Here is a 576,716-nt window from a genome sequence, read left to right on the forward strand (position 1 = left end):
TTATTACACCAACAATACATACACAGCGAGAATTGTTGGGATGTAATAAAGTGAGTGGGAAGGATAAGGATAGAATAAAAGGGAGAAAAAGAAGTTCAAAATACTGAAGATGATATGGGACAGTACAGATAATAAATTGTCGTAAAAGTAACTGTGGCTTATTCTGACAATTCTGTAATTTATAATTAATTTGTAGACAGTGTTAATGATAAAACGTAAAAAGATAAGAGAAAGTGATGAGAGAAAGGTGATATGAAAGGTCCGTCGTTCGATTCTTTGACAGGATGATGGCAAGTCTCCTTGAGATTGATTTCTAGATGTGTGTATGTGTGTGTCCGGCGGCGAGGCGAGTCACGTGACTGGCGCTTTAAGACGCCGCCCGCGAGGCGCTCTCCATACGTCGCCCGCCGTCCGGTGTCCATGGGCTGCGGCGTCCTGCCACAGCGCCTCGCCACAATTCTAACCGTCGGTCATTTCCGCCATCATTCGGCACTATTCGCCCCCATATCTCCATCCCATTCCCACGTTAACTATGTGTATGTCTTTCTCTATCGCACATACTGCTTGTGTTGTAGATGTGTGTGTCCACGTTAGTTTGGAGCCTGCGTCGTTCCCCCTCCCACTCCCTTCCTCTCCCCCTACCCGTGGAAAAGCCCGCCCCCGCCTGAAGGGGTAAGCGCGAGAGGGGAAAGGGGGTGTGCTACACAACCATCACCCCGCTCTATCTCTCTCTCCGTATTACTCTACAGTTAACGCACGCCCATGCATGCGATTGTGCGTGCTTGCTTTTGCGTGAGCCGAGCCGGCAGGGGGAGGGAGTTTGTTTTCTGTTTTGTTGTTTGTTAGTACGGACCAGCTATTCGCCTGGACACACACCGAACAGTACTGTCGTGGTATATATATCTCTCTCTCTTTTTCCCCCTCCCATAAACTGTCTCTCTCTATCTCTGTCTTGCTCCCTCTAGAACACACTCACACATACACACTCACGCTCTGTCCTGTACATGTGTGTTGTAATATGTGCATGTGTTGGTGTATGTGTGTGTGCTTAAGGCCGACCTCAAACTTCATTGAGTGACCGTAGTGGCTGGAGCGGGTAGCGTGCGACGCTCAACAGTATCCTACCTACCGGGTCGGCCTGCTTCTCGACTGCCAGTGAAAACAATCAACAAACAAACAAAGAAAAAAAGAAAAAAGTGAGAGTCACTAACCGGAGAAATTTTTTCTCTCAACCATTCATAGCCACAATAGATTTTCATTCATAAGAAACGTGAGCATAATGTTTCTTATTTATCGACATCACCAAATTTACCACTAAGAAAGTTCTTCACCCTTTCTTCCTTCAGACAGCTGTTGCTGACGGAACTCAGTACACGTGTTACACAGTGTTTCGTGTTTGTTAGTGTCACCGACATGCGGCTGTGGATTGTTGCGATTGTTAATTTTGTGTTGTCGCTATGAGGATGTTTTTCATGTTGTGTCTGCCAGTCCCTTTGTGGTGAACCCGTGTGTGTTCGGAGGAGGGGTCATTCCCTCCTCCTCAATTCCCGCGATAGCTTCGGACGTGTCGATCTGGGCCTCCAAGGCCGCTGATTGCAAGGGGGCCCTTGAGGTGAACTCTTGTAGTGCGTACCGACGTGCTTCCTCGGACCCCATGCACCTAACGGCCAACACGACGCCCAGTTCGACGACTGGCGCCGCTTCGGCGTCTCCGGATGGAACCGGAAATGTCCTCAATGACACTTACACCAAGATGACCTCGGATATCCTTGCAGAGAGGACACTGGGAGACTTCTTATCCGAGCATCCAGGGGAACTTGTAAGAACGGGTAGTCCACATTTCGTATGCACTGTTTTACCACCTCATTGGAGGTCCAATAAAACTCTTCCTGTAGCTTTTAAAGTGGTGGCACTTGGAGACGTCCTCGACGGGACATTGGTGACTGTAAGGGCGGGAAATGACGAGAACTATTGTGCAGAACTACGTAACAGTACGGCTGTCATGAAGAACCAAGTTGCCAAGTTCAACGACCTGAGGTTCGTCGGCAGGAGTGGCCGAGGTGAGTTTTCTAATACCCATGGATTAAACAGTAACATATTGGAAAGAAATTATAAACACAGAAAACTTCCTAGAGTGAATATTTAATGTTTGGAGAAATTGAGAATATTTCAATAATTAAAACAAAGTTTGATCAGTTACACAATAAAATTAAATTATCGCACGAGTCTAACCTTGTTCAGAGATTTTCTCACAGTAATTTCTATGTTTTAAATTAAGATACCGTAATATTCTACAGGAAAAAAATCCTGAAGAGGCAACTGATCTTATGCCAGCGAATATAGTTTAGTTGGCGTTTTTATTTGTAGAGTTAATACAATTTTGAGGTCTCTTTCTCTAAATCTGAAACGAAAACCGAATTAAGTAACATATTTTTAACACATATCGGTTCTGTCATCATTCAAGTTCCTTAAATTCTAGGCTAGTTTTACTCTAAAATTGATACAAACAACAACGTTTGGATTCCAGTCAGTAACATTTTCTATAAGCTGTCATTGTAAGCCGTTGTAACCTAAACTTCAAACGAGCACATGCCCGATATGTAATTGAAAATTATTGTTACATTTATAGGAATTTATTTTAGGAGAACAAGTAGTTTCACAGTCCATAATCCGACAGTTATTTATGTGTGTTATAAATATCAATAGATGTCCGTTATCTTCCCTCTAATTGAAATTACTCAAAAGAAAGTGCAAAAACTTCGCTTACTATAAACAAGGAATTCGCAATTAAAATGTTAGTGAGGGGGAAATAAATCCTATAATATAGTTTAAGGTAATTTAGATTTCTTAATGTTCGCCATGTCTCATGCCGCAGTAAAGTATCGTTAATCTACAAAGAGCTGTTTCTTGTCTACTCGTTGGCGTTCCACATGAATGCTCCTGCCGCATATCGCGGTAATTGGCGGGCCCAAGCGTCACGACAGTCCCCGAACCCAAAAGACGCGCTACTGACGTCGCCAAGACGCTTTTACAAAGTTTACTCTACTTTCTTAAGAGAGTCGCGTGCGCGCCTCAAAATATCTTCTCTCTTTTCCCTCCCAAGTTTGGAAGAAACTTTTTGCGCATGGCAGAAAAATAAACTCCCTCCTCCCCCGCTTCTCGTCGGCTGGCGTGCGACACCAGTGGGACACCGCACAAGCCGCTATTAATTCAATTATCATGTGCTTCACGGCGTCTTAAGAAAGAAGCCAACATAAGGGGCTAAGTAAGCAAACCTCCGGGCACACAGTAAATATCACTTCCCCTTCAAGATCTTCTCTTAAATGGTAAAGAATAGGTGTAAAATTTTAAAAGCGCACGCGGTTAAGTGCGTCGTAGAAACTGTCCTTGTGGCTTTGTTTCTGTTACGCATATTCGTGCAAGTATTTATTTATTTATTTATTTATTTATTTAATACAGTCAACAACAGAGAAATGCTCCAATTAGACTAGACTAATTGAAGAAACACACTGAGTGAAAATTACAAAGTGACAAAATAAGAACGTAAAAAATAAGGAAAAATAAAAGTAAAAATTAATTGTAGATTCTGTTATATACAGCAAATATATAATGCAGTCATATATAATGTTACAGTAACATAAACAATCATTTATAGAATATTACTAAATTAATATTCAGTAGCTACATATATTATCTTTACAGCAATGGCCATATTGGTAACAAAGAACAAAAAATAGAGACTCTTCCCTTAGGCACAGTTATATAAATGAAATTAAATAAATCTACAAATTGTGACATACGGATTTTGTACTCTGAAAAGTTCTTTAATCAAAACAAGACATTTTCAAAATGTAAAATCAAAGTCAATGTTTATGCCCTTTAATAACCAATTTTTAAACGCTCCCGCACATTCTGTGCAGTGGGGAATTTTTATGTAGAGAGTTTTGCTTCGATTACAATAGAAAATTGACTCAGACGTAAGCTAGATGTTTTCACATTAAAATTAAACTATTCAAGAAACAAGCTATTGTCCACACATTTGTACACTTGACATATCTAAGTGCTCAGAGTAGGCTACCAAACCTAAAATCTGACAAACAATTGCTTCCGTAAAAGAGAGAGGATTTTTTATAATAATTGATAATGTTATTTGCTTTACGTCCCACTAACTACTTTTACGGTCTTCGGAGACGCCAAGGTGCCGGAATTTAGTCCCGCAGGAGTTCTTTTACGTACCAGTAAGTCTACCGACACGAGGCTGTCGTATTTGAGCACCTTCAAATACCACCGGACTGAGCTAGGATCGAACCTGCCAAGTTGGGGTTAGAAGGCCAGCGCCTTAACCGTCTGAGCCACTCAGCCCGGCTAGGATTTTTGATGAATTGCAATAACCTTGGAAGAATTAAATCATAGCCTACAGCGTAAAAATAAATGCGAAACAGCGTGCTAACAATTTTTTAGCATTGTTACCAAAGGCCTTATGAGCCTATAAATCTGTAATTTAGAATCATTGCTGTAGTCATTGGAGCGATGTACATTCAATATTTATTCAAAATTATCGTTGAGTCAAATAATCAAGAGAAGATCGCGAAGTTATTTAAACATTTCTCGGTTTACCCAACAAAATATTACTACGACAAACGTTTCAACATGCTCCATTGTATCTAATGATTTACCATTCGAGTATTCAATACCGGACAATATCATTGTTGCTTAGATTTATTTATTGATAGCAGAATACTAGTATACAATCATCAATGGGAATGGACTACGTGGTTGATCAAATAAATTTACCATCAAATATTGAACAACTGTCCACAAATAGATATATACAAAATTCTGAACGCTGAGTTAAGACTCACGAATAACACTTCATAATTTGTGAAATTCAATATGTCAAGTATGCATTAAAAACATACCTATCACTTGTAGAGATATAATGTCAATTTAAAACGAAGTAGTAGAAAGTACAAATAATTTATATAGTGATAGCTGCAGCTATTGACAGGTATTCATTATAGGTGAAGAAACAATACCTCGTATGTCGCAATGGTCTTCCCACCCATTATATCCCTTAAGATTGGTGACGCCTACAAGCCACATATGGATTTGAAGTCCATCAGAATAATGTTCGTTGTGTTAATTTTACTATGTGACAGTGTAAAGCAAAATCACCCTTTCAAATTGTAAACTGTGGGAGTGCGTAAATACGGCATGCAAACATACAGTCCTACGGTACGATAAGGTCCATTTCCCTTTACACTTACGCATAGGTAAATGGACACAATGAAAATAGTTCTGATGGACTGCATATCCATATGTGGCTGGGAGGCGTGGCCGGTCTTAAGGAAAATGATGGATAGGAGGAATATTGTGACATAGGAGTTTTTGTTTCTTCAACGACGTTATATACGTTTGTATTCACTCCGATCTTTTCGGAATCAAATGTCTGGGATTAAGTTAGCTAAGGTATAACAAAACTTTCTTATGTCCACTAGCAATTAATATTAATGCTGATATTTTAATAAATTTAGATTGCTATACATGTCGCAACTCAAAATTTACCTGACATTGAAACAGATATGCTGTATTTGTAATCAGCTTACAACACGTAATAGTAACACAGAGACAATCTGAACATAATTGAAGTAAATTTAATTCTGAATAAGAAAGAATATCTCTTGAGTATTTTCAGAACGAAATGAAAAATCATGTTCTATTTTCTTTTAAATTCCACGTAACAGAGTAGTTCATGCAGCATGTTACTTCGGACTAATATTCCTATATTTTATATATCCTATCTGACCGAAAGTATATTTACTGAAGCGACGGTTTCTAACTATTCTACTAATAAAAATGTTAAAGTTATCATGCTGTACAAAAAATTACGAAGTATTTCAAAGAATGGCTACAATGTGTTATAATTTTGGTCATAAGAATATCATGAACACATTTTTCTAATTCCCAATATTGGATTTTCTCCAGTTAATGAAAAAGTCCTAATTTTCTATTTATGGTCAGCAATTCATTCATTTCTTAGGGAGTTACAATATTGGACTTACGCAATCTTAACTAGGCCTATACTAGTCGGTTACCTAATGTTGTCATTTATTCTTGAATTTTATGGGGATTACAGTAAAGAATCTAGTGAGTTCATCCGCCTGAAAACCGGTGCGGGTTTGAAATTCTTACAGCAGTATTACTAGTAATCTGGACCAAAATCGGGAAACGATCGGCTGTACCTTATATGATACCTATGAACCATCCCTACAAATATTTGGAGTTGACGAGAAGAATGCGGAAATCTTTATCTAGGACGTCCGAAGATAGTGATCGAACCCATATCTCTACCATGTTCATCTTAAGAGACCGAAAATCCCATTTCAAGGTTTTTAATATTTTGATACAGAAAAAATTAAATTTCATTCCATCAGGTGTGAAGCTAAAATGTTAACGTCCAGACAAGGATGGTAACACATCCCGAAGAGCAGATTAATGGTCTGTTTGATTTCATGTGGCAATTTCTAGCTTGGTGCATCCCGTGTAAGGCAGACCCGCCGACGAGGGTGGTAACATCTGCCGTGTACAGGAATCTGCGTGTCATTCCGGACAAGTTTAGTGACGTGCGTGAGGTATGAGTTGCAGGGATGTTGACGACAACACAAACAAGAAGACCCTGAGCCAAGGGAGTTAATCATTTAAGACTAAAATCACTGACCCGACCAGGAATTGAACCCGGAGCCCTCTTAACCGAAGGCCTCTATTCACCCAAGGATACTGACAGATAAATGGGATATTATGGGAAATCACAGGTCCATCAACAGTTCGTGAAATTGATGTTTTGCAAGGTCTACTAAATTTTGAAATTTAGTAAACTTTTTATTTATTTATTTATTTATTTATTTATTTATTTATTTATTTATTTATTGTGCCTTTGTATGTGGCGAAGTTAGGGTTCACAGCCCTCTTTTACACTCTACCACAACATACTGTAAATGGTCACATAATTTGAAAGTTCTATACTGTGCCCTTTTCAAGCCGTATGGATGTAATATAGTATCTAGAAATTACTTAAATTAATGGAATAAAGTGATATGGAATTATTGTTAATGATGAATATTCTCCATCTATATTACCTAACAAAAGCTCTAAATAATACTTGCTCTCATTCACTCTAACATTCATACAAAATTTGTTCACGTATTTAAGAGAAAATATCGACAAGGCCGTTTAAATGAGGCTATTGAAGTGCTATTACATATACTAACAGGGAGAGAATTCCATAGCCTCGCCCCAGACACCTGGAAAGATCGGCTGTATACTAATGAGTGATTAAAGCGTATCATAAGACTAGAAATCGATCTGGTGTTATTTCCATGGATAGAGGAGATGAAGTTAAAATTTGGAGATAGGTATTGAAGTGTGGATTCGTTCAGAAGTCGATATATTAGTGTCGCAGTGTGTAAAAGTAGCGATGATTATCCAACAAATTCTACAGCAGATTTCTGAATGTATATCAACCAGTATGCTTATGATATGTGCTAACCTCTCCAGTAACAGAGAGAACAATAACGACTCTGTGTTCTTCACACAGAACTACTCATTGAATACATGCTTCAGTCTTGTTCACGATCCATTAGCGAGCTATCAGTGAGCTGTAGCTTATGCTAAACTTAAGGGAGAAAAACCAATGCGGGCTTCCCCCACGTGGCAATTGGGAAGTAGTTCCCACGCGATTCTGTCAGGTGTGGTCCAGTTCGCCGCATTGCGACCAGATACTCCACGCTCAATTACCTTTCAACTCAACTACTAATTCTAATGAAAGCAGTGTAAAATGCGCTACAAAGAACTTCACAAAATAATTCTTTATTTACCTGTTATAATAATAATAATAATAATAATAATAATAATAATAATAATAATAATAATAATAATAATAATAATAATAATAATAATAATAATAATAATAATAATAATAAGGGTCCCGGCCGGGCAGGAAATTTTAATTATGTATCGTTAATTCGTACGGTTCGGGGACTGGATGTTTCTGTTTGACCCACAGTATTCTTCTTCACGTTCACCAACCCACCGCACAAACACGTAACAATGAATACATCTCTCCTGATAGCTTTCGAGTCAGGAAGGGCGTCTGTCTGTTAAACGTCGGCAGATCCATATGTGTGGAACAGCTCGCAGCCGCGAACTCACCATTGCAGAAAAAGTGGAAGAAGTAGATTATTATTATTATTATTATTATTATTAATATTAATATTATTATTACTATTACTATTATTATTATTATTATTATTATTATTATTATTATTATTATTATTATTATTATTATTATTATTAAGTTCCGGGAAGCTGTGGGCCCTGTCATTTAAACTGGCTCCTTCCTTTGGCTTAAACGTACACAGTTCTCTCGCATTCGTATCTCTGTGTTCATCCTTTCTCTCCTCAGCCTACAACTTTCCTATATTTAGTGAGTCAAGCTCCTCGATGTCTTTATATATAATCTCTATTGCTTTCAGATTCCTTCCCTTTCGTTGAACTAAGCCCTCTTGGTTTTGTTGCCCTGAAAATGAGGTAAAATTCGGGTTCGTCACTCTTATTCGGATCATTCAGGTCACGTGTCCATAAGAAGCAAATGATATCTCTATTTCACGTGTGTCAGTAGTTCGTGGTTGTGCTCTCTTCTGAATTCACCGTTGTCTTCTACGAGGCCCAAGATTTTACTCAAAATCCTTCTTTTTGGGGCCTTTACTATTATTTATTAGTATTCTTTTTTAACATGAAGCCTGCTAGGCTAGGGGCTTTACGTCGCACCGACACAGATAGGTCTTATGACGACGATGGGATAGGAAAGGCCTAGGAGTTGGAAGGAAAGCCTGCTAGGGACCTCATGTCAATATCAATTCATCCTTCCTTGTTGTTTCCTCGTCCGTTCTTTCCAGTACTTATTCATCATTGCACTATACTTTATTGTTCTCTCACCGGGCGACTTGGCCGTGCGTGTAGAGGCGCGCGGATGTGAGCCTGCATCCGGGAGATAGTAGGTTCGAATCCCACTATCGGCAGCCCTGAAAATGGTTTTCCGTGGTTTCCCATTTTCACACCAGGCAAATGCTGGGGCTGTACCTTAATTAAGGCCACGGCCGCTTCCTTCCCACTCCTAGCCCTTCCCTGTCCCATCGTCGCCATAAGACCTATCTGTGTCGGTGCGACGTAAAGTCCCTAGCAAAAAAAAAAAAAATATTGTTCTCTCCTCAGACCACTTCGGACCGGGTCCCCTTCACATTCTTCCTTGTAATCCTACCATTCTGACAACCTTATTTTTTAAATGTCTCTTTCTATAGTTTCCTCTTATTTTATCTATATATTAAAAGAGTTTACTAAAACCAGCTTTGGCAAATCCGTTCGTCCGTTCTCCTGGAACAATGTGCTTCATTTTTTAATTCTCTCCGGAATTACCTGCCGAAGAATTATAAGATATTTATACGTCTCTAAGTTAAGCCAACTTTGAGTAATCATTAAATTATCACTCCAATAATTGCAGGCGAAGGCTTACACTAACCTGCAGTACATTCTGTACTTAGCAGGTTGCTAAGTGACTAACACTTTTATTAATATTCTGATAATAACCCTATGTGACTTCCATCCTTAGTAAAGGCATTGCATGCAGCCATGTTTGATTACTACCTGCCAAGCCAGAGATTATACACGTCCTCTGATTACTCTTTTGATTCTCTTTGATTCTCTAATCTTTCACAGCTTCCAGACATATTTAAGAGATGGCAGAGCGTTCCTAAGAACTTACATGCGGCTAAGAGAAAAACGTCTACGTACAAACAGACCCCATGAAGACATACGCCTTAGACATTATCTGGGAACACCTATCGAAGGATAACCTAGCTACACTAGAAAGAGCGGAGGCCAGGGATCTTAAAAGAAGTTCTCTGCCTGTCAAAGACCGCTGCTTTCAGACTAACCTATGAACTCACAAAACTACCGTTCTATATAGAAGAACTGCGATTTAAAATACCATTGCCTTCTACGACAGAATACCAAGCTTTACATTGAGAAATAAAGTATAAAAAAGTGAATACAGTATATAGATAGATTTTGACCAATCAGATGGCATGATTACGTCAGAATGGATGAAATCTGACTGCGAACTGCAGTATACCATAACGGGCTTCCCATTAAAGGTTTTTAAATGCTAGGCAAAGCAATGTGACTACGACAGGCATATCAGGACGAGTTATCTGACCTACTTATCAAATGCTGCGGGGCAGCACGGGTCCACTAGTTTCTTTTTAAATCTTTTTTGACCTCTTGTATCCAGCTTGTTGACTTTTTCTTCCAAAAGTACTTGAATTTCTGTGTTGTCAATCTGTTATTACCCATTCTATAGATATGTCAAAAAATAGCAATCTCTTTTCCGCTCAATATTTCTATGTTCTGGTATACATGCTGATTATTATTATTATTATTATTATTATTATTATTATTATTATTATTATTATTATTATTATTATTATTATTATTAAATGTATTCATTTAGCGTGTGGAGTAGCCGGGCGTGTTAACGCGCTACGGCTATGGAGCCAAGCTGTGAACTCGGGAGACGTGCAGCTTCGAACCTCCACTCGGCTGTGCTGAGAATGGTTTTCACTTCCGGGACATTACTGAGAAAATTAATATTAATAGTTCACATCCGATTCCTTCCACCTCCTTACATAAATTCATTCACCATTATTCATTTTATCTTCATTAGCTCCTCAGCTGAGGTTCGCGACAGGAAAGGCATGCCATATAATGTAATCTCACTTTATCCCCAACCTCGTATCAGAAAATGGGACTAAGGCATCGACATAAACGAACATATATTATTAAATTTGTTCATTCATTAATGGCGAATAAGTCCATTTAGGATTACACAAACTACTTAGTGGTATTAGTGTGCGTTCCTTTCTAACCATTTTAAATCTTTTAAAAAAATAATTAATTTCCTCTAGGTCGAACTGCCTTCAGTGTATTTTGGGTATGGAGAGTCCACACATGTGCTGCTATGTATTTCCTGCCAATTAAACATCATTTTTGGTTTCCAAAATCCATTTCATAGAGTCTCTTTTGGCTTCTATTCTCACACTGGTCAACAATGTTTTCTTTTTAATCTGTTAGGGTTCATAACATTTCATAAAACTTCAACTTGCGTTTGCTCGTATAACTCTGAATGGATGCATATCATCTGATTTCCTAAATATATTCTAAATTAATAACAGTATCGTAATATCTTAGGTTTGGGGGTCAGGAAATGTATTTCTTTTTGTAGAGACCTTGGGTAAGTCGATATGTTGTCTCCATCTTTTGTCATATTATTTCGTTCGCTTATGATTTTATTCCTTTTTCCTTAATTATTAAACCTTATTTAAATATTAATTGTACTTAAATTATTGCTTTAGTTTAGGGATGCGGAATGGTGAAAGTACATTATTATTATTTATTCTGCAAGGAAGGTAGCCCTATTTTAGCTAAAAGTATTTTAGGGCTATAGTTTATAAGAATACAGTATTAAATATTATTATTGCTTTACCTAGTAGAACAAAATATTACACAGAATATTATAGTGAGTTTGAAACATTATATAGAAAACAGATCAAAGCTGAAGTGCAACACGTTTTCACAAATATTTATCATGAACTGGCATGGAAAGGTTTACATTGCAGTAACTCAGGTGTCCTAACAGATTGTTCCTTTTGATAGCGTGTAGTGGGCAATGGAAAATTAAATGAGCTACATTTTTTCTGATTGCCACTACAAATGTATTCCTCTGGTGATTGTATTTTAAACCATTTAAAAAACTTCTAAATGTTGTCATGTCCAGTAACAAACAAACTGTTTAAGTACAAAAAAGGATTCTAAGAATTTTGAAGTTAAACGTTGATGAATGGTAGGAAAGAACAACTCCAGCGTGACATGTCCCTTCATGCTATTTGTCCATATAGAGCTGAAAATCTTGCTAAAATGTCCGCCCTCTTATTTTAAATAGTTCCAGCATGACCATATACCCAACCAAAACAGATATGCAAGTTACTGGATAAGATTAAATTCCCAATGCTTGAGACCAATGGGTGTAGATTATATTTGTATTTTATGGCGGTGAAAGAGCATTGTTATTACCATAATTTCAAAATTATCAATAATCAGGGCTTGAGTTTTGTCACCATAGCAATAATAGGCAAAATTATTATTATAAAGGCTTGCACTTTTGAATTTATTTTCACGGCTTGGAGGATTCGTTAAAATACGAAATGAATAGTGATATGTAATATGGACGAATTTTTAATAACTAAACCTTATGTATATCATGGATACTTTTGTTTGTGCACCCTTGGAATATCATGTAGAATTCGCCCAAACAACTCTGCAATGTACGCTCTCTGGGGTCCCATAGATATTTTGGATTTTTAAAGATAGCATTTTCAGTAAATACGATTTGATATTGTAAGTCATAAGAGGAAACGAATAACAGAGTCAAATATTCAGGTATGTCAAATGATTTCCTCCAACAGTGCCACAAATTCATGAATCATGGTTAAAATCAATTTTGTTTATATTTTCGTTTTAAAATTAAGTTATGCTTTAGCCTGTATCATTTTAAACTAGTTGTAAAATGTTATTATATTGATGAATTTTTATTTCACTGTTAGCTGTGTGAAAATACGATTACAATTTCAAACGATTTTACGTGTTCTTCAGAATTAATTAAAATTACATGTGTTTCTTCAAAACCCTCCAAAACACTAAATTATAAATGTATGAATGCTAAAAAATGCCTAATTTACAAATAATCAAACTGTCATATTTCTGATTTCAAAATTCTAAAAACCACCTCCGCTATCAATAATGATACCAGTGGCCACTATAAATTTGCTAGCGTTCTTTTAGACATAGCAGAATAGTTAAGTAGGTGACTGTGATCAAAGCCTTCTGCATTTAGGCGTAATTAGGAAGATCGATTTGTTATAGCCAAAAGTTCTAAGATGTTGTTTACTTACAACAATCGCTACAAAAACGACGTGAAAAAAGAAGTTACACATACATGATGTCGTCGCAGCGCCTACGGAAACCGCTCTGTAATAATAGTTTTTGAGAAATACTGACTTGCAGCACACATATTATGAACGATAATTCCTTGACAATATTCGCACAATATTGAACCTTAGAAGGCAGAACCTTACCGACCAAAGTTCTGAGTTAAAATATTACACATGGCGATTTTTTTACAGACGCAACGACGATATGTATTTTTTTACGAATTTCCTGTGTTTAGAAGTTTTACATTTCTACAAACAATCCTTTCTATATGATGTCAGTGAAAAATCACTTTTTATGTACGAAGTAATTAGAAATTTTCAATGTTCGTATGAACTATTTATGAGATAACATTTATCCGAAGGATGGGTGCATAATTGCTGTGATAGTAATGGATATATTTAATACCATTAATCTAATTTTCACGTGGCCTCGAAATCGTGGGAAGGTTCCCAGGCTCTTCAGAAACTATTCTAGTAAACTTAAACTTTTCACTCTCAAGTTATTTTCAGCCTTGCGCATGTCTCATACCAGATTTTACTTGATGTTTCGACATTGGTTGAAATAGGCTAAGATATATTTTCACAGCTATTGAACAGACATGGAATGACAACATTAGCATCCGTTTCCTCTTGGATCCTTTACCAGAACTTCACAATGGCGTGATGAATTTCTAAAACTTGTTTCACTGCAACTAATCTGAAAAGTCAGGCTGATCATCATTCCCAAAAATTTCTAACATATAATCTTCCTTCATGCTCTCTTCACAATTCTTTCCATCCACCTGAGAAGTCAAGTGTGAAAAAGAACACAAGGTACGTAATTATCATCAAAATACGACAAGGCTATTTACGAATCGTCCGCCGTCTGTACAGAGGATGTGATGAACAACAGCATCATATTGAACTCGGAAGGTGGAGAAGAGCGCATTGCTTGAAATACGAGTTAACTAGTGTTTGGGATAGCGAGATACATGTGTTAACTCGGACATGGTATCTAAAGGTTTAAGAACAGTTTATGCAAACCTAAAAACAGAAATCATGCTGTCATCAAAATTTAACTTTGGATTTCCTTCAGAACTCCAGGAAATGGTTCCTCAAAGCCTACATCCTCAGTACGTCAAAAATATGGTCAGTTAGGGAAATCGACGTTATGATAAGTTTTGACTTTGATATATATATAGTTCAAAAACTTTTCCTGAGCGTGAATTTGTAAATTTTGGAAACGAACGCACACTTTTACTTAGTGAATACAGCAATTTTCCAATCTTATTGGTAGAAGGCACATTAAGTGATAGGAAGAATATCGTCGCTGCCGGGACAAAACCTCCTATGTGAAATATTTTAGCTTACAACTTTGCCCGGTAAGATTCTGTCGTCTAAGGTGCAATATTGTGTGAATATTGTCAAGCCATTCTCGCTCTTCATAATGTATGTGCTGCGGGGCAGTATATCTCCAAAAATATTATCACATGGGTGGTTTTGTCCCGCCAACGACGATATTTTGCCAACCGTCATTCCCGATCTGCTGAATCTGTAGCAGAAATTTCTTTCAGACAATTCAGCAACGAAGAATAAAAATTGTGATTCTAACTGTAATAATAATAAGTCATCCCCCTTCAGATCACAAGGGCCCTTGGAAGAGTAGAAGGTATTCGTAGCCTCGGCATTGAGTGAGATACAGCGGTTAGCTGTACGCCTGACCAACTTTTCCCCAAGGAATATAACCCGGTACTCACCTTCGGTGCAGGGAGAGTGTACAGATGTAGGAATCCTTTCTCCACATTCATCGACTTCCTAGTGAGGATCGAAGCCACGTCCTATTGAATGAACGAATGTTTTTATCTCCTCGACGAGGCCGTCCTCGAAAATAATAATAATAATAATAATAATAATAATAATAATAATAATAATAATAATAATAATAATAATAATAATAATAATACTGCTATGTTTGTTTTACGTCACACCAACATAGATAGGTCTTATGGCGACGATGGGACAGGAAAGGCCTGGGGTTCGAAAGGAAGCGGCCGTGGCCTTACTTAAGGTACATCCCCAAAATTTGCCTGGTGTGAAAATGGGAAACCACTGAAAACCATTTTCAGGGCTGCCGACACTGGGGTTCGAACCCACTATCTCCCGGATGCGAGCTCACAGTAGCGCGCTCCTAACCGTATGGCCAACTCTCCCGGTATAATAATAATAATAATAATAATAATAATAATAATAATAATAATAATAATAATAATAATAATAATAATAATAATAATAATATGTTTTAACGGACGTTCAATTTCGAATGTCCTCATGTGTGCCCTTAAGTAGTAATTAATTGGAACGGGTCTGAAAAAATTCGATACAGTACAACTCATACAACCATTTCCCTTCATATTTGATCAGTAAGATATACATAGATCGAGAGTTTATTACCATTGAAACGTTTTAATGTTATTGCAATTTTCCACGTGCTATTTTATAATATAATACAATATAATATAATATAATATAATATAATATAATATAATATAATATAATAATGCGAATAAGCCCATTACGACTACGCAAAGTACTCAGAGGCGTGCATTTGCCTTCCTTTGTGCCCATATTTGTTTCATTCCTTTGCTGTGAGCTTCCGTTCTGTCTTCAGACCGGGTTGTTCCGGTCTTCTTCTTTGGTGTTTCCACATGTTCAATTTGACATTTGTGAATTTTGAATCTGAAGATTACCTTGTTTCGGAGATCTGCTGGTGTAATTCCTACCAGTTTCAAATAGGTTTTGATTTCGCCAATCCATTTCATTGTATTTTGTTTGGCTTTCCTCCTGTTTTCGTATAATTTGACTATTTGTTTTATAAGTATGTCTGGATGCATTCTTTTAATTATGTCTATAGCATCTTAACCTCGGTGTTATAATTTTGCTGTGAATATTGTGTATTGTTTGATTTCCTGCCTGCTTCTAAGTTGACATTGTCCTCGGCGAGTTTTGGGCCTAGAATTTTTCTTACGATTTTGCGTTCCTTACTTTCAATGTTCTCAATGCGTCTGCTTTCCTGTTCAAAATTAGTGTTTATGACCCATAATGACATTATGGTTTAATGACTATTGTAATGTCTTAGTTTTGTTTGCTTGGAGATACATATTTTGTTGGAGTTCTTTTGGATTAATCAGTATGCAGTTTCCATATTTTAGCATCTAATTTCATTGGCTTTTGTTTCGAGTCCATTTTTCTGAATAGTTTCACCAGTATATTATTATTATTATTATTATTATTATTATTATTATTATTATTATTATTATTATTATTATTATTATTATTATTATTATTATTTCCGAATTAAGTTACCTATGGACTGCATAGAACTTTAGGAATTTTTTAAAATTTTCTCTTCTCTTCTCTTCTCTTCTCTTCTCTTCTCTTCTCTTCTCTTCTCTTCTCTTCTCTTCTCTTCTCTTCTCTTCCCAGATCCTCTTTATTCTTTCTCTTTTCAATTTTTTATTTCTTCGGAAATGATCCGTTTGGGCCTCATTTTCATTGGTTTCTCTTCAAATGCTTTTAAACTGTCGATCCGTCTTCTGAACACTCTTGTATTATGGATCATCTCTAGTGTAAATCCAACTTCTTAGACATCCCTCTAGACCTCTTTTACCCACCTGGAAGTGGCCTTTAATCCCACGATGTATCTGAATACCCTTCTGGTCAGTAGTTTGTCATCTATTCTTACCAGATGTCCTTACAATTCAGCCTTCATTTCCGCATTGTTGCCCGTGATATTCTCAGTGTACTTGTAGAGTTCCTCATTTCTCCTTTTCTTCCACGTTCAATTAGTAGTCCTCTGCGGTCCCAGAATTTTCCGCAGAATCTTCCTTTGCTTATTATCGAGTTCTTTCAGCTTACCTTCTTTTAATTTAACATAAGACAATCTGAAGCGTACAATTCTTCCGGTTTTATTACTGAGTTATAACGTTGCCCGCTTGTAATACCTGTTAGAGGCCAGATAAAATTTTATGGCCCTTGTTTTGTTTGCCTTTTTATATAGTATATATGTATAGTATATAGTATCTCAAAGGTATTTGATATTTTAATCTTCTAATTTATTATTAGTATACGCCTATTTACTATTATTTATTTATTTATTTATTTATTTATTTATTTATTTATTTATTTATTTATTTATTTATTTATTTATTTGTTTGTTTGTTTGTTTGTTTGTTTGTTTATTTGTTTGCGAGTCTGGTTGTCTACCCTTTAGTCCCGTTGCTTTACGTGGTTGGGAATGATTCGAGATGAATTTATCTGGTATATTTTTACGGCCGATTGCCCTTCGTGACGTCAACCTCAGTTGAGGGATTAATGAAGATGAAATGAATGATGGTGAATGAAATTCGGTAAGGAAGTAGAATAAATTTCTGTGGCGTATGAAATGGAACTGTGCAGGCATTTTCCTTCAAGTGGAAATAGGAAACCACAGAAAAACATTCGCAGAACAGCCGACGGTGGGGTGCGAACACACGCGTCTTCCGAATGCAGAGCTTAGTTACATAGTCGTAGCGCATTAACACTTGCGCCAATCCGCCCGGTCATTATTATTATTTCGAATAGAACGACCTAGGAGTACGCTTGTTCATCATCTTTGCCATTAATTTTCGCATTTCCTCCATCTGTAACTCATTTTCTTCCTCCGATCAGGGAGTTCATTTTTCTCAGTGAGTTTTCCAGGAAATCACTGACCTTCTTCTGCATCTCCCTCACAGACTGTTTGCCCTGTAAGTCTGTCAGACCAATTCCTTTTGTCCTAATTGTTTTATTATTATTATTATTATTATTATTATTATTATTATTATTATTATTATTATTATTATTATTATTATTATATTTTTTTACGTCGCACCGACACAGATATGTCTTATGGCAACGAAATTATTATTATTATTATTATTATTATTATTATTATTATTATTATTATTATTATTATTATTATTGGCTCCGTGGCTCAGGCGGCAGCGCGCCGGTCTCTCATCGCTGGGTTCCGTGGTTCAAATCACGGTCAATCCATGTGAGATTTGTGCTGGACAAAGCGGAGGCGGGATAGGTTTTTCTCCGGGTACTACGCTTTTCCCTGTCATATTTCATTCCAGCAACACTCTCCAATATCATTTCATTTCATCTGTCAGCCATTAATCATTGCGCCAGAGGAGTGCGCCAGGCTTCGGCAGCCGGTACAATTTCTATCCTCACCGCTAGATGGTGGCTTCATTCATTCAATTCCTGACCCAGTCGAATGACTGGAAACAGGCTGTGGATTTCCTATTTCATAAATAATACAGAGCCTATAATGCGAAGTAAGATATTTTTATCTTACAAGGCATTATTAAAGTATCTACATTATTACCACCTATATTAGTATATTAGGTTGAAGTTGAAAGATGACAGTTGACTTGAAATTGTCGAAATTGATGCGTATGCTATAACTTAAATGTATGCCTAATTACCCCTTCACTGAATTTTTATTCAGCCTGTCAAAATGTAATATACAATTTAAAATCCTTTGGATTTACACTTAACACAACACAAACCCTCCACTTCTAGATGTCAAAATATATAACTTTGTATGCCCAGTGCAAAAACTGGTTCAGAGTAAATGTAACTTAAGCTTTTCAGTCTTTAGGGCACAGAAATTCAGTATAAATATTACACTATCAAATTCCTGGAAAATAGTGCACTGTTAAACAAGGAATACGAATGCTTTCTATTAAACAAAGAATGACACGTTTCGTTCTTAAAATAACATCCTCAGGTTTCATCTACTCGTACTCAATATGTGGAACTTATCTGAATGCAGTCCTGCCTTGTCTCCACTCCACGATACAATTTTCAGATTTCAAATTCCTAAGTGTTTGGGCAGAAATAATCATAAATATCTCAAAATGCTGAGTGTGACTTGATACATTGTAATGATGTTCTTCAAACAACTAAACATCGATGGCCTAGATTGAATACCTCGTATCTCAAAAAGTTCTTCCTATCCAATATTTCCCTTAAGTATGGTCACGCCTCCCAGCCACATTTGGATATGCAGTCTATCAGAACAATGTTCGTTGGATTTATCTTCCTATGCAGCTCAGTAAAGGAAAATGAACCTTATAAAAATTATACTCTAGGAATTAGTAAATACGTCATGCAGACATACTTTCCTATAGTATGGTACGGCAAGGTTCATTTTCCTTCACACGTCGGCATAGGAATAAAGAATACAACGAACATTGTTCTGATGGACTGCATATTCATGTGTGGCTGGGAGGCGTGGCCAGTCTTAAGGGAAATAATGGATAGGAAGAACTTTGTGAGATACGACGTTTTCATTCTAGGCCATCGACATGTCATTCTTTGTTTAACAGTGTTATTCCAGTTATTCCGTGCTTGTTGACAAGTATATTAGAGTGTAATATTTATATTAAACTTCTGTGTTCGACGGACTGTATAGCTTTTAAGTTACATTTAACGGAGTCAACACTGGAAAGCATGGCCTCCTTCTTAATTAAAATAAAAAATAAAAATAAAGAATGGTTCAGTATAATAATCCAATTTTGAAAAAGTGATTTTAATTGTTGGGTGTCAGTTTTACATCGACATTTCGTTGTTGTGTCTGTAAAATTCGCTTTGTGGATTTTAATTTAGAATTTTGGCTGGTAATGTTCTGCCATCTAAGGTTCAATATTGTGAGAAAAATTTCAAGGAATTCTCGCTTTCCATAATATATGTGCTGCGGGTCAGTATACCTCCCATCAACATTGTTCCATTGTTATTTCCGCTATGTCATAATATTTTAGAACGAAAATTCGTTGATATAGTTCATATTTCATCGTAGAACATTGATCGGTAAAGGCCGGGTTTCCATACGGTAACAGGTTAGATTGCAAACTAATTTGGTTAGTAGGAAGTGTCGGCCACCCGCTCATCCATAATGTACAAATAGCAACATAATTCATAGGGGATTCTGAGGGGCCGTACCCTTAATATTTATGCAAACCCCGTGGCATAATCGTTGTGGACGTAGACTATACTTCTACTCCCTTTGGTAAGTTTGCATTCTAACCCATTAATGCATAAAAATGCGGGCTCTACTGATCAGAATGCTTCTGTCTTCTAAGGTTCAGTACGGCATGGAGTATATCAATGAAATTTCGTACCAAGTGATACATGTGCTCCGGGTTAGTATTTATCCCCTCAACAAACAGGTACTTGGAGGTGCAATGACGATATTCTGTTTTACAAAGGAATTTATTATCAGTGTGAGGATCCAACCAGTGCGGTATCATTCTATTCAGTATAAATGTCACTCTCTTTGGGAGATCAATGCGTGTGCAGTTAAAAGTTTGTGGTTCTCGCAAAATGCGGTTTAAAATTGCGTTAGCAACGCGTGACTTCACCTTTGTTTGACATTTAGACCGTCAGGAATTTCATGCAAATCATTGAAAAATGTTAACAATTAGCTATTTGGAAATATGGTATTACGAGTAATGACAATAGTAAAATTCCATAAAATTTGCTAAGAAATTATCGTTGTGTGTTATTTAAATCCTCAATTTGATAGTCCGAATTAGAGCTCATTAACGTAAATTCAATTACGAATGACTTATTATTATTATTATTATTATTATTATTATTATTATTATTATTATTATTGATGTTGTTGTTGTTGTTGTTTACTGAACTAATCTGTTCTTCTGAGAATTTAGTAAAGTCAAAAAAGAATTTAAAAAATGTCGAATGTATATAATCTGGCAGAGAAACAAATATAACGTAAAGGATTTGTTGTAGAATAAAATGTGTGTTTGGGACAAATAAAACTGCCCTTTACATATTAATAATTTAATTTACTGGATATTAAATGGACGTCACAACTTTTAGCAATAAAACTCTCCATATTCTTAAATGTAGAAAAGAATATTGCGTTAAAACTATTCAGAAATATTATATTATTCAAAAACCGGAATTGTTTTCAAAATTTTAAATATTATCAAATTTCGAATTATATGCTTCCATAATTCCAGAACAAACATCTACAAGATACTACTTTGTTAATCAAAACTATAAAGATATGTATACGTTTAGGGAAGACACTAATTATGAATGATTTTGGAAATTTGTTTAGCAACACAGTAATTTTCTTTGGTGCATTATTAACACTTAGAGGTTCTCTATTTACATTGGAATTCTCATTGTTTAGAATTAGTTATTTAAATGTGTAGAAATTTACATTTATTGCTATTTATTTTGTTGAATTGGACATTGTGTGATTTTTGGTGTCTTCTCATGAAAGTGTTTCAATAAAACTGGGTGGCTTAATGTGTTTTGTATGTCAATATTCTGTACGCACTTTCCTTGCCTCATCTACACTAAATAACACTCATCATCATCATATTGTATAACTCTTTCCTTATCACAGCAATAAAAATATCTGTCTTCAACTAGAAATAGGAATAGCAATGGGAACTCAAACTGTGTGTAGAACTCGCAGTTCATCTTCAGGTTCTTGAAGTAAAACACCCTAGGTTGTCCTTTTCTTCTCTTGCCAACGATTCACTTTTCAGTGATTTTTTTTTTAAAGTTGATGCTACAATGAGTATCTGAATAGATTTTTATATTGCCAGTTTCAGTAATTTGACTCCTTTCTTCTGTTGCTTCTGCGAGGACTTCAGTATAACTCTTCATGTCGGTCCAACGTTTACGATCCACTGTCCTATCAGGGAGTTAATTATTAGAAACCGAGATTACAGACAAATTGACAAAACACAATATTTCGAAAATTCGATAACATAAAAATTTCAGTTTGTCTGATCGTTGTATAACTCAAATACGAGTAATCCGATGTTATGAGTAAGGAAGGAAAATGTGGACAAATGCCAAAACAGAAGACAAGTTATTTCTCTTTCTTCCTTGAATCTAACAATTTTCACACTACATTACGTTGCTTTTAAAAAAAGAGGTTGTAATTTCTCGACGTTAATGTGATATTATAGAAGAAGTATCCGCCGTCACTTTAGTTTTCATCCTATCAAAACTGTTCAACAATGTGCCCTATCAATAGGAATCCTATTCATTTGTTCGCTACCGACAATTCGCTCGCCATATTGTATGTTTAATCCAGATCATTGACGAAAATTAAATTTAACAGTTAATCACACCTCTCTATCACCATTGGCACAAACAATGCGTCCCTAACATATTCACAAACAAGACAAGGGCAAAGGAGAAACCTGGAAGTCCTGACCATAGTTAACGTAACAGCTTAGTCTTTCATGGCCGATGGCACAATACAAGTGCTGAACTACTGTAAGCCATAGTCCGGAACTCGCCTCTGGAGAGACAAGACCCTTGAAAATACCCGGTGTAATATCCGGTGAAATGTCGGAAGCACAAACCCGATTAGTCCACGGATTACAAGCCTGGGGCTAATGAACCAGAGTTCCTCGTAGTCTACCTCCAGAAGAATCCTTATTCAACGAAATAAGTCAATGAAACTAAATTCTTCACTTTCTCACTTGGCCTCTCTGTCATGAATAAGGTTAACTATATTCTTTATATCATATTCAAGGCTAATTAAGAAAATGCAGGGCAGTGATTTTAGAGGAACTCTGTGAGTAATCCGAGGGACCTGAACTGTATTGTGATGTGTATGGTTGCGTGTCATACAAACCTTATAGATTGATTATAACACGACTTGAAAATCATCGCAAACATTTACAACATTAAGGACGTATTCTGTCACATGTCACACTAAATGGTTACCAGATTATTTATTTATTAAATACCTGTCATTAACAAATAAAAGTATTTCTCATCATATTCTATCGTAGGTTAACGCTACATCCAAAAACATTTAATACAAATAAACATATTTGCTAAAAGTATTTAAACTGATTGCTAAAGTTGTGTTATCTTTACCTACGCATCCATGAAGTAATGTTTTCCTTTATCATGTACTCCTTGTCATAGGCCGTATAATCTATGGGAGACAATACTTAGTTGTTAAATAGGCCTTACGATGTTCTGCGCGTTCAAGTGTAAGGAATGATTTTCGGAAGATATTTCAACGACCTACCTTACTTAATTCGTAATATCATTTCAATTGCAGAATTATTTTTGTATCACAAACAGAAAAGTGCAAGAGTGGTCAGTGTGGGAAGGGCCAGGTATAAAGAAATTTACGTCTATATATGTAACCTGTCGTAGCAGTGAATTTATTGTTTTAATCCCTTGTCTTCTGATGTAATTATTAACTGATGAACTTGGTGTACGTATATTAGTACTTAATTTCATTATATTTAGGAAAGGGTTTTAACTAAGAAGTGTACACGTGGTATTTGAGTTGTGAACCACCTGAAAGTATTGATCTACCTTCCTTCAAAATCATTCTGGAAGATAAGCTGATACTTTTTGGGATGGAAAATACATGTAATACAGTTTATTAAAAACACAGCTCCCCAAATTCACGTTTAAAATGATGCGTGATTTTCTACCAAGAAAAATTGGTTTTCTAGTTCAATACTTTAATCATTGGCAGTTATATTGAAAAAAATATTTTTTCAGATTGTCTCGATAAAATTTAAATTTCCAAATCAATTACTGTTTGGTGCCACAAACCACTCCTTAAGATTTGTTAAGTTAGATGATGATATAATGATAACAAAGATAATGTGATTTTTTATTGATCAGAACTTTTTACAATTTGTTTTACGCCGCACCGACACAGTTAGGTATTACAGCAACGAAGGGATAGGAAAGAGCTAGATGTGGGAAGGAATCGGCCGTGGCCCTAATTAAGGTACAGCCCCAGCATTTGCCTGGTTCAGAAACTGGAAACCACGGAAAACCATCTTCAGGGCTGCTGACAGTGGGGGTCTAACTCGCTGTATCCCGAATGCAAGCTCACAGCTGCGTGGCCCTAACTGCATGGCCAACTCACTCAGTGATCAGATTTTCATTTCTTTTCTAATTTCAAGGCACTATACGATATAAATAATTATTTAGAGATCAAGAAACTTTGGTAAATCTTGTAGACGTAAGCTTCAACTTAAGATTAAAACTACTGTACTTCGTTGGGGTCTTTTAGAGAGTTTTCAGCAATTTTTTTATTTGTACAGCAAGAAGTTTTCAGGAATGTGCCTTCATTAAGACCACCTTCGTTACCTTCGCAATCACAGCTAATCACTGTTCTGTCGTTAAAGACCTATCCGTGTTAGTGTCTCATTAATCTGTCTGTATCAAGATATGATTATTTTGAACGAATTCATGGATATAGATATAGGAGTGAGAGAATAAATCCCCGGTTAGGCAATATTAAACAAATAATACTGTTATTTTCATAGTACCCTGGGGACATCTAAATCGTCAGGTCCTCATCTTGCGAAAACGTCTGGAAAAAAAATGGAAACATACGGAGAATATTTCCTAAATTAATAACATTAATAATAATCTCTTCAATTTCTACAGATTTACAACTGAGAGTCACTGATGTGTAAGAATTCTTCTCTGCAAGGTCTCTTAAAAACATGATGGTAAATATACCGAAGTAGGTCACTCACATTTAAGCACCCTTAATTTTCAAACGATGTGCTGCCTTGATCTACGCTATGAAGCCAGTCACACCGAGTTCTGGCGGCAATCTGATAATCAACGTGCTCATTCTAATGTGTCTGATGAAGCTGATCCTTATCAAAAATTCGCAGTTTACTGACAGATCATGTCTTCATCGGTATGAACTAGTGACGGACAGGAAGAAGTCTGCCAGAAATTTACCTCTACGAATGATATTTGCCGGAAATGATTACGATGATAATTGTTGTCTTTAGAGGCGTAAGATCGAGAAATTTAACACATTTTCAGGGTCTTTCCACCTTATGCTGAGAATGTGACTTTATATACTACTCGACACATGTCACGGAACAATCAATCAACATCGTATCTTATTACCGTCTTAGCTCTCCCAAAAAAATCATGAAATACTCTGAAAATTCTTGGGGAGAACTGGAGCAGATATTCAAGAGATGTATACTTTGAATAAGCATGCAACCTTCTAAACACATTCAGGATTTTAGAATTAATTTGAAATGATTGTTTTATTCTTAAGATAGAAATAATGAAACTCAATATTTCGTAAAATAGTTATCTGTCTAAATAAGATAGGAATTATCGCCTACCCATGCTCTCAAGTCGAGAGCACTTGCGGCATAATTTTGAGGCAAAACTGGAAGTAGACCGATAAAATTATCATCATACTTGTGCAACTTAGATATTATTTTCAAAATAAGTGAAAATGAATGTTTTTGCTACTTCGAAATATTTTCCATTTTGATGTGTTATTTTCTCTCAATTTACCGTTATTTTTCATTGTATCCTGTGTCTTCTTACTTTCCAACTTGTTTTCAATATATGCACAGCCACTGATAGCAATTAATCACTAATTAATTACTATTGAAAAAGCAATTCACTGTAATTATCAAATTACTGCTGATGCACTAGACGTACGGCGCAGGCCTAATTTCTTCACGTGCGGCCCGCACATTTCCCGGGAATAAAATGTGAGCTTCTCAGTTAGCTTCACTCTACTTAGTAAAACGAACAATAGTCAGCCTGGATTTTAATTCACTGTTGAAACTCATCAGAGTGGTAACTATCTGAATATTGCAGTACGAATTATTTGAATAATAATTAACCTCAAGACTCGTCAAGTGTTCTTTATTATTGCCTGAATATGTTACAGTGTGGACATTTAAGAACATATAAAAAATAATCGTTGAATAACTGTAAATGTGCAAAGGATGATAACTACACTTCTTATCACAGTACTAGGTATTAGAGATCATAGCATTCATCGGTGTTCAAGAAGTATTTAATACCATGGCATCAGTGGAGACAATGTGATTCAATGTGATTCCGTTAATATTAGTTGTGACAGAAAAAATCATTTAATAAATATTTGTGATAAAAATGAGAAAAAATTCAATTGCCAATATTTCAAAGTTTCTATCCAAAGGATGTGTCGAAACTTAAGCAAAATTTCAGGAATGATACAGAAGAAGAAAAGACAGGTGTACGACACCGTGGGTTCGCAAACGAATAATAACAGAGATATCCGAGCGTGTGTACGCCTACACGTTTTGGTTCTTAGAATAACATGTAAGACACCGGTCACAGTTGTACACGATCAAATTCTTGTCAAATGTACACGACTTCACAAGAATTTTGAATACTTCACAAGTGTACTTCTCAAATCGCTTGCAATACCTGAGAAGTCTCCAAGAGTCTTGAAAGTGAAGTAGAAAATGTTCTAATCGATGAAACAATTGTCAGGTTTTTGACAGAATTGATCATTGTAATTCGAGAATTAACGATGCACGCTAAGGTGCTAGGCGTACTGAGATTACCGGGAATCAAAACAACAAAAATGGCTTCGTATTCGTGACCAAGCTATGCTGTGTGTGTACAGTATTAATTGCTAAGTATGAGGTACATCCTTGCGTAAATTCATTGACCTCCGTAGAGTACCACAATGAAATGAAATTCCTAATACGTTTTCATGTCATAAAATTCGCATTTCGGTTGCATTGCTTTTATTTTTATTCAGTTAATATGAATAAATGCAATATAACATAACCTCTGCAAATGATTTTGTGGTAGTATTATTCTTGAGTGCTGTATAATTAGAAGTGTACCAATTGCTTGGCCGCCATGTTCACTAGACATGAATCCTGCGGGATTTTACAATTATGTTGAAGATTAATACATTAATATTCTTCCCCATATGAATTTATGGTTTATTGCGCATTTCGTATTTTTTAAAGTATATACCTTATTTCTAGTCTAAGAACCACAACTGCTCTTTGCCTTTCCTCCATGTTAAAACAAAATGCTATCATATCTTCTCAAACTTTCAGCAATGTTGTATAATCTTTGACAATATTTGATCATTTTTTTCCTGTGAAATATTGAAATGAAAGAAAAATGATGGCGTACATCAGGCATTACACAAGTAAACACGTTGCGAACAAATCTGCTATAGGTCAGACCTACTGTATTTCCAGGAGCCGCAAATTGTAATCTGTACTCCCCAGTTCTTTGTGATTACTTGTTGGGACCCTGCGTTCTTCTGGAGAGAACTGCACAGTTTTATTGCGTAAGTTGCCTGATTACTTGGAAGACTTACCACTAGCATACCGTCGACGGCTCGATTTCATGCAGGATGGTGCTCCCAACATTTCAGGCTTTTTGCTCACATGCACCTTAATGCGCATTATTCTTGAGTGCTGTATAATTGTGGGTGTACCAATTGCTTGTCCGACACGCTTCCCAGGCATGAATCCTCCGGAATTTTGCCTTTGTAGACACTTCAGTAGTGTACTTGACTGCTGTTGATTATGCACCAAATAAAAGGACGGATAATTCTGGAATAATGCATTTCTGAAACAACGTTTCCTTACACTCATTTTCTTGTCTTAATACGACAAGTTCATTCCTGAAATACTGCCACTCAGTTTCGAAACACCCCATATAAAAACGGAGATATTCATGAATTTATATTTTTCTTACTAAGTCTACCCATCGCTGACATAGAAATATTTTTCTAGCTATGGTGGAGGTTGATGTCGAGATTGTGTTTATGGGCTGTAAAAACGGTTGGTTATATAGTAGAACGCGCAGCAGAAATAGATTAGGATGCAAACTAATTTTTCAGATAGGAAGTGTCGTCTAGCTTGATCTTCCGTAATGTAGAGAGATTAACCTAACTTTGAGGGGTTTTAAGGGCATTATTGGGCCAAGAGTCTAATACTTATGTAAATCTCATAGCAGAAGTGTTGTCCGGGCTAGAATAAATACACCTTGGCTCTTGAATCAGCCCTATTCATCGTTAATGACCATTGCCATTGGTCACTGGAAGAATGACGTAAAGAGGAATCTTCAAAGGAGGAGCCGTAAGAAACTAAATGCGATTCCGGCAATTACACAATCCACTAAAATATATAAACAGAACCATTAAACTGTCTGACTATTCTTGTCATTTAAGGAGCACTCTGCTTCTTCTGCTGCAACTCATCTCCGTTAGATGGCATTACTGCAGCAAAAACAAAACCTGACCGTTAAAGACTGATTCTCACAGCTAGTCTATAATACATTTTGCAGGCTTTACTTACATTTAAAACATTGAAAACGGTGCCTTATTTACTGACATATACGTTTTACTTAACTAATAAATCAGCATGCTTGGAAGCATCTCCGTATCTCATCTGGTAAACGTAAATGACAGTTTTACAGTTCCTGTTGGATCGGTCCACTGATTCTTGCCGGATAGAATATGAAGATTTGTTTTTAAGGAGTAGCAAGCATGTAGCCCTTGCGATTTGTTTTCCTGCTCGTTCTTACAATGGCGTCTTGATTCCCTGAGCGATAGCAGGATATAAATTCTGATAAATACAATAAAAGGCAAGACCTGTAAGTGTGTGCAAAGCCTCCTCAGAAAAGTCTTTAAAGGGAAATGAAAAACGAAGGAGGAAAGAGACGCGATGGTATTGAGAAAAATGCCGCTCTTGGTTCACCCAAAGACTTCGAACTCTATCACTCGAAGAAAATTTTCATATGGGAATTCTATTGAAAAGGATTACCTTTACCAATCACATTGAAAAAATAATTAGATAACATATTAGTCCGAATGTAACAATGTTCGAACTGAATATGAAAAATGAAACAATTACGTATGTTAGAGGACTTAAAATAAAAGATCAAGAATGTAATAAATATATTCCTCCCTCCCTTCATATTTCAATGTCGAATATAAAAGAAATAAATGGGTTCAGTCCTGAGAAATAATTATAGTTTCGTATTCAAACACAATAATTTATTTATCTCAAAACGTGTCGAAGATACAAGGATTCAAAACATGGCTAAAATGCTCTGTATACAGCAGTTAACATCTTACAGACATGCCAGAGTTTAATATGTTAAGAAATCAATAGACAATGAAATCTTGAAACAAATCCTTTATAGTGCCACATGTTCTGCGAGAGCCCTATGCGGCAGAAGTGATCAGGATTGTCTATTCACATGCTAGACTTACAATTTGAAGGAGCAAGCGACATATCTCTCACTTTTATTAAAATTTAGAGATCCGAGATTCACTTAACAAGTGTGCGATGACATTACTGTCGAACATTATACACAGGATGGGAATTTAAACTAACCAGATATTGGTGAAATATCTTCATGTTTTATGGTATTCTGTTGTGAAAACCCTGCCCAAACTATTACGGATGCGTCAAAATCAAATATGTAGCAACTGTAGCTCGTAATGAAATCCTCATTTAGAAAGTATCTTTTACACTGCGCTTATAATGCTGTAAATCGTCTGTTGAAGCGGTTTTTGTGAGATTCTGTACAGCTGAACAAACGCGTGCAGCTTTAGAGCGAAATGCAAAGCGTTTCCGTTTCAAGGAGTGTAGTGTAGAACTGTTGAAATACTCCCTGATCAGGCCTATATTGCATTACCTATGTTATATTGGTCTATCGCAAATACGTTTTCTGTATCAATCCCCACAGTGAGCAATCGTGATGCCACCAATAAAGATATTGGCACATGTAGTTAGTATTCGCGGCGTATTCAATCTTCATTAATTTCACACACAATTACTCGTAAATTAGATTCCAAAAGAAGAACCTATATGATACAATATCGATAGCCTAGTTCTAATACCACGCATCTGACAATGCTGTTCCTATCCATTATTTTCCTTTAGATTGGTCATGCCTCTCAGCCACATTTGGATAAGCAGTCCATCAGAACAAACTTCGTTGTGCTCATTATTCTATGCTACAGTGTAAAGGAAAGTAAACCTTATCGTACTACACGTTTACATGACGTATTTACGCACTCATCAAGTATAATGCATTTAAGATACATTTTCCGCCCCACACAAGCATAGGAAAATGAACACAACGAAAACTGTTCTGATGAACTGTATATCCACATATGGCTAAGAGGCGTCACTAGTCTTAAGGAAAATAACGGATAGGAAAAGCATTGTCGGATACGTCGTATTAGGACTAGGCCATCAATATTCTGTTATTTAAGGAAAGAAATGTAAAATTAATATTAATAATTAGCAGTAAGTACAGAGAAATGGAGCCCATCACAGCTACCATACGGAAGAAGAGAATATCTTTTTTAGGGAGGGGGTCACATTATGAGGACACCAGAAACCATACTGAAAATCCACAGCCTGTTTCTAGTCATTTGACCGGGTCAGGAATGAAATGAATCAAGTCCCGTTCTAACGGCGACGATGGGAATTGTGCCGGCGGCCGAGACCTGTCGCACTCCTCTGGGGCAATGATTAATGAATTATTATTGAAATGAATTTGGAGAGTTTTTCTGGAATGAAATATGACAGGGAAAAACGGAGTATCTGGAGGCAAACCTGTCCCGCCTCCGCTTTGTCCAGCACATATCTCACATGGAGTGACCAGGATTTGAACCATGGAACCCAGCGGTGAGAGGTCAGTACACTGCCGTCTGAGCCACGTAGGCTTCATAGAAACCAGATTGCCAAGAATAATTATAGAGAAACTCTGGGATCTGAAGTAACAAGTAAGGTGGATTAAGGAAATTAGAGAGGATATGGAAAAACTACAAATACATCTCGACGATGTGCAATACGAAGCAGGAAATTTAAAGAAACTGAAAACATATAAATAAGATTTAAACCAAAAATAGACAAACGACACACAATGAAAGGGGTATTTACAGAAGAGCAACGACAGAAAAGATCTGAACGAATGAAAAGCTATTCGGAAATAAAAACCTATCAAGGAAGACGACCAGAAAATGATTGACTGAAGTGGCCCAACGAGGCCGTTGAAGCAGGATTTTGTAATTAGCAGTAAGTTACCTTTCATTTGTAACACTCATTTTGTGTGAGGCTGAACAGTGTACTATGCAACGAAATCATCCAGTAACTACAGCTACTTCCCACTGTCAATAACGTGCATTTATTTGTACATAATGATGCAATTAATATTTATTTAAATACAAACAAATAAAGGATTGGAACATTATAATATATTGAGAGGAATACAGCCTCATTGCTCACTGGCGGAATTCAAACTGGTGATTGTTCTTATTTCAGCTCCTACTTTCTACACTTACGGCAATTAAATTTTCTATTTTTTTCTCGTAAAACGATTTTCGAGAAGGATGCCGAATATCTCATAGACTGAGAGTATAAATGGACATTTTGGAGAACTCCCATCGAATTAAGAGAGTGAATCATTGAATATCTGTAATGGATGTTGTCTATTGATTGTGAGTTTTATAAAAGGAAAAACTGTAAGGAAAGAATCCTACCGAGCGCCAGGTATTCGTACACAGAGTAGATAATTCAGTATGAATATTTCATTCAAAGTTTAAAATGTGTTGATTGTAAAATTATACCCTATTTTAAATGTTATTGTTAAATTTAAGTATAATAGGAATAAGCATGGAAACATTTTGTTTTATAGAGTTTTCTTTGCCGTTCGCTGTGTTTGTCTCTTGTCTCAAAATGTCCTCACAAAGAGCATGTGGAGAAAACTGGACGAGGTTCATCCCGTGAATGAAAAGCTTATTGCTTCACTGTGGAACATTTCATTGCCATAAAGAATATAATTTTTCACATGATGCGACGCCATATGATAAGATAGAAAGGCTGTGATGTGATGTGATGTAATGTGATGTGATGTGATGTGATGTGATGTGATGTGATGTGATGTGATGTGATGTGATGTGATGTGATGTGATGTGATGTGATGTGATGTGATGTGATGTGATGTGATGTGATGTGATGGGTGTTTGCTGTAATGATATATTACAGTAAGAGATAATACGTGACGAGAGGAGGTGGGGTGTGGCGTAATAAAACACGAAGGGATGAGACTTAATATTGTAAGGTGTTATTGAAAGTGGTGAGATTTAATGTGAAGGGATAAGTTGTTACGTGACGTGCTGTCATATTTTAAGTTCTATGAAACTTATCACATTTTTGGCCCATAATATTCCATTTTCACATCAAATATTAAAACAACATAAATCTTTATATTTCGTGGCTGCGCGAGCATTACCTTGTGTCCCACAATGATCTTCCTACCCATTACCCTCCGTAAGACTACTGTAGTCACGCCTCCCAGACACACATGGAAATGCAGTCCATCAGAACAACATTCGATGTGCTAAAGTGTAAAGGAAAATGAACCTGAAGTGCATTATACTGTAGGAGCTCGTAAATACTTTATCAAAATACACATTCCTGCAGTACGGTACAATAAAGTTCATTTTTCGTTACAAATCGGCGCTGTAAAATGAACACATCAGTTGGTACCTAGCACACCTACAAAGACGCAAGGCTAGTGCATACCTAGCACATGGGGGCGAAACGCTGGCAAACAGGAATGAGTTAGCTGGAAAATGTGTTATGTCCAATAACGGATCATTTATATTGGTACTATAAATTTACTCATTCGGGACAAATATTTCACATTCCCTATGGGAATCAACATCTATATCATTAACTTAATAAGTTGATATTTTCGATAGGTTCGTATACCAATTCGTTCGTCATATGGGGAAGCTAATTCCTTGACCAGACACCTTGGAGATAGAAGTAGGATATAGTCTGACAGCGGATTTCACCCTCTCCCTACCTGTCCATCATCATCACACTCAGGTGCGAAGGAAATCCGTGGGCGTCACTAGAAAGACCTGTATAAGGCCTCTTCGAAGGCAACATGATATTAATCAATCAATCAATCAATCAATCAATCAATCAATCAATCAATCAATCAATCAAGCAAGCAAGCAAGCAAGCAAGCAAGCAATCAATCAATCAATCAATCAATCGAGTAATCTAACGACGGTAATGATTGATTTACGTTGACCATAACCTGGACATCACTGAGCCAATTAATCAGGAAGATACTGAAGGTAACTGTTGAAAGAGAACTTGAAGGAACGATCGTTCGAAGAATCAGAATAAAAGGAATCATAAATGAGGTGGAAATGAAAGATATCCTATCGCTCGGATGCCCTAATATTGCCTTGTCTGAGGAAATTAAAATGTGAGGACCAAATATTCTAAGTACCTGAAACGGGTGAGAAATAAGACTACACTGACTGCTATTGGTTGAGACTCTGGGCACTTATCTCTGCTAGACTGCATTACTGCTATAGCCGAACAAGCATTACCGTCAATACTTCCAGTATCATATTTTAATAGTACGTTTTAACATCATGACATGCACTTGCGGATCTCCTTCTTTAAACAATAAATGTGGACAACTCTGTAGGAAGGAACTGCGGGAATTTAGGTTCATATCAAAGGAAAGAGTACAGAAAATGGGATTTAGAAACGTCCGCTCTAAATCTATGAGGTAATCTGCAACACAGAGTGGATTCCATGCGACTGATTATTCTCGAACTGCATTATATAACACTGTGTACCGACAACACTATTTAACTGCGACCACCTGAAAAACATTTTAGCAAGTATTATATAATTAACCAATAAGATATTTAAGAGAGCAAAAAGCTCTGTCTTGTCGAAGTTGAAACTGAAAAATATATGAACCCCTATCACTGAAACATTAGTAAAATGAGTTTCTCTCATCCGTCGACCGGCAGGCGTGCCCAACTTACCTGTCTCCTGTTGACTCATCGCTATATAGCAACGAGGACAGCACATCGCTCACCTTATCCGTGGATGACGTGAGATAACAATTGAAATCAAGAAAATAAGAATTAAGAAAATTAGTAATTAAGAATTGGGAAAATAAACTCGCACCTAATGACAGGAGATGCTGGAAATGTTCTTCTCCTGCATCCACACATATCTGGCATCGTCTTAGGGAACTCCGAATCATGCTCATAAGTTCATGTTCCATAATTGGGGCTATTTCTCTTCGGATATGTTCTTTCAGTTCGTCCAACGTGTGTGGGTTTCTTGCATGCACTTTATTTGAATGGTTTCAATTTTGACATTTTCGTAGTCCGCCATGCTGAACTCTTCGAAACTCCGTCTACTTGCCCAAGTCGTCTTAGGGAATTTGTAAGCATATCTTATAATCTTTCTGCGATTTCATTTACTTTCTTCTCGTTAAGTACACGTTTTTAAAACTTCGTTTCCTATCGAGTAAAGAACGAGTTCCACTCAATTTGTTTACGAGTTTCGGCACTGTCTCTCTATATGGAGGATACACCTGGAAATTGTGTTACAAATCGCCTAACGACTTCCCTGCAAGACTCTGTTTTCACATAATACCCTTTCCTCTACCGTGTACACATGTGGAAGCATTATGATAATTACACTTCACAACTCGAGAACAGTTGGGGGGACAGATCAACACTTATTACACGTTCTAAGCACGGACCTGAACTGTGAAGTGCGGGCATTCCCATGCTGTCACTGCGCTGTGTAACGAGAAGTGATGAGTCAACGATAGGCAGATAAGCTGGGAGCGCCTGCCGGCCAACCAGTGAGAGAAACTCATTGTAGCTAGAACCGTAACATTTTCACAACCCAGCTGAAAGTAGAGTGACAGATGGTTTGAATCAGTTTCATAGTTTTTATTTCTCATTTATGGGTGAACAATTTCTTTACTTCCATGTATCCTTTTATTCCTTTTGAATATGTCTGGATATTTTAATTTGATCACTTTAGGGGATTATGAGATATAGATACTCAATTACTTTTAAATAATTTCAAATGCTTTTTTACTGTAAATTGTGAGCAAAGAAATCCAATTCAAAATCTTACCCAAGCAAATAGAGGACTGCTAATCAAACGCTACATGCACTAGGTAGTCATGTCTAACGTTAAGTATAAATACCCAGTAAAGAATCTCTTCCCCATAAGCCACAGATTTTTCCGTAAGGCGTTCTCCAAAGTGTCCATTTATACTGCGCATTTCAGATTCTCTCGGTCTATGAGATGTTCGGCATCCTTCTCGAGAATCATTTTACTAGAAAAAAATAGAAAATCTGTCTATATGTCATTGCCGTAAGTGTAGAAAGTAGGAGCTGAAATCATAAGAACACACACCAGTTTGAATTCCGCCAATGAGCAATGAGGCTGTATTCCTCTCAATATATTATAATGTTGCAATCCTTTATTTGTTTGTATTTAAATAAATATTAATTGCATCATTATGTACAAATAAATGCACGTTATTGACAGCGGGAAGTAGCTGTAGTTACTGGATGATTTCGTTGCATAGTACACTGTTCAGCCTCACACAACATGAGTGTTACAAATGAAAGGTAACTTACTGCTAATTACAAAATCCTGCTTCAACGGTAATTTTTGAACGTAAAATTTTATATAGAGAGTGGTCGGGAACAACGTGAACCGGGTATACGATCGTTAGAGTGTTGGTCATATTGATAGGTATTTTGAAAAAAAAAATACGTCGACATCTCGCTCCATTGTAATTTTATCAGCTGCTCAAGTTAGCCAATCAGATCGCTTCGCGCGCGTCTTCATATAGGCTTTGCGAGGCGGTGTTGCCAAATCTGCACGCGGCTTTTTTACTGTCTTGAGAGCGCCAAAAGAAGAAATGAACTTCTCCAGGCGATGGACTGGAACAAGGACCTCCCTGCTGATAGGCTCGGCCTATAGCAATCACGCTATGGTGGCACTGGCTGAAACTCACGGTGTATTAGAGTTTGATGATCATTTCTCGGTTTGGCTGTCAAGCCCGACCAAGCCAGGTGCAGATTTAGCAACACTACCTCATAAAGCCCATTTGAAGTCGCCCCCGAAGGGATCTGATTGGCTAAATTTATCAGCTGATAAAATGGCAACGACGTGAAATTTCGACGTAATTTTTCAAATAACCCACCAGTATGACCAACACTCTAACACCCATATACTCGGCTCCCGTTGTTTCCGACCATCCAGTATATATTAAGCAGTAAAAATGAAGTAAACGTCATAGAGGCATACGTAATATTTCTAAAGGTATTTCAAAATAAATTATACTGAATGTTTATGATGGAAAACTCCGCCTTTATCAGCTGATTTGTTTGTTGTTGGAAATGATGACGTTTAATACTCTCAAGTTCTTTTCCGCCTTCTGCATGTCCAGATTCTTCTGGATGCTTCCACCATGGTCGATATAGGCTAAAAATGACATTGTATTTTCGAAGAAACTGAATAGTTATTGAACGACAAAATTAGCAAGAGTTTTCTCTCGGTTCTTTTAACAGAACTTGCCAATGGTGTGATAAATCTCAACAGCTTGTTTCACTGCAACGTATCTTCTCAACACTCATAAAAGTCGGACTCAACATCATTCCGTCTCTGTTACAGCAAAACCTCGTTCCTCTCAATGCACTTCCTATACATTATTATCCTTAAGACTGGTCACGCTTCCCAGCCACTTGCAGATTTGCAGTCCATAAAAACAATGTTCGTTGTGTTCATTTTTCTGTGTAAAAATGTAAAGGAAAATTAACCTTAAATGCAGTATACTGGAGGATTGAGTAAATTCGTCGCGCGAACATACATTCCTACAGGACGGCAAGGTTCATTTTCCTTTACACATATGCATAGGAAAATTAACACAACAAACATTGTTCTGATGGGCTGCATATCTACATGTGGCTGGGAGGCGTGACCAGTCTTAAGGGAATTAAAATGGATTGGAAGAGCATTGAGAGATACGAGGTTTTGCTGTAAGAGTGACGATTCCCTAAAATTTATAAAATATAATCTCCCTTCATGCTTTCTTTACACTTCTGCGCACCCATCCCAGAAGACGGATCTGAAAGAAAAACACAACGCACACAATTGTGGTCAAAATACCGTAAGGTGATTTATAAATCTTCCGTCTGTGAACAGAGCACGTGATGAACAACAAACCTACAGTATCAGATTGAACTCCAAAGTTGAGAAGAGTGCATTGCTTGAAATCCGAGTTAACTCAGACATGGGGTGGAGAAGGTTTAATATACCGGAACTTTATTAAACAATTATATAATTTTTAATGTAGGCCTATTCACTTAACAAAAGTATAATACAGTTTCTAGAAAATATTTCGAATTCAATGAGGCAGTAATAGCCAAAAGCAGAATATTCAATATCAGTTGATTATTAGGAAAATACCGTAACTCTACCAAAACTGAAGACAAAATAAGTGGGCGTGAATGAAATGTACAAGGAAGCATGAGGAATTATGTAGCCGGGCTAACTAGCTCAGCTGGTAGAGCACAGAACTTCTGGACTCAAGTTGATGGGTTCGATCTTGACTTAGTCCGGTGGTATTTGAAGATGCTCAAATACGTCAAGCTTGATTTGGTAGATTTACTGGCACGTTGAAGAAGGGCTCCTTCCGGACAAAATTCTGCCACCTCGATGCCTCCGAACACAGTAAACATAGTTATTGGAACGTAAAACCAATAAAATTCTTACAAAGAATGATGTAGTTCGCCATTGTTCTCACATTGGACCAGAAATTGCTGTTACAGTACAGTTGGCACTAACAGTAGTACTTTAATAACATTCAGAGGCACTAGATCTCTGAATGTCTTTACTCAGCATTACCCATAGCCCAGCAGCTTCCATAATGTCATAGTTGTTAACTAGACTGAGACTTAAGTGGAAGCTATATTTTGTTCTGTTCTGACCCAAGAGACTGATGAAAAAATCCTGAATATATCACGAAATAATCAGAGGCTTATTAAATGTGTAATCAGGAGTGGTGAATTTCGCAATGCTTATGAAGGACTTTACTTTTGTTTTTTCATCCATCATGACCTGTAAGTACTTCACAATGTGCTTTTAAAATGCTGAGAAATGCGAAATTTACTCAAACTGCAAACTTCGTTATAAACCAAACATTGTTTTGTTAAATTAAAATAATACATATCTTCCTTATACCTGTACTGGAAATTTACGCCCAGGAGTTTGTGTACCCTAATACTGGCTACAAACACTGTTAACTGAAAATCTCAGTTACCCAGACTTTACGCAAGCACCTCCGTGATCCATTTTTGAGGACCTACCAAGACTGTAGAGGCTCAAATACATTTCAGTAAATACAAATTAATTCGAAGTGATAGGAGAACACGAATGACGGAACAAAATGAAGTATGTTCGATGATATCCTTCACCAGTGTCACTAATACGTGAACATGACTTAAGTAAATTCATGGCGTATATTCTTTTCGACATAAAAATATATTATGGCTGGGCGTCATCTGAAAATTTACGTCACGAATTTAGTGACACAAAATTTGAAATGTGTAACGTGATGTCACCTAGCAACCGTGCAATCTGTTATGGGAAGCATTAATGGATGGCCATGACTGAGAGACATATAAAGGCTCTTTTATCATAGAAGCCTCATCTCGTCATACTCTAGAAAATTGATTATTTCATTCGTAGCAGTTTCATATGTCCTGAGTCAGTTTCCACCTTTCAATACACTGGAGCCTACATTTGTTCACTCCAAATTCCATACAGATGTCTCTCAAAAACGATTCGTTACATGCAAATAAATTAATCGTTTACAGTTTGAGAATCATTTATTGATTTTCTCAAAGAGAATTTTGAAACTATTTTATTTCTTATTTCCACGTATACTCTATTTTTCTATTTCTTATAAGTTGTCACATAAATAGTTTCATAACGAAATGATCTGTGCTCCAAAACATGAATAATACTGTCTTCAAAACATACTTTCTTTTAATGATAAAAATAGATACATGTTTCTATATTAAACGATTAAGGTTTTGAGTTCTATTTGACCACGTTTAATATCTTAAGAACTAAGTACATTACAATATTGTTCATAATTTCGTACTTTTATAGAGATATGTTCGGACTAAAAGTTAAATATTATTGCAGTAAAAATAGTTTGTGGTTTTGATAGATTAATGATGCAGTGTTCTGTCCTAAGGCGGTGTTACATATCGTTCCTCAACCTTGTACTTGGATTTAACTCACTGAAGCTCAGTGTCCATTATACTGTACATCACTTCATGTGTTGCTATCTAACGTTTCGCTGAGTTCGCAACATTGGAAATGTACGCTTCGTGTTCATGGACCTCTTTGACTACTCTTTTGGTAACCGAATGCCATCTATCAGGGCCTACTGGAATTAGAAGATTAAAAGAACAGCAGCAATCAAAAATGGATGAACATGTACCATATAATTTTGTATTTGGTTGTATTTTTTCTTCAATGATTTACAAGTTCATAAGTGTTGTTTAATATTACAGAACAGTATCCACCTTTTCTCACACCATATGGTCATATATGGTAAGCTAATACGTAGCCAACAACATCTTTCAGAACAACTTATAGAAATGTGAATAAAACATTACTTAAATATTTAAGTTGTACTTCTCATTTTCTGTCGATTCAAGAGGCCATGTTTAATAAGATTACATTTTTCTTAACTAAGAATAATGTTCAATTTTCGTTGCCTTGCACACAATTCAGGTTTGGAGTTTCTAAAGATACTTCATGACGCAGCAGTTCGGGAAACCGGCTAACGACTCAGTCTGGACATATAAATAGTGACCATGTTATATAAACATATTCTCTTTCGGAAGCTTGACATCAAATATGCTGTTTATTATAATAATTCCTCCACTTTATCGTTGATAATCAAAATGAAATAATCGTAACTTTTGTATGAGAACAGGCTTAAATTTCCGTGGTGAACTTTGGAGTGTATCATATACTATCGGAAGTATCTTATATTAAACGTCACTTTGTAAAGAGATTAAAAATACGTGATTATGTTATTACTAGCTGAACCGACAGACGTCGTTATGTCAAAAATAAATGACAATGGAACGGACTCCAACTCAGTCCGTACTGCACACAAAAAACAGTATAATGCAAATCACTACATCATCAACATCAAATGAGTTTTCTACTGCTACCAAACGTTAGTAACAAAGAACTGAATGAAAAATATGTTTTCAGTACATGCACTATTAATATCTTCATAGTGACTAAGGAAATTCTGGAAAAGGTCCTGGCATAATACTACCCAGAAATAACCCCGATTGACTGTTGCATAGATGGGAACTGTTTAGCAGGTCTTCAAATCCCTCACTAGCCATAATATTATCCCCCGATGCAAATCAAATAATTTGAAAAGTTAATGCCGTAAAGGTAATGTGGCCAAACGTAATATTCGTTGCAAATAATTATCCTAGGAAACACTGATTCCAGTCAACACTATGAAGATATAATTCCATAAAAATATAGGTCTACTGTTGTTTTCACTGGCGTAAGAGTGTTCCTCAAATGATCAGAATCTGGCGCGTGGCTATTAATTTACTGACACATAATGAAGTATTTCTTGCAAATGTAATAATACTGACCAGTTCTAAAGAAAATACTTCTGTTAAATTATATTTTCATTGTAATGCTTTATGGTACACGATATTCCTTGTTTGATTAACTGGCGCGAAAACAAACACAGTTGATGGTTTACCAACACGGGAATAAGGAACATACAATTGATCACGCGAGAAACATGGGTTTTCAAGATCAATGCCGCAAACACTTAATGACTGTCCCTGGGATTTATTTCTGGTCATATCGAATCCAAACCGTACTGGAAACTGCAGTCGTTCAAATTCAAAGGTATGCCAGTTGGTATCAGAGGGATGCGTGGTATCAAAACGTCTAGCTGTGTGCCGTTACAAAGACGTGGTTGGTTGATATTTCGCAACATTATTACCATCTATCCGACCTTTAAGTGAAGATTGTGAGGCGGCAATCCTGGTAAGTCCAGTGAGTTCAAAAATTCGGGTAGACATCATCTTGGTTAGTAGCGGAATCAACTGATTCTTATGTCTTCAGTTCAACGTCAATTTCATGTTGAATTTTGACATTTGATTCATTTACGTCCATGTTTTCGGTAACCAATATAGCTCGTTCGCTCAACCAAATATGGTCCCTACAATTTTGAGCAACGTTTGGGAACACCTCTTGAATGCTTTCTGTTTCGGAATTAGTAAACTGACAGGAAGTGTCAGAAAGGGTAATGCAGCCAGTCAGAAGTTCTAAAGGGAATTTACCATTACCAACGGCAATGAGTTGTTTTGAAAATATTTCCCCAAATCGATCATTTTGCAACTCGACACTAATATTCTTGTTTACAATTAGTATCGTGACGTGTTTCCACAAAACGGATGACTTTAAACATGCACTTAGTTCATCAGCTGGCGTTGACCGTGGAATCACTGGCAATGTTTGACGAAAATCTCCTGCTAAGAAAATCATCACTCATCAGTGGTAGAGTGTCGGCCCCTGGATCCCAAGATAGTGGCTACAAACCCGGCAGAGGTAGTCACATTTTTGAAGGGCGTAAAAAAGTCCATTCGACACTCCATGTCGTACGATGTCGGCATGTAAAAGATCTCTGGTGACACTTTTGGTGTTTAGCCGACAAAATTAATTAAATCTCAGCCACAGACGCCCAAGAAAGTTTCGGTTTACTCGGTCTGCCATCTAGTAGGCCTAGAGTAAAACGGAACGTCGAAATTGACGAGCAGACAGCTAGATGACGTCAAATTGAAATGTCTGCACACAGTAGCTGAGGCCATACGATTATTATTATTATTATTATTATTATTATTATTATTATTATTATTATTATTATTATTATTATCACCAATTCGGTTTTTATTCTTCCACAGACCTTGCACGATCCGTTATAATGCCTCCGAAGACTTTTTATGTGCCATCGTGTATTCATCCCACATTATCAATTTTTATTGCTGCAAAACCATTTCCATCGCAGAGTTCTTCGATATATTGCAAGTCGGAGTTTCGTTGCTTTGCATATTCAACGGCAATTTTAGCGCTGAATTGCCTATTCTTCCGCCTTCCAACAATGTATCTGCCATGCCTGATGAACCAAGTATGACTGCAGTTTCATTGCGTGAGCGAATTGTTGCTAAAATCAATGAAATGAAACATGTTTTTCTTTACCCCCGGGAACTTCCAAGAAGTAAATCCCTACAGTTACATCATTTATAACTTTCATAAGAGTATCAAGTACGCATTTTTGTTGTTGGTTCAACAGCGGAAGATTTATTCGGACTGATTCTCTTAAAGCATCGAATTCGTACAGTTTTTCGCGTTGCAACTCCTGAATGAAAGCGTTGTGGATTAGGCGGTTGGGTGCGGCCATGCTTAATTGATATAATACTTTATTCGACATCATCAAGCACATGTTATCAGTTGATATCAACGCCTCTTAGTACATTTCTACACTGATTTGTAAATGTGGATTTCCTGTTGTAATGCGCATTTGATGAAAGATATCGTCACACATATCATCTTTGCATTTCATCCGTAAATCAATTGGTTTTGATGGGCAGCATGTTGATATAATTATAGAAAACAATGTTCGTATTTGATAAGCTTGTGAAGAAATTACAGCATCATTGAGAGTTTGATCCCAATGAACGTCATTTTCTAACAGTTGCAAACCTAGACAGGCATCTCTGTAAGAGCCACACAATTCACCATTAACCGTTCGTAAATGTTGGAATGATGTTGATCTTCGAACATTCATTAATAGTAATCTAAATAAATCATCGTTGCTTGGATGGACTGAATAAATTCGACCTGTTGCATCGGTGGAATGTACATTTGGATAACCTGGAACTAGTTTTCCTACTCTCCATCCTTGAAATTTCTTTGAGGATTGATACCAAGTAAAATATTTTGGCATTTTGGAGTATAGCAGTGTTCTGGAAAAAACTGGTCAAGATTGAATATGGTTGTTCAACAGCTCGTTGTAATGCGGTCTGAGCCGTGAAATATACTGTTCGACCATTTTCTATGTGTGTGGCTAAGTGAACAACAGTGGAGTGTCTTTCATGGATGGGAAAAGAAAAAAATTACTCCAAATTTCGTCATTACTGCTAACATAGCTACTCATCTGCTATTGGGTAACTACAATATTTGAATTTTCTGCACTAACTCCAATCACTTCCTTTGGTTACATATTTACAAATGTATTTGATAGATATAACGGAATGGCAAAATTCAACATTGATGAGCGCCAACGGTTATCAAATTCAATGTCCTGTTGATTTACTTTGGCAATTGTTGATATTCCGTTGTCTGCAGTCGATCGGCGACGATACAGTGGATAACAATCATTTCTGGTAAATGTTTCTGGTACTAATGCGCGTGGATAACGCTTCGAACATTTACCATCCAGCATACACGATGAATTTTTATTAAGTGTTCCACAGAAACCATGAATCACGTTTTTAATAACTACCTCATGCAAGCCTGTATCTACTTGTACATCAAGGATTTCAGCTGATATCACTTCATCAAGTTCATTTGGTCTTATCTTCTCAACCAAACAAGTCAGAATATGTGCATGAGGCAACCACGTTTCTGCCACTCCACAGAATACATCCAGCAGCGCGTCTCGCCAAACAATCTATGTTTCGCAATAAAATCCTTTATAAATTTCAACTTTTGTTTGAAGACTCTTGCCGTAATGTCATGGTGATCAATGGTTGATTGGCCAGGCAATAACTCTTGTATGATTTCTAACCAGTGCGGACTGCATGTGAATGTGATAAATAAATCTGCTGTGCCATAATGACATCTTGAGCATATGCATGCATATGTCAAGGACTTGTGTTCCTCGAAGAATTGTCATTTGGACGACATTCTCTACATTCCGCATCTCGACGGCGAATATACTCTTCAGAATGGAGTTTGCTCTGGTTTAACCTGATGAATGTGAATCGCTCTGTTTCAGTTTTGACATAATTATCAACAGCATATTGGTGAAATAACCGCTGACATTTCAAGATGTGATTGTTGTCATTTTCACGAACCGTAAGGCGGTATGAATAATACTTGAACTGACTTTTTTCTTTATTTCGGCACCTGTAAATAAATTATTGCTTTAGTGACTTGCATGTGATATATATAGCAGCTGATACAAAATGTCCATTACTAAAGCAAATTTTTAATTACGTGCATGGGAATTTATCATGTTGATCAAGAAGTGATAAACATGTTCACCTTGCAAAATATGGTGGGGTATTTTAGCGTATAATATGAGCGGTGTATTTCATACACACCTTGTAACTGATCATTCCGGCGATGTAAAACAATATCAACGGTTTCCAAATTTTCTCCAACTATAACAATGACAACAACAATTATTGGCGCATTTAAAAGTCTCGCATGTTGGCCGAAAGGGGTGTTATCAGCTCTGATTACAAATGTGTGATTATCACATGGCCTGAGTTCCAGTGCAGATTTGAGCAATGTAATCAACTGATTGTGTTGATGAAAGACAGTTTGTAATTGTTCTACAATAGACCTCTTCACTGAACTGTTATGTGCACGACGCAGACAACTTTCTTGTGTTGAATTGCCCATGAAATAAATTCGCAGGAATTTGTAGTGAACAGTGAACCTGCTTGGTGATATATTTGATCTTGTATCTGTAAATTAAAAAAGGCACGTTTATTAGTTTTTTTTACAAAAAAAAAATAACAATGTGGGGAAAAGTCTATTTGTTATATGTTACCTTGAAATTTGGTATGACATAATCCGGGATTATATTTGTTGCCCCAAATGAAGTACTTTAGAAGCAGTTGTTATATTTTTGGGTATTTGTAAGGAAATGTATGGAATTCGTTCGTGTTCCTGAAACTAATTAGTACAATTGAGCTGGTGGCGGAACCAATGGCACGAAATTCACTTTGCCATTTGGGCAACACAATCCATCGGCTAAACTTTTGTATTTTAGTGCCTTACAATGTGGGAAAACTGAGTTCATAGATCAAATATCAACGCATTGATAGGTACTGTAGTCAATTGAAACATCGTAACTGAAAGCAGCTCGATTCGCACTTGCAAGATTATTAGCTCAAAGACGCGCTGCATGGGTTTGTGATATCCGAATCCTTTCAGTTTCATTTCGCTCTTGACGTTGTTGTGCTGTCCGATTAGACTGAAAATTACTTTGGTTTGTAGCATTTCGAGTTCTTCGACAAAAATGATTCCGTCCGCGTCGTATAAGCGGCATGAGTCTTGAAATGAGTAGGCCTATATATGGAAACACACACAAAATAAACCAATCAACCAAAGATAAATCAATGAATTAGTTTGACGGTTGAGAAGCGAGTATTTAAAAATAATCAGGATAAGCAAAGGTCTCCAACTAAAACAATGTCAACTTCATCAATTGTTGGTGCTTTGAAATGTCTTGCACGTTGGTCCATCAAAATACATTAGATCCTCGAACACTTAATTTGTTTTGAACCTGCTCGGTCATATATTTCGCCTTGTATATGTAAATGAAAAAGCCAGATTTTAAAAATTAGGGTAGGCAAAGGTCTCCAACTATAACAATTTCCTGTCAATTAAATGTTTGAATTAGCAGCTAGGAACATTTTGAATGGCAAAAGAAAATATGGGTTTTTTTACCTTTTTGCCGGCACGTTTTCCAATTTTTCTCTTCATAAGAACCTTACTCGGACTTCGACGAATAGTTGAAAAAAGTTTAGCCGAATTGGTAAAAAAATTATCGAATTGGTCCAGCCGTTCTCGAGTTTTGCGCTTAGCAACACATTTAGCGATTATGGGGTTTTTACCTTTTTACGTTTTTCCAATGTTTCACTTAATAAGAACCTTCCTCGGACTTCAACAAATATTTGAAAAACTATTCGAATTGGTCCAGCCGTTCTCGCTAATTGAAAAGTTTAAATTGGCAGCTAGGAGCAGTTGAATGGGGAAAATGTTTTTGTTTACATTTACCGGGCTTTTGTTTTTCAATTTTTCTATTCATAAGAACCTTACTCGGACTTCAATGAATATTTAAAAATATAGCCGAATTGGTCTAGCCATTCTCGAGTTTTGCGCGTAGAAACACATTTAGCGATTCATTTCTATTTATATAGATTAAGAATATTGATAATATATTTTGGATTAACTTGGAGATTTAACACTGGAAATGAAACATGTGGAATATAGTGCCCTAGAAAAATTTATTTTTGTTATAATTTTATGCTGATATACGCCATATGACATGACATTTCTTCAGAGGGAGTTAGCATTCGAATATAACAATTTGTTGGTGTGCAGAGCTGTGCTTCCGCACTCTGTGCTAGCTTCGGGGCATTTAAGGATAGTTTGCTGTTCTTCCAATATTTTATTGTTTGCAGAACTATCAATATCTCTCCGGCAAGGAACCTAACGAATTTGTGTTCTATGACTCCTTCAATACTTATAGGTTTATAGTATGACTGAAAAGTAAGTTGATTGTTGGGAAAGATGACTGAATTCTAGACTAACTAATGAAGTCAGAACAAGGCAATCTCTATAGATATAAGAGGCTAAATTCGACTGGCTCTAATCAACGGCCAGCCAAAACTACGCAACGTAATGAAATGAAATTTTGGGGATACATTTATGTTACAGTGTAGGTGCTCACTAAGGGAGGATATTGGGATATTCCATCGCTGAGGGGGTGAAAAGGGGGGTGAACTGTTTAAATGAGTACATCTACATCTCAAAAACTTAAAAGTTTACAGACGTAAATTTGGCATTTGGTATCTAATTTATAAATAAATTTTCTTGCTTTCGGAAAATTCCTTCAAGGGGGTAAAAATGAAGTGCCGGGAGTGTCCGAGGACAAGTTCGGCTCGCCAGATGCAGGTCTTTTGATTTGATTCTCGTAGGCGACCTGCGCGTCGTAATGAGGATGAAATGATGATGAAGACGACACGAACACCGAGCCCCCGTGCCAGCGAAATTAACCATTTCAGGTTAAAATTCCCGACCCTGCCTGGAATCAAACGCGGGACCCCTGTGACCAAAGGCCAGCACGCTAACCACTTAGCCATGGATCCGGACCCTTAAGGGGTGAAAAATGGTGATAATTGGTTGAATACCTTTTATGAGGATACTTATATCTAAGAAATCTGAAGACGTTACAGACGCGGTAAATGGTATTTGGGATCTCTTTTAAAAAAATAAAGAAACATGTACTTTATTGTTTTCGGAAAATTCACTTAACCGGGGGGAAAGGGTGAACAGGAGTGAAAAGGGTGAATTTTTAAAATGAGTATATCAAGAGTGTATCTAAAAAATGTAACATTCTACAGAAGTGAAAATTGGTATTTGGAATCTCCTGTAAATCTAAGGAAACACGCATTATCTGTTTTAGGAAAATACATTTAAGAGGAAGTTAAAGGGAGTGAATTTTTAAAATGAGCATATCTACAGTATTATCATAAAATCTTAACATATTACAGACGTGATAATTGGTATTTGGAATCTTCATTAAAAATAAAGAAACTCGTATATTTGGTTTTCGGAAAATTCACTTAAGGCGGGCTTGTAAGATATCAAATAGGGGTTGAAGTATTTTTATAATGATACTTATCTATATAAATAAAATCGTAACGACCGTGTGTCTGTACATTGACTATTTTGGAGAAATGTTCGTACAGTTATCCATTTCAAGTGTAATAATGACCATTTGCATCTATTTTTACTTTCGTTTCCTGAAAGTCCTCATTTTTACCCCTATCCCCAAAATCAAGATGGCGGTACAATCTGCCAGACGAGCTACAGAACTGAAATTTGGAAAAAATATACGTTTTAGTCTGTAACCGACGCAAAAATTCCAAGATGTTTAAATTTTTCACCTTTAACCCCCGGAAAATATCGAAATATGGAGGCAGTTTTAATAACGGAGCAGACTTTCGTTTCTATGTATTTTGCGGCTAAACGGTAAGTCGTATCACAAAACGGATGGCACAACATCAGCTAAATTTGGCGTGATCGAAACTTTTATCCTATGACATTTTGTCCTATCTCTATCCCGTATCGTTATATTTGGCTTTGTTTATCGATTGTACGTAAATTTGGCAGTTTTACACGTATAACTCATCGTTTGACTCACTTATACGAAATATAGAATCATCAAATTTGGCACAAACATTGGCCCTCCCAATATCCATAGGTGAGCCAAATTCTATGTTTCTAGCTGTCACGTAAGTATCCGAAAAGTAACGCAGTGCAGGAAATCCTTACCAGTTTTCCTCCCCGTTCAAATTTTTAACTCAATCTGACCCAAAGTAGAGGAGGTGTCACAGGATCCACCATTAAGACGGCTAAAAGAGGCGTCTTATGGCGCAATCCCTTTGTCTGTACAACGTACCGTTTAGCAGCATTTATCTGTAAATGATGGTCTGCAATGTTGTAAACATGCATATACTTTCGTACGTCGATCTATGTATATTCATTGAAGTCGATTTGTAGCTATCTGCATTATAATTAGTACTTTCCAAATCGATAGTGACTGTCAGCAGAAGAACGTCTGCTATTGTAATCAATACTCCCCACATCGGCTTTGACTGGCAGTATGAATGTGATCCTTCTCCAGCTCCTGTGTAATCGACATTAACAAGGAGGGCCTACCATTATAATGAATAATACCCTTCTCGGTTTGACTGGCAGAAGGCAAGAGAGCATGCGATTTTCTTCAAACCTCCCCTACCTGATTGTATCTGGAAGTATGAAAGGGGGCCTTCCATTGTAACGAACACTTCCCAAATTGATTGTGAATGAATGTAGGCAAGTGATCCTGCCGTTATCATCACAACTCCGCAACTGGGCCGATGACCTCGATGTTGAGACCCTTTAAACAACAAGCATCATCATCATCATCACTCCGCAACTCGCACTTTACATCAAAAACAACATACGGGGACTTCCCCACGCTGTTCCTTGGATAACACTAAGTGGCATGCAATTAAAAAAACCTCAATCACTGTGTGTACAGTAGTTTACTTCGATACCCTATTCAGTGTAGCATACCGAAGCGAAGCAGGGTACATTTGCTAGTAGTGTATGTGGAACATCACTCACTTCAGATGACGAAGAGGAGGACACTGTGATTGATAACTACGAGGAACAGGACTGCATATAAGTTACAGGGGCATGCTAAATGAAAGCAAACAACGGTCATCGATGGTCAAAAAAACCTCATATGAAAGTTGAAAGAACACCGAGGGGTGTCATTGTGTTCATTATGGTCATAAAGCCCATTCTGAGCTCGTGAAAGCAACATCCGATATTTTTGAATTGTCTCTCAAGGCAGGTATTTTGGACAATATTGTTTATTTCACTAAAAACGAAAATCATCGCACAGCGGGTTAAACATGGAGCTGGCCAACGATATAATGGAGATACCTAAGCATATTTTGTTTTATTGTTGTTGAAATTATGGTTTTTGAAACTATTATTTCTTGTATGTTCGTTAACACTTTCCGGGTCATATCTTTTCTTCTCTATATTTTTGAGCAAAGATTGAGAAGCTTGCGCTATCTGCCATCAGGCTACATTACTGAAGCTTGCGTTCGTTCATATCCTCACGGGAAGTTTTGTATGTGAATGTCTACGGCTTTTGAGAATCAATTGTTTTTGATGAATATGGCTTTGTTGAAGTACTGTAGTATTTGACAGCGAGAAATTGTTCAAAATTTGACGAATGATGTAAGTGTGGATTCTGATTTTTCTTATACGGATGAAGAACTTTACGACGTCTTCTCTACTGAAAATATAATACAACCGAGGATAAAGGAATAAGCGATAGCGACTAAGACGAAATACAGTCACCATCTTCAGAGAATCGCAAAGCTCTTATCCTGCACACTTCGTGGAGAATAATTACAAAAACGGACTGATTTATTTGTGAAAGAACTGCGCATATTTTTAGGAATTATGCTGGGGTTCATGTACAAAAACATACCATAGAAGTCTAAGAATACCGGTCTACTGATCCATTCATGCATACTCCTGAATTTTCTTGGCTCATGTCCTGTAATCATTATAAATCAATTGTACAGTTCTTTCATTTCAATGATAATAGTTCCTCACCTCAAAATGACAAAATAAGCCTAAAAGAACAAAACGACCATATATTAGTGCAAAGACTGTAGCAACATCTTCGTCCACCCTCACATTTATCTGAAATACCACGCAAAAGAACATTATTAATCATAAAGATTCTGCGATTTTTCTGATTTTTCACAATTTTTCAACTATTATTTAGCCATTTTTAAAAATCTATATAAATAAAGTTGTAGTGGATTTTAGGTCAACTCAAGACCATATCAGTGGTTTATAGCTTTCGTGTCTGCTTTATGTATCCGATTGTTCCACCATCACAGCGAAACGGCTGGGTAGATCGCGACCAAAATTCATATTTAGAGTATACTCATCCAGGAACAGGTTTAGACACGCATATAATTTAAAAATTCACTGAACAGACTTGGAGTTTATATGAAAACCAGAACATACATTTTTTCAATTTTCTCTTAGACTATTGATTTTCTGTAAAGCCCGAAGTCCGTATGTGAAACTTCTCTTCATTTCAGATAACTTTTATTACGTACATAATTTAGCAACGTCTCTGACTGTTTGCCAGCAGGGAAGTAATGTAATGCCATTTTCGTCATTTTTCCTGTAAATTCGTGGTTGTTCGTTGGCTAGAAAGCGAGATATACGTCATGCTGCCATTCTGTGGAATATCTTCAGAGTACCGTTGGAGGTTACAATCGTATTCGAACAGCTGTAAGGGTGGTTGTTGATATTTCAACAGTACGTGGAGTGTAGCCCATTACTTCACTTCGTAATGTGTTTTCTGGGATTGGATATAACTTATACTGTATTTCTCTTCTACTTCCGTGTTCTACTTTAATTTCTTGACTCTGCCTTGCCCCTTTAGGTTTAAGTAATAACACCGTAAGTCATCTTCTTATCTAAGGATCCCTGCGCCTAAATTCCTCCTCTCTACAGCTTAAATCCTTAACTCATATCATCACAATTTCATTTCATTTTTCCGATACATCCACTTCGTTTTAGCTTTATATAGAGCTGCATTTCTCGATTATAACCAAAAAACCCAACTCGGTTCTGACTGGCATTAGAAAAAGGGCCCTGCCTTTTATAATGAAATGTCCACATCTCCACTGTGAATGGCAGTAGGCAAGAGAGCCTCTCTCAAATTCGATTGTGAATTGCGGTAGGAAACTTTGTTTTCCATTTTTATCAGAACTTCCGAATGCGCACCTTACATCGAAAACAACAGATGGGATCCTCGCATTGGAGTTCTTCGGATAACGCTAAGAGACAAGCAATTTTTATAAACTTACTGCGTGAACAGCAATTTACGTAGAAATACACAAGGTGGAATAACGTGGCGAAACACAGGTAAATTTGTTAGTATAATATATTATGTGCCCCTACATTAATATATATTGAGGATTATTATAAGCGTGCAAAAACCTAAATTCTTGGGTATGTAAGTGCTTCAATGTGTTAAGTAGTACTTCCATGTGTGCTGTAGTGTGTTTCAGTTGTAATACAGCAGCATGCTTTACTCAAATTGTCATTTAAAATATGGAGTACTTAGTGTCCCATGTTTCAGTAATAATAAACCTACGTTTCCAGTCCAGGTTTAATTTACTTCCTATGTCACGCTAAGGCAAGATATTTCCCTGATGAAGGAACAAAAATCGACGGAGAAAAGGTCGTAAGTTATGTAAAACATACTGAGAGATTAGACCTGAATACAACAACACAGAGTTACTTATTGAAGGAAGAAAATCTTCCTCGTTCATGAACCGACTTTGATTCCGAACAACTAATAAATAATTCTTCTTTAGCGAGAGCAAAGGCTACCACATATCTTGCAAGCGCTAACCGCGATACAGCTAAGCGTGCCCTAGGTCCAGAGAGAATGTAATCAAGATCCACCCTTTCCTCGTAGCGAATGTCACGAAATGTCGTCTTTAATGTCACGCTGGCACGCAGAAGGCGTGTTTGTCCATCGTGTCTCGGACACTCAGATCCTGTAGAGTATAAGGCTTCTGGAGTTAGAGAGTAGTCGAGATTCATAACACAGCATTTTGAAAATTTAAATACAAAGCTTACTTTCAACACTCGATTAAGTACTTAAAATCGTAATTAATTATAATAAAAAATTTCATCAATAAAGACATCTCCCTAGAAATGAACAGCTGTACAGTATTTAACAAAAGTTTAAGATTACCAGCGAAAGTCAGTTAATGAACTCCTGATTCTACATTTATGTACGATTTAGTCTGAAAAATAATTTGTGGCTTATTTGTCTTAATATATATATTATGAAAAACAGCCCTTCAAATTTAGATGTTAAAAAAGTTTACAAAAAAACAGCTTTGGCAAATCCGTCCGTCCGTTTTACTAGGCCTATCTGCTTCATTTTTGTTTTATTCTCTCCGAAATTTACTGCCGGGGAATCTTAAGACAATTATAGGTCTCTACGTTCAGCAAACTTTGAGTTATCATAAAATAACATCATTAAATGATCACTCCAATAATTGCAGGCGAAGACTTACCCTAACCCGCAATACATTCTGAACTTAACAGGGAAAGTGAATCTATAATAGATACGATGAGAAAAAGAAGAATTGCCTTTTTCTGTCTTCCTAGATTAAATGGTAATAGGATAATAAAACAAATATTTAATTACTTTTGGAAAAGTAAAACAAAAAGTAATTGGTTTAAAGAAGTTCAGAATGATTTAGAAGAGCTGAATATTACAACGAAGCAAATTGAAAATAGAGAAGAAAAAAGGATTCTCAAGAACAAATAAATAAGATTGTCATTAAAAACTGTACAACACAAACCATCTGATGAAGAAAGGGCAGCCAGGTCAGCCGGAATGAAGAGGTTTTGGGAAAGGAAGAAGATGATGCAAGCTAAATCTTTAGTTAATTCTTTGTTAACATAAATGTATTTGCGTTTGATTAAAGTGCTCCAATGTGGGCGTAAACTATGTAAATAAATAAATAATAAATAATAACAGGTTTCTAATCGACTAACACTTTCATTAATATTCTGATATATGTCATTTTCATCCTTAGTAATATCATTGCATGTTGCCATGTTTGATTACTACCTGCTAAGCCAGAGAGTATACACTTCCTCTGATCATGGAAAAATACTATTCGCCTCTAGATACTCTTTGAAAATTCAATAGTCATAGACCCCAACAGGTCCGACTCGTTGGCTGAATGGTCAGCGCACTGACCTTCGGTTCAGAGGGTCCCGAGTTTGATTACCGCCCGGGTCGGGCACTTTAATCGCTTCCGATTAATTCTTCTGGCTCGGTGACTGGGTGTTTGGGTCCGTCCCAACACTCTCCTCTCCATATTCAGACAACGCACCACACTACCAATCACCACAGAAACACGCAATAGTGATTACATCCCTCCATATAGCGTAGACGTCAGGAAGGACATCCGGCTGTAAAACAGAGCCGAATCCACATGTGCGATGCAGTTAGCACCCACCACCCCACAGGTGTGGGAAAAGCGGTAGGAAAAGAAGAAGAAGAAAAGCAGACCCCAACATGACAAACGCCTTAGACATTATACGGGAACACCTATCGAAGGATACACTAGTGAGCGCCTTGCAAAAATCGCCCCTTCGGGACTAATCTATGAGCTCACAAGACAACCGTTCTGGGCGATTAAAAATGTCATTGCCTTCTACGACACAATACCAAACTTTACACCAAGAACTGCAGGATAAGGAATCGAATATCGTCCCTTAAGAATTAATACCGCGTATCTGACAATGAATGCTCTTCTTATCCATTATGTTTCTTAGGAATGGTCACGCCTCCCAGTCACATACGAACATGCAGTCCGTACCGTATGTTTGCATGAAGTATATGCGCACTCGTACAGTATAATGTATTCAAGGCTCAGTTACTTTTATACTACAATATAGGAAAATGTACACAACGTAAATTGCTCTGATGGTCTGCATATCCACAAGTGGCTGGGAGGCGGGACCAGTCCTAATGAACATAATGGATAGGAAGAGCATTGTCAGATACGCTGTAATAGTTCTTAAGGGACGATATATGGACAGATTTTTACCAAACTGACGGCATGATAAGGTTAGAATGGATTAATTCTGACTACGAACTGCGGAATACCACAACGCACCTCTTATTAAATGTTCATAAAACCATTGAAAGGACAGTCAAAACAGTGTGACTATGACAGGCATAGCAACACGAGTTATCTGACCTGTTTATAACGAATGCTGCAAGTCCTCTAGTATCAGATGAAGTTTAAGAGCTATAATTTTTCAAACATTTTAAGAAACCCACATTTGGGTGTAACGACCATCCTTTTCACTAAACTACATAAGGTATATGGCTACTTCACTTTTTCTAAATTGACTCGGACACACGTTTTTTCCTCAGATTTACTCACGACATTCCCACATCTAAAAAAGAAACCATCTTGGTAGCAATACTTACAAGACAAATGCTACCTGGCAAACCTAAATGACCTATCACAATAAATGAACTTCATCACAGTTCTATATTGACTTACAAAGTCTTGGTTTCAATTCTTAAGAATGTTAATTTTTTGGTCTAACTTTCAGCACTTGATAGAATAACACTCACAATTTAAAAGAAATATTTAGTCCTGTTTCCTTTGGTACATGTTTCGACTTATTGTGGAGATCATCAGTCATCATCAAATGATATCATGAGTGAGTGAAACTATTATTTAGAAAGCACTCAATAAGGTGTCTGTCATAACAACTTGCTTCTACGCATGTTCAAATTCACAAAATACTTTTTAAAATTATTCTTGTTGATTTTAAAAATTAGACGTGTTTTCTTTGGAAATAATTTTCATATTCCTTAAAATGGATCTTGTATAGTGAGCTTCTGACTAATGAACGTCTATGCTGAAATGCTGGTGTGTTGATAAAAAATGATGTTTACAAATTCATTCCGTGTTGAATGTATAAGTCTAGAAAAAAAAAGATAACATGAACAGCCATACTAATAGAAAAGAAAACGATAGACAAATGAAAGACGAAAGAAAAACATATTCGATGAATGACCTACACATAAAGAAGATCAAAACCACAGGCATGGTTTTCAGAAACGGAGGGAAGCTACAGGCACAACCATTCTGTAAGTACCTAGGTATAACACTGCAACCACTTGGATAAACATTTACGACCCATCTGAAAGAAGAGACCACCTGTGCATTATAGGACATGAATGACATAAAAACCTCCCACGTTTATCCCTGGAGACCGCTACGCCACTGCTCCGATTAAGGATCATCCCTTTCATCACCTACGGCGTAACACTGATATGGGGACACCTGGCAGAACACAACATGGTAGATACGGAAAATTAAAAAGCTATTTTCCGAAAAGAAAAGTATTATGCATATCGAAGATAATCTTATCCAGACTTGTAAATTTAATGGCTAAAGAAACCTTTTTCCTGGAAAGCCTAAGGAATCACCTCCAGCTACCAGTAACAGCAGCGTGGGATCGAAGGTTTTTTTTTGCTATTTGTTTTACATCGCACCGACACAGATAGGTCTTATGGCGACGATGTGATAGGAAAGGTATAGGAGTTGGAAGGACGCGGCCGTGGCCTTAATTAAGGTACAGTCCCAGCATTTGTCTGGTGTGAAAATGGGAAACCATAGAAATCCATCTTCAGGGCTGCCGACAGTGGGATTCGAACCCACTATCTCCGGGACGCAAGCTCATAGCCGCGCGCCCCTAACCGCACAGCCAACTCGACCGAATTTTATGCCTTGTTGTAAATAGACTAAAGTAGAGATAACTAAGAACTAAGATATGTAGTAACCATGTTAAGTTCCCGTGGTTTTCACCATAAATTATGTACACTTAAGCTATGCCATGAACCCAACAGCGAGTGTATATCGTTGCCGCTGTTACAGCAAAACCTCGTATCTGCCAATGAGCCTTAAATGCAGTATACTGTAGGAGTGCGTAAATACGTCATGCAAACATACATTCCTACAGTACGACACGGAAAGGTTAATTTTTTCTGTACACGCTGGCATAGGAAAATGAACACAACGAAAATTCTTCTGATGGGCTACATATCCATATGTGGCTGGCAGGAGTGAGCAATTGTAAGTATACCGGTAATAATGGATAGGAATAGCATTGTGAAATACAAGATTTTTTCTTAAGCGACAGTATCTGTCTCTGAGTTTCCTTGTTTCTTTATGGTTTTTCAGTAGGTATGTCACCTCAGAAAAAGGATTCATAGGGGCATACTTCTAGGCTGCCAGAAATAAATAAGTCAGAAAATGATTTGAATTGTTCTCCTCTATACAGGATGGTTGGAAACAACATGAACCTGATATACGAACGATAGAGGTTTGGTCGCACAGACAATTAATTTAAAAAAAGAAACCACTTTGATATCTCGCACAGTGGTCATTTTATCCGGTGCTGAAGTTAGCCAATCAGATCGCTTAGCGGGCGATTTCAAATAGGCTTTGCTAAGCGGTGTTGCTAAATCTGCGCGTGATTTGAAAAATGAGCATCAAACACAAACACACCGTGGGTTTCACCCGGTGCTTGTTACGGCACGATCCTGTCAGCTCGGAAGTCCGTGGTTAAACACATCCCATAGCAAATATTTTGTTTCTTCGACTGGTGCTCTGAAGCCGTTCTTAAGTCACGTGCAGGTTTAGCAACACCGCCTCCCAGATTCCATTTGAATTCGCCCGCGAAGCGATCTGATTGGCTAACTTTAGCAGCTGATAAAATTACAAGGGCTCAACATATTACTTTTTTTTCAAACTATGTATGAGTATTTCCTACCCTCTAACGGTCGTATATCCATTTCACTTTTTTTCCGAGCATCCTGTATATATATGAACAGGTTTACTTGTACTGTTAGATCCGAATAAAATACTGTAAGTAAAGTTTAGTTCTGATTTTTACTGCTTAGTCCAAAAGTCGAAATTCCTTCCAGGAATAAAATCGTGATCTTATAATACTTTGAACATTTTCTCGCTTATATTCGTTTTCCCTGGCAGCCTATCTTTAAATTAGGGTAGCTAAGGACTTTAAATATATTCGAATCCTTCCGGTCGCGATGGATGAAATGTAGTCTACCACAGAGAACCAAAGTGTAGTTAACATTCTCGACCTGAACAATCAAAGTACTGTTTCGTCATTGTAGAACCAAATAAAACTCTGTTATGATTCCACTGTGTTATGCACGATGCACCTGAGTGCGACTATACCGTCACACCAAATAATTTAGCTTTATGAGCTCAATTCTGTGATTTGACGCATACGTTTGACATCTTTAAATGTTGGATTTCCCAGTGACAGACAGAAATGCAACCCCACACTAATGGGGAGCCATAAAACGCGCCACACTCCACTGACGGGAGAGGGTGAAGGGGGAATCGTGTTACAAGCCGCACTCCAAAATATTTGCGCAATTTGTAAATTATTTTACACTCCAATGTTTATTATATAATCATTCTGTTTGGTAAAATTAAACCCTGGTATATTTCACTCTCGCCCCGCAAGTATTTTAAATATATTCCAACAGCCCTTCGAGTTGCTAGTGTAACAAACGTGTTTAGAAGGTGAAGCGGCTGGATTATATAGAACTGGCAATCCACTATGGCTTCACATGTGAGCGATTATGAATTTATGGTGATTTCCCTTATAATATTTTTATAAGACATTAGTTATTTTCTTCATGATGTACGTGGGCAGCTCAATGCGACGTCTTTCTGTTGTAGTTTGCAGTGTTATGTGTTGTATGTAAATCATCATCATCATCATCATCATCATCATCATCATCACTACCATCATCTGTAGTTTTTCCAGCTTTTGGCCAGGTTATATTAAGATTCCTCTGTGGTAGTTTGCAGTGTGATGTTTTGTATGTACATCATCATCATCATCATCATCATCATCCTCATACGCTGTTTCCAGCTTTTGACCAAGTTAACTAAAGTTCTTCTGTAGTGGTTTTCAGTGTGATGTTTTGTATTAAAATCATCATCATCATCACATTATCATCACCATCATCATCATACGCAGTTTATGCTTTTGGCCGGGTTAACTAAGGTTCTTTTGTGGTAGTTTTCAGCGTGATGATTGTATGTAACTCATCATCATCACATTATCATCATCATCATCGTAATCATCATCATCAATATCATCAACAACAACATCATACGCATTTTCCAGCTTTTGGCCAGGTTTGTTCTCATCTCTCCATCTCCTCTTACCTTCCCATCACTTCTCCCTCTTCATTCTTGTCCAGTCCTCTCCTCTTCTCTGCACACACTCTTCCACTCTTCCACTCCTTTTATCCACCTCCCTCTTGGTTTTCCTCTTAGTCGTTTTCCGTTTATCACCATTTTGTGTATCCTCCTGGGTATCCTTTCCTCTGTCATTCATATTGTCTATATCATCTAAGTCTAAATGACTCTATCCCGTTATGCAGTGGCTCTTCATTTACAGTATTTCTAACCTTCTTATTTCTCATCTTATGCAGCCGTGTCACTCCTATCCTGCTTCTCAGAATTTTCATTTCACTTGCTTTTATTCTAGTCACGGCTCTCTGTCTCATCACCCAAGTTTCTGCTGCATACATCAGAATAGGTACATAGTACGTCCTGTATGCAAATGAACATGTTTATTAAGACGAGCAAAAACCCAGAGCTAGCAGAATTAACCAGAAGCTGCTAAAATCCTCGCACCGGTTGGGAATCGAATTTGAGGCACCCTAAACCATTCAGCCAGGGAGTCGGACATATGGTTTTCGAGATAACCACCCCTCCACCAAAGACAGCCATAAACCTTCCGGAGGCATATAGATGTTGCTGCCAAAACGTAAAATTCGTAGAAACCCGAACTTACTAAGAAATTCTAGCTCTGACAAAGTTCTCATAGAAAGTCTATTAAAATTTCTTTATATGATGCATATTCTTGTCATCAGATAATAATGACTCATTGTATTACATTTATATTATATTTTTAAAAAGTTGCATTGTGCTCCGGATCCTTGCGGTCACCCGCAATTGCGGACGGATGCCTCTTTTTTGTTGAGAATAAATAACTCACTACTAATAAGAATTTAGGAAATTTTGGTATTGGCTAATAATATATCTTTAATTTATTCTCTAATCCTTACTTTCACATTACTAGCATTATTAGTAATAGTAATATTGATGTTTGCCCCAGGGGAGTGCGACAGGCTTTGGCAGCCGGCACAGTTCCTGTCTTCACCACTAGACGAGGGCTTCATTCATTCCACTTCTGACCAGGTCGAATATCTGGAAACAGGCTGTGGAATTTCGGTAGTATTCATGTACAAATTAGTGTTAATGAAGAGATAATTATGTTGTAAAACTTAATAATGATTTTCTTATAATTTACTTATCGTAATAAGGTATGTTATTGTGACATTTAGAGCTACTTTACGGTTCCATTCTTCACGCACAAACACAACTCTAAAACAGTTATTTTCCGCAGTGACAATGAACGAACCCTTGCTCCTACTAATGTCTGCAACGATCACCCATCAGCACTGAATTCGTCTAAACCGTCACAACGGGAATTTTCTGGCAACAATAAGTTAATCGTAGATATATATTAATCAAAACTAGAAACCGTATCAGACAAATAGCCACCCCTCTTATGGAATAAAACTGATTTGTCTCCTTACCAGTTCACAATAATATGGCAATTTTAATTATCATAATTTTTGTGTTTGATAGCTATTTTTAGCAAACAGGTTCATGAAATCTGGCATTAGGAATGTGGGTTATCAGTTGGATACCCTTTCCTCTTTATTAAGAGTATAGATGATATCTGACAATTGCAAACGAGTGTTTTAACACCGTCGCAATTAGAATTTTCTACAGAGGTTTGATATAAATTATTTTTAGATGTAACTGACTTACGTTAAAGTTTATAATTTTCATGTTCCGTATTGATGACAATATAATTATAGTAGATAAGTGAGGTAATCCACTTAATCAAAACAATATGAAATTAGCAAAAATATCTAATTTAATGTCTATGTATTCTATCTTAATTTTTCACCAATTGCTTTTAATTTCATGCAAGTATTCAACAAATTATTTATGGACCATCAAGACAGAGATTTATATTTATTGAAGTATATCAACAGATCATAATAATTTTCAAATGCTGTATTTTATCCTCTAGACACTGACTTATTTCAGTGGATACTAAATATTACATCAGAACTATTTTCAAGAATTATGTTATCCATTTTTGTTATATGTAAGGTCAATTAGTTTTTAAATATTTTAAGACATTATTTATTTATTTATTTATTTATTTATTTATTTATTTATTGCGCACTACAGAATATCTAATCCCAATGACAGTGGCAAATGTTTACATGTGGTTTTTGCTTCGACTTAGTTAATTAACCTAATATCTGAACTATTCTAATATTATATTTACGTCGAGAAAGAAATATTACATACCTAATCCTTACAAGAAACAAGTAGATAAAACACATACTTTCGTATCTAAACTAGTCTAATAATTTTATATCTGTACTATATTATTTGTATTTCACATCTAATTTAATCTTTAAAAGAAAGAGTAAAGTAAAAAATTAATAAAATTAAAATCGAAATTTCATATCTAAACTATTATTTTCTTCTAGTTCTAACACTTATAATTACATTTATGATAGGGCTTAATGATGAATGTTTATAATACATTTTGTGGTTCAAATCGGCCTAATGTCAATAGGCCGAAGCTAGCACCATGATTAAGATTGAAGTACTAATTTTATATTGTAATGATTAGGTGGATTACTTAATTTATTCACAATAATTGAATTACGTTAGTCAAAAGGAGACTTTGCGAGGGAACCTCATCAGAGCCAGACGGGTTATTGAACAAACTGCAATTGTAGGCTTAGTAGGAGAAGCTAGTTAAATATCACTTCCGTTGACATGAAACTATTTCTATGTAAATCAGTGGTATATTTACAGTATCTTGCAGGTCAATAGGGGTCATGACCAACTGGTTGAGGTCCTCACTTATAACCCTGAGCTGGAACCCTTACCAGATGCTACACACCGGGTCAGTATGCTCTGGGACTCGTATGGGCACGGTCGCCACTCCGGAGCAAAGCTGTCTCTGTTACCCATGTTACCATGAAGACTTAAGGATTCCCATGTTGGCATTGCTCTCCATTCATGGACGCGGATGACTAACGCGTAGTTATGACCCTTAAGACAACAGTTACCACCAACACTTGATGGAGTCACAAATAAAAATCTCGTACTGTAAAGATGCATGAGGCGTAAGACATAGTAAATTACATTTTCAGGAATATTTCTTAGGTTGAATTTATTTTTCGTATGAATTTTGAGTCATACAGGAGGCTAGTTGAGTCTCCAACAGCTCAGCTGTCACAGACAGCATAGTCATAATTGAAGAGGAGTACTTGTTGGCAAATGGGGAGTGAAATAGTTTTCCGTTGCACTCCTTCCTGAATTACAATGCATCCATTACATATCAGTCTACGAATCCCACTCAAATGTCTATACCAATCGATCCTACCATATACACTTCCACACCACTCATCTCAGGAACTGTCTGCAAAAGAAAGGTATTACTAGCATCGCTCATATCTCAGTCACTTTCATCTTGTCATAGTTTAGGATCGGACTGAGACAGTTCAAGGCAAATAACAAAGTTGCTCTTATCACACCAGAAAACATCACTCGAACACCTGGTTTCGCCAGAAAAGAAATTGGGAGCCAAAGTTTTACACAGATCTAATGTTTCTTGAGATGTTGCCATTGATGCTTTCACTGCCCATACTTATACACGTGATATAGGCTTTTGGGCCTATGCCATGTCGGGAAAATCAGGTGAAATTCTTTACGTTTCACAGAGAACTTTGCTCAGCGTCATCACAAGATATTTAAGATATCAGAAGATATTTAGGAGTATGTGGAGAATATCATCATTAGGCAGTAATGGGTTAGAATTAAAATTATTTTTTCTGGGCAGAGTGGCTCAGACGGTTGAGACACTGGCCTTCTGACCCCAACTTGGCAGGTTCGATCCTGGCTCAGTCCGGTAGTATTTGAAGGTGCTCAAATACGTCAGCCTCGTGTCTGTAGATTTATTGGTACGTAAATGAACTCCTGTAGGACTAAATTCCGGCACATCGGCGTCCCCGAAAACCTTAAAAGTAATTTGTGGGACGTAAAAGCAAGTAGCATTATTATTAAAACTAATTTGGCTAGTAGGAAGTGTGGCCTAGTTCTCTTTTCCAATATGCAATAACTTCTAGGGCTCTTAACAGGCCGGTCCACTAATGTTTATGCAAATCTCAAAGCAGAACTCTTAAACGGGCTAGAGTATACTTGTTATTCGCTTCATTAGGTTTACATTCTAAGGTATGAAAGCCTAAACATCATGTCTCTAGACATCATCGCCAATATCTTCGTTTTTATTAGCCGTACGGTAAAAGCGCATGTAACATAAAAGACCAGAAATTATATTTTGCACGACTTCACTCATGTGCAGTGTTACGATTCAAGTAATTTTAACGGAGAAATATGACATGTCCTTATTTGGCCCCTTGATGTTGCTACGCATAATCGACCATCCGGTAACTTAAATATCGGATTTTGACAAATTCTGTCAAAGTAAGAAACCAACAATCAAACAAACAGACAGACTGGCAAGTATTGAACTGAACATTCTTTCGACTTGTGTAATCCGATTCCGATATAAAAGTGAAGATTGGGGAAAAGTTTGAAGTGCATAAACAAAATTATAATTGTATTTATATAGACGTGTTGGAGTGTATCGTAGAAGAACGTAAACTAGTTACTCGAGTCTTGGTAAATAGCAAAATAATTTAATCCAGTTACATCTGTATTGGAGAATGTCGACAGAACAGGAGGGATCGGTGGTGAAGCTGTGGTCTCGTTGTTGGCCCCAGTTCAAACCCTGTTGACCGGAGATGGGTCAGGAGTATTATTCGGTCATACACTGTCATCCATATTCATACACGAAGGAATGTTATACTTCCCCTAAGGCTTCCACTTGATAGATAATGGACAGAGATTTCTATTATTAACTATTAGCTTTAGACTGAACATAACCGACTTTAAATAGAAAGTAGAGTATACTACCCACTACGATTGAAATCCAGAAATTAAAAAAAATTAAACATGCTTAGTTTCGTCTTCGGCTTTGAAAATATGAAAATGACTGGGGTATGAGTGATGCTAGTGTAATGACATTCCTTATGCAACCAGTCCCTGTTATGAATAGCGTGAAAATATCGTTCAAATGGTCATGCATTTCAGTGAGCTTGACAGACTGATGTACTGTACCATAATAGCAAATTCTGGCTCCATGATGAAAGCAACGGGGATCCTTCTATTTTCATCATTTCCCTAGTACGTATCTTCAGTGAGGCTTAATCCATCTGTGACACCTACTGGCAGAGCTGTTGAGTATCCAACCATCATTCAGGCGGAGTGTCTACAACTTTTTATAATTCTAAAGAATAAATATCACTATTTTTACAACCGCGCTTCCCTTAATAGACGTCACAAATCTGTCAGAGCCATGATAGCAAAACAGTCTTAGATCCAACAAACTTGAGATCTACGAGGAAGTGCATTGAGTAGCAGATGGTGATATCATTTCTCGAATAGACATAATCGTCATTCAAACATTAGGCTGAAATAATAGATCCCGCAACCTGAGAAGATGAAAGAGAAATATACGCCAGTAATTATCTTCTTTCAAACATCATATAAAAGAAAACCTCCAGGCTGTCTCCAGTCAACTGACCGGGTCAGGAATGGAATGGATGAAGCCCCCATCTAACGGCGAGGGTATGATTTTTGCCGGCTGCCGAAGCCTATCGCACTCCTCTGGGGCAATGATTAATGACTTACAGATGAAATGATATTGGAGAATGCTTTTGGACGAAATACGATAGGTAAAACCGGAGTACCCGAAGAAAAACCTGTCTCGCCTGCGCTTTGCTCAGCACAAACTCACATGAACTGACCGAGATTGAACCACGGAACCCAGCGATAAGAGGCCGGCACGCTGCCACCTGAGCCACGGAGGCTCATCTTTCAAAGATCATATAACATCGACAGATCGCCACAAACTTCGGGGCCAGAGGTGCGATTCCCAAAGGATTTGCAAAGTGGGAGAAACGCATAAATTCGAAAAACAACTCCAAGATCGGATTACGACAACCATTATACAGTTTTCAGTAGCAAGCGCCAGATACCATCTGTACGGATAACACTGCAAAATGAAATTTCGCTAAGAAGCTATGGCACGAAATTTATTATCAGTGCATATAAATCAGTTGTGTATTATTATGCGTCATGGCAAGCATATTTTAGTGCCAGATGAAAGGAAGTAAAAAATGGCGTATGGATTTTAGTGCCGGGATGTGTTCGAGGACTTCGGCTCGCCAGGTGCAAGTCTTTTGATTTGACTCCCGTAGGCGACCTGGGCGTCGTGATGAGGATGAAATGATGATGAACACGACCAATTATGGTTTAAATTCCCAACCCTGCCGGGAATCGAACCCGAGACCCCTGTGACCAAAGGCCAGCACGCTAACCATTTAGCCATGGAGCCGGACCCAGATGAAATTATCACCATTATTATTATTATTATTATTATTATTATTATTATTATTATTATTATTATTATTATTATTATTATTATTATTATTATTATTATTATTATAGAAACTGGCCAGATAATTAGTGCAAACAGGTCTGTTCCACGAGATCGAAACAACTTCATCACTATTCACACACAAAAAGAAATACGTCCTCTTTTTTCCCGACAGATATCATTAAATTTCATTCTAAATCACCACTGAGACATTTTTTTTCTAAATCTTCTTGGACTTCTCTCTTTCAGGTTTGTATGCTGCTGGTGTGAGGAGGAGCGTTTCACTTAATCTCAGACAAGAACAAAAAAAAAGGTGGAAAATCTGATTTAATAAGTTCGAAAAAGTTTTACACACTAAATTTGCGTCCGGATTTCAAAGATTATCAGATGCTTTATAAAGTCTGACTCTTCAATTCCAGTCTGAACGGGGAATTAACGGTTCAAATGCAGAAGAGAACTCAAATTGTAACAATGAGGGGTGAATGGAATGAACACCCTAAACTATGATCTGACTGAAAAGAGGATTTTCAATTTCTTAATTTTAGTGAATACCCATCAAATACCCACCAAGGGTCGTTATACGCGGTAATCGTTAAACCGATCATTTTTAATGTGATATCTTTAAGTTTTGCATGGTTAGTTAACAAAACTTCAAAAAATATAAGTGAAATAATTACTGTATTTCCAATACACTATCTGTGGCGTGGGACTGAGAGGAATTTACTTCTAGTGTTTGCTCAGTACGGGTAGCAATAATATGTCACAAAGATATAAAATAATAAGTGGCGAAAGAAGTAGCAACAACGTAAATTGATCAATAATGTCGCACACGTCCGCCTCTGTGGTGTAGTGGTTAGCGTGATTAGCTGCCACCCCCGGAGGCCCGGGTTCGATTCCCGGCTCTGCCACGAAATTTGAAAAGTGGTACGAGGGCTGGAACGGGGTCCACTCAGCCTCGGGAGGTCAACTGAGTAGAGGTGGGTTCGATTCCCACCTCAGCCATCCTCGAAGTGGTTTTCCGTGGTTTCCCACTTCTCCTCCAGGCGAATGCCGGGATGGTACCTAACTTAAGGCCACGGCCGCTTCCTTCCCTCTTCCTTGCCTATCCCTTCCAATCTTCCCATCCCTCCACAAGGCCCCTGTTCAGCACAGCAGGTGAGGCCGCCTGGGCGACGTACTGATCATACTCCCCAGTTGTATCCCCCCGACCAAGAGTCTGAAGCTCCAGGACACTGCCCTTGAGGCGGTAGAGATGGGATCCCTCGCTGAGTCCGAGGGAAAAACCGAACCTGGAGGGTAAACAGATGATGATGATGTCGCACACGGTCTTGGCTAACAAATAAGATGTTCTCTCTGTCCTTCCAAATTTTAAAAATCGTTGAGTGTATTAAACCCAATTCCTTCGTGATGGTGATGTTTGTTTCTCCATTTTCTAATCGCCATATTACGTGTGACTTTTCTTCAATACTAAACATTTTCCCTTTAATTTACGACATCTTCACAACGATGCTTGCCTTTAACGGGCAGATTGATTTGAAATCTACAATCTACAGAAAACAAGAGTTTGAAAATAAGCTTTACATTGTTGTCAGCAATTCCCAAACGTGTAACAAACAAAAATCAACATTGGACGTTATAGTCGATGCATTTCTCCAAATATGTGATAAAAATACTTTGTTTAATACGATATGTCGTAATAAGCGTTGTCGTACTAAGCGACTTTTTGTACAATGTGTAGGATTTTTACAGGACCGATAGGTTTCGCCGTTATACAAACCAAGAGGTCGTTAAAAGCGATGTCACGGTAAACGGTTTCGACTGTATTGTCTTTACTAAACAAGCAAATGTTTCAAAATGCTCTGTACTAGATACACTTCTAAAATCTTTAATTAAACATAGAGTATAGTTAAATTTAAAGGCATTAATTTGTTATCACTGCCTTGGTGGTTATTAAAGCACGAGACAGATACTGCAGTAATGGCATTGTCTGTGCCTCCCTTAGTGTTTATTCACTTTGGTGAAACCGCCCCGTTAATATCTTCAACAATCCAGAAGATATTTGATTTGAAAAACATAGCTGGGCCACCCAATATCCACACATTTTTTTATTTTTTTTCTTCTAGTGTTTACTCAGTACGTGTAGCAATTATATGTCAGCAAGATATTATAAAATAATACGTGACGAAAGAAATAGCAGCAATGTAAATCAGTGGCAAACAATGTAAATTGATCAGTAATATGGCTAATAAATGAGATGTTCCCTCTGTCCTTGCAAATTTTATAAATCGCTGAGTGTTATAAACCTAATTCCTTCGTGATATTCCTTCATGTTCCATGCCCTGAATAGCCATTTGCTTCAATCAGATCTATGATATCGTATGCTTGATTCTAGACAATCCAAGACTGAGTGTCCACCAATAAAAGAGTTCCTTGGAACGGATGGAGAAATGATGTAATTGTGGTTAGAGAGAGAAGGGTGAGGGGTAATATGTATGTGGAACGAGCATAACCCCCTTCCCCATTCCTCTCTCTGCTGTCCCGTGTGTGAATGTTCCATGTTGAACAAGCACATGTGTACTATTGGTACTGCCCGCGGCTGTTTCGTCCATTAATAGCAAAATACCTTATTTGCTTTTGGCATCTTTGTCAACAAATTACCCGCCGTTATTGCCTGTTCCGAACACGGTGGCTTTTATTTGGGTTCACTGAGGGTTGATCTCTCCCCTGTGGCGGCAATTGCGAGTGCTCGGGCACTTCACCAGCAACTCATGAAGGCCCACAGCTCAGCATGTTTTAACACGCCCCAATTTAGTTATAAACTGTTCATGTCCTTCTCCGGCAAAGGGATTTTATTTAATACTTGCTGAAATACTGTAACTGTTAATTATTCTGTTCAGTCGTTAAATCTGTATTACAGATTAAGATGAAAATTTTCATGTTGTTTCAGCATCATGATCTTGCTGTTAGAGTTTGGTTCTAGTGAGTGTCCAAGCTATTTTTTTTTCGGCCTAACTTCATGGGGCCGTCATCACTGAACGATATTTTACACAAAGGCTTTTTAATTTTTTATTTATTTTTTCATTTTAACTAAAATGTATCTCCTTAGTACGTATCTCCTTAGTACCTGAAACATCGCTTTGTGAGGTTTTTCAATTTTACTGTACGATTCCTACTCTCCGTTTTCATTAATATACGATTTTGTAATGCCTTGTAAGTGATCAATTGTTCCAGAAACCATATGGGGAATATATCACTATTTAAATTCTTACCGAGCGAATTGGCCGTGGGGTTACGGACGCGCAGCTGTGACCTTATATTGGGGGTATAATGGGTTCTAACTCTACTGTCGACAGCCCTCAGGATAGTTCATAGAATTCCACTATTTGTTTTGTAAGTTTTTCTGTAAGTTTAATGTGACCATAGAATATTAACCTGCGTTTTCTAATGGAACTGTGAATAATTGTGTATTGTTTGATTTTCTGTCTGCCTCTGAGTTGGTATTGTCCGTCGGCGAGTTTTGGGCCTAGAATTTTTCTTATTTTTTTGCGATCGTTTTTATTATGATGTTTTATTATTATTCTTAATCGTGTTGGGTAAGCATCAAATGCGCCACGGGAGATCTTTTACATGCAGATGTTGAACGATGTGAAGTGTCGGATGACACCGCCTTTGAAAAAACAGACTATATCTCCGGATACGAACCAGTTGTCTTGGGATTCTGATGCCAATACTCTACTACTGCTTGACGGAAGGAGTTCAAATTTTTAATAAATAATGACGAAGGATATCCAAAAACAAACACAATAGGTGACGACCTATTTTGGAGTTGCCGGGGTGATGAGAGAAAAGTAATTTTATTTCAGGACGAGGAATCCTAAAGGATTTGAAGTGTTATAGATGAAGAGTTATTTCCGAGGTATCGGCCCAGTAACAGAGGGGATAAGCTATTATTGATTTCATTTGGAGATAAAGGCCACACTGAGGCCGCCTGGGAGAAGGTAGCCTGGTTTGGTCCCGGCAAGTTTCCATAAAAATGACTCTCTGTTATTATTACACATGTGGGTCGCAGCCGCATGTTCCACTTAGCGAGGTCATCCTGTGGCCTGTCCGCGGTCCACTCACTCTCTCCAGACACACGAGGGAAGGAAGGCGTCGTCTATTATTACTATTAGTCTGTGTTGAATATGTCACATCCAGATCTCTCTAACTTAAGCTTACAAAGAAAACTAGTGACCTGTCGCAGCAATAGCCGCGAATAAAGACTAAAAATGAAACTGATGATAAAGGATGAGTGAGGAAAGTAACGGAAAATACATTGAACTCCGGAAGATCATTTACTGCATTTGCCTCTAAATTTACCCTTCCGTTGAGACTATACATATGGAAGTTTTGAACTTTGGGAATTTACAGATTTTACACAATGAGACAAGAAACCTTTTCTTGACACTTTACTATCACTTATGTCCTACTAACGTTGTTGTCGTTTAAGAAAAGGCTAGGAAAACAACAGCTAGGTAATCTGCCACCTGGGCGACTGCCATAAATGAAGATCAGATCAGATTGATTGATTGATTGATTGATTGATTGATTGATTGATTGATTGATTGATTGATTGATTGATTGATTGATTGATTGATTGATTGGTTATGAGATTTTAATATGGTAGTCACAACAGATGGCAGTGAAATCGCTCTTGCGATGTCCCTCGTCTCTATTAGAATATCTTCGATCTCCTGCGGGAATGAGCTATTCTGTGAATTTCGCTAACCTGATTTTTGTCTTTTACTATCCCGATTGGGAGATTGTGCTCCTTATACTAAACGTTACGATATACAGTATAATCTGACTAGGATGGATGCTCTAATGACCTCCGTATTTGCATGGTATGTAGCCTAACGCATAGTTCCAGATGGAAGGCTCAGGTAGCGTCACCATAGTACCAACGCAGCATACAAGTAGACGCACAGTTAATCCCAATCTGTTAAGAGATAGCACTCAAGACCTCATTCCGGTTGAAGGGCTAAAATCCTCAATCGGAACCGGTCATTCGGAAATCCGCTTGAGACTGAGGCATGGCTCATAATTTATATTTAGTAATATCTTAATCTCATGCAAAGTTAATGTTTTTCTTAACGTCTGTGCCGGGGTATTGGAGGACACGATAACTTGAATTATTGTTTCCTCTTTGCATTCCTTTATGTGAGGTGGTTTATTCATTCCTTCATTATTCAGCCAGCCCATTCCGAGTGGCGGTGTCCTTGTTTTCGTTTATTTTTCTTTTGTGTTCCTTGTATCTTGATTCTAAACAACGCGAGATATTTTGATGACAGTTGTTTTTGTTCCTGTTTCTTTTATTTGCCTTGGCTACTGGAGACCAATTTTTTGGGTACGCATTCTCAGTTCAATCGCGCGTGCTTCCGCTGCATATCCGTCCACACGTTCTGCCGAGGTGAGGTATTATGAACCCAAAACTGAGTTCATTTACCTGTCGCAGAAATATGTGTATTTCTACGGAAGTTAAGTGATGGGATTCTACCGTCATATGAGATGATATGAGAAGCTACTTAATATTGTTTCTCTAGTTACATGTGATAAGACTGCGTACCAAATGCGATATTTTCCGGTCTCCTTGCTTATCTCCCTACTTGTGTGACTGCGTTTTGAATGGCTGTGTTAAAGTCTCGCCTTGTTTCTAATTTTAATTCTTTGATTTTGTATGCCGATACATAACCAACCAACCTTCCCAATTCTACTGTGGGAGGAATTTTGTTATCGTAACGTCAAGCGTCCCAGGTAGACGTACACCCTTTATCTTTTCTTTGTTCATTGACCCTTGTTTTACTCCTTGTGGCGCTATGTCTACCCAGCTCCAAAATAGGCTTTACACCAGGAACGTTGCCTTGGAAACTGATAATAATAATAATTTTTGGTGAACAACAAAGAAAGTAAGACAAGCAGAAGGAGCTTAAATGAGATTAATAATGTTCAACGACGTCAATCACAAGTGTGATTTCCAGAAGAAGAATTCCAGGTAATAAACATTCCCTCTTATCTTAAGACTCCAATAAATAAAGGAATCAAAGTCCGTAAGTTCTAGCCAACCACCAATCTTGTATCCTTTATCCTGCGTATGCACATGTTATTAATGAGTGTTCACGGGCCTTGCACCGCAATCTTTTAATTATGTATTTTCATATATTAGTAATAGAATTACTGAGATTCTTTCATCAGTTTCCTTAAATGGTGACTTAATAAATACGTGTGACTTCATCTTATCGTTTTTATCAAGTAGACTGGTTTATTGATGTTTAGCGTAGGTCCTAGCCTGGATCCGGACGATTTTTGGTCTTTTCTGAACCACGATCACGGCCGATTTATCTAACGCTTTAGGTAGCTGGGTAAAACAACGAATTCTGTTCGCAAGACTTGAATCTATCACATACAGCTAGCCGTATAATGCTCGACATTTTTCAGAAGACAAAAGTCTAAAATGTTCCTATGAATCACCCCTGAATCTTAAAACAGTTAGGATCTAATCCTAGAATGTGGTTATGGTTAGCAGAGAAGGATGAAAAGGAGTTTTATTATATTGCCTGTTATGGTTCATGGGATCATTATCATATAGCATCAAAGCTTTGAGTAGGCCTACGACGTTTACTTGAGGCTGTGGAAAATAAACCAAACCAATGTGGCAACACGAATTAAAACGTCCATTTACCATTTCCGCAGCGAAATGTCGTGCTTGACAGCGCGTTCAGATTTCATTCAATACACTGAATAATTCAATGAAAGTTTCATAATAAAGGGTTCTCGAAGGATGGATTTCTTTCTGTTTCTTGCTTATTGGAACCAACCTGGTGCAATAAATAACATTCTGGCTATAACTTGATTTCACAGAGCCATCTATTAGACCAACATAGAAATGTCTGAATGGACAACTTCCATAGACATCTACCGGCGAATACAGTTAACTGCAACGATCTATGCATTCTATTAGTTCAATAAATGCCTGTTTTACGCAAATGAATGACTTAATGAAATAAATAATATGTATGTAGGAATCCTGAGATGGAGTCCTTTATTTTAGTGTATAACACATAGGCGTTACTATTGTGATTTTCTCACAATATTGTGTTACACGTTCTAATTATATTTATTGAAGATGGCGATGATGGTGAACACACACATAGTAATGGAGGTTGAAAATTGCGGGGAAACGAACTGTACTTCACTACAGGGTTTGATGCCAGTATTACACTTCTCAGATATGCTCTAGAACCAAGTCTTATACTACATGAAGGCTACGCGAAGACAGAACACAGAAGACCCTCTCATATCAGACTGACCACCTGCGATGCTCCAACAGCTTGACAATGATCAAATTATCACTGCTGTTCTCCTGGCTGATGTTGCTGAAGACGATGAAGATAAAGAAGGAAACGAAAATGTAAGCCAAAGAAGCGTCCAAGATCACGCCGAAATACAACGAACAGCATTCAGCAGCAACACTTACGGACGTGTAGTGAGGTAAAGGAATGGGAATGGACGGATGCATTCGCAAGTTTTTTTAAAATCTTAATTTGACTCGAGGAACATCACATATCTTTCCAAGTGAATTCATGTCCGTAAAGTAATTGTTATGCAATACGTTTTAATATTTTATCATAGTATAATGACCAATAGACTTACAAAATTGTACTTCATCTTTCTTGTCATTTCATTAAACACACGAGAGAGCATTTTTAAGTATCTGTACTGTATATAGAGTAGAGACTTCTATATGCCTTCTATATGTCTCTCAGTCATGGCCATCCATTAATACTTCACATCACAGCCTGCACGGTTGCCAGGTGATATTGCGTCACACACTTTGTACCTATCGCTAATTTAATGACGCAAATTATGACCCCCAGCCATAAGACATATTTATGCTTTCGATCCCTCGAAGAATGAGATATCAACAGACAGGAACGAAAGGGCCTCGAAGGACGTGAAAATTAAAGACTCCCTAGGACCCTTAACACAATACCGCCACTTTGGAAGAAAACAAAAGTTGACCAAGGAAAGTCGAACAGGAAAATGCAGAGCTTAGTACAAGCAAGTGCGATCAATCCCTGACTCAGCAAAAAGTCCTATGGTCGCCAATCCATGGTCCTAAATGGAGAGCCCTGGGATCAGGAAACAGTGTCAAGATATAATCCTGTAGGAGCAAATAACAGTTAATAACGAGCTATTTGAGTGTGGTATTTCAGAACTCGTACCTGCTGCAAGGAACTGAGTGGTTGCTTCATGCTCGTGACACAGGTTAATGGAACGTAGTCGCCGCATGCAATCTGATGCAGACATGTGCTGTGCCTCTCCTCATCATGTTGGGAGATCCCATTCATCATGTGCCGTCTATTAGCTCTTAACATAATCAATAATTAGCAGGACATTATCAATCAAGCCTGTTGGGAAAGGGGAGTTACAAGACGCAGGGCCCCACCGGAATTAAATATATCACTCTGGAGACCGCGACGCGGTATCAATTTCCTCAATGTGATAACAATATTATATTGAAATATTATCACAAACTCATCCGCTCCTAGTTGTTGTACTCTATGGTACAACAGAAGACTAAATATTCACTGTTCCTTCTGAAGACCTGACAATGATGAGGTGATGCGTGGTCAGCGGAACGAATCCTTTCGACTGTTTGTTTTGTTCTCTTCGACAGGGACCACTATCTCAATGCGTGTAAAAATATTCAATAATAATAATAATAATAATAATAATAATAATAATAATAATAATAATAATAATAATAATAATAATAATAATAATAATAATAATAATAAAGACCGAGTTAACTGTGCGCAACTGTGAGCTTGAATCCAGGAGATAGTGGGTTCGAACCCCACTGTCGGTAGCCCTGAAGATGGTTTTCCTTGGTTTCCCATTTTAATACCAGGTTGTACCTTAATTAAGGGTGCTTCCTCCCCATTCCTAGCCTTTTCCTATCCTGTCGCCATAAGACCTATCTGTGTCGGTGCGATGTAAAGCAAATTGTAAAAAAAAAGTTACCAAGATGTTATTGAAGTATAATATATTAACACTTCACCCTCGTTTCAAGTCAGCACAATGGTTTCTAAAAATTTGAAACTAGTATGGTTGTTAATTCAGGCTTAAAAAATTAGAAAAAGAAAAGATACAAAAAATCACCACGTATCTCCAACAATCATCCTCAAACTTTTGGTCCGATAACCATTCCTTTAGAAAACTCTGTCGTTACCTCGGTTTTGGCATCTCCTCAGAACGGTACCGACGCTATGTAATATTGTACTTACAATGCAACTGTTATAGAATTTGGATAGTTTGTCAGCTCTCACGGAGCCTGAATTGTTACTGGTGTGCGATGTATTGTCGTGTCTCGTGGATAGCGCCACCAAGCGGGAAGAACATGCAAAATCGGCAATCAGTCCAGACTTCCGGACGCTTTGACGTTCTAGACAGCGCTGCCTGGAGAGTTAGGTCCGGCCGGCGGCATACTGTATGACGAGATTGTACCTCTCATTCATGGCTAAAATTTCAATGTTCTCCCATGGAAAAATCCCTAAATGATAGGTTTTAAAATATAAGTACCTGCCTAATTATTGGGGCATTTTTAAGTGTTATGAAGCATTCTTTTAAATACATATCGTAAATAAGAGGAGGTTATGAAATGAAATACATCACAAGCAATTTAAGAGTTGAAGAGTTTGTATCTTTATGAAGTATAATACAATGATGATAAAGTAACACATGATACCCCGTGTGTTTGAAAGTTTCACAAAACACTAGATTTAGCTTCAATACCAAATTAAAAAATAAGGAGGAAAAATTTCGATCTTAATTCTGGGATTTAGACATTGCGAACCATCAAAATTTCAGAGGGATGCGTGTGCCTATATATCCTGACACAGTTTGCTGATGTGTCGTAGTTCAAGTGAAATTTTCATGCAAAGCGAGGCTCCGTATATACGTACGTACATAATTAACTTTCTTCTTCTTATTTATAACTCTATTTCAATGTTTCTTCAGTTGTTTTCCCTGAAGGCTGCTCGCGTACCCCACGATAAGTCTCAGGCGTAGGCTACTTTTAGTAGTAAGCGTACGACAGTTTGAGAACTACTGCCCTACAGTAGGCTACTGACCGAGCTCGATAGCTGCAGTCGCTTAAGTGCGGCCAGTATCCAGTATTCGGGAGATAGTATGCTCGAACCCCACTGTCGGCAGCCCTGAAGATGGTTTTCCGTGGTTTCCCATTTTCACACCAGGCAAATGCTGGGGCTGTACCTTAATTAAGGCCACGGCCGCTTCCTTCCTACTCCTAGCCCGTTCCTATCCCATCGTCGCCATAAGACCTATCTGTGTCGGTGCGACGTAAAGCAAGTTGCAAAAAGTAGTCTACTGTATCATGACAAAAGTAAGTGCTATCCTCACCTGTCGACAGGTCATTGAGACACAGCAGCTCCTCTTTCATCTGAAGTACAGCGGCAAGGAGCCAGGCAGCTGATTATACCGGAAAGACTCCAATTACTTATTTTCAGCAAAATAAGAAATAAAGCCATGATGCATCATTAATCAAAGTCTCGCCTACTAAAATATATTTAAGGTTACCAGTACTACGATAAATAAAATCGTACTTAATAGCCATGGTATTCCCTGCTAGATTCCAAGCTATTCAGAAGTTAGAATCCGCTGTCGTTGACTTTCACACGCTACCTCAACATTATAAACCTCCATATCTGGCGGAAAAACCGCTGAACTGGCAACACTGTAACCAGGCAAGACGTCTTCTAGATCTTCTTCCTCACGTTATTACCATCTACCAGTGCCTTCCATATACAGTAGTTACAAATAGCGATGTGTTTTAAACGACTTTGCACTGTCTTAGACTGGCGTTTCGTCCAAGTCACAGCAAAGACCCTTACACACGGTAACTGCTGTATACAAAGAAGCAGAAGCTTCTTTTTACTCTGTGCAAATTAAGAGTTTCTCTAACTTGCTACTTTCACTGAATGTACATCAAATCCGTAATCTGAATAAGCTTGAGGAAGTTTTGGTAAAAATGATACATATCTAATCTGATATGCACAATAAGTTTCTCGTTGCCAGAACACAATGCAAATCAATATCCCTATAATTGATCATGAGAAGAGTTTAAAACCTTAATATGACTGATGTTAGTAATAAAAATGCATCAAGTGGGAGAGACATGCAAAAAAGATAGGATGAGGCTAGAAAGCTTATCCTGAGGTGAAACCTCCCGCCTAGCGTTAGTCCACCAGTTCGGTGCACATTTTCAAGAGCCGTGACCTCCGTGCCAGACTTAACGGTGTAGGCTTAGTCGTTGGACAGCTGCTAAAAGCCTGCCTGTCTCTTCCGCCTGACTATATATATAAAATAATAAAATAACAGTTCTGTCTGTACATTGCTCAGGATTAAAAAAAATAGTATTTCTGTATCGGTCCTTCGACAGTCACAAGGATATGCTCTTTTTAAGAAGGGTCATTTGTTTCTTAATTTCCGTAAGTTCTGTCTGTCTGGCTGCTGTCTGTCTGTATGTATGTAGGTACGTACGTATGTATGTATGTATGTATGTATGTATGTATGTATATTATACGCGCATCACGAGAAAACGGCTGAAGATAATTTAGTGAAAAATTGTATTAAAGTCTAGGAAAAAGTCGCTACAATCTAGGCTACAAATAATTTTATTACCAGGCGGGTTGGTCGTTCGGTCAAGGGCACGCAGCTGTGAACTTGCATCCGGGAGATAGTCGGTTCGAATCCCACTGTCGTCAGCCCTGAAGATGGTTTTCCGTGGTTTTTCATACTAGGCAAATGCTGGGGCCGTACCTTAATTAAGTCCACCGCCGCTTCCTTCCAACTCCTAGGCCTTTCCTGTCCCATCGTCGCCGTAAGACCCCTCTGTGTCGGTGCGACGTAAAGCCACTAGCAAAAAAAACTATTCACGATAAGTGCAATGGTAGTTTAGGCGAAGGCCTAAAATTTAATTCTCAAATATTTATGTCATTAGTGGTCCTATCGATACATACTGCATAACTAAAGTTATACAGTATTACATTTCCGATCATTTATTTCTTACGAGGTATACATTTTTACCGTACCGGCTATGATAACAGAGATATTCATAAATCGGATTTTTGTTGCCAAGTCCATATCAGCGCCGAGTCACGAGAAAATGGGTAAAGAGAATTGAATGAAAACCGGTATGTAAAGTAAGGGAATAAGGAGCTACATTCTACGCTATAATTTTTGAGACGTTCTAATATCACAGAGTTGAAACAAAATTAAATGTGAAGGCTTATAATATCGAAAGCTTATAAAAACGATCAAAAATGACATTATATTAACCATTGTTTGTTGTCATGTGCATTGTGTCCTCTGTTGCCACGCATCTCCGATAGATGGGATTACCGCTGAGTACCGAGTATAACAGCCTGCCTGAATATTAGCGGGAAATAGATGGGGAGTTAGATCGCTCTCTTCTTTAACACGCTATTCGTCTGATTCATAAATTTTCTGATACTACTGGTACGTAACACACTGGATCATCATAACATTCCAGCTATTCAATCCCTACTCTGAGGCGCTGATTGGAATGAGCAAGTTGCACATTTAACCCTTTGGCGTTCTCCATTTAAAGGCGTATGCCCAGCCGTAATTACCGTGTTTTCTGACAGAATCCTCTTAATCCCAATAGGCACAGCAACAAAATACCACCCTTTAAAAGAAAATAACTAGAAGTCGTACGAATGAAGATATAAATGTACAATTTCGTTCCTAAATGATTAGGGCATATAAATGTGTAAAAACCCCATGGCACTACAGCCCTTGAAGGGCCTTGGCCTACCAAGCCACCGCTGCTCAGCCCGAAGGGCTGCAGATTGCGAGGTGTCGTGTGGTCAACACTACAAATCCTCTCGACCGTTATTCTTGGCTTTCTAGACCGAGGCCGCTATCTCACTGTCAGACAGCTTCTCAATTCTAATCACGTAGGCTGAGTGGACCTCGAACCAGCCCTCAGGTCCAGGTAAAAATCCCTGACCTGGCCGTGAATCGAACCCGGGGCCTCCGGGTAAGAGACAGGTACGCTACCCCTACGCCAGGGGGCCGGCATATAAATGTGTACTCACCCTAATTTTGAATATCCACATATCGCTCGTGATGGTATTCCAAATAGCACCGCGTCCTGCACAGTGGTAGATCGCAATGCTTATATTTGAATTTGTTTTTCTCTTCCAGATGCTACCCTATTTTTAATTTGTAAACACAAAGCACACCCATAACATATCCTCCTTTCGCCCTCTATCGGATCTAACTGCTCGTAGAGATGCCGCACTTTCTCTTTCAAAAGCCACTCCTGTTTTGCTCATGTTGACCATAACGATTCTGTGCAATAGTATTATACATTCATTATGTCGTCAAGTACCTAGCCAAAATGGATATCCTATAAAAAAGATTGCAGAATAGAACTAAGAAATCACAGGATAAATGATAACTGCAAGAAGGAACATTATTAGTTTTAATGTGTCAACATTTAGTCAAAATCATTGTTTTAGGATTGGCCTCTTTGGGCATTAAATGATCCATAATCGGCAACTTTGATGCTCTTGTGTGATGCCATTGTACTTTACAAGCATGGGCTCGGGGATGTATACTCCACTATGTGCAAGGAGAGAGAGTTGTAACCAACAAATATATAGAGATTTATTCTTTAATACTTATTCTTGTACGTTGCTCTTGAAGCTTACAAAGAAGACATAGCATTGTCTAGCTATCCCCTGCCCATTCAATAATATTTCAAACAAAATAACTTACAACTGGTGTAGATAAAAATTCTCCAGTGTTTCATAGTAAAAGTAATGTGGGCTATCAGGAAACTACTAAGCCCCCAAATATTTTAGGTCATTGTATCGAAAAGAAGTCTTCCCCTGAGTGAAAAAATTCCTACGTCGACGTAATTATGCCGGTTTGCTTTTGTGCCTGAATTTCAAACCTCTCTCATCTCTGCTCCCTTGTGGAGTTTGGAGAATTTTAGCTTTTCGTAGCGATTCAGTGTGTTTCTCTGGTACCAAATTTTGGTGTTGTTGGAAGTGTCTTACTAATTCATGCCAATATTCATGTTGTTGATTGGGTCATCTGTCCATACGGTGATTTGATACAGCTCGCGTGCAATCCTTTCATGTATACGTTAATACTACATTCTGTATCCACTTCAATCATGTCCCCCTGTGGGTGGGGGCGGTAGGATAATATCGTAAGAGGCGACTCTGGGCCTCAGGCCTCAGGCGCTCTTAAACTTGGTAACGTAGGTTGGCGACCACGAGAGCCTTATCTGAGTCCTGGCATTGTCTCTACCTACTTGTGTCAGGCTCTTCACTTTCCTCTGTCCTATCCAATATCCCTTGGTCAACACCTGTTAATTTCCAACCCCGGGAGCCATTCATTTTCATGCTTCCGTAGCCCTCGTCTTTCTTTGGTCGACACAATTTTACGAAATGTTGGACGACATCAATTTTTTTCTGTCTGATTATTGTTATTAAAGGATGGTTGCCTAGCTGTACTTCCTTTTAAACAATAAACACCACCACCACCATCCTAATCATGCCGTAATCTACCCCTCGACGTCCTAGTTCTAATACCACGTATTCCACAATTCTCTTCCTATCCATTATTTTCCTTAAGACTAGTCACGCCTCCCAGCCACATACGGATATGTAGTACATCAGAACAATTTTCGGTGTGCTCATTTTCCTATGAACCTTATCGTACCGTAATGTACTGTTGTCTGTATCACGTATTTACGCATCCTACTGAATAATGTATTGACCCCATGTCCATCCAAGTTTCTAAGCTGAAGGCTAAACACAATTAAGTTACATCGGTTGATGACCAAAGTTTCCACTTTAATAACCCCGGCATATTTACTGCTCAATCAATTAAAGGCAAATAATGCAACAACAACAACGCTCACAGTACTTTGTGGCTGTAAAATCCATTACCTTCGGATATGTCCCCTTAATAGTTACGTTAACATTTAAAAATTCCCAGAAAAATAAACTAAGATTTCCAGAATGAATCTTCAAGTTATTTGCTTGCTTTAAAGTTATTTCACAAACATGGTTCCACTGAATTTAATAATTAAATAAATTAAAAATGATTTAATGAAATCTTAATGAACAACAAATTCTATTTCCACGGACGAATGGTTTCTTTCACAAGTCCCTACTCAAATCCTGACGCAGTTATATTCAGTTCATGTTTAATGTTTATCATCTATTGTTATTGTGCAGCTGGAAAAAATTTACATCATTTATTTCCAGTATTGTCTCTTGTTTCATGACATCACCCTTTAATCTAATCTAATCCTAACCATTATTAATATTTCGATAACCCTAATAATCAAGTACAAACCAAAAGTAACTCGCCGTATAATCTAAGCCGATTACGATGTCATATCTTGTCATAACATTTCATAAAGTTTTTGTCCATCCCTCACAAACAAACAATCATCACTACCAACACTCTATATTTTGGACAACCCTGAAATTGGCTAACCTCGCTCATTATACTCTAACTTTATGGTTTCAGATATACATTACGATCTCATTTAAACAAATTCACAGTCTCTAATAACCTACACGTTATTTCCGGATGATATTTTCAACTAGTTCCCGCAGTTAATGATCTCTGTTGCCAAGAATTCAGTCTCGTTTCAATACGTAACACTCTACACAACTTCCGTTATACTAAACTGTCCCCTATCGATAAGCTGGCGGGATTGAGACACACACGACCCTCGCTCTGTCTGACAGTTTCGACATGAAACACATGTATATCGTCATAAATGACTGCCTCTAAGAATGAAACCCTTTGACATTGCAAAATAGAACAAAATACGATATTCTGACCAAACAAATATGCACATAGATTTACTTTTAAATGTCCTAAAACAATTGTACACGTCGCAAATTAACACCGGCGTGGATTTTCGCACTCTACTTTCCATCCCAAACATATAAAATCTTCCTCGGGCTCACACCAAAGTCCCGGGTTCACAACAGGCTTCCAATCACCTGATTCGCAAATCCTATCTCAACTCATACGAAAAATCTAACCTCTGGTATCAAACTCGACGACACTCACTGGAATAGAACTGGAATAGAAATCATACTAGAATCCACGACGCCTAATAACGCACAATACTTTACTAATGAACAATTCCGCATAAAATGATTTCGTATTTTTAAACTGGATTTACACAAAAAATGACTGAGAAATTTTACTGTTATTATTGTCACTCAGACACGGTTTAAACGGACATAGAATACATTACACTTCGTGACAAAATTCACCGATCTGCATTACTTAACACTACATACAGCGCTTCCATCCGATTGAAAATGGGTAACCACGGATCTCTTTTGCACCAATTTCAACAAAATTCCAACTGAAAATTTTACGTCGAATAAACATCTTAATTTGACATCACAAAATATAGGCAATAAATTCACGGAAATGACGATCTACTTTGGACGTGATATCACTTCGAAACCCTCATTAATAATTTTTTACAACATTACACGGCGTTCGCAATACTTAAAAAAAATATCCAAGCAGAAAATAAACAAATGACCTTTCGTCATATTTCTGACATTCGCCAAATTATATGGGTGACCAACTGCGTCATAAATACCCATTTCAAATACATATAAGTTTGACATCATAAAACAATACATAGTAGACAGTAAGATAACATGTCACCTACCTTATTTTACGTAGAGCGTTCATCTTTGGACTCACCTGCGACCCCTGTCATTTATTTAGCCATTTTTACATTTCTGCATGTACATAACATTTTTCCTCCTGTTACCTGGAAATAAAGCATTAAAATGCCTTTCACTTGTCGTTTTTGTTGATCGCACTCGACTGATTGTATTTATTACTCGCACACGAATTACTTTATTTACCACACAAAAATTTATAAATACTTCTTCGGTATCTTAACCATCCTGTTTATACAATTACTTCTCCACATGGAGTCAAGACCCCAGCCACATCGGCTAAAATCTGTTGGTTGGACTTAGTCTACTTCTTGTCGATCGATTTACAGAACAGTTCAACCCTCTGTCTTCCGCCTCAAAGATCCAAATGCAGGGGTTTCAACATGGCGTCCCTTCTTATTTATAGACAGTACCCCCTCTCTCCAAGCATTTTCCCTTTGCCGCCAAGAAAATTTGAGTAACTTTTTCGACTTCAATGAACTGTATTTAAAAGAGTTTTTAATGTAACCACATACTTGCTACGTTGCTAGCGGTATTGTTCCTGAACTTTTAAAACTTATTAAATTAACTGGTTAAATGACCTCATTTGATAGGCACTATTTTTGACCAAGTGTCTTATAGATAAATATAGGACCCTCATTACACTGCGTTCACCACTAATTCTTTCATTTAATTACATTTATTCAATCTAAACTTTCTTATGTATTCTTCCACCGTCCACACGTACGGATGACGTCACGTATCATAGCCTGGAAAGGATGGTAGGGACCTCCTTGCCACGTGTCACTTCCGTGATATCAAGTAATGTTCAAGCTCCTCATCACAATTGACATGGGGCCTCATTTCATACTTAAAATTCTTAGGGCACAAAGGTCATGGGTGCAGTATTTAAGGTGCATTTTCCTTTACATGTTTTCACTCCCGTATCCGAAGTACGGCGGACTAGCAGAAGTACCCGTTCTTCGTACGGGTTATCAGAAACTGGCTTTAGTTACTAATACTATCGGTGTACTGACTTCATTAGATATATCACTGGTGTATTTACTTCAGTACGCATAAATTATTAGTCATGTTTGAAATTATAATGTACAGTAAGTATACTGCAGCTAGATAGTACCACAAATATAAATATTACTTAATGTATTTGCTTGATCCGACATTTCGTAACTGCTAGAAATGATCAAGGAAATACGCGATGCATAAAAGAAACTACTATAATTATCGAGAATTCTCAGGGTTTGTCACTCATGTCGAAATCATATAATGAATATGAGTGTTGTTGTTTCAGTCATCAGTCCATAGACTGGTTTGGTGCAGCACTCCATGCCACCCTATCCTCTGATAACGTTTTCATTTCTTCGTAACCATTGCATCCTACCTCAGCACTAATCTGCTTGTTATATTCGTACCTTGGTCTACCCCTACCGTTCTTACCGCCTACACTTCCTTCAAATACCAACTGATTGTCCTGGGTGTCTTAAGATGTGTCCTATCATTCTATCTCTTCTTCTCGTCAAATTTAATTAAATCGATCTCCACTCACCAATTCGATTCAGTATCTCTTTATTCGTGATTCGATCTATCCATCTCACCTCCAGCATTCCACTGTAACACCACATTTCAAAAGCTTTTATTCCCTTCCTTTCTGTGCTAGTTGTCGTCCATGTTTCACTTCCATACAATGCCACGCTCCATGTCTTCGGAAACATCTTTTTAATTCTTATATCAATGTTTGAAGTGAGCAAATGTATTTACTTAAGAAAGCTCTTCCTTGCTTGTGCTAGTCTGCATTTTATGTCCTTCTTATTTCTGCCATCGTTAGTTATTTTACTACCCAAGTAACAATATTATAAATGTTGAAATATTTTGTCAAGTCATTGGCGCGCCATCTTGACAATTGTGTATATAGGTTGTTTTCATAGTTACAATGATCGTAAGAGTCGACCAAAATATCGACACTAATAACATCAGTGATCCTACTACTCCATGATTTGATAGCAAATAGTTCAAACTATAGGTAACAGACTCCGCAAAATGCTGAAACCTAAGCCAGTACATAAATCCGTTAAATGAGAAAAATAACAATGTCCAGCCTGTGCCAATATTCACTCTTTCGAACTCCACATACTGTACAGAAAAGGGAAAGAAAAATAATAATAATACAACCGGGCGAGTTGGCCGTGCGCGTAGAGGCGTGCGGCTGTGAGCTTGCATCCGGGAGATAGTAGGTTCGAATCCCACTATCGGCAGCCCTGAAGATGGTTTTCCGTGGTTTCCCATTTTCACACCAGGCAAATGCTGGGGCTGTACCTTAATTAAGGCCACGGCCGATTCCTTCCAACTCCTAGGCCTTTCCTATCCCATCGTCGCCATAAGACCTATCTGTGTCGGTGCGACGTAAAGCCCCTAGCAAAAAAAAATAAAATAAATAATAATACTAAAAATAATAAGGAGAATAATCAAATGTACCCCTTGGACATGCTATGAAACTCCTCGGATACTCCGGAAACGCAACCCCCAAAGTGAGGGTTACCACGGCTGTCATCCTCGGCCCATTCGTGCCACGTCCAGCGTCTCCCCTGAATATTTCTATTGTCTTTCCAAAATGTGCAGTTTAAATAAAATCTAATTAAAGACAAATAAAGTTGAAATAAAATAGCAAGCCGATACATAAAAATGGAGCCCGTTGACAACAGCTGGTCGCAGTACTACGGAGATCTTCGGGGCTATTATTTTTATACTTCACTCCCTTTCCATCCCCGCCCAAAGGAGTGCTATGAGCGTCTTATACACCAGTTTATTTTTTCCAGATAGTAAATCATGTGTGTATCAGTTTTGGTTGGCAGCTATGCCCAAACGTACATGCATAATCTCGCTACTGTAGAATCCTGGAGCTGACGTTGGCATGCTTTCGGCCGTTCGTTTCTTTATCCTATTCGTAGAGCAGGGGTAGTGTGGTTCCAATATTTCCATAACGGTTGGTCTTAGGGCCTTAAAACACGGTTTAAGGGGCCGGTAGGGCTTACCGATTTTTGGTCTTTGCGTCAAGGGGCTTAAAATGAGCTTTGTCTCGTCCTTGTACAACAGATTTCGCCTATATTGGCCTATTTTTATATTTTAAATTCCCCCCCCCCCACGTCGCCCCCCGTCGAATTGTTTTCAAAATAAAATACAGCGCATGTTACTCACTGGCAATGTAGCTTTCTATAGGTGAAGTAATAATTTTTAAAATCGGTTCAGTATTTTTTGAGCCTATCCGTTACAAACAAATATGCAAATTGTTCCTCTTTACGATATTAGTATAGATAACAATTCGTCTATGCCTTAAGGCATTTGGTGAGAAAAATATGCGTTTATTATCTTAAGGTTACCAATAATTCCTTTTTGAATCTAATACCTTAACAATCGTAAATATTATAATAATTTCCTGGAGCTATTTCTAGCCGAGTGCAGCCCTTGTAAGGTAGACCGTCCGCGGAGGGTGGGCGGCATCTGCCATGTGTAGGTAACTGCTTGTTATTGTGGTGGAGGATAGTGTTATGTGTGGTGTGTGAATTGCAAGAATGTTGGAGACAGCACAAACACCCAGCCCTCCGAGCCATTGGAAATAACGAATGAACGTTAAAATCACCAACCCGGCCGAGATTCGAACCCGGGACCCTCTGAAGCGAAGGTCAGTACGCTGACAACTCGGCCAACGAGTCGGACAACACTCGTATATGATGTATCTTATAAAGAAAGTTGTTCGTGTCTGTTTGTCTGTTTGTTTGCTCCACCATCACGTCGAAACGGCTGGATAGATCTCAATCAAACTTCATATTTAGAGTATACTCATCCCAGGGAAGGTTTCGATATGCATATCATTTTAAAATCTTTGAAAAGACGGGGGTTTTATAGGAAAACCGTTTTCTCTTATACTATTATAGGCAAAATATCGAATTTGTCGTATAAGGACGAGACAAAGCTCAATTTAATCCTCTTGACGCAAATAACAAAACTCGGTAAGCCATACGGGCCCGAAAACCATGTTTTAAGGCCCTAAAACCAACCGTTACGGAGATATTGGCACCACACTACCCCTGCTCTAGGAATCGGATAAAGAAATGAACTGTCGTAACCATGGCAACGTCAGCTCCAGGATTCTAGAGCAGTGTGATTATGTATGTACGTTTGGGCATAGCTGCCAACCAAAACTGGTACAAATAAGACTTAATATCTGGAAGAAATATACTGTTGTGTAAGGCACTCATAGGACTTCTTTGGGCGGGGATGGAAAGGGGGTGAAGTACGAGTATAAAAATCTTACTATATATAGAAATGGAAGTGTGTGCGTAAATGACACATCTCCTCCTAAACCACTGGAGCAATTTCAACCAAACTTGGTACACGTATTACTTACTATCGGGCGACGATCACTGTGGGGGGTAAGCCATCCCTAGCGCCCTTAAGGGAGAGGGTCAGGGGGGAGGGTAGTTACAATAATAATCGAGAATAGTGTCGAATTCATAGTTTTCGGGGTCGTTGAGTTGAAAAGTAATACTCTAGAATTTTTAAAGTCCAGCCCCCTTTTAGGTGGGGAGCAAGGGGGGGGGGTGAGATATAGAAATAATTAAAAACAGTTTCGAATCCATAGATTTCAGGGTCTCTGAGATGAATAGTATTACTCCGGATTTTTTGCAAGTCCAAGTGGGGAGCGAAGGTGAGATATAAAATTAATCGAAAAACTACATATAAAAATGTTATCTTCATCTTCTTACTATATATAAAATTGATGTATGTGTGTGCGTGGGTGTGTGGGTGTGTATATGACACATCTCCTCCTAAACCACTGGAGCAATTTCACCAAACGTGGTACACTTATCAATTAGTATCAGGAGACAAACCGCATGAAGGTAAGACACCCCTAGCACCCTTATAGGCAGGGAGCGAGGGGGGTGGTATAAAAATAATCTTATAAATAAAGTTGTTCGTTTCTGTTTGTTTGTTTGTTTGTTTGTTTGTTTGTTTGTTTGTTTGTTTGTTTGTTTGTTTGGCTTAAGTGCGGCCAGTATCCAGTATTCGGGAGATAGTAGGTTCGAACCCCACTGTCGGCAGCCCTGAAAATGGTTTTCCGTGGTTTCCCATTTTCACACCAGGCAAATGCTGGGGCTGTACCTTAATTAAGGCCACGGCCAATTCCTTCCAACTCCTATCCCTTCCCTGTCCCATCGTCGCCATAAGACCTATCTGTGTCGGTGCGACGTAACGCAACTAGCAAACTAAAAAAATTTAAAATGTTTGTTCCACCATCACGTCGAAAGGGCTGGATAGATCTCAACCAAACTTCATATTTAGAGTATACTCACCCCGGGGAAGGTTTCGATATGCATATCATTTTAAAATCTTTGAAAAGACGGGGGTTTTACAGGAAAACCACAACGGTTTTCCTCCATTTTCTCTTATACTATTGATTTTCTGCAAACTCTGTGGACCGTATGTGAAAGGTATCTTCATCATAAACAACTTTCGTTATGTTCATAATTTACCTTACTCTTCAAATGACGGAGAAATTTACTATTTTCTGCCGATACCATGCTCGGCATTGAGTGACCGACAGAGCGATAACGAATATATGGGTTACCATGGCAACGTCTCTGACTGCTTGCCAGCAGGGAAGTAACGTATTGCCATTTTCCTCATCATTCCTTTAAATTCGTGGTTGTTCCTTGGGTAGAAAGCAAGAGAGTCGGCAATCGGCCATTCTGCGGGATATTGGCGGAATATCATTGGAGGTTATAACCGTCCTCGAATAGCTTAAGTAATAACACAAATATTCATCTTCGTATCTGATTACCTAAGAATCCCTGCGCCTAAATTTCTCTCCGATTACCGCTTTCTTATATTCATAACTCACACCGGCATAATTTATTGAGGAGCATTTGATTTTCCAATACATTCACTTGGTATTTATATATTTGTCGCCATCCGGATGTCCTCAGTTATAATCCATTTTCTATTAATTTCAAATTACTAAACTGTATTATTTTCTTCCTTAATTAACACGTATGTATGCGAGTGCTAATCCCGAATGCTGTTAACTCTTTCCTTTGAGGAAATATTCTAAGCTATGCAAATGTATAACTTTTGGCCCAGGAAAATTCCGAAATATGGATGCAATTTTAACGACGGTGCAGACCTTCGTTTCGGGGTAATTGGTGGCTAATCAGTAAGTCGTATCACAAGTCACAAAGCAAATGGCGTTTCATTTTGCAGAGATCTACAACTTTTGTCCTATGACTTTTCGTCGTATTTCTATCCCTAATACATTAAATACAAGTTGATTTTGTACTTTTACACGTATATGTTATCATTTGGCACACTTACAGGAAAGGTAGAATCATGACATTCGGCACGCACATTGACATGACCATTGGCAATGTTATAGCCATTTTTATGATTCTAGCTGTCACATGAGAATCAAAAATATAAAGTAGCATCCAAAAACTGTACAAGATTTCATCCCATTCAATGACTCTAACTCAATCTAACCCATGAATATAGGAGATACGAGAAGATGACATAGGACCAACCACGTAGAGCACTGAAAGGGGCGTCTGATGGTGAAGTCCGTTTGTAGATACGTCGTACAGTTACAAAGCAGTAACTATCGAAATAAAGGTCTGCACTTCTAGAGTGTGTCTGTACTTTTTACACTTCTCACCGAAAACCCAGATTGCGGCATAATCTGCCAGTCGAGAAAGAAAACCGAAATTTGGCAAAATTTTACGTTTTAGCCTGTAATGGGCGGAAAACTTCCAAGAGCTTTAAATTTTCCCCTTTCTATCCCGAAGAATATCCAAATATGGAGGCAATTTTAATGATGGTGCAGACCTTCGGGAAGTATTATCACATAACGGATGGCACAATCCCCGTTCAATTTGGAGTGATCTACAACCTTGGTCTTACGACTTTTTGTCGTATTTATTTCCATTTTACGTTTGATTTTTCTCTATTTCTCGATGTTAAGTAAAGTTGTACTTTTCACATACATAATTCATACCTTCCATCACTTAGAGGAAAAAGAGAATCATCATACTCTACACGAAAATTGGTCCACCCATTAGCCATATGTGAGCCAAATGCTATGTATGTAGCTGTCACTTAATTATCCGAAAAGCAATGCAATGTGAGATAATCTTACACAAATTTTACCCTATTCCAAGTTTCTAACTCAATCTGACCCATGAATAGATGAGATATCATAAGACCAGCAATTAAGGCCGCTAAATCCGGCGTCTTATGGTACAATCCTTTCTCGATATGATGTACCGTTTAGAAGCAGTTAATCTGTAAATGAAGGTCTGCAATATTGTAAACAAGCACATACTTTCGTATGTCGAACTATATATATTCACTGATGTCGATTTTGTAGCGATCGAGAAAGGGTGTGTCTGCTATTGTAATCAGTACTCCGCACACCGACTATGACTGACAGTAGGAATGGAGTCCTTCTCCAATTCCTGTGTAACTGGCATTAATGAGGCAGGCCTACCATTGTAATGAATAATTCACTACTCGATTTGACTTTCAGAAGGCAAGGGAGCATGCAGCATACAGTCTTTGGCTGTAGGCAAGCGTTCCCGCAGTTATAAACAGATGTACCCATCTAAAATGTGACTGGCATTAGGCATACTGGCCTGCTATTTTGATGGGAACTCATCAACTTGGTGTGACTGGCAGGAAGCTGGCTGGCAGTTGGAAAAGGGGCCTATCATTATAATGATAACTGCACAACTCAACGTTGACTGGTTGTAGGGTAGTTTCCTGCCATTATAATAAAAAATTCCTCAATTTGTAATATGTCTGGAAGTAGGAAAGGGGGCTGCCATTGTAACGGAAACTCCCCAAATCGATTCTGACCGCGCAGTAGGCAATGGGGCCTGCAATTATAATGTAAACTTCCCAACTCGATTGTGAATGGCAGTAGGCAAGTGAGCCTGTTGTTATCATCACAAATCCGTAACAAGCACTTTACACTGGAAACAACGTATGGGGACCTCTCCATATTGTTTCTCGGATAACGCTAAGAGACATGCTATTTTAAAACAATCTTATTTACTGCATGTACAGTATTTATTTCAATATTCGTATACAATGCAGAATACCGTAGCGAAGCACGGGTACATTTGCTAGTATGATATATATGAATTTTTGCGATTACTGCGCTAAGCTTTTAACATTCAAAGACCGATCATTACTGCCAACTGGCCATGGGTATGTAATGCAAGGCGCAAGTATACTTGCATGACCGTAGGTCGGTAATATCTTTGAGGTTGAATCAGAATTACTCCTAAAATCTGTGGTAATGTGATAGCGAGGGGGCACGAAAAAAAAAAAACGGTGGTTGGTACGCGTGTATGTTGACGGGGTGGCGGGAGTACCTTTGGTTGTAGGGCTCCTTTTACGTGTTATGTGTAAAAAAAGAAAAAGTCATCACTGGTGTATGTTTCTGATTGATTATGTGCAGAATATTCACAGAAAACATTACGCATTGAAGTTGCTTCGAAACGGCCGAGAGTGAACGTGGTAAGACTGGTCACGTCTCCCAAACTCATATGGATATGCAGTCCATCAGAGCAGTTTTCGTTGCGCTCATTTTCCTACGAACCTTATCCTACCTTACTGTACTGTTGTCTGTATTATTTACGCACTCCTACAGAATAATGTATTTTTTCTCCTAATGAGACCGCATTGATGGGTTGGATTTGCCACTCAAGTGGGTTTCTGCATGTGAATATGCTTTCGCATTTCATCTGTAAGGTTGTCCGACTCGTTGGCTGAACGGTCAGCGTACTGGCCTTCGGTTCAGAGGGTCCCGGGTTCGATTCCCGGCCGGTACGGGGATTTTGACCTTACAGTAATTGGTTAATTCTATTGGCACGGGGGCTGGGTGTATGTGTTGTCTTCATCATCATTTCATCCTCATCACGACGCGCAGGTCGCCTACGGGAGTCAATTAGAAAGACCTGCACCTGGCGAGCCCAACCCGTCCTGGGATATCCCGGCACTAAAAGCCATACGATATTTCATATTTCATTTCATCTGTAAGGTTGATGTCGCCAGAGCGACAGTTGTTTGTGAGAACAAGTCTCACGTAGACTCCAAGGCACCGGACTCCCCAGAATAATGTATTTAAGGTGCATTTTAATTTTCACGTAAGCATAGGAAAATGAACACAACGAAAACTTTCCTTTACACGTAAACATAGGAAAACGAATACAATGCATATCAATATCTGGCTGGGAGTTAACAACAATCCGATAATCCTGTGTTCTTAGTTAAAGTGTACATTCCCATTACTAAGTGTGTGTTTAATTTTCTCGGTTCCATGACTGTGTTTCCAAATGAGCAGGTCTGTTCAAAAGGAACTATTTCCAATTCAAAATAAAAATTAGTATTGCGTCCATATCCATTATATGTATGTTCAGTCCTCAGCCCGCAGGCTTGTTGGATCCTCAACAGCTTCACCATCAGCTGTCATAGATGGTCTAGGCATCACTGAAGAGACTTACTGGGGAAATGAACAGTGAGGTAGTTTCCCGTTGCTTTCCTCGCTGAGCTAGAAGTTGCTATTACATATCAGTCTGCCAAGCCCACAGAAATGCACGCAAGAACCGACCCTATGAGCAACATTTTTACACCATTCATAGCAGGGACTGACTGCGTAAGGGATTACATTACTAGCATCGCTCATACCTCAGTCACTTTCATATTGTCAAAGCCAAGTATAAGACAGAGACAGGTCAATGAAAGTAACAATATTGCTCTAGCCTATACCAGAAGACATAGTGCACTGTAAACACTAGGTCCTGCCAACAAAGGCAGCCATATCCACAGCAGTAGTTGAATTATATCGAATGTCATCAGCAATCCAGGCCATAAAGACGTAATTCCATAAAATTTACATCATACTGAATTGTCGGTGCATTCCGTGTGCCTTTTATTATTCGTTTTTTGCGTTTTTCCGACAACTTTATGATGAAAATAGCGCTGTTTGAACAGACAATCCACAAATATGCTGTACCTCTAGCGGGCTATAGCCTCGCATGTACAGACTGGGTAGTTTGTATATCATTCCTACATAATCTGCTTTGAAAGTTGTTTCCTTAAAATTCTGATCTTATGTAAGCGCTTCTTCACAGGTACATATCCTCTCAGGAGTGCTACTAGGAATTTTAAGTTAATTATACTCCACTTAAGTAGCGTTTCGGTTCTTTCGTACATTGTTCTTTGATAAATATTTTCCCATGCTTATGGCCAAGTGCACCAAACTTGTTTACGATTCGGCTAAGCAGTGTGTACGTAAACATGATTTAAATTTAAGGCCTGGTTAGAAGGAAGCATGGAGCACCATTCTTTATCAGTGTTTAGTTAAGCAGCTTTAGCTGACAGCAGAATTAAACACTAGCGTAATGTTTAACTTGCTAGCGAAGAACAGTGAACGCGCTTCGATGATTTCGTGTTTCTTTTGTTACAAGGAGGCATATTAATTTATTCAATGCTGACAGTTCTCGGTAGAGTACAGTAGAAACATGGAAGAACAAAAAAGAAAAAGGTCGTCCAATTTGGCTTTTCAGGCGTTTGCTCTATTAACCAGCGTTTCGTCTTAGGTCAGATGTAAGGCTTTTCAGGCGTTTGCTCTATTAACCTTCGTTTCGTCTTAGGTCTGGTTAATAGAGCAAACGCCTGAAAAGCCTTACATCTGATCTGTTTTTTGACATCCTCTATTGGTGGAAAAATATCTAATTCCTTCCTTGGGAACTTAGAATTTCCATTCGGAATTGCTAGGTGGGCAATAATTCCATTGTAGAGATTTATCTCCCGTATGCAGTTATCAGACTGTGCCTCTTATATAGGGCTTCTGATAAGTTCACCTACATACACCCCAGTGTCAGTGGGTAGGGTCTGACATATCCCACTCTGATGAGTGTAGTGTCAGACCTAAGACGAAACGCTGGTTAATAGAGCAAACGCCTGAAAAGCCTTACATCTGATCTGTTTTTTATAATCGTAGAAGTTATAATATTACTTACGTCGTGTATAATCCGAGCTCCTGTGCATATTAGTAGTATTATGTGAAAGGACCCAGTGGCGTAATGCCTCAATACAGTGAACAGTCAGTTGATAATAGAAACAGATGATTTCTCTGCACTGGATATTGTAGGTTATTTTGAATTTTTTTTCCACTTGAAATTAAACGGTTTGTTTAGATAAGCCAAACTTCCCACAAATTTGTTATCACTAAGATCTTCAAAAGGATCACCTTTCTATACCTCGGCGCTCATTTCCATTCTGTACCAGATATTCTAGACATAACAGTTCATCTTCAAAATCATTTCCAAATCTAGCAGCAATTTTACTTTCACTGATAATCACTGTTTATGGTAACCGCTCGAACTTGACTGCTTAACATTAACCGACAATAATCAGGAATGATGTTCTGCAGTTTCATTTAAACAAGGTTTTGGACGAATCTTAAATGCTGATCACGGTAGACAAGGTTCGTACTCTTGGCCATTAATGTCTGTTGCTTTTTGTAACATTTTGTGTGTTCTTCGCTGGACCAGCTCTTGATAACTTCTCTTATGGAAGACTGAGGTATTCCAAGAGCTCGTTCTGGTCCCGTTATGCCTGATGCTGATACATGGCCAGAAATTTCGTCGCCCTTCGACATAAATATGTCGTATGGCTGGGGTTCATCTGAAAATTTGCGTCATGAAAATAGGGATGCAACTTATGTGACGCGATGTTACCTAGCAACTCTGCAGGCTGTGATGTGAAGTATTGATGGATGGCCAGGACTAATAGACATATTATACAAGGGAGGCGACAGAGTACAGTTGAGTTGACACAGGTATGTTATTTATTTATAGTATGGATTTTAATGCCGTAAGTGTCCGAGGACATGTTCGGCTAGCCTGGTGCAGCCCTTGTTAGGCAGATCCTCCAACGAGGGTGGGTGGGTTTCAGTCGTGCATGGAAACTGCATTTTTTGCAGTGGAGGATTGTGTTGTATGTGGTGCATGAGTTGCAGGAATGTTAAGGACAGTACAAGCACCCAGTCCCCGAGCCAGGGGAAATCACCATTTGAGGTTAAAATCTCTGATCCGGCCTGGAATCGAACCCAGGGGTTTCTGAAATGGAGGCGACTACGCTTACCATTCATCCAGCGAGTCGATGCACTGACTGAGATGCATACAGAAGGCATTTTTTTCAAAGAGGCCTCTTCTCATTACACTCTCATAGGCTGAGTCGGTTTCCCACTATCGGCAGGCCTGAAGATTTTTCCGTGTTTTCCCATTTTCACACCAGAAAATGCTGGGACTGTATCTTGATTTAGGCCACGGACTCTTCCTTCCCACTCCTATCCCTTTCCTGTCCCATCGTCGCCATAAAACCTATCTGTGTCGATACGACGTAAGGCCAATTGTAAACGAAAAAAAGGCCAGTTTCCCCTTTCGATGCACTGAATCCTACACGTATCAACTCCAAATTCCATGCAGATGTCAGGCTCCATGGCTAAATGGTTAGCGTGCTGGCCTTTGGTCACAGGAGTCCCGGGTTCGACTCCCGGCGGGGTCGGGAATTTTAACCATAATAGGTTAATTTCGCTGACACGGGGGCTGAGTGTATGTGTCGTCCTCATCATAATTTCATCCTCATCACGAAGAGCAGGTCGCTTACGGGAGTCGAATCAAAAGACCTGCATCTGGCGAGCCGAACTTGTCCTCGGACACTCCCGGCACTAAAAGCCATATGCCATTTCATTTCATTTCCATGCAGAAGTCTCTCGAATGCGATTCGGTACGTTTAGATGCAAATAAATTAATCCTAAACAAGTTGAGTTTTGATTTTTTGAAACATATTATTGATTTGAATTATCCAGAGAATAATTTGACGACATTTTTACACCCACCTTCAAATATCGCTACACTTCACATTCGATAGTCTAATACTGTTACGCATTCAGTAATACGTGCATTCCACTTTGCCTGTCTACATTAACAAGAAATTACTTTCCAAAGAGATTTATTTCCAGACACCAACAGGTGTAACTCTGCGTGTTTTGAGAGTAGACAGCTGGCGTGACGCGATGTTCATTTGTTTTACGTACAAAGAACTAGAGGTGAGTTAACGCGCGAGAAAATAAATCCGGGCACCAATGTACAGTAATACAGATGTTGGATGTGGAAAACATTAAAATGAATGAACCCATGATCTTCATTGGGGTTGTCATATCAACGAGGTAGCTACGAAAGGTTACAGATCTCTTCACATAGGTATGAGAGTATTTAGGGGATGTAATAATTATGTAAAGGAGAGGGAGTTGTTTTTATTTGTCCTAAAATTGTTGTCATGACCCTTCTTTCTATTATTATTATTATTATTATTATTATTATTATTATTATTATTATTATTATTATTATTATTATTATTATTATTATTATTATTATTATTATTATTAAAATATTCTGGCACATTGCCGGTAGAGGTTAGCTGAATGTATCTTTATAACCACATAGCAACCCTCAAGCTAATCTCAAGTTTCTGGCAGTACCGTGAATCGAACCCACGCCTCCGAGCACGACACCTAATAATGCTCACCGTTACGCTACGGAAGCGGAAGTAAATATGAGAAATAATTGATTTTGCATCATTTGTTCGTAAATATGGGACAGCAAATTGAAATGTTCTGCAGTTCACATTTGCCAGCCTCGTGGTGTGCGGGTGCTACGTCTGTCTCTCAACCGGAGGCTCCACATTCGATTGCCGGATCGTCTAGGGATTTAATTAGTTTCGTGAGACCATCTGAGGAGCTGTCTGATATTAGAGACAGCGAAGCAGCTCAAGAGCCAGCCGTGGGATGTAGGGGTGGTGTGCCTACCTCTTACCCCGAATTCAATTCTTGGCTAGGTCAGGGACTTTTACATTGATCTGAGGGCTGGTTCGAGGTCCACTCAGCCTACGTGATTACAATTAAGGGTCTATCTGACAGCCAGATGGTGGCCGCGGTTTAGGGGCTTCGTCGTGTCAACCACACACCTCATAATCTGCAGTTCTTCGGGTTGAGCAGCGGTCGCTAGATAGGCCATGGCCCTGAAATTCGTTGCACCGTGGGGTTTGGTTTGGAACCCGCTCAAGAACAACAAGCAATGCGATCAAGGTTGGCACACTGCCCAAAGTGGTCTTAGCAGCCCAACGCTCGACCAAGTAGCTGCGCGGTTTGGGTCGTATGGCTCTCAGCTTTCATTCGGAAGATAGTGGGTTCGAACTCCACTGTCGGCAGCACTGAAGATAGTTTTCCGTGCTTTCCCATTTGCACACCAGACGATGCTGGAGCTGTACCTTAATTAAGGCCACGGTCGCTTCCTTCCAAATCCTTTCCTACCCCATCATCGCCATTAGACGTGTATGTGTCTGTGCAACGTAAAGCAGGTTGTTAAAAACATGGTTTTCTGTCGTTTCCTATTTTCACACCAGGCTGTATTAAGCCCACTGTCACGTCCTTCTCACTCCTAGCCCTTTTCTATCCTATCGTTGCCATAAGATCTATCTGTGTCGGTGAGATGTAAAGCAAATAATAATAATAATAATAATAATAATAATAATAATAATAATAATAATAATAATAATAATAATAATAATAATAATTGTATCACACCGTGTTCTTTCACAAGAGTTGTCATCAGCAATACGAAATATTTATAACTATCCTGCAAAAACAGAATATCTTGTGCACAAAATTAGGATGTGCTTCCACTTACTTGTGCTAGCTTGTCTTTGCTCTTTTTTCTCTTGGCCAATTCTTGCTATCATCCGAGCCTTACAGCTTTACGTTTGAAATAAATAGTGGATATTCCATTCTCAGGCCACTCGTGGTGAGTCACTCTGTTGGATAAACTGAGAGTTTCGAAGTCATATCCATTGCCATCAAACATCCCGAGGGCAGGCTGAGATGGTGAGGTATGTCATGAGGAGACCAAATAGAATTAGAAGTGGAAATAACACTCACCCTAGAGGGCAAGGGAAGTCTCATCAAACTTGGATGTCCATTATAAGTAAAATCTCCAGGAAACCCATCTAAACCCAACGGTAATCGGGGACCCTCCTCTGCGAACCATGTGACCTTGCCGCGGTGGGGAGGCTTGCGTGTCTCAATGATGCAGATAGCCGAGCCGCAGGTGCAACCATATCGGATGGGTATCTGTTGAGAGACCAGAGTAACGAATGGTTAATCGAAAGGGGGGTAGCAGCCTTTCGGTAGTTGCAAGGGCGGCAGTCTAGATGATTGACTGATACGGCCTTGTAATAATACTCAACATGGCTTAGCTGTGTTGATACTGCTACACGGCTGAAAGCAACGGGAAACTACAGCCGTAACTAACTCCCGAGGACATGCAGCTCTCTCCGTATGAATGATGCACTGATGATGGCTTCCTCCCGGGTAAAATATTCCGGAGGTAAACTAGTCCCACATTCGGATCTCCGGGTGGGGACTACACGAGAGGGGGCGATCATCAGGAAGATGGATACTGACATTATGCGACTCGGAGCGTGGAATGTTAGAAGCTTGAATCGTTGTGGTAGGTTAGAGAATCTGAAAAGGGAGATGGATAGGCTAAAGTTAGATGTAGTTGGTATAAGTGAAGTACGTTGGCAGGAAGAACAGGATTTTTGGTCAGGCGACTACTGAATTATCAACACAAAATCAAACAGGGGAAATGCAGGAGTTGGTTTAATAATGAATAAGAAAATAGGGCAGCGGGTAAGCTACTACGACCAGCATAGTGAAAGAATTATTGTCGTCAAGACAGACACCAAACCAATGCCCACCACAATAGTGCAGGTCTATATGCCTACTAGTTCAGCAGATGATGAAGAAATCGAAAGAATATACGAGGAGATAGAAGATTTAATACAATATGTCAAAGGTGACGAGAATCTAATTGTGATGGGAGACTGGAATGCAGTGGTAGGCCAAGGAAGAGAAGGTAGTACAGTAGGAGAATTTGGATTGGGACAAAGGAACGAAAGAGGAAGTCGCCTGGTTGAATTCTGCACTGATCATAATTTAGTCCTTGCCAATACTTGGTTCAAACACCACAAACGACGGCTGTATACGTGGACGAGACCTGGAGACACTGGAAGGTATCAAATAGACTTCATCATGATGAGGCAGAGATTCAGAAACCAGGTGTTGGATTGCAAAACTTTCCCAGGAGCAGACGTGGACTCTGACCACAACTTGTTGGTCATGAAATGCCATCTGAAGTTGAAGAAATTGAAGAAAGGAAAGAATGAAAACAGATGGGATCTAGACAAGTTGAAAGAAAAGAGTGTGAGGGATTGTTTCAAGGAACATGTTACACAAGGACTAAATAAAAAGGCTGAAGGAAACACTATGGAGGAAGAGTGGATAGTCATGAAAAATGAAGTCAGTAGGGCTGCTGAAGAAATGTTAGGAAGGAAGAAAGAATCAACTAAGAATCAGTGGATAACTCAGGAGATACTAGACCTGATTGATGAACGACGAAAATACAAGAATGCTAGAAATGAAGAGGGCAGAAAAGAATACAGGCGATTAAAGAATCAAGTGGATAGAAAGTGCAAAGTAGCTAAGGAAGAATGGCTGAAGGAGAAGTGCAAGGATGTGGAAGGCTGTATGGTCCTGGGAAAGGTAGATGCTGCATAGAGGAAAATCAAGGAAACCTTTGGAGAAAGGAAATCTAGGTGTATGAATATTAAGAGCTCAGATAGAAAGCCTCTTCTAGGGAAAGAAGACAAAGCAGAAAGATGGCAGGAGCATATCCAACAGTTGTATCACGGTAAAGATGTAGATAATTTGGTTCTGGAACAAGAAGAGGCTGTTGATGCTGATGACATGGGAGACCCAATTTTGAGGTCAGAGTTTAACAGAGCTGTGAGTGACCTCAATAGGAACAAGGCACCTGGAATTGATGATATTCCCTCTGAATTACTGACTGCCTTAGGAGAAACCGGCATGGCAAGGTTATTTCATTTAGTGTGCAAGATGTCTGAGACAGGAGAAGTCCCATCCGATTTTCGGAAGAATGTCGTTATACCTATTCCCAAGAAAGCCGGTGCTGACAGGTGTGAAAACTACCGCACCATTAGTTTAGTATCTCATGCCTGCTCAATTTTAACACGTATTATTTACAGAATAATGGAAAAACAAGTTGAGGCTGAGTTGGGAGAAGATCAATTTGGCTTCAGAAGAAATGTAGGAACACGTGAAGCAATCCTGACTTTACGTCTGATCTTAGAGGATCGAATCAAGAAGAATAAGCCCACGTACATGGCATTCGTAGATCTAGAAAAGGCATTCGATAATGTTGATTGGACCAAGCTATTTATGATTCTGAAGATGATAGGGATCAGATACCGAGAACGAAGAATTATCTACAATCTGTATAAAAATCAGTCTGCAGTGATAAGAATCGAGGGCTTTGAAAAAGAAGCAGCAATCCAGAAAGGAGTGAGGCAAGGCTGCAGTTTGTCCCCTCTCCTTTTTAATGTTTACATAGAACAGGCATTAAAGGAAATCAAAGAGAAATTTGGAAAGGGAATCACAGTCCAAGGAGAGGAAATCAAAACCTTGAGATTTGCCGATGATATTGTTATTTTATCTGAGACTGCAGAAGATCTCGAGAAGTTGCTGAATGGTACGGATGAAGTCTTGGGTAAGGAGTACAAGATGAAAATAAATAAGTCCAAAACAAAAGTAATGGAGTGCAGTCGAACGAAGGCAGGTGATGTAGGAAATATTAGATTAGGAAATGAAGTCTTAAAGGAAGTAGATGAATATTGTTACTTGGGTAGTAAAATAACTAACGATGGCAGAAGTAAGGAGGACATAAAATGCAGACTAGCACAAGCAAAGAAGAGCTTTCTTAAGAAAAGAAATTTGCTCACTTCAAACATTGATATCGGAATTAGAAATATGTTTTCGAAGACTTTCGTGTGGAGCGTGGCATTCTATGGAAGTGAAACATGGACGATAACTAGCTCAGAAAGAAAGAGAATAGAAGCTTTTGAAATGTGGTGTTACAGAAGAATGCTGAAGGTGAGATGGATAGATCGAATCACGAATGAAGAGATACTGAATCTAATTGGTGAGAGGAGATCGATTTGGCTAAATTTGACGAGAAGACGAGATAGAATGATAGGACACATCTTAAGACACCCCGGACTTGTTCAGTTGGTTTTTGAAGGAAGTGTAGGTGGTAGGAACGGTAGGGGTAGACCAAGGTATGAATATGACAAGCAGATTAGAGCAGATGTAGGATGCAATAGTTACGTAGAAATTAATAGGTTAGCACAGGATAGGGTGGCATGGACAGCTGCATCAAACCAGTCTATGGACTGATGACTCAAACAACAACAACAACAATCGGGGACAGCAAGAATTGGCGAATTTAAAATAGGAAAGCTTGACAGTCAATGAAACGAATAAGCATATAAAAAGGAAAAATCGAAACGAATATACGAGGTGTGATCAAAAAGTCTCCGTTTGAGGGCGTTGCTGCACCGGGCGTGCAACGTTACGCGACTCCAATGCGCGTATATAAGCAAGGACATGTAGGCAAAGGGATTGGTGTAACAGTCGTGTCGTGCCGAGGTGCGTGCTTTAAATGAGGGCACGTGAACTTTGGCGACGTTATTAGTAAATGCGTCGAAACAGGACCAACATGCTGTTGTTCTGTCCTTGGCTACCGAAGGGCAAACACCGCTGGACATCCATCGGAGAATGAAGAATGTGTGTGGGGCAGCATGTCTCTGTCGAAAACCACCGTTGTGGAGTGGTGCTCCAAGTTCCGTGCGAGTAGCGTTTCGACGCAAGCCTCATCCAATACGGACACCAACAAGCGGGCGGTGGAGACCCTCGACCACCCGCCCTTTTAGTCCAGATCTCTCCCTCCAAAAGGCCTTGAAGGGTCGAAGCTTCCTGTCAGACGAGGACGTGCAGTAGGTGGTTACGGACTTCTACACGCACAGGACACGTTGTTTTACCACATGGGGATATTCAACCTGGTGCGTCGGTGGGATGAGTGCCACAGTGCTCACGGCGATTTTGCCTCATTAGCATCCCGATTCAGGACTGTACGGCCGTGGAACGGAAACTTTTTGATCACACCTTACAGCATATGTCACTCAGTACGTGACACTTCTTCTTCTTCTTCTTCTTCCTCTTCTTCTTCTTCTTCTTCTTCTTCTCATTCTTCTTCTTCTCCTTCTACCGATTTTCCTCGCATTCCGATGGTGTCAAAGGTGTGAATCATGTTGCATGTATATTGTTTTACGACCAAATGGCCTTCCTAAGACTAACCTTATGTGATGGGATATATTCACTGCTGCATGATTTCGTAGGCTATTAGCTTGTTGTATTTTCTGTTGTCTATATGCGAATATATACATTAAGACGACCACAGACACCGAGCAAGTAAAATTAACGAAACGCGGGAAAAATCCTCAGTCCAGCCCAGAATTGAACCCGGGATCTTTCTCCAAAACGAAGGCCACTACACAGTCTTTTCAGCCAAAAAGCCAGTCCTAAAACTTGTGGTGATGACTGGCGAGTATTGCTTTAAGGGAAAACAGTTATTGAGAATAGACGTAAACGTAAGACCAGTAGTGATTCTAGACTGGGTGAAAAGTAGCCAGATAAAGTGAAAATTAGTACTGAAACTCGTAAAAAACACTAAACATATTTTCCACAAGCCTTCACCCTATAAGTGCATCTGTCCCTACCCAACGGCGCTGAAACCTCCCACTATGGACTCAGGACTTTTCAAAATAACTCTCTTTCAGCCAATATTGTTTGGGTTATTAGTCCATAGACTGGTTTGATGGATGCAGCCCTCCATATCACACCATACTGTGCTAACCATTTCATTTATACGTACCAACCACCTCCTACATCTGCTCTAATTTATTTTCCATATTCATGCCTTGGTTTACCCCTAACATTCTCATTACCTACGCCGCTCTTGAAAACTAAAAGAAAAGTGCTGGGTGTCGTTTGTGTCCTACAACTCTATCTCATTCTGCTCAAATTTCACCTAAACATTCTCTTCTCACCAATTGAATTCAGTATCTCTTAAACCGTGATTCTATCTACCCATCTCACCTTCAGTATTCAACAGTAACACCACATTTCAAAAGCTTCTTTCTTTCTTTCTTTCTTTCTTTCTTTCTTTCTTTCTTTCTTTCTTTCTTTCATGATCTAGTTATTGTCCATGTTTCACTTCAATACAATGCGCGATCCAGAAGAAATATTTTCTCATTTCTAGATCAGTGTTCGAAGAGTACAAATTCCTTTCCTTAGGAAAGGTCTGTCCTGCTGCCCCAGTCTGCCTTTTATGTGCTCCTTAGTTCTGCCACTATTCATTATTTTGCTACCCAAGTGATAATAATCATCTACTTCCTTTGAGATTTTATTTACTAATCTAGTATTTCCTGCATCATCTGACTTCGTTCGACCTAACCCCATTTCATTCGTTTCAAATTTATTTTTTCATCTACGGATTTAAGAACGAAATTGGTAGTCTTGGAGTGTTCGCGTTGTCCTTCGTTCCACGGTAGTCCTAGTAACAGCCAGTGTTAACAGAAAGTACAAACATTTATTCACTTTAGGATATACCACATGGTCGTCTATAATAAGAAGCAATACCTCGTATCTCATTTTGCCATGCCTATTTAAAATGAAAAATGAACCTTAGGAAAATTGACACAACGAAAATTGTTCTGATGGACTGCATATCCACAAGTGGCTTGGGAGGCGTGACCTGTCTTAAGAACATAATGGACAGGAAGAGCGATGTGAGATACTATGTATAGTCCACGAAACTTTTAGTGATACTACTATTTACGAGGGTGAGGAGTAAGGAGGGAGCAACCCCGGTTCCCGCAATACTGCCAACTGATTGGTAATGAAACCTGAATTGAATCGATAGTATGATCGATCGATATGAATTTTTCTAAACCGTCGTTTCCGTGTAGGAGTTCTAGGTTGACACTGTGATGTACCTTCATTTTCCTCACTCATGTTCAAGCTTAACCTATATTTTGACTTTGATGTGTAAATGACAACAATATTTAAAGTGTTGCAATTATAAAACCAGATGTCTCACGGCAATGCATAATGGTTTCATATTTTTTGTGTCAGAGATTGCCAATACGAATCTCGAAGATAACCGAAGTCTACCGATTCAGCATTAGAGAGCCGAAGTATCACTAAAAGTTTCGAGTACTATACTGATTCTTAGGCGACGATGTATTAATTTATTTTCCTAAAGAAATAAAATGTTGTTCCACGAAGACCAGAAGATAAGTATATCACATTTATGTCTCATAACCATATTGTGGTTATTATTGCAGAAGAAAGTATGTATGTGAATATCTCCGTTACACTGATTTGTATAGAATCATGGATATATTTTTGGTCTTAGAAGTCGAGAGAGCAAACTGTGATTATTGATTGTTCCCCTCTTAGTAGCCTCTTACGACATTCAGGGGGTACAGATAAAAATTCCCGATAAATCGAAAGAAATATGTAGCCTCATGATCCAGCACACAACATCCCGTGCTATATCACAGGATAGAAACTACCTACGGAGATCTACGATCAACAAAGTGGTCGCTGAATTAGTATGCAATTCTATGCCCGTAAATATTCGCAAGATACGTATTATGAGAACAATATTCTGCTGCCTTGGGTGACGTTAACATATGTAAGAGCCTTTGCTGTGAACTAAACGAAACGCCAGTCAACGACAGTGGAAACCCGTTCAAAACAGGGCGCTATTTGTATCTGCTATATATAGAAGGCAGAATTCTGACACACGGTGAGGAAGAATATGACGAAGACTTAGTATAGATATATGACGAACAATGGTTGCCTGGGTACAACGGTGTCGATTTTCGGTTTACTAAAAATTGTCTACGCTAAATGATGACGTAATTCCACCAGCCTAAAAACATATTCATGTTAAATTGGCTACTTCAAATTCTTGGCTAGCAATTGCCACCCCATCTTGTGGCTTGAATCGTCACTGGTCTACTGCTCACGTCTCATCCCGATGATTGTTTCCCCTCAAAGCAATAATCACCAGTCATCATCACCAGTATTAGAATCTAGGTCAGGTATTAGAGCGCTGGTCTTCTGAGATCAAGTTGGCAGGTTCGATCGTTGCTCCGTCCGGTGATATTTGAAGATGCTCAATTAGGTCAGCTTCGTGAGGATAGATTTACTGCAACGTAAAAGAACTTTTACGGGACAAGCTTCCGGCATCTCGACATCCCCGAAAACCGTAAAGCTAGTTAGTGGGACGTAAAACGAATAAAATTATTATTATAATCCATACACTTAGGTTGTTTTCAGACGTACAATGAACGCAGAAAATATTGTTGGTAACTAAACCTTCCATGCAATTTAGCCTCTATGATTTTCACCTGTGTTGCTGAGATGGTGAGACTGGCATAGGCTATTTATTCGTGCTTACCTGAAGTTTTGCAGTATTTAGTTTTATGTCTTTGTAGACATGTCTAACGACAACTCATCATATTTGTTTGTAATAAATGTTTCAATGTAAACAGTGTTAAGACGAGAGTTACCGGAGTAGCGCACCCTACAGTCTGTAATTCATCTCATCATATCCCTGTTTGTCGGCATGTTGCTAGTGGGGGAGGCACACACGATTACATCTCCCCGTCCTCCTCCCCCATGATTGGTTCATTATTGGGGTAGCCTCCCTGCACTGTATATTAGCATGTATCCACAGTCATCTCAGAAGCAGCGGACGTAACAGCTTTATTCATTTTTGCACATGTTCCTTTCTGTTAAAATGAATCCTACCTTGCAACAATGTTGGAAATGTTCCCAAGTGAACAATGATGGTCTTATTTTATTCATTCACTGATGTGTGAAATGTGCTGGAAATTTTACCTACATTGAAATTAATTACCCTAGGAAGCACCCTCAAATTCTAGATTTTTTTTTTGTTAGTTGTTTTACGTCGCACTGACACAGATTGGTTTTATGGCGACGATGGGGCAGGAAATGGCTAGGAGTGGGAAGGAAGCGGCCGTGGCCTTAATTAAGGTACATCCCCAGCATTTGCCTGGTGTGAAAATGGGAAACCACGGAAAACAATTTTCAGGGCTGCCGACAGTGGGGTTCGAACCTACTATCTCCCGAATACTGAATACTCGCCGCACTTAAGCGACTGCAGCTATCGAGCTCGGTAATTCTAGATTATTAAATAAATAAAAAATGTAAATGTAAGGTTAGTAATTTTATAGTTAAAAATTTTCGAGATTTAGTTTTAATAATAGTAAATACTGTACATACACTTTAAAAAATTTAAATGTCCGGCTCCACGGCTCAATGGTTAGCGTGCGGGACTTTGGTCCAGAGGGTCCCGGGTTCAATTCACTCCCCGGTCGGAGATTTTAACCTTAAATGGTTCATTCCTTTGGCTCGAGGACTGAGTGTTTATGCTGTCCCCAACTTCCCTGCATTTCACACACCACACATAACGCTAACCTCCAACACATTTGATTAATTCCCCAGACTGTGGGAGATTGTTACTATTATTCTCCCTATACACATATTCATTAACACAATAATAATGTTATTTGATACGACATTATCATTTTTCCTCCAGTAACGAACACGAAAAGGTTTTATTTTGATGAAAAGGAACACGCAGAACTGTCCATGAGGAAAACATTCATCATAAATCATGAGTCACCAATGTTCTGCATTTAAGGTGGTCACCGAGGTGGTAGATTCCCCATCAGTTGTTTACCTCACATCTACATTTATTGTAATGTTTACCTAGCTTTCGCTTAAAAATTTCCAACGAACTTGGAAATTTATCGAATATTTCCCTATATAATTTATTCCAGTCCCTTACTCCTTATCCTATAAGTTAAATTTTTGCCCCAATCTCTCCTCTTGAATTCCAACTGCATCTTCATACTAGTTAATGTACCCGTGCTTCACTATGGAATTGCTCCATGGCTAAATGGTTAGCGTGCTGGCCTTTGGTCACAGGAGCCCCGGGAATTTTAAATAATTAGTTAATTTCGCTGCTACGGGGGCTGGGTGTATGTGTCGTCTTCATTATAATTTCATTCTCATCACGAAGCGAAGGTCGCCTACGGGCGTCAAATCAAAAGACCTACATCTGGCGAGCCGAACTTGTCCTCGGACATTCCCGGCACTAAAAGCCATACGCCATTTCATTTACTACGGAATTCTCAGAAGGACTGTCTTTGTGGTTTCCCCAACTGAAGTCAACATAGATACAATGACGTCAGTAGGAATGTAGTGATTAAAAGCAATGCTATCATATAAAATACTCCATGAAATGAAAAACCGAACATTTACTGACTTTTGACAAACAGTACCACGCTGCCGATATAACAGTCTAAAGTTCCAGTGCTGGAATGACCTGGCCGCAGACAGCCGCGAACACTCCTCTGCCATTATCCTGTTAATTGTGCAGACTGCTCTTTCCAATCAGTGCCTCAGAGTAACGAGTGAATAGCTGGAATGCTAGGATGAACCAGTGTTTTACGTACCAGTAGTATCAGAAAATGTATAAACCAGAGGAATGGCATGCTAAAGAAGAATGATCTAACTCTCCAGCTACTTACCAATATTCAGGCAAGCCGTTATACTCGGTACGCAACGGTAATCCCAAATATCGGAGATGAGTGGCAGCAGAAGACACAAAGCACATCACAACAATGGTCAATGTACTGTTATTGTTCATCAATTGCATGAGCTTTCTATATTTTAGGCCTTCACATTTAGCTTTGTTTCGAGTCCACGATATTAGGGAATCTAGTAAAAGTATTTATAGCGTAGACTGTAGTTCCTTATTCCCCGACTTTACATACCGATTTCCATTAAAATCTGTTTACCCATTTTCTTGGGACTCGGAGCTGATATGAACTTAGCAACAAAAATCCAAATTCATGAATATCTGTTATCATAGCCGGTATAGTAAAAACGTATAAGACATAAACGATCGGAAATGTAATACTATATAACTTTAGTTATGTAGTATTTATCTACAGGACCACTAATAACACAAACATTTGAGAATTACATTTTAGTTCTTCCCCTAAACTTATAAAATTATTTTTGGCCTAGAATGTAGCGACTTATTTTCCCGAATTTACGTACAGATTTTCATTAAATTCTCTTCATACGTTTTCTCGTGATGCGCGTACAGACAGACAGACAGACAGACAGACAGACAGACAGACAGACAGACAGACAGACAGACAGACAGACAGACAGACAGACAGACAGACAGACAGACAGACAGACAGACAGACAGACAGACAGACAGACAGACAGACAGACAGACAGACAGACAGACATTACCGAAAATTAAAAAGTGCGTTTCCTTGTTATTGTGGACACGACCGATACAGAAATACAGTTCGTTTTAAATTCTGAACAATGTACAGACAAAAGTCTTATTATATATATATATATATATATATATATATATAGAGAGAGAGAGAGAGAGAGAGAGAGAGAGAGAGAGAGAGAGAGAGAGAGAGAGAGGGGGAGAGAGAGAGAGAGATAGATAGATATAGATTATGATCATTCCTACTTTTAAAAGCTTCACTCGAGCTTATACTTCTACTTGTGTCACTCCACACCAATTCACCACTAACAGCTCGAAACATACCATACATTCGAGCATCTCGTGCCCTTGCTCTCAAGTCTTCCCAGCCCAAAGTTTGCGACATTTTAGTAACACTACTCCTTTGTTGGAAACCATCGAGATGAACTCCAGCCATGCTGTGTCTGACCCTGTGCTTTGTTTATTGTCATGCCAAAGCAGACTCTTACCGGGAATTGGACTCCTTTGAAATCAAAAGGCAAATTTGAAGGAAACATAGTAAGGACCGTCCGTATTAAGACAGGTTCTTCTGTGTCACAGCCAATAAGTTAGTAGCTTCAATGAAACAGATTTTGCAATCTTTTCACTACCAATCGCATACCATTGCATAACTTTGGCGAGTGTAGATTAAGTAACAATGTAATAGGCACCCACACTTTCAAAACCAGTTTGTGTGGCGCAAGCCGGTGGGATGTAAAGAATTTAGAAATGCTCTAGGGTAATGAAGAGCTTCTTCACTATTGACTGCTGTGTATACTTGAACCTGGGCTGTGAAGTTGGACAAAGATGATTCCCTTTGTCTTCAAGAAGTAATTCCTTCCCTGTCCTATGGCATTCTAGAATCCCTTTGTTGGTCAGTTGCATTGTTACGTACAAACTCACTTGTTTAAATTCAGTGTCCTACGACCTATTTTCGCTTTTCCTTCCCGGCATGATGCGTTCTCATGGATATATATATGAAAACCCACATCCTGTTTCCAGTCATTCGACCGGGTCAGGAATGGAATGAAGTCCCCATCTAGCGGCGAGGATAGGAATTGTGAAGGGTGCCGAAGCCTGTCGCACTCCTCTAGGGCAATCATTAATGAATGACAGATGAAATGAAATGATATTAGAGGATGTTGCTGGAATGAAAGATATCAGGGAAAACCGGAGTACCCGGAGAATAACCAGTCCCGACCCCGCTTTGTCCAGCACATATCTCACATGGAGTGACCGGGATTTGAACCATGGAACCCAGCGGTGAGAGGTCGGCGCGCTGCCGCCTGAGCGACGGAGGCTGTATATATAACAAAAATCACTGTAAAACTATTAATTCTACTAGTACATAAGCCTCTCTTCGACACTCAAAATTACTATCTATAAAGTAATTGAAAATTCTAAGCGAATTATTAATATAAAATGTTTAATGAGGGCAATGTTGTAACGGTGATCTTAGGTAGAATTACTATTTAGGTTGCAGTACTAATTCCACAGATGCGTGTGTTTTTCTACGTTTGTCATTAAAATGCTGCAGTCGTTTCAAGATTGCCACATTATTTGTTACGCTAATAATAACAGATTTTGATCAGTTAAAATTCAGTTTGCAATAGATGCAGCTGTAAGAAAAAAATGTAGATTGAATATTGCCATATATTATGCCCTTGCAAATGCATTTACAATATTATTAATAGTAAAAATGTTTAAGTAAGAATTATATTCCATTGCATGTGAATATGTGTTAGGCCCTATATTCGATGCTCTCACATGAATTATACCCGTAGCTCATTTAAGTTATTACTGAAGAGAAGGAACTGATTGGAATTTTTATATGCTGTACCGAGCTGAGTAGATCAGACGGTAGAGCGCTGGCCTTCCGAGCTCCAGTTTGCGGTTTCAATTCCGACTTTGAACGGTGGTACCTGAAGGTACTCAAATACGACAGCCTCATATCGGTAGGTGTCCGGCACATTAAATAACTCCTGTGGGACAAAATGCCGGCACCTCGACGTCGCATGAAACCACAGAAGTGGTTTATGGGAGGTAAAATATTATTATTATTATTATTATTATTATTATTATTATTATTATTATTATTATTATTATTAATAGTAATAATAATTCTTCTTTCTGTTTACCCTCCAGGGTTGGTTTACCCTCGGACTCAGCGAGGGATCCTACCTACGTCTACCGCCTCAAGGGCAGTGTCCCGGAGTGCGAGACTTTGGGTCGGGGAAACTTGTATTGTTTCCTTTATTTTTCTTTACAGTTTGTTTTACGTCACACAGACACAGATAGGTTTTATGGCGACGATGGGATAGGAACGGCCTGGGAGTGGGAAGGAAGCGGCCGTGGCCTTAATTAAGTTACAACCCCAGCATTTACCTGGTGTGAAAACGGGAAAAACAACTTCAAGGCTGCTAATAGTGAGGCTGGAACCCACTATATCCCGGATGTACGCTCACAGCTGTGCGCCACTAACCACACGGCCAACTCGTCCGTTGGTCGGGGATACAGCTGAAGAGGAGGACCAGTACCTCACCCAGGCGACCTCACTTGCTATGCTGAACAGGGGCCTTGTGGACGGATGGGACGATGAGAAGGGATAGACAAGGAATAGGGAAGGAAGCGGCCGTGGATTTAGCTACGTTAGGTACCACCCCGGCATTTGCCTGGAGGAGAAGTGGGAAACCACGGAAAACCACTTCGAGGATGGATGAGGAGGGAATCGGAACCCCCCCTCCCTTTTACTCATTTGATCTCCCGAGGCTGAGTGCACCCCGTTCCAGCCCTCATACCACTTTTCAAATTTCGTGGCAGAGCCGTAAATCAAACCCTGGCCTCCTGGGGGGGGGGGCGGGCAGCTAATCACACTAACCACTACATCTTGGAGGTGGGCAATAAAAAATAATAACAATAATATAATATAATATAATATAATATAATATAATATAATATAATATAATATAATATAATATAATATAATATAATATAATATAATATAATATAATATAATATAATATAATATAATATAATATAATATAATATAATATAATTATTAAACACTAACGATAATAGAAAATGTATATATTTCATATATTCGCCTTCTTCATACTTATAAAGAAGTATTTACTACGTCGCTACTACATCCGTTGCACTCCACTACGGGAAATGCAAAGCAGTACACATTCAGATGCAGTTCTTCACTCGCCCACCGAAAACACTGATTGGTTTCTAAGCAACAGTTTACTACCGGAGAATACCGGATGGAGCGCTGCAGTGGCACTACCGACTGCGATCACAGGAGCAACTGCTCCGTTCCCGGTTCTAGTATAGAGCATGGGGAAGGTTCTGGAGACATCCGAAAATATTCGAGAAAGTCCGCAGAAAATGGCGTAATTGTGACGTGACGATGACGTGGTGAGAGAAGAGACAGAGGCATGCGGCGTGTAGTAATATGACAGGCAGCGGTGCGAGGTGTTGGTATACCGCTTTCCACGAGAGTTTAATCCTGATATAAACACATAGTCGGAGCACCTTGCCTATGCACGTGGACATAGACGTAGTTGATTGAAGAAGCAACCGTCGCACTCACTCGACTGTATGCGAGCTCAAAGAAAAGTAATACGTCGCATCAATTTTATTTTAGTTTAGTTTAGTACATTTAGAGAGTTTGGAAGAGTAGGAAATCAAATTAAAATATGGTTGTCATATATACCGGTATATATATGGTTTTGTTTTAATAAAATAGTGATTAAATAACGAGAAATGAAGGCACAAGGCGCGGTGTAATACAGGAAGACTACTCGTAGTGAGGGAAAGTCCCAAGCTATACAGCTTTGAGACAAGGTGCTGCATCTTGCAGCAGCAGTCAGTGTCAGTATTCATGGTGAGAGAACTGGAGCAAGAGGTAGGACCATCGCGTGTAGTGAAGCACAAAAGAGGAAAACCGCTCAGGAGTGACCATAGGCAGTACATTGTAAATGTGTTCAATCAACTAAGTGAACAGAATCCAGGTTTGGTAGCTTATTTTGAAGTTCAGATCTTCGCACTGTTGTTGTATGTGATCAGCAGCCCTATACGTCCGAACAAGAGACGTTGACGGGGTGGAGATCGGTACTACACGCTCAGCGAATCACAACTCTTTCTTTGGCAGAGGCGTGGGCATACCATGTTTACATGAGGATTAAACTCTCGTGAAAAGACATATAGTGTGGCGGCGTTGCAGAAGTCGACGACAAAGGAAAATGAAGTAGCATATAGACTTTTGAGGGAATATTAGAGATTTAACGGTTTAGCCAGCTTAAGCTAAAGGGCGCACCAAAGGCCGATGTTTCTTCGACTTGCTTCACTGAAATCGTTATTGCTTGGCTTCCTTTGATCAATGTTTCTACACATAAACCTCACTCGAGAAATGCTCCTTAGGATGGTGAAAACCACATCAAAATCTATCAGTGGTTCTTGAGATTGGCCATCACAGACCGACAGGTAAACAGGATCGAGGAATTTGCCTTTGGGAAATTCAAATTGTCATAAACTAGTAGACCCGTGCTGCTCCACAGCGTTCGTTATAAATAGGTCAGATAACTCGTCTTGATACGCCTGTTTGGTTTGCCTGCCGTTTTCAATAGTTTTATGAACATTTAACGCCGGTACATAATAACTGAGTCATTCTTAATTTAGTTTATAACACTTCTTTTTATACAATATTCACTGTGCTTCGACTATTTATTTGTATCTGGATCTTAACATTTTCAAACGATCCTTCCCGGGATAGTGCAACAAATAATTGGCCATGACTGAATACGGTTCGGGTAGGTAGACACCCCACTTTTTCAAGAGTTTGTCCCTGCGCTTTGTTAATGGTAATACAGAAGGCTAGACTTGTTAACTTTCCAATGTGGGTACTTCAACTGCTCTCTCTTAGCAACATGTAAGTTATTAAGAACGTTCTGCCATCTGTTGAATATATTTAGAAGCTGGGGAAGGTCAGAGAATCAAAGAGTATCTAGCAGAGAATAGTACTCTTCCATGATCAGAGGAAGTGTATATTCTATGGCTGCGTGCGATCACATTATTAGGGATGAAACTTACATACGGTATATCAGAATATTAATGAAAGTGTTAGTCGCTTAGTAACCTCCTAAGTACAGAGTGTATCGCGGGAAAGGGCAAGCCTTCGCCTGCAATTATTAGAGTGGCCATTTAGAGATTTGATTTTAGGATTACTCGAAGTTGACCGAACGTATAGACCCGTCAATGTCCCATAATTCACCAGCAGGTAATTCTGGAGAGAATGAAAAACGAATGAAGAAAATAGGTCCAGTAGAACGGCCTGATGGACCGGGAAAAGCTGTTTTAGTAAACAATCTTAGGAGTAAATTTTTCAGTAAAATACATGACGAGATGTTACCTAACAACCGTGCAGGCTGTGATCTGAATTATCGATGGACGGCCATGACATACAGATACATGGCCAGTGCAGTTCTCGAAGTACTGTTGCTAGTTGGCATCGCATCACATTTCTATACTAATATTATAAAGAGGAAAAATGTGTATATTATTTTGTTTGTAGCGGATAGACTCAAAAACTACTGAACAGATTTTAAAAATTACTTCACCTATAGAAATCTACACTGCCAGTGAGTAATATTGGCTGTATTTTATTCTCAAAACAATTCCAAGGGGGAGGGGGGTGGATAAAAATATAAAAATAATAGGCTCATATAACCGAAATCAAATTTGTCGTACAAGGATGAGACGAAGCTCATTTTAATCCGCTTGACGCAAAGAAACAAAACTCGGTACGCCCTACGGGCTCTAAAACCAACCGTTATGGAGATATTGGCCCCAAACTACCTCTGCTCTAGGAATCAGATAAAGAAATTAACTGCCGTAACCATGGCAACGTCAGCTGCAGTATTCTTACACCAGCGAGATTATCTACAATATATCACAAAAACCTAACATGTTACAGACATGAACATTGTTACTTGGAATCTCCTTTAAAAGTAAAAGAACACAAATTTTTGTTTTCAGAAAATCCACTTAAGGGTGATGGTGGGGGCGAGGTGAAAAGAAGTGAGGAAGGATTTTAATTATTTATACGAGGTTACATAGGCCTATATATCAGAAGCTGAAGATGTTACAGACGTTAAAATTATACTTGGAATCTCCTTTAAAAATAAATGAACAAACGTTTTTGGAAAATCCACTTAAGGGGGTGTAATAATAAAGAAAACAGGTGAATTTTAAAAATGAGTATCTTATTCTTCTACCGCGTTTCCCACACCTGTGAGGTCACGGGTGCGAACTGTGTTGCAAATGTGGATTTGACCCTGTCTTATGGCTCGATGCCATTCCTGACGCCAAGCCTATGTGTAGGGATGTAATTATTATTGTGTTCTCCTGTTGTGGTTGGTAGTGGTGTGTTGAGTGAATATTAAGAGGAGAGTGTTGGGACAAACACAAATAACCTGTCCCAGAGCCAGAGGAATTAATCACAACCGATTTAATTCCCCGACTCAGCCCGGAATTGAACCCGGAACCCTGTGAACAGAAGGCCTCAACGCTGACCATTCAGCCAAGGAGTGGAGCAATTATTAAAATGAGTATATCTACAGTATATCTCATAAACTTACCATGTTACGGACGTGAAAAATGATATTTGTAATCTCCTTTAAAAATAAAGAAACACGTACATTTTGTTTTTGGAAAATCAACTTAAGCTGGAGATCGAAAATAAGTGAAGAAGGGGTTGAATTCTCTTTATGAGGATACTTATATCTCAAAATCTAAGATGTTACAGACGTGAAAATTGGTATTTGTAATCTCCTTTAGAAATAAAGAAACCCTTTCTTTTTTTTTTTTTTTGACTTAAAAGAGGACTGTTTCTCACATGTAGAGGTCCATGTCGCATGTTCCAGATTTAGCTCTGCCAGTAGCCTGGTTGTCTTTGCCCCAAAAGGCAATGCCACAAACGAATGGATGAAAACCATAACGGTGAGTTAAGTGCGGGATGTAACTCCGGCAGGATGTATCCTTTCACCAGCAAAGAGACAAGTGACAGCGGTAATATTTTTCGCTCTAGTGATGGGTAGTATCACTACAAATAGCATGCTTTATATGAGTGTTAAGATGTTTAAATGCCTTTTTCTTTGAATGACCCAAATGCTACTTATACCGTTATGGTTTTCATCCATTCAAACGTGGTTTACAAAGTGGTCCTGGGATATATGAAATGCTATTTTTCGGCGAGTTTTTATACTTTAGGGATTTTCAGATAATGTCTTAGTGCAGTATCGAGGAACAATTACTTTTATCAACTTACGAAATCCTCGCGAACGAAAGCCGTGGGTAACAGCTAGTTTTTTATAATTGTCTTTGCGTCGCACCGACACGGATAGGTCTTATGGTGACGACGGAATAGGAAAGGAAGCGGCCGTGGTGTGCCTGGTGTGCACATGGGAAACTACGGTAAACCGTGTTCAGGGCTACCGACACATTTTGTTACAGGATTTCGTTACTCAAATTTTCGGACGAAGCCCAGCTATAAGACATGTTCATGTCAAAAGTACGTTAATAGTTAACTTTTTTTTTCTAGTTGCTTTACGTCTCACCGACACAGATAGGTCTTATGGCGACGATCGGATAGGAAAGGCTTAGGAGTGGGAAGGAAGCGGCCGTGGCCTTAATTAAGGTACAGCCCCAGCATTTGCCTGGTGTGAAAATGGGAAACCACGGAAAACCATTTTCAGGGCTGCCGACAGTGGGGTTCGAACCCACTGTCTCCCGAATACTGGATACTGGCCGCACTTAAGCAACTGCAGCTATCGAGCTCGGTGTTAGTAGTTAAGGGTTAAATAGTCAGTGTCCTTGTTGATTGTTTTAAATATTGCGTTCTGTTGAGGTTTGCCTTCTGATAACCTCTACATCCAGCAGATAGGAGCAGCAAGTGGAGGTTTAAAAATTAGAGTGCGTGTCCCCCTTCCTTCGCCGCCCTATTATTGTTGGTAGGTCATTCATTGATGCTTTGGTGAGGCGAGCAGAATTTAGAAATCCATTACTAGCACACACACACACACACTCACGCAACTGGCGCAATGGCTGCAGCAGCTTCATCCGTGCGTGCGAGAGACTACCCCCTCCTACCTTCCCACTTCTCCCACCACCACTCCACTCTCGGCAGCTCGGATTAATCTGCACTGTATCATTGTGTTTGTGGAACCGCATCACACATACACACGAGTAGGAGAGTGGAGGGGGTTAAAAAATAAAACAGAAGAAAATCAAAAATCCGCAAAACCAACCCCAAAAGTAGGAGTTAGTGTGAACCCATGTAGTACTATTTGCATGTGTGTCTGTCTGATGATAATGTTGCCGAGCTCACCAGCTTCGAATCCCGGCTGATGCATAAAGCTGTTTCCATTAATCACCTGGTTGCGGTAACAGAAACCCAGCTTAAAATGTTTGGACTTCGGCTGTGGCCGCCAGCTGTCATATCATTTATTCCTTAAGGGAATAATTACAGATATATACAGTCTGCTTTACCTCCAGATAGCTCTTTAGAAAGTACCTGCAAGCTTCTTGGAAAAGGGCCAAAGACCTAGATGTTATGCCCCTTTAAACAACAAGCATCATCATCAGCATTATCTTCAATATCTTGGAAACGCTTGCCTGTCCAAATAATGAGCAAAAAACGGCGGAACTCTGTAATTACATTCATATTGTCTAACAACTCAAAAGTTGGTTTCATTCGGCGGCCGCGAAAGCCTTAATTGGCAATGTTAGCATTCTCTCTTTAGTCTTCATCCCGTAAGCTGGTTGAAATGAAATGAAATGGCGTATGGCTTGTAGTGTCGGGAGTGTCCGAGGAAAAGTTTGGCTCGCCAGATGCAGGTCTTTTCATTTGTCTCCCGAAGGCGACCTGCGCGTCGTGATGAGGATGAAATGATGATGAAGACGACACATACACCCAGCCCCCGTGTCAGCGAAATTAACCAATTATGGTTAAAATTCCCGATCCTGCCGGAAATCGAACCCGGGACCCCTGTGACCAAAGACCAGCACGCTAACCATTTAGCCATGGAGCCGGACGTAGTCTGGTTGTATCCTCATAAATAATCATTTATTTTTAAACAAACTAGCAGTTGTGCCCCTTCTTTGCACGGAAATTTGCAATTGATTACATGTTACCTTCAGGAATTTATGCAAAGTAACACCGCTCTATTCACACGTTTAATGCGACGTGTTAAAGTGATATTTTCCTACGAAAGCGTGTGGTGGTAACGTGAAATATGATGAAGCTGAACAAAGTCGAGAGAAAATGATGGCGATTTCGAAATTTATTGCACGGTCAAGTTCCTGGTACGAAGTTGTGCGAAATTGTCCATGGCACTCAGGTTGCATATTATATCTCTGACCACTGGCGTGGCGCTCTGACATTCAAGATCCCTCCCTTAATATCTGCCCTATATAAAAGAGTAAAATGGCTCTTTAGTTCTTCCCGTTGTCCAACTTGAAGGGACATGCACGACATGTCTCACGGGACTTGGACTTAAAATCCAAATTTTCGTAATCATCTGCGTTATTATTCGCCGCGCGATAAATACGTACATCGTATGAAGGAACGGAAATGGCATATTCTTAAACTTTTGTTGTATACAGTCTTTTGATAGACCTAATGTTAACGAAAATATTTCAGAATAATCTCCCTATGAATACCAACTCCATATGGTTACCATGCCGTCATATGCATCTGATAACACAATCCTGAGTGAGCAGAATCCAAATACGTAACTTGGTTGAAATAAGTCTAGCAGTTTTCCACTTTTAGGTATACACATACAGATAGATAACTAGACAGATATACACCAAAGGGAAAAGTTCTATCTCATGTTACCTCGATGTTCAGAAACATTAGGTGGGAATTAATTTTAAAGCCTAGAAAAATACGATGCAGCCTCTGTTTTTCTCCTGTTAAGGATCCCTCAAATAATTGTGCGTCTGCGAGGGTCTCCATAACTGGCTGCAGAACATGAAGCCCGTAGAACATAGTAATTATCTCCGTCATTGAAGAGAAAGCAAAATTATGTACATAAAAATGGTCTTCCTATTAACTCCCAGTCTATACTGTAATTTTCAAATGATATGCAAATCGAAACCTGGTCCTAGATCAGTAGACTACAGATGTGAAGTTTAGCAGAGATATAACGAATAGTGCATGAGAAAATTGAAAAATATTTCCGGCCTTCCTATGGTGATGTTTAAATGATATACATATTAAAACCTGCTCCTGGATGAGTAGACCCTAAATATGAAGTTTAGTGGAGATATAATCAATAGTGTAAGATATTCTCCCTTCGGAAGTCAAGTGTGCTTTAGATAGTATGAAAAAGGGAACTGCGCCGGGTGATGATGAGCTTTGTGTGGACATCCTGAAACTCACAGGGGAGGAGACAATAAATCACTTGGCAAAAATATTCACTTCCTGTGTGCACTCGGCTTCAATTCCAACATCATGGAACAAAGCAAAGATCATACTGATACATAAGAAAGGAAATATTCACAGTATCAAAAATTATCGTCCTATCAGCTTGCTCTCTATTTTGTATAAACTTTTTACAAAGATCTTGTTAAATCGAATCAGTTTCATCCTTGACTCAGCCCAACCTATTGAACAAGCAGGTTTCCGTAGTAATTTTAGCACAATAGACCACATACTGACTGTAAGAGAAGTGATAAGCAGAGCAAATGAATATCATTTGCCTCTCTGCATTGCCTTTGTTGATTTTGAAAAGGCATTTGACTCTGTCAGCCATACAGCTGTCATGCAAGCTTTACATGAGCAAGGAGTGGAAGCAGCTTACATCCAAGTGCTCAACAATATCTATGAGACTTCTTCAGCTTTCGTTAATATCGGTAAATCAACCCCAGAATTCCCCATCAACAGAGGTGTCAAACAAGGTGATCCCATCTCCCCGAAACTATTCTCAGCGGTCCTAGAGATGGCTATGTCTAAGCTGAGCTGGGAAGAAAAGGGAATTAGAATTAATGGGAAAAGGCTAAATAACTTGAGATTTGCAGATGATATTGCTTTACTGGCAAACGACTTCGAAGAGCTCCAGACCTTAATTACAGATCTTGCATTAGAATGTCAGTTGATTGGCCTAAGCATAAACCTTTCCAAAACAAAAGTTATGTCCAACGAATGGGTTCAAGCTGGAAATGTGAATATTAAGAACATGCCATTAGAAGAGGTCAGTGATTACATCTACCTTGGCCAGATTATAAATATGACAGGTGATATAAGACCAGAAATCTATAGGCGCATCAAGCTCGGATGGCAAGCATTTGGAAGGAATTCTTCAGTATTAAGATCAAAAATGCCAGCAAATCTGAAGAAAACAGTATTTGACCAATGCATCCTTCCTGTGCTGACTTATGGCTGTGAGACTTGGACTCTGAACGAATTCACAAAAGGGAAACTTCGGACCGCGCAGAGAGCCATGGAAAGGTCAATGCTAGGCTATACAAAGAAAGATAGGAAAAGAGCTGATGACATCCGGTCTGTTACAAAGGTTAAAGACATCTTAGAGAGAGTACGCTCCTTAAAATGGCAGTGGGCTGGTCATGTTGCACGAAGAAATGATGATAGATGGACAAAACTAGTGCTGGAGTGGAGTCCGAGAGAACATCGAAGGCCTAGAGGAAGACCACCGGACAGATGGGACAAAGATATCAAGAAGATCGCTGGTACCACTTGGATGAGATCTGCCCAAGACCGTTCTACTTGGAGAAGACTGTTGAAGGCCTACCTATACCCACGACTTAAAGAGGCCACATCATTTTAATGATTGAAATGGCTGATTGTATTGTATTGTATATTGTAAGAAACTGCAAAAAACAAACAACAAAAAAACCAATCTCTTCTGGTTTTCGTATAAATCCCCAATATATTGAGTGATTTTTAAATGATATGCATATCGAACCTGAACTTGGTTGAGTAGACTCTAAATATTAAGTCTTGTTGAGGTATAATCAACAGTGTAAAAGAAAGCTGAGAAAACTCTTTTGGTCTCCCTATAAATCCCAAGGATATTAAGTGATTTTAATTGATATGCATATCTCAACTCGCACGTGGATAAGTAGACTCTAAATATGAAGTTTGATCGAGATATAAACTATAGTGTAAACGAAAATAGAAAAAAACCTTTCCGGTCTTCCTATAAACCCCCAGTCTATTCAGTAATTTTGAAATGTTATGCATATTAAAACCTGCTCTTAGATGGGTATACTCTAAATATGAAGCTTGGTCGAGATCTATTCAAGCGTTTACCCATGATAGGGGAACAAACAAACAGACACGAAAGCTATAAACTACTGATACGATCTTAAATTGACCTAAAATGTATGAATATATCAAAATTTCGCGAAATTAATGACATTACATACAATGGACCCCCTATAATTTTATTTATAAGATTAGCATCTATTTTCTGGAATTCTGTGTTTATTGAAAAAGTCAAAATAAGCACTTGTAGCATTTTTCCTTTATTCTAAATCATCTAAGAACGTGGAAATATACTTTTTAAATCTATAAAAAAATTAACTGTTCAAATGCAAGTGCTGCAGCAAGTTTTGCTCTCCAATTCTTTGATTCTACGCAACTTTACATTTAAAAAAATTGCAAAACAATGCCAATGAATCTGTGGAATGTACAGTAAGCCTTCAAGTGAATATTGCCTAGTCCTCTGATGGTCACTTATAGCCGTGCGCCCCATAACCTAAAACACTGAAGCAAATTTACGTTTACGCTTTTTTCCCTTACAATTTCCTTTATGTCGCACCGACACAGATAGGTCTTATGGAGACGATGGGATAAGGAAGGGCTAGGAGCAGGAACGAAGCGACGGTGACATTAATTATGGCACAACCCCAGCATTTGCCTGGTGTGGAAATGAGAAATGTGACCCAAACCACACAGCCACTCGATGGGTAGATTTATTCTGTTCAATTTGCGCTCAGTGAAGTTCAAACAGGAATGGAGGGAAAATGAAACACCCATCTCGTTACTTGTCCCATGCCGATATCGTTTTTCACAAATAGCCCCTAATCGATAAAAAGGTCGTATGAAAACAGAGATAAAGGATTTAAAAAAACTTACAACTCGCATCGTGAAGATATCGTTTATCGGTAATAACCGATACAACGGAGTGTTATGACCGTTGTATAAGTCGATTATTAGTCGATGAATGCAATAAATACCAATCTATAGGGCCTACTAATGGTCGAGAATAGATTTTTCGGCATTTTTCTGTCTAGAAACATGGTTTCAGCAAGCAAAATAGCTAATTTAAATGATGTAGCTACAAAATCGCATGCATTTGCTAAATTCGCATTTTGTCGCATTTTAAATTTTGATCACACAGCGTTTCACCACACCTTACAGTTATAAAAACTGATTTTCAACTTGTAAGCCAAAAATTCACGGTTATTGTTAGTCTTTACTTATAGGTTAATTCTTCTAATTCGGGGGCTGGTTGTTTGTGTTCGTCTTAGAACGCATATTAATTTACGTACAACACGTAACACCACAAACCACCACAGAAATACGTAATAATGAATACAACCCTCCATATAGCGTTGGCATCAGGAAGGGATTCCGATGATAAAACTGTGCTAAATCCACATAATCATGTAATTGGGAAAAGGCCGGGAAATAGGAGAAAAAGCAATTCAATTACATTCCATTTATATAGTTACTTGCACGTTATTAAATTTGGATTTTATTAGTCAGTAAAGGCAACCTGCTGGAATTCAGTCTACTCCGAACAGTTTTGCTGGTTACTGGAACATCGCACATATCTGCAAATGAGAGGTGACGATCACTGGAACACATTTCTTAGTATTCGGTCCTATTTAGGAGTACAGGCACTTTTTCCACCTCTTCCTTTAGCTCGAGCAACATTTCCTTCTATTTGTAATTATTCAATAACATCGAATGTCCTTGCTGGCGAGATGTAGTGTTTAAAGTGCACTGTGTCTTCTGGTATGGGCTAGAATAAATTTGTTACTTTCATTGACCTGTCTCAGTCTCATCCTTGGCTTTGACAATATGAAAGTGACTGAGGTATGTGTGATGCTAGTAATACCATTCCTTATGCAGCCAGTCCCTTGTTATGAATGGTATGAAAATATCACTCATAGGGTCAGTGGGTGGGTGCATCTCAGTGGGCTTGGCAGACTGATATGCGAGCAACTTCTGGCTCGGTGAAGAAAGCAACGGGAACCTACCTCCCTCCTCATTTCCCTAGTACGCCTCTTCAGTGACGCCTAGGCCATCTATAACAGCTGTTGGCATAGCTGTGGAGGATCAAACCAGCCTTCGGGCTGAATACCCAACACATACAATAACATCGAATTGATAGAGTGATTAAGACCAGTCTTGAAAACTATCTCTCTAGTAGTGCGACCAAGAGAAGGATAAGCAAATATAGCAGCTGTCTTCCCAGCCATTAATTCCACTCCTCTGCCCATCTTGGACACACATTCTGTTACCAGAAACAAACCAATTAGTACTGCTCTATCGTAAAGTGAATATTTGGAAAAAAGGAATATATCATAGAAAAATAAATGCCCGAAAGTCAAACAATAGAACCAAAGAAAGATCAACAAAAAAGTATAAACGCTGCATAGTTTGAACTTTAATTGTTGTCAAAGACAGAAGTATGCAACTGTAACAAATCCTTTTACAACTGTACTGTGCACAGTAACTGTGAGAGCAAGATTAGTTAGATAAGAAATGAGAAATGTTCAAAAGTCTTAATAATAATAATAATAATAATAATAATAATAATAATAATAATAATAATAATAATAATAGTAATAATCAAACTGAAAATCCTCAGCCAGTTTCCAGTCATTCGACCGAGTCAGGAATGGAATGAATGAAGCCCCCATCTAGCGGCGAGAATAGGAATTGTGCCGGCTGCCGAAGCCTGTCGCACTCCTCTGGGGCAATGATTAATGGATGACAGATGAAATGAAATGATGGTGGAGAGTGTTGCTGGAATGAAATTTGACAGGGAAAACCGGAGTACCCGGAGAGAATCCAGTCCCGCCTCCGCTTTGTCCAGCACAAGTCCCACATGGAGTGACCAGGATTCGAACTACGAAACCTAGTGGTGAGAGGCCGGCGTGCTGCCGCCTGAGACTCACAATAATCATACTACTACTACTACTACTAATAATAATAATAATAATAATAATAATCATAAGTGGCATTTGTTCATTTAACCACATTTACACAATCTCAGGCATTATATTAAAATTGTATTCTCTATAATTTACATCTACTAAGCGCCCATGTGTTTGTCAGCGGATGATAATTATATCATATTTTATCACAAATATCAGATGTTGACTTCCGTGTAAACATAGATACAATCCTACAAGCTATACATAATATTTCACAGTTTAATTATTAATTTCAACGTGTTTGGTATTTAAATACTTCAAATGAAGTCGCTAAATATGCAATAAACGGTTTGAGCATTTTTTTCCAGTCTTGATTTTGATTTTGGATTTCTGAAATTATTTGCCATGTTCATTCAGAAACTTTGGGATTTATTTATTTATTTATTTATTTATTTATTTATTTATTTATTTATTTATTTGCTAGTTGTTTGACGTCGCACCGACACAGATAGGTCTTATGGCGACAATGGGACAGGGAAGTGCTAGAAGTGGGAAGGAAGCGGCCGTGGCCTTAATTAAGGTACAGCCCCAGCATTTGCCTGGTGCGAAAATGGGAAACCACGGAAAACCATTTTCAGGGCTGCCGACAGTGGGGTTCGAACCTACTATCTCCCGAATACTGGACACTGGCCGCACTTAAGCGACTGTAACTATCGAGCTCGGTGAAAACTTTGGGATTAATACTTCAAACGTTCTCTCTTCGAATTATAATATCCGGGAAATTAATTTTGTTTCCGCATATTTACTTATTTATATACCTTATGTTGAGTCTCAATACCGAAGTCCAGTTAGGTCCCGGATAGTACAGCCATCAGGTGTCACTGAAGGGTACTACTAGGAAAATTATGAGGAAGTTAGTTTTCTGAGAAGACTTTATTGCATATCAACTATGTGTCCACGGTAATGTACAATCGTACGTCCCTACAACACATTCTTTTCACAGCTTATCTCAGTGACTGCTGGCATATGGAATGGTGTTACTATAATCGTTCATTCCTCAGTCACCAAGCTCGATAGCTGCAGTCGCTTAAGTACGGCCAGTATCCAGCATTGGGGAGATAGTGGGTTTGAACCTCATTGTCGGCAGTATTGAAGGTGGTTTTCCGTGGTTTCCCAATTTCACGCCAGGCAAATGCTGGGGACGTACCTTAATTAAGGCCATGAACACTTCCTCCCCTTTCCTGTCTCATCTTCGTCATAAGACCTATCTGTGTCGGCGTGATGTAAAACAACTTGTAAAAAACCCTCAGTCACTTTTCATAATTTGAAAATTAAAGATAAGATTGTGATAGATCAATGGCTGCAACAAGTGTTTAATAGCCCATACCAGATAATGTGGTGCTCCACAAACATTACATGTCACCAGCTTTGAATCAATATCCATCTCTAGTAAAGAAATATGAAATTCCTTTCCAAGGAAATAAATGTATTCCAACATTAAGTGATGTTCGTTCGTAATCTGTTTACCCTCCAGGGTTGGCTTTTCCCTCGGACTCAGCGAGGGATCCCACCTCTACCGCCTCAAGGACAATGTCATGGAGCTTCAGACTCTGGGTCGGAGAAACAACTGGGGAGGATGACCAGTACCTCGCCCAGGTGGCCTCACCTGCTATACTGAACAGGGGCCTTGTGGGGGATGGGAAGTTTGGAAGCGGCCGTGGCCTTAAGTTAGGTACCATCCCGGCATTTGCCTGGAGGAGAAGTGGGAAACCACGGAAAACCACTTTCAGGATGGCTGAGGGGGGAATCGAACCCCCCTCTACTGAGTTGACCTCTCGAGGCTCAGTGGACCCCGTTCCAGTCCTCGTACCACTTTTCAAATTTCTTGGCAGAGCCGGGAATCGAACCCCGGCCTCTGGGGGTGGCAGCTAATTACACTAACCACTACACCACAGAGGCGGGCTAAGTGATGTTGATTAAAGAAAAATACAATGAGATATCCGTTCCATTTCAACAATGATCAGAGGAGGAACTCCATACTTTTGAAGAATGAAGATATCTGAAAGAAAGGAAAGGATCACGAGGTACTACCATGGCCTTGCAATCTAAACACTGTCGAAGTCGAATAAGAACTGGAGATTGCCAAAAGAGCTGGGATAATGAAAATGAAAGTGAGGAATCTGGAAACAGAAAGTGGAAGCAAGCTAGACACAGTTGAGAGTACCCGGCATTTATTGTAATGTTGTTAAATGGTGTATAGGTTAACTGGTATGTCAATTAATTATTGTATCACCGGGCGAGTTGGCCGTGCGCGAAGAGGCGCGCGGCTGTGAGCTTGCATCCGGGAGATAGTAGGTTCGAATCCCACTATCGGCAGCCCTGAAGATGGTTTTCCGTGGTTTCCCATTTTCACACCAGGCAAATGCTGGGGCTGTACCTTAATTAAGGCCACGGCCGCTTCCTTCCAACTCCTAGGCCTTTCCTATCCCATCGTCGCCATAAAACCTATCTGTGTCGGTGCGACGTAAAGCCCCTAGCAAAAAAAAAATATTATTGTATTCGATTGTTTTGACGGTTGACGTTCACACGACCTTCACCTAGATTTAGAATGAGTTTAGTTTCATTTCTTCAATAAGGTAGTGTCATCTTATATATAGAAATTAACTTATCATTTAATTCAACTTTGAAACTCAAAAAGTTTTCGACAATCTGCTGTAATCGTTTATTGGCATAGACGTTCATTGTCATCATAGTACCAAATTGTATTCTATGACTCAGGTTTTTATAATCCTCATTATTACTTATAACGGACTGGAGGTGCTTCAGAATGTTTGTGTGTTAAATTATGCGAGGGGACAAGCTATCACTGGGAGACCAAGTTCATGCTGATCGTATTGTTTCCATCTACTTGCGGTAAGGCAAGCTGTAGACCAGCCACTGCATGACCATGTGGCTTGATGGTCCACCAGATGATCGCCACTTTGTTGCTAGTATTGATTGCAACGACACGTCTGGTACACAAACGCGGTTCGCTCTATACTGCACTGGGACTATCCTGCCGACCAATTGCTCTGCATTTAACTGTCACAAATTTATAACACACTGTTTATTTTAAAAGTGGCACAAAATGACCAAGCATTTTTCTTATTTAGGAATTAAAATTTGTCGCCGATTAGAATTCTTCTTAAACAATATACAAGATACAACGATAAATGTTTCATTATAATTATCAGGTTAACTTTCAATCTCTTCATATTTATCTCTATTATAAACCACTAGGAGCCTCCGTGGCCCAGACGGCAGCGCGTCGGCCTCTCACCGCTGGGTGCCGTAGTTCAAATCCCGGTCACTCCATGTGAGATTTGTGCTGCACAAAGCGGATGCGGGACAGTTTTTTCTCCGGGTACTCCGGTTTCCCTGTCATCTTTCATTCCAGCAACACTCTCCATTATCATTTCATTTCATCTATCAGACATTAATCATTGCCCCAGACGAGTGCGACAGGCTTCGGCAGCCGGCACAATTCCTATCCTCGCCGCAAGGTGGGGGCTTCATTCATTCCATTCCTGATCCTGTTAATGACTGGAAAACAGGTTGTAGATTTTCATAAACCACCACGAGGCACATCTGGGCTCGATATATCCACAAATCGTAACGATTTTTAAGAAAATTGAAGGATATGTACTATATCGAATCGTGTTACAGGTGAACCAGATTGAAAGTCCAAAGTACGAAGGGTCAATACAAAAAAAAAATCCTCAGCACATCATTTCAATGTACCCTACGTAATGCAAAACGAGATTTCCAATGGGTGACAAAAGTACTTGCGATTGCGTACCTATGCTAATTTGTTACTGGACTGCAATTTCGAATGTCCTAGTTCCTATTCCCCGGGAATGTTCGATTTTTCAATGGATCTTTGAGATAATTTCTCTGGTACATATTTTCAAGTTTCAAGGGTGTTTAGAAGTGTCTCATTAAAGCATGCCTATTTTCATTTTTATATTTACATTTATATATCACTACAATCAGATTTCTATTTTATTAGCATGGATTAGTTCCTTATTATATCGAATATTTCCCTCAATACTTTCCAGGGATTTAATAATCAACGTAATTCAGAATTTCAGAGAACTCTGAAACCAATGAAAATTATAGGCTTTACTCTGGAAAAATATCCAGATGCGCAGTTATGAGCATTGGTTTTGAGCATTTCTACTGAAGTTTACGGAATTTTCTGTTTTCCTAGATTCCCACACCGAGTTGTAAGAAGTACCTCACTAACATATAGTCCGAAAGTGAACATTAAATGCATTATACTGTAGGGGTGCCTAAATATGTCATGGAAACATACGCTTCTACACTTCTTCAAGTTAAAGTGTTTTGCGGATCGCACTGTTCGAAAAAAATGTATAATTTGTTTCATTGTCCTTTACACATACACACAAGCATAGGAAAATGAATACAACGAAAATTGTTCTGATGGTATGCATGTCAATATGTGGCTTGGAGGCGTGACAACTTTCAAGGAAAATAATGGATAGGAAGAGCATTTTTCCATGCGATATTTCGCTTCTTCTACGACCGTATGTATTTACTTTTCTTATTCTACTACCTAAATCATTCGTAAGCTTCCACTTCCGTTTAATGATGTAGGTCAGCATTTGTCAAATTTCTTTCAAGTGGGGACCACTTTTCACAAGCTAAAGTATTTTGCGGATCGCACTCTTTGAAATTAGTTTTATCATTTCTTTCATGCTTTGAGTTACCTTAATCATTTAACTGAGTCTCTGTAGCTGAAGCGCCAGCCGACGGTCTCTCGCCCCTGGATTCCGTGGTTCAAATTCCGGTCACTCCATGTGAGATTTGTGCTGGAAAAAGCGGGGGCGGGACAGGTTTTCCTCCGCGTACTCCGGTTTTCGCTGTCATCTTTCATTCCAGCAAAACTCTCTAATATCATTTCATTTCATCTGCCAGTCATCAATAATATTCCTATAGGATTGAAACAGATTTCGGCAGCCGGCACAATTCCTATCCTTACCACTAGATGAGGGCTTCATTCATTCCATTCCTGACCCGGTCGAATAAGTGAAAACAGGTTGCAGATTTTCATTTTCGTTAATCATTTAACACATCAGAGTTGTAAAAACTGAATTACAATTCTATTCATTTTATTTTAAGATTAATATGAGGATTTTTATAATTAAAGGCTATCAGTTTATTTGTTTGGATACAAAATGCATCATCTCTACATTAATTAAAAACATTGATATCAACGTAGTTGGTACTTGCAATAATGAGACTGATCAACCTGCCGAACCTTGCACAGTTGTTCAATATTTGGACGTATTCTGGTGTGCTTAAACCTGCAATCAGTGTCTATATCAAGTCTATTTATATATCTCTTCTTTATTTCAGTAAGTGATAAAAACCCTTTCTCACACAAATACGTAGAAGAAAACTGGACTATAATTTTAAATCACCTTTAGATAGAGCATTTTATTCTCTTTTCACTGGGGTGATGCTCAAAAATTAATCCATTTTAAGTCTAGTGTCATTCGAGAGTTAAATTAACTGTTCTCTTTCATTCAACGAAAATCTATTATTTTCTATAACACAGTGAAAATAATCGTGACTACATGAAAACTCATCACATATCTCCTTGCGCCTGAAATATCCGCTATGTGATAATATTTCACCTTAGAACTCTGACACAAACGTCCTGACATTATTATGGTTTAGTATTGCACGAACTAAATCCACGAATGTTCGTTTTAACTGATACACGTGCTGCGGATCAGCATTACTCCCCTCACCATTGTCACATAACGGTATTTCCAGGCGCAACGATGATATACTAGTTGTTGGAAAATAAAGTTCAAATTGTGGCTTGAGAGTTTCGAGGTGCGACCTTACTTGATCACATAATTACCTTTTAACGCATTTTGCATTCATAAAATATTCTAGTTTAAAGTGCTCAAATTTTCTCTTTTATACATCTGGCGTACAAAGTATTGTTTTTCTTTTCTTCATCTGCTGACCCTCCAGGGTTGGCTTTTCCCTCGGACTCTGCGAGGGATCCCACCTCTACCGCCTCAAGGGCGTCCTGCAGCTTCAGGCTCTGGGTCGGGGGATACAACCGGCGAGGATGACCAGTACCTCACCCAGGCGGCCTCACCTGCTATGCTGAACAGGAGCCTTGGTGGGGGATGGGAGGATTGGAAGGGATAGACAAAGAAGGGGGAAGGAAGCGGCCGTGGCCTTAAGTTAGGTACCATCCCGGCATAGGAGAAGTGGGAATCCACTTCCAGGATGGCTGAGGTGGGAATCGAATCTACCTCTACTCAGTTGACCTCCCGAGGCTGAGTGGACTCCGTTCCAGCCCTCGTACCACTTTTCAAATTTCGTGGCAGAGCCGGGAATCGAACCCGGGCCTCTGGGAGTGGCAGCTAATCACACTAACCACTACACCACAGAGGCGGACAAAGTAATTACCATTTAAAATTCCTGTTTGTTTGTTTTTTAACGAGTATCCAGGATAGTTAGAAAGATTATCCTAAAAACAAATATATAATTCATTTTAATTTTGAGATTTCTGAAGGATATGTCAATGTACATAGTCACAACTCATCAGCAAGGAATGAAACATAATCTTCATTCATTTTGTTTACAAATAATAGGTTTCCCGTCTTAATTCAAAGAGTCTTGTGAGCCAACAAACTTCAGAATGTAATAGAAGCTGTTTGTGCTCGCTACCTACATCATCTCAAATTATTGAAAACTGGCTGCTATTCAGAGGCCTTGCCTTAATAAAAGTTTATTATATAAACGGTGGGTTCTAACATAGCCTTCAATTTAGTTGACATGCCTTCGGCCCTGTGAATGAAATAGTGAGTCTAAGTAACTTCAAGAGCAACGTCGTTGAAAAAACAAATCCTCGTATCTGACAATGCTCTTCCTATCCATTATTTTCCTTTAAGACTGGTCACGTCTCCCAGTCACATGCGGATATGCAGCTCATCACAAGAATTTTCGTTGTGTTCATTTTCCTATGTGCGTGTCTAAAGGGAAGTTATACTTACCGTACCGTACTGTAGTAATGTGACATACTTATGCACTTCTACAAAATACTATATTCCTTGTTCTTCTTCTTATTATTATGTTTACCCTTCAGGGTTGGTTTTTCCTCCGACTCAGCAAGGAATCCAACTTCTACCGCTTCAAAGACAGTGTCCTGGAGCATGAGACATTGGGTCGGGGGATACAACTGGGGAGAATCACCAGTACCTCGCCCAGGCGACCTCATCTGCTATGCTGAACAGGGACCTTGTGGGGGGATGGGAAGATTGGAAGGGATAAACAAGGAAGAGGGAAGGAAGCGGCCGTGGCCTTAAGTTAGGTACCATCCCGGCATTTGCCTGGAGGAGAAGTGGGAAACCACGGAAAACCACTTCCAGGACGGCTGAGATGGGAATCGAACCCACCTCTACTCATTTGACCTCCCGAGGCTGAGCGAACCCCGTTCCAGCCCTCGTACCACTTTTTGAATTTCGTGGCAGAGCCGGAAATTGAAGCCGGGCCTCCTGTAGACTGAAATCATCTAAAACATGTGGAACAAGACTTTGTGAAGCTGCCAACTTGCTCACTGAGCTGCGTATTCGTTCTCGAAATGTGTAAAGAACTGCTGATCTTGTGAAATTTTCTCAAAATACAGTATTCAAATTCATTTCTCATGATGATGATGCTTGTTGTTTAAAGGGGCCTAACATCCAGGTCATTGGCAGCTTTTTTTTCTTGAAACTAAGTGAGAGCTGCGCCTTCGAATTTGAATCAGTGAAAGTTCTCGCCGTAGGTTGCACGTGTACTGAAAATTTGTCAGATCGGTAGGGAAACGTTGCCTTGTTAGATACAGCCTTTAAAGAAAGATCGTACGCTACCTGTTTGTATTTTAAAATGCATACTTTCATGAAGTACCGATGAATAAACAAGCAAGCAAGCTTGTAGTATCATACGACTGTTGATACTGTAATCATAGTAACTAGACTTCCAGATTTACGTAGAATCCGATCCACAGGGATGGGATCTACCATTTGAAATATTCCCCTACATGCATTGATCGAGATCCATTTAAACCACGGCCGCATTGCTGTGAAGCCATTCACCATATCGTAGCTGTTTACAGCAAACACCTCTTATCTCTTAATGCTCTTCCTGTTCATTAATTTCCTTAGGACCGATCACACCTCCCAGCCACATATGAATATGTAGTCCATCATAACAACATTCGTTGCATTCATTTTTCTATGCAGAGGTGTAAAGGAAAATTAACCATAAATACATGATATTGTAGGAGTGCGTAAATACGTCGAACTAACCGTCGTTGCCGGGACAAAACCTCCTATGTGAAATATTTTAGCTTAGTACTTCGGCCGGTAAGGTTCACTCATCTAAGGTGCAATATTGTGTGAATGTTGTCAAGGCATTCTTGCTCTTCATAATGTATGTGCTGCGGGTCAGTATATCTCCAAAAATATTATCACATAGGAGGTTTTGTCCCGGCAACGACGATACATTTCTTCAGTACGACACGGTAAGGTTCATTTTCCTTACACATTAGCATAAAGAGAGAGATTTATTAAATAAATCGTCCGCCCTCCAGTGATAGTGACCATTCAGATCCGGAATACAGTCAGATTACAATTTCAATAGAGTTTGAAAACATCTATCTTACTGTTTCCAGGAGGAGTGGGGGAGGAATGTTAATCACGTTCTCATTTATAGATGGAAATTAATGATTTGTAGAGAATCTCTCAGGGTATGTATTACTATTTTTTTCTATTTCGCAGAATGGAACTTTCAAATTTTGTAATAACTCGATGTCAGGCTAGAGAGGGTACCTCTTGCTACGAATAGCAGGCCTCAGAAAATCAACCGATCGACAGGTATTTTATACTTTGCTGACAGGTAAGGCAAGCTTGCCTGTTTTTGTAGGTCCACACCCCGAGCCTGATTTGAGTATCTTTCAAAGCGAATGGTGGGATCTAAGATCATTTCATTACTGTCCTGTCTGTTGATGGGTATGATGTCAGCTCTCCAATTAGAGTTATCGATAGAGATGTATTGAACCTTCTCGAGCACCTCCCATCCACGCTGTCGCTGACGCATGGATTAAACAATCGACTTTCTCACACGGTGGTGGCGATGTTTGCGTATTACCTCAGTGCTCCGGCAGAAACCCAGCACAGTCCAAGGGTTTCTGTCTCGTTACAGCCATTTTTTGCTGAATGAACACAACGATGGACTGCATATCAATATGTGGCTGGGGGGTGTGAGCAGTCTGAAGGAAAACAACGGATAGGAAGAGAACTGTGACAAACGAGGTTTTGTTTCTTCCCAACTCTAACGTTTCTTGAAAAAATTCAGCTTTCTTTTCTGCCTGCAGTTGCCTTCGTCTTCATTTGTCACCATTCGAGATCATTCGCAATCATTCATGCATATTCGTTGATCATTTGTTAACAGGCCAGCTGAAAAAGGAGCGCGCCAGTCTGCTGAAAGCGTTTGGAGGCTACAGTTGTATTGTTGAGAGTGATAAGCGTGCTTATCCATGTTTCAAACTGCTGTGAGATGTAGTTTATTTATTCAGCAATTTATATTATGATCATCATCGTATTATACTTATAATCCGTTTTTCTACCTTTAGGATTCATATTCAGTGAACAATTCACATCTCATTTTCCATCATTAACTATTCAATCCTTGCTCATATATCCGTATGAAGAACAGGTACTTCAGCTAGTCTTGAATACAATTTTCAGAACATTCGTCTCAAACGTCTAATGAAACCGAGCAATTTCTGGAAAAAAATCGAGTTTTCTGTGACTTTTCTCGTTTCACCCATCTTAAACATTAAACACTATCCAGTCTATACCATAATACGAAGATAAATTTGGAATTCAAGAGGAGAAAATTGGGGCTAATATTCGTTTATAGGTAGGGAAGTTAGGGATTGGAATATAATTTACCAAGGGAGATGTTCAATAAATTTCGAAATTATTTGCTATCATTGAAGAAAAGGCTAGGAAAACAACAGATAGGAAATCTGTCAGCTGGGTGACAGCCCTAAATGTAGATCAATGTTGATTGATTGATTGATTGATTGATTGATTGATTGATTGATTGATTGATTGATTGATTGATTGATTGATTGATTGATTGATTGATTGATTGATTGATTGATTGATTGATTGATAATTTAGTTTACTCTGAAGCTGGCTGTGACGTTTAACTCAATGATCTAAGCCTACGAACTATTGAAATGTATCATCTAATGTGAATGCCTAGTACTGTTTGTGTTGATAAGTGGTTAGTGTGCGATATTATACCATAGAATTCATGAATCTTTGAAAAGTTTTTTTAAAAGAGCCCGAAAGTATAAGAATAATCCGATAACTGAAGTAAAGGCATCAATATAGGGTCTGAGGATAAGCCGAAACGTCGGTCTTTGCTGAGCTGAGCTAGTGAGCAGACGTGTGTGGTAACGATCCGGAAGTGCAGGGAAAACAGTATGGGTGTAACAGTGTAAAAGTGCAATAGGGTGATGGCACAACCGGGTCAAGTTGATCAAGACGGAGTGCAAAATAGGAGATAATAAAAGTATAGGACTGGCAGAAATGTTGATGGCGTCAGCTATAGTGGCTACTCTATTAGTCATCGGAGGCATCGAGATGAGCCCAGGTCCATTGTCAGGGGAGAACATGGAGAAAATCCAGGAAGTTGTGCGCTGCGCGATGCTTCTAAGGCTGACCAGAGCAAAGACATGTTCGAGGTGCAGTATCAACTAACTAACGATGTGAAGGACAGCTTAACCAAGGAACTAACAGAAATAAAGGATAAGAGAAGACAAGGAAGAAAGAGCTATACTAAATCAGGGGATAAGCCGAACCCATCTCCCTACACACCATGAAGGCCTTTGGTGAACTGAAACGTGTGGGCTTTCACTATCTGTACAGGTCCATATGCATCTTCGGCATGGAGATCCCGTTTCTAAATTTTCCGACTTTCTGACGTGGAATCGAACCCATGTCCTTTCGGGTGATCCAAGCACGCCTTCAGCATCTTAGATTGTCCAAATTAAAGTACAAAAATTTTATATTCATTATTATCTCGTTATACTGTCTAATTGTTACAGCTAAAGTACGTTGAATAATGTTCCATGGTTCGGGAATACATACTGTTGTGTAATTTAAATTCCGCTATTTCATCGAACATACTCCCAAGTACGACAAAGACTCTTAAGATATTAGATTCTTTTAGGAATATCAAGCAAAGATTCCTCCATTCAATGACCAATCCTCCTATGAAGAGAATTAAAGGAACACGCTTGGAACGTCTTCCTGAACACTACAATCAGCTGCATCTTAATATAACAAAACCACTTAGGACAGTTTCTTAAACCAAACATGAAAACAAAAATATCCTCCTTAAGGATCCGTAAAAATAAGATGAGGGACATACACATGGAAAATGATATGAAATTCAATTAAATATTCAGAAGTTGTAGGACTTCACACTCAGGAGAATTCAAGTATATAATTCTCATCACCTTGATGTTTATATTGCTAGATCCAACGCCTGTACTTGGCAATCATGTGAGGGATCGGTATATTTTTCATGTATAGCCTCCGTGGCTCAGGCGGCAGTGCGTCGGTCTCTCAGCGCTGGGTTCCGTGGTTCAAATTCCGGTCATTCCGTAGGAAATTTGTGCTAGACAAAGTGGAGGGGGGGGGCAGATTTTTCACCGGATACTTCGGTTTTCCCTGTCATCTTTTCGTCCAGCAACACTGTTCATTATCATTTCATCTGTCAGTCATTAATCATTGCCCCGGGGAAGTGGGACAGGCTTCGGCAGCCGGCACAATTCCTATCCTAGATGGGGGCTTCATTAATTCAATTCCTGACCTGGTTGAATGACTGGGAACAGGCTGTGGATTTACATTTACTTTAGTATGCATTTTAAATTTTAAAATTAAATATGGCCGTGCATCCAATAGTGCTACCTCGTACATCAATAGGCATTGTCATTTAAAAGATAATATAGAAGAATTACGTAATTTATGTTGAATGCTGCAGTAATTTTAGCTGTGTTAATATGGTATATATGTCACTGCAGCACATAGCTGACCAATCAAATAAATAACGCACACACATAACATATATTATAATTCTAAATGTGCGTCATTAGTAAAGGCGAATAAAAATAGGCATCATATTTAACTATACAATGCATATATATTCGGTCATTTTTAACCACACAACCGACTGGAATGATTTAATTTTAATGTTTTTCAGATTACATCAAATTCATTTAGCATGGCTTTGTTTTCACATCTTGTATTATTAATGGGATTTAAAAGCATAACCCGTTAATAGAATAGCCAGCTAGGTTACTGGATGGTCGCGACTGAAATACATTTACATTATGCAATATTTTGTGGGCGGGGATTGACACGGCCTGAGGGAAAAGAATTTACTGCAAAGCATAACACAGCGTCATGTTGTTATTTTTGTTGTTGTTGTTTATGATGATGATGATAATAATAATAAAACGAAATGAAAGAGAAGCTAACGACAGTAGGCGAGGTAGGATGGCCGCAGCATTCCGCAGAACACACGCCTGTACAAGAAAAAGGCAGTTTCAATGCAAGCTAAACTCAGACATTACAATAAGATGATTAATGTCTCTATGGAATTGAATGCCTCGGAGTTACTGGAAAGGCTGGTCTGAGAGAAGCTGAGTAGTTTGAGAGGAAGATACTTTCAAAGATACCGGGTGAGTTGGCCGTGCGGTTAGGGGCGCGCAGCTGTGAGCTCGCATTCGGGAGATAGTGGGTTCGAATTCCACTGTCGGCAGCCTTGAAGATGGTTTTCCGTCGTTTACCATTTTCACACACAGAAGGCTGTGCCTCAATTAAGGCCACGGCCGCTTCCTTCCCATTCCTAGGCCTTTCCTGTCTCATCGTCGCCATAAGACATATCTGTGTCGGTGCGACGTAAAGCAAATAGCAAAAACAAAACTTTGAAGAATAATGGGTCCAAAGATCGTGGCTGGACAATTCGATTTGCGAGGACAAGAGGAACTATATCAGAAAACCGAGCGACTGATGGAATCCATCAAGAAGCGACGACTCAAGTTCTATGGCGACCTAATTAGAATGGATGACAAGCGGTTGACGAAGAAAAATGTTATCATACTTGATAGTAGACATAACACATGTGATAAATGGGTCAGGCAGGACAGTAAGGGTCTGAAACAAATTGGACTGAATGGGTGAAGACATTATTAACAGAACCAAGTACCGACAGCAGATCAATAACTTCAAGGGCTTCCATGAAGAAGAATGGCAGAACAGTATTTCAGAATACATGGATCCTGAACGTGAAATTCGTTGTTGATATAAAACAGCCAGGGCAGCGTTCAACAAGATGAGATCAATGTCCTTTAATATTGACCTCAGACTAAACATACAAAGTATGATTAGGAGCTATTGCTGGCGAGTACTGTTAGCCTCAGTCGAGTATGCAGTTACGCCCTGTGTCGTATCTGGGCAAGTGGATGATGTAAGAGCCGCCTGACCTATAAGCTCGTCCAGCAATGTCATATGCAATAACCTTCCGTACAGCGTTAATTGTGATTGCTTCTTATACAGCAGTAATTGTTTGGTTTAGTGCGTTCCATGGCTTCTGAATTAAATGTTGAACAGTGTATTTTCACGTTCTGTAGACTTTTAAACGCAGTTCGCACCAAAATTTTGAAGATTCATGAAACTGAATTAAATGCAGAAAATGAATAAGAAATTGTCGACAGGCTGAAGGAGGTTTTCAACATTCACAGTAATGGGGTATCTTTTATTGTTTTTGTATCTGTTTCTCAATGTGACTATCCATTCGTCGATGTTCATAGATTATCTGCAGGCGTACTGGACGTATGTGACGGTAACATAATATTGTCGTCGTTGCGCCTGGAAATACCGCTATGTGACAATGTTAAAGGAAGAAATACCGACCCACAGCACATGCTTCACTTAGAACGAAAATTCTTTGAAATAGTTCATGCATTACTGAACCTTACATGAAAGAATCTTTCTGGTTAGAGTTCTAAGTTGAAATAAAAACACATAGTGGTTGTTTTCCAGGCACAAAAACCGATATATACGATTTTTTAATCAAAGAGACCTAATCTCATCGCACTCTAGAGCAGGGGCTCTCAGAGTGCATTCACTGGTGCATTGCGCGACGCAAGGTGCAAAATACGATTTCACATGGCTGACCAGAGTGCAAACATCCACTTCTCGATTTTGAGCACTAGCGCTTTCTATCTCCTTCACTATGCCTGTCCCGCTCGCTCCGCCTGTCTCCCCCTTCCTCATTTCCTCTGCAGCGCTTCACTATCCGCGCAAAGTTGAGTCGAGGTTAGCCGAGTCGCCCCGAGACAAAACGCTTGTCTGAACCAAGCCTAGTCAGACCGATGCACAGTGCACAGAACCTCTGCGCCTCGGTTTGCACGCGCGAGATACTGGCCGTTTGAAAGGCCCCACTCTAGAGAGACAATGATTTCATTCGTGGTAATTTCATAGGCCCTGAGTCTGTTTCCAATGAACTGAATCCTACACTTGTCGACCCCATATTCCACACAGATGTTTTTCAAAAACGATTTGTTAGATTAAAATAAATTAATCAATCTGATTCTCATTTATTGAAATATATATTTATGATCATTTGATTTTCCTGGAGGAAATTTGACACCATTTTTCTACATTCTATTTATTTCGGCTTCTTGGGCCGTTTCTAAATGAAGTGAAAAGCATATTCTTCAGTGCACGTGGGTTATTTTACTATCATTCTTTACGTAACATCGGCATTCTGTTTTGTACAGTTATTGAAAATAACCAAACGCATTACTAGAACGAGGTTAAGGACATCGTGAGAGTAAACACTGCGGAATAATAAGTTGGGACAAGTTTTTAGTTTAAGGAAATAGGCCTCATGATGAAGTTACCGTGACCATCCGAGCCAAATTGGCGCACCAAAGGCAGTAGAGAGCTATGAAGTGCTAAAATTCGTCGTAGCATGCTCATTTATAGATGATCATTCAAGCTGTATCTGCTCGGTGGCAAATGGAACCACGACTGTGATTTGCATTTACAGTGAGGTGTAGTAAATGAGCTCATACGATCGGATGATGTCCTTTATCATTGCTCTACTGTTTCAAATCCATGTCGGGGCATTTGAAGTACGAAACGGCGCACGTTGTTATTATAATAATCTCACTGAGATGAAAATATTAAGTTGATGCCACCCATTCTGTGAAGGCAATATTGTTCTGTATATTGAGCAGTAGAAAAGTGCAGTGATTCACGTGAAATTAGATTAAAGAAAGTAGGTGAATATTGTTATTTGAGCAGAAGTGAGGAAGGAATTAAATGTAGACTAGCACAAGAGAGAAAGGCCTTTACTAAAAATCAAATGCATGTTTTAATGAGGAGGTGCAATCCATGTATCCTGTAGCATACTATCTGAATAAAATAACCTGAAGAATCCAGAAATTCTAAGAATTACGGTCTTATCCAGAACATGATTACGTCTTTCTTTGTCTACTTATGCAATAGTCTCTGGATTAACTAACATGCCCTCTGTGCGTTGCTCTCACAGTGCTTACATGACTGAATTTTTCAACTTCTACAGTTTTAATTGTATTATAACCGAATTTTAACAGTATATAAAGAGGGGTGTTGTCGTACATGGCACCAATTTTCAACTCAGTACCTCTATTAGTTTTGGAATTATTGCAAATATTTATACTTACAAACGTGGTGTGTTAAAAATGTACCTACCGAGTGAGTGGCTACCCGGTTGGGGTTACGTAGTTGTCAGCTTGCATTTGGGAGATAATGGATTCGAACCGCACTGTCGGCAACCATGAAGATAGTATTTCCGTGGTTTACCATTTTCACACCACCCAAATGCTGCGTCTATACCTTAATGAAGGCCATCGTTGCTTATTTCCCACTCCTAGCTCAATCATATCCCATCGTCGCGTAATACCTATCTGTGTCAGTGGGACGTAAAAAAAAAAAAAAGAAAAAATAGAATGTACCTTGCTTTAAAGTTTGTGTTTAACCAAGCTAAGCCAAGAATAACGGCCGAGAGGATTCGTCGTGCTGACCACACGACACCTCGTAATCTGCAGGCCTTCGGGCTGAGCAGCGGTCGCTTGGTAGGCCAAGGCCCTTCAAGGGCTTTAGTGCCATGGGGTTTGGTTTGGTTTGGTTTGGTTTAACCAAGCTGAAACACTATTTAAATATATCTCATAGGTACAGAAACACAAATTGCTCATGGTACTGTTTGAGTATTACATGTGTATTGTCCATATATAACGCTAACGTGTATGTTTTACAAAACTCAAACACTTATAACAGAGGGAGTTAAAAGGTGCGGTTTGTACCAAAGTATTTCAAATCGTCTCAATAGTTCAGAAAAAATCTTGCATTTCTTGGAAAGTGAACGGAAATATATTATTATTAATAATAATAATAATAATAATAATAATAATAATAATAATAATAATAATAATAATAATAATCCATCGTGAAGTCACCAGGTTTAAATGCATAGATTCATCGTCACTAACCAACGCACTTACCGAGCTCGATAGCTGCAGTCGCTTAAGTGCGGTCAGTATCCAGTATTCGGGAGATAGTAGTTTCGAACCCCACTGTCGGCAGCCCCAAAATGGCTTTCCGTGGTTTTCCATTTTCATACCAGGCAAATGCTGGGGCTGTACCTTAATTAAGGCCACGGCCGCTTCCTTCCCACTCCTAACCCTTCCCTGTCCCATCGTCGCCATAAGACCTATCTGTGTCGGTGCGACGTAAAGCAACTAGCAATAATAATAATAATAATAATAATAATAATAATAATAATAATAATAATAATAATAATAACCAACGTACTTAATATAGGTAATACAAGTCAAGGAGCCATTTTAAGTCCATGGCGTAGGAAGTCAGTTTCGGTCCCCGACACGAGCAGCCATAATCAGTAGGTAATATCCAGAACTGTTTCTCGGTGTGTACCTGTGCGGTGCCCAGCGAAATCTGTGGCAAGCAGATATGTGAAAATGTTAATAGGGGTGCATTCTTAGATGAATCTTTTACAAGTCAAGACATGCCTTCATTAATTATTTTATTACATTTTATCGTTTCAATTATTTATTTTATGGTTAAAGCTCAATATTTACCCTATATTCATTTCATTCACTTAAAATCTTCATGCATGTCTCTGTCAAAGAGAAATTCTTGCTCCGAGAAATGAAGCTGTGGACGTCATCAACGAGCAAATTTTACAAGAATTACTCGGTGTTCTGCAAATGCACAAGTCTATCCGCACGGCAAGTGGCTGTTAACTAGAACACAGAGCTTTTGAATAACTTGGAATCACGTGGAGTACCCTTGAACATCTTGGAGCTGAAGATTGTGGCACACATTATACTTCTCAGGAATGTGAATCCTCCTTCCCTTAGCAACGGAATACGACTTTCAATCAAGAAACTAATGCCGAATACCACTGAAGACACCATCATGACTGGACATGCCACGGACGAAGTAGTATCCATTCCTGAGATTCATACCATCACTTCGGATATACCGTTTCAGTTTAGACGTCTGCAGTTCCTCGTTTCTTTGAGTTTCGCTATATGCATCAACAAGGCACAAGGACAATCACTTAAAGTTGTAGGACTCAATCTTTGGAAACAGTGTATCTCCCATGGTTAACTGTACGTGCATTATTCAAGAGTTGGAAAGGCAAACACACTGTATATCTCAGCTCCAAACGGACAGTTAACAGTTTACTCTGAAGCTCTATAAGAAAAAAAATTAGTTTGTTTTATACACAATATGGTATTTTAGATTGTTTTAATATTATTTGTAGGCCTATCATCCACCAACCCGGCATCTTACGCATTGAAAGTAACAATATAATTAAAAACAATGCAATTAAAGCAATGTATGTAAAAACGATGTTCATTAACACACTGGTGGAAAAAATATACAAACAACATGAAATAAGGAATGTAGAATTCGTAAATTTTTGCAATATATTTATCTCGTTAACATACTTAATTGATTAAAGGTACAAGACTACAGTTTAATACCCGCGTGAGAAAAGCCATCGCAAATATGCCATGTTGGTCCATTAATAACCGGTGTATCGCCTGACTGTTGAATGAAGGCATGCAAACGTGCATGCATTGTGTCGTACAGGTGCTGGATATCAGTGTATAGGATGGACGTCCAAGCCTGTTGCACTTGGTCAATACAGGAACAGTCAATGCCGGTTGTGGATGACGCTGGAGTTGTCGTCCAATGATGTCCCATACGTACTCAATTGGGGGCAGATATGAGAACCGCGCAGGCCAAGGCAACATATCGACTCTCTGTAGGGCACGTTAAGTTACAAAAGCGGCATGGGGGCGTGCATTAACTTACTGGAAAACACCTCCAGGAATGCTGTTCATGAACGGCCGCACGATAGGTCGAATCACCAGATGGACTTACACACGTGCAGTCAGAGTGAGTGGGATAACCACGAGAGTGCTGCTGCTGTCATAGGAAATTGCTCCCCAGGCCAGAACTCCCGGTGTAGGTCCCGTGTGTCGACGCCGCAGACAGGTGGAATGCAGACGCTCCCCTGCCCTATTTCTAACCAACACACGGCCATCACTGGCACCAAGGCATAACCGGCTTTGATCGGAAAACACAACGGACCTCCACTCCAACCTCCAATGAGCTCCCGCTTGACACCACTGAAGTCGCAGACGGCGGTGGTTTGGGGTAAGTGGAATGCACGCCGCAGGGCGTCTGGCTCGGAGCTATCCTTCAACTAACCGATTTCGAACAGTTCGTTGCGTCACTGTGGTGCCAACTGCCGCTAGAATTGCTGTTGCAGACGGAGTCCGCTGCCTCACAGCCATACCCCGTATACGGCGGTCCTCCCTCTCGGTAGTGCCACGGGGACGTCCGGAACCCGATTTTCTTGCGAGCATACCTTCTCGTGATCACTGATGCCAGCACGCATGCACAGTGGAGACATCTGCCAATTCGTTCTGCAGTAGCTCGGAAGGAAAATCCAGCTTGACGTAGTCCTATTATACAGCCTCATTCAACCTCAGTGAGCTGTTGATACTGGCCTCTTCGCCGTCGTAAAGGCATTCCTGAACTTCTCACAGTCACTCCCTCCAATCTCACAGGTAAGTAACGCTTTCGCACAGTACAGCCCATATTTAAAGCAAGCCTGACGTGCAACGTCATGGGATGGCTACTAGTGCCACGCAAATGCGATTTGCGGGGAAATTTGCTTCATCTTTCAGGTGTATAAACACGCCTACCAACGTTCGTTAATCTAGCACAACCCCTTCTTGGTGTTTGGATATTTTCTCCTGCCAGTGTATATCTTCGCTGCCGGGACAAAACCTCCCATGTAAAATATTTTAGCTTACTACTTTGGCCGGTAAGGTTCTGTCATCTAAGGGGTAATATTGTGTGAATATTGTCAAGGTATGCTCGCTCTTCATGTTGAATGTGCTGCGGGTCAGTATATCTCCAAAAATATTAGCACATAGGAGGGTTTGTCCCGGCAACGACGATATATAGGTCTAATGCTCTTTTTCTTTTGAATAAATAGTTTAAAAGCATCTAGCGCTTGAATTAATAAACGCGTCCGAAGCGGCGGGTAAATGCTAGTTCTAAACAGAAATGTTTAAATTTCAGTTTTTAATTTTTTTGATATTCTGTATTTATGATTCTTCCCATAAAACTTCATATCAAAATTCAAAACTTTGTATATCAAAATGATTAACAAATGCAAATTAATCTGATTTTAGCAACAATATTACCAAGTTACAACAATTTCTGATAAGAAATGCATCGAAGGAAAATTTTATGCACAGCAAAATATTGAATATCGGAAAAGCAAGTAAATAGCTGCAGAACTGCCCTGTTCTATACGTTTCCCATTAAGACCTCCGCAATATTTCCTCCTTGGATATCTTACATGCCTTCCGGTAATTTTCTCATGATCGCGCCTCCCTTTTGTCCCTGAGCAACACATCGAGTATCTTTTATTTTTTAAAAAGAAACAGTCGTGTGGTGTGATTTTGAATACCGTGGGCTCTGATATTAAATGGGTGCTAAGGGCGTTGAACATGCCGGAATAACTACAGTAACATCATTTTATGATAGAGGAAGGATTGGGATAATTTTTATTTTAATGAGTAGAAAAGACGAGTTGTTGGCTCAAAATCAGGAAATTTTAGTAATGTCTCCCCTTAAGGCAGGTAGGCAGCCGTCATAACAGAGAACCATGCCGCCTGATATTCTGAAGTGGGCACTGAACTGACGATAACGTTAACAGGGCCAGTCCCTTTCATCTGTGATCATCGTTGTTCATTTTTCGATAGTCACCAAAATTTCAGGCACATTTCTTAAAGCTTGATTTTGAAGATTTTTGTGTGAGGTGTGGTATTTTCTAGGAATGAATCGTGGACAATAACTGTGGCAAAAACGAGGAAAATATAAGCTTTAAAAATATGGCGTTACCGAACAATGTTAAAGGTGAGATGGGTAGGCCATATCGATGGCCTAGATTGAATACCTCGTATCTCACAAAGTTCTTCCTATCCATTATTTCCCTTAAGACTGGTCACGCCTCTCAGCCACATTTGGATTCGCAGCCCATCAGAACAATGTTCGTTGGGTTTATTTTCCTATGCGAGTACCTAAAGTAAAATGAACCTTATAAAAATTATACTCTAGGATTTAGTAAATACGTCACGCAGGCATACTTTCCTATAGTATGGTACGGTAAGGTTCATTTCCCTTCACACGTCGGCATAGGAATAAGGAACACAACGCACATTGTTTTGATGGACTGCAAACTCAAATGTGGCTGGGAGGCGTAACCAGTCTTGAGGGAAATAATGGATAGGAAGAACTTTGTGAGATACTAGGTTTTCATTCTAGGCCATCGATATAACAAATGTAGGGTTATTAAATTCAGTCGATGAGAAAAATACTTGTAAGGATCTAACCAGGAGAAGACAGAAACTCAGATCTTGCTTAGTTGGTTTTAATGATACGTGTAGGGAGTAGGGATGATAGAGCTAAGGAAAAAAAATGAATAGAGCAAACACAGTAGACCAGTAAGTTAGGATCATAGCATTTTGTACAGTAGTTAAACTTAGTTCAGTGTGAAAGAGGGCTTTATAGCTTTAACCACGCCAAGTAAAAGATGACATTATAAATAAATAAAAACCACGGTGGCATGGAGAGTTCGATCGATTATTATTATTATTATTATTATTATTATTATTATTATTATTATTATTATTATTATTATTATTATTATTATTATCCATAATTTAATAGTTTTCGATTTTTTCGTCAAATTTGTTTCTAAGGAATGTTTTCTATGGTGAATTTCACCTGCTGTAATGCTTCCTTCTTGTAGATCGTCGTGCATCCTTCTCAGCCAGCAAGGACGGGATTTTCCCATTTCTCCTGAAGCGCAAGTATCTTATATGCCAAACTTAGCGGGTTACTTCTTTTAAATGCCCTGATAAGGTCAACCTCCTCTTTTTCACTGGGTAGATATATTTTCTATATTTGCATACAACTCCTCGATGAACCTTATATGGAATGTAAACACTTCTGACAGTTTCTTGGGCTTTAATGTTGTCCTAAAGAACTTTCTTTCTCATTCAGAGAATCTATTTTGAACGGCGCGCGGCAGTGTATAGGTGTTCTAGTCAGACTTCTCTGGAGTGATTTTTGAATTTATTATTATTATTATTATTATTATTATTATTATTATTATTATTATTATTATTATTATTATTATTATTATTATTATATCCGGCTCCATGGCTAAATTGCTAGCGTGCTGGCTTTTGGTCCAGGGGTTCTCGGATTCGATTCCTGGCCGGGTCGGGGATTTTAACCTGCAATGGTTAATTCCAATGGCTCGGAGGCTGGGTGCGTGGGCACTGCCTTCATCAGTAGAATCCATCACAGGTAGGGCCCCATCCTCATAGACGCGCAGGTCACCTATACGGCGTCAACTCGAAAGACCTGCAGCAGACCTCTTCGGAGACCACACGCCTTTAATTAAGATGATTATTATTATTATTATTATTATTATTATTATTATTATTATTATTATTATTATTATTATTATTATTAGTGGATGCAGAGTTTCGGTCCAGTCTGTTTAAGGCCGTAAGGCCACGTTCTGATAACACTGAACGGTTTGATATAATCTCTGACTAAACCTCAGTGTTTAAATGGGAATGCATACTGGTGATACGTTTGATGTTTTGTTTGGAAAAAATAAATTAATTTTATTTATTGAACTAGGTTGTTAGTGAGCCTTTTGAGCATATGTGAAGAGGGAGTTGATATTTTAATTGAGTTTCTCTCTGTGTATATCCTGATACCAGAGTTTTATTCAGTGATATTCTTTCTGTGTCGCGGCAGATTTTTTTTTTTCAAAATGGATAATATATCTCATTAAAAGCATCCAAGAAATTTTTACATTACTGACAATGGTGGTTCAGCGGTATAGGTTGTTAAGCAGTCAGCTTGCATTCCAGAGGTACTGGGTTAAAACCCTGAAGATAACTTTTCCTTGGAGCAGTGACCTAGATGTTTGGCCATACAAAACTAATTTTCATCATCAACATAGGTTTCCATGGCTTTCTATTTTCCCACCGGGAAAATCCCAAGCAGTAACATCATATTTTTAAACCCGTACAACAGCCAAGTAAGGCAAGGTGATTGCTGTCCAGTCAGATTGTCTATAGATACTGCAGTACCATGTCAATGCGATGACATCCTCAGCATTACTGTTAGGCTGTCTTGCCCGGATCCGGTATCTCCCGAATCAGACAGATAGTTAAGTGTATCATGTGAATGAGACAACCCTGTTTTATCCCTGATTTGGCCGGGATTCTGACCGGGGTCCTCTACACTAGAGCCAGGTACGCTATCCCTACACCACGGGCTGTAAGTACTTTAGTCAAGCTCGCTAATTCCCTACCTCCGTCATCGAAAAATCAATCTATGGAACTAGTCGGCTTCAGCGTTACTGTTTATTAGTCGTCGTTCAATCCTGTCTGACATTGGTAGCTTAATGCTATAATTTCGCACAGTTCGCGTCCAACACGTTAAAGAACATCTGTGGAACAAAATTACGACACCTTGTAATCTCTTAAAATATATACCAGTTAAAAGTAGGCCTACATTAAACCAATAATATATTTGTATTTTTGCATGGGTATGTTTTTGGGCTTTTAGACCGTGTCAGAACTGAGAGCATCAGTTTGGGTTTGTAGATCAACATGCAAAACAGTAAAATTATGGTAGTTGATAGGCCTGGTAAGCTAAACGTACTCAGTACCTTCAGCGAAATGGAAATGGTTTTTGGAAATGTTGTACCTGGGTGCCATTACAACTAGCAACAACAGCTGTGAAATAGAGATCAAAAAAAGGCTTGCCATGGCCAAGAAAGTCATGTCTCAGTTATCTCATATTTGGAAGGATCGTTCCATTTCTGTAAAGCTAAAGATGAGACTAGTACAGACACTTGTATTCTCCATCCTCCTCTATGATGCTGAAACATGGACTTTACGAGCTTCAGATTTAAATAAGATCAACTCATTTGAGATGTGGTGCTGGAGAAGAATGCTTCGCATCTTTTCACTGTGCGCGTTCTTCCTGTAACTAAGAGCTTGAGGAAATCTGGTATCAAGTGAACCTCGTTCTAGTCCTCAGTGCAGAGTTAAAATCCTTGAACCGATCGGAGAACGAGTCTGTTCTAACAGAGATGTCCTTGTAGATTGGTTGGAAGAAGCTGGACAAATCTAGAAATGGAAGCCAGTATATCGGAGGGATGCCTTAACTGGCAGGACCTAGTGTTTATGGTGCACTGTGCCTTCTGGTATAGGCTAGAGCAATTTTGTTACTTTCATTAATCTGAACTCAGTCTTATCCCTGGCTTTAACAATATGAAAGTGATTGAGGTATGAGCGATGCTAGTAAAGCCATTCCTTCTGCAGCCTGTCCCTGCTATGAATGGTGTAAAAATGTTGCTCATAGGTTCGGTTGGTGCATATGTAATCGCAACTCCTGGCTCGGTGAGGAAAGCAATGGGAAATTACCTCACTCCTCCTATTCCTAGTACGTCTCTTCAGTGATGCCTAGGCCATCTATGACGGCTGATGGCGGAGCTGTTGAGGATACAACCAGCCTTCCTGCTGAGGATTAAATGTACACATACACACGTCGGTGGGGACTAGACTCATTTCTGAATTTCTTTAATCGTGAGGGGGAATCGAACATGCGGTCTTTCAGATTTTTTTTTTTGCAAGTGGTTTAACATCGTACTAACAGGCTTTTGGTGCCGGAGGGATGGGAAAGGGATCGGATTGGGAAGGTATCGGACGCAGATAAACCTAATGCTACTTCCCACCCTGTAAGTCACGGATGTCAAAGCTTGCACATCGTAAGCACAGTGCCCGTGCTAGACATACCTGTGCACGAGGACGCAAGTCGCTTCAGCTCAGTCGGCTTGTACTTCCCCATGTTGCTGACTCAGGGCTGTGCACGCTACCGATGACCTGTTTTGGTTTTCAAGTTATAATCGAAACATTCAGCTGTATAGGCTGTGGCGTGAGGAATGACATAATAATGTGTTGGTTTGTGTTTGTGTACTTCGGTATCATCAGCGTTGCTTGAAACATGCTATTTTAATCATAGCCTACGTATTTGCTTTTCTTTAAGTTTATGAAACTATGCCGTTCTGCTACATAAGTTATATAGTAGCGGGATAGTCTTCAGCATTATTCTGCATCATAAATGTTCATAGGAGAGCTGAGGATGTTAAGGACCTAAAATGAAATGCCTTTTATTTTGTATTTCATTGCTTATGAAAACCTTCAAATTAATTATTTATTTTCCTAGTACATTGTAATTACAAAGCACGGTAATTCCCTCATTTCATACAAACGCCGCGTTTGTATGCCAGTAAATGAAAAAATATTCTTACTTTCTTAATCGGTTTACCCTCCAGGGTTGGTTTTTCCCTCGAACTCAGCGAGGGATCCCACCTCTACCGCGTCAAGGACAGTGTCCTGGAGCGTTGGACATTGGGTCGGGCGATAACACTGGGGAGGAGGACCGGTACCTCGCTCAGGCGGCCTCACCTGCTATGCTGAACAGGGGCCTTGTGGGGGATGGGAAGAGTGGAAGGGATCAACAAGGAAGAGGGTAGGAAGCGGCCGTGGCCTTAACTTAGGTACCATCCCAGCATAACCTGGAGAAGAAGTGGGGAACAACGGAAAACCACTTCGACGATGGCTGAGGTGGGAATTGAACCTACCTCTACTGAGTTGACCTCCCGAAGCTGAGTGAACCCCGTTACAGCACTCATACTACTTTTCAAATTTTGTGGCAGAGCCGGGAATCGAACCCAGGCCTCCGAGGTTGGCAGATAATCACGCTAACCACTACACCACAGAGGCGGATATGAAATAATATATGCATGTATCTTACGGAGTACCATAGTAATGAACGTGCGCTAGCTGATTACGTCACCGAGCTCGATAGCTGCAGTCGTTTAAGTGTGGCCAGTATCCAGTGTTCGGGAGAGAGTGGGTTCGAACCCCACTTTCGGCAGCTCTGAAAATGGTTTTCCGTGGTTTACTATTTTCACACCCAGCAAATGCTGGGGCTGTACCTTAATTAAGGCCACGGCCGCTTCCTTCCCAGTCCTAGCCCTTTCCTGTCCCATCGTCGTAATAAGACCTATCTGTGTCGTTAAGACGTAAAGCCAATAGTAAAAGAAAAAATCTGACAACGTCCTGGACTAGCGCTCGTTACAGCTGTTTCTCATGCACGAAGAGCTGTCAGTCACCTCGTGGCCTTGGCGTGCGTGCAGTAGACCATCAGGACACGTATGCTGGAGCAAATGTGAGGTTGAAGAAATTGAAGCCAGTATACGAGAAGGGACCAGTCTCAATTCTGAATTTATTTACTTCGTGACGAGGAATCGAATACACGTTCTATCGGATAAACTTTTCCTTTCGGTAGTAATTTAATGTCGCACGGAAAGTTTGTTGACGGAAGGATGGGAAAGTGATAGGATCGGGAAGGTATCGGTCACAGATAAGCCTAATGCAACTTCCCACCCTGTAAGTTGTTCAACATTATACCCATAAAATCAGCTTTCTTTGACGTACGGTAATCCACTGGAAGTACAGTGTGAAAATATTTTAATTTTAAGCATCTAGGCTGCCTGTTCATCAATTTCGGCATTCCGTTTTAGGCTATTAGATGGGAGAGAAAACAAGATTTCCATTGGATAAGCTATGGCTGAGTTTTAGACAGTTTTATCGGGTAAGCACTAAATATCGTCCCCTCCTCCTGCCCCTCATCATTCCCCGTATGTCACAATGCATTGTGTTCCTTAAGACAGGTCACGCCTCCCAGCAGCAAAGTGTGAACATGAAGTCCATTAGAACAATTTTCGTTGTGTTCAGGAAAATGAACCTTACCACACAGTACTGCAGAGATGTATGTTTGCATGACGTATTTACACACATTCACAGTATACTATATATAAGGTTCATTTTCCTTTATACATGGGAATTCTAAAATGAACACGATGGACGTTGTTCTGATGGACTTGATATTCATATCGCACCTTGGGAAGAAGGGAGCCACAAATGCAAAAATTATACCTCTGAGATAATCGCAATAAATAGGGTAGGGGGCCAATAACCGGACAGCTCCTATTTCCGGACACTCATAGTCTATGTACATTACATTTGAAATAAGCGCCAGGTGTGTTTTCGAAAACGTTAACTAGATGAGAGCACCCTCTTGCTGTAGAATGAAACAGTAGGCTAGTGAATGGTAGGACTCGCGCGGGTCTTGTTCCAGACAGTATCAAAAGAAACACGGTGAGACGCGCCTCCTTTATTTTTTCTTTACTGTATATTTATTCTGATCTAACGTTTCACTTAAATTGATCAAATGTTCAACCTGAGAGTAAGAGAATCTGTAGTATTGAAGATGAAAGGTTTAACTAGGCGATGTGTGGGTGGTAAAATGTAGGTCACAGCACGTGTGATCATGGCGCGATATTTGAATTAATTTTTAAAATATTGTTTTTATATAAGTATGTAATATTATCTAAATGTTATTACCCGCACTAGTATCATTAAAGCTTATGACATGAAACCGTATATATTTCTGAATCGTCGGGATATAGCGCCCCCTATCCTACGTAAGATTTTAAAAAGTGCGATAAATTCACTTTTTAATATATGTTATAACTATATATTTTAATATATATAAAATATTTATGATATTATTATACTATTTACTATTAAATATATATTTGATATGTGTTTAATATATCTTCCCACGGTGCGGTATGTTGGCGTAACCAGTCTTAAGGAAGATAATAGAGAGAGCACTGGGAGATACGATGTATTGCTTCTTGGGCGACGATATATCACCAAACGATGTTAAATTGGTTGGCGCGGAGGGAGGAGGATCATCATTTTAAGGTCTGCCAAAAAGGTGATTGCTACGAGCAAAATAGTGAAGAATTTTGAAAGTAGAACGAACGACTGTTCATTTTCGGAGGAATATACAATAACAGAAAGGCATGGAAGTTGAAGTTCATTACTATCAGTGCCCACTGGCGGTGGCAAACATGACTGCAGATCACTAGCATTGTGCTGGCAGCGGACACTGAAACTGGATTCCGGGCTGCATCATTGTCCCCTCCTCCTGCCCCTCATCACTCCCCGCCCTGCGATCCCGAGTGCTCTCTTTTTAAACAGGCATTCATTTCCCAGCCTCGGTTTTGTCGCTCTGATCCGCGAGAGCATCCATCTGTATAACTGCGGCATTGGGGTGTGGGGACTCGGTACAGGCTACGTCAGAACAGGTACACCCAGCTCTTGTAACTGTTACTGCTTAACATAATCGTTGTTAGAACACCGAACTTTTGAGGTGTGATATGAGTAAAGAATTGGAATCACAGATTTGTTGATGATATTATACTGTATAGAGCAGTAAATGAGTTGCAGGGTTGTGAGCGACTGCAGAGGAACTTAAACAATGTTGTGAGATGGACAGCAGGCAAGGGTATGAATATAATGGAATGAAAAGTCAAGGTGTAAGTTTCACCCAGAGAAAAAGTCCTCCCACTTTTAATTATTGTGTTGATATGGTGATAGTAGACTACATCATGGGAACACTGTAAGTACCTGGGTGTTAATATAAGGAATATTCTGCACTGGAAAAACCATATTAACGAGATAGTTAAGAAAGTTTACAGAACTCTTCACATGGTTATGAGAATATTTAGGGCTTGTAGTAAGGATGTAAAGAAGAGAGCGTATCCCTGGTAGGACCACAGTTAGTGCATGGTTCCCGTGTATGGGACCCTCACCAGGACTACTTGATACGAGAACTGGAAAAAATTCAAAGGAAACCACCACGGTTTGTTCTAGTTGATTTCGACAAAGGAGAACTATTACGAAAATGTTGCAAACGTTGAGCTGGGAAGACTCTAGAGTAAGTCTTAAGATACAACACACGGTTCACTAACGAAAACATTGGATATTGGAAGCAGGACTTTTTTTGCTAGGGGCTTTACGTCGCACCGACACAGATAGGTCTTATGGCGACGAGGAAGCAGGACTTGTGCTGTGGGAGATATATGAAGAACCATGGCTCACTTGATGAATCATTCGCTTAGGTCTTCATGGCGCGCTCTCGCTTGTATTTCACTTGAAAATAGTCCACTCGCTTGCATTCAGAGTCCACTCCCACAAATTTCATAACGAGTTAGTTCTTTCTGCAAAGCTGGAACCAGTGTTTTCATGTTTATAGCAGTGAATTATTAGTCTTCTTTTCAGTCGCATCACACATGTCTGAGAATCATAATCTCATCCTTACTTTATAATAACCGGCGGAGTTCACTAGCAGTCGTCATTGTCTACGATCATCTGCTTTTCGGATAGTCACTCGAAGAGGTGCCTGAATTGCGTCTTTGATCTGGTCTATCCATCTTCTGGGAGCTCTTCCACGTGGCCTAATTCCATGTACTTTTCCTTGCACAACTCGTTTTTAAACGCTATTTTCCCCCCCTAATACATTATAATTACTCTTATTATTTTAACAAATACATCGCAATTGGAAAATGTACCAGTGGCAATGATCACTTACTACAGTGTAATAATAAAGTAAAGTTAAAACATAATTACCCAACAACAACAACAACAACAAGAGTACAACAAGTGTACAACAAGCAATTCCATGCAAATAAAATATTTAAAAAAATACTACTAGTTCAACATTATAAACCAAGCATCATCATATACAAATTCACACACAACCTATGTATTTGTATTTGTATTTATTAATGAACATAACAGGCGTTCAGCCCCGAATACATGTTCACAATAATAAATAAATAAATAAATAAATAAATAACTAATAAAATTAATAAACGTAGTCCAACCTAAGCCACCACTCTCCACCATATACAAAATAAAATGAAATGAACAATAAAACAAAAAGACCTAACGCCACGGTTCTATACCAGAACCAACTCCATCAACACCAGTTTACAACAACTCACGAATAAAAATGAAAGAAAAGATAAGACTAAGGATAACAACTATCCCATTTCTTATTGCTGGTCCCAAACTATCTTACCTCCTCAGCCTGGTCTATGTTTACATTCTACTGCTCGTGTTGCAACTTTCTGCTTGTTATCACTCACACGTACCCACTCATCACGCAACCTTCTTGCTTCAGCATTTTCTCCACCTCTATTGTTCCCTGACCTACTCCAAAATAAGCTACAACAGCAACATTACACGATTGCATACCAAACCAGCCATAACACTAACATTGCGTTCAATCCTTTAGATTCCACCTCCTATAGTAAAAGGCTAAATAATAACAATATTCCGTCATTGCATTCCAATCCATCATACCACAGCTTTTACCAATCCGCGTTAACATTGCTTCATTTCATTTCATTCCGCCATAACACTCCATAATAGAATTACCTCTCCATCTCCAAAAATTTCGGCAATGAATAACAAATACCAATCACGCATATACCAACACCTCTCCAACATCATATTTCTTCATCCTCTAGATACAAACAAACCAAAATTTACAAAATGATAATAAAATCACCTCTCTCCAGCTCCAAAAATTCAATACTCATACCAGACACCAATACAATAATACCACCTCCCAACTCCCACGAATTCAGCCGTAAATAAACCATCTCAATACCAAACCATACATCACCTAATCATAAATACTAAGCCTTCAATACTTCCAACACTACATTTCAGCAATACAACACCAACTCCACATCATATACCACCTCTACTTATACCACCACTTCTCCCACACCACATTCCAACGATACAACCCTTCATAAATTAATCATAACAAATAATCATAAATACCAAGCCCTCAAAAACTTCCAACACCACATTTAAGCAATATAACACCAGCTCCACCTCAATTACCACCTCCACTTCTTCGACCATTACACTCTCCTTCTGCCCTCCACCAATTTCTACCACCACTTCTCCAATACCTTATTTCAGCCCCATAACACGTCATAACTTCTCCATCACCACATTTCAGCCTTCACAAATAAATACCATCATAACCTCCAACTCCACAACACCACCTACATCTCTTAATTCTTCGACCATCATGCCCTTAATTACTTTCCCCCTCTATTCTTCTAGTAGTTATCGACCTCTCATCCCTCATCTCCATTCCTCCTTCTTTAACCAACCTATACCGTTCCATGTCCTCTGTATCTTCCATCCCTTTACGTACTTTTCCCCATATGTCTTTTAAGCTCCTACTTCTGACTTTACTCATAATTTTTTTACCTTCCTGTCGATCTGTCTCCTCTTGTCCTTTCTTGTTCACTATACCACTGTACCCTGCTCTCACCGATTCTTGCTGCTCACCCCCACTCACCCCCTCACTATTTTGGACTTCCGAATCCACCTTCCCTTGTCCTTTCTTGCTCACTGCAACACTACACTCTACTCTCCCAGTTTCTTGCTTCTCACTCTCACCGTCCACTTCACTATCTTGATCTTCTGTCTCCTGGCTGCACTGCCCATTCTCTTCTGAGATGCTCTCCTCTCCTGCCACGTCTCTCCTCCTCTTCTTTTCTTCTTTCTTCTTACAGTTTATTGCACTACTCTCCTTTTCTCCCTCTTGTTTTAACTTCGATTCTAAATCCATCAATCTATCCACAGACCAGATTCTCTTCCAGTTTCTGTCTAACACCACTAGATTTTGACCTCTGATAGTTGCCCTCAGGCCCTGTTTTACAGCCAGTATCTTGTGTTTTCTGAGTAGCCTCTCATTTCTGATCGCGTCACTTCCCACGTCTCTCCTTATCCATATTTTATCCCTCTGGACATTTCCCGCATTTGCTAACACAATATCCGCCATCAACGTTGAAAACAATTGAACCTTTATAGGCCTATTGCCTCTAGTTCTCCCCACTCTCTGCACATCGTCAATATCCACTTCACTAAAATTTATTTGCATTTTTTCCTGTATCAGGTCCACTACTTTATAAGTTGTAATTACTTTGACTTCACTCGTCTCCTCAGGCACTCCATAAATAAACAAGCACTTCTTCCTTCTATATAAAGTATTCGCTTCCACTTCTACTTTCAGCTTTAAATTCTCCTCTTCAAGTCGTCCTACTTTTTCCCTTAATGCTACCACTTCCTCGATGTTATTTCTCACCTGTGCTGCTATGTCGCCCGTTTTTTCTCTTATCCATACTTCCATTTTTTCAATCTTACTGGTCTGTTCTTCAATCATCTCTTTTATTTGCCCGAAAGGGCAAACTTCTGTCAACACCTCTCGTACAGCTCCTTTGATTGCGTCCATATTATCTCTTTCCTCATTTCTACTAGATGACGTGCCTGGGTTCAACTCGACTCCCCCAATACATAGTAAAATTATAATCACTGCTGCCGATAACAATAGTTCTCCTTTCCTCTCCATATCCATTTTACACCCACCTGGCTTCTTTTCTTATTTCTTCATTTTCCTCTGCCATCTTCCTATCGTCGCTCTGTACTGCTCTATACCAATTATTGTCGGCCCACTTCTCGGCGACCTTCCAGCACTCCACACTCTCGAACTCCACTCCCCCTCCCGGGACTCACCGCTCAATGCGACCTCCTTTGTCGGTGGCTTAGGCAAGACTGACACAACCTATGTATTTCCAGTGCTTAACACTATGCCTTACAATACTACAGGTTGAGCTAACTACTAGCATTACAACACCGTCATATACAAAGTGGCAAATACCTTTAAGCATTTCAAAATGTTACACTATCATTTACAGTAGATTGAGAGATGATACAGCAAACGGGCGGTGTCCTTCAAAGTGACCCTTTGAGCCCCCTGCTCTTCATAATAGCCACTTCAGCAGTACCACAAGAAATAGCAACAGAGAATTCCAAAATATACACCTACGCAGACGACATGGTAATAGTGTCCCAAAAACTTCAAAATGTCCGAGAATCCTTTAACAAACTCGTAGCGTAGGACGAAACAAAGACCTGAAGTTAAATGAGAAGAAAACAGTGAAAATGGCATTTATAAGAGGCGGAAGATAGGCAGCAAACGACTATATCTTGTATAAAGTAAATGTATAAAGATCTGTGAAACGTATCAAACTTCAAATACATAGGAATCACGCTGCAAGGCCGAGGGGACACACGTACGACCTACTCACCAGAGAACGCGCCTCAACAGTCAGGATAGCAGCAAGTAGTATTAAAAAGCTGAGAAAACTATCTTTGGAAACGGCGATGGCTATATTCCGCCTGAATATCGCACCAATTATGACCTACGAATTAGAGGTGATGTGGAAAAATCTAAACAAGAAAAATCTAGAAGACATAGTAAAAGTCAAAGTTCACTTCCTGAAAAGAGTTCTTAGTCTATCAAAAGACACACCCTCACGCCTCACCTACGTGTTAACAAAGGAACAGTCCTTCATAGAAGAACTTTGCCTAGACCTGCTCCTGCCAGCCACCGAAGCCTACAAAGATCTACTAAGAGAACTCACCAAGAAGAAACAGGAGATATGGCCGGAGTTCTTCGCCACGGATGCGATGATCTACAGGGACTGAACTGAAGCTAGGTACGACCTACGACACGTCATGACGAGAGAAGTGGTCCGTGGGTTTCACCACCGAATATGCATAACACACACAATAACCCAGAAGACAAGTGCAAGTGCAAGTGTAAGCTATGTGGTTCAAATTGCGACCGATGCCAGGTAATGTGATACACAAACAGAGGAACCTCACTAACAGACTCCTGTAAGACATAAAACGGACTAAATATGAAAAACGCAATTTAGGCGATATTAACTTTTGTAACATGATCTTACATCTGTATGTCCACTGACTGCAATAAAATGTGTTATTAAAATATGATATATGACATCACTTAGAAATTCACACACAATTTACAGTATGGAATCTATTCTTGAAGCAACTTAGATTTTTGGGAAACGGCCCTAAGACAATCATGAATAATCAATTCTCCTATTTATAAACGAGTGTTTACCATAGTTCAAAGTACTGCAAGTTTTCTCTGTCTAAGAAGAGTGGAAAGTCGATTCGGGATGCCAATCACTTCGATTACGGAGGAGTCCTTGGTATTCGTAACATTCTCCACCAGCGCCACCTTTCAAGTGTGTCGATGCATTTTTGTCTTTGGCCTTCACTATCCATGATTCACAGACATAGAATAAGACTGAAAATACCAAGACACAAACCAGATATTTCTTTGTGTTTTTACTGATTCACTGGTCACGCCAAATCGTTTGGAGCCTATCCATAGCAACTGCCAGTGTTGCTCAGCAAGGAGCCGAGATAAAGTAATTCATTAACAACATCTAGCCCTACTAGACGACCACTTAATTGGAGCTTCTTTCTTCTATCAACAACCATCACCTTACATGGAGAATTGCTTACATGACATGTCATTTCAGGTGATTATTAACAGTGTTTGATCAAACTTAGAAAAGCTTTACACTTATCATTATTTGAAAGCTAACGATAAAGATATGGCAATGAAGAGTGGCTATCATGTAATATTAATAATAGTAACAATAATATTGTTATGTCCCGGCCCTGTTTTAAGAAACGAGATTTCCACTTCCAGAGGTGCATATGGCCCTGAGGTTCACTCAGCCTACACCAAAAATGAGCACCAAGTTAATTCCTGGGGGCAAAGGCGGCCGGGCGTAGAGCTAACCACTCTACCACATCACGAGCCGAGGTTAACAATGGTGGAAACCTTTACCTTCCACTCCTCCAAGGGCCTTCATGGCCTGTATGGAGGTGACTTTGCTTTGCCCGGCCCTGTAGTAGAGCCTTTCGGTACTTCTGGAAGGAACTAGTGAGTCACACGACGTGTGAGGAAGGAGCGAGGTGAGACGAAAGGATCAATCCTTCTACTTCCTCGAATTTCATTAAGCCTGGTCAAGAGACTGTCACGCTGACAAGCTTCATGCAATGGTCGCTTGGAGCACTGTAGCACTGTGCTTGTCTCATCGGAAATAAGTTGCGAGCTACTGCTGATTGAAATTCAAATCGGAATGGAGAGAATTCGACGCGAATGAAGGGGAGGGTAAGGGCTAGTATGTTAATTAATATTATTACGTTACAAACAATGGTCTTAAACGTTTAGTAAGAACTGTATGTTTCCAATGCATTAAATTTAAATTCAAATGTCCTTTCATGAAAAAATGGCGGATTCATACACACCTGATTTCCGATTTCATGGGTACTCGCACCAAATTTATTTATTTATTTATTTATTTATTTATTTATTTATTTATTTATTTATTTATTTATTTATTTATTTATTTATTTATTCCTGAAGCGGTGGAGTTAAGTCTCTTGGCCGTCTCTTACACTTTACCCCATACAAGGTTTAAGATTTTTTTACTCCATGAATGTTAAATATCATGGTAATTACTAGCAATTAATGAAAAACTCATTAGTTGAATAGGGAATAAATAACAATAGAGGTACAACAAATTAAACAACAGAAGAATACCTAAGGAACATCCGGGGATTACATCTGAAAAGGATGAAATTGACAAGATGTCGCTCAAACGGTATAGTGACCTGGTCCGTATGGATGCTGATAGGAAAACGTGAGAAAGTGTTCGAGGCTAGACGTGAGGGATCCACAAGAAAGGGACAGGCGCGAATGGATCGGGATCATATAGTCAGTGAAATAGCAAAGTACCGAGGAAAAGACTTTTTTTTTATTTGCTTTACGTCGCACCGACATAGATAGAATGGCGACGATAGGATAGGGAAGGCCTAGGAGTTGGAAGGAGTCGGCCGTGACCTTAGTTAAGGTACAGGCCCAGCAATTGCCTGGTGTGAAAATGGAAAACCACGGAAAACCATCTTCAGGGCTGCCGACAGTGGGATTCGAACCCACTATCTCCTGGATGCAAGCTCATAGCTGCGCGACTCTAACCGCACAGCCAACTCGCCCGGTGATGAAAAGACTCAAATGATGTAAAGCAGCTGGTGCGGGACAGATAAGAATACCGAAGATTATAAGAAAGCCCGACGCCGAGAGGCAGTAAGGAGCGTCGAAGAAGAATATCGATGTTGCGCCTTGAAATACCGTACTGTGACGTTATTAATAGGAGAAATACTGACCCGCAGCACATGTATCCCATACGAGGGGAACTCACCAAGTGTAACAACCCGATTTACCAGAAACTTAGCTCAGTGAAAGAGGGATCAAAATAAGCGATGGCGTAGTGACTTCACACTTTTCTGCTCCGTGTTCGAATCCCGATGATTTTTTGGTCTCATTTATTTACTTTTGTCTACTAACAGTGTCTACTAACTGAAAGTAAAACTTATTAACTACTGAATATGTAGCATGAAGAAAATGAACTGAATTTGAGTATGCTACATTTCTATTCTTACGAACGAATGCACAAATTTAAATGAGAGTATTGGCAAGCGATTTAATCCATTTAAATTCTAGGTCATCGCTTTGGAAAAAAAGGTTTCCCATTGTCAAAAACCTGTTTGCACTTATCTTAAACTTTAAATACGGCATAATGTAGGAGTTCGTAAATTATTCGTGCAAACATACATTCAAGAGTACGGTACGGTAAGGTTAATTTTCCTTTATACATAAGCATAGGAAAATTAACGCAACGAAAATTGTTCTGATGGGCTGCGTATGCACATGTGGCTGGGAGGCGCAACCAGTCTTAAGGAAAATAATGGATTGGAAGAGCATTATGTCATACGGGGTTTTTGTTTCTTCAATGACGATATTTTACAGCGAATTACATTACCTTTTCAAAACATTGTGCATCACTTAACGTAGCACTAGTAGTGAATATCATTACTCAGAATCACTCATATCTCATTAGTTTTAATATCACACCCATAAATGAGACTTCAATATTCGGCGGATGCAGAATGGCTCTGGGCCTACAAGTGGCCACGGCTGGTCCGTGGTCCGACAGCTCTGCACTCCGACCGACCAACCGAGCAGAGGAGGGCTTTACCATTCTCCTGCGCTAAGGGGAACACCGAGGCAGTACCTAGTATGGGCCACGGCCGCCAACAATCTCACCCTCTCCGCACATCTTCTCCTATATAAATCTCCAGGTCTGAGAGACAGCGTCACTGTCTAAGAGGCCCGCCTCCCCCTCTTCAGGGGAGGAATGAAAACAATTTAGTAGTTATTATTATTAAACTCGAGTCGAAAACATACATATTTACGGTTAATGTGCAAGTCAGTTTGAAGTTCACGAAACATAATATGTGAAATTATATTACACATACCAAGTATTTTGCAATGTCCAAGGCACTCGGAGTGGTTTTTAGGAGATCATCCTCAATGCAAGATGTCGAGTACAAAGGGCACTGAAGCATGTGGCTCATGGTTGGTTTGTTCTTGTCCACATTCACATCTTGTATCACTCGTGTTGAACCCCCATTTCTTCAAGTTATCCCTGGATCTTCCCACTCTTGATCGTAGCCTGTTCAGGGACTTCCACACCAGGCAGCTTTCATTATGTCCAGGTGGTAACTGCTCAGCTGCTGGCATTCATCCACGAAGAAGAGAGGTACAGATTCAGACTTGTCTTCTCTGGTGAGAGAGTTAACATCTCAGATATCCTCAGGAGCTCTTCCGGGATCTCAGCCGTTGCTGAGGAGGACTATGTCCATGCAGCGGAAGGGCGCTGCTTTGTTCCACTTTAAGCCTCTCCCTGTTGGCCGCTACTTCTCCACGTACACATGGTGGCGCTATTCCAGCCAGATAATAGAGGTTTAAGCAAGCTGTAATCAACCTGTAGGTTTCATTGAGAGTCGTATCTCCCTGTCGAGCATGAGATGGACTGTACCGGACTGGAGAAACATATTCAGCAGCAGAAAAACATAGTGCCATTGCTGAAGTTCGAATTGTTCGAGGATGTGAGCCGCACTGTGACCCTGTCAATTTGCGAACGAGATTGTTTCATGTGGAGATTTTCATCTTATTTCTCTTTCAATGAATTTTGAGCGTAATAATGTAAGTTTCACTCCCAGGTAATTTAGGGTGTGACAGCGCTTCAATCGGATACCTGACTCAGGATGAGCATCCTTATTCTTTAAATGGAATGCACACACTTGTGTCCTGGAAGGATTAGGTCTAACTTGGCCCTGATTGTCGTAACTTGACAGATTTCTAAGGACAGTTGTCAGATTTCTCTCCTCGGATTCAAAGCTTGAGTCTTGTGCACTAAGGAATATACACCCAACAGTACAAAGTTTGGTTGTCGCAGAAGATGACTTTCTAAAAAAATCATCTAGATTAAAAATAGTATGAACATATTGTGCATGCGGTATGATTACAAGTATCATCTGTTCGACCTCCAGCTAGGCACAGTTTATGAATATCCTTGCGTTTCGAGAATGTATGAAATTGTTGCACTACTGCCAGCCAATTCTTTTGCGGTTGATTGTACTCTATATTGCCTGTGCCAGAAGTCAGACGAAAAAATACTGTATTTATCAAGAAATCGCAACGAACGTACTCTAATACTACTGCATGTTTTACTGTACTGCTACAGATGCTGATGTTGTCAACTGATGGATTCCTCCTCTCTTGCTGCTAAGAAGAAGAAATGCGCTCGCTCCATTGAACAGATCGTCTTGCCAGCACTGCTAGGCTGGGTCGCACAGAGGCGTGGTAGATTACCAGCTTAGTAGCATTACGCAGAAGACTGTTCGCTCTAAGCCCACTCTGACTTATCGGCAGGAGCAGGGATTTGCATAGCGACGAGTCTTAGCCCCGGAAAACAATCGTCCCGGTCAATCTTCCATTTTGCGTTACGACCTGTAAATTCTCCTTCATACAGAAGGCCTATGTCTGGTCACTGGTAGATGTTTCAGCCCAATATTTACATATCATGTTTCTTAACATTACACGTTGTGTAAATGATAATCCTGTTACAATACAGATAAGGATTCAGGAATTTTTGAAAAAGGCAGATTCGTGTCCTTGCTTTCCGGTACAAATTTGTAAGTCCCTAGCGTCTGTTAAAACAGTTGGTCGTTGTAAATGACGTGTTATTATTATTATTATTATTATTTATAATGTTATTTTCTTTATGTCCCACTAACTACTTTTACGGTTTTAGGAGACGCCGAGGTGCCGAAATTTAGTCCTGCAGGAGTTCTTTACGTGCCAGTTAATCTACCGACACTAGGCTGACGTATTTGAGCACCTTCAAATGCCACCGGACTGAGTCAGGATCGAACCTGCCAAGCTGGGCTCAGAAGGCCAGCGCCTCAACCGTCTGAGCCACTCAGCCCGGCATTTTATTATTATTATTATTAATATTATAATGGTTGTTGTTACGATTATTATTTCGTTTCGTTTTCTGTCTTGAGCTTGAACACTCGCCCAGTACTTCTGCATCCTTCTTCGGTGAGATTCCTTCCGTTCGACCGTCCACATCTTGCCTGTCTTCATTTTAGGTTTTGTTGTTGTTGTTCTTATTATTACTATTATCATTAGTATTATTGAAGCCTCCGTGGCTCAGATGGCAGCGCGCCGGCCACTCGACGCTGGGTACCATGGTTCAAATCTTGGTCATTCCATTCCCTGTCTTCTTTCATTCCAGAAACACTCTCCAATATCATTTCATTTCATCAGTCATTAATCATTGTCCCGGAGGATGCAACAAGCTTCTGCAGCCGTCATAATTCCTTCCTCGCCGGTAGATGTGTCTTCATTCATTATATTCCTGATCCGGTCGAATGCCTGGAAAAAGGCTATGGATTTTCATTTATATTTTTCTCTGCTACTTTTCGTCCGGCTGCGAACCACGTTATTACAACCGTTTGCATCGTTGACTTTTAATTCTTTCCCAAAATCCCCGCATTCAGATTCCGTGAGCCTCTTTTATCATCAGTCCACTTCTTGCTTGTTTACAATTTCGGCTTTTCTTTCACTCGCTGGTATACTGGAACTTTCTTCTGGAGAGGAACACCTTACTGGATGTCTTTACGTGTAATCCCCTATTTCTTGAAGGTACTTTAACTTTGATGAACCAGGGTCCTTTGGTTTTCTTGTTTACAAAGTAGGAAAATATCTGTTTGGTCAATCTCTGCGAGCTCATACGTGTTATGTGGCCATAAAAATTAATCTTCCGTTTCCGAACGGTGTCCGTTATCCTTTTCACATGCAGGTACGGTTCGTTGTTATTCCTGTCCTGTACGCACCATTTTCTCCGTTTGGTCGTAGGATCTTCTTCAGGATTTTACCTTCGTTGGCTTCTAACTTTTCAATTGGACCCTTCCTGTTCAATACAAAGCATTCTGCTGCAGACAGGACCTTTGGAGGAACGGTTGAACAATACGGCCTAAGCTTGGCGTTGAGGGATACTGATCTTTTGTTGTAGATATTTCTAGTTAGTTGGTGTGCCACTTCTATCTTCGTGATCCCAGATGTGAATGCTACATTCTCAGGAGTTGTTAGACACTATCCACTCACCTACGTACTTAAACACCGAGCTCGATAGCTGCAGTCGCTTAATGCGGCCAGTGTCCAGTATTCGGGAGATAGTAGGTTCGAACCCCACTATCGGCAGCCCTGAAAATGGTTTTCCGTGGTTTCCTATTTTCACACCAGGCAAATGCTGGGGCTGTACCTTAATTAAGGCCACGGCCGATTCCTTTCCACTCCTAGCCATTCCTTGTCCCATCGTCGCCATAAGACCTATGTGAGTCGGTGCGACGTAAAGCAACTAGCAAAAAAAAAAAAAGTACTTAAACTTTCTGCTCGTTTGATTTTCCCCTCTTCTATAATTAACTGCCTAGGAACTGGCTTATTATTATTGGCTTTCCACTCTTGGATCCCTTGAATGGTTTCTCGGCCGGGTCGGAAAATTTAATCTTAAGTGGTTAATTCCCTTAACTGGAGGACTGAGTGTATGTTCGTCGATAAACATAATTCAACTCTATCATCTACCATAATAACATGCATTTCCTATAAAACGGCAGATGCCGCCCATTCCCGTACGAGCACCCTCCTTTCAAGGGCTGAATCGTGATAATATTGGCACCATGAAATAATAATAATAATAATAATAATAATAATAACAATAATAATAATAACTATTGGACCCATGTTGCTCTGCATCATTCGTTATAAACAGGTCAGATAACGTGTCTTGATATGCCTGTCGTATTCATATTGTTTGCCTGCCCTTTTCAATAGTTTTATGTACATTTAATACCGGTACATCGGCCGGCTCCATGGCTATATCCTTACCGTTCTGGCCTTTGGTCACAGGTGTCCCGGGTTCGATTCAGGGGGGGTAGGAATTTTTATCCATCATTGGTTAATTTCGCTGGCACAGGGGCTGCTGGGTGTACGTGCGTCTTGATCATCAGTTCATCCTCATCACGACGCGCAGGACGCCTACGAGCGTCAAATCAAAAGCCTGCTCCTTTGCGAGCCGAATATGCCCTCGGACACTCCCGGCACTAAAAGCCATACGCCATTTTATTTACCGATACATAATAACTGATTCATTCGTTATGTAGGTTATAACACTTCTTTCCATACAGTATAATAATTTCGTGTGGCTATTTCTAGCCGGGTCCAGCCCTTGTGAGGCAGACCCTCCGATGAGGGTGGGCGGCATCTGCCATGTGTAGGTAACTGCGTGTTATTGTGGTGGAGGATAGTGTTATGTGTGGTGTGTGAGTTGCAGGGATGTTGGGGACAGCACAAACACCCAGCCCCCGAGACACTGGAATTAACCAATGAAGGTTAAAATCCCCGACCCGGCCGGGAATCGAAGCCGGGACCCTCTGAACCGAAGGCCAGTACGCTGACCATTCAGCCAACGAGTCGGACTTCCATACAGTATTCACTGTGCTTCTACCTTTCGGGCTTTTCTAGATCACATTTTCAAACGACCTTGCCCGAGATAGTTCAACATACAATTGGCCGTGTCTGAATACTGTTTCGGGGAAGTCCCTGCGCTTTATTACAAGCAATGGTCATACAGAAGACTAGTCGAGTTGGTACCTTTCCATCTGTGCGTACGTCGATGTTTTCCCTTAGCAGCATGCAAGTTATTAGGAAAGTTCTTCCATCTGTTGAATATATTTAGAAGCTGACGGAGGTCAGAGAACGAAAGAGTATTTAGCACAGAATAATATTCTTCCATTACCAGAGGAAGTGCGTACCCTCTGGCTTGACAGTTATAATCATACATAGCTCCATGCAATGACATTACTAAGGATAAAAACCACATAATCAGAATATTAATGAAAGTGTTAGTCGTTTAGCAAACCGCTAAGTACAGAATGTATTGCGGGTTAGGGTAAGCCTTCCCCTGCAATTACTGGAGTGGTCATTTAATGATGTGATTTTATGATTACTCAAAGCTGGCTGAAATTAGAGACCTACCAATGTCTCACGATTCACCGGCAGAATAAAATTTAAATGAAGCAAATCGGTCCAGTAGAACAGACGAACGAATTTGCCAAAGCTGTTTTTACTAAACTCTTTTAATATATGCATAAGAAATAATAATATTTTTACTTTCCTTTCGGCCATCTATGAACTTCGTTTGACAAACTTTACAGTATTTTTAGCATTCTCTGCCTTCATTCTCCGCCAGTATCTTTTCTTCCTTTCTCCTACTTCCTTCTTATGCTCTTCTGTATAGGACCTCCCTATTCTCACTAGTGTTTCTCCAGTCTCCTCTGTCCACTTAACTTTTTGACGAATTGTCTAAATTGATTTCTGTTCATGATGAAATCTTCCGGAATCCCCAAATTCATCAAGTCCAACTTCACTTCGCGAAGGCATTTCATTTCTGTCTTCCTGTATGTTGTATGTTGGGTATTCAGCTCGAAGGCTGGTTTGATCCTCTGCAGCTGCGCAAACAGCTTCCTATTCCTGCAGAATTCATTCTCTTCATTAGTTTATTATTGTCCATCCCCTACAAGTGTCCGTAGAACTGTAACCTCAACTTCCTCATCAGTTCAGCCACTCCTTTTGTTCTTTGATACAATTCTTTGTTTGATTTGAATCTCCTGTACCCATTGTTTACATTTGCGACAATAACTGTTCTTAGCATTTTTCTTTCTGTTTTCCGGATGTCTTCAAGTCCATCTTTCCCAATTATGTCCAATATTTCCGCTGTGTACAGGCACTCAGTTAACCAATAATATCTAGACGTCTCAATTTAGCCCCATAACATACAACTTCTTTGTTGTAGGTGTTCCTTGTCAGTTGAAATGCCATTTCCATTTTCTCGTCCGCTCCTTAATGGCACTATTTTGTGGCCCATTCTCTTGTGATGTTTCTCCAAAATACTTAAAGTTCTTAACTCTCCTTATTTTCTTGTCTTCTAACTTCTAGAACTGTAGGGGCCTCCTTAATGTTGGTCAAGAACGCAGGCTTCTGAAAAGAAATTTAAAGTTGAGTCTTCTTTGCTATCATCTGTAGTTCTTCAGTCCTTTTCTTAGCTGTTCCTATATCGTTGGAGAGTATTTAATAGTAATAATAATAATAATAATAATAATAATAATAATAATAATAATAATAATGAAATGAAATGGCGTATGTCTTTTAGTGCCGGGATGTGTCCGAAGACTTCGATTCGCCAGGTGCAGCTCTTTTGATTTGACTCCCGTAGGCGACCGGTGCGTCATGATAAGGATAAAATGATGATGAAGACGACACATACACCCAGCGCCCGTGCCAGGGGAATTAACCAATTATGGTTAAAACTCCCGACCCTGCCAGGAATCGAACCCGGGACCGCTGTGACCAAAGGCCAACACGCTAACCATTTTGACATGGAGCCGGACATAATAATAATAATAATAATAATAATAATAATAATAATAATAATAATAATAATAATAATAATAATAAAGAATATTTTTCCTATATTTGTGCTATCGAACAGTTCTTGGAAGATCGTCTCACGACCTTCTGCTTTTACTGTAGAAATAACTTGGGTGTACTGCGACATATTACCAACTGCTCAGGCAGTATCATGTGACGTGAACCAATATTGTTCTCACACAGTCCAACATCCAATGAAAATCATAATTGTGTAAACTATTGTACGTGAGTACCGTTAGTTGATGTCGAATAAATCGTTACAATACAAAATTTAAATAATAATAATAATAATAATAATAATAATAATAATAATAATAATAATAATAATAATAACAATAATAATATTTGGAAGCTTTTGCAGTGGTCACGGGACAGAGTTGAAGCAAATAACAGCATCATACAATGGGAAAATAAATTTAGGCAGTAAAAATGAATAATAATGGAGGACTGCAGTCTTAGCCAAAATATTATTAGCCGATATTCCGAAGTAATGAACCAAATATTACATACTGGCTCCATGGATAAATGGTTATCGTGCTGGCCTTTGGTCACAGGGAACCCGGGTTCGATTCTCGGCAAGGTCGGAAAATTTAAACATCATTGGTTTCTTTCGCTGGCACGCGGGCTGGGTGAATGTGTTGTCTTCATAAAGATTTCATTCTCATCACGACGCGCAGGTCGCCTACGTGCACCTGCACCTAGTGAGCGAGCATGTCCCCGGACACTCCCGACACAAAAAGTCATACGCCATTTCATTTTACATACCCCTCTTACAAAATCCCGGCACCGGCCATAACCAAGAGGTCTGTAGATAGAAACCACGCTCTGCTCCCACTACTGCACCGTTACGGTACAATAATAATAGGCTAATAATAATAATAAGTAGAAACAAATTATACCAAATGTCCATTAATTAAAAAGTCGTTCAGAATTCTACACCCGCAGTGAAACTATAGAAAAATATTTTAAAGAAAAAGTTCATAAACACATAATTAAGTACAACAATTGAACATCATAATTGACGTTGAGTTAAGGAACACTATACTATGAAGTTAATGTTTTCAATTAGAGGACTTCTTGTAAATACTAATTTATACAGTTTAGGATAAAATAAATGCAGTTCCTGTCGTTTCTTCGCACGCATATTAATCAGGATTTAAAAAACACAATTAAAAGATCCAATCCGATTACGAAAATACGAAATAACCCCTAACAGAGAAGTTTATAGTTAATTAACGAATGTACGAATAAAATTCATGAATTAGGTCCAATAAAATTACCTGCAATGCACCAAAATCCCAAAAACGACTTCAACTCATATTTTACATCATCCACAACAATGGAGGCCCACACACGTTGCAAAAGTAATAACATAACAATAGAAAAGCAATAAAACCAATAAACATACAAAAAATGGGATAAGAAGAGAGTTAGCTATTGTCTTTCATTCATACAATCACAATAATTAGTAGAACTGAAGTTATTATATATCATCGCCGCGCGTCCAATACCCCACATCTGACAACGTTCTTCCCGTCTTTTTTTATCCTTAATACTGATCACGCCTCTCACCCACACATGGATATGCAGTACACCAGAACAACGTCCGTTGTGTTCATTTTCCTATGCTAATATGTGAAGGATACTGTAGGATTGCGTAAATAATTCATGAAAATATACATTCCTACAGTACGGTACGTTACAGTTCTTTTTCCTTTACACAATGGCATAGGAAAATGAGCACAGTGAACCATATTCTGATGCACTGCATATGCATATGTGGCTGGGAGGCGTGACCAGTCGTAAAGAAAAGTAATTGATAGGAAGTGCATTCTGGGACACGACGTACTGCTCGCGCAGGAACGATATCAAATAATTTTATTCTGTTCGACCGGTATTTTCATTATTCTAAACGTATAATTTAACTGTACTTTGAATGTTTTAGAAAAAATTAATGAAATTGGTTACATATGATATTAATTTTCAAGTAACATAAGATGAATATACGAGATAAGTTCCACTACGAATTAATGAGCGAGAATCAAGGCTTAATTAAACTTGTGGTAGGTTAGAATATCAAGCAAATCTTATGGAAATTAACTCTTTTATTAATTAGTATAAGTAAGGAAGAAAGAAATTTGTTTCAGAACTACGGTGGCATGGGAACAATAAAAAATAGAAAAAATGTAATCTTAAAGTCAATGATTATTATGACTTAGGCATTTCACATGTTTAATTTTGCACAAAGCGCATTAACAAATCAGGAAATTCCGCCTAACAGCAGAAATCCTAAAAATGAAATTTAGAATTAAACCATCCTGGTAATATGTGCTCCCACTGCATCAGTCTAATAAAAGAAAATGGTATCGAAGAGAAAAATGTCGTCGAGCACCAGTTACTTACTTCATGTAACCATCACTCCGGAAATGCTTCGTATCCATGTTAGAACCCATTTTCTACAACTCGACATAGTAGATGAATAATGGAAAACACACAGGAACAGAATATACCATCATATCACATTGAATTCCAGGAATACATCCGTGAAACCGGGATGCAATGTAATCAATCAATAAATCAATCAATCAATACTGATCTGCATTTAGGGCAGTCGCCCAGCTGGCAGATTCCCTATTTGATGTTTTCCTATTCTAAATGATTTCAAAGGAAATTTATTGAACATCTACCTTAGTAAGTTATTGTAATCCCTCACTCCCCTTCCTATGAACGAATATTTGCCCCAATTTGTCCCCTTGAATTCCAACTTTATCTTGATATTGTGATCGTTCCTACTTTTAAGGACACCACTCAAACTTATTCGTCTGTTAATGTCACTCCGCGCCATCTCTCCGCTGACATCCCGGAACATACCACTTAGTCGAGCAGCTCGTCTTCTTTATCCCAAGTCTTCCCAGCCCAAACTTTGGAACATTTTTGTAACGCTACTCTTTTGTGGGATATCACGCAGAACAAATCGAGCTGCTTTTCTTTGGATTTTTTCCAGTACTTCAATCAAGTAATCCTGATGAGGGTTCCATACACTGGAAACATACTCTAGTTGGGGTCTTACCAGAGACATATATGTCCTCTCCTTTACATCCTTACTGTAACCCCTAAACACCCTCATAACCATGTGCAGATATCTGTACCTTTTATTCACAATCCCATTTATGTGATTACCCCAATGAAGATCTTTCCGTATGTTAACACCTAGATACTTACAATGATCCCCAAAAGGAACTTTCACGCCATCAACGCAGTAATTAAAACTGAGAGGACTTATCCTTTTTGCGAAACTCACAACCTGACTTTTAATGACGGGTTGATGCAAGTATCAGTGCTGACGGAAGGCATTTGGAACATTCCATGTAAGAAAGAGTTTCATGTATGCGTGTGTGTAAAGGAAAATGAACATAAATTTACCGTACCGTAGTAATGTACGTTTGCATGACGTATTTGCGGACTCCTGCAGTATACTGTATTTATGGTTCAATTTCCTGTACCCTTGTGCGTAGGAAAATTAACACAGCGAACGTTGTTCTTATGGACTGCATATCCATATGTGGCAGGGAGGAGTGACAAGTCTTAAGGATAGTAATGGGTTAGATCAGCATTTTGACACGACAACGATATGCATCCACTAACACACTCATTCGATAAATGGCATCATTCCTATCCACAGCCAGAAGCAATAAATTTTTAACAAACTATATTGAATGTAAGCATTGATGCTGTACTGGCACACCGAAAGTTTTGCACTACCTATTCCAATAACCAAGCACAACTTCTAAATACAACTTAAACATGAACACAACTGGTGAGAAAGAACGCCCTTGTTTTAATCCTTTGTTGCTTGAAAAATGTCTGATAGGGTTAATTATCATATCCTAAATCGAATGGCAATAATCACTTTGCCGTAATATCTATGGTAGTATTATATTTGTTTTCGAATTTGGCCAAATATGGACCACATAGAACTGAAGGTTCATTGCTTTTCTTCTATTCTCTTCCCAAGAGCTCTTCATTCTTTCGCTTCTCATCTTTCACTTGTCTTGGAAATGATCCGCCTGGGTCTCCTTTTTTAGTGGTTCCTCTTCAAATTATTTTAGATTGTCTACTCTTCTTCTAAACTTCCTTTAATTCTGGATCATCCTTAGTGTAAATCCCACTTCTTCTGCATCTCTCTTGACCTCTTACACCTACTTAGAGGTACCCTTAATCTCATGATGTATCTGAAGACATTTTTAGTCAGTCGCTTGCCATCCATTCTTACTAGATGTCTGTAGAATTTCAACCTTCATTTCCGCATTGTGGCTGTGATCTTTTCAGAGTACTTGTAGAGAGTGCTTCTCATTTCTCCATTTATTTCAAGTTCCATCGTTAGTTTTCTGCGAAGAATTTTCCTCAGAATGTTCCTCCCCTTTTTTACTTTTGAAATAAGACACTCTGAAGCGGAAAATCCACCTTGTTTCATTACTGAGTTATAATGTCGTATTGCCCGCTTGTTATAGCTGTTCTGTGTTAGCTTGTAGGCAATGTCGAATTTTCTGGTTCTTGCCTTGTTTGCCTCTTTATCCAGTCCGTTGTGTTGGATCCATTTGAACTTTTCTGTCCTTTTAATCATCTTGTCCTCACAATTATCTTCAACTTAAGGTATGATGGAAACACTTCCGTTAAAAACTACTCCAGGAGGTAGCCGAAAACGGAAATCCTCCACCGCCATGAGTGGTGCAACCAGGTCGTCGAATTCTGGACAGCCTGGAACTTTATGTAGGGAAGAATCGGAGCTTCGCAGGACTTCAACGGTAGTATCGTAATTAATAGCTAGAAATAGCTCGGCGCCTACGAGCAGTTGACTGATTATTATTATTCGTGTCAGCAACACTTACAATGGTTGAAGTTACTTGGTAATAATAATGCATAATATGTACTTGATACAATATAACAATGAATTGACAGTTCGTTTACACGTTTGCCGCCCAGAAGTTAGCAACATCGATTGCATTTGGTGTAGCACTTATCAGGTCCTCCAGAGTACACGATGCCGGACACCAACTACACTGGAGCAGGTGGGAGGATGTCTGCACCTCGCCACACTCACATAGAGGTGACTCCGTACGGAAACCCCACTTCACCAATTCATTCCTTCATTTAGTAACACCTGAACGTAATCTATTGAGCGATCTCCATGTGGTCCATTTCTCTGTGTATCCAGCGGGAAGTTTTTCACAGGGTGTGTAGAACAATCCCTCAGGGCTATTAAACCTTGCACGCCAGAGATCAGTGCGGGAATACTGTGGTGTCCCGATAAGAGCCTCTGTTGTTCTGAGGAAGCTGTTCCTTGATTTTAGTCGTAGGGTTTCTGGTTGATATACATGTAAAGGATGTGCTTGAGTAGTTTGCACCTTGTACATCTCACGTTTTGCCGCTTCCTTTCTATGGATGTCAGGAGGTGTAATAGCAGCAAGCCAATAAAGCTTGTCAAGCGGAGTGGGCTTTAAGCACCCGGTGATGATCCGAAAAGTATCGTTAAGAGCATCATCTACTAATTTGGCATGACTAGATCGAGACCACACTGGACTTGCATATTCCCCAGCAGACTAACAGCGTGCAAGGGAAGATGTTCTTACAGTGGTAGGGTTAGCTCCCCGTATTGTGCCTGTTAATTTCCTTATAATGTTGATTCTGGCTGCACATTTTTGCGTGGTATTCAGACAGTGCCTCCTGTAAGTTAGAGCACAATCGAGGGTGATTCCTAGATATTTTGGAGTTGTGCAGTGTTCTAGTGTAATTCCTTCCCAGGTAATATTAAGGGTTCTTGCTGCCTGTCTGTTTTTAAGGTGAGAAGCGCAAGTCTGCGTTTTACTGGGATTTGGTCTCAGGTGGTTCTCCCTGAGAATTCTGTCAATGCCTTGGTAAGTGTCTGTTCAACATTTTCAAAATAATGAGCTTGGGCAAGTATGGAACAATCATATGCATAGATGAAACCCTGCGCTCCCTCAGGTAATGGTTGATCATTAGTATAAACGTTGAACAACGCTGGAGCAAGCACGCTACCCTGGGGTAATCCGTTCCTCTGCGATCTCCATCTGCTTCTTTGTCCTTGCAATTCAAGAAGGAATCTGCTATTTTCAAGGATATTCCTTATGAAGCAAGTTATTTGATAATCTTTGGTAGCAATATAAAGTTTTATAAGAAGTAGACTGTGATTTACTGTATCATAAGCCGCTGTTCGATCTATAAATACAGCTCCTGTAATCTCTTTCATTACGAAACCATGTCGTATGTGCTGTGTTAGTTTCAAAACCTGAGACGCGCAACTTTTCCCTGATTCCAGAAGCATTTGTGAGCTCAAGATGCGATTTGTGAGTTGAGTGATATTAATCCTTTGATATGCAATAGAAAAATGCTAAGAGTTCTATTTGTATCACCTTATACAGAATTTCATTTTGGCAACACCTCCAAAATTCCACGCTGTACGAACAAATATTACTAACAGGTACAGTATGTGAATATATCTAATACTTAGCTTTTAAATACTTCTGTACCATTTATAAATAAAGCTAAAATTGTATGTTGTGTGAAACCTTGGTCACATAAATCGCCGTTGCACCTAGAAAGAAATTGGCGGTAAGCATTCAGTCGCAGGGCTTTGAGTATTTCGTAGACTTGCTATTCAATAGAACTTGGTACGCATAGAATGAGGGTAATAACTCGGTATAGTATGGTTCTGTGGAATGAGAAATAAGATATATAGTTTAAGAGTTCGGGAGTAATATTACGAGTAAAAGTAAGATCATTAAATGAATTGCTCAATGTGGTGGGATGGTTGCTTGGCGCAACATTCAAATTAAAGTGATGTTTGAGGAAATCAAATGCATTTTCATTTCTTTGGATGTCTATATTAAAATGGGCCGTCATAATGATTGGAACATCAATATAAAACTCATCTTCAATCATTAGACTTCATTCACAGTAATGCATGAATCCACTAAGGAGAAACAATTTACCGATCTCCATAGCTGCAGCCGCTTAAGTGCAGCCAGTATCCAGTATTCGGAAGATGGTGGGTTCGATCCCCAGTTTAGGCAGCCCTGAAGATGGCTTTCCGTAGTTTTCCATTTTTGCACTGTTAAGGATATTAATCTTACTCTATCGCGTTGTAGGAATGTGTGTTTGAATGACGTATTAACGCACTCCTATGATATAATATATTTAAGGTTCATTTTCCATAACACATTAGCATTGGAAAAATTCCAACGAAAACTGCACTGATGGACTGCATATCCATGTGTGGCTGGTAGGCTTGACCAGTCTTAAGGAGAACAATCGATCAATCAATCAATCAATCACTACTGATCTGCATTTAGGTCAGTCGCCCAGGTGGGAGATTTTCTACCGGTTGTTTTCCTAGCCTTTTAAAATGATTTCAAAGAAATTGGAAATTTATTGAATATATCCCTTGGTAAGTTACTCCATTCCCTAACTCCCCTTCCTATAAACGAACATTTGCCCAAATTTGTCCCCTTGAATTCTAACTTATCATCATATTGTGATCTTTCCTGCTTTTAAAGACACCACTTATTTGCCTACTAATGTCATTCCACGCTATCTCTCCACTGACAGCTCGTAACATACCACTTAGTCGAGCAACTCGTCTCCTTTCTCCCAAGTCTTCCCAGTTCAAATTTTGCAACAATTTCGTAACGCTACTCTTTTGTGGGAAATCACCCAGAACAAATCGAGCCGATTTTCTATGGAGTTTTTCAAGTTATTGAATCAAACAATCCTGATGAGGGTCTCATACACTGAAACCATGCTCTATGTGGGATCTTACCAGAGACTTATATGCCCTCTCCTTACATCCTTACTGCAAACCCTAAACACTCTCATAACTATGTGCAGATATCTGTACCCTTCATTTACAATCCCATTTATGTGATTACCCCAATGACCTTTCCTTATGTTAACACCTAGGTACTTACAGCTATCTCCATAAGGATCACTGCTTTGGGAGATACGAGATTTTGCTGTAACAGTTACGGTATATATTCATGCGTATTACTTCTACAGAAGGAATTTAAGAGTTCTAATGAAGTTTCCTTGACTACTATCATGTTTTGTATAGCATGCTGTTTGATATTACATGAAGAGGGCCATGTCCTAGACTAAGGCCATGTTTTGTTCAGAATATCTCTTCTAATTGTCGGCCTTGTAAATAGCACACTTCGGTGATATTAACAATTATTAACAATCATTCTGATAAGAATAACGAAATATGAATCCAGTAACAATAATTATATTGGCATATTAACACTAGCTATGAAGTTTAAAATATATAAACAGAATCTCTCCTTGGGCGTGCCTACTTCGAACAGCAAGCCTGTATTCTTGGACACTTGAGCTGACGTTGCCGATACCTGGAGTGGGATTATTGTGCTGGAAATATATAAAAAAACAGTTGGTTTTAGCGCCTTAAAATATGGTTTTCGGGGTCCCATATGAACTCACTTTCTTCTGTTTCTCGCTTAATATGAGCTTTGCCTCGTCCTTGTACGACAAATTCGTAATTTCGCCTATGTTAATGGAGAAAAGGGCCTAAATCTAGGGAATCGAGAAGACTGTCCAGTTTTCTTTTAAGCAGTGTTACCTGCAGGGTCATAAAATGTAAGTATTCAAAATTTGGATCAGTTTTTTTATTTACAATCTGCTTGACGTTGCAGCGACACAGGTAAGTCTTATGGCGACGATGGGATAGGAAAGAGCTGGGAGTGAGAAGGAGGCGAGCATGGTCTTAATTAAGGTACATTCCCAGGATTTACCTGGTATGAGAATGGGAAACCACGGAAAACCATTTCAAAGATGCCGACAGTGAGGTTGGAACAAACGGAATGCATTCAGATTGGTGAAAAGTTATATATTTGTATAATAAAGAGACAAACAACACTTTTGCTTTATAATTTTTTATAAATATTAATATTAGACAGGGGATAGATACTGTATTAAGGGATGAATGATATTAGCATAATCGTTTAGTACTTATGAGAAAACTGTCGGATTCCTGTTCATAATCACTTTTTCTTTTTCAATACATAGAACTGCCTATATAACAACTGCTATCGTGCAGCGATGTTCTGAAGTTTTCATTGATTATTCCATCGATTTTCATTGCAACTGATGTCTTCTCCGAATCGAAGATGGTTAAGCTGACCATTCAGCCAAAGAGACAAACTAAATATTTAAGAAATAATTTAACCTCCATTTATCAATGTATTCGATCGCGGAAGAAAGCCATCTGTGATTTCCGTCTGGTTAACTTGTATTTGTGTGGAGAGAACTCTACACTGTCAATTCAGGTCATAATTCTCTAGCCGAAGCCTTTCCACATTTTCGTGGACAGCCATCATTAAGTACTCACCACAAAAGCTTAACAAAAAGCTTTGTTTAGACGGGATTCGTTTTTATTTAAAAAACAAATGCACACACACAGAGACCAAAAATCAAAGCCATTTCTACAAAAAGACCAAAAAAATATAAAACAAATGAAGAGAATTGAGCATTGATTTTATCAAGTTGTGTGAATCGCTTCGTAGAAGAGTTTACTTAGTTTTGTATTGGAGTGCTCAATACACAGTATATAGGCGAGAGCATTGGGGTGAGTAGGGGGTAGTGTTGGGGGAGGGGGAGTCATTCATGGTCAAGCTCTCATGGGGCTCCCCGCCACACGCGCGCGCTCTATCGGGCCCCTCACACCACCCTGCTCTTGAAACCCCAATCAGCTCTTTCGGCTGTAATGCCACTCCACAGTGGCTCGCGTCATGTACAAGCAAATTCCATCAAAACTCTTTCGAAATAATCCCCCGTCCGCTCCCACTGTCGTGATACGAACAGGGCCGACACACATTTCACACACATGGTGGGGAGGGGTTGAGGAGAAGGGGGGGGTATATGAGAAAGGGCGACATCAGGGCCGATGAATCACCACCAACCCCCTCTGCTTTACTGAAACCAGGAGCTGTGGATCATTAAACTAAAGGGAACGTTTAAAAAAAGTAGGGAGAAAAAATAGCTGGAGCACTCAGCTTTGTACAATGTGGCAGTGTCAACTTTTGTCAGGAACTTTGTGTACAGAGTGAGAGAGGTAGCAGTATCTACTATGTGATTTAAAAAAAAGCGAAGCGAACCTCAAAAACCCTGTGAGTTGAGGTTTTAGTGTGTGACCTCAAAACTGACCCAGACTAAACCTTCATCCAGCTTCATGATATCCACCCATTAAAAACTCTATTTCCCAATCCACGATAAATAAAAAAGGGAAAAGATAAAAAGTGGAGGAGAGAGAAGCAAAGAGCTGATATAACTAGCTGTGCTCACCGGTCTGGATTGGGGGTTGGGGATGGGATGGGATGGGATGGGATGGGATGGGACATAGAAATGGAACCAATTCGCAAAACCGGGGAACAGTTTTTATTTTATTTTATTTTGTTTTGTTTTGTTTCGCTCGACTTAGAAGAGACGAAGCCGATAATTATTGAGTATTGCTATTGGTATCGAGAGTTGAGCCGGTATTTTATGGCTTTAGTAAGAATATAATGTACATTCTAGTGATTGCTTGGTGCCACCATTCGTTTCACTTGTAAACGAATACGTCGCACATCTTACTCTAGTAGAAATGTTTATTGCCGTATCAGCCCAAAGCCAGATTAGGTGAAGTCTCGAATATTCTAGTGCATATCAGAGAGAAATTATCATAGTAAATTTTGATCTGTTGGAATAATAATAATAATAATAATAATAATAATAATAATAATAATAATAATAATAATAATAATAATAATAATAATAATATCTACAATAAAATATGCCTATCGAAAAATGCAAAAATAAGGCATTACAACACAGTAGTGAAGCCAGAATGCCTATATGCAAGCGAATGTCTGGCATTAAACTATAATTTAGATAAACTAGAAAAACCAGAAAGACGAATCATGAGGAAAATATTAGGCCCACAAAACACAGCAGAAGGTTGGAAATTACGAAGTAATGCTGAAATATATCAAAAAATAGAAAATATATCAGATGTAATGAGGAAAAGGAGACTTATGTTTTTTGGACATCTATATCGAATGCAAGATAGTAGATTAACCAGTAAGATTTTCAGATATTTGTGGGATAAGAAATCAACGACAAGCTGGGTCAATGAATTAAGAAAGGATTTAGAAAAAGCAATATAACAACAGAAGAAATAAATAATAGAGAAGGCTTTCGGGAAAAAGTATTGAAAATAGAAGGATTCCAAGGTAGGAAAGTAAAAAAGACCGGTTCAAAGTGGTCTGAAAACAGAAAGAAGAAACATAGTGAACAGATGAAAGCGTACTGGAAGAAAAGGAAAGAACAAAGAAGAAGGAATTGAAATTGGCACATGGTCCTCTGGTGGCCCATTCGAAAGAATAATAATACGCGATTATCGAACTAGATCTTCACCTATTTTAAAGATAAGAAGACCAGCCAAGTTGGTTCAAGGAGATGGAAAGGGATCTACAGGAGATGGAGATCACTGATGAACATATCGTCGTTGCCGGGACTAAACCTCCTATGTGATAATATTTTTGGAGATATACTGTCCCGCAGCACATACATTATGAAGAGCGAGAATGCCTTGACAATATTCACACAACATTGCACCTTAAATGACAAAACCTTACCGGCCAAAGTTCTAAGCTAAAATATTTTACATGGGAGGTTTTGTCCCGGCAGCGACGATATACAAGAACGCAACCCACTCAGGAAGAAACTAAAAGATTATCAGGGTTTTCAAGAACTGTCAGAGTTAAAAACGGGGAAGACGTGGACGGAGGGAGAAAAGAGCAACACCGGCAACGAATGGAGGAAAAGATCAAACCCCAGAGAAGACCGCTGAAATAACTTTGTCCTTCGTAGGCCAATACGAAGAAACACCAAATCAAAACATGAAATTAGGGCCTGAATAGGAGAAATGATGATGCATGGAGAAACAGGAGAAATTAAGATCTATACAGAGACGCACCGACCTCTCACCGCTGGTTCCGTAGTTCAAATCCCGGACACTCCATGTTAGATTTGTGCTGGACAAAGCGGAGGCGGAACAGGTTTTTCTCCGGGTACCTCGATTTTCCCTGTCATCCTTCATTCCTGCAACACTCTCCACTATCTTTTTATTCCATCTGTCGTTCATTAATCATTGCCCCAGAGGAGTGCGACAGGCTTCGGTAGCCGGCACAGTTCCTATCCTCGCCGTTAGAAGGGGGCTTCATTCATTCCATTCCTGACCCGCTCGCATGACTGGAAACAAGCTGTGGATATTCATTTTTATTTTTGAACATAGAGACAGAGACGATCACAGGATATTATACGTAAGAGGAGACTGAAGATTTTTGGGCACTTTACGAGAATAAACGAGAGTCTATATCATAAAGATAAAAGTGACCACAAAATGGTTAAGAAAAACGGGAAAGGACGTGGAGGAAGTTGGCATCAATCCAAAAGTGATATGTTTCGAACTACGTTTGATAAATTCAAGGAATTCCAGCGAATGCAAAATAAAAAGTCTAAGAACATCTGGTCACAGAAGAGGAAGACGAACCACAGCGAAACGATGAAGAATTTCTGCGAGAAGAAGAAATACTAATCACCAGATTAATTGTTTCCCGTGGTACAAAGTAGGGCAAAATCGAAGATATATTTATGTGACGCATGGTAGAGTTATCACGTAACAGCGCACATGTACGTGGTGCGAGCGATGCTAGTAATATCATTCCTTATGCAGCCAGTGAAAATATCATTCATAGGGTCGGTTGGTGCATGCATTTCAGTGGGCTTGCAGACTGTTTTGTAATAGCAAGTTCTGGCATGGTGAGTCTAGTGTTCTCTTTGAGATTTACTGTTAGTATTTAATAAGCAGACTACTTTATGGGAAACTCAATTCGTTCACTAACAATGTTGCTAATTTTTTTTATCAGGTTACAACTGAGAAGGTCATTTCCGAAAGCTACCAAATCCAAAAAATAATAAAAATTAAAATCCAGAGCCTGTTTCCAGTCATTCGACCGGGTCAGGAATAAGATGAATGAAGCCCCATCTAGCTGCGATTATAGGAATTGTGCCGGCTGCGGAAGCCTGTCGCACTCCTCCGGAGCAATGATAAGTGACTGACAGATGAAATGAAATGATGTAGGAGAGTGTTGTTGGAATGAAATATGACAGGGTAAACCGGAGTAACCGGAGAAACAACTGTCCGCCTCCCCTTTGTCCAGAACAAATCTCATATGGATTGTTCGGGATTTGAACCACGGAACCCAGCTGTGAGAGGCCAGCACGCTGCCGCCTAAGTCACGGAGGCTGCTCCAAATAATAATAATAATAATCATAATTCAGATGGTAACGGAAGCATAGTCTACGTTTATACAAAACTCCTTAATATCAAAGAAAATGAAATCACCAAAATGGCCCAAATTCATGTCAAACAGGGCGTTTAAAATAACGTTTGATGCTAATAAGTAACAAATCCACGGAGGAAATTTCCCAAGGGAGTTGCTAATAGAACTGTATCATATAAAGAAATGTTCGCCCTCATTCTGTTGTTACGATGCTCACGTAAGGGCATACAGAAGAACTTCGTCATAGCTACTTGACTGATGTACAGTCATGACGTGCAGCCAATGACGAGCGATTTTCCAGGGCACGGGACCGGCAGCAACACAACACTTTGTGTATTTTACATTGTTGTGTTCGATGATTTAACATATTTGTGCCTTCACTGTAAATAAGCATATTTAATTACAATCAGTTTTCTGATGACTGCAGTGAAATTTACACATTTCAGGTGAAAATGTCTAGAGTTTAAGTGCCAAGAAGTACCAAGAAGTAAATTTTAAAAATTAACAATGCGTTTATTCTACCTAGATGTAAGAAAAGTGCTGAAATGAATTTTCAGTTTAAATTTCTACTCCCTGAGAGTTTTTCTGTAAAAATTTTCTTTTGGAAGTAAGCTTCTTAATTTTTCCTCGTGGTATATAATTTAATCTAAATCCAATGAACAGCATATTTTTATTTAATGTTATTTGTAGTGTTTTTACTTGCTGAATTATGCACCCATTTGCCTATCTTCAAAAGTATATTTTAAGCTGTGAGTAAAGTAATGCCTGCCATCGGAATTCAATCTATTAATTTCAGGTTTGGCTATTTAAATTTCATTTTAAATTTATGTTTCCTTTTTATCTATCTGGCACCCAACATTTTGTACAGGTTTATAGGATTTTAAAAAATAATGATACGAAAGATCTTGCTTAATTCTGACCGACAACATTTTTCGCGCGCACCAACCTAGCAATTTCAAAAAATCTCTTTTCATGTATGATCAAGTAGAAATCTGCATTTAAAATCTCCGCCATTGGCTTAAATGTTTAAAAAGATTTAGGTAAGAAAAATTTCCTGAGAGTTTCTGCTTCACCCGGGATTATACAGCGAATTTGCAACACCCAATGTACTAAGAATGTTTTTGTCGAGGTAAGATTTCTTCCGGACAGAATGAGAAACTAGAATATTTTTTGCATCTCACATAAGTGTCCAAAGCGATGCTAAGAGACGGAAGGCAAGGTGATGTATGTTTTCCTCAACGTCTTCCTTACCCTTTATTCACATATACTCCAAGAATCCCCCTGCAGTTTGGAGTGTTAAAATGTATCCATGGTATCCCCTGCTTGTCGTGAGAGGCGACCAAAAGAGGAAACCCCCTGGGGTTTTCAACTTAGAAGTGCGAGTTAGTGACCACGGGTCTCTATCTGAGTCTGGCATTGCTTCAACTTGCATGTATCATCGAAGGGTCGATGCTCGTCTATTTTTCCTTACTGTTAAGCAAAGATGGTTGCCCTACTGTATTTCCTGCTAAAAACAATCATCATTCTCCAAGGTGCAAACTGGCAATGTAATGACAGACACATCTCCAGCTGGTAACTATTCCAACATTGCTAGAACACCATTGCTAGAAATCCAATTCCGAAACTTATTGCTGCAAAATATTTTTCTTTGACCATCGATGATAGCATGGTGGCGTATTGTAGTACCCAGAGCTTTAAACTCGTTGGTTATTATCACCATGTTTGTGTTTCGTTGCGCTTTGCCGAGTCTCGTTTGTTTCGATTCGTTGCACATCTGCAGCATATGACAGCGCAAGCTAGCTAATGTCTTGTCCGAGCAGGCAGGACAGCGTGTCGAACAGGCCGTGACCACGCCAAAACAAATGCCTGCACAAGAAATATGAACATGTATCGTGCTACTATGTGCTAGATGATTTTATACTGTGTACACAGGCTGAAAAGACCGCGCGTCGCTCGCCAAAATCCGCTACTCACTATGTTCACATTACTGGTATGTCAGCAGTGATAGTAGGTGATGACACAGAACGTGTATTATCAAGTGCTATTCAGTAGCATGGCTAATATTGACACAATTTACCTAAGATCCACTTCAAAGTTCGTTTTTTTTTTTTTTTTTTTTTTTTTGCTAGGGGCTTTACGTCGCACCGACACAGATTGGTCTTATGGCGACGATGGGATAGGAAAGTCCTAGGAGTTGGAAGGAAGCGGCCGTGGCCTTAATTAAGGTACAGCCCCAGTATTTGCCTGGTGTGAAAATGGGAAACCACGGAAAACCATCTTCAGGGCTGCCGATAGTGGGATTCGAACCTACTATCTCCCGGATGCAAGCTCACAGCCGCGCGCCTCTACGCGCACGGCCAACTCGCCCGGTCTTAAAAGTTCGACCGTAAAAGGACAGAAAATAAGAGTGCCAAGAAAGTAACTTCCAAACTATACTAAGATTATAAAGGGAGAAATTGAGGGTTTCACAAAACTCGACATCCACAAAAATATAAATTTTCAGGAGAGATGTTTTTAATTAACTCACATACGAAACACAGTATTTTTTCAGCTAATCTCAGTTTAACGGAAATGACATAAATGAAATAGATACCGGATATTTTACATATCTACTTTTATAACTAAATAGTGGCTCTAAAATAACCCAGAAAGTAACAAATGTTTACAAACATCAACATCTACGCACTTCTATTATCAGTTACTACACCTTTTAATCATGATTTTTAAGATAAAACCTACTATACATATACATTTAAAGCATATTGTGTAGTGAAGGGAAGAATAATAAATCTCAGGCATTTAAATGCCTTTGTTCAGATGTATTGTTGATTAATTGTCCATATTGCCAATAACAAAGTCCTAAAAATAACAGGGCACTTCACTGATAAACACAAGATTGTCGACTAATATGAAGTTTTTTCATCAAAATACAAAGATGCTGCTTTATCCTCACCATTATTCTGACAATCCCCGCACATGTCTTCATAAAATGTTAACGCTTCTTGTGAAGACACATCGAAGTACTTCAGTAACTTGTTTATACCAAACTTTTTCTTCATTTACGTGATTTATGAATGGAAGTTACACAGTGTATCACTGGTTTTTTCATTACTTATTGTCGGCTTAAGAACTTCCAATACTGGACCCTGCGTATGTTGTTTTTACGGATGCCTGTCCTTTCTCATAATGCAACACACGGACGTCAGTCATTTTGAATGATTCTTCCTCAAAATTTCCTGAGATTAAGATTTAAAATCAAATATTTGCCACTCTCTACCAAGAATTGAAAAAAAAAGCCTTGCGTTTTAAATACATAGATATCAAGTTTAATTAAGTGCAGTGTAGATGTTCACTTTTTTAAAAGAAAAAAACCTTAAAGAGTCGCGTGGGGTGTTGGCAACACCCCACGTTCATTTTTTAGGCTAAATCTGGCGATCGAGTTCATTTAGCTTGCTGTAATATCTTATACCTCTCTAAGTAACCTTGACCATGAAGTGTTGAGCGAGTGCTTTAAATTAGAATTGTGTGACAGGCGTTAGGGCTCTTTCTTAACACGTGGGGTGTCGTTATACCCCTGCGCGACCACTATCGTAACATTTCCGGCTCAGTACTCAGTTTTCGCTTGAGTGGTGAAAGTTTCATTTTCTGTAAACATCTGTTGCTATGAACGACAAGAGGCTAGAATACGCGAACTTTTAGAATAAGATGAAAGTTGTGAAGAACATTTCGGTTAGTCAAATCCAGAAGAAAGCGACAATTGTGAGGAACTTGTCCAAGACAGTGATACAGAGACTGATAGTGAAGAAAATAATGACGGACAGAGTGATAATGATTCAGTTCACCAGGAATGAGGAAATCGTTACTTGGTTAAAGATAAACAGACTAAGGGGAAGAAAGATCCCCCTCCAAGGAACGTTAGGACGTGGCAACAAACATAGTATTACATCTTCCTGGTGTCGACGCTCGTGCTAAAAGTGCTCGACTGTTTTTCGCTATTCGTGGATGATGTAATGATGAGAACTATTACTAATATTGTACAAACGTTTACATAGACACTATTGCCGGAAATTATTCGAGAGATCGCGATGCTAAGCATACCGATGAATCCGAAATAAAGTGTGTGATTGGTATTCTGATACTAGCAGGTGTTTATCGCTCTGGACATCAAGTAAGACGACAAACGTCCGAGAACGAGCTCCGAAACAATCACGGTGCACAGTATGCCCTAGAAACAACGATGTAAATACTAAGATCGCTGTTGTAGAGTGATGTGTCTGAAACATATGAAGAATATATGTGAACAATGTTACCAAGATTCAGGTGAACCACAAAGTGATACAGACTAAGTTTCTGACCTTGTGTTATGTTGAATGTTTTCTTACCTGTCTTTACTTCAATCTGATAATAGAAACATTGAGTGTAATTCAAGAATATTCTTGTATTAATTTGTTTTGTACTGAAATACAGAAACTGAGTAATAATTTCAATATTTTCGTATGTTTGGATTTTTGTAGATGAATATTTCGCATTTTATGATTTTCATATGCTAGTCTCGTTTGTAAATCTATATTACACATAATAAAATACATTTTTGGAAAAAATAGTCTTTGTGTAGGTTGTTTTGTGAAATGATAGTTGGGGTATTGTCAACACCCCGCGCGACTACTAACGTTTCAAATGAGTGAGCTACTCCGTGAGGGTTAAGTTTTGTGAAACCTCTCCTCACTTTGTTTGTTTGTTAATTTATACATTTATTTGTGAAGGCTTGTCTCAGGAAACACTTCCTGGTACCCAACACAATAAATTAAAGATTGAAATTTGATACACTGATGGCACGGTTTCGTTTCGTCTATTTCAGGTCTTGTCCTTACCTTATATTTTTCAAAAGCTTCCTCAATTTGCAGGTTGCGTAAGACAAAGAATACACTAAAATAACTTCATTAAAATGAAATTAAATGTAGCCTAAATTATAAGTTCATGATCTCAGTCTGGAGATTATAAGTGATCTCTGAGTATAACAAGTGAACCCCTGAGCGCTTTCAGCCCCCAGTCGATGAACTCCTTGGTTGAACATCTTCATCAGCTCTATCGTTTTCCTTAGGACTGTCCCTCTCGCTCCGATCATGAGACCCCTCACTTCCACGTCGTTCAAGTCGTATTTATTCATATAATACGGCACTGTAGGCAGGTAGATAGACTTCTTTTCTCTGCCTATTTCGTCTGGTTGGTCGGAGTACGTTTCACATCTAATTGTGGGGTTTAATGTGTATCCTTTTTTCCCTTCAATGGCATTCATATATCTTGCTGCCATTTACTCCGACGCCATGGACTTCCTCGTGTACTTGAAATCCTTTCTCAAGGAGAGACTACGCTATGGATGATCTGATTTTGTGATGTCTGGTGTTCCCAAGAACTTCACTGAAGGCACAGGAACACAAGACGTGAGGTAAAGTTTCAGTCTCACTGCACCTTCTGCAGCGGTTACTATCAAGACACAGCTGTAACAGGTGCAACGTTAGGGCCTACATGCCATTTTCAGCGCGTCTCTCCACTCCGTGCTAGAAAGGCCATCGTGGTTTCTAACCCGGTAGTTGTCAGGAGGAAACTCATTGTACAGGGACACTCTCTCACCTTCGCTCTTCAACTGCTACCATTTGTCAAATTCAGATTACCGCAATTCTTTTCTGAGTTTCTTTGTTGTCATATTCACCGCGCCTCTGTTTCATATCCTGAGTTTTACCATTTTCTGTAAACGTACTTTTGATTTTTAAAAACATTAAATTAAAACACATATTTTTGGAGGGGAAATTAATTGATGTGCCGCTATGATAACTATGGATTGATAATAAATTGTAGAATATGCACACATTGATCAATCGTAGGAAACCACATTTTGAAGATGATTCACGAGTTCAGTGAAACCGTACTTTGTCTTGCTGCTTGAATGTGTTATGGTATTACTACAAGGTCATAATTTTATTTACGATTGCTTGCAGCTGCACCGAGGCCTGAGGCACACACTCCATTCGCTGCGGCAGGCAGCTTCCCCCTGTCCTTGCATTCCGCTGATCCTGCATTTCGAGATTAACTTTTCGTTATTGGGCTAGTGAGCTGTCTGCGCTCATTGGACAGTGTCGCACTGACACAGATAAGTCTCATGAGAGGAAAGGAAGCGGCTGTGGCTTTACTTAAGGTACAGCCCCAGCATTTGCCTGGTGTGAAAATGGGAAACCATGCAAAAACCATCTTCATGGCTGCCGACAGTGGGGTTCGAACACACTATCTCCGAATGCAAGCTCACAACTGCGCGCCACTAACTGCATGGCCAACTCGCCCGGTACAATAATAACAAGAAGAAGACGAAGAAGGAGAAGAAGAAGAAGGAGGAGAAAAAGAAGAAGACGGAAAGAGCCTGGACGGATGAACAGAAGAAACAGCATAGCACCCGTATGAAGGAGTACTGGAGGAAGAGGAAACTTCAGACGAAGTAAAAAGGAAATTGTAGCGTGATCCTCAGTGGTCAATTCGCAAATAAATAAAAATAATAATAATCGTATGGCCTCAGTTACCGTGGCCATTTGGCTGCTTGCTCGTCAATTTCGGCGTTCCGTTTCACTCCAGGCTTACTAGATGGCAGAGTAAATGGAATCTCTTTTGGGAGTCTAAGGCTGAGTTTTTAATTAAATTTGTCCGGTGAACACCAAATATGTCACCAGAGATCTTTTACATGCCGACATCGTACGACATGGATTGTCGAATGGACTTCTTTCCGCTCTTCAAAAATCCGACTGCCTCTGCCGGGTTTGAACGAGCTATCTTGGGATCTGGAGGCCGAAACTCTACAACTGATCCACGTAGGGAACTTATGCAATAAAAGTACATTTCTCCAAAATTGGATTGGCGTCCGGTAGGGCATCCAGCCGTAAAACTAGGCTAAACCCATACAAAGTTGTGAGGAAAAGGCTGGGAATGGGAAGGAAAAAAAGAAGAGACACAAATGCATTAATTATTAACAGAGCTAGCATTCTGATGACATGCCAACTTTTAATTGGTTCACAACAGACGTGTACAGAAATCCTGATCATAGTTTTCACATCGTAGAAATGCTCCCGAGGCTGAGTGGACCCCGTTCCAGTCCTCATAGCACTATTCAAATGTCGTGGCAGAGCCGGGAATCAACCCCAGGCCTCCGTGGGTGGCAGGTAATCACACTAAATACTACATCACTGAGGCGGCCTGGATATACAGTACCAACTCGATTAGTAAATTGATTGCAAAATTTCATATAATATTTATGTCTTTTTTTTTTTTTTTTTTTTGGTTTTCGGATCATTGCATTGATTTTTAGCGTCTTTTCTTAGACAATTTTTAAAACACTTTTAAGTCATCAAAAACCTGGCCGTGCTTATTAATATTTGATAAGGAACAGCATAACTTTCTCTCATTTTTCTCTGTCTAATGTTAATTTTGTACACAACTTCATGAACGACACAATTTGGCACAGAACTGGCGATGATGTTCAGAGGCAAGTCCATTCCTCAAATTGTCCAGCTTCACAGGAGTAGGTCCGGCATATGTAGTTCATTATCTGCTATTTTAAATGCTAAACATCGTTAGCATTGTTTCCGCAACTGCTGTTTCCGTCCCGATAAATGATCACAGATGAAAAATAATAATGAAACATGGGAACGTTTGCTCTCATATTTGAATGGCAAATTGTGCATGCCATCCGCGGTCACGTTATGCTTTTGGTTGTATCAGTCCAATACTGTTTCAAGATATAATGACTTATCATCGTTATCATTAGGGAAATTCACCAAGTAAGGCATTATACCTCTTATTGCGTTAATGTGTTCAGCATATATAGGCCTATACAGTGAGGCGCTAAATCAAATGATTTTATCAACTTTAATTTCACTTCACTTCTTGTTTCCTTCTATTGTCGCTGCCAGCATTACTTAGTTATAAGGATATTGTTAAACATGAATTAAAATGGGGTAAATACGAAGTTACTTACTTACTTTCTTTCTTACTTTCTTTTTTCTTTCTTCCTTTCTTTCCTTCTTAATCCGTTTACCCTCCCTCGGACTTAGCGAGGGATCCCACCTCTACCAACTCAAGGACAGTGTCCTGGAGAGTGAACCTTTGGCTCGGGGTATACAACTAGGAAGGAGGAACAGTACCTCGCCCAGGCGGCCACACCTGCTATGCTGAACAGGGGCCTTGTTAGGGGAGGGGAAGTTCGGAAGGGATTGGTAAGGAAGAGGGTAGGAAGCGGCAGTGGCCTTAAGTTAGGTACCATCCCAGCATTTGCTTGCAGGAGAAGTTGGAAACGACGAAAAGTCACTTCGAGGATGGCTGATATGGTAATCGAACCATCCTCTACTCAGTTGACCTCCCGAGGCTGAGTGGACCCCGTTCCAGCCCTTGTACCACTCTTCAAATTTCGTGGCAGAGCCGGAAATCGAACCCGGGCCTACTAGGGGTGGCAGCTAATCACACTAACCACTACACCACAGAGGCGCACCGAAGTTAATTTCACCCAGTATAAAGTTTCCTTTACGGTACAATGTACATAATATAATCCCCAGTGTGGACTTGATACTGAACACTTTAATCATCCATCGTCGGTCATCGGCGGAAAATATGATTTGATTCTTCCATCTATGGGCGTTGACGTATTGTCTCTTGCCACTTCATCAACTGTTCGACAGGGCTCGAAGGAATGTAAAGCTACTCAAAATGAAATACGAAAGTGTTCTAAATTAACTTTATTAGATAAAAGGAACTTTAAAAAAATGATTTTACAAAATTCTTTTGACAGTAAGTAGTCACATGCATGATTATTGTTCAAGAATAATCGAAAATAGATACAGCGTTTGTGTAACCTCACTTCCAATGACATCTACGTTCAACTTTTTGGCTGACTGATCAGCGTTGAGGCCTTCAGTTCAGATCCCGGCCGGGTTGGGGATTTTAATCGTGTGTGATTAATTCCTCTGGCTAGGAGACTGGTTGTTTGTGTGTTTTCCAATATTCTCCCCTTCACATTCAGACAACACACAGCACTACCAACAACCACAGAAACACGCAATAGTGGTTACATTCCTCCGCATAGTGTTGGCGGCAGGAAGGGCATCCAGCCGTAAAAATAGGGCAAAACCACAGGTGGGTTCAAGTTCGCACTCCAAACCACACAAGCTGTGGGATTACATTGACATATAAAATTGATATGGAGTAAAACCATCCTGAGAATGTGAAAAATATGAAAGTGGCAAGATCCTCTTCCATATGAAACCGTAGGTTGATGTATTTGATTCGTGGGGAAATTTGTTTTTCGTAATCGAATTTCGAGCTTTCATTTAATTAAGGTTGTCCACCAATTAGGTACAAGCGCAGGGTATCAGACAAGCACCGAATGGATCCTTAATCGAATCGAAATAATCTCCAGTTACCTTGCCCGGTTATAAATTATTATCTGAAAAACGTGGTGATCTAGAATTTAAACTGTGATAAAGAAATAACATGAGATTGCACTCTGAAAAATGTTCATAGTCCACGTTTACTTCCTTTGTATTAATTTGTTTTAAGTACAATACTTTTGAACACACTGTCACAGGTTCATCCTGCCTCGACTGACCGATGCGTCGATTCGGACCATCCCTTTACATACCAAAGAGACCCGCGCCAAAAAGTCGTAGTGTGATTGCACCATGTTAGCCAAATCTCTCCTCTGATGTGTTTCACAGCTTAAACCTAGGTTTACATAGTTCATAAAATCTTACCATGTCTTACGAATAATTTATCCAGTTCTCAGGCTTAGAGAATGGCAATCCATGGTAATTCATACGTGGAGGAAAATCACACAATGACGTAACTTCCGGCAAAGAATCAAATATAAATGAAGCGAGAAACATCGATCGGTTGCCTGCTCTTGATGAAAATATGGCGTCCAGAAGCTTTGACGCGCTCAAACGGCATAATCATGATGCGCTTACTTTGGCTATTAAGGGCAATGGATTCATAATTCTCTTGCAACAACAAAGGTTTTCATGGAAGTATGTATAATTTCGTGTGGCTATTTCTAGCCGAGTGCAGCCCTTGTAAGGCAGACCCTCCGATGAGGGTGGGCGGCATCTGCCATGTGTAGGTAACTGCGTGTTGTTGTGGTGGAGGATAGTGTTATGTGTGGTGTGTGATTTGCAGGGATGTTGGGGACAGCACAAACACCCAGCCCCCGAGCCATTGGAATTAACCAATGAAGGTTAAAATCCCCTACCCGGCCGGGAATCGAACCCAGGACCCTCTGAACCGAAGGCCAATATGCTGACCATTCAGCCAACGAGTCGGACTTCATGGAAGTGAAAACTCTTTACATAAAATCAAAATGTTTCATCGAAGAAAGTTGAATTTTTGCCTTAAAAATGAACCATCATTTGAATCTAAATGCTCTAATTTCTTAAATTTCATCAGCCGGCTCCGTTCCTGCCAAAACATTCCGTTTTGTCGGTGTATTTTTGGGTTTTTCTTCATTATCTGTCTGATCGCTCGAAATACTTCTTCAGTGATCTCCTGACATTCACCGCAAGGTTCTAAATATCGTTGATCTTCCTCCTCCACGATCACTGGTTCTTTTGGGATGTCGTCTGCCTGGATGATGGCGTTCACCTGCTACGGTATGCCGTTTACTGGTGGATGGTAGAGTTTCAGATTCGCTCATATGAGAATGGATTCATTAGTCCCGTCCAGGCTCTGAATTTTATAAGAGATTTTCCTAAAGCTCTGTATGATCTTGAACGTTCCTACACCAAGTGATACAAATTTCGGTTAAAACTTGCCTTCTGGACGCTGGATTCCTCACAAGCACTAATTCGTTTCCTTCTAGCCAGCGGTGAAACCTTGAGGCGACGATCTGCTTGTCGACAATGATCCTCAGCAGTCCGTTGGATGCGTCACTCGCGTGATGGTCAGGGGTTATCAGCACACTGAACAACTGTATGCCAGAGACTTATTGGGTAGTTGTTAAAATAGAATACTGATGATATCCTTCCTTCGGACTCGTGGACAGTGTCAATAACGCAGCCGATAATAAGAGGTAGAACATCTATCTACTTCCACTGTTATTGTGTATAGTAAATCCTACAGAACTTGGCAAACACCTGCATTACACGTTCCAAAGGAATTTGAATATTAATAATAATACAACAAACAGTCAGTGTCCAGGAATACTAAATTGAGACACAAAAATCTCTAATCCTCCCAGCAGCTTAATATGCAACAGAGTGTTTAATTACCTTCTCAGATATAATAAGAAAAACAGAAAAGAGAATCCTAAGGAAAATTATCTCACCTATTTAGGAAAATGTCATGTCGTCGTTGAAGGAGCAAAACCTCATACGTCACACTGCACTTCCTATCCATTATTTTCCTTACGTCTGGTCACGCTCCCAGCCACATACGGATATGCAATCCATCAGAACAATTGTCGTTGTGCTCATTTTGCTATGCATGCATGTAAAGGAAAATGAACCTTACAGTATCGTACTGTAGGAATGTATGTTTGCATGATGTATTTATGTAGTCTATAGTGCACTGTATTTGAGTTTAATTTTCACTTACACTTTCGCATAGGAAAATCAATACAACGAACATTCTTCTGATGAACCGCATGTAGCTGAGAAGCGTGATCAGTCTTAAGAAAATAATGGATAGAAAGAGCATTGTGACATGCAAGGTATTGTTTATTCACCGACGATATAAGTTACATGAGAAGAGAAAAAGATTTATAAAAAGCATCATCCCAACACCTTCCCTCCTAAGCCTCAAAATTTCGCCCCTTGGAACCCATTCACACCCATCCTCAAACTCATGATCCATACAACTTACTACAATTACAAGTACTAAACATCCTCACGGCCAAGAACAGACCACCCCCAACCCGAACCACCACCATATATTAATAAGACCGAAACAGATTCTCCCCCTTCCCATACTAACATCAAACATACCCACCAAGCTTACATAAACGTTCTCACGTCCTAACAAAACCTGAGTCTTCTAAAAGCACTGGAACTTCGGGTACAGCCGAGGTGGGGTGCCATAAGCTGCAAACTTACCAAAATGCTGTTTTTCCAAATTCTAACACCCGCAGTTACTTATTTAAAAAAAGTTGCGATTATAACATACGGCGCAGTGTTGCAAACTTCCAAACGCCCCCTCAGGCAGAACACCCGCAAGGTCATCAACACGATCCCTGTTGTCCATCCCCATTCACCACAGTAGGATGTATAACAACTCATTTGTACCGAGGACCATACGTTCCTGGAATTCCCTCCCGGCTGAAATTAGAGACATAAGCAACCTAAAGGTATTCAAAAGAATGTGCTGGAACTTTTATCTACAATCAGAATAATTTACTCCAAGAAGTACCCTCAAATGTTAGATTAAGTCTAATGAATAAAGTGTAAATATAAGATAAGTAACATTGACAATTTTCGAGGTTAAAATGTTAAAAACAAATTAGGATACTTTACATTTTCATTTAAATTACATTTCATGTTAATTTTAAATTATATTAAACCTATTTTTAATTTTAAGTAGTTATAATGTTCTGTTTACACAGGTGTACAATTATATGGTTTGGCATAATAGCAGGCTTCATAGCCTGAGCCCCGCCATGTACAGAAAGACATTAATAAAATAAAATAAAATATATAAGCTAGGATAAACCCTTAAATCACATCGTATTACTGTGTCAGCCAACTTCGAAAGTCTTGAGCCCATGGCCACACACACACTCATACAGCATACAAATTTAATTTACTACACAAAAGTTAACTTACACTCAACGGAAATTAATTCTCTTTAATTATTCTTATAATCATAAATTTAAAATTCATTACAGACCGATAGAGGAGTGCCAACGGGCGCACCGGTGTCGGTACCTCACAAACCACCTATCTCTCCGGAGATAGGTGGAATATATAGATCCTCAGGAGTGACCACTCTTAGGAAATAATGGATAGAAAGAGCATTTTGACATACGAGGTACTGTTTCTTCACCGACGATATGCATGAGACGAGAAAAAACTTATAAAAAGTATCAGAAAGAATAGGTCATGCTTCCAGGAAAAGAAGATTAAGATTATTTTGTCACTTGTACAGAATGGACAAAGACAGATTAACAAAAACACAATTTTTGAAAACTATGACAATAAAAATACCAAACTAGCATTTCTCAAAGAAGCCGAAGAACATTTGTAACTACTCAACATTAAAAAGGAACGAATTTCAAAGAGAATCTAATTTCGGAAAGCAAAATTTGATGGTAAATTAACAGAGAAAAGCAAGAAGAAATCATGATGTAAAAGAACGAAAGGAAGAGAGCAACAAAACCGAGAAAGGATGAAGACGTTTTGGGAAGACAAGAAGAAGAAAACTGTTTCATGTGGTCTTAAGATGGCCTAGTCGAGTGAACGTACAATAATAATAATAATAATAATAATAATAATAATAATAATAATAATAATAATAATAATACCGTCGAGATAGTGGAATCGAATCCCACTGTCAGCAGTCCTGAAGATGGTTTCCCGTGGTTTCCCATTTTCACACCAGGTAAATACTAGGGCTGTACCTTAATTAAGGCCATGGCCGCTTCCTTCCAACTTCTAGGCCTTTCCTATCCCATCGTCGCCATAAGACCTATCTGTGTCGGTGGAACGTACAGCAATAATAATAATAATAATAATAATAATAATAATAATAATAATAATAGGAAAAATGTTATTTGTTTTACGCCTCATTAACTGCTTCTTTGCGGTTTTCGGAGACACCGAGATGTCGGAATTTCGTCCTTCAGGAGTCATTTTACGTGCCGATAAATCTTCCATCATGAGGCTGACGTATCTTAGCCCGGCGAACGACTGAACAGAAACACTAGATACCTGAAGTGTAATGCCCTCGCCCCTAGAAAAGAGGACGATTCTCTCCTGGTGTGTCTATTTTAAGCGTTAAATAATGAGTTCAGACGAGAAACACCAGATGGCCCCATCTGTCCATGATGGCATTCATTTGCAATGTATAGCCTACACCACGCGCTTTTCAGTATTTAAAGACCACAAAACAGGCAAAGTTCTCATTTCCGATGTATGTATGTTGGGTATTCAGCCCGAAGAGTAGTTTGATCCTCCACAGTTCTACCAATAGATGGCCCAGGCGCTACTGAAGATGCATACTTGAGAAATAAGGAGTTAGCTAGTTCCCCTCTGCTTTCAGAGCCAGAAGCTTCTATTACATGTCAGTTTCTGACATCCCCCTCAAATACCTCCACTTTGAAATGTTACTCTCGTGCAATTAAGTAGCCTGTGGATCCGTCGAGAATCATTACTAGTGCCAGCTGTCCAGGAATTCATATAGGCTGGCAAATAAATACTCAACATTTAGGAAATAGGCAGTTCAATATTGAAGAAAGGCATTTAAAACTTACGAAAATGGGCATTGAAACAATAAAAATGGTTTAAAGTGAGCTAGGGACATTTCGTTATAGTAAAATAACACCGTTTTATTCGATATGAAACTATCGATATGTCGATATTATGAAAACAATATGTCAAATACCAAGCGAGTTGACCGCGTGGTTAGGTACGCGCAGCTGTGAACTTGCATTCGGGAAATAGTGGGTTAGAACCCCACTGTTGGCGGCCCTGAAGATGGTTTTCCGACGCTGTCCCTTAATTAAGACCACGGTCGCTTCCATCCCACTCCTAGTCCTTTCCTATCCCATCGCCGCCATGAGACCTATCTGTATTGGTGCGACGTAAAGAAAATAGTAATAATAGTAATAAAAAAATAATACATCGATTTATCGCAATATCAAGTGATATATTTTTTCCAAAATACAAGCATTTGAAATTGTATTGAATTGTATTAAATTGGGGTCACGATAGTTCCAAGAGAAACAAAATCTAATATAGCGATCAAAATATTGTGTGTAAAATCATGATCCAAATTTGTTTTATTCCCTCCGAACTTTACATGTTTAGATCATTACTTACACACTGCGATACTTCACTATTTTTGTCAGGTACATCCACACTGTACTAATCAGAGGAGCCGTTTCCGCAACTGAAAGTAACTTAATGAAAAAAACACCAAGGCAAAAATATTTATGCGACTATTTACCCACAAAGTAAAAATATCTACAACATGTAAGAGGCCAACAGCAACTAAACTCACGCAAGGCACACATTACACTGTTAAATGAAAGGATATCGAGCAATATAAGGACAAATAATGTCCTTCTTATCGGTCACTACCATTTCTCTATATTAAAATACTTCGTAGCTCTAATTCATGAAAATATTCTCATGAAGTTTACTCTTAATTATAATTTTGTAAGCATTGTTTGATTAATACCAAAATTCCTTCATTTTTCCTAAACATGTTATTGATATCGATAACTAGTTGAGGAAAAATCTTTTTCATTTTTTATTCTCGATTGCCCGAAGACGAGGCCCAACATCGTCGCTGCCGGGACAAAACCTCCTATGTGAAATATTTTAGCTCAGAACTTTGGCTGGTAAGGTTCTGTCATTTAAGGTGCAATATTGTGTGAATGTTGTCAAGGCATTCTCGCTCTTCATAATGTATGTGCTGCGGGTCAGTATATCTCCAAAAATATTATCACATAGGAGGTTTTGTCCCGGCAGCGACGATATGTTCATTCTGGGTCATTGTAGGCCAGAAAATGGCGGGTTTTGTTTGCCCTTTCTTTCTTTTAGGCGTTTTATTTGGCTTATAGCTCTGTTTTTAGCATTTTATGTCTTAACGGCTTTTTTTTTTGTAACTTCACTTTCTTTCGACTACATTTGTACTGCCCGTTCTCAATTCGAATCTTCATTAGTTCATCCATCACCTCTCTTGTGAGAGAGAAATTGAAATGAAAAAATGAAATCAATGCTTGAAAAAAGTACACGAGTATCAAATTATGTGCAAGATAAGTGAAATATATTAAAAGGAGAAAATTTTGAAGTGAGTGTTTTTGAAGAGGAATATCGTACTTGCTTCAATTATGAACCCTTCCCTTAACATCCATTGTTGTGGAGAGAAGTTTCTCGATGTTTCGCAACGTGTTGTCTGAAAACCGACGATCCTTTACAGTTAAAAGCCCGGGGATGAGTATTGTGATATACTGCAAAGCAAATTGAGGTAAGGTTTTCGTATTAAAATTTCTGCAACCCTACTTTGGTTAAGCCAAATATTATACTAATTTCAGTTCTTTTCTCCAGGATGTCCATTGCGGGTTCGCTGAATTCATTCTATGTAGAAAAATATTTAATTCTAAAATCTGTATGTACTTTTTTAACAAACACGGAATTTCTTTTTTAAATTATGTTCATCTAAAAATATACTGTCTCAAAGAAGTATTTCACTGATATATTTTTGCACTGTATGCTGCATAGCAATAAAAGTTTGTATTTTTGAATATTATATTCAATCATTAAAGATGAAGTTCAAACTAAAATTATGAATGAACTTGGACCGCGTTTTTCTCTTTTGCCACTTTTTAGGTTCTTTTGTGATATTTTCAGGTCTTTTATAGGTCTTTTTCGGCAATTTGTAGGTCTTCAAATTCCGAGCCCTAATCATAGTATCAATATCACAATACCGAAAATATCGATATTGAAAAATCGAATATCGATATTTACTCATATCGATTTATAATGCAACGTCCCTAATGTATAGTACGCGCACCTTTTAGTGATACATGGACACGCTAGTGCTGAATCGGTCGACCTCGGTTATCTTCGAGATTCGTATTGGCAACCTTTGAAACACAAACTATGAATCGCGTATGCATCGCTGTGCGACATCTGGCGTACACTTTACGTACTAGTACTGTACTTGTTTACAAAGCAAAGCCAAAATATAGAATTCATGTAAGGAACAAGATTTGCATTGAGAAATGTTATATAATGATATATAATATGTGTGTGACACAGTTGTTGGCTTAAGATAATAAAGGTTTAGAAAATTCATATCGATCGATCATACTATCGATTCAATTCCGATTTCATTTCCATTCAGTGGGCAGTATTACTAGAACCGGAAGAGCTCCCTCCTTATTCCACACCCCTGTACAAAAATCAGTCTCTAAAAAGCGTGCGAATAATAAGTTACCCAATACACATCTGCATTACATTTTGGTTCTTAAACTTACATATTATTATTATTATTATTATTATTATTATTATTATTATTATTATTATTATTATTATTATTATTATTATTATTATTATTATTATACAATCTTCCTGCAACAGCTGCAGGTTATCCAAGGACAAGGAGTACCTGAACAACAATAATAGATACAGACGGATACACAAGATGGTATGAAGTTAAGAGTAGGCAAAAGAGTGAGGCACGTCAAACATATTTAGCTAAGGTCTACAAGTTTGGTTCTTGAAGATCATGATGGACTTCTTGAAAGTAGTAATGGCGATGGTTGACAAAAAATTTAGGAATGGATCTCGAGCACCTAACATCAAGTCGATTACAGAGATGGATGAGAGCTTATATTTTTGCTTTTAGAAGTCTTATTTCTTCCATATCGACCTCCACTGACTGGTTTTCGTTGATCTCAAATCTAATTGTTGGATCAATGATGAAGCCTTCAGAACAGGATGCCTTAAAAACAATAATGACAATGCGTCGGTTGCTTACTCTGTTGGAGAGTCCGTACACTCCTTCATAGATATTTTAACTTTCTTCTCTCAAAGCGTTAGCAATCGTTGATCTGGCTAAATTATGGCTGAGAAATTGAGAACCAAAGATGGAAAAGGATGAAAGTGCCAGAAACGTGTTTTCGAGTAAACTCCAATAATAGGGTTCCCGAGCACAATGGCACTCCCACCTTTCTCTCCCAAAGGAGACCAGGAATTAATAATTACCTAAGGCCTTTGAAATGGACGTGTACTATATCCAATATATTTTATATAATTGCATAACAATATTCAGCTTCGATAAATTTCATTTCCTTAATATAGTGGCTGAGAAATTAGAAAATTCATGAGTGGTAGCACACTGACGCAATGGACAGCATAGAAGAATTGGCACGTTCACCCTTCCCCACTAAACTTAGCTGGGCACATTGGACTGTGGCTCTACCTGTTGAACTTCCTACCAACTAAACTAATGACCTCAGGCACATGCACAAGTTATCACCATACACGGCATGGCTAATACATCCTCTTATTACACATACAAAAGAAAAGAACATTTTTCATATATCTGCACTTTCACCATTTTTCATCTTTGGTCCTCAATTTATGATTGCCCAAAATTTAGGTTTTCAAGGAATAAATTAATGTCGAAATTTATAGAAAAAACGTAACGGATTAAACAACTTACCCGACAATCCAATTTTGATTTTAATTGTTCCCTCTGGATTGTACATTTCTGCATTTTGTATCATCCACTCTTCGGCCTCCTGCCTTTATATCGTCGTGCTGTATCATAACTCCTATCCATTATTTTTCTTAAGACTGGTCACGCCGGTCAGTCACATATTGACATGCAGTCCATCAGAACAATTTGCGTTGAGTTCATTTTTCTATGCGAGAGTGTAAAGGAAAATGAGCCTTACTGTACCGTATTGTAGGAATGTACGATTGGAAAGCAGTTATCCACGCTTAGAATGTAATGCATTTAAGGTTCCTTTTCGTTTACAAAATAGCGTAGGAAAATGAACTCAAAGAAAATTGTTCTGATAGACTGTATATCAATATGTGGCTGGGAGGCGTGACTTGTCTTAGGGGAAATAATGGATAGGAAGAGCATTGTCAAATTCACGGTTTTACCACAGCATCAACGATATATGGTCGGGTAGAGGAAATAAATGGCAGTGTGATGTAATCCTTAAAGAATGAGTGGTTAATGTACGTCAGATCGTATCTTTCAGAGTGCAGTCTTGTTGTTCTAAGTATTGCGGCATAAGATTACTCTGTTGGTGCGTATACTCAACATGTGCAGCTTGCAACTTCGAGTACTTAAGTAAGATTTTTCTACAACAAAACAAACGAGGATCAGTCCGACTCCTTGGCTGAATGGTCAGCGTAGAGACCTTTGGTTCAGAGGGTCCCGAGCTCGATTCTCAGCCGGGTCGGGAATTTTAATCACGTATGATTAAATTTTCTAACTTGGGGACTGGCTGTTTGTGTTTGTCCCAGTACTCTTCATATTCGCACAACACACTGCCAACCACAACAGAAACACACAATACATCCCTCTACGTAGGGTTGGCGTCAGGAAGGGTATAAGGCTGTAAAAATTGGCCACATCCGCATATGCGACACAGTTCGCACCCGTGACCCCACAGGTGTGGCAAAAGCGGTAGAAGAAGAAAACATACGAGGATCGGCAGTGTCCGTCGGAAAGCATTCAATACGGACGTACGAGTATACTCCTGGAACCAAGTCATGCGACTTCTATTTTCTAGGAATCCATAATCGCTAGAGTTATGGGGATTTAAGTCCGACTCGTTGGCTGAATGGTCAGCGTACTGGCCTTCGGTTCAGAGGGTCCCGGGTTCGATTCCCGGCCGGGTCGGGGATTTTAACCTTCATTGGTTATTTCCAATGGTTAATTCCAATGGCCCGGGGGCTGGGTGTTTGTACTGTCCCCAACATCCCTGCAACTCATACACCACACATAACACTACCCTCCACCACAATAACACGCAGTTACCTATACAACGCAGATGCCGCCCACCCTCATCGGAGGGTCTGTCTTACAAGGGCTGCACTCAGCCAGAAATAGCCACACGAAATTAAATGGGGATTTATTCTCTCGAAACAATGAAGGCATGAACTTATAATCTGAAAAATCAAGCATCATGAGGTTTTCGAAGTAAGATGACGATAATTTTCTTTTTGTCGGTGACCAAGGGATAATATAATAAATTATTTCTACAATTGACTTTACGCTGCACCGACGCAGATAGGTCTTATGATGACATGGGCTAGGATTGGGAACGGAGTGGCCGTGGCTTTAATTAAGGTGAGAAAATTGGAAACAACGAAAAACCATCTTCAGGTTTGCCAACAGTATCTCCCAGATGCAATCTCACAGCTGTTTTGTAGGAATTCATAAGCGCTAAGCCCCTAATCGCACGGCCAACTCGCTCGGTAATAAAAGGTTTGTTAATATCTCGAACTTATTCTTTGTGCTGCTCATCGCACTTTGTCACACGCTCGATGGAAACGACTTCTTGGTAAATGATGCAAAATGTATTGCACATTAAATCAAGAAATTGGTATCTGCTCTTCTCTGAATGAATCTCTAAAACAAGGGGTCAGTATAGTCTGGAACAGCTTGTACACAATGATACAATCCTAACACACTCAGTATAACGAACTTGTTGCGTTAGTGGCAGAAAACAAAGATGACAGGGAAACGTTAATGAGATCGAAGGAAAAATTACGGATTTACAGAGACCACTTAGGGAGATCTCAGACGAATTGCAAAGCGAAAATTTACCTACAATCCAATTAGTTCTACTTTTGTAGCACAAGCTTCAACAAGTTTGTAGTGTCACTGGCAATGCCTGTGATGAGATTAATTAATTCCGTTTTAAATGTGGTTTGATGATGATGGTATCATTATAAAATAGATTTGTAATAATTAACTAGCCTAATGGATATCTATATTTACAGAGTTCTTACACGAACATGTACTACAGGATTCTAATGTATTTTTAACAGGAGGTACGCAGGATTAAAAATCGAGCCATGATCTTTTTATTTGAAAAGGTATTAATTACCTCCAAACATATAATTTCTACCTTCCTGTGGCCCTCTTTCCGTGATCTCAATATGCTTGGCAAAACTCAAAAACAGGAAATTCTGAGCTGTGTGCAACCAATGCGTACTAGCTATAGTCTACAGGTACAACATTCAATCATTAACGTAGCAATTTTTGTATAGTTAATTTATTTTGTCTTATAACTAGACTGGAATGTTATAATTCATAGAATATTTCATCAATTCAGAACAAGTTTTTTCTCAGGTAAGTCTTTATGATTTCGACACAAGTTCTGTATTACTTCATTATTTGATTACATCATTGTTTTATTAACGTCGAGTGTTCAAGTGCAATGTTATCGCCCTTCATAAAGAAAGACCGTTTCAAGGACTGGAATGTTAACAGAAAGATCCTCAAATCAATCACTCAATCACTCAGTCAATCAATATTGATCTGCATTTAGGGCAGTCGCCCAGGACGCAGATTTCCTATCTGTTGTTTTTCTGGCCTTTTCTTAAATGATTGCAAAGAATGTGGAAATATATTGAGCATCTCCCTTGGTAAATTATTGCAAGCCCTAAATCCTCTTCCTATAAACGAATAATTTCCTTAATTTGTTCTCTTGAATTCCAAATTTATCTTCATATAGTGATCTTTCCTACTTTTAAAACCACCACTCGAACTTATTCGTCTACTCTTGTCATTCCACGCCATATCTCCACTGACAGCTCAGAACATACCACTTAGTCGAGCAGTTCGTCTCCTCTTCTCCGCAACAGCTGAAGTAGATCTGTATAATTAAATTCATCCCGGAGATGATGATAATGATGATATCTCAAAGTGGTGAATCAGGCATGAGAGGGATCTACGAGGGCTGACTGCAGTTGCAAGATGTATTTTATATATCCCAACAACAAGCGCACCCAGTACATAGTGCGTCAGTAAAGCTGCAGCCAATTAAAACCAGACCACATCAGCGATCTATTGATGATCAACAGTAATTATATATCGTATTCAATTGCAAACAAGAGAAAAGTTACGGCTATCTTTCAAAAGACTGGCTTCATTTCAATACTATGAGCTCAATTAAAATACATGAGGTAAATTACAGATTTATGATGCATAAGAATTCATAAGCTAGGTCATTTAATACTGGTCTTGGTCAAAAGCCATGAGGTTTGCTCTACAAACACAAAAGCTCTCAGCGGAAGATATTGTGAAGCTATACAGAAGCTCGACAGGTAGTAGCCTAGCCCCTGGCCCCTGCCTTGCCTGTTTGCATTGCAAGGGTGCGGGGAGGTTTGCGTGTCCTCGATCCTCACGTCAAGCTCTGGCCAAACCCAGGCCACAAGTTTCTCGCTCTTCGACTTGGCGTCGTCTTGCGGTACCAGCCTCCCGCTGGGTGCGGACACGCGGGTTATTTCCGGTTACTTCGCGTGCTTCAGGCGTGGGGCCAACTCTCTCCTCATCGCTGGTTTTTCAAAATAGCAGCCTCGTAACACGGCTGGCGTCGCACGCGATTATCCAGTGGTGCCCAAAGTGGCTCTCCGTCTTCAGTTCTCGCCTTCAGCCTGTTACAAAAGTTATTTTATTATAATTGGGAACATACATGATCTTCATTTTCATTTTAAATGCGCTCCTCTGATCCAAAATTCAAAATTGTGGTCAGAATGTACAATTAGAAATTCAAACACCTACATTTAAAAACAGAAATGCCACAGATGCAAATACGTGATCTCGTTGGTTTGATGGCATCATCTAGGTTGACTGAATTATCAGACGAAGTAACACACGGTATGCCTTGATAAATATGGAAACAGTTCACATACGTCTATTTTAGTGTCTGGTTAAATGAAATTCAATTCGTACATTATGTGTAATAATCTGAGTGTTATGTTTCAGACTTAACATTACTCCCGCACAGACAACGAATCAGATAGGTTATAAATGGTTTATGGTCCCGATGTGCACAATGCTCGCATAATAATCCACAGAAATTATTTATCAATGTGCTAAAGGACCCTAATACTAGGAAGAAATGGTTTTTGGCGTGCCTATGAAGTGTCAGTGTCGGAGAAGTGTACAATGTATTGCTGTGAAGATAATTTGTTAATGTAAGCTGAATATCGTCGCTGCTACGGTAAAGCCTCGTATGTCCCAACGTTCTTCCTGTCCATTATTTGCCTCAATACTGGTCACACCTCCCAGCCACATATGGATTCGCAGTATATCAGAACAATTTTCGTTGTGTTAGTTTCCCTTTGCTAACATGTAGAGGAGAATGAACCACAAATGCATTATACTATAGGAGTGCGTAAATATTTCATGCAAATATACAGGGTCTCTCATATAAACTAAGACTGGCGAAGCGGCGTTTCCACTCTCCAATACGTAAGCTGCAGTATGGAAGGCGCGCGCATCGCTCTTAACCTTGCAAGCAGCCTGCAAGTGTTCCACCGCGCAAGCATCAGTCGCCAGTCTGAATCTCAGCTGTTAACATGGCAGGACAGTTATCATTGCAACAACGTATTTTCGTACATAAATGTTTCGGTTTAATCTTAATGGACGTGTGAACAATCATATCTCTCACTATTGGTGTGCAAAAAATCCTAAATGTGTTTATGAGGTGCCTCATTATGATAGGAAGATTGGTGGTTGGTGTGCTGGTACGGCAAAACGAATAATTGAGCCTATTATTTTCGAGACGACAGTAAATGCAGAGAGGTACCAAGATGACATTCTGACACCGTTCTTCCATCAGTTAACGAAGAACAAAAATCGCGTGAGTGTTTCAACAAGATTTAGCCCCTGCTCATAGAGCAGAAGATTCCCTTCTCACAACATCGTAAGTGTTTACGGACAGAGTGATCAGTGCTGGCCTGTTTCCCCTTAGTTCTTCAGATCTAACAGTGTATGATTTTTACTTGTGGGGTAAACTGGAATAAAAAAGTGTATCTAAAAATCCTCACACATTGGAGGAACTGAAAGAAATCAGAAACATTCCAGTGGCAGAACTCACTCGCCTTAGCCAGAATGTGGTTACCAGATACAATGCCTGTATAACCCAGGAAGGACGACACTTCCAGTATCTTTTATAAGGTAAGATTTCATATATGATTGTATACACGCTTAAACAGGGCAGCCGCGTTCGACATATAAGTTCGGTTGAGGCAGTTGCCGTAGCGCAGAGACCCTGTACGATAAAGTTCAATTTCCTCTACAGATAACCATAGGGAAATGATCACAACGAACGTTGTTCTGATGGACTACATAGCCGTATATGGCTGCGAGACATGACCAGTCCTAAGGTAAATAATTGAATAGGAAGAGGATCTTTTAGTCACTTTTCCACGTCTGCTCTTCAAGTAGTGAATCATCTTCTTCTTCTTCTTCTTCTTAATTCTCAATCCTAAGACTGGTTTGCAGCAATTCGTCTTCTCTGTAATCCGCTAATTTCTTCATTTCCACATATGAGCCTGCTCCTACGTCATCTCTGATCTGTCTTTCATATTGCAGTCTAGGTCTTCCTCTTCCTCTTTTACCTTGAATCATTCCTTCCACGACATTAACTATGAAACCATTGTGCCTATAGAGATGGCCAATTAATTGGTCTCTTCTCTTTCTTATTGTTGCTAAAAAGGATCATTTTTCATCTATTCGTCGAAGAACTTCTTCATTTGTGAGTTTTGCTGTCCATGAGATCTTTTCCATCCTCCTCCAGTACCACATCTCAAATGCTTCCAGACATTTCTTATCACATGCACTAATAGTCCACGTTTCTGAGCCATACATGACCACACTCTATATATACCACTTAATAAATGTCTTCTTAATCTCCACATTTAAATTCCTCGAAGTAAGAAGTATCCTTTTCTTGTAAAAAACAATCTTTGCTTGAGAAATTCTGCTTTTTATGTCGACTGAACTTTTGCCATCTGGAGTGATTTTACTTCCTAAATAGGTAAGTGGTATATCACTAATTATAATGTTGACTGCAATATGCTGGCGGTTGCATACCATAATTTTGGTCTTTTTTGTATTATTTTCATGTTATATTTATATTTATATTTATATTTATATTTATATTTATATTTATATTTATATTTATATTTATATTTATATTTATATTTATATTTATATTTATATTTATATTTATATTTATATTTGAATCTATGATATCTAAAACAGTTAGTGAATTTATGAAACGAACTTAATTCAAACGTAAGCTAAGTTTTGGTTCGTTCATATTAAATTAATAAGCCTAACGGTTCCATGAACCGAACTAAGTGTTTTAATTATATTAATTTATTTTAGCATGTGAAATTTGCTTACTTACTTATTTTCTATTGCTTTACTTATTTAGTAAAGAAGCTTAAACAAATTTAGGCAACAATAACCGCCTTAAGAATTCATCTAGGTATATTATAGAAGCGCCGGCCCCGTGGTGTAGGGGTAGCGTGCCTGCCTCTTACCCGGAGGTCCCGGGTTCGATTCCCGGCCAGGTCAGGGATTTTTACCTGGACCTGAGGGCTGGTTCGAGGTCCACTCAGCCTACGTGATTAGAATTGAGGAGCTATCTGACGGTGAGATAGCGGCCCCGGTGAAGAAAGCCAAGAATAACGGCCGAGAGAATTCGTCGTGCTGACCACACGACACCTCGTAATCTGTAGGCCGTCGGGCTGAGTAGCGGTCGCTTGTTAGGCCAAGGCCCTTCAAGGGCTGTAGTGCCATGGGGGGGATATTATAGATGCATTTATTTTAAAATCGTAATTTTTTAATATTGGTATTTATGTCCGACTTGATGCTCCAGTAATGACGGAAGCCTTACACTTTAATGAATTTTCTAATATGGGAACCAATCTAGAAACGAATTTCAAATATTATTGAAGTGATTTGTTTCTACTGTTTTTCATGTACTCTAATCTAAATATTTATTTAACGACAGAAAACAAGGCATCTTCTTCCAGTATAACACGTTTTCCTTGTATTTGATTTGTACACTTAAATAAATGAAAATTATGCATGGACCTAATTGAGAGAGAGTTTTATGTCTTAAAAATATCCAATATAAAAGCATACGAGGGCTGTTTTTTAAACCTCCGATCATGCATGTAAGTAAACAAGAGATAGTCGTCAGTCAGATCTCTGCATCGTGTGATCACTCAACATCCCCCCCCACGCAACATCTCCCAAAGTCGGCTCCAAAGCGTCAGTCGTAGCCAAGCCACGGGCAATTGAATATGACCGCTAAGATTGATACTCCGAACTGTGATACGTTTTCTGCAAGCAGAAGGATGTAACGTTTCCGAAATCCATCGCAGAATGAGTATAATGTTATGGTGTGGTGAACACTGTGTATATAGTGTACAGGAATAGTCTCGGCAAGTTAAAAAAGAGCGAAGGACGGTGGGCAAAGACGCAAGTCTGTCGCTACCGTACGCATGGTTAAGCGTGCTGATGAGTTTGAAGGCATGGTTGAGTTGACAACTCGTCGCTACCAACGAAGAACTTCAGGAGGGTGTCCAGACGCACCTTACCTCACTGGCGGCAGACATCTTTGCAAAGGGCATCGCAAAGCTGGTAACGAAATGAAATGGCGTATGGCTTTTAGTGCCGGGAGTGTCCGAGGACATGTTCGGCTCGCCAGGTGCAGGTCTCTTGATTTGACTCCCGTAGGCAACCTGCGTGTCATGATGAGGATGAAAATAATGATGATGAAGACGGCACATACACCCAGTCCCCGTGCCAGAGAAATTAACCAATGATGGTTAAAATTCCCGACCACGTCGGGAATCGAATCCGGGACCTCTGTGGCCAAAGGCCAATATGCTAACCATTTAGCCATAGAGCCGGACGCAATGCTGGTGTCACGACACGACAAATGCCTAAAAGATTTTGGAAATTATGTAGGAAAAATAAGTATGAAAGTATTAAACTTTTACTAAAAAAACAATTTTGTTACGTCAATGTGTCTTTATTTTATAGCCCATCGGAGGAAGAAACGAATTTTTTTCGAATTACTTCCCGGTATTATCAACCGTCTAATGATCATGTACCCGATTCACGTTGTTTCCGACTGTCCTGTATAATTTGAAATGTTGCGAGAATTTTCACTCCACTCTACCGCACATTCGCTTTCATACTGTCCGAATGTTCATTCAGTAGCAAACAACCATTACACCATCTAAGCTTAGTTGTCCCTAAATTTCTAGTAAAAAGTCTGTTCTCTTAACCCTTGGTTCCAAGTGAAGCCATTATTCTTTACTTCAACACCTGGAGGATTTCCGAAGCAACGTGAAGGAGAAAAGTCCGGTAACCTGTAACCAGTTACACTGATCAACAAAAAATGACCTTCGGTGCGTATGTTGGTATCCAACACGCGTTCTAAGATAACTGAAATATGTTGATTCAAAATACCCAAACCATTTGTGTCTATCACCGACCGTTCTTGATACGACATCAACCACTTACATATATTTAACATTGTATCAAGAAAAACAGCACAGAGAGAGAAGTTTCACTAGAAAATTGGTTGATACATGGAGTACTAATGAACATGGATTTAGCTAAGATTAGAGCAAATTCACCAAAGGGCACTTATTGGATTTCGTCGCTGCTGGGACGAAACCTCCTATGTGAAATATTTTAGCTTAGAACTTAAGCCGGTAAGGTTCTAACATCTAAGGTGCAATATTGTATGAATATAGGCAATGCATTCTCGCTCTTCATAACGTTTGTGCTGCGGGTCAGTATATCTCCAAAAATATTATCACATGGGAGGTTTTGTCCCGGCAACGACGATTTGTTGTTACACAGCCGTACACGTAGCGAAACATATCTGGTGAATTTATACAACTTCTGGACCTCAATGTTCACTGTCACTGGCAATAAAAAAGAAGCAAATGAAAATATTCGGCTTTCCATGAAAAATAACTAAAAACAACGAAAACATTTCTCGATGAACGCTGTTCCATTAAAAATAAAACTTTGTCAACATCTTCAAAATCTGATGTGATAGAGCAAAACGGATTTCAGATTTGTAATCAGCATGAAAAACTCCATTAGAAACTGTAAACATCATAGGCCTATTAGGTATCTGCCCCCTTTAAATGTCTTATTAAAGGCTTAGTACAGACTGAGATTGTGCAATCTCCGCAAGCCTGGGCAGTATTCATCATGTAAGCCAAGACCTCTAATGGGCTGTATGCATCAGAAGCATTTTTAATTATTTCTATGAATATAATGTGATAGCGTTAATATACTGTAAGAACGAGTCTCTGAAATGAGCATATAGCAATGTTGTATGCACCAATAAACAAATAAATATATTAATTAATAAACATAATATAGATTGACGTTGAATCCAAATCACTGAACGGTGACTTTCCATTTCGAAAAAACCTCACTTGTATTGACCTGTATTCGAAACACATCACCGGGAAAATGAGATAAATGATGTGTCTTGAATGATTTTTGGGCATTCTTTTACTGCGGCAAAAATAATGTAATGCCTTGTTAACGCTTCAATGGCAACAGGAATTCTTTGCAGAAGTCTACACATTCTTGTCCTGCAGTCATGAACATAGTCACCTACAATGACATTAAAACAAAAACGGAAGCAAAATATTTAAGAACTATAAGTAACTGCTGAACTGGAGACACTGATATGTTTCAGTCTGTGGGAAAACTCTAACCTATTTTCCATTTCTTCTAGTACCTCGTTCATTATGCCTTTGGTAATTAGGTATCTTTATAAAAAAAAACTTTCTTCTGACAACTCTAAAACGCCGTTTTTTCATAGTATAGGTCGTCCTTTGCCTTCTCAATTGTACAAATAGTTTTCAAACAGCAGTAAAGCTTCAAACTTAAGTTTTCATTTTTTGTTACATGCTACCATTTTGAAATTTTAACACCTGTTAAGACGTTTAACACAGGACTGATGCCATGTTAATTTAACACAAGTATAAACAATTTGCTAGAGGTAAAAATTATTGGTGGGCCGATGACCTTAGATGTTTGGCCCCTTTAAACAACAAGCATCATCAAAAATTCTTGATGAGATGACCACTTTGTTAAATTATATGTTAAGTCTCCTTAACATCAGTGTTAACAATTACCATTCGTTGAAAAAACTGGGCCTTAGACACCGCATATATAGGGATGACATAAGTTAAATATTTTTTTTTTTTTTTTTTTTTGCTAGGGGCTTTACGTCGCACCGACACAGATAGGTCTTATGGCGACGATGGGATAGGAAAGGCCTAGGAGTTGGAAGGAAGCGGCCGTGGCCTTAATTAAGGTACAGCCCCAGCATTTGCCTGGTGTGAAAATGGGAAACCACGGAAAACCATCTTCAGGGCTGCCGATAGTGGGATTCGAACCTACTATCTCCCGGATGCAAGCTCACAGCCGCGCGCTTCTACGCGCACAGCCAACTCGCCCGGTAAGTTAAATATTATATTTCAGTTTGCCACCAACAGTTCTTACTGTACATCCCTGCTGCGAAGGTTAGAAGCATAGTTTTCTTTCTTGCAAGGAAGTTCGTGCAGCACGCCTCCTTGTGTACAAAGTTATGCACAAGTCAGTTTCTGAAATTGATGCCAGCATATTGCATCAGATGCGATAGGCTCACCTCCAGATGGCTGACTTTCCATTAGCTGTGCTTGTGGAAGCACGCATAGTGTAGCTGGGTCTTTTAAAATAGTTATCCTCGCACCAAGGCTCCCAATACCTCCTAAATCTACTTTATCTGAAAGTAGTCTACGTAACGTGCCTTCCCCATGCTTGGCATAGAGTGGCCGAAGAGGTTCGGATCAACTACCCTGAAGTATATAAGTTAATTGCAAATGGCAAGAAAATATTCCTGAAGGCTCCCCTTAGAGTTCAAAGTTGAAATAAACTGCTCCTACCCTGCCTCTTCCACATAAGCCTGTCCTTAGTCGTTGGGGAACTTGGCTCGACGCTGTTCAATATGACTGCAGCAATTATTATTCCTTCAAGACGTTTGTTCAGGAATTTGATCCTTGCAATTCATCATCTGCCAGGATTGAGCAACTTTTTTTTACTTCTGCCAGCTTGGTCGGAAATTTGGCATTCATATCATCGAATTTCGGTGTGATACCAAGAGCAATCACCCGTCTTGAAACTATGGGCTCCCACTAAGTAACGCATTGGATATTGTGAAGAACATTGAAAGCGATTTAAAGAAAGGGAAGGATGAGGTGGCTGAAAAAATTCTGAAAAACTGCAAGGGCTGAAAAAATTCTGAAAAACTGCAAGGAGTGCTGTTGTCAAATGAACGTATTTTTAGGACATTAAAATCCACCCCTTAATTATTAGCATGTGTACCCGTTCTTTGCACGGGAATTGGTAATGAATTACACGATTCCTTCATGAATTTATATGAAGTTACATGCCTGTATTCAAACGTTCAATACGGCATGTTACACTGATATTCTTCTACCAAAGCAGGTGGCAGTAAGGTGAAGTACGATAAAGCTAAACAAATTGGAGACAGAATGAGGACGATCACATAGATTATTGAACGATACAGTTCCTGGTCCGAAGTTGTGCGAAATACTGCCTACATCCCGCTTACGTATTGTTGTTTATCTGAAACCTGGAGTGGCGCCCTTGGCTGAAGGCTCATGAAACCAATAGTTAATGATAACCTCTCTTAATTACTCTTCTATCGAAAAGAGTGAAATGGATCTTTAATTATTCCCCCTTAAACCACCTTGAAAGGACATGGCAGCCTGTAAAACGACCCTTTAATGATATCACCCTTATTAATCGTCCTATCGAAAGGTACACATGAGAAAAAGTTTTAGATTTCTATTCAGGTTGATCTTGTATAGTTTGTGGGAGAGTAAATCATTATCTCGGTTTCCGATAAACCCCCCAGTCCATTCCATGAACATGAAATGCTATGGATCTTGGAAACTACCTTTGGACAGATGAATGCTAAATATGAAGTTTGGTTGAAATATTTTTGCAGTAGTTTTGGAATTATAATAAATATATTTATTTTACACGCACCCACTTTTAGGCTAAATCCGCTGGGACTTAGATTGAAATACAATCCGTTATTGATATCTCCCTTATTAATCCTCCTATCGGAAAGGTGCGCATGAGAAAAAGTTTAGAAATTGATTTCCATTAAGGCTGGTAGATTTCCATTAATGTTGGTCATGTATTTTGTGTTGTAGGGTGAAATAAGTATTTCGATCTTCCTATAAACTCCCAGTCCATTCAGGTTAGAAAAAATATTGGCCCTAAAATCTACCCAAGTGCAGGTGGATTATAAGAAGATTGATAGAAATATATCAAGTAGTTTTCCAGTTATAAGAACTCAGACAAACCGACAAAAAGTCAGACACCAAAGCTAAAAATATGCAAATAGTCATTATTACGCATAAACCGGAAACTGAACGAAAATTTACAGATGCACGTTCGTTACGATGTTGTTTATATAGATTATTATTAATAATATATATTTCGGGAAAGGTATTTTGTTAATAAACCTACTGACAATTTAATACTCTTATATCATAATTGTTAGACCCAGAATTCGATCCCGCAACCCTGAAGTGAGTGACCATCCAGTAACAGAGTTGGTGTGTGGAGTGAAGCTAATACCCTCCCACCGGCTTTCTTCGTAAATAATCCCCACTAATTCCAATGGTTCCCACTCATAGTATGCATCTTGTGGGTCTGCCTCTACTGCACTTTTCCTTCACTTCTGAGTCTGTAACTTTGTAGAAGTGACTGATGCGGTTCTGTTTTGTTCCAGGGAAGAGCTTCACGCTGACGATCACGGTGAGCTCGTCGCCCCCGCAGATGGCTACCTACAACAAGGCGATCAAGGTGACGGTGGACGGACCTCGAGAACCGCGCTCCAAAACGAGTAAGTGCTGCTTCTTGTCCCTAAGTATCGATTGAAGTCTGCAGTGTGTTTCTCCACTGTCTCTGTGAACTGCAGTAGAACCTCGATTATCCGAGTCGACCTTGGATAATACTCATGGTCATAGAAATATTTTTTAAAATAGTCAATAAATATCGTGCAGTGTCACTTAACTTCTTCTCATACCTCAGTGAATTCTTTGTGATTTAAAAGCAAAGAAAACTTTCACGTTTGATTTCCAGTAAATAATGTAGGCCTACAACATTAGTTGTGTAATACGAAGAGTAGATATTAATGCTGCAATAAAATGCCTATTAATTTGTATGAAATATTACATTAACTCTTTCTGTGACAATAGGCCTACGTATGTTGAAGATACAATACAATCAAATAAATTATATGTTTATGACTTTTTGTTACATCTTACACTTGAAGTTCTTTACATCCGTTTGTTACATAGCAGAACACCTTTCTTCGACGCTATAATATAATGCGCGGCACAGAATTCATAACAAAACGTTTAAGAATTACTGGATTAAAAATTAAATGTAGAGTTTTACATTTGCAGGTTTGGCTCGGATAATGTGGTGCCTCAAGTAATCGGGGTTCTACTATACAATCAATTGGTTTATTATTTTCATCTGCCGGAATTCATTAAGAAAGGGCATCACATAGTTACCATTCAAGTTCATAATGAATTCATAATGCAGGAAATAAATAATCCGCGTCCGTTTTATGTGAGAAATTTCAAATTAGTAACTTGTATTAGTATTGCTGTCCGACATCCAGCAATTCCTTATTGCTGTACAAGATATAGCCGAGCAAAGAAGCTGATTTCTTTTAAGTGGACAGGTTATTGGCGAATTTTTGCATATATTACAGTTTTGCACCTGTGAAACAGGTTTTCTTCATCCAATGTAAGACTATAGGGGATGATTTATAGTATAAAATGAATTTTAGTTCAGCACAACAACGTTCGTTGTGCTCATTTTGCTATGATTGTCCGTAAAGGAAATTGAACATTAGGATACAGTACTGCTCCGTAAGAATGTATGTTTGCATGAGGTATTTACGCGCTCATACAGTACAGTGTATTTAAGGTTCATTTTTCATTACACATTATCGTACGTAAGTGAACACACCGAACATTGTTCTGATGGACTTCATATCCGTATGTGGCTGGGAGGCGCAACCAGTCTTAAGGAGAATAATGGATAGGAAGTGCATTGGGAGATACGAGGTTTTGCTGCGACAGAGAAGATAACCTTCTTCATCGTTGCCTCTTCCCATTTCATTTGGGCTGGATTCTCCTGGAACGCAATTTCCAGGCCTTGCGATTCTATGTCATCTGTGCAGTGAGATGAGTTTTTTTTTGTTTGCATTTCTTTGCTGGTTACGGACTCCCACGAAGTCAACAGTAGATGCTTCTTCGCTTTTGTGGAGATAGCTAGAACGCTTCGTGTCATTACTTAGGCCTATGTTCAGATTTACTCATATCTACGGTGCAGATTTTGATAAAAATTAATCTCTTGTAAATGGTCAAAGACAATGCAGAGTGACAATTAAGTGCATTATGCAACAAATAGGTTAGATATACACTATGTGGTTTACATAGGTACCAAAATAAATTTTCTCTACATTTGCGTATTTTTACTACTGTATTTGCTATTTGCTTTACGTCGCACCGACACATATAGGTCCTATGGTGACGAGGGGACAGAAAAGGCCTAGGAATGGAAAGGAAGCGGCCTTGGCCTTAATTAAGGTACAGCCCCAGCATTTGCCTGGTGTGAAAATGGGAAACCACGGAAAACCATCTTCAGGGCTGCTGACAGTGGGGTTCGAACCCACTACCTCCCGGATGCGAGCTCACAGCTGCGCACTCCTAACCGCACGACCAACTCGCCCGGCCCGTATTTTTAACATGTGGGTGTATATTTAAACTACTTTCTTCACTTTCCATAATTTTATAGGTAATTTTTACCGACTGTGGTCAAATGTTCATTTTAGTATCTTTCTTAGAGGTGAAACCTAGATTTTTCGTGCTTAGGTCGATGGGGATATTATTCTCTCTTTAAGCAACTAAAGTCGATTTCGGCCTGTGTTTTAGCGTAATTGAAAGCACTGTGCGATGCTTCAACATGTTGAAACCAGTGTGATGTCCCTATGTGTTAAGATTCGGGGCTTACCCTTCACAACTACCGCGGAAGTGTTTCCTTTTGTAGCTGCTTGGTCTGCATTATGTCACTTCAGGGAAGAGCCGTCGCAGTCGGCAGTAGATGTACCCGAAAGAAGTGATAGGCTTATGTAACACGTACTGCGATATTCTATATATATATATGTTGTAAATGACACATGTCCTCCTAAACCACTGAAGCAAAATCAACGAAACTTGGTACACTCATAACTTACTATCTGCAGACGAGCACTGTGGGGGTAAGCCATCCCTAGCACCCTTAGGTGTGGGGCGTCAGGGGGGTTATATATAAAATTAATCGAAAATAGTGTCGAATCCATTGGTTTCGGGGTCGCTGAGATGAATAATAACACTCCGGATTTTTTTAAAGTCCAACTTCAGCCCCCTTTGGAGTGGGGGCCGAGGGGTTGGTGATATATATAAAATTAATCGAAAATAGGGTCGAATCAATACTGTTTGGAGTTGCCGATATGAATAGTGACACTCCAGTTATTTTTAAAATACAAGTTCGGCCCGCTTTGGGGTGGGAGGCGTAGAAATATTACCTACTATCTGTGGTGGCAAGACGCCCCTAGTACCCCTAGAGAAGGGGGTGAAATATTATCTATATTAATGAATGGAAGGTATAAAATTAAAATAGACGTGAATGAATGAGGCACTTCCAGGCATCTCGAAAACTTAAAACTTGGTACCAGAGAAGCTGATGACTTCAGGATCCCTAAAAAATCGAACATTTCCAAAATACACAGCGGGAGCCTCGCTGGAAGTCTCAAATTTGGGGCTGAACATAAGAACGCAGTCGGATACGCCCAAAACGACAAGCTATAAGTTTCATGGGCTTAAACGTTTCCTGAAAGTCCTCATTTTTAACACCCTCCCCCAAATCAAGATGGCGCCACAATCTGCCAGACGAGCTAGAAAGTTGAAATTTGGCCAAATTATTCCTTTTATCCTCTAACAGACTGAAAAAATAAGAGGTGTTTAAATTATTTATTTTACCCCCATAAAACATTGAAATATGGAGGCAATTTTAATGACGGTTCAGACCTTCCTTTCGTGGTATTTGGTGGCTAAATGGAAAGTCGTATCACACTTTTGCACTTTTTACGCGTGTCATTGCTGCTTTGATTCACTTATCCTAAAGATAGGATAATGAAATTCTAAGCGAACATTGGCTTATTGAGTCAAATTCTATGTTTGTAGCGGTCACATATGTATCCGAAAAATAATGAAATGTGAGAAAACCTTACCCTAACCTAATCTTACCCATAAATAGATGAGATACTAGAACATATCATAGGACCAGCCATTTAGACCGTTGTATGTGGCGTCTTATCGTAGAAGCCGTTTGTCGATATGATGTACCGCTTAGAGCAGTTTGCCTTTAAATGAAGGTAAAAATGCACATACTTTCGTATGTCGATCTGTATTTATTCATTGAAGTCGATTTGTAGCGATCTAGAAAGGGTGTATGTGCCTTTGTAATTAATACTTTACATCGATAATGACTCTCAGTAGGAGGGCGTCTGCTATTGTAATCAGTACTCCCCATATCGAATTTGACTGGCAGTATGAATGGGGTCCTTCTCCAACTCCTGTGTACCATTGTAATGAATAATTTCCTTCTCGATTTGACTGGAAGAAGGCTAGGGAGCATGCATTTTTTACAAAACTCCTTTACCCGATTGTGTTTGGCAGTAGGCAAGGGTGTCCGTCATTATAAACAAATTTACCCATCCAAAACGTGACTGACGTTAGGCATAGTGGCCTGCTATTATAATGGAAACTCACCAACTCAGTGTGACTGGCAGTAAGCTGACTGGCATTAGGAAAAGGGGCCTGTCATTATATTGGTAACAGCACAAATCAAATTTCACTGGCAGTAGGGAAGGTGTCTGCCATTATAATAAAAATTCCTCAATTGTTACCTGTCTGAAAGTAGGAAATGGGACCTGCCATTGCAACGAAAACTCCCCACATCGATTGTGACCGCGCAGCAGGAAATAGGGCTCGCCATTATAATGAAAATTCCCAACTCAATTGCGAATGGCAGTAGGCAAGTGGACCTGCCGTTATCGTCCCAACTCCGCAACTAGCACTTCACTTTGGAAACAACGTATGTGGACCTCCCTATGCTGTTTCTCTGATAACGCTAAGAGACATGGAATTTTAAAGAAATATTGTTGACTACATGTACAGTAGTATACAATATAGAATACCGTAGCGAAGCACGGGTACATTTGCTAGCATGTCTACAAAATGCAGACTTAGCAGTTAGACAAGGAAACTTTTCCTCTGATACAGTCACTTTTTGTCAGTACAATAGCTAAATGTTTAGCATCCTGGCCTTTGATCCAAGGAGTCCTGGGTTAGGTTCCCCGTCGGGTCAGGATTGTAACGTTTATTGGTTCATTCCTTCGGCTCAGGAACTTCATCATTAGAATTCACCATGTATAGGTTCCGATCTTCACGAACACGTAGGTAGCCTACAGGCGTAAATTCGAAAGACCTGCTCCTATCCTCTCCACAGACTATGCACTATTATTATCTATTTACATATTTCACGCCCACATTCGAGCACTTAAACCATATACAGTACATCTAAGTCTTAAAATCATTAACTGGGAATTTAGCTTACATCATCCTACTCTTCTCCCAAAACCTCTTCATTCTTTTCGACCTGGATGCCCTTTCTTCGTCTGATATGACATATTGCTTTCGTTGCGTAGTTTTTAGTTTAAGACTTATATGTTTTTCTTCAGAATCCTTTTCTCTTCTCCATTTGTAATTTATTGCATTGTAATATTCAACACTTCTAAATCATCTTGAACATATTTGAATCAATTATTTTTTGTTATACTTTTCCTAATGCGGTTAAATATTTGTTTCAATGGCCTGGTTTCCCCTAATCTCGATACATGAGAGGAAAGGGCCATTTTTAATGGTATTTCAGTCAATGAAATTATAAACCTCGAGTACCCTGGCTCAATACTGTCTTGTAGCGCTAATATGAACGAAGATGAACAGCGTTGCATGAACACCGCCTGGATGAAGTGGAGACAGCTGAGTGGTGTACTTTGTGATCCAGATTCGCTTCAGAGTAAAGGCTACAGAAACGTTGCCTCATTGAGAAACAACGGGGACAGAAAGTCCATGTCATAGAGATGTAAAGTACTAAAATTAAATTATAGCGTAACGGGGTTCGATAAGAAAAAAAAAGTAGCCTATACATCAGTAAGAAAATTAAAATAAATTCAGTTTTTGAGAAGGTAATCGAATCTCGCTTACACTCGCCAGGTCATGTTATTAGTAGGGACTCGATGTTTATGACGTTAAACATTTAAAGAATTACCACCCAAAACCTAATGAACCTAATGAAAATTATAAACTTATTTCATTATGACACTGATTTACAAGGGTAGATATCTGACATGATGTTTACTGTTTCTATTGCAGTTTTCCATTATGATCTCATATCTGAAATCCTTTTTTCTCTATCACGTCAGGTTTTGAAGATGTTGACAAAGGTTTAATTTTCATGGAACAGCATTGATCGAGGATTGTTTTCATACGTTATAGTTATTTTTTATGCAAAGCCGGATATTGTCATTTGCTTCTTTTTTATTATCAGTGACAGTGCACATTATGGGGTTCAGATCTGTTTTGCTACGTGTGCGGCCGTCTAACAGACAAATCCAGTAGGATATGTGCCATGTAGTGCATTTGCACGAATCTTAGCTAAAGCCATGTTCATTAGTACTCCAAGCAACAATCAGTGCTCTAGTGAACTCTCTGCGAGTTGTTTTCCTTGGTACAATGTTAAACATACGTAAATGGTTGATGTCTTATATCTGAAGAATGGTTGGGGATAGACACAAATGGTTTTCATACCCATAGTTTGAATCAACATATCGTCGTTGCCAGGACGAAACCTCCTATGTGTTAATATCTTTGGAGATATACTGACCCGCAGCACATACATTATGAAGAGCGAGAATGCCTTGACGCCTGTCACACAATCTTGCACCTTAGATGACAGAACCATACCAGCCAAAGTTCTAAGCTAAAATATTTCACATAGGAGGTTTTGTCACGGCAACGACGATATTTCCGTTGCATTAGAACGCGTATTGGATACCAAAATATCCAACGAAAGTCATTTTTTTATCAATGCAATTGAAGGGCTTGTTTCCAAGCTGACGCCTCTCCAAGAAATTAAATTTTTCAGGAAACGCAATTTTTTTAATAAATGGATTCCTAATAACATAAGAGACTTCATTTCCTCTATGCAGCTACAACACTTTAAACAAAATACGCTTGCCATGGAGGCTAAATCCTAGTGCAAAGAATACCATCAGAATGGGGGAGAGGGTATTGAATTTAGGTCACTTTGGAAGTAAAGTGGGGCTAAAATGCAAATTACGCGGACAGGGGTAGGCTAGATTACACTGTAGATGCTAAAACTTTCAAATATTAACGCTTCATTTTGGAAATAAGCCCTTCAATCTTGTCCTTATTTGTCTGCCCTTCTGCTGCCATTCGTTTCCTTTTCCGCGCGTAATGGTTTGCCTGCCTCTCACTTTCCACTATTACAGTAAACTGCAGAGAAATTACGAGACCAGGATCAAAAGAACAGAGTCTCGCTACAATCGGTAGGCGGTCACGTGATATATGCGCGCTGAGCTATTGGTCATGTGGAGTTGCGGCACTTTGGAAATACATTCAGCGGGAAGTTGCGTCACTTGGGAATTAAATGCAACTTTTAGATGCCATTTCAACCAAGATAATATACTCTACTTCGGAAATAAATACGTTTCCACATGATAAAGGACCATTGTGGGAATACATTCCACGTTCAGCTTGAAATCAGAAAAAAGTGGAGTTGCGTCATTTTTGAAATAAACCATTCAATTCATGATGGTCTGATACTCAGTTGGTGGGACAGACTGGTCTGTCCGTCATTAGAACTACTGCTGAGCCGCAGAACTAGTTTTTTCGCTCCTTCTGCCGTTCGGAATTTTTCCTCTTCCGCCCTCGAGGCCTTTACTTATTTTCTTTACGATATATTTAGAATGGATGACAAGCGGTTGACTAAGAATAAGAACATTTTTACCATACTCGCTAGTAGACCTAACACATGTAATAAGTGTTTCGGGAACATCATGAAAGACCTGAAAAAAAAGAAATTGGCTAGATCCTGAAAACATTATTAACCCAGCACCGGGCGCGTGGTGAGGGAATCCCCATTTCGTCATGTCCCATTGCGCAAAGGTTTCACGCACATGCCTAATCGTCTAGGCACTCCAAGTTCATTATTTTCCTTATCAGTGTGCAAATGTTGACGGTTCGTAGTTTTCGTTTGCGGTGCATTGTTGTAATCCTTGCAGTTCAGTGCGATTTCCCCTCACATTGTACCTTATTACGTTAGTATTTCTGTCATTGTTAAATATTGTGAATATCTTGAAGTATGGGAGGCGACTCTGCACGGAAAGTGTTGCGATGGATAGATGAAGTGGTAAAGGAGATGAATAGGAAGTAAGGCGCAGGTGAAGATTCAGATTATATAACTGACATTTGCAGTGATAATTTTGAAAGAATGGGACAAAATTGCGAAAGTGAATTTTCGGGAGCTGAAACGGAACACGATGTTTCAAATTCTGACCAAGTGGTACAAACACATGGAAAGATGGACTTAATGTGGACTGCAGAAACACGATACATAAAACTAGGCATAGGAATCTCGTGAGACATCTACCAGGTACCAGAGGACAAGCGCGAAATGTAAATTCGGCAATGGAAGCATAGCATTTATTTTCCCTGAAGACACTATAAAACAAATTGTGTATTAGCTTAAAAAATACCACACGTGAAAGAGATGTTCGTAATACTGATTAAACAATGTAGAATACCAAAAATTTTTAACTGAAATATTGGACAGCTAAAATGAAAAGAATTGCAAAATGATTTGATGATGATGATGATACTTGTTGTTTAAAAGGGCCTAACGTCTAGGTCATCGGTCCGCAAAATGATTTAAGTAACCAGTTAAATCTAAAACTGTACTATAAACATGATTTTCTTCGTTTATTTCCTGAGCGAAGGAAAAATCTCACCTCGCGCCCGCTTGCGCACCTAGTAACCTCGCGCCTTGTGCCGGATTAACAGAACCAATAACTTCCAGGGCTTTCGGGATGAAGAATAGTAGAACAGCCGGTGGAGAGCAGAAAGGAGACAGGCTCCAAAGAAGGCTTCAAAAAATGTGTAACCGTTGCTTATTGTGGTTTCTAATGGCCGCAAACGTGTTAAAAAATTAATGATGGTATAAGATGAATAATGATTACAGTAACTGAATTTAAACCAGTAAATACACCTCACAGTGCTCCAAGCTTGAGAGGGCCTCTGAGAGAAGTAAGGCAGCTTATCACGCAATTTACAAACACAGAGAGAGAGAGATACTTGGGGTTTAAGATCGAGGATGTCACTTACTTGTAAAGTGAATCAAGAAAAACGGCTATTAAAACTGTTGAGTAGGCGGAGGACCGCGATGGCGGCTAGGACCACTCCCCCGCACGACAGTGCTATTTACGTCATCACGATGACGTCAAACAAGATGGCTTGCTGTCACGCAAGATGCTATTGCTTGCTATAAATATAATGTAACCAATGAGAGAGGTCTGTCCGATATCTGTTCTACTTTACGAGTGTTTGAAGGGGTGGAATGAAAGGAATCGGAGGTGAGATTCCATTCCAACGCTTCCAACACTGCATTCGTCCGATAAGAAGGTATCGTACAATACACGTTAAACCTTTCACTTTATGAAGCAATTTCATCCCTGCTCTGCTCCCACAATAACACTGGTCGACAATGTTTTCTTCACAAGAAATCTGATTAGTGAAACAGGTGTATTTTGTCATACTGAATTCAGATATATAGGCACAGTCTTTTTATGACACCAACTTTTCAAAATTTGTTTTTTTATTCTCTTTTACCTGTCATAGGAAACTTTACCTCATATGTATCGATTTCATTCAAGCTAAATTTCAGGAAATTTATTACGCTGAAGTACCAAAAGACACGACTGCACAGGTCCATTCCTGTTTTGACATGCGCAGACCTGTTAATCTGGCATTGTGAATTGAGTATCAGTATTGAACAGACTATGAGAGTGTTAGCACGGATATCTCTAGTGAAATATTTTCCTTCCTTTCTGCTTACAGAGTAATGTGTATGTTGTGTTTTAGTGTTTTGTTTTTCCTTCGTGCCAAGAAAATGTGTAAATCATGCTGACCTTCATGTCTCAGAGGCGAGATTTCACGGACTTGTGAAAAAGTGGTATGCAACACATGCCATTTGCAATTTCCATTATTTGGAGGCAACCGAAGGATCATCGAAGTGGTTGTTATATTTGTTTAACAAATATTGAAGGAATTACATCTAAATCAAGATATATAGTTACGTATCCGAATTTTTCATCTTTAATGTGGCCATTCTTACACAGTGAAGAGTTCCCTACACAAATTATAAAAATTCAAACGAATATGACACAAAACTCCTGCCTGATGGGGAGAAAAGGGCATGATATTTGAATTCAGCATGCGAAATACTTCTATAATCTCTTATTTTTATTCTTGTGGAAGAAAACAGGTTCATATTAGTCGACCAGTGTAATTTACAATTTCGAGTCAAATTTCATCCATTCCTGCCACTTTGTGAAAATTTAGTTTACTTACCACCCTTTCTGCTTCCTCGAGCGGGTAATTATTGCGGGGTCATAATTAACATGAACATAGGCATGTGAAATAAGGAACAACTATTAACGCAAATATCCCTATATAATAACAATATCACAAACAGAAAAGAGAATAATCGTAGAGCTTGTTTCTCAAATACATTTTTGAACAAGTCTTATATTCGTACTTTTCAATAATATTCACAAGTAAACAGAAAAATGTAATTTAATTCATAAATATTTTGAAGGAATATTTTATATACGAAAATATCAAATCTCAAGTTTAAAAAAATGATCTTGCTTCATAAATACATTTTTAATCAATACCCTATTACCGTACTATATATTATGCATTTCATGATAGGAAATGTGAAAAGCTCTACCACCAGATGTAACCGCCTGAACAGGCTCCATTGGGAAATGTTGTTCTCTGAAGGAATGCTCGCTTTCTAATCTCATTTCTTGATATAAAACCATATGAACTTCTCTAGAGTTAACGCTTTAGAAGCCTCCGAATACTACCAAACTCTACGTTTCAAGAGGACTTAACATCTAGGAGGAGAAATTTTTTTTGGCGGGGGGGGCAAAATGGAACTCTACCCCCCTAGGATCACTTTTTGAGGGCAGGAACTGTCCTGATCCCCTCAAATTCTGTGCCACTGCTCGAACGTAACTTCACCGCCATCGTCGTTGTCCTCCCCATGCTCTTCAACGAATCAACAGAAATATTTCTTTTACGTTCAAAAGATTTTAAAGATATTATTTCCATATGTCTAGTTATTCTCTTAGGATTTATCGACGGCGTCAATGCAATACCCCGTATCTGACAATGCTCTTCCTATCTATTATTCTCCTTAAGACAGGTCTCGTCTCCCAGACACATATGGATATGCAGTCCAAGCCTTTGCTGGTTATTACCAAAAAATTACAATTATTTTATTTAGCTCTCTCCTTTCATCTAAGTGCAATTTACTAAATAAATTTTTTGTTCAGGGCCATTTTTGATATGCCTTCCCTTTGTGTTTACAGGCTGTCCTGACTTGATCATTTCACCAAGATATTTGCCTTTTCCCATCTTTACACACAGTTGTTCTTAGGCATTCCCTGGCCATTTCCACTACAGAATCCCTGTATTCCAAATATACTCTATCTGCATTGTGAGCCTGTTGACGGTCTATTTTTGAACTTTTCATTAATCATACCCATCTCGGAAATACCCTACCCTTATACGTCTGCGTGCAGACTTCACGTTCTTCAACCTAGTTCTAACTAGCTGATGTACCCATGCTTCGCTATGGAATTCTCAGAATTTTTTCACAACTGAAGTCAACATAGATCATTACAATGACATCAGTAGAAATGTAGCCCTTAAAAGCAATGTTAAGTTATCATATAAATCACTCGATGAAATGAAAAATAGCACATTTTCCCACTTTTAACGAACAGAAATATGTTACCGATCTTACACTCGAAAGTTCCAGTGCGGGAACGACCACGCCGCAGACAGCCGCGAACACTCCTCTGCCTTTATTCCGTTAAATATGCACACTGCTCATTCTAATCAGTGCCTCAGAGTAGGGAATGAATAGCTGGAATGCTATGATGAACCAGTGTGTTATCTACCAGTAGTATAAGAAAATTTATGAACAAGAGGAAAGGAATGGCATGCTAAAGAAGAGAGAGATCTAACTCCCCATCTCCTTCCCGTCAATATTCAGGCAGGATGTTATACTCGGTACGCAGCAGTAATCTCATCTATCGGAGATGAGTGGCGGCAGAAGACACAAAGCACATCACAAGAAACAACGGTCAATGTAATGTTATTTTTGATCACTTTTATGAACTTTCAGTATTGTAGACCTTTACATTTAGTTTTCTTACGACTTTGTGATATTAGGGCGTCTTATAAAATTATTTATAATGTAGACTGTAGTTCCTTATTCCTCAACTTTACATACCGATTTTCATTAAAACCTTTTTACCCTTTTTCTCGTGACTCGGTGCTGATATGGACTTAAGCAACAAAAATCCAAATTCGTGAATATCTCTGTAATCATAGCCGGTACGGTAAAAATGTAAGACATAAATGACCGGAAATGTAATATTATATGACTATATGACAGGACCACCAATAACATGAATATTTGAGAATTAAATTTTAGGCCTTCCCCCAAACTACGATTTCACTGAGCGTGAATGACATTATTTATGGCCTAGATTGCAGCGACTTATTACCCGACTTTACATACCGATTTTCATTAAATTCTCTTCAGCCTTTTTCTCGTGATGCGCGTACATACAGAAAGACAGGCAGAAATTACGGAAAATTAAAAAGTGAATTTTCTTGTTCCTATGGACATGACCGATACAAAAATACATTTTTTTTAAAAAATTCTAAGTAATGTACAGAAAAAGCTCTCATTTTATACGTATGGATGGTTCATAGTTCACTGAAGAGATATGGTGTGTATCATCGAAAATTCCCAAGAAAATTCTCCTATAAATTTTCTGAATTCAGATTCAATATTATAGTCTATTAGAATCCGGGGTCCCTTTCCTCCCAAGAGAATCGATGAATAGCCTTATTCTTGAAGACTGAATTCATAACTGCAAATCCCATACCCACACATAAGTCCAGTAAACGCAATCCGTTCCTATTAGCTTCCATATCTTCCCCACATTTACCCATCATCTTCTAGTTCCTTTTAATTTTATTTCACATTTTCGAAATGAAATTGCCCATTAGCAGTATCCTGTCCTTGCTGTTGACTCTGACTACATTGTCACTCAGTGCTTCATAAAACTTGTCAGCTTCATTCTTATCTGTAACCTTCAATGGTGAATAAATTGAGACAATTCAAGTCCTAATTCCTCCAAACACTAAATCTATCAAAATCATTGGCTCATTTACACACCTAACAAAAAATAGGATGCGTGCAATAGTATTCCTGATGAACAGTCCTACACCACATTCTGCCCTTCCTCTTTCAAAGTTGTTAAGAACGCTTTAAAATCTCCAATTTCTTCCTCGGTAGCTCTCATTATCCGAATATCATTCAATTTCAATACATCCAGACTGACTCTTTTTGCTGGCTCAGCTAGTTCTACATTTTATTCCTTAAGCCTCATTAATTTTAATACCTCCTCATGGAATTTCACTTCATTCGCTAAGTTTTTTCCAAGGAATCGCTGGGCTAACAAATAAAATTGGGATACTGTTTCTCTTATAGGTCCAAGACTTGCTTAAAATCTTCTGAGCCTGTTTCGTAAATTTTCTGTGAGGTGGGGTGCTAGACTACATACATTCATGTTCCATTTTATTAAAGGAGGGAAGGTGGTATTTTGTGCTATTAAATGGTCTTCAACACAGAAAATCACTTGAGGAATAATAGTAGTCAACAATGCATAATATGTAGCAGAAATAGCTAAAAACCCTCCATTGTATTAATCTGTTTTCCTAGTTACACATGATATTGCTGACGTGCTGTGGTTATTTAATTAGAGACTAGAAATCTGGAGCGAAAAGCTCATACCAAGTCACTCGGTTGTCTGTTTGTTCGTTGCAAATATGTGTGCCTGGAATGGGCTAAACCATCAACTTACAAATTTTGCATGTGTTAATGTGCTAGAGTGGTAATGAAAATGTAGTCTCGATCATTGTTAACAAAACGCTGCATATATCAACGAAGGGGAGGACTGATAAAACGTTGTCAACAACCTAGAAATTCCTACGCAGATGATCGCGTTAAGTAAATTACAAACACAGTTTTGTAACATACAGTATTTTGAATACAAACTGAATGTAACGAGGGGATATTAAGGATGTGTCGTGTCCACTTGCGCATTTCATTTACTAAATATCTAAAAAAATTAATAATCGCGATAATGTAAAGTCGTATGGCTTTTAGTGCCGGGATATCCCAGGACGGGTTCGGCTCACCAGGTGCAGGTCTTTCTATTTGACTTCCGTAGGCGACCTGCGCGTCTCGATGAGGATGAAATGATCATGAAGACAATACATACACCCAGCCCCCGTGCCTTTGGAATTAACCAATTAAGGTTAAAATCCCCGACCCGGCCGGGAATCGAACCCGGGACCCTCTGAATCGAAGGCCGGTACGCTGACCGTTCAGCCAACGAGTCGGACAATAATCGCGATGATAACGAAGTCGGTCATTTAAATATTGAAAACATTTCTCAGCAGATGAAGCAGGGGTCCTCATATTACGAAAAGCGTAAAATTAAGCCATTTCCTGAATTGTGCTGAAAGTTGAAGAGATAAGGGTCCAGAATGGTTTCAAATTTTGAGTCTTAGATAGCTCTATCAAACTAAAAAAACAAATTTCGAAAAACACTTCGGGCTCAGGCGGCAGCGCGTCGGCCTCTCACCGCTGGGTTCCGAGGTTCAAATCCCGGTCACTCCTTGTGAGATTTGTGCTGGACAAAGCCGAGCCGAGACAGGTTTTTCTCTGGGTACTCCTGTTTTCCCTGTCATATTTCATTCGAGCAACACTCTCCTATATCATTTCATTTCATTTCATCTGTCATTCATTAATCATTGCCCCAGAGGAGTGCGACAGGCTTCGTCTGCCGGCAAAATTCAAAACCTCGCCGCTAGATGGGGCTTCATTCATTCCATTCCTGACCCGGTCAAATGACTGGAAACAGGCTGTGGATTTTCACTTCCGGCAGCTCCGGAAAAAATCCTAAAATCGCTTGTTTGTTTACTCGTTTTCTTTTGTATTCAAATCCTATTTTTAATGTGTTCCTTGGTTCAATACTCTCAGGCGCTTTCTGATTTTTTGAAAAATGCTCACACAGAATGTAGTTATGAAGGCATAAGTTAAGTGAAATTCTGCATTGACTCACATTAGTTATCGTAGTAGTGCTTCAGGGAAACAGTGCATTGACTCATATTAACGCTCATAGTGGTAGAAAAAGACAAACCGCTAATCTAATCGACCGGATAACGATGATTAAGAAAAGGATTGTAATTTTTAGGAATACATAAATAATATATTCTCATACTTTATTATAATTTATTTACCTAAAATTCGTAGCTCATATCCCTAGAATGTTTTCAATATTGAGTTGATTGCCTGTAGGGCTAGAACTGTGGATTTTTCAAAGTAGTGTTAAGCCGTTGCCCAACATGTCTCGGTTGCGATTGCCAGCTCGTCGAAGAATATTAGTTCTGGGCTGAGGACTGGAACTGGATTTATCTAGCATTGCGAAGAAAACTGCGGAGCTGTCTGACAAGAGAAGTCGTGGATATGATCCAAAGAATTCAAGCAGGATTTATTTTTGTAGCAAATGGTTTTTATTGCTAGGAGTTCGCGAGGACATGTTCGGCTCGCCAGTTCGGTAGCTGTACTTTTTGGTTCACCCCCTGAAGGTGAGCTACATGTAGCACTGTGTGGGGGTGTTGTCTGTTGCTGGATGTGTAGGCTACTTATACTGGTTAGGAATGGGAAGTAAGTGGCCGTGACCTTAAGGAAGGCACCATCTCGGAATTTACCCGGAGTTGGAAAGAGAAACCACGGAAAACCATTGCTTGGGTGGCTGACGGGATATTTGAACTCACTTGTCTCCCAAGTACAAAGATAACAGTCATAATTGGCCGTGCGAAAATGCGTTGAGATAACCTGTTCAGTATATGTTTCTGGTCCTCAGCCCTAAGGCTGGTTGGATCCTCAACAGCTCTGCCATCAGCTGTTATAGATGGCCTAGGCATCACTGAAGAGGCATACTAGGGAAATGAGCAGTGATGTAGTTTCCCGTTGCTTTCCTTACCGAGCCACAAGTTGCTATTACATATCAGTCTGCCAAGCCCACTGAAATACATGCATCACCCGGCCCTATGAGCAATATTTTCACACCATTCTTAGCTGGGACTGGCTGCATAAGGAATGGCATTACTACAATTGCTCATACCTCAGTCACTTTCATATTGTCGAAGCCAAGAATGAGACTGAGATATGTCAATGAAAGCAACAAAATTGCTCTAGCCTATACCAGCTTTCTGTTTTTTTTTTTTTTTTTTGCTTTACGTCGCATCGACACAGATATTTCTTATGCCGACGATGGGATAGGAAAGGCCTAGGAATTGGAAGTAATCGGCCGTGGCCTTAATTAAGGTACAGCATTTGCCTGGTGTGAAAATGGGAAACCACGGAAAGCCATCTTCAGGGCTGCCGACAGTGGGGCTCGAACCCACTATCTCCCGATTACTGGATACTGGCCGCACTAGCCTATACCAGAAGACACACTGCAAACACTAGCTCCCGCCAGCAAAGGCATAACGTGTTCGGTAGTCAAGCAATAAGGTAGATTTTCACTGTGATCGAGTGACACTCCAACGTATCTAATGATCATCGGGCGAGGCAGCAGTCTTCTCGACAGACCTAGTCCCACAAAATTCTTGGTCACATATCCTCGATGAAGAAACAGCACGTGTGCCACAATGCTCTTCTTATCCATTATTTTCCTTAAGTTTCGTCACGCCTTCCAACAATATAGCCTATAGAATGCAGCCCATCAGAACAATTTTCGTTATGTCCAATGCCCTATGCGCGTGTGAAGAGGAAAGTGAACCTTACCGTACTGTAGAAAGGGTATGTTTGCGCGATATATTTACGCATTCCAACAGTATACTGGGTTTAAGGTTCATTTTCCTTTACATTGTAGTATAGAAAATGAACACAACAAAAGTTGTTCTAATGGACTGCATATCCATATGAGGTGGAAGGTGTGACCAGTCTTAAGGAAAATGGGTAGGACTAGTATAGTCATTCGCTATTTTGGCTCCTCCCCGATGGTTTTCTCCTTGATGTACACCTTCAAGGAAACCAATAAAAAGACATTGTGATGTTTTCATGTTTCCTGCCTACGTCTCTCCTTAATGGAAAACCATAGCCTGTTTCTAGTCATTCGACCGAGTCAGGAACGGAATGAATGAAGCTCAATCTAGCGGCGAGGATAGGAACTGTGGCGGCTGCCGAAGCCTGTCGCACTCCTCTGGGGCAATAATTAATTATTTACAGATGAAATGAAATGATGCTGGAGAGTGTTGCTGGAATGAAAGATGACAGGGAAATCCGGATTACCCAGAGAAATATCTATCTCACCTCCGCTTTGTCCAGCACCAATCTGAGATGGAGTGACCGGGATATGAACCACGGAACCCAGCGGCAGGAAGCGGGCGCGCCGCCAGCTGAGTCACGAAGGCTCTTCTCCCGGTAATCACAGACAACATACTTTCCTAGATGAATGCTCTATACAACACAGGAAACCGTATCACAGTCCGTTGTGTGGTTCTCGAAATTATCCCGTGCGAACACAGACAGGCACCTGCCGGTGACTTTACTTTATAATATGTATACAGTAGATAGAATAAAGAAATCAGTCTGAAGAGTTTCAAAACAGATATAGCTCTGAATTCTCACGTATTCCCATCTAATTCTGGCACCTACGGTTTGTAATCCCCTGGCTCGATATTTTGAAGAGAGAGTATTGCAAGCCAATAAGATGACGCTTCCCTCACGGGATGCCAACCGTCCCAAGGCGCCACTCAACATCAGTAATAAGGCCAGGACATCTCGCTAATAACCTGGCCGTGTTCCCGTTGCCCCCGGGACATAGCGTAGGCACAGTACAACACCCTACCAGGTGATTGCTGGTCTTGGAGCTGTAAGACGCCGACCACACCTGAAAATCGCTACTTCGTGGGACGAATCACATCTCGTGATTGACATGAAAAGGGGAACTGAATCGTTGATCAATTAAGCACCAGGTTTAACACTATGTGATGTCATTTTCTTTATAGGTTGCGAATATTTATTCAAATGAAATACGACAAGAAACGAGCACTATCATTAATCCATAGTTGCCAAAGACGTTCCTTGTTTGAAACGTTGATTCCATTTAAATTTAATTATCCCTTCTTACATCTCATTTTAATAGAAAACGTTCTAATTCTAAAATCGCTCTGAATATACCTCGGATATTGATGGTCGTTTATTATGATATATTGTTTATTTGAACTCGCAAAATCTCGTTGTGAAGATTGAGAACCGTTCCACTTGATAAAGTTAACATGTAAATTTCAACGGGTTGACAGGGGATTGCATTAAAATGCCTCTCTGTTAAAAATGTTCTGTGTACGTTTACAAAACTATCACTAAAATCGAGAAAATACTTTTCTTTTTAACAGAAAAGCCAGGCAAATACAAATCTTGTGTCTTCATCGGCATTTTCGTACCTTTGAACGAGTGATGTCTAGAGAATAATTCAGTTAATAAGGATGATATGAAAATCGTAACTATAAGAAAGATGACTACAATTTATTACATCGGTGAATTTGTGGGTACAGACATAACACACTGATCTTTCTTTCCTTCCTTCCTTCCTTCCTTCCTTCCTTCCTTCTTTCTTTCTTTCTTTCTTTCTTAATCTGTTTACCGTCTAGGGTTGGATTTTCCCTCGGACTTAGTGAAGGATCACACCTCTACCGCTTCAAGGGCAGTGTCCTGGAGCGTAAGACTTAGGGTCGGAGGGATAAAACTGGGGAGAAGGACAAGTACCTCGCCCAGGCGGCCTCACCTGTTATACTGAACAGGGACCTTTTTGGAGGGAGAGGGAAAAATTGGAAGTGATAGACAAGGAAGAGGGAAGGAGCGTCCGTGGCCTTAAGTCAAGTACCATCCCGGCATTTGCCTGGTGGAGAAGTGGGAAACCACGGCGGAAAAGCATTTTGAGGATGGCTGAGATGGGAATCGAACCTACCTCTGCTCAATTATTCTCCCGAGGTTAAGTGTACCCCGTTCCAGCCGTCATACTACTTTTCAAATTTCGTGGCAGAGCTGGGAATCGACCCCGGACCTCCGGGGATGGCAGCTAATCACGCTAACCATTACACCACAGATGCGGACATAACACACTAATAATTACATTATTCACAATGAAATAATAGTAATATCAAGGACCAACAACATCATCATTCGGTGATAATCAAACGCTGAATTGCCTCCATACCTGCCGATCTAATGCTTCTTTTCTCCAACTTCCCATTACAAGTAATTGGTTTCCAGCCTTCTCCAGCTGCTCCCAGCATCGCAGCCTTGTCCACCAAGGCGCGTAATTTGTGGTATTAAGGATAATAAAAATAATTTTCCATAAATGTAACTGTGAACTGACATGAGTTAACGATAGTCATGAGTGAAATTTGACTGAAATTCGACCAACTGGGAGGAACTCTATTGTACAGTTGACGGTCTAATCATTAAATTTTACTGAGGTGTCTTAAAGGAGAATTGTGTGAGCTCTTTTCTTTAATAAATAAACAAGAATTATCCGCAGACTATTATTATTATTATTATTATTATTATTATTATTATTATTATTATTATTATTATTATTATTATTATTATTATTGTTACCGTGTTTTAGTGGTAGGTAGAGGTGAAAGAAGGTGCGGGCGTGAACGGGTCTCAAACTACGGAATCAAAGTTAATGTAAAATTTAACAAGGTTATATTTTCTTTTCAAAAACAAAGAAATAACAAGCATGGCAGGTACAAAGTAGCAAATCAAAAGGGGAGTTACAATATTTACAGGATTTGGGCTTCGCGCCCTGACTATACACTGCTTGGGCAATCAGCTCAGTTTTACCCCAAACACAAGTTTCAACAGAGGGGCAGAAAACCCCATTCATGCCTAGGAGCCCTTGCTCCAAATTACACTGAAAAGCCTCCTCGAGGCATACAACACTCAATTTTCAAAAGAGCCACTCGCTCTCAAATTTAAGCCTCTCCCAGGCCACACCAAACTCCACCTTCAAGTTGTCCTCACTGGACATAGACACAGGGGTAAAATACCCAACCTACTGAGGTCTATTAAATGAAAAGGGGCAATTACATGACCTCTAAAATAACAATTTGAGAGGAGGCGATCTTGCACTCCTAATACACTTGTTTTTAAAACCTAATCTGGCTCTAGGCCACTAATGCAAGGGCTAATCCCATACTACAGAGGTGACTTTAGAAAAGAGCAATTGGTTTTACATTAACGAAGAATAGGTTGAGAAAATAAGTTCACCTCAAAACAATGTGAGTGGGAGCTCTCTATCCCAATATGCAGCTTAAAAGAGAATAGATGAAAAGATTGGTTACATTTTAGGAAAAGGTTACATGGTGGAAACGCTTCGAACCCGCTCCGAGAGTTAAACTGCCAACCTAGCAAGAAAAGAAGTTATTAAGAGGCCATTACCTGGTGTTGAACAGCTGAAGAAGAAAGAGGCGCTTCCCGCCCCCTGCTATGTACTTTACACACTGAAAGATGGAACAGAAGTGGCCCGGAGACCCTAAAATCAGCAGTTTATATCCTCTCGCAGAAGTTTCTAGGCGTTAGGGGAATGAAAACACCCTCCCGCACATTCTTTATTGGCTAGGGTACAGAAACATATCCAAGTAGGGGGAAGATACATCGGATTGGTCGAGAAAAAACTCAAAGAAATTCGGGATTGGATAAATCTAAAACAAGGGGAAAAAGAGGGGTATACAGCCAACTTAAACAATAACAGAAAGAAATTTAGCAAAGAACAAACATTTGAAATAAAAATTTCTCCAACAAAATAGTTCTTTGACTTCGCACTAGGTTGCACTATTGTTGATCTTCAGTAGTGTCCTCTAGAAGAGAAAGTTCACACTTCTTACTTCAAGCAAAACAAAAACACATCAAAAATGACACAGTTCAAAAACTCAAAATTTTCCACGTGGTGACATCTTTTGAGAAGGTAGCGAATTAATAGCGTATATAAAGTTCAGACTTCCTCCAGCAGAGGAGTTTCAACAGGCGCAAATTTTAAATTAGCGGCGTGGAGGTGTACCGCCCGGTAAAGAGCTCCCCCCCCAAAGGTTCCTCCAGGTGTGACACATAAAATTGTTTGAAAACAAGGTCCAAGTTTGATGTAGATATGGAGATTAATTGCCAAAAAATTTATAAGATTTCCCTAATTTGGTTTGATTCAGTTTCAAAATTTTGTTGTTGCAGGAGAAGTAAAGTCTTTATATTTGTAGAAGTTGAATTTCTGAAGATAAACTTTTAATACTTAGAGGTGAAGAAAAATTTTGCAATTGCCACCAAATATTACTGTTGAATTCCCAAGTGTAGTCATTGCTTATCGTAAATGTCCATGTAGTTGATGTTGATTAAGTTGAATGGCCAGACCGGCCGTTGCAGCTTGCGTCCAAAGGGAGGCCGCTCGGACCCCACAAGTACCCTGAGATACCGCTCGCCCGCACTATGAGGGGAGCAGAGGTGTTGAAACACGCCGCGCCCGCGGTGAACATATACAGGCTGCGGGCAAGTAGCAGGTCGTGCGCCGCGCATCAGCCTTGGCCGGGAGGAGAGCTTTGGCTCGCCGTGCACCTGACGTCCTCGCTGGAGAAGAGGGGGCCCGTCCTCTGCCCCAGTTGCTGCACGGCGCCGCGCGGCTGCGGGGGCACTGAAACATTAAAGCTAGGCGGCAGAATTGTGTTGGACCATCATCTTTTTGAGGGCACAGGCTTGGTGAAGAGGTTGAGGGGTCAGCGGCGTGCAGATGTCCATGGCATTTAATATAATTCAGCCACAGTGTGTATTGGAGCAGGAGACGGGAGCGTGGTAATGGCCGAGGCAAGGACAGGATGGCAGTTTAACAAATCGGGGGAGGTTTCACACAAATGCTTACATATAAAACAAAATATTATAGAAGGGGCAGAAAGCCTTAAAAGTGAAACTCAAAAAAAATATAACCTTCATATTCCTTTCAAAATAATATGAAGCAAGTTAACACGGAAATTACACCGGTTTCACCTGTGACAGGTGAACCCTAAATATCCTCTCGGTGGCTGGATTGCTTACTAACAACGTAACTGGCGTAAGAAAATCGAGAATGATACAAGGCCCATGAAATCTGGGGGCAAGCTTGCCCGCGGGAACAAAGTTCTTGACCATCACCTGGTCACCTACATTCAAAGTGGTGGGTCTCCGTCCACGATCATACTTTTCCCTAACCTTTTCATGAGATACCTTAAGATTGGCTTTAGCCTTCTTCCAAAGATCTTTAATATTATCCGGATCTATTGTCTCGGGTAGAATGTCACTCAGAGACCAGAGGTTAGAGAGCGGCGAGTTGGGAACAAACTTGAACATCAAGGAAGCTGGAGTAAATTTATGTGATTCATGAACCGCCGAATTCAAAGCAAAAGCTAACCAATGCAGGGACGTGTCCCACCTGGAATGATCATCATGATGATAGGCAATAAGTGCGGACCTGAGATTACGATTAACCCGTTCAGCCAGAGATGGTTGAGGGTAATAAGCAGAAGTAGTTACATGAGAGATGGATAAGTCAAAACAGAATTTACGAAATAAATTAGATGTAAAAGCCTTAGCATTATCAGATACAATATATTGGCACGGACCAAAAGAAGCAAAAATAGAATTTAGGCAAGTAAGGGTGGACTGAGCGGTAGCCAGCTTAGTCGGAAATAACCAAGAAAATCTTGTAAAACCATCTACACATACAAAGATGAATTTGTTGGCATTTCCCTTCGACTGGGGGAAGGGTCCTACATAATCAATATACAGGCGTTCCATGGGGCGCGATGCTTGATGCGAAGACAAAAGGCCTACCTTGGTGGACATGGTGGGTTTACTGAGCAAACAAGATTTACAAGCTTTTACAAGTTCACGGATTTCACCGTCCATACCTTTCCAGATGAACATTTCACGAATCTTTTCACGAGTTTTAAATATTCCCAGATGCCCCCCCAATGGGGTCTCATGATAGTATTTGAAGATCATAGGCACAAGGACAGCTGGAACGACAACCTTCATCATCTTGTCATGCCTCGAAGGGCAACATAAAACACCATTCCTCAGAACATAAGGGACGACATGTTCCCCAGAAGAAAGGGTTTCCATTATCGGAGCCAGCGTCGGATCTTCATGTTGGTATTTCTCGATATCCCTAAAGAGCATGGGGGCATCCGTTAGGATGGCGTTAACCTCAGATAGTATGGACTCGGAAGGTGATGAACTGTCGACCGGTTCATGGGTCTCGACGTCGTTAGAAAACATACGGCTGAGTCCATCAGCAACAACATTTTCGGTACCTCTGATATGTCTAACATCAAACTGGAAGGCAGAAATACGAATGGCCCAGCGGGCTATACGACCAGTACGACGCGGCCTACCTAAGACCCAGCTTAGGGCTTGATTATCTGTCTCCAGGTCGAATTTGACATGTTCTAGATAGAGACGGAACTTCTCTAAGGCGAATAAGACTGCCAAACCTTCGAGCTCATAGATGGAATACTTGGCTTCTTGAGCCGACAATGTCCTAGACGCATAGGCGATGGGTCGCCTCCCTAGTTCAGTCTCTTGAAGAAGGACTGCAGCTACTGCTGACGACGATGCGTCGGTTTGGACAATTAATTTCTTCGAGAAATCAGGCATAGCAAGTACAGGGGCATTACAAAGAGCTAATTTAAGGTCTTCAAAAGCGGTTTGTTGAGAAGGTCCCCACTCGAATTTGATGCCTTTCCTACGAAGAAGGTTTAAGGGCGCCGCTCTATTAGCGAAGTTAGGAATAAACTTCCTGAAGAAATTCACCATACCAATGAACCTGGCGATACCTTTAATGTCCTTGGGAGGTTTAAAATCACGGATGGCCTGTGTTCTAGAATGATCGACTGCTACACCATCAGGTGACACAATATGCCCTAGGAATGACATAGAGGGCTTAGCAAAGGCAACCTTGGAAACTTAACAGTTAACCCAGCTTTACGAAGGCGATCGAGAACTTCTCGCAGATGATCTAGATGCTCTTCAAAAGTCTCTGAAAATACGACGACATCATCCAAGTAGTGATATAAGTACTCAAATTTGATGTCGGAGAAGACCCTATCTAGCAGCCTAGTGAGTACAGCTGCTCCCGTGGGGAGCCCGAAAGGCACGCGGTTGTATTCGTATAAATTCCAGTCCGTGGCAAACGCTGTAAGATGTTTAGACTCTTCGGCAAGGGGAATTTGATTATAGGCCTGATTCAAGTCCAAGATAGTAAAGAACTTGGCCTTACGAAACCATGAAAAACAAGAATGAAGGTCGGGAAGGGGCACAGATTGCAACACCACCTTCCGATTGAGAGCCCTATAATCAATTACAGGCCTGAAGCCTCCTTGGGGTTTCGGAACTAGAAAAATAGGCGAAGAATACGCCGACTTAGAGGGCCTAATAATACCATCCTTCAACATCTGATCGATGATTTCTTTTAGAGCCTTCATTTTAGGTGGAGATAGCCTATACGGTGGAAAACGGACAGGAATCGAATCCGTGACCTCAATTTTGTATTCGATCAGGTCAGTAACACCAAGAGTATCAGAGAACACCTCGGGAAACGACTGACACAATTTGCGAATACTATCAGCCTGCTCCTCAGGTAGATGTCTAAGGTCTAACAACATCTCATCCTGGGTAGGCGAAATAGAAGAACATGATGCAGAATTACACTTTAATAGAGGGATATTACAATTAGAGGCAAATTTGAAAGTGCAGGACCTACTCTGAAGATCGAGCACAAGACCAGTGTGAGAAATAAAGTCCGCTCCCAATATAATGGGGCAAGACAAGTGCTTGGCCACAAACAATTTAACTTTCCATGTGAATTTAAAAATACGAATTTTGACATATAAGGAACCGAGAATTTCTAATGGAGAGGAATTAGCCGAAACGTATTGGATCGCCGACAAACAATAGTTAGGAAGCTTACAAACAGATTTCAATTTTGAATACCAATCAGCCGAAATAATAGAACAAACACTACCTGAATCTAAGAGAGCTGTTATAGGCTCGTTATTTAACTCAATTTTGAGAAAGGGGACCGGTGCGGGGGTATCTGCCGCAATCCTAAGACACTCTTTGGGACCTTCAAAAGATGAATTTGAAAATTGCTGTTCCCTGAATTTACAACCTGTTTACCAGGGGCTGAGTCTCGGGAAGATGGATTAGTCGACTCAGCCGAAGCCACTAGTCACTTTTTATTATTGGCATAGGTGGAATTTGCACCAGAAGTTGAGCAGGAGGGGGTGCTATTTGAATTGGGACAATTCTTGGCAATATGTGAGAAAGCCCCACATTTAAAACAGCCTTGCGCTGAACCAGCTCCATTATTTGCCCTACTAGTTTTGACCAATGGACATTTATTGCGAAGATGGTCAGACGACCCGCAAGCATAACATTTACGGGGTGTGACTGGTCGGCGAGGTGGAGGCCGAGTATTACTAAACGAAGGAGGGGGTTCTTTTGCCACACGCAAAGAATCGGCGTACCTAACTCCTTCCGCTGAGACGGCCAACGCTTCAAGTTCAGAGAAAGTTTGCGGGCATGCCGCAAAACACAAATATGACCTATAAGATGGTGAAATGCCTTCTACAATGGCTTGTACAATCTGGTCCTCAGGGAAGTGCAGAGCAAACACCCTAGTATAAAACTTAATGTCCTGTATGAAATCAGCCAAGTTTTCATCCAAGCGTTGTACACGGTAATAGTACTTCTGAATAAGGGAAGACCTGGCCCTAGCCGGGATGAAGTTAGCTAGCAAATGGGCATGGAAATCCTCAATAGATGATTGCTCGGCAATGGCTCTTACGATTTTATCTGAGAGAATACCAATAGCATACGGATAGATAATTTGCAAAATTTGACGTGGAGAAAGAGAAAACACAAGTGCATGATCCTGAAATTCAACTAGAAATCTTAAAAATGAAATTACATCACTGGTGGTATTAACAGAAAACTTAGAGATTCCTCTGAGCAACATTGCCAATGGATGAGGCAAGCTGCCAAACCCGGGTGACATAGTAGGTAAAGGTTTCAATGGCAAGGAAGTTAATTCAGAACGGATGTTACTCAACGATGCACGGCGTTCGGACTCGTTGTCCAATGGGGCAGAGATAGTTTGAGCAGCGATGGTTTTCCTATTTACTTCTTCCTTAGGAGGTTCTTCCTCGCTACCTACATTCACTAAGGTGGGTTGATCAGATTTGGGAGGAACTTCCCCAGTTAACAATTGAGTGACCTTACTAGATAATTCGGAAATATTTTCCAGGAGCGTACTAGCTTCCTTCCTCTGAACGTCATTCAGTTTTAGAGACAACAGATCGTTAACCCTATTCGAAAAATGATATAGCCTAGCTTGCACCCGCTTAATTTGATTAGGAGAGGGATCATTTTCATCAAAAAAACTAACTACAGAAGCTAGCCCAGTAATATTCTCGACGATCGTGGAAAGAGAGTCGTCAATATCTTTCTCTCCCAATGTGGGGATGGAAATGGGCAGATCAAGGGACTCTCTAAGCTTATTTGTATCTACTGCAACCGTGCCCCCAGATTGCACATTTCTAATAGTCAATTCGTAGATCAACTCCTCCTTGCGCAAATAGTTAAGATGGAGAACATCGCGAGGGCCGGGCATGATGACAGAACAATTTTGAAAAGGTCAGAAAAAGTTCCAGCAACTGAGAAAATTGTTAGAGTTCGGAACAAAACAATGTTTAGCCATCAAAAGGGGCTAAATTGAGACCCATTCAACCACGCTCTGCTACCACTTGTTACCGTGTTTTAGTGGTAGGTAGAGGTGAAAGAAGGTGCGGGCGTGAACGGGTCTCAAACTACGGAATCAAAGTTAATGTAAAATTTAACAAGGTTATATTTTCTTTTCAAAAACAAAGAAATAACAAGCATGGCAGGTACAAAGTAGCAAATCAAAAGGGGAGTTACAATATTTACAGGATTTGGGCTTCGCGCCCTGACTATACACTGCTTGGGCAATCAGCTCAGTTTTACCCCAAACACAAGTTTCAACAGAGGGGCAGAAAACCCCATTCATGCCTAGGAGCCCTTGCTCCAAATTACACTGAAAAGCCTCCTCGAGGCATACAACACTCAATTTTCAAAAGAGCCACTCGCTCTCAAATTTAAGCCTCTCCCAGGCCACACCAAACTCCACCTTCAAGTTGTCCTCACTGGACATAGACACAGGGGTAAAATACCCAACCTACTGAGGTCTATTAAATGAAAAGGGGCAATTACATGACCTCTAAAATAACAATTTGAGAGGAGGCGATCTTGCACTCCTAATACACTTGTTTTTAAAACCTAATCTGGCTCTAGGCCACTAATGCAAGGGCTAATCCCATACTACAGAGGTGACTTTAGAAAAGAGCAATTGGTTTTACATTAACGAAGAATAGGTTGAGAAAATAAGTTCACCTCAAAACAATGTGAGTGGGAGCTCGAGAGGGTTAGCACTCTCTATCCCAATATGCAGCTTAAAAGAGAATAGATCTAAAGATTGGTTACATTTTAGGAAAAGGTTACATGGTGGAAACGCTTCGAACCCGCTCCGAGAGTTAAACTGCCAACCTAGCAAGAAAAGAAGTTATTAAGAGGCCATTACCTGGTGTTGAACAGCTGAAGAAGAAAGAGGCGCTTCCCGCCCCCTGCTATGTACTTTACACACTGAAATATGGAACAGAAGTGGCCCGGAGACCCTAAAATCAGCAGTTTATATCCTCTCGCAGAAGTTTCTAGGCGTTAGGGGAATGAAAACACCCTCCCGCACATTCTTTATTGGCTAGGGTACAGAAACATATCCAAGTAGGGGGAAGATACATCGGATTGGTCGAGAAAAAACTCAAAGAAATTCGGGATTGGATAAATCTAAAACAAGGGGAAAAAGAGGGGTATACAGCCAACTTAAACAATAACAGAAAGAAATTTAGCAAAGAACAAACATTTGAAATAAAAATTTCTCCAACAAAATAGTTCTTTGACTTCGCACTAGGTTGCACTATTGTTGATCTTCAGTAGTGTCCTCTAGAAGAGAAAGTTCACACTTCTTACTTCAAGCAAAACAAAAACACATCAAAAATGACACAGTTCAAAAACTCAAAATTTTCCACGTGGTGACATCTTTTGAGAAGGTAGCGAATTAATAGCGTATATAAAGTTCAGACTTCCTCCAGCAGAGGAGTTTCAACAGGCGCAAATTTTAAATTAGCGGCGTGGAGGTGTACCGCCCGGTACAATTATTATTATTATCATTATTATTATTGATGAAGTTGATGATGATGATGATGATAACAATTCATATGGAATTGTATTTGGACGACTCAATAGTTTTTTGTATGGAATTCCACCCTTCAAAATACACCTTTTGCAAAACATCCCATAAATGCTTTGAAGAAGTTTTTTTCTACAGTATCAGAATGTAGGTTTCATTTTAACTTTTGTGAAAGACTTTGGAGAACTGTTCAAACAATAGGTTTAAATTCTCTTTACAGTGATGATCAAAATGTGAACTACCAATTAAGAATGTATGGTTTATAAACCTATTTAGTAATTAAACATCTGAAATACAGTTGGTTTAAAAATCTGAGCGAGTAGTTGAAACTTCACAAACTTGCAGAATTTTATGACTTTTTTTTGTTGACCATTAGCTCAGTCATTCACACTTGAGATGTTAGCTGCCACAAGCGGCTGCAAGGCATAACTAATTTGTTGAGGTTTGCAATTAAAAATGGAATAAACTTGTGGGTCATCTGCATCGACGAATTCTTGCGCGAAGGGAGAGGAAATTGTATTCAAGGTTTTAAGACAGAATTTCAACAAAAAGTATTGCATTTAAAATCCAAGGCATTTATAGCCGAATGACATACTCACCGGATTTTTAGCAACTTTGTAGCTGTCTGAATTCCGACAAAGGCATCTGAGAGTTCTGAATCAGAAATTGTCACGTGCATGCCTGTAGTTCCATTTGACTGCTGATTTCATGACAGTAGACACATAACTACATAACTACCAGTTTTACATGGAATTCGAATAACGGGCTTGTTTTTGCCATCAATTATGGCACTATCTAAGAGTGTTATTTCACTATTAAGATAACATTTATGTTTGGATTTTTATATTATTTCTTCAAAAGTGTTAGGTTTGTTTTCCGACTGAATTATAGTTTACTTATGATTATTATTTCATTCAGAATATCCAGGTGGAATTTTGTAGGCTGCGTTTGTCAGTTTTCTAGGTTCTTTTTTGATAATTGCTCTATGAATTTTTTGCCACCACTGTACTATACAGTTATGTATCATATTATTTGGAATTCAGGATCCTTATGCACATACACTGCCGAGTGTACTGACGTTCTTGTCGAAATGGACAGGGAGTATACTTTAAGATTTCGTAGCGGAGTATTGAGGAATACGGGCACAGGGAAGCAAAGACAGCGAGCACAGTGTTCGCAATGGCGAACGGGCGTTGTCGTCTCAAAGAAAAGGCATGATTACGTCTATAGAAACTGAACGAAACTCATCAGTTATATACTGTACATGCTTAGAATAAAAAAATAAATAAATAAATAAATAAATAAATAAATAAATAAATAAATAAATAAATAAATAAATAAAGACATTTAATTAATAATTAATAAAGTTCGGATCCACGATACTGTCGTGAACGCCATTCATTAGCAAATTGCAAAATCTTGTTCTAGCAATGAAATCTGTAGGCGGTATGTTAGGCCTGAATGAGACCAGTAATATCGTAAATGTAATAATTTACCGGGCGAGTTGGTCGTGCGGTTAGGGGTGCGCAGCTGCGAGCTTGCATCCGGAAGAAAGTGGGTTCGAATCTCACTGTCGGCAGCCCTGAAGATGGTTTTCCGTAGTTTCTCATATCAACACCAGGCAAATGGTGGGGTTGTACCTTAATTAAGGCCACGGCTACTCCCTCCCCCTCCTAGCCCTTTCCTATCCCATCGTCGCCATAAGACCTTTCTGTGTCTGTGCGACATAAAGCCACTGGCAAAAAAATGTAATAATTTTGCCGCATTAAGTGCTGACAAATGTGAAATACCAGTTTCCTGAGCTATTCTCCGAAGCGACTTACATGGACTGACTTGCAGTCTTGGTCGTATATCTTCTAACCTCTCCTGTGCGAAAGCTGCTCTCCTTCCCTGTTTTTTCTTGTTTGTTACGGAGCCAGTACTACGATACACGGAATGAGTTGTTGCACGTAACGTTTTGATGAAATGTCGTATGGCTTTTAGTGCCGGGAAATCCCAGGACGGGTTCGGCTCGCCAGGTGCAGGTCTTTCTATTTGACTCCCGTAGGCGACCTGCGCATCGTGATGAGGATGAAATGATGATGAAGACAACACATACACCCAGCCCCCGTGCCATTGGAATTAACCAATTAAGGTTAAAATCCCCGGCCCGGCCGGGAATCGAACCCAGGACCCTCTGAACCGAAGGCCAGTACGCTGACCGTTCAGCCAACGAGTCAAACAACGTCTTGATGGTACTGTCATAAACAGTGTATGGGATTTTCGAAGGCACCTTTTAACTGGTTTCTTCTTCTTGTGCAAATAACACTCGACCAAAAAAGTTCTCTGCCCCCAGCCACATATCGATATGCAGTCCATCAGAATATTTTCGTTGTGTTCATTTTTCAGTGCCACGCTGTAAAGGAAAATAAGCTTAAATACTCTAGGGGTAGGTAAATATGTCGTGAAACTTACATTCCTACAGTACGGTACAGTAAGATTCATTTTCTTTTACAACGCGCATGTGGCTGTGAGGCATGACCTATCTTAAGGGAAATAGTGGATAGGAAGGCCAGTCACATTAGCGGTTTTGGCACAGCAGCGACCATATGAAAAGTATATACATTATTGTAGGGAATACCGTACTTATGAACGTGTAATATACTGTACATTCCTCCGGGCTTACGCCATCTGATAACGTCCCGGACTAGCGCTCGCAACAGCTGTTCCTCGTGCACGCAGAGCTGTCAGTCAGCTTGTGACCTTGACATGTCTTCTCTACCTCGAGTTGTTGTCCAAGAATTTGACATTCCCGGGCCTCTGTTGATGTATTGTTATGACTCTGACGGGACTGCAGCTTTTGAGTCAGATAGAAGTACTATTTTCTACTAATTTTTCAAAATATAGAGTCAACTGTTTTAATGCAATCCCAAAGGCTTCAATTTTGTCATCTCAAACTGTTGAGTATACTAGTCCCACGGGTATGTAAATCACAGTACCTACATTCTTATATACGCCAGTTTGTGACCCATCTGGAAATACGTCCAATCAACTGCCGTTTGACAACTTGCCGTTCATTCTTTTCCAGTGCCAGTCATCTAAGAGCGTTTTGTTAAGCCTTTCTGTAGTCCTTTTTAAAATTCAACAAATACTAGTTCAGGTGGGCTTTGTCGATGCTACAATAGTTAAGTCTGAAATCAAACTGTAATTTAAATTTACTTTCTGGCTCTTTTTGTACATATCCGTTTTATGTTTTCAAATTCCTCATCTCATTCTCAAGAAAGTTTTCAGTACTTATTACCAGAAATTTCTTTTTTGCAAGCTGCTTTACGTCGCACCGACACAGATAGGTCTTATGGCTACGATGGGATAGGAAAGGGCTAGGAGTGGGAAGGAAGCGTCCGTGACCTTAATTAAGGTACAGCCCCAGCATTTGCCTGGTGTGAAAATGGGAAACCACGGAAGACCATCTTCAGGGCTGCCGACAGTGGGGTTCGAACCCACTATATCCCGAATACTGGATACTGGCCGCACTTAAGCGACTGCAGCTATCGAGCTCGGTCAGGAATTTCTAGCATCTCTTTGAGCAAAAGCACCGTTTTCTCATTTATTATTTATTATTTATTATTTATTATTTATTATTTATTATTTATTATTTATTATTTTTTTTAATAGCTTGGTGTAGGAGATTAGGTATTTAGATAGAATATAGGATCTTCTAATTTCTTACCAGAAATATGGCTAGGTGAAACCCTGCACTTTATATGAACGAGCTAAAACACTCTAAACTATCTGTCTCACAGTACAGTACATCTCCACATGCTTCTCTCTATGACATTCACTATATTCTGTATTCACAGACGGCTAGATCCAGCAAGCTCAATTATGCTGAGGGTTGCCAGAAAACTTCATTTTTGAATGCGGTCCACAGAAAGATACATAGGCCACGTGGTCTCTATGGCAGAGAGGACAGTAAATTTTAATTCTCTTTTTGACTTGAAGTACCCTGACCAAAGCCGAGGGTTTTGAGTGCAGTGGTTTTAGTCCGTTTGAAATTAGAAGCCAACAAAGTAGCAGGACCAGTGTGTGTGCGTGTGTGTATTAAGTATGAGTGGGCTTCCGTAAAGTGGAAGTGCGATCACATAGCCGCACACCCTCATCTTCTTTCAAAAATATACATGAGCTACCATAGCTCTATAAAGGGAATGTGTCGTTTTGAAGTTTGCTTCAGGGCCTACTGATACTGTCATCAGGAACTGTGTATGTGAAAAATCTTGCTATAATTCCCACGCTTTGGTCTTCAATCTTACGCCAGTTCCAAGATAATGAGAACTGAATTCCTTCCCAAGTCACTCAGTACATAGTGGGGTAGATACGACTTTTCTTTGCATAATAATAATAATAATAATAATAATAATAATAATAATAATAATAATAATAATAATAATAATAATAATAATAATAATAATAATAAATAACTTGAAAATCGCAGTGGATCATTTAAATACAATTTACGGGGTGATGAAAAATGAAAAATCGAAATCCACAGCCTGTTTCCAATAATTTGACTGAATGAAGCCCCCATCTAGCAGCGAGGTTGTGCCGGCCGCCGAAACCTTTCGAACTCCTCTGGGGCAATGATTAATGACTGATAGACGAAATGAAATGATAATGGAGAGTGTTGCTGGAATAAAAGATGACAGGGAAAACGGGAGTACCCGAGAAAAACTGTTTTCGCCTCCGCTTCGTCCAGCAAACTCTCACTTGGAGTGAGCGGGATTATTATTATTATTATTATTATTATTATTATTATTATTATTATTATTATTATTCTTTCTTCTTTATGCCCGTTTACAGAGCGCGTTGGAACTTGTTAGCTTGATGATGGTTTTCCTTTCTTCTTCTACTCCCAAAATCACTTCATGAACTCGCTATTCTGTTTCTTGCGTTAATAATAATAATAATAATAATAATAATAATAATAATAATAATAATAATAATAATAATAATAATTAACAGATACATCACAGTTGGGAAATATCCAGGCGTCAATGATCACTCTCGTTGTAAAGGGGGGGGGGTGGCGGGAATATATCACCCCTTATCTACGCCACTGCACGATAATGAAGTAAACTTAAAAGTAGCTTAAGATTACAACTCACACGTACATTAATTCAAACTTTTTACGCTAACTATTATCTTACCATTGTAAATACAGCACATTCATATAGTGGCTTTTACAACGCACCGACACAGATAAGTCTTATGGCGACGATGGGATAGGAAAGGCCTAGGAATGGGAAGGAAGCGGCCGTGGCCTTAATTAAGGTACAGTCCCAGCATTTGCCCGGTGTGATAATTGGAAACCACGGAAAACCATCTTCAGGGCTGCCGACAGTGGGTTTCGAACCCACCATCTCCCGGATGAGAGCTCACTGCCGTGCGCCTCTAACCGCACGGCCAACTCGCCCGGTAATTCAGATGCCTTAAAACCTTAATACGAGTAAGTACTACGATTTACAGTGGATTGAGCGTTATATGAAATTTACAGAATTCTGAAGTCTATTCGTGAGGAATCTTACATTTTTTGAAACAGGCTCTAAGAGAGCTGCAGTTAATGAATTCCATTAATCAATTCCCCGATTTACGAACGAATATTTATCATATCTAAGTTTTCTGCGATCTACCTTTTACTTTATGCTGCCCAGGTAGGCTCTCACGGGAGGAGAGGCGGGGGGCGGAGGGAGGTATATATCACGACTTTTCTCCCTTTGTCTACGTCACTGCATCAGTAATATATATTGTCTTTGATTTGTTGTGCAACTGGCATGCTCTTAATGCATTAATGAGGCGATTAATAATATTATTAATATACCTATTCCAAAAATGTGTAAGATAATCGGGATGTGAATAAAATATCCCGAAACAACAAAAAACGTCCCCATGATCGTAATTCCTATACTCAATCGTTTATCGGTTACAGACGTTTCGAAGTAATCTATCTGGTAGTTCATCAGTTCAGATGCTGGTTGTATCCTCAGATAGCACCGCCAAACTTTAAGCGGTTACGGGGAAACAGCAACAACCGATGGTGGCACCAAAATGAAGCGCAGGGAGAGTCTGTTTACTACTTGCCTGACTGGACAGAAGGGAGTAGAGGTATGGCTGCCATGGGAACGTGGGACGGATCCATTGCGGTCGCCATGGAGACGAGCCTGCTGTTCACTTGGAGTTGCCAGATCTTTCACTTCGCAGCAACGGCACTATAGTAGCCCGTCCATTCTGCGCTAGCTGTCAGAATGTTTCTTTTAATATTAGGACGAGAGGCAAGATGAGGAGTGAAGTAGTTTGTCATTGCAATGTACTAAAATTGTCGCCAGTAGCAATACCTGGCACATGCCATTTCGAGTAGCCTTATCTATATTTGTGTAAAATAAAGGCTCATAAGTTTGATGGGTTTTCTGATTATGAGCAGTGTATTTTGATTGTTGTTGGGAATCGCCCTTCTTTTTTTCCTTCTGCATCTTATCTCACACTGGTTGAGTCGCAAGAGCGATCTGCGTCGCAATTGTCAATCTAGTCCTATTTTATGACTGGATGCCCTTCCTGACGCCAACCCTACGTGGAGGGAAGTATTCATTATTGCATGTTACTGTGTTGGTTGGTAGTGTATTGTGTTGTGTGAATCTGAAGAGGAAAGTGTTGGAACACACAAAATCACCCAGTCCCCGAGATGTAGGAGTTAATCACACAAGTTTATATTTCAGGGCCGCTCGGAAGTCAAACCCAGGGCCCTCTGAATCAAATGCCAGTACTCTGACCATTCAGCCAAGGAGATGGACTGTTGATAATCGCGCATGACGTTGTCAATGAGAGAATCGTATGTTCAAACGACCATGGAGGAAGAACAGACATTATAGAACTCATAACGCCCAAAATCTCACGCGTGCAAACCGATGCACAGAGGTTCTACGCACAGTGCATCGGTCTGACTCGGCTCGGACGAGCGGTTTGTCTCGTGGCGACTCGGCTAAGCTCGGATGGTGGAGCGCTGCAGAGCAAGTGAAGAAGAGGGAGACAGACGTAGGGAAAGAGAGAGACAGCGCTATTGCTTAAAATCCACTCTGAGAGGCCCTGAATTAAGTGATACAAGCCCTTCCTGACTCCACACTTCGCACTCGTATATTTTCTCTGCTACACGGAAAAACATACAATCATGGATATGTTTTTGGCATAGAAGACGAGAGAGCAAGTACAGATTATTTGGTTGTTCCTCTCTTATTAGCCTCTTACGAGATGTAGGGGTACAGATGATGCATTCTTGGACTCTAACCACAGGGAAGATAAAGCGTTCCGATAAATCGAAAGAAAAATTAGTGTATCAATAAAAGAATGATAAGGCTCATGAATTGTGAAAAAATGAAAGCCATTCTAGATTTCGCAAGTATAATACTATTGTAATTATTATTATTAGCCAGTCCTATGGTGTAGATCTAGCATGCCTGTCTCTTATTTAAAGGACCTGGGTTCTATTTGCGGTGATTTCAAGTACTTTAATTCTGGAGTGAGGAGTAGAACGGGGTTCACTAGATACGAGATTTTCTCAGTCTCTTAACTCCTGGAGACCTAAGGTCACATTTTTTGAGAAAAATTGTTAATACTACTAAACCTAAGTTGAAAAGTGACAAAATTTCATAGAAAGAAATTTTAATAAATAATAATTTCGTGTGGCTATTTCTAGCCGAGTGCAGCCCTTGTAAAGCAGATCCTCCGATGAGGGTGGGTGGCACCTGCCATGTGTAGGTAACTGCGTGTTATTGTGGTGAAAAATAGTGTTAAGTGTGGTGTGTGAGTTGCAGGGATGTTGGGGACAGCACAAACAGCCCCCGGGCCATTGGAATTAACCAATGAAGGTTAAAATTCCCGGCCCGGTCGGGAATCGAACCCAGGACCCTCTGAACCCAAGGCCAGTACGTTGACCATTCAGCCAACGAGTCGGACACAGAAATCAATAATTTCACCCGTTGTTTCTGTCACAGAGCATGTAGCATATAATTATGATACACTGGGTCGCTACGAAGACGTTTTGGAAAATAGTAGTTTTACAAAACCCATTTCCCCTACCAAACGAAACCAGATTATTTGGTGTGAAAATCAAAGCGAAATAAAGAAAGCGCACAGTGGAAAGATGACGCTACTGACCTAGTATAGCCTACGTAGACGATCACTGGTTGCCATCTTTACGATGATGTCGGGGAAACTGATGACGCCAATTTCAGATAGAACGACAGTCCAAAAACATACTCATGTTAAAATTCCCTCCATTGTAGTTGATATCATAAGCAAGCTTAATTCGTACAGAGTCGACCAAAGAGCGTATGCTCATAGAAACACCTTATATTGTTTCTTCGTGTCGTATAATCGGCCCAATTACTTCAGAATTTCTCTGGAATACGCTATACGTACTTTATGATGTATTGGGTAAATCAATGAAGCAAATTCGCTAAGATGTAAAAGACTGGATATAAAGGAATATAAATTATACGCAAAGTTATACTCTACATCAGAATTTTTCATTTTGATCCGTTGTTGATCTAAATCAGACCTGCACAACTGGCAACAGTCTTGCTGTGCTGGCCATCACGCGACTTTGTACATGTTGTGTGTACGGACTGGCTACCGCCTTCGCAGCCGTAGAATAAACGACTGTCTCCTTCATGTGCGGCCCGTGAACATGTTTGCAGGAAGTACGCTGATTAGCAGATGAATTAGGGATAGCTGCTTTTTGGCAAAATGGCACTGTGCTAGGGCAGGTGAATGTAATAGTACGGGGACCATTCATGTTCGATGATACAGGACCCCTGGTACATCCACCAACCTCCCTCATCGGTGAACGATAGAAGAACCTGCTGTCAGAAAATGTTCACCCATTAGTTCACCTCCAACATCCAGCAGGGCGCCTATAACTAGAGCAAGATAATACACCTGTCCATCGACCCCGAATTTTGGCTGATTGGTCTAATGAACATCCGTCGACATGAGGATGCTTGCCTGGCCTCCAAAGTCACCCGATCCAATCCTACTAAACCCGTATTTTTGGTAATGTGCGTGGATATTAATCTTAAATTGCCTGAAAAATCTTAGGCCTATAAGTAAAGTTGTACGGGGTTCGCTGTCTATAATTTTGTTTGTTTTGACAATTGTTTCAGATATTTATCCGTTTTAGGTCAACTCAATGCCGTATCAGTGGTTTTTAGCTTTCCTGCCTGTTTGTCTCTTTGTCTGTCCGTCTCTTCCACCATCACGGCGAAACGGCCGTACAGATGTCGACCAAACTTCATATTTAGACTATTCTCATCCAGGGGAAGGTTTAGATATGCATATCGTATAAAAATCACTGAATAGACTGGGGGTTTATAGCAAAGCGAGAAGAGTTTTCTTCCATTTGCTCTTATACTATTCATTTTCTGTATAATTTGCGGACTGTGTGAAACGCCCCTTAATTTTAAACAACTGTTGTTATGTGCGTAATTTCGCTTTCTCCTCAAATGATGGAGAAACTTACAATTTTCTACGGGTTTCATGCTTTGCACTGAGCGACCGACAACGAACCTATCGGTTACTATGGCAATGTCTCTGGCTGATTGCCAGCAGGGAAGTAACGTAATGCCATTTTCGTCATTATTCCTGCAAATTCGTGGATGTTAGTTGGGTAGAAGTCGAGAGAGACGTCAAGCTGCCAATCTACGGGATATTTGCGGAATAACGCTGGCGGTTACAATCTTCTTCAATTTCAACACTACGCGGAGTGTAGCCCATTATTTCACACCGTAAGGTGTTTTCTGGTATTTGCTATAATTTTTACTGTATTTCTCTTCTACCTCCGTGTTTTGCTTTAATTTCATGCCTCTGCTTTGTCTCTTTAGGCTTAAGTAAATACACCGTCATTTTATTTTCTACGAATCCCTGCGCTTAAATTTCTCCTTTGTGCCACTTTCTTAAATCCGTAACTCATATCATCACAATTTAGTGAGGGACATTTCATTTTTGCCATACATGCACTTTGATTTTAACTTTTGATAGAGCTGCATTTCTCGATCAAAATCAAAACCCCCCACTCGATTCTGAGTGGCATTAGGAAAAGGGCTGTCTATATAATGAAAACTCCACATCTCCGCAGTGAATGGCAGGAGGAAATTGAACCTGCCGTTATAGTAAAAACTCCCGAACTCGACTGTGAATTGCGGTAAGAAACGTAGCCTGCCATTTTGATAAAAACTTACCAATGCGCAACTTCCATCGGAAATAACGTATGGGGTCCTCCCAGTGGCGTTTCTCTGATAACGCTAAGAGTTTAATATAATCTTACTCACTGCGTGTAAAGCAATTAGCGTAGAAATCCGTTTAAAATGTGAAATAGCGTAACGAAACACGGGTATATTTGCTGGTTATTACATACATTTGTGACTTCCGCACGAGCGAGACAACAGTCCGGTGACTTCCCAGATCTTTACTTTGTATTTTTCTTCCAGATATTTTATTTAGTCTATTTTCTTTTAAACATAATTAGACTATATTCCTTCTTTAGAACTGCTAATATTAAATCTGATTTTTGGGTCGATTATATAGCCATTGTTACACTTTCTGTGGATAAATCTTTCTCAGTATTCATTGGAGCAGCCAACTGATCAACAGGTAATTCTTCTTACGCTTCCAACCTCCAAATTCAAACTTCATTTAATAACCTCGTGAGAGAGATAAAACGTTCTCGGTCCCCCACAATTTCAGTCAAAGGTATGTTTGTAAAAGACATAACTATCCCAATATTTTCTTTTAACTGTTCTACTATGTTTAAACCGTGTCTTGTTGAACTTTATATTTAATGTTTAACAAAACTAGCTGTAGTAATATGATTTGTACTTTTATAATATCTTAAGGGGACACGTACGTTAACATAAAAATGCTCCAATATTTGCTTATATTCATGGTACTCCTGCTACTGAAGTTTAGGATACAGAAGGTTATAATTATTATGGTAATTTCACTATAACTTCAGAAGTATTTTGAACCCACAAAAGTTGTGCTTTCCAAAAAATTACTTTCCTCATACATTTTTATGAGTTTTCGTAACATTCAATAATTGTTTTAACTTCGTGTACATGGTACATGTGTCTCGGCAACTATTGAAGCTAGAGACCTGACATTTTATAAATAAATCATAGGCTGTTATTAGAATTATGCAGACCTATTTTAAGATTCTAGGTGAAATATTTCCTATATTTAATTAGAACCAATCACTGAGAACTTTCAATATTTTTGCTTGTTTAATATAAAAATTCACACTGCAGAATTCTCACACATTAGAAATGCAATAACGGTCTACGTTGAGTACCAGATTATGGTTTACATCTATGAAAAATTTCATTCCAGTAAAGTTGCTGGTTTCTGAAATACATGTACCAATCCATGAAGTGGCATTTATTGAATGTTACAAAAGCTCATTATAAAATTAATAACAGAAGAAATTTTGGGGAAAATACAACTTGTATCTGTTTAATGTACTTATAAAGGTACAGTTAAGTTATCATAATTATCGTAACCTTGTGCATTCTAAAATTCAGTAGCAGGAGTATCATGAACATAAGCAAATATTGGAGTATTTTCTGTGGTGTTCACGTACAAGTACCTCTTAAGAATAGAAATTGAACACAATTCGTTTTATGCTATAGGATTTAGGAGAGAATTTATAAAAATGAGGTGTAAAGTTTAATGACAGATTCATTTCTGAAGAGAAGAGAATTAAATTTGTTTCCGGAAGTTCGAAATGTTTTTGTTTACATCAACGCAGGACGCCTACAAGACGTCAAGGATATTGTTATAGCCATGTGGATCTCAGAGGTCAGGTATGTTCCAAATGAAGAGCAGTCATAAAGCGGGCGGTAGTCTGTGTAACCCTGCCACGCTGTCGGCATGCACCCCACAAAGGGGATGGCCCGGATAAATAAACGACTCCACCCCTGCGCACTCCTTAAGACGTTAAAGGGGCTGATGTGTCATTAAGGCAAATGAACTCGTTTTTCTCACACAGACTTGTGTTTCCAAACGCACCGACACTTTGTTTCGAGCGAACGGACTTAAATATTTAGGGCTCCGTGAGAGGGGACGTGCTATGTGAGCCGTCAGACTTCATGTATTTATATTTCCTTGTTGACGGTACAGGGGTGAATGAAGAGCTCGTGCTGGGATCTCTACCTCCCAGAAACATCATATCCCGCTTGAATAAAGCTTTAAATATACAGCTGTTTTCGCTAAGGTCGTCACCCCAGAGGCAGGATTCGAACAGTGCTCAGAACTTGACCTTCAATTTTTATATACTAAAAATGTTATTTTAGGTACCAAAAACGGATCTCAAATATGAAAAAATTATTCTAAAAATATACTTCAGGCAACTTCTATTTTACGTATTTTAATAGGAATAAATTAAAATGTTACTTTTATATTTCTACACTGCCGGAAAAAACTTGCAACATCCACAAGCGATGTGACAGGTAGTTCATCATTTCAGGAGTATATGATTGCAAATATAAAATAATTTCGTGTGGCTATTTCTAGCCGAGTGCAGCCCTTGTAAGGCAGACCCTCCGATGAGGTTGGGCGGCATCTGCCATGTGTAGGTAACTGTGTGTTATTGTGGTGGAGGGTAGTGTTATGTGTGGTGTGTGAGTTGCAGGGATGTTGGGAACAGCACAAACACCCAGCCCCCGGGCCATTGGAATTAACCAATGAAGGTTAAATCCCCGACCCGGCCGGGAATCGAACCCAGGACCCTCTGAACCGAAGGCCAGTACGCTGACCATTCAGCCAACGAGTCGGACATTGCAAATCAGACCAAATGAAACACAAATGTCACAGTAAAAGGCACCCACATTGTCCCATAAATACACAGTGTCCCCCACCTCTCTGGCAGCAAACAAGCGTCTGTACGAGCAAAAGGAGCATAAAGGTGTCGACTGGAATCCTGCGATAGATTTTCCCAAGCATCTTGCACCTTTTGATCCAATTCGGCAATGGTTCTTGCAGGTTCTGGAGAAGTTCCCGCTTCATGATTGCAAATATAAAATAATTTCGTGTGGCTATTTCTAGCCGAGTGCAGCCCTTGTAAGGCAGACCCTCCGGTGAGGTTGGGCAGCATCTGCCATGTGTAGGTAACTGTGTGTTATTGTGGTGGAGGGTAGTGTTATGTGTGGTGTGTGAGTTGCAGGGATGTTGGGAACAGCACAAACACCCAGCCCCCGGGCCATTCGAACTACCAATGAAGGTTAAAATCCCCGACCCGGCCGGGAATCGAACCCAGGACCCTCTGAATCGAAGGCCAGTACGCTGAATGGGCGAGAGATCCGGTGATCTTGCTGGCCAGGGCAGTTGTTGTACACCATATAGAGCATGTTGTGTCACAGCAGCTGTATGTGGACGTGCATTGTGTACTGCTGAAAAAAGCACATCACCTTCCTGTCGAAGAAATGGCAGTGGCACAAGGACAACCTGTGTAATGTAGCGGGGACTAGTTACGGTACCCTGCAGCAACACCAACTGTGACCGCGAGATGTAACTGATGGCACCCCTACACCATGAAGCCTGGGGAGAGACCTGGGTGTCGTGGGCGAATGCACTGTCGAATAGGCAACTTTGCACTTGCTATATGACTGCCCGTCAACGACTGCGTAGTGTAACGTCTGTCTTCCATTAAGAACTGTTCTATAATGGTCACTGACACGGGGTGCCCACTTCGCGACAGTCAATTGAATGTCTCAATCAAAATTGCAACAGTCCGATGTGGTAAAGCATTATTACTCCGTCCGGCTCCATGGCTAAATGGTTAGCGTGCTGGCCTTTGGTCACAGGGGTCCCAGGTTTGATTCCCGGCAGGGTCGGGGCTTTTAACCATAATTGGTTAATTCCGCTGGCTCGGGGGCTGGGTGTGTGTATTGTCTTCATCATAATTTCATCCTCTTCACGACGCGCAGGTTGTGTACGGGCGTCAAATCGAAAAACCTGCACCTGGCGAGCCGAACTTGTCCCCGGACACTCCCGGTACTAAAAGCCATACCCATTTCATTTCATTGTTACTCTTACAAACCCATGACACCGACGTGCATTTCTGCCATGGTACATCTTTCATGTATGACCGCTGTTCATGTTCACTTTTTACGGCTGGTAGCACACGAACTCCTTCGTGCTTAGTTAATTAACCACCAACATTGGCGTATACATTCAGTAGAAAATGGCGCTAGTTTTGAAACGTATATATGATGGAATTGGCACGCTGCCACAAGTTCGGAGTATATTACAGGTCTACCTTGACTTATGAAATGAACTCGGTATTAGTTATTGTACCGTTAGTAAGGCCTCTCCCTAATGACAGGCAATGCATTAAACGCCTGAAGGTGGTGAAGTCTCGCGGAGACAGACTAAACTTGTTCATGTGGGGAAGGGGTAGGGGAAAGTCGGGAGATATCGGACAGTTTAACTTTTCTGCCATAATTTGTTTATGGAATAGGAAAAAATTCATGTAATGCATTTTATAAGCATCTATATTCTTGTATCAACGTACTCACTAGAATATATTTAATCACAATTAAAAACACGGACAATATTAACAAATTAAGGAGGTCATTACACTTCCGTATGTTTGAAAAATGGAGGGTGGTATCGGACGGTCAATCTTTTTTAACAAAAATTTATTTTTTTCACATTCAAAATAAAACAAATTAATGTTTAGCCATTCTGAAAATATCCCACTCATTAGTGTTGAAGATTCTTGATGGACTAAACAAATATTTAGTCACAAGATCATTTAATTTATCAAAAATATGTCCACTTGCTCCTTGTTGAAGCCTACTGCTCGCTGCAAGCTGATAGACTCAGTCGTCCTCAAACGGAGGTCTTAATGCCTCTTCTTAAAATCATAAAAAGGGTCTTTCCTGCCATCATTTTAGTTTTATTAAACCTATGTTCAGCTCTCAATTCCTCAGCAAATTGATACACAAGTTTTAAAAATTCTGTTTTGATGAGTGGAATGAGCTGACTGTCGGGGCCTTGATATGCATGTACAGGTCATTCTCTTCTTCATCTGAGAATGTTCTCTGAAAAGTCTCACTATTCGCTGCACACGCTTTTATTGGAATCTCTTTACCAGCTTCAAGAGGTTTAATTATATCATCTAACGTGCTTTTGTGGAACAGAGGAACATTGACTGGCCTCTCTAATACTCATTCTATTGTCCCTGACACTATTCACGGCTAATATTATATTGCTTTCTTCCCATTATCCTCGTATCTTCCCCATGCTTGCCTAAAACAAAGGATAGTAGGCCTACTATCAGTAACCTGGACGGAACTGCAACCTATGTGTCCGATACCGCACGCCAGTTTCGTGTCCGATACCGCCCGAATGACTCCCTTAAGAAACAACTGGAACTGAACGAGAGCGTTCGTAAAGAAACTGGTTCTAAACCCACAATATTACAGAGTAAGGAATACTGCTTCTGCTAATGTACTTAAAGTTCAATGCAACTTATCCTTGTTGCTGCTACTTCTTGGTAAAAATAAATCCGTGCCGGCCGAAAATCACACAAAGGACAAAAATAAACCACCACTCATAAACGACCCTGCCTTTTGACTGAATAGGATGTACCCACCCTTCAAACATGCAGGCGGACCTGTGAGTAGCTAAACAGGTTCTGCCACATGCTGCTAACAAAGACATCTGTGAATTGTCCGATACCAGCCGCCGTCCGATACCTCCCGACCTTCCCCTAAAATACTATTATACTATTATCATGTGCGTAAATCCGGCCTGTCAAATAAAAGTTGTTTATCCAAGTTATTCTGAATTTTTTAAATTCAATAATAATGTTTATACGTATACCGGGTGGTTCAACAGCCCCTTACTTTTTCGGAGACAGGCAACTCAAATAATGCATATAACCTAAAGATCCTTATAGGTTAGTTTTATGAACACCAAATAACTTGAAATTTCTCCTTTGGTTTTGTGTGCCAACTAGGACTTGGTATGAACTCTGTTTAGTGGAGTATTGTAACTATTAGAGATTGGCACAAGCTAACGAATTTATTTTTTCTAAGATGCCACTGCCGTTATTCTAAATGAAATAAACCAATCACCGCCCAGCTCGCCCCTATAAATAGCAGCAAACTTAGACCTTAAATATCTATCATCATCAGTGCAACGAAGGGTGGGGTTCTCGTCACACAAGGTTGCAGGCTCTCTGGGGCAGAATCTAAGGCAGGCGGCTAAAGGACTTACTCCATGTGAATAAACTTGCTTGTGGCGACGGGAAGATACAGAAATATGGTCTACCCCAAGGAAGTGTATTGGCTCCGTTAGTTTTATTTATTTACACGAATGATCAACCAGAATTTTTAAACACCAGAAGCTTCATGTATGCTGATGACCTTGCCCTGGCCAAGCAGAGCACAAATTTTGAAACAGTGGAAACAAATCTGTCTAATGCCCTTAGATGCCTGTCAAGCTACTACAGTGAAAACCAGTTAAAACCAGTTAAAACCTAACCCTATAAAAGCTCAGGTATGTGCTTTCCACCCAAAGCACAAGGAATATCATCGTTGTGTTGTTGTTTGAGTCATCAGTCCATAGACTGGTTTGATGCAGCTCTCCATGCCACCCTATCCTGTGCTAACCTTTTCCTTTCTACGTAACTATTGCATCCTACGTCTGCTCTAATCTGCTTGTCATATTCATACCTTGGCCTACCCCTACCGTTCTTACCCCCTACACTTCCTTCAAAAACCAACTGAACAAGTCCTGGGTGTCTTAAGATGTGTCCTATCATTCTAACTCTTCTTCTCGTCAAATTTAGCCAAATAGATCTCCTCTCACCAATTCGATTCAGTATCTCTTCATTCGTGATTCGATCTATCCATCTCACCTTCAGCATTCTTCTGTAACACCACATTTCAAAAGCTTCTATTCTCTTTCTTTCTGAGCCAGTTATTGTCCATGTTTCACTTCCATACAATGCCACGCTCCACACGAACGTCTTCAAAAACATCTTTCTAATTCCGATATCAATGTTTGAAGTGAGCAAATTTCTTTTCTTAAGAAAGCTCTTCCTTGCTTGTGCTAGTCTGCATTTTATGTCCTCCTTACTTCTGCCATCGTTAGTTATTTTACTACCCAAGTAACAATATTCATCTACTTCCTTTAAGACTTCATTTCCTAATCAAATATTTCCCGCATCACCTGCCTTCGTTCGACTGCACTCCATTACTTTTCTTTTGGACTTATTTATTTTCATCTTGTACTCCTTACCCAAGACTTCATCCATACCATTCAGCAACTTCTCGAGATCTTCTGCAGTCTCAGATAAAATAACAATATCATCGGCAAATCTCAAGGTTTTGATTTCTTCTCCTTGGACTGTGATTCCCTTTCCAAATTTCTCTTTGATTTCCCTTACTGCCTGTTCTATGTAAACATTGAAAAGGAGAGGGGACAAACTGCAGCCTTGCCTCACTCCTTTCTGGATTGCTGCTTCTTTTTCAAAGCCCTCGATTCTTATCACTGCAGACTGATTTTTATACAGATTGTAGATAATTCTTCGTTCTCGGTATCTGATCCCCATCATCTTCAGAATCATAAATAGCTTGGTCCAATCAACATTATCGAATGCCTTTTCTAGATCTACGAATGCCATGTACGTGGGCTTGTCCTTCTTGATTCGATCCTCTAAGATCAGACGTAAAGTCCGGATTGCTTCACGTGTTCCTACATTTCTTCTGAAGCCAAATTGATCTTCTTCCAACTCAGCTTCAACTTGTTTTTCCATTCTTCTGTAAATAATACGTGTTAAAATTTTGCAGGCATGAGATACTAAACTAATGGTGCGGTAGTTTTCACACCTGTCAGCACCGGCTTTCTTGGGAATAGGTATAACAACATTCTTCTGAAAATCGGATGGGACTTCTCCTGTCTCATACATCTTGCACACTAAATGAAATAACCTTGCCATGCTGGTTTCTCCTAAGGCAGTCAGTAATTCATAGGGAATGTCATCAATTCCAGGTGCCTTGTTCCTATTTAGGTCACTCACAGCTCTGTCAAACTCTGACCTCAAAATTGGGTCTCCCATTTCATCAGCATCAACATCCTCTTCATGTTCCAGAACCAAATTATCTACATCTTTACCTTGATACAACTGTTGGATATGCTCCTGCCATCTTTCTGCTTTGTCTTCTTTCCCTAGAAGTGGTTTTCCATCTGAGCTCTTAATATTCATACACCTAGATTTCCTTTCTCCAAAGGTTTCCTTGATTTTCCTGTATGCAGCATCTACCTTTCCCAGGACCATACAGCCTTCGACATCCTTGCACTTCTCCTTCAGCCATTCTTCCTTAGCTATCTTGCACTTTCTATCCACTTTATTCTTTAATCGCCTGTATTCTTTTCTGCCCTCTTCATTTCTAGCATTCTTGTATTTTCGTCGTTCATCAATCAGGTCTAGTATCTCCTGAGTTATCCACTGATTCTTAGTTGATCTTTTCTTCCTTCCTAACATTTCTTCAGCAGCCCTATTGACTTCATTTTTCATGACTCCCCACTCTTCCTCTACAGTCTTTCCTTCAGCCTTTTCATTTAGTCCTTGTGCAACATGTTCCTTGAAACAATCCCTCACACTCTTTTCTTTCAACTTGTCTAGATCCCATCTTTTTGCATTCTTTCCTTTCTTCAATTTCTTCAACTTCAGATGGCATTTCATGACCAACAAGTTATGGTCAGAGTCCACGTCTGCTCCTGGGAAAGTTTTGCAATCCAACACCTGGTTTCTGAATCTCTGCCTAATCATAATGAAGTCTATTTGATACCTTCCAGTGTCTCCAGGTCTCGTCCACGTATACAGCCGTCGTTTGTGGTGTTTGAACCAAGTATTGGCAAGGACTAAATTATGATCAGTGCAGAATTCAACCAGCCGAGTTCCTCTTTCGTTCCTTTGTCCCAATCCAAATTCTCCTACTGTACTACCTTCTCTTCCTTGGCCTACCACTGCATTCCAGTCTCCCATCACAACTAGATTCTCGTCACCTTTTACATATTGTATTAAATCTTCTATCTCCTCATATATTCTTTCGATTTCTTCATCATCCGCTGAACTAGTAGGCATATAGACCTGCACTATTGTGGTGGGCATTGGTTTGGTGTCTATCTTGACGACAATAATTCTTTCACTATGCTGGTCGTAGTAGCTTACCCGCTGTCCTATTTTCTTATTCATTATTAAACCAACTCCTGCATTTCCTCTGTTTGATTTTGTGTTGATAATTCGGTAGTCGCCTGACCAAAAATCTTGTTCTTCCTGCCAACGTACTTCACTTATGCCAACTACATCTAACTTTAGCCTATCCATCTCCCTTTTCAGATTCTCTAACCTACCACAACGATTCAAACTTCTAACATTCCACGCTCCGACTCGCAGAATGTCAGTATCCATCTTCCTGATGATCGCCCCCTCTCGTGTAGTCCCCACCCGGAGATCCGAATGGGGGACTAGTTTACCTCCGGAATATTTTACCCGGGAGGAAGCCATCATCAGTACATCATTCATACAGAGAGAGCTGCATGTCCTCGGGAGTTAGTTACGGCTGTAGTTTCCCGTTGCTTTCAGCCGTGTAGCAGTATCAACACAGCTAAGCCATGTTGAGTATTATTACAAGGCCGTATCAGTCAATCATCTAGACTGCCGCCCTTGCAACTACCGAAAGGCTGCTACCCCCCTTTCGATGAACCATTCGTTAGTCTGGTCTCTCAACAGATACCCATCCGATATGGTTGCACCTGCGGCTCGGCTATCTGCATCATTGGGACACGCAAGCCTCCCCACCACGGCAAGGTCACATGGTTCGCAGAGGAGGATATCATCGTTAAGTTGAAATAATGTGATCTGATATCAAATTATAGAACTGTGACACTCCAAAATATTTGGGCGTAACCCTTGACAGGACTCTCACATTCAAGAAGCACCGCATGAATTGCAAGTTGAAAGTGTCGGCAAGTAATAACCTACTTCGTAAATTGGCTTTTTAATAGTGGGGTAGCCAACAGCAAACCCTACCTACATCTGCAATGGCACTTTGTTATTCCGTCGGAGAATATGCATATCTTGTTTGGTATTCATCATCCCATTGCCAGACAGGTGGATGTGGCCCTCAACGAGACATACAGGCTAGTGACTGGCTGCTTAAAGTCTACTCCAGTTGAAAAACTGTATTGTCCTGCAGGAATTGCTCTACCTTGTATTCGAAGGAAAGTAGCTACAGACAAGGAGAGGACTAGAGTGGAGTAACAAAGTACTGCATGGCCATACACCTCCATCTCAGAGACTGAAGTCAAGACAAAGTTTCCTACGAACGTTTGAGCAACTAACTGGATTACCTGACACTGCAAGAGTACAGTTTTGGAAAGACAAGGTTCCAGTCATCCCAGGACAGATGATAGTTGCAAAATTTTTGCCACCTGGATGTCATGAAAACTGGTCTGTCTGGAAGACCTTAAACAGACTGAGGACAGGGGTGGGCAGATCCAAATTCAACTTGGCAAGATGGGACTATATCGATGCTAGCAATATCATATGAGACGGTGGTGAAGAACAAACTATGCAGCATATGCTCCGATGTAAATTGTGTCCATATTCCTGCACTGAAGATGATCGTTTTCATCCAACACGGAATGTAATCGTTGTTGCTAGGTTCTGGTTAAGATTGGCGTGAAGTGCTTTGATTTTGATCTGTGTTATAGTTCGTTATGTTATGCAAATTATGAATAATTGAACTGTGTAAATGATGTTTCCGATACGATAATAAGAAGAACAATAATACTTCTCTGGCCTTAGCTATCGTATGAAAACATTTTAATTTGGCGCCATCTCTCTTGGACGTTTATGGCTGAGTATTGACGAAGTTTTTCGGGTAAACACCAAATTAATTACTACAGAACTTTTACAAGCCGACATAACGACCTGGAGTGTCGAATGGCCTTTTTTCACCCGTCAAAAATCGGACTACCTCTGCCGGGTTTGAACACGCTATCTTGGGATCCGGAGGTCGACACTCTACCATTGACCTACAAGAGGGAACTAGGTAGCAACTGATAGACATTTACAAACATATACTTCGAAATTGTGGATATAATTACTTTTTCATCACATTGAAGAGAAAAATATACTCTGCGGACCCATTGTAATTCCCCCTTATTCACAAAAAGGGTACGTCATCAGCGACTTTATTCAAGGCTGTTGTAATGTGAATGGCACACATTCTTTGCTTAGTTTTTACTGCAACGGTATATACACTGTAATCTCATAATACCATTCTATGCATAAATGTGGATATACAAACAAGTTTGTAACGAAATAACACATTGATGTGGGGAAGGGGTAAAATATTGTTACATGTGCGTTAAATTCGGCCCTGTTCAATAGAAGTTGCTAATCCAAGTTATCCCGAATAACTTTCTTATTCAACAATAATAGTATTTATATATATCAAGGGCGGTGCGTGGCATTGTTGCAGTGTTGCACAACTCCCAATCATTTTACACTTAATTTGACGTCTTTTTTTCTAATTTTTTAGTTTAATAAACGTAGCGTATATTATAAAATATATTAAAATCAACCATCTTTCGTCGTTCGATGTACTAATGCTTCGTAATGGACCAATGAACGCTGCCGGCTTCGATTCAAACTCAGGAGGTTTGCTTTCCTGTGGTAACTCCGAAGCGGTAAGCCTAAGCCTGTACATAACATCAGTATTGGTCCTGTCGCCATAAGACCTATCTGTGCCGGTGCGACGTAAAGCCACTAGCAAACAAAGTATCGGTCCTTGGGTGTTGCAAGAGACCAGCAAACCCCCTATCGAGTAACAACTCCAAATGTCTCCGTTAGATTGCACTACTCTGCGAAAATGACTGCTTTCATTCCTCTCGCAACGGTAACTTCTTTTCCACGCTAGTACGGTATGCCATACCGGTCCTCCCACAATATTACTAACATTTCTTTCAAAGAAGAGCAGGAAGGTATTTCTTTATTTAATTGAGGTAAGAATAACTGTAGGTACAGTGTATAATTAGCCTCTTATTACCTGTGTTTTAATTGCCGGATATATTTCAGTTTTAATAGTTCATTACTTTACGCTTCTCATATCTCTGCCGAGTTGAGAGTTGTTGGAAAAGAAGTACACTAAATTACTAAGTTGTATGCAAATATGAATCTGAAGTCATCTCTTTTCAGTTTCACTTAGTTAATTCAGTCTACCGAAACGAATTTTGTGTAATCAATTTATATACTACCTGAAAAAGAAAACCATATCGATGGTGTACGGGCCAACTGGCGTAAGCCGCAAAAAACGAATTTTTCAGGAGAGACAGGAAACAGTTTTGACCTCGCTACAGCCATTGATCTGTCTTAAGTGTTGTTTATTTGAATTCTATAATGTACCTAAGAATGTAGGTAAGGTAAGGGTGTATTCTGCCCGAAGGCAGGTCCGAACCTCCGCAGAGGTGTGCCTGAGCCGGAGTTTACGTACGGTAGGATGGCCAGTTCCTTTCCGCTCCTCCATTCCCTTACCCCCACCAACAGCGCGTGGTAACCCATCCAAATGTTGACCACGCCCAACGTTGCTGAACTTCGGAGATCTCATGGGATCCGGTGTTTCAACATGGCTACGGCCGTTGGCATCTAATAATGTAGTCTACTATAATATATGGCGTGGGATCGTACAGTTTCTTGAAATTAATACTTTAACGTTAAATTTGAGGGTTACGCCATTTGACTGGGACTGATACAATTCCGTGTAGGTTACAACAATGTACTTTTGTGTTACACTCATTGGAATAAATAATAATAACAGTAAATTGTTTATTATGTAAAAGAATGATCCTTAATTGTAAGAAAACATTTTAAAACACGAATTTTCTATCCCGATTTATTTAAATAAATTACCCTCACAAAAGTAACACTCAAATTCACAACGACCCTGAATTAGCATAGTATACTAGTAAGTATTTGTATACCGTATGACAAAAATACTATTACTGAATTATGTAGTTAATTTTACTGACAACTAAGTCACACACACTCACGAAAACAAAGAAAAACACTGCATTATGCCAGCTGGCTTGCCCGGGCTTGTGAGATCGAGAGACTTAGCTATCGGAAGTATACAGTAGTGGCTTACGCCAATTGAGTGGTACAACCTACAGTTAACTGTGGGTTACGACTAGTTGGTTACGCCAAGTGGCTTGCCTGACCTTGCCACGAGTGGAGTTACACCATCAAATTTCTTCTTTTTCTTTTGCATTGAAAGAAGTTGGTGTGGATTACGCCAATTTACCAGAATATGCATTACAATGTTAACTGCTTGATTCATACATAACCTCAATCTGGAAATTCGGGAGAGTTGCGCCAATTGGCCTGTACAATATCGATATGGTAAAAACTGCAAGTACTGTTTCCAAAAGCGTTGAAGTAAGCGAATAATAATAATAATAATAATAATAATAATAATAATAATAATAATAATAATAATAATAATAATAATAATAACAATAATGTGTGGCCTCAGGAGAGGCCTGGTGCAGATCTTTTGATTTCACGCCCGTAGGCGACCTGCGCGTCGTGATGAGGATGAAATGATGATGAAGACGGCAGATACACTCAGTCCCCATGCCAGGGGAATTAACCAATTATGGTTAAAATTCCCAATCCTGCCGGGAATTGAACCCGGGACCTCTATGACCAAAGGCCAGCACGCTAATATTTTGGCCATGGAGCCGGACAGCAAAAAACGACATAACGGAAAATAACCGGTATAACAGGCAGCCAATTAGATGCTCGCTAAAAACCGTGCATTATATTTTTCTAAACAATAAAATAAAAATTGTAATACGAGGATAATAATAATAATAATAATAATAATAATAATAATAATAATAATAGTGAAGAGTGCACTAATAATAAAATGCCTAAAACTAAAGTATAGAGTGTCATTATTGTCATAGCCAGGGTAGGGGGTGTGGCGTACTGAAAGGTCAACGGACTGGATACCCAATTGTACTCACGGCAATGGCAGAGGAACGGTTTTCAAACATTTCGCATTCTATGCTTGGGTGGAGACAAAAGAGGACTTATTATATATTTTTGAAAAGACATCAATTCAAAAAGCGTGAATGACGACGTAATTTTTTACAATTTATACGATGGTAACAGAAATATATATTTCTGTACAGATAGGGAACATTAACGATTTATCATTTAGGAATAGTATAAATGATGATTTGAAATTGTCACCGAATCTTTTAAAATATCTACTATAACTTCTTCCAAACTCGTGAGGTGGATTCCAAGGTTTTTTAGGATTTCCCACAAATGCTTAGGTACACTGCCTCTGCTTCCAAATAACAGACCCATCAAGGACCTGTTTTCTGGGCGAATGTTGTGTCTCTCACTCAGATATGGGATGCATGGTTCATAAATGCCCTTCTTCTACTGGTCAACTTTCAAGTCCCAGATTTCAAGTTAATAAGTAATTAAAGTAAATTAATATAAATGTTTGTACATTTCTAAATATTTGAGTGTGATTTTATAGAATCTGACGATGATGTTTGTTCAAGAACAAAGCACGCCATTCTATTTTAATTTTTTTCAGTTATAATTTTTACCATTTTTTCTTCCTCAGGTAGTATATAAATTTATTACTCAATATTATTTTCGGCAGACTGAAGAACAACAGTTTAAAAAATGAGACTATCACGTAGTAATTTTCAAAACATTATAACAATAAAATTGTCCATAATATGTTTATAGTCTTTATACAAAACTGTTATTTTGTATATTAAAAAAAGTGAAATTTACGTTGACATATTTTGGTAGGAATGCATCCAGAAAGTTTTCTACAAGATGGAATTTATTTCAAGCAAAGAAAATATCACATTTTACAAAACGATCATTTTCTAAATTCGCAAACTATCATGACATATACGTGTTAGGAGCAAGTGCCCGTAGGAGTGGAGCAGATAAGCAAGTAGCTAAGTAAAACACTCAGCCAGCAGAGGACATAAACTAATAATTTCTATATGGTACACATAAGGTTGTTTACTTCAAATGCAGTCACTCCCAAAATTGCGTAAGGTCATAGAATATTCATAATACATTTACTAATAACTATTTCTAATTTCCTCTAATATTCTCAAGCAGTCACTTTAATTCCATAGAAATTAATACCAGCTCACAGCTATGTACTTACCAACCCTCTCGATCAAAAATAGAATTAATGAGTTTTCTATATATTTTATAAACCTTATTCCTCCTCTTCTTCTTTTCTTCTTCCTTAGAGTCAGTACCACGTGCTGTTGGGGTCTTCTGTTTTGACTCCCTTATGCCTCTTGTATCTAGTCAGGGTGCCAGCCTGTAACCTTGAGATCTTCGTGCAGCATGTCAAGTTAACCCTGCCTCTTTTGACCTAAAAACCAATCCAGTCCACAAGCAATGAAGTTGGCTTATCTTTGCATGGTTCGTCCCGTACTGACCTGCTTGGCGTTCAGCGTTCAATGAGGGACGCCCAAATGTGGCAGACATGCGTCGGCCAGGTCGTCCTAGTGTCCATGAAGTGCATTACTGGACTGTGATCGACGCCATACGGTTCATGAGCTTGCCCGAGACACTGGATTAGCGCGTACGATTGTGCTTCACATTCTGAAGGAACACCAGGGCATGAACAAAATTGTTGACACCTTTTACCCACCGTGTCACTGTTCTGTAAGGCAAAGCAGATTCCTCGCAAGCCTCTTTAAGAACTTGATTACACGGCCGTGCTGGCCAATCTCTGGCACATTCAATTGCATTCGCTTCAGAACTGTCCCAGATATTCGTTAGGCAGTAGACCGCTCCATTCGAACTATCAACACAACAGGCGCTTCTAAATTTCTCCTATGACTTCCACATCGCTGGCAACGGGTTATGTACAATGTTGGTGACTACTCTGAAGGACAGTAAAACTTGGTAACGTGTATCACTTTTGTATCAGTCGTAATTAAATAGTTGCCACTATTAAAGTTCCAAACCTAGCATATGTACGTAGGGGCTCACCCTTTTTCTCTAGACCTTCCATACTTCTGAACAAAATGGTGGTAAAGAAATAATTCCTATACTAATCGTCGCCAGTGATACTGCTTCTGCTCGAAGTATGTACCAGTACGAGCATAGACGAATTTCACTCAAGTTTTCAGTGATTAGGGCTACTTCATACCACTTGCAAACTTCATTATTTGTTGCACGATCGTGAATAATGTCAGGCCGAACGTTCTCGTCTTTGTTTCCATGGTGCCAAGTCGTTGTGAAATTTCTTTTGAATACGGCCAGAATTCAGCACCATACAGGGCAGTTGGGCAGTCTACTGAACGGTAAACTTCCGACTTGAGCCGGTCATGACACTTTCTGTCACAGGGTACACCAATACCAATAAAAACGACCTCCTAATATGTCAGTATTTTGTCCCTTATTCTTATATAAAATCGTCGTTCCATTTCTTTTGAAGAGGGCCAGAATTCCGCACTATATTGGGCAACTGTGCGGATGGCAGAACGGTCAACTTTCGACTTGAGCCGGTCTGGTATCTTCCTTTCACAGGATACAATAATACAAATACATCGTCTTGGTATTTCAGTATTATGTCCCATATATTCATATATGACATTCTTGTCACAGAAAAATAAATTAACATCATCTCTACTGATAACAGTCTCGTCGATACGTCCGAAACTTGAGTAACATGATTCTCACGTTAAAATCAAAAGTGTATTCCGAGGAAGAGTGTGCACTCTTTCGTCGAAACTGCAGGAAATAAAATCAATATGGCACGGTTTGAGGGTATTTCAAATAATCTGCGTGTAGCCCGACATGAAATTAGCTAGCCACTGGTCTCCTCTTTGTTTGGTACTAATTATTTCATTATTGGGGATTATTTTAACTAACACCGTTATACTTTCCTCGGGCGGCACAATCAGTCCCAATCAATTTGTTAATCGTGATCAATGCGATAATCTCTGGTAATTTGTTAATTTGAATGAAATGTATCAAAGCTGCCACACGTGGATTTTAAACAATCCACTTTTCTAAAAGTGTTCTCTCATCATGAGGGATGGAGGGGATCAATGAGCGCGCAATAGCCGCTAAATATTGCCAACAGCCATATAATTTCTTTTACACCACAACATTTATATAATATATTGCGACCGTTCGTAGGTGTGGGTGGTTCGAAATGATTTATCTTCAATAAAACCTCGGCTAGTATCATGGTCATTTGGCGAGTACCGGTCAAATCTCTTCCAACATCAGCTCAAACAGAATAATTTCCACGTCCTTCTTAACTATGTAAAGGCTCTTAGATTATAATTTTAAAATGAAAGATCGCAATACAAGTTTGGAAGGATATTCCATTTAATTAGGTAATCATGAAGAAAATATAATAATAATGATCACCTGATTAGACAACAGGACATATAACGCACATCTTATCAATCTTTGTTGGTTCCGCAAACAAATTAAAAGAAACATTATTTGACGCTAAATTAAAACTCTTAAATAATTCATCACAATATCTGAAATATTTCCACACGTAATGAAGTTATTAACAGTTCTGAAAATCTGCCAATCGTAAAATCATTCACTTTGTTCATTCATCTGAGTCAATATTTGCCCATAGTTTGCCTTCCGCAGTTCTTTTTAATCATTTAAATGTCTAGCTATCTAATATACAACTTGAATATCCTGACGGTTAGTCTCCCTAACATTGCAAGAGGAAAATATAAATATCTGTCAATCATCCAAAGACACAAATAAATTCAATATATTAACAATCATGGTGCTGTCACACTCATCGGGAATATTCAGCTTCGCCGTGTCTGAAAATCAACAACATCTAACTACTGGCATGTTCAATGAAACGATAATATCGGAAGGTCTGTACTGCATCTGCTCTCCTCCAGTGTTTCCTGAAAATGACACTACTACCAAATAACTACAGCAAGCAATTACCTTGAATGCCAACGCACTTCATCAGGTGACATTAACCTCTTAAAACAACTTATTTTATTGTTTAGATATGTCATTTACCGAAGATCCCAACAATTCATCCGATGATACATCTGTTTTACTTCTACAGTACACTGAGCCGTAAATTTGTATTTTGGCGATTTCTACGTGCTTAGCATTTAATCTCTCCGGGATACCTTTGAAAACACTAGCATCATATTATTCCGCTTGCCTATTCAAAATCTTTAAAATCACATGATGAACATATCACATAATATTACTATCCTAGGTTCATTGACCTTCTCGATGATTTATCACATTACCGTAGCATCAATTTCAACAAACCCCATTCTTATAATAATCACACTATTTTATCATAACACATTCGACGACCCTAATATTTACCACATCTCATCAAAAATGTACACCATGTCTACATCACTATCCAAACATACAAGCACAGGTATCGAAGAAACTCAACTATACACAAATAAAACATCATATCACTTACAGCATGTACGCACGTCATTAAATTATTCTGCGGCACAAGTTATTCTAAGAGGATCTCGACATTGACATAAATTACGTACAATCACTCGCTGAACTTATCTACACAGCACTCGATATTATCTCATCGCAAAATGGATTCTCACGGTTATTCAGACAGTATTAGGACATTAGATGAAATATAATCATGCCTGTATACCTCTACTACTTGACACCGACGATATACTGAATTCCACTCCTACCAATGATCGGATCAACACTTCACACCGATACATAATGACAGACACGTTAGGTTACTCAAGCCGTATTCTTTAAAAAATCATCCATTATGATGACAAATCTAGCACTACTATAAGTTTCTACAAATAGAATAAGGGAAGATAAGTTTGGGTACTTAACGTTCGAAGTCTCTGTTGTTAATCCCATCCTTCAGGTTGTGGCAGTTATGGACATCTGTTTTCATGTAATTGTGGCCATTCTAGCAGAATTCGGATCCATCAGGATCCTGGTCTCAGCTTAGGCACACATCTCCGTCTTGGCTATATCCTTTATCATGATAGTAACCAATCTCATTGTTCTTCCACCCTGAAACTTGTACAAACTGTATTAGATAGTGCTAAACAGAGTTTTGAAATTCACAATTTCGTTTACTAAACTCGCCTTCGTATATCGGCGCTGTATAATTGGTTATTGAATTCTTTTAAACCTTAGGATATGTTACAACTCTTATAATCTCCTCAATTCCTTCAGTATGTATCAGAGCTATTCTCGAAATCAACCTTCTACATTGTTTTTCCTTCATACATTGTCATAAAATAAAATCCCATTTTAATAACATCACAATAATACTTGGTTCGCATTTTATGATTCACGCTAAAACTGCTATGTCGTAATCTCCGTTACACATGTTTTTGACATTTGAGGAACTTTGTCTAACACAGTCACTCTCTTCATTCACGGAACTGCACAAAAGATCACATTCTGTTATTCATTTATTTTCTCGAATGCATTCGATCCGTCACTCCGCATACGCATTCTTGATGGTAGAGCTTGCATTGCTCCAAACTGTTCCATGGCCTCCGCCGTGCGACGTTTCTGGACCTGAATGTTACATATGATATTTCTCCTTCACAGCTGTAAATATGAAATCTTTCAACTACTGGTCTCTATTTGTATCCCAACCCATCTTCTTAACTCAATATTCCGAATACCACGGGGTCCTGAGCTTATGAATTTCCTGATTCCACTCCGTAAAATTCCATTTGATGAGCGAGTTGTCTCGGTTTTCGTACGTAGTTGGACGTATAAACTGGACGTATTCCGGCTGATTGTGTACTTATGCACCGCTTCTGTTGATCTATTTATCTATAACTTCCATTGGCTCCTTCACTCTTGACCTCGAGACCATTGAAAGGTTATAATATTATAATGAACTTCATAAAAGTTTGAAAAATGAGACGACCCTCATCTTTTCACCTTGCTTACAAATAGAAGATTATTAGAAATAGCTAGAGAAGACAGTACGTTTTAAATGTTCCGATGTTTTGAACGCCATCTGGCCTTCAAGCAGATAGTTCCCCATTCCTAGGCCGATGTCTGACAAGATTTATTACAACAAACAACACTCGACAATTCAACCCTGCACTGCATAGTGTAGCGTTTTTGCTACATAATATTCTTCTTCTTGTAATTCAGTGATATGCTCAAAGATGGCAAACCTAACTACGTACATAAGATCTTTGATATCTGGTATTTCCAGAAATGATGCTACAGGGGTTTGGGGCAATAACTTTCTCCATCTACGTACTATTATCTTTGACTGAGGCAGACGAACATGTGTCATGACTGCTGTATGTATGACTAGCATTGAAATTAATATAATTCTAGGCGATTCACTGATGATTGAAGTTTAATAAAAATACTGCCCTGTCGACAATATATTTATCTTCTAGCATAAATGTCTTATGATGTTCAATTTAAAATATTTGTTACTAAAATGTCATGAAATATGAATGAAGCGTTTTTGTTACATCATGCAGCTAAGGCCTATTTTTCAGACGCATGTTTGAAGGTTATGAGCAGCAATGACTTGAAGTACTTCTTGATGACGTTCTATTTGATGATTATTTCACAAATGCTGCAAGACTTAAGTCCAAATAATAATAATAATAATAATAATAATAATAATAATAATAATAATAATAATAATAATAATAATAATAAGTATTGTATTGCAATATGTATTGTGTTCTCAAGATGGAGTTGTTTACCATCAGCAAATACAGGCCTATTCGTAATTCCTTTTGATATAAATGTCTGCTGGCTGGGGATCATCTGAAAATATGCATTATGAAAATTTGCTTGACAGAAGTGTAACCCTAGCAACCATGCAGGGTGTGATGTAAAGTATGGATGGATGGCCGGACAATGCTACATAGCAACCGAACCGTGCAGGCTGTGGTGTAAGATATGAATGGATGGCCGGACAGTGTTACCTAGCAACCGTGTAGGATGTGATTTAAGGTACTGATGGACGGCCGAACAGTGTTACCTAGCAACCGTGCAGGCTGTGATCTAAGGTATGGATAGATGGCCGAACAGTGTTACCTAGCAACCGTGCAGGCTGTGGTGAAAGGTATGGATGGATGGCCGAACAGTGTTACCTAGCAAACATGCAGGCTGTAATTTTATGTATGGATGGATGGCCAGACACTATTACCCTAGCAACCACGCAGGCTGTGATGTTATGTATGGTTGGATGGCCAGATAATGCTACCTAGTAACCGTGCAGGCTGTGATGTTATGTTTGGATGGATGGCCAGACACTGTTACCTATCAACCATGCAAGTTGTGGCGTAAAGTATGGGTGGATGGCCAGACAATGATACCTAGCAACCGTGCAGACTGTGATGTGAAATATGGATGTATGGCCGAACAATGTTTACCCGGAAACTGCGCGATCTTTGGCTTATGGCTGTTGGTCATCTGAAATTAGAAACCGTTGATTGATGGCAAAAACCGAGCAGCACTGTGTTTGAAAAATAATGCGGATTGTTTCAAAGGCTATCACATCAGTTGAACTGTGGACATGACTTATCCATTTCAGCAGATTATTATTTTCCCATTCCATCAGTGTAATAAATCTCTTTTAATTGTTTAAAAATAAGTTTGTTTGTTTTCTATGTTCTTACGAGTAATAAACAATACTACTTCTCTTATACTGTACTGGGGTAACGTTTATACATAAGTAGCTTACAATGCATTATGTAGCGTTTATACACACTCCTGAATTTTTCCCTTTCTGTACACCAGGATGATCGAATTCATCAAAAATATATTTTTAGTGTGATGTTACATATCTAATCTCTCTGTAATAATTTTTTCACGTCAGAGTAGTGTGTGTAAATTCATTCATTCTTTTTTTTACTAGTTGTTTTACGTCGCACCGACGGAGACAGGTCTTATGGCGACGATGGGATAGGAAAGGACTAGGAGTGGGAAGGAAACGGCCGTGGCCTTAATTAAGGTATAGCCCTAGCATTTGCCTGGTGTGAAAATGGGAAACAACGGGAAACCATCTTCAGGGCTACCGACAATGGGACTCGAACCCACTCGGTTAAATTCAAATTATAAGCAATACAAAATATCAAAGCCATGTTAGTAAACAGTGTTGATGATAGCATTTGTTATTATTATTAATCATTTACAACATTGAAGTCCACATGAGTGTGTCGTCAAAATGAATTAAAGAAGTTGAAATGGAGCCTATATGGGATCAACTGTAAGAAAAGAGAAAGACGAACAAGTGTAAGAGCGTGAAATACGTATTGTTTTCACACTCTTATATGTTGTTCATAATTTTAACACTGATGAAGAACCTAGAGTCTGAAAATCGGTTAGGGATTAAAATAGTGTGGTGGTACGACTGTTTGTGATTAATAATAATAATAATAATAATAATAATAATAATAATAATAATAATAATAATAATAATTTCATGCAGTGTAGGGATAAACTAATCACCCACCCAGCCACGAAGAAGGTATCATAGTGTTCCGCTTAGACGAAGATCGACATTTCTTTGCTATTTTGCTTTAGGCTACGTCGCACCGACACAGATAGGTCTTATGGCGACGATGGGATAGGAGAGGCCTAGGAATAAGAAGGAAGCGGCCGTGGCCTTAATTGAGGTACAGTCCCAGCCTTTGCCTGGTGTGAAAATGGGAAACCACGAAAAACCATTTTGAGGGCCACCGACAGTGGGGTTCGAACCCACTATCTCCCTGATGCGAACTCACAGCCGCGCGCCCCTAACCGTACGGCCAACTCGCCCGGTAGGTTACCAACAAAGAGAGAATTAGATTGTATTCCTTTTCAGTAAAAATTATTCATGAAGTATTTCATATTATCGTTTAGACAAATACCGAGGTAGACAGAGTACTGTAGCTCTATTCAATCATCATTATTCTGATAAAATACGTACGTAAGTGATACATGGGCTTGAATAGAGAGGAATTACCCCTCTGGCCTAGACGTTCAACTTATATTCTAAGCCCGGCATGTAAGCATTTCCCCGACCCTAGTCCGATCCTGTCAATCAGATAAATTTACAGTGTGCCGGATGTGAGGTCTCCCACGCGCCGTCGAGTCGTCGTGGGGGAGGAGAAAGGAGCAACTGCTGCTTCGGAGGTCTCCGAGATTAACTAGATCGCTATTAGCAGTCGTTCAAGGTAGGCCTATGTTTAAAAATGAATGACAGAAACAGGTTAGGTCAGTACGTCGTAACACGGCCTGTTCTGGCTGGTAGGTCTGTATTCGGAGCACAGGTGGGTTCGAATCCCTCGTCGTTCTTCGTAGTTTTCCCATTTTAACTCCAGGTAAATGCCGGGATGGTACGTTTATCAAGGCCACGCACGGCCGCTTCCTTCCCATTCCCAGTCCGTACAATTACATCTACACCCACAGACAACAACCCACACAGAGCAGTGCATGTATCTCATCCCATCGGGGTGTATCGGAAAAAGCAGCAACAGAACTGGCCATCCGAAAATGTCCTCAGACACTTCCGGCACTCAGAGCTGCACGCTTAAAAAAAAAAAGAAGAGTGAAAAAGAAGAAAGAGGAGGAAGTAAGGAAATTAGATGAAAACCGGAAAGAGAGAATTTGCACAATAAATTAATTAACTGGTTTTTACGTCCCAGTAATGTCTTTTACGGTTTTCGAAGACGCCGAGGTACCGGGATTTAGTCCCACAGGAGTTTTTACGTGTCAGTAAATCAGCCGATAAGAGGCTAATATATTTGAACACCTTCAAATACCACCGGACGGTGCCAGGATCGAACATGCCAAGCTGGCTGTCAGAAGGCCAGCGCCTCAACCGTGTGAGTCACTCAGCATGGTGGTTAGTGTGATTAGCTGCCACCCCCGGAGGATCGGGTTCGATTCTAGGCTCTGCCACGAAATTTTCAAAGTGGTACGAGGACTGGAACGGGATCAATTCAGGTTCGGGAAGTCAGTTGAGTGGAGCGGTTTCGATTTCCACCCCAGCCATCCTCGTAGTGGGTTTCCGTGGTTTCCAACTTCTCTTCCACGCAATGCCGAGTTGATACCGAAGTTAAGGCCACAGCTGCTTCTTTTCCTCTTCCTTGTCTATCCATACCAATGTTCCCATCCCCTCGACAAGGCCTCTGTTCAGCGTAGCAGGTGAGGCCGCCTGGGCGAGGTACTGCTCTTCCTCCCCAATTGTATCCCCGACCCAAAAAATGTCACACGTCTCAGGACACTGACCTTGATGCGATAGAGGTGGGATCCCTCCCTGAGTCCGTGGAAGAAATCAACCCTGGACGGTAAACAGATTAAGAAATAAGTAAATGAATAAAGAAAGAATGAATGAAAGAAAGAAAGAAGTCTGGCTCCGCGATGTAGGGGCCAACGCGTCCGCTGTCACCCGGCGGCCCCAGGTTCGATTGCTGGCCGGGTCAGGGTTTTTTGATTGTAAATAAGTAATATCCGTTCCTTTCCTTACATTCATCACTTTACACTTCTGCCATTTACAAAATACACGCAGGTTCCTCTTATATGGTGCAAGTAGGAGCAAAAGATCTTTCTAGATCGACGCCTCGAACAAATAGCATTTAAAAAAAGAAAGAAAGAAAAACAAAGAAGGGGTTTGGCTTCGTCGCAATATAATAGAACAAACCTTTATAAAATTTTGATCCAGAAGAAACATTTGCAAGTGTATACTAGAGGATCTGTGCTGCTCTGCGGCATTCGTTGTAAATAGGTTAGATAACGTATATTCATATAAAATTGCGTCCGGCTCCATGGCTAAATTGTTAGCGTGCTGGCCTTTGGTCACAGGGGTCCCGGGTTCGATTCCCGGCATGGTCGGGAATTTTGACCTTAATTGGTTAATTTCGCTGGCACGCTGTCGTCTTCATCATCATTTAATCCTCATCACAACACGCAGGTCGCCTATGGGAGTTAAATCAGAAGACCTGCACCTGGTGAGCCGAACTTGTCCTCGGACACTCCCGGCACCAAAAGCCATACGCCATTTCATATCATATACTGTAAAATTGCTCCATGCGCTGCTCGGTACTTTCTGAATGTCCACTTTTAGGATTTGTGTTAGCTCTTAATTATATGTCAAGTGTTCTTTTGTAGATCTCTTCATTGTAACATTCATTGATATTTCACGAACTATTTTGTAGCTTTAGAATTAGTGTTGTGTGTTTAATTAAAAGTTTTAGTTTTAAATTATTTTGTTTCGCGTGGAACTTCGTTCTTGTTGCAGTCTGCGAAGTAGCTGATCCTTTCAAGCGATAACTCTATGTATTTACGCGTTGCCGTACAGATATGATATACAAGATTCTCTCATTGAAACTGTCATCAATCAGCCTAGTGGATCCGAAAACTGTGGTCTCAACACTAATCTCGATCATATGCGACATTTCCTTTTTCACCTCTCTCACCCCATCCCAACCCCCAACCCCTGCCCTTGGCGATGGTGGCTGAACTTGGACTTAAATGTCATCTCAGCAACCCCAAAAACTACGGACTCAACACTAATATACTTCATTTTCGATAAATTTTACATGTCACTCCCGAGGGGTTTTGGTTTGTGTGTCTTACTCCCACAATATTTCCCCCTGTGGGTGGGGGTGGTAGAATAACACCCACGGTATCCCCTACCTGTTGTAAGAGGCTATTAAAAGCGGCCCCGGGGGCTCTGAAATTTGGAGCGTGGGTTGGCGACCACGGGACACTCAGCTGAGTCCTGGCATTACTTCCAAATAATTGTGTCAGGCTCCTTACTTTCATCTATCCTATCCAACCTCTCTGGGTCAACTCTTATTCTTTTCCGACCCCGACGGTATTAGAGAACTTGGGACCTTAGCGAGTTTTTCATTTTCACGCCCTTCGTGGCCCTTGTTTTCCTTCGGCTGAAATCTTCATTTCTGGAAGTATCGGAATCCTTTCCATTTTTTCTCTATTAGTGTTATATAGAGGATGGTTGCCTAGTTGTACTTCCTCTTAAAACAATAATCACCACCACCACCATTCCCACAGTATTTCTTTCCAGAGTATTAAATCATATTTGTACCAAGTCTGGTTGAAATTGCATTTTTTTTCTATAGTCGCCGTCATTTTCAATCGTTTACAGTAGCTTTGGCGATATCTTTACGTAATGATACTGCCCCTTAACTGTGTGCAACCCGCTAAGTATAGAACGTATTGCAGGGTAGGGTAACCCTTCGCCTGCTATTATTGTAGTCGTCGTTTTTGGTGGTTTCTTTTTAGGATTACTCAATATTGACTGAACTTAGAGACCTATCAATGTCTGATGACTCACCGGCAGGTAATTTCGGAGAGAATGAAACAAAAATGGAGCAAATTGGCCCAGTAGAACGGACGGACGGACAGAATGGACAAAGCTGTTTTTAGTATTTTTTTAAAATATATAGATCCTACTGTAGCCATACTACCCGTCCGTCCCCTCTTATCGATGTATAAAATGATGTGCAATGCCTACTGCACATCCCGGTCATCCCTGAACTTCAAATACAGAGTTTTGAGAAATTATTTTCGGCCGTTTCTTGCCGTGATGTTCACTCAAACAAACAGATAGATCGAAAATATTGAACTGAACCTACTTTCGAGTGTTACATACGGTACCTAGTCCGATATGAAAACGAAGCAAGAGACAACAATTTCAAGTGAACAGGCGTAATTATAATTTTATGTATATAGATACATGTTTTTCTGCTGCCCGCCGACCGTTGTAGGGGTAACGTGCCTGCATCTCACCGGGATGCCCCGGGTTCGATTCCAGGTCGGCTCAGGATGTCTTTTTATACTATTTGCTTTACATCGCACCGCCACAAATAGGTCTTATGGCGACTATGGGACAGGAAAGGGCTAGGAGTGGGAAGGAAGCCACCATGAGCTTAATTAAGGTACATTTGTCTGGTGTGAAAATGGGAAACAACGGTAAACCACCTTCAGGACTGCCCACAGTGGGGTTCGAACCTACTACCTCCCAAATACTGGATACTTAAGCGACTGCAGCTATCGAGGGATTTTTACCTCAAACTCAGGAATGGTTCGAGATCCACTCAGTCTATGTAATTACAATCGGGGAGCTATCTGACAGTGAGATAGCGACACTGGTCTAGAGAGCCGAAAATAACGACCGAGGGAATTCGTAGCACTGACTACACGACACCTCGTAATCTTCAGGCAGAGCAGCAGTCACTTGGTAGGCCAATGCCCGTCAGGGATGTACCGACAAGGGATTATAGTTTTATCTTCTCCTACTGGTTTTCCCATAGCCTGGAGAGATGTTAAGTATACCGGGCGAGTTGCCGTGCGGTTAAGGGCACGCGGGTGTGAGCTTGCATCCAGGAGATAATGGGTTCGAATCCCACTGTCGGCAGCCCTGAAGATGGTTTTCCGTGGTTTCCCATTTTCATAACAGGCAAGTGCTGCGACTGTACCTTAATTAAGGCCGCGGCCGCTTCCTTCCAACTCCTATCCCTTTCCTATCGCATCGTCGCCATAAGACCTATCTGTGTCGGTGTGACGTAAAGCCACTAGCAAAAAAATGCTTAAGAAACAACAGTGTCGCGTATGTAGGCTAGGAAATGAATGTTTTACTGGCTGCATGCCCTTCTTGATGCCAACCCTTGGTGGAGAGATGTATTCATATAGCCCGTTTCTCAAGTGTGGTGTGCTCTGTCTAGTTACCAGGTGCATACATTTTGACCTGACGCCATTTAGACTGCCTGCGTAGCAATTTCGACAATTTGTTTTCATCTACCAGAAACCAGAATTTTATTGATGATGATGATGATAATTATGATGTTAGGTGTTTAAAGCGGCCTTAAGCTAGGTCATCGGCCCGTAATTGTACAAGGTGCAACGAAACGAAACGATAATTAAAACTTCAAAATGTATCCACTGACTAAAATATCAAACGAATTATGATGAAAAAATGACTATGAATCCAAAACACAGTGGATCCAATTTACAATGCCTTCTTTCTGATACGATGCTTGTTATAAAAAGGGGTCCAAAATCCACCGCACCGGCGCCTCATAATAGTGCTAATCACTGGTAAAACAGAACCATGGTGTTTCTCCAATAGTGGTACTAATCACAGGTGATGCAGATCCATGGTATGTCACAAATAATGGCACCACTCGCAGGCAACACAGACCCATTGTGTTCCTCACATAAGGGCACCCTTTGCAAGCAACGTAGACCCATAGCGTTCCTCACACAGTGGTACTAATCACAGGCCACGTACACTCATGGTGTTGCTCACATAGTGGTACTAATCATAGGCAATGTAGACCCACAGCTTATCACACCTTATGGTACCACCCACAGGCAACACAGACCCGTGGTGTTCCTCCCATAATGGTGCTATTCTCAGGCAACACAGACCCATGATGTTCCTGAATCGTGGTACAAATCACGGGCAACCGCCAAACCCGTGGTGTTCCTCACGTAGTTGTAAAATCAGGGGAACACAGACCCATGGTGTTCCTCACGTAGTTGTAAAATCAGAGGCAACGTAGACCCGTGGTGTTCCTCACGTAGTTGTAAAATCAGAGGCAACACAGACCCATGGTGTTTTTCACGTAGTTGTAAAATCAGAGGCAACGTAGACCCGTGGTGTTCCTCATGTAGTTGTAAAATCAGACGCAACACAGACCCGAGGTGTTCCTCACGTAGTTGTAAAATCAGAGGCAACACAGACCCGTGGTGTTCCTCACGTAGTTATAAAATCAGGGGCAACGTAGACCCGTGGTGCTTTTCACATAGTGGTACTACTTGTAGGTAACGCAGACCCATTCTGAACACAGGGGAACCGACACATTCCAGTGCAGCATGCGGCAACTTTTCTCGCCAAGTGTCCCCACCTCTCCTCCCTCGGAGGGATCCACACGATGGTATTAATCACAGGCAACGCCCAGATCCATAGCGTGCCACACATAATGGTACCGCTCCTAGGTGACGAAGACACATGGTGTTCCTACATGGTGGTACTAATCGCAAGTAACGTCGACCCATGGTGTTCCTCACGTAATGATACCAATCACAAGTAGTCTCATGGTTCTAATTTCATCATCTACTGGTCGCCCCTTTTAGTCGCCTCCTACGACAGTCAGGGGATAGCGTGGGTGTAGTCTTCGTTGCGTCCCCCACCTACATGGGGTGGAATTCTATTAGACTAAGCATCAGTGATAATTAATTTTGTCGGATAAAACATTCAATTCTGGCCCCGCGGTCTAGGGATAGCGCGACTGCCTCTCTCCCGCAGACCCCGGGTTCGATTCCAGGCCAGGTCAAGGATTTATCTTCTGTATCTGAGGGCTATACTGAGGTCCACTCATCCTACGTGATTACAATAATAATGTTATTTGCTTTACGTCCCACTAACTACTTTTTAAGGTCTTCGGAGACGCCGAGGTGCCGGAATTTAGTCCCGCAGGAGTTCTTTTACGTGCCAGTAAATCTACCGACACGGGGCTGTCGTATTTGAGCACCTTCAAATACCACCGGACTGAGCCAGGATCGAACCTGCCAAGTTGGGGTTAGAAGGCCAGCGCCTTAACCGTCTGAGCCACTCAGCCCGGCCCTACGTGATTACAATTGAGGAGATATCTCACGGTCTAGAAAGCCAAGAATAACTGCCGAGGGGGTTCTTTGTGCTGTTCACACTTCGCCAGCCTTTGGGTTGAGCAACGGTTGCTTTATAGGCCAAGGAGTATCGCACTGTAGCGCCATGATGATTGGTTCGTTTAAAAACACCGAATGTGTCACAGGTACATGTCGACGTCGTACATCTTCGAGTGCCGAATGGGCATTCTCTCCAACTTAAAAATATTCGACTACCCTTGCCGGGTTCAAACTAGTGATTCTGGGATCTCGAAACATTGATAGTGAAATGAAATTGCGTATGGCTTTTAGTGCCGGTAGTATCCGAGGACAAGTTCGGCTCGCCAGGGGCAGGCCTTTTGATTTGACTCCCTAGGCGACCTGCGCATCGTGAAGAAGATGAAATGATGATGAAGACGACACATACACCCAGCCCCCGTGCCAGCGGAATTAACCAATTAAGGTTAAAATTCCCGACCCTGCCGGGAATCGAACCCAGGACCCCTGTGACCAAAGGCCACCACGCTAATCATTTAGCCACGGAGCGGGACACTCTGATAGTGATCCACAGGAAGGCCAAAAACATTTAAAACAAAATTTCGCCCATTAGTGCAAAGTAATGGATTCTAAAGCACTGCTTTACAGATCGCCCTGTCGAGTTTGAATATGAATACGAGAATGTAGCTAGCAGCTCCATTCCAGAAGGCTTAGGAAAATGCGCTTGAGGGTTCCGCTTGCCGGCGACCATGTAAACATGACGTAATCTCATGAGCGTTGTGAACAATTGGATTTGAAATTCTGTAGAAGCGGATGTTCGTCTGTCAAGAAAACAAAATCTCTCTGCTGTTAAGCTGAACGCCGGTAAGTCACAGGCTTGAGGCTAAAATAATACAGACTTTGTGTTTCGTGAATGGCCATTTTAAAGCGGAAGTATATGTCGCTTTAACAAATACATCCACAATGTATAAAATTATCATGATTGCGTTATTCAATGAATCACATCCGTAATATTTATTTATTTATTTATTTATTTATTTATTTATCATCATCATCATCATCATCTGTTTACCCTCCAGGGTCGGCTTTTCCCTCGGACACAGCGAGGGATCCCACCTCTACCGCCTCAAGGGCAGTGTCCTGGAGCTTCAGACAGTTGGTCGGGGGATACCACTGGGGAGAATGACCAGTACTTCGCCCAGGCGGCCTCACCTGCTATGCTGAACAGGGGCCTTGTGGAGGGATGGGAAGATTGGAAGGGATAGGCAAGGAAGAGGGAAGAAAGCGGCCGTGGCCTTAAGTTAGGTACCATCCCGGCATTCGTCTGGAGGAGAAGTGGGAAACCACGGAAAACTACTTCCAGGATGGCTGAGGTGGGAATCGAACCCACCTCTACTCAGTTGACCTCCCGAGGCTGAGTGGACCCCGTTCCAGCCCTCGTACCACTTTTCAAATTTTCGTGGCAGAGCCGGGAATCGAACCCGGACCTCCGGGGTGGCAGCTAATCACGCTAACCACTACACCACAGAGGCGGCCATTTATTTATTTATTTATTTATTTATTTATTTATTTATTTATTTATTTATTTATTTATTTATTTATTTATTTATTTATTTATTTATTTATTTTCAGTATTCATTTACTAATAACAGGAACTTTGCGTGGGAATAGTTTAGGATTTGTGGTGATAGACCTTGTATAGATTTAACTGTTAAGAGTCCGGACCCATTTATTAATAAGAACGAATACAATGCAATGACGAAGTAAATATAAACAACAATTTTGAAGGAAGAAAAATACAGGGCTATCGTAGGAGCTACAGAACTGGCACCTTCTGACTTTCGTTTGTCCGAGACTCCCAAGAAATTTTTGAAGGGCAAACGCTTTCACAGTATCTACTCAGGGTATTAGAATAGTTCCAAAAGTTATCACAGTACTCTTCTTTTCGGGTTTATTGTTACTGCTTGGACCCGGCCGAATTTCAGTTTATCATGATTCTTACTTGTAAGGTAGACAAATGTCTCTCTCCCTCTGTTCAATAATGAACGTAGATTAACACTGTTTAAGAAGTTTAAGAACTTCAGGATCAGTGCATAGTCGACGGTGGCAATTGGCCTTACAGGGCAAAATACGAATTTGTCTACTGTTCAAAACATTAACATGGATATGTTTTTAGGGATGGGCGTCTATATGGAATTAGCGTCATAATTTTCCCCGACACCATTGTAACCATGGAAACCAGTCTTCGTCACGGTAGATTAGGACAGTAGCGTAACCTTCTCAGTGTGCGTTTCCTTCGTGTACTAAGAGCTTGAAAAAATCTCGTATCAAGCGAAACCCGACCTACTCCTCCTTGAACTGGGAAATAAACAAACTCAGGGCCTTGGAATAAGGGACTGGTACGCTACCCCTACACCACGGGGCTGGCTAATAATAATAATAATATTATACACTAAAGGCTAAGCCTTGTCGTTGTAACCATTCTCTTCTCAATCCTGCTGTTTTTTCACTTCCTTGTATTTTTACATCCCATCAATTTTCTCACATCCTAGAAGTATTTCTTCTTTGGTCTTCCTCTTCCGTTCTTTCCTAGTACTTTTCCTTCAAAGAAGTTTACTACGAAGTCATTATGTCTCAGGATATGGCCTACAAGTTTTATCTTCGTTCTTTCCATATCCTTTATCAGTCTCTGTCGTTCATTAATTTTCTTTAGAACATCTCGATTCGTCTCTTTTCATTCCAGCATGTCCTGGTCATTTTCCTCCAAAGCCATGTTTCAGTTGCTTCCAACCAGTCTCTTTCATTTTTTCCAATAGTCCAGTAGTACACTCCAGATAAAGGATTTTACAAAAGTCTTTCTTGTTTTTAATAATAATAAGCAGATTAGTATTATATTTACAAGATCTAGAATAAATTTAATTTTCCCATAGTTCATAAGCCTTACAATTTTTTACTGGGTAAACTTATTTTCCTTTCGATTCATCCGACCTTTTAGTCTCTCCTGTGGGTGAAGTCAAAGGATGCATTATCTGTATCCCTGCATATCGTAAGGGGGGAACACCCAAAGCATCTGTACTCGCTCTCTCGTCTTCTAACCCCCAGAACGTACCCATCATTCTATGTTTTTCCGTGCAGTGCAGAAAAAGTACGAGTGCGAAGTGCAAAGTACTAAGTTTGCTCCTCTGCTCAGAGACTCTTAGCCCTAGCACTTTGCTTTTACTGGAACTCTTTAAATTGTTCAATCTTCATTCGAAACACCTTTATATTCAACATCTCTATAGAAAGAATTTTTAGATACTAATAGGTTAGAATTCAAACGTATTTGAACAAGACGCCAATTATCATCTAATTGTTCTACAGTTATGTAGGTGAGTTGCATAAATTTTAGGAGTTTTGATAGTTATGCAAATCTCACTACAGAATCGTTGTGCGGGCCAGGATACACTTGCGCCTTGGTTAAATACGTTCGTATTCTAACCTATTAGTAACTAAAGATTCTTTCGCTATACATCTCTTTCGGAATGCCTGCGTATTCCTACATGTCTTTTCTTGTATCCTCAACTCATTTCGTGGACGCCACTAGTTGTTTATCTATTGATGATGATTATTATTTCTTTCTCCTTTAGGGTCTTCTAAGGACCACGAGACAATTTCAATGTTTCATCCTTTGTTGTTCCTTCTTCCTCCTCCAATACTCCTTCACCTGCTCACTATGCCTCCTTTTCTTCTCCTCGAACCATTTTGAGCCTGTTTTCTTTCCCTCGCAACCTTGGAATCCTTCCATTTTTAACACTTTCTTTATAAAAATCTCTCTCCCTGTTACTTCTTCTCTCTTATGTTGTTTCTTTCCAAATCTTTATTTAGTTCATTAATCCAGGTTGTTGTGGACTTCTTGTTCCAAAGATATTTGAAGATCTGTTCGGTTAACCTGTTGTCATCCATTCTACATAAATGTCCAGAAAATATCAATCAAATCTTCCTCATTGTATCTGTTACATTTTCTATGGTCCGGTATATTTCATCATTACTTCTTGTTTTCCAGAGTTCTTAGCAAACTGAGTATTTTCCGTATAACTTTTCTTTCCAGTACTTTTAATTTATTCAGCTCGTAATTCAATACTAGACATTCACTCGCGTATAGGCATTCCAGTTTGACTACTGTGTTGTACAGTTGTATTTTGAGGTTTCTAGATAAATTCTTCTTGTTGTAGATATTCCAAGTTATACCGTATGCTCTTTCCATCTTTCGTATCCTTTCTTCTACAGCGGATTCTTCCAAACCATTTTCTTTAATTGTTTCTCCCTAATACGAGCATTTGAATTTCTTTGCCTTTTTTTATTGGACAAATTTCTATTACTAGAAAATTTGGAGCATTTTTTATATTTGTCATAAATTTGTTTTTTTTCCTACTGAAATTATTAAACCTGTTCTGTTGACTATTTCTTCCAAGAGATTGACTTGTATTACTGCATTTTTTCAGGTTTTCTGAAAGTATGGCAAAATCATCTGCAAATGCTAGACAATTTATTTCAACACCTATGTTCTTTCTTCCCAGTATTATTGGTGATAGTTTGTGTTGTTTCAGTTTTTCATTGCAAATTCTTACCATTTTCTCCACGACGCAATTGAATAGGACTGGAGATAAACCATCACCTTGCCTTACACCAGTATGGTTTAGATATTTCACCCAAGGATATTACTTTTGATATGGTGTATGTGAAAGTTTCACGGATAAGGTTTGCCAATTTGGTTTAAACTGCGAACTCTGGGATTATTTTATCTGGGGTTTCCCTATAAACAGAGTCGAAAGCATTTTTTTAAATCTATAAATGTCTACTATATCTTTGGAGTTCATTAATGTGTGACGGATTATGGACTTCAGATCTCTGTTCGGAGCAAGATCTTCCCTTTCTAAATCCACTCTGATATTCACCCAAATGTAAAGAGTTGCTTCTATCCTGTTCTTTAATATTGTGGAAAATATCTTATAAGCCACTGGCAAAAAGGATATACTTTATAGTTGTTGACAAGGGGCAAAAGATCCACATGGATCGACGCCCCGAACAAATAGTATTAAAATAATGGTTGTTGACATCTTGCTTGTTATCTTTCTTATGCAAAGGATGTATAAGAGCCACTTTCTATTCTTTCGGGATCTTCTCCGTTGTCTAGATTGCTTCAAATATGACTTGAAGATAATCTATGAATTTTGGCTAAGATCATATTATAAGTTCAGATGTAATGGAGTCTTCTCCACTAGATTTGTTATGTTTTAGGGTTTTAATTGCTTTCTCCATTTATTCAACAGTAGGTGGTGGAACTGGTTCTAAATTTTCATGAATCTCTGGAAATTCTAACTTGTGGTTCGGTTCTTCACAGTTCAGAAGTTAATCGAATTGTTTTACTAGTACTTCACAGTTCTCGGTGTTGGTTAGACCCATTCCGACATTTTAATCTCTGAAGCAGTCTGACCCGTTGGCTGAATGGTCCGTTTACGGAACTTCGGTTCAGGGGTTTTCAGGTTCGATTCCCGGCCGGGTTGGGGATTTTAATCTTCATTGGTTAATTAAAATGGCTCGGGGGCTGGGTGTTTGTGCTGTCCCCAACATCCCTGCAACTCACACATCACACATAACACTATCCTCTACCACAATAGCCTTCAGTTACCTACACATGGCCGATGCCACCCACCCTCATGGGACGGTCTGCCTTACAAGGGCTGCACTCGGCTAGAAATAGCCACACGACATTATTATTATTATTATTATTATTATTATTATTATTATTATTATTATTATTATTATTATTATTATTATTATTATTATTATCAATGAAGCAAATACTTGGGGCTTGATAGCCCTTCAGGTTGATAGAAATTCCGTGAGTTATTTTTTGCAAGGTTATCCTATATATCAACAAGTCGTGATTTTTCAAAAGATCGATTAGTACTCATTATTCTTGCTGTTTCTTGTCTTTGCTGCTTAAATTGCTCGAAGTGTTCTTTCCTTCCAGAGCACTTCCATTTTTTCCATAGTTTTGCTTCCCGTTAGCGCTTCTTCACAAGTTTCATTCCAACAAACTTTCTTTTTAGTTATTGCCGACTCGAATAAGTTCTTTGGATAATTTTTGCCAGTTACGATGTTCAGTTACTTGAATTTCTTCTTGAAATTATTTTATTTCTTTCTGTGTAATATTGAGTCTGTCTATGTTATATCTCACTAATTTCTTTCGTCTTCTTTGATTTTTATGAGGGAGAATTTCGAGTTTAACTTTACATAGGTAGTGATCAGAGTCAAATTCTCTGTTTATTACCAGTTTTACATCCATAATTTCTTTAATATTTCCTTGAGAAATAGTCACATGATCCAACTGGAATTCCCCCAACATTGGAATCGGAGATATCCATGTTTTACCTCTTCTTGGTAGTTTTCTGAAGAAAGACGACATTAATTTCAACTGAAAAGTTTTTAAGAGATTAATTAGTCTCATTTCAGTTTTGTTCGTTCTTTTATGGGCTGAATATTGCCCCTACTTTTTTCTGAAAAGATTTTTCTCTCCCTATTTGTGCATTAAAATCTCCCAGTAGTATCACAACAAGGGATTTTAGGATTTTGGATAATTCCTCCCCCAGAAGTTCCCAGAGTTATTCTACTTTACTGGAATTATTCTTATTATCGTTATTTATTGGTGAATGGCAATTTACAGAGGTATACTGTTTATTTTTACATTTAATTATGTGACGAGTGACAAGATATTCTTTCTGAACTAGATTTAAATTCCCTTACATTATCTATTACATTTTTATGAACATAAAAAGCAGTACCTAGTAGTGGCGTTTCTTTCATAATTTTGATTATTTTATTTTTAATTTGCAAAGTATATCAGAGAAGTAATTTATTTTTCTTGTTGGTTTACAGAACTGAAACTTGAAGTGAAATTTAAAATTTGCTCTACTTTGTAGAGAGTGAATGTATCCTCCAAAAAATGTGCATTTGGGATCGATTTTTTCATTTGTCTGGTTAAGACATGTAATGTCGCACCTTGCACTTCGCACGGTCGGCGTCTTGTTGCTAGAATATCGACCGGCTCGCAGCAGGGGGGAGGAGGGCAGGCACAGTTGGGACCGAGCCGTTAATTCCAATCGCGACGAGAGGAGTAAGTTTTATCGCAAGTCTCTCGCTAGCGCAGACCGCAGTACCCAGCTGCAGCCGTCACACACGAGTTCCGTAATTAACACAACACAAGACGAGAGGAGACGCTAGGCTCGCGCACGTACAGTACATTGACAGCATAATTTAATTAAAAGATCACAACAAGAAATGTCAAGGAGGACACCTAGAAACTAAGTAAAAAGTCATCTCCCCACGTAAGTTCAAATTAAATAAAATAAAACTTTTTTTGCTATTTGTTTTACGTCGCACCGACACAGATAGGTCTCATGGCGACGATGGGACAGGAAAGGCCTAGGAATGGGAAGGAAGTGGCCGTAGTCTTAATTAAGGTACAGCCCCAGTATTTGCATGGTGTGAAAATGGGAAACCACGGAAAACCATGTTCAGGGCTGACGACAGTGGAGTTCGAACCCACTATCTCCCGGATGCGAGCTCACAGCTGCGCGCTACTAACCGCATGACCAACTCGCCCGGTAAAAATAAAAATAAACTTCGCATTCGTACATTTGAACCACTATGCTATAGCCTATGGAAAAACATAGATTCATGGATATACTTTTGGGCTTAGAAACAAAAGAAAAGACGAGTACAGATTCTCTAGTTGTTCCCCTCTTAGTAGCCTCTTACGACATGCCCAATTTGACTCCACCCATAGGGCTGATAAAGAGTTCCAAGAAATTGAAATAAAAATTGTATCAACAAAAGAATTCTCAGGCCTATACAGTGTGAGAAAATGTAAGACATTCTAGACCTCGTAAATATAATACAATTATTATTATTATTATTATTATTATTATTATTATTATTATTATTATTATTATTATTATTATTATTATTATTGTCCAGCACTGTCGTGTACAGGAAGCGTGCCTGTATCTTACTCCAATGCCCTGGGTTCTTTTACCGGCCATTTCAAGGATTTTAGTTCTGGACTGAGATGTAGTAATGGGTTCACTTGATACGAGATTTTCTCAAGCTCTTAGTTACAGGAAGAAAACGCACAGTGAGAAGATGACGCTACTGACCTGGTATACATAGACAAACACTGGTTGCCAAGGTTACAATAATGTCGGGAAATTGATGACCAGCCTAAAAACATTTCCATGTTAAAGATAATCAGTGTTAACCGTTAAAATTCTCAAGAGGGAAGTAATTTAAAAATTATTACGAACATACTTCTACGAGGTCCTGATATATATTTCATTGCCTTCTGTCGAAAGTTTTATAGCGCAATCACTATTGTTAGTTGATATCCAAAGGGCTTTTTGTAACATTACCGGGATTCTAAGGTATCATCTCTGAACAAACGGCTTTCACATCATTCCAAGGAGGCCTTGACAGTTAATACGACAGTCTCAAAGTCCTCTGAAATACCTCATAATTAACGGCTATCAGGTTATACCAAGGAGACCTTGGCATCCGGTTCAAAGCAATTTCCCAAGGTCCTTCGGAGCTATCACAGAACTAACGGCCATCAAAGAGGCACTGCAATGCGTCGCAATTATGTGTACAATTCTAGGAAACCTTACAAATTACTGCAGTACCTTGAGACTTCGGGAAGGTAGTCACTGCTAGGATGCGAGATTTGCAATTTCGTACATTCACCCCCCCCCCCCGCCCGCCTCATTTGAGCCACTTAATCCTACTTGGCTTCTCCTCTGTCTGACCCTGGAATTCTAGTCACCCGCTGTTTAGATGTGGCCTTGACAACATGTTGAAAAACTAAATGGAATGATTCTCGGTATGTTCTACCGACATCAGTGACACAATGGGTAAATTGTTGCCCTTGTGACCGAGCTCGATAGCTGCAGTCGCTTAAGTGCGGCCAGTATCCAGTATTCGGGAGATAGTGGGTTCGAACCCCGCTGTCGGCAGCCCTGAAGATGGTTTTCCGTGGTTTCCCATTTTCACACCAGGCAAATACTGGGGCTGTACCTTAATTAAGGCCACGGCTGCTTCCTTCCCAGTCCTAGCCCTTTCTTGTCCCATCGTCGCCATAAGACCTATCTGTATCGGTGAGACAGGGCCGGGCTGAGTAGCTCAGACGGTTAAGGCGCTGGCCTTCTGACCCCAACTTAGCAGGTTCGATCCTTAAAAGAGTAGTCAGTGGGACGTAAAGCAAATAACATTATCGCCTCCGTAGCGTAACGGTTAGTGTTATTAGCTGCCGTCCTCGGGGGTCCGGGTTCGATTCCCGGTACTGCCAGAAATTTAAGAATGGCACGAGGGCTGGTATGTGGTTAAAATGGTACATGCAGCTCACCTCCAGTGGGGGTGTGCCTGAAAAGAGCTGCATCACCTCGGGATGAGGACACGAGTTTACTTTATCGGTGAGACGTAAAGCAACTAGCAAAAAAAAAAAAAAAAAAAAAAGAAAAAAAAGGTTGTCCTTGTGTTTTCAAAGTAGTGGCTCAAGTCTCAGCTGAGGTTTGTGACATTTGAAGATGTTTCAAAAACACAGCTCCAGTTGGCTTCCAACATGTTAAAAGAGTCAAGTTGTTATTATTATTATTATCATTAGTAGTAGTAGTAGTAGTAGCAGTAGTGCCTGACCCATGGTGTAAAGGTAGCGTGCCTGCTTCTTACCCGCAGGCCCCGAGTTCGATTACCGGCCAGGTCAGGGATTTTTCCTTGCATCTGAGGGCTGGTTCGAGGTCCACTCAGCCTAAGTGATTAGAATTTAGGAGCTATCTGACGGTGAGATAGAGGCCCCGGTCTAGGAAGCCAAGAATAACGGTCGCGAGCACTCATCGTGCTGACCACATGACACTTCTTAATCTGCAGGCCTTCGGGCTGAAGAGCGGTCGCTTGGTAGGCCACGGCCGGGTTGTAGTGCTATGGGGTTGCTTAGTTAGGTAGTAGTAGTAATAGTAGTGTGTTAGTTGTAAATGTCGTGGCATATTACTACTTTCCATTGCGGGTAAAGTTGTTATTAGAATTTTGTTGAATCATCTCCAGGTTATCTCTGAGATGATCCTTACCGAGTCACAGTGTGCTCTTCCAACCGCCTGAGGCACAACTGATATCATCTTCAGTTCAGGCCAGCTACAGGGAAAGTGTAGAGAGAAAATGAAATATTTCTTCTGAGACGACCTTGCAAGGGGATTTGATTCAGCCTTGAGACCAGCCATGTGGGCATTGCTGAATCACTTGGGCTACTCTCAGCATTTCGTTGATCTCACACATGCTCTTCACGATGGCATGTATAGGCAGTTTCTTCAACAAAATAATATCCCAAAGGCTTTTCCAATCACCCATTGACGAAAAATGGATGTGTGGTTGCTCCAGCACTCTTTGCTCTGCATCTGGATGCCATGCTACGTGAAACAGCAACAGACTATCCCGGTGTAAATATTAGCTATCGTTTGACCGTGCACCCTTCGCTGTAGGAAGGCTTTGCTCCCTAAGGCTGACCAAAGTTATTACAGTAAGTGATATGGTGTAGACAGATTTCTCATACATCTGAGGAACTTCAAGGGTCAGTAAACTTCTTTAAGAATGCATATTATCGCTTTGTATCATTATCAACGCTCAAAAAAATCGAAGTATTGCTCAACCGTCACCTGGCAAAACATCCCAGATTTGAACATTTCCATATTGGATACAACACTGGAACAGGTAGACATTTTTTGTTACCTTAGAAGTATCTTATCCAAGAGCTGTACCTGCAGACAGGATGTGGTGACGAGAATCGATGCTGTCAAGTGGAATTTGAACGTACACACCCCGACTTGAACCCAATAGAGCATCTCCGGGATGGACTGTAGCGTCAGTTGAGTGGTAGACTCACTCGACTGACAACCTAACCTACTTACCATATGGAAACAAAGGAAATTCATTATATAAGGAGTTGAATAGAAGTTCGTGGAAGCCTGTCCCGAATACGAGCAAAGTGAAGTCCAGAATCCTGCTAGTTTCACGGGTGGCAACTTTGGAACCAACAGCAACGGTTGTCTTTTGGCGCATGTACAGTATAACAACATGGTAGTTCAAAAGTTATTGTGGTATTTCCAAAGATTTTATGTTATAAATAGGGAAATGATTTTTTGGCACGAATAGCTTAGAATTCAAACGTATTTAACCAAGGCGCAAGTGTCTTCTACCCGCACAACGGTTTTGTAGTAGGATCTGCATAAATATTAGCGACCTGAACTATCGGAGCCCCTAAAATGTATGTAACTCGCCGACATAACTGTACAGCAGCTAGATGGTACTTGCGCCTTGTTCAAATACGTTTGCAATCTAACCTATTCGTGCCTCAAAATCCGTTCCCTAGATAATCTATCAAAACCTTTCATATAAATCGCAACTCATGTTGAAGCATGAGTTTCACTATTAAATCAATATTTTTGTAACATAAGCAACGCTCAAATCACCGAGATGACTCACATTTTCTCTCGGAGGAATTTAAAAGTCCAGAAATGTAATTAGATTCCAAACTTGATGGAGAGTTCACTCGCGCCGTAAAGTATCTTGCGAGAGAAAGTTTTTGTGTCAGCGTCGGGGGAGAGTATGGGAGGGAATTATCCTCACCTAATATGGTAAGTGTTTCCCCTCCAATAAAACTTACGGAGATGTGTCGTAAGTTTCGTCCTCCCTGCACTGAGTGGCTTCCTGCCAGCCTCCAACTATAAGGGTTCGATTTTTAAAATAATTTAAGTGTTTGCTTCGTTTTGTTTGCGGCAGGAACATCACATAAGTCTCGTTAGGCAGGATATCTGTATCATATTGTGGGGTGCCATCGTCTTGCACCACTTAGTCTAATAACCTCCGGGGTGGCTAGCAGCCATACTTATGATTTCAATTCATTAGTGAACCAAGGAAAGGCTCTAATTGGTTTTATAAAGATGCCTCATTGCAAGCATCCAATGTTTCATTCCAACTCTGAAAGTGACGTCAATTAAGAAGAAAAGTAGAGATATTATATTTTGGGTAGAAGATTTGCCACTAGAACAGGTGAACGATTTCATATAGGCCTACTTGTAATCTGACACTCCAAGTATGGAAATTTATTTATTTATTTATTTATTTTATTTATTTATTTATTTATTTATTTATTTATTGGCCTTGGGGGCGTGATTATCTCAGTTTTTTAGCTACTGCATTCCCACCCGGAAGGCTGAGGTTAGAATCCCGATTCATTCTGAGTCGAGATTTTCATCTCACGAATCACATGACGTCAAGAAGGGCATCCGGTCTTAAAACCCCAGGCAAAAGCAAAATAAACCTAGGTGGCTCCAGTGACGCTATAAATGAGCCGAAGAATGTTTTCTCCAACCCCATATCGGGAAACGGGACTAAGGAGTATTTATTTATTTATTTATTTATTTATTTATTTATTTATTTATTTATTTATTTTTTATTTATTTATTTATTTATTTAAAATGGACCCACGGTCTAGAGCTTACGAACCTGCCACTTAGCCGGAGGCGCCGGGTTCGATTCGCGGCCAAGTTGGGAATTTTAACGTTTTTACGTTTAGCTGAGGGCTGGTTCGAGGTCAACTCAGCCTGCATTAGAACAATTAAGGACCTATTTGACTGCGAGACAGCGATCCCGGTCTACTTAAACGCCAAGGCATCTTTGCCCCAGGAATCAGCCTGATACCTAATCCTGCTGTAGGCTGAGAGCACGCCAGAATAATTTGCCTCTCCAGAAATAAACGCCAAGTTTAAGCATTGGTAAATTCCTGACAGAGAATTCAACCTACAACTTTCTGGATGAAACTAGCATGTATTATTATTACCTCGGCTAAGAAGTCTCCATCCTCAGTGACAAAGTAATGAACTTTGAATAGTATTCAATTGTTGTTAAATTTAGGTACAGCAGTTAACTGCGGATATTGTCCGTCGTTTTTTTGTCTGAACTTGTAAGTATGGGCCTATTATTTTAGCAACGTTTGGTTAATGTCTGTAGTATGCTAGCCGGTTGTCTCTGCTCGACTTAATCATAATTTAGCCTACATACAACACACCACACTACCAAACACTACAGAAACGTGCCATAGTGAAAACATCCCTCCACATAGGAATAGGGTGTGAAAGGTGTATCCTGCTGTAGAATTTGACTTAATACACGGTAGTTTTGACCACAGATAACCGGGGAAATGTTTAGGAATAAAGTAGTAGAAGGAGAAAGCTAGCGGTTGGTTTTGCAGCGCTCGGGCTGACTAGCTCGAAAGGTCTTCTGAGCCAAACTTGTCAAGTTCGATCCTGGCTCAGTCCGGCGGTATTTCAAGGTGCTCAAATATGTAAATTTACTGGAACGTAAAAGAACTCTTGCGGGACAAAATTCCGGCACCTCAGCATCTCCAAAAACCGTAAAACGATGAGGTGCCGCAATTTTGTCCCGCAGGAGTACTTTCAAGGGGCCATTAAATCTACCGACACGAGGCTGACGCATTTGAGCACCTTCAAATAACACCAGACTGGGCCAGGATCGAACGTGCCAAGTTGGGGTCAGAAGGCCAGGACGTCAACCGTCTGAGCCACTCAGCCCAGCAGGAAAAGGATGTGACCGTATTTGTCTTGTGTGAAATGGAAAACCACGGAAAACCATCCTCGGGGCTGCCGACAGTGGGATTCGAACCCACTATATTGCAAACGTAAGCTGACAGCTGTTTGACCATAACCGTACGGTCAATTCGCTCTGTGAAAAGATCCCTCGTCCCTGCTGGGAATCGAAACACAGGTCCCGAAGGCCGGAGGTAAAGACGCATATGTTAGTCCCAGAGTCTAATGGTAGTGAGCCTGGGTTCAGTTCATTCTCGGGTCAGGGATTTTTGTCTAGATCTGAGGTCTGGTTCGAGGTCAACTCAGTAAACAAATCAAAACCTACCTGACGGTGAGATAGCGGCCCTGGAGTAAAAAGCCAAGAATAACAACTGAGAGAATTTGTTACGCTGACCACGCGTAATCTCATAATCGCCAAGCCTTCGGGATAACTAGCGGTCAACTCCGATATCAAGATCCGTCGTGGATTTAATGACATGGAACTTGTTTTGGAGTCATATAGCAGAACTCTGTAAAATCTTACTTATGCACTATGAACTCCGCATCCCCCTGTGAGTGGAAGCTATAGAGCAATACCCCCGGCATCCCCCTACTTGTCATAAGAGACGACTAAAACGGTCCCCAGGGGCTCTGTACTTGGGAGCATGAGCTGGCGACATGGGGCCCTAAGCTAAGTCCTAGCACTGTTTCCACTTACATTTGTCAGACTACTCACCTTCATCTCTGCTATTCGACTTCCCTTGGTCAATTCTTCTTCTTATTCGACCCCGACGGTATTAGATATCGAGACCTAGGGAGTCCTTTATGTTCATGCGCTTCATGAACCTTGTCTTTCTTGGCCTGATTCCTTCATTATTCTAAGTGTCGGACCCACTTCTATTTTTCCCTCTGGTTATTGTTAACAGAGGATGGTTGCCCAGATGTATTCCCTCTTGCTTGCTTGATTGCCTGCTTGCTGGCTTGCTTGCTTGCTTGCTTGCTTGCTTACTTCATGGATTAGGCCAATAGCCTGTTCCGACCTCAGATTTTATTCCATCTCTTCATAGGACTACCAATATCTCTTCTTCCCGTAGGATGGTATTCCAGGGCAAGTTTTGGGATTCTGTTGTTATCCATCCTCAAAACGTGGTTTTTCCAATTTATCCTGTTTTGGAATATTCATTCATTCACTGAAAATATATTTAATTCATGTCTTATCTCTTCATTTCATATTTTATCTTTTTGGAAGTATCCTTTCACTGATCTTAGGAATCTCATTTCAGAAGATTGTACTTTATTCCTATAGCTTGTTTTATCCACCCATGTCTCACCTTCCGTATAAGCTGGTACAACCATAGTCTTATAGGATTTAAGTTGAGTATCTTCTCTCACTATTCCTTTCTGTGTTCTGCGAATTGTCCCACACATTTATGTTAAAATCGATGAAGCTTCTTCTTCACCTCGTCATCATCATTAAAAGATATTTCACAACAAAGGTACATAAAATTTGGGACTTGTTCTATTGGTTCATTGTCAATTACTATCTTAGCTCTGATAGGATACTTCCCTTGCCATGCCATAACTTTGGTTTTAGTTCTAAAAACAATAATCACCACCACCACTATGAACTGGGCAATCATTTATATAGCACTAGACGAGCTATAGGCCTACATCATATAGTACCGGTATTTTCTAATTTTTTCCAGGCCTTGTGTTATTTTCTATTTTTTCTATCTGACTAATTCTAGCAAATTAACCAATGATGGCTTCTTCCCGGGTAAAATATTCCGGAGAAAATAACTAACGATGGCAGAAGTAAGGAGGACATCAAATGCAGATTGCATAAGCAAGGAAGAGAAACAATTGCTCGCTTCGAACGTTGGTATAGGAATTAGAGAAAGATGTTTCTGAAGACTTTCACCTGGAGCGTGGCATTGTATGGAAGTGAAACATGGACGATAACTAGCTCAGAAATAAAGATAATAGAAGCTTTTGAAATGTGGTGTTACAGAAGAATGCTGAAGGTGAGATGGATAGATCGAAACACAAATGAAGAGATACTGATTCGATCTGGTGAGTGGAGAACGATTTGGCCAAATTTGGCGAGAAGAAAGATAGGACACATCTTAAAACACCCAGGACTTGTTCAGTTAGTTTTTGAGGGAAGTGTAGGCGGTAAGTACGGTAGGGGTAGACCAAGGTATAAATATGACAAGCAGATTAGAGCAGATGTAGAATGCGATAGTTACGTAGAAATGAAAAGGTCATCACTTGATAGTCCGACTCGTTGGCTGAATGGTCAGCGTACTGGCCTTCGGTTCAGAGGGTCCCGGGTTCGATTCCCGGTCGGGTCGGGGATTTTAACCTTCATTGGTTAATTCCAATGGCTCGGGGGCTGGGTGTTTGTGCTGTCCCAAACATCCCTGCAACTCACACACCACACATAACACTATCCTCCACCACAATAACACGCAGTTACCTATCCATGGCAGATGCCGCCCACCCTCATCGGAGGGTCTCCCTTACAAGGGCTTCACCCGGCTAGAAATAGCCACACGAAATTATTATTATTATTATTATTATTATTATTATTATTATTATTATTATTATTATTATTATTATTATCACTTGATAGGGTGGCATGGAGAACGACATCAAACCAGTCTATGGACTGATGACTCGAACACACGCGGCCAATGACTCTGAAGACATAAATTCGTAATCGATATTAGTTAGGCCTAATTTGTCCTTGTTGCAGCCTCCCTATGGGGAAGTTTTATTAATTAACGGATCTCCTCTTGCAAGTTGTTTTACGTCACACCGACACAGATAGTTCTTACTGCAACGATGGAACAGGAAAGAACTATGAGTGGGAAGGAAGGGGCCGTGGCCTTTAATCAAGGTACAGCCTGGTGTGAAAGTGGAAAACCACGGAAAACCATGGTCAGGGCTGCCGAAAGTGGAATTCAAACCCACTATCTCCCGAATACTGGATACTGGCCGCAGTTAAGCAACTGCAGCTATCGAGCTCGGTTAACTTCTCTCTTTATGTCTAATATAGATGTATGAAGAACATTCTTAAAGCATGATGTGCGTTCGAGGAACCGTTACTCGCCAACTCTTGGTTTAGATTAACCCTCAGAGTGAAATCTACGTCTAAACTGCTGGATGTACCGCAGAGTTTTGAAGCCGTTGCGTAGCATCCACTCATGCGTGCATCAAACATTGTGGGTAGTTAGATTATTCTGTAAGAGAAAACTACAGCCCTCCCGAACATTTCAGCAGCATGCTAACTATTTAGCTTAATCAACTGCAGCAAAAGTGTTTCCACCTGATGAAAATTCCATCAAAAGAGCCTCGTGACAATTACGAAATACTATCGCAATGGTATTGTTAACAGTAGAAGCAATTCAACATTTTTGTAATTTGGGAATGTTGATACAGTTATGAATAAAACCCACCCAATTTGTAAACACACACATGCACACAAAATTACATTACACCATTAATTGGCTACACTTCATTAATTGGTGGCTCCTTGCAAAGGTCTCTCAAGTCGCTTGTCCTCATAGCAGGCAGTCTTTACCTAGAACGAGCGATGTTTCAAAATCTTGATTTGCAGGCCTTTCCCTTTCACTTGGCTCCGCACGCACCAGTCACTTTACCCTGCAGCTCGATGCCAATAAGTTCGAACATACGTCTGTTGATTATCACAATGCACGACTGCTACACACTAGGCTCGACACCAGACAAGACCGACAACTCGCATAACCAACTCAGGTGACTGCGCCACACACTTAAATACTCTCCAACATTACTGATAGTTCTCGGCGAGCCTGCATTTATATACTAGATGATCAATAGAGTACCGGTAGAGTTTTCCGTGGGGTTAGGGGCGCGTGGCAGTGAGCTTGCACCAGGGAGATAGTGGGTTCGAATCCCACTGTCGGCAGCCCTGAATATGGTTTTCCGTGGTTTCCAATTTTCACACCAGGCAAATGCTGGGGCCGTACCTTAATTAAGGCCATGGCGGCTTCCTTCCTATTCCTAGACTTTTCCTTTCCCATCGTCGCCATAATAACTATCAGTGTCGGTGAGACGTAAAGCCACTACGAAAAGATCAACAGAGTCCGGATTTGTAGGCACAAATAGGTTAGAATACATAACAAGAATAGTCTATCCTGCACAAGAGTTTTGGTGTGAGATTTGCATTAACATTAGGGATACGGCCCATCAGAACCTCTAGAATTTATGTTACTCTCGATACATAACGGAAGAGTGGGCTAGACGACACTTTCTAGTAACCAAATTAGTTTGCATTCTAACCCGTTACTGCATAAAAATTCGGGGTCTAATGATGAAGTTCTGGAATCTTCGGGGTGCGGCCTGAATAGGACCGTTCTAGTTTCCCCTTTAGAAAATCCACGGGGTCACCAATAAAAGCACTAGAGCAGTAGGGGCCGTCACGTGCCTTCAGGCCAAACTATTTGCCTCGAACTGAAACTGGGAAACCACAGAAAACCATTCTCAGGACAGCTGACGGTGGGATTCGAACCCACGCATCTCCGGAATGCACAGCTTGGCTCAGTGCCCCTAACATATCAACACGCGTGGCCACTTCACTCGGTAGCGAGAGGAATTAACAGCTACATCTAGTTCAAATCCCCAGCCCCGCAGAGAATCCGATCCAGGACCCTCTGAAATGGAGGAACCAAAGAGCCGCATGGTAATACGATTTAGGACAGGCCTATACTAATAATTTTATTTATTTATTTATTTATTTATTTATTTATTTATTTATTTATTTATTTATTTATTTATTTATTTATTTATTTATTTATTTATTTATTTATTTATTTTCCGGTTTTCAACAAGGTAGTAATCCCCAATTACAGTAAACCTACAAACCTTTAAAGTATTTATTAAATTACATTGACGTAAGTCTTAGGTCTTAATAACTTAAAATACAATTCTTAATACCTGCAAGTCTTAGATTTTAAGAACTAAAAATAAATTACATTGATACGAGTCTTAGATCTTAATAACCAAAAATAAACTTCTTAATAACTAAATTATTCAGTACTTACAGTAAATTTTGTTCAGCTTTTGGTGTGATATTAATTCTTAGTGTCGTGGCAGTGTATCTGCAAAACGTTTTATGAATCTGGATATTGACAGGTAGAAGTCCAAGTTATTGTCTATGCTAATAGTGTCATTATAATTGTTACATAACCTATAGAGTGTTGAATTGTTGTGGGTGGTCGTCAAAGCTCCTTCAGTCCTAAATGTGCTGCGTTCTCTTGAGCGCAAGCGAGATTAAATTCATATTATCTATTTTATTGTTTAATAATTTATGAAGGTACTTGGCATCGATCATTTTTCTCTGATTTTCAAGCCTGGTCAGTCCGATACTGGTTAGTAAATAATTGTATGGCACCATAAATAATAATAAGAAGAAGAAGAAAAATGGTTTTACATCCCATTAAGTACTTTTACGGTTTTTGGGGACGCCTGCAGGAGTAAATCGTGGAAGTAATATACCCACCCGAGGCTGACCTTCAAATATCACTGGACTGAGCCGGGATCGAACTCACCAATTGAAGAGAGACTCTGGAATACATCAAGTATCGGCTCACTGGTTGTCTTAGCAGTCCACAGAATTATCAGCACACATTTTGAAGATCTATTTTTTTTTTTTTTTTTGACTGGGCACCATTCAGATGCGTATAAGAAGATAGACACCATTGTGTTGACCTGCCTCATTTTGGTGGTGATTGTAATATCATGGATCTTCCATATTCTTGTAAGTTACGCCATAGCAATTTTGGCAATAGCTACTCTCCTTTTTCTTATCATTGATATGTTTTAGGGCTGGAGGTCTATCTGGAATTAGCGTCATCAATTCCCCAAGGCCACTTTTACCATGGCAACCAGTGTTCGTCCATGAATACTAGGTCAGTAGCGTCATCTTCTCACCGTGCGCTTTCTTCCTGTACCTAAGAGCTTGAGAAAATCTCGTATCAAGTGAACCCTGTTCTACTCCTCAGTCCAGAATTAAAATCTTTGAACACCCGACGAGTTGGCCGTGGAGTTAGAGGCACGAGGCTGTGAACTTGCATCCGGGAGGTAACGGGTTCTAATTCCACCGTCGGTAGCCCTGAAGATGGTTTTACGTTGTTTCCCATTTTCACACCAGGCAAATGGGGCTGTACCTTAATTAAGGCCACGACCGCTTCCTTCCAACTCCAAGGCCTTTCGTATCCCATCATCGGCATAAGACCTATCTGTGTTGGTGCGACGTAAGGCCACTAGCAAAAAAAAGCAAAATCCTTCAACTGTACGGAAAACGAACCCAAGGCCTTGGCCAAGGCCTTAACATTTTTCACAGTGTTAAATCATTAAGAGGAGTTATAACTGAAATATTGCTATTTTTTCACTTTGTTCTTCTTGTTTCCTGGCCGCATATGTACTCATAGAACGGGCACTTCATAGCTCACTCGGCGTCGACTCTTCTCACTCGGTGAGAGTATGTCCGACGTTTTCGTACCAGACCTAATGACACTTCACTTTTCCTTAAAGCAGCCTCAGCAGTTAGTTTACATGTTGCCTTAGGACGCCCTCTTCGTCTCTTCGGCTCTTCGATGACAAGAGCTTTCCGTACACAATGGTGTTCATTCCTTCTTTTGATGTGACCGTACCAGTGGAGCTGTTTCTCCTCCATCTTGTCGCTGATGGGCACAACTTTAAAGGATCCTGACATGTGTTCATTGCGTACTTTGTCACGCAGAGTGACCCAACTTCCCCATCCCTGTGACATGCATTCGCTGGTTATGCTTCTTGCGATTTTTGACCAAAAAATCGAATTTTCAATTTTAACCTTAAAAATCACCCAATTCTTCCTCTTTCATGTCCCATCATCAGTTATTCCCTAACACCTTTTTTAAATCTGTAAATACCGGACTTACAGGGTAGCGGTTCGATGGTTTATAGGGCTACCCGATGCCCCCTTTCTCTCATGCTGTCAGAAAACATTAGCTCAAAGTTCTTTCGGACTGCCATTTCAATAATACCGCTGGAATGTATTTATCCTGTAGTATGGCTACGTTATGTGTAAGAGGAGAAATACACATGACTAATAACTTACAGTCCAGGACAGTTTTAAAGCAAATATATTTCTTCATACATTCAATCGCTTTTGTCTACCTTAAAACTTGTTCAGCTCTTTGCCATGCATAAAATGCTCCTTGCAACAGAGTTCTTATCGAATTCACCCAAAAATTTCAGAGAATGTTTGAATATAGGCCTGTACTGGAACAAAAAGTAGTTCCGCATTTTGTTATCTGGTGAATATTACCTTCATATTTTTACTCCTGCAAACACCATGAAACTAGATTTTTGCCTATAGAATGATTAATGAAAAATTGAAAAAATATATCTCCAATCCTTTATACCTGTCTGCAAAACCAGAAGATCTTATTAAATATATGAGTATTTTTGACAAGTCTGTAAATACAGCCTAAAAATGAAAACTTTGCCGTAAGGGGAATTTTCAATGCAACATATAAAAAAGTATTTTTCAATAACTTTGCAGCCAATCGAAATTTTGTGTGGAGCTATATCTTATTACTATGTGCTTTTGTGTACATTTCGTTCCGATAAGTGGTAAATTGTAGAAATTCAAAATTTCAGTCATGACTCCCCCTAAATAAATATTTCTCCTAAGATACGGTGGATAATAAATATATTGTATAAAATTATAAAGTTTGAACTGAAACCAGAATTAATTCCAAATTTTATTCATTTAACTCCAGTAATGTACATAATTATGTTTTGACGTCAAAAACCAACAAGTGATGCACCTGGGACATTCTGAAATTGGATGAAATTCTGTTTTTATACATGCAATTATTTTACAAATATTTTCTAATTTTACTCAAAACGTTGACTCTTCTTAACTAGGAGATTTCATAAAATTACAGAAATTAGGTGCCATTTAATAGTATTTAAATGGGAAGATACTCTTTCTCCTGGATGCGGATGAAGCTGTCCACACACATGCTAACGGCAGACAGTTGTGAGCTCCCTGCACGAGGTCTCGGAACTTGTTTATGCACGGGACATTCCAGACCCTGAGAGTGCGCTGCTTTGCGTTTTTTGCTGTTTCCATGCAGTAGTTGTGGAGTTCAACCGCATTCCTGGCGGCGTTGTGTTAATTGGGCGGCGTGATGCATTACCTGAGAGGTGAAACCACAGTCTTGAAGATATACGCCTCCCATTAGCACATTCCAGATCCAGGGTAATAGCTGAGTAGCTTTTCTTTGCCCACTCATCTCACTCTGTCTTCCTTCCTTATTCCACGTCTTCACATCTCGAGAAAGACTACAATGAGACATGAAAAAAGAGTTTCTCCCTCTTAACACGCCCCTAACACGGAATACAACCAAATACTTGGATAGATATTCTCTCTCTCTTGTAGAATTCTGTCACTGTGTAACCTCTATACCTTTCATTATTCAGGTATTCTGCCTTTTGGCAGGTCTTGTCATAGGAAAAATCTCTTGTCATGCTATAAATCTCTTCCACTTTTGCCTTTCCATAGCCAAGTGTTTCATGTCCGAATATTTCTTTCGTTTGATGTTGTCCAGCATTTGATATCCTTTACTTCCTCCTCTACAATGAAATGAAATGGCGTATGGCTTTTAGTGCCGGGAGTGTCCGAGGACATGTTCGGCTCGCCAGGTGCAGGTCTTTGGATTTGACTCCCGTAGGCGCCCTGCGCGTCGTGATGAAGATGAATGATGATGAAGACGACACATACACCCAGCCCTCGAGCCAGCGAAATTAACCAATGATGGTTAAAAATCCCGACCCTACCGGGAATCGAACCCGGGACCCCTGTGGCCAAAGGCCAGCACGCTAACCATTTAGCCATGGAGCCGAACACCTCCTCCTCTTCTTTTGTTTTTCACTATTCCTACTATTCCTTCTTTCAATAAACAATCCCTCCTCAAACAATGTCCGATCCAGTTCATTTTTCTCCTTCTAATGATTTTCAACTCTTCGCAATTCCTCTTCATTTCTACCCGGTCTTCCCAATTCGCTTGCTCTTCTGCTCCATATCTATTTCTCTAGTGCCCCCAATCTTCTTTCGACTTTCTTTCGTACTGTCCAATAGTGATTGGACATTCGATTCATTTTACTGAATCGATTCATTTGATTCCGTTCACGTTACTGAATCGATACAGTGATTCGATTCACGGCACATTAGGGTCACCGCTCCTTTTGCATCTGTATAGTATGTACTGGTAAGACAGCAGCAACAGCATTCAGTGCTCGCTTCTGCCATCTGGTCTTCATACTATGAACTCCTTTCTTTGAAAAAAAATGCTAGTCACTCTAATACATCGAAGGTTTCCGGGCTACGCAGGATGGGAAAGGACTGGGATCAGGAAGGTAGCCACCATGGCCTTAATTAAGGTACAGTCCCAGCACTTCCTGGTGTGAAAATGGGGAAACTACGTAAAACCATCTTAACGGCTGCCGACGGTGCGATTCGAATCCACCATCCTCCGAAAGCAAGCGCATAGCTACGCGATACTAACCGCACGTCCAACTCGCTCAGTCCTTTTTGAAAATATACATCTCCTTGCAGCGAAAGCTCGGCTCTCTGCCAGTGTCCAGTGTGCCGATAAGGAGCCGTTTGTATCTTGTGTCCCACTGAGCCGTGCTTGCGCATGATTCTTTCGGTGTGCCATGATTTTTTTAAATCGTCATATTTTGTATAGGCTACCCGAGATGTACAGTAGCCCACTGGTTTTCTGATTCAACATATTGTTGGTTAAATTATTGCGTCAGTCGGCTCACTTACTGTCCACATATGATTGAAGTCTTGTGCAACGATGTGACATACAAACTGAGAGAATACTGAACCGTTCTTTCCAATATAAAACAGGTACTTTTGAGTGGTCATGAGCATGACTCATAGTCATAGGGCAGGCTAAAGTCGAGTTTAATTAATTGTCAAATGTCAACTAATCAATCAATACTGATCTGCATTTAGGGCAGTCGCCCAGGTGGCAGATTCCCTATCTGTTGCTTTCCTAGCCTTTTCTTAAATGATTTCAAAGAAATTGGAAATTTATTGAACATCTCCCTTGGTAAGTTATTCCAATCCCTAACTCCCCTTCCTATAAATGAATATTTGCCCCAGTTTGTCCTCTTGAATTCCAACTTTATCTTCGTATTGTGATCATTCCTACGTTTATAAACGCCATTCAAACTTATTCGTCTACTAATATCATTCCACGCCATCTCTCCGCTGACAGCTCGGAACATACCACTTAGTCGAGCAGCTCTTCTTCTTTCTCTCAGTTCTTCCCAACCCAAACATTGCAACATTTTTGTAACGCTACTCTTTTGTCGGAAATCACTCAAAACAAATCGAGCTGCTTTTCTTTGGATTTTTTCCAGTTCTTGAATCAGGTAATCCTGGTGAGGGTCCCATACACTGGAACCATACTCTAGTTGGGGTCTTACCAGAGACTTATATGCACTCTCATTTACATCCTTACTACAACCCCTAAACACCCTCATAACCATGTGCAGAGATCGGTACCCTTTATTTACAATCCCATTTATGTGATTACTCCAATGAAGATCTTTCCTTATATTAACACCTAGATACTTACAATGATCCCCAAAAGGAACTTTCACCCCATCAACGCAGTAATTAAAACTGAGAGGGCTTTTCCTATTTGTGAAACTCACAACCTGTCTTTTAACCCCGTTTATCAACATACCATTGCCTGCTGTCCATCTCGCAACATTTTCGAGGTCACGTTGCAGTTGCTCACAATCTTGTAACTTATTTATCACTCTATAGAGAATAACATCATCCGCAAAAAGCCTTACCTCCGATTCCACTCCTTTACTCATGTCATTTATATATATAAGAAAATATAAAGGTCCGACAACACTGCCCTGAGGAACTCCCCTCTCAACTATTACAGGATCAGACAAAGCTTCACCTACTCTAACTCTCTGAGATCTATTTTCTAGAAATATAGCAACCCAATCAGATCAGTCACTCTTTTTTCTAGTCCAATTGCACTCATTTTTGCCAGTAGTCTCCCATGATCCACCCTATCAAATGCTTTAGACAGGTCAATCGCGATACAGTCCATTTGACCTCCAGAATCCAAGATATCTGCTATATCTTGCTGGAATCCTACAAGTTGAGTTTCAGTGGAATAACCTTTCCTAAAACCGAATTGCCTTCTATCGAACCAGTTATTAATTTCACAAACATGTCTAATATAATCAGAAAGAATGTCTTCCCAAAGCTTACATACAATACATGTCAAACTTAATGGCCTGTAATTTTCAGCTTTATGTCTATCACCCTTTCCTTTATACACAGGGACTACTATAGCAACTCTCCATTCATCTGGTATAGCTCCTCCGACCAAACAATAATCAAATAAGTACTTCAGATATGGTACTATATCCCAACCCATTGTCTTTAGTATATCCCCAGAAATCTGATCAATTCCAGCCGCTTTTCTAGTTTTCAACTTTTGTATCTTATTGTAAATGTCATTGTTATCATATGTAAATTTTATTACTTTTTTGGCCTTAGTCTCCTCCTCTATCTCGACATTATCCTTGTAACCAACAATCTTTACATACTGCTGACTGAATACTTCTGCATTTTGAAGATCCTCACATACACACTCCCCTTGTTCATTAATTATTCCTGGAATGTCCTTCTTGGAACCTGTTTCTGCCTTAAAATACCTACACATACCCTTCCATTTTTAACTAAAATTTGTATGACTGCCAATTATGCTTGCCATCATGTTATCCTTAGCTGCCTTCTTTGCTTGATTCAATTTTCTAGTAAGTTCCTTCAATTTCTCCTTACTTCCACAGCCATTTCTAACTATTTCTTTCCAGTCTGCACCTCCTTCTTAGTCTCTTTATTTCTCTATTATAATAAGGTGGGTCTTTACCATTCCTTACCACTCTTAAAGGTACAAACCTGTTTTGGAATTTCTCAACAATTTCTTTAAACCCATCCCATAGTCTGTTTACATTTTTATTTACCGTTTTCCACCGATCATAGTTACTTTTTAGAAACTGCCTCATGCCTGCTTTATCAGGCATATGGTACTGCCTAACAGTCCTACTTTTAAGACCTTCCTTTCTATCACATTTATTTTTAACTACGACAAAAACAGCTTCATGGTCACTAATACCATCTATTACTTCAGTTTCCCTATAGAGCACATCTGGTTTTATCAGCACGACATCCAGGATATTTTTCCCTCTGGTTGGTTCCATCACTTTCTGAATTAGCTGTCCTTCCCATATTAACTTATTTGCCATTTGTTGGTCATACTTCCTGTCGTTCGCATTTCCTCCCAACTAAGTTATAATACTAAGATTCATTTATAAATAGTATAACCCAATAGCCTACCTACTTACTAGCTACTTTGGAATTATGTTCTGACTACCTTTTTAACACTGCAAATAAATCCATCTATTATTTAAACCTCCCTGTAAAAAGAGGACAGTGAATGCAAGTGGGTACTATTTTCAAATGAGCTGAGCTCGAGAGTCCATTATAGCATACGATTCTTTCAGTGTACTATGGCTCTGTATGTATTGCTTCAGAGGAAGTTCGGCTCCCCGCCAATGTACAGTGTACCGTTAATGAACCGTGTGTGTGTTGTCTCTCACTGATCCGTGATTGCATACGGTCCTTTCGCTGTGCCATGGCTCACTGTATGTCTCGTTGCAGCGGAAGCTCGGCTCTCTGCCAGTGTCCAGTGTGCCAGTAAGGAGCCGTGTGTATCTTGTGTCTCACTGAGCCGTGCTTGCGCACGATTCTTTCGGTGTGGCATGATTCACTGTCTCGCTGCAGCGGAAGCTCGGCTCCCCGCCAACGTCCAGTGTACCGCTAGTGAGCCGTGAGTACACCACTCAGCACTGTCCACCGGGAGTAAGCTGAATCGTGTGCCGTGAGCTCGCCGTTCCTGTGAATCAATTCACTCGGACACTTGAATTAATCAATACACTGCTTCGAATCATGCATTCAGTAGCCAACATTACTGTCCAAGTCTCTGCACCATACAGTGCAATGCTCCAATATACCACTTGGCTATTCTTTTCCTCAAATCTTTGTTTAGTGGCCCACAAAGTACGTAATTTCAATTTTCTATTGAAACCTTTTGCCGTGGCAATTCCTTTCTTATTTTCCTTGCGCAGTGCATGTCTTCCATGATCATACTTCTCAAATATTTAAAGTTATTGACTTGCTCTATTCCTTCACCCCTTCACCCCTATATTAATACGACATTTTCTACATTTTCCCCCAGTTATCGTACTTTTGGTCTTCTTCTTATTACACTAATTCTCATTCTATGTTCTTCTAGCTTCGCGTTGAGTTCATCTAATACTTCTATCATTTCTCGTGCACTTTTTGTCATCATAACCATATCATCTGTAAATCTTATACACCCTACATTCCAGCTCCCCCACAAACTCCACCTTTTCCATTAAAACTTCCATTGATTATTTCCCCGAGATAGATGTTGAAGAGTATAGGTGATAAAAAGCATCCTCAGCAGTCCAATGTCATCTCTTGTTAAAACTCCTCACCTGAAATGAATTTTTTCTTCACCTAAAGTAGTTATTGAGCCTTCCAACTCGGCACTATTTCAGTAGGCAGTAAATCTGAAATGTACCTATGAATCATCCTCTGAATCAAAACACTAATGACCTAAGCCTGAAATGTGGCTACGGTTAGCCGAGAAGGATGAAAAGGACATTGTGCTGTTATACTGCCTTATATGGTCCATGTAATCATTATCATGTAGCACCATACATTTAAGTACGTCTTTTACTTGAGGTTGTGGAAAATAAACCAAACCATTGTGGCAATGGGGATTAAAGTGTCCATTTACCATTTCAGCAGCGAAATAGCGTGCTTGGCAGTGCATGTAGATTTCTAATCCTACACTTAATTCAATGTAAGTTTTATAAAAAAGAAAAGGACATTTTGAAATATAGAGTATCCTGCGATGGATTTCTTTCTGTTTCTCGCTTATTAAAACCAACATGAAGCAACAACTAACATTCTGGCATTCAGGTGGTAACTTGATTTCACAGAGCCGTCTATCGGACTACATAGGAAGATCTGCATAGATAACTTTCAAAGAGCCCTCTATCAGGTTGGCATAGAAAGATCAGCGGAGACAACTTTCATAGAGCCATCTACCGGCGAATATAGTGAACTGCAATGACCTAATCATCGTATTATTTGAGTAATGATTATTTTACGCAAATAAAGAACTGAATGAAATAAATAATATGTTTCTAGTAATCCTGAGATGGAGACATTTCTTTTGATGTGCAATACATAGGTGTTAGTATTGGAGTTTCCTCAATATATATATATTTTAATGCAAGTCCGTAATATATCGTCGTTGCGTCTACGAAAACCGCTAGCCAACCGAGCAGAAGAGGAGTGGCCACGGTTCTACCGTGGCTCTACGCCAATGCACGGGAACTTTTCACTGGCCCCAACCATCGACTGTCCTGAGAATAGTTTTCCGTGGTTTTCCATTCTCTTGCACTAAAGCGAATGCCAGGACAGTTCGTAGCATAGGCCACGGCCCGCAAACTCCCTTCCCTTTTCCGTGCATCTCCTTCACCGCAACAAATTTCTAGGCCTGAGAGACAGCGTTGCCGTCTAAGAGGCCCGCCAGGGGAGGAAGGAAAACGTTTTAGTAGTAGTAAAACCGCTATATGAATGTTCCAGCTTAGAACTTTGCCCGATGACGTTCTGTTATCTAAGGTTCAACATCGTGTAATTTTAAAGAATTATCCTTGTTATAATATCTGTACTGCGGGTCAATATTTCTCCCGCAAAACTTTCACATAGCGGTTTTCGCAGGCGCAACGACAATATGCGTTAGGGAAACTGAAGCACTAAAAGTTTACCTTTTAAAGTTTAGATCCTTACCTACAAAATCATTTCAGAATGACCTGTATAAATTGGGGTGTTATTTGCTGTAAATCTTGTACCATAGAAGCCAGGAGGGAGCAAGACTTGTCCAAGAGTGGTCAGAGAGGAATAGTGAGGAAGGGAAATCCGGCATACGTGAGAGAAAGCAATGCCAAACATGGTTGTGTCACGTAGCTGTGATCTCGCATTCAGAAGATCGTGGGTTCGAGCCCCATTGTTGGTAGCCCCGAAGTATTTTTCCGTGATTTCACATTTTCACACCAGGCAAATACTGGGGTGTACCTTGATTAAAGCTACGATAGCTTCCTTTGCTGTCCTATCCATGTCATAACCCATCGTCGCCATTAGACCTGTCTGTGTCGGTGCGTCGAAAAAGAAATAGCAATGATAGACTCGGTTGGTGTACCTTAGTCACTCCTCAGAGAGGGACATATGCATGTAGAGAACATAAGATCCCTATTTACGCCTTCTCGTAAGCCAATAAATCGATCAGGGAACACCGTAGCTACATACAGCTGGAACAGGCAGCTCAATTACTGTCGACAGTCTGGTCCTAATGAACTCCTGCGGGACAAAATTCAATAACTCGGAACTCTTAAACTTAGTAACAAATAACTTAATTATTGATAATGATGTTGAGCGTTATTTTAAGATTTAGATGGACTATGAGAGAGCTCTGCTCCTTGAGCTAACGGCACGAGTGCGGGAAGACCCGAGAGCAGCTGATTTATGTCAGTTTGTGTTGTAAAGACTAGATGGTGCTATGCGGGCTCAAGGCGACAGCAAAGCCACAGCAGTGTACCCGGCTTATTGTAATATGTTTACGTTATACGATCGTAGAGTTCGTTTGTTGTTCATTGTTTATGCGGTATTCCTAAACAAGCTTTTATCTTGACCTACAGTGTTTCTATGGAAGAAGTAAGAAAATAGTTATCACACGGAGAAATATTGTTTCTTACGCATAACTTAATGAAATTAAAATACAGTAATTGCGTCGGTGGATGCAGAGTGGGTTTCGGCTCACAAGTGTCCACGGCTGGTCCGTGGTCTGACAGTTCGGCACCCCGACCGACCAACCGAGCAGAGGAAGGGTGGCCACGGCCCTACCGTACATGTAGGCCTACGCCTCTGTATTCGGGAGATTGAGAGGGGCAGGTCACCACTGTCAGCTGTCCTGAGAATGGTTTTCCGTGGTTTTTCTTCTCCTGAACTAAGGCGAATACCTGGACAGTTCCTAGTATAGGCCACGGCCGCCAACCCTCTCACCTTCTCCGATACAAATCCCCTGGCCTGAGAGACGGCGTCACCGTCTAGCAGGGCCACCTCACCCTTCAGGGGAGGAATGAAATCATTTAGTAGTAGTACACACTAATAAAACGTATTTAATTAGTGCAAGTTGTTTGTGGAAAAAATACGTTGTGTCTTCTCACCACAATCTAATGCACTGAATAGAACGAAGTATTTGGCACAAAAAAAGTGAAAAGTACAAATCTGGTTAGATACGCGCCCCCTTCGCTAGTTGTAAGTGAGAGCCGTGCAAGCAGCTGCTAGGCTGTACCTTCCATCAGAACGCATACCCTGCTCCTTTACCTGCTGAGCTGGAGCGCTGTTCATTCAGCCGAATTGTACCCGCCTTTGTTTTTAAGGGATCCAATACCGAGATAAAATGAACTCCTGCGGAACAAAATTCTAATAATTGGGAGGCTCTTACATTGAAGAAATGCTGTAAAAATAACGTATTAATTGAAAATAATGTTTGGTATTATTTTACGGGATCACGTGCATTATTATTATTACTATTAATGTTGAAAGCATTTCTTAGCAGACAAAGTAGGGTTTCCTTTACTACGAAAAACGCAAAATTAAGCAATTTCCTCAATTGTGCCGAAATTCAAAGAGCTAAATGGGCCGGAAAGGTTTCAAATTGTGAGCCTTGGATAGCTCTATCAAACTAAGAAAACACATTTCGGAAATCACTTCCGGCCTAAATGCAGGTCCAGAAAAAGAGCATTAAATCACTTGTTCCTTTAATCGTTTCATTTCTGGTTCAAATGCTAGCCAACTTAACTCATTTTCATTATTATTTCTATGTCCAACACCCTCAGGCGGTTTTTTTAATTTTGTGAAAAATGTCCACACCGAATGTAGTTATAAGGGCTTAAGTGAAACTTTGCAATCACTCACATTAGCGCTCTTAGTGGTGCTTATGTGCAACAATGCATTGACTCACAGTAGCGCCCGTAGTGGTAGAAAAAGGCAAACTGCTAATCCAATCGACTGGATAACGATGATTAAGAAAAGCATTATAATTAACAGGAATAAATAAAAGATAAATTCTCATAGTTCATTATGTTTTATTTACCTAAAATTCGTAGCTCATATCCCTAGGATATCTTCAACATTGAAGTGCTTGCCAGAAGGGCTAGAACTGTGAATTTTTATTATTATTATTAATAATAATAATAATAATAATAATAATAATAATAATACACATGTTTTGCAAATAGACGCTTTTATTAATTTATAATTTTTACCTTCGTAACAATAATAAATGTATCTTTATAATAATGGGTAAAAGCGCCTCATGGGGCTGACTGGCGTTCGTGTTCATGGGGGCATACCTATCATCATTAAGAATAATTTCCACCCCGTGCTGTCCTCAACTACATGCGCACAGACCAGGAATAACATTGAATTCAGTGTAACAAATCAATGGTAATGTGATGACGTGGGGTGGCATCCGGAGAGACGTGGTCTGAGGTGTGGAGTGAGAGCATAAGACATTTGATTGGTAATTCGTCCGTCCGGTGGGGACGTTAAGCCTTGAGCAGATCCCTTAGTCTTATTCGACAGAAGTAGGCTAAGTGCCGACACCGGGTTTCGCCCTCTCTTTACCTCCTTATCATAATTCCACATCCAGGCGCGCAGGTCACTACGTTAAATGAAAATAAAACACATACATACATCATTATAGACTGTTATGCCTTTCAGCATTCAGTCTGCAAGCCTCTGTGAATTTACTAAACGCCACTACAATTCAGTCTTTGTAACTAGTTCTGTGTCCTCGTTTAGTTCTATACCTCTTATCTTTAAATCATTAGAAACTGAGTCTAACCATCGTCATCTTAGTCTTCCTTTACTTCTCTTACCCTCCACGACCGAGCCCATTATTCTCTTAGGCAAGCTATGCTCCTCCATTTACCCCACACGATCCCAGCACGGAAGCCGGTTTATGTGTACAGCTTCATACATCGAGTTCATTCCTAAATTAGCCTTTATCTCCTAATTCCAAGCACCCTCCTGCCATTGTCCCCACCCGTTTGTACCACCGATCTTTCTCGCTACTTTCATGTCTGTTACTTCTAACTTATGAATAAGATATCCTGATTCCACTAAGCTTTCACTCCCGTACAGCAAAGTTGATCTGAAAATACACTGGTGTAGAGATAGTTTCATCTGGGAGCCGACTCCCTTCTTACAGATTACTGCTGACCGCAACTGCGAATTCACTGCATTAGCTTTGCTGTACCTTGATTCAGTCCCACTTACTGTACTATCATTCTGGGTGAGTACACATCCTAAATAAAGTACTTGAAATGATCTACCTGTTCCAGATTTGTATCCCCAACCTGAAATTCAAGACTCTTAATAACAATAATAACATCGTCACCATAAGACCTATCTGTGTCGGTGCGACGTAAAGCCCCGAGCAAAAAATAATAATAATAATAACACTAACAATTTTTTTTTCTTCTTTCCTAAGTCCAAATATATATAAAAATTGAATGAGGAGACTTAAATCTACCAAACAATTGCATCAAAGAACAGAAGGAGTGCTTCAGTTGATGACAAAGGGAATGTTACAGTTCTATGGATACCTGTTAAGCATGGACAGTAACAGACCAAAGAAGAGAATCTTTGAATTCTTTACGAAGAAGAAAATGAAACGGAATGGCGTATGGCTTTCAGTGCCGGGAGTGTCCGAGGACATGTTCGCCTCGCCAGATGCATGTCCTTTGATTTGACTTCCGTAGGCGACATGCGCGTCATGATGAGAATGAAATGATGATGAAGACGACACATACACCCAGCCCTCGTGCCAGCGAAATTAACCAACCATGGTTAAATTTCCCGTCCCTGACGGGAATCGAACCCGACACCCCTGTAGCCAAAGGTCATCACGCTAACCATTTAGCCATGGAGCCGGACAGGAAGAAGAAGACAGAGCTGAAAAGTGGGGTTGGACTTGATGAAAATGGGAACAGAAATGGACAGAAATCAATTTAGATAACTCTTCAAAAAGTTCCGTGTTTTTCAGGAGACTGGGGAAACACTAGTGAGAAAAGGAAGCTCCTATACAGAAGAACAGGAGAAGGGAGTAGGAGAAAGAATTAAAAGATATTGGCATAGAGTGAAGGCAGTGATTCCGGCTCCATGGCTACATGGTTAGCGTGCTGGCCTTTGGTCGCAGGAGTCCCGGGTTCGATTCCTGGCAGGGACGGGAAATTTAACCATCGGTGGTTAATTTCTCTGGCAAAGGGGCTGGGTGTATGTGTCGTATTTCACCTTCATCACGACGCGCAGGTCGCCTACGCGTGTCAAATCAAAAGACCTGCATCTGGCGAGCCAAACATGTCCTCGGGCACTCCCGGCACTAAAAGCCATACGCCATTTCATTTTTCAAGGCAGATAAGGCTAATAATACCGTAAAGATTGTCAAACGTGATCAAAAACGGCCGAAACAAAGGAAAAATTATTTATTTAAATGTAAATAAATAAATAAAGTGAAATTGTGGCGACGTTTAGTAAATTCACAGAGGCTTGCAGACTGAACGCTGAAAGGCATAACAGTCTATAATGATAATGTATGTATGAATGTATATTACTATTATTATTACCATCATCTGCATTCGATCTTGAGGAGTCATCAGAAAGTTGGTATTTTACATTTGAACAACCCTAAACGCCCTTTAATACCTCTGGATTCGATTCTGTAATATTCATTAGGCCTACACAATGTGATCGCCTAGTAAAGTGGACCTCTTGGCAAGCCTGAGTACTCAGAAAGAGTATCTTTAACGATATGGTAACCCACTGAACATGCCATAAACTCTTCCTTGCCTTGGGTCATCAGCGGTTATTTTGCTTTGCAAGAGGCAGATTATCGCGGTAACAGCATGGGTAATATTCATGGCAATTACCAAGTTCTGGGTCACTTTAATGCTTCCACTCGAGACACAGTTGTAACGAGAGCTGTTCAGAATCTATCTCCTGCAATTCATCAAGGCAGTAAGAGCAGTGGCGCTGTCCTGGGAGAATAAACCAGCCCGACTTATTTTCCAACTTGGCCCCAGCGATGTGAGGCGAGTTGAGTTTCCGGCGGCGGGCGGCGGCGTGGCGTTCTCCTTGCCGCCCCCGACAGGCAGGCAGGCAGGCAGTCCGACCAGACGGGAGAATCTCTAATGAATTGCTTGTTTAATTAATTAGAGGTGGCGCGTACAGCCGAGAGTGAGTCGAGACGGGACGAGTCGGCCCCGCCATGAATTAGACTCCTTAGACACAAGACTCTTGTAGCAGCAAAGCCGCTGCTGCCATATGTCACCCTGTCTCTCCCCAAACCTGTAACTCAACACAACCTTTCATTTGTTTGCTGCCTCCAATATTGGCTTGCTCTTCGAACCCAGAAATCTGCACTAATTAACAGAAATCCCAGTGTAGCGATGATAACAGATAAAAATAAACATGAATTAAATCAGACAACACCATAAAAATTTAAAAATTGCAACCAGATCTCCCCTTCCCCGCCATACAACTAGAAAATTGCCAAAACTGCCGTAAAAATAAGCATTCTTTTCACCCATTGGGAAATTCAGTATTTATTAACGCGATTACCTATGTACGTTATTTTGTGGCCTAGAAACGAACCCAACGTAGCTCAGCCAACAGCCCACCAGCCTCTCACCACTGGGTTCCGTGGTTCAAATACCGGTCAGTCAATATGACATTTGTGCTTAACAAAGCGGAGAAGGGACAGGTTTTTCTCCGGGTAGTCCGGTTTTCCTCTCTTCTTTTTTTTTTTTTTTTTTTTTTTGCTAGGGGCTTTACGTCACACCGACACAGATAGATCTTATGGCGACGATGGGATAGGAAAGGCCTAGGAGTTGGAAGGAAGCGGCCGTGGCCTTAATTAAGGTACAGCCCCAGCATTTGCCTGGTGTGAAAATGGTAAACCACGGAAAACCATTTTCAGGGCTGCCGATAGTGGGATTCGAACCTACTATCTCCCGGATGCAAGCTCACAGCCGCGCGCCTCTACACGCACGGCCAACTCGCCCGGTCCTCTCTTCTTTTATTCCAGCAACACTCTCCAGTATAATATCATCTGTCACTCATTAATGCCCCAGAGGAGTGCGACAGGCTTCGGCAGCCGACACATTTCCTATCCTCGCCGCTAGATGGGGACTTCATTCATTGCATTTCTGATGGAGGTGAAACTGGACACAGGCTATTCATTTTCAAAAACTAACCCCCAATAACCTAATCCTTTTTCTTCTTTTTCCACCGCATTTCCCTGCGGGTTGCGGGTGTGAACCGTATCGCACATGTGTATTTGGCCCTGTTTTATGGCCGGATGGTCTTCTAGATGCCAACCCTATATGGAGGGATGCAATCGCTATTGCAGACTTGTCTATACCTTCCAATCTTCCCATCCCCCCCCCCCCCAAACACACAAGGTGCCTGTTCAGCATAGCAGGCGATGCCGCTGGGCGAGGTAATTGTCCCCCCTCCCAGTTGTATTCCCGCGACCCAAAATCTCACGCTCCAGAACACTGCCCATGAGGCTGTAGAGGTGGGAACCTTCACTGAGTCCGCAGGAAAAACCAACCCTGGAGGGTAAATGGATTGAGAAAGAAAGAAAGATTTATAAACTACCAGAAAAACAAAATATATGGTAATAGAATTATACATAAAAAGAAGCAACTGTATTCCAAGTTTTTAAGGCTTTAAACAGAAAAAAACTCAAATTGTTATACAATTCTGAATATTTTGAGTGTGCTATGATAGAATCCGATGTTCTCTGGAGAACAAAACATGACATTCTACTTTTATTAAGTTGCTTTTGTTAAAATATGTTGTTCAGGTACTTTATACATTTATTCATTCAAAATTATGTTCGGCAGAATAAAAAACCTAACAGATATACATTGAATGAGTCGAAAGTTAAAAGAGATGGATTCAGATATCACAAAAGCTTTCACTTTAACAAATTACTGTTTTAGTAAACAGATTGCCAGCAACTGTTGTACACTGATCTTATAATTGCTGAAATTTAGAAGGAGGGTTATTGAGAAACGAAGACAACATTCTTTCTTCAAATCACACTCCTGACAGGAAATAAGCTGCCTGCAGGCTGTATCCTTCCTCCTTCAGATAAACTGTTTAAGGCGGGTGAAACTGCATAGTAACACTCCCTGCAGCACTCCACCCCCTCCGGGCCACTTCAAAAGGGCTGCAGGATTCCTCAGACGCAGACACAAGTACTTATTGGTAAACCTCGGCGACTTAACGCTAATCTTGGGGTCGTGTCCTTCTGCTTGTGAGACGGCCTTGCAAGCAATGCGGCCATATTCACGGCATCCGCACAACTACATCCTGCCCCACAAGTTCCTCAGTTTCTATTTATTTTCTTCTCCAGATCCCTTTCGCTTCGATATCACCAAGGTAGCCATATGTACTTTTATGAATCACAACTCAGGGACTTTTTCCATATTCTAAGAACTACGTTAAACATATAGTAAATTTATTTATTTCTTCTTTCGATTTGGTCGACTGTGGACCAGGTTAATTCAAATCAGCTCGTTTCTGGGCTTTAATCATCCTCCAATACACCTTCATCCATTCACTCTGCAATCTCCACCTTTCTTCTGTCCACGGCGCTTGGGTACGGGATCTAACTTTTCCTTGAATCCTCCTGGTGGCCTTGATCCTCGACTTGTAAGCATCCCTGTTGTAGATTTCCGTTCCTTGTATTCCCATTTCTTCCAGGTCCTTCTTCACCTCCTGATACCTGCGCACAGTAGTTTTCCTTATCTCAAAAATCTTATTAATTGATTGGTCAGTCTTCCCGGAAATATTCTGTACACTATTTATTTATTTACTTATTTATCCATTTATTTATTTATTTATTTATTTATTTATTTATTTGTTTATTTATTTATTTATTTTATTGTGAACGGGATTTTTCATCAAACTATAAAATATGTCTATTGATCATTTCAAATGCTATAAACAATAAATTGTTAGATAATTAAAATGTTATATTCTTACATTTAAATAGTCCGTCTCAATGCCCAAATAGTTAGCGTGCTGGACTTTGATCCACAGGGTCCCGGGTTCGATTCCAGGCCGAGTCGTAGGTTTTAACATTCAAAGGTTGATTCCAGTGGCTCGGGGACTGGGTATGTGTGTGTACCATCTGAAATGAATGTGTATTCGGTTCTATTAGTTAGAGATAAGAGTGAATGTCATCGAGAGATACCTCAACTGTCCTAAAAATTTAAGACGGCAGGAGAAATAAAAGTAAATGACCTCCGCGTTAATCTTGAATGATTTTGAAATAGTTTGAAAATTAATTGAGACAGATTAGGACAGTGTTCTAGTGTTTTTCTAAGTGTCAAATTTCATTCTACGATTATACGACATTTCTGTGGACTTTAGTTCGTTTAGAGTCATCTGAATAATTTCGTACGATAGCTTTGCAAGTGTGATTAGGCACGGTCAATAAATATAATAATAATAATGAGTAAAAATAATTAAACCTAATTACGGGCTAAAATTTGAATAAGGTCATGGGTTTAATGTTAATTTGTTCTTGGATAGAATTATCGTGTGCTCACTTTATGTAAAGTAGGCCTGGAACATGGCATCCTCCGGACGGAGTAATGATGAATTATACGTATATTTTACTGTGCTATTAATTTGATTATGACTTGCAGAGTCATTTTTGGAAGAAATGTGTCACTGGACATGATTTCTTCGAGCTTGAGTGAAGATTAATCGAGAGCCACGATATAGTATGAGAATAAGAATAAATGTCGCAACTCATGTACCGTAAGCGCGTATTCTAATATTTTGACCTGTGCTGTAGGTATTTTACTTGCTTATTTTGAATGATTTCTGTTTAAAGGATTCCCTTGAACATCGTTGTATAATTAATTTCTGCATAAAAGTGATAACATCAACTCTATCACCTCCTAGATCGATACCTGGAATATACATGATATTGTCATCTAGAGGATGATTCCCCTAATTTGGAATAAATCCAAAATTTAATAATAATGGGTTAGTGTTCGTGTAAATAATATTGTAATATTGTCGTGTACCTATGTGTGAATGTGTGATGTGTGATTTGATTATATTCTGTGTTTTGTGAATTTTCTTGAATGGTTTTATGATGATGTTCTCCACTGCGCGCGTCAAATTTTGACCGATTTACGTTCTTTTCGCGTGTCCGTGATTTGATGAATTATGAATCTTTAGAAGATTTTATTATAATTTAAGGTAGATTATGATCTAATTCACTAAAATAAATTGAATAAGTGAAGGCAACGTCCGTGGATTGATGTCATGAGGCTGAATTTTTAGTTATCGTACAGTCACTTATTGCATAACAACGAGTAACGTTTAGGTTGATATGAGATCAAATAAGAATTAATTATGAGAAGTTCAGTCACTTAATAATTATAAAAATGAATTGATTGATGAAGGGAAAGTCTAAGGAAGACTTATTAACCACAATTTCTTGAATTAAACATTTTTCAATAATTTTAATAAGGGAAAGAAAATGATCATTTTCTTGTAGAATTAAGTGAGATCCAGAAGGAATATTTTAATTTAAGCAATTTAATTATCATTATTGGAGAGAGTGATTCCAGATAGTATTTTGATTTTCAATCCAGTTTATAGTAAATTAATGATCCCTATTATTATTATTACAGACAAGAACATTCGTTGAGCTTTAATTTGATCAAGATTCCTTATAGACGATAGCACGAGGAGAAGAGATGTTCAAGAATTAGTCCCAGATTTTGTAAATTTAATTGTTTATTGGAAGAGTGATAGTTTTTAATAAATGTATAAACCTATTTTAGCTTCTTTTCATTTGTCGCTAGTCCTTCATCTATTCCTGCCTTTAAAATTTTCTGCACAGCCGATAAGCGAATGGTCTACCTCTGAGACTCTCGCTCACCGGCGAGCTGAGCCCGGCATGATGGGGGCAATATATATATATATATATTCTTTGATTGTCCTTGTTGTTTAGAAATAGTATTAATAATGTTATTAACCTTACGTCCCACTAACCGCTTTTACGGTTTTCGGAGACGCCGAGGTGCCGGAATATAGTCCCGCAGGGGTGCCATTAAATCTACCGACACGAGTCTGACGTATTTGAGCACCTTCAAATTCCACCAGACTGAGCCAGGATCGAACCTTCCAAGTTGGGGTTAGAAGGCCAGTGTCTTAACCGTCTGAGCCACTCATCCCGGCGTAGAAATATTGAGAAGTATTTCCCAATACTTCAACTGGCTGAATGGTCAGCGAGTCGGTTCAGAGATTCCCGGGTTCAATTCCCGGACGGGCGGGTCGGGGATTTTAATCGCGTCTGATTAATCATGCTGGCTCGGGAACTGGGTATTTGTGTTTGTCCCACCAGCCTTGTTTTCATATTTAGGTAACACACCACACCACGAAGCACTACAGACACACGCAATAGCGATTACATCTCTCCACACATTGTTGAAGTCAGGAAGGGCTTCCGGCAGCAAAACCGGCCAAATCCCCATGTGCAACATAGTTCGCACCCGCTGCCCCACAAGTGTGCGGAAAGCAGTAGAAGAAGGAAATTTCCCAATACTTCACCAGACTTCGTTCTACTGGTTGAGGGATGTCATTGCTTCTGTACTTCAATCAACGGGAAGAAACTAAATTGTTTAATAATGAGAGGAATGTCACTAATTAGAACTCCTGCACTGTAGGGTAGGTCTTGTATTTTTCTGGATTTCTCTTCGCAAAACATCCATTTCTTTCTACAAGGGCTATAGAAGATATACACTTATGACAAATTTGGAACTACAATTTACTATTTATCACAACCAAATTTTAAACACACAAGCATTATGTTAGTAAGATATAGCACCACACAATATTTGGAGTTGATCTGTTAATCTGTCGCAAAGTTATTAACAAATAATGCTTATTTTTTATATGTTTCCTGAGGAACGGATTTTAATTACTTTTCGCCTATAATTTGGCAGACTTGTCAAGAACACTCAAATATTTAATAATAACTCTGGGGTTTTCAGTCAGATGTAAACTATTCGAGTGATAAGTTTTTCCATTATTCACACATTCCAGTATATTCGGGTATATTAGTTCGTGTGTCAATTATTTTGAAAATTGATTCTTCCTTCATGCCCCGTATGTAGGCATATGGGAAATGGAGTTACACGATAAATTATTCGATCAGAAAAATGTTCTTGTTCTTGCTTTTTTTTTTCGCCACGTAATGAGGGTAGCTGACAACAGGGTCACCAAACAAATGTTCAAATATATTTACAGGAGTAAGGCTGACAATCAGTGGGTTCAAGGGTAAAACATTTTTTTGACGGTGCCCCGACACAGACAGTTTTTATAGCGACGATGGGATGGGGAAGGCCTATCGATAGGAAGGAAGTAATTGTAGCCTTAATTAATTACAGCTCCAGCATTTGCCTGGTGTGAAACCACGGAAAACTATTGTCATTGCTGCCGTCACTGGGTTTCAGACCCACTATATCCCGAATGCAAGCGGACAGCTACGTGACACAAACTACACAGCCATCAACGGATAAACAAAGAAATGGCTGAAGTGGGGATAAATGAAGACTTCATTTAGGACAGAACAACTTTTGGAAGATTAATACAATATTTTAAGAGTGTCGCCAACGGCCGTAGCTGTGTTGAAACACCGGATCCCGTGAGATCTCCGAAGTTAAGCAACATTGGGCGTGGTCAAGATTTGGATGGGTTGCCACGCGCTGTTGGTGGGGGGTAAGGGAACGGAGGAGCGGAAAGGAACTGGCCACCCTACCGTACGTAAACTCCGGCTCAGGCACACCTCTGCGGAGGTTTGGACATGCCTCCGGGAAGAATAGACCCTTACCTTACCTTAAGAGTGTCCAGGAAAAAGAAGTTAAGTCATATCTGGACGAAACAGCGGAGGAAACAACAATGCTAAAGAATGAAGAACGAGCAAAGAAAGAAGCGGGAATTAAATAGAGCAAATAATTTCTACGGGTATGTGGTCCACGTAAAAGAACTCCTACGGAACTAAATTCCGGCACTTCGGCCTCTCCGAAAATCTTAAACGTAGTTAGTGGGACGGAAAACGAATAACATCATTTTATGTGGTCCTTCGATGAAAACTTTCGAATTAATTAATGAAATAATAATAATAATAATAATAATAATAATAATAATAATAATAATACTCTGTGGTGTAGTGATTAGTGTGATTAACTGCCAACACTGGAGGCCCGAGTTCGATTCCCGGCTCTGCCATGAAATTTGAAGAGTGCTACAAGGACTGGAACGGGGTATATTCAGTCTCAGGAGGTCAAGTGAGTAGAAGGATGGGGTTTTCCATTCCCAGCCTAGCCATTCTCGAAGTGGTTTTCTGTTGTTTCTCACTACTCCTCCAGCGAAATGCCGGGATGTTACCTAAGGTAAGGCCACGGCCGCTTCCTTCCCTCTTTCATGTCTATCCCTTCCAATCTTCCCATTATTCACAATGCCCCTGTTCAGCATAGCAGGCGAAGCCGCCTGGGGAGGTACTGGTCCTACTTATCAGTTGTATTCAAGACACTAACTTCTAAGTTCACGCTCCAGGACACTGCCCTTAAAGGCGTTAGAGGTGGGATCCCTCTTTGAGTCCGGAGGTAAAAGTAATAATGTAAGTTAAACGAGTAATAAAAAGTATAAATAATAATAATAATAATAATAATAATAATAATAATAATAATAATAATAATAATAATAATAATAATAATTTAATCATAGCTACTGAGAACAGGCGTTTAAATGTTCTAGGCTGCCTGTGTATCAGTTTTGAAGTTCCGTTTTACTCCACTGGATATCAAAGAAATCAGTACTCTATTGAGTGATCTACTCTAGAGTTTTCAGTTAAATTTCTATGGGAAAAACTAAGCCATCAGAGATCGCTTACATGACGGCATCATACAAGATGGAGTGGCGAATGGACTAGCATCAGCCCCTTAAAATCCAAATACCTCCGCCGGGTTCGAACCCGTGATTTTAGGACCCAGAGGCTGATACTCAGCCACTGAACCACAGGAGAATCTGTTATAAACATGAAAATGTAGGCATAAAATATTGTGCTCGTCATTCTAAGCTAATCAGATATTAACATATTATTTTCTCTCAAACTAGTATAACAATTGAATCGAAATTAATACCTGATTTTTTTTACGAAAACATACAAATTATCTCTCGAATATCGCAAATTCTTGTTTATGTTGCTAGCTTCAGGTTGCTTTAGGTTGTGTAAAGGGAGGACTTTATTAAAGTATATTCCTGTTCTTGTGCTCTTCAATTCCTTTGTAGTCACTCACCTTCTAATCAAAGACGCACTTCTAACGCCACCGGACTAGCTGTTACGCAAAACACGTCTAATAAGATGAAGCGGTTTTTTAAGCAAGTGCTTTGTAATTGATTTGGCGTCTTCTCAAAGAGGGAGCTTTGGAGGGTAGGGGAAGTACGATCCATGAGCTTCCACCGAATTAATCTTGAACAAATAATTTAGTGCAAGCAGCCAGCCAACGCACATTCTTATCCCAGCAGCTTGTTTAGGCTGGAGGTGAGGGAATTTCTCTAAATAGACATTCCACAAGCTAAGAACTTCCATTTAAAGATTTACTGTTTAAAGCACATAGATGATATAAACATACTGATGACTTTTATCTAACGGAAAAATAAGTTATTTTATCATGATAGGAAGACGTTTCACATACGGCAATTGATATATCGTCAGTCTCCCAATTCTCTTCCTACCCATTACTCTTCTTGCCTGGTCACGCCTCCCAGCCAAATATGGATATGTAGCCCATCAGAATGACGTTCTTTGTGTTTATTTTCCTATTGTTACCCGTAAAGAAAATTATAGTCTACCGTACCTCTCTGTAGGAATGTATGTTTGCATGACGGATTAATGCGCTCCTACAGTATATAAGGCTAATTCTCCTTTACATATTAGCGTAGGAAAATGAGCCAACGAAAATTGTACTGATGAACTGCATATCGTCGTTGAAGAAACAATACCTCATATTTCAAAATGCTCTTATTTTAATATTTGCTTTATGTCGCACCGACACAGATAGGTCTTATGGTGGCAATGGGATAGGAAATGGCTAAGAGTTAAAAGGAAGCGGCCGTGGTCTTAACTAAGGTACAGATTCGAACCCCACTGTCGGCATCCCTGAAGATGGTTTTCCGTGGTTTCCCATTTTCACACCAGGCAAATGCTGGGGCTGTACATTAATTAAGGCCACGGCAGCTCCCTTCCCACTCCTAGCCCCTCCCTGTCCCATCGTCGCCATGAGACCTATCTGTGTCGGTGCGACGTAAAGCAACTAGCAAAAAAACTAAGGTACAGCCCAAATATTTGCCTGGTGTGAAAATGGGAAACCACGGAAAACCATATTCGGACCTGCCAACAGAGGGGTTTGAACCCACTATCTCCCGAATGATAGTTCACAGCTGCGCGCCCCTAACCGCACTAGAAACATGAACACAATAAATGGCCATTCCACTGCAATCACAGTCTTAGCATTGCTATAACCTTTTATACAGATCTTTAAATATTTTAGAAACGCTACCTGATTTACACTGTATTTGATCTTATATTATTACTCTAATGTAATAGTGGAATGCATTTTCTGAGGTAATGTTAAAATATCAATAAAGTCATCTTATCTCTAAGGGTCCTGCGGGACGTCACAACTCCGCTTTTGTACAGCGCATCTCTCCCGTGATACATACCTCCTATTCTACGCACCTTGATCCACAATTATATACTTTTCCGTGTAGGGGAGAAGATGTACGAGTGTCTGTAATAAAGTAAAGGAGTATAGAGTTTCAGTCAAGTATTTATCGCAAATAGGAAATAAAATACTGATGGAATGAAACAAAAATGGAACCCTCTACTGCATAGTGTTCCCATCTGGCAACATATAATTTTTCACCTGTACAGCCCTGCAACCAAAGGTCAACCCCGTCAACATCCACACTTACTAACCACCGTTTACTTTCCGTGGGCTCTCCCCATCACCTTCAGTCTTCAGAAGTAACTCTGGCTCAACCTCAAAGGCATCACCGACCTACTTGCGCCTTGCAATACTACCCATGGCCAGTAGCAGTTAAAAGCTTAGCGTAAGATTTATTATTATTATTATTATTATTATTATTATTATTATTATTATTATTATTTGTTGTTGTTGTTGTTGTTGTTGTTGTTGTTAGGAGAGAGTACATGCGAGTCACGGTGCGAAAACTATGCCCCTCTACTCATCTGTTTCCGCGACATGCCGCCGAGTGCACTGGCGGGCAAAAGCGATCTGTCGTGGAAAATATAAAAAGGAAATTCTCCACGTCAGGAAAGAAATCCCCTCTTAGCTACTCTAATAAAATTATAATAGTGAGTTCGGAGCAAATTTCGAGGAGGAGAAGAAGAAGAATTTGAGGAGTGGAAAGATTCCCTTCTTAAAAAACGGGCCTTTCAGGGAGGGGGATTAATTTAGAATTTTTAGAAATTTAGGTTATTACATCAAATTAGGCCGAAAAGTGGGGAGGTAACCAGTTAAAACAGGTCGAAATTTAGCCAAGGGCTGCGATGTTTGAAACGGGTATTCGGCTCCTTGGTTCTTACGACCTGTTTTAAAAGTAGGATACCTCGGTCGGTAAAATGATTGAGGAGGATTCTAGACTTGGCCATCTCGACTATTTTCTTTACCTGAGATTTAATAATAGAGTAAGATCGCGAAAAATCGCGTATGTATCCCATTATGACAAACCACATGACATATAAGTGTTAAGGTGTTAGCCCCAGTTAAGAATTGTTGGTATATATGAAACACTTAACGTAAGTTGAACTTTAAATCTTGTTCACCAAACGGAAACAAAAATTAATTTATACATACGTCATTAGGTATAATTAGTAATGGGAGGTGATAGGAAAAATACAAACCATACTCTTGGGTTGTTAAGTGGTTCACGTGACGACTGGACACAGCATCGGTGCACGTACACTCGAAATATTTAGTATCTCGTGGCCAGAAATATTAATTCTGGGCAAGAAATCAGTACAGCCCTCAGAACCACCCAGTACCTGCTTACACACACTCTCCCTCATTGGTCACATTCGTCAGACGCGTTAACACATGCACACATTTGAAGGACGAGGATATCTAGCATGAACGAAACACACGCGGAAGGGAAAGTACTGTACTTGCTTCCCCGCCTGCCCACACGTCCCACAGGCTCGACAATGAAGGGAGAGGGGAATGATGGGAGGAACCACACGCCTCCTTCAAAGCAACAGACGTAATGTGTATGTCAACTCATTGAGGGTCAAATTCTCCAGTTTCTTCGTAGTTCTTGTGTGCGAAGTCTAACTCAAATGTTAGCGGTCTCGACTATGACTTCATTATCAAATGGCATCGCGCTCAACCACTGTAAGAATGACCCTTAATTTCGTCAATATAGGCCCTGTCAACTACTACTACTAATAATAATATTTATCCTGAAAACCAAAGTAAAAATAACCTGGCATTAAATAATTATGGTTATCAGAGACTCAAGGGCGTTTGGAAAACCGTTCCTATGAAGTTATTGTCAGCGCTGATCAAACAATTAAATGCCATACATTGGGGTGGGATTACAGCGTGCACACTTCATTGCAATTAAATTACAGTTAATTAATTATTTTCCTTGATTAGAAAAAGCCAGTATAGCCAGAATGTTTAACCATAGAAACATTTTGATCAGTTCCCGAAAAAATGGAGTTGGGAGTGGCCTATTCGTGCACATTGTGGCAAGCCACATCCCCTGGAAGACGAACACATGTAACTTTGCCTTGGTTACTTCTCCTTCATCCTCATGGTTGGCCAAAACTATACTTTTCACATAGCACACAAGAATTTCTGCTTTTCCTATCGCTATTTATAGGTCATACAGCACATCTTCCAGATGACCCTCTTCAAGGGTGGTGGTGGAGAGCACTGACTTCTTGTGAGCTTGGTTTGGTATGTCTGTCTCTCGTAAAATATATCACTATTCGTTGCATGAAAATGTTCGTTATTCGTATATTGTTTTCATCATTTAAAAAGAATTATACAGTATCATTGGATCCGTAACACCACGAATTTTCAGCCTGGAAACAAGCAAGGAGTGAGCATGAGCACGAGTGCTCTTAGGAGGCCCTATACTGCTCCATTTAAAAATGCCATCCCCACGTCCATAAATGTAGTTTTGGCTGGGCCTGTTCGATGCGTTGTCATTTTCACTCCCTCTTCAGGTAAGTGACTAAGGTCTTGTTCTGAAAGTGAATCACGCTCTAATGTTTCTATATTGTCCTCTTTAACGTCGTCTTCTGGATCCACGAATTCATCAAATAATGAAATTCAGAACAAAAAATGTTAACGAATTCATTTCAGGTCCCTGTTAATGTATCCAACTATATCACGACATATATTCATTGTTTACACTCAAGTAATTAGATGTACCCACAACAATAACACACTCAAGAATGAAAACTGACAAATAACGAGTTTGCCAATTGAGTTTCGCCGGTGCTCGCATGGGGCAACATGTTACCCCAGTCGACTTTCTCTCACTGCCGGAAACGTATCCACATGCAAAGATTTATGACAGGCAACTCGGGAGGTGCTACTCCGAGTCCTTGACAGATACACAGCAGCTCAGATTACAGTCAATGATAGAAAAAATTTGGCAGTCTTTTTTCCAAGGGTTGGGGTAATGTATTACCCCATGCGAGTACTGAAGGGTCCGAATGAGTTCACAACACGATTTCACACAACAATGTTCCCGTATTGACACTTAATAATAATAAGCTGTCCACACCACTTCAGTGCTAAGTTCCGGTAAAACGAGAAGTTCCGAGAACAATACATCAATTTTATGTATTAACAAGAACAGTTTCACAAACATATTGTGTCTTGTAATGAAGATAATATAAGAAAATGTTTATGACAGGCTCTTCACTGAGTGTTTGAAATAGTAGTTCACCCATTCATTTCACTCATTATTTATCTGTCCATTAATCATACATTTTAAGATGTTTTCTAATGTTTTACTAATCATATAAGGCTGATGCTAATCGAAACATGTATCTAAAATATAACACGACTAAACTTATTTTGTAAATTGTTTAAGTGTTAGTAATATAAATTATTGAAAAATCAAATGTTTTCATAATTTGTAAGTCAATACCGAACCCCAGTGAAGTTCATTCTTTGCTACTTAATTGGAGGGCGAACGTATCAGGCATGAATGAGAGAAACTCTTGACCAGGTGCTAACTTCAGATCGATGTATAAATCACCACCAAGCACGTTAGGTACTAAATGGTACTCGTTCTCACAAAGCTTTCGTTCTTATAGCAAAGTATAGGTGACGCTACTGACCTATAGTCTTGGCCACCAAATAAGGCGGGTCAGAGAAATTACGCTGTTGCCAAGGTTTAGCAGCAACTGGCGAAGAAATGTCTAATAAATTGAACACATCATTTCGGAGCGCAAGGCAGTTTGTTCTCTGCCAAACTCCTGATGTTACCTCCTAAAACGTTGCAAAACAAATTGCACTACAAGCTTCAGGAAAGATTGCTGATTTCAGCTGTGTTACTATTTTCCACATAAACCAATTAAAATTGTTATTAAGATTAAAAACTTGAACAAGTAAATTCAAATCCGTCAAATCACGTATTGAAATTTTCAGTAAGCGGCCATGTTTTTATTTCTTCAGCCAATAAAATGTCATCTGCGGAAAAAATGTAGAGAATTGTGTAACTTAAACTTTTCATCTGAAACATATTTCTATGCTCCTTGGAAAATGGCCCGGAAAGTGGCCATATAAATGTCGCTAGCTGATGACATTGTTCATTGCAGGGCACAGGACACGGTAAGTACTTTTGAATTGCGTAGAGATCTGCATCAGTTTTATTGAAATATGTGTATTTGCTAATGGTTTACAATATAACTTTAAACACTTCAATACTACACATCGGACTGCGTAGTATAAAAAAGAGAACTATCTACTTTAAAGAATATGTGAACTTGGCCGGGACTGACTTCGACTAGACAGCACTGCACAGTCAGCGTTGCCAATCTCAGAGGTAAGCGACTCTCGACCATCTGTCGCTTCTCCATTCCCATGTCTGACAAAAGCGCAGTCTTTCTCACCCGCCTTATTCAGTGGCCGCAGGTTTAGTATACATAGGATACAAACAATGGTTGCCATGGTTGCAATGGTGTTGGGGAATTGACAATGCTATAAAAGGCTCAGTCAAATAGGAAGCGGACTGTCCGCGCGGACGAAATGACCGCAGGCCGTCGCGGACTGGGGTAGTCAAATAGAATGCGGACATGTCAGAGCGGACCAGTGTGAAAGCAGTCGCATTCAAGTGCGTACCGACTCATACTTTCTTGAGGTGGTGTTATCATTTTGTTGTTTTAATCAAATGTCCAGCACCCCCTGTGAGTGGAGGACGCGGACGAAGAATACATCCACGGTATCCCCTGCCTGTCGTAAGAGGGGAATAAATGGGGCGACCAAGGGATGCTCACATTAGAACCATGAGACTACTTGTGATCTTTGTAATCGACGTGCCGTGTGTTGTACAGGTATTTATGACCATGCACTAGATCAATTCATTTCTCCGTATTTTCTGGAGACATCGTTTAGTGTTTGCCGCGCGAACTCTGTGAAAATTTGCCACTGTCCCCCAGTCCGTCGCGAACTAGTCTGGTCCGCTGCGGTAGACTGCGTTATGTTTGACCAGGATAATATAATATCACAGTGTACAGTTTGCCAGACCCATAATTCCACATAGACCAAAATCATGTCCATGATAATAAAATTCAAAAAATTAAGGTAGGCCTATCGGAAAAATAAAGGAAATTACTATGAAGGGCGTTAAAATGAAGGACGTTCTAGGGCTCGAAAACCTAACACCATCTAGGTCGGAAGAGAACACGAGATGAACAAGGAAGATCAGACAGGACCGAGTAAATTGAGGAACCTAGATCAAGTAAGTGAAATCAAAGTCAGGCTCAAATTAAGAGCGCTGAGGTCCCATTTCAATCACCTCTTACGACAGACCGCCCCCACAGAAAAGGGGACTGAAGGGACTCGAATTGCGGTAGACTTAGTACCAAGTACGCGACGAAACTTCTCGGCTATCCCGTGTTAAAATAGTATTTGGCATGATTTCTTCAAAACTGTTGTTAAGAGTTCGTCTCTTTAAGACTTGGAAAAACAAATTGATTCAACCGATCAGTAAATTAAAATGTAAGCCTTACACAATACAAAGTAGACTAATACCTGAATTTCATGAACCTTTTAATTATCAGTTTAAAGCGAATTATAAAGACTAAATCGTTCAATTCAGTTACGTACAGCAATTTTCGTTCGCTTATTTCGTTGCATCAAAAGGGCAATGAAACAACGGATTAATACCCATTTCGTTTGTAGATATTACAATATTTACTCTGCCTTTTTGCCTTGAATCTTTTGATTAATTCCTCCACAGGCTATATTAAATACATGTGTATAAATAATCTTTTATCCACCCCTGCTACTAAACAGACCCCATGCGATGGTATTGTCCTTTGAGCAAATAAATTATCCTCAGTCTACCCCCTACACACATGTTTTACAAAGCGAGTTCACATACACACAGGGGAGAGCAGTGCCGTAAGTGACCCACTGCAGGTTTGTTTTTTTTCCTACAGGGTCAACTAGACGGCGAAGCAGAAAATTTATGGAGAAGCTTAGCAGTGAAAAGTATTCGGAACAGTTTTCTTAAATTACAACAAGATAAACTTGTCTTGCTAACTTAGAATGAACAAAGGAGAAATTGTGTCTATTTTCCTTGTGTAGTTAAGTCCGGCACGAACAAGTAGACTTATTCTAGAGAATAAGTTTTGCAGTGTTTTCTTCTCAAACATGAAATAATTAAACCATTAGGCTATTATTAAATGTGAATGTTACCCCATACTCTGAAGAAAAGTAGCAAGTAGTGTTTCTGCATTAAGATTTACCAATAGTTCTGTTGTCTTAAAATTACGATATATTTTATATAAATTAAGTAACTAAAAAAATCCAGCACTACTGATCTGCATTTAGGGCAGTCGCCCAAGTGGCAGATTGCCCATCAGTTGTTTACCAAATCCTTTTCAAAGAATTTGGAAATTCATCGAACAACTCCTTTCATAAATTATTCCAATCCCTAAACCCTCTTCCTATAAAAGAATATTTCCCCAATTTGTCCTTTTGATTTCCAACTGTATCTTCATCTCTCCTACTTAAAAATATTTCTTTATTTTCTTCTTTCTATTGGCTTTACGTCGCACCGACACAGATAGGTCTTACGACGACGATGGGACGGGAATGGGCTAGGACTGGGAAGGAAGCGGCCGTGGCCTTAATTAAGGTACAGCCCCAGCATTTGCCTGGTGTGAAAATGGGAAACCACGGAAAACCATTTTCAGGGCTGCCGACAGTGGGGTTCGAACCCACTATCTCCCGAATGCTGGATACTGGCCGCACTTAAACGACTGCAGCTATCGAGCTCGGTTTTCTTTATTCTATAATCCGTTCACCGTCCAGGGTTCCTCAGACCCAGCGATGGACCCCACCTATACCGCCTCAAGGGCAGTATCCTGGAGCGTGAGACTTTGGGTCGGGGAATAAAACTGGGGTAGAGGACCAGTACCTCACTATCCTCCACCACAATAACACGCAGTTACCTACGCATGGCAGATGACACCCACCCTCGTCGGAGGGTCTGCCTTGCAAGCGCTGCACTCGGCTAGAAATAGCCACACGAAATTCATTAATTACCCCCAACTCTAATCAGAAGAACAGGTCGAAGAGTTCTGACCCATTAAAGAATGAAGCTATTGGCAAAAAAAAAAAAAAAGGGGTCACGAAAGGCGTGAAAATGTGAGACAATTTAGGCTTCACAAACCTAATATTGTCTGGCTTAGAAGAAAACAATATGTGACCAACGGAGGTCGCTTAAGAAAGATTCAAGATTCAAGCGAGAAGCAATCAGACTAATCTAGGGAGTCACTGGTCGCTAAAGCAATCTCCCAGTCGGAGAGTTCCTAGAGGTGGCGTGATTTGTTTAACGCCTGGTTTTTCACTCCTTCAGCCATGGATAGGATCCCGATGAATCCCAAGTTAGAATTTGCACCATGTCTTCCGGAAGGACAACCGGCCAACATTTAAATAAGCCAGAGAGGTTACAAGTACACCAGGAATACCTGTAAAATACTACAAAAAGATTATGTAGACCAATTTATACAGATTGTTTCTAACAAAACATATTTATGTTCTGTTTCTATGGTATTATCAATAATGTGTAATGTTTTCCTTTCTAGGACCATTGCAGATGATCACGTGTGAACTTCATGTTCCTATGGTTTTTTTTTTTTTTTTTGCTAGGGGCTTTACGTCGCACCGACACAGATAGGTCTTATGGCGACGATGGGATAGGAAAGGCCTAGGAGTTGGAAGGAAGCGGCCGTGGCCTTTAATTAAGGTACAGCCCCAGCATTTGCCTGGTGTGAAAATGGGAAACCACGGAAAACCATCTTCAGGGCTGCCGATAGTGGGATTCGAACCTACTATCTCCCGGATGCAAGCTCACAGCCGCGCGCCTCTACGCGCACGGCCAACTCGCCCGGTGTTTCTATGTTTATCCTTTAAGAGTAACACAGACAGAAGGCTAAACTACGCTAAATTAAGGTGAGCTAGACCAACTAAAGCTATGCTATGACGCAAATGGGATGTTAATCTATGCATTATTTCAAAATGACCGGAAACAACACCTAGAAACAATAAAAATATTTTAAATCGTAAATATATTTAACTCTGCATAAATAATCTGATGAACTATGGTATACGGTAACCATGGCCAAAATATAATAGCTACTTACAATCGATTCAGAATTCTGCACTTTCTTCTGGTCAAAAAATACCTTTTCTTGTTATATCCCTCTAATGATTATTACAGCTTGTAACATAGAGACTAGAATATATTCTTTTTGCGAAAAAATATGTTTGAGAGTCGGAGGGGGGGGGGGGTTCATCTGTGAAACAAACTAATATGTCGTACAAAATGTGTGACGGAAATGTAACCTAGCAACTCTACAGGCTGTGATGTATATGGCTGGCGGTCATTTAAAATTAGCAACCTTTGATGGATAGTGATGACCAGGAGACACATTAAGACATTTGTAATCATTTGATTTTCCCATACGGATATTTTAGATAATTTTTCTTCTACCAGTCTTTCTTACAGGATGAATAAGGACAAGGAAACTGCTGTATTAACACACTAACCAGATTGCCATATGCATTTCCTGAAAAACAAGAGTTCTTGGGCATGGGAAAAATCAGTTACATCGAAACAAACAAAAAAACGTAGCTTCTCCCACGATTTGTGGAACATTCAAAGAAACAGTTTTGGGTTGGGTCAGACCTATGGCAATATAGCTTGGTAGGACGATCAATTGATAACTCAAATATGTCTGCATTCCTCCACTGTTACATGGAAGGCCTACAGCATTTGAGGTGCTGCCCTTCTGAGCCCAACTTGGCAGGTTCGATCCTGCTTTAGTCCGGGGGTATTTGAAGGTACTCAGATACGTCAGCCTCGTGTCGGTAGAATTACTGGCACGTAAGGGAACTCTTGCAGAACAAAACTCCGGCACGTCGGTATCTTCGAAAACCATTAAATGTAGTTAGTGGGACGTAAAACCAATAACATTAATAATAATAATAATAATAATAATAATAATAATAATAATAATAATAATAATAATAATCGTATGGCCCTCATCTACCGTGTGCAGACATTTCAATTTGAAGCCATCTGGCTGTCTGCTCGTCAATTTCGATGTTCCGTTTTACTCTAGGCCTACTAGATAGCAGATCAAGTAAACCGAAACTCTCTCGGGCGTCTATGGCTGAGATTTAATGAATTTTGTCGGGTGAACACCAAATGTGCCACCTACCTCTGCTGGGTTCAAACCCGCTATCTTGGGATCCGGAGGCCGACACTCTACCACTGATCCACGAGGCAGCTATAACATTTTTAATAATAATCATATGGTCTCAGCTGCCGTGTCATCGAGGCTGCCCGCAAGTTTAATTTTTCATTCCATTTTATTCTACCAAATAGTATAGTAAGCCGGATTTTCCTAGAGAATCTTCGCCTGAATTTTTATTGTTAATTTGTTAAATTATATATATTTAATTATATCTTGCCTCATTTCTGGGTTTTATACTTTTCTTTCTATTTTTTTTATGTAATGTACACATCTCTCTCCATTTATATTTTGTGTTTTATCATTCACTTTTTAATATTTATTCTGTTTTGTAAATTATTCATTGTGTTTCTCATCATGTTCTTTCTTCGTTAAATTGTGTGCCGCTTAACTTGTTCCACAATCTAACTAAAAAGTAAAACATAAATCTAATTGCTCAAACACCAATTGTGTCAATCAATCAATCAATCAATCAATCAATCAATCAATCAATCAATCAATCAATCAATCAATCAATCAATCAATCAATCAATCAATCAATCAATCAATCAATCAATCAATCAATCAATCAATCAATCAATCAATCAATCAATCAATCAATCAATCAATCAATCAATCAATCAATCAATCAATCAATCAATCAATCAATCAATCAATCAATATCTGCATTTAGGGCAGTCGGCCAGGTGGCAGACTTCCTATCTGTTGTTTTCCTAGCCTTTTCTTAAATGATTGCAAAGAAATTGGAAATATATTGAGCATCTACCTTGGTAAGTTATTCCAAACACTAACTTTCCTTCCTAACAACGAATATTTGTCCCAATTTGTCCTTTTGAATTCCGCCTTTATCTTCATGTTGTAATATTTCCTACTTTTAAAGACACCACTCAAACTTATTCGTCTACTGATGTCCTCCCACGCCATCCCTTCACTGACAGCTCGTAACATACCACTTAGTCGAGCAGCTCGTCTCCTTTCTCCCAAGTCTTCCCAGCCTAAACTTTGCAACATTCTTGTAACGCTACTGTTTTGTGGGAAATCACGCAGAACAAATCGAGCTGCTTTTCTTTGGATTATTTCCAATTCTTGAATCAAGTTATCCTGGTGAGGATCTTATACAATGGAACCATACTCTAGTTGGGGTCCTACTAGAGACTTACATGGCCTCTCCTTTACATCCTTACTAAAACCCCTAAATACTCTCATAACCATGTGCAGAGACCTGTACACTTTATTTCCAAACATATTTATGTGATTACCCCAATGAAGATCTTTCCTTATATTAAGACCTAGGTACTTACAATGATCCCCAAAAGGAACTTTCAGCCCATCAATGCAGTACTACTACCCTTCCTCACAGCACATACAAAGTCTTCACTATTTGCGGTAGCGCTATACAAGTCGCTTAGCCGCGACAAACGGCGTTTTGTGCGTATTTCCGCCAATAATTAATTAGAGAAAATAAAAATGATTTAGCATATAAGACAACAAGGCTTGTACAAACAGCTTTTTAAAAAGAATTCCTAGTTCCAGTTGGCTAAAGTGGAGTAAACATGTAATGTTTACTCCACAAAGTCAGTTGCGGGGGGGGGGATGACTGTCCCTCCTCGCCCCATCCCCTAATCAAATCGCCGCTACTGTTGGTAGATACGCCAAAGATGCAGTGAAGGATATCTAATAAAAGAGTTGCATGTATGAAAAAACTAGTACTGTTCGGCGAAACTCGTGAGTAGAAGGCATACATCTGTTTGGAACTTCTGCATTCCGACCAGGTTGTCCAGTTTAAAAAAATGTATGTCTATTCATCGCTGCTGAACACACTAGTCATTGTCGGTATGCAGACAGAAAATATAGTGCGGCTGTACCATACACCAGCCTAGAACTATGCGGTCGAAAACGACGTTTACTAATGCTAGGTGTGCATTAGACCGGTAGCGCTGAGTAACATGCTGCGAGCGACACTCCGATTCTTATCTCTTCATATTGTGACTAACCTGCCCGCTGGCATTAGTCCCCCTGTGAAAATCAGTTGGTAGACATTCCATTCATGATTTGCGCATGCGGGACATTTATATGTAGAAAGTACGGCGTTCGTGAGCCACCTGGTATATTATTGCCATGTCAATCAATGACACCACAAATACTGGAATGGCACATGACAACATGCCTACAAACAGTGAACAAATAGCGCGAGTTGCAATTAAAACTCCGCCTATATGGCGTAAAAACATTAGGATTTTCTTAGTCCAAATAGAAGCTCAGTTCGCTACTGCTGACCTTACAAAATTGAATTACGTTATAGGCTCACTTGAACCGGACGTTGCAGAACTATCGAGTGATTTCTTGACCAAACCTCTAATTAACACACCTTTAGCAGACATTCAATCACGCCTAATAGGATAATTCGAGGATTTCGAAGGCCGGATGGTTACAAAACTGTTAACAAAACTTGAACTTGGGGCAAGAAACCCAGCCAGCTGTTAAGAGAAATGCGTGTCCTCTCCGGAAGCCAAGTAAAAGAAGACATTTTACGCATAATTTTCATGCAACGGCTACCCTTAAACTAAAGATCTATATTAGACTCATCAAATGACACACTGGACAGCATGGCTATTATGATTGATCGCATATTAGATTATTATAACCCCACATCTCGCATATCTGCCCTACAGTCGACCCCATCTATTACCGAGTCATCTTTGCCACAACTCCCGTTTAGAGGCACAAATCGAACGACTGTCACTATCAGTCAACAGTAGGCTTGAGAATCAAAATCGATTCCGTTCTCGTCCAAGATCACGTTCATCTCATCATCAAACACACCAACCAGATGGCACATTATGTTATTATCACCTCAAAATATCGTGAAAAGGCAAGAAAAATGAGTCGCATCATGCTCCTTTAGTGCACAGCTTCCCTCTGCTTCGAGAAATGCTTAGGCTCCTCTTTACATGGGGCACAGTAGCGATGTGGAGCCAAATTACTTTTCGCCGCTTATACATCACTGACCGTTTTTCGGGTACATGTTTGTTGGTTGATACAGGAGGGGACGTATCTAAAATTCCCCCTGCTGTTGAAGACAAACACAGGACTTCTAAACGAATTCTGTATGATGCAAATGGAACATCCATTCACACTTACGGTAATCTCATAATAAAAGTTCATTTAGGTTTGAGACGTGCATTCCACTGGCCAGTCAGATATCGCTGATGTCCAGCAACCTCTTCTTGGCGCCTATTTTCTACGCACTGCTAGTTGACATCAAGCACAAATGCCTCATTGATAATACTACCAACTTTTCAACAATCGCAACACCACCACAGAATTAAAATACTGAAAGTATACTCCTGTTAGATCACCATCATAGTGCAGTAAATATTCAGCCATTCTTAAGGAATATCCAAACTTGCTTCGCAACAGGCCAACCTTCTGTGCACCAGATATCAAATTTTTCCACACCATTTCAACAATAGGCCATCCAGTTATAGCTAAAGCTCGACGGTTGCCACATGACAAGCTAGCCCAGGTAAAGATGTAATTCCAGCAGATTATAGAACTAGGCAACTGCAGACCCTCCAACAGTCAATGATCTAGTCCTCTTCATTTAGTACCCTAGGCTAATGGATCATGGCGCCCATGTGGAGATTACAGGGTTCTCAGTGCAATTACTGTACCAGATAGATACCCAATTCCACACCTGCAGGACTTCAACAGTCACCTGTCAGGTAAAACAATATTTCCAAATTCGACTTCATATGTGTTCATTATATTCCCATAGCAGAAAATTATATACCAAAAACTGCTGTTATAACCCCCTTCGGTTTATTCCATTACTTTAACTTCCGTTTGGACTTCTCAATGCAGCCCAATCATTTCAGACGTACATTGACTCTATTCTTCGAGATCTGGACTTTGTTTTCTGTTAGTTGGATGACATCCTCATGCCATCAGAAAATGACCTGGAACATGAACGCCACCTTACAATCCTGCTGGAACGTTTACATTAATACTGCATAAATGTGAACCTAACAAAGTGGATTTTTGGGGCTTCTGGAATTTCATGCTTAGGATAATGTGTAACACCTGCAGATATCAAACCACTCAACAATCGTGTCGAAGCTATTCTCTCTTTTTCGCAATCTATCAATATCTCCGAACTCCGTTGCTTCCTTGGTTTGGTAAACTTCTATCGTCGTTCACTACCCATCACTGCTGCAACTCAACATCTGTTCTACAATACTTGCGCAAGTGTGATCGCAGAAACGTTCAGTGGACAGCAGAGGCAGTCCAAGCTTGCAAACATTTGAATCAAGAAATAGCAAAATGTAACACTCTTAGCCCATCCGTAATGTGACCTACCACTCATATTGATGGTCGATGCTTCTGATTTCGCCATGGGAGCATCTTTGAACCGCATTCGTAATCAAACACTAGAACCCTCAGGATTCTATTCATAGACTCTAAGTGAGACATAAACGCAGTATAGCACATATGACCGGGAATTACTCGCGGCATATTCAGGAACTAAATACTTCCGTTATTTGCTTGAAGTTAGGAACTTTACACTTTATAAAGACCACAAACCCCTGACATTTGCCTTCCAGAAACGTTCACGTATCTCATCTCAGTTCCATCACAATTATTATTTGACGATGTAGCCCAAAGACAGTTAATCCACCAGGAAATTTATTCATTATTGCAGTCAAAAGATACTTCTCTCAAATTCAAAAATGTGTGTCTACCATCAGGGAATGGGTTAACTGTTGATATTCCTACTGGAAACATCCGGCCATACTTACCAGAATACAATAGTGTCCAAAAGTTAAGCATAAGATACGAGTAAGCAGGGCAACAGGAAATGGACCTCATATCGAACCTCATTTTATGCACCTACCAACCCTACGTGTTCGTTCTGTATAGGAAAGGAGTGTTCCCTGCTTTGATTAGCGGCGTAACTACAAGGTAAACGCAGCCAATGCCTGCACCTCATATTCCCTCAGTCGTGTTGGCCCTGTTATAGTGTGCGGAGTATAGCCTCGTGGTGACAACATAATAGCACAACGACGCCATTTGGACCCCGTTTTGCAGGGTAGAATACTGCCCGCCTGGAAGCAGGCCAGACACAGACCAAAGTTACCGTATCCTTAAATGTGCCACAAATTGTCATTTCCAGGCTTAGGAGACGATTTCGAGAAACAGGAGATGTTAGTCGTAGGCCAGTACCAGGTCTACCAAGGGTAATCACCTCACAGCAGGACCGATATCTGGCCTTAACCGCCCAACAAAATCTGAGTGCACCTGCAAGACAATTGTTGGTGGAGCTTGCAGCCGTCTCAGGGGTTGCCGTTTCCCAGCAAACTGTGCACCGGAGGCTCAGAACAGCAGGGCTGTTGGCCCGACGGCCAGTGGTGTGCATCCCGCTCACTCCACTCACTGTGGAGCCGGCAACATCAAATGGAGGCATGTGCTCTTTACAGATGAATCCCGCTTCAATATGCAGAACGATTCCCGTCGCACATTAATCTGGAGGGCACCGGTTAGCCGATATATCCACAGGAACATCGTGGAACGGGACTAATATGGTGGTGGTGGCGTCATGGTGTGGAACGGAATCATGTTGAATGATCTGCACATCTTCATGGGTGGTCCAATGAACACTGTTAACGCTCGGAGATATAGGGATGAGGTACTGAGACCATATGTTCGACTCTTCAGAGGTGCGGTTGGTCCAACTTCCTCTTAATGGACAATAATACCCGACCGCCCCGCGCTGCTCTGGTGAATGAATTTCTGGCTGGGGAAGGCATTCATCGCATGGACTGGCCAGCGAGGTTTGCGGATCTGAATCCTATAAAACTTGCCTGGGATGCATTGGGGAGGCTAACTGCATCCCGTCAACCTCCACCAAGGACCCTCCAAGACCTTCGCATTGCCCTTTCGAACGAATGGGATCGACTGCCACAAGAGCTCTTGGACCATCTGATAGAGAGCATGGCACGTCACTGCAAAGCATGTGTGGCTTTAAGGGGTAACCATACACCCTATCAACAGCATATTTTGTTCTGGAAGACATTGCCCAAGTTTTTCTTAGTTGTTGTCAAAGGTATGCCTTAGCTATCAGAACCTTTCTGACACTAAATTTTTAGACAAGATGTGTGACATATGGTGTGTGAGTCAGCTTACATTTGTTCAGCGATCCGTCTGACATTCCTATCAGGTGTCATGGCCTGGTTTAGTGATTATGCTTAAATTTTGGACACTAGTGTAGTTTCGCAAATAAGCATTTGACGCACTACACAATATGTCTCACCCAGGCATCAAAGCATCCGTCTTAATTAATACAGAAACGGTACGTTTTGCCATCGCTCAATAAAGATGTGATATTATGGGCTAAAACTTGTGTACGATGCCAGCGTTCCAAGGTTACCAGACATACCAACAGCTCCATTGGTACATTTGCTCCAGTAGATCAACGTTTCTCCCACATTCACATCGACATCGTAGGCCCCCTTTCTACATCTGAGGGTTTCCAATACCTGCTCACTATCATCGATCGCTTCTCCAGCTTGCCAGAGGCTTCACCTTTGAAGGACATCATAGCTGAAACAGTAGCCTATGCTCTTCTCCAGACATGGATAGCTGGGTTTGGTGTACCGTCTATCATCACACAGATCGAGGCAAACAATTCGACTGTTCGTTATTCATCAACCTTATGATAATTCTAGGTAGTAACCATATTAAGACAACAGCCTACCATCCGCCAGCTAACGGAAAAATCGAACGATGGCACCGACAGCTAAAAACAGCACTTCGTGCACAACTATCAGACAGCTGGGCCTTCCAACTATCAACCGTTTTACTGGGACTTCGATCACTTATTATACCACACCTGGCATTTACACCAGCTACATTAGTTTATGGAGAGCCAGTGTGCCTACCAGTTGGCTATCTCGAATAGCAAAATATGACAACATATGTTCCCTCCTTCATCCTCAAGCTAAAAGAACATGTTCAGTCTTTACGGCCTGTTCAACATGGGCACCATTCAGCAAAGCGTCCTTTTCTCCACTCCGACCACTTCAGTACCTCTCGTGTTCATCCGGCATGATGCCTCTCGCACAACACTCAACTCAGTATATGAAGGACCATTCAATGTGATTTCCCGCTCTACTAAGTGTTTAGTAATCGACACAGCTCATAGCGAACAACTTGCTTCTAATGACAGACTCAAACCCGCATTCCTTTTGGACAGTAACTACAAGTCTTCTCCTGTTGTTAAGTGTGCTACTACTTTCAATACCACAACTGATCACCTCACTACCAGCGACAATCAAGAAATAGGCTCATCACTACAAACACGAATCAAAAATACCCAAGCTCGTTCAGGTCGAACTGTTCGGTTTCCTACCAAATACCCCTCCCTTGTCACTGCGGAGGGAGTACGTGGGAAGTAATCCCCTGGTGAGCTACTACTAAACAAACAGTATATTATTAAACGGTCTTACTTACTACTTTATGTAATATCTTATTTATTATTCTTTGTCCTTGTTCTTAACAGAAGTTCTTTTAAAATGGCAAGTAATGTGTAAGCTAGTGAAGAGTTTTAATTAAAACTGTACAAGTCAATGTGGAATTAAATATCCATAAAGATATTGTACTATAGCCCAACCCACTGCCTTTAATATATCCCCCGAAACTTTAACAATTCCAGCTGCCTTAAACTTCAGCCTTGCTGCATTTACCAGATACCACACATCCCCAATTATATTGGTACCTATACCTGCTTCCCTTACGTTGTTTGTACCAACGTGAAACAGTACCACTTTCTACTTTCCCCCCACCTTCTCTTCTACTTTCCTCAACATCTGCCTTAACCTAATTCCTGGATAACACTCTACCCTGGTTCTCTTTCCTCCACACTTTCCCCACATGTCTAACAATGGACCCCCATGATTAGAGCCTCAACCTACCCACCTCATTTGATCCCTTCCCCTCTTGGTCAGCCCTATCTTTCTCACTGCTGCAGAAGCTACTTCCTCCTCCCTTTTCGTCCTCCCAAAATCCTGTTCCAACTGTCTTTTCCTATCCTCTGCTCTACATTTCTCTTTCCTACCTTTTCCTTTCCTCCTATTTCCATACTTCTCAGCAGCAGTTCCCTGTTCCTCATTTACCCTCTGTTGTTCTACCTGCACTGACCGTACCGATTTCGCACAGACACCTGCCCTGCATTATAATCCTGAATAGTGCCCTTAGCCTGCAATCTCCTTCCCCCTAAAACATTAGACCATGTGTTCTACAATTCCCCCCTTTCCTTCCCATCCCTCTTCTACACCTACTATATCCTGTGCAAGGATTGAGGGAGACCTACTTTCCATCCTGTCCTCTAAGACAATCCTAATTATCTTCCTCGAACTCTGCAACTCCTCCATCGTACTCCTTAATGCCTGGCCACACTCACAGTTCCTACACTTGCACTCCTTAGTCATTCTTAACGGGATAATCAAAAGAATAGTAAAAATAAAAATGGAAGGAAATAAATATTGTCTATGATAGTACACAAAAGTCACACGACAATAAGGTAAATAATATAGGCTACTACTACACTACAATAATACTTAGTAGAGCTAAATTTTTATCGTACAACATCCTATCAGGATTACACTATTCTCAGCTGCAGTTAAGTCTACCCTAATTACTACAACAGAATTCTAGTAAGAGAGTTATTACAGATACTTCTAGTATGTAAAATAACGTTCATTACAACACAAATATTTCACAGTAATAGAATAAGCACACTCATTTCTAATAAGATACTACAAGACACTACAGTAATTTTAAACTGCGTTCAGACGCATCTTAATTAGAATAGGTTATTACTAAGCACAAACAAAAATGGATTTTACAATTTAAGTTTGAAATTCTCAAAGATTATCAACAAACCTAAATGCGTGGACCGATTATTATTAGTACTATTTTATCCTACTATGCTCTAATAGAAATGAAAACTGCCGTTTGGTTAAATGCTGAAGGAGCGAGAGGGCTACCGTACACAAAGATACACACGAATATATCAGGCAAGATAGTATCTAATATACCGTCTACACTACAGTTCTTAACTGAAATGCGGTTATGTTATTCTTACAGCTGGTGGATTACTATTATTTTCCCTTCTACGTGGGACGGTTAATAAAAGTGTCCTTAAATGATAAAAAATAAGAGGTTGATTACAATAATTTCTCTAAAAATCTTTTGTCGAATCTAGGCCAGGGACTTGAATTTCAATTATTGGGATATAGGAATAATTCAAGGTGCAAAGTACGATGTATGCTGTGAACTTGGAACTACAAATTATCGGAATACAGTAATCACCTGATTCTTGAGTTGTTTTTTACTCAGTTACCCTCTATTATTTAATCTCATCGGAATGCAGCCAACAATCGTCAACAATCCAAAGACTGTTGAGTAATTCTCCAGTGAAATACTGTGCATTCTCTTTAACTTCTGTTTTAATCGAAGTTTACATGCGTATTGTGTTATTTAATTGAATAAATTATTACCTTCGTGATAGTTTTAACGGATATCTATACGAAATACCATGTCTATTGGCTGCTCCAATGTAAAACCTGCAGATGTTAGAACTCCTTATGATAATCTGTCCTTGTACGTATTATACTAACGAACCTACAAATATTTAAATGTTAAAAAAGTTAATATTATTTCCTAAATTATTTCCTAAACCTAAATACGAAACAAAGTATATCTAGCTAGCCTACTTAACCTAGTAAACGTAATCTACTGAACACCAACTGAACTGCTTGATATAAAAATCAAATAAATATCAATACTATCAATTTCTACCACCAATATATAATTAGCACTGAATGGATCACACACAAACAAACTAAACTGTTAGGTTTTAACTATTTTATAACAACGATAATGAAAGAGCACTGCCGACCATTCACAAGCGCATCCAACAATGGAGACCTCTTAAGTCGTACTATGTGGAGTGTCGGATGGACATGTTCCAACCCTTCAAAAATCCGATTACTTCTGCGAGATGTGATCCCACGATTTTGTGACACTATCGTTGATTTTACGGTAAAGTGAATATTACTTCCGAATTTAGGGCATGTTAATAATTGATCATTCACACATGTTGCATTGAAATCTGTTCCAACCTGAATAGTCCCCTAGTTAGCTTAGCCCTTTCACAGGCTGTGGGAAGTATATATTTTCTTATGTCCATGGGAAGCCTTCTTACCACCTCTAGTATATTTTATAGTGCCTATGTTGTACAATCATGTCATATAGCAAGGTCACTCAGCTGAGGAGAAGGAATGTGCATGCTGGCTGCTATGCATTACTCTTATGGAATTAACTGTGAGGAGGGTTCTGCAGATGGCTTGTATACATTAGTCTTATGATATTAAATCTGTGGTACCATGCTAGTGCTAACTCGTGGTCTCACAATTTGCAACCTAGGACTTACTGTTCTTATGAGAATAGCTTGCGCAGAAGGCGTAAGATGGCTACTAACCCGAGATGGCGTACGCTGTTGTTTACGCTCCACTACAGTACATGACAAGAGAACAAGACATAATTGCACTTCCTGTGATATTCCGCACTGTGTAGATCCATGCTTTCGATAGTTTCGTGGAACTTCAGTCAAGCCTCCGTGGCTCAGGTGGCAGAGCGCCGGCTACTCACCTCTGAGTTCCGTGGTTAAAATACAGGTCACTCTATGTGAGATTTGTGCTGGATAAAGTGGATGTGGGAGAGGTTTTTCTCGGGGTGCTCCGGTTTTCCCTGTCATCTTTCAATCCAACAACACTCTCCAATTTCTAATATCATTTCATATCATCTGTCAGCCAGTAATCATTGCCTCAGTGGTGTACGGCAGGCTTCGAAAGCCCTCACATTTCCTACCATTATTGCTAGATCGGGGCTTCATTCATTACATTCCTGATCCGGTCGAATAAATGGAAACATACTGTAGATTTTAATTTTCAGTAAAGTTTTCGATGTCATTAATTGTCTATCCATAATTCTTTTTTGTTACGGAATATAATATACTAACTTGTTCACACTATACTCAACCTAACTCTAAAATATTTCAGTTTTCGATCAATTTAAATTTATTTCGGCAGCTTTTAAATAAAATCGATTATTTGAATTAGGTCCAGAATGTGCCATGGGAAGAATACATCGCACCAGATTATTGGGTAATAAAAATAAAAACTTGTGTTTAAAAAAGTACTCTTTATTTACTTTCTCATTCCCAGTCCAGAAAATATAAAATGATAATCTGTAACACTGCATCAAAAATGGCATGTGAAAGGGTTAGTGTAGCGTAGTTTAGCTTCGCTTAGCATAGTATAGTATTCCTCTGTGTATTTGTCATTCCATATACAGTACATAGATGGGATTATGAATAACTTTCTTCTAACTAACTAGCTTTCTACGTGTGTCGACCTGTACATAATGATTTGATATTGTGTGATGTAGCATAATACACGTATATATTCTTGCAATTAGTCTATTCTCCCCTATGGTTGGTATCCAGGACAGCGTGCATTGCTGATGTGTAGTGCTATCTCTTCTAGGACAACAGCAGCAGTTCCACGCGTTCGCATTCGGCCAGCGACCTTTCCTCTCCGGTCACTTCGGCACTCACCTTGATCCTTTGCAGAGGGCAGCAGACCCGCTGTCAGGTTCACTCAGCTTCCGAATGCCTGCCATGTCCAACTGCCAGAGTAAGTACCTTATCAAACTAAACTCACTACCAACTACAAGCTTTACGCCCAGATGCATCCTTTCAGCAAAGCATCGTTCACTCACTCGGATTGAACTCATAATTGCATTCGTAATTTGAGCAATTTTCCGCCAGTCATTATGTCGATCTGTTTCAATAGCATGATTATAGCCTCAATGGATACCGTCCCTGCTACGCTTACCTGTATGCCGCATCGTGCATAGACACATTGCGCTATGCTCAATGTGAAATAATCCATTCTTTCTTGATCGCTGTATAATCGGCTACGATGCGTTAAAAGTTTTGTGGCAATGCAAAATACTGTCGACTAAGAATACCTCTATCGTTTTGTTCCGTTACTGGGTCTCTCGGTAAAAAAAAAAAAAAAATCGTATGCATTTGAATTAATTTAGTGTGTTGCATGATGCAGGATTTTTTTCCAATTATAGCAACAATCCTTCTGAAGCAAAGTAAAATGCAACTTATAAGCTTTACAGTCTGTCGAACACACTAGTTCAAAACTTAAAATAACACTATATCACACATGTATGAAAATTACACACTGTTAAGCAAGGAATGACATGTTTCGTTCTACAAGAATAAACTCAGATTCTATCAAAACATTTTATATCACGCGCATATATATGAACGATATTATTTACGTCACGTTACTGAAAAAGTATTTGTAAAAATAATTCGGTATCTCCCGCCATTGTCATTGTATCAGCTGCTGATGTTAGCCAATCAGATCGCTTCGCAAGTGAATTCGAACGGGTTTTGCAAGGCTGCCGTCTTCTTCGATATAAACTATGACAACACACAATACAGTTCCTACATATAACTTAATGATGTATTACTTCTAAAGAAAGAATTTATAAATTGTAGGCCTACTGAAGTTTCCTTGACTGTGATGATGTTTGATATAGCATGCTATTTGTTATTTCATGAAGAGAACCATAGCCTAGGCTAAGATCAGATTTTGTTGAGGATATTCCTTCTATTACTCAGTCTTGTAAGTAGAAAAAGCAAAACTTTGGTGCTATTCACAATTATTATTATTATTATTATTATTATTATTATTATTATTATTATTATTATTATTATTTTGATAAGAGTATGGAAATATGAATCCAGTAACCATAAGTATCTAGGCAAATTAAAGCTGTCTATGAGTTTAAAATATTTAAACAAAACCTCTTGTAAATAGTGAAAGCAACACTTCGGTACTATTCTATTATCAATTTCGTGATAATAGTATGGAAACGTAGATCTAGTATCCATAAAATTTCGGCAGATTAACGCTGTGTATGAGTTTTAAAATATTTTTAGAGCTATTTACAATCATCATGATGATAAGGGAATGAAAATGTAGATCCAGTAACCATAAAAGTATCTCGGCAGATTAACGCTAGTTAGAAAGAGGTCTTGTAAATAGTGAAAACACCTTGGTGCTAATGACAATAATTATGCTGATGAGAGTATGGAAATATGGTTCATGAAACAATAAACATCGGGGCAGATAAACACTAGCTATGAGTGTAAAAGGTTTAAACAATAGGATAGGATGTCGCTATTTCAATCATTTCAGACTTAAGTGAACGGAAATGCATGTAAAAATAATTTTTCTGTGACAGCAAAATACTCTGTAGTTTCAGGCAATAAATGATGCAACACACAGCGCAAAAGATCATTTTATTTACTGGCAAAAATATAAAATACACACGTATTGCAAAAGCTCACTTGTAAAATATTGTGGGGTAAATAGGATCACAGGTGGGCCTACTTGGATCACCCAGTTTCCAGCATAACGAGTAGAAGGAAATACTGCCAACACTCCCTTTCTCATCCGTAGTGGTCAGTGGGTCAGCCGAGTGTTACTAGCGACTGCCAAGCACGTGTTTGCGGCCCCCGATTGATAAGATAGTGCACGAGATGCAGGCGTGAAATACGTTCAGCCGTTATATCTGTGTCGAAACATAAATATGGCATCAGTAATATTTTTCCTGCATTACATCAAGCAGTGAGAGTTTTGCATTAATTATGCCGTTCTGTTGCGTTCTGGATTGTAGATCGGGATACTTCTTACTGACAGGAACAGCTGGTAGGTAGATAAATACCACATCGGTGTGTAGAGATAAGCAGGTGACCCGATGTGTACAGGAGGTCAAACTACAACTTTAAAACTTATCAGTCTTTCAGAGCACTAAACACATAACACAAAAATATGTTTATAAAAACCGGTCTAGAAAGCTCAGAATAACGACCGAGAGGATTCGTCATGCTGACAACACGACTCCTCATAATATGCAGCCCGAGCCATGGTCCTTCGGGGCCAGTGCACCATCGGGTTTTACATCTGTAAAAATATCACACTAATAAACGGGCGTGTTATAGTGTTATATGTGTTTTAATTAGGGATTGGGCATTTCTCAGTACGTCAAAATAAAATAATTTCATTGCTTAAAGAGTCGAATCTTCTTCAGAGAAAAGAAATTCCAGAGAGACTTTCAAGCTTAGAAGTACCCTAAACTTGCTCCCAATTTTTCAAAAGTAGCGGTCACTGATTGGTGATTATTTTATTTTTATTCAGTTCTTTGTGTAATCTCTTGACTGTTTTCTTGAATTTAAATAAACAAGCTCCTTTAAAATTGTTTTCCAGTTTAGCAAGCAATATTTCCGTAAAGTAAAGAACAAAACTAGTTAGTGGACCTTCCTTAATTTCATTGGCAACTTTTAGCGTATTTTCACGAGACTGTGCATGGCAAATGGATCGGAAGGAATGGGGGAGCTTATTGTGACAGACTGGATCAAGAGGTACAACCACTTGCTTATGGACAAGGTGTATACTTCTTACTGACAGGGGCATCCGGTAGGTACATAAATATCACACCAGCGTGTAGAGATAAGGAAGTGACCCGATGATCACCTTGCTACCTTAAACTTAAAGACGGGTTTGTTCTCTAGAATTCTACAAAATTTTTACAGGAGGTCAAACCACACCTTTAAAGCTTTTCAAGCTGTCGAAACACTAATTATAACACATTTAAAACTATAATATACCTGTTTATTAGTGTGTTTCGTCAATTCATCTATCCATTTATTCATTCATTCATTTAAATCCTATTGTCTATTGTAAGCTAAGGATGACACTGTTCAGACTAGTGACACAAATAAATACTTGCACCAACACGAAGTAATAGGTGTAAGATATATGTTGTCCTAGACTATATACCAATGTTAACGTCTAGGACAAAAATAAAAATAAAAAAATTAAAAATAAACAATCTTAGAAACTACAGTTTATAGATCGGGTGTAATTAGTGAGTAGGCGTAATTGTAATATTTAAGATGGTAATTGGTAAATGAATTGTAACCAAACTATGCATGTATTGGATTGCAATACATTATTACTCTCTCCCCAGATCTGGCGATCCAGAACTAGGGGATGGGAGTATTCTATTCTATTACTGTGTTATTATTAAAGGTATGTCATAACTTATGTTTTACAATAACTGTTTCGAGAACAAAAAAGGCTGTATTAAGTTAACTGAGTCGATGCTTTTTTCTTAATAAATTAATTCAAGCTGCAGCGACACCAAGACAGCTGATTCAACAGTGCCACGCCTGACTTCTGGTTACCCTGGACACCAATACTGTTAAAACAGAAGCTTATAATATACATTTATTAGGAACGTAAACGTATCTTGAAGTAGAGTACCTTGTTCGAAAAGTTTTTCGCAGGCTTTCGGTGAAAATCGTGGATGGTGGAAAATGTAGATTAGTTAAAACTTCCCTTCCCGGTTCGTGAAGTATACGTTATAGATGCAATATGGCGGCGGCTCCGACGAACTCACAAGCTGCCGGGCTGAGTGGCTCAGACGGTTGAGGCGCTGGCCTTCTGGCCCCAACTTGGCAGGTTCGATCCTGGCTCAGTACGGCGGTATTTGAAGGTACTCGAAAACGTCAGCCTCGTGTCGATAGATTTACTGACACGTAAAAGAACTCCTGCGGGACTAAATTCCGGCACTTCGGCGTCTCCGAAAATCATAAAAGAGTAGTTAGTGGGACGTAAAGCAAATAACATTATTAACTCTCAAGCTTGCCAAATTCGTCATTATAGAGCTAAAAACTACTGATCTGGACCAGATCATTAGTCTGGGAAGGATACGTCCGGCTAGTGACAAGACCTTTGGACTGGATAAGTTAGGTCGGGCTTGTGAGAAGACTATTGGACTGGACAGGTTAGGTCGGGCTTGTGACAAGACCATTGGACTGGATAGGTTAGGTCGGGCTTGTGACAAGACTATTGGACGGGATAGGTTAGGTCGGGCTTGTGACAAGACCATTGGACTGGATAGGTTAGGTCGGGATTGTGACAAGACCATTGGACTGGATAGGTTAGGTCGGGCTTGTGAGAAGACTATTGGACTGGATAGGTTAGGTCGGGCTTGTGAGAAGACAATTGGGCTGGGGGTGTAAACCCCCTAGGCTAGGGTCGCAAAGTGACCAAAAAGTCTCTATCATCTCCTTGAGTCCTGCTAAAATGTGACAAAAAGCAAGGTGACGGACGAACGCCATGACAATTTGAAACTAGGCATTTTTCTTATTTTCAACGAAGGTGGCAAACTTGCGGGAACACTTCTGGTTATGAAAGTATTTAGGGATACGGTAATGTTGTAATGGAGAGGGCATATACTGTAAGCCTCTGGTAAGACCATAATTAGAGTACGGTTCCAGTGTATGGATTTGAGAACTGAAAACCATTCAGAGAAAAGTAGCTCGATTTGCTCTGGGTGATTTCCCACAAAACAGTAGCGTTACGGAAATGCTGCAAATTTCGGGCTGGGAAGACTTGGTAGAAAGGAGACGAGTTGTTCGACTAAGTGGTATGTTCCGAGCCATGAGTGGAGAAATAGCATGGAACAACATTAGCAGACGAATAAGTCTGAATTGTGTTTTTAAAAGTAGGAGAGATCACAATATGAAGATTAAGTTGGCATTCAAGAGGACGAATTGGGGATAAATATTAGTTTATAGGAAGAGGAGTTAGGGACTGGAAAAATTTATCAAGGGAGATGTTTGATGAATTTCCAAATTCTTTGAAATTATTTAAGAAAAATCTAGGTATACAACTGAATGAGTATCTGCCACCAGTGCGGCAGCCCTAAATGCAGATCAGTGGTGATTGATTGATTGATTGATTGATTGATTGATTGATTGATTGATTGATTGATTGATTGATTGATTGATTGATTGATTGATTGATTGATTGATTGATTGATTGATTGATTGATTGATTGATTGATTGATTGATTGATTAGTTCTATAGGAAAGACAGCTGACCCAAGCCAACCAATCGCAACATAGAAATAGTCGCAAATATCAGATTAACGCAGTCTTATTTTCATTTCTTCAAGACAAGAAAAAGTAATTCTAGGGGAAGTTTAGTGGGTTCCTGGCAAGCATCAAGGAAGGATCGATCGTCTCTGTTACTCCAGGTATCTTAAAACATTACTTTTCTGTGATTCCAACATCCGAATAAGTACCGAAATACCACCTTCGATTGTTCCTTCTTGTTCAGAAAGTTCGTGAATTCGGTAGTTAGGTGTTTAAAGTGTAGTACAGTGTTGTGTTCGGTTAAATACAACAACAGCTGACTGTGGAATGTGGTAGCCTGTAAGTCTTAGTAGCATAACCTGACGTAAGTGGGTGGTTTCTACTCATCTATCCTTTTTTTCTTCTGTAACGTTAGACAACTTCTGACGAAATTAAATAATATATTAAGGCGGGACCAAACTCTTTGGGGGCCCAAAAATGTCATTTTCAGTTTATTTTCTATTAACTGTGAAATATCCTTTTCGAATCAGTTTTGGAATTTTGTCGATATCTATAGTACTTTCCACATTATAACATAGCGAGTGTAGGGTCGTCACTCACGTTAGCCATTTAAATTCCAGAAGCTTTCCAACACGTTGTTTTCTATAAAATGTATTTTTCAAATATTTTCCCCTGATAACTGCCGGAATTTGCAAAATGAAAATGAAAATCCACAGCCTGTTTCCGGTTTCAACTGAGTCAGGAATGGAATGAACGTAGCATCCATCTAGCGGCGAGGATAGGAACTGTGCCGGTTGCCGTAGCCTGTCGCACACCTCTGGAGCAATTAATAACTGACAGATGAAATTATATTGAGAATTGTTGCTGGAATGAAAGATGACAGGGAAAACCGGAGGACCCGAAGGAAAACCTGTCCCGCCTCCGCTTTGTCCAGTACAAATCTCACATGGAGTGACCGGGATTTGAACCACGGAACCCGGCGGTGGAAGGCCAGCGCGCTGCCGCCTGAGTCACGGAGGCTCCAGTTTTCAAGGTACTCACTTAAAATGTTGTACTCTTCTGCAGTGTGCAGGGACGATCAACCCGTAGTTGAACTGAAGCTGTGTCTTCCAAAGTTTAAAAATTAAACATATACACTTTTGGTGGAAAATTGATCTATATATTTGTGCTTAAAAACAACTCTATAAAAATATTAATACTTCAGATAATTCATTTATTCTACTAGGGTTTGTAGATACAATAATAACTGAAAAATATTGATATTTATAAATGTTTTAAGAAAAACGGCAATTGTGTGCACATTATACAGCCACGATTTTAAATACCTGATTTTCTGTAATGACATGCATTACGTGACATTTACACATATGGCCATATTGGGAAAGAATTTAATGTTTTCCTCATAAAATTTCATTTTATTCACCCTTTCTGCTGCTGAGAAAGAAAATGTGTCAATATGAGTCGCTAAAGGTGCAGTTTAAGAACTCTCTCAAAGCAATTGTGTGTCATAATTTATCGTGCTGATTGACCGAAAAGCGTTAGATTTAACTCAGTATAAAGCCGGTTCGGTGCTGTAGCGATAGTAACAACGAGTGGGAGAGGCAATATGTGTTCATTAGATATGTGCATATAATTTTCAACGACTGAGGATACCTAACAGCGTGCTAGAAATACAGCGTGCTAGAAATACAGTTTATGATGTGAAGCCCCTATCTCCCTAAAACAAACCAACACTCGAATTATCACATAACACGATGGCTCCCCTTCTCCCCTTCCTACCCCTTTCCCGGAATTGCAGTGAATATGCTTGCCATAAATCGCCACCCCCATTGTGTAGGCATTCGGATTGATATTCGCTATTCATGACGAGAGAAAATCTACCCCCTCTCCTCAGTTATTTATCAGTTACAGTGTCACTGGGTGTCATACAACCGATTCCGGAATGCGGGACCTAGACCCGGTCACGTGGATATGCGATGTGCCATGCTATACGCTGTACAGTCTCAAATACCCACATCAGATTGCTAGTGTGCTTTTTTAATACTGCAGCTTAAAGAGGCATGTGTTCACTCAGGACCGAATCAGCTCCTTCTTAGGACCTTCGGGGCGAAATAAATATGAGTCCCACTATTCCATTTCCTATAGTTTAATAATAATAATAATAATAATAATAATAATAATAATAATAATAATAATAATAATAATAATAATATATAAGAAAATGTGCCAATATATAATAATAATAATAATATAATATACAATATATTATTATTATTATTATTATTATTATTATTATTATTATTATTATTATTATTATTATTTTACGAAGTTCAATCTTATTGCTTAGAAATCATTGCTAGGCTATGTGCTATAACTCTTGTACTTCATCGACATTATAAGAATAATGTAATCAAAACAATTATCATTTTAATCATAAAATATACATTTCATTATCTAGTTATGGTGTGACCATTGTGGTATTATTATTATTATTATTATTATTATTATTATTATTATTATTATTATTATTATTATTATTATTATTATTGTAGTTGTTGAAACGTTTTCCATTGACCTTGAAAATGTTAATTCTGCAGGCATACTTAATGAATAGAAGTTAGAAATACATAAAATAGGAATAAAAACGTATTTTTCCTTTTGAATGCTGAATGAATATCAGTATAATATTTATGTATTTATTTACAAAAACTGCCCTTACTTGAAAATTCCCACAATGGACACACCATAACTAGACAATGAAATGTATAATTTAAGATTAAAATGATAATTGTTTTGATTACATTATTCTTATAATGTCGATGAAGTACAAGAGTTATAGCACATAGCAATAAATTCTAAGCAATTAAATTGAACTTCGTAAAAACTAACAAAGATATAGTTTGCAGTTCTGGAACTCTAATTTAAACTGCTTCCCAGAAATTAACTATGAATCGAGGAATAGTCCCTCGAGTTTCAACCATTAATTATATAAATGTGCTGTGTTTCAATCAAAATTTTTAATAATGCATGTACGGTTCATCGATATTTATTTCCCTATCAACGTCTTCTGTTTGGTGTATGGCGCTTGTTATATATCTCGCATCATCTGATTCCTAGTAGACTGTGATTCAATTCTCCTACTGCTACCGTTACCGTCAGCATTACTGTAAATTGAAAATGCGTTCGGAACTGCACATGATTATTCAAAACTGAATTATAGAATATTTGTGAAATTACAGTTGGCCTCCACTATTTGAATAAAACGTCCTTAATACACGTTTATTTTAGTGTCAGGCCAGACATAAGGGAACCGGGGAGTGTAAAACGATAGAAAAATATAACTCCCGGTGTTCAGTTACATATCTCAGAAACTAAAAGAGGTATTTCCTTGAATGTTCTTTAGACATATTCAGAATACATTCATCATTATTTGGATAGAATATAAAGCGTCTATATTCAATATTTTGTGTCAAAAAGAACATTATAAATGTAATGAAATGGCGTATGGCTTTTAGTGCCGGGAGTGTTCGAGGACATGTTCGGCTCGCTGGGTGCAGGTCCTTTGATTTGACTCCCGTAGGTGACCTGCGCATCATGATGAGGATGAAATGATGGTGGAGACGTCACATACACCCAGCCCTCGTGCCAGTGAAATTAACCAATGACGGTTAAAATTCCCGACCCCGTCGGGAATCAAACACGGGATCCCTGCGACCAAAGGCCAGCACGCTAAACATTTGGCCATAGAGCCGGACAGAACATTATAAAAATAATATATTTAAACAATTGTTTAAAAAATCCCTTACCTTTTTTGAGAAGATACTTAGACCAGACCCAAGAAACTTTACATGCATAATATTTAAACCATTTTCGAGCTGCTAAGGTAGAATTATTGTCCTCTTGTCTACAGGAGTTGAGAATTCCTTTTTTGAAAATTAAAATTTTATGTAAACTTTTCAGTGCTCCTCAAGCTGACCTGCATGAACTAATCAAGATATCTGATTAAATTCTGTTCCAAGAGCAGATATATGTAGTGTCTAAGAGACTACTAATTTTAGAATACATTGATGTGATAGTTTATGGGAAAAAGGTACGGAAAATCCAAAAAAAAAAATTGACTGGTAGCTGGCATCTGATGATATTCAGCGTGCAGAGTTATGTTTAAATCTATTATTTTTTTGCCTCAAATATAACTTCAGCACAATAATTAATACACCAAATTTTTCAGAAAAGATTAGAAATTTGTTTAAGCTCAAAAATCAAAATTGACATTTTTGAGCCTATCACACTTCCCGGTTCAATATCTGTAAATTGAAACAGTCCTTTCATAGTATTTGAACGATTGGCATTACAATATTTAATTAACTGGTTGACACATATTAGGGCTTCACTGTGTCTTGGAAATAGTACCTCAACTTCTTCTTCTGTCACAGGTATTTTACTGCATCGACATTGTGTTCATCATTTTCAGTGCCACTTCGGCGGGAATTGAAATGTGAGTCCCCCTGTATCTTTCCAGGCGAGTTGAATATGTCCTTGGACACTCTCGGCACTAAAACCCATGCGGTAGATAAATACTGCGGCACTTAGAATTATTATTTTCTTTCTTTCTTTCTTTCTTTCTTTCTTTCTTTCTTTCTTTCTTTCTTTCTTTCTTTCTTTCTTTCTTTCTTTATCCGTGTAGCCTCCGGGGTTGGCTTTTTCCTCGGACTCGGCGGTGGATCCCACATCTACCGCCTCAAAGGCAGCGTTCTGGAACATGAGACATTGGGTAGGGGTGATACAACTGCGGAGAAAGATCAGTACTGCTCCCAGGCGGTCTCACCTGATATGCTGAGCAGAAGCCTGGTGGGGGTCGGGAAGATTGGAAGGGATAGACAAGGAAGAGGGAAGGAAGTGGCCGCGGCCTTAAGTTAGGTACCGTCCCGGCATTTGCCTGGAGAAGTTGGAAACCACGGAAAACTGCTTTGAGTTTGGCTGAGGTTGAAATTGAAACCCCTCTGTTCAGTCGTCCTCCCGAGGCTTAGTGGATCCCGTTACAGCCCTCCTACCACTTTTCAAATGTTGTGGCAGAACCGGGAATCGAACCCAGGCCTCTGGGGGTAGCAGCTAATCGCACTAACCATTACACCATAGAGAGAATTATTTCCATTCCTTAATCTAGGACTGAGAGCCCTTTGCTATAAACTGCAAGTTCCGTTAAGTATCATATGAGACGAAATTTTCAACAACTACCGTTACAGTGGTCAAGTTACACAGCTAGAAAGTTTATAAAACAAAAAGTGTTGTCGAGACAAATGTTAGAAAGGGGGTCGACCTACAGAGTAAATGTAAAAATGTGTACTCATCCCGTGGTAGTGCGGCTCTTTTCAGGCACACTTCCACTAGAGGTGAGCTTGATGCACCTATTAGCCACATTACCAGCCTTTCTGCCATTATCAGATTTATGGCAGTACCTGGAATTGAACCCGAGTCACCTAGCACGGTAGCTAATACTGCTAACTGTTACTCTATGGAGACGGACACCGAGTAAATTACGATTACAAAGGAAAATTTATAGACATGATAATATAGCTTTGGCGCTTTTCCTATGTCAAGAAAAAGGTGAAATTCTTTACGTTTCGCAGAGAACTATGCTCCGCGTTTTCAGAAGAAAATCTCGTGTGTTTACGCGTAAGACTTCCCTGATAATAACGGTCTATTCACGGCCGACTGGATCCCTCTCTGCGCTCCTAGCTAGAGCGACGCATCAAGTCGGCCGTGGTCTATTGTAAGTGCTACTCTCGTTCGTCACCAGATGGCTCCCATAAAAATGTGGCCAATTAAAACAAGTAATCATGTTATGGTCCGCCTCTGTGGTGTAGTGGTGACCGTGATTAACTGCCATCCCCGGAGGCCCGAATTCTATTCCCAGCTCTGCCACGAAATTTGAAAAGTGGTACGAGAACTGGAACGGGGTCCACTCAGCCTCGGGAGGTCAACTGAGTAGAGGGTGGTTCGATTCCCAAATCAGCCATCCTGGAAGTGATTTTCTGTTGTTTCCCACTTCTCCTCCGAGAAAATGCTGGAATGGTACCTAATTTAAGGCCACGCCCGATTCCTTCCCTCTTTCTTGTCTATCCCTTCCAATCTTCCCTTTCCCCCACAAGGCCCCTGTTCAGTATAGCAGGCGAGGCTGCCTGGTCAAGGTACTGGTCCTCCTCCCCAGTTGTATACCCCAACCCAAATTCTCACAATCCAGGACACGGCCTTGGAGGCTGTAGAGGTGGGATCCCTCACTGAGTCCGAGGGAAAAACCAACCCTGGAGGGTAAACAGATTAAGAAGAAGAAGAAACATGTTTCGAAGGAGGTTGACTTCACATATTCACATAGCTTTCTGTATTCTCACCCATTTTTAAGTCCCAAGTAATTCCAATGCTGGATGTCAAGGTGATATTAAAAATAATTTTAAAAGTACAATTTACTTCTTCCAACCCGCACGCTTTTCCATGGTGTTATAAAGTGATTTCTGCTTTAAGCGTGTCTAGAATCTTATATGAAATTTTACCTTATGAAAGATGCTGGCAGTGTCATCCTTCATAATGAGGGACTTCATAAACACCATTAGGATGTTCTGCACATAAATAGGGAGAGTTATGACTGTTCACACGACCATTAAGATAAAACAAGGCCTCATACGAAATGAACACAGGCTGTAGGTGGAATAAACGACCATTTAATGATGCAAGATAGCACTCACAATATCTCACTCTTGTGGCTGGATCAGCAGGTTTTAAACAATGGGCCCGTGTAAACCTGTACGGTTTGATGTGTAACAGCTGTTTGGTCTGTGCGCAGAAGAAACCGAAACCCTCACTTGTGCTTATTTTGTAAGCGATTTATTCGGTGACCGTTTACGATTCGCACCAATGTCATCTAGATTTTCCTCTGTTAAAACTGTTCTTATACGCGCATGTTTTTTTTTTTTTTTTTAATTGAGCGCTGAGCCTGTAGCTTCAAAATGTATTTGTAATTACGAGAATCTGTGCTCATGAAGGTGGCACTTCACCAGGAAATTGCTGAAGAAATGCATTAGGTCCCCATCGAGCGGACTAGTACTTAAATAGTTTTTACATACGAAAATACGGTGTTTCAGTGGTAGACTGACTGTCTTACCATGTTAAGGGCTGAGATTCAGACTGGCTGTTGATGCTAGGTCAAATACGTGCACTCTCCTTGCAAGGTCAAGAACTATGCGCGCGCCTCCCATACAGCTCCTTAGGTCCCGGAGAGTAATAATGCCGCTGGACGGTCTGGGTTTATAAGAGAAACCCTGTAAAAAATTGAAACATTTCAAAGTAACAGCTTCCAATACGGGTACGTAATGATATTTATATCATGTAGTGGTATTTACTCAGTATCTCAGCAGTTTCCCTACCTTCTCAGCTATAAATTAGATTGATATGTTTGTCAGTGAAGGTTTTTTCTTTCTCTGGGATGTGCTCAGGAACAGACGTAGAAGTAACTGCTTCATCAACAGAAGTGTCGTATATTTGAGATAAGAAAAGTGGACTACAAAATCAATAAGGAGGCTCCAAAATGTGTTATGCTGCCTTCCACGGAGTTAACATGACGGGAGGACTCTAATAGCCGATTAAGCCTAAGGAAGAGCTGGCCCTGGCAGGGCCCGGCGCGCACACACAGAGAGACCACAACTCGGGGCCAATATCGGCCGGTATCTGATCCAGCAAGCTCTACGCGCTCACAAGAGTTTTTATTAATGTCACGACGAAGCGCAGAGCTGATTATTAATTAATTTTTGGGTCGCCCTCAGGGGGAACCTATTCATCTCTGTAACGTTCAGAAGCTGCTCAACGATTTCTGTTTTCATCCCTTAGCCCTTATATTAAAAGCCGGCCCGCTTTGAAGTCTGCTCAAGCTGCCTTCCCGACACCCAAAAAATTTCCCATATCATCTCTATCTCTCTCATTTCATAGCCGTCCCTGTTACGGGATATTTAATAACTAGAAAAACCGTGGTGCTCGAGGGGAGCGTGTGGCTACCGGGACCTCAGTTCGATCCTTGTCTTCTAGTATCCTAGAGATATGAGAATAACTGGAAAACACTTCCGAGTGATTGCCCCATGCTCACTAAATGGACAAGAACGCATCCATTTGTCAATCATATTCTTCACAGACCCACGCAATAATAATAATAATAATAATAATAATAATAATAATAATAATAATAATAATAATAATAATAATAATAATAATATACTTCTGCTTTCGTTATAGATTTTTTATTTTAAATAATGTTGAACACATTTCTTAGTAGACTAAGTAGGGATCTCCATATTACGAAAAACGTAAAATTAAGCAGTTTCCCCAATTGTGCCTAAATCTGAAGAGCAAAAGGGCCCGGAAGGTTTCAAATTGTGAGTCTTCGATAGCTCTATCAAACTAAATAACACATTTCGAAAATCACTTCTGGCCTAACTGCAGTTCAGGTAAAAAAAAACTAAAATTGCTTGTTTCTTTATTCGTTTTCTTTTTTATTCAACTCCTAGCCAAATTAAATTATTTACATCATTCTTTCTGTAATGTGTTCCTTGGTTCAATATTCTCCGGCGTTGTTATATTTTTGAAAAAAATATCCACACCTAATGTTGTTACAAGGGCTTCAGTGAAACTCTGCATTGACTCACATTAGCGTCCGTAGGGGTAGAAACAGGCAAACTTCTGATCTAAGAAAAGGATTGTATTTTTTGGAATAAATAAAGAATATATTCTCATACTTTATTACATTTTATTCATCAAAAATTCGTAGCTCACCTCCATAGGGTGTTTCCGACATTGAGTTGCTTTCCTGAACGGTTTTTTTTCTTAGCTAGGATAATTCCAGTTTCCTGAAATTTGTGATACAAATTATGGTCTATTTTACGACTTGGAACGTCTACTCCCGAGAATCTTCCTTGACATCGTCTTTGAACTTCACGAGCTGAGTATAATAATAATGGCGTATGGCCTCCGGAGAGGCCTGGTGCGTCTTTTTTCTCGAAGACGGCCTATTAGGCGACCTCCATATCTGTGAAGATGAGGGCCCTACGTAGGATGATTTCTAATGCTGAATACGCCACACACACCCAGCCCCCGAGCCATTGGAATTAACCAATTAAGGCTAAATTCCCTGACTCGGCCTGGAATCGAACCCGGGACCCTCTGGACCAAAGGCTAGCACGCTAACCATTTAGCTATGGAGCCGGACACGAGCTGAGTTAACACATCTGAATCATAGCTACATAAAGAAATGGTATGCATCGAAATTACAAGACCCATATATATTCATAAGAACATCAGTACACATACTATGTGTGATCACAAGGATCTTGAATTTTACAAAAACACTCATAAACGTAATGTTACAATTTGGAAAAAAATATATAAAAATCATCCGTATGCACAAATAAATAACTGTTTGGACTCTACGGAACGAAAATTCAACAAATTCATACGGGATTATCACACAAACTGGACTAGACGAACAATTATGAAATATCAGCAAATGAACGCGTGATTCGCTACGGTATTGTACATTGTATACGGATATCGAAATAAATTACTGCACATGCAGTGAATAAGACTTTTTTAAATTGCATGCTCTTAGCGTTATCCAGAAACAGCAGGGCGAGGTTTCCATACGTTGTTTTCAATGTAAAGTGCGAGTTGCGAAGTTGTAATGATAACGGCAGGCTCACTTTCCTACTGCAATTCACAATCGAATAGGGAATATCTTATTGCCATGGCAGGCCCCATTACCTACTGTGCGGTCACAATCGATTTGGGGATATTTCGTTACAATGGCAGGCCCCCTTCCCTACTTCCAGACAGATTACAGTTGAGGAGTTTTCATTAAAATAGTAGGTACCTTCCCTACTGCCAGTCAAATTTGAGTTGTGTTGTTATCATTATAATGCCAGGCCCCTTTTCTTAATATAAGTCACACCGAGTTGGCGAGTTTCCATTATACTGTAATAGCAGGCCATTTTACCTAATGCCAGTCACATTTTAGATGGGTAAATTTGTTTATAACGGCGCTCACACCTGCCTACTCCCAATCACAATCGGTTAGGGAAGTTTTGAACAAAATTGCATGCTCCCTTGACTTCTTCCAGTCAAATTGAGAAGGGAATACTTCATTACAACGGTAGTTCCCCCTTACTAATGCCAGTTACACAGGAGTTACACATTCCTATTCCTACTGCCAGTCAAAGTCGATGTGGAGAGTAATGATTACAATAGCAGACGCCCTCCTGCTGAGAGTCACTATTGATTTGTAAAATATTAATTATAACGGCAGACACACATCGCTACATCGCTATAAATCGACTACAATGAATGTATATAGATCGACATACGAAGTATATGCACGTTTACAATATTGCAAACCTTCATTTACATATTAACTGCTGCTAAACGATAGTTCATCTCGACAAACGGATTGTACCATAAGACGCCTCGTTTAGCGGTCTAAATGGTTTGTCTTATGATATTTTCTCCTATCTCATCTATTTATGGGTAAGATTTAAACAACTTTGAATGGGGTGAAATTTGGGTTATATTTTGGATACATATGCGGCAACTACAAACATAGAATTTGGCTCACATATGGATACTGGGTGGGCCAATGTTAGTGTAGAATTAGACGATTGTATCTTTCTTATAAGTGACTCAAACTATGAATTATACGTGTACAAAGTGCAAAATATACGTACAATCGAGAAATAGAGACAAATCCAACGTATGAGGAAGAGAGATACAACAAAACGTCATAGCATCAAAGTTGTAGGTCACGTATGGATACTGGATGGGCCAATGTTCGTGTAGAATTGAACGGAGATTGGGCCATTCGTTCCGTAATACGGCTTACCGTTTAGCCACGAAATACCTCGAAACGGGGTCTGTACCGACATTAAAATTGCCTCAATATTTTGATAATTTTCGGGGGGTAAAAAGTGGAATATTTAACGTTCTTGGAAGCTTTCCGTCGGTTACAGGCTAAGACATGTAATTTTGCGAAATTTCATATTCTAGCTTCTTTGGCAAGATTGTGCCGTAATCTTGCTTTGTGGTGGTGGGGGGGGGGGGGAGGAGGATAAAAATAGGGACTTTCAGGAAACTAAAGCTAACAAATATGCAGATTGTCATTATTACACATGATAACTGTACGAAAATTTCACCAAAATAGTCAATGTACAGACACACGGTCGTTACAAATTTCTATAGATAAAGTTCTTGGGACAGAATGCTTAAGGAGTCTTTCATAATGCCTATTTTGATTTTGTTGAGTATATTTCTGGGGATGCCTAACCGTTTCAAAATGTTCCAGGTGTATTCTGTAGAACCTACCCCCCACCCCCCCACCCTGCTACCAAATAACAAACTTTTACCTGACCTCTGACCTATGCTCAAGTCCGATGTTGCAATATTTACCTAAATAGGGAGGCCTGGTTCACAAGTATCTCTCTTTTCTGTGTCAACCTCAATTGCCTGCTCAATGCCCTATTCAAAACACATAGAGTGATCTAACACTAAAGCAGTGTGCTTTCTTTTTTTGATGAAGGCAATGATGTCGGCTCTTCAATTTGACCCTACAGATGATACTCAGTGAACTTCTTCGTAAACTTGCCACTTCATCTCTCTTAACGCGGAAGCTAGAGCCGATCTAACTTTTATGACTAATTACAGAATTAAGTAAAGGCCAACAGAGACACGGTATGGGCTAGATTAAATTTCTTACTTTCATTGACCTGTCGTCCGACTCGTTGGCTGAACGGTCAGCGTACTGACCTTCGGTTCAGAGGGTCCCGGGTTTGATTCCCGGCCGGGTCGGTGATTTAAACCCTAATTGGTTAATTCCTACGGCACGGAGGCTGGGTGTATGTGTTTTATTCATTATCATTTAATCCTCATCATGACGCGCAGGTCGCCTACGGGGGCAAATAGAAAGACCTGCACCTGGCGAGTCGAACCCGTCCTGGGATATCCCGGCAGTAAAAGCCATACGACATTTCATTTCATTCACCTGTCTCAGTATCATCCTTGGCTTTGACAATATGAAAGTGACTGAGGTATATATGAGCATTTCTAGTAATACCGTTCCTTATGCAGCCAGTCTCCGTTATGAATGGTATAAAAATATCGCTCATAGGGTCGGCTGGTGCATTAATTTCAGTGGGCTTCTTCTGCTCAGTGAGGAAAGCAACGGGAAACTACCTCACTCCCCATTTACCTAGTATGCCTCTTCAGTGACACCTAGGCTATCTATGACAGCTGTTTGTGGAGATGTAGAGGGTCAAATCAGCCTTCGGGCTGAATACCCAACAACATAACAGACACTCACTTGAGAATAGCGAACTCACCGGTCACGACGAGTGTAGCCATCCGTCTTTGTTCGGGAATTTCATAAAGAGTGTTAAAAATGGATATGAGCTACTAATTTTAGATAAATAAAATATAATAAAGTATGAGAATATATTCATTATTTATTCCCAAAAATTACAATCCTTTTCTTAATCATCGTTATCCGGTCCATTAGATAATCAGTTTGTCTTTTTCTACCATTTCGAACGCTAATGTGAGTCAGTGCAGAGTTTCATTTAAGCCCTTATAACTACATTCGGTGTGAATATTAAAAAAAAACGCCTGAGGTATTGAATCAAGGGACACATTACAGAAATAATTATGTAAATAAGTTGATTTGGATAGGATTTGAATAAAAAAGAAAACGAATAAGGAAATAAGGGATTTTAGGCTGTTCTTTTGGAACTGCATTTAGGCCGGAAGAGATTTTAGAAATTGTTTTTTCAGTTTGATAGAGCTATCCAAGACTCACGATTGGAAACATCTTCGGACCTTTTACCACTTCAACTTTCGGCACAATTGAGGAAAGTGCTTAATTTTACGTTTTTCGTAGTGTGGGAACCCATAATTTGTTAGAAAATGTGTTCAACATTAAAACATTTGAACGAGTACTAAACAACGGTTGTTAGCGTAAACAGTAAACATCCACACAAATGTCGGAACAACGAAACCTTGACCTTTCCGGAAGACACTTGATTTATATTTGAGTAACTCTAACGTCATGAGGACCAGCAGCAGCTGAGGACACGCTCCCGGAAGTAGTCTCGACCTGTCTCTCCCCGGCACGTGCTCTAGCCAGGCACTTCCTGCACACCCTCTGCCTTTCTGACCAGGAGCCATTAAGTGATTTCACAGCCGAGCACTGCGCTGCGCGCCTTCACAAGAACCAGACTCCGAGCCCCGTCTGTCACTGTTACGAAGAGTACGTGTCTCAGGTACAGAAATATATACATTCACTCGCTAATTCTTTCTATATTATTAGCGAATTACGGTGAAGAAAATGCTATGGGATTATTCTACGAATTAGGATTTAATAATAATGATAATACACTGGAACTTGCCCTATCGGACACATTTACCTAGCGGACACCTCTCTATACAGACATTTTTCCACGGACTCCATTTTATTTTATATAATACACGTGTTAATTAAGCTTCATTGAAGCGGACACCTAGAATTCGGACAGCGGACATCGCCATTAGTCCCGTCTACTTGCCTTAAGCGGACACTGCACCATTTCCAGGACACTACCAGCCTGAAAGTTGAGGTTAATTGAATGAAGAATGTGTGTGTCACGCTGGGTTGTTATTCCGTTTTCGAGAATATTACAGTAAAGAACAATATGCTAAATTTGTACAACCAGCTGAATAATTACTTACTGAACTGTAATGAAAGCAAAGGCTGTACAATCACTTGTAAAATCTCCCAGGCAATTACTTAGAAATTATTTAGAAGAATCAAAATAAAGATGTATACTTATATTTAAGTTGGACATACTTTACCATTAACATATTCGATTAATTTTTACAACCTTATTTTAGTGGACACCTCTCGTAATGGACATTTTTCCATGGAAGAAACGGTGTCCGCAGAAGAGAGGTTTGACTGCAATAATAATAATAATGAAAATGAAATGGCGTATGGCTTTTAGTATCGGGATATCCCAGGACGGGTTCGGCTCGCCAGGTGCAGGTCTTTCTATTTGACTCCCGTAGGAGACCTGCGCGTCGTGATGAGGATGAAATGTTGATGAAGACAACACATACACCCAGCCCCCCGTGCCATTGGAATTAACCAATTAAGGTTAAAATCCCCGAACTTGCCGGGAATCGAACCCGGGACAGTTAATGTGTCTGTGTAGTTCTATCTAGTGTCTGTTACTTTCTTAGCGTTTAGTCAAATACTAAATGGCTTTTTAATTGTATAATCACGCTGTACTTCTATATAATTGTAATACATTGAAATAATTGTTGCTACATATGGTGAAAGTTTTATTCTATAGTACCGCATTCTATATTACCGCATTTAAGTTGGTGGACTACCAACCTTTACGTTTCTATTGAAATTCACTCACACACTTGAGAGCATCAAAAACTTACGATTTTATAGCTTTTTTTGTTTTTCCAATTTTGCTGTCTAACCCCCACCTTCTACCCGCTATATCCCATGTCTATATATTTTTGCGCCCTCAGTTTGGTAAAATACCACAGGTAAATAACTTCAAATACTTAGGAGAAATCATCCAACCATCCGCAATAAATCCTGAAGCAAAGAGAGAGATTTCTAAATGAAAAACAATTTATAGAAAAACATGGAACAGGTAACACAAAAATTCAGTATTTCGGAACGCTAAATTAAATCACCATAACACTGTAATTAAGTCTGAAGCAGTATAAGCATCAGAAACCTTGATCACTGGAGGCAGATCACTAACTAATGCTTTAGAAAAACAAGAGAGGAAAATCCTTAGGGAAATCTTTGGCCCTGTATGCATAGAAGGAGTGGGGATAAAAAGGAGATCTCCTGAATTACACCGGCATTCTGAGAATATATCGGACACTATTAGAAAAAAAACGACTGAAATGTTACATGACTACATTCAAACAGCATGAACGGAAGGAAGAACACAGCAAGAAGATGAAGGGATTCTGTGAAGAGACAAAAGCAAATTCATATGCTAAATAGGTTCAATCGCCCTGCTTAGTTGGGCCCAACGTCGTGAAAATAATAATAATAATAATAATAATAATAATAATAATAATAATAATAATAATAATTTCTCCTTTGGCGGGAGGGGTACAATCCGACATCATTTGTAACCTAGCGGCAGCAATATAGATTGAACTAAATACCCTAAGATGATATCGTGAGTTCCATTAAATATTCTGTCTTCCAGTACGACAGCGTCTGCGTGGCGTACGTAGTACGTAGTTGTGGTTAACATAACTTCACCTTTTAAATGAATAAATAAATAAATAAATAAATAAATAAATAAATAAATAAATAAATAAATAAATAAATAAATAATATGTATGCTATTGCGTCTGCGGCCAAATGTGTTAGTAGACTGATTCAGTTCAAGTGTTAACTCTTTGTACTTTAACATTTTAGAAACATGAATTTTCTGGTACCCTGTGGCAGTCGGTAAACCCATATCTTGGATCAGATAAAAAAAAATAATAACCGAGTGGAGTGGCGAGCCTGTTAATGCGCTAGGGCTGTTGAGACAAGTTCTACTGTACACTCACGAGACGGCTGGGTATGAACCCCAGCGTCGGCAGTCCTGATAAAGGTTTTCTGTGGTTTTGCATTTTCACTTCCAGGCAAATTTCCATTCATAGTCCAAAGCCGATTTCTTCCTTCTCTTTGCCCAATTTCATTCACCATTATTTATTTCATGTTCATTAGCTCCTCAATTGAGGTTGGTGACAGGAAGGGCATCCGGCCGTAATATCATGATATATAACTTCGTCACACCTCATCTCCGACGCCGTATCAGAAAATGGGACTAAGAATTAGACCCACAATAATAATAATAATAATAATAATAATAATAATAATAATAATAATAATAATAATAACAGTAATAATAATAATAAAAATCCACAGCCTGTTTCCAGTCATTCGATCGAGTCGGGTCTCATCTAGTCATCTAGCAGTAAGAATAGGAACTGTGCCGGCTGCCGAACCCTGTCGCACTCCTCTGGGGCAATGATTAGTGATTGACAGATGAAATGAAATTATACTGGAGAGTGTCGCTAGAATGAGAGATGACAAGTAAAACCAGAGTAGCCGGAGATAAACCTGCCCCGCCTCCGCTTTGTCCAGCACAAATCTCACATGGAGTGACCGGGATTTGAACCACGGAATCCAACATTGTAAGAGACCGGCCCGCTGCCGGCTCTGCCAATATAATAATAATAATAATAATAATAATAATAATAATAATAATAATAATAATAATAATAATAATAATAATAATAATAATAATAAAAAGATGTGAAGAATAATGTCTTTTTCCGAATTTAAAGAATAAATTGCATGCTTTTGTATGTAGTTGGAACATCAATAATGAAATGTTGTCTCTGGCAAACGGGATATGTTCGCTAGTTTATATTTACCTTGCATAACATAATGCCATGTTTGTTTGAAAACCACTCCGATTATTGCTCTTCGAAAGGACTTATCAACGCATCATGTAATGGAATAACTCCATCAGAAGTAGACTCAGCCATTTCCCCGATATTGAAATGGAAATATTGATGTCACAATTTTACTTTCGATGCGCGTGGAAATATTGCCATCGATCGAATCTCGTAATTCAAATAAAGATTCGGCTTGTGTCCAACAAAAACCTCACTGACATCCAGAGGGAAAAAAGAACATGCTCATGAATATTGTTTTAAGTTAATTGATGCTCATTCATATTATAACTCTTCCCTACCCTGCCGCTGTTTTTGCAAGTTCAGTTGGAAATCATTCATTTGTTGCATTTATATGACTGGCGAAAATAATGGCACAAGCGATGGTGAAAAAAAAAAAAAAAAAAAATCCTGACAAAGCCATATTTGGAAATGCGTGGTCCCCGCTCGCCGATCAGCAGTTATTTGCTGTGACTGCCATATTTTATACTGAATGCCATTTTGTTGATAAAGGCTTCCTTATCCATCATTGTTTGAATAAACTCGGATGAGTAGTTCAAGGAATTGTTAGATTAAAACAAACGAAATAAATAATAGAAACGAACGATCATCAAAATGTCCGATGCATGCAAAGCATCTTCCTTTCACAATCTGCAGCATCAGCAAGACGAGACAAATGGTGAGACGTGTGAAGTATCGACTGCCAGCTTTTTCAAGAGGAAGAGAATATATTATATTCTATTGGACTTAAGGTGTGGGTCCATGTTTATTTATTTATTTATTTATTTATTTATGTATTTATTTATTATTTAATTAATTAATTAAATTTATTTATTTATTTATTTATTTATTTATTTATTTATTTATTTATTTAGCCCGTTTACTCTCCAGGGTTTTTTCCGGACTCAGCGAGGGATCCCACATATGGCTCCTCAACGGCAGTGTGCTGGAGGGTGAGATATTTGATCAGGAGACAACTAGGTAGGAGAGCCAGTACTTGTCCAGGCGGCCTCACCTGCTATGCTGAAAAAACCACTTGGAGAATGGCTGAGGTGGGAATCGATCCTCCTGTAATCAGATGACCTCCCGAGGTTGAGTGGACCCCGTTTCAGCCTTGGTACCACTTTCAACTTTCGTGGCAGAACCGGGAATCGAACTCGGGCCTCCGGGGGTAGCAGCTAATCACACTAAACACTGAACCACAGAAATGGATATTAAATTATTAATTTAATTATTGTTAATTGTTAGTATTAATGTAAAATATTATTGTTATTATTAATGACATAAGAAACAAAATTACTCTAAAATCCCGAGGAACTAAAATTAGACTATTTTCCTCAGCGATGTTACTCATTAATTGTAGGTATCACTCATAAAAATCCGCGAGGAAAATATACAATCTCGTATTTAAAATAGTTTTCATTTTTTTCTGTCGACTAGCAGATAACCATGACAGGAGGTGAACGTCATTTTAAAGCCATTTTATAGTGCAATTTTGAGTATCTTCTAGAGAAACCGTACCCTCCAGAACCGCCAGTGTCTGCTAACATCTCCGTGCAGTAGAAACTCGACTCTCTCACCACTTCAGCATCTTCTTTGAGCTTCGTGATCTTCCTGACTCCCCCTTGACACTCTGCACGTTCCTGACGCCTACTAATTCGTTTCCAAGAGAACTACCGAGGACAGGTGCACTTCTGGGTTTGTCACACACCACGAATAGCAACCACAGCATTGATTTAGCTCTTCTTTTACACTTCTAACAATTCTCTGACTACAGAAAAAGAAAAGTACACGATGCTCTTCTTGCCTCTTCCTCATTCATTTTAGTTGAAAATTATTTTAAGATCCACGTCTGCGGTGTAGTGGTTAATGTGATTAGCTGCCAACCTAGGAGGACTGGGCTTGATTCTCGCATCTGCAACGGAAAATGAAAAGTCGTATGAGGACTTGATCGGGATTTATTCAGTATCGGGAGGTCAAGTGAGTAGAGGGGGTTCGATTCCCGCCTCTGTCATTCTCGAATTTCCGTGTTTTCCCAGTCCTTCTCCAGGCAAATGCTGACGTGGTACCTATCTTAAGGTCACGGCTCCTTCCTTCTCTCTTCCTTGTGTATCCCGTCCAATTTTCCCATCCCCTACCAGGCTCCTGTTCAGCATAGCAGATGAAGCCACCTGGGCGAGGTACTGGTCCTCCTTCCGAATTTCATCCCCAACCAAATAATTCAAGCTCCAGAACACCGCCCTTGAGGTAGTAGAGGTGGTATTCCTCACTGATTCCGTGCAAAAACCAACCCTGGAGAGTAAAAATATTAAATAAATAAATAAATATTTATTTATTTATTTATTTATTTATTTATTTATTTATTTATTTATTTATTTATTTATTTATTTATTTATTTATTTATTTATGTAAGAAGATGATACTGAAAATAAACATATTAAAATGATGAGTGAGATATGACAGACTGACTGAATGGATATGAAGCAAATTTAAGCCTAAGACACCTGAAGCCACACATTATCTTGGTTAATTCATGTCAAGTTGCCTCCTGAGAGTCTTCTGGCAGGGCGTGACATTCCTTTATTTGTACCAACCTCCTCACTTTCATCCTTGACCTCCCTTGGTCGACTCTTGTTCTCTTCCACCCCAATGGTATTAGGTTTGCAAGGCATACGGAGACTTTCGTTTTCACACCCTTCGCGGCCCTCCTTTTCTTTTACCGAGTCACTCATTCTTCGAAGGGTGAAAACTCTCCCATCTTTTCCTCTGATTAGTGTTATGAGAGGATTGTTGCCTAGATGCAGGCTACTTTCTTTATAACAGTATAATTACCCCCTCCAAAAACTACCGAAGTCAAAAGTGAAAGTCAAAGGTTTATTTACAACATATCCATTGAAATATTCAGAAAGGACACTTCATATTTGAAACAATTAAACTAATTATCTGATTTTTCTTTTCACAGTTTTCAGGATCCTGAGATAATAATGTTACTGAATGGCTAAACAACTCACTGAACACAATACAGTTTTACAGATCATCTTCATTTTCAGTTTCAAAGGATCTCGAGCTGCAAGCACGAGCACAAACAATAATGAGCTAATACACAGCAAATCAAACGTATTAGAGGTAAACATGAATACTTCACAAATTTACTAGCGTCTTAACTGTGAGATAAAGCTGGCATCAGCCCATGACATTTGTATTGTATGAAGGTCACAACACTACTGGATGTCACCACTTCCGAGGCAGGAAGCTGAGAGGGGAGATGGGCTTCTAGCCTCAAGCAACCTCAAGTTACAGCAAATAATCCCCACCGTGTATCTCTCAGATAACAGGCGACTAATGCAGTGTTAAGGACTATCTTTCTCACAAAGTATTAGAATTTTACAAAGGTATGTAGTATACAGCAGAGACTAACCACCCATACAAATAAACTAAGCAAAATATTATCTCTAGTGAACTAATCTTATTTTCTGGATCCCTGTTAAAAACATATATATAACATAATTTTAAATTCAAGTTGTGGGATAATTGATGAAGAAGTGTTCTTACGATGGAGATGATGTCATCGTTTAAAGTGTCTTATATCCAACCCATAATCTCTCTCTTTTCTGTCATTAGCTGCGTACGTAGTAAACAATCTCATGAGTGGTGCATTACGGCATGTTGCTTAACAAAATTATTGCTGCCATGAATTTTTACGTGGTACATTGAAATTAACCTTGGGTGGAAGCTCAGAATTGTTCAGTGAGTAATTATTTTTATACAGCTGCTTGGTATAATTAATTTTGCCATCATCAGAATCATTTACAACAATGCCATTGGCCACGTGAAAGTGGTTAAAGTTGAAATGACAGACAGGATACCAGTCAACAGAGAAGTTCGCCAAGTTCATACCGTCTCCTGATGCTCGTCACCCTCACCTTGCAAGACTCTGGGCGAAGGAAAGTCGATCAACATTGATGGGAACTTCCTCAGTCATCTACATTTTGTGGGTGTTATAATCCTGATCACAAGAATTTTATGATATGCTCAACGAACTGAATGAAGCGTCGAAGAAAACTGTATTTGAAACACATCTACATAGTGCCAAGTGACCAAGTGACTTGTGCGTCTGCATATGGGATGATGATAATAGTGCGGCACGAATAGGGTTCAAACCTGGTGTCGGCACATAGCTTACTTCTGTCAAATAACACCAAGAGGGTCTGCTCAAACCTCCCCGTCCGACGGGTGAATCGCCATCAACAGTACCATATGCCCTCACTCCATATTATGATCACTGTGGAGAGGTTTGCATTAGAATACATGGTTTTTGCACGCAACCTAGTGATTGTAAATTGTGTACCACCATCTCTTTTACCCTACCAGTCAACATTCTGATGGTTAAAATGTTGTCCAATAACGGGAATCGAACCGGCTAACCACGGTGTCAGACCATATTGACTTGAGGCGTTAGTTAACGATCATGGCTGCCAAGGTGATAAGCCCAAATGCCATCCTCGACATCCGTGTAAATCAAACTCTGAAGCAGGTCGAGAAGTATGTGTGTCTCGGACTCAGGATGGATAGAGCTTAGGGCGGAGGTTTTCTGCTATATAATTTCGTGTGGCTATTTCTATCCGGGTGCAGCCCTTGTAAGGCAGACCCTCCCATGAGATTGGGCGGCATCTGCCATGTGTAGGTAATTGCGTGTTATTGTGGTGGAGGATAGTGTTAGATGTGGTGGGTGAGTTGCAGGGATGTTGGAGAAGGCACAAACACCCAGCCCCCGAGCCATTGGAATTAACCACTGAAGGTTGGAATCCCCGACCCGGCCGGTAATCGAACCCGGGATCCTCTGAACCGAAGGCCAGAACGCTGACCATTCAACCAACGAGTTGGACAGGTTTCCTCCTGAAAAGTGAAGACATACCAGTCACCCTCAAGGGGAAGTTATTCAATGCCTCCTAGTAACTACTTCTTAATTAATGGCGTGTGGCCTCCTAAAAGGCCCGGTGCGGGTTTTTCGAGTTGACTCCGTATAGGCGATCTGTGAGGATGGGGCTCTACCTACGATGATTTCTAATACTGAAGACGGGTGGCACAAACACCCAGCCCCGAGCCATGGGAATCAGCCAATGCTAGTTAAAATCTCCGACCTGGCCAGGAATAGAACCTGGGACCCTTGTGACCAAAGACCAGTATGCTAACTATTTAACCATGGAGCCGGACGTCGCTGGAAACAGTGGCGCTAACTCAACATAACGCCAACAGATTGTGATTGCCGGCCATCTTTACAATATTATCGGTGTCCGCACCAGAAAACGGGCACTGTTGAGGTCACACCTGAAATTCCCACCCACACCTACTTTAGGGGTCCCAAAAAAACTACAGTACAACCACAAACAACACGGGTAGAGTGGGAGGGTATTCATAAACACAGCAATCACAAACATACAGGTAAGCAACATTAGGCGTGGTCACATGCCGGATGGGTGACCACTCCGTGTCTGTCTGTCTGTCTGTCTGTCTGTCTGTCTGTCTGTCTGTCTGTCTGTCTCTCTCTCTCTCTCACACACACACATTAGGGAGCAGTGAGAGTGCCTCCATAATACCCCCAAATTACCACATACACCATTATCATAAGTCCATAAATCAACATTTCACTTCGTTATTTTTCGGAAACAAACTAAATTGCAACTAGAATGCGCGCCATGTCACAATGGATGCTGAACGAACAGGGGGTACTTCTACTTCTAAATTACAACCAATCCACTCTCTCTGTGCTGTCGGCTGGCTCATGGTCGGTCTCAGAGATTTAATTTCCAACTCTCAACAGTCGTATTAGGAGTACATAGACGACAGCAAACCTCCTCATCTACCCCCATCCCTAGGAGAAAAGATACGGGGGGTGGGGGCGGGGGTGGTAAATACTGGTTACAGGAGTAGGTTACGCTGGGGGCCATGTAGAGGAGCATGCTTGGCATCCCACTTCGAGACAAAATACGGAACATACGAATCCGCAGAATAACTCAAGTGGAAACGCGCAGAACATTGCCCCGAGAGGATGGAAGTCGATGGACCAAGTGAGTGCCGAGTTGGCAACCCAGGACATCATGAATCATCATGCAATGCCAGAAGACCACAGCTAGGATGGACTGATGATATCGGAAGGACTGGAGGCAATGACTGGCTTCAGACTGTAACAGATCACGGATATTAGAAGAGACCTGCATCAAGTGTGGATGACAAAACGCTGTAGAAGAATTTGTAATCTATTTTCTAATGTGTCAAAACTGGAATATGTCCTTAGCACTGGAGTGGTCGGGTGGAAAACGTAACGTGAACGGTCAGGCTGGGTATGGTACACCCAATATAAAAACAATTATCTAAACGTTTTTAGCGATTCCATTTCACAAAAGAACATACAGTGTTTTACAATAAAATGGCATAATACTCAATGCCCTGAAAACAATTTTTTAGAATACTTGTCTTCATAACAAACTCAAAAATGTCAACGATATTTGTGGCAAACAGTATGCATGTTTTTTTTTTGCTAGGGGCTTTACGTCGCACCGACACAGATAGGTCTTATGGCGACGAAAACAGTATGTACTTAATATATCTGTTTACTAACACCATTTTCCAAAAATGAACAAAATAATTCTCAGTATACCGAGAAAAATGCGACATGTAAATAACACCTGAGGAAGTTACAGCAGCATTTGAATCCTCTGTAATCACCGTAACACTAGAACTGGCTTTAGCAGCATCTCTAATGTCTACTCCTTCATCAATTTCACTGTTGGATTCATGTCTACTGGTTATCACAAAGTCCGGGTCAACGTCTGAATCGTCAAATTCGTCATCGTATAACGTTTCCTCTACTCCACATGTTGACATCCTTTTACTTAATCCTGATGTGTTCAAAACTGCACGGACAAACCAGTGCTATTGTTTATTGAAGGTATGAACACTGTAAGAGCTTTGAAACTTCAACCACAGAAAATAACTTTTTCAGCGTGTTGGACAGAATTAGGTGTGTCAACGATCGGGCTGGGCCTGGGAGACCCACTGCTACTTTGCGCAAGTGTCAGGAAAAGACTAATTGATGAAACTTCTAGATAGGAACTGCAAAGCATTCCTATGAACATTACAAGAAGGTAGAGAGACGGCCAGCCCTGTGAATGCTGAGGCCTTGAAATACAGTCGAATGCGTTTATAGCGACATCGCTTTTAATGACGTATTGGATATAAAGGTGAAATCTAATGTACCCGTTGAAATCCTATATAAATACTGTATTTAAAAAATCGCTTAGTACGACGTCGCTTATTACGACATACATTATAAAACGGCGTATTTTGATCACATTTTCTGAGAAATGTATCGGATATAACGTTGATTTTGTTTGTTAAGTATTTGGAGATGTAACGCTTTTTTTTTTTTTTTGCTAGGGGCTTTACGTCGCGCCGACACAGATAGGTCTTATGGCGACGATGGGATAGGAAAGGCCTAGGAGTTGGAAGGAAGCGGCCGTGGCCTTAATTAAGGTACAGCCCCAACATTTGCCTAGTGTGAAAATGGGAAACCACGGAAAACCATTTTCAGGGCTGCCGATAGTGGGATTCGAACCTACTATCTCCCGGATGCAAGCTCACAGCCGCGCGCCTCTACGCGCACGGCCAACTCGCCCGGTGTAACGCTTATTATTGTAGACTTGAAGTCAGTCTGTCTGTTAAATAGTCAAGGGAAGCATTGCTGTGAAAATGACGCAAACAATTGTTTAATAATGAAGAAAAGTCACATATAGTATGGCGATTAGAAAATGGGAAAACAAATGCCAGCATCGCGATTGAATTGTATCACACTTAATGATTTCTACAATTTGGAAAGACAAAGAGAACAGTCGCCCAGGTGGCAGATTCCCTTTCTGCCGTTTACCTAGTGTTTTCCAAAATAAATAATGTGCCGATCAATGGATCTATTCTTCAAGTGCAAGGCAATGAAATTCCTCTGTACACCTCCAGAAATACTTATCTGAGTTATGTTTTTTGAAGATTTAACTTCCATCTGTTAATTAACCATGTACGTGTGTAGCCTAAAACATACAGATATGACATTTTTGGCAACAGAACAACAAAACGGCTTTAACGACTATCGGCCGTTGATTGGTGGTTCCTTAGGAGTCGTTGTAACCGATTTCGACTGCAATTGCAAAATTTCATATTGCTGGTTCTCAGAAGCCCAGCCCTACCATTCTAGGGTTAAAATCGTGTACGAGTACCTACATTAATTTATGGACAACCTGTTTACAATAAATATTATTCCATATAATTAAAAAGTGTCCAAGCTTTTGTGTTTAAAAATGTGATCTCTGTCTTCTTAATCCCACTCGCAAAACCACATTTGCTTGTCCTTCGCAATTATCAAATTGGCTCTCTGGTAGAAGAGAGGTCTATGAAATAGCTCAAGTTCACATGGCAATGTTGACAATGCAGCGAACTGTATCAGCTAAAGAGGGGAGGGATGGACATTATGTGATATTCATCAGGTGACCGCAGCTTAAATGCTGCGTATTATGACTAGCCACCGTGACATACTATGTAATCTTAGTCATTCACACCTTGCGCTAATGTACATTTGAAACACAAAGAGCTGTTACAGTAATTACACTAGCAAGTATATTCTCACAAAGATACTCGCTTGCACCCTATCTTAATTTGCCATCCATTTGCACGTACTTTGATTAGGTTTGAGCTTCACTGAGTAGCGGCTACCGGAAACGATTAGGCTATAATCATCAGTGCATCTCAAAATAATCGTAGGATCATGGTGTGAAGGTATTTATAATGCCTCAATTCTTTCTTTCAGATATTTCACAAGAAAAATTTTCAAATCTTGTCAAAGGTTATTCAACATTGCTGAAGGTTTGACAATATTTGAAAAGATTTGGCATGGCTTGATAGAATTTTGTTTAAACAGCAGTTGTGATTCTCGGACTAGCAGTGAGATCTATTCTTAAAGAGAAGAGAAACGCGCAACAAACCATAATTTACATAGGGAAAATATTAACGTGGTTATCTTCAACATCATTTTTTAAAATATAATTACTGCCATGACATCATCTGCAGAGGTTATGTTATATTAAATTTAACTTACATTTACTGAATAAAAATAACGGCAATGCAACGAAAATTCATATACTATTACATGAAAACTTAATAATTCCATAATAATAATAATAATAACAATAATAATTGATACGGGGATTCCGTAGCTCACAGAGGGGTAAGACACGTGTGGGCTGAATGGTTCGACAAGGAATTATTTAGAGCAGAACTTAACACAACAAATTTTGAAATTTTATTACTTTCCTTTTTTGTTTAAAAATTGAGAAGTAGGAAATCTGAATGAATAACAACAACATTAATGGGCTCGTCAGCTTGAACCATAACAGGGACTTAGAAGTCTGAAAATCAGGCACAAAACTTGCGACAATTAACAGTTTGGTTGATTTACATAGAAAAAAGCATTATTGCTCTTGACAGGTACAAATATTCAATAAGAGCACGGTTTGATCTAGGAGGTTACATTACTCTGGAGTCTGAGCTCCATAATACCATAGTCTAGCCTCGTGCAGGCAACAGTTTCTTACGGTGTATTAAGATTCCACCTCACATTAAAGTGTTCATTCATAGTTTCCCCAATGTGGATTTATCTATTTTTCAACAGTCACCGTTCCCAAACGGAACTAACACAAGGGAAAATTTTACACTCTGTAAATAATATACAGAGGCATAATAATCCATACTACATGGCCTTAATGGTAAAAGAAAAAGGTTGCACGTGACCAGCCATAAACAAAAGGCAAGGAGGTGAAACACCTGCACTCCTTCTAGAAATGGTTAAAACCCCAAGTGGGCTTATGGCCCAAAGATAGAGAGGCTAAACCTATACTACACCGCGGTGACTAAAAGAGAAACATTAATGCCAAACAAGTTTTACGAAATTTAGAGTTTTTGTAAACTTAGTAACCCCATGCAAATTTGAATGGGATACGGTAGAGGGTGAACACTCCTCGTTTCCTTACGTTACATATTTCCTAGTAGGGAAAAGAACAGAGCCTACATACTTACCAAAATTCTACATTTAAACCACCAGTTTTTACAAAATCGCATTAAAATAAACAGATTGAAACCTTCCCCTCAATCTATCCCAGGAGCTATCATATGTCTATGAATATTATGCCATTACCTTGAGTCACTGGGCCTTCCTCACGCAGGCCACGCCCCTGCCTCCTTTCGTATACGCCGCACTCACAATCACAGCAACAATTTACACAAGACTGCCCTAAAGTGCCCGGCTTTTATAGTACTTTAAGGGGAAACTTCCAGAACTCTTTACTGATAGTATGGATTCCTATACGCACCCCTGATTTTAATTGGCTAGGGAAGATATTTCCAAGAATCTGATAGGTTGATTACAATCGAGGAGGAACCAGCTGATGCATTGACAACTTCGCAACATTATAAACACCAGTTTTAAGAACCAGGTTAATAAACTTCAAAAATTAATATTAATTCATGAAATAATTAGAGTTTAGCGCGCGAAAAGGGGCAAATAAACCTAAAGTAGAGACATCTAACTGTAGAAGCCAAAAGTTCCTGGTAGTTCCAGAGTTCAAGTTTCTTCACATGGACAGCCTTATAGAAGGGGCGCAGTTTAACTAGCCAGGGAAGGTGTACCTCTGGTATAATAATAATAATAATAATAATAATAATAATAATAATAATAATAATAATAACAATAATAATAATAATAGAGGAAAACTAGCTATAGACTGCCTAGCATTTGCAACGACCTAGCAATCTTAACCCGAGCTATTTCAACAGGCCGAAATCAGGTGGAAATTCTGAAATTGCAGAAGAAGTTGACATTCAGATATCTTTTGAAAAGACGGAATACATAACCTGCAACATACAATCACCATACATCACGGAGACAAAGACTTGGCCGTTCTTTGATCGATTAGAACCTGCTCTAATTCACTTTCGAGACTTTTGTAAAATTGTCAAATACTGCAAGCGATTTGGCAAGTAAACTGGTGAAGTATAGAACATTCTTGTGAAGTCTTGAATTTAACAAAATTTTGATCGTGTACAACATGCTTAAAAAACTGCCGGCCAGCCCTGGTTTCGCATAGGAACAATTCTCAATTTATGATGATAGAACTCGTAGTATTTCCTCGTAAACATGTTAGTTGTTTGCCCTCCATAAGTGCCTAGGTATCTCTGTGCAGCGTTTCCCCTATGCCCTTCCGTCCAACTTTCTGTGAGCTCACCCCTTTCTCCCCATACGATATTTAAACAATTCCTGTGATGTCATTAAAACAATGATACCTTCTGAATCATTAATGAAAAGTATATGCGGTAAAGTATATTTTTATCTTAGTAAGATTATCGATGTGAATTTATATCGATAAGGATTACGTAATTAATAGAAGAATCCACAGTTATAGCGCTTCAGGCAAGCAACTCAATGTTGAAAACATCCTAGGGATATGAGCTACGAATTTTAATTAAAATATAATAAAATAATTATACTGCTTGACATAAATAATTAAGCACGCAGAAGGAGTGGTCCAATATTATTCCATTTCGGTATACTGTACATGCATACCATTGATGTGTGAGTAAATGATTAGATTTACAAGGATCTGTAATGTGTAGAACGCCCACTAGAGTGCAGTCGTGACGGCACCGTCCTGTTGTTGATAAGTTGTCACCAGTCAACTGCTGTGAGACAGACAGTTAAGCAAGACGTGCAGAGAGGACTACGTACAGTACAAAGCACCCGCGATGCCTCGCCAATTGACATCATTTGGTAGAGGCCGCATTGTGGGGCTGCATTAGGCTGGTTGGTAGTATCGTGCAATTACCAGGCATATGGGCCATTCAGATGTCACAGTGGCCCGATGTTGGACTCAGTGGTTACATGAGGGCACCTAATCACGTCGAACAGGTTCGGGTCGACAAAGAAATACCACCTCGAGTGAGGGCCGTCGTATGGTGTGCTAAGCATTGCGGGATCCCATAACTTCGGCACCCATCCGCGAACATGTACTGGAGACTCTACAACATCCTGTAAGTTCCCGCACAGTGTCTTGACGACTCGCATCCGCCCGATTGGGGTCCTACCGCCCCATGCGTCGGTTGCCATTGCCACCAGAACACCAATGCCTGCATTTGGAGCGGTGCCTTCCCCGGGAGGCATGGACAGAGGACGACTGGCGTCGCATCATATTCAGTGAAGAGCCCCGCTTCTCCATAACCTCCAATGACCATCGTGTGCGGGTTTAGCGAAGTCGAGGGCAGAGGGCAGATCCTGCTCATATTGTATAAACATACACAGGCGTGATCCCTGGAATCATGGGGTGGGGAGCCATAGGACATGGGTTCAGGTCGCCTCTAATTGTGCTTCGACATACTTTGACGGCACAGCGATACGTCACAGACGTTCTGCGTCCACACTCCTATTCTTACGGCACAGCACAGTGTTCCAACAAGGTAATGTACGTCCACACACAGTAGGTGTGTCTATGAACCGCCTAGAGTATGATGAGGTCCTCCCATGCGCAGCAAGATCCCCGGACACGTGTGGGATGACATTGGAAGGGGACTCTGTCCCAGTACCAACCTGCGGGATCTGGAGGGACAGCTACAACAATTGTGGACAAACTTTCCTCAGGAGAGGATCTAAGGGCTGTTTGACACCATTCTGAACCGCATAAGGGCATGCATTGCGGCCGGGTGGGGGGAGGGGGCGACAATCTACTGACCTGGTGCCAAAATTCTATCTTTAACTGCCAACGGCCTTGTTTCTTACATCCTATACTGTAATCAGTTCAATAAAGGCACATGTTCTTTCAGCATATGTAGTTTTATTCACTTTCAAACACTCTTTCTGGGTGCTAAACGCTTTTTGTCCGGCAGTGTATAAGAATTATATTATGTTTTTATTCCTTTTCTTATTCATCGTTTTCCGGTCGATTAGATTAGCAATTTGCCCCTTTTCTGCCAATAAGAGCCCTAATGTGAATCATTGCATTGTTTCACCGTAAGTACCACAACGAGCGAAAATGTGAGTCAATGCAGAGTTTCAGTTAAGCCCTGATAACCACATTCGATGTGAAAATTTTACAAAAAAAAATCAGAAAAAGCCTGATGGCATTGCACCAAAGAACGCATTACAAAAACAATGATGTAAATCAGTTAATTTTGCTAGGATCTGAATCAAAAAGAAAACGACTGCTTTTTGGAACTGTATGTAGGTCGGAATTAACTTTGGAAACTTGTTTGTTTAGTTTGATAGAGCTAGACTCATAATTTGAAACCTTTCCGGGCCCTTTCGCCCTTCAACTTTCGCCACAATTCAAGGAAATTGCTTAATTTTCCTTTCTTTACTATTTTCAACATTTAAAAAAAATCCCTCTCCACGAGTCAGTACTCAATTCTGTAGGACATATGTGGAAAAGTGTTAACTCACGATTAGCCTACACTTGGATTTACTGTTCTTTGTATCTGTGTGGATTGTTCCACATTTTCCTTATCACTTTTTTCTTCTTTTTTTCTAGTGGCTTTACGTCGCACCGACACAGATAGGTCTTATGGCGACGATCGGATAGGAAAGACCTAGAAGTTGGAAGGAAGCGGCCGTGGCCTTAATTAAGGTACAGCCCCAGTATTTGCCTGGTGTGAAAATGGGAAATCACGGAAAACCAACTTCAGGGTTGCCGACAGTGGGATTCGAACCCACTGTTGCTCTCCCTCTTGGCAATTTACCACTGACTGTCCCCTAAACAATACAACTACAAGAACGATAAATATAAATACTGTAACTTAGTGAGCAAATTGCCTCATAGGCAATGCCTGCTAAAATCGTTCCCCTCTACCGTCCCCACTTTCTCGTCCCCGAGCTCTGAACAGAATGATGGGTTTCATATTAAAAGTGTAATATTCGAGGATTGGACCTTAATTAAAGCTAGGGTCATTTAGCACCCAGTCCTAACCTAAGAAAACTGGGACAAATCTAAAGAAAAGCAGCTCGATATGTTCTGGGTAATTTTGGACAAAAGAGTAGTGTTACGAAAATGTTCCGAAGTATGGGCTGGGAAGACTTGAGAGTAAGGAGACGAGTAAGTGGTATTATCCGAGTTGTCAGTAGAGAGATGGCATGGAATGGCATTAGCAGGCGAAAAAGTGTTTTAAAAGTAGGAAAGATCACAGTATGAAGACAAAGTTGGAATTCAGGACGGCAAATATTCGTTTATAGGAAGAGAAGTTAGGAATTGGAATAATTTACACCGGAATGTTCAATAAATTTCCAAATTCTTTCGAATTATATAAGGTTCTTTTCTTCCTATTTGCTTCACGTCGCACCGACACTGAGAGGTCTTATGGCGACGATTGGATAGGGAAGGGCCACGGGAGGGAAGGATGGGGCCATGGCCTTAATTAAGATACAGCTCCAACATTTGCCTGGTATGAAAATTGAAACCAAGGAAAATCATCTTCAGGTCTGTCGACAGTGGGGTTCCAACCTACTATCTTCCGAATGCAAGGTCACAGCGGAGCGACCCTACCCTCAGGGCCTACTCATTCAGTAATTATTTAATAAAATAGCAGGTAAAGAGCAGATGGGGAATCTACCACCTTGGCGACTGTCCTAAATGCAGATCAGAAGTGATCGATTGAGTGATTGATTGATCGCCACAATAGGACCTGTCTGAGTCACGGCAACGTAAAATGAACACCTAAAAAACCATGTTATTTCCTGAAGATGGTTTTCGTGGTTTCCCATTTTCACATCAAGCAAATGCTGGGGCTGTACCTTAATTAAGGCCGCGGTCGCTTTCTTTTCACTCATAGCCCTTGCCTACCCCATCACCACCATGAAATATATCTGTGACGGTGCGACGCAAGGCAACTTGTAAAAAAAAAAATCTATTTGCAAATAGAGGTTTGAGGAGGCCGCAAGACAGAGTAGTGAAAATTAAATGTGGTACGGATATTTCAAGAATGAACTCATTTGAATCTCGTTTTTAATTGTAGGAGAAAAAACGTTTGTTACGGTAACTCAGATTATATTTTGGTGGTCATATTGTGAGTGCGATTGAAATGAATCATACATTATGTTTCGGTGTTTGACAAATTACTACTAAGTAACACTATTTTTCAGTCCCAAAAATTGTCAAGTAAATAATAGGCAGCAGTGTCTCTTCAAATAATTTCTAAAAAAATTACTGGTACGAGCTCAAAAATGTTTGGCAACCCCAAGTGTAAGTTACGATTGCACCCTTTGCCGCCCATGCATTGGTCATGTACAGTTTCCAGCTGTTGGCCAGGTCTGCTTGGAACATAATCCTCTCAATCTCCTATTGTCTTTTCGCCACTTCTCTGTCTCCGTCTCCTCTCCTCTGCACACACTCTTCCACTCCTTTCTTCCACACGTCTCATGGTCGTCCTCTTGGTCGTTTTCCTGTTCTCTCCATTTTGTGCATCCTTCTGGGTATCCTTTCCTCTGTCATTCTCTTCACGTGTCCATATCATCTAAGTCTGGATGCTTCCATCCTGTTCTGCAGTGGCTCTTCTTTTTTCTATATCTCTGACGTTCTCATTTCTCATCTTATCCATTCTTGTCACTCTTATCTTGCTTCTTAGAATTTTTATACCGGGCGAGTTGGCCGTGCGCGTAGAGCCCTGAAGATGGTTTCCGTGGTTTCCCATTTTCACACCAGGCAAATGCTGGGGCTGTACCTTAATTAAGGCCACGGCCGCTTCCTTCCAACTCCTAGGTCTTTCCTATCCCATCGTCGCCATAAGACCTATCTGTGTCGGTGCGACGTAAAGCCCCTAGCAAAAAAAAAAAAAGAAGAATTTTTATATTCACTTGCCTGTATCCTAGTCATGTCTCTCTGCCTCATTACCCAAGTTTCTGCTGCATACGTCAGAATAGGTATATAGTACACGCTGTATATCATCCTTTTGCTTCTCTGACGGACATCCTTGCCCCAAACCAGGCTTCTAACACTTTTCAGGAACGCTCCTGCTTGTCTTCCACACTCTTCCTTATCATTTCTTCCACTTTACTCTATGATACTTCCCGGACACTTCCTAAGCTTTCCTCCTTCAAGATTATCCCTCTCACAGATCCTTAGTGACCTAGTGAAATTACCAGTTGCAATTTCTGACACGTTGTTATAATTTCGTTTAAGAGTATCCGAGATTGGGCTTCGTTGGAAGTCGGGTGCCATGTGAGTAATTCTGAGTATTTAACGCACGAGTGCTGGTATAAATTAGGAAACTCCTCTTGTAATACAAGGAACAGCAGCTTAAGTCTCTTATCAAGTTTGGTGGGGGAGTTAACAACTCGTAATTTGCAGTTTGTGGTCTCGTCTGTCATAACTTAGGTGTGGTGAGAAACGGGCTCTCAGCTCGAACAAAGTAGAATTCACTACTCAGCATTATAAAGTGACGAGACATTCTGGCTGTTATCCACCATAACCTGCTACAGAAATGAACAGTAAACAGTACCTGTACTTAGAAACAAATTCGAAAAAAGCTGAGATCATTACCCTCCACACACGTTGAAATTCTGAGTTGTCATAACATGAATATGAGTTTTATTATTATTATTATTATTATTATTATTATTATTATTATCATTATTATTGTTTCCGTGGTTTGGTGGATTAGCAGAGGTGAAAGAAGGTGCTGGGATGAATAGGTCTCAATATACGAAATTAAAGTTAATTAAAAATTTAACAAGGTTATATTTTCTTTTTAAGATCAAGAAATAACAAATATAACAGGTACTCAGTAGCCTAGCAACAAATCGAGAATGTACAATTACAGTGTTGCAGGATTTGGGCTCCGAGAGCCAGACACACAATTCTTGAGCAATTAGCCCAACTTTAGCCAGATACCAGGTTTGACAAAGGGGCAGAAAACCCCAATAATGCCCAGGAGCTCTTGCTCCCTATTACTCAGTAAAGTCTGCTCGAGGCACACAGAAATCAAACTGTTAAGAAAGAGCAACCCGCTCTTAAAGTTCAAGCCTATCAAAGGCCGCACCAAACTCCACCTTCAAGCTGACCTCCAAGCACATGAAAACAGGGGTAAAAATACCCAACCTACTGAGGCCTACTCAATAAAGAAACAGGACAATTACATGGCCTCCAAAATACCAACTTGAGAGGAGGCGTCCTTGCACTCCTAATACACTTTATTTAAAACCTATTTGGCACTAGGCCGCATATGCAAGGGCCAATCCCATACTAAAGAGGTGACACGATAGGAAAACTTATTACATTACGAAACCTAGGCCTTTCCGGTCCCATCGTCGCCATAACACCTATCTGTGTCGGTGCGACGTAAAGCAAATAGCAAGAAAAAAGTATAAAACACTCCTGTATGACAAAATTCTGGCACCTCGATGTCTCCAAAAATAGGAAAAGTAGTTAGTTGGACGTAATACTAATAACATTAAATTAAGTAGTCTAGTGGACTCCGATCAAGGCCCGACTATTTGCACAGCCCAACATCTAGGAAATGAAAACTTTTCTTTGGTAAAACGGTGGTCTTTTGGTTCAGTATTGTTCATTCCTCTAGAATTCCGTGACCTAAAATTTATCTCCGTGAAGGTACCTATTTTGATCTACCCATAGGGATTTGGTCCAAGCTGAATAGAATTTATGCTGTATGAGCTGATTCACTGTCGAACTGCAATAAGTCTTCTCAGTGCGTTTGTGTAGCTGAGAATTTGGGCAGTAAAGCACAGTGTCTGAGTATCTACTGTAGGCATACACCCATAGGGGTAATTCAGGGGTGGCAATATTTTGAAGGAAACCAAATTTTCGTAGTACTACATAATTAGAAATACATATTTCATATGTAAGTTTTTTATTACCCTTACGTCAATGAAACAAAATAATTGTTGTAAAATTTGTTTACGCTACGTACATAATGTTGATAGAAATAATTTCTGTTATTGTTCAATTTTACCTTCCCCCATCATTCTAATTAAAATGTCGCTAATAAAGAATTCTGACGGGTGGGCGCTGAACGCCACGAACTGCTCCGTTTGAGACAGTGCAACAGTGCTACAATGCCGTTTCCTGTCATCGACATTCCTAAGCAAGAGGTAGAGACCAGGCTTCAAGAAAATAACTTGGATGTTCTCAACCGTCTAAGTAAGGTTATAAAGGAAAGCAAAGTAGAGGTGGTCGTTGCAAATTATGTCAGTAGTTTTTACACTTTGGACAGGAAACTTCATTTGTTTGACTTGCAGTGTTGGAAGAATCAAAACAAATATATCCAGGAAAGTGATATAGAGAAGTATTTAGAAAGTTTATTCGTTCTCATTTTTAAAAATTTAAATTTAAAATTTCACAGTTCCAATGAATTCAGCAACCTGTGAGAGGTATTTTTCATGCTTGCGGGCATTTAAAACCATACTGGAGGAACACGATCGTCCAGGAGAGGTCATCCTCCTTGGTTTTTTGGCTCTCAAAAGTATTACTGATGTTGTCATTTCAAAAGCAATTAATGATTTTAATTCCAATCGAAAGAGAGGTGTAAAGATCTGAAAAGATTGTGCATAATAAAGAAAAGGTTTGTATTTTGTCCACGTTGTCTGCTTGAATTTTACTTTTAAGGATAAAAGCAGGCCAGCTGCCTCTGTGGATCCGTGGTAGAGTGTCGGCCTCCGGATACCAAGATAGCGGGTTCAAACCCGGCAGAGGTAGTCGGGTTTTGAAGGGTAGAAAAAAGTCCAATCGACACTCCATGTCGTACGATGTCGGCATGTAAAAGATCTCTGGTGATACATTTGGTATTTACCCGACAAAATTGATTAAATCTCAGCCATGAGAGATTCGGTTTACTCTGTCTGCCATCTAGTGGGTCTAGAGTAAAACGGAACGTCGAAATTGACGAGCAGACAGCCAGATGGCGTCAAATCGAAATGTCTGCACACGGTAGTTGAGGCCATACGATTAAAAGCAGGCCAAGTAACAAATACAATTGAATTAGGTCCACTTTTTATTTCTGTGTGAATGTTCTTTACGGAGGTTTGGGAATTAAATTAAAATGATTAACGTAGAATATTCACTGAGTGTCATGCCGGTTATACACTGAATTATTCGGTAAAGAAATAGTTCCCAACTTCGCCGAAAACCTATTTTAGACAGTGTGTACTGGTGTTTCCAGTTCTCGGTTACAATATCTTCAAAGTTATGTTGGAAAACAATTGTCAAGATCTTCAATTTAGTGGTAATGTGTAGTGATCTATTAGGCTACACAAAGGTAAATGGTGTCGGTCTAGAAGTACGATTTTAAGGCGATACTAAAATAATAATTTACTATTACTCCATGGTGATACCAAGCGACCGCTGCTCATCCCGAAGGCCTGCAGATTACGAGGTGACGCTGGTCAGTGCGACGAATCCTCTCGGTCGTTATTCTTGGTTTTCTAGATCAGGTATAATAATAATAATAATAATAATAATAATAATAATAATAATAATAATAATAATAATAATAATAATAATAATAATAATAATTATGTCTGGCTCCATGGTTGAATGGTTAGCGTGCTCACCTTTGGTCACAGCGGTCCCGGGTTCGATTCCGGGAAGGGTCGGGAATTTATCCGTCATTGGTTAATTTCGCTGGCACGGGGCCTGGGTGTATGTGTCGTCTTCATAATCATTTCAACGTCATCACGACGAGCAGATCACCTACGGGCATGAGATCAAAAGACCCGCATCTGGTGAGCCGAGCTTGTCCTCGGACACTCTTGGCACAAAAAAGCCATACGCCATTTAATTTAATAATAATAATAATAATAATAATAATAATAATCAGGTGGAAATTCTTCAAGAAATAGCTGTTAAAACAGGCTTACGGATCTCCTTTGCAAAGAACCGAGTATAAGGATTTGGAAAAGGCAGACTCCACTCACAGCATTGAGACGGCTTATGGGATTGTCCAGAGGACCATGCAATTTTAATACCTTGGCGAGATTACAGTATTACCTCGAATAACAATGAAGAGGAAACATTGGGGGAGAGAGCAAGAAAGATGGAATTGTCATTTAAAATGAGCCATGATACTCTCAGATCCATATCCATCTACTAACAGGCTAATCTGAGACACTACCGCGTAGTAGTAAGACCGGGATGCCATTTACGCTGCAGAAATATTAACAAAAATGGAAGATATGTCGATTGAGAGAAAAAAAAGGAAGTTCCTCAGAAAGATTTTGGATCCTAAGAAAGTGCATAACGGTTTTATCTTCCACCTGAGGTCAAACAAGGAACTGCATGCGACAGTCGAAAAGATCACCATCGTTATGAAGAAACGAAGGTTAACCTTTCATGGTCACCTGAAGAGAATGTACCTGGAGAGATTTGCGCACAAATTGCTCATTTTACAGTAAAAAATAATGAAAATCTCATCCCCGATGACTGAAGGAGGTGCACGAAGGCATGTGGGTAAATTATATAAGACCAGAGGACATAATGGAGAGGACCATTTTTAGGAAGAAAGTTGCGGAGTTGAGGGATGATCCAGAGATCAAACTGCGGAACATTTGGGTGGAAGATCGGCTGAAAAGGAGCGTGAGGTTGAAAAGACAGACTCAATCCACAGCATTGAGACGGCTTACGGGATTGTCCGAACGACCATGCAATTTTAATACCTTGGTGAGATCATTACCTTGAATAACAATGAAATAGAAGCAACGGAGGGGAGAGCAAGGAAGATTGAAACTCGGACACTACTGCGTAGTAGTCAGACCGGCATGCCTTTACGCTGGAAGATGGAATTAATGCTGGAGGAGGACATTGTTAAGATAAGTTCTAGAATTTAAATTCTTAAATATTAAACATAGATAAACGTAAACATTATTTCTAAATATTTGAGTGTGATTTCACAGGATCTGATGATGTCATTTTTAGTGCGGTGTCTTATGGTTCCTAAACGTGGACAGTCAGACAGAAAGAACCAAAATGTTTGGAAAGTTTTGAAATGTGTTTATGGAGAAGAACAGAGCAAGTGAAATGGACCGATAGAGTGAGAAATGAGGAGGTGCTGAGCAGGGTAGGAGAGGAGAGGAACTTCATGATGATGATACAGAAGAGGAAAATATCTTGGATTGATCACATATTACGTAGAAATTGTCTACTACAGAGAATCATGGAGGGAAAATTTGAAGGAGAAAGAGGGAGAGGACGAAGTAAGTTTGGAATGCTGACTGAAGGGAAGAGAGGAAGAAGTTCCAAGCACATGAAGGAAGATGCTCAGGACAGAGAGAAATGGAGGACATCCAGTTGATACCTGTCTAAGGACAGATTTACTGCAAGAAGAAGATGTATTTTATGCTCGACGATGCCGAAATATAAATATTACATGCGAGAAAACTGAATCTTAATGATTATTATGATACAGGTTCTCCACCAATCAGAGCTCATATTTTCATTATGATACAACTGTTTGACCAAATAGGTAAGAATAGCATCGCGCCTGCGCTCAGCGCACTAGCTTCGCACTCGTTTCCAGGATCAAACATGTCGGGCACATGTATTAATATTAATGCACCTTCTACTTCAAATATTCTACAACCACACGACACATTTCCGCAAATTCTCTTCATCAACTGTACAATAAACAATTTATATTTGAAATAAATCTAGTTTATGATAACCTTATATCAATGCTTTGAAAACATATGACATGGAAATTATAAAACTCGCTTCGCTCGTTTTATAACCATGCTCATGTCTTAATAATTATTGCCATTATAGGCTTGTTGCATAATGTACTATTTTCACAGGTATGTTGTAGTATTATATTTATATTTAACCTATGTGTTAGACAGACTGAAAATTTTTTCAGTTACATGAAAAACTTCGGTTACTAAGTACGTAAAGAAAGGGAGGCAGGTAGTTTGCTGTATCGATGTAAATAATTAATTAATATTAATAATAGTAATAATAATAATAAGTATAGGTCCCGTGCTGATCCGCAGCATTCGTTATAAATAGGTCAGATAACTCGTCTTGCTATACCTGTCGTAGTGATATTGTTTCGCCTTCCCTGCTCAATGGGTTTATGAACATTTAATAAGAATCGCATTATAGTATGACGCAGTTCGTAGTCAGAATTTATCCATTCTGACGTCATCATGCCATCTGTTTGGTAAGAATCTAACCATGTATTCGCTTTTTGTTTTTATCCTGCAATTCTTCATGTAAAGCTTGGTATTGTGTCGTTGAAGGCAATGGTATTTTTAATTGCAGTTCTTCTATACATAATGGTTGTCTTGTAAACTCATAGGTTGGTCTCGAAAGAGCCCTGTTTTTTTGACAGGCAGATAACTTTTTAAAGATACATGGCCTTCACTCTTTCTAGTGTAGCTAGGTTATACTTCGATAGCTGCTCCCAGATAATGTCTAAGACTTATGTCATGATGGGGGAACGCTCTGCCATGTGTTGAATACTTGGAAGCTGGAAAAGGTAGAGAATCAAAGAGTATCTAGTAGGGAACAGTATTCGTCCGTGATCAGAGGAAATGTATTCTCTCCGGGTTGACGGGCAATAATCAGACATGGCTGCATGCAATAACATTACTAAGGATGTAAATCATATAGATCAGAATATTAATGAAAGTGTTAGTCGCTTAGGAACCTACTAAGTACAAATGTATTGCAGTTTAAGCTTAGCCTTCGAATGCTATTATTGGAGTGATCATTTAATGACTTGATTTAATGATTGCTCAAAGTTGACTGAACTTAGAGACCTATCAATGTCTCATGATTCCGCGACAGAAGAGAATAAAACAAAAATGAAGCAAATTGTCCCAGTAGAACGAACGGGTGGATTTGCCAAAGCTGTTTTAGTAAACTCGTTTAATATATGGACAATAATTATAAAATATGCCTTTGCTGGCAGGACCTAGTGTTTACAGTGCACTATGTCTTCTGGTATGGGCTAGAATAAATTTGTAACTTTCATAGATCTGTCTCAGTTTTATCCTTGGCTTTGGCACTATGAAAGTGACTGAGGTATGAGCGATGCTAGTAATGCCAATCCTTATGCAGCCAGGCCCTGCTATGAATGGTGTGGAAATGTTGTTCATAGGGTTTGTTGATGCATGCATTTTAGTGGGCTTGGCAGACTGATACGTAACAGCAACTTCTGGCTCGGTGAGGAAAGCAACGGGAAACTACCTCACTCCTCATTTCCCTAGTACGCCTCTTCAGTGATACCTAGGCCATCTATGACAGCTTATGGCAGAGCTGTTCAGGATCCAACCAGCCTTAGGGCTGAGGACTCAACATACACAATTATAAAATAATAATAATAATAATGATAACGCACATCTAATAACCTTAACTTTACTAAAAAATACATTTATCAGCCGAGTGTGTGTCTCTCTCTCTCTGTATCAGTCACTCTGTTCTGAATATAGAGGGGGCTCTAAACGTTCAAATACAATAGGCCACCAGTTGGTCTGTTTCCCAAACGGATCCTCCGGTCGAAGATGCATGTTGTCAGTATATATTTGCGGCCGTGGAAGATCTTAGAGCGATGGTTCATGAAGCTGTCCCGTGTAAACTCCGCCCGCTTCGAGTCCAGGCCATGAGTTGACACTCGCCTGTGTACAGGGGCGACATCAAAGCGGGCAAACAGTGGTCTCCATTTTATCAGGCGGGAGAGAGAATGTTTGCTCTGGCTTGTGACGGGGAAGGGGGACCAGCGCAGGGTCACACAGCAAGCCAAAAGCATAATTCCTGTGCTTAGGGTCTTAACAACAATGTCATTGATTCTTAGATCTGTCATAGAACTGGAGCACATGACCCAAATATATAAAACAAAAATTATAATTTTGTTGACACTGCAAATTTTAGACACACGCTTCAATTGAACACGGCTCCGTGATCAGATGGCAACATGTTGTCCTTCATTCCAAGCGGTCCCGGGTTCCATAACAGCCGGTTCGGGAATTTTAACCTTCTTCTGGCTCGGGGGCCGGGTACTTGTGTCACCTTCGACATTAAATTTCATCCTAGGCACGACCCCAACCTTACAAACGGTTTTATTATTATTATTATTATTATTATTATTATTATTATATTATTATTATTATTATTATTTAATCCGTTTACCGTCCAGGGTTGTTTTCTCCCTCGGACTCAGCAAGGGATGAAAATTCTACGGCATTGTCTGAAGCGTGAGACTTTGGGTCAGGGGGATACAACTGGGAAAGAGGACCAGTACCTCGCCTAGGCAGCCTGCTATGCAGAACATGGGCCTTGGAGGGATGGAAAGATTGGAAGGGATAGAAGGAAGGAAACGGGCGTGGCCGTAAGTTAGGTAGCATCCCGGCATTTGTGTGGAGAAGAAGTGGGAAACCACGGAAAAGCACTCCGAGGATGGCTTAGGTGGGAATCGAGGCCCCTCTACTCAGCTGAGTGGACCCCGTTCCAGTCCTCATACCACTTTTGAAATTTCGTAGCAGAGTCGGAAATCGAACCCGGGCCTCCGGGGGTGGCAGCTAATCACACTAATAAGGGTTTTATACCTGCATTTTTCGTAACGGTTACTCCCTCTTTTTTTGAAGAAATTGCATGTGGCAAAATTTTTAGGGAAAAAAACACTGTGTTTTACGTGATAGCTGAGTGACGTAATCATTTGCATCTCATTAAGGTAACATGGTTCGAATCTCGGAGAGTAAAGGTGGAAGTTTTGTAATGAAAAATCACGTCCTGTGGTTCGAATTCCACGTAAAGCTACAAGCTTGCTCGCTTGAAAGAACACTAATATTATGTAACTTTCTTGTTTTTACGTTGTTTTTACGTTACTCGTTACTTCCGCCGAGTTGCCGGAAGATTGTCACACAGGAGTTCTTTACGTGCCAGTAAATCTACCGACAGGAGGCTGACGTATTTGATTACTTACAAATACTACCGGTTTGATCCAGGATCTAACCTGCCAAGTTGGGATCAGCAGGTCAGCGCCTCAACCGTCTGAGCCACTCAGCCCGGCACTCATATTATTATTATCATTATTATCATCATTATTAGTAGTGGTAGTATTAGCAGAGGCTGCCTGGTCGAGGCGGTAAAGGTGTGATCGGTTCACCAGGAAGTACGTGGGTTGGCTTCCCCGCCAGAAAGTCGAAAAATTTAAGATACGAGATTTCCACTTCGGGAGCTGTGTGTAGCCCTAAGGTTCACTCAGCCTACACCAAAAATGAGTAGCCAGTTAATTCCTGGAGCAAAGGCGGCAAAGCTAACCACTCTACATCAAGTGCCGAAGTTACGGATGGAGGCCTTTACATTCCAACATTCACATGGACCTTCATGGCCTGTACGGAGATTACTTTGCATTGATTTCTTATTTTTCTTAATAGTATTATTATTATTCTTTCTTTCTCCATTAGGGTCTTCTAGGGACCACGAGATAATGTCAATGCTTCGTCCTTTGTTGTTGCTTCTTCTTTCTCCAATATTCCTTCATCTGCTCATTATGTCTCCTTTTCCTCTCCTCGGACTACTTTGAGCCTGTTTTCCTTCCCTCCCTTCCTTGGAATCCTTCCATTTTAACACTTTTCTAAAAATTTATCTCTGTTGCTTCTTCTTTCCTTATGTTGTTTCTTTCCAAATATTTCTTGACTTCATAAATCCAGGTTGTTGTTGACTTCTTGTTCCAAAGATATCTGAATACCTATTTGGTTAACCTGTTGTCATCTATTCTGTATAAATGTCCCAAAAAGTATCAATCGCCTCTTCCGCATTGAATCTGTTATGTTTCCTATGTTCCGGTATATTTCATCATTACTTCTTGATTTCCAGAGTTCTGTAGTTTTATTATTATTATTATTATTATTATTATTATTATTATTATTATTATTATTATTATTATTATAGGTACATAGGATGAATTAGTAAACTAAAGTTGAACCAATTACAAGTTGTGTAAAATGTTCAAATATTTACAAGAACTATTGTCAAAACTCCGAGGTCCATTTAGTAGGCGCAGGTTGTTTATCTCTTCTCCGCAGAATAGTTTGGATTCCTGGCTTTTACACGGATTTTTATTCCTAGACTGAGGGTTACAATGGTTACAATGAAGTTTACTCATCCTTGTGAGGTTATCTGAGGAACTGGAATTTGGCGAAGACAGCTCAGCAATACAACCGAAGAAGTCGTTACGCTTCCTGAACTAAAGTTCTAAGCGTCCAGTTTCTTGGCTGTGTAAACAGGTGGGTACTTTGAGCGTAGTCGAGTAGACTCTGGAGTTTTCTGCGGCTGTTCCCGGGTTATCATTCTCGGGCTAACCAATGGAGCCACTGAGATCGCATGATTTCAAGAACAGGTCACATATGTGTTTTAGTGGAGGTCACTTTCCGGTCCATTTATCTTGCCTTCTTTCCATCTAGGCACAGAATCAACATAGGCCTGGGCAGGGATCAACGTTTTAACTACGACTTGCTAATTCCAGGAATGTGTCACTGTGCGGATGAATGTTAATATGGATATTTTATTGTCATGGGCGGTCTAAGGGTGATGGTGGTGATTATTATTTTACAACGGGGCAACCATTCTCTCGACACTAAACCAGGGGAGTTGGCCGTTCGGTTAGAGGCGCGCAGTTGTGAGCTTGCATTTAGGAGATAGTGGGTTCGAACCCCACTGTCGGCGGCCCTGAATTTTTTGTATGGTTTCCCGTTTCTACACCAGCCAAATGCTGGGGCTGCGCCTTAATTAAGGCCACGTGCGCTTCCTTCGCACCCCTAGCCCTTTCCTATCCCATCGTCACCATAAAACCTATCTGTGTTGATGCGATGTAAGCCCAATTGCAAAACAAAATTAATACTAGAAGAATTCCTCTACTTTGAAGAATGAAGATATTGGCAAAATAAGGAGAAAGTCTACGCAGGGCGTGAAAGTAAAAGACTCCGTAGGCCTCACAAACCTAATACCGTCGGGGTCGAAAAAGAAGAGCAGGAAAGATAAAGGTAAGTGAAAACAATAGTAGACTCAGCCAGGTGGCATGTGGTCGCTGAACCACGCTCACAATGTGAAAGGGCCTGGGTCCCACTTTTAGTTGCCTTTAACCACAGGCAGGGGATCCTGTGGATGCATACTTCCACCCCCATCCACAGGGGCAGAATCCCTACGCCTCACAAAGATGATAACGTTGGGGTCGGAAAATAACAAGAGTAATCAAGGAAGGTTGGATAAGAAACATGAAAGCTAGATGAATGGCGTTAGTAAGTGGAAGCAATGCCAGGCTCAGCTCCTATGGCCAACAACCCACGCTCCCAAGTTGAGAGATCCTGAGGGTCCCCTTTTGATTATTATGATGATGTTTGTTGTTTAAAGGGGCCTAACTTCTAAGGTCATCGGCCCCGGGGCCCCCTTTTTATTCGACTCTTACGATAGGCAGGAGATAGGTTACTGTGAATATGTTCTATTCTACCGCACTTATCCGCCTAGTCCAAGCAATAAAGACATTCTCTGTTCACTCGTAAGGACGTAGGTTCGATTCTCTGCCAGGGAGTCGAAAAAAATAAAGAAGCTATTTCAATTTCTGAAGGAGCGGACTTTTCTTGCAAGTTGCTTTACGTCGCACCGACACAGATGGGTTTTATGGCGACGATGGGACAGGGAAGGGTTAGGAATGGGAAGGAAACGGCTGTTGCCTTAATTAAGTTATTTGTCTGGTTGGAAAATGGGAAACCACGGAAAATCGTCTTCAGGGCTACCAGCAGTGGAGTTCAAACCCACTATCTCCCGAATATTGGATGCTGGCCGCACTTAAGCGAATGCAGATTTATCTTTAGTAGTGGCGTTATTATTATTATAAACCTTCCTCCAACAGCTGCAGGTTGCCCGAGGACAAGGAGTACCCGAACAACAACAACAACAATAGATAGGCCTACAGGTGAATGGATTAGCCCTACACGAGACGGTATGAAGTTACGAGTAGGCAAGAGAGTGAAGCACGTCAAACATTTATCTGAGGACTACAAGCATGGTTCTTGAAGATCATGATGGACTTCTTGAGAGTAGTAATGGGGATGTTAAAGACGAAATATATATTCAGCCCAAAGGTATTGCAAAAGATGACCAAAAAAATTAGGAATGGTTCCTCGAGAAAATAAAATCAAGCCGATTACAGAGATTGATGAGGGCTTGTACTTTTGCCTATAGAAGTCCACCGTTACCTAATATTTTTTTTTTTTCGCATCGACCTCTTCTGGTTGGTTTCGTGGGTCTCAAATCTAATTGTTGAAGTAATCATGAAAACTTCGGAACAGTATGGCTTAAAAGCAATAATGTCAAAGCGTCGGTTGCTTCCTCTGTTAGAGAGACCGTGTACTTCTTCACAGACATTATAACCTTGCCCTCTTAAAGCGTTAGCTGCCGTTGATCTGGCTAAATTATGGCGTGAGGTGCGCAGTAGATCACTATGTGGACTCATAGTCCTCTCTCAACCACATCATTGTGCAGGAAAAGTTTATGGAGGAAATTACTTTTCTCAATAAATTCATGTGTAATATAAATTTAAAATAAATGCAACATAACTTGATAACTATACCAATATCTACATATATGTACTGCTAAATGAAAATTAATGAAAATCATGTTTAAATTAAGTTAAGCAAATTAACTAAATTACACACACACACACACACACACACACACGCGCGCGCGCGCGCGATCATTCACTCATCATGATTCATACCGTTGGTTTATACATCTAAGTGGTACTTTCCGCACGAGGACTCCAGAGAGTTACTGATGCGGATGTTATTTGGAACAGAGTTCCATAATCTAGTTCCCGTCACAATAAATGAACGATTATAGGCAGCTGACCTGCTAAAGGGAATGACAAGGCTGGTAACAAAGCATGTATTACGCTGGTGAAAAGAGCAAAGGTATGTACAGTTTAATAACAATTACTGGGGAGTCCTCTCAGTTAGTGATCTGAACACCAACATGGCTATATGAAGATCTCTGAGTTCTTCAAATTTCAGGAGAGAAAGTTGCTTTTAATAAGGTGTAACATGTGTGTAATAGCGTAAGGAAAATATAAATTTGATGCAGGAATTCATGGTCTTTTGTATCTTTCTAAATTGTTCTTTCGTTGCATCTATGAGTACAGCATCACAGTAATAGAATATAGAGAGAACCAGTGTTTTTATAAGCCTGACTTTCATATTTATTGGTAATACTGCATGTTTTTGAGGTACTTGAGAGGATGGAGTGAGGTATATACTCTGTTACAGATTCGAGTGACATGTTCATTATAATTTAGATTTTTATTTATAACAACACCTAGATTAATTACCGAACTTTCGTAAGGAATTTTGGTGCCAGATAGAGTGAGTGAAGGGATGTCTAAAGTCTTTGTCATGTTTATTAATTTGGATGGCTATTGAGGTTCAATCATCCTACTAAGGAAATGAGCACAGGTTAATTTATGGGTAAAGTGAAGGTTCAGGTATACAGCTAACCAACCCATCATTCTTAGTGTTGAGGTTACAGACAAGGAAAACTGTAATTTCCACCCCTTAAAGGGCGTTTTGAGGCTTGTAGGGAGTTTTGTTTTATTACTGTCACATTGAGCTTAACTAATATAAATAGTATTGTCTTCTTACATCTGTGTTATTGAATGTGACAAACACAGCGGTGTTCTGCCTCATCTCCAGAGCGGAAAACGGTCGCACAGGTTGGCAAGCCGGACGGGAAATGAATCGATGACATTTTCATTACAAGCCAGATATGTTTCCCCGCGTCAAAACTCGCTCGATTCATAAATAAATGCATCATTTATTTCCCCAGGCCATTTGAGGGGCACTTGACGCACACATCTACTGTGCAACACAAAGGGAATATTACGGGGAACCCCACTTTTTGGCCATACGTGTTTGTATTTATTTATTCATTACTGCTCGAATGAGGATCGGCCAGTCGGAAATGGATAAATCCCGGACTCTCCGCAGCACGTCCGATACATAACACAGTACAATTCACAATTAAATGTTTGATTCGTTGGAATGAGGTGAAAATCACGCATCCCTGACCTATTGGATTATCAAAAGTGGCCAATCTCTCGTTAGAGCACTGCCATATACGAGTCTGAAGATAAAAAATACAACCACAGAATTGAGCTTGGGCAATCATTATTAAATTAATATAAATTAAACTCTTCCGTCTACGCATGGATTATCAATTCTAGACCTTCTAATTGATTAAAGTTTCCAAACCAAACTTCAAACGTCCAGGTGAAAATAAATGATCACAGAATTTAACTGATCAATAATCATTAGTTTGATATAATTATGTCATATGTGAATGGTTTATCAGTTCTACACTTTGGCGCGTCAAAATAGAAAGATGAGTAAATTTATAATAGTGGTTTAACTTTCTACAGTAACGGGCGAAAGTGTATGACCACATTCGAATACCATGAAATGCCATCTAGAAACTAGGAAAATACTTTTTTGTCTCAACACTGGTATCTCTTTACATGCATTTCATCTGATTTCCTGTAGTTTTACGAATTATCTGACTATAACAAGTGGATTTCTAACAAAGATGGATTATCCAAATCTGAATGGATCACCACGCAAACGTGGCGGCTGTCCGGACCATTGCAGGCAGATCCTTAGACGGTACCCGATGCAGACACTGCTCCGAGAACGAATCACTTGGACATGTCTTAGGATTCTGGGGTAGAGGAAAATTACTACGCAGTTCACGCCATCACACGGTGAGGTCTAAGATCGCTAACGCTTTGTGACAGAAAGGGTGGCAAGTGCACGAAGAAATCCCATGCGTTTCCTTAAATGGATCTACCAAAAGTGTTACGATTGGAAAAGAAGTGACCGTGGCCTTAATTAAGGCACAGCCCCAGCGTATGCCTGGTGTAAACATGGGAAACCACTTAAATTCATCTTCAGGGTGCCGACATTAGGGTTCGAACCCACTATCTTCCGACTGCAAGCTGATAGCTACGTGACTCAAACTACACTGCCAAAGAAAGTTCTAGATATAAATATATAAGTTGATGCCTATAAGTGATAGGGTATTGGCATTTAAGATACAAAGAGACCATGTTCATATCCTGGGCATTCAAGTGTATATGCCTACAATGGATGCGGAAGAGGAAGAGGTAGACCTGATTTATGAGCAGACAGAAGAAGTGTTTGAGGAGACTGGAAAAGGTCAAGTAGGAACTGTGATGGTGGGAGATTAAAATAGTGTAGTGGGAAGTGGAACACAGAGTAATGTGGTCGGCGGTTAGGGATTAAGGAGAAGAAATTAAAGAGGAGAAAAACAATTGATTTCTGAAAGAGTCTTGACCTTTGGATTGCTAACACCTGGTTTAAGAACCATGAACGGAGGCTGTATACATGGAAGAGTCCTGATGATACTGTACAGTCAGATGTATGTCTATGTTTAGTCATCAGCCCGAAGGCTGGTTGGATCCTCAACAGTTTCACCATGAGCTGTCATAGATGGCCTAGGCATCAATGGAAGAGGCGTGCTAGGGAAGTGAGGAGTGAGGTAGTTTCCCGTTGCTTTCCTCACCAAGCCAGAAATTGCTATTATATATCAGTCTGCCAAGCCCACTGAAATGCATGCACCAACCGACCTTATGAGCAACAGTTTCACACCATTCATAGCAGGGACTGGCTGCATAAGGAGTGGCATTACTAGCATCGCTCATACCTCAGTCACTTTCATATTGTCAAAGCCAAGGATAAGACAGAGACAGATCAATGAAAGTAACAAAATTGCTCTAGCCCATACCAGAAGACTTAGTGCACTGTACACACTAGGTCCTGCCAGCAAAGGTATTACAGTCAGATATCGGATAGATTTTATTATACTCAATCAAAGGTTCTAAAAACATCATCAAGATGGCTAAAACATTTTCTGGAGCAGATGCAAATACAGACGACAATTAGCTTGTGGCAGATATAAGAACACGCTGAAACATGTCAGAAATGAACAGCCTGGAAGGAAGTAGGACGTAACAAAACTCAAGAACGAAAATGTCTGACGGAAGGACCGAAGAAAAATATAAAATCTCGAGAATAAGTACGGATGTACAACTGGAATGAGTTACCGTCAGAAATGCAGTATTAAATACCTTAGAAGAAGAAGTAGGTAAAATGGGAAAGGAAAGAAATAAAAATGAATGAATCACGAAAGAGATGTTAGATGAAATGGAAGAATGACTCCTCAGACAAAGGAACAATACAATACAGAAAAATAAACGGACAAGTGACAATATCAGAGAAGAATGGATGAAAAACCAACATGAAGAGATGTATCAAACATCAAGGAGCCTGATGAGGAGAAATCCAAGGAAGACATTAGCAAGCAAGGAAAGATGACATCATATTTAGAATAACTTAAAGAGGTATAGACGGAATATATAAAAGATGGATGTGATTATCAAGCTGATTATGGATCGTATTGGATAATGGACAGGATTGTGACGAATATTTTAGAGGACCAAGTATAAAAAAATGAGAAGTGGAGAAGGCAATCAAGGACCTAAAGGAAAGGAAAGCGTTGGGCTGTGACCAGATACCATCAGAATCGTTGAATGCCTTGGGGAATGGAGGGATATTTACTGACCAATCTAGTGAACACAATATACGACACAGGTATTTTGTCAGAAGATCTTCTTAAGACCATTATGGTTCCCTTACCGAAGAAATATAATGCTAAATAATGTAAACACTCTCAAAGATTTAGTTTTATATGCCATGTTACTACGGCAGTGACCAGGATAGTGTGAGGAGAATATAAATGAAAATGGAAGAAAATATGAGAGATGACCAGTTTAGTTTTAGAAAGGCAAGAGGAACCTGAAGTGCAATTAGATGCTTAAGTATGATTGCAGAAAGCATGTTAGAAGTGAACAGGGAAATTTATATTTTCATTGATTGGGAAAAAGCGTTCGGAAGAGTGAACTGATGTATTCTGATGAAGATTCTGACAGATATTGGTACATATCGGAAAGATTAGAAGGCTGATAAAAGAGTTGTATAAGAATCAGAATGTGATGGAGTTGAAGAATATTAAACAGGAAAAGTGGGAATCAGAAGAGGAGTGAGACATGGATGTTACATGTCACCGGTGCTGTTCAGTATACTGTATATGTGAAAAACTGTAACGGGAGGCCCTGGAAGAAAGTAAGGGGCGCTGTAGTGGTTGGAGCACTACCAAAAACCATAACATTCGCGGATGATGTGGCGGTATTGGCAGAATCAGAAAAATATCTACAAGTCATATTGGAACATTTCGAAAGAGTGTGCAAAGAGTTCGGAATGAAGGTCTATATTTGCAAGACTAAGGTGATGAGAATAGTAAAGGAGGAAACTACTGTTAATATAGCACTAGACGGGAAGAAATTGGAACAAGTAAAGTCATTCAGATATTTGGGGAGTTTGTTAACATGGAATAAAAGCTGTACGGAATGAGTACAGAGCAGAATATCTATGAGAAGAGAAGCTTTCGGAAAGGTGAGAGGGCTTCTTACTTCTTAGACAATCCCTATTAAATTAAGAAAAAGTTCGCAAAGTGTTTTGTGTGGAGTGCGGTGTCATACGGTGCTGAAACATGGACATTAAGAGAGAAAGATACAAAATATTTGGAAAGTTTTGAAATATGGTTGTGGAGAATAATGGAAAAAGTAAAGTGGGCAGATAAAGTGAGAAATGGTGAGATGCTAAGAACAGTGTAAGAACAGAGTGACCTGGTGAAAACAATAAGGAAGACGAAGATATCCTGGTTGGGTCACATACTACGCAGAAATTGTCTTCATCAGAGTGTGATGGAGGGCAGAGGAAGATGATGAAGAAGAAGAAGGTTTGGAATGGTAACAGACGTCAAGCAAGGTAGAAGCTCTGAACAACTCAAACAAGATGCTCAGGACAGAGAATCATGGAAGATGTCCGGTTGATACCTGTCTCAAGACATATTCACAAAAGAAGAAAACATATCCTATAGGAAGCAATTATAAGATACCCGTATTCTCTCACTTCGCTCCACTTTAAGACGCTCTTTTTGGGAGAAATATTCTTCGATGACTTTTAGCGAAGTGCAGAAGAAATGGAAAATTTTACTCCCTCGTCGTAAGTGTAGACAACTGTGTAAACTTTACCTGGAGCTAAAGGCTAGTAGAGTATGTTGACATTCAGATCTCGCTGTCAGCTCATCTCGCCACGGGATGTGTAATACTGTTGAGGCGAGGAGAGTCTAATTTAGGATTTGTTGGAAACAAGTTGTTACACACCAATGTACGAGGTACATTCAAGTTACAACACCTCCGACTTTTCTTTCAGAACTGCAAACAGAATCATGAGGTTTGTTTTAAAATAAGATGACACTCTATGTCAATGCGTGACAGAGATGGCAGAACCGTAGCGGCAGCGGCGAGAATGAAGACTGTTTTCGATACATAAACTGGCGACGTTTTCATCACAAGATCAGCGTGCAATCATTCGCTTTCTCCATTTGCGTGGTCTAACACCGATTGGAATTCATCGCCAGTTGAGTAAGACATGTGATGATGTCGCCATGGATATGTCTAATGTGCGTTCGTGGGTGCGACAGTTCAGAGAAGGCAGAACGTCGTGTGACAACAAACTAAGACAATATCGGCCTCGCAGAAACCGGTCTGACGATATGATCGAACGAGTGGAGCCTCCAAAGTTGTCATTTCCCTGAAAATCGGCCGGAAAAGAATGGGTGTACAAGACAACGCACCAGCGCATCGAGCGGACGTAACGCAGCAGTTTCTTCGTGAAAACAAATTCGAAGTGATCTCTAATTCTCCCTACTAACCCGACCTGGCTCCTAGCAACTTTTGGCTGTTTTCGACGATGAAAGAAACTCCTCGTCGCCGTACATTCACTAGCCATGCTGCCATTACATCAGGGATTTTCCAGTCGTCGAAACAAACCCGTAAGGAAGCGTTCGCAGCGGCCATGGATCCATAGCGGCGACATTGTGAAACTTATGTACGGCTGCAGGTTGATTCCGTTGAGAAGTGACACATGTTTTATAGTTTTCGTATGATTAGCTAGTGAGGAAAAAATGAATTGAATGCACCTCGTAGAAATCATGGGCAAGGAAGTTAGAGAAGAAACCTCTTCATCACATCCCTTACTGGTTTACCTGAACAGTTCTAAGATTTCCTTTCAGTATATCCAATATTGTCTGCAATTATGAGTGTAAAAATTAAAGCACTTTCCTTATCGGATAAATTAGAAATTTTGCGAAAGCGCATTGGGATAGCTGATTCGTTAAACATTTCATCGTCTATGTTAAGAACGATTTAAAAAAGTCATGATTCAATCACCGCAGCCTCAACATTTGGTGGATGTGAACGGACGAACACGGGGACGGAAAAGAAAAGGGAGACCGGGACATCGTGCCCAGCATTCCTCGTAAATAAATTTTCACGTCGCCACAAGAACGGGCGACCAGGGGGAACTGTATCTGCAATAAGGTGTACCTTATTTAACATGGATATGATTAGGGATGAGGGGGTCTATCTGGAATTAGCAGCATCAATTTCCTGACCCCACTGTACCTATGGCAACCAGTGTTCGTCTATGTATACTAGGTCAGTAGCGTCATCTTCTTTCACTGTGCTCTTTCTTCCTGTAACTAAGAGCTTGAGAAAATCTCGTATCGAGCGAATCCCGTTCTACTTCTCAGTACAGAATTAAACTTCTTGAACTGGACGGAAAATGACCCCAGGGCCTTAGAAAAAGAGGCGTGCGTACCACATCTACACCACAGAAGTGGTTAATAATAATAATAAGAAGGAGAAGAAGAAGAATAATCTCTCACGGAAAACTAAGATCAAACACTGCACACTGGACAACTGTGCAATCAAAGTAGAGAGTCTGTATGACACAAAATGCACGTTCTCTATGAAAATCGGTGAAAGAGAAATGATAGAGAAAAGGAAAGGAAATCTGGGGACCATTGAAAACGGAGGAAGGGGTGTTTAGACATATGATGAATAAACACCTATACAAGGACGAAGAAAATTAAAGCATATCAGATACGATCAGAAAGAGGAGAATTAAATGTTTTGGTTACATAATGAAGATGGATAACACCAGATTGACAAAACGAGTGGGCCGATGACCTAGATGTCAGGACCCTTTAAACAACAAACAAGCAACAAAACGAATGTTTAACCATGTTTACAAGAGCAAGAATAGCAACCAGTGGAACAAGGAGTAAAACGATATATGACAGAGATTGCAGTACAAGAAGGAACAACTTTCAGAAGCCTGATACAAAATTTTAAGGGTTTCCAGGAGAAGGAGAAGAGGAAAGGTAATAACAGTTAGACACAAGAGAGGAGGAAACAGCAAAATGAAAGGTTCAACAATTGGAAGTGAAGGAAAGAATGATCAAGATGAATGCACAGGGTTACTTTCCGTGGTCCTTAGATGGGCGAAATTGAAAATAATAATAATAATAATAATAATAATAATAATAATAATAATAATAATAATAATAATAATAATAATAATAATAATAATAATAATAATAATAATAATAATAATAATAATAATAATAATAATAATATTACCAGACAGTTATCCTCCCAGAAGCTCTACAGGCCACGGAATGCTTGATATAGAACAGGAAAGGATTGTTGGACAAACTGGAGGTCCAGGAGAGGAATATCTTGAGAAGGATACTAGCACCGATCAAAGTAGATGGCGAGTTCAGAAGGTGACAAAACCAGGAGCTATACAGCTATATTGAAAAACATCACAGACGTAGCCAGGAAGAGGCGTCTGACCTTATATGGACATGTCGCGAGGATCAACCCAAATAGGCTTCTCAATTACTGGGAGAACAGGAACATAGGGACACCATGGCTGACAAAAGTGAAGAAAGACATACAGGAACTGGGAGTAAATGAAAACGACATCAGAAAAAGTGCACCTCTCAGAAGAATAATCAAACAAAAGAGACTTCAGGCCTTGTAAGAAAACAGGTGCACTTTGGACAAAGGAAAGAAGGAAGAAAATAGCGAGTACAGGACAAACATCAAGTTCCTCTCTAAACGGAAAGGTTGAACATTGTGGTCCTCAGGCACTCCATTCGAAATAACAACAGAGTACGGTAAAATAGAAAGAGTGGACAGTGTCTGATATCTTGGTGAGATAGTACAGATTAAAACTAGTGAGCAAAAAGCTAACCACAGCAGGCGAAAGAAGATGGCGCAGCTTTTCGTAGGATGCATGTCCTATAGAAGAAAAACGCAATCTCAAGAAAAGTTAACTGTAACACTGTAACACAGTGATCAAACCCGAGTGTCTGTACGCAAGTGAATGCCTTAGAATGACAGGAAAGTCTGGACTGAGAGAAGCAGAGAAGAATGAGCACAAGATGATTCGCAAAATAATGAGTTCTAAGGACAGTATAGACTCCGAGGAAGAGAAGAGCTATACAAGGATAATGAATGGCTGATGAAGTCAATAAGAAAACGACGACTGAGTTCTAGGGACATCTGTTCAGGATGGATGCAACCCGACTAACGACGAAGATTTTTAATGTGTTGGACAGTAGATCTAACACCTCGGATAAATGGTTCAAGGAAGTAAGGAAGGGCCTAAAGAACATGGGACTGAATCAGGAGGGCATCTCTAACCGATCAAAATACAGATCAGTGATCACCAACTTTAAAGGCTTCCACGATGAGCAAAGGCAGAGCAGCGACTGGACGGAAGAGGGAAGACAGGCGGCCAGAGAGAGAATGCAACGCTTTTGGCTTCCAGAAATGCCGTATAGTTACTTGACGTGGCCCTAAACGAGAATAAAAAATTAAGAAATACTATTTGTTTATTTTTATTTATTTAATTAATTAATTACGCAGTCCAGAATGTCTTACATTTTTCTCACAATTCATTGACGTTACAATTCTTTTGTATATACTCATTTTTTCTTTCGGAACTTTTTATCGCCCTTATGCGTGGAGTCCAATGATGCATTATCCCTATTCCCTACATATCGTAAGAGACTACTAACAGGGGAACAACTAAAAACACAGCCATGATTCTATGCTCGTGTAGCAGAGAAAATACAGGGCTACGAACGCGAACTTTTTGTAACTACTGTATTTCAGTACAGTTATACGCCAGTATTTAGTCTCCTTTACAGTGAGAAACATCAAAATACTGAACGAAATTATATGGCTTAATTTCATCTCGCTTAACACGCGGCATCTATGTGGTCCCTTGAACAGCTCATCGAGGTTTTACTGTGTTAGAAAACCTCTCCAGAATATAGTCTATTTTAGAGAAGTATTGTATTCTTTCTTTCATTCTTTCTTTATTTCTTAATCTGTTTACTCTCCATCGTTGGTTATTCCCTCGGACTCAACGTGGGACTCCACCTCTACCGCCTCAAGGGTAGTGTCCTGGAGCGTGAGATTTTTGGTCAGAGGCACACAACTGGAGAGGAGACCAGTACTTCGCCTTCTATGCAGAACAGGGGCCTTGTGGGGGGATGGGAAGATTTGAGGGAAAATACGAAAAACCACTTCGAGGATGGCTGAGGTGAGAATCGAACTCCCTCTAATCAGTTGACCTCCCTAGTCTGAGTAGACCCCGTTAAAGTCCTCATATCACTTTTCAAACTTTCGTGGCAGAGCAGGGAATCGAACCCGGGCCTCCGGGGGTGGCAGCTAATCACACCAACCACTACACCACAGAGGTGGACATTGTGTTTCGTGCTGTAAATCAGGTTATTCAAAACTCAGCGTTTGAGCGATAGGGAGCCTTGACACTGCCCCCTAGTACTCTTTGTCGTTGCGGCTGTAGTGATATAAGAACGCACTCGCTGGGTTGCTGATCTTACTTTTTTCTTTACGTCGCACCGACACAGACAGGTCTTAAGGTGACGATGGAATAGTACAGTGATAGGATCAAGAAAGGAGCGACTGTGGCTTTAATATTAAGGTACAGCCTCATCATTTGCCTGATGTAAAGTTGGGGAAAACACGGATAGGCATATTCGGGACTGCCTACAGTCGCGTTCGAGCACATTATCTTCTAAACGGAAGCTCACAGCCAACTCGCTCGGTTAGCCGATATTACAAACCATTTCGAGTAATTTAAATATTTCTTTACAAAGCAAAAAATTGTGTTAAGTTTTGATATGTGGGACAGAATTATTCCTTCTAAGATAGACCTTACAATGTACGCAAAATAATATTGTAGAAGAATGATTTTGAAGAATTTCCATCTGTAAAACCATGTGACTTGTCCGATTGTAACATTAATTAATGAAGGAGGTACTGTATTTATACCATGCAAAATATCGGATAGTTTTGAGTTTTGGATATGTTTTATAACTTGGTTTAAATGCGGCCAGTATCCAGCATTCGGGAGATAGTGGGTTCGAACCTCACTGTCGGCAGCCCTGAAGATGTTTATCCGTGGTTTCGTATTTTTCACACAGGCAAATATTGGAGCTGTAGTAATTAAAGCCACGGCCGCTTCCTTGCCGATCCTAGCCCTTTGCCGTCCAATCTTCGCCGTACGACCTACGTGTGTCGGTGTCGGTTAGGCGTAAAGCAACTTGAGTAATATAGTCTATATTGGCCCCGTAAAAAAGGTATAATTTTACGATCTTGGTGCGCTTGTGAGTGCGACACTATTTTGAAAACTGTAAAAATCGCTAGTGAATTTTGTTTTCACTGAATATGTTATTTGCAGCATATTTTAGGAAAAAAAAGATTAGTTTTAGCAATTTTGTAGAGTATACAATTTTCTACTTGTTTCGTGTGTTTTACATTTTTATATCCCACACATGTATTGAGAAACGGAGTCGTCAGTTTAGGGTGAAATGTGAAAAAAAATGCATTCATGCATGATTTTAATTATTCTGAAAATATCCAATGCTATTTTAGAGAAAATAATAATATGTCCATTTTTGTAGAGATTATAATTTTATACAGATTCTATGGATTATATCTTGCCTTTTCTCGACCGTGTACTTAAAAATGTAACTTTCTTTACAATACCACTACAAAACGGAAACCTTAATAACGAATGAGGTGCATTAGTTACGAGTAAAGACAATGTTCAGCTGCGATGAACTTAAATTTCAGAATCTAATCCACAATTTGAGGTTTCTCTTATTTAATTGGTCCAGCACTGACATAAGTTCCATTATCTTTATTGGTCTCATCAACCACCTAAATAATACCTAAAAGATAATCGCTGTCATCATTGTTTTCCATTGTAATCTCATTCGGAAAGTTTCGTTAAATCAAAATCGTTATTTTTCACAGCTTTCTCAAAACATATGTACGGTACCTCAATTAATCTGAATTATTGTTTTCGCCTTCGTACAAGGCTACGAGAAAATATTCATTGAAATATATCGATTTTGTACCAGGGTCTCAGAATACGTGAATAAGTTCTTTCGGAATGGGTGCTTCTGCAGGGTGGTACAAACTTTCGATTTCTCCTGAGTGAAGAAAGAAGCTGAAGTTGTGCCACAGCTAGGGTTACAATCTTCTGTCGCAGTGGACATGGAAATGACCTAGATTTCAATAAATTAGAAAATAGATACTGGTTTGTGCTTAATGCAAGGGGGCTTTTTAAAATGTGTCATGCCTGTTGTGTAAGTTACTGTACATCGACATTTTCTCAGCTGAGACTGCTAATTTCACAGCCGAAGTGGTACCAAGTTTTAGAACATCTGTTGAGATCCATGGAGATGTGTCAACTTTTACTTCTTCAGTTGAATTTAGGGGCTTATAAGAAAAGGGGTACAAGTGCCAAAATTAAAAAAAATAGTGTTAATATGCGGCAAGTGTGAGGGAAGGACCAATTTGCTTCGTGGCAAAACAATGTAAGTGCTATCATTGAGAGGTGCTGCAATCAAGCATGTTGTTTCAGAACCAATTCACCATACTTTATTTTGTCTGGTGGTAGAGGAAAACAAGCACACTTATACATCGTTGTCTCCAAACTGTTTACAATAAGCCAGTTGGAGAAAATATCAGGAGTGGGTATATGCAGTTGCAAAGGCGCAAAGCAAGTTTCAAGTAGTCAGAATGACTACTGAAGATCTCCATTCAACTGAAAACATGAACGAGTCCTTAAAATATAACCTTGTGGGGATCAGGGACTTTGAATGGATCCGTTTAAAGAAGGATCACCCTTTAACACTTTACTACAAGTGCTCGCTCAATAATGATCTGGAGTTTGAAACTTATGACACTAAAAAGCATGAGGTTAGGCGCCCAACAACCAGTGCATTAAATTTAACACCTATGCATGAAGTGCCTCCAGAAATCACCACTGTACTATGGTGACAGTCTTTTCTACAATATATGTCGCCAATTCACCATGAATTTTATAAAACACTCAAGTGTGACCGACAGGAGAAAAAAGTATCTCTGCTGCAGTGACGTCTTCTTCGACAATGATGATGACGCCATGGAATACTTCTGGGTTTCAGATTAATAATCATTCATACTTAACATTTAAATTATCATGCTTATCACTGATACGGCCATAAATCACCTCGTGCTGGGCAAACGAGGGGCCAGGAAATCAAACGTATGCCGTTTTCTTTGCTTCCGGCTGAGAATCGGTTGCCCGTCCCAACTCTACCAGGTTAATCCTGGGGGCAAAAGTGACCGGACGTAGAGCTAACCACTCCACCCCACAAAGTGCCGAAGTTACGGATAGTGGAAGCCTTTACTTTCCACCCCTCCAAGGGCCTCCATGGCCTATACGGGGATGACTTTGCTTTTTTTTATAGGGAGAATTCTCGGGAGATACTAGGTTCGAACCCCACTGTCGACAGCCCTGAAAATGGTTTTCCGTGGTTTCCCATTTTCACACCAGGCAAATGCCGGGGCTGTACCTTAAATACGGCCACGGCCGCTTCCTTCCCATTCCTAGGCCTTTCCTGTCCCATCGTCGCTATAAGACCTATCTGTGTCGGTGCGACGTAAAGCAACTAGCAAAAAAAGGAGAATTCACTCGCTAAAGACTTGAAATGACCACATGTTACAGTTTTGTATTTTGAACTGGCTATAAATCCCCTTAAGTAAAAAATGAAAATGATGTGTTAAAGTATAGTCTAGTGATTCTTTCTTTTGTGCTTATTTCAATGCTTAGCTGAAATGGGGTATTTTCCCTCGTATTTCTCACATTAACAACAAGGTCACTGAGCTAGCTGTTGGTGTCAGCTTCTTCGCCGTAGGCAGTTCTAATTTTACAACATAACACACACAGAAAAGCTCCATTTCCGTTGCATTGCAATTAGCCTTGGTTGTCAACAGTGCACGACAGCAACGAAATCGTAAGTGCATTGTGCGCACTTTGGGGGGAGAATAGTGTATCAAACTTAAGTGTCAAGTCATTGCAGAAACCAAATTTGCAGTATTCTCGTAGAGGGATAACACAGCAATAAAAACATTAAGGCAAGCATGTCAAGGTTACGAGCTGACTGACAGCTTTTCGTGCATGAGAAACAGCTGTTACGAGCGCTAGTCCAGAAGGTTATCAGATAGCGCAAGCTTGGAGGAGTGTACATTACACGTTCACGACTAGAGTACTCCGTAAATAGCCTCCATGTATATATTCTTTCTCATAAAAACATACAAATTAAATGTGTTCAACAAGGCGTTTGTATAATATCCGCGAAACACCATGCTTTTTAATCACCGTGCCATAATCAGTGAAATACAGAATAAAAGGTATTTCAGTCAGCCATCAATCCCCATAAATTGTTTACCTACTTTCTTGTTAAACATTTTCAAAGAACTTGGAAATTTATCGAACATTTCCCTTGATAATTTATTCCAATTACTTACCATTCGTCCTATAAATGAATATTTGTCGCACTTTGTCCTCTTGAATTCCTCCTTTATCTTCATATTATGATTTACCTACTTTTAAAAGCTTCGCTCAAGCTTATTCGTTTACCTATATCAATCCACGCCCATCTCTCTACTAACAGCTCGGCACATACCACTTACTCGAACATTTCGTTTCATTAAAACCGAATAATCCCAAGTCCTCCCAACTACTCAACAAATTAATTACCTGCATGAATTCGCAGTTAAGATTGGACTCAAAATCGCCTACACCAAAACCCACTTCATTTATAACATCAAACATGCTCAACCACTTCTTATGACTATGCACGGTAGAATTTGGAAAGCAGAAAGATTCAAATACCTTGGTGAATGGGTTGAATACAACAATTCTGATAATTTCGCCGTCTTAAAACTAGCAGACAAGTTTGAAACAGCCTTCCGACTCACTCAAAATACGAGTATATACAAGAAAAAGTTTATCTCTCGAAATGCAATAATTAGACATTATCAGACTAATTAGACCTTAAGCATTATAGTATATGTAGCAGAACGTTTAACACTTAGAACGCATAGCCTGCTTGAAAATCTGGAAAGGAGGATTAACCGAAAAATTCTTGGTGCCAACCTCAAAGATGGTGTTTACAGACTTCGGAGCAACTTGGAAATGTACACCCACCCCGAAAATATATCAGGCGTACTCCGGATAAGAAGGATACATGTTTACGCTCACCTCCTCAGACTGCCAGCTGAAAAATACTTGTAAACATTTGTCATCCTACTTCAGAAGTCTCAAAAGGATTTCTCCTTGTTTGATGGACATCGATAGGCATGCTTTAAAATATGGAATCACAAGAACAGCCATTCAACTCCGAGCACCACTCAACACAAACTGAGGCAGTTACATCAAGAAATCAACTCCGAGCACCACTCAACACAAACTTAGACAGTTTCATCAAGAAATCAACTCCGAGCACCACTCAACACAAACTTAGACAGTTTCATCAAGAAATCAACTCCGAGCACCACTCAACACAAACTTAGGCAGTTTCATCAAGAAATCAACTCCGAGCACCACTCAACACAAACTTAGACAGTTTCATCAAGAAATCAACTCCGAGCACCACTCAACACAAACTTAGACAGTTTCATCAAGAAATCAACTCCGAGCACCACTCAACACAAACTTAGGCAGTTTCATCAAGAAATCAACTCCGAGCACCACTCAACACAAACTTAGACAGTTTCATCAAGAAATCAACTCTGAGCACCACTCAACACAAACTTAGGCAGTTACATCAAGAAATAAGTCCCAACTCGACTGAAGCATGTCCATTCTGATGCATGGAAGAAACCACAATCTGAAAGGTTGAAAATCTGGTGGGCCCGCATGAAGACAAACAGTTGAGATCTCGCTGTCCTTAGTGGCCCTAACGATGAATAATAATAATAATAATAATAATAATAATAATAATAATAATAATAATAATAATAATAATAATAATAATAATAATAATAATAATGTGGCTATGGAGGAAGATGACAAGAACTAGCTGGATTGAGAAGAAAACTAATGAAGCAGTGCTTAGAGAAATAAACACCCAGAGACATTTAATAACAACGATAAAAAGGAGAAAAGCGTCAGTTTTCGGTCACATTCTCCGGCATAATAACTTCATAAAGGACTTGTTCGAAGGCTAGGTGATGGGAAAGAAAGGCAGAGGGAAACCACGGAAGAAGATCATTGAAGAGTTAGTTGAGATGATGGGATGCCAAGGTTATGGAGAGATGAAAAGGATCGCAGAGAGAAGAGATCAATGGTTGCAGCGACAAGGCGAAGCCTTTAGATGATGATGATGATGATGAATATTAATAATAATAAAAAGTTATGTATCAGGGGAAGGGCATATGTTCGATGAATGATCTCCAATTGGTTTATGTTTCTTTCCTCTGCCACGCTGTACTGTAAGCACCCTTCCTCTTGAAGGGCCAAGCTACCCACCCTCACAACCCTTATTCAACTCCGAGGGGTCATATATCTTGTAGTCATCCCTCGCCTCCCCTGGTCCAGTACGAACACCCTACACACAGTATGTAGAGAAGTTAACAACACGTGCTCCAGCTCTCCTTATTTATGTGGATCCCCGATTTCATGTTAAGGAAGATTAAAGAATACGCCCTCCCGAGATATTAAATGTACTGTAAAGGTTTACGGATATGGTCGTTTATTCTGGGAATACGCTGTATCTCCACAGCCTCGTAAAGAACTAATAAACAAATGAATCGGTTGTTTGAGAAACAACCGACTGAGTTGGGCATGCAGTTTTCTGTGATCTTGCATTTGGGAGTTGGTGGGTGTGAATCCTACCGTCAGCAGCCCTGAAGATGGATTTATGTGGTTTACCATTTTCATACCAGACTGTAACTTAATTAAGGCCGTGGACGCTACCTTCCCATTCTTAGCCATGTCTTATCCCATTATCGCCATAAGAACTATCTGTGTCGGTCCGATGGAAAGCAAATAGCAAAAAAGAAATGTTCGAGAAACAGCAGAAGTCCAGTTTTTGTCATTTCGAATTATGAACCAAAAAAACCCAAACCAAACCCCGTGGGGCAACACCCGCGAAGGGCCTTGGCCTACCAAGCGATCGCTGTTCATCCCGAAGGCCTACAGATTGCAAGGTGTTGTGTGGTCAGCACGACGAATCCCCTCGGCCGTTATTCTTGGATTTCTCGACCGGGGCCCCTATCTCACCGTCAGCTAGCTCCTCAATTGTAATCACGTAGGCTGAGTGGACCTCGAACCAGCCCTCAGGTCCAGGTAAAAATACCTGACCTAGCCGGGAATCGAATCCGGGGCCTCCGGGTAACAGGCAGGCACGCTACCCCTACATCGCGGGGCCGGCTCGAGTTCTGATCTCGTACTTCAAATGCAAATTCATTATGTTGCAAAAGCGACATAAGTCAAATAACTCCCTATTTTAATATCGCGGTTTAAAAATAATGTTATTTTGTAAAATAATACATATCCCAGACTGTTACAAGGGATTTAGGAAACGAACTGGAGTGAAAGCATTTGCATCTGTGACTGGAAACGTTACCATTAACATGATACAACAATAGTGTATCTTAAGTTTTAGATTTGGTCAGCCTCTGTGGGGTAGTGGTTAGCGTGATTAGCTGCCACCCCTGGAGGCCCGGGTTCGATTCCCGGCTCTGCCACGAAATTTGAAAAGTGGTACGTGGGCTGATACGGGATCCACTCAGCCTCGGAAGGTCAACTGAGTAGAGGTGGGTTCAATTCCCACCTCAGCCATCCTCGAAGTGGGTCTCCGTGGTTTTCCATTTCTCCTCCAGGAAATGCCGGGATGGTAACTTACGTAACTTAAGGCCACGGCCACTTCCTCCCCTCTTCTTTGCCTGCCCCTTCCAATCTCCTCATCCCTTTACAAGGCCCTTGTTCAGCGTAGCAGGTGAGGCTGCCTCGGAGAGAAAGAAAGAAAGTTATTAGAATTTCCTAAAAAATATAAATCTCCTAGGAATGTTAGCTTTATTTTTTTAGTAATTCATTATATATTATGGGTATTAAAATCTTGATATTTGAAGAGATTTAAATCATTATGCCTACGTTCTTTTGAGAAACAGCACAATGTAACTTAAAAACCTTTCAGTCTTTCGAACACACAAATTCAATATCAATATTAGACTAAAACAAAGGCTACCTATAAAAACACATTATTAAGCAAAGAATAAAAATAAATTTTGAATTATTTATGGACGAACACGAAGTGTGACTTGATGAATTTATTGCTGACCTTATAAAGAACGAAACATATAATTCTTTGTTTAATAGTGTGAACTTATCCTTGCATAATAGTGCGCTTCACAGGTATATTTCATTGTAATATGTACAGTATATTGAACTTTTGTGTTCGACAGGCTGAAAATCTTTTAAGTTGCATTTAACTTAGTCGACCCTGGAGAGTATGGCTTCCTTTCTAACAAGCAGGACAATTCCAAGTCAAAATATCTCAGATAACAAAAACCTGTCTAAATGTTTTTTTAAATATGGTTATCAAGTATTTTGAAAATATTTTGAATGATGTAGCAGTCATCATACTTGCATATTCGGTCATAGAAAGACATTTTCTTTAATTCCTGGAAAATGTACCCTTTTGGACCTGTGTCGTTACTCAAAGACCCGATACAAATATTCTTAATTTCTGAAAGAAAAAAAAATCGAACAGGGCTATGTCACGGACGCAAGTTTTTATGTGTGGTAGGTTTAGTCGAAATGATTGTCTGAAATTTTATTCTTGACATTAATTCTTAATTGTAGACAAATTAGAAGTGACATACATGTGGAAAGAGATCGACATAAATATAACAGGCGACGAGAATGAACACCGAAAGATTAGCATATAAGCATATACCGGGTGTTGAAAATTAAACTGACGCGGAAAATATTTATAATAGGAATACGGGGATTGACCCTTGTCAATGAACATCACAGAAGATGCCGTAAATGGCCACATCCGATGAAATGAAAAACTGAGGATTCAAAAGTCCTGACTCCACTTCACTCAGAAACTACCGACAGATCTCATCACGCGAAGGTTCGTCTGGATGCTTTAACGCTTGTACAACAATATTACTGTAAGGATACAGATATAGTTCCTTTTTGATAAATGTTTCTACACGACGATCACTTAATTCTCACTTGCAAGAATAAACTACGTTGAAATTTCGTCGGACTTCATTTCAGGCTTTCCTTCCCTCGAGCAACGTTTTCTTGTGTTCGAACTCGTTTCTGATAGTTACGGTTTTTATTCGCTGCAGAGCCCGTTTCACTCCATTTTGCCACTAAGTTTTGCATTGCAGACTTTGCTGGAGGTTTTGCCAAAACACTTCCAGTCTTAAACTCTTGCGCAAACAGTTCCGCACAGGTTTTCGTGCTTCGCATAACGCTCGACAACGAACACGCGCTGTTTTATCGTCAGCATCATTTTGTATTGCTCACTAAGCACGTCTGCTCCTTTCACTCAATCACACGTAATCACACAGCGACGTACTCGAGAGATCCGTACGCGCAGACATGTGACAACGCCTATTGACACATCGAAATCACGGTTTCCAAAATTTATTGTGACGGGCAGTTCTCCTATTCATTAACAAGGGTACATTCCGCGTCATCTTACAAATCTTTTCCGGGCTAGTTTAATTTTACCCAACCTGTATTTGCTCTTCAGAATTAATGGAAAGTGGTGGTGAAGGTGGCGATTACTGTTTTTGAATGAACTGCAACTTGACAACCATCCTCTCTTAACACTAACCAGAGTGAGAGAGAGAAAAGAAAAGTGGTCCGATACTTGGAAGAAGGAAGGTATCGGGAAAATAATAATACCAAAATCATCTCCTTACAGACCATGAAGGCCCTTGGAGGGGTGAAAAATAAAGGCTTCCGCTATCCGTAACCTTGGCACTTGATAGGGTACAATGGTTAGCTCTACGCCCGGCCACCTTTGCCTCCAGGAATTAACCTGGTACTAATTTTTGGTGTAGGCTGAGTGAACCTCAGGGCATGTTCACCTCCGGAAGTGGAAATCTCGTTTCTTAAATTTTACGACTTCCTGACGGGGGTTCGTGGGAATAATAATAATAATAATAATAATAATAATAATAATAATAATAATAATAATAATGGCTTTAGGTCCCACTAACTAGTTTTACGGTTTTCGGAGACGCCGAGGTGCCGAAATTTTGGCCCGCATTATTTCTTTTACGTACCAGTAAGTCTACCGACACGAGGCTGACGTATCTGAGCACCTTCAAATACCACCAGCCTGAGCCAGGATTGAACTTGCCAAGTTGGGGTCAGAAGGCCAGCGCCTCAACCGTCTGAGCCATTCAGCCCGGCTCGGGAAATTAAAGGGAAGGGCCATGAAGGACGTGAAAATGAAACACTTCCTTGGCTTAGCAACCTAACACCATCATGTTCAGAAAATAATAAGAATTGTTCGGTCTTTGACGTCAACCAGCTCGTGAGTAGAGAGAAAATTGTTTCAATTGTCACACAAGGCTGAAAATGCTTGCACTAGCCAAGAATCGAACTTGGAGCGTCCAGTAAGTGGTGGAAGTACTGGCCTTAAACCACGAGAATGGGAAAATGAAAAAGAAAACACTGATGAAAATATGTTTATGGTTAAAGGGACCGAACACTTGGAGCTGTGCGAGGGAGAGTTTCCTGCAGCGAGCCGGTCAGCTATCTTCTCTCGCATCCCGAAGGGCCCCAGCGGTTGAAATACAGTAGCTTTAAAGAGTAATTTAGCAACTTCACTGGGGCTGGCCACACAGATCGCAGACAGGGAGGCGAATGAAGCGAGCGATTCCTTTTCTCCCACACACATACACACACGTACTATGTCTATATATGTATGTTGTGTGTGGCTATGTATGTGTATTATTTGGCCGGTAAAAGATAAATCCTAGCTCGGTTGGCCTCAAAATCCTCATTGCGTGTTTATTGCTTCGCGTGTGTGAGCCCCACAAATATGTTTGTAACTGTGCCCGCGCGAGGACAAAGCGAGTGCGCAGGCAGCGAGGAAGCAATCCCCGTGCCAATATCCGCCCCCAAATCGCCCTCATTAGCGCGACCAGTGGCCACCCCCACCCTCCTCCTGTGCTCTTTCCACTAGTTTGAAAATGGCCAGGAAGTAATTGGTGCCGATGATGGCGGCTCACCCCACATTTCACAGTACTGCAATAGCAGACGAGTGTTCGCGCGCTCAATCGGGTATTAATTGGATTTCAATCGACATATTTCTAGGTTCACATGTATATACAGAGTGAGGGCGGATGTGGGGTTGCAATATTTTAAAAATTCACTTAGCTTCTTCTTTTGTTATGAACTCATCAGTGAGCTGACCGCTGCATCGCGCTTCTTTTCCACAAATAGGGTGCAGGTATGGTTATTAAAACAGCTCATTGGTAGTCAACACCTTGCTGACCACGGTGCTCAACGCCCTCCCGTAACGATCAATGAATTAAGCCTTGCCTGCATGTGACCATGCTTCGAAACCCGGTGGCTGAAAGAGAAGTTTGTTTGTTAGTAACACCTACGAGACCAAAATTATTATTATTATTAGACTATTATTATTATTATTATTATTATTATTATTATTATTATTATTTATCAGTTTACCCTCCGGGGTCAGTTTCTCCCTCGGACTCAGCCCCATCTTGCGGTGAGGTCTATCGCATTCCTTTTGGGCAGTGATTAATGACTGACAGATGAAATGAAATGATAGTGGAGAGTGTTGCTGGACTGAGAGATGACAGGGAAAACCGGATTACCCGGAGAAAAACCTGTCCTGTCTCCATTTGTTCAGAGTCTGAAGCTCCAGGACACTGCCCTTGAGGCGTTAGAGGTGGGATCTTACTTTCTTTAGCTTCTAGTTATTCTGCCAGACCTTTATTATTAATGGAGAGGCATTTTGCTGCATTCAGGTCGAATTACTACACTGTGTCCGGCTTCATGGCTAAATGATTAGCGTGCTGGCCTTTGGTCACAAGGGGCCCGGGTTCAATTCCCGGCAGGATAGGGAATTTTGAACCATAATTGGTTAATTCCGCTGACACGGGGGCTGGGTGTATGTGTCGTCTTCATCATCATTTCATCCTCATCACTACGTGCAGGTCGCCTACGGGTGTCAAATCAAAAGACCTGCACCTGGCGAGCCGCACTTGTCCTCGGACACTCCCAGCACTAAAAGCTATACGCCATTTCATTTCACTATACGGTAATGTCTAAGCTAACAGATATTGCCTGTTTGTTATAGATATCTTTGGTGACGCGGTAGGCCATTTCCATCTTGTTGATGTCCGACTCGTTGGCTAAATGGTCAGCGTACTGGTCTTCGATTCAGCGGGTCCCGGGTTCGATTCCCGGCCGGGTCCTGGATTTTAACCTTCATTGGTTAATTCCAATGGCCCGGCAGCTGGGTGTTTGTGCTGTCCTCAACATCTCTGCAACTCACACACCACATATAACACTATCCTCCACCACAATAACATGCAGTTACCTACACATGGCAGATGCCGCCCACCCTTATCGGAGGGTTTGACGTACAAGGGCTGCACTCGGTTAGAAATAGCCACATGAAATCATAATTATTTATCTTGTTTATTCTTGATTTGAATGCATCTTTCTCAGAAATATTAGGTTTTATCCACTCGCCCAGGTAATTGAATTTCTCAGCCTGTTTTATTTTGCCCTGATTGATCTGTGGATTTCTGGGAGTTGTCTTGATGTGTATTATGAACTGTTCTCTCAAATTATTATTATTATTATTATTATTTTAGTTTTCGTTTCGGCCGTCTATGGACCACGTTTGACAACCTTTGCAGTATTTTAGCCTTCTCTGCCTTCACTCTCTGCCGCTATCTTTTCATTCTTTCCCTGGTCTTTTTTATAGGAGCTCCGTTTCCTCACTAGCGTTTCCCCAGTCTCCTGGAAACCGCGGAACTTTTGACGAGTTATCTAAATTGATTTCTGTGCATGATATAATATTCCAGAACCCCCATCTTCGTCAAGTCCAACCTCACTTCTCCAAACCATTTCAGCTCTGTTATTATTATTGTTGTTATAATTGGTAGTAGTAGTATTCTTTCGAATGGTCCACCCGAGGACCACGATCATCAACTTTTCCACTTAGAGAGGGACTTGATGTTTGCCCAGTACTTTGCGCATTCTGTGGTTGTGTTTCTCCCTCCTTTCCTTTGACCAGGGGGCACCTGTTTTCTGTCCTGAAACCTCTTGTGTTTGTTTATTCCTCTGAGAGGTGCTCGGTTTCTGATGTCGTTTCCAGTTACTCCCAGTTCCTGTATGTCTTTCTTCACTTCTGTTAACCTTGGTGTCTCTATCTTCCTGTACTTCCAGTATTTGACAAGCCTAGTTGAGTTCATCCCCGTGACATGACCATTAAAAGTCAGACTCCTCTTCCTGGCTACGTTTATGTTGTTTTTCAATATAACTGTATAGCTGCTGGTTTGGTTACCTTCTGTACTCGCCATCTACTTTGATTGGTCCTAGTATCTTTCTCAAGATCTTCCTCTCCCTGACCTCCAGTTTGTCCAAGAATCCTTTCTTGTTTAATGTCAAGCATTCTGTGGCGTGTAGGGATTTTGGGCGGGTAAATGTCTGGTAATATTATTACGTAGTAGAGTCATTAAGTTCGTGGACTGGCCGTCTAGTGCCGCTGTGGTGCACTATAGCGGAGAGTTTGCACCACAGTATGTTGCCGTGAGAGTTCTTTGCTATTCCCAGCAAGAGGCAGTAGCGTGCTTTCTGTATAAGTAGAACTACGGTCTCTTTTGTGAAAGGTAGATGAATGTCAGTGGCGGAACTTGAGAATGTCGTAGTTTGAGAAACGGGCACATTTCAAGTTCGGCCAAAAATTAGGCAAATCCGCTGGTAAAACGTTTGAGACGATCAAGTCGAAATCGCCCGGATCACGACGACGGGAAAAGACGCGAAAAGTCTGGTCAAAGGACTATGTGATCATTGAACCGTTAGCGCCAGTCCAGGAACTTATTGACTAGTAGTGTAGAAGATCCATAGCTTATTGTCCGGATTCCTTATTCCAATATCCTCATATCTCGATGGTAAGCCCTCGCCCTCACCGTGCACTCAGGCTCTATATACTGCATTGTGTGTCTCTCAGCACCACAATCAAAATGAGGAGAGAGCAGCTTATTATATAGTGAGTCAGTAAATACATGATTGGTCAGGATTCCGCTCAGCCTGGACTAAATCTCTCTGGGCAGATCGAAATCCCAGGTACCTTTATGATGATAGATAGCATGTCAATGAAAGAACAAACAAACCCCACTACTAATTTCTGGGCTGTACAAATACGGAAGTGTCGTGATTGGAGCTTGGGAGACATTACGTTAGCAAAACAATTGGCAGATAAGTGATAAGTAGAAAATATGCCATACATTTAACATAATTTTCTCATTTATCGCCAACGGCCGTAGCCGTGTTGAAACACCGGATCCCGTGAGATCTCCGAAGTTAAGCAACATTGGGCGTGGTCAGGAGTTGGATGGGTTACCACGCGCTGTTGGTGGGGGGTAAGGGAATGGAGGAGCGTAAAGGAACTGGCCACCCTACCGCACGTAAACTCCGGCTCAGGAACACCTCTGCGGAGATTCGGACCTGCCTTCGGGCAGAATAACACTTACCTTACCTCTCATTTATCTTCACTAATATAGTTCGTCAATTGATCTATAAATTGTAAAGCAGAGACAGCAGATGCAACCACAGATAGAAGAATACACAGGCAGAAACTGTAATTTAATATGCCGTGAATAGATATTTCTCTATAATGAATGTAGCCTACCTTTTACCTGGAAGACGTACTTTATTAGGGATATGCCTGAAAATACGTTAATCAAACTGATTTTCTAAAGCACAAAGAGATGAAATTTCAAAGAAATATGATGTTAAGAAGAAGAAGAAGAAGAAGAAGAAAAACCTACAACCTGTTTTCCAGTCAGTGACCGGGTCGGGGATGGAATGAATGAAGCCCCATCTTGCGGTGAGGCCTATCGCATTCCGTTTGGGCAGTGATTAATGACTGACAGATGAAATGAAATGATAGTGGAGAGTGTTGCTGGACTGAGAGATGACAGGGAAAACCAGATTACCCGGAGAAAAACCTGTCCCGCCTCCGCTTTGTCCAGCACAAATCTCACATGGAGTGACCAGGATTTGAACCATGGAACGCAACGGTGAGAGGCCGACGCACTGCCGCCTGAGCCACGGAGGCTCTATATTAAAATTATTAATATTAATAATAATAATAATAATAATAATCATATTAAAAATAATATCATCTTACTGCTTTTATCACACGTTCGTTAGGTTACAGGTGCGATCTGTATGACACATGTAGTCCTTACTCAGTTTTACGGACGGATGCCTTTCCTGACGCCAACTCTATGCGGAGGGATGCATTCGCTATTGCGTGCTCTGCAGTGTTTGGAAGTATGGTGTGATGTGCTCGAATGAAGAGCTGTGTATTAATACGAACACACAGCTCCCGAGCAAGAGGAACAAAACAGAAGAGGATACAAATTACAGTCCAACCGGGAATCGAATTCAGACTCACTTAAACCGAAGGTCTCAAGCGTAAACATTCGTCCAGGGAGTCTGATAATAATAATAATAATAATAATAATAATAATAATAATAATAATGAAGTGAAAATATGCAGCTTGTTCCCAGTTGCAACCAGGTCAAGCCCCATCTAGCGGCGAGGATAGGAACTGCGCCGGATGCCGAAGCCTGCCGCACTCCTTTGGGGCAATGATTAATGAATGACAGAAGAAATGATATTGGAGAGTGTTGCTGGAATGAAAGATGGCAGGTAAAACCGGAGTATCCGGAAGAAAACCTCCCACCTCCGCTTTTTCTAGTACCGTACAAAACTCTCATGGAGTGACCGGGATTTGAAGCACGGAACCCAACAGTGAGAGGCTGGCCCGCTGCCGCCCAAGCATTTATCTAGTGTGTAAGAAACCACACAAAAACATCAGTGTTGCTGCGAAAAGAGGGGTTCGAACCCTACATCTCCCGAATGCAAGCCCACAGCTACACATCCCGAGCAATGATGGTACCTCATTCGGTGGTTTTAAGTACATTCCACCCAGTTGTAGAATCCTTCAGGGTCTGACGATCTATATTTATCCAGTGTGGCGTATTTGTCAATGTGGGGTGCTAATAAATATTATGTTCATACAAATGGCTAAAAGGACGAAAATCTTAGTATAGATAATGATAGGAGTGTCGGCCCACAACATCAAAGATCGTCAAACGGTAATCATTAGGACACCATAACGCTGGAAGCAAGCAAATGTTATTTCACTGGTGGTGACTTGTCGGACCACGGAAAGGCATGCGCTTGATGCCTCGTTGGGTCAAACCTAGTATATCAGACTTATTATTCATCAATTAGCAGAGTCAGTGGACGCCACGGCGGACTAACCGAGAGGGCTGTCCGTGGTGAGTACAATGTTCAAAAAAAAAAAAAAAAAAAAAAAAGAGGAGGAAAAGGTAAGGAGTGAGAGAGAACGTACAACGAAACAAATGTAAGAAAGGTGGATTGATTTAAAACAAATTGTATTTAAACTTCAAATGACTAGAATAGGCAGTGTATGACAAACAAAGAATGGGAATTACAAACATTTAGCAAGGGCTCAGCCCGTTTGACAACCAAAATACAATCAATATGAATAATAATTAAGAATTCTTGGGAATAACGATTATGATTTTCAAGAAAAGCCCAAGACCAGAGTTCGACCGAAAAAAACAGAATTAGCACCTATTTAAATATACTACTACTTTTTTTTAAAACACATTGGTTAAGAATCAAAGGGGGTACATTAGTATATTTGGAAATAATGATTTAAGGCCACCCTTACAATCTTCATTTGAAACCCAAAAGAGGGCAAGAGAGTTAAAGCACGTCGGGAGGCAATATTTTTACAACTCAATACCGGAAAAGAAAAAAGGGAAAGAAAAAGAAACAGAGTGAGAAGGGAAGAAAAGAGGAAAAGGAGGGGGGGGGGGGGGGGCGAAATCCTTCCAGGCTGCTTAAACGCTATCACGTTGGCAATGTAAGCGACCACTCGGGCCTGTAGAAAAAGTCCAGGATGTGGCAACACTTCTATCACTTGTCCAAGCACAGTTTATTTTGGTGTATGAAATTGATAAAGGTATCAGTCTGAAGGACTCAGTTAGAATGGAGACCATGTAGCCACCAAATAATTTAACATTCAAAGCTCAGATCTTGATATAGACCACGAAAGATATAAAAAGTTGTAACATTGTGCTCACCCAGTCTGTTGAAAAAACAATGCAGCTATTCACAAATTGACAGTAGGTAAAACGTCACAACGGGCCAGCCGCTCTCTCCACTCGTGTTGTTTTCCAACTCAATGTCTGACCGGGGAAACTAGTGATGTGCGCGAGTGATGCCTGGAATCGCGGTACTCGATTCTTTCGAGTCCAGGCTCGGACTCGCTTCGCTTGCGAAGGCTCGATGATAGCATGACGTCACACGTTCGCTCACTCGCCGGCTCGTAGATGGATGAAGCATGCGTACAAGCGGTCGCTGAGGGTTTATGGGATTGCGACAGCGCGGTACGATATGAAAAAACCGAATGAATGCGGAAAAGGAATAACCTAAATTTGATAATTACTTGAGAACGATAATAATGCCACTTAATACGCATAATATGAAAATATCCGTTTACGGCGTCTCGCACACACTTCACTGAATATGCCATCTATTCTAATATTGATAATATAGCTTATCTGGCCTTCATAGCCCAACTTGGCCGGTTCGATACTGGTTTATTCCGGTAGTATTTGAAGGTGCTCAAATACGTCAACCTAGTGTCGGTAGAATTATTGGGACGTAAAAAATCTCCCGGGGGACTAAATGCGGTACCTCGGCATCCCCGAAAACCATACAAATGTACGTACTTGGACGTAAAAGTTATAACATTATTATTATTATTATTATTATTTCAAATCCCTGTCACGGTATGTATGTTGTAATTAGTGTATTTTAAACATGTGCTATTTTTTTTTTTTTTGCTAGGGGTTTACGTCGCACCGACACAGATAGGTCTTATGGCGACGATGGGATAGGAAAGGCCTAGGAGTTGGAAGGAAGCGGCCGTGGCCTTAATTAAGGTACAGCCCCAGCATTTGCCTGGTGTGAAAATGGGAAACCACGGAAAACCATCTTCAGGGCTGCCGATAGTGGGATTCGAACCTACTATCTCCCGGATGCAAGCTCACAGCCGCGCGCCTCTACGCGCACGGCCAACTCGCCCGGTAACATGTGCTATTTGTAGACTATAGACGGTATTTCTGCACACATTGTATTGCTTCGCTACTGGTAAATTATATCTCATGTAGCCATTATGCATATACACGGGCGTAGATGTGCTAATATGATCGGTAGTATGACAGATTTATTGTAACCATAGCCTATTGCTAACCGTGCCAAAGCCTACAATCGTCCGGGGGAACAGATGAATTACAGCAGTTTATATGTACATCTTACTTTCGGCAGATATAATGTCGGGTATTAAGATGAGGCGTCCAGAATGTGACGTACGTTCACGCAGCAAATCAGCGGACAGAACGTCATTCTGTTCTAGCTAAACAGCTGACAGTTTGTTAGTAAGTCACAACCTTTAGTGCCTATGATGATGATAATAATAATCATAGCAATCGAATTATTGACGACCGATGACTGAACAACATCAATCATCAGCAGAAAACATATTGCACTCCACACCACAAAAATATTCTGTGGGTGACCCTGAATGCCGTGCACTCCAGTACAGTAGATTTTAGTTCTAAGGCATGTCCACAGATAGCGACACCAGTATGCTTGGACTCGAGTCTGGAGTCGAGTAATACCGATTCTAAGAGCACATTACTCGATTCTACTCGATTCCGTCGCTAGCCCATCACTAGGGGAAACTAAGGAATAGCTTGCTTATATACGTGGTGAAGAGATTCGAGAAGTTACTCGATGAAAAATACGTAGGTGTGACGTCACAACGAGGGAGCAGCAACAGTGCCGGAGAACAGGCCAGTCAGTGAACAGCTGGGCGAGCAAGCAGATGGACGGTAGAATGCGACAGAAGGCAGAAGGTAAGATGTAGTAGAGCGGTCGTAACACCAGGTGCTTTTTGGTCTTCCTGGTGAACTCTTCCACTTCAGAAGTTCATTGTATATGTTTGTGATTCCACTGTCATCCTCTCTACTCACAGCACATGGCCAGCTCATCGACGATTGATTCAATTTAACATATTTATTATCGTTTGTTAACAAAAATTCCTGGTTAAAATCTTCTTCTGAAAGCGGCGTTGGTTTAAGACCTCAGCAACCATCTTCTCTTACCACTAATCAGAAGGGTAAGGAGAAGGGGTGAGATCCTCCCAAAAAGTGAAGATATCGGGAAAAGAAAGGGAAGGAGCATGATGGGCGTTAAAGTGAAAGATTCCCCAGGCCTAACGCCGTTGGGATGGGAAAATAACAAGGGTTGACCAGCGGAGGTCGGATAGTGAAAACGAAAGACAGGAGTTTGACACTTTTAAGTGGAATCAATGTCAGGCTTAGTAAAGGTACCCATGTTCGCCAACCCACGTTTCCATGATGAAAGCTAGTGGGGTCCGCTCTCAGACAGGGGATAAGGTGGATTATTTCATCATCCACACCCACAAGATTTTCTTATATTCCTTGGTTTCTCATTTTCACACCAGGAAAATGTTGGAGTTGCACCTTAATTAAGACCACGACTGTTTCCTTCCCATTCATAACCCTTTCCTCTATCATCGGCGCCATAAGACCCATCTGTGTCAGTGCGACGTAAAGCAACTGGTAAAGAAAAATTAAAAACACATTTCTTCGAGTGGTTAGTCTGATTAGCTTCCACCCCCACCCCACTCCCGGAGGCTCGGGTTCGATTCCCGGCTCTGCCACGAAATTTGAAAAGTGGTACGAGGTCTGGAACGGGGTCCACTCAGCCTCGGGTGGTCAAAACTGAGTAGAGCGGGGGAGGTGGAGGGATTCCTACCTCAGTCAGCCTCGAAGTGGTTTTCCGGGGTTTCCCCACTTCTCTTCCAAGCAAATCCTGGAATGGTACCTAATTGAAGGCCACGGCCACTTCCTTCCCTCTTACTCGTCTATCTCTTTCGAACTTTCTATCCCCCCAAAAGGCCCCCTGTTCAGCATGTTAGGTGAGGCCACCTCATGCTGCAGGACGCTGCCCTTGGGGCGGTAGAGATGGGATCCCTCGCTGAATCCGAGAGAAAAACCAACACTGGAGGGTGAACGGATTAAGAAAGAAAGAAAGAAAGAAAGAAAGAAAGAAAGAAAGGGAGAAAGAAAAAGATTTTCTTCTCCAGATCTAAGTACAGTAAGTAGATAAGTAGCATTGCCCATACGATGGACAAGTGAGGTGTATTAAGTTCTACTGGAGGTGACTACTTGTCATATACCATGTAATTCCATCCGAAAAAAGCAAACGAAACCCCATGGCGCAACAGCCCCGAAGGGCCATGTCTACCAGGCGACCGCTGCTCAGCCCGGGGGCCTGCAGATTATGAGGTGACATGTGGTCAGCGCGACGCATCCTCTTAGCCGATATTCTTGTCTTCCTATACCGGGGCCGCCATCTCATCGTCAGAAAGCTTCTCAATTGTAATCACGTAGGCTGAGTGGATCTCGAACCAGCTCTCATATCCAGGTAAAAATCCCTGACCTGGCCGGGAATAGAACTAATAATAATGCTATTTGTTTTACGTCCCACTAACTACTCTTTTACGGTTTTCTGAGACGCCGAGGTGCCGGAATTTAGTCCCGCGGGAGTTTTTTTACGTGCCAGTAAATCTACCGACACGAGGCTGACGTATTTGAGCACCTTCAAATACCACCGGACTGAGCCAGGATCGAACCTGCCAAGTTGGGGTCAGAAGGCCAGCGCCTTAACCGTCTGAGCCACTCAGCCCGGCGGGAATAGTACCCGGGGCCTCCGGGTAAGAGGCAGGCATGCTAAACCTAGAGCGCAGGGTTCCCACTAATTCGATCCAGAGTGAAATTATTATACCTACACCGCCTTCCATTCTTCCACTCTTTAAGTTTGAATTTGTGGTCTATTGTTTATTAAATGACGTGAATTTTACTGTAAGCTATACGCTAAAAATAAATATAAAATCTCTTTCATCACATAATGGAGTACATTAATGAGAGAGTGAATGGGAACAAGGCGATTCAAAACTCAACCTCCACTTAGCATTGTTTAAACCCATCACCAGTGAAAGTAAAATGTTTTCAGGTCAGTTAATACTAAAATATTTTAAATGAAAATAATTGAAACGGAATTGCATTCTTTCGCCCTGTAAGGCTCACAAAGGATTTATGATATTAATTAAAGTAGCCTTCTGTGTTTATTAATATTACTAAAGAGCTCCTGGATGTCTTTTTTTTTTTCATAAGCAAAACATGTGTATATATTCGACCGATGTATATTAACGTTTAAATAGAAAGTAAGATAATATTTTCAATTTAGAAAAGATATGAAGTTCGATTCTTTCTTAATTAGCGTTCTGCACGTCAGGCTTCTTGCACATGCAATGTCGAATTTGGTAGGAAAATTTCAAACAACGAGAGCTTTGAAACGAACAATGCTATAATTACATCCGGATCCATAGTTGAATGGTCAGCGTAGTGGTCTTTAGTTCGGAGGATCCCGTGTTCGAGGAATGTTTTAGCTGGATATGGTTCATTCCTATGGTTCGGAGATTGAGTTTTTATGTTCGTGTTAACACATTTCTCTTCATATACACTCAAGACACTACATTACTAACCACCTCAGGAATACATCCCTCAAATAGAGGAAGGGCATTCATCCTTAAAACTGGGCCAAATCCTTATTAAATTCCTACCCCAAGTGGGGTACCTCTGTGGGGTAGTGGTTAGTGTGATTACCTGCACCCCCCCCCCCGGGAAGGCCCGGGTTCGATTCCTACCTTTGCCACGAAATTTGAAAAGTGGAATGGGGTCCACTCAGCAGCGGGAGTTAAATTGAGGGAGGAGGGTTCGATTCCCTCCTCAGCTATCCTTGAAGTTGTTTTTCGTAGTTTCCCACTTCTTCTCCAGGAAGAACACGGCCGCTTCCTTCCCTTTTCCATGTCTATCCCTTCCGATCTTCCCATCCCCCCCCCACAACGTCCCTATTAAGCAGAGCAGGCGAGGCCGCCTGGGCGAGGTACTGGTCCTCCTTCCCAGTTGTATCCTCCCGACCCAAAGTCTCACTCTCCAGATCACTGCCCTTGAGGCGATAAAAGTGGGATCCCGTTCGAGGGAAGGACGAACTCTGGAAGGTATGTGGATTAAGAAAGAAAGAAAAAGAAAAATGGAGATGTTATAATTCTAAAAAGTACTGCGCATTTGTACCCGTGTCGTAGAGCTATGCCGAGGAAAGAAGTTGCTCGTAGGTGCTTATGATACTAGTTCTTCTTCTTCCTCTTAATCTGTTTATCCTCCAGGGTCGGTTTTTCCCTCGGACTAAGCGAGGGATCCCACCTCTACCGCCTCAAGGGCAGTGTCCTTGAGTTTCAGACTTTGGGTCGGGGGATACAACTGGGGAGAATGACCAGTACCTCGTCCAGGCGGCCTCACCTGCTATGCTGAACAGGGGCCTTGTGGAAGGGATGGGGCGATTGGATAGGACAGGCAAGGAAGAGGGAAGGAAGCGGCCGTGGCCTTAAGTTAGGTACCATCCCGGCATTTGCCTAGAGGAGAAGTGGGAAACCACGGAAAACCACTTCCAGGATGGCTGAGGTGGGAATCGAACCCACCTCTACTCAGTTGACCTCCCGAGGCTGAGTGGACCCCGTTCCAGCCCTCGTACCACTTTTCAAATTTCGTGGCAGAGCCGGGAATCGAACCCGGACCTCCGGGGGTGGCAGCTAATCACGCTAACCACTACACCACAGAGGCGGTATGATACTAGTTGATCAATAAATGTCATATCTGGGTCGAAGTTTCCCATCTCCAGGACTGATAACCTTTCATGTTGGACTTGGGTCTGGTAATGTTCTAATGGAAGGTAGAGTACATATTGAATTGTATGATTATTATCATAGTCAGAATACCATAATTAGTGAAGTGATTTTAAGGTGCAATACCTTTCCAAAAATATAGCTATTTTCATACACACAGGACAATATCTGTATTTGAGGACGTGCCATGAAGCGAAATAAACACAATGTGTTCCTTTTACACGTTTTTGTGCCCCGTTTTCACTTCTGTTTCGTGAATCAGCACCTTTTTCCCGACACTTTTGTCTGAGCATTTAAAAGATTAGACAGAAGTTTAGTCTCCTCTTGAAGAGAGTGTTGATTAAATTTTTACATTTTTTGTCCAATCAGAAGTCAACATGTCAATACATAAATCGAGAGTTAATAAACAATACCACGTAGCCTACATAACAACGCCCTTCCTATCCATTATTTCCCTTAATACTGGTCACGCCTCCCAACCACATATGCATATGCAGTCCAACAGGACAATTTTCAATGTGATCGTTTTCCTATTCTGAGCACGTATTCAAAGAAGCCCTATTTGATGTGGAAAAAGGAATTTCAGTGAATGGTGTCAAACTCAATAATTTGCACTGCGCAGATGTCACAATTGTCTTTGCAGATACGATGGAAGGACTATAGAAGTTGAAGAACAATATTTCTAAAACAAGCAAGAGATATGGTCTGGGCATCAACAATAATAAAACAAAATTTATGATCATCAGTAAGAAGAACATCCGAGGCGTGAATCTGTTCTTCAATGGAGCAAGTATAGAGAGATTTTCACAGTATCCGTACCTGGGTAGCATCATTAACGAAGCATGGGACAATTCGCAAGAGATAAAGTGTCGCATTGGAAAAGCGAGGAATGTTTTCAACTCAATGAGCTCAACCTTCAACAAAAACGACCTTACCATGGGTACCAAAATGAAGCTCCTTAGGTGCTATGTGTTTTCAGTTCTCTTTTATGGTGTGGAAATATGGACCCTTACAAAAGCCACCACTGCTAGACTGGAAGCATTTAAACTCTGACTATACAGAAGAATTTTTAGAATATCATGGACTCAGTAAGTTACAAACGTTGAGGTTCTACGCCGAGCTAACAGGAGACCAGAGCTGATGAACACCATCAAGTGTCGTAAACTACAATATTTTGGACACATAATGAAGAATCAGAAAAGATATCAGCTGCTACAACTTATCCTGCAAGGAGAAATAGAAAAAAGATCTTTTGGCGAAGACAACCTTAAAACCTGGTTCAACAAAACATCTGCAGAACTGTTCCGAAGTTTGCACGACGTGTTTATGCACTCCTACAGTATAATGTATTTAAGGATCATTTTCCTTTACACATAAGCATAGGAAAGTTAATACAACGAAAATTGTTCTCATTGACTGCATATCCATATGTGGCTGGGAAGCATGGCCACTCTTAAGGAAAAAATGGTTAGGAAGAGCATCGTCAGATACGTGGTATTGTTTCCTAAACCGCGAAATATTAAAATATAATTTATGGAAACCAGCAGCAAGAATGGCCATCCAGCAGCTGTGAAATGAAATTAAAATGTAAACAATGATGCTGCAACAGTTTGAACTTATTTTAGTTAGTATTGGCATGAATTTAACGGTTCCAGCTATCGACTGTGTACTCACTTGTTGGCCATGTACCCTAATCTCAGCCACGTGACATGAATCGCACGTGGACTACACCGTGTTTGCGAAAGTATCAAGAAAAAATTACAGCAAGATAAATTATTTCATTGGTGCTCTGAAAAAAGATTCTCGTAAAGGCTCCGTGTCATCATGTTTTGTACCAAGAAGTGACTGGTCTCCATCTTCCACAGTTTCCTGTCACCATAAGGTGGGGTACTTGGACACGATGCACAGTTTTCTTCTGCAAAAACTTTGATAAAATCAAATGCTTCAACCGACACAGCAGCCATCAAGCAGGCCCAACAATTACTCCTCAAAAAAGACCTAGAGTTGGAATATTTTGTAGTGCATGGCTACAAGTATTTATTTGCCTGATGTGATTCAGAGTTTGGAAGAAGAAAATATCGAGAAGGAAAAACTGATGAGTGTTAGGGACAACCCTGATCGATTTGCTAAAGAGAAGTTCGAATTAAATTTGAAAAACCATCCAGATGCGAACACCTTTGCAACATTCACCGAACTCCCTATATGCTCCATTGGTTTCTGTAGATGTTCAGCGGAGTTTCTCTATATGATAAGGGTCTAATGAACTTAAGTGTCACCGGACGAGTTGGCCATGCGGTTAGGGGCACGGAGCTGTGAGGTTGCATCCGGGAGATAGTGGGTTCGAACCCCACTGTCGGCAGACATGAAAATAGTTTTTCGTGGTTTCCTATTTTCACACCAGGCAAATGCTGGGGCTGTACCTTAATGAAGGCCACGACCGCTTCCTTCCCACTCCTATCCCTTTCTTATCCCATCGTCGCCTTCAACTCAAGACCACACGATGCCCAAGATCTTAGAAAATAGCAAGCCAAGATTTAAAATAGTGGACTCTGCACCAGTGAGAAAACGTTAGGAAGTGTAACATAACATCTGCTACTTGTAGTTTGTGCACTGGAAGACTTCACTTAAAAATCTAAATAAAATCTATCTTATCTATATTATTTTTCTTCAAACTCTACAAGTTCTTCGCGTGGAAGGACGAGGGTTGAGAATCCCCGTCAGGAAGTCGTAAAATTTAAGAAACGTGATTTCCACTTCTGGAGGTGCATATGGCCCTGAGGTTCACTCAGCCTACACCAAAAATGAGTACCAGGTTAATTCTTGGGGGCAAAGGCGGCCGGGCGTAGAATTAACCACTCTACGCCATCAAGTGACGAGGTTACGAATAGTGGTAGCCTTTACCTTCCACCACCCCAAGAGCCTTCATGGCCTGTACGGAGATGACTTTGCTTTGTTTTGCTACAATTTCTCATTTAATGTTACCAGAATACCATGGGAACTTTTTCTACGGATGATAGAATGTACTTACAACTTTAAATGAACTATCATCTCTTCGACTTGCTATTTAAATCTTCTTTGAATTCGGGTTAGATCCGAACCAAAGAAACCACCATTTTCTGAACTTAATCAAAACCAAGAATGTGTCGTCGATAAAATCATTTTAAATAATTATCCCCTATTTGCATGTATCAGAGCCCTCAATTTTCTCACCAGTGGCATTGTACACTATTTGGGACCAATCGCTTTCTCGCTACCCATGCATAAAGTCAATTCAAACTCTACACTTCAAGCGTTGGGCATTGAAAAATCCTCAGTTCTATCCCTTCAGGCAAGAAACTCAATGGTAAAAATATCTTAGGGACATGAGCTACGAATTTTAGGTAAATAAAATATAATAAATTGTGAGAATATATTCTTTATTTATTCCTAAAAAAGTACAATGCTTCCCTTAATCATTGTTATCCGGTTGATTATATCAGCAGTTTGCCTTTTTCTACCACTACGAGCTATAATGTGAATCAGTGCAGAGTTTCACTTAGGCCTAAGTCCTTATAACTAAATTCGGTGCGGTCATATTTCAAAAAATAAAAAATAAACGCCTGAGGGTATTGAACCAAGGAACACATTAGAGAAATAATTATGTAAATAAGTTAATTTACTAGTATTTGAATAAAAAGTAAACGAGTGCAGAAACAAGCGATTTTAGGCTTTTTTTTCCGGAACTGCATTTACCCCGGAAGTGATTTTCCAATTTTGTTTTTAAAGTTTGATTGAAGTATTGAGGACTCACAATTTGAAACCTTACCGGACACTTTAGCCCTTCAACGTTCGGCACAATTGAGGGAATTGCTTAATTTTACGTTTTATGGTCCACTACTTTGTCTGCTAAGGAATGCTTTCAATATGAAAACGAACAAAAAACATCCTTCTTACTGGATGAGCATGTTCACTCTTAAATTTCGATGTTTAAATATTGACCTACGCATATCAAGCTCTCTACGTTCAACAAATCCTTCTTGTGTTCATGTGATAGGGATTGTTGCGTGCCTCGCAGTAGTTGTGCGGTGGAGGATGTCTGTTGCTAGGTACAGAATGGTTATCGACACCAGACAGGACATGGCAGCTGCCTCCTACAAACATCCCTCCTCACTGCACGCAGAGCATAGAATGAGTTAACATTTGTACCGGTAGAATGACACCTACATCATCTTCAAGAAGAAAGAAAGCAGAAAGTGTTACGTGCCAATTGATCTTAGGTCCATTCAGAAAGGAACTGAAAGGTATAAACGTATAAAACTGAAGGGAGGAACATGCCGTCCACTTGGTCTAAAGCTTTTCTGTATGCCTGTAATCTAATATCTCGAAGTATGAAAATAGATGCGGTGAATACGATATGAAAATAGCCATATACAGGATTAAAATGATGTCAGTTGGGAAGAATGCCAGCTAGGGAAAATGACCAGGGGGATCATTTCAAATACTCTTCAATAGAGACTGTTAAGCTATATGCCTTTCAGTGTTCAGTCTGCAAGCTTATGTGAATTTACTAATCGCCGCCACAAACCTCTATTTGTAACTAATTCTGTGGCCTCCTTTAGATCTATATCTTTTAAATTGTTAGATACTGAGTCTAACCAGCGTCGTCTTGGTCTCCCTCTACTCCTCTTACCCTGCATAGAAGAGTCCATTATTCTCCTAGGTAGCATTTCCTCCTCCATTCGCCTCACATTACCCCACCACTGTAGCCGGTTTATGCGTATAGCTTCATCCATCGAGTTTATTCCTAACTTAACCTGATTCCAAGTACCTTCTTTCCAATGTTCACACCCGTTTGTACCAGCGATCATTCTCGCTACTTTCATGTCTGTTATTTCTAGCTTACGAATAAGATATCCTGAGTCCACCCAGCTTTCGCTCCCGTAAAGCAAAGTTAGTCTGAAAGCAGACCGATGTAAAGATAGGTTCGCCTGGGAGCTGACTTCCTTCTTACATATTACTGTCGATCGCAACTGCGAACTCACTGCATTAGCTTTACTGCAGCCTGATTCAATCTCATTTACTATACTGGCATCCCGGGAGAACGCTCATCTTAAATACTTGAAATATACCTGTTCCATCTTTATATCCCCAATCTGACATTCATTTCTCTTGGATTTATTACCTGCTGATATTAATTTAGTTTTAGAAAGGCTAATTTGCATACCATACTCATTGCAGCTATTTTCAAGTTCCAAGATATTAGACGGCAGGCTTTCGGTACAATATGCCATTAAGATCAAGTCATCAACATAGGCCAGACTGCTTACTACAATTTCACCTATCTTAATCCCTCCCTGCCACTTAATACCTCCCAGCAGATGATCCATGTAAACTATGAACAACAAAGATGAAAGATAACAGCCTTTTCTAACCCCTGTAAGTAACTTGAATCAAGAACTCATTTTACTATCGATTCTCACTGCAACCCAATTGCCAACATAAATGTCTTTGACTGATTTTAATAATATACCCTTAATCCCACAAAGTTAGTCCCCCAATAGCGAACATGTTTTTCCTCGAATATCCTGGCATATGCCTTCTTTACATCTACGAAACATAAACATAACTGTTTATTCCACTCGTAGCATTTTTCAGTTACCTGGTGCATACGGAAAATCGGATCCTGACAGTACTGCAAGTGAAATCGAATTTAGATGGTCTTGTTAAGCTAATGCAGTGACTTCGCAGATGCGATCAACCGTATTCTGGTCTTTAAAGATGCACTCTCCTTAAAGATGTCCGGTCCTAAAAGGGTTAAGGATTAGAAGAGACGATGGGGAAGTGTAGAATAATAACCGAAGGAAAGCATTCAACATTGGATATGGTACAAAATGTTGATAAATGGTTTAATATTAACCGGATGCATGTCTTACTCATAGCCCGCATGGTGGTCATGATCGTTAATGCGTGAAGTCTATATGGTCTGACACCGTGGTTTGCCGGTTCGAGCCCCAATGATCGAAAGAATGTCACCATCAGAATGTTGGTCGACAGGGTAGAGGAGGTGGTTGTCGTTGTATACAATTTCGAATCACAAGATTGCGTGCCAAAAGCCTGGATTCAATTCCAAATCTCTCCCAGTGCTCATATGGAGTGAGGACGTGCGACACTGTTGATGGTGATTCGTCCGTCGGATGGAGACGTTAAGCCTTGAGCAGAACCCCTTGGTACTACTCAACAGGAGTAGGCTATGCGTCGGAACCGGGTTTTACCCTCTCCCTTCCTACTGGCATATATCACGTTTTTCCTTTCACAGCATTAACTCCTCTGAGGAGGTTGACGTCAAGAAGGGCATCCGGTCGTAAATTCTGGCTACAAAGGTTCATCTCACTTCATATCCGATCCCATAGAGAAACGGAGCAAGGTTTAGACATACATACATATGTCTTACTGATTCTGGAATACACCGAGTGAGTTGGCCGTGCGGTTAGGGGCACGCGACTGTGAGCTTGCATCCGGGAGATAGCAGGTTCGAGAGCCCCACTGTCGACAGCCCTGAAGATGGTTTTCCGTGGTTTCCCATTTTCACACCAGGCAAATGCTGGGGCTAAGTACGAGTGATAACTATCCCAACTTTATTATAAACAAGAGAGAAATAAGAAGTCCAGACATTACAGGAATGAAAATAAAGAAACAAGACAAGGAAGAGTCTCAAAGGGGATGAAAAAGATTAAATATCTAGGTCTCCCAAAGCTAGTACCGTTTAAAGTCGGAAGAGAATAAGAATTCCCGAATTCACATGAAATGTGAACGTATGTAATATGATATGTATCGGACGCTAGTGACCCAGGCACTGTGTGTGTGTGTGTGTGTGTGTGTGTGTGTGTGTGTGTGTGTGTGTCACATAGCTCTGGAACGCATGAACCGATTTCAGCCGAATTTGGTACACATGTGATTTACTGAGGGGTGAAAAGGGATGAAAAAAAATGTCGAAAATGACTGAGACTGGTGTTAAACCCACTGTTTTGGAAGTTGCTAGGCTGAGTGGTGGCAGTCCTAGTGGTGGCTGGAATCGTGTACAGCATATCTATGGCTTCATGTGTAAATACACCAAAAATCACATTTTTTAAATAATTTATCACAAAAGAATGTTGAGACTGATACTTTCACAGTCCATGTAGACATGTTAATAAGCCTTTGGGCTTTTGCCGTGTCAAGAAAACAAGGTGAAATTCTTTACGTTTCACAGAGAACTTTGCTCCGCATCTTCAGAAGAAAATCTCGAGTGTTCACGAGGAAGACTTCTACAATAATGAGAGTTTGAATTTAAGAATGCCTTACCGTTGGTCTATACACGGCTGACTTGATGCGTCGCTCTAGCTAGCTCAAAAGAGCGCAGCGAGGGATCCAGTCAGCCGTGGTCTATAGTAAGTGGTACTCTCCTTCGTTACTAGATGTCTCACTCTAAACTAGCATTCCAAGTGTGAGCTGACAACACCACCTACCATCTAACTTGCAAGCTCTAATAAATAAGACACGGCCGACTGGATCCCTCGCTGCGCTCCTTATACCGGCCTTGACAATCGCTTGTGAAGCCCAGTATAAAGCTGTAATTGGAAAGTTTCACCGTAATGCCGCTGGAGCGCTGGCCTACTACCCACTGACAGGAAGCTGTATACCGGAAATTGAGCATTTCCAGTTTTATTTATATGGTTTTGCTGTCGTAAATGTTGGCAATGTGTTCGCAATGAGGTGCTAGTTGGCTTGATATTGAGATTTGATAGTTATGCGCTAGTGAGTTTATTTTTTATTGTGTAGTGTGGTGATTAAATTTTTTAAATTGTGTTTACAAATCTTGGAATTTGTGACATTCTTGTGCACCTTTTCGTACTTCGAGCAGAAATTTTATGGAAACAAGAACAAACTGATTTCTCGCTGTAACTTCGTCCTGAACAAGGATTTCAATTTATGCTCTAATTCGTTTTTTATGGTTTGGTGATTTACTTTTCTTAACTGTGTTAGGAAATATTCGAATACATATTGCTGTGTGCCTTTTTTTCTCCGAACAGGAAAAAAAGAGCAAAGGACTATAATTTCACGAATTCTCTGTAGACCAGGACAAAACTACGGAGTGGCTAAAAGCAGGTAGCACTCTCATCTTAGCTTTCCGTTTCTATTTCGGGTATTTACCTTCTTTCTTTCTTTCTTTCTTTCTTTCTTTCTTTCTTACTCTGTTTACCCCTCCAGGGTTGACTTTTCTCTCGGACTCAGTGAGGGATCCCACCTCTACCACCTCAAGGATATTGCCCTGGAGCGTGAGACTGCGGGTCGGGGGATACAACTGGGAAGGATGACCAGTACCTCGCCCAGGCGGCCGTAACTTCTCTGCTGAACAGGGGCCTTGTGTTGAGGATGGGAAAATTGGAAGGCATAGGCACGAAAGAGGGAAGGAAGCAGCCGTGGTCTTAAGTTAGTTACCATTCCGGCATTTGCCTGGAGAAGAAGTGGGAAACTATGGAAAACCACTTCGAGGATGTCTGAAGTGGGAATCGATACCCTCCCTCTACACAGTTGACCTCCCAAGGCTGAGTGGACCCCGTTCCAGCCTTCGTACCACTTTTGAAATTTCGTAGCAGAGCTGGAATCGAATCCGGGCCTCCGGGAGGGGCAGCTAAACACGCTAATCAGGTATTTTTACCCATGAATTTTCTTTCATATATAATCCTTTAGGCGGTGTCGTATTTGCAATATGACAGCAACACAACACATTTTTATCCAAGATAATCTGAACTTTAACATTTAAACATTGACAAGTAAGAATCACTACTGCTATGACGGTAAGGCCAACGTATGAAGTGTTGTTACCTGAGCAATGAGGCCGATGATCTAGATGTTAGGCTCCTTTAGACAACAAGCATCATCATTATCGAGCAGAGAACAGTTTACAATTTATTTACTCAAAACAATTTTCTCTCGCTGAATTTTATTTAAAATTCTTCCTCTTTCGCTATTTCTTTTACGTCGCACCGACACAGATAGGTCTTATGACGCCGGTGGAATAGGAAAGGGCTAGCAGTGGGAAGGAACCGGCCGTGACCTTAATTAAGATACAGCCTGATGTGAAAATGGGGAACCACGGAAAACCATCTCCAGGGCTGCCGACAGTGGGGTTCGAACCCACTATCTCCCGGATGCAAGCTCACAGCTCACAGCTGCACGCCGCGCGGCCAACTTGTTCCACCCTACTGCATTTCAAGTAAAAAATATTTTTTGAATTTAGCACGGCCAAATTGCCCGGTATTTAATATTCTAGTGAAAGGTATGAATGAAATGTAATCTGAAACTATACATAGTGAAATTTAAATTTAAACATGTTTGAGTCAAAGTATTTATGTTATTCATACAACGAATATGGAAAAAGTAAGACTTTTATGTTTCCTCCAGCCCCCTTCCTGAGAGCAGCGCTTGAAAAATGTTAAAACTCTAATTGAACAATGACTCTTAATCTCAATATTAACATCAGGACACAAAAGTATCGTGACAAGTTCTGCTATGTATCTAAATGCCATGATAATAAAAACGATTACTATTATTCCTCACAATTAAGGAACGTCAGTTGAACTACTCCATCCTCCGCAGTTTCATTTCACGACGTTATTTTGGCACATATCAATGAAAGTAGCCTTTAGGATTAATCGTTTTAACAGTATTAATTTATGCAACATTCTCCATGACTCTAAATTACGACAAATCGGCAATCAAAGTCAATATATTCTCCGTAAAGAAGTACGCATTTCTACCGCAAATAGGTCGGCCGCCAGCGCCACGTGTCGAGCTGTGTAACTACTCCGATTACAGAGCGTGGGCCCGATTGTCAAGGCCGGTAAGGAGCTAGCTAGAGCGACGCATCGAGTCGGCCGTGAAATAAGATCAAATGTTTCTTGTTACACCGTATGTGCGCTGCGAATATAAAGCTAAAAATATTAAGCACATAACAATATGTGTTATACTAAAAAGAATTCGTTTAATATCAATCAATGACACAATAAAGAAATTTGCAAAAATCACTTCAAACAGAATTGATGCGGCCGTGACCTAAAGTTAGGTTCCATCCCGACATTTGCCTGGAGGAGAAGTGGAAAACCACGCAAACCACTTCAAGGATGGCTGAGGTAGGAATTGAATCGACCTCTACTCAGTTGACTTCCCGAGGCTGAGTGGACCCCGTTCCAGCTCTCGTACCACTTAAAATTTCGTGGCAGAGCCAGGAATCGAACCCGGGCTCCGGGGGTGGCAGCTAATCACGCTGACCACTACACCACAGAGGCGGACAATTAACATATAATACAAATCCTCAACGTAAACATTATAAAGAAAAGTACCCGGGCAGTACCGTGTATTATAACTAGACTCAGCTAGAGACTCACCATGGACTCTACGCTGCCAATTTCTGACCCCTAAGTGAGAAAGATGGTGTTTGCTAAAGAAGAAGGAAGGGACTCACCTCTATGAAGAAAGAGGATATCGGCCAGAGAAAGACGTAAAAAAAAAAAAGGAATAATACCGTTGTATTTGGAGGAACTTAAGGTTGCCCAAGGGAGGTTGGATGAGGAAGATACGAGGCTGATGCAAGTACACCTACGAAACCAAAGTTCCGATATGACAGCCCCCTGGGAGGAGGAAGTGTGTTGACTCTTACTAAAATTCCTTTCCTACGTCAAGCAGCGAGCCCTTGATTATATTCTGTTTTACTCCACTCTTCATAAATCTTCACTTTCTTTCAACAATACTGCATATTTCCATTCCAGCCCCTTCCACTTGTTTCCATGACTATACTCGTAATATTGGAAGATACATTCTGACAGTTTTTAAAGGGAGGTCCGTTTACTGCCTGCCTGAGTGGGAAGAAGAAAGTGGGTAGTACGGTTGCCGTGGAAATGAGGGTGGACCGACTGTCGTTGCCACGGAGATAAGCCTGCTGGCCGGCTTGTGTTGCTTGGACTTGCCAAACCTCTAAGTTCTGAGGTACGTACAACAGAACACATCGATCTGAACGAACGAACAAGTGAGCTGGAAGCAAAGGAAAGGAGAAAGAAATGCAGAAATGTGGCAACACCGTGCAATGCTCCTCCCTTCAGCCCTATCTGTCAAAACGCTTCTTTTAATATTACGTGCATAGAGTTAAGCGGAGTATTTGGTGCTATTCGTTATGTCTTAGTGGCATTTCTTAATACGTGGTCGAGGATGAGGTAAGATTCATTTATACGGCATGTTTTACGGCCCGCTGCCCTTCCCGACGCCAAACTCAGTTGAGGAGCAAATTACGATGAAACGACTGAAAGTAGGTAAGTAGGAGGAAGGACTCGGCTGTTATCTACGATTAGGAACTGTCGTGGCATTTGCCTGGATGTGAACACGGGAAACCACAGGAAAAATACCAGGTGGCGGTGGGGTGCGAACACACTCGTCTGCCGAATGCAGAGCTCGACAGCCGTAGCGCGTTAACACGCGTCTTAAAATCCTATATTCTTCTTCTTCTTCTTCTCCTTCTCATCTTATCCTGCTTCAAGCGAGGTCGATGTTTCTGGCAAGGTTTTTCCACTTTATCCTACCCCATACATATTCTTCCCCTTATTTCTTCTCCTTCAAATCTTCTCGCACATTGTCTGTCCACCGCCTTCTTGGTTTACCCCTATTTCTAGTCCCATCCACAGTCATATCCATCACTCTCTTCCCTACATAGCTTTCATCCTTTCGCATAATGTGTCCATACCATAGTAGTCTTCTCTCCTTTACTTTCTCATATACTTCAGTCACTGTAAATGTTCCTCTGATTTTCTCACTTTTGATGCGGTCCACTCTAGTGACACCACTCCTTCATTTTAGCAATCTTCATCTCTGTAACAGCTAGTTTATTACATTGTGACTTTCTTGTTGCCCAAGTCTCTGCACCATACAACATGACTGGCCTCACTGCTGTCTTGTAGGCTTTTCCTTTAACCCTTTTGCCAAATATTTTGTCACACAGGATGCCAGACATTCTTTTCTAGTTCATCCAGGCACACTGCTCTCTGTGGTTAATCTCCGTGTTTAGGTTGCCATTCACAGACACAAAAGATCCTAAATACTTGAAACCATCCACTGTTTTTAAGCATGCACCATCCACCTCTAACAATTCATTCCCCTCACCTCCGAGGCACAGGTATTCTGTTTTATTTCTGTTAATTTTTTGGGCCTCTGACTTCCAAGGATTTTCTCAAGATTTCCAGCCCCTCTTCCATTTCTATCCTACTGGTGCTACACTGAACAATATCATCAGCAAACATCATGCACCACGGTGCTTTAGTTCGTACATCATCAGATAAGACATCCATCACAAGGTTGAATATGTATGGACTCAATGAGTACCCCTGTTGCAACCCAATTCGAACTGGTATCCATCCAGTCAATGCTACAGTGCTCTTTACTCTCGTTCTAGCGTCCCTCGTACATATCCTCGATAATTCTCACAAACTTTTCCGGTACTGCTCTGGTCCTCAAACACTCTATATAATTGCTCCTAAACAAATGCTTACTGGGCGAGTTGGCTGTGCGGTTAGGTTCACGCAGCTCTGAGCTTGCATCCGGAAGATAGTGAGTTCGAACCCCACTGTCGACAGCCTTGAAGATGGTTTTCCGTGGTTTCCCATTTTCACACCAGGCAAATGCAGGGGCTGTACCTTAATGAAGGCCACGGCCACTTCCTTCCCACTCTTGGGCCTTTCCTCTCCCATCGTCGCCATAAGACCTGCCTGTGTCGGTGCGACGAAAAGCAAAATGGCAAAAAAATTGCAGTTATTACTGTCACGTTTTATACAACAGAACACAGCGGTCTGAAAGACAAGTAAGTCGGAAGCGAAGGGAAGGAGAAAGGAATGTAGGAATGGGACAACACCGTGCAATGGCACGTTCAATGTTCCTCCCTCCTGTCTTATCTGTCAAAACGCAGCCTGCAGATAGGAAGAAAGAGATATTTCTTTCTTGGTAGTGGTTTCACGTCGCCCAAACTCAGATAGGTTATCGGCGGCAGTGTAATAGAAAACAGCCCCATGCGTCCACGTTTATGTGTATTGAATACTCAACCCGAAGTCCGGTTGGATACTCAACAGCTTCGCCATCAGCCGCCGTCACTGAACGGGAAACGAGAAGTGAGTTAGTTTCCCGTTGCTTTCCTTACTGTCTCGGAATTTGCTATTACCTACCAGTCTGCCAAGGCCGCTGAAATACAGTATATGCTCCAAGATACCATACGAGCAACATTTCCACGCTATGCAGAATAGGGACTGACGGCATAAGGAATGGCACTACTCGCATCGCTCATACTTACGATACGTACCGAAAAATTCGGGACAATCTCGAATTTAAGAGGTGTTTCCCGGGAACATAATTTTAAGTCCAGAATTTCATCCTGATGAAATTATTTTATTAATAGAGACCAAATGACGTGTTATTCTAGGTCGAGCTGCAATGGTCAAACTCATTAAGATCTGGAAGAACCTGGCAATATCAAAAACTACGAAAATGCGCTTGGTTGAACCACTAGAAAATGTAGTAAGTAATACCGACGATCAGGTTTTAATAGCAGATTGTGCTGAAAACCTGCAGTCTAAGATTTTGGAACTTAGAAATGGGTTCTCCGTCTTTCTTTTTACGGCTGTGAGACCTGGACCGTGAAAGCTAATATTAAAAATCGAATCGATGCCTTTGAGATATGGTGTTGACGAAGAATGCTACATATACCTTGGTCAGATAAAAGAACAAGTGTTTCCATTATAGACGGACTATTTTTTTACGTGTGAGTGAGTGTTACCTCCATGTCCTTGGCCACATTTTCAGAAAAGAAGGATAGAATTTGGAAGAAAAACATTTTCAAGACGAAGTTGAAAGTATCAGACCATGAGGAAGAAAAGCAGGTGGATGGTTAGATCAAGTGAAGAAGGACACTGGTCTACCTCTTCCGGTTATATAAAGAAAAGCTGAAGACCACTCGGGTTGGAGACATCTCGTCAAGGCTGCAACAAAGAAATGACATATCAATGAGCTCAAGACGCTCAGCAATCACCAGAACGGCTATTGATGATTGATACAGTACAGACACATTCCTCTGATATGTTGTCAATATTTCTGTTAAATATTTGAGGTGAAGTAAGCAGTAAGCTCGACCAACGTGCGAAGTGCCTCTCGGCCAGCGTCGGGACGCTATAGCGCCTCACGGGCTAGGCAGGCCCGGGGCTTTGGAAATGACAGTTAAACACATTAGTGCCTGCTTAATTAGTACACGTTACTCTGCTATGTGCGCTACGGTAATCCACTGGCCAAATTAGGCCTGGACTTGCTGGATAGATTAAACCCCCTCTCTCTCACTTCTTTCTATCACACGTGCTCTCTCCTCTCCCCTATGTTATTTAGCACTCGTAATAAGACTAAAATTCGTTTTTTTCCTCCCTCGCCAGAAGAACAGTAACAAAAACGACTAATTAATGTTAATTGGCCGTGACAGATAAACGGAGTTAGCGTTACCTGCGAAAAGAACTCACAGTTAATCGCCCGTTAAGCAAAAGTGCAGAAACTTGTCCCCCCAGTTCCGCTCTAGTTACCAGATTTTTACGCTAATTAGAATCCTGAATCCCAAGTTCCCTGAGAAGCTGTCGTGTGTGGACTTACTTCAGCATTACTTTACGAGCTAAATGACGTCATCACATAGGAAATGAGTCTATTCTGTTGTTACAGACATCGCATAAGTCTCTTTCGTTGAGAGAACCTGAGGAGCTAAACTGAAAACAATTTTTATTAACCCTCAACTGATATCACGGCGTCTGCAGACTCCATAAATTTACTATTAAATAATGCAATAATTTCGTACTTTGTTGTTGTTTTTAGAACTTAATTACTTGAAACATACGTTTTCAAACATGTCATAGCAAAATTTGGGAGTAAAAAATAAAAATCCAGTAGAAAATACCAAATTAAGAAAATGAAGCTCCGAAAATGTGCACTTTCAATGATTAATTCTTTGTTGTGTCAGTAGTTTATAAATGACCTAGACTTGATAGAAGAAAAAAATTACTGAAAAACTCTAAACATAAATCCACATTTCGATGCCCAAAATTGATGCTTGATAGATCATTTTCAAATGTTTCTATGTCCTCCCCTCCATCATTATCAACCGCTTCCTGTTCTGAATCCGTTTCATCATCACTTTCTGTCTAGAAATCCGGACCAATATCACTGTCGTCTAACATTTTAGTAATCATTTCTTCAATATATATTTCGAATTTTTTTATTTGCTCTCAGAACTCGTTAGGGAATTAGTTTGTATTTCAACGTTGTTAGTCTGTTCTGATTGTTGAGATGAACTTGGTCGTGGATCCATATTGCAAAAATTAATTACACAACCAAACCAAACCAAACCCCATGGTACTACAGTCCTTGAAGGGCCTTGGCCTATCAAGCGACCGCTGCTCAGCCCGAAGGCCTGCAGATTACGGGGTGTCGTGTGGTCAGCACGACGAATCCTCTCGGCCGTTATTCTTGGCTTTCTAGACCGGGGCCGCTATCTCACCGTCAGATAGCTCCTGAATTCTAATCACGTAGGCTGAGTGGACCTCGAACCAGCCCTCAGGTCCAGGTAAAAATCCCTGACCTGGCCGGGAATCGAAGCCGGGGCCTCCGGGTAAGAGGCAGGCTCGCTACCCCTACACCACGGGGCCGGCTTAATTACACAACACTATCACTAATAATAAAATTATGCTTCTTCTTTTTTCCCTAGCGTTTAGTCCCGCATTGGTGCAGGATCCGCTTTTAAAAATTCCATCCTCCACTTCCTGCGATCAAGGGTGTCAACTTCAGTGATAACTACAGTACAAGACGCATGTCTTCCTTCATGCAGTCGAGTCATCGCTTCTTGGGACGACCTCGGGATTGAGAACCACCGGGATCAAATTGGAGGGCTTTATGTATCATTGAGTCTGCAAGACTTCTGACGACCGGGCGAGTTGGCCGTGCAAGCTGTGAGCTTGAATCCGGGAGATAGTGGATTCTAATTCCACTGTCGGCAGCCCTGAAGATGGTTTTCCGTGGTTTCCCATTTTCACACCAGGCAAATTCTGGGGCTGTACCTTAATTAAGGCCACGGTCGCTTCCTTTCCACTCCTAGGCCTTCTCTATCACATCGTCGCCATAAGAGCTATCTGTGTTGGTGCGACGTAAAGCAAATAGCAAAATAAAAAAGGCTTCGGACGACATGACCATAGCATGTAAGTCCTTCTTCTCGCATCTTCTCTGAGATAGGTGTCACTCCCAATCGCCTTCAGACATCTTCACTTCTGACATGGTTCAGTCATATAAGACCCAGTGACCAACGTAACATTTTCATCGCCATACCGTGTAGAACCTGCTCATGCTTCTTAGTTGTAGGCCAGCATTTCGACCCATCGAGTACAACTGGTCGGACCATGGATTTGTTGACGTTTCCTTTCAGGTGGGTAGAAATGTTCTTGTCACATAGCACACCAGTGAACTGACGCCACTTCAGACATGTAGCATTGACCGGATACCGCATAAAGCTATTTGGAATGTCCTCCGAACCCATAATGATCCAGAAGCCTATGTCCGTTGGACCCAACTTTTCTATGACGAAGTCAACAGCGTGGTTCGCTGTCCGGTAGAGATCTCACCCTCATTTCCTATCAATGTTCGGGTTCATCAGGGTTCAATATACTGCACGAGTGAGTAAATTCGACGCGCAAACATACATTCCTACAGCACGGTAAAATTAATTTTCATTTACGCATAAGCATAGGAAAGTGAGCACAACGAAAATTGTTCTGATGGACTGCATATCCATATGTGGCTGGGAGGCGTGAGCAGTCTTAAGGAATATAATGGATAGGAAGAACATGGTAAGATACGAGGTTTTGTTTCTTCAAGAACGATATGTTTATATTGCCTGAGGGTCCCTAACAAAATGGTAACTTCTTGCGAAATTAAGTTTGCAGTACATTCATTCATTCCCTTATTTTCACTGAACACAGAAAATCAGCCTACAAATAAAATGCTCAAAATGCCCTCCGTTAGCAATGACACATGCATCAACCCATCGTCACAATGAATCGCAGTACAAGATGCAGAGTATCTTCGTGTGCGTGTCAATTTTAAAGGAGAGCATTTCATGCAAAAATGTTGCATGTGGTATGCTGTTACGTTCTGTTCCTGTAATTCCCCTATATGTACTGTGTAGAAATAAAGTGTTACCGGACCCATGTCCATATAAAGTTTCTTCTTCTACGTGGGAACTGAGAGTTATGTATCTTGGAAGTTTGGCCGTAGATTGTTGCTACAGCCTGTATTTGTCCAAATTAATAATTATCATAAATGCCTAGGAACAACTGCGTGTAAAGATGGGAAAGGGCGAACATCTTGGTGGAATGATGAAGTGAGAGCAGCTTGTGAACGTAAAAAGAGGGCTTAACAGAAATGGCTCCAAACAAGTGCTGATGAAGACAGATAATTGTACGTAGATGAAAGAAACAAATCGAAACAAATAGTTGTTGCATCCAAAAACAAGTCGTGTGAATATTTTGGTAATAGCCTTGAAAGGCTAGATCAACGGCAGGAAAACCTTTCTGGACAGTAATAAAGAACCTTTGGAAGGGAGGGAAAAAGGAAATGAACAATGTTTTGGGTAATTGAGGTGAACTCATAATAGATCCCACGCAATCACTAGACAGGTGGAGGGAATATTTTTAAAATATCCTCAACGCAAGAGGAAATGTTCCTGGCGGTGTCCCGTACAACCGAGCTCATGGAGAGGAAGAAAATGATGCTGGTGAAATTACGTTTCAGGAAGTGGAAAGGATGGTAAATAAACTCTATTGTCATAAATGGTGAAATGGTGAAGTATAGTGGGAAGGCAGGGATGAAATGGCTCCATAGAGTAGTATGATTAGCATGGAGAGTTGGTAAGGTACCTTCAGATTGGACAAAAACAGTGAATGCACCTGTCTATAAGCAAGGGAACAGGAAGGATTGCAACAGCTATCGAGGTATTTCATTCATTAGTATACCAGGCAAAGTATTCACTGGGATGTTGGAAGGGAGGTTGCGATCAGTGGTTGAGAGGAAGTTGAATGAACACCAGGTTGAGAGGAAGTTGAATGAACACCAATGTGGTTTCAGACCACAGAGGGGCTGTCAGGATCAGATTTTTAGTATGAGCCAGGTAATTGTAAAATGCTACGGGAGGAATAGCCAGTTATGTTTATGTTTCGTAGATTTAGAGAAAGCATATCACAGGGCACCGAGGGAAAAGATTTTCCCCGTACTGAGAGACTATGGGATTAAGGGTACATTATTAAAATCAATCAGAGGCATTTATGTTGAAAATTGGACTGCAGTGACAATTGATCGTAGAATGAGTTCTTGGTTCAAGGTACCTACAGGGGTTAGACAATGCTGTAATTTTCCACCTCAGTTGTTCGTAGTTTACATGGATCATCTGATGAAAGTCCGCCTCCGTAGCGTAAAGGTTACTGTTATTAGCTGCCGTCTCGGGGAGTCCTGGTTCGATTCTCGGTACTGCCAGAAATTTAAGAATGGCAGGAGGGCAGGTATGTGGTTGAAATGGTACAAGCAGCTCACCTCCATTGTGGGTGTGCCTGAAAAATAGCTGCACCACCTCGGGACGAGGACACGTGTTTACTTTATCTGCTGAAAGGTGTAAAGTAGCATTGTCATAAAGCAACAAAAATAGTTGAAATTAGACGTGAAATGGTGAAGTATAGTGGTAAGGCAGGGATGAAATGGCTTCATACAGTAATACGACTAGCTGGGTAGACTCAGGATGACTTATTCATAAATTAGAAGCAACAGACATGAAAATAGCGAGAATGATTGCTGGTACAAACAGGTAAGGTACCTTCAGATTGGACAAAAGCAGTAATTGCACCTGTTTATAAGCAAGGGAGCAGGAAGGATTGCAACAGTTATCGAGGTATGTCATTGATTAGTATGCCAGGCAAACTATTCACTGGCATCTTGGAATGGAGGCTGCGATAAGTGGTTGAGAGGAAGCTGGATGAAAACCAGTGTGGTTTCAGACCACAGAGGGGCTGCCAGGATAAGATTTTTAGTATGGGCCAGGTAATTGAAAAATCCTACGGGAAGAATAGACAGTGAAAATGTAGTAAACAGTCTGGCCTATGCTGACTTCGTCTTCATGGCAGATCGTGCCGAAAGCTTGCAGTCTAATATCTTCGAACTTGAAAATAGGAGCAATGAGTATGGTATGAAAATTAGCCTTTCGAAGACTAAATTGATGTCAGTGGGTAAGAAATCCAAGAGAGCTGAATGTCATATTGGTGGTACAAAGCTGAAACAGGTAGATATTTCAAGTATTTAGGATGTGTTCTCTTAGGATGGTACTATAGTACGTGAGATTGAATCAAGGTGCAGTGAAGCTAATGTAGTGAGCTCACAGTTGCGATCAACAGTATTCTGTCAGCTCCCGGAAGAAACTGTGCTTACATCGGTCTGTTTACAAACCAATTTTGCTTTACGGGAGCGAAAGCTGGGTAGACTCAGGATATCTTATTCATAAGTTAGAAGTATCAGACATGATGTATCGAGTAAGATTGCTGGTACAAACAGCTGGGAACAATGACAAGAGGGCACTAGGAATTAGGAGATTAAGGCGAAGTTAGGAATGAACTCGATGGATGAAGCTGTACGCATAAACTGGCTTCGGTGTTGGGGTCATGTGCGGCGAATGGAGGAGGATAGGTTACCTAGGAGAATAATGGACTCTGTTATGGAGGGTAAGAGAAGTAAAGGGAGACCAAGACGACGAGGGTTAGACTCAGTTTCTAACGAGTTAAAGATAAGAGGTATAGAACTAAATGAGACCACAACACTAGTTGTAAATAGAGGATTGTTACGACGTTTAGTAAATTCACAGAGACTTGCATACTGAACGCTGAAAGGCATAACGGTCTATAATTATGTATGTATGTATGTATGTATGTATGTATGTATGTATGTATGTATGTATGTATGTATGTATGTATGTATGTATGTATGTATGTATGTATGTATGTATGTATGTATGTATGTATGTATGTATGTATGTATGTATGTATGTATGTATGTATGTATGTATGTATGTATGTATCGAAAATTGGACGTCCAAGTTGAATGGATGAATTCCCTTAATGTGTCCAGAAGGAGAAGTCTTAATAACTGAATCGATTATTTGAGAAACCACACATGTCCATTTTTGGACATCTTCAAGAAAGAAGGCATAGATGCCCGCCACATTATAAGGGTTTACTGGGATCTTGAACATTTTCTTCTGGTCTACTGTTAATAGGCAGAACATATATGAGGAACTTGAATAAAAGGCATGACAAGGCATTCTCTTCGTGTGTTGTTAACAGAGGGGATGTCATTGAGTAACTGTAATAAGTGATATTGTTAAGACAGACACTGTTCAAAAATGTTCTGAACCTTTACTGTAATGTCATTGTATGAAGGGCAATTTAAAGATGAAATTAGTGTGATTTATAGTGCGCTTAAATGTTTGTAAGCATTAAATAATCTTATTTTGTTATGATTTTTTGTTATCAAGAGATTTTTCGGTTCGTTTTGGCCTTCTAGGGACCACGGGACTCGTCTTAACTCCTAGGTATGGTCTTCTGCTTTTTCTTGGCCATGTACACTTTCATTTTCTGTCTGAGTGCCTGATTCCTTCCGTCCGTCCACTTAGGTCGGGTGGTCCCTGTACTCATTTTGCTTGTGAGAAAGTTGGAAGACTCCCTGTAGGGTGGCCTGTCAGTACTGAGATCGCTTCTCTAGGGTCTCTAATTGGATCTCTAGTTCCTCTGGGTCTAATTGTACTAAGGTGATCCACTTGGTCTTGCAAGCCTTTCCCCTACTTGTCGCTGTGAGGATTCTGTTGGTGAGCCTGCAGGGTTTCAGGCGGCTCCTGTGCCCGTAGGTCAGTCGCCTTTTCCTCATACGGGTGACTATGCATTCCTGATGTTCGTAGAGCTCGTTGCTATGCCTGATCCTGTAGGCGCCATCCTCTTCTCTTACTGGTTCTAGTATCCTCCTGAAAATCTTCCTCTCTTTAAGTTCTAGTTTCATGAGTGGGCCCTTTCGATTCATCAAGAGGCGTAGAGTACAGAATGTGTTATAAGAGTTTATTTATTCCAGAAATCATATATGTTCAGTAACTTTCAGTCCCCATATCACTCTTTTTTGAAAACGTTTTTCGAAAAATGATCAGAATTATTACGACGATCTGATAAATAATTGGTATAAAAAAACCAGACACAAATTCCAATCATTAGAAGCTGTAGGTATTATTTTCCACTTTTCTCGAAACTGGTAGTAGTGATTTCTCAAATAACCGATTCAATTATCAATTATGTTAAGATGCCGAAGAGGTAGGCAATTCTGATCAGTTGGTTCTATTTACCTTTATTGCAGACATGGGTCAGTTCGGACTGGGGGCCTCCAACAGCCACTGGGGTTACAGTGCAGCCAGTCCCTACTCCTCGTACCTGGGTACCGGTCCTCTTGGCAGCTGTGCCGCCGCCAGTGCTGGCCTCCAAGGGGGTGGTTTCAACGCGCCAGCGCTTGGCTTCTCTACCGCCGCCACGGACCTGAACGGACAGGCAACTGGCGCGACGGCAGCCCACGACGCCTTCGGCTCCAGCAGCACCGTTTCTTCGCGTAAGTATTCACTCACATATTCATGCGTTCAACCAGTTTCCAATCTTGTACTTAAACACAAGAAAATTCTGAGTGCAGAGATATTCTGACTTATAAGGTCAGGATGATGAGGTATTCATGAAAATGTAGTGAATGAAGTGGGGTGTTATTCGGGAGAAAATAGTCCCTTCTACGTTATATAAGGTGTAATTGAAATAAGGTTCATCCATCTAACAGGTGATAGAGGAGACAGTTGTAAGCAGCCTATGTGAATAAATTATCAGCTAACTTTAAAATTAAAATTAATTCAGTGTTTTTAGGCTTACAGTAGCTCTTCAGGTAGCAGCGTCAAACTAAGTCTGCTGTTGGTAGGGGGAGTTGGTGCGAGGCAAGTTCGATGAGGGGAAGTTGTTGCGTAATCCAAGCATCATTTCGCTTATTGGCAGGGATGATGGGGGGAGAGAGTCAGCTGATAAGAGAATAGCAGTGCTCATCTTGTGTAGTCCCTACGTAAACATATCGTTGTTTTTCTTGTTGCTGTTGCAACCTCATATAAAAGATTCGGATATTTGGACTGGTAGTACTGTGTAGCCTAGCTAGCAAGTTCGAAAGCCATTGATTGATTGATTGATTGATTGATTGATTGATTGATTGATTGATTGATTGATTGATTGATAGGTATTGTCTAAAAGGAAAATATAATTTCTATAAACAGCCCCGGTGAACGACTCCTTCCCTCAAATGTACGTTGCAGTTGTCCAGTGCCCCGACGTCTATGAAGAACAGCGACACAAGTCCCATCATTTAAGTGTCTTAGGCCTGCCCTTGCTCTATTATATCTTGCCTCGCCACAAATTAAAATCACACATTATTTTCATGATTTAGTAAAGCGAATTCGTCTGTACTCAGAGATCGTCTGCAGGCCGCAGTGCTCTGACCTTGAGAAATAGTGACCTAAAACTTTGCACAATCTCGGAGGAGAGAGCGACCTGAAGAAATCACAGCTGTGATGATGTTCTGTTTAGCAGAGGGGAATACGCAGTGCTTATTCGCTTCTAAAAAACATTGAACTAAGTTTTATGATTTATTTTCTCTCACTCTAATTGAGATAGCAGTAAACATTTTTGAATATGTTTGCTTAGAATAGGCTACTATCTTTCACCACCAGTTCATATAACATATCCTATTTTAATTACACCCTATATACTGCATTTCACATGTAGCGGCTGTAGACTGACCCTTTCCCGCAACGGATGGAAGATATTAATAGAGCTAACAAGTAATAAATTAATACATATTAGAGTCAATCAGGGAACGTTGTAGTTTTACGTGACTGTCGACTTCGTGATTATGGATCCGAAATCTGTAATTTCACATTGAATGCAAACCACAGCGAGGTAGACCTACTTTCTATGTTAAAAATCCCTTGTGCATTGTTCGGGATTTGAATCACCACTCGGCTATCACGCTCCATGCATACGTATTACTGTAGGTTTCTTTCGATTCAGATACTTATATTTCAATGCTGGTTCCAGCTGATAACGTAAAATTTTCCTTTTATATTCTGCGTGAGTAATGATGAAAATTTTTGGGAAAATAGGTAGAATTGCTTTGACCTAAATATGGTAAGTTTTAACTCACAAATCTGCTAATGATGGCTGGAAATAATATTAATAATACTGATGATATCAATAAAAATAATACCCAGGAAACTCAGAGACAGTAGTATCGTTGAAATACCTCTGGGTTAGATAGATAGAGAATGACCGACTCGTTGGCTGAATGGTCAGCGTACTGGCCTTCTGTTCATAGGGCCCCGGGTTCGATTGCCGGCCGGGTCGGGGATTTTAATCGCTTCTGATTAATTCTTCTTGCTCGGGGACTGGGTGTTTGCGTCCGTCCCAACACTCTCTTCTTCATATTCATACAACATACCACCACAGAAACACGCAATAGTGATTACATCCCTCCATATAGGGTGGGCGTCAGGAAGGGCATCCGGCCGTAAAACAGGGCCAAAGCCACATCACATACATACATACATACATATATATATGTGTGTGTGTGTGACGCAGTTCGCACCCGCGACCCCACAGATGTGGGAATAAGCGATAGGGAAAAAAAAGAAGAAGTAGACAGATAGAGGATATCCGACACTACTTTATTAACAAATCTGAATCCTCACACTGCATGGCATTTACTGGCGGGAGAGTCCATTTTTTTTTCTAGTTTCTTTACGTCGCACTGACACAGATATGTCTTATGGCGACGATGGGACAGGGAAGGTCTAGGAGTGGGAAGGAAGCGGCCGTGGCCTTAATTAAGGTACAGCCCCAGCATTTGCCTGGTGTGAAAATGGGAAACCATGGAAAACCATCTTCAGGGCTTCCGACAGTGGGATTCGAACCTACTATCTCCCGAATACTGGATACTGGCCGCACTTAAACGACTGCAGCTATCGAGCTCGGTGCGGGAGAGTCCTAGGACATGTTCAGCTTGCCTGGTGCAGGAATTTCTATGTGAATCTCATGGGTGACCTGCGTGATTGGGTGTGGGATGATTATGATAATGAGGTAGGAATAGGGTGAAACTCGGTGTCGGCACGTAGCCTACTCCTGACAAAAAACACCAAAGGGTCTGCTCAAACCTTAACGTCTCCATCCGGTGAACAAATCACCATCAGCGGCGTCATATGCCCTCACTTCATACAAAAATATGAAGAGATTTGGAATTGAATCCAGGCTGTTGGCACGAAATCTAGTGATTAGAAATGTTATACTATCACCTCTCTTACCCTGCCAGCCAACATTCTGATGACCGAGCGATTTGGCCGTGCCGTTAGGATTGTGCAGCTGTGAGCTTGCAGTCGGGAGATAGTGGGATCGAACCCCACTGTCGGCAGTCCTGAAGAAGGCTTCCCGTGGTTTCCCATTTTCCCATCAGGCAAATGCTGGGGCTGCACCTTAATTACGGCCTCGGTCTCTTCCTTCCCAATCCCAGCCCTTTCCTATCCCAACGTCGTCATAAGACCTATCTGTGTCGGAGCGACGTAAAGCAAATTGTATTTCTTTTTTAAACATCAATAACATTCTGATGACGAAATACTTTTTGACCTAAGGGAACGAACCGGCTAACCACGTAGTATGACCATGCGGAACTACCGAGCTCGTTAGCGCAGTCGCGTAAGTGCGGCTAGTATCGAGTATTCAGGGGATAGTGAGTTCGAACCCCGGGAATGAAACCCGGAACCCCTGCGACCAAAGGCCAGCACGCTAACCATTTAGCCATGGAGCCGGACTACGTAGAAATGAAACGATTAGCACAGGATAGGGTGGCATAGAGAGCTGCAGCAAACCACTCTATGAACTGATTACTAAAATAACAACAACATCGGAAAGGTATCTAGCGTTCGTTCAATGCAAGGAACCAATGGTATCAAGGTATCGAAAGTTTCCAACACTCAGTTCTACTTAATAATCGTAATAATTGTTGTTTAAAGTGTTCCCCGTCATTGACTACCAGTATATTTTAAATGAAAGAAATATATATTATGGGATGCATTAGAATTGAATAACATCCCTATCTAGAGCACAAGCGCAGCGGTGAGCTTGCATCCAGAAAATAGTGGGTTCGAACCCCACTGTCGGCAGCCCTGAAGATGGTTTTCCGTGGTTTCCCATTTTCACACCAGGCAAATGCTGGAGCTATGCCTTAATTAAGATCACGACCGCTTCCTTCCCACACCTAGGCCTTTCCTATCCCATCGTCGCCATAAGACCTATATGTGTCTGTGTCGGTGCGACGTAAAGCAAATATTAAAATAAAAAATAAAAAAATAGAAAGCTAGAGCACAAGCATTAATATTATTAATTGTGAAATGAGTATTGATACAGTGAAAGACAAAGCTGTAACAGCGATCCGATTGCATAATCCTTACATATCCTGACGTCAATTTCGTAAACGTTATTTTTCTAAAGAACTTCCATCCGTAGTATATTTATCATGTTGTGTTTAGTTTTACAATTTGGTCTGCAGTAGTGTCATTTTTCACCTTGCCCCAAGTATCGGAATGGCCTGGTAATCAAGTGGCTAAATGCTATGTAGGAATACCTGGTAATGTACATTGCACCGTGACAAATTTGCATGTTGATGTTATTGGCTGACATGGTAAAATCACCGCTGTGAACACTGAAACTGCCCATCAGTGATCATGGATAGCTTTATGGACACTGAATCATCATGTGGCTATTACTGGGAGAGCACTATCAGTTATTGTCTATGCGGAATGAATTCCTGATGAGCCAGGTGAATCATGGAAAATACCTTGTTACAGAATTACTTATTGGACTCTCCGCGCGCACTCTGAGAGACTAGAGAGAAATATTTATATCTTAAATTGGAATATTAATATCCGTATTGGTTTCCGTATATCCTGCATCTTTCGGAAACCCACCTTTAGAGGTATTTTTGTTCCTGAATATTGATAGCCCCTTTTCAGCTGCAGACATGTGTACAGGGTCTCTCATACAAACTAAGACCGTCCAAGCGGCGGGTTTACTCTCCGAAACGTAAGCTGCGGTATCAAAGACGCGCGCATAGCTCTTGACCTTGCAAGCAGCGTGCGCATGTTCGACCGCGCAAGCATCAGTCGCCAGTGTGTGAATCTCAGCTGTTAACATGGTGAGAAAGTTTTCATTGCACCTCCGTATTTACGTTTGTAACTGTTATTTTAAGGTCTGCCTCTGTGGTGTAGTGGTTAGTGTGATTAGTTGCCACCCCCTGAGGCCCGGGTTCGATTCCCGGCTCTGCCACGAAATTTGAAAAGTGGTACGAGGGCTGGAATGGGGTCCACTCAGCCTCGGGAGGTCAACTAAGTAGAGGTGGGTTCGATTCCCATATCAGCCATCCTGGTTTTCCGTGGTTTCCCATTTCTCCTCCAGGCAAATGCCGGGATGGTACCTAACTTAAGGCAACGGCCGTTTCCTTGTCTATCCCTTCCCGTCTTCCAATGCCCCCCGCAAGGCCCCTGTTCAGCATAGCAGGTGCGGCCGCCCGGGCGAGGTACTGGTCATCCTCCCCAGTTGTATTCCACGACGCAGGGTCTGAAGCTCCAGGACACTGCCCTTGAGGCGGTAGAGGTGTGATCCCTCGCTGAGTCCGAGGGAAAAACCAACCCTGGAGGGTGAGCAGATTAAGAAAGAAAGAAATGTTATTTTAAGTACGATTTCGGTCAACGGGTACGCGATGCATTTATTCAGCAATTTCCTGGCCTTCACGAGCACAGATTCACGTAACTTCATTGTAAATGAATTTGAAACTACTGGCTCAGTGCTCAATAAAAGGTATGTGCGCACACGAACAGTTTTAACACAGGAAAATATAGATGGCATTGGTGCGGATGTTGATCGGGCACCAAATAAATCACTCACAAAATTAGCATAAGTAGGAGTTTCTACTAGAGGACATGCGCTCCTGTGCAGCAGTCATTATAAATAGGTCAAATAACGTGTCTTGATAGCCTCCGTGGTTCAGGCGGCAGCGCGTCGTCCTCTCACCGCTGGGTTTCGTGATTCAAAGCCCGGTCACTCCATGTGAGATTCGTTCTGGACAAAGCGGAGGCGGGACATGTTTATCTCCGAATACTCAGGTTTTCCCTGTCATCTTTCATTCCAGCAACACTCTCCAATAGCATTGCAATTCATCTGTAAGTCATTAATCATTCCCGCAGAAGAGTGCGACAGGCTTCAGTACATGGCACAATTCCTGTCCCCGCCGCTAGAAGGGGCTTCATTCTTCCATCCCTGACCCGGTCACTGACTCAAAACAGGTTGTAGGTTTTCATTTTCAACGTGTCTTGATATGAAATTGCTCCATGCGTTACCTTTGTACTTTTCAAAGTTTCTTTTAGGATTTACTGTATATTACATGGTCAATGTGTCAAGTGAATTTTGAGGATTTTTTAATTGTGGCATTGATTGATATTTTATGAAATTTTCGTACTTTCAGAATTATTGTTGTGTGTTTAATTTAAAGAATAATTTGTGTTTTAAGTACTTAAAGTTTTAGATTGTTTCCGATGGGAGTTTGTCCTTGTTGCAGCCCATAATGTTTGCTAACTAGACGATTCCTTCAGACAAATAATAAAAATAATTTAAGTGGTTGTTGTATGAGGGGCTGCCTGGCCGAGGCGGTGAAGGTGTGCTCGGTTCGCCCGGAAGGACGTGGGTTCGAATCCCCGTCAGGAAGTCGTAAATTTTAAGAAACGAGATTTCCACTTCCGAAGGTTCATATGGCCCTGAGGTTCACTCAGCCTACACCAAACATGAGTACCAGGTTAATTCCTGGGGACAAAGGCGGCCGGGCGTAGAGCTAACCACTCTACCCCAAAACGTGCCGAGGTTAACAAGGGTGGAAGCCTTTACCTTCCACTCCTCCAAAGGCCTTCATTGCCTGTGCGGAGGTGACTTTGCTTTGCTTTGCTTTTTTGATTGTTGTATGTGTTTACGCGTTGCGCAATAGATATGATGTACACTGTCATTGGGACTGTCACCAATTATTCTATTGAATCCGAGAATAAATCCTCACACATTGGAGGAACTGAAAGAGAACATTAGGAATGAAATCAGAAACATTACAATGGCAGAACTCACACAGAATGCGGTTACTAGATGCAATGCCTGTATAACCCAGGAAGGACGAAATTTACGGCATCTTTCAAAAGGTAAGATCCCGTAGATTGAATACACACTTAAAGCAGGGCGGCAGAGCGCGACATACTCTAAGTTCGGTTGAGACAACTGCCGTAGCGCAGAATACAAACACCGTGCGTTCAGTCTTAGTTTATATGAGAGACCCTGTATTCCTGTATGAACTACATCACACTATCAACTTATGCCCCTGGGAAGGGAAGATGTACGTCAGTGGCGTCACGTGCTTACAATCTTTGAGTGTGCGCACAGAGACCTAAATGTAAGTTGCACCTCAGTAGATGAATACGTATAAGCATAAAGTAGGTTATTTTCAATTCTTTCCCTTATGAATACGTTAACGGGAGCAGAATAAGTCTATATTGTGCTGTCAATAATATTAATAAACTGACAAGAAAAATAGCAAGTTAACACCCGAAATTTAATATTAACTTACGGTAAAATTGCTGTAAAACAACCCTTCCCCTCCCTTTCAAGGAATACATATTCCCATCGCACTGAAGGACTGCCAACATAGTAGTAAGAACTTAAATATTTCCAACTACACAAGCTGAAAGTACAAATCTATTTTATAAGCAGGTAGTTATCTAAAAGCCTCCTTGGTGCATTAAGCAATTATTATGCTATATCTGCAAATGATAAGAACAGCGCCATGCGGTTGCTCAGTTAATCACTCCGTACTAGGAATCCTGTGGCTTACCATCTGCCACGAACATGCTGCCATCTTTGGAATTTGGGAAGAACTTTAGGGGAAGGCATTGAAAGCGGGCCAGTGGACCATGATCACACAGGAATTGTGCTCATTTTCGCTATACCCAGAGCTTTACTCCTTCGAGCTCTAGCTATGCAATACGCCCAATTTTGTAGTTCACAACATGGTTGTGATCAGCTGGCGTGGCGTGTCATTCAACTGGAAACGGAAAGTGAATCGGTACTTACAACTTCGTAAATATGTTCTCAACGTAAAAGATCTTGTTCTCATCATACGGCTACAATACCGTGTAAATTGCAATTGCTTTGGATTACCAGGCTGTTCACGTGCTCGTGTGATCCTCCGTCTCCGGTGTACGGTCTACTTTTCGGAGGTAGAAGCGGCATGCCCAAGTTTGTGTCTCGTATCTCGGTAGAATATGTTTCTCAACAGAATTTACGTTGTAAGCAAAATGGGTAGAGCCCGTTCACCCGATGATAATGATCTCTATGGTCTAACACCGTAGTTAGTCAGTTCGAGTCCTGGTGCTGAAAAAATACAAATTTTTATCAATAGATTATGTGCCAGAAACTTGGATTTAGCTTCAAATCTCTCCGCGGTGCGGAGTGACGCATATGACGCTGTTCATGGTGATTCCTCCGTCGAATGGAGACAATAAGCCTGTTATTGGACAGAAGTAGGCTACGTGCCGACAAGTGTTTCACATTCTCTCCCTACGTTACTGTAACTTTATGTTTATCCCTTAGTCCCATTTTCTGACACGGGATCGAGGATCCTTCCTACTTTATTACCGTCACCTCACACCTAAGGCAGGTCACGCGTGCGGCGTCACATAGAAAGACCTGAACCAATCCAGCCGAACATGTCCTCCTCCACTCCTGGCAATGAAAGCCATAGGAGTGTCTGTTCTAAAGGTACTATATACACTTCCAGAAATAAATCAATATTTCGTCCACATACATTACAGTAGTTGAAATTATCGACTGCCATGAGCAATCTAGACCTTGCATCCGGGAGATAGTAGGTTCGAATCCCACTATCGGCAGCCCTGAAGATGGTTTTCCGTGGTTTCCCATTTTCACACCAGGCAAATGCTGGGGCTGTACCTTAATGAAGGCCACGGCCGCTTCCTTCCAACTCCTAGGCCTTTCCTGTCCCATCGTCGCCATAAGACCTATCTGTGTCGGTGCGACGTAAAGCCCCTAGCAAGAGAAGAGCAATCTAGACCAGAAAGATTTAATTCCTTAAACGTTGTTGAAGTAGTGGCAACGTAGTTCAGACACTCGCAGGAGATCGGGCGTGCACAAATAAGATACTGGAGCGCTGTTGTCGATGTGTAGTGTCACGCGCATCCAGTTGGGAGTGTTGTTGCTGTGTGGCGTTGAAATGAAGAGTGTCAATTTCACCGCTTTAAAGCTTGTTTTCAAAAGGTGAATAGCGTTCGTGGATTAAAATTGAGGTTGCCCGTGGCACAAAATGCATCAAAATTTGATCGAGGATTACGCGAAGTCTGTGGCGTAAATGTATTACCGTATAGGACTGTTGCACGAGGATCAAGGCGTTTCGTGCGGGTTGGAATGAGGTCTTGGAACACCCTCCTTACTCACCAGAGATGATTCATGTGACTTCAACCTTTTTCCGAAGTTGAAGGAGCTAGGGCGCTCCGTCGCTATAATCAACGGAGAACGCCTTTCCAACGGTTCCGTACGGCTTCCCGACATTTATCAAAAGGTAATAGACTTTGTGGGTGACTACAGGGAACGAATGTAATGTAATTGTAGTTGTTAGTTCATTAAATATTGCGTTCTCAACATCGCCACTACTTTATTGACAGCCCTCGTATTTTATGTTCCTTACGCTGTTCCCACAATTTTCTTAAGGTCAAATAAACAAATCAGTCCTAGTAAGCTATCAAGAGTGCAACCTTAACACATCCCAGCCAACTGGCTCTTAAATAAATTCTTATGCGGGATTCGAACCTCCTACCTCGAGCACTGTCCACTATCACATATCTCCCTGCCCGCTTGCCATGTGAGCTACTGCGACACTTGACCTACGGCGCCCACTTCTCAGTCTGTACAGTATCGTGCTCCCGGCCAGTGTATCCACCTCCTGTTTTTAAGTACGTGTTCTGCGTATCTGTACTCGTTTTACGGGTTCATTCGAGTTACCCATAATACAATAATCGTGGCGCTCACGATTCCTGTTGTCTTCTAGCCCGTTAACACACATCTCGTTATATTACCCCGGTTTAGGGTGAGGGACCGATGTCTTTCAGAATTGTAGAAAATGTGAAGGGATTCATAAAATTGGATCGCAAGGGGCTGGTGGACCACCCGGTATAACACTATTCAGAAAGAAAAAGGGAAGGGATCCAACATTCCGAAAAATTAAGGTATCGACCAAAGAAATAAAAGGGGCATTAGGAGCGTGAAAATGAAAGACTCCGTAGGCTTCGAATTCAGCCACGGAGATGGGCTGTACCAGTGATAATGGAAGAGGAATCATATTGGAATTGCTCTGATAGAGGAAATGTTTTGAAAGCGTCCCGGGTCAGATTCCCGACCGCGTCAAGGATTTTGACAGGATATAGTTAATTCCCTTGATTCAGAGGACTGGACATTTGTGTTTATCTCGATACACGCCCCTTCATATTCACACACCACACTACCAACCAACAAATAAACAGTCAATAGTGTATAAATCCCTCTATGACAGGAAGGGCATCTGACCGTAAAATAAGACCAAGACCACACGTGTTCATACCAGCGACCCCATCAGGGCGGGTAGAATAGTGGCAGAATCTCAGAGAGTACATAAGTCATTACAAATACTGTATTGTATGTCCTAAGATTATATGACCGAGCGAGTTGGTGCGCAGCTGTGAGTTTGCATTCGGGAGACAGTGGGGTCGAACCCTAAATATGGTTTTCCTTGGTTTCCCATTTTCACACCAGGCAAATGCAGGGGCTGTATCTTACAGCAATTAAGACCTCGCCGTTTCCTTCCCACTCCCAGCCATTTCCTATCCAACCATAAGACGTATCTGTGTCGGTGCAACGTAAAGCAGATATACAATTCCTGCAGGACTTGACAGTGTTATTCAAGGATCATAACATCAAGACCACCAACCATTTCCAAAGTGGAGTTCTCTCTCGATATGCATTTGAAAATTTCATTCCAGGGTTTACTAAATTCTCTTCATGAAGTGTATGACCCCATCCGCTTTATGGCTAGGATGACCAAAACATGTGCAGGTCGTCGGAATTACGTTATTTCCATGGAAAATTTACCCTAATAGAGGCACTCACAATGCAGTAACCATATTAAAACTACCTGTATAGTGAAATTCAGTTACTGTTACATAATATGTTTTAGAAGAAAATCGAATTTACGCTTGCTATTTAATTCAAATATCATGCATCAAGTTGAAGAAATAATCAATACCAGAGTTTATGTATGTTGGGTATTCAGCCCGAAGGCTGGTTTGATCCTCTGCAGCTTCGCCAACAGCTGTCATAAATAGCCTAGGCGTCACTGAAGAGGCGTACTAGGGAAATGAGGGGTGAGGTAGTTTCCCGTTGCTTTCCTGACCGAGCCAGCCGTTGGTATTACATATCAGTCTGCCAAGCCCACTGAAATGCATGCACCAACCGACCCTATGAGCGATATTTTCACACCATTCATAACAGGGACTGGCTGCATAAGTAATGGTATTACTAGCATCACTCATACCTCAGTCACTTTCATATTGTCAAAGCCAAGGATGAGACTGAGACAGGTCAATGAAAGTAACACATTTGATATAGCCCATACCAGAAGACATAGTGCACTGTAAACACTACATCTAACCAGCAAAGGCGTACCAGAGTTTTTAAAAAAAACGCTTTTTATAAATGAGCATGCTTATTCACTTGTTTGTGTAGTTATTACGATCATTACAAACAATTGCCCAACTACATAATTTAGTTGTAAGTTTAGTCCGGCTCCTTCGCTGTACGGTCTGCGTTAAGGCGTTCGGTTCAGAGGGTTCCGTGTTCGATTCCGGGTCGGTTTGGTTATTTAATGGCATCTGGTTAATTCCTCTGATTCGAAGACTGGGGTCTATGTTTTTCTGATCCTGTAATCGTTAGTACGGGAATTACTCAAGGCAGTATTTTTGGACCTTTATGTTTTCTTATGGAGGGTGACGCGGGAGGAAAGGGCAATATTTTAAGATGTGGTAGTACTCGTCACTGTGATGAGAAAATTTCATATGAAAATGGGGTCAGTATGAGACGGTTGTTGAGATAGGTCTGATGGAATGTAAACATCGATAACCTGGAAAAAGAAGCTTATTGTTTTAATTACTGTTATGTTTCTCATTTTTTCCATAGCAGTAATAACAAGATTAAAATACACAACCATTTTGTTTCATGTCCTATCATTTTGTGGTCCAGTGACAATGATTTCCCAATAAGGTCCTAAAGATCCCACCATTGACCTCAATGTATTTGTCGACTCCCTGAAGGATATGACGTTTTGCCCGTCGAAGATCATCGTGTTGTTCCCGTACGCCAGCAAAAGCATCCATTATGCGAGCGAGCAGTTCGTCTCTTGTTTTAACGCTTCTTTTGTAGACTTCACTCTTCACCCAACCCCCGTAAACAATAATCTAAATGGTTGATATTGGGAGACCAGGGCGGCCAGGGAATGGTACTACCACAAATAGAAAGAGAAATAAAACAAATTTAATTTAACAAGTTATCGATGTTTACATTCCATCAAGGCTATCTCGACAACTATCTCATATTGACCCCATGTTCATTTGAATTTTTTAAATCACGACGACAAGTACTATCATATCCTAGAATATTTCCCCTTCCTCACGGGTTAGCCTGTGTGTATAATTAGTATTAGTAAATAACTTGTTTTTTTTACAATTTGTTTTACGTCGCACCGATACTGATAGATCTTACGGCGACGATGAGATATGAAAGAACTAGGAGCCGGATGAAACAATCGCCCAAATTAAGGTGCCTGGTGGGAAAATGGGGAAACCACTGAAAACCATCTTCAGGGCTGCCGACTGTGAGGTTCGAACCCACTATCTCCCGGATGCAAGCTGACAACTACGTGAACCAAACCGCGCAACCACTCGCTCGGTTTGGTCTCAGATACCTTGTACAAGTATGTTTATATGACATCGGCCTGTGCGTCAATTTCAATGTTCTTACTTTACTCATCCAGATGACAAAGTAAAGGATATGTGGTGAGTGAACTTCGGCTGAGCCGGCCCCGTGGTGTAGGGGTAGCGTGCCTGCCTCTTACCCGGAGGCCCCGGGTTCGATTCCTGGCCAGGCCAGGGACTTTTACCTGGACCTGAGGGCTGGTTCGTTGTCCACTCACCCTACGTGATTAGAATTGAGGAGCTATCTGACGGTGAGATAGCGGCCCCGGTCTAAAAAGCCAAGAATAACGGCCGGGAGGATTCGTCGTGCTGACCACACGACACCTCGTAATCTGCAGGCCTTCGAGCTGAGCAGCGGTCGCTTGGTAGGCCAGGGCCCTTCAAGGGCTGTAGTGCCATGGGGTTTGGTTTGGTTTGGAACTTCGGCTGAGTTTTAATTAACCACGTGTGTCACGAGAGATCTCTTACATGCAAACATCAAGCGATGTGGAATGCCCAATGGAATATTTTGCGACCTTCAAAAATCTGACTACTTCTCCCGGATTTGAACTGGTGATCTTATAATCAGGAGGATGGCTCTCTACCAATGATCTAGAGAGGGAGCTATATTATTTGTTGTGATGTAATGATTATTGTTTAATGGGGAAATACAACTGATGGGAGGTGTGAAAAGGACGACCGTTCTCGAATAGCCCAGGCTAAAGAAGCTTTCAATAAAAACAGAAGCCTGTTGACCTCCAAGGCAATATCCCTACCAGTAAGAAAGCATTTCATTAAGAGCTTCATTTGGAACATTGCGACCTATGGCTCTGAAAAGAATAGATGCATTTGAAATGTGGTGCTGGCGTCGAATTTTACGAATTCCCTGGATCACAGGCTAACAAATGAAGTAGTTCTCAGGGGAGGTGAAGAAACCATCAGTCTAGAGAAAATGATCGTGAAAAGAAGATGTAGTTGGATAGGACATTTACTCCTGCATTCATCATGGTGCACCACATTGCTTGAAGGGAAACTGGAAGGAAAGACTAGAAGAGGACGACCAAGAGCAGAGTTCCTTGATGGCATTAAAGGGCGACGTCCATATCAACTAATCAAGCAGCTGGCTCAGGATAGAAGGTCGTTAGACGAGGACAGTTATGCTACCCACCAACCATCAGGTTGAGGAGAATGAGAGAGAGAGAGAGAGAGAGAGAGAGAGAGAGAGAGAGAGAGAGAGAGAGAGAGAGTCTACCCTTCGCAACACTAATCAGATGTGGAACTAAGGGACGTCTGGCTGTTTGGAAACACAGTAGAGCCCCGTTTATCCGGAATGATTATGTATATTATATTTCTAACCGAGAGAGTTGGCCGCACGGTTCGGGGTGCGCAGCTGTGAGCTAGCATTCGGAGATAGTGGTTTCTAATCCCAACGTCGACAAGCCTGAAGATGGCTTTCCGTTGCTTCCCATTTTCACATCAGGGAAATTCTCGGGTTTTACCTTAATTAAGACCACGGCCGCTGCCTTCCCAATCCTAGCCCTTGTGTCGTCTGAAGCATTCGATATATTAGTGTGGCGTTAAAACACTATATATACATCAAACTGTTTTAAATCTAAGAGGATTTAACATACATCTTCTGGGATTTTGACGTGTCAAAAAATAAAGTGAAATTCTTTGCGTTTCACGGATACTTAAGCCATTTGGTAGTGAACGACAGTATTATTTACGCGGTATTTCAAAGTTCCAACCGAGATTGTTTGAGACATCTCAGTCGTGGACAGTAGCGTTTCTCCTGAGCAAAGTCTCAGCGAAACGTAAAGAATTGATCTTAGTTTTCCCAAAGATTCCCAAAAGATTATCACCTCATGTTTGTTTAACCATCAATCTAAATACTAACAAGATTTTAACTGACAAAATGAACGGTCTTTAATTCTAAGACAAATGTTCAGAAATATTCGGAAATCATTTTCACTTATAATTAAAATAAATCCTTTTAGATTGACTTTGTTTTGTCTCTGAAATCCTCTTGACGTAAACAAAAAATTTTAAGTCGCTACTATGTTATGCTTGTCTATAAATAATAGCCGTAGGTACGTGAACCATACTTAAATCTGAAATAAAATAATGTTTTGTTTTAGAAAATCTCTTGATTCAATATGCTTTTGTCGTTGAAAATGTTCAGGTAGTGCAGGCAAGAGCTGCTCTTTTCCACTGCTTTGTAAATTTAAATGGTGTACAGTATTCAATGTGAAATCGAATTTATGGTCATTCCAATTGGACACGGTTCCTTTTGAGACGGACGAATGGAGTTCTACCGTATCGGGGTCTGAAGAGAGAAAGAAATGGTGGTCGGATAGGAAAGATTAAAGCGATGAGTCCGGTACAAGTAAACGGAAAAAATGCTGGACTCAGCCACGGACCCTGTAGTCACCATAGCGCTACACAGTCCAAGTTTGGTACATTAGTGCCATGACATTCAAAGACCGGCAGAAGTTAACCGAACATCTCCAGCTAATATTTCTCAACTCATTTTTTCACCACCAGACTCAGGTTAACGAACGGTAATATTATAGCAGGAGTCCAGGTAATATTAACATCGGGCAAGAGGTTAACCATCGCAAATAAAACTGCGTACTTCACGCAATCACCAGGATACGTACGGTACCAAGAGGTTAATCAATATCTCCTATTGTTCCACACAGTTTCATAATTAGATCATCCAGTTTTCTGTCTTTTAAAACTTCTCCCTTCATAAATACTCTCACTTGTAACACACTATGCTGAAATATGAAAGCATGTTCAATCTTTAACCAACATGTTGTGGCTCATGAGTTGACAGTCGATATTCCATCTACAATTACGAATATGAGTGGAAGAAAAATAAATGTCCGTTATTCAGAAAAATGTACTAACTTTTTAAACATAACGATTGTACATGATACGTTGCGTAATGATTTCAAATTAATTATTAATATTCCTATTAGGGAAACATAATACGTGGGAAAATATATATATATTTAAAACACTAGGCTGATTTTTGTTGCATCGATTTTGAGAGAACGGCTGAACCGTTCGACAGCGCATAAGCATTCTAGCGAAAACTCTTGGCCTGTAGGTTTGCAGTGTGTCTTTAATAGCATAAAAATTTCTTGCTCTATATTTTTAAATTATGGAAGAAAAATGTAGCATTCTCATTGGTCAAAGCGCTTGTCATTGCTTCTAGGCTGCCTGACCCGTTAGGGCGCTGAGCAGGTGGCACGATAGTGTAGGTAGAAGGGGGTAGGCACGCAAACGCAGTCAGACGTCTTAGTGGTCAGCTGCACTTCGTCGATAGGAATAGTCACTGATTTGCTCCCCAGCAGTTGAACAGTGCTCATTATATTCAAAATTCCTCTAAATTTAAATGAGAGTACAGTGTCTGGATTAAAATTAAATTCCAAAGCACCTGATGATATTCGATAAGCACGGCTGAATGTGGGATAAAGCCCCAATGACAAATACACTATAGAGTTAGGAAGTTCATATTCACAGAACATATGCATTGGTATGTTCTGAAAAATGATTAGTGTTTGAACCATGTCGGCCTTTAGGTTCAAGGTCCACATCGATATCTCGGTGCACCGCCACCGACTGGTAAAATGTGCCTGCCGCTCTCGTTGTCGCTATAAACTGAAGGTAATGGATCAGTGCGACTTGAGCAGACCTGCAGCATGCCTCGCAGACGTATGCGAGAACCGTACCGTCAAATGAGTGAGTTTGAAAGAGGGCGCATTATTGGTATCAGAGAACGTGATATATCCATCCGGAAAATTGGTGCTCGTGTGGGACGAAGTGTGTCGGCAGTGCAACGGGTGTGTACAGAATGGTTCACAGAAGCCCATAGAACACGACGAGCTGGGCCTGGTCGCACCGCCCAACACCCCTCCCACCCCGAGGAGATCGACACCTCATCCGAATGGCATTGTAGGACAGATCTGCGTCCTCCTTGGCTCCGGCGCAACAGTGGAACAATGTAACATATCGTACAGTGTCAGGAGTAACAGTCCATCGCCGTTTATTACGGTCTGTGTTACCGGCGCGTCGTCCACTTCTCCGCCTTTGACTAATGTGCATAAACATGCTAGACTGCAATGGTGTATGGAACGAAGTCACTGGGGACAGGAATGGCAACAGGTAGTGTTTTCGGACGAATCCAGGTTCTGTTTGTTTGAAAATGATGGCCGCATTTTGTTTCGCCATAGACAGGGGGAGAGGCATCACATTGACTGCATTCGCGAATGACATACAGCACCAACTCAAGGCCTTATAGTGTGGAGTGCTATTGAGTACAACCACAAATAAAATTTGGTGCGTGTCCAGGGCACTGTGACCAGTTTGACCTACGTGAATGACATCCTGCTACCCGTAGCCATACCCTTCCTGCACAACACCCCAGACGCTATATTTCAGCAGGGCAATGCGCAACCACATGTTGCTGCACGAACACGTGCCTTCTTGTTGTCACAGGATGTTAGACTGTTGCCCTGGTCTACCCGATCACCAGACTTGTCGCCAATCAAAAATGTGTGGGATATGGTGAAACGACGGGTGCGACGCTGTGACCCAATGCCAACCACCAAAGATGAACTGTGGAACCAGGTGAATACAGCATGGCTGGACCCCAGGACCCCATTCGCCCCTTATACGCGTCGATACCATCACGTATAGAACAAGTTATCAGTGCCCATGGAGGACCCAGTGCCTCCTAGGCAAGAGGACACATGATGAATCTAGGTGACTGAAATGCTAATCGTTTCAGCAGAACATACTACTGAACATGTCCTGCGAATATGAACTTCCTATCTCTAGAGTAGTTATTCATTAATGTCTTCTGAAATATATCACAGGTAATGACATTCCATTCCTTCTGGTGCGAAAATTATTGTTTTGGGGGGGGGGCGGGATTTCATTAAAGGTTTAGTCTGTTTTGCCACGTGCTTATGGCCAAACAATTATTTAGTTATAATTGTATTAAATAGTCTCCTCTTTGACACTTTTTAAAAACATGCCCCTTACACAGAAAATGCGCACAACATAGATACATTATCATTATAGACCATTATGCCTTTCAGTGTTCAGTCTGCAAGCCTCTGTGAATTTACTAAACGTCATCACAATCCTCTATTTTAAACTAGTGCTGTGGTCTCATTTAGTTCTATACCGCCTACCTTTAAATTGTTAGAAACTGAGGCTAACCATCGTCGTCTCGGTCTCCCTCTACTCCTCGTACCCTCCATAGCAGAGTCCATTATTCTCCTTTTCCAATTTTAACACTGGGAAAATACCGAAGTTGTACGTTAATGTGAAGGTCGTCGGGCCACTATCTTCCCACGCCCAGTCCGTTGCTACCCCGTTTCACATTTAAACTCCTTTTCATAGACACATGGACGACCAACCTCTGCACCGCATTCGGTTAGTCGTTGTTCTTCTGTTCTCTATATTGTTTGATGCAGCTATCAATGCCACCCTATCCTGTGCTAACCTTTTAATTTTTACGTAACTGCTACATCCTACATCTACGCTAATCTGTTTGTCATATTCATATCTTGATCTACCGCTACTGTTCTTACCGTCTACACTTCCCTCAAAAACTTACTGAACAAGTCCTGGGTGCCTTAATATGTGTCGTATCATTCTGCCTTTTCTTCTGATCAAATTTATCCAAATCGATCTCCTCTCACCAATTCGACTCAGTAACTCGTCATTCGTGATTCGATCTACCCATCTCACCTTCAGCATTCTTCTGTAACACCACATTTCAAAATCTCCTATTGTCTTTCTTTATGAGCTAGTTCATGATTCACTTCCATAAAATACCACGCTCCAGACGAAAGTCTTCAAAAACGTCTTTCTAATTCCTATATCAATGTTTGAAGTGAGTAAATTTCTTTTCTCAAGAAAGGCCTTCCTTGCGTGTGTTAGTCTGCACTTTATGCCCTCTTTACTTCTGTCATAGTTGGTTATTTTACTACCCATGTAACAATATTAAATTACTTCTTTTAAGACTTTATTTCCTAATCTAATATTTCTTGCAACACCTGATTTAATTCGACTGCAATCCATTACATTTGTTTTGGACTAATTTAATTTCATCTTGTATCCGTGGCTCAGGCGGCAGCGCGCCGGCCTCCCACCGCTGGGTTCCGTGGTTCAAATCCCGGTCAATCCATGTGAGATTTGTGTTGGACAAAGCTGAGGCGGGACAGGTTTTTCTCCGGGTACTCCGGTTTTCCCTGTCGTTTTTCATTCCAGCAACACTCTCCATTAACATTTCGTCTATCATTTGTTAATCACTGCCCCAGGGGAGTGCGACAGGCTTCGGCAGCCGGCACGATTCCTATCCTCACCGCTAGATGGGGGCTTCATTCATTCCATTCCTGACTCGGTCGAATGACTGGAAACAGGCTGTGGATTTTCATTTTCACTCCTTCTCCAAGACTGTATCTATGTCATTCAGTATTTTTTGCAGATCTTCTTTAGATTCAATTAAAATAACAATATCGTCGGCATATCTCAGAGTTTTGATTTCCTCTCCTTGGATTGTGATTCCTTTTTCAAGTTACTCTTTAATTTACTTTACTTTACTTTACCACCTGTTCTATATAAAAATGGAGAATGGAATACTGCAGCCTTGCCTCACTCCTTACTAGATTGCTGCTTCTTTTTTGTACCCTTCGATTCTTATCACAGCAGACAGATTCTTGTGTAGATTGTAGGTAATCCATCTTTCTCGATATCTGATTCCAATCATCTTCAGTATCTCATACGGCTTCGTCCAATCAACATTATCGAATGCCTTTTCTTGATCTATCAATGCCATGTACGTGGACTTTAATTTCCGCTCAAGTCGACGGCATCTGAGGGCGTTTAATTACGAGAGCTCCATGTGGTAATGGTCGTGATTATTTTTTTTAAGTGAAAGCAAAACAGGATCACAATTCTCCCTTAAGACTAATCGGAGGAAAAATGGAAGGTTACCTACACTTCGGAATGATAGAATGTTCAAAATAAAGGGAAGAGCATGAAAGGCGCGAATATGAAAGACTCGCCAAACTTCTCAAACCTAATATCGTCGAGGTTGGGAAAGAAGAAAGGTCGGATAGGGAACATGAAAGCGAGGAGCCTGACACAAGGAAGGACACGTAGTCACCAACTTACGCTCTCAAAATGAAAGTCCCCTTTCAGTCGCCTATTATAGCAGGCAGGAGATAAAACGTTATCTCTGTACAGGCTATAAAGGCCCTTGGAGGGTTGGAAGGAAAAGGCTCGGTACTTTGTGGTTGCCTTTGCCCGCAGGAATTAACCGGTACTCATTTTTGGTGTAGGCTGAGTGAACCTCAGGACCATATTCACCTTAAATGTTTCGACTTCCTGATGGGGAATCGAATCCATGTTCTTCCGGATGAACCGACCACACCTTTACCGCCTCGGCCAGGCAGCCCCTAACAGGCAGAAGATATCAGGAATATATTGTACCATCTCCATCCCAAATACCCCTCTAGATGGAGGCGGTATCCCCTGCCTGTCGTAAGTGGTGACTTAAAGGGGCTCCAGTGGCTCTCAACTTGGGAGCGTGGGTTGGTGACTACGGGGCACTGAGGTGAGTCCTGGCATTGCTTCTGGTTACTTGTACCAGGCTCCTCACTTTCAACTATCCTATCCGACCTTCATTGGTCAATTCTTGCTCTTTTCCGACTCCGATGGTAGGTATCAGGTTTCCGAGGCCTAGGGAGTCTTTCATTTTCACGCCCTTCGTGGACCTTGTCTTTCTTTGGCCGAATCCTTCCTTTTTCGAAGTGTCGGATGCCTTCCATTTTTCTCTCTGATTAGTGTTATATAGACTATGCTTGCTTAGTTGTACTTCCTCTTAAAATAATAATCACCATCACCACTATCCATCCCACACGGAGAGAGTCACCGGGTTTATGGCTTCTTTGTTTCCATTTTCTTCCTTATGTTGTATTAGAAGTAAAATGAATGTACGAATAAATAAATAAATAAATAAATAAATAAATAAATAAATAAATAAATAAATAAATAAATAAATAAATAAATAAATAAATAAATAAATAAATAAATAAATAAATATTTCTTAATCCGTTTACCGCCCAGGGTTGGATTTTTCCACGAACTCAGCGAGGGATCACACCTCTACCGCCTCAAGTGCAGTGTCCTGGAGCGTGAGACATTCAGTCGGGAACAACACTGGGAAGGAGGACCAGTACCTTACCCAGGCGGCCTCCCCTGCTATGCTGAACAGGGGCCTTGTGGGGGGTGGGAAATTTGGAAGGGATAGATAAGGAAGAGGGAAGGAAGCGGCCGTGGCCTTAAGTTAGGTACCATCCCGGCATTTTCCTGGAGGAGAACTGGGAAACAACGGAAAACCATTTCGAGGATGGCTGATGTGGGAATCGAAGGTGGCAGAGCCAGGTATCGAACCTGGGCCTCTGGAGGTGGCAGCTAATCACACTAACTACTACACCACAGAGGCGGACACATAATTAATTAATTAAATTAAATAATAAATTACCCGAAGGTAGCGACTTTGATCTTAGCTGTGTTCAGTGGAATTTTACGGATGATAAAATGAGGGTTGTTCGCTTCCAGCACGTTAAGGAACTCTAGCGGAATGAAAGGCCGTTAGCGGTTAGAACGGATGTTTTATGCCTGTTTACAGCGTGTTTTTATATCTGTTTTGCTTCAGAATTCGTTCGTTATTGTTTCCGATGTCCTTAACCTCTCACGTTCCGCGTGGAAAAAATGTTACTTCTTTAATATTTATATTCATGATTTAATTAATTAACATTAATCACCACTGATCAGCATTTAGGGCAGTCGCCCAGGTGTTGTTTCCCTAGCCTTTTCTTAAATGATTGCAAATAAATTGGAAATTTATTGAACATCGTTGGTAAATTATTCCAATCCTTAACTCCCTTTCCTATAAACACATGTTTGCCCCAATTTGTCCTCGTGAATACCAACTTTATCTTCATATTGTGATCTTTCCTACTTTTAAAAACACCACTTAAACTTATTCGTCTACTGATGTCATTCCACGCCATCTCTGCACTGACAGCTCGGAACATACCACTTAGTCAAGCAGCTCGTTTCCTTTCTCGTAAGTCTTCCCAGCCCAAACTTTGGAACATTTTTGAAACACCACTCTTTTGTGGAAAATCATCCAGAACAAATCGAGCTGCTTTTCTTTGGATTTTTTTCCAGTTCTTGAATCAAGTAATCAAGTAATGAATAGAACAAAATTTATAGAAGTTCATAGAAATCTGGCTAAAGAGTTTAATCAGCGCGGGCAAAACGTTACAATGTGGTGTATTGATTGCCGACCGGCCACGCTGCTAAGCGCTGTTGTCACATGTACATCAATTACAGAAGCGTAACACATAAAGATGCGAAAATTTCTAATGCATGCTGTTTCTATATACAGGATGATCGGAAACAATGTTAACCGGATATTTGAGCGTTAGACTGTTGGTCATACTGATAAATACATCTCTTTAAAATAATTAAAATAATATCTCGGGCCAAAATCATTTTTATGAAATACTGAGGTTAGCTAATAGATCGCTTCATGGGTGAATTCAAATAGGTTTTTGTGGTGTTACTAAATATGTGATTCTCCTCCATGACTCCCGATTTGAGAGGGAGGAATGGTGACCACGGGGTCTATAGCTGAGTCTTGTATTGAATTCCACTTAACTTCACCTCCACATTTTTCATAATATGACATTTCCTTTTTACGGTACCTTCATTCTTCAATAGGTCAGACCTCTTTCCTTTCCACTTATGATTAAAGAGTGGTCTGCAAGTACCGGCAAATTACAGTAGTAGCGATCACGGTGCTCGAACCTGTTTCTAACATCTATTTCGCTTGTATCAGATTTTTCATTTTCATCTTTCACATCCGTTCTACCTAGGTCACCGTTTTTTCTCTCCTGACCTCAACGTTATTAGGTCTGTGAGGCCTAGAGAGACTTTAATTTTCCCACTTTTCATGCTCTTTCTTTTTCATTTGCATACTCCATTTTTCGAATAGAGAAATATCTTTGTCCTTTTCCAACGACCAGGGTTAAGAACTTACGTTTATCTCGTTGCATTCCCATGAAAATAACTATCACCATCATTGTGAGTCTCAAACCACTGAAATAAGCTGTAAAGATATACACTTTTCCCCAACTTATAGTCTTGTATACTCAAGCTGAAATTATTATTTCTTATAAATAGGTCAGATAACTCGTCTTGATATGTAGCAATTATATTATTTTGCCTGCCCTTTTCAATAGTTTCATGAATATTTAATACCGGCACGTAATAACTGATCCATACGTAATATACTTTCTAACACTACTTTCTATACAATATTCTCTGTGCTTCAACCATTCGGCCGTATCTGGATCATAACATTTTCAAACGATCTTGCCCGGGTTGTTGCAACATACAATTAGCCGTGGCTGAATACTGGTTCTGGTAAGTAGACTATCCACTTTTTCAAGAATTTGTCCCTGCGCTTTATTAATGGTCATACAGAAGGCTAGTCGACTTCATACCTTCCCGTCTGTACATACGTAGACTGTTTTCTTTTAGCAAGCATGACCGAGCTCGATAGCTGCAGTCGCTTAAGTGAAGCCAGTATCCAGCATTCGGGAGATAGTGGGTTCGAACCCCACTGTCGGCAGCCCTGAAGATGGTTTTCCGTGGTTTCCCATTTTCACACCAGGCAAATGCTGGGGCTGTACCTTAATTAAGGACACGCCGCCATAAGACCTATCTGTGTCGGTGCGACGTAAAGCCAATAGCAATGAAATAAAACTTAGCAGCATGTAAGTTATTAGGAACGTTCTGCCATCTGTTGAGTATATTCAGAAGCTGGAGAAGGTCAGAGAATCAAGGAGTATCTAGCAGAAAATAGTATCCTTCCAACAACATAAGAAGTGCGTACTCTCTGGCTTGACACATAGTAATCAAACACGGCTGCATGAAAATCACCTAATTAGATCGGAATATTAATAAAAATTTTAGTCGCTTAACAACCTGCTAAGTACAGAATGTATTCCGTAGGGTATTCCTTCGCCGGCAATTATTGGAGTAATAATTTAATGATTTGATTTTATGATTACTCAAAGTTGGCTGAACTTAGAGACCTATCAATATCGCATGATTCACCGGCAGATAATACGGAGAGAATAAAACAGAAATGAAGCAAATCAGTCCAGATGAACGGACGGACGGATTTGTCAAAACTGCATTTTGTACCACACATAAAGTACTTGGGAGAAATACTTGAACCAACGGGAGGCGAGAAGGCTGCCCAGAAAATTCGCATGCAAAATTTTCGGAAAGCCTACGGTAGGGTGCTTGTCGCGCCATGCAAAGATCAGACACTATAATATAGTAATCAAGCCCGAAGTCTTATATGCTAGTGAGACCCTTACACTAAATGGGAAAGATGACCTAGAAAACATTTTAAAAGAAGAAAGAAGAATCCTGAGGAAAATTCTTGGCCCCCGAAAAACAGAAGATGGATATAGACTGAGATCACGCAAAGTGACAGAAGAGCTTTCCAACATTGCAGCTGACATCCGCAAAAGACGTCAGAAATTTTATGGGCACGTCCGCAGACTGTCGGCAAGTACAGTAGACTGACACACAAGATTATCACCTACATAGAACATCTAAAAATATATTCCATGGGTACTGGAAGTGAAGAAGGATCTGGAAAAAGCCAAGATGAACTCAAATGAAACCGCGGACAGAAACATCTATAGGAAAAAATTAATGGGTGGAAAGTGCAACCAGAGAACGAAGTGAAAAAGAAAACTGGAGTTAAGTAGACAGAATAACGAAAAAGGATCCAGGGAGAAAGGATGAGAGCTGTTTGGCAACTCAGAAAACAGAATCGTTAGAGCTTTGCGTGATCCACTGGGTCCATACGCACATAATAATAATAATAATAATAATAATAATAATAATAATAATAATAATAATAATAATAATCGCTGAACACGACGTGGTCACAATAGCGTCGAGGAGATCAAGGCAGTGTTTCTCGCTCCAGTGACCTGAAGCAAGGCTAAATGTAAAGCAATTCCGTCACGTCGTGGGGAGGCTGGCAATTAGACAGGGATTTCTGCGAATGAGAACCGATCGTGTCCAGTTGGAATGTGCACGGGTCTGAGCAGCACAAAGCCTTGAGCATGTGTGTGGCGCTGTCACGTCGCTGAACATTGTAATTGCGAGATCTATCTACCTACCTATCTACCGTCTATAGCTTCCATACCTCACAGTCTTCCCATTAAACTTCTCTCCCTTATGAAGACATGAAAATTAATTTCTCCAACATCCATCAGTCATATAGAGTCTTTCAATTATTTGCATATGATTTTTGTTTAATACGTCGGCTTGGCTGAGTGACATAGTTTGAGAGCCTCTCGTGTTATACACTGAAGAGTTTAACCTTTTCGGTTCTGAGGGGAAGCTTGGTTTTTTTTAAAACATGGATAAGTTTTTAATCTGGAGATCTATCTAAAATTAGCGTCAATGACCTAACAAGTGTCTGCACCATCACTTCCTTATATAAGCTATTCAACAGGGAAGTTGCTTAGAAAGTTCTGAAGGTGATTCTGATGTTCACTGAGAATTATTAAGGTGCTGAGTCCGTAGGAAAATGCTACAAATTGCCCCCCAATATAATCTTAGGGGGGCAGAGTGCCATTTTGAGCCCCCCTCCCAAAGTTATTCTCCTAGATGTTAAGTTCCCTTAAAGTGTGGAATATGGTAGTCTTCGGAGGCTACTCAGGCGTTAAATCTGGGGAAGTTGGTAGATCATTTCATATCAAGAAATGAGATTAGAAAGCAGGCATTCCTTCAAAGAACTACATTTCCGAATGGAGACTGTTCAGGTGGTACACCTGGTGATAGGGCTTTTCACATTTCTTATCATGAAATGCATAATATGTAGTGATAGGACATTTATTAAGAAAATATATTTATGAAGTAACTTAAGTTGTATTTTTTTTTACTTGAGATTACAGTACATTACTTACATTTCATCAATATATTTATGAATCAAGTTCTATTTTTGTATAATAGTGAATATTATCGAAAACTCCGTGCCTAAGATTCGTTTAAAAATATTTGAGAACCAAGCTCTATTATTGTTCTGTTTTTTCTCTTTGTTTGTGAATATTGTTATTATATAGAAATGTTTGTATTAATAGTAGTTCCTCATTTCACATGCCAGTGTTCATGTTGATGATGCCACCCGACTCCCAATAATTACCCGAAGTCGGCCCGCCTGAAATCGTGGGTTGAGAAACAATACTCGTATGTCCCAATGCTCTTCCTACCGATTACTTCTCTTAAGACAGGTCACACCTCGCAGCCACATATTGATATGCAGTCTATCAGAATAATTTTCGGTGTGTTCACCTCCCTATGCTACAATGTAGAGGAGAATGAAACTTGCTGTACCGCACTGTACGAATGTATGTTTGCACGACGCATTTACGGACTCCTACAGTACAATGTAGTCAAGGCTCATTTTTGCTTCTTTAAAGGAAAATGAACCTTAAATACTTCATATTCTAGGAGTGGGTAAGTATAGCATGCAAACATACATTCCTACAGTATGGTACAGTTAGGTTCATTTTCCTTTACACACGCGCATAAGAAAGAGAACTCAACGAAAATGGTTTTGATGGATTGTATATCTACATGTCACTGGGAGGCGTGACCAGTTTTAAGGGAAATAATGGATAAGAAGAGGATTGTCACATTCGTGGTTTCAGCATAGGAGCGACGATATACAAAAAACCTAGTAATAACTTCCCTACATAGTAATTTCTTAGTGAAATGAGGAAAAATGATTAGAATTAATAATAACTAAACACACCATTATCGATCTAATGTCATTTTTCAGAAATTAAAAACCTACTTCAGCCTTAAACATATGCGGTCCCCGGGACCTCACAACACCACTTATGTTCCACAAGTGCTACGACGCTTGCTGAGGGTAAACATATTTTTCCCCCCCTCCCATAATGAAGATGTTTAAAAGAAAAAAGTAATGTGATTTGCTTTACATGCCAACTATAGTAAATATTTCTAAAATTCAGCAGTGGAGAACTATAGATCATTCCATGTCAATAAAACAGTATGGCTCTTATGACAACACGGTTGTCATATTGAATGGCTCTGCTCAACAGCATCACGAGAAAACATTGGCACGTAAATTTGTGAAACTCAGAAATTAAGTTCAAGATAAAATGCGGAAGAAACTAAGCTGAAAATTAATTCATGAACTCAAGGGGCGGGGGATTTAGAGGGGTCTCATTCCGGTATTCACAGCATAACGGAAAACGGCGGCACATAAGTACATTGGCGATACTCAGAATTTAAATTCAAGAAAAAAAAAAGGCAGAACAAACTAAGCTGAAAATTATATTCGTGACCTCTAGAGGATTGGGGAGAGAGAAGGTCGGAGTAGAGGGGCTTATTTTGATGTTGATAGCATATCGGGAAAGTGGCAGAACATACATTTGTGGAATTCACTGTTTAAGATAAAAGGGGAAGGAAATAAACTGGAAATTCTTAGTTTACTTTTGTTTCTTCCTCAACCTCATCCATAAAGTAAATAAATCACTGTATTAATGTTAAAAAGTCGCACACTTAGGCTAATTAATCAATAAGATTCGCTCAACACAAGACAGGTACTCACTGATATAAAGAAACATAAGCAGCACATGAACAGACGACTTTTCCAGGATTCACAGAGTACCGGATTACGCGTTACATATACCAGAGCAAGACAGAAGGGTAATGAAGGAAGGCAACAAAGCGATGGCTACCCCTGCCTTTGTGCTTCATCCCTGAAAACGTACGTATGAAATCGAAAAGCTTCAGTAGTTATTTTAATAACGAACGGGCTAAAAATTGATTCATCCCTTTTTGTCTTGCATTATATATACAGTATAAAATAACAGTTTTGTCCGTACATTGCTCAGAATTTGAAAAGAATGGTATTTCTGTATCGGTCATCTCCACAGTAACAAGAAAATGTCTGTCTGTCTGTCTGTCTGTCTGTCTGTCTGTCTGTCTGTCTGTCTGTCTGTCTGTCTGTCTGTCTGTCTGTCTGTCTGTCTGTCTGTCTGTATGTATGTACATGCATCACGAGAAACCGGAAGATCATTTAAAGAAAATCGGTATGTAAAGTCGGGGAATGAACCACTACAATATCGGCTATAAATCATTTTATTCACGCTGAGGGAAATGATAGTTTAGGGGAAGGTCTGAAATGTAATTTTCAAATATTTACATTATTAGTGGTCCTATCGATAAATATTACATAACTAAAGTTATATAGAATTAAATTTCCGAACATTTATGTCTGATACATGTTTACTGAACCGGCTATGATAACAGAGATATTCACGAATTTGTACTTTTGTTGCTAAGTCCATATCAACGCCGAGCCAGGAGAAAATGGGTAAACAGAATTTAATGAAAATCGGTACATAGAGTCGGGGAATAAGAAACTACAGTCTAAGCTATAAACAATTTTATTCATCCTGGATGAAATTGTACTTTAGGGGAAGTCACCTAAAATTAAATTTTTAAATATCTACAGTATGTTATTGGTCCTATCGAAAAGTACTGCATAACAAAAATTAGAGAGAATACAATTTCCACTCATTTATGTTTTATTCAGTTTTACCGTACCGACTATGATAAGAGTGGCCTTTCAGAGTTGGAAGAAAACTAAATGTGAAGGCCTACAATATCGAAAGCGCATAACATTCTTCAACAATAACATTATATTGACCATTGTTTGTTGTGATGTTATTTGTCTTATGCTGCCACTCAACTCCGATAGATGGGATTACTGCTGCGTACCGAGTATAACAGCCTAACTGAATATTGGCGGGAAATAGCTGGGGAGTTAGAAAACTTTCTTCTTTAGCATTCCATTCCTCTGGTCCATGCATTTCCTGATACTGCTGGTACGTAACACACTGGTTCATCATAGTATTCCAGGCTATTCGATCCCTACTCTGACGGGCTGTTTTGAATGAGCAGTGTGCACATTTAAGGCAGAGGCTCACTTAGTAGTAGTAGTCGTAGTAGTAGTAGTAGTAGTAGTAGTATGACCTGGTCTAAGTTATAATTTACGCCTATTCAAAATTATAGCACCACAATTCACTAAATAATTCAAAATTCAACCCTAAAAAGAGCCGTTTTTTAAGAAAAGCTTCTTCCGCTTCACTTTTATTAAATCTACATTCATTTTATTCCAAATTAGCAGTGAAGAGGTGCTTTCTCCTCTGGCTTGGAGGAAGAATTTGCCTCCAAGTCAGATAGTTCTTTCCGCCGCCAGTGTAGTGAGCTGGGACTCTCCACTATTCGAACCTCCCACCCCCCAATTGCGGAAAAAAAAAGACGAAGAGTGTTCACGGGTCACGGCTGTCTGCGGCTTGGTCATTCCAGCTCTGAAAATTTGGATTGTTAGATCGGAAGTGTAGTACTGTTCGTTAAAAGTGAGGAAATGCGTGGTTTTTCCATTTGATGGAGTACTTCATATGAAAACATTTATTTTAATCGTGTCATTCCTACTGATTACTGATTGTAATTGCTTATGTTCATTTCAGTTCGGAAAATTACTAAGACAGTCTTTCCGAGGATGTAAAAAGGCAGATGGAGATTGAGTGCCTGCCATTATAATGCTCCCCAACTTGATTGTGACTGATGGTAGGCAAGCGGGCCTACCGGTACAATGAATATTCCCTAACCCAGTCTTCATATGAAAAGAGACGTTTGGTAACTTCTCCGTCGCGTTTCTAGGGTAACATTAAGAGCTATGCAATTTAATACAATCTTGCCACAACGTGTACACTACCTAACCTAGAATTCTGTATACAATGTAGAATTCCGTAGCGAAGCACGGGTACATCAGCTAGTACAAGATAAATTGCTTTCTAATATTCCTTAATCACGAGGAATTATGAATGTCTAAGAGGGGAGATGTTCGCCCCTTGTAGGTCCATTAGAGCAATACTGTTTTCATAACATGAAATGATCTATAGACCATAATGTTATTATTGAGATTTCACTTTTCAAAAAAGATTGTACAATATTTGTAGGGGTTTTCGTCACATAGTAATGATTAATTCTTTCTCCGACAGTAGCAGAACAAGTTAAAGTCTTAGACAACAGGTTCTGATTATTTTGAAAGGCGATAAAATAACGTACAGTCACCCAAAAGGGAATGAGGGTATGGCATTGTGCAAGTTCCTCATAGTAATGCTACCAGAAACAGCTCAACCTATAGATATAAGGGTTCTTCTCGATATCCACAGGGTTTGCATCTGCGTGCGAGGTGAGTTATATTTTAATAAAATATACAATTATATCTGATAAAATACATGCTCACTTTCCTACTTTTCGCGCGTGTGTGGGGGAGGAGGACGGACGGGGATGATGACTATACATTAGAATATCCGTAGAAAGCGACGATGTTTATGAATTAGTACATTATCCTTCTTAACTCTCTTCACCCTCCAGACATGCCCACCGCGCAAGTTAGACATAAAAGTTGGATGCTTCGTAATATTAAAAGAAGCAAAGGAAAGCAAAGTCATCACCGTACAGGCCATGAAGGCCATTGGAGGGGTGAAAGTAAAGGCTTCCACTATCCGTAACCTCGGCACTTGATGGGGTAGAGTGGTTAGCTCTACGCCCGGCCGCCTTTGCTCCCAGGAATTAACCTGGTACTCATTTTTGGTGTAGGCTGAGTGAACCTCAGGGCCATGTGCACCTCCGGAAGGGGAAATCTCGTGTCTTAAATTTTACGATTCCTGACGGGGATTCGAATCCACGTCCTTCCGGGCGAACCCAGCACGCCTTTACCACCTCGGCCAGGCAGCCCCTCCTTCGTAATATTCTTCTTCACTAATAAATACTGATGCTGGTTTGTGCAACGGAATGAAACTGACTGAAAAAACGCTAGACAAAAACATTGTTCATGCGGAAATTCTGATGCACTCAGCTTAAGGAACAACGGGTTTTATACCAAGAATAGATTTGGAAATTCTCACATATCAATCGTTCTTAAACGGAGGTAATTTCCTCTAAATTGAGTCTTCTCTGTCACAATCAACAAGTCAGTTGGATACATTTTGCATACAGTTGGGGTAAATCTCTCCATTCTGGTGTTTAGTCATGGACAACCATACGTACTTTTCTCAGGATTTTCCAGATCCATAGACGTCAAAGTACAACTACCATCTGCAAGTACGGTACACTCGGTATGGTTCATAAGGAAATGTATAATACCTGTTTTGATTCTGTAGTTGTCATGTATATAATATTGAAAATGTAACTTATTTTTAAGATACACAAATTAACATGTTCATTTAATTTTCCAATTACCTTTTAGGTACTAATTTTGACTGTCGGAGGCAGACTTATGTACTAGTTTTTAATGAGTATCAATCAATCTTAACAACCTACGTTGTTGCTGTACTGTTTCAGTGTTACCAGACAGCTCTGGAACGCCGGTGGGCACAGATTTGGATCAGCAGTTGGGTGGGCTGGTGACAGCCAACACAACAACACACCATCAGACCACCAACCCTCACGCTACCAATCCGCACGGTACAACGCACCATCAGGAACGAGGTGGTTCTTCTGGATCCTCCAACGCAACATCCGCTGGCCTGTTGGTACCGCGATACTCCACCACTACAGACTTTGGTCTTGGAGGACCTCGTTCACTGTCCGATTCGTCTGCAGGGGAATCTCCTGTCGGAAGTGAAGATATTTTGCCTACCAACCCTTCTTCCAATGCTTTGGTAGGGCATCATTTGGGCACCAATGGGGCATCAAATACTCCATTTTCTTCCCTAATGTCCGGCCACCACCATCACCACCATCAAAGTACATCGTACGCGGGTTCATCGTCGAACGCGGCGGGACTGTACCTGAGCACACCTGTCCTGCCTGCTTCACTCCTGTACTCGCAGCTCTATTCTGCTGCCAGTGGGCACCAGAACCCGCACCAATTCCATCACCTCCACCACCACCAAGACCTGAGTGGTACAGAACCTACAACCAATGGTTCCAACGGTCTTGGAGGTCTGTTGGGGACATGTGTTGCTGTCACCTCCGTGTCCAGTGTACCGTCCTTGCCTAGTCGAGCTTCTGACGATGAACAACAGTCGCAAGTTGCACCGCATGCTCAGCAGAGACTGGCGGGCAGTGTCCAACAGCAACAACAGCAACAACAACAGCAACAACAGCAGCGAGCACATACAACAACAGATAATGCTGCTGTCTGGAGACCTTACTGACTGAGTAAGTTCAAAGTGTCCAGAGACAGAGGTTAATTCGCAACAGACATTGAGAGAAAACTCTCGCAAGTTGCGCACCAAATGTGTGGACTATGCTCAACAGTCAGCAAGTATTAAATGTAAAGAAGAATGTACAGTGATTCAAGGTAATGTCAATGTCTTCTTGTCCCACTCTCCATAGGTAGTGAAATTTAACCCAAATATGCTCCCCATGAGGTTGCAGAAAACGCACTCAATGCGTATTGTTAATAATTCTCATTTCAAATGGAAGAAATTACAGTAATATACATATATTCTTTGAACTAATTTGCAATTCTCTGTGAAAATGCATATTTGATGTTAATGTTAATTAAAAGAATTTCAAAAAAGAACTCGCTGCATAGGAGGAACAAAGAATCAAACTATAAATAGGGTAAGTCTAAGGATTTGTTACGGCTGCTGTGTTATTATAAATTTCACATCTGATCAATCGAACGTTCCTAATGCTGTGAGAGATTTTTGGGGTGGTTTTCCATGTTATATGACGGTGTTAGATCTCAAAATTTACCTTAAGTTAGAAACTATATTATCAAGGCAATAACCAGTGAAGTGTAATTCGCTGAAGTCTGCATAAGATCAGGTAATACAGCGAACTCCCGTTTATCCGTATCTAAATAGTATTCAGTTACGGATTTCTCCAAGTTATGTCTTGAAACTTATTTTTATTAACATAGAATAAAAATAACAAGTTGAATGAAAATAAGAAGTTGCAGAGCAGCGGGAATATCAAATGTACTCTTACCAATGGAATTTGTTTTCTTCATCTGTCCGTACCGCCTATTCTGTGTGTTCTGTTGGTTCAAAGCTCTCAAGTGGTGCATGCGAGGTGAAATATAGTAAAGGTCAGACGATCGCAAAATTCTTTATTACTCATACCGGGGTACGTCGATGGATTTTTAGATTAAACCAAATTTTGAATTCACAGATCTATTAGAATTCTAAAAATGAGGAGAATCATAAGAACACTGATAGGAAATAATGGACGATTACTTAACAATGTCAACTTAGGCTACATTTTTTTCAGATAAGAATATCCACAAATTGTGTTTTCTCATGTTCCATTTACTCTAAAGCGATAAGCCAATTTCTAATATTATCCGTGTTTTTCGTCTACCCGCGAGCTCGTAGGTATATTTGAGCTCAATAAATCGGGAGATTTGTAAAATTTTAGTACGATACAAAATTTAACTACTTATGGTGTAGTTAAAACAAGTGCACAGCAGTTGAAATTTGTGCACATAACTTTTAAAGACCTTTGTACTGCAGAACACCAACCTTCTTATGAATAAAAGTTAACTTTTCTATGTTTTACACTAACTCTGCCTGATAATTCCATCCTAATGTAGTTAATTCATTTTTCTCAGATATTCATTTTATGCTCCAAGGTTAGGTATATATATTTATATGGTGGAAGAGTAGGTTAACATAATTTTTAATTGAATGTTTCACGGAACAAAACAAAATGTCACGATCACATGACGAAATTATGAGAAAGAACATCTATTTGCATGTCATTGAACAAAAGTATTTTCTGGATGAAGTTTCAGTTTAAGAAAAATGCATTCATCATTAAAGTGGCATATATTATTTTCACTTACATTATATATTCGTAATATAACAAAAGGGTTATATATACTTGAGGGCAAAACACTTCAAGGAAAGATGATACTCTACAGTATGATCGTGATTTCTAAAACTATAAAAAATTCTACCTTGCTTAGTGAACTTCGCCACATATAACGTTTTATAGGCACTTTCATTGCTCTACAATAATTATTACAGATTGTGGCTGTCTTTTTATGAGTATTTGGTTATTGATGTTCAACTGATTTTGTTCCTTCAAACGTTTTTCAGGAGATCATGCGAATTTCAAGATTAGGTCAAATCTTTACATCTCATCGATAAATGTTGCAAGTTAATAAAAAAATCATAACTCTGGTCCTTTCTGGTAACATTTACATCACTTATTAACTTATAACTGGTAGCGTTAATGAGTCGTAGAACACAATACGGAGCACAATATAATTTCAATACAAATGTTTTAGGAACATAACGAAATATTGGAAATACACTGTTTTGGAAACTTAAAAGTTGGAGTAAAACTGCACTTGTGTTTCCAAAGTATTTTTCTCCCTTTAAAAAAGTATTTGTTGCAAATCGGACAAGTACGTATTATTAACATGATCGTTAATACAAGTGCTTGCTGCTAAAGCAGGATGTTGTGGTGCTGTCTTGAGCAATATTTAAATGTATTTTACAGTCGTGGAGCGAAGTTGTTTGACAAAACAATACGATTGAAATGCGAGAACGTTAATTAATTCGTTGTGTAATTAAAACTGGAACGAGTATTGTTTTGAAGCTGTAATTGAAATGTTGAAAACATTCAAATTGGAGGCTTGTAAAAATGATAATAAAAAAAGAAATCGCATATTAATTTCTGCAGGTTCATAATTAAATATGCTGCAACGTTGCCGTGCATGTAACAGTAAATGCACTTCCGTACATTCAATAGAATATGTATTCATTTTATATATTAAAAGTTTCACTTACTATTTTTACTTTATTCAAGTATCAAGTGGAAGTTACCACCGTTGAATATGCGATGAGTATTACTTCCCACCGAACATTAAACCGAGTAAACTTAAAAATTCAGGAATCTGGACAGCATTAAAAAAGGCTTAAATAATCATATTGGAAATAGTATATTTCTTTTAATTGTAACTTACACTCTTGGATCAGAATGTAACGTATCATGATGTAGATTTCACTACAAAATTAATTTGACTTCATTACCACTAACATGTGTATCAGTACGTATGTAGATGAAATAATAAGTCCACGTCTCTGAACAAATTAGTGAATATCATCTGAAGTTTAAAACTGATTGAATTATTCTGTAATAACATGCTACTTGCAAGGAATATGAGGAAATTAAAATAATAATTTATGATATCATGTACACCATTTAAAGGCAAATATATCAGCCATAGTCCAAATTAAAGATGTTCTACCACTTTTGTATTTTAAATGTGGGAAAAATACGTATAGTAACTGAATGACCTTGGCACCCAGATGTTAACTAACCGTTTTTATCTATTCTCTCTATCGTATATTAAAACGCGTTGTATATATAAATAAAGTTCAGAACAACATTAAAGCACCGCCTAAAACACCTTCTTATCTTAGTATTAACTAAGAGATATATTCATATAGAAGCATGGCATAATTAATAATAATAATAATAATAATAATAATAATAATAATAATAATAATAATAATAATAATAATAATAATAATAAGCCTCTATTGCAATGTGCAGACATTTCAATTTGACGCCATCTGGCTGTCTGCTCGTCAATTTCGACGTTCCCTTTTACTCTAGGCCCACTAGATGGCAGACCGAATAAACCGAAACTCTCTTGGGCGTCTATGGCTGAGATTTAACATAATTTAATAATTTTATAATATTATCCTCAAGATTAACTATGTTAAGGAGGGTTGATTTTGCTCTTCTATTTCTAAGGTTAGATTGGAAAAAGGACACCTTATCTTCCTTAACTGTCACCCAACTTATTTTCGGTTTCGGTTCAAGACAGAATCAGGTTAAGAAATCGTCCATACCCGGCGCTGAATAAAATTCATTAAACATGTTTATTTATTTATCCGTATTCGATTAAAATAATTAAATTACTCAGTTAAAATTAGTAATCAGAACTCTAATGTAAAACCGAACGTTCTATGGCACAAAGAACTACATAGGGAAATGATTTCGTCCTTTCCCACGCAGACTGTTTTGCTTGTACACACCACAAGGTGTTCGCTTTATATTCGAATGTAGTAATTTATGTCCTGGGACGCCCATCTAGTCTTATTTTTTTTAAAAACTACGATTGTAGGTACTCCACTTCGGATATTGCAAAAAGGCACTCTTTTTCAGACAGGATTCAAGCACACTATTAAAATACCCAATGATGACCTCTCAAATGAATTAGTAGCATAGCATTAGTCATACAATGGTTGCTTTTAAGTAGATGTATTCCAAACTATCGGCTTCATTAATTGGGAAAGAACGAACTGGGGAACTGCTAGCTCACTCCCAATCGCATTCCAGACCTATTTCTTCAGCGCGAGAAGATGGGTTGTAGCAGTTTCTTTGGCGCCACAAACCTCTATATGATCGCCAGGCTTGCAAAGTGAAGGAAAAAGTACGCAAGAAGTGAGATAGAAATGGAGACTTTGTTTCTAGTCCTCCTTAGAAATACTTTATCAAAGTTTTCATCAGTCAAGAAAGTTTACTGCAGTGAAGTAATTTTGGAAATAATTGTTCTGTATGTTAATGATTTGTTGAAGTATTAAGATACGATTGGAGTGGGGCATGAAGACAATTTGCCATTGCTGTGTAACGAAGGTTAAACCATTGAAGTGCGACCCACATATGTGTGACATATTTTTCAGTCTTTAATCCTGATAGTCTCATTTATCTTCCTACATCTTTTAGGAATTTATCTGACGTAGTGATCGACCAACAGTTTTTAAAACTACCTTGATTACTAGACCGTACCTTTCTCCGGTGTTCATATTTCAACCTCTTGCAAACCCTTCCCCTTCCTCGATGTACAATTTCACCTCAAGAACAACGGTTCTATTGTAAATAAAAATCCTGGCCCTAGTACGAAAATGGGCAATGATACACTCCCCTGGTTTCTGCGCTTCATATGATATAATCTGAAAGCATGTTCTGCTCTGTATCTGATTCTCTCCATGTTTTCACTGTTACACGAAAGCATTATTCTATTAAAAAGTTATGGTTAAATGTGCATTTTATAACTTCACATGATTCTGTGACATGTGTGAACATTGAAGAATTCTGTTGTATATAGTATTTTCCCTCTTAAAATTAGTGAACCAATCTATTATCCAGAAATATAAAATTGACGTAAGAACTTGGTTGATTTATTTGCAGCTATATTCTTGGTGAAACATTAGGCTGTTCACATACTTTTATAAAAACGTTCGTGAAAAAAGGAAGAATTATTATCCATTTCAAAAACCTTAATTTCTTCTCTTGTAAGAAAATGACTGCTTTTAAATGAATTGAATTAAGTGACCAGAGTAATCGCTATTGCAAATTATGAAACAAAGCCTTTACATTTCAACAAAATATCCCAATTGTCTTTCTAACATAAAGGAAAGATGTAGAGAGTTCACGTTTTCATGTTCTTTATGTTCCCTTGCGAGAACCACTTAAAATGCTTCATTAAATTTAATGCATATGATATTGTATTTTAATACGATAATATGTTACACTTTAAAGGTCATATAAAATATAAATCAAACAGAGATGAAACATAATTTGGTTTAAATGTTACTTTCACATTCATGGATACTTACAGACATGTGCTATCCAAAGAACGTTGTCTCTTCATTAATCTCATTAGACAAAACTTACCGAAATGTGTGGGAGCCTTGTCAGCCGTTGACGGGAAGAGAGTGAATAACTTAATGTTTCGAATTTGAAATTCAAATAGATATGACTCCAGCAAAGTTACTTTGTATCCAATAAGGTATATGTACCAAGGGTTAGGTTTAGGAATAGCATCTCCCTTATGGTCAAACAGTTAATTTTCACGATTATTTGGAGCTAACTAGATGCAAGCAAATTATTTTCATTTCCTTGTTAGGTTTATTACATTCAAAACTCCTGTGTATCAGGAAGTTACCTGAACAATATATAGTTTCAACTTCGACTGAAGATGTCCAAAGATAATACTGTAAATATCGTCATATTTAACTCTTTCAAGAATGTAAGCTTTTCAAGCAAAATAATCTTATGTCAGAACATATCGATAGGTCATGTTATAAAGATAATACCTAAATTGTAAGAATATTATGTGCATTGCTACACTAGAGCTAGAGTACTGTTACAATTAAGTACTGAACTACAGCACTATTGTATACATTTAATTCAATGCAATATCAAAAAACGAGAGAGTTCGTTACTCCCTCTAGTGTCAAAACAAATGTTAACGATTGCTGAAATGAGTAAATAATTTACAAACGGTTTGTTGATCCACCAAACGACTTTCCCCCAGAAGAAGTAAAGATATATCATATGAAGCACAGAACGTAATCGTGTTAAGTTTCTCAACATTTGCTCGTAAGTTTTTTGATTTTTATTAACTAACTTGTTTATGTTGCTAACTATTTGTATTTAATGATAGTGTTTATCCCATGTTTATATATTTATTTATTGTATAGTTTTGTTACTTGTTGTGGGACGTACCATGTAGTTCCATTGTATGTTTTCGTTCACTTGCTTGTTATGGTGCGACGACACAATTTTCATTAATATAACCAAAGATCAATCTCCAATGTTTCATTCTTTAGTTCACTATGTCACAATGTGTGGCTTTATTATCGGATATAACTTTTAATCGCTGCAATCAGGTGTTCATTACATAATAGATTTATACGCCTTCATTCTTATGGAATCTTCCAACATTAGATTATAGATAATTTCTTATACAAATGTTCATCTCTCCACGTTTCTGTCAGTCAGATGATCTTTCGTGCGTACTACTTACTTCTATCGTGGTAACGAAAGTAGACCGCTCAGTTTCTTCGATTTATGTGTTTTACTGCCTGACAGGACATTATTTATACAACTCTCTTTCTATTAATGTACTACATAAACACAGCTTAAAACATTTTCAACAAAATAATTTAAATTAACCGTTAGAGTAGTTTTGCGACAGATACAGTCATTTTCTTAAACCAGTTCTATTGGCAGTAAAACTATGGTTTCCTCCAGTAGCGGCAACGTAACACAATGGGCGCGATAAGACTGACACATGAACCAAGGCGCATGATTTTTCTAGAAAATGCTGACTGCTACTTTCATGTAAGATAGCGATAGCCTTATTTGTTAATTGAGATTATTGTGGTGACCAAACAGTTCAGTCAACGTGCACAGTATTTGCACGGTTCTCTCGTACACTCGGTGAGCTTTCCGCTAACAGTAACTGGGGTAACAAAGACGAACTGTTGATAGATTTTGTGTGAAGAATCGTGGAATGTTGTGTAATTTGAAGACCATTTTTTATGTAGTTCAATACATAGTAAAAGTGGTATTGAAAGAAAGTATTCTCTAATTTTTTCGTCATTTTAGTGTAGACGACGACAAATTAAAATATCATATGTACTTTCTGTTGTTAGATTTTGACAAAAATATGTCTTATGGCTGCGGGTCATCTCAAAAATTTGCGTCACAAAATGTGTGACGTGTTGTTACCTAGCAACCGTGCAGGCTGTGATGTCAAGCATTGGTGGATCTTAAAGCCGCTGATGTGAAGTTTTGAAAAATATGTTCCAAAGGATATTTTTTAAATTTTTGAAAGGTCACTTGCCTCTCGTTCCGCTTCGTCTTGTGATGGATGACTGTTCATCTTCCAAAAATATAACAAACGCTAAGCTGAGATCATCCATTTTAAAATATATCCTGTGATATTTGAACTGAGTGGCACACGACTCGACGTCATGATATACCAGTCCTGTCTCTAGCCTTGCAACTCTGTTAAACGTCAAGTTGGTCGTTATTTACATTCCACTGTGTGGCGTTATTCACCATTATATTACGGCCACTAGATTGCGGTAACGCTATCCGAGAAAGGCAAAGCTTCAGAACATTGTTATGGCTCTTGAAGAAATGACAGTATATTTCCTTTTGCCTCAATCTCTTAATGTGAATGACGAAACCAGAATTATGAGGGTTAACCACTGCTGGGGCCTTCCCATCCTATGTGCACTAACTAGTTGCAGAAGAACTGGAACCAGTTACCAGTGTTATCTCTGCGATAAAATATTATCTATACCACGCAGTTAAATCGTACTGCTATTTATTTTTAACTCAATTTAAATAAGTCACTGTAAAACGATTCTGAACTACTTATTTTTAAAGATGACACATATATCACATAAACCGGATAGCTACTTTTTTGATAGCACATCGGGAAATAGGTTTTGTGGAGAATGATAATTTATTTCAATCACGTGCGTCGTACGAAATTCAGTGTTGAGGGAAATAGAAATTTGAAAAAATAACATTTGTACATAATCGACATGTTTATAAATTTATCCTAGCCACCTGAACATGTAATGCTAAATTAAGGAAACCCTAGGAAATACAAGCAAAATAAAATATTTATTAATATCATAATACCAAAACCTGGAAAATGAAATATTAAATTAATAGGATATAAAGTGTTTCGTTTCAGAAAGATCATCATTAGATTGTATGAAATCGTGTCATTCTCTTATTAAATGAATGTTTTATTGTCCGGATTTTTGTAGCGTTTCCTTAATCTTTTCGACAGAATGAAAAACTGGTGATCTAAATCAAAACTGAAAGGAAAATGTCTTCCACTGTAAGAAATATATTTCACATCCATAGATATTACTGTCTGCATAATGTTTTCCTCACACTTCGTACCATAACTTGATTATTGATTACATGTTCCGGTGGCTAGGATAAATTTATAAACATGTCGATTACATACAAATGTTAATTTTTCAAATTTCTATTTCCCTCAACACTGAATTTCGTACGACGCACATGATTGAAATAGTGACCATTCTCCACAAAACCTATTTCCCGATGTACTATCCAAAAAACTAGCTATCCGTTTTATGAATTTCACATTTTATTTCATAAATACCTTAGTACCCACATCAATTCGAAAGTTTAATAGGTCTTTATAGATTACAGATCGAGATGTCGCTGGTTAGATTGCCCGACTCTCTCAAGGTTTAAAGAGGATTATCATGGTATGATATGAAGTTCTCCGGTCTCAAGAGAACCACTGGGAGCCATTATTATCTTGTGAAAAATGGATGAGCTGGAAAGAACTATACATACATTCTGCGTAAATTAAGAATATCCTCGATTATCATCGGGAATTACGGGAAAATATTAAGTTCGAGGAAAAATTAAAAATATTAATGCGCATTTTTTCAACATACAGCATGCTACATATATATCCTATCTTTATCAATATTCTATTTTAGCTCGTAATATTCACCTTAAAATCAACAAATTTCGTCTCTGCTAATGGAAGAAGTACATAAGTTAGAAATAAAATAATTTCTTCAATTGATGTCAGATTTAATTTCAAGGGCTAGAGTTATTTTACTGAAGATCATCTGAAAGCAACTGATTCTTTTAAAGGTAAAGACTGTCGTGCCATGACAAGCATACCCCGTCCCTTCTGTGCAATCTAGGTTAAGTTAGACTAGCGCAACAAGACCATATCTGAGCGGCCAGTACTACAATAAATTAAACTGCTGTTATACTACTTGATTGTTTCTTATTTATTCCTTAGTAGCACGCAAGGACGCTGGCAAAATATTTTATAAATTATCACTCAGAAATGTATAATTCTTAAATAATTACTTTGAGTTTCATCGTTATAACGAAAACAATGTGAACCGCGTATATAAGCGTTAGAGGCTTGGTCATTCTGATAAATAATTTTTAAAAAATAATTCGCTACCTCGCACCGTTGTCATTTTATGAGCTGTTAAAGTTAGCCAATAGCAATGCTCCACGGCTGGAGATTCTTGCTGAGAAATCAGCATCAAGCATAAACATACCGTGGATTTGAGCTTGTATCACCGTAGCGTACTTTCCATGGCACGATTCTGTCAGTTCGGAGGTCTGCATTCAAATAACTCCCATGGCAAAGTTTCTTCTTCAACTAGTGTTCTCAAGTAGGTCTTAAACAGCATGCAGATTTTGCAACACCGCCTCACAAAGCCTATTTTAAATCGCCTGCGAAGTGATCAGGTTGACTAACTTCAGCTGCTGATAAAATGACAACGGTGCAAGATATCGAACTACTACTGTATTTTCAAATTATTTATCAGTATGGCCAACCCTCTGACGCTCATATGCACAGTCCACGTTGTTTCCGACCCCCCTGTATACATACACCACCTTAAAATGATTATATTCTACAAACTGTTAGCTAATAAAAATAATGTATTTTTCTATAGCTGTCGAAAACTCTTGCCAGCGTCCATGTTAATAGCCCATCCCGTAACCTTCCTTTGGTGCTCTTTAGAAGAATTTAAAGGAAGTTGTAGACGAGGAAATTTTCTCATGTGTTTTATCCTCCTCTAATTTACAACAATCCGTTGTCTCCCAAGAAGAAAGAAGATCCTTCTGTCCTCTCAATAGAACAACGGCTATGCTGCTTCCAAGATTGATTCCTCGGTAGAGTATGGAGAAATTACATCGAACAAGCAAATGTTGGTAAGTTTCGAACAGTTACATAGTACAATAGAAAACAATTACCTCCATACCTTTATGATCATAAGCTGATTCCTTGCGGGAAAGCATCCCTACATAATAGCTGTTAAAACTTCAGTAAGTGCATTGCATATTAACTTATCTTCACTATTGTTCCAAAACCGCGAATGCGACAAGGCTCTTCCTATCCATTATTTCACTTGAGACTGGTCACTCCTCCTAGCTACATACCGAAATACAGTCCATCAGAACAAGTTTTCGTTGAATGGATTTTCCTTCGCGCGTGTATAAAGGAAAATGGCCCCTACTGTACTGTACTGTAGGAATGTATTTTTGCATGCCATATTTGCCCACTCCTAGAGTATGATGCATTTAAGATTCATTGTCCTTTAAACACGCACATAAGAAAGTGAACTGAACGAAAATTGTTCTGATGGACTGCATATCCATACGTGGCTGGGAGGCGTGACCAATCTTAAGGAAAACAATGGACAGAAAGAGCATTGTCACATTCGCGGTCCCGACCCAGCAGCAACTGTATATTTCCCAGAGCAGTGATGTCCACAATCAATACCATTAAATTCTTCAAATGATAAAAACGTGTTTCGTTTGATTTTGAGTCTGATATCCTGCAAGAAAACGAGGAAGTTCTTTAACTGCTAGGAAAATCAAGGTACCGTGTTAGGGAAGATATCGTTGTGAGCTATAGAAAAAAAAAAATGCAAGTATTCACATTCTTAACACTGGGGAAGTCGCAAGTTGACATAAAACGATGCATGCGACTTATATTCTCTTATCTCCATCATTTCTCACTAGATAACCCCCTCCACCATGGCACTACAGCCCTTGAAGGGCCTTGGCCTATCAAGCGACCGCTGCTCAGCCCGAAGGCCTGCAGATTGTGAGGTGTCGTGTGGTCAGCACGACGAATCCTCTCGGCCATTATTCTTGGCTTTCTAGACGGGGCCGCCATCTCACCGTCAGATAGATTCTCAATTCTAATCACGAAGGCTGAGTGGACCTCGAACCAGCCCTCAGGTCCAGGTAAAAATCCCTGACCTGGCCGGGAATAGAACGCGGGGCCTCCGGGTAAGGGGCAGGCACGCTACCCTTACACCACGGGGCCGGCTCTCACTATATACAGTACGTATTAATTCTCATAAACTCACAGACTCTATCAAAAAAGCCTAAACTTTCAAGAACTGACATATATTCATTCTTTTTACAACCTCGTAAATATAATTTATTGCTGACAGGAAATTATGCGAAATTCTAAATGCTAAAGACGGTAGACCGTTTCCACCGTCAGCTGTGCTCACAATGGTTTTCCGTGGTTTTCCATTCTCCTCACTAAGACGAACGTCGGGAAAGTTTCTTTTATAGGCCACTGTCGCTCCCCTCTCATCTCCTCCGCAACATATCTCCTGACGTGACAGAAGACGTCACCTTCTCGGAGGCTCGCCTTATCGCACCAAGATACGGAATTAAAAACATTTTAATAGTAGTAGTAGTAGTAGTTGGTGTCCGCCTCTGTGGTGTAGTGGTTAGCGTGATTAGCTGCCACCCCCGGAGGCCCGGGTTCGATTCCCGGCTCTGCCACGAAATTTGAAAAGTGGTACGAGGGCTGGAACGGGGTCCACTCACCCTCGGGAGGTCAACTGAGTAGAGGTGAGTTCGATTCCCTCCTCAGCCATCCTGGAAGTGGTTTTCCGTGGTTTCCCACTTCACCTCCAGGCGAATGCCGGGATGGTACCTAACTTAAGGCCACGGCCGCTTCCTTCCCTCATCCTTGCCTATCCCTTCCAATCTTCCCATCCCTCCACAAGGCCCCTGTTCAGCATAGCAGGTGAGGCCGCCTGGGCGAGGTACTGGTCATACTCCCCAGTTGTATCCCCGACCAAGAGTCTGAAGCTCAAGGACACTGCCCTTGAGGCGGTAGAGGTGGGATCCCTCGCTGAGTCCGAGGGAAAAACCGAACCTGGAGGGTAAACAGATGATGATGAGTAGTAGTTGGTGATGTAGTAGTAATTTTAGTTTTGTTGTACACTCACGGATTAATCTCGGATAAAATGGATCCTCAGTTATAAGTGTCCTGCCATATAATGAGTGGAGAAGGAACCTTGCAAAGAACTTTTAGTGAAATAATTTATGTACGTTAATATTACTGATTTTTCGTTATACTTTGGTACATTTGAGACATGAAAATTGAGAAAGAAAAATGTGTCAAACATCGTCAAGAAAATATTCACGTCAGATAAAAGACAGATACCATGTCTGAAGAAAGGAGAATATATTGAGTATTTGGGTGTAAATATCTTGAATGAAATTACTTTCCATTCAGTAGAGGTCTTGAATAAGCTGAAAATCGCCCTAGAGATCCTCATTCCTTCACCACTTTCCCAATCCGATCAAACGTTTATAATCATGAATACAACAATTTCCCAGCTTAGCATATTTATAAATGACGATGATATTATGGTTAGATGAGAATTAAAGGAAATTTTGCAACTTCCCATGGATGTTCTGAATAATATGATACCGGTCGAGTTGGCCGTGCGCGTAGAGGCGCGCGGCTGTGAGCTTGCATCCGGGAGATAGTAGGTTCGAGTCCCACTATCGGCAGCCCTGAAGATGATTTTCCGTGGTTTCCCATTTTCACACCAGGCAAATGCTGGGGCTGTACCTTAATTAAGGCCACGGTCGCTTCCTTCCAACTCCTAGGCCTTTCCTATCGTCCGCCTTTCCTATCCCATCGTCGCCATAAGACCTATCTGTGTCGGTGCGACGTAAAGCCCCTAGCAAAAAAAAAAAATATGATATACGCTGAAATAAAATGTAAAGGTCTGAGTTTTTTATGTGCATCATGGGAAATATATATATGCAACATATTAATGCATGCAAAATTTTGCACTTTTCCATTAGTGTCCTTTTACACTCAACGAGAGACTTCTGGCAAGAAATCAGTTATAGCCTCGCCAGATTCAGTATAGCAGAAACTTAACCTATTCGAGACAAAAGGCATGTTTTTCTTTTATACAAGGAAAGTCCGACTCGAATTGAGAAGAAGAGCTTTTGACAAGTGGAGCAAGAAAGATCATAAGGGCAAGGGTGTAGTCCTATTTAAACAGTTTACCCAAGCAAATTCATGGATTCATAATCATGAAGGACTATCTTGCAGTTGAGAGCGTGAGGCAATAAAAATAGGACGACAGCCCCTGTAGGTGTTGCCTCAGAGAGTTCGAAACTCTTTCAAACGGCCTGGGAACCTGCCCACATTGTGATATACTACGCACCTCACGCCATAATGCAGCCAGATCAATGATAGTTAACGCTTAGAGAGGACAAGGTTATAATATCTGTGAAGAAATACACGGTTTCTCCAACAGAGGAAGCAACCGATGCATTGATATTATAGTTTTAAAGGCTGTTCTAAAGGCTTCATCATTGATCCAACAATTAGATTTGAGACTAAGGAAAACCAGCCAGAGCTAGAAGTGGTCGATGCCGGGAAAGTAAGAATTTTTACTTACAGGGGATAGACAAGGCTGAAATCTTTCACCTTTGCTGTTAACAGTTTACATGCAACATGTACTGAAAGGTATAGAGTGGCAGGGAAGGATTCAGTTAGGTGAAGATGTAGTAAGCATTTTGGCCTATACTGACGACTTAGTCTTAATGGCAGACTGTGCCGAAAGTCTGCAGTATAATATCTTGGAACTTGAAAATAGATGCAATGAATTTGGTATGAAAATTACCCTTCCAAGATTAAATAGAATGTGAGTAGGTAGGAAATCCAAGAGAATTAATTATCAGATTGGAGACAGAAAGCTGGGACAAGTAGATAATTTCAAGTATTTGGGATTAGTGTTCTCCCAAGATGGTAGTAAGCCTATAGTAAATGAGATTGAATCACGGTGCAGTAAATCTAATCCAGTGAGCTCGCAGTTGTGATCAATAGTATTCTAAAAGAAATCAGCTCCCGGACGAAACTACCTTACATCGGTCTGTTTTCAGATCAACTATTTTTTTACGAGAAGGGGAGCTGGGTGAACACAGGTTATCGTATTCACAAGCTAGAAGTAACAGGTATGAAAGTATAGAGAATATTTATTGGTAAAACCCGGTGGGAACAATGGCAGGAGGGTGCTCCAATGATAAGATAAAGGCAAAGTTAGGAATGAACTCGATGGATGAAGTTGTTCGCATAAACGAGCTTCGGTGGTGGGGTCATGTGTGGCGAATGGAGGAGGATAGGTTACCTAGGAGAATAATGGATTCTGTTATGGAGGGTAGGAGAAGTAGAGGGAGAGCAAGACGACGATGATTAGACACAGTTTCTAATGATTTGAAGAAAGATGAGTAGAACTAAACGAGGCTATAGAATTAAAAGAAAGATTGCGGTGGCGGTTAATAAATACGAATAGGCTTGCAAATTGTAAACTAAAAGGCATAACAGTCTATAAAGAAGATGTATGTATGTATGTATGTATGTATGTATGTATGTATGTATGTATGTTTAGTCATCAGCCCTAAGGCTGGTTGGATCCTCAACAGTTCTGCCATCAGCTGTCATACATGGCCTACACATCACTGAAGAGGCGTACCAGGGGAAATGAGGAGCGAGGTAGTTTCCCGTTGCTTTCCTCACCGAGCCAGAAGTTGCTATTACTTATCAGTCTGCCAAGCCCACTGAAATGCATGCACCAACCGACCCTATGAGCAACATTTTCACACCATTCATAGCAGGGACTAGCTGCAGAAGGAATGGCATTAGTAGAATCGCTCATACCTCAGTCACTTTCATATTGTCAAGGCCAAGGATAAGACAGAGACAGTTCAATGAAAGTAACAAAATTACTTTAGCCCATACCAGAAGTAAACACAAGGTCCTGCCAGCAAAGGCAAATGTATGTATGTATGTATGTACGTATTTATGTATGGATAAATATATAAATTAAACATCTGTTTTCAGTGCCAACATTCTTATTATTGTCAGCACAGTATATGGAGAAACTTATCATGCCAATCTCATTTCACCCAGTGCCTGAACTAGCTTTGTACTGTAGTTGGCTCCTGACTGTGACCCTAAGGATGCGTGAAGCTTCTTGGGGAGCCAAAGCCGATTGGCAAGTGAAGTGGCGCGTTCTAATAGCGGTGCAATGCAGTGTGTCATGACCCCCGCGTCTCCATTGTTGACGGCCGCATTGTTAGCGGGCCCATTATTAATGTGTGACAGGATAGGGCACGAGGAGACACGTCATGGTGCGTGAGAACCCCCCAAGATGTTGACACAACAGCTCAAGAGGATCAAAGAATTGCGTTCAAAGTGACAAAGTCTGTTCCTCTCCTCTAAGTGTATTGTATCTTGCAGAGTTGTGAACATTGTTTTAGACTCGACCAATCTTTGAACATGTTCATAAATCATATAAAGGGGCTGCCTGGCCGAGGCGGTAAAGGCGTGCTCGGCTCGCCTGGAAGGACGTGGGTTCGATTCCCCGTCAGGAATTTAAGAAATGAGATTTCCACTTCCGGAGGTGCACATGGCCCTGAGGTTCACTCAACCTACACCAAAAACGAGTACCAGGTTAATTCCTGGGGGCAACGGCTGCCGGGCGTAGAGCTAACCACTCTACCCCACCAAGTGCCGAGGTTACGGATAGTGGAAGCCTTTATCTTCCACTCCTCCAAGGGCCTTCATGGCCTGTACGGAGGTGAATTTGCTTTGCAATAATTCATTTAACTTAATGCCTGAAAAAACAACTGTTACTTTCACCATCGTAAGGTTCTTTAATGTGTTGCTCATGTTTTCATGTCTTCTGCTCAAAATACATCTACAGAGATTTAGAAAACGGTGGTTGCCTTGCTATTTTAGGGTCGTGCGTCAGTTTTTTTTTTTTTTTTTTTTTAACATTTCAAGCACCAAATTATGAACCAATGTGGTTTTCACTCTTCATGAACTTGAAATAGCTTTCTACTACGATATATTTGTCACAGAACACATAAGAGTAGATATTCATAGCTTAAAATGAGACGCGTGTGCATTCACCAGATATGTATACAAAAGAGACGTATGTATGTTAAGTTGTCAGCCCGAAGGCTGACTGGATCCTCAACATCACCACCATTAGTTGTCATAGATGGGCTAGGCGTACTAGGAAAATGAGGAGTGAGGTAGTTTTCCGTTGCTTTCCTCACTGAACCAGAAAGTTGCTATTGCACATCAGTCTGCCAAGCCCACTGAAATGCATGTCCAAACCGACCCTATGAGCAACATTTTCAGACCATTCATAGCAGGACTGGCTGCATAAGGAATTGTCAAAGCCAAGGATATGACAGAGACACCTCAATGAAAGTAACAAAATTGTTCTAGCCCATACCAGAAGGCACAGTGCACTGTAAACACAGGGTATCACCAGCAAAGGCATGATATAAGAGAAAGTTCAATAAAAATACTGAAGTGAAAATGATAAACTGTATCATGACGTATGTATCATATTCCGTATTCCCGCCTGTCTCTTGTTCAAAGAATTTTATTTATCCGCATTCCAAACATGCTTAACTCTATCTGCTGACAGGAACTTGGACGTTTTTCCTTCGTACGCCCACTTTAATCGATTCTTCCTTAATGAGGTAGGTTATTTCCTTCAAATTCCTCTTTTCTTTTCTCATTTCTGTTGTACATAACGTAATATTTATTTTTTACTGTACTATACCGTTACTTTTGTGTAATATCTGTATTATCTTACTGTGCCTAGCTATAAATTCTTCTCCTCGTTTTACTTTCAATCTTTAATTTTCCTCGTTCTTTTCTTTTGCCTTTATGTTTTATTGTTGTATCCTTACAGTTATTTTGTTAATATTTAATTTTTTCCGCTACTTTTATCATTAGATGACTTTTCCTCATTGTTCTCTCACTTATTTTTTATGTTTGCATTGCACTACAGAAGGTTTGTCCAGCGGTTTTTAAATATATTTCTTATTTTATGTTTTTGGCATTTAGTTGCACCTTACTTTGTAAGACTGATCTGCAGAGTCTATTCTTATGTTACACAACTTAACATATTATTTCTGTAATTCGGCTTCTCGCTGTTTTGGTGGCCCAAATAAATGAAAGAATAAATTTTAAAAATCTCTGAAGAAACGTCAAACTGCGTTCAGTACTTTGTAGTAATCTTCTTCTTTTTCAAACGCTTTTCCCACACCTGTGGGGTCACGGGTGCGAACTTTATCGCACATGTGGATATTTGGCCATGTTTTACCGCAGGATGTTCTTTCTGACGCCAATCCTAGGTGGAATGTGATTACTATTGCGTATTTTTGTGGTGGTTGGTAATCTTTTGTAGTACTGTTGAAATTTATTGGCTGCAAATGATGGATTTTAAACGTAGGTTTTGTCCGACTTCATGAATTAGCCTTCTCGCGTTTGGTCCATGGGTCTTGGGTTAGATTCCCGGCCGGGTCTGGGATTTCAACCTTCATTGGTTATTTCGAATAGTCCGGGGGCTGGGCGTGTGTGCCGTCTTCAGAATTAGAATTAATCATATGTAGGGCCCCATCCTCACTGGTCGCCTATAGGGAGTCAACACGAAAGACCTGCCTCTTCGGAGGCCACACGCCATTAATTAATTAATACAGTTTTTACCACGAATTGCTCCATTTCAGGTACTCTAGTTTCAACTTCATTCAAAGTCATCTTCAGCCTCTAAATATAATAGAAATAATATGCTAAGTTTTCTAACATAAGAACAAATTCTATAGATTAGTCTTACAAAGTAAGGTGCAACTAAATGCCAAAAACATAAAATAAAAAATATATTTAAAAACCTCTGGACAAACCATCTGTAGTGCAAACGTTACGTGTCAACCCAAGTTACAGACAAATGAAAATCACGTTGCGGAAATCAGTTAAGGGGTGAAACATGTACAATTTATTAATCACAGAGTCTTCAAGGATGGATGTTTGTTCATTTACAAAGTGCATGTCTCTTGGTTATATTCCACATACTTTTGCAAGTCTACTATTTCTAAAGAATTTGGTTTCATTGTGAAGAATTTTGAGATGATGATCCGGAGTGAAGACATGATTGTTTGTTATTATGTGTTTGGATAAGTGCGACTCTTTGGGCTTATGTAATTTCCATTATCTAATATGTTCTTTCGTCATCGCACTGTAATTCATATACACGAGTTTTATTTTCCTTACTAATGGTATCCTTTGTTTTCGATCTTTTGGGATGTAAGAACAACCTTTAAACGCTGTAGAATAACCCTTCGTTTGTTGAAAATTTCCTAGTTTTTCAGAAACTGGAACGTCGTATTGTAGAACTGTTGACTTTTTTCTTTTCTTGATGGAGTGATGAGTACACTGAAATCACATATAATTTCTTCTACTAATTTTTCAATGTGGTTCATCTTGTAGTCGTTATTCACAGCATCTTTGATAATCTGAAGGTCTTTATCGTAATAATAATAATAATAATAATAATAATAATAATAATAATAATAATAAAGAATAATAATGATAAAATAATAATACTAATAATAATAATAATAATAATAATAATAATAATAATAATAATAATAAGGTTGAGCGCTCGCTTGGAGAATACCAAGGTGGTTTTATGAGAAGTCGATCAAAAGCAGAGCAGATCTGTAATCTTAAAACGATATATCACATGGTGATAAGCCGAAAATCCGTGTGTACATTTGAAGACTTCAGAAAGGCATACGACTCCATTGACCGTATGTGTTGCTTCAAAGAATTGCAGAAATGGGAGTCAACAAAGAAAAATGATAGCGGTATTATGAGCAGCCCTGACTAATACCATATCCAAAGTAAAATTCCAAGGATGCTACACTGCACCCTTTGAAATTAAGACATGTGTTAGGCAGGGATATGGAATCTCACTATTTTAATTCAACTGCGTACTGGATAAAGTAATGCAGGATTGGCGTCAGATACTATAAGGTAGAAACTTGTTCTTCCTTAAGGATTGGAACGAAGAAGAACGGAGTAGAAATCGACTGCTTAGTTTTTGCGGTTGATACAGCAATAATGATATAAAATTTTGAAACTGCAACAGAAGAACAGAAGAAATAAATGTGTTGAAGGAGGTAGCAGAATAAATAAGCTTTCGGATTTCCTTTGAAAAGACAAAAGTAATGTCAAACATCAAGATAACACGACCCAGCTGAACACCAAAATAATACGGAACAATAAACCGTGTGCATAAGATTGAATACCTTGGTGAGTTGATCCAATCAAACGGACTAGATACATTGACCGTAGCGAACTGAGCAAGAAAAAAGAGGTAGCTTTCCGAACCATCCGGAGCATAAATAACAAAAGATGCTTTTCTATAAAAGAAGATTGCTCAGCGATGGCTCTAACGATCTTGTCTGAGAGGACACCTATGGAGTAAGGGTAAATAATCTGAAGAATTTGAGAGGGGGGGGAGAGAAAACACAAGAGCGTGATCCTGAAACTCAACTAAAAATCTTAAAAAGGAGATGACATCACTAGTAGAATTGATCGAAAATTTAGAAATTCCTCTAAGCAACATAGCCAAAGGATGAGGCAAACTACTAAAGCCAGGTGACATAACAGGCACCGGCCTAGGGGGTGAAGAAGCTTCAGACACTGCCTTATTTAAAAAGAAAGGTGGAATGGAGGTACGACGATCAGACTCATTCCCAGATGGGGCAGAAGTTTGTTGAGTTGCCACAGATTTTCTGCTTACTACGTTCTTGGACAAGTCCTCCTCACATACGATGTTTACAACAGTGGCTTGATCGGCTTTGGGAGTGGCAGACCCAGTTAACAATTGACTAACTTTACTGGACATATTAGAGAGGTGCTCAATAAGATTACTTGCCTCCCTACCCTGAACGTCGTTTAACTTAAGAGACAATAGATCACTCACCCTATTATAAAAATGGTACAACCTAGCCTGCACTCTTTTAAGTTCATTTGGAGATGGATCACTTACTTCAAAAAAAGCTAACTACAGATGCTAGCTCAGTAGTGTTGTCCGTGATAGTGGATAGAGCCTCATCAATGTCCTTCTCTCCCAAGGTTGGGATACAAATTGGTAACTCCAATGACTCTTTCAGTTTGGTTGAATCTACCGCAACTGTGCCTCCAGATTGAACATTTCTAATAGCTAATTCATAAATCAATTCCTCCTTGCGCAAGTAGCCGGGGTGGAGGACTTCGCGAGGGCCGGACATGATGACAGAAATTTTACAAGTTTAGAAAATAAGAACAGAAAATTCCAGCGACTGAGAAAATTGTTAGAGTACAAATTGAATTTAATGTTTAGCCGTCAAAAGGGGCTAAATTGAGACCTATTCGACCACGCTCTGCTACCACTTGTTCCGGGATATCTGTGGAACAGCAGAGGAGATTGAAGGTGCCGGGATGAATGGGTCTAACTACAAGGTCAAAGTTAATTTAAAATTTTAAGAAAATGTTATATTTTCTTTTCTTTAAAAAAAAACAACAACAAGTAACAATGTAACAGGTGCCAGTATCAACAAATAGGTCGAGTCAAGATAAGATAGGTGGCATAAACTGATCTTGGGCTTCAAGCCCTTACTTCACAATTTTGAGTTCCTAGCTCACATTACAACCACAAATTCGTTCAAAGAACAGAAATACCCTAATACGCGGAGCCCTTGCTCCTCATTACAATATTAAGCCTCCCAGAGGCATTCTTACAATACTAGAAAAGAGCTGCCCCGCTCTCAGATTTCCAAGCCTCTTAAAGGCAATACCAGACTTAACAATCAATTGCCATCAAGGCAGAACTTACAACAATGACACGGAGGTTTCTTGTACCTAATCTACTGGGCCTGAGCAGAAAAAGAACAGGTTAAGTAAATGGCCCGTAATACAAAAATAAATGGAGGCGTGTACTTGCACTCCTAAATACTCATTTTAAAACCTAAAAGGCACCAGGCCGATGAAACAGGGGATATTACCAAACTATGGAGGTGACCCGTATAAGAACAATTTAAGACATTACAGAAAGCAAGAAAACCAGTTACCAAAACGCAGTCACCTCAAACCAATATGAAGGGGAGTTCGAGAGGGTAAATCACTCTATCCCCGAATTACAGTTGCAGATTTTATGAAGTCTTTGCATAAGCCGCCAGAAAATTACATGTTTAGAAAAGTGGGTTACATATTAAAGTTTCGACCTTTCCCGCGGGTTAAACTGCTGAGCTTGCAAGAAATAAGGTGTTAAACGGCCATTACCTTGCTGAAGAGCTGCTGGCTGATGAAAGAGGCACCTCCCGCCTCCTGCTAATGTCCACCCACTAGGTTAGATGTTGATCAAGTGGCCGAGAGACGAGGAAATCAACAGTTTATAAACCCTCGGGGAACGTTCGAGACCTTTCATGAATAATTAAGCCACACCCTCTCCGTTTTATTGGTAGATGAAAGGTTACACACAAAATCGAAGAAGAAGCCCATGATTGGTTAGAAATTAATTACAGAAATTCTGGATTGGCTAAATTCAAAACTGGCGGAAAGATAAATATTGTCAACCCACAACTGAATGAACGAAATTTAGTAAAGAACAAATTTATGAACACAAAATTTCTTCAAATAAAGTTATATCACTTCGCACCAGGGTGCATGATCATAGTTCTTTTTGGTAGAGACATGTATGAGAGAGTGTCCACACTTCTTGAGGAACAGAAAACAAAACTAGTTGAAATTTACACAGTACTGGAAACTTCATAATCACAAAATTAAGGTAGTGACATCATCTGAGCAAAAGTTTAAGGAGGTCTAGTTTTAAGTTCAGAGTTTCTTCTGTAGGGGAGTTTTATTGGCGCAAGATTTAAATGTGCGGCGTAGAGGTGTACCTCCCGGTACAATAATAATAAAATAATAATAATAATAATAATAATAATAATAATAATTGTACCGGTTGGTACACCTGTACGCTGCACATTTGAATTTTCCGCCTTAAAGTACTCCTCTACTGCTGAAACTCTGAACTTTAAAACTGAATTAATTCAACCGTTTATCAGAAGATGTCACTGTGTTAATTTCGAATTGTTTTTGTTTACTAATTATCAAGAATTGTGGACATTCTCTCACAGATGTCTCTACCAAAAACTATGATCATGCACCCTGGTGCGAAGTGATGGAACTTTTCTTGAAGATATTTTCTACTCATAAGTTTTCCTATAACTAAATTGCGTTCTTTCATTTGTGGGTTGCCAATATAAATCTTTCCGCCAGTTTTGAAATTAGCCAATCGTAAATTTCTGTCATTAATTTTTAGCCAATGGCGTCTTCCTTCTCCAATGTGGATGTGTAACTGTAAGCTACCCAATAAACGACTGTGGGTGTGTCTTAATCATTCATGACAGGTCTCGAATCTTCCCCGAGAGTATAAAAACTGCTGATTTTCCTGGCTCTCCGCCACTCGTACAACATCTTGCTTAGAGTATGGAAGTATAGCAGGAGGCGGGAAGCGCCTCTTTCATCCGCCAGCAGCTCTTCTACAAGGTAATGGCCTTTTAACAACTTTAATTCTTGCTAGCTCAGCAGTTTAGCCCTCGGGGAAGGTCCGAAACTTTTTCAATGTAACCTACCTTTCGAAAAATGTAACTTAGTGCCGACTTATGTAAAAGTTTCTTATTACTTTAACTGTAAATCGGGGATAGAGAGTGCTTTACCCTCTCGAGCTCCCCTTCATCTTGAGTTGAGGAGACTACGTTTTCATAACCGATTTTCTACTCTTAATGTCTTTATTCTTATACGAGTCACCTCCCTAGCTTGGGAATAGCCCCTGTATCATCGGCCTAGTGCCCCTTAGGTTTTATAAGGTTTCATGTAGGAGCGCAAGCAACGCCTCCATTCAAATTGGTATTTTGGGCCATTTAATTAACCTACTAGTTTTCTTTTAAGGCCCTGTAGGCTGGGTACGAGATACCCCGGTTTAATTCTTATAAGTTGTGCGTCGATGGCAAGTTACTGTAAAGTCTGGTATTGCCTTTAATAGGCTTGAAAGATTGAGAGCGGGTCAGCTCTTTCCGGTATTTTGAAAGCTGCCTCTAGGAGGCTTGACATCACTAGGTGGGAGCAAGTGATCCATGGAATTATGGGGTTTTCTGCCCTTTGGTAATTCATGGTTGTGAGCTGAGAGCTCAAGGATTGTGTTGGGGCTCGAAGCCCAGGATTTTTAAAGACCCCTTAACTTGTGTTTTCGCTTGTAAAAATTATTGTACCTGAATTTTCATTGTTATTTCACCTAGTGAAAATGTGTTAAATATTGTTGTCTATTGAAAATATAACCTTTATTTAAATTTTAATTAATCTTTCGGCCTTGTAGTTAGACCCATTCCAGCCCGCACCTTCTTTCATCTCTGCTGTTCCACAGATACCTCGGAATAATAATAATAATAATAATAATAATAATAATAATAATAATAATAATAATAATAAGGTTGAGCGCTCGCTTGGAGAATACCAAGGTGGTTTTATCAGAAGTCGATCAAAAGCAGAGCAGATCTGTAATCTTAAAACTATATATCATATGGTAATAAGCCATAATCCGTGTGTACATTTCAAGACTTCAGAAAGGCATACGACTCCATTGATCGGTATGTGTTGCTTCAAATAATTGCAGAAATGGGAGTCGACAAAGAAAAATGATAGTGGTATTATGAGCAACCCTGACTATTACCATATCCAAAGTAAAATTCCAAGGATGCTACTCTGCACCCTTTGAAATTAAGACATGTGTTAGGCAGGGAGATGGAATCTCACCATTTTAATTCAACTGCGTACTGGATAAAGTAATGCAGGAATGGCGTCAGATACTATAAGGTAGAAACTTGTTCTTCCTTAAGGATTGGAACGACGAAGAACGGAGTAGAAATCGACTGCTTAGTTTTTGCGGATGATATAGCAATAATGATATAAAATTTTGAAACTGCAACAGAAGAACAGAAGAAATAAATGTGTTGAAGGAGGTAGCAGAATAAATAAGCTTTCGGATATCATTTGAAAAGACAAAAGTAATGTCAAACATCAAGACAACACGACCCAACTGAACACCAAAATAATAAGGAACAATAAACCGAGTGCATAAGATTGAATACCTTGTTGAGTTGATCCAATCAAACGGACTAGATACAGTGACCGTAGCAAACAGAGCAGAAAAAAGAGGTAGCTTTCCGAACCATCCGGAGCATAAATAACAAAAGATGCTTTTGTATAAAATTTCATCATTACAATATTGTCGTCAAGCTGATATCTCTCTATGCGTCAGTATGCCTTATCCTCTTTCGGAAATGTGCGTGCACTAAGTTAGAGCAAAAAGAGAGAAATATTATCCACAACATACTTGACCATAATTACAAGAAACGGGGTCTACGTAAATAAATCCAGACAAGAAATCGACTCTTAGGTAGAGAAGACCATAGATACAGGGCTCAAACGCAGAGCTCACTTCTACAGTCGCCTACGACAGATGGATGACTCAATATTCACAAAACGCATTTTTAAGAATTTTGACTCAAAACCAAAAACTACATTTCCCTGGTACGTAAACGTCAAGAAAGATCTCGAAGAAGTGGGCTTACGACAAAATGAAGGACACAAACGAAACCTTTTCAGAACAAGTATCGTGAACTTTGGGACTTTCAGAAACAAATGGAAAACTGGTGCAAAGTGGTCGGATGAACGCCTTGCTCGACACAGCGACCTAGTGGATCAATCGGAAATTGAATAAACGTCAGAATGTATAATGCACTTTTCGTGGTCCCTAGTTGGCCGATTGGCGAATAATAATAATAATAATAATAATAATAATAATAATAATAATAATAATAATAGTAATAGTCGATCGGCAATCTAAGGGTAGTGAGACTGCCTCTTACCCGGAGGCCCGCGTTCGATTTCCGGCCAGGTCAAGTATTTTTACCAGGATCTGAGGGGTGGTTTGAGGTGTACTTAGCCTACCCAAGAACAATTGACGAGCTATCTGACGGTGGGATAGCGACCCCGCTCTAGAAAGTTAAGAATAACGTTGAGCAGGATTCGTACGTCAAGGCTCATCAAGGCTGTAGTGCCATGGGATTTACTTTTTTGTACCTTTAATAATAATACTGATCAGAGAAAGAAGTTATTATGACCTAGATTTTGTAATTTTTCACGTGGCAACCCAAACAGCGAAAAAATGGAATGCGTTCCTCTTACTTTAGATTGTTATGATCAGCGAAACGTCATGTTGATGTAACCAAGTAAACTGAGAAAAACACGTATGATCTGCTCAAGAGATGATGTTGATAGCACTGAAGAGTGTAATAACACACCTCTCTGTCTGAAACTAAACCGATGAAAACAGCGCAATACCTCCCCTCTAGAGGAGAAGTGTAAGGAAATTCTACCCCTGTGGAGGGTTGCAGATGCTGAGGGGGTGACACCCTCCTCTCCTCCATGCTGCCCAGCAGTCTGTCTTCTTCGTGGCAGGTCAGCTTCACCCTTTATCTACGGACCAAGTACGCTTTGTCTCTCACACTGAATTTATAGACCTTCTTTCTCTTAGCTGATAGGCTTTCTCTTAGTCTGGATTTCATCGAGAAGACCTGAAAATGAGCTTAGGATTTCACTATTCAAATTAGTTATGCTCTCTACGAATTTACGTTTACTATATTTTCTTGATATTATTTTTTTGCTAGTTGCTTTACGTCGCACGACACAGATAGGTCTTACGATGACGATGGGACAGGAAAGGCCTAGGAATGGGAAGGAAGCGGCCGTGGCCTTAATTAAGGTACAGCCCCAGCATTTGCCTTGTGTGAAAATGGTAAACTACGGAAAACCATCTTCAGAGCTGCCGACAGTGGGGTTCGAACCCACTATCTTCCGTATGAGAGCTCACAGCTGCGCGCTTTTAACCGCACGGCCAACTCGCCCGGTGATATTATTAACAGATTGTTTCTTAATCCTTAGCACTACATTCTCGGTTCGGGTCGCCATTGTTGTTACAAGAACTCTCGCAAGAATTATATCTGGAACAAGTATTGTCCCTTGAAGAATGAAGTTTTTTTGACTTAATCAGTGGCAAAGTTAGGGCTCGTGGCCTCTCTTACACTTAACCACGTAATTTACAACATAATACATAAATAAAAGAGATGTACCATTCTATCATAAAATCAAAGATAATTGAGTTAAATGACTGATAAGGGGAACATATAATGGAGAATGAAAGCAAAGCTCAACAAATAACAATAAAATAAAAGAAATCCGGAGCATAAAAGTGAAAAAGCTACATACAAACTGAAAAATATAAGCAATGCATACATAAACAAAACACAATACATAATAATGTAAGGGAAATACAAGTAAGGCCGCAAACAGTGACTATGTACATGAGTTAAAAGCAAAATATTTGTACATTTACACTATAACAATAAAAATAAACTAAAACCCTGAAATTAATTATGATAAATAACAGCGTCAGCTGTACAGTAAAATAGCAATATTACTACCCTACCTGCCACAATCGCGCAACCTATCATACGTAACCAATCAGCGGTGTTCAACCGGTAATCTCTGCATGCAGTTTTAAATTTTGATATTGTCTTAGAGTTCCTGACAGCAGCTGGAAGTGAATTCCAAAGTTGTAACCCAGCCACAACAAAGGATCTATTATACATTGAATTGCGGTTGACGGGAATAGCAAGGGAAGTGCCGGATCTAGTGTTACAATATTATGGAATGAGGATTATAAATGGAATTTTGACGAAATGTATTTGGGTAGATTTTCCTTCAGGGTTTGATATATCAACGTAAGTATGTGCCAACTTCCGTCACCTATCGGGTTTCAGCCAGGGAAGAGCACTGTAGCTAGGGGTTATGTGAGCATCATAATCCAGGTTGCAAAACAAAGGGAAGATTCAAATAGTACGACTCCTTGGCTGAGTGTGGAGGGTGTGTCCATCGATTCGTAAGTCCCTAGATCCGATTCCCGGTCGAGTCAGAAATTTTAACCGCATTTCGTGAATTCCTCTCACAATACATCACTCTACGAGCCAACATAGAAATACGCAATAGTGATTGCATCAGGAAGGGCATCCGTCCGCAAAACTAGATTCAAACCATAAGTAAACTATCAGTCTTAGATAACTGAGAATAATGGCCAGGAAAACAAAAGAAAACGTAAGTAGGTCAAATATGTATTTGTCCGTCTGGTGGTTATGATTGCGTAGCTCAGGCGGCAGCGCCACGGCCTCTCACCGCTGGGTTCCGTGGTGGTTCAAATCCCCGTCACTTCATGTGAGATTTGTGCTGGGCAGAACTGAAATTACAGAGAAAGAGGAATCAAAACTTTCTTACTTCTAATAGATATAGAAAAATGATTTGAAAGATTCCATGGTAAACTACGAGTACATTCTTGGTTTGAATCATGGAACCATCACAGAGCGGGCGTGCGTGAATACAGTGCCAGAGACTGGCCCTGTGAGCAAAGACCAGAAGGAGGAAGGAACTGCAACCGCTCAAGTTGGAATGAAGAAAAGGCAAACAATCAAAACTTATCTGCCAGGGGCTTTCCATCCGCAGCGTTTGGAGTCTACCATAATTTGGTAAGATTTGCGTGGCGATTTGTGGTGCCAATGGACTCCTTCCTGAGACTGGATCCAGACGAAACGTTTGTTTGCACTTCGAGTGGGGGTAATGAATCACTGTCTGAAGTTTGGTAAATATTTAGTGACTCCTGTGGGACATATTAAAAGATCAATGTTCCCCTTTAATGTTAATGTTGTGGGTCGATTTGAGGGCCCGTTGGACCCCTTCCTGGGATCGGAACTGGACAAAACTTTCGTTCGCACATCAAACGGGGGAATTATTCACTGTGTGAATTTTGATTAATATTTCGTTACTCCTCTGGAATTTATTAAAATATCAATGATCTCGTCAATGCTTAAGTTGGGTGGCCATTTGAGGCCTCAATGGACTCCTTCCTGAGATTGGATCCGGACGAAACTATTGTTCGCATATCAGACAGGGTATTAAATCACTGGGTGAAGTTTGATGAATATTGGGTTACTCATCTGGGACTTATAAAAGGAACATCGATCTCCGTCAACCAATTATAAGAGATAATAATAATAATAATAATAATAATAATAATAATAATAATAATAATAATAATAATAATAATAATAATAATAATATCACATCCAAGAAGAGAAAGGAGGAGGAAGAGAAGGGCATGAGGGAGAAATAGTTGAATCCAGACTATCGATAATTATCAAGTTTTGTACCTGATGTTCGGACTTCTAAGTCCCCTATATTGTTGCCTCAATTAAAGTATTTGTTCACAGTTGCCCCGATGTGGGCTTATCTATTGCTCAACAGTTATATAATTCACTGCTCAGAAAGGGAACTAACACCAGAAGCAATTACCGAATAAACAGGGGCACGATTGCCCATACTAAATGGTCTCAACATCCCCCCCCCCAATCACACATGGCGCAACAGCCCCGAAGGACCACGGCCTACCAAGAGACCGCTGCTCAGCCTGAAGGCCTGCTGATTATGAGGTGACATGTGGTCAGTACGAAGAATCCTCTCGGTCGTTATTCTGGCTTTCTAGACCGGGGCCGCCATCTCACCGTCAGATAGCTCCTCAATTGTAATCACGTAGGATGAGTGGACCTCGAACCAGCCGTCAGATTCAGGTTAAAACCCCTGACCTGGCCGGGAATCGAACCAGGGGCCTCCGAGTGAGAGGCAGGCATGCTACCCCTACACCGCGGGGCAGGCCAAGTGGCCTTAAAGTCAATCGTAAAAAAGTTTGTTGTATCCGGCCATAAACAAAATGCATTGAGGCGAAACACCTACACTCCTTCTGGAAATAGTTAAAACCCTAAGTGGGCTTACGGCCCAAAGATACGGAGGCTAGTCCTGTACTACTCCGGGGTGACTAAATGAGAAACGTTAATGCCAAATAAGCTTTTTGAAATTAGGGATTTGAAAACTTTAGCCACCCCATGCCAAGTTGAATGGGAACTAACAGAGGGCATTCACTCTTTGTTCCCTTACATTACATATTTCCCAGTATGAAATAGAACAGATTCCTCAGACTTTTCCGAAAATTCTACATTTAAACCACTAAATTTAGAAATTTACATTAAATAAGTGAGGTCGAAACCTTCCCCTCACACTATCCGCAGGAGCTATCATATATCTATGAAAATTCTGTCATTATCTTGAGTCGCTGGGACTTTCTCACGCAGGCCGCGTCCCTGCCTCCCCTAGGACCACTGCCTGCTCGATCTGCATCCGACGGCTGCTTAAACTGCCTGCTCATTCCATACTCAAACGTGTAACACGCCTTACAAACAATCTGCCGCTAGATGGCAGCACCAAACGTACCCATTTACCGCGTAAATACAACTAGATAAGCATACCAGCAAAATTTTAAATCTGAAAGTAAGAGAAATATTAAAGAATTTTACGTATAAAGTGGTGCTCTAGAGAGTTATAGCTTCAGCACTTTTCGAGAAAGAGGTTTCGACGAACAAGAAAACCTGGAAACTTTGTCTGTATGGTACTTCCCTACATTACTAAGTAGAGGTTTCACGACTTTGGCCACCACAGTTTCTGACACAAGTTCCTGGTGCTTATTGTTACTAAAACACTTTAAAAATTTACATTGGCACAAAGAAGGTAGAACATAGTTTTTTTAATAGTCTGGAGCAGACTTGCAGATTTCTTGCAGTACGGTAGAGCCGCCTCAACAAATTTCTGAAGCCTCATAATTAGGCCAATAAATCGTTGCTAGGGCTAGCGCAGCTATCAATGGGGATGAATTAAATGAGGTAGGAACGTTATTCAAGCACATGCTGCATTCTGTTTTTTCTTCGATTACACGCACTAAATAACCACACACTAATCCCTGGTAAGCAGTTTCCGAAGTGACACACACTGACTCAAGGGGCTCACGAAAAATCTTCCAAGTACCGTACATACTCAGGGAATAATAATAATAGACGGCCTATTAGGCGACTTGCATATCTGTGAAGATGAAAGCCCTACCTAGGATGATTTCTAATGCTGAAGATGCCACACACACCCCAGCCCCCGAGCCACTGGAATTAACCAATTAACTAAATAGGCCCTACTTGCGTAAATAATAATAGTAATAAAAAGAGCAGTATATTGACACGATTTTATACTGCTAGCAAAAGACTCGTTATGGAATCTTAATCTGCTTACCCTCCAGTGTTGGCTTTTCCCTCGGACTCAGCAAAGGATCCCACCTCTACCGCCTCAAGGGCAGTGTCCTGGAGCTTCAGACTCTGGGTCGGGGGGATGAAACTGGGGAGGATGACCAGTACCTCGCCCAGGCGGCCTCACCTGCTATGCTGAACAGGGGCCTTGGAAGGGATAGACAAGGAAGGGTGAAGGAAGCTCCCAGCATTTGCCTGGAGGAGAAGTGGGAAACCACGGAAAACCACTTCCAGGATGGCTGAGGTGGGAATCGAACCCACCTCTACTCAGTTGACCTCCCGAGGCTGAGTGGACCCCGTTCCAGCCCTCGTACCACTTTTCAAATTTCGTAGCAGAGTCGGGAATCGAACCCGGGCCTCCGGCGTTAGCAGCTAATCACACTAACCACTACACCACAGAGGCGGACAATGGAATCTATGACAGCATATTATTCTGTTTTGTACCTTCACATTAACAGTACAGTGTCCCCATATATTATATTACTTAGTATGTAATACTTCAAACCTTACGCTTACCATTTTCTGCAATGGTGTTTGAAGAGCTCTTGTTAGACGTCTGTGTGCTTGAATCTCTTCTCTTAATCATCGCTGAAATTAGCGGTTGTTTATAAGCTGGATAATCAGGGAGAGGGCTGGGTACAGATTCTGTTTTTAATTTTCGCGTTTTGCTGGTCACTTTGAAATCGTCATTTACGAAATGTAGAATGCAAACCACGGAATAATCAGAAGGAATCCATTTACTTCCCTTGCTGTTTCCTTCCCTGGATATAATACTTAACCACTTTCGACGCAATTGTGTACTTGAAGGTATATCATGGAATGAAATATTACGGCATTCTGGTTTCCCTTTCTTTGATTTGCAGAAAGGCACGCAGCAGTACACCATTTTCACTGAAAACAAGTACAGTCTATCCTATTTCCCGCTATTTCATTCCGACAGGTCTGGAGCCGCTGGAGCCGGTTGGTGCTGCCACCTGCTGTGGGTATTTGTAAACGGAGTGTTTCATTTAGTGCCATGTTAAAATGTTGTAATGAGCAGGCAGTATAAGCAGCCATCGGATGCAGATCGAGCAGGCAGTGCCTAGGACACACCGCACTCAATTCACTGGAGCAATTAAGACAATACGGCCCTAAAGCGCCCGGCTTTTATATTACTTTTAGGGAAAGCTTCCAGAACTCTTTGCTGATAGGTTGGATTTCTATACACACCCCTGGTTTTAATTGGCTAAAGAAGATATATCAAAAAATTTGATGGGTTCATTACAATCGAGGAGGAACCAGCTGAAGTGTTGACAAATTCGGTACAAAAAATCCTAAGAACTAGGTTAACAAACATCATAAATACAAATTTATTTGTGAAATAATTAGAGTTTATCTCGCTGGAGGGAGCAATTAAACCTATGGTAGAGACATCTATCAGTTGAAGACCAAAGTACATTGTAGTACACCGGTTCAAGTTTGTTTACATAGATGGCCTTGGAGAAGGCCCGCAGTTTAACTGGCCAGGGTAGTTGAACCCCCCGGTACAATAATAATAATAATAATAATAATAATAATAATAATAATAATAATAATAATAATAATAATAATAATAATAATAATAATAATAATAATAATAATAATAATATAGAATTTTCTTCCCCAAAACTGGTCTTCACAAAGCAGTTCTCAATGCAGTCCTGTCTTCTGCCATCCTCTTCATTGTATCATAAATTCCGACTACTTTGACATTGTTCACCATCTGGTATCTTCTCTGTCTTCTTTCACTCCTTCTGTTCTCTGTTCCTGGTGACAGGTCCTGTAAAAGGAATATTATCGAGGTCGGAAGAGGATAGACATTGATCATAAAAAGTGGGGGGTGAAAGATTACAAAGAGGAGCCAGTTCAGACAATTGAAAAGACACCCCGAACTAATCAGTTCTATATGATTACCACATAGGTAGGTAAGGGTTATTCTGCCCGAAGGCAGGTCCGAACCTCCGCAGAGGTGTTCCTGAGCCGGAGTTTACGTGCGGTAGGGTGGCTAGTTCCTTTCCGCTCCTCCATTCCCTTACCCACAACCAACAGCGCGTGGCAACCCATCCAACTCCTGACCACGCCCAATGTGGCTTAACTTCGGAGATATCACGGGATCCGGTGTTTCAACACGGCTACGGCCGTTGGCTGATTATCACATACGTCTCTTAAATTTCTAAGCTCTTCATGCATAGTAACGGGATTAAAAGGGATTAAAACTGCCTTTTGAGGTGTTGGAATGAAACAAAGGGAAAAGCTGCAGTATCATCCTCAGCTCGAGATCCCGTGGTTATCATTTACTGCTCAACAACCCGAAACTCGTGACATGATGATACTAACAATGCTACAGGTTTCGACTGAGAGTTCACCCTGGAACAATCATTACTGTAACACAATTGCATTCGTTGGATGGTAATTAATCAGTTCAGACAATGTAATTTGTGCCTGAATGTTACGTATAATAAATATTACAGTTAATCTGTGATGACAGATTGTAGCAATCTACGGAGTAAGTTTCGTACATGATGAGTTTTACTAATACCGGTACATTCAATTCATATATTATTTTATTACAAATGAACATGACAAATAAAAGGAGTTGTCATCATGCTAACTTGTCAAGGTTCCCTTAAAGAACTTCTTCTTCTTTCTTCTCTTTATCGATTACATGATCATCTTTTACGTTTTAGTCCATGTTCTTCTGTATCGCCCTTATCCTCTTTGTCCTCTACCAGACTTCAGTTCGCCCTGACATCCTCTAAATACAGTATACTCCAACCAATTGTATATGCATTCATAAATAGCTGTGCGATTGGGCTATCTTATCTGACGTATTCAGTCGTAACATACAGTTGAACTTCGATATGTCGAAGTGTCTGCGGAGGCTTAAAATCCTTCTAGTTATCGAAAATTGGAGGTATAGGTAAACGTACATACTACTACGGCTCCAGAAAATAATACCATCTGTACTGTAAATTACTTTCTAATTTTTGATACTTTGTTAAGGAAGAAGCCATACTTTCCAGTGTCGTCTCAGTTAAATGTGACTTAAAAGATTTTCAGTCCGTCGAACCCACAGGTTAAATAGCCTACAAATATTATACTACAACATACGTGTAAAAAACACATTACTGTATTAAACAAGGGATAAAAATACACACTATTAAACAAAGAATGGCATGTTTCGTTCTTAGAAGGACATCATCAGATTCTATCAAGTCGCACTCAAATATTTTGAAGTAACTTAATATTTTATGTTTATCTCCGTTTCATATTTAGGAGCTTAAATTCTGGAACTTATTTTAATAATGACCTGCTTTGAATCCACTCTAGCATTAACTGCGAGGTGTTTGGATAAGCATTGCTCTGTCGTTGACGTAGGGTCCAAGCTGTAGTTCGTTGACCTACTTTCGCAAGTCACGTCTCTTTCCCAGCCAGCTCATGCCCCTCTCTTGACATGTCATTGACAAGTTGGTTATTACTTTTATTCCTGTTGTTGTTATTACTATTTCTTGCTGTCGTTTCGGCCATCTACGGACAACGTTATTTCAGCTGTCCTTTCCCTTGTGTTTGGGCTTTAACTTTCGCCCAGTATTCCCGCATTCGAATCCTATGCTGTTCCTTCCTCGCTTCAGTCCACGTTTTGCCAGTTTTTAGTTTCGGATTTTCTTGCAAACCACGATGCTCTTGGAGTTTCTGAATATCGTCCTGTATTATCCCTAATTCTTGCAAGTCTTTCTCTACCTCGGTGAACCACGCCTCCTTGGTCTTTTTGTTGAGAAAATAATTAAAGGTCCTACTACTCAGCCTTGTAGGATTCATACGGGCAATGTGGCTATAGAAAACAATTCTCCTCCTGCGAATGGTGTCTGCGATCTTTTCTAAGTATGTGTAGAGTTCATGATTATGTCGTCTTCTGAATTCATCATTGTCTTTGATTGGCCCGAGAATTTTCCTTAAGATCTGCCTTTCATTTTTTTCTAATTTCTCGATCAGACTTTTCCTATTCACAGTAAGGCATTCAGCAACAAATAAAGCCTCCGGTCGTATTACTGTACGGTAATGTCATATCTTGGCGTTAACCGATATAGATATCTTCCTGTAAACATTTTTGGAGTTGATATGACGTTTCCATTTTTCTGATCCGTGATGAAAAGGCTTCTTTCTTAGAAGTACTTGAATCTACCCACTCTCCAAGGTATTTCAATTTCCCCGATCGTTTAATTTTCGCTTCTCCTACTTCTAGCACTCTCGGTGCTGACTTCATATTTGTTAGAAATTCTGTTTTCCTGAAGGAGATCTGGAGTCCCGCCTTTGCCACTTGTATCTTCAGCTCATTGATTTGTTCTGCGGCTATGTCTAGCAGATCAGAAAAATTGCAAGGTCACCTGTAAAGGCCAAGCAATCAACTTTCAGATTAATATTTCTCTAGCCAAGTCTGACCCCTTTTTTCAATACCTTTGCTCACTCCTTTCCTCCACTCACGGATGACTTTTACAAGTATGCAGTTGAAAAGTAAAGGTAAGAGACCATCTCCTATTCTGACTCATGTCGTGATTTCAAAGGCATCCAAAATTTCTCCCATGAATTTGACTTTGGAGGTGGCGTTATTAAGAGTCTGTTGGATAATTGCTCTTCTAGGCCAAATTCTATCACGATTTTGATAATATAAGAGTGGCTCGGTCAATTGAGTCGTAAGCCTTTATGATATGTACGAAGGTGACTACCAATTTCTTACTTCCCTGTTTCAGGCAGGAGATGATAAATTTGAGATTCATGATTTGTTTGGCGCATGGGCGTCCTTTCCTGAAACCTACTTGGTATTCACCCAGCTGCGAGTCTAACTGTTCCTCTTCTCTAATTTAAAGCAACTTTGAAAGAATCTTGTAGGTTATAAAGAGCAGAGAAATGCCTCGATAATTGTTCACGTCCATTGTCTCACCATTTTTATGAAGAGCATCGATCAACACAGAGGACCAGCCACATGTAAGTTTTTCAGATTTCCAAATGTTGCGAATTATCTCCGATAGTTTACCGATTCCCTGCGTTTTCCCATATTTCGGAAATTATTAATCTTCCCCTGGTGCCTTTGAGTTCTTTAGCGAATGTATGATCTGTCTAATTTCTTATTTTGTGTGATATGAATCAGAATGGAAAGGCGCATTGTTTCTGAATGTGAAACTGGATCCTGTAGCTTTGCAATTGAGGAGTAATTCGAAATAATTCGCCAACATATGACAGTTGTCCTGGTTATTGTAAGCAACTTTGCCATCTAGTCCCCTAAAGTGGACTTGGGGGACTGTATTTGCTGAGATTCCATTTGAAGGTCTTATGGAAATATCAAGTATTGTTCTTAAAATCATCCTTTATCTGTATTAGCCGGTTCTTGTCGAAAGCACGCTAAACCTCGCGGATAGTTTTGGCAGCATCCCTTCTTGCGTCTAAGAATTTTGATAGATTGTCCTGATTCTTCTGTGAGTTCCATTTCTGCCAAGCAAACTATCTTTGCCTCAAAGCGACATCACATTCGCAAGTCCACCATGGATGTTTCTTTGTTTTTGTTAATGCGGCCGTATTGTTAGCTGTCTTGACTAGTGCTTCTTGTAGTTGTTCCTAATTATCTGGATCTTGAGACTCGAGCTTTTGGGTGAAGTCTTTACCGGATCTGAGCTTCTCCGTGTAAAATATCTTTATTTTTTTCCACTTGATCTTCTTAGTGCTCCTTGAAAGAAGTTTTACCTTAATCTTTGAGAGATAATGGTCTGAGTCAATATTGGGTTTTCTAAGAACTTTGACGTTCTGGATCCCCCGATGTGCTTTCTTTGTGATGGCAACATGATCTATTTGGAAGCCGCCAAGGATCAGGTTTGGGGATGTCCAAGTTTCCTGTTTTCAAGGCTAGTGTTTGAAGGCAGTTGATTTCAGGATCAGATTAAATGCCTTGCAAAGTTCTATGAGTCTCTCTAAATTTCTATTTGTTCTTCGGTGACCAGGATACTTTCCCACGATGTTCTGGAATTTTATCTCTTTACCAATTTGCGCATTAAAATCACCAAGCAGAATGACTGTATGGTTCTTTTAAATTTTACAGATGATGTTTTCCAGTTTCTCCCAGGATTCATCTGTTCTGTCTGGATCCGTTTTATTTGCCTTTTTGCCTGGATATTTACGATAGTGTAGATTTTGTTCATACTTCGAAAGGTGAGGGTTGAAACGCGGCTGTTAGGAGAGGAAAATCTGTGACGGAATCGAGGAACATTTTGTTGACAATGAATCCAATACCAAGGTGAGGCATATTTCTCGCTACGCGGTTGCCTGGTTTATCCATTAAGATGCTGTAACCCTGAGCTTATTATTATTATTATTATTATTATTATTATTATTATTATTATTATTATTATTATTATTATTATTATTATTATTATTATTATTTCTCGTATTTCAATTCTTTATGTAAACTATGCAAGGGTTTCTTAATGAGAATCTTAATTATCATGCAATTTATGTTTACGTGAATGGCTTTCGTGTAACTAAATTCGTAATTTGTATTATTATTATTATTATTATTATTATTATTATTATTATTATTAATTCGTTTTGCCCAATTAAGGAGGGCTATTGAACGTATTTAGCTGACGTCGTTGCATTTTCCCTCTCCCAAAATCTCTTCATCTTCTCACTGTGGCTTTTCTTACAATCTTCTGACCAGGTTTTGTTGGTGGTAGTGCTCGAATTATGTTTAAAGCGGTGATTGTCGAATAATATTCTGAACATGATTATTATTTTTTATTGTTTTATTATTATTATTATTATTATTATTATTATTATTATTATTATTATTATTATTATTATTATCGTTACCGTGTTTTGGTGGATCAGCAGAGGTGAAAGAAGGTGCGGGCTGGAATGGGTCTAACTACAAGTCCGAAAGATGAATTTAAAATTTAAATAAAGGTTATATTTTCAAAAGACAACAAGGTTTAACCATTTTCACTAGGTGCAATAACAAAGGAAACCCTAGATAAAGTAATCCGTGAATTTGGAGTTAAAACTAAATTGGCAAACCTAATTCGTGAAACACTTACAGACACTATCTCGAAAGTAAAATTTATGGGTGAAGTATCTCGACCTTTCAAAATAAATACAGGCGTCAGGCAGGGCGATGGTCTATCTCCACTCCTTTTCAATTGTGTCATGGAGAAAATTGAAAGAATTTGGAATGAAAAACTGAGAGAATCTAAAATATTGCCACTCTTGCTGGGGAAGAAGAACAAAGGTGTTGCAATAAATTGCCTAGCATTTGCAGATGACTTAGCCATACTTGCAGAAAGCCTTACAGATGCAGCAATGCAAGTCAATCTCCTTGAAAAGACAGCCAACATGACAGGCTTGAGAAAACAAAATTTTTGACGAATATAAAGAGTGCCCCAAAGTTTTTAGTAACGGATATTGGTCAAATAGAAAAGGTAAAGAAATTCAAATATTTGGGCGAGACAATTCAAGAAAATGGTTTAGAAAAATCTGCTATAGAGGAGAGGATACAAAAGATGGAAAGAGCATACGGTATAACTAAGAAAGTGCTTATCAATAAAACTTAAAATAAAGCACTACAACACAGTAGTGAAACCAGAATGCCTTTATGCCAGCGAATGTCTAGCACTGAACTACAAGCTTGATAAATTAGAAATATTAGAAAGAAGAATTATAAGGAAAATATTAGGTCCTCTAAGAATTGCAGAGTTTTGGAAATTAAGAAGTAACAATGAAATTTACCAGAACGTAGAAAACATATCAGAAACAATAAGAAAAAGGAGATTGCTATTTCTTGGACACATTTACAGAATGGATGACAATAGACTAACTAAACGAATCTTCAAGTACCTTTGGGAAAAGAAATCAACTACCACCTGGATTCAAGAAGTCAAGAAAGACCTGAAAAGGAACAACATACGAGAAGAAGAATTATTGGAAAGAATGATTTTTAGGAAGAAAATCTTACAAATGGAACGATACCAAGGGAGGAAGGAAAGGAAAACAGGCACAAAGTGGACTGAAGACAGGAAAAAGAAACACAGTGAAACAATGAAAGAATACTGAAAGAAAAGGAAAGAACTGCTAAGAAGGAACAATTGAAATTGTAACGTGGTCCTTAGAAGGCCGGAACGCAAGAAGAAGAAGAAAGGAAAATCAGGTACAATGTAATGTTACAAACGAAAGCACAAGTTAAGTGGTCTTTACAAATTCTGGGCTACGAGCCCCAAAGTTTAACAATTTCTGAGCTCTCAGCTCACAACCACATATTTTAGAAAAGGGCAGAAATTCCCTCAATACACTGGAGCACTTGCTCCCAGGAATCAAAATGTCACGCCTCCCCGAGGCACCTTTCAAAATACCAGAAAGAGCTGACCCGCTCTCAATCTTTCAAGCCTATTCACGGCCATACCGTACATTACGATCGCTTGCCGTCACGGCACAACTTACAAGAATTAAACAGGGGTATCTTGTACCCAGCCTACTGGGCCTTCATGAAAAAAGAACAGATTAATTAAATGACCCATAATATCAAGATGAATGGAGGCGTGTACTCCTACACGAAAGCTTGTTAAAACCTACGTGGCGCTAAGCCGATACAAAGGGGCTATTCCCACACTATAGAGGTGACTTGTATAAGAAAAATTTTAACACATTAGGAAAGATTAGAAAATCAGTTACGAAAACATAGTCACCTCAAGTCAAAATGAAGGGGAGCTCGAGAGGGTAAAGAACTCTCTATCCCCGATTTACATTTAAAGATATATGAAGTTTTACAAAGATGGAAAAAGATTTACAGGTTTTAAGTTAAAGGTTACATATTAAAGGCCCAGCGGGTTAAACTGCTGAGCTAGCAAGGAAAAAATAAATATGTTAAATGGCCATTACCTTGTTGAAGAGCTGCTGCCCGAAGAAAGAGGGGCTACCCGCCCCCTGCTATGCTTCTATACACTAAGCAAGATGTTGTTGAAGTGGCCACGAGCCATGAAAATCAGCAGTTTTTAAACCCTCATGGATGATTCGAGACCTTTCATGAATAATAAAGACACACTCACAGGCGTTTATTGGTTGCCCAAAATTTACACATTAAAATTAGAGAAGAAGGACATTATTGGTCCAAAATTAATTAAAGAAATTCGGGTTTGGCTAAGTTCAAAACTGGCGGAAAGAAAAAATAATATTGCCAACCCATAGATGAAAGAACAAAATTTAGTAAAGACTAAAACTTCTGAATACAACATTTCTTCAAGAAAAGTTCCTTCACTTCGCACCAGGGTGCATGATCATAGTTTTTGGTAGAGACATCTGTGAGAGAATGTCCACACTTCTTGATAATTAGTTAACAAACACAATTTGAATTTTTTTTTTTTTTGCTAGGGGCTTTACGTCGCACCGACACAGATAGGTCTTATGGCGACGATGGGATAGGAAAGGCCTAGGAGTTGGAAGGAAGCGGCCGTGGCCTTAATTAAGGTACAGCCCCAGCATTTGCCTGGTGTGAAAATGGGAAACCACGGAAAACCATCTTCAGGGCTGCTGATAGTGGGATTCGAACCTACTATCTCCCGGATGCAAGCTCACAGCCGCGCGCCTCTACGCGCACGGCCAACTCGCCCGGTCAATTTGAAATTAACACAGTGACATCTTCTGATAAGTGGTTGAATTAATTCAGTTTTAAAGTTCAGAGTTTCAGCTGTAGATGAGTACTTTAAGGCGGAAAATTCAAATGTGCGGCGTATAGGTGTACCAACCGGTACAATTATTATTACTATTATTACTATTATTATTATTATTATTATTATTATTATTATTATTATTATTATTATTATTATTATGTGTATACGAGAGTCCTTGTGAGATTTTTATATTAGTGAGACATGATAGTCTGTTTACAGATCGGCTCGACTGGCGAGAACGGTGCGTAAGTTATGGAAAACTTACTACAGATAAGAATATCCTATTAATATGAGTGTGACTTGATAGGATCTGATGATGTTCTTTTAAGAACTAAATGTTTTATCCCTTCTTTAATAACCTTTTGTTTACAGGTATATTGTAATATTATACCTAGGTACTTATATTTAACCATTTAAACCATTCAAGCAAGCTTCCATATGGCATTCATGGAAGCTTGCTTGAATGGTTTAAATGCTGTCTTTACGACAGGAGATATTCAGTAAAATACGAGGGTATCATTTCTCGTTCTTATCAGCCTATGTCTGGCGTTCGACAAGGTTCACTACTGGGACCTTTGTGTTTCCTTCTATTTGTTAATGATCTGCAATTACAAATCCATTCGGGCAACTACCTGCTCTATGCTGATGACCTTAAACTTTACAGGGTGATTGTAAAGATGAGTGACTGTGAATTGTTACAGTCTGATATAAATAATATTAGTTATTGGTGCAAAAAGTAGCATTTAACACTAAATATTTCAAAGTGCAGTGCAATATCCTTCACGAGAAAATCGCAAGTCAGTGTATTCAATTATCATATAAAGGTTCAAGAAGTAAAGCATGTTAAGAAAATTAACGACCTTGGCGGTATTTTTAGTAATTAAAATTGTCTATCTTTCAATGAGCATGTGTTAAATATCGTTAACAAGGCATTTAAAAAGTTAGGCTTCCTCAAAAAAATTGCAAGGATTTTAAATCTGTTGTCCCTTTGAAAACCCTGTATTTCTCCCTTATACGATCTAGTCTAGAATACTGCTCTGAAGTGTGGATACCCTCACAGCAATACTTAGTTAAGACCTTAGAGCGACTACAGATCAGATTCTCAAAATGGATCAATAAAAAGTGGTTGGGTATCAAGCTGTCATCGGTAGATTATGGTTTGTTTTGTACAAACATGTGTATTGAGTCTCTTAGAACCGGGCGCAGGTATGTCAACGCACGTTTCATACACAAATGTATCGGTAATTTCCTTGACTGTCCCAATTTACTCCAGTTGCTCCCAATTCATGTACCTTCCCGCAACACCCGACAGGCTGTCACCCAGGTGGAGAACAGAATCACACAGGAACTCTTGGTTTATGCAGGCCCTAAGATCCCTGAAGGAAATTAGCGGGATGGTGGATATATTTCACTCGCCAGCTAGTGAAATTCACAGACATCAGTCTCATGGACGCTTCATAGACAGTGTGTTGTTCCTTGTAACTTGTTCTGTGCATTTGGTAACTGAAAGTTCTTCCTTCGATCATTTCATCTGTTAAACACTTTTCTGTTTTCATGGTTTATTTTCTTACGTATATGTTTTAGATTGCTTAGTTATAATTAGTAGTAGTAGTAAGTGCTGTTAATATTGTTATTATTTGACTGTATTATATCATCTGTAATTGGGGAATGAATAATTCTGTTGATGATAATCAAAATCAAAATCGAAATCGAAATCAAAATCAAAATCAAAATCAAAATCAAAATCAAAATCAAAATCAAAATCAAAATCAAAATCAAATCAAATCAAATCAAGTGTGTTCGACAGACTATAGAACTTTTAAGTTACATTTAATTTTTGATACTGTTCCTTTTTTATCAACATCTGTTTACATCTGTAATGGATATTAGGGGCAGTGCAAGGCGTTCACAAAGGTGCAAGAATGGACACAAAACAGTTTTTTGACTAACTTGTCGTTTAAAGAAGCAGTGTGAAAGGCGTTAAACAACAGTCTGCTGTAAATAATACGTTGAAGATTGGAAAATTGGAAACAGTGCGGTGAAAACAAGACAGATGCAATGGCAATTGGAGATGTGGAAGAGCAATATACATTAGATATAACTATACAAAAATGTGAAGAATTTTGAGCGAAGAGAAAGCAAAATAACAGTGAATTCAAGATCTCAAGGAATTTAGTTTTTAAAAATGTGGATTTTTCTTGAAAAATGTGCTTTACTTTTCTCGTTTCCTGTGGGCAGTTAATTTCTATGTTGACCACCTAGGCTTTGTAGTAAGGGTGTTCTCGACGGACAGGCCGTTAAAACAATACAAAGACATAACTGGGGTGCGGAGGGAAACAGAAGTATCTGTAACATTCCGCCGCCTTGCACCACTTTGAAGCCAGGAATGTATCCGGCTTATGGATCCAGGTATGTGATGTTGTAAATGCCGGAGCTTCGGACGAGAAAGTTTGGGAGTGCAATAAGACGGTCAACATATTATTCATTTCATTGGAGAACCAACTTATCAAGTATCGTCATATTGATTTCTACCCAACTTCCATTCATCTCTGTCTCATTCAGTTAATTATAGGCTTTCCGTTGGCCTAATAAACTGACCATGTTAGTGAAGGAGAATTCCACCATAATTACTTATTGAAGACTACTATACAATAAATTGGAGTATAAAGAGACTATAGATTAAATGCATATTCTTCTGATATAGACTATGCGAAACTGTAACAATCCATATACAAAGTACTTAATGCTTCGAACAACATTACTCGCACAGTGAAACCACTCTAAATAGGACACATACGGTTCCATAACAATATGTCCAATGTAGCGGGGTGTCCAATCTACAGGGTGAGTATACAGTCTTTCAAAAGTACATTAGCAGTGCAGGAAAGGAAACACTCTGAGCTAGTGTTTACTGACTATACATAATAAAAACATTGGGTCTTTGAATTTATATACTGTACAGTACACTGAATTCCATGCCCACTAAAAGTTTTTCTTTAAAGAAGCACTACAGTATTGTCTTATGTTTTATTTTGCATATTGCACTGCTCAGTACTCACCCTTTACTGCTTAGTGAAAAGATCAGTCACAAGACTGTTTTAGTTTTCGACTTTTGCCCGTGTTCACTATGATTCAATTTTCGTACGTAATCCAAATAGAGTTTGAATAATTTCTGGGTGGTTATACGCAAACGCATAACGTTCCAACTTTTTAATACTCTGCACAGCTCTTTGATGAGTAGGAGGTTCCTCTGGGACAGAATTAGTTTCTTCTTCTTGTCCTTCTGAAAACAAGAGATCACTTCTTGTAACAATCCATCAATTATTCCAGGAATAGCATCGTGAAATTCCAACACATTATGGAAATCACTAAACGCACTAACGTCTCACAGTTAAGTGCGAAGGACTTCAGGGAGACATCTCAATTCCTCAGTCAACACATTTTACAATTATATCTTTAGATACGCCCATCAAAGCACCATGGATCAAGCAAATTGCGTTCAGGACACTCACACTCCGTGTACACTCGATCACATGGTTACACTTATCAGTCAAGACTCTCTTAACATTATTATTTTTACATGTACTTGGACAGGCATAGTTTCCAATGACAATGCTAAAATTGCTTGTACTAAACACAAAACAACATAGTTTTGCACCTGTCCAAACTGTCATTAAATAGCTGTCCAGTGTACAGAGGAATGTTAACATTTAAATCTATAGAGGAATTAAACCATGCATTCAATATATGTCCAATCAAAATGGGAATCCAGGATATGGGGATGTCCAAAGTAAGAGGTTTCACTGTATGCTGAAGAAAAGGAACATTATCACCCGGTACTAGTCTCCGAAGAAAATAGGTCAGTTGATTCACAGTATGAAAGATCCAGTCTCCCTAAATGATCAACTTGGAGTTTGTGGTTTTCATATCATTACTGTGACCGAGTCTATATCGGTATTTTTTTTTGTTGAGGGCGAATAAGTGAGAGTCCCACGGCGAAAACTTGATACAAGTGTAATATAATAGTAGACTATAACTTGGAAACAAATCTCTAAAACCATGGGTAGATAGTGAAAATATCGAAATCGGTTAGTAGGTGTTATTATTATTATTATTATTATTATTATTATTATTATTATTATTATTACTTGTGAGGTGTGGCTATGAAGTTGTTTACGTCTATTATTATTATTATTATTATTATTATTATTATTATTATTATTATTATTATTATTATTATTATTATTATTGCCTGGTGCAAAAATGAGAAACCACGGAAAACCATCTTCAGGACTGCCGACAGTGTGGTTCGAATCCACTATCTCCCGGATGCAAGCTCACAGCTGCGCGGCCCTAACCGCAAGGCCAACACGCCCAGTAGCTCTCTCTCCTTAGGCATATCTTTATTTGCGAAAACAGAGATGTCTTCTATTTTGTCGCCCAACCATTCAGAATTGTGTCAAACATATTTAATGTAAACCTGGAATTCTGACAGAGGTTCTCGACCTCATTATGGCTAAAGACAGAAACATTTAAGCACTTAGAGAAGGTAGTAGTTACCAACTTCGACGAAACGAAATGAATGTAAATGGTCGTGTGTTGTAATTCATCTGATGACGTGATTTTAGGTCCATATAATTCCCTGAAATTTACAACCAAATAATATCGCTGTATGTGAAAACAAACACATTCATTAGGATTAGATCAACCAGAGAAGGTATATAGACATTTTACGAAAGAATGTTGTGAAGAAGAATCTTCTTTAAAATTATTGCATTTCCTGTAACGTACATGTCATATAAGTCGTATTTTTCTGTCTTTTGAAGCTGCGATAATTAATTATAATAAGTTGGATACTAATATTGTTCTTTATGTTAAGTTAAAAAGTGTTGAATTCAGTGTTCACCTCATTTATATGCTCAGTAGTTCGAGTACTTCGTTCATAAAATGTCATTTTTTCAATTGCGCAATTGGCACTGTATGTGTATCATTACAGCTAGATTAGAGGCGCTGTGTTTTCGTATTAGTTTTAAATGATACATGTTATATCCTTTAAAGATACATGACTAAGTATAGTGAAATTAAAATATCTAACAATATTAACTCAAAAAACATTCCGCTAACTGTACATAATGCATTGAAATAGGCGGTAGCGCTATCCTCGGGGTGACGTCACGCGCACCAGCCAATGGCAGCGCAGCTTCCCGGAATGGCCTACCCCTAGAACCTTGGGCCTACCTATTAGTATTCTAGTTACATTGACGTGATCCATTGTTGCAGAGCGCGGACGGCAAGGTCATTTCTCATCTGAGAGATGTAAATAGCAATGCCATCCGCGTATAGCTGGATCTCCATTCCTTGACCGGTTGGAGAGATCGATTAAACCTGCAGGCCCCTATGGGGTAGGGTAATAATTTTGTGTGGTTATTTCTAGCCGAGTGCAGCCCTTGTAAGGCAGACCCTCCGATGAGGGTGGGCGGCAGGCTGCCATGTGTAGGTAACTGCGTGTTATTGCGTGTTATTGTGGTGGAGGATAGTGTTATGTGTGGTGTGAGTTGCAAGGATGTTGGGGACAGCACAAACACCCAGCCCCCGGGCCATTGGAATTAACCAATGAAGGTTAAAATCCCCGACCCGGCCGGGAATCGAACCCGGGACCCTCTGAACCGATGGCCAGTACCTTGACCATTCAGCCATCGAGTCGGACTATGGGGTAGGGTTATGAAACGTATTAGATACATACGAGACGAGAAACCTCTGTCAGAATTAGCAGAGCACGCCATTTTCTTAGGACAAATCAACTTAGGTGATGTCGAGGTTGTTAAGAACGTCGAGGTTGTTAAGATCGGATATAACTATCCATCGAAAGTCGTGACAGAAGCTATAGTATTTCACTGCAATTCTTTCAACATGAACAGAGATGATTGGTGTCAACTGAGTGACATCTGGCGTCTCATTCTAACATCCAAGGAACGGCATCTCTGAAAATCACACATTTTCATCCCGTCTCATAATATCAAATGATAATATCGCAACATGAGGAATAGAATACCTAGGCCCGGTTGTATAAAGACATCTGACTGGAGATCTATTAAGAACTTAGTTCTGAAAATGAACTGAGATTACGACTTCATCGCGTTGTATAAAACTGAACTCGGTTTACACATGTGTAGTTCAAATGTAATCGGAGTTCAAAAAAGTGGACGTGGCAACACTGCAAAACAAATGAAATACGAAATAGCTCGGCCCGTTGGATAATACTTAAATAGTGGGATTGACCTGGCCGTGACTGTCAACAAATGAAATACGAAATTGCCGTGACTGTCGAAGAAGGAGAAGGAGAAGAAGATAATATTGTAATCTCGCGAAGTAAACATGGAAGGAACTTCATACAGAAAGAAAAGGGCGATCTGGTGGATATTGTACTATCAAGGTACAAACATATAATAGAAAATAAAAGAACCTATATGGTGACATCAAAGTTGAAAGAGAAAGCCGTTGACTTGTCAATGTTAAAGAGCACTCCAACAACCATTTGAAAACTTTTTTTTTTCGCTAGGGGCTTTACGTCGCACCGACACAGATAGGTCTTATGGCGACGATGGGATAGGAAAGGCCTAGGAGTTGGAAGGAAGCGGCCGTGGCCTTAATTAAGGTACAGCCCCAGCATTTGCATGGTGTGAAAATGGGAAACCACGGAAAACCATCTTCAGGGCTACCTACTATCTCCCGGATGCAAGCTCACAGCCGCGCGCCTCTACGCGCACGGCCAACTCGCCCGGTCATTTGAAAACTTACTGTAGCATAAAACATAAGAGTTGTTAGGAACATACACATGGGTGACAGGGGATAATTTATTTGAATAGGTTTCTGTAGTGTGTCCCTTAACTTTAGTTCCAGTCGTTCCACAAAAGCTTTCGATAAACGAAATCTTATTTTGAACATTTCACACAATTCAATAATCGGATTCCGTCTGTGCCGAAAGACGTGAGGAGCTCGTTGTAAAATCAACTCTTCTTCATCAGACGAAAAGTCGGAATAATCTGACATCCCTGCTCAATAAAATATATACGCTTTGTTTTGTAAACTTGAAACATAATAGAAAACTAAGTAACAACATGTTGGTATAGCAGTAGGCTATTGTTTATATTATATTCACATAACCTCACTTCTGAAAAAAAAAAAAGAGCGATCTTTAGCAATATTATTTAAATACTAGCATTCAATATATTTATAACACACCTCGATATTATTAAGGTACGGTATTCTTACGCAGATACGATACAAGGAAACACTTCTCAAGTCTTCAGGTCTACTTCAATGTTTAATATGAATGATATGGTCTAAGTTCAAAGAGATTAACCGACGAATATTCGGCAGTCAAATCTGAACTTCGATCAAGACGAGATGATCTTAGATTAGCGTTTATACAACGGAAAATCGAAGTTCAACTTGACTGGCAGCCATTTTTCCTCTTTAAACTCAGATCAAGAGTTTTATACAACCGGGCCCTAGTGAATTCACTCACCGAGTTCAAGCGCTCCCCCGCAGAGCGGCGCTAGTGGAGCCAATCACCAACGCTACACGGTCAGCTGTTTTAGTGGACGTTACAGTGACACGCAAATAACCAGATAAAACACCCGATAATTGTTTAGACTTATGAACAATACTGTCAGAGAGTTGTAAATAATATTTTCAGTCAACCCGAAGAAATAAATTTGGACTTTAATAAGAGAACACACAAGACAAAATGGGACATTACGAAGTGTGAAAGCAATATTGTGCTTTACATACTTAAAAAGTAAGTTTTAAACAGAGCGCATAAAATATTAAACATTCTATGTTCTTAATATGGCCCTGTATGAAATTAATCCTAGCTTTGACTGAGGAAAGAGACATTTAGCTCGCGTTAAATTACGAGTTGCATTCTGTAGTCACCATTTTCAGTCTAGCTCGAGCGGTCGAGGAGAGAGGTTGCGTTGCGAAGTGCGTGCTGTAAACATGGTCGGCATTGAACAGTACCGGGCCGCTATTGGGAAATGGCAGGCAAGGCAGAAGAAGGAGGCCAGGAGTGGATTGGTGACGGACGGATTGAAAATGAGTGAAGCGGTGCTGGTGGTGACAGTGATAGCAGTGTTACTGGTTATTGGGGGGGTGGAAGTAAACCCAGGCCCAAATACCAGTGGAAAATATAGTACGGAGGATTTGGCCGCACTCAGGGTGGTTGTAAGTGAAGTTATGCAGGAGAAGTGTCAATGGGATAAGGTGCAGGAAATAAAGGACATGATGGAGGAGCAGAGAAGGGAGATAGGGAACATGAAGAAATGGCTTGAAACGAAGACAGAGGAATCGAGCAGGAGAGTGGTCAATAACGAGAAAGAAATCGAGTTATTGAGAGGGGAAGTGAAACATCTGAAAGATGAGGTGATGAAGTTGAAGAAAGAAGCGGAGGGGTACAGGCAGGAGAGATTGAAAAAAGCCATATTTATATATGGAATTGAGGAAGGGGCGAGAGAGAGCAAGTTTGAGCTGATATTTAAGGTGGTGGAAGCTATACGTGATGTTATGAAGATAAACTTTAGTGAGGTAGACATTGATGATGTAGAGAGAGTTGGTAAAATCAAAGGTCGGAGGCCAATTAGGGTTAAATTGTTCTCAACCTTAATGGCAGATTCTGTGTTAAGGAACAGCAAGAATTTACAAGGGCGGAAAATAGGGGTGAAAGGAGACATGGGAAGAGAAGGAAGTGAAAACGCGAAGATCTTGAATAGGCACCTATGGAGAGCGAGGAACCAGGGGCTAAAGGCCCGAATAAGAGGTCTGAGGTTGGAGGTGACAAACGGGCGATGGGTCAGAGTTCATTCAGTGACTAAGCTAAAGGAAATGGACGAAAACGAGAGGGTTGAGAGTGGTGAGAGGACAAGGCAAGATGGGAAGAAGAAAGAAGAAAACAAGAGGAGGAGGGACGTGGCAGGAGAGCAGGGCATCTCGGAAGAGAATGGGCAGTGCAGCCGGGAGACAGAAGACCAAGATAGTGAAGTGGACGGTGAGAGTGGGCCGCAAGAAACTGGGAGAGGAGAGTGTAGAGGTGCAGTGAGCAAGAAAGGACAAAGGGAGGTGGATTCAGAAGTCCAAAATAGTGAGGGGGAGAGTGGGGGTGAGCAGCAAGAAAGGGTGAGTGCAGGGTGCAGTGGTGTAGTGAACAAGAAAGGTCAAGAGGAGACAGATCGACAAGAAGGTAAAAAAATTATGAGTAAAGTCAGGAGTAAGAGCTTAAAAGACATATGGGGAAAAGTACGTAAAGGGATGGAGGATACAGAGGGAGAGAGGTCGATAAATACTAGAAGTAAGAATAGAGGGGGAGACCTAGAAGGGAGGGAGGGAAAGTTATAACAATATTGGAAGATAGGATGTGTGAATATTGAAGGAGTAAGGAGCAAATTAGGAAACAAGAAAGTTAGGGAAGTAATTGAAAGTTTCGATGTTGTGGCACTCTTGGAGACGTGGTTGGAAACAGGGAGGGAGATTGCATGGAAGGGGTTTGAGATAAAATATAAATACAGAAGAAAAGAGAGGAATAAGGGACGAGCACCAGGAGGGATGATAGTTCTAATTAGGGAAGAAATTAGTGAAAGAGTAGAGGATATAGAGACCGATATGATGGAAACCATATGGCTGAGATTGAATTTGGGAGGGAGAGAGGGATGGAGGAAGAAAATAAATTTAGCGTTTGTTTACTGCCACCCTAGTAATTCAGAATATGCAAATAAATATTTTTTTGAAGAGTTATTGGTGGATATTGGTAGGATAAGGGGAATGTATCCAGGGGAGGAGGATATGTTGTTATTTGGGGATTGGAACGCGAGAATAGGAGAACAGAGCCCAGTTTATAGTAGGGAGGATGGAATGTGTTTGTTAGAAAGCAGAAGGAGTGAGGACAAAATTACAAATAGTTATGGAGAGAAGCTCCTAGAGACGTGTGCTGTGGGAAAATTGTATATTCTGAATGGGTGGATAGAGGGCGACAGGACGGGGAAATTGACATATGTTACGGAGAAAGGGGGTAGTGTGATAGATATGGTTTTGAGCTCGGAAGGGATGATTGAGGAAGTTGTAAGTATGGAAATAGGAGATTGGATTGAGTCACACCATTTCCCGGTGAGGGTTATGCTGAAAAGAGAGGAAGAGAAGTGTACAATGAAGGAAAATGAGACAAAGGATAAACGAGGGAGGGGTTATAATAAGTACAAATGGACAGAGAAGGTGGGCCGGGATTGGAATAGGGTAGTAAAGGAGGAGCTACATCTTCTGAAATATGGGTGGGAAGGGGCGTTAGAAGAGAATGATACTGATAAAGCCTTGGAATTGTTGCTACATCCAATAAAGATGATAGCGCAGAAGGTGAAAGCTAGAAAAGGAAATAAGAAAGAGGGAGAAGAATGGTTTAATAGGGAGTGTGAAGGATTGCGGAGAAAGGTGATGGACGCGTTAGGAGAATATAGAAGGAAAGGTGGGAGCCAAGAAAGGGAGTTTTTCTGTAGATTGAGGAAGGAGTATAAAAAGAAAATCTCTGAGACAAAAAAGACGTGGTTAGAGGAACAAATGGAAGCCATAAATAATGACTGCAAGACTAACAATTTTGAGAGAGTCTGGGATAAGATTAATAGAATTATGAAGGGTGGAAGGAATATGGAGAGAACGAGTATTGAGGAAGTGCAATGGGTCAGGCACTTCGATGAATTACTAGGAAAAAAGGGGGGTGATAGATGGAGAGGTTCGGGAGAAGAAGTAATTTGGAGGAATAGGGGAGTGGCAATTTATGACTTGGATAAAGAAATCACAAGAGAGGAAATCCGGGGAGTGATAAGCAGAGCCAGAGCGAAGTCGGCCGGGGGGTGTAATGGTATAAATAATAAGTTTTGGAAGGAAATTAGTAAAAATGAGATAATGATAGAGGGCATGGTGAAACTATTCAATAGGATATTCGAGGGAGGAAATTACCCTAGGGAATGGGAAACAGGAATTATATGCCCTATATACAAGGGAAAGGGTAGTAGGAACAATGTGAACAGTTATAGAGGTATATCTCTGTTGGATTCTTTGAGTAAAATATATACTGGGGTGCTACCGAACAGAATAAGCGGGTGGGCGGAAGAAAATGAAATTTTGACAGATTACCAAGGGGGATTTAGGAAAAAGAAAAGAACAGTGGATAATATAATGATAGTAAAGACTATTTTAGAAAAGTATAAGAATATGGATAGAAGTACGGTTTATGTAGCAGCAATAGATTTTGAGAAAGCTTTTGATAAGGTAAATAGAGAGGCCCTACTAGAGAAATTAGGTAGGTTAGGGATTTCGGAGAAGATGTTGAGGGCAGTGGAAGGAATATATAGGGATGTCAGGTTTTGTGTAAAATTGGGAGAAGGGAGAATGAGTGGACCATTAGAGTCCAAGGTGGGTTTAAAACAAGGATGCAAGTTATCGCCCATACTGTTTATTTTATTTATCAACGATATTTTAGAGGGGTTTGGGGCAGAAAATTGGGCTGTACCAGTAATTAATGGTTTGGAAGTGCCAGGACTGATATTTGCGGATGATGTGTTATTGATGACGTTAACTTCAGGGGCGATGAATAGGGCCTTAGAGTCAGTGATGCTATTTGCGAGGAAATGGGGATTGAAAATTAATGGAAATAAGTCTAAAATATTGGTAGTACAGGTGAACAAAAGAAGAAAGATAGAAGGGAATTGGGTAATTCAGGGAGAAAGATTGGAACAGGTAAGGAAGCTGGAATATCTAGGAGTTATTTTTAATGATAAAGGAACTTGGAGTGACCAGATCAAAAGAATGAAATATAGAGGATTGGCAGCCTTAGCCTCAGTCAGAAATTTGCTACTCAAGTACCCGGGGATCAGTTACAAAACACTGAGACTCGTGTTCAGGTCGGTAATCGTGGGGAGGGTATTATACGGAGCAGAAGTTTGGGGGCTGGATGAGAAAAGAGAGGAACTAAGAAGGATTGTTAGTAGTTTTGCCAAGTTAGTGATGGGCTTACCGAGGTGTACAGCAAATGTAGGGGCGGAATTAATGTGTGGGGAGGATTTGGAATCAGAGGGTGTGAAAAGAATAGTTAGATATTGGATGAATTTAAAAAGACAGGAAGGTGGGAGAGTTTTACAGGCAGCATATGTACAGCAATTTAAGAGCATGTATAAGGGTGGATGGTTAGAAAAAATAAAGGGATATTTGGAGAGGATAGGATTAGGACACCTGTGGGGGGAGGTTTGGTCAAAGACAGAAGTGAGAGGGATGAATATACTGGAAAGGAGAATTAGAGATATCCATAGGCAGAAATTATTGGGGGAAAGCAGACTAAGAAATTCGCTGACTGTTTTGACGAAAATAGAGGAGATAGCAGGGTTGAATATTAGATACGTCGATAGGTCAAAACGATATGGGATGATGTGGTGGCTTTCAGGTCTGCCAAGGAGTAAAGGCTGGTTACAAGGCAGGGATAAGACAAGGTGTGTACTTTGTGGAGATGTAAATGATGAGTTTCACTTGCTAAGAGACTGTGAGGTAACGAGGGGGTTAAGACATGGATTATTGAGTGCCGAGCATCTGGAAATACTGGGGAGAGGAGATGAGAACGCAATACTGAGATGGATTATTAAACAATGGGAAAAAGGGGGTGAATTGAACAGGTATTTTTGTGCGACAAAAAAGGCCTGCGAGAGTAAAATGAAGGAGAGTGAGTTAGAGGGTGGGCAGGGGAATAGGGGGGTGGAATAGTTATCTGTATAAGGGAAGGGGATAGTATGTTAAAATTCTAATGGATTAGGGAAGATAGGGACTGAGTACTTAGTTAGGTGGAGTTGGGTAAGAGGGCAGGATTGCATGGTCTGTTTGTTTTATGATATGTTAGTAATTGTTATTCATTGTAATTTTATTAGGTTATGATGGTAATTATTTGTGAAGGCTGAAATGTGGCAATGGTGAAGTGGTATATGATATGTTAGTAATTGTTATTCATTGTAATTTTATTAGGTTATGATGGTAATTATTTGTGAAGGCTGAAATGTGGCAATGGTGAAGTGGTATATTTATTGTGGATATGTGGAGTTGGAGGAGTGGTGGTATAAATAGGGTAATGGAGAAGTGGTATAGGAGGAAGAAATATGTTGGAAAGGTGTTGGTATATGTGTGACTGGTATTGGTTATTCATTGTAATTTCATTAGGTTATGATGGTAAATAATTGGTGAAGGCTGAGATGTGGTAATGGTGAAGTGATATATTTATTGTGATATTTGGAGTTGAAGGAGTGGTGGTAAATGTGGTGTTGGAAAAGTGTTATATCGTTGGAATGTAGTGTGGGAGAAGTGGTGATATAAGTAGAGGTGGTATATAAAGGTTTAGTATTTAGGTGATGTATGGTTTGGTACTGAGATGGTTTTATTTATGGTTGACTTCGTGGGAGTTGGGAGGTGGTATTATTGTATTGATGTCTGGTATAAGTATTTAATTTCTGGAGCTGGATAGAGGTGAGTTTATTGTCATTTTGTAAATTTTGGTTTGTTTGTATAGAGAGGAGGAAGAAATATGATGTTGGAGAGGTGTTGGTATGTGTTGTATTGCTGAGATATGGTGTCGGAAGCATTGGAGGCTTAGTATGTATGATTGGGTGATGTATGGTATGGTATTGAGATGGTTTATTTACGGCCGAATTCGTGGAAGTTGGGAGAGAGTATTATTGTATTGGTGTCTGGTATGAGTATTGAATTTTTGGAGCTGGAGGAAGGTGATTTTATTACAAATTTGTAAATTGTGGTTTGTTTGTATGGAGAGGAGGAAGGAGTATGATGTTGGAGAGGTGTTGGTATAGGCGTGATTGGTATTTGTTATGCATGGTCGAAATTTTTGGGAGATGGAGAGGTAATTTTATTATGGAGTGTTATGGCGGATTGAAATGATATGAAGCAATGTTAACGATGATTGGTAAAAGCTGTGGTATGATGGATTGGAATGTTATGACGGAATATTGTTGTTATTATTTAGACTTGTACTATAGGAGGTGGAATCTGAAAGATTGAATGCAATGTTAGTGTCATGGCTGGTTTGGTATGCAATAGTGTAATGTTGCTGGTGTAGCTTATTTTGGAGTAGGTCAGGAAACAATAGAGGTGATGGAATTGCTGAAGCAAGAAGGTCGCGTGATGAGTGGGTACGTGTGAGTGATAACAAGCAGCAAGTTGCAACACCAGCAGCAGATTGTAAACATAGAACAGGCTGATGAGGTGTTCATTTCATTTTATTTTGTATGTGGTGGAGGGTGGTGGCTTGGGTTGGACTGCGTTTATTATTAGTTATTTATTTATTTATTTATTATTATTGTGAACGTGTATTCGGGGCTGAAAGCCTGTTTTGTTCATTAATAAATACTAATAAATAAATAGTCACCATTTTAGAGACACTATTGGCTTTTGGGCATCGGTAAGAGAACTAGACTGGCCATGAATTTGACTACAACTAAGCTGAGCTTGAACCTTACCACTCACTGTCACCATCACTGCTTCACTCACATCGTGATTCTTGTTCCTCATCCTCTTGACAGCCTACTGTCTTCATTCCTTTTCCTACTGGGTGCCTGCCGCGATTTTACCTCAATGGATAGCTATTTCGGTAAATTAGGAAAAATATTGGGCACCACTCCTGGTTTTAATTTTCACTTCACACGAGGAAGCTGGACGTTTTCACCGTTCACAACGAAAACCTGCGCCTTTATAAGTTAATTAAATCTGTCTAGAAATGCAGGTCACATATTCTGCTTTGGGTTAACAATTGCTTATCTTACCACGGAACAACTCTCAACCACTTCGCAAACAGAGTATTTTGTTTTGGCGGTAAAAAAAGTTCCTTACCATCAGGCTTCCTTCCGTAACTCGATTTACAACCAGGAATGAAACAGTACGACATTTTCTCGAAAAAAAATAACTAGCTGATTGCGCACACAAAGCATGCACAGATAATAATACAGACTTCCGGAAAATATCAACACAAATAAATTCCCTCGATAGGCGTTAAAATTGTTACCATGACTTCACGCACACACGCTGTTACATTCATCAACAATTTGGCACACGTGTTGCAGCTGGTCCGTTGCGACTGCAGCGCCACACTCTGGTGGGGCCACTAATTACAATGTTAAGAGAGCTGAGTGATCACAGTGTATGTATGTTCAGTCCGTCAGCGCTAACGCTGGTGGGATCCTCAACAGCTCCGCCATCAGCTCTCGTAGATGGCCTAGGCATCACTGAAGAGGCGTACTAGGGAAATGAGGAGTGAGGTAGTTTCCCGTTGCTTTCCTCACCGAGCCAGAGTTGCTATTACATATCTGTCTGCCAACCCCACTGAAATGCATACACCAACCGACCCTATGAGCAATATTTTCACACCATTCATAGCAGGGACTGGCTGCAGAAGGAATGGCATTACTAGATTCGCTCATACCTCAGTCACTTTCATATTATCAAGGCCAAGGATAAGACAGAGACAGATCTATGAAAGTAACAAAATTGCTCTAGCCTATACCAGAAGACATAGTGCACTGTAAACACTAGGTCCTGCCAGCAAAGGCATAGTGATCACACTAGGTATTCTTTTCATCATGATTGCAAGGAATCAATAACAAGCATCAGACAACGCTAGCGACCACCTTGCTGATGTTACGAGACTGAGCAGAATCCTACGACTAGTAACTAATTGGTCGTCGTTCATTGTTTGAAGACGCGGCTAAGAAACCGTGAAACTACCTACAATCACAAGCCAAAACTTGCTATAAAATTAAGATTTCATTTAGTACAAATGAACTCTTATCGCCAAGAAATTATTCGTAATGTTATAACAATCCACTTTAGCGGAGAGAAATCGTGAGAATTCTTAATTACAATGGCTCGAGGGCTGGGTATGGGTAACGTCTTCAGCATTAGAATTCATCATAGATAGGGCCCCATCCTCACAGACATATAAGTCGCCTAGAAGGCATCAATTCGAAAAACCTGCTGCAGGCCTCTCCGGAGGAACGCGTCATTATGAATTATTACTAATATTATTATTGATTACGATGCACCGTGCCCAGCGGATGAGATCATAATTATGTTATGATGCTGCGTCGAATATCCTCCTATATAGAAGATCTGTGCTTCATTTGTAGATTTCGAGGAGTATTTGTGACTTCATTTTGGGTGCCAAGTTTGTGCTAGTGTTATCTAGTGAATTTACTATAGTTTCATAGTGTTTTTGGTTAATATTTGTTATTAATTTTTATGCCGTACCAGCCATCTTATTCATTGCTTCAATCATTCCATAGATAACACAACCTAGAGAGTCACTCGATATAATTGACTAAACTATCTGCCCTAGCCAACGAGCTAGAAAGAGGACTATAGAGTGGCTAACGTGGCTACTACAGCGCTCTGGGTGGTGCCAAGACGAAATAGCGACTCCATAGTTTAAGCGCCATTCATATAATTTCTTCCGCATACGGTGCGATACTTTTAACAGATTAGATCGAAGAAATTATGCTCTCTACGTGTGTGGCATGCAACTGCATAAATTGTAGAGAAAACACGAAGAATAAATATCATATTTCAGATAAGATTTTCTTTTCTTTTGCTAAAGTACACAGTTTTGGGCGATTAGCAGAATTACGTTGCCTGTGTAGCACAATCCAGCACGTGTACATTAGGCCTACTTTTATTTTCTTGTAGGAACTGGCAGCCAAACACGATAAAAATGTATCCTGTCTGACTAAGTGGCTCAGACGGTAGAGCGCTAGCTTTCTGAGCCCAAGTTGCCATATTTGGTATTTGAAGGTGCTCAGATAGGTCACCTTTGTGTCAGTAGATTTACCGGCCCGTAAGGGAACTCCGCCGGGGCAAAACTCCGGCACCTCAGCTTCTCCGAAAACAGTACTAAGTAGTCGGTAGGACGAAAAACCAAGACCACTAATTATTATTACATTGTATCCTACTGAGCACATTTCCCCAGCATTTTGAAAATAAATATAAAGTAAACAACGGTGTTACAAGACGCCTGCTGTCCAACGCCACACCTACAATATTTAGAATTTCCTAGTCACCCCATCCCCTCTGCCAACGATACGGAGTAATATGAGGACTTTCAGTCCTACATCACCACTACTACTGAGCGAGTTGGCTACGTGCTTCGCGGTATATAGCTCTTAGCTTGCATTCGGGATATAGTGAGTTCTAATTCCACTGCCGACAGCACTGATAGCTGGTTTTCCGTGGTTCCCATTTTCACATCAGGCAAATACGGGGGCTGCTGTGCCTTAATGCCACTGACACTTCCTTCGCAGTCCTAGCATTTCCCTATCCCATCGTAGCTATAAGGCGTGTCTGAGAGGGTGCTACGTAAGGCAAATAAAAATCGGCATTACCGTAATCTTCTTCCAAAGATAATCGAAGTGAATTATTCAGGAAAGTTAACTTATGTGATTTAAGATCATTATCACAAGAAGAACTGTTCTCTTTTTCAACAATTATTTCAAATTGTTTATCCTACAAATTCTTGTTATATTATTATTTTTTTTTTTTTGATTCGTTGTGCCCAGCTGTGGAGCGCGTTTGAACTTATTTTGCACAATGTTTCTTCTTCTTTTCTTCCCAATATCTCTTCATTTTTTCACTGTGTTCCTTTCTGCGTGTTTCTGTCCAGCCTGTATTTTTTCTTGTTGGTTTCTCTGCAAATTTATGTTTGTTTACTAAGCTTCTAAATTTCATTCTATCTTGAATGGTTTCGTCCTCGATACCCATTTCTTGTAGATCTTCATGTATTTCTGCTAACCAATTGTTGCGGATTTTCAGGGTTAGAGCTAGATTTAGAATTTTCTTTGTCAGCCTGTTGTTATCCATTCTGTGTAGGTGTCCGTAGAATTTTAGTCGTCTCTTTCTGATGGTATCTGTGATTTTTTCTGTGAATTGAAAAATTTCGTGTGGTTTCTTTTTCATCCAAATTCCATTTTCGAACTTTGGTCCTAGGATTTTTCTGAGAATTTTCCTCTCTTGTTTCTCAATGCTTTTCATTTGTGACCTGCCGCCAATGATCAGTGTTTCAGATGCATAAAGTGCCTCTGGTTTGATGACTGTATTGTAGTGTCGTAATTTTGCATTTTTTGATATACATCTTTTGTTGTATCTGTTCCATGTGATTTTGTAAGCCCTTTGCAGTTTAGCAGTTCTTTCTTTGTTAGCTTCCTGATTTAACCCTGCTGGCTGAATAATTTCACCTAGATACTTGAATTTGTCTACTTGGGAAATTATTCCACAATTGGTGATTAATGGTTGATTGTCGAATCTTGATTTAGTTCCTTCCATAAACTGCGTCTTTTCAAATGAAATTTGAAGTCCGGTTTTTGCGGCTATTTCATTCAATTTTCCTATGGATTGGATTGCTTCTTGTCTGTTGTTCGAAAGGATCGCAAGGTCATCTGCGAAAGCTAAGCAGTCAAGGTGAATTTTGTCTTTAAGAAGTCTGCCAATATTTATACCTTTAGTTTCTTTTCTCCATTCACGAATCACTTTTTCCAAAACTAAATTGAATAGTAGTGGGGATAGTCCATCTCCCTGTCGGACGCCAGTTCTGATTTCGAACGGTTCAGAAATTTCTCCCAAGAACTTAACTTTTGATGTTGTGTTGGTCAGAGTTTGTTTAATCAATTCCCTCGTTTTCCTGTCGACTTGAAATTCCTCTAGTATGTTGAACAGGGTCTGCCGATCTATGGAATCATACGCTTTTTTGAAGTCAACAAAGGTGATTACTGTTTGTTTGGTTTTGCGAATCTGTAGTATGGTTTTTAGGTTTAGGATTTGTTCTGCGCAGGATCTCCCTTTTCGGAATCCAGCCTGATAATCTCCGATCAGGTGGTCTGTTTGTTTCTCTAATCTATTAAGTAGAGCTTTAGAGAAGATTTTATATACGAGTGAGAGGAGAGAAATTCCTCTGTAGTTATTAATATCTGATTTGTCTCCTTTCTTGTGAAGTGGGTGAATCAATGCACATTTCCAATCCTCCGGAATTTCTTCAGAAAACCAAATGTCCTGTAAGATTTTTTGAATACTCTGGGCCAGTTTGTCACCACCAATTTTCAACATTTCAGCGATTATTCCATCTTCTCCTAGTGCTTTGTTGTCTTTTAAATCTCTGATTATTTGTTTGACTTCTTGTAATGTGGGGGGTTCTGAATCTGGATTAGGTGTTGGTTTTTCATAGGTGAATTGTTCCTTTGGAGATTCACAGTTTAAAAGGTCCATGAAATGGTTTGCTAGGAGTTCACAATTTCCCTTATTACTTGTTTCTAAAGTCCCATCTGTACGTTTGAAACAGAGACTAGGTGCCTGGTAATTGGATAATTCTTCTCTGAATGTTCTGTAGAATTTCCGTGTATTGTTTTTCTTGAAATCTTCTTCTATTTCTACCAGTCTGTTTTGATCATATTTTCGTTTTTCAGATCTGATGATTTTTGAGGTTTGTTTCTGTGTTTTGAAGAATTCATCACGATTTTGATCAGTTTTATGGGAACTCCAGTTTAGCCAGGACCTAATTCTGACTTCTATGGCCTTGTCACAGGTGTCATTCCACCACCTGTGTTTGCGTTTCCTTGGGGGATTGCTGATGTTTTGTGAAGCTTTCAAGAGTGTGTCCTTGAGTTCTAGCCAGTTTGAAGGAGCATCGTTGCAGATATTCGCAAGGAAATTGTCTGAGTTCTGTCTCAGAAATTCAGGGTCGATTCTTGGGTTTCTGATTGTTTTGGTTTTCTTCCTGTTGGGTTGAAACTTTACTTTAACAAGAGATAGGTGGTGGTCGGAGTCAATAATTCCCTTTTTGACTTTAACGTTCATAATTTCTTTTTGGTTTTTCTTGGAAATAGCCACATGGTCTAGTTGAAATTCTCCTAAATGCCTAAATGCATGTTCGGGGATCTCCATGTCATTTTCTTTTGTGGAAGTGCCAGGAAATGGGTTGACATCAATTTCAGATCGAAATTCTCGCAGAAGCCAATTAAACGTTCTCCATTTTTATTGGTTCTTTTGTGAGCAGGGTAAAGTCCTACAGTGGTCCTAAATTTCTTCTCTTTGCCAATTTGTGCATTGAAGTCCCCCAGCAGAATTTTGACATGATGTTTTGGAACTTTGGCTGTAGTTTCTTCTAGTAATTCCCAGAAGTCATCTACCTTCTGTGGGTCTTTTTGATTGTAATTGTTTGTAGGTGCATGTGCATTGGTTAGTGTATAAGCTTTGTTTCCTGATTTGATTGTCATTAGCGAAATTCTTTCAGAAGGAGATGCAAAGTATAATACCGAATTTGTGATATTTTTTCTCACTGCAAAACCAGTGCCAAATTGTAATATTTTGTTAGGGAGGAGGGTAGCTGGTTTACCTTTATAAATTCTATAGTTTCCTGATTCAAAATAATTTTCGTCACTGTACCTAGTTTCTTGGAGTGCCAGAATTTGGATGTTGAGTTGGTCTAATGTGTCTGTTAAGTGCTTCAACTTTCCAATTTTGCGAAGCGTGTTGATGTTTAAAGTGCCAATAAAATGTTTTTCCTTTGGGCGAAGAGATTTGGGAAGCTCCGATACATTCCCGCATGATGTTCTCGGTCCCCCAGAATCCGATGGCCGAGAAAACCTAGTATGAATACTAGGGCCTGGGGTAGTAGTATCATTAACTGACGTTGCCATCATGCTAGTAAGTTGAAGATAATGGGGAGATTGATCTTTGTCAATCTCATAGTTACAACTAAGGTATTGAGCCTCAGAGGTTGCCTCAAGATGTTTTCTGGCTGTGCCTGTTTTTGGTCCGCGAGAGGTATTTTATTTCCCTCAAGCCCTCCGGACAAGTCCGGCGAGCCCCCCGATCCGCCACCTGGGACGCGCCCGATAGGGCAACAGGCAAAACCCCCACGGGTATATTATTATTATTATTATTATTATTATTATTATTATTATTATTATTATTATTATTATTATTATTATTATTATTATTATTATTATTATTATTAAGGGATACTTTATTACACCATTGTTCACTTCAAACCTTATACCCCACGGCTCTAGAATACATATTTTTTGTAAATTATTATTAGTTTTACGTCCTAGTACTACTTTTTCGGATAAGCCGAGGTGCCGGAATGTTGTCCCGCAGGAGTTCTGAGGGATATGAGCACATTTAAATACTATCGTACTGAGCCAGGGTCGAACCTGCCAGTTGTTTAGTGTCGGCTCCTTGGCTGAATGATCAGCGTGCTGGTCAGAGGACACCGGATTCGACCGGGTTGAGGATTTTAACCGGGTAGTCGACAGTTAATTACTCTGGATCCGGGACTGGATAACCTTCTTCATCTACACACAACAGAACATACTACAAACCACTACAGAAATACGTAATAGTAAATACATCACTCCACCTAGGGTTGGCGTCGTCAGGAAGGGCATCCGATTGTAAAATTAGGCTAAATCCATACAAAATTCCAATTCCAGGTAAATGGAAAGATACTAGGATTTATTATTATTATTATTATTATTATTATTATTATTATTATTATTATTATTATTATTATTATTATTATTAAAGTTATATGAATTATTTCTCGATGTTATGTTATTTTGCTCAAGGTTTTCTGTTCTATATTTTCATTCCCTGTAAGTGGGTCTACATTTTTGGCAATGTCTTGTGATTTGTTTTGTAATTCGGACTACTGGAAATGCGCTAATTTTCTTTCTTTATACAATATGTAAGTACGTAGCCTGTATCTTGTATTTTTAATGTCCTTTTAAACAGACATTGCGCATCTTTGAGTGTTTCCCTAATAAAGAAAACTGTGAAACGGTATTTATTCCCGCAGCCTCTGTACTTGCTTCATCACAAGCCCACTCGATTTGATCGCTTACAATATGGCGAACGTGGCTTTCAAGTAGATTCAAATATGGTGGTCCAATAGCCACTCTATAGTCCTCTTTCTAGCTCGTTGGCCCTAACTGACACCCATTTTGTTTCTTTGCCATCGCTTCCATAGAAACTACAAAGAAGATGTGTATTCTACTTTCAATTCTTGACGTTGTTTATATCAAACAGCTGGCCCATAATGTCAGCCATCTTTAAGACGAGAAATGTGAGGCGTAAGTCCCCCAGTGGTACGGCCGTGAACATACTCCAGGAATTAAGCAGGGATTGGACATGATCTTACATTATTGGGATGGGGGCCTCAACCCCGACAGGGCGCGTCCCCATGGCTGATAGGGGAGATTCCTGTAGATATGCAGGACAGGTGTGAATAAGGTTCGTCAAATTAAACACCCATGGATCAACGGAGGCAAAAGAAAAGGGTCAACGGTCGCTGAAGCAGAAGATTCCCAATGTTTTAGAGAGCGAAAGAACTAAACTCTGGGGCTTACAACCTCAGTTTTAATTCGGAGGAGCTGGCAATGCCTACCCACCCAACTAACTTCAGCGTAAGGTATGGTGGAAACACCTTCTGGAAAGACTACTCAGGGGGCAGCCGGAAACGAAAATCCCCCACTGCCGTGAGCAGTGCAGCCAGGCCTTTGAGAGCCTGGAATGTCATGCAAGAAAGAGTCGGAGCCTCCCAGAACCTCCTCAAGAAAGATACGAACCAAGCAAAAAACATCTGCTCGGAACAATGAAGATCAACACGCTCCTTAAAGTCGGAAAATTAAAACAACTTACTAATGTTTTGAGAGAAAGAGATATTTACATACGTGCACTTCAAGAGACAAGATACCTTGATGAAAATCACATGGAATCTAGTGGTTATAGAATTTACAAAGGAAAACCGGCAATAAAAAACAACGCAAATATAACGATCCTAGGTACAGCCTTTATGGTTAAAAGTAACATTTTGGAGTCCATCATCAATTTCACCTCACCAACAGAGATGATCTCGTTTCTTTGTTCTTGAGATCTGGCAATGATTATCAATGCATATGCGCCGATAAATGACGATAACAAGAAAACCCCGGAGAAGGTAGATGACTTTTGGGATTTCTTGAAGATACAAAGTCAAAAATTCCACAACAATATGTGAAAATTTTGGTTGGTGATTTCAATGCTCAGATAGGTAAAGAAAGAAGGTACAGGAAAATTGTGTGGGACTACCCATCAAATAACAGAACGAACAGAAATGGCGAAAGATTAATCAATTTCTGCATACATTTTAACTTGAAACTTATGTCTACACTCTTCAAGGTACTCCCGAGAAAGGAGGAAACATGGACATCTTCTAACACGTTGCTGGGGAGGTTTCAGATCGACCATGTTGCTATAATGACCAGAAAACGAAGGGAAATTTTGAACGTCAAGGTAAGAAAAGTTTAAACATAGATTCGGACCACTAGCTCTCGGAGATTAAAGTAATATTCCAACCACCAAACAAAGAACCAAGAAGAAGCTTAGAATTTATACAGATATTCTCAAACAAAATAAAGTGACATATTGTGAAAAATTGTCGAAGCTGAATATGATCAGCTGGGAAGAGATCAAAAAGTCAACGTTCAAAGCAGCTGAAATTTTGGGGAATCCAGCGACGAAACGAAAACACAGGTGGTGGAATGAAAAGTGTGATGAAGCTTTGGACAGAAGACTACAAGCATGGAAGAGGTGGCATTCCAACAAAAACTAGGAGATATGGGAAACTTTCAGAGAAGAGAGGAAGAAATCATACGATCAGAGAAAGGACATTATGATAGAAGTAGGTTAGATAAGATAGATGATTTTCGAGGAACTACAGGCATACCAGCCATCATGTTTGTGTTTCAAGCGGGAGGATGGTAATGTATTAACGAACAACAAAGAAAATTGTCAATTTCTCGGAGATTACTTCAAAATGTTGCAGAATTGTGCAGAACCTATGGAAAGATTGGATACGAAAAATCTGTCTCAGGATAACCATGATTCCAAGCCACCGAGTCCAGAAGAGATCATGGAAACAATAAATGAGCTTAAGAAAACAAAACACCAGGTGAAGATGAAATTATTGCAGAAATGTGTAAGTTCGGAGGAGAAACTGCAACAAAAGTAATCCACGCTGTCATAGGAGTAATTTGGAGAGATGAAAAGATCCTGAATGGTTAGAAGTGTGCTCTTATACACACACTTCGCAGGAAAAGTCTCCGGACTAACATCAATAACTATAGAGGCATCTCTTTACTCCCAATCACATACAAGATACCCTCTAAAATACTAATGAGTAGAGTTGAAGAACAAACAGACCATCTCATTGATGAGTACCAAGCTGGATTTAGAAAAAGAAGATCATGAGCAGAACTAAAATTGAACCTGAAGAGCATTCTCAAAATAAGAGCTTTGAGAAGCCAGAACACCGTGGTAATATTTGTTGATTTTAAGAAAGCGTATGATTCAGTCGACAGGCAGACTCTATTTAACGTCCTACAGGAATTCGGAATTGACAGGAAAACAACAATGTTAATAAAACAAACCCTGAGAAAAACTTTCTCAAAAGTCAAATTCTGCGTTGAAATTTCTGAACCATTTGAAATAAAAACGGGAGTCAGACAAGGGAACTCCTTATCACCAATTCTCGTAACACTGTTCCAGAATAAATCATTATAACCTGAGAAAAAGCTTAGGAAGTGAAAGAAATAAGGTGAATACACTTAGAGCGGAAAGGACAGAACTTCGAAATTAAGTGTTTGGCTTAAAATTCTCCTATGAGAAGACGGAATACATGGAATATGGACATCAAAGGGAGAGACACTTAGAAGAGTGAAGTTATTTTAAAACTGAGAAATTTAAATATGTAGGGGAATGAATACAACCTAACGGATTGGATAAAGGGGCGAATAGGACAAGGATTAGAAAACTAGAATTAGCTTAAAAGTTAATCCAGAACAGAGCAACAAGAGAGCAATATCTTACAAGGCGAAACTTAGACACTACAGCACAGTGGTAAAGCCAGAGGGTCTCTACGATTCAGAGAGCCTGACTCTTAATAAAATGAGTGAGTTTCAAGAACCCGAGAAAACGGAGAGTAGAATCTTAAGGAAATTTTTAGGACCACTGGAAAATGGGGAGTAGAGGAATAGAAAATATGATGATCTCTACATATACACCGAAAAAATCGCTGTCACCATGCGAAAGCAAAGGCTAAAATTCTATGGGCATCTAGAAAGAATGGATGAGAAACGGCTAACTAAGAAAATATTCAAGTACATCACTGGACTGAAAGCTTCGAAGAGGTAAAAAGAGATGCAATAGAAAGTGGACTTACAATGGATATGATTCACAACACAAAAGAATTTAGAAGCCGAGTGAACAACATCAAAACATTCCAGGAGAAACCACCAAAATGTAAACCCAAATAGGTCATATCTGAGAAAGAAAGGAAGATTAGAAGTGAAAAGTTGAAGAGGTTCTGCGATGAGAATAAGAATAATAAGAAGAGAAAGCATTAGCTTCAATGCGGTACATAGGCAGGTATTTCCCTTTCTTTTCCAGTTCCTCTTGTTCACCTCGTTTGTTCAACGTTAAACATTCTGATCCATACAGCACATCTGGTTTAATTATAGTTGTGTAGTGCCTGACTTTTGCCCGGAACGATATCGATCGTTTGTTGTAGCGGTGTTGAGTGAGTTTATAAGCCTTGCCATCTTCTTCGACCTCTCCTTGCAAGTTGTGTTATCGCGTCCATTTGAATGGTTCCATCATTATTATTCTTCTTAGTTCGAATGGGTCCGCCTCTGTGGTGTAGTGGTTAATATGATTAGCTGCCACCCCCGAAGGTCCGGATTCGACTCCCGGCTCTGCAACGAAATTTGAAAAGTGGTACGAGGGCTGGAACGGGGTCCACTCAGCCTCGGGAGGTCAACTGAGTAGAGGTGGGTTTGATTCCCACCTCAGCCATCCTGGAAGTGGTATTCCGTGGTTTCCCACTTCTCCTCTAGGCAAATGCCGAAATGGTACTTAACTTAAGGCCACGGCCGTTTCCTTCCCATCTCCCCGCAAGGCCCCTGTTCAGCATGGCAGGTGAGGTCGCCTGGGCGAGGTACTGGTCATTCTCCCCAGTTGTGTCCCCCTGACCCAGAGTCTGAAGCTCCAGGATAATGTTCTTGAGGCAGTAGAGGTGGGTTCCCTCGCTGAGTCCGGGGGAAAAGCCAACCTTGGAGGGTAAGCAGATTAAGAAAGAAAGTTCGAATGGGCCTACTTTGGACCACGCTTGTTCAACTGTTGGGCTTTGATCTTTGCCCAATATCGGCACATTTTCTGAAATCCATGGACTTCTTTCAGGGTATTTCGTATAGACATCTGATACTTCCAATTCCTTACCATGTCCTTCTCAGATTTCGTCAACTAAGTGGTACGAATCTTCTTGATCTTCTTGAAAAACGTTTGAATGACAAGGCCAGGCCAATAGTGACTGTTAACAACAACTACCAAAATAACAATATTAATACACTTTCATTAAGACTTAATTGCCTGCTATGACACTGCCTGCATCACCTGATTCAATCTACTGCATTCCATTACTTTTGTTTAAAATGTAACAATTTCGTATTTTATTTATTTATTTATTTATTTATTTATTTATTTATTTATTTATTTATTTATTTATTTATTTACTGGAGCCTCCATGGCTCAGATGGCAGCGCGCCGGCCACTCACTTCTGAGTTCCGTGGTTCAAATCCCGGTCACTCCATGTGAGCTTTTGCTGAACAAAGCGGAGGCAGGACAGGTTTTTCTCCGGGTACTCCGGTTTTTCCTGTCATCTTTCATTCCAGCAACACTCTCCAATATCATTTCATTTCATCTATCAGTCAGTAATCATCGCCCCAGAGGAGTGCGTCAGGCTTCTGCAACCGGCACAATTCCTATCCTCACGGTTAGATGGGGTCTTCATTCATTCCATTCCTGACCCGGTCGAATGACTGGAAACAGGCTGTGGATTTTCATTTCTTTTATTTATTTAATTAGTTTTATTACTTAAGCACTCGAATTTTTTTACCCAAACCAAGGAGGTAACAAGTGTTCGGAAAAGTTTAAAGCAAATTTACAAGGTGTGATACTACACGTTAACAAATTATAGTCAGTTGAGGCACAAAATCAAGTTTGGTACCTGCGCTGTGGCCTAAATATGTAATTAATTTTATTCATAATGTCGCTTTGAAGTAATTTCAACTTTCTTGAATAACAAATTACAAATCTATATAGGAAGATGATTTTAAACAATGATGCTTGTTGATGATGCTTGTTGTTTAAAGGGGCCTAACATCTAGGTCATCGGCCCTTAAATAATGATATGCCGTAGTTAATATAATTCAAAATTCAACTGAATTTTTCTTGGTCGCCATTACAAGCACCTGAAACCTTATTCCACGTAACAGAACCGCAAATTAAGAACGCAATTGTCACAAATAACGTAATTTACACCGTGGTGTGACTCAATTTTAAAATTATGAACAAATACACTTCGGAAAATGTTGTACTTTTGTTTATGTATCAGAAAAAGCAATGATGGGAGTGGGCCGGTAATAAATGTGACAGTTGGCACCACAAATATACATTGGAATCCTCCATATTACACACAATTAAGTATTGCATTTGAAGTATAATTACACCAGTATGATGGTGAGGGAAGGGGGAGGGATGGTCGGCTGCAGCATGGTTCACCGGGCAGACACAGTACTGCAGTACACCACATATACAACTAGCATTACAACAAATGATTCAGCAGTAGTTTAAATTTTTTAGCTTTTTCGCCTGGATATTGTAACCATTGCGGACACTGCAGTCACAATGAAATCTTACTACTCAATTGAAGAGCTTACCTCAGGGATAAGTAAGTGGATTTTCACTTCATCAGGTTTAGCTGGTCAAATCTGGTCCTGGTTGAAAACAATTCTTCAGGTTCTTATACTTTTAATTGCTTTTTATTATCTAATTGTAGTGCTTGACCTGAAACGCTCAGCAGAGGAGAGACAAATGTGGTTGCAGCAACAAGCCTTTAGGATATGTGGGAATGTGGGATCAGACATCAGACAATTCGAAATACACACATCGAAGTGGGGTGTGGAAGGTGTTGTGTAATGTATGGATAAAACCGAGTAGATTTACCAGGTGAAGGATATAAAGCGACCAAACTATCACCCGTGAAATCCATGTGCTACAAACTGTTTATTCACATAATCAGGAAATAAAATTGAGTAACACTTTTTCGGTCACTTCTTAGCCTTGTTTTACTGTGTCCACGAAGGTAAGCAATGGAATGATTGATTGAATTTGCCACATTTATACTGTTTTCATCTTACTGTATTATGCTCGGTTTATTTGGCAGCTTTCACACATTTCTTAGAGAATTTTTTACATTTATTTCTTCAAGAATAACAGGTTACGGGTATATTAGTGAACGAGATGTTCAGTACAGATATTTCAGAATCTTTACAGCAAGCAACAGATCTCTACCAGTTGTATAGAGTTCATTTCCCATGTTTGTAATTGAATCGGTTTCTTCAGAAAAGCCGTAAGTCAAAATAAATTTTACAGGAGAACACAAAAGCGAATGTTTAAGTTATCGTAATTCAAACAAAAATATTTTTTGTTTTATTTTCTTCAATCAAACATCCCGACCAGAGCTGCAGCTAACCTAACCCTCAGAATACCCTATCAGATCCACCCTCTACAATAACATTATTTTGTTGTCAGTACAATTTGAAAATGGAATTCGTTGCCCATTGACCTAAGGGACACCCTATCTGAACCGATATTTAAAAAAGAAATGTTGGCAGCAGTACTTGGACTCAAGCTGAGTGTAAATACATGAATTCTGTTTTCCTGTTTGTTATTTCATTCCGTGTGTCAAAAATATTTAGTAAATTTGCTTTTATTGATGCATTAGGACAATTTTCTTTATTCGAGGTTATTTTGTATACGTTTCTTTTTTTCTTTCCTTTAATGTGTTTTTGTAACTATGTGTAAAGTTTAGTATTATTGTGTGTGTGTGTGTAATAAATTATGTGTAATAAATATTAAACTATATGCACATTATAAGACATTATAAGACTTTATAGCCTGAGTAACACAATTTTATTATTTATTTAATCGTATGGTGATTATAACTACAAATTTATAAGTCCAGGTCCAAGTGTTTCAGCCACTCTACAGCACTTCCTGAAAGATGAAACAGGTCGCTGGGGCTTCCGGAGTAGGCGTGAAGAGGGCAGCGCAGGATAACATGGTCCATGATCTGCTCCTCTTCATTGCATTCACACATTGGAGAATCCATCCAACCCCACTTATGGCGTAAGAAATTGCAGCGTCCATGCCCAGTTCTCAGTCTGTTGAGGCGGCACCATAGTTTTCTTGGGAGGTCGAATCTCCTCATTTTCAGGGTTGGATTTAGGTCATGAGCATTTGTTCCTGATGTTGAAATTGACCACTCATCCCGCCAGCTCCAGTTTAGCTTAAAATTATCGCTCAAGAGGCGCCCAGGAAGTATACTTGCTGGTCTCCTAGATCGAAGTCGTCGTGGCGACGGGTAACAAAATTCCTGGTGAACTGGTAATGAGGGAGATGGCCAGATCTTCTTTGCTTCTCTCAGAAAAGCTTCCTTTCTCCTCAGGTGGGATGGTGGGGTATGACTAAGTACAGGTAACCAGTGGCGAGGTGTTGACTTTACAGTACCAGTTATGCAGCGCATGGTATCATTCAACTTAGTATCCACTTTATATACATGTGCACTTTCCAGCCATACTGGGGCACAGTATTCCGCTGCAGAGTAGACAAGGCTGATACCCGTTAATCGTAAGCAGTCAGCCGAGGCTTCCCAGGAACTGCCACAAAGCTTGTATAGGATGTTATTCCTTGTAGCGATTTTGTGAGAGAGCTTGGTGAGATGTTGTTTGTAGCTCAGAGTTCTGTCCAGTGTGACTCCTAGATATTTCGGGAACGTTGTACTTTAGTTTTTCACCAAGGAATAAGACAGATGGCTCATAGTTTGCGAGTCGGTTAGAGAACATGAAAACATGAAACCTTGGTCTTAGAAGCACTTCGAATCAAACGCCAAGACTTGAAGAAAGTTGCCATTTTGACCAAGTCTGCTGAAAGAATGCCTTCTCCATCCTCAAAATTTCTGCTTTGAGCTACCAATGCAATGTCGTCTGCATAGATGAACTTAGTAGCTGTGGTTGGTTATAAGTCATGGATGTATAGGTTGAAGAGAACTGGGGCCAATACTGATCCCTGTGGGAGACCGTTATTTAATTTTCTTTTGCGACTTTTAGAATCACCTAGGAATACTACAAACTCTCTCTCACAGAGCATGTTGGAAATTAGGTTTGCAATTTCCAAGCAGGGAATTACTTCCAGCACTTTAAGAATTAGTCCATGTCGCCAGACAGTATCATATGCATTTGTCAGATCAATAAAGACAGCTGTGGATTTTAACTTATTTTGGAAGCCTGTCTCGATGTGAGTGGTAAGAGACAAAACTTGATCAGTGCAGCTACGATTTCTCCTGAAACCAGCTTGCTCTGGGGGAATTACAGCGTCAATGAGTGGTGCTATCCTAGTGAGGAGGACTCGCTCCAAGAGTTTATAAGTGCAACTGAGAAGTGCTATTGGGCGGTAGTTTTCAGGTCTCTGCTCCGACTTTCCAAGTTTAAGAATGGCGATCACCTTTGACCGTTTGAACTGCTTCGGCAGGTTATTAGTCTGAAGGATGTAAGTAAAAAGAGAAGTGGTCCATTTTATGCTATGTGGATATTTCGAAGGAATTCGTTGAAGATATTATCAGGGCCAGCAGCCTTTCCAGTTTTCAGCATTTTGATAGCAGCTTCAACTTCCTGAATAGAGAATGGTGTAGACAGTTCCTCATTCTTCTTTGTTCCATGTTTGAGCTCGGTGAACTTACGTTTCACAGTTTTCGTATGGCATTTATCTCTCTTGGCTCGGATGACTTCAACGATTCTATTTGCAATGGCATCTGGGCTCAAGTTAGTGCACTACGTTTTAGAATAATGTAACACCGTGTAAATAAGGTATAATAATAATAGTAATAATAATAATAATAGTAATAATAATAATAATAATAATAGCGGATTACAGAGAAGAGTGAAGAAGACGAATTGCTGCCAACCAATATTAGGATTGAGAATGGAGAATAATAATAATAATAATAATAATAATAATAATAATAATAATAATAATAATAATAATAATATGCTTACTAATCCGTTCGAATAGTATGAGGTTTAAATATGTTGTAGTATTTTGGTTTAGCCACAATCTTGGTATGTTAAATTACTTATAGGGCTTTTGGCAAAAAATGTTTGCCTAAGGGGGCTTCTGCCATGGAAAAAGTAATGAGATATCATTAATTTGTTTATTTTAACGTTTAAAATTTCAGGAAGCATATCAGTACTTATAATATGTGTTCATTCTAATAAGTAGCTGAATACATATGCCTACTAATGTTATAACATGCTCTAACCCTCGAGTACTAACATCCGGTCTCTGAGACAGACCGCCCAATTATTCACCTATAACTTTAGTGCGCATGCTTCGCTTACGCTTTGCTCATTGGTACCTCAGTCACGAGCGAGACATCGGGAAGTGCGGACGTGTGAATGAGCTGAGGTGCGCAATATGGGAATAACGATACAGCAATACAGGCTAAGAATTGGAAGATGGCATGGTGCAAGGCAGTGTTGGAAGGAAGGTGGAGTTGAGAGAGGAAGAGAAATTAGTGGTTATAAAGGACTGTTGGAGATTATGTTGTGTGCGACGGTTATTGCGACGCTGCTGGTGGTAGGAGGTATAGAACAAAATCCGGGTCCAAACCAGGGACCGTTCGGCTGGGAGGAGCTTGAAGAGATCAAGAGAGTGGTGAAGAAAGCAAGCAAAGGAGAAGAAATTAAGGAAATGATGCAGGAACACCAGGCAACCCAAATGAAGGAGATGAAGGACTTAAAAAGTTTTATAAAAGAAGAAATTGGAGGTGTAAATGACAAGTTAGCGGAGATAGAACATGAGGTAGGGAGCTTGAAAAAGAAGGTGGTGGTACTGGAAGAGGAATTAACAGCAACGAAGAGAGAAGTGAGGTTAGCGAGGAACGAATCAGCTAGAAAAAATGTGTTTGTGTATGGTGTACCTGAGGAAGGATCAGAATCAAATGTGGAATTAGTATTGAAGGTGGTGGACTTAGTTTCGAACAAAATGAAGATAAACTTTTCTGAAGTCGATATAGATGATATATATAGAGTGGGAAGGAACAAGGGACATAGGTTAAGATTAATATCAACCCTGATGGCTGATATACTTTTAAGGAATGCTGGAAATTTGAAAGGATCGAACATTTATTTGAAGGCTGAGATAGAGAAAGAAGACAGGATGCGGTCGGATGTCTATAAGCGGCATATGTGGCGTGCTAGAGCGCAGGGATTGCGAGTCAAGATAGTGGGGAGGTGTCTGGTTACTTCAGGCAGAAATTGGTCGCGATCGTGGACACAGGAGGAACTGCTGAGGATGGAAAAATGTGAGGAGGAAATGAGTTGCAGAAATCGAGAGCAGGGCGACATCAGTACTGAGAAGGAAGAGAGAAGAGGGGACTGCGGTGTCAGCGGGCAGATAGCGAAGACAGCAGAGTCCTTGGTGAGTCAGAACAGCCCAGGAAGGAGTGAATCAACAAGTAGGACACTAGACCGAAGTGAAGTGGATACAGGTAGTGAAGAGGTGACGGGAAGGGAAAGGAGTCAGGGTAGTGACTCAACCTCCCCGAATAGGAATAATGCAGAAATAAACCTGGAGAGAAAGCAGGCGTTAAATAAGGCGAGATCCTTAAGTTTAAAAGATCTATGGGGTGGGAAAAAAGGCTCTGGCACGGAAAAGGGGAAGGATGGGGCTGAGAAGAAAGAGAGGGATGGGGTGGAGCCAAAAGGAAGAATCACGAGAAGTAAGGGGGGAAGTGGTGAAATGCAGAAGTATAGGGAGGGAGGGGGAGGAAATAAATAACTAGATATGGTGATAGGGATGCTGAATATTGAGGGGTTGATGGGGAAGTTAGGGAATAAGGAAATTGTGGATTTAGTGAAAGATTTTGAGATTATTGCTCTAGTAGATACGTGGTTAGGGAAGGGGGTTGAAATTACATGGGACGGTTATAGAGTAGTTAACGTGTTAAGGAAAAAAATAGGGAAGAGGGGCCGAAACCCAGGGGGCATAGTAGTTTTAATAAGAAATGAGATAGCTGAATGGGTGGAGACGTTACAGACTCGGGTAGAAGGGGTAGTGTGGTTGAGAGTAAAAATGGGAAGGGGGCAGCGGAAGCAATTTGTCTGGCACTGCTTTATAACCATCCGAGCGATTCAGTGTATGCAAATAAACTTTTTTTGACGAACTGATTGAAGAAATAAACACAATTAAAGGAATGTATGTAGAAGATGGGATGATTTTATTGGGGGATTGGAATGCGAGAGTGAGTAATAGAGTACCGGTATACGGGAAAGAAGTAAAAGTAGACGGGGTACTGCAAAGGAAGAGTAAGGATAATGTTGTAAATAGTTATGGAGAAAGGTTATTAGAGTTATGTGCTCTAGAACATTTATTTATTTTAAATGGGTGGATGAAGGGGGATAGTGTGGGTGATTTGACGTATATTACAACAAATGGAGGGAGTGTGGTGGACATAGGAATAAGCTCAGAGATAGCGTTAAGGAGAATAATAAGTTTTGAGGTGTTAGAATATGGGTTGACAGAACATATGCCTATCAAAATAAAATTGAGAACGTTGGTCGCTGATGAGAAGGGAAAGATGGAGGAAAGTAAGGAGAGGTATAGGAATGGAGGATGGAAGTATGTATGGGATGATAATACTAAAGAGAAATTAAGACGACATTTGAAAGAGGAGGGAGATATATTAAGGGTAGGAATTGAAAGGGCGGTAGAAGGGAATGATATGGATAACGTGCTAAAATTAATTGAACTCCCTGTATGGAGGGTGGGGAAGAAAGTGAGGAGAAGGGTAGAGGGAAAAAAGAATAAAATGAATGGATGGTTTGATGAAGACTGTAGGAGAAAACGTGAGGTTGTAATGAGAGCCCTAGCGGAGTTTAGGAAGGACGGTGTGCAAGAAAAAAGGAAGGAATATTGTAAATTGAGAAGGGAATATAAGGAGGTATTGGATGAGAAGAAAAGAGGATGGAAGGAAGTGGAAGCTGAAAAAATAAATATTTATTGTAGAGAGAAGAAATTTGAGAGGATTTGGGAATCAATAAACAAGATCAGAAGAACGAAACCGGAGGTGAAGGGGGATAAAATAGGAGAAAACGAGTGGGTTAGGCATTTTAAAAGGCTTTTAGAAGGGGAGAGGAAATTGGGTAGAGAAATAGACAAGTCACAAATTGGAAGGGAACTGGAAGTAGGCATTACAATATTGGATGGGGAGATAACAAGGCAGGAGGTAATTACAGTATTAAAAAATGCTAGACCCAAGGCTGCAGGAGGTGTGAATGGTATTTCCAATAGTGTATGGAAAGAGGTAGGGGCAAATGAACTGATGTTGAGAGGGATTGTGAAATTCTTTAATAGGTTGCTGGAAACGGGGAAATTTCCTAGAGAATGGAGGAAGGGGGTATTATGCCCTATTTATAAAAATAAAGGAGCTAGTAGTGATCCAAACAACTATAGAGGAATTACACTCCTAGACTCGCTGTCAAAGGTGTACACAGGGGTTTTGGCGAATAGGATAACAAATTGGGCGGAACAGTACGGTAGGATATCTGAGTTCCAAACTGGATTTAGGAAAGGATGTAATACAGTTGATAATGTTTGGATTCTGGACACTTTGATTACAAAGTATGTGAGGATAGCAGGGCGTAAATTATTTATAGCAGCGATTGACTTAGAAAAAGCCTTTGATACGGTCAGTAGGGAGGCGCTATTTTTGAGATTAGGGGAGGTTGGAATGTCGAAAAAAATGAGGGTGGCAATTGAAACTGTCTATGAGGAAGTGTTTGTGATGATTAAATTGCAGGATGGAAGGTTGAGTAAGTGTTTTGAATCGAAAAGCGGGGTGAGACAGGGATGTAAGCTATCCCCGATATTATTTATATTATTTATAAATAATATTTTAGAGGGTCATGGTGGAGACGCATGGCAATGCCCTTGGGTAGGGAAAATGGAGGTTCCGGGGTTGCTATTCGCGGATGACCTATTGATTTTGGCTTTGACGGCAAATGGGTTGCAAAAAGGGTTGGACAAGGTAGTTGAATATACTAGGAAATGGTCTCTCAGAGTAAATGTAAGAAAGACTCAGATAATGGTGTGTAGGAAAAGGGGTGGGAAAAAGAATAAGGAAGTCTGGAGGCTGGAGCAGGAAGAAATTAAACCAGGGGGAAAAATTGAGTACCTAGGTGTAATAATTAGTAAGAATGCTTCTTGGAAAAATCAGTGTAAGAAGGCAAAACTTAAAGGAAGAGGAGCGCTTGCGGTAGTAGGAGTATTAGAAAAGAAATTTCCAGACGTTGAATACAAAATTCAGAAAACGGTGTTTAAATCACTGGTAATGGGCAAAATGCTATTTGGGGTTGAAGTATGGGGAATGGAGGAAGGCAGGAGTGAACTAAACCAGGTGGTGGCGAAATTTAGCAAGATCATGATGGACCTACCGAATTGTACAGCCAATGCCGGGGCCAGATTAGTCTGTAAAGAATCGATAGAGGTTGAAATAGCTAAGAGGGTGTTCAAGTACTGGATTAGATTGGAGGAAGGGAAGGGTGGGGCGTTAGTACAAGAAACGTTTAATTTTCAGAAAGGTATGACGAATGAAGGTTACTGGGTGAATAAGTGCAAAAAATGGTTACAAAAGGTTGGATTGGGGGTATATGGAGAGGTCTGGGGGGATGGTAGGAATAAATGGGTATGGGAAAGGATAAAGGGAAGACTACTAGATATTGAAAGACAGAGCTTAATAGGGGAATGTAGAGAGAGAGTCTCTTTATCAGTATTAAATAAATTGGTGGAAGTAATAAACCCGAAAACGGAGTTTGAGGGTAGAAGGGATAAGAGAGGTTTGTATTGGTGGGTGTTGGGTCTTCCGAGGAATAGGGGGTGGGTAGGTAGTGAGAATAGGGATAGATGTGTGTTATGTGGAGAGAAGTGGGAGGACCTGCATATTTTTAATCAATGCCGACCTTTGGCGGAGATAAAGATCAAACTACTAAGTAAGAAGGAGCTTCATATGGTAGGGGAAGCTATAAGATAACATCTTGGCTATGTAGAGAGTGGGAGAAAGGAACGAATATAGCGAAACTCTTAAATGTGGCCAGAGCTATATTTATAAAAAAATTGAGGGAGTAACAGGGGTTGTGCAGATAATGTGGTTCGTGCTGAGGGAGAAAGGGGGAAGGCATTCTGCTCAGAGGAATGGATATCCGCCCTGAGCAAATGCGGGAAGGGTATCATGGTAATCATGATATCAGAAGAGGGGGCTGTAGTGTTAGGGGAAAGGGGGAGAACACCTTGCCCTGTGGAAAGGTGATCCGCCTGGGGCAAAGGGAAAGCCTGAGAAAATTAGGTAAGCGTTGAGAAAAGGGGAGGTTGAGTAGGTTTGAGGGTAGTGTAAAGCTTAGGTGGAAGTAAAAAAAAAAAAAGCGAGTTGACTGAGTGAACTAATGGACTTGGAATGGAGTACTGTCTGTTGGTGTGTAAATGAGGAGTGAAAAAAATGGATTGTTTAAGTGTATTTGTGTGAGGAGGGAGTATATAGAAGGTATATGTGATAGAATTGTGATAGATTAAGTGGGAATGTAGTTAAGGAGAAAATGTTGGCAGTATGGAAATTATGAAAGTAGGTCATATGAAAAAAAAAAAATTAAATTGTGTAGATGCCTTGATGAGGGGTGTAAAATTGAGGGATTCTTGATGTTTATGTATTAAGTTTAATAGGATGGAAGAAATGGGAAATAACAGTTTGATGTAATTGAGGTGTTGTAGACTGAGAAGTCGGAGTGAACTAATGGATTTGGAATGGAAACTGTTTGTTTGTGTGTAAGTGAAATGTTAAAAAAAACAAGTCAAATTGTTTTAAGTGCGATATAAAATGATTGTTAGTTGATGTTTAAGTCTGAAGCTTAATAAGGTGAGTCGTTTTGATATATGAAGTGTGGTGCGGTAGGTGGAGAAGACTGAGTGAACTAATGGACTTCGAATGAAAAAAGTTTGTCTGTGTAAAAGTGTTAATTGTTTTAGGTGCGTTGATGAGGGATTTTAAATGGTTGTTAGCTGATGTTTAAGTCTTAAAGATTTATAAGGTGAGATGTAGATAGCGGGAGTAGTGCGTGAGAGGTGAGGGTGACGTATCAAGGGAAGAGGGAGGGGTGGGGGACTTGACCCCACTCCAAAGAAGTTAGACTTGAGCATGTCTGCACGGAAATGAAAAGGATGGGGAAGGTAGTGTGCTGACAATGGGCAAGAGTATGTGTGACGTACATAGCGGAAGTGTGTTGCAGGCCACCTGTTGGGTCTGGTTTCAGCCAGGGTGGCTTGTAACACATGATAAGGAAAGGAACACAGTGTTTGTCAGCGAGGGTCGGTGAGATAAGATACCAGTTCTCACGTGGCAAGGCTGGTGGCTGCTGTAGACGGGTTGGTGGGCGTGTGTTCCATGCCAGGGCTGTTGCAGCGACCAGTCTAATTAATTTTTAAAATTATTTTTTTAGGTGGTAGTCAGGGGTTGGGCTTTGGGTAGTTAGTAGTGCGGTATCGTCCTGCATGTGTGCTGGCTATCCGCGTACGTGTGGGATGATACTGAGTAGATGTAGAAGTAGTAAATGTAGTTAAGTAGTTTTAAGAGAGATGTAGTTGCTATTATTGCTTGTTTTCCTTTGTTTCGCTCTGTCTGTCTTTATTGCCTGTAAGCCGATGGTGTACACTAGGGTGGGCAATAAAGATATGTATGTATGTCATTGGTACCTTAAAATCAGTCACTTTCCTTATTGTTGCGTGAATGTTAAGTGCCTGGCTCAAGTTCTCAGCAAGAATTCCTTTATTTTTGTCTCTCAGACCGAAGTTAGTATTCGTGCTACTTTCTGCTGGAAATGAAAAGAAATGAATTACGAACGTGAACAAGAGTACGTGCTGAAATTACTACTGGAATCTGAAGAGAATGACGTGGCTGCAGACGTTTATGAAGATTTTGTGTAAGATCACCTTGAATGTCGTGAAGAAGATTCGGAGTCGGAATAGGACGTGGAGGAGTTTCAGGTTGAGCAAGATATTGATAATGGGACTTCTACACAACAAAAACAACAACGTAAGGTTCCGCACTTCATTGGAAAAGACAGTGTCATGAAATGAAAAATGCGTATTCCTCCTCAAATGTGAGAACTCGCTCAGTGAATCTCGTAGCTCATTTGCCTGGGGTGAAAGAACCGGCAAGAAATTTTACTTCTATTGTAGATATGTGGAACAGCTTTTATGATGCTAGAATTCTAAACATTCTGGTCGATTGTGCAAATCTTTCTATAACCAAGAATATCGAACTGCAAGATGATGGAGATTTAGTGGAATAAGATTACCTAGAATGCCGTGAAGAAGATTCGGAGTCGGAATAAGACGTGGAGGAGATACGGGAGGAGCAAGAAATTGATAATAGGTCATCTACACTACTTAGTGGATATGAAGGCTTTCTGTAGGTCTCTTGTACGTTTCTGATGTTCGTAAGACAAACCATTTTAACGCAACGGACTTATGGAAAACTAACTGTACATCAATTGAGATGTTTCGGCTCACTATGTCTCTGTAGAGTTTTGGGTTTCTGCTCAGGCATGTTAAATTTGATAATAAAAGAAACGAGATTTCACCGACGAGAAACAGACAAATAGGTTGAAATTCGGGATGAATCTCACCTTTTTGTGGCAAATTATCAAGCTAACTACACTCAATCGGTGTTGACGATAAACTTGAGGCTTTCAGGGGAAGAAGTGGCTTCCGTCAATACACCGGAAGCAAATCCAATAAATATGGGATTAAAATCCATGCGTTAGAATGTGCTAAAATGTTTTATACGTCAACTCTTGAGGTATATGTTGGTGAACAGCCCGATGGCTCATATTCTGTTGATAACAGCGCGAAATCAGTAGTTGAAAAATTAGTGAAACCTATTGCCAATACAGGTAGGAATGTGACATTGGACAATTGGTTCACCAGACTGGAATTATCTGAAAGTTTGTTGAAAAAACATAAATTGACTTTACTTGGTACAATAGAAAAAAACAAAAGACAGTTACCTTGTGAATTTCTGGAAGGCAAAAATAGACCCGTCGGCTCCAGCATGTTTTGGTTCCAGGAAAATTCTACCCTAGTATCATACATTCTTAGAAAAGGCAAAAATGTGCTGCTTTTATCCACAATGCATCGTGCCGACAAAGTTGACTCCAACACTGAAATGATCATGTTGTATAATGACACGAAAGGTTTTATTGATCTGGTTGATAAGCTTAGTTCAGTGTATAACTGTGCCAGGCAAACTTGCCGGTGTCCTATGGTAATTTTTTACAGTTTGATGAACATTGCTGCTATAAATGCTTTTGTGATAATGAACAGCAGCAATCCTAATGCTAATATGATGCGAAGAATTTTCTTAGAAACACTGGCATTCGATTTAATTGGATCTAAAAAGAAGATACACAGTCAAGCAAGTTCCAAACCTTGACTCCAATGAGAATTCAAGAGATCTGTAACATTCCAGCTGAGAACATGCCGGTGTCTGCACAGGAAGGAAAAGCGCATGGTCGGTGTGCATACTGTGACTCAAAGAAAAATCATAAAACGAAATACAAATGCTATTTGTGTGGGAAATTAATTTGCTTGGAGCACATGTGGTTGTTTGTCCCACTTGTTCTGAAAAGAAGGAATGAACATGGTGATCGACTGTGACTGTGAATTGTTCATTGCATCTGTGTAAGAATTGTTACTATCCGAGTTTTCTAGTTAATCATTGGGTTTTTTTATTTCTGTGTTGTTTTCTAGTTAATAAGTAAAAGTATTTATTTCTGTGTTTGTTTCTCCTGACAATGGTGAATTTATTTATTTCCTCTTTATTGTTAACAGTAACAATGCAAGGCTTAGTAATCAATTTTTGTAGTGATTTACTTGCTTTATAACATAAGGCTTCGATCACATTGGAGGCACGCCTGTGGAAGTGATTTGGTGGCGCGCGCGTGCGCAAGCTGGCGTTAACAGCAATGTGTTCACACTAAATGCAAGCAGGTGCAAGTAATTGTTATGAACAGGTCAGTCGAAATGGAGATGTCAGGCGATGAGGACATTGTTTTGGAAAACGGTGTTTTAAACTTTTTATTTTTGGATGAACAGGAAATCAGGGAAATGAGGGTGAACGAGTATTTTTTGGACAGAGAGGAAGATGGAGAGTATGCACGAATATTCAACGATTTGATTAGACAGCCTGATAAGTTTTTTGTATTCAAAATGATATCAGACACTTTCTGCTATATACTGGAAAAAATCACACCTAGAATAAGGAGGCAATCTAATTTCCGAAAGTGTGTATCACCCGAAGAGCTCCAAAACACTACGGCGTCACTGCTTCGATGGTCAGAAATCAACTGAGATCACGCACGCTTGCAACTACAAAACAAATATTTTTGTTTCGAAGTTGGGTCGGATCAAGCTTGCTTGTGGCCGGCAGTGTGAGCGGCGATGGACAGGTCACCACTTGTTTCTGTCGCTCTCCCGTAGATTTTGTTTATATGTGCAAGCTTGCGCACGCGTGCGCCACCAAATTACTTGCACAAGCGTGCCTCCAGTGTGATCGAAGCCTAAGAAATATTCATGTTTATAACTTCGGACTCACAGACCGATGTTAGAACTCATGTTAGGGTTTGTCATGTTAGTACTGGAGGATGTCAAAATTTTATACGGTAATTTCTCTCTTCAGTTGTACAAAAACACCTTAAATGAAAGTGTTTCTTCATCATTACCATTCTACGCTATCAGTAGAATAATCAGAGAATATTTTGAAAAATTTGGCAGCAGCAAATCTTCTATTTGATCACGTAATCTATTTCAATAATAGGCCAACGGGAAAGCTCCAAATAAATTCATCAGTGTTTAGTCCTGTGGTACGCAGTGCTTTAGTTGTTTAATATCAACAATCTCTTTCTTTTGGATTGATTTACATCCAAAAGGATATACCTTTCCTTTAAGCAGACACAACTTCTATCTATCACTTCATAAAGCAAATACCATCAATAAATTCTCCAACACAAAGCAATCCTGGTGTTCCAAGTGAATAATAAAAATTAAAGGAACTTGTACCTTCGAAGGACACTTCCTGATCTTTAGGTATGGCTTTATGCATACTTTCAATTAACAAGTTTCCGGGTCCATGGCTAAATGGCCTTTGGTCACAGGGGTCCCGTGTTCGATTCCCGGCAGGGTCGGGAATTTTAACCATAATTGGTTAATTTCGCTGGCACGGGGGCTAGGTGTATGTGTCTTCTTCATCATCACTTCATCCTAATCACGACGTGCAGGTCGCCTACAGGAATCAATTCAAAAGACCTGCACCTGGCGAGCCGAACTTGTCCTCGGACACTCCAGGCACAAAAGCCATACGCCATTTTATTTCAGTTAACAAACATGTACGTTTATAACATTTAGGCCACAATTATTTAAAATATAATATCATATTTGAATACGGCACGATGACAATGAATTTATTTCTCGCACTAGAAGAAGAAGAAGAAATACGCTCTAGATAATTTTTTATTGTATATATTCTGTCAATCGTTTTCATTTTTGTTTCACTACACTGAAGTCTGTATCATAAGGTAAAAAGAAATGACAACGCATAGGGAAATAGTGAGTTCTGGTGCAAAATCAGTTTAAGTTTACCAATGCCAGGAATAACCACACTATGGAATTATTTCTGTTTCGGACAAAATATTCATCAGAAAATATATGTAGGAGTTTTACTTTGGTTGGGACATATCTTTAACGTATTAGTTACAATAATCCAGTTATGAGCCATCGAATTGTATTGATTATGGTACTATATTTTGATCTTAGTAAAAGGTTTTCGATGCAAATTTTAATATGGTATATACCTCACTTCTAATTTAAACTCAAAATAAGTTTAAGACGGGAATTTAATATTTACCGGCAGTCGTCTCCTGGTTTTCTTTCAGAAACGTGTTTCCCTGTGTAATTCACGTAAGGTAAACCTTTTACTCTTGTCTCCTTAACTGTATATCACGTTTGTATTTCTTAACCTCTCCTGCCTTGTCCATTTTTTCAGAACAAGCAATATCACCATTCGCATCTACAACAATGTGCAGAGATCTACAAAGTTTACCGCTATTTTCCTGATAAAGAATCGTATTACCGCTCTCTAGCGAGCTGCCCTCGAAGCAGCTGTTTTTTTTTTTTTTAAGTCGATGACTTAAATGTTTTTAGAAAATATGCACAAACTGTAATGTATTTATTGCAGTGATACGTTTAATTTGTTATATACAATATTTTTCATCAATGTAATTCATTAAAGTATTACCTCTCAGGAATATATAATTTTATTAGACCTACTTACAGAATTATACGTCCGCCTCTGTGGTGTAGTGGTTAGTGTGATTAGCTGCTACGCCCGGAGGACCATGTTCGAATCTCGGCTCTGCCACGAAATTTGAAAAGTGGCACGAGGACTGGAACGGTTTGCACTCAGCCTCGGGATGTCTGCTGAGTAGAGGGGATTCAATTCCCACCTCAGCCATCCGAGGTTTCCCACTTCTTTAACTTAAGGCCTTCGCCGCTTCCTTCCCTCTTCCTTGCCTATCCCTTCCAATATTCCCATCTCTCACAAAATGGGATCCCTCGCTGAGTCCGGCGAAGAAACCAAACCTGGACGATAAACTGACCTAATATTTTCTTTTAAACTATAGCAAAGCAAAGCAAAGCAAAGCAAAGTCATCTCCGTACAGGCCATGAAGGCTCTTGGAGGAATGGAAGATAAAGACTTCCACTATTCGCAACCTCGGCACTTGGTGGAGTAGAGTGGTTAGCTCTGCGCCCGGCCGCCTCTGCCCAACGAATTAACCTGGTACTCATATTTGGTGCAGGTTGAGTGAACCTCAGTCATAAGCACCTCCGGAAGTGGAAATATCGTTTCCTACATTTATCGACTTCCTGAAGGGGAATATACTTGAACCCACGTCCTTCCAGGTGAACCGAGCACGCTTTTACAACCTTGTCCAGGCATCCCCTTTTTCTAAATTATAACTGGTGGTAGCTTTTCGGTGGGAGGGTGATCATAGATGGGATTAAAAATTAACAAAAATGTAGCACTTAGTCTGGGAAGGGGCTCAGCTTTGGCAGTTCTCCCAGAGACACAGGATTACATTAGTACGGTCCGCCTCCGTAGTGTATAAGCGCTATTAGCCGCCATCTTTGGGGACTCGGGATCGATTCCTGGTACTGCCAAAGATTTAAGAAAGGTAGGAGGGGTGGTATGTCGTTAAAATGGTACATGCAGCTCACCTCTAATGGGGGTATGCCTGAAAAGAGCTGCGCCACCTCAGGATGACACAAGTTTAGCCTGGGTACATTTTTTTTTTTTTTTTTTTTTTTTTTTTTGCCATCATAATTCAATTCGGACCTTAAGGGTTTGCGTAAATAACCGCTACAAAAATGTGTATACAATTATTTTTGGATCTCTGCATACATCACCTCTTTTCTTTCGTCACCATTATTTTAATATTCTTTCTTTCCTTCTTTTTCTTTCTTTCTTAATCCGTTTACCCTCCAAGGTTGGTTTTCCCTCGAACTAAGCGAGGGATCCCACCTCTACCGCCTCAAGGTCAGTAACCTGGAGCGTCCGACATTGGGTCGTTGGATACAACTGGAAAGAAGGACCTTTCCCAGGAGACCTCATCTGTTTATGCTGAACAGGAGCCTTGTGGGGTGGATGGGAAGATTGGAAGGGATAGATAAGGAACAGAGAAGGAAATGGCCGTGGCCTTAAACTGGGTACCATCCCGGCAATTGCCTGGAGGAGAAGTGGAAAACCCACAGAAAATCATTTCGAGGGTGGCTGAGGAGGAAATCGAACCCCTGTCTACTAAGTTGACCTCCCAAGGGTGAGTGGGCCCCGTTCCAGTCCTCGTACCACTTTTCAAATTTCGTGGCAGAGCCGAGAAGTGAACCGGGGCCTCCGGGGGTGGCAGCTAATCACGCTAACCACTACACCACAGAGGCGGACTATTTTAATATTACTTTGCAGTGAGTAGTTTCTCTCCCGGTCGTTTAATTTTTCACAAACTGATCAGATTTTGAAAGAGCTAGGGTGGGAAAGAAACGATGCGGCCTTCGTTAAGATATAGTTCATTTGCCTGGTGTGAAGATGGGAAACATGAAAAATCATCTCAGGCGCTGCTTTGTAATCAGACCGTTCCCTAAGTATGGCTGATGACCATTATAACAAATAATTTGTACTTGTCTCAGTACCGAGTCATTTAGCAATTATACAGAACGAAAATCCTCTTTTCCAAAAGAAACAAAAGCGCTACCGATTGTTCTGTAGTGCTCCAGCCTGCAGCCTGCCCGAACTGGTTCACAGCACGTGAGGAGGGGAAGGTGAGAGAGTGTTACGAGACTACCGTAAATTCAGTAGCTAAGAGGAAAGGGAACACAGCAGTGTTGCTGCGTTACAAGGGAAGGAACTATCATTTCGTGTTAAGCAAAGAATATCCAGCGGGTTCTGCCTTATACGGACTTAATCGGTTTTGTAGATAATCTTTTTCGTGACAGATACGTCAGTGATATTAAGTTACAAATATTTATAAACACGCCTAACGAGGAACGTATGGGAAATGTTTTTTTTAAATTTTTACAAGCTACTATGCGTCGATCCGACACAGATAGGTCTTATGGTGACCATGGGTAGAAAAGGGCTAGAAGTGGGAAGGAAGCGTCCGTGGTCTTAATTAAGGTACAGCCTCAGCATTTTAAAAAATGGGAAACCACGGGAAACCATCTTCAGGACTGACGACAGTGGGGTTCGAACTCACCATCTCCCGAATACAAGCTCACAGCTGCGCTCCCCTAACCGCACGCTCACCTCGCTCGGTTGGGAAGCGTCTGCCAAATTTAAGTGTAATAGGCTATTGAATAAGACGGAGAGTTTAGCTGTAAATAATTGTCATAACTTACCTTAAGTAATAATAATAATTTCATGTGGCTATTGCAACAAGGGCGGGCGGCATCTGCTGTTTGTGAGAAACTGCTTGTTCTTATGATAGAGGATGGTGTTGTGTGTACCTTAATTAATAGTAATTAAAATGTTATTCTTTTTACGTCCCACTAACTACTTTTATGGTTTTCAAAGACGCCGAGGTGCCGGAATTTAGTCCCGCAGGAGTTCTTTCACGTGCCAGTAAATCTACCGACACGAGGCTGACGTTTTTGAGCACCTTCAAATACCACCGGACTGAGTCAGGATAAACCTGCCAAGGTGGGGTCAGAAGGCTAGCCCCTCAACCGTCTGAGCCACTCAGCCCGGCTATTAAATTTTACCAAGCGATGCGAAATGGGGACACTCCCGTAACAACTTTTTAACTAACGGTGACCTGGAAGCTAATTCGTGGTGTTCAAGGCCGTCCCGCTGGAGCGCTGGCAATCAATGTCTTGCTGTATCTCGCAAAGTGGCACGTATTCTCTACAGTGTATTTGCTACTACAACGAGGTTGAAGACACGCGAATGAAAAGAAGTAACAGGTGTACACAGGTTATTAAAGTATGACCCATAGCACACAGCCTAGCTTGATGAGGAGAGTACTAATTTGGAAAACACCGAAACGAAAATAACAATAGTAAAAGGACAGGGAAGTGTAACTACCTACATAAATCTGTAATGACTGGCATCCGCATATTACTTAGTTGTTAGCCAGTGTCCCCGCTAAGACTGTTAGGATTTTTGCGTATTTCCACACCTTCCCGTATAATCCTAGACCTGTAGAGTAGACCTGAGGGTAAGAGCTCAAATATCTCGCGTTAAGATTGCTAGGTCGTCTGCAAATGCTAGGCAATCCATAACTAATTTTCCTCTGCCTAAAGTGATTGCTTGGTGAATTTTGAGAACTAATTTCTGTTTTTCGTCATGCTTGTATCACTTTTCCAAGGACCTAGTTGAAGTTGATTTCAAACGGATCTGAGATTTCCCCCATGAATTTAACCTTGGACTTCGTGTCTGACAGTGTCTGTTTTACGACTGCAAGTGTTTTCATGTCTAAACACTGTTCTTTAAATATTAAGAAGAGCGATTGGTGATCAATTGAATTAAAGCCATTTTTGGAATCAGCAAATGTGCAGACTAAACGTTTGCTACAAATTCTCTGATGCCTTAGGATTAGATTTAGGTTCACGACACGATCAGCCTGATCTGAATCCTGCCTGATATATTCCGATTTGTGGTTGTTGTTGTGTTCTTTTATATATTCTTCTTTGCGTTAGGGCCTACTAGGGACCACGTTCCATTTTCAATTCTTCATTCTTTGTTGTTGTTCCTTCCTTTCCTTCCAATATTCCTTCATGCTTCACTATGTTTCTTTTTATCTCTTCAGACCACTTTGAGCCGGTTTTCTTTGCCTCCCTCTCTCGGAATCCTTCCGTCTTTAAAACTTTCTTCCTGAAAAATTCTCTTTCCATTACTTCTTCTTCGCTGATGTTGTTTCTTTCCAAGTATTTTTTATCTCTTCAATCCAGGTGGTTGTTGACTTTTTCTTCCAAAGATACGTGAAGATCTTTTTTGGTTAGTCTATTGTCGTCCATTCTGTAAATATGTCCAAAAAATAGCAGTCTCCTCTTCCGTACCGTTTTCTATGTTCTGATAAATTCCGTTATTACTCCTTAATTTCCGAAATTCTGTAGTTTTTAGAGGGCGTTATATTTTTCTTATACTTCTTCTTTCTACTACCAATCTTTCAAGTTTATAATTGAGTACTAAGCGTGGAGCGTGGCATTGTATGGCAGTGAAAAATGGACGATAACTAGCTCAGAAAGAAAGAGAATAGAAGCTTTTGAAATGTGGTGGTTCAGAAGAATGCTGAAGGTCAGATGGATAAATCGAATCACGAATGAAGAGATACTGAATCGAATTGGTGAGAGGAGATCGATTTGGCTAAATTTGACGAGAAGAAGAGATAGAATGATAGGACACATCTTAAGACACCCAGGACTTGTTCAGATGGTTTTTGAAGGAAGTGTAGGTGGTAAGAACGGTAGGGGTAGACCAAGGTATGAATATGACAAGCAGATTACAGCAGATGTAGGATGCAATAGTTACGTAGAAATGAAAAGGTTAGCACAGGATAGGGTGGCATTGAGAGCTGGATCAAACCAATCTATGGACTGATGACTCAAACAACAACTAAGCATTCACTGGCATATAAGCATTCTGGTTTCACAATGTGGTGCTTTATTTCAAGATTATTAGATAAACATGTTTTGTTGTATATATTTTTGTAATACCATATGCTCCTTCCATTTTGTGTAGCTTTGCCTCTATAGCAGATTTTTACAAACAAATTTCTTGGATTGTTTCCCCCAAATATTTGAATTGCTTTACACTTTCGAAGATTTACTTGTATTGCTGCATTAGCCAGGCTTTCAGAGAATATGGCAAAATCATCTGCAAATGCTAGGCACTTTATTGCAACACCTTCGTTCTTTCTCCCCAGCATAAGTGGCATTATATTATGGTGCTTCAATTTTTCGTTCCAAATTCTCACAACGTTTTCCAAGATACAGTTTAAAAGGAGAGGAGATAAGCCATCACCTTGTCTGACAACTGTTTTTATTTAAAAAGGTCGCGCTATCTCACCCATAAATTTAACTTTTGAGACTGTATTTGTAAGGGTTTCGCGGATCAGGTTTGCCAATTTGTTTTAAATTATTTTAATAATTTTACTTATTATTATTATTATTATTATTATTATTATTATTATTATTATTATTATTATTATTATTATTATTATTATTATTATTATTGGGGTGATGCTTCTGTTGATACTTCGCACGTGAAAAAACATACAATAATGAAGTGAAACTATATTTTAAGTAGTGTACAAGAGAGATCTTTCCTTTATGCCTGCCGGGGATCCATCAACTCGCCCCTGGAAGTATTCTAATATGGAATAATTAAAACAGGGACTGTGTAAATCTGGGATTTGCAGCCATTCGCTGTGTTCCTCTTGACCGTCCGAGTTTCGTATTTTCTACTATACAGCACAGGGCTGCCACATTCCCTAAAAAAAAGAAAACCGCGAATTTGGAAACTGTCATGGAGTGTGTGGGATGCGATTGCTCCATCCGCGTCATGATTACATTAAGTATTGATAAGGTAAAATTCATCGGCTTTTTAATTAGTCACGGGATAATTAAGCGATTTCTGCCCTGTGAGTCTGTGAAAGAAGCCCAGTGGTCTTGTTACTAGCTGGACCTAACCAATCCAGACCAATGGTCTTGTCGTTAGCCGAACCTAACCAATCCAGACCAATGGTCTTGTCATTAGCCGAACCTAAGTAATTCAGACCAATGGTTTTGTCACTAGCCGAATCTAAGTAATCCAGACCAATGGTTTTATCACTAGCCGGACCTAAGTAATCCAGACCAATGGTTTTTCCACTAGTCGGGCCTAAGTAATCCAGACCAATGGTTTTATCATTAGCCGGACCTAAGTAATCCAGACCAATGGTTTTGTCACTAGCCGAATATAAGTAATCCAGACCAATGGTTTTATCACTAGCCGGACCTAAGTAATCCAGACCAATGGTTTTTCCACTAGTCGGGCCTAAGTAATCCAGACCAATGGTTTTATCATTAGCCGGACCTAAGTAATCCAGACCAATGGTTTTGTCACTAGCCGGAGCTAAGTAATCCAGACCAATGGTTTTATCACTAGCCGGACCTAAGTAATCCAGACCAATGGTTTTTTCACTAGTCGGGCCTAAGTAATCCAGACCAATGGTTTTATCATTAGCCGGACCTAAGTAATCCAGACCAATGGTTTTGTCACTAGCCGCAGCTAAGTAATCCAAACCAATGGTTTTGTCTCTAACTGGACCTAAGCAATCCAGACCAATGGTTTTTACACTAGTCGGGCCTAAGTAATCCAGACCAATGATTTGTCGCTAGCCGGACCTAAGTAATCCAGACCAATGATTTGTCGCTAGTCGGACCTACGTAATCCAGACCAATGGTTTTGTCAGTAGCCGGAGCTAAGTAATCCAGACCAATGGTTTTGTCTCTAACTGGACCTAAGCAATCCAGACCAATAGTTTTTTCACTAGTCGAGCCTAAGTAATCCAGACCAATGATTTGTCGCTAGCCGGACCTAAGTAATCCAGACCAATGGTATTATCACGGGATACTATCAGCAAGGCTCTCACCCATCAGACCCGCTTTGTTCGCCTCCCAGAGCGGGATCTAATCCACGCTATATCCCAGTCTATCCAGACCAAGATTCTAACCTACAGGGTCTCTGATATAAACCCAGAACGAATGCACGGTGTTAGTACTTAGCGTTACGACAGCTGCCTCAGCCGAAATTATATCACACGCGGCCGCCCTGCTTTAAGCGTGTATATAAACTAATATGAAATCTTACCTTAAAGATGCTCGAAGTGTCATACTTCCTCTGTTATACAAGCATTGTATCTAATATCCACCTTCTGGCTGACGCGAGTGAGTTCTGCCACTGTAGTGATTCTGATTTCAGTGCCTCCATTGTGTGAAGATTTGTTCGATACACTTTTTCTTTCAGTTCACATCACAAGTAGAAATCACACACCGTTCGATCTGGAGAACGAGGGGGAAATAGACCAGTACTGATCACTCTGGCTGCAAACACTGCCGAGATTGCAAGAAGGGAATCTTCTCCTGTTAAAACCACCCACGCGATATTTTAGTTCCGTTTCTTGGTACCTCTCTGCATTTACTGCCGTCTCGAAAAAAATAGGCCCAATTATTCGTCTTGCACTAACAACACATCAAACACCAATCTTTCTATCATAATGAGGGACTTCATAAACACCATTAGTGCTTTCTGCACACCAATAGCGAGAGTTATGACTGTTCACAAGACCATTACGAAGAACCAGGTCTCATCTGAAAAGAACACAAACTGTGGGTAGAATAAACGATCATTAAATGATGCAAGATACCACTCACAATATCTCACTCTAGATCAGCAGGTTTTAAGCAATGGGCCCGTGTAAATCTGTACGGTTTGATGTGTAACAGCCTGTTAGTTGTCTGTGTGCAGAAGAAACCGAAACTCCTACTTGTCGTGCTAATTTTGTGAGTGATTTATTCGGTGACCGTTCAAGATTCGCACCAGTGTCATCTAGCTTTTCCTCTGTTAAAACTGTTCGTGTGCGTCCATGTTTTTATTGAGCACTGAGCCAGTAGTTACAAATTTATTTACGACTAGCTGTAGTACCCGTCGTTGCCCGGATGGTTTCTGAATGTTTACCTTTAATATTTGTATTACCAGTTAGTTATGTGTGAGGTGAATTTTTATAGAATTCTTTTTTGACTTGCAGATTGATATGTTACGATCTATTATGTAGTTTTAGAATTATTTAGATGTGTTTGAATTCAAATTTTAGATTATTTAGTTTTTGTCCTTATGGAAGCTCGAATCGACCGGGAAGAATTTGATCCTGTCCAAAATTAATAAGTGATAACTATATGTATTCAGCCGTCGCACTATAGATACGATGTTCAGGATTTCAACTGTCAATGAGACTGTTCCACTCTCGCCCCACACCCCGAAGAGATAAAAATTCTGGATTGTCACCATTCATCTCAGTGGCCCCAAAACTGTAGATTCGACACTATTTTAGATTATTTTATATATAATTTCCTCCTCACACCCACCCCAAAGGGGGTTGAACCTGAACTTCAAAAATTCGGAGTGTCACTATTCATTTCAGCTACCACGAAAACTATGGATTCGATACTATTCTAGATTATTTTTACACCTTACCCCTCTCCCCCTGCCCGTAAAGGTGCTAGGGATGTCTTACCCCCACGCGATTTGTCTCCTGATACTATGTCATAAGTGGACTAAATTTGGTTGAAATCACTCCAGTGGTTAAGACGATATGTAATACATACAAACAAACAATGACATATATATATATAATTTTTATACTTCACCCCCTTTTCCATCCCCACCCAAAAGAGTCCTATGATTGTCTTACACAACAGTATATTTTTTCCAGATAGTAAGTCATATGTGTATCAATTTTGGTTGGCAGCTATGCCCAAACATGCATAATCTCGCTGCTGTAGAATCCTGGAGCCTACGTTGCCATGGTTCCGGCCGTTCGTTTCTTTATCTGATTCCTAGAGCAGGGGTAGTGTGGTTCCAATATCTCCATAACTGTTGATTTTAGGGCCTTAAACCATGGTTTTCGGGCCCGTAGGGCTTACCGAGTTTTGTTCTTTGCGTCAAGGGGATTAAAATTAGCCTTGTCTCGTCCTTGTACGACAAATTCGATTTCGCATATATTAGTCTATTATTTTTATATTTGTATATCTCTCCACGACGCCTCCCGCCCCCCCCCCTCGAATTCTTTTGAAAATAAAATTAAGCCCATGTTACTCACTGGCAATGTAGCTTTCTATAGGTGAAGTAATTTTTAAAATCGGTTCAGTAGTTTTTGAGTCTATCCGTTACAAACAAACAAATTTTTCCTCTTTATAATATTATAACAATACTGACTAGCATGTGTGCCCGTTCTTAGCACGGGAATTGGTAATCGATTTCACGATTCCTTAATGAATGTATATGTAGTTACATGCCTGTATTCAAACGTTTAATACGGCATGTTAAACTGATATTATTCTACGAAAGCACTTCGCAATAACGTGAAGTACGATAAAGCTGAACAAAGTGGAGAGAGAATGGGGTAAATCACAGAGTTTATTGAACGATACAGTTCCTGGTCCGAAGTTGTGCGCGACTTTCCCTATTTCTCGGTTGCATGTTGTTGTTCCTCTGAAACCAGGAGTGGCGCTGTGGCTGAAGACTTATGAAACCAATCGTTGACAATAACCTCTCTCATCATCTGTTCTATCGAAAAGTAAAATGGCTCTTTAGTTAAACCATTTAACACAACTTGAAATGACATGACAGCCTGTAAAACAGTCCATTAATGATAACTCCCTTGTTATCCTCCTATCGCAAAGGTGCACATGAGAAAAACCTTTTTAGAAATTGACTTCCATTAAGGCAGGTAGTTTTCCATTAAGGTTGGTTATGATTATTTTGTGGGAGGTTAAAAGCACCGTTTAGACTTCCTATAAAACCCCAAACCAATCCGGGATTTAGAAATAATATTGACCCTAATATCTACCCAAGGACAGATTTCAAGTTTGGTAGTAATACATAGCGTAGTTTCCCAGTTATAAGAACTCAACGGATGAACAGACAAATCAACAAAGAAGCTAAAAAAACGTCCGATCGAACTTAGACTGAAAAACGGTCCGTTAATGATCATTGTAGGTATCGAAATGATTCACATGAGAAGAACGTTTTAGAAATTGATTTCCATTTAGCAGGTAGATTTCAATTACGTTTGGTTGTTTATATATTAGCTTTAAAACCTACCCAGGGGCAGGTGGATTCTAAATGTTAAGTTTGGTAGTAATATAAACTATCCAGTAGTTTTCAAGTTAAGAACTCAGACAAACAGGAAAACATACGAACAAACAGGAAAACAAACACCAAAGCTAAAAAGATATACATTAAACCTGAAACGGATAACTAATGAACATTTCGCCAAAATAGTCAATGTACAGACACACGGTCGTTACGATTTTATTTATATTGCGCCCTGGTGGGGGTGTGATAAGCGTCATGCAATTATAATTAGTTATGGAGGAATATATATTTCATTTTCAGAAGCAAGAAGATCGTACTGTACATACAGTAAGAACAGGCCAGGCCGAGATGGCAGGTTTCACCATACCACAGACTGTTGTCTCCATTGAGATTAACAAAAACAATGAACAGCAGAATTAGAATTCTCAGAAATCGTGACGAGGGGGAAAGAGAAAGGCACGAGTTGTTGACTAGTTGCGGAAGGTTTTCATAGCCCCGAGCAGAAGAGGTAGTGACAAGAGCGCAGAGAGCCGGGTGCAAATTTCTGAGAAATGATGGCCGGGTATCTCCATGTAACTAGCGGGAGTTGAACGCGGGGTTGGCACTGGAAGAAAAAAATATGAGCCTTCCCGGTCACGTGGTTTAGGTGGACCAATGGAAAAATTCACTTGACCAAAGCAAGGCGACAACTTCGTATTGTAAGAAGCACTAGCGAGGCTAACTCCGTGGATTAAACTGATAGAAGGAAATGAATTATCAATTCAGAATAAAGTGGAATTTAGGAGCCTTACTATACCATAAAACTTATAAAAAGTTAATAATTGCGGGAGATTGCATGGTGTAATTCTGAGAATTCATGGACGCTATACGTTGATTGGCTGAACGCAAAGGAAGCCACTAAAGAGCGCGAAACCCCGAGCCGGCAAACGGCAGCTAAATTCGCGAATATATCCATTACCAACGAACGATAATAGTTGAGAATTGGTATAGAGCATTTGAGAACATAATTACATCATTGGATCATATATTAAAGCCACGGGCCAAACCGCAAAGTGTCGTATGAAGATATCGGGACTGCGCGTCCCAAGATGAACTCCGGTGAACTCGGAAGAGAGGGGATACAAGTATAAATATGAGGTCGTGGACAAGGACTGACAACTACTTCCGACAAAGTGTTCGGGCGGTCACCACGCCAGTGGTGCGTAACTACTTTTGACAGTGTGTTCGAGCTGATAGCACGCCAGTGGTGCGTAACTACTTTTGACAGTGTGTTCGAGCTGATAGCACGCTCGGGGTGCGTAACTAATTTTGACAAAGCGTTCGAGTGGACACCACGCCAGGGGTGCGTGACAACTTCTGATATTTGTTCGAGCCGTGATTACGCCAGAGGTGCGAGTGTGTACTTACTCGTGGAGTAGGGTTCGAAGTATTATATTGTTACATAGTACAGTGATTCATGACGTGATGTAGCTCATATTACAGTCTTGAGCAGTATACTAGTATGAAGTGTTTCAAATAGACAGGACTCAGTAAAGCATAACTTACGGAGTGTGAGATTCTACCAACAGATTAGGAAGTGCGTTACATGAGAACGGTCACGAGTGTTTATGTCACCTAGTAAACAGTCGATTCTAAACTGATACCTGGTCAGCTACACGAACGTGAGACGGGAAATTCAAGTGCGCGCACGGGCCGTTGTAAAGGGAATCCCGAGGCATCCCATGTTCCTAGTGTCCGGGAAAGGAATGAAGAATGTATGTCTACATTAAGTGGGCTAGATACAAGGCCGAGAGTGTAAAATTTGTGAGTAGAATTTAGGGTGGATATTATTCCAAAGTGCAACAGTTAATTTATTTGTTTTTATTCAAAATGTGTAAAGTTGAAAAGGGTCAAGGATTAATTCTTCAAGCTGGCATGAATACCAGTGGAATGCAAGGCTAAAGACTGGACGGGGCCTGTGCTTCTCGTCCGGTTTTAGCAGACTACAATGGCAGAGATGAGTAACCTTTTAAAATATTTGTAGATTGCTATCGTTAGGGGGAGGAAATCATATTATTTTATCATGGTAACTTGATTGTGAAACGAGCCGTTTCCGCCTCGTATAAATTCAAAGATAGATAGACAAAGGGACAAATTAATATGTACATGATTAGATCGAGCACTCATCATAATTTTGATTATTAAATAGAGTATAGTAGGGTTGAGTTGTTCATTCAAGTGCTTGAGTTGTTTGATATGATATGGAGCACGTTTCACGTAAAGATAATGTTAATATTCATTTAGAAGTGCTTCCAAAGTGTTTTTCCGTTATCGGAACTTTTATAGATATTAAGGCATGTTGTTAAGATAATCCAGAGGTAGGATTGCCAAGTGATTTAAATTGTTGTGGGACGGATTGAAGTCCATTGATTTGTTTGTAAATATCGCGAAGTTCGCCAGTGGACAAAATAATAATAATCTGTACATGTGTCGAAGTAATACATTAATATTTGGTAAGGTGTAAAGGCGTGTTTAATAATAATCTTTGAGAATAAAGGCACGGGCCTAGTTGGATAGAATGATAGCAAATTAAAGTAATTTAAATGTGGAGATCACATGTGCCGTGAATAATTATAATTTGTGCAGTGAATCCGGTTTTAACACTAATTGTTGATTTAACGTTTTTGGACTCCATAATAATCATAAATAAATTTGGTAGAAACGAGTTAGGCACT

The 576,716-nt window shown here is 40.0% G+C and overlaps 1 protein-coding gene across 1 annotated transcript; it reads left to right on the forward strand.

Annotated features, from left to right (window-relative positions):
- Positions 1-1,654: 1,654 nt before the first annotated feature.
- Positions 1,655-480,934, forward strand: LOC136857255 (runt-related transcription factor 1-like). Its single transcript, XM_067135756.2, has 5 exons — positions 1,655-2,060; positions 210,917-211,030; positions 343,596-343,745; positions 448,745-448,990; positions 480,117-480,934. The coding sequence occupies exons 1-5, from the start codon at positions 1,655-1,657 to the stop codon at positions 480,932-480,934; spliced, it is 1,734 nt and encodes a 577-aa protein (XP_066991857.1).
- The last annotated feature ends 95,782 nt before the right edge of the window (positions 480,935-576,716 follow it).

The sequence above is a fragment of the Anabrus simplex genome, chromosome 1, assembly GCF_040414725.1.
Source record: "Anabrus simplex isolate iqAnaSimp1 chromosome 1, ASM4041472v1, whole genome shotgun sequence".
Taxonomy (NCBI): domain Eukaryota; kingdom Metazoa; phylum Arthropoda; class Insecta; order Orthoptera; family Tettigoniidae; genus Anabrus; species Anabrus simplex.

What these genes read in the sequence shown, in the direction of transcription:
- LOC136857255 (XM_067135756.2), top strand. Translation starts at nt 1,655, where the DNA reads ATGCACCTAACGGCCAACACGACGCCCAGTTCGACGACTGGCGCCGCT. An exon ending in CGTCGGCAGGAGTGGCCGAG is followed by an intron (nt 2,061 to 210,916) that starts GTGAGTTTTCTA and finishes GTTTTGTTCCAG; the next exon opens with GGAAGAGCTTCACGCTGACG. An exon ending in TGCCATGTCCAACTGCCAGA is followed by an intron (nt 343,746 to 448,744) that starts GTAAGTACCTTA and finishes CCTTTATTGCAG; the next exon opens with ACATGGGTCAGTTCGGACTG.